This window comes from Pogoniulus pusillus, chromosome 32 (genome assembly GCF_015220805.1).
Source record: "Pogoniulus pusillus isolate bPogPus1 chromosome 32, bPogPus1.pri, whole genome shotgun sequence".
NCBI classification, from domain to species: Eukaryota; Metazoa; Chordata; class Aves; order Piciformes; family Lybiidae; genus Pogoniulus; species Pogoniulus pusillus.
Window position 1 is genome coordinate 9,847,416 of NC_087295.1, and position 576,716 is coordinate 10,424,131.

At 44.1% G+C, this 576,716-nt stretch overlaps 2 protein-coding genes and 1 long non-coding RNA gene across 6 annotated transcripts; 2 read left to right on the forward strand and 1 right to left on the reverse strand.

Annotated features, from left to right (window-relative positions):
• Positions 1 to 29,618: 29,618 nt before the first annotated feature.
• On the forward strand, positions 29,619 to 89,264 carry LOC135189493 (uncharacterized). The gene is made up of 3 exons (XR_010308105.1): positions 29,619 to 30,068; positions 30,451 to 30,872; positions 89,196 to 89,264. It is a non-coding gene; the product is annotated as an uncharacterized LOC135189493 (long non-coding RNA).
• A 1,527-nt stretch (positions 89,265 to 90,791) lies between these two features.
• TPK1 (thiamin pyrophosphokinase 1) lies at positions 90,792 to 444,067 on the forward strand. Its single transcript, XM_064169937.1, has 8 exons — positions 90,792 to 91,010; positions 162,548 to 162,622; positions 230,729 to 230,798; positions 266,386 to 266,458; positions 307,718 to 307,813; positions 330,077 to 330,223; positions 377,785 to 377,896; positions 443,801 to 444,067. Exons 1-8 carry the CDS (start codon positions 90,968 to 90,970, stop codon positions 443,917 to 443,919), a joined length of 735 nt encoding a protein of 244 aa, XP_064026007.1. The 5' UTR covers positions 90,792 to 90,967; the 3' UTR covers positions 443,920 to 444,067.
• A 1,334-nt stretch (positions 444,068 to 445,401) lies between these two features.
• SEC61G (SEC61 translocon subunit gamma) lies at positions 445,402 to 449,116 on the reverse strand. Of its 4 annotated transcripts, none has more exons than XM_064169940.1 (4): positions 449,041 to 449,116; positions 448,191 to 448,290; positions 445,862 to 445,964; positions 445,402 to 445,511 (listed from the first exon to the last, which is right to left on the reverse strand). In XM_064169940.1, exons 2-4 carry the CDS (start codon positions 448,282 to 448,284, stop codon positions 445,502 to 445,504), a joined length of 207 nt encoding a protein of 68 aa, XP_064026010.1. In that variant the 5' UTR covers positions 448,285 to 448,290; positions 449,041 to 449,116; the 3' UTR covers positions 445,402 to 445,501. The 4 variants fall into 4 exon arrangements, with proteins under 4 accessions (XP_064026010.1, XP_064026008.1, XP_064026012.1 ...); XM_064169938.1 differs by having other exon boundaries at positions 449,037 to 449,113; XM_064169942.1 differs by lacking the exon at positions 449,041 to 449,116 and adding an exon at positions 448,971 to 448,992.
• Positions 449,117 to 576,716: the final 127,600 nt, after the last annotated feature.

The following is a 576,716-nucleotide window of genomic DNA, read 5'->3' on the forward strand; positions in this document are numbered from 1 at the left end:
AGGAGGCCTGCAAGAAGGATGCAAAGGAACTAGTTACAAACTGATAGGATGAGGGCAATGGCTTCAAGCTACAGAAGAGTAGATTTAGACTGAACTTTAGGAAGAAGCTCTTTATCATGAGGGTAGTGGAACACTGGAACAGGTTGCCCAGGGAGGTAGCTCAGGCCTCATCCTCTGAGATATTCAAAGTCAGGCTCAACAGAGCTCAGGGCAACCTGATCTAGTGGAAGATGTCCTTGCTTACTACAGGACTAGGTGACTTTTAGAGGTCCCTTCCAAGTCAAACCATGCTATGATTCCATTGGACAACAGAGTCCTTCTAAAACTGGGTCCTTCACTGCAAATAATGGCTAGTCTGAGAAATTGCTGCTTTATCGTCTCTAGCCTATAACATTCCTTAAAAATCTGATTTTTCTAATCATTATTGATGTCTACTTTGTAATCCTATAGATGCTATTTTACTTTGGACTCATGACAAATGTTGTTAGGCGTAAAACAATTGCATGTGGCTGTTTCCTTGTGTTGTATTTTATGCCCATCAGTGGAACAGAAAATACTGTAAGCTATAGGAAAAAGCATTTGTTTGAGGTGTTCTTTGCAAAGTAAGGCAGCAGGTCAATTTTGGTGAAAATGTTGAGAAAATTAATTATTGTGAATGTATCTTTAATGAGGGGGAGATGTGGCCTCCCCAGCTACCTCTTCTTTTCTGGGAGTTAGTCCATATAAAACAGAAATAATCTGAATGTTTCTTTGGAAAGTCAGATGTGTTAAGTTACTTCTGTGTCCTAGTTGAAGGACAGTAGTGTCTTAAACTGCTGTTCACCTCAAAGAAATTGTCTGTCTGTTAAACAGCTCACTTGTAAACACCAGGAAGAAAACACAGGAGTGGCACATATGAATCCGCAGTATAAAATGTCATTTTACAACTGATATTTTCCCTGAAGGGAAATTATCAGCAAGAAAGTAATCTTTAAGATATTATCTTTATAAGTAGTGGAGACTTTTAGAAAATTGGAATTCTTTTTTCCTTTGCAAAAAATGTTAAAAATCTGCTCCCCAGGATGAATTTGGACATAGTGATTCTTGTGAAAAACACTCCTCCTGTGATATCTTTTTTAAACATACTGTGGAAATTAACCAAATAACATTAAGGGATTTGGATATAGTAATTCTTGTGAAAAACTCTCCTCCTGTGATATCTTTAGTAAACATATTGTGAATATTAACCAAATAACATTAAGATGGTAACTTGGAACTTTATACAATCTTCTCCAATAATCACAGCTTTTATAAGTAAAACTTAATACTTGTAATAGCTCCATGAAAAATACAAAGTGCCTGTCCTCAGACTTGAAAAATGAAAATATTGGCCTGTGTTTTTTGGAGTTTTCAGCTCTTGTTCTGTAATTCAGAACTGGGCAGACTCCAGGTTTACCGTTAATTAACTTTTTTGGAGTCCGCCAGGGATCAATGCTGGGTTTGCTGCACTTCAATATCTTCATCAATGACTTTGATGAGGGAACAGAGTCTGCTCAGCAAGTTTGCTAATGACACCAAACTGGGAGGCTTGGCTGATACAGCTGAAGGCTGTGCAGCCATCCAGGGAGATCTGGACAGACTGAGAGCTGGGCACAGAGGAACCAAATGAGTTTCAACAAGGACAGTTGCAGAATTCTGCCTCTGGGAAGGAATAATGTACTGCACCAGTACAGGTTGGGAGGTGATCTGCTGAACAGCCCTGTGAAGAGGGACCTGGGAGTCCTGGTGGATAACAGGCTGTCCATGGGACAGCAATATGCCCTTGTGGCCAAGAATGCCAATGGGATTCTGGGGTGTGTTAAGAAGAGTGTCCATCAGATCAAGAGAGGTTCTCCTTCGCCTCTACTGTGCCCTGGTGAGACCTCATCTTGAGTTCAGTTTTGGGCTCCCCGGTTTAAGAGGGATAGGGATCTGGTGGAGGGGATCCAGTGGAGGGCCATGAGGTTGATTAGGGCACTGGAGCACTGCCTTAAGAGGAGAGGCTGAGGGACCTGGGGCTTTTTAGTCTGGAGAAGAGAAGACTGATTGGGGATTTAATAAGTGTTTATAAACATCTGAGGGCTGGGGATCAGGAAGCAGGGGACAGACTGTTCACTTGCTCCCTGTGATAGGACAAGGAGCAATGGATATAAACAGCAGCACAGGAAGTTCCACCTCAACATGAGGGGGAACTTCTTTACTGTAAGGGTGACAGAGCACTGGAACAGGCTCCCCAGAGAGGTTGTAGAGTCTCCTTCTCTGGAGACTTTCAAGGCCTGTGTGATTGCATTTGTCTGGGACCTGAGCTAGATTGTATGGTCCTGCTCTGGCAGGGGGTTGGACTGGATGATCTCTTTGGGTCCCTTCCAACCCCTAACATCCTGTGAGCCTGTGACAGGCATTGGCAGTTCAAAAAGGTGCTCAAATGTCTACCTTGAACTGAGGATTTCCATTATTCATATACCTCCTTTTTTATACATCTCTTGTTTGAAGGACAGTAATTTTAATTTAAGGAAGAAAATGTTATTTAGAAAGATAAGTAGTTCATTAGTGGTTGTTAAATAACAGAAGAGGAGGACTCTTCTCTCGAGTCAGTTCCCAGAAATAGACTGACAAACACTATTTCTTGGAGGAGATTTTTCTAGGTGTGAAGGAAAATGAAGAGGCTTGAGCTTCTAAGAATTTTTGAGTGACTGTTGAACCATCAATTGCCAGCATTGAGAGTCAGACTAAATAATCATTGTAAACTGCTCCAACTTTGTAATGTTAAGCTGGGAATTACAGCACTTGTTCCTTCCTACATCCATTCCATAGCTGAATTTTATTTCAACTTCCAAAACTAAGGATGTGGAACAATATTGGAGTACTCAGCTGCCTTAAACAGATTTCATTTCAAGAACTGGCTTTTAGGTCTCAGTTTTTTAGATCTTAGTTGATAGTTCAGATACTTTTAATTACTGAATAATTACCCATTAGAGTTGAAAATGTTGTGGGCTTTTAAATGAGTAGGGTTTGATACTTATCTTTTGAAATTATAATTTTAGGCCAGAAAGAAAGATGGAAGGAATATAAACTTGGAGTCCTTTTGTCATTCTGTGTTCAGGATCACACTTTTACAGAGGGAAGAGTTTCTTTACTCTCTGACTGCTGTGACTCTGCTCACTGAATAATTTTCTGAATGAGCTGGATTCTAAAGTAGCAGACAAGCCATCAGTGCAACTGTGGCCATATTTTAATTGCAAGCCTCAAATGTGCACATTTTTATTGCAGTATTTTAGTCTAGAATGATGTTCTTGTAGGAGAAAGCCAGAAGTGGCTCTTGTCAGACAAATATGTAAAGAAAAGCAGCTGGAGGAAAATGAGGGCACTAATTTAAACTAAAAACAAACCAAAAAAACCCCTAAAAAATGAACATATTCTCCAGCCTCACAAGCCCACATGTGTTTTAAGCAAAGGTACATTATTTGCTGCTCATTTTAACTCTCAATGTTAATTTTAGAACTCAATGAGGACCACTTAAGGTTTGCACAGTGTCATTTCTATAATAAAAGAGAACCTGAAAGTGATCACTAAGCCACAAATGGCTATTAAAAGGGCATTGATGGTTATGGAAAGTAAGAAGTGAATTCTGAAAGGAATTCTAAATATCCTTTGAAGTAGATTATTTAAATTGAAGTGTTCTATTAAGTGGACTAGTTATTCAAGGTTGCCTTAATTTGATTTAGTTTCTTTTCATTTCCAAAAAGGAAATTGATGAATATGCTTTCATTCCAAAGCTCTCATATGTTGGGAGATATATTAAGGATATATATTAAAGTTATGTATTATAGAGATCTTAGGCTATTTTTGGGCTCGATGATCTTAAGGTCTTTACCCACCAGGTAATTCTATGGTTGTATTTATAATTCCATGGAGAAAGACCTTGGAGTCCTATACAGTAAGTTATCCATGGGACAGCAGTGTGCATTTGTGGCTGAGAGGGCAAATGGTATCCTGGGGTGCATGAAGAAGAGCATGCCCAGTAGGTCTAGGCAGGTTCTCCCCCTTCTGTGCTCTGCCCTGGGAAGACTGTGCCAGGGGAGGTATAGGCTGGATATTGGGAGGGAGGTCTTCAGAGAAAGAGTGATTTACCATTGGAATGTGCTGCCGAGGGAAGTGGTGGAGTTGCCATCCCTGGAGGTGTTCAAGAAAAGACTGGATGAGGTGCTTAGTGCCGTGGTCTAGTTGATTTGATAGAGCTGGGTGCTAGGTTGGACTGGATGATTTTGGAGGTCTCTTCCAACTTGGTTGATTCTATGATTATATGATTCTATGACCAGACTTGGTATACTGTGTTTTGGGTTCCCTAGTTGAAGAGAGGCAGGGATATGCTGGAGAGCTACAAGGATGATTAAGGGACTTGAACATTCATTCTGTGAAGACTGTGAGAACTGGGACTGTTTAGTCTGGAGAAGACTGAGAGGAGTCTTATTAATGTCTATAAATATCTGAGGAGTGGGTGTCAAGATGAAGATGGTGGTCTCTTTTTGGTGGTGCACAGTGGTAGGGAAAGGGACAACGGGTATAAGCTGGAACACAGGAGGTTCCACCTCAACATAAGGAAAAACTTTGCTGTTAGGTTGCTGGAATCCTGGAGCAGGCTGCCCAGAAAGGTTTTGGAGCCTTCTTTCTGGAAACTTTGAAAACTTGTTTAGATGTGTTCCTGTGTGACCTGCCTTAGGTGATCCTGCTTTGGCAGGGGAGTTGGATTCAGTGACCTCTAGAGGTCCTTTTCGACCCGGAATATGCTGTGATTCTATGATTCTATTTCCATCCCTCCTGCTTGTAAAACAGTGTGTATGTAGCAATATGCACCATGCTAACTGCTTAAACACTGAGTTCCCATGCTTTGATAAAACCAAAACATTCCTTCGTTGTCTGGCTTGCATTTGAAAGTAGCAAATGACAGAGGGAACTTCGTTTCTTCAGAAATACCTGCATGTTCTTTATGTTGGGTGTCAGCTTTAGCCTAGCATAAACGAAGCACTCGTGAAATGTTTCTGTAGTTGACTTGCTGAAGCCTAGTGTTCCAGGTTTGGAATTGTCTTAGGCCTTCTTCCCTATGAAGGAGAGTTCTGTCTTGTACTAGAAACGGCAGTGCTGGGCTAATATGCACCCTCAGGGCAGTGATCCGTGTAGTGCTTACCTAGGGCTGCAAATGCTCTCATGGTGTGTGTTCTCCCTTGTCCTCTCTGCATACAGCCCTGTCTGAGCTTTAAATCACGGACAAGGAAAGTACTGCTTATTCTTCAGCCTCCAGAAACTCAGAATTTAATTCCTTTAACAATAAATCTGTCATAAAAGGTTATGGGAGAGAGAGGTGAATGTGGAAGGAGAGCTTAAAGCAGGCAGCCATAGCAACTGAACCTAAACCTGATCCAGATCTGAATACAGATTACTGTAAATCAGTGCCTGGCAGACAGACTACACAAGCAAAATGTTTATTTTTAAAAGGATCTATTAATTTGATCACTCTATGTCAGTTTAACACCTTTTAACTTTGAGTTAGTAGTACTGCATAGCCCTCTGGTTTTGCAGCTAAAAGAGACACCATACTTTGCAGGCACATTCAAGGAGCAATTGATTTAGGTTATTTTATTTAAAAAACATTTTCAGTAATATCAACAACAATAGTTATAAAAACCTCAACCCTCAGCCTTTTTTATCAAGCCTTTTACCTGGAATATCACAGACACACAGCCAGAACTGATGTATTATAAACACAGAGGAACTGTTAAACTTGATTTCTAGTAGCAATTTCATCTGAATTACATTTTCATTATTTTTTCATTCAGTTGCTGCCTTTCTGACCCCTGTAGCTAGCAGATTTCTGAAGTGTGCTCCCAGACAGGTGAGAATCCACATGTCAGGACATGTGATGGCAGTACGTGTCTGACACATCAGAAGATGTGATAAGAAAGGGCTGCATAATGTTGACCTGATGTGTTGGATATGTGCTACAGACAGGAATCTGTGAACTGCTAATTGCTCCATGATGGCCCAGCTGCAGTCATGCCATGCTGGGAACTGGTCCAAGACCATGAGCTTGCAGGGTAATGGTAACTGATAGTGACTTGCTTAAAGATATACAGAACAGGAGACTGTCACAACAAGCCACAGTTGGACAAAGTGTCTCTGTCAGGCAGGTGGTAGTCAGCAACATGAGTATAGTGCAGTACACTTGACAGGTGTGTGTTAAATCATCTTTGCCACCTTGTCAGAGTGGATCTCGGTGAGTATGTTGTGGGGTCTTTTTTTGCTGCATTCCTGTGTGATCCTTTCCACCAACACAGGTCAGAGCAAATGTAGGGGACTAATTTCCCAGCCTGCCTCCCCAGGTTATTGAATTTCTCATTTCCTGGTGACTTTCCATCTTCTCTCTGTTTTTTTTTTTTTTTACAGTTCACACTCATGCAACTGTACAGACACAGCACCTATCACTCATTGTTTCAGCCCATTGCCTGTGAAATCCATTTCCAGGAAACCCCTCACACCACTGCACGACTAAATTTGGTAGCTTCTTTTGTTACTAGTCACTTGTTTTCATCTGGAGACACATCCATCATCCCAAAGCAGGTTTGTGATAGACTGTGGAAATTGGTGCTCTGCAAAAGATCACACATGCAATATGTATCATAGAACCATTTTTTGTATTGGAATTGAAGTAAAAGGAGGTAAAATAGCTTTTTTAGAGAGATATGAAATAAAAATCCTTGGAATGCAGCACAAGTTTAGAGAAGTTTTCAAGCCTCTCTTGTATAATTCATGGGCTAAATTAAAGGATAATCACTTTAAGAAGTTTTAGCCTGTGCCACTGGACCACTGTTCATGAAAATCAGTGGAAAGCTTATATTTACTGGTATGCAAAATAGTACCATGGGATTAGTTACAGCAGTAATGCAGGTATTGGAATATATATGACTACTCCTGAAGTCAAACTGCCACTCCCAAGGTCGTAGTTAGGGACTTAGTTTGGGAGGTGATTACACAGAATTATTTGCAGATGATACCAACTTGAGTGGTGTGATTGATAGGACTGTAGGACAGGATGGTATCATCCAGAGGGACCTGGACAGGCTGGAGAAATGGGCTGAGGCCAGTCTCATGAGGTTCAATAAGGCAAAGTGCAAGGTTCTGCACCTAGGTTGGGGTAATTCTCAATACAGGCTGGGGGACAATGAAATTGAGGGCAGCCCTGCAGAAAAGGACTTGGAGGTACTGGTGTACGAGAAGCTGGACATGAGCCAGCAATGTGCACTTGCAGCCCAATGGCATCCTGGGTTGCCTCAAAAGAAGCATGACCAGGAGACTGAGACAGATGATTCTGCTACCGTGCTCTGTTGAAATCTCACCTGGAGTACTGTGTCCAGCTGTGGGGCCCCCAACACTGGAGGGATGTGAACCTGCTGGAGCGGGTCCAGAGGAGGGCCACAAAGATGATGAGAGGGCTGGAGCAGCTCTGCTATGTAGGCAGGCTGAGAGAGTTGGGGCTGTTCGTCTTGGAGAAGAGAAAGCCCCAGGGAGACCTTTTAGCTACATTTCAGTATCTGTAGGAGAGCTACAGAAAGGCTGGCTGTTGCAGTTTTAGAGCAGACAGAAGTTCTTTTACCCTTTTGCAAAGAGGTGAAACAAAACCACTCCACGTGGGACCAGGAAGAACTGAGACTTTAAATGGAAGTACTATTCACAACTAAGTACAACAGTACAAAACCATACAAAATACACACAATTGTGCTCACCTTCAGCCCAGATCTCCATCCTGGGCTTTACCAAAATCTCACTAAGCCAACATCATCTGAAATCCTCCCCCCTAACAAAGGCCAAACACCAGGCTTCAATGCTTCCCACCTAGGCCTCCCTGCTTCCCCCCTATAGGAGTCCCAGACTGCAAAGCAGAAGTTAGCCCTGGCTGCTCAAAGCTGGAAGCCTCCCCTGGAACACCAGAAATGGTAATAACCTGACATGCCGAGCAGCAAGGAGAGAGGAAAGGAACAAAACTGACTATGCAGCCAGTTTATGTAGGGAAGGGAGATGCAGGCTGATGGGAATGAAAAAAAACAGATTTCATTACACTTTCTGGTCTACCTCCCTGTACTCTCTGTTACTTCTCGAGGACCTAAGAACCTTCATGGTTCTTAAACACATAACACAGGGAAAAGACTGTTTAGAAGAGCTTGTAGTGATAGGAAGAGGGGCAATGGTATTGAACTAGAGTGAGATAGATTCAGATTAGACATCAGGAGGAAGTTCTTCACAATGAGAGTGATAAAATACTGGAACAGGTTGCCATGGGATGTGGTTGAGGCCTCGTCCCTGGAGACATTCAAGGTTAGACTTGGTGTGGCCCTGGGCAGCCTGGTTGGAGGTGTCCCTGCTCACTGCAAAGGGATTGAACGAGATAAACTTTGAGGGGCCCTTCCAACCCAATGCAGTCTGTGAATTAAAAAATCATTAATTATGCTGAAAACACAAACAAGCCAACCCAGCCTCTCTGACCAGGCAATCTCTTCAAATTCTTGGAAAGGAAGGCACAAATGCTAATTGTCACTGCTGTAGTATAAAGCACAACTGAGTTTGTAGCAGCTGTGAAGTTTCTTGCTGCTGCTCAAATAATTTGGTGCCTCTCTCCTACTTTATGTTTAGTAAGGGCAAGGCATACTGTTCAGTGCACAGAGTCCTGCCAAAATACTTAACTGTACCACAAAAATATTGGAGATGTGTTACTGCATGTGGAATATAGGTAGGATAAAGTGATACCTTGCCTGACATACAGTTTGAAAGGCCTTAAACTGTTTTTTATCCACTGTTTTATTCGCATTTATTCCTGATTCATCCTTTTTTTTGATGCCCTTTGTGCTGTTGTTACTAGAATTATGAAGTTCCCTCCTACAATAAATGGTTTCATTGTTAATAGCAATTCTTCTGGATTCCAACTCCTGTCTGAAGGTCTCTAAAGATTTTTAAGGGAAAATGAAAATTCATACCCTAAACAAGAACAGTTTATTCAGAAAACAAACAACAGGGAAGTAAAAACATGCTGGGATTTTGTTGTTGTTGTCTTCCTTTGTGACATAGTGGAATACCTAGGTAAAAATATAATGTAATGAGGGAAAAACTGAAACTCATTGAAACCAGTTCTGTGCTGTGAAGATACTGGTGCTGTCAAATCTAAGCAACTCTTTTGCTCCTGATCATTTTGGAAGTCAGAAAATGCCCTTATCAAGATAAATAGAACTGAGCACTCGCAATCAACCAACTGTATACTTAGAAGTCAGAGTTGGTTTTTTTTTCAAGAGTCATATTGTCTCCCCAAAATAATGGTACTTATGCCTTTTTCATTTTCTTCTTTCCTTCTTTTTGTTTTTTATGTCTTCTCTCCCTTTTTTCTTTTAACTTTTATATATATATATTTAATTCACATTGGAGTAAGGTACAAACTGAGTAATGATTTAGAAAGAAGACTAGAGAATGAAAAAGGTCCACTAACCAAGTTCTGGAGTCATTAGTCAAGTGGCTACAGAAATTGGACTATGAGGTGAGTGTATTGATCAGCACACAAAAAGAAAAACCTGGAGTATTTGCTATAGAAATCCTACTCAAAATCCAGATTAAGTCAGTTTTTATTTGCTGAGCCAAACCCAAGAATGTAGTAACTGTGTTTTGATTGTGTAGATTAATTAGGACAATCACTGAAATGGGAAACTTAAGGAAACTTTGAATAGCACAAGAGCTCAATTTTTCTCATTGTTGCATGTTGAAGTACTTGTAAGGTGTTATCTGGGTGGTTTAAGAATTGATGAGCTTTGCATCCGCAGATGTTCTTAAACTTTAATGGAGGTGAAAGATGGTTTGTGTGTGCTGGTTGCAAGGATGAACACTACTAATTAGAACCGTCAGCAGAGCTGTTTGTAACCACAGGTCAGAAGAGGACAGCAGCCTGTGTGAACCTGGGATATACCAGCATTTCCTCCTAGATGCCCTAACAGGTGGAAGGATTGGTGGCTTGTTGTTTAACACAGTATTAAGCTGTTTGACAGTTTAACTGTTTGTACTTACTGACCATAATCATATTTTCAGTCCACCTGGAAACTCTCCTGTTCCACAGTCTTAAGTTTCCAGGCACATACCTTGGACTGTAACAGCAAGCAGATGGGCAGTCTTGTCTTTGTGCTAGTCTGAACAAAGGCTGTGTGCCTAATTAATTTTTCATGAACTTTCTGTCCAGTTCTATTCAGAGCATCAGTGGTTGATTGTTGCAGTTCACATCTAGAATCATGGATGACAGTAGTAAAGAATTCACTAGCCCTTTGGCAGTCAGTCTCTGTCAGGTTAGGTGAGTGCACTACTGCTAATCACACGATTTACCTCTGCAACTATTTGGATATTCACAACCTGTGGACAGCAGTAGAGGAACAACCAAGCAGTGGGATTCAGGGTTATTGCCTGGTTTGGTTAGTATTGTGTTACAGCCAGAGGTGGCTATTTAATGAATGAGTGAGGTGACGTTTTTTTGTTGTTGGGTTTTGGTGGTGTTTTAGTTTTAATGCTGAAGATGGTGACCTTTTTGTTTTACACCTTTATAAAAAAGAAAATGTAGTACAGCTCTTATTTATGAGTATTTTCTCTCTGCTATTAGTAGCTAGAATATCACACGAGCTATTCAAGGAAACATTCCAAGGACAGCATTACAAGACTCTGCTCAAGTTTATGCAGCCCTAAAGCCAGTCTGTTTCTGCATCCAAAGTGAACCATAAAGAAAAATTAGAGGTTTTCCACAGCTGTGACATTTTTTTCTCTGGGTATCTGTTTGCTTTTGTTATCACTTGTGTTACATGCTTAGCAGTGGATTCCTTCTTTTGATATTTGAACATATCTGTTTATTCAATGTGCTGGTTTTCTTGGCTCTTTCAATACAAGCCTATCGCCTGAGGTTGAGAGAGGAGGAAACCAGAAACATCCATTTGATGCCTGCCTCAGAGGAGATCATTTTGGTTCACAATATGGTAGTCTTCTAAGAGCTGAGTTCTTGTACTGCGCTGACAGTGAAGATAGTAACTACAATTTACATATCTGATATTTCTTTCTGAAACAGTTAAGACATCCAGTTTTGTAAGTGTAATAAAATTCCTTCCTCTTTCCTGCTTACACCCAGTGGGGTTCTTTGCCCAGAGTGTGTTAATAAGGTTTTTTACCTTTGAATGCTGTTGATCGTCCTCAGGTCCTTCTGGAATAGCGAAAAACTGGAGGCACTCAGCAACAGTTTACTAGCTCATGTGGGAATGCCCTGTCTAAAAAAATTATTATTATTAGTGGAGCTGTAGTTGCTCTATAACTGGGAAACAATTCTTTAGTTAGGACCTCTTCTTTCACCTTTCACTTTTTTGAAACCTTCTGTTTCTGAACTGAGTGTCTAGCATAAAACCAAAGTAGTGGTGCATACAGTTGAGCTTTGAGCTCTGTAGTCTTTTAAGCATCCTGATCCTTCCTTCTCTTTCTGTTAGCACCAGGGTGCATATGTGACCAGATTATAAGCTCTAACCTCCTTTACCTACATCTGGCTGTCAAATTATCGAGTTGAGAAAGGGTTTGAAGTGGGTGTGCTGACATGTTCTTGTCTCCTGGTTGGAGGTCCTAGTCTTGATTTTGGTCATGTGATGGATGAGATATAAGGAATGATGGACTTCAACAAAAAAAAAATGTTAAAAGGAAGAGATGTGGGATCCTCAAGAGAGAGCATGGCAGATGGTGTTTTCCAGAAGAGTTCATATTTGAAGTATCTTGAAGCATGTCTGAAAAAGAGGATGGATGGCAAGCTTGTGGTATATATCAGAGGAATGAGGTTTTTTTTCTGGTAGGCTGGCTACAATTTATATCTTGCAAATGCCTGAATTAATTCAGTCTCCATTTATGGCAAATGTTTGTTGCCCTTCAGAAGAATTTATAATTGCCACAGCTAGTTCATGCAGCTGACAAGTGGGTGTACATAACTTGCATTTCAAACATAATAACAGTCTTCCAGGAGAGCTATTTTTGGGAGCAGGTGAATTTGCATACCAATAACAAGGAAGGAAATTGCATGCACCGTTGAGACACAAGAACGTAGAAAGAAACAAAACTGATAAAGGGAGCAAAATAGTCTTGCTCTATGATTTATTTCTGGCTATAATGATATAGAAGGCTAGATAATGAGGCTTACATCCATGTCAGGCAGGCAAGGTTCTTGCAGTACCTTCGTGCTCTTAGTACTCACAGAGACTTGAAGTGGACTTTTGTGTGCTTTTGAAAGGGACTTAGGCTGTGCTGGTTTGTTGTGCACCAGTATCAGGTATGAAGGAAAGATAATGCCCTAAGTGTGTATTATTTCTTCTGCTTTGTCTTCATGCTTTTGTCTTCTATGATCCAGAGAAGTAGCAGACCCAAACACTATAGCTTTGTAAAATCCAAAGGCAAAGGTTTTGATGTTAACCTTTACTGAAGTGAACCATTTTAGCTCATGCTGAAACAGAGAACTTTACTTTCTTGTTCTTATCCTTTAGTCTGTGTAATGTTGGGTTTCAAATATCTTGCTGAGATTTCCAATTTGGAAGAGAAGGCATTATATGTCTTGAGTAGTTCACAGCATAATCAGCTTTACTAGACCAGTTTTCTTTTGTGTCACACTGTGAAGTTTGGCTCTTTTCCCTTGTCCTTTCAATGTTCATGACACTAGTTTTGATTATCCACTCAGTGCCAAGTTCTCTAAGATGTACTTCACCGATTCTATCCACTGTTAACTTGTTTTCAGCCTTCTCTTCTAGCTGCCAGCTGTGTTCAGACTGATCCTTCTTTTCTAGTCCAAACAGTTAACTCATATACAAGCCCTCCTAGGCTTTGTTAGGAGGAATTGCTGAATAGAGTTGCAGAGGCAAGCTTGTCCTTGTGATCAGTGTATCATTATTGGTAGCCTGCCAGTGTCTGAAGAACGCAGACTGTCCCTTTCCTCTGAACTCTGCTGGTTCTTGATCACACCCCCACTGTTTTGTTGTGGGCTGATCTATGGTGCTGTAGGCAGACACGTTAATGAAGTCAGGATTGGTAGCAGTAGGAATCCATTCTACAAAGCTCTCTACAATTTCATAAAAATCAGGGTGTTTCATGGAGATAGGAGAGAAAGAGCAGGTTATCCAGCAGGCTAGCAGCTGCTAGGACCCTTAATGGACTTTTGGAGGCTCAGGCCACTCAATAAAAAGTGATGAGCTGCTGTGCAACGTCTTTGTAATGCAAGAACCTCCAACCTGCCTGCGACCAAACCTCCCTCACATCCAGACTCCTTCCCCTGACAGTAGCCAGAAAGTGTAAGGAAAGGGCCAATTGAAACTGATACTTTGGCAAGACTCTTTGAGCCACCAACAAGCTGGGAGCAGGGAAATGGTGTGGATCTCAGGGATTCCTGCTGTGGGATGCTTTAGTAGCTTTCAGTCTTCTGCAAATGTGGACTGCAGTAAGAAATTCAGACTGATGAAATATCCTGATTTCAGCATTTGAGTGGACAAAAAAAAATATTAGTTGATGTTTTACATCACAGGAAATGGGAGTAACCAAGAAAACAATGATTTCTCCTTGGCTTTCCATGGTAACACCCAAGATCTCAGCACTTTGGGTCAGGATAAAAGTCATTCTGACAAGGAAATACATGACTATTCAACATAAAGGCAATAAAGTGGCAACTGACTACTTTGTCCGTTGTGTCTTTGCTTTGATTTTGGTTTATGAGGAAACAAGGAACAAGGCCTGGAAAGCTAACTTAAAAAAAAAAAAAAGATAACAGAAACAAAACAGAGAAAGAAATGCAGACAAGAAAGGGTGAGTCATACCTGATATTTTCATGGAAGTGGTTAGATTAGGGGAGCATATTTCACATTCCAGAAAATTGAGTCAGATCCAATCTAGTGTAGGATTTGTTTTAATAAAGGCTGTTATCTTTAATGGGACTGTTTGTGCTTAGAATTGAGGTTTTTTTCTGATTTGAGTGCCTTCAGTAGGCATTTGAAGACACAAAACATGCAAGTTCTGTGGATTTACTTTTAAAAAAAATGTTTCTTAATGTTACCATGGATTAGTGAGGTGTGATGGTTTGAGTGTTACCTGCCCTCCCACTCTTATCACCCAGACTAGACTCAGCCAAGCTGTAAATTAAGAATGAAGCTTTATATTTACAGCTTAGCACAAGATACAAGCAGGTATTTACAATCTACACAGCATTAGACAGAAATAGACATGTTTAAAAAGTAATACAGAAACTCAACAGCCCTCCCAGAAACCAGAGTCCCCAGGAGGGGCTCCCAACCACCCTTCCACCTCCTTTCCACCTCTCTACCTTATCCCAGACTTTGCCTGCATTCCAGGTTTGGAGAATCAGCCAGGGGGGTTAGAAGGCAGAAGCATTAGTTACACAGCAGGCTATTAGGGAGAAAAGTGCAGGCAGCCAGAGACACATAGCAACTGTATTATCTATGTTTGTGTTCTTGTTTTTATGCTTCTCAGCAAGATTATGAGTGAAGTACACATCACCATTGTTTCATTTTCACAGCTTATCATCTAATTCTTCTCACCAAAATATTCCAGCTAGCTTCAAATTAGCATGAGGTGATCATAAAGATTGGAAAATAATATTCCAAGGTAGATAAAATGAAAGAGATTCCAGTTCTCTGGGAGAATTTAATAGAATTTGTCACAGGAATACGTTGTTAAAAGCTTCTTTTGCTTACAATAATATCTAGCAGTCAAATTTAGTTTAGGCTCAGAACAGAATCTGGTGAATTCTAAAGTAATTTCCTGAACTCTCTTTTCATGGAGCTACGACACTTCCAAGATTAGAACATTTTTACTTTGTTTTGTTTTTTCTTTTCCTCTAAGTAGTGGTGATTTTTTTACTGAATTACTGGCCTATTCTTGTCCTTCTCTCTCTCAAAATCCAAGAAAAAAGAAGACAGTGTTTTCACCCTTTTCAACCGTGTCTCCAAAAAGTAACTTACAAATAATTATTAGGAAGAGAGAAAAAACCCAAATCTGATTGGCATGATACAATGTTACACTTTTTTTCCCCTTTGAAATTATTACATAAACAGGAAGCAAATTTTCCAGATATGTATTTCTGTACTGATTTTTTTTGTCCATCTTTTGGAAGTTTGGTTTTTTTTTCCTTCATTCCAACATAGTTTGAATCTTAGAGAAACAAAATTTGTTTGCCAGATGCCAAATCATTCCAGTACCTGAAAGAGGCTACCAGGCATTCCAGTACCTGAAAGTCAGGGAAAGACCTTTTACAAGGGCTTGTAGTGTCAGGATGAGAGAGAATGGATTGAAGCTTGAGGAGGGGAGATTTATGGTGAGATTTACTGTACCAGAGACACTGGCACAGGTTGCCCGGGAAGGTTGTGGTTGCCCCCTCCCTGAAGGTGTTCAAGGCCAGGCTAGGTGAGGCCTTGAGCAACCTGGTCTAGTGGAAGGTGTCCCTACCCGTGATGAGTGGGTTGGAACTGAAGGAGTTTTAAGGTCCCTTCCATCCCAAGCCATTCCATTAATATATGGTAAGAAAAGTCCTGAGTTAGAAAGCTTGAGGATAAATGAGTGAGATGCTTAAAGGAAGGGCTTCCTTGACACAAACCCATCCTCCCACACCAATGAGCTATTTGCAGATGGTGCTGGATGCTTGGCTGCTAGGATACAGTCTGGTTTCTAAGGTTGTAGCTTTATCCTCATGATCTGTTCTCTCAAGGATGCCAAACCAGTACTAGCAAAGAGCACAGAGCCACCTCTTTTCTATTGCTAATATTAGTTTTAATGGAGTATATTAATTGACATGTCCACTCCTGTGAAGAAACAGAGCCCTGCTTTTCTGGTTTGCCTTTTCCTTTCTAAGATCTGCAAAGAGTAATTTTCATTGCAAAATCACAATCTTTAGTTACACTGAATCTGCTTTAAAAATCCCTTTCTTTCTGAAGATATTACTGGAGCTGTTGTGAACAGAAATTTGATTTTGCTTTATTTTCATTTTCAGTCAAAAATTTGTAGGCATTGAAGCTTGTGATACCACAGGAAATTGTGTAACTCTGCCTTTGATATCAGTGTTATACAAATGACTTCTCCCCTTGCAAAACTATGTAGAGGAACAATTCAAAGCAAAAAGAAAAGAGCTCTGATTCCTCCTTTCCTGGAGGCTTTCCATCATTTACATTCACCAGCATAAGGTTGGCATGTACCTCAAGGACTAATGATAATGAAAAATGTTGTATTAAAGAAGAGAAATCTTTTCATAACTTGCATACTAACACACTGAACTCATTACTGCTTGTCTTACCACAGCCTGCTCTTTTATGCCTGCCATGATGCACTTCATTTTCAAGTGACTGTGACGTGCACTGATTCTTTAAGCACTTTTTCACTTCCTTATTTTCAAAAGCTGCCTCTGGTTGTCATAAACTACTTGCTTATGGGATACAAATTAGGCATTAGGGGATGTCTGCAGTTTCTGACTAATATCAAGATCTGAAAAATTATAGTTAAAATGTATCTGGGGCAAGTAATTGTTTTCTGTTTTCCTAGAGCAGAGTACTTGTGATGTAGCTCAGTGGTTGCCAGCAACCTCAGCATTTTTTATCTGGATAGTGAGAGTGAATGGCAGAGGCTATCTTTTTTCTTTCTGCTAGGGTTCCAGCTTTGTGTAACATGTTCAGGAAAGCTGTGGTCATGATTTGACATTCTAGGCATTATGAGTGGTCAGTAATAAACATTTTGGAAGGGTTTGTACATAAGTTGGAGTAAGTCATTCCAAGTTGAAAACTGTGATTTCTCGGAAGTGAAGCTGCTTACTTTTCACTGCATACTGTCTATGTAAGTGCAGTCACAGCTCAGGAGTACACCTCCAACAGAACAAGGAGGAATAGCCTCAAGCTGCAAGTAGGTTTAGCATGGACATTAGGAAACCATTTTTCACAGACAGTGGTCAGGCACTAGAATAAGCTGCCCAGGGAGGTGCTTGAGTCACCGACCCTGGATGTGTTTAAGGGTTGTTTGGATGTGGTGCTTGGGGATACGGTTTAACGTGAATCTTACAGAGTAGGGTCATAGGTTGGACTTGGTGATCCTGAGGGTCTTTTCCAACCTGCATGTTTCTGTGATTCTGTGATTTGCTGTGATGCCTTAATTTTCCATTCCATAAGCTGTTCATTCTTTCTTTAGTTTTCTCCTGAGAAGGAAACCAACAACCAACATTATTAATATTCCTAGCTGCATTCACTGGAAGTAGCACAGTGGAGAACTCTGCTCTCAATCTGCCTTCTATTTCACAAGCAACTCCAACTGAACTCTTGACTCAATAAAATACATAAACATATTTGACTTTAAACCCATCTAAAGGATAGAAGAATAATGAAAAGGCTTGAAATGAGCACATGAACATCTGCAACATTTCTCTAGAAAACGTTTTCTGCAATTGATTTTAAGTGACCTGTATCAAAATCTTGATGAAAATGGAAAAAATGCTGTGCAGACAGACCAAAAATAATTGAATGGTAGTGGCAGTTTTCCAAAGAGCTCTGCTCCAGTGACTGTGAAAGTAAATTGTGCTGATTAAGTCATAATAAAAGTATGTTTAAGATACAAAAGCATCTCAGTTCAGTTGTCCTACAGGATTTGTCTGTTAGACAACCACTTTGCACTTGAAGATACATTTTTACATTTTGCATTGACTATGTCCAATTTCATTCTTTCTAGTTCTATAAACTCTGTATTTTGTGCCTTTTCTGGGATAACAAAGCTTTACTGAAAGAAACTTAGCTACTTGATATTATCCTTTACTGTAATATTGTGAGATTGACTCTGACTGCCATTTCCAACAGAAAAGTGGCTAAGAAGTGGCTAGGAAATGATGTGGTGAGTTTTCTGAAAGGCAAAAGGCATATTCAGATTCAAGTTAAACAGTGGGTTAAACTATCCAAGAGCTATCTCAAGGACACTGAAAACTGAGCTTCATATAGTGGCATCTCAAATAAACAGGGTTCAATTTTGTGCCTATAATTGAAGAAGAAGCGATTGAACATAACCTAACAGTACACATCAATCCATTGCACAAGAGATACTCATCTCCTGCCCTTCTTTCAGATGGCATATCCACTAGTAGCAAGACACATTTTTAGACACGGTTGAACAAGTCAACATAAGCTGAATGAGCAGAGCAGGGGCAGGAGACCTCATGTTACTTCAGTTCACCATTAAAAAGAAGAAAACCTCTTGAACTCAGTAACAGCAGTAAGAACCTGCTTGCCTTTAAGTGTCCCTGAAAGAGGAAAGATGTAAATGCTGAGAAATTATGCATTCCTCCTACAAAGTGGTTCTTTTTCATAAAAAAAAAAAAAGTCAGGGGAAAGAGTGTGATGAAAAGAATACAATGGCAGAAAAGATTAAGGTCAAGTAGGGTGAGGCTGAGGAATACTTTGGAGAAGAGTGTGGAAAGAAGTGACACAAAACCTCTTTAAGGGTCCGCAATGAAACACTGCTGGTGACTCCAGTGTTCTTGGTGGTATCACAAGTCTGCATGTGTAGGTTACCAAACAGCCCAAAAATAGCAGATGCTGCTACCATTGTGCTATTCTTGACAGCATTTTTGTGTTCTTCAGCTTCATCTCATTGTTAAACTCTAGTAAATCCACTGTGAAGCTGAAATCTGCCTCTTTGTGCTCTGCACCAAGACTGTGCCAGATGAGGGCTAAATCAAAAACTTGAGATGAAGAAGAGGTAGCACAATTAGTTATGGCAGCAGAGGTCACTGAATTTAGACAATATAGTCTTTCAAAGTCAGGCTCTGGTGTGGCTTACCTAGTCCGGTATGGCTGCACGCAGTTCAAACTGGCCTGCTAAATTGCTGTCATTTGCTCACCTGAATTTAAGGTAAACTTAAACTTGGATTCTTTTGCCTTAAAACGCTCTAGCAGCTCAGAAGCTGAGCATCTAGACAGAAAGACATCTCGGAAAGACACTTGTGAGGGAAACTTATCACTGGTGAATTGATCAGCCCCCCAAAACTTACCTTACCTTTGTGAAAACAGGTTAAATTGCATGTAGTAGGGTCTTGCTGCTTTGTGTAACCCAAAGCTACAGTAACTTAGTCAGGATATATAACCTTAGCTTTCATTTGAAAAATGACAAATTAAGACAGTGGCAACACATTGGATCCTGCCATGCCCAAATATCTTCTTGCTAATTATTTTCCTGTCATGGATTGAGCTGAACCTGCTGCTGTCATTCATACCATGCTGCAGTCATGCCAGCTTCAAAAACAAAACTGCTAACTGGAGCAAAGAATTATGTGGCTTGACGTTCAGATTGCAGCATGGGAGGCTGCCTGTTCCTGTTGCTGCTTCTGTGTTCCAGCTTCTTGGGTGTTCGCTGTTTTCTGCAGGGATGGAGGTGAGCCCTGTTGAAGTCAGGTAGCTGCTGGGTTTGGCTTTCTGTTTTCTGCTGCTTGTAGTGGAAGGGGGTTTTGTGTATTTCTGAAATAGGCTAAGCTAAGGTAATCATGCACTGTATTATTAGATCAATTAGATTTTTAGCTAAGGTAATTATGCAGTGTGCTTATGATAGTTCATGTTAAACCCTCATCTCTTTATCTTAAGATAGAGGTGAGACCTCACCTGGACTACTGCGTCCAGGTCTGGAGCCTTCAGTATAGGAAGGACATGGATGGAGAATGTCCAAAGGAGGGCCATGAAAATGATCAGGGGGTTGGAGCACTTCTGCTAAGAGGACAGGCTGAGGGAGCTGAGGTTGTTCAGCCTGGAGAAGAGGAGGCTCTGGGGGGACGTAATAGCAGCCTTCCAGTATCTCTAGGGGGCCTACAAGAAGGACGGAGAGCGACTGCTTACAAAGGCCTGCAGTGATAGGACAAGTGGTAATGGCTTCAAAGTAGAGAAGAGTAGATTTAGATGGGATGTTAGGAATAAGTTCTTTACCATAAGGGCGGTGGAACAGGTTGCCCAAGGAGGTGGTTGGAGCCCCATCCCTGGAGATATTCAGAGTGAGGTTTAACAGGCGTCTGAGCAAACTGATCTAGCTGAGGATGTCCCAGCTGACTGCAGAGGGTTGTTGGACTAGATGACTTTTGCAGGTCTCTTTCAACCCAGACCATTCTGTGATTCTCAGCCCTGAGCTGTGTGTGTTACTCTTCCCCTCACGTTTGTTTTGGGGTTGCAGGCAGGTTTGCCATTGTGCTAAACCACTACTATACCTTACATGCTTCAGTGAATGTGAATGCACTGAACAAAGTTTTGAATTCTGAAGGTTTCCATTAAAAATTGAGCTCAGACGGCCCAAGATAGTGATTTAATCCTTTCAACTCTGATGATATTTGCAGGTCTAGCTCCTTTTGTGATGATTTGATGGAAAGCTTATTTCAATGCAAGTGCTACATGCCAATGACACGTCAGAAAGAGTTACAATTTTTCTTTTCATTAAGAAGGAGAAAGCCCTGAATTTAAATGAAAATGCTAAATAAACATACTGAACCAGTTCTGAGTATTTCTTAATGGGAAATTAGAGCATGAAATTATATCTTTGTGTAAATTTCAGCTTTCTGTTAATGAAAAATAGTGTTTTAACTGTGTAAAAGGATGTCTGAGCTTAGCATGCATCCAGTAAGGGCATTTTAAAGCTCTGATGAAATACTTTTTCACTCTAAAAAGTCACAGTAGAAAAATTCTTTGGACGTGTACTAGACTGTATTTTACTATTTCCTCTGTAAACAAGGGTTTACATCCAAACCAACTTACAATAGGGAAAGTATTATTGCTAAAAAGCAAAAGGTAGCATCAAGATAGACTCAATTGCTTAAAAAACAAACAAATCAGAACACAGACGTTTCTTAACTTAGTGTTGACAATGTGTGAGTTGACTGAATCAAACTAAGATACAGAAATATTCTCCAAACAACTTTGCTGGTTGGAAGAAGACTACAAAAAAGAAAGCAAGAAAAAGAAAAAGGCATTATGTGTGACTGAAAGTGGTTTGAATTCCTTGAGGTAAAGCTGAATCATGTGGAATTATCAGAAACAACTTTAGGAGGCCTGGAAATAAAAGTGGGGGAAATGGTATAATGTACATGCTGCAGTAAATTAAGACAAAAGCTGTGTCTTCAGAGAAGTCCTTCTTTCTTAACTGGGAATACTGAGTCACTCCAAACCTTTAAAAACCCAACAAAACCCCTCCTGCTCCACCACCCAAAAAAGAAAGAAAGAAAACAGCCAAACACAAAGAAAAAAACCCAAAAAGAAACAAGAAAATAGTAATATAAAAATACTAGTGTCATATGTAATGTTTTTGTTACTTCTGATTCCTAAAAGAAATGTAGAGTTATTTGTTTTCTCTCTCAACTTCAGAATCTTGGTTTTATTTTCAATGGAAGATATGTTTTCATATAAGAAATACATGTATTCATAAGAAGGGCATTGAACTGCTGGGGCAGGTACAGAGGAGGCCATGAAGAAGGTCAGAGGTCTGGAGCAACTCCCCTATGTGGACAGACTGAGAGACTTGAGGCTGCTCAGCCTGAAGCAGAGAAGATTCCAGGAAGACCTTAGAGCAGCCTTTCGGTACCTGAAGGGAGACTACAATAAAGCTGGGGAGAGCCTTTTTAGTGATTTTAGACTTGTAGTGATAGGACAAGGGGGAATGACCTTAAGCTGCAAGAGGTGAGATTTAGACTGGAAATGAGTAAGAAATTCTTTACAGTGAGAGTGGTGAAACACTGGAACAGGTCAGTTGCCCAGGGGGGTCATGGGTGCCCCCTCCCTGGAGGTGTTCAAGGACAGGTTGGATGAAACCTTGAGCAACCTGCTCTAGTGGAAGGTGACCCTTCCACTACATATATCCTCTCCTTTACATTTACACACCTGGCACAGAAGCCTTGCATCTGCAAGCAGTGGTTCAGATTTGCACAGGTCATAGAATCATAGAGCAACTCAACTTGGAAAAGACTCATAAAGGTCATCAAGTCCAACTTCTTGCTCCTCACAGCACTGTCTAAAACTAGCCCATGTAACTAAGAGCATTGTCCAGACACTCCTTGAACTCTGACAGGTTTGGTGCCATGACCACAGGCCTGTAATTATGAGGATCTTCCTTCTTACCTTGAAAACTAGGACAAGACTAGCCAGTTTGCCACTGAGTGGGATTCTCCAGGCTCCCAATACTGTTGAAAATAAAGGAGATAGGTCTCACAATAGAATCAGCCAAATAGACCTCAAATTAATAAACCAGGTTGTGTGCCTCGTTTTGGTGTGTGGTAAAGAATGTGGAGATCCATGAGGGTCTGGACAGGATTGCCATGTCAGGAGAAGTAATGGAATTGAGTCTTGTTCAAAAAGTACTGGGAATAGGTCCCATCAAGATGCTGCTGTCCAGGATGATAAATTCTTCAGTGTTCATTTGGATGTCTCAGGCTTTTTGTAACACAGCTACTAACAAACCTTTTGAAGTAACTTTATTTTCCTTATTTTTCTTCTTAAGAAGTTTCTGGAGTGGCTTTGGTATCAGATTTCTGTGCTGCATATAGGCTAGTTTGGTCTCTCTGTACTTTCTCTAGCTAGCAAAGAATCACTCTGACCTTGTGTAAATGGTAGAGAAAGGAGCCTGGGGAAGTGTTTGGGAGCCTGGGCACTCCTAGTGTAACAAAGTCATGTGAGAGCCTTCTCATACCTTCACCCAAGGATGAAGAGTGGTTGCTGGGTGTGGCAAATCATTAATGTTGCTGTGAAAATGGTACTAACACTTTGTTGAATATGGTACTTTGGGCCCTGGTCATCAGTGCTTCTGGGATGCTACAAGGGAGTTGTTGCGTAGTTTTAGACTTGGTGGAAGTAAAGAACCCCTGCCTTACTGAAGCCAAATATCACAAGTCAGCTCACTTGTAGTTGTTGGCTTCTGGGAAATGTAGTAGATCCAGAGCTAGTTCCTTTCAAGGAATTCAGGAGGTTCACTTAATTCCTACAGAATCTCTGTGGGCAACGTGACAATATATAAGCATCCTGAAATGGTCATAGTAGTGAATTTGGAACCCCAAAATTGGCAGTCCTGAGTTTGCCTCATTTGCTGACTATCTGTGGGCTCAATCAATCACCAGAGGGTCTGGGTTTCTTTCAAGGTCCATCAGCAATGCTATCTGTGGTTGCCATGTGTACTGCAGTGTTTCCTCTCTCACTCTTGTGCCTTGAGGAGGGCGAGATGAGCGTTTTGAAAGATCTTTCAATTAGGGTTTTTCTTCTGCAATGGGATCACTGTTAAAGTGTGCTCAAGGCTAATGAAAAAGGTTCCTTACAGTCATAGAAGACAGTGGAGTTTATGATGGCCCTTATTTCTTAGGAGAAACTATTTCATGGTTTTGAACCATCTCCACAGTAAGTGTCTTGTCTTGTTCAGGTGAGCTCTATTTTTATGGTGGAAGGTTCTACTGCAGTGCAGGAGAAAGTTTATGACTGCAATCTTTATCTTGGAAATTCAGGTCATCTATTAGCTATGCTCTGCTTATGCCATGGAGCACTTTAAGCATAAAGTACACAGTTTGAGACTAGGTCACTTAGTCTATTGGATGATATTTTTTCCTAGATAGGAGGAACAGTTTTCACCTGGAGTTTCCAGCTTGATTTGACATCCACAGAAAAAAATCAGTATGTAATTTCAGCACTAGTGTAGGTTAGCTTAGGTTTGTCGGGCATTAAAAGCAGCACCTTGGCACAATATGAAACCATAATGTTTGCAATATGTTTGAGACCTAGCTGTGGTCAAGGATGTGCATGCCAGTAGAGTGCTTCATCTATCTTCTGTCACAGATGAACACATTATTATATAAGGCATATTAAAATCACTGCCTTTTCTAGCAAACACCAGTTTCTCTTATGCTTTCCCAGAACTGCAGATGAGAGAAACATTTTACAGGTTATTCGTGCCTGGGTTGACTGTTGAAGAAGTACATAGGAGACTTTTGTTCCAGAAGTATTCGGGATGAATCAATAAAGCCTAATGTCATCTATATTGCTTTCTACAGTCTCCATTTCTTTCTCAGGGTCTCACTGCAAGGTTGTTGGACTTCTGTGTTTTTTTCACTGTAGAAGGCTAGGAATCAAGCTTGAGAACTCTTAAGTACATCTCATGCTGATGCTCTGATTTTTATTGTCTCTTAATATACTAATTCCTTGACAGAAATAATTATTGTTTTATTGGATAAAGAATTAGAATTGAATTCCAGTGGAATTGTTGCAGAGCTCCTCTGATAAATATGTATTCTTAAATAAACATTATCGTTGTGCAGGGGAAAGAAAGGATCTGTCCCTCCTTTTCTTACTGCATTTGAAACTGAGATTAAGTCAATCTAGTTTTAGAATCCTGCTCCAAATCATAGTAAATTGAAGTCATGGGATGCTAAAAGCTGATCCCAGTATGAACTAAATATTGGTTTAACAGTGCAACCCAAACCCCAACCAGCCAGAGCCAGTGGTGCTGATTTTACTTCCAACTTACTTCACAGGGAATGAAGTATTGTCCATCAGTATTGCCTAACTTGATTCTGGAAAAGATGTCACCAGTTCTGTCACAGATGGCATGGAGCCAGCATTAAAAGTGATGCCAGAATGAGTTCTTTATCAGGTAGCGTGGGTAATATGACAGAAGGGCAATTGCACCCACATGGCTGGACATGCACTTTGAAGTTGTCAATAGCATGCAGACCAGACATTAGTGAGTGTGGGGCCATAGCCTGGAGGGGACTGTCCTTTGGCAAGAACAAAAATATGGGCTAGCTGCAGCTAAAACTTCAGTGATCTCAGTAGAATTATATGACTGTGTTTCAAAGCCACTCTCAAAGAGTGCTGTAAAAATAGAGTGCTATGTTTTAACCACTCTATCCATACTCCAACCTAACATTTCTTTGAGAATCCTAACCTTGAAGTTTAAAGAAGAGAGAAAAAAACCAAACCACCATGTTTACAGCCATTTCCTTCCCTTTCCCCAAGAAATGTAAGCCTACTGGGAGAGAGAGCAGAGGGCAAGGTCTGCAATATTACCTGTGCAAACACCTATCAATTTCAGAATGTGAATTGCCATTCTCTTGCAAAGGCAATAAACACAGTAATATGTCTTGGATGAAAAGCAAGAAATAGAATAGCTTTGCTAGGTGACAGACAGAACAAAATCTGCCTAGCAAATAAGCACTAGGATAATCTCATTACAAGACAACGTGCAGGAAATTAAAACTAAAGATGCAAAGTGAATACGTTTAAGCTAAAGATTGTTAACCTCCCCCTAAATAGATTTGTGTCAAGAGTAAAACAACAAGTGAGCATTATGGCACAGCCCTCCTTTTGCAAAGAAGTGCTTGTTTCTGGTCTTCTCTTGATTCATTTCCAGTCTCTTGATGAGATGAAATTTTCTGCATCTATCTTGCACGTTCTATAGTAATGGCAAATGTATTCTGCTGATGAAAATGCAGGGAGGAAGAGCAAAGAAGCCGAATAAAAGAATGTAACTTCTAACGTAGCTCAGCTGCCACACTGTAAAGGGCTTCTGCAGCAGTTCTTTGTGTTTTGCCAAGCATATTGTCTGTGATCTTCACTGAACCCCAGAAGCATTAAAATAAATAAACTGCTTCTGACAAGAATACCAACAGCACAGCATTTGTCTGTGTGAAGAAGTACTAAAAATTACTGTCTTTAAAGCTTTTTTTTTCTCTTTTTCCATTTTTCTTTCCTTTTTATGCCCCTGTAGTGCAAATGGAAATTTCTAGTTTGACTAACATATCTCTCTTCTTGAGCTCTTGTTAGTTGAGCTCAAAAGAAATAAGAAATATTAAAGGATTTAGGAGTAATTGCTTCTAATTCTTTCTGCTTTTCCTCTTTCAGTTCTTCTGTCACTGAATTGAATGGTGTGGAAATGATGGACAGTTTAATGAAGCTTAAATGGATCTATTGTTTTATGTGTATTATGGATTTAAAATATTTCCACCAAGAGTGGTATCATTGTGCTGAATGTGGCCTTGCTGGACTGGGTCCAGAGAAAGGACACAAAAATAATCAGGGGGCTGGAGCACCTCTCTTGTGACAACAGGCTGAGGGAGTTGGAGCTGTTCAGCCTGGAGAAGAGAAGCCTCTGAGGAGACCTTTTATAGCTGCATTTCAGTGTCTGAAGGGTACTTAGAAGAAGGTTGGGGAAAGACTGTTTAGAAAGGTTTGTAGTGATAGGACAAGGGATAATGGTTTTAATCTGGAGCACAGTAGATGTAGGATGGACATCAGGAGGAAGTTCTTCACAATGAGAGTGGTAAAATACTGGAACAGGTTGCCCAGGGATGTGGTTGAGGCCCTGTTCCTGGAGACATTCAGGGTCAGACTTGATGGGGCTCTGACCAATCCAACAACATTGGAGACGCTGCTGACTGCAGGGTTACTAGGCAAGATGACCTTCAAGGGTGCATTCTGTGATCCTGTGTGGTTTCATCAGTGAGATGGTTTGCCTGCTTGGACTGTTTACTACATGAGCCTGGCTGGATCAGAGATGCCTGGCTGTCATTCCGTGGTTAAATGCTCCCGTGGAGCCAGGCTGTGTTTGCTTTCAGTGTTCAATGAGTCAATCCATCTCTCAGCCATGCTGACCATTTCTCATGCTGCCGCCTGGATTGCCTTCACAGAGCAATCATTTGCCCGTAGTACCTGTTGCTGTCTGCAATTACCTGAAGGGAGCTTGTTGTGAGGTGGGCATTGGTCTCTTCTCCCAAATAACTAATGATAGAACAAAAGGGAATGACCTCAAGCTGCACCAGGAGAGGTTTAGGCTGAAGATTAGGAAAAGAATTTCACTGAAAGGGTTGTCAGGTGTTGAAAGGGGCTGACCAGGCAGGTGATACAGTCACTGTCCCCAGATATGTTTAAAATTCACACAGATGTGGTGCTTGGTTATATGGCTTAGTGCTGAACTTGGTAGAATAGACTTAATGATTGGACTTGATGACCTTGAAAGGCTTTTCCAGCCCAAACAAGGGAGTGATTTGCCATTGGAATAGGCTGCCCAGGGAGGTGGTGGAGTCACCATCCCTGGAGGTGTTCAAGAAAAGTCTGGATGAGGCACTTAGTGCCATGGTCTGGTTGATTGGATAGGGATGGGTGCTAGGTTGGACTGGATGAGCTTGGAGGTTCCTCCCAACCTGGTTGAATCTATAATTCTATGATTTATGTCTCAGCTCCTTTCAGTTCTGCAGAAAAGTCCCCAGTGGCCATGGTTCTACAGCCAGCTGTAGCTTGTTTCTTCAGCTCATGAGTGGTGTTGCATAGCACAAACCTCTTCCAAGAAAAGGATTATTTCAGTCCTAGGCAGTTCTCCTGCCTTTCAAATATCATTGGAATCAGTTGCTGGCAATGGAAGGGTGGGTTTGGCTGAAGCTCCTTCAAAAAACTTCTGCCAAGCTGCAAAACCTACCCTGGTGGAAACATGTCAGATATGTGTGGTTGAGTGACCACACACCATTTAGAGGAGTGTGACTGGCTAGCTTCTGCTTGCATATCTCACCCTGTACTCTGACAACAAAGCTCCCATGTGTCATGTCTGGAAACAGCATACTTGCCTTGGGCAAATAATGCTGTCTGTGCTGTGAGCAGGGACTCATCACGGACTCAGAACTAGCCACATGAACATAGCTTCAACCTACCAATTGATTTAGAGTAATCACACCAACATATATCAATTCAGAACTCATCTTTTGTTTGTATGGCACTAAACTGGGTCTCTGAATTGTCCAAGACACTGTTGCAGGAGAGCTCAAATACAATGCTTCAGCCTGGGAAACAAATACTGCAGGACTGTCACTTCAGACAGCAGTGCCTGGTAGTTCAGAGGTATCGATGACCTTAGGATTCAGCAAGTAGAAGTGTATAGTTACAAAATCCAGAGCAGGCCACAAGACTACAAGGAAGAGATGAATAAGGAGGAAAAAAAAAGCCTAAGAAACCCAGTAGAAAATCCCTGCATATGTCTGTTTAGCCCATGGGTGATCTCTAAATGTTTCTGTTCAGATGATTCTAACAAGCTTCTATATGATTAGGCTAACAAGCTGGCAAGTGCTTCTTAGTATTCCTAGCTGAGGATCATGGCTCTCATCCAACCCTTAGGTTTTCAGGCTGTATCATGGGAAGAGATCCTAAACCCAGCATATTCTACACTGTCTTTATAGCCTGGATAATTCTTTGTAATATAGTGTCATCTGAACTGTGTGCCCTTCTCATTGTATGTAACTTTGAATTAACCTGGTCATTAATTGTTTGTTGGTGCTAATAGCTAAGTAATGTCCAAAGGAGAGTGTTCACCTTGTCAGGCAGACGACATAAGATTCATTTCACCTGGTGTAGACATTTAAAATGGTAGAAAGAGGTAGAAACCTATGTCTTCAATACCTTTGGGTCATTTTGTGATCAAAGGATTAAATATGCATTTTTAGGGTGTGATTCATCTCCTTTATTTTAGACATCTACATTCAGGTGAAACACTCTGCAGGACCACTTCTTTCATTCTGTTGGGTATAAAGTAATGAGCTTAGAGGTAGACATATGCATTATTGGCCACTAAGTCCTTATTTTAACAGACTTTTCTACCTGCACAACCACAACATTCCTACAGGTCTGGGAAGAGTTGAATCCTAAAGCAAAGCTTTCTTATATCTGAGCTTCGTAGTTCATGCATGTACATATTAACCCTCACTGCTCATATGAAATGATCAGTGGTCTGGCATTAATGACAAGGCTTTGTGAACAGACACAATGGTGAGCTGTGCTGATAAACAGGCTGCATTTGAACAGCTTCCTGCCTTTGGTCATAGAAATGGTTAGGTTGGAAAAGACCTCTGAGATCATCGAGTCTTACCTTCAACCTAACACCACTATGGCCATTAAACCATGTCTCAAAGTGCCATGGTCACACATTGAACACCTGCAAGGGTGCCATCTCCCTGGGCAGCCTGTTCCAATGCCTGGCTGCTCTTCCTAGAAAGAAATATTTCCTGACACCCAATCAAAACCCCCTCTGGTGCAACTTGAGGCCATTTGCTCTTACTCTATCACCTGGCACTAGAGAAAAGACACAGACTCCCACCTCACTACAGTCTCCTCTTATGTAATTGTAGAGAGTCATCAGCTTCTAGCAAAAGTTCCTTTTGCCTTTTCTTGAATTAAAGGTAGTACAGTGTCTTCCTCTGCTTTTGGTCATTAGATTTGCATTCCAAATTGCTTCACAAAAGGAGCCTGTGCCTTTTATGTAGTAGCTTCAGCTGTCTTGTTACTATGGTATAAATTGCAGCTGCAGCTGTTAGCTGTGTTCTGTCTTTAACTGTCATGTAGAGTTTTATTTAGTAATGGAAACAATGAGATGTGAAGCAAAAATGTCAGTTTATGAGGAAGGAGCAGACTGAAAGCACAACAGCAAATAGTTGTTTTCATGTTGTAAGAAACATCCACATCTTATCTTGAAGAGAAGTACTGCAAACTTAAAAAAAACTACCCTCTTCTCTCTCTTTTCTTAGAAATAAGTTATTAGAAGATCAGTGAAACCAGCTTCTTCCTCAGCTCATGTCTCTTATCCTACCTTGAGCACATCAAGAATATCATCACCTTCCTATTCCTCTGGGAACAGCTGAACCTTGGTGGTACTTACATACCAGGTGGAAGAAGTTTATATGAAAGAAAGGTCTCTAAACCACTTTGAAAGGACTAAGGAAAATGTGAAGACAGTTTAGAGATGAGAACAAAAATCATTCTAGGTGGTTTTTCATGTCTTTACAGATAGATTAAACTTAGAGATAGAATTCAGGGAGAGTATCTAATTGCAGTAACTGGCTTCCAAATATACTAACAGACATTTTAATCTCTGAAACCTATAATTCAAGACCAAATTCTCATCTAGAAGATAAATGATAGTCAGCCATAGAAGTCTCAGCTTTAAATTACCAGGTAACTGAATTAAGTTCTATGACTTTTGTTACATGGCAGAGCAGACTAGCTGGTCACAACCCTTATGGCTTGAAAAGCTATGCAGCCTGGAACTCTTATGTACCTGGCAAACTATCACACACATCATTTCACCATTCTGAGTCTAAACCCTGTGGTCTGGGAGAGGACTTGGTCGTATTTGCTGGCACTTATCTCCACTCTTGAAGCGGAGAAATGTAAAGGGTTGTGATTCAGCCACACTTCTCTAAGGTCTACTGCTTGCATGCACAGTGTTGTTACATTTTAGACTGCTGTCACCAAGTACTCGTGAGCATTAGGAGCCAGAGTTTCTGGCAATAGCAAGATGCTGCTCCAGTTGTCTAACTTTGTATTCATCTCACAGCTCTTAGGTGAAAGCGCCGAGTCCTCAGCTCAAGAAAAAATAGAAGACAATGGGAGACACAGGCAAGATTCTACTATCTAGGCTACAAGTCAGGATGCAGCCTCTGCTGAGAACCACACTCAACACTGCCTAAAATCCACTTTTCACCCTGCTTGTGAATGAGAAGCTCTAGAACGTTCTCTGTCACACTTGCCATTTGCAGTACCAGCAACACCTGGGTAAAGTAGCCCCAGCTGAACTCAAACTCCCTTTGTGGCTGCTGCAATCCAAGAGCTGCTGGCTTTCACACCGGATGGGCGTGTTCTTTCCTCCTTCACAAGTGAGGCTGTCTTCTTACCTTCTGTGCTTTCCACAGGCAATTTTGTGCCTGTGTGAAGTGTCGTCTTCTGGCCTGGAGAAACCCCATCTTCTTTGACTTCAGGGTAAGTGCATTCTAGATCCCTACTTTAAGGTTCTCTCTGTTGCTGATTTCAGTGTGAAGCAAGTCTGAAGTGATCTAGGACTCCCTTTTTTTTTTCCTAAGAGCTACTAATTGCTACTCTTCAGCACAAAGACATGGTGAGTTGTAGGTGCTTAAAGAAAGATTATGTGAGGAGGAGCTGTAGGCTCAAGTAGCTGTGTCTGTTTCCTCTAAACCAGGATTTTTTTACATGGGTGGAAGGCAATAGCTTTTCATAATTAATTGGTAGCATGTGTAACAGAGAGACACTGCTTGGTATGTTTCTGAAGAGGAGAAAATTTGTCTGCAAGGGAAATGAACAGATTAAAGGACTCATGGTCCCAAAAGCTCAGTCAAACTTTATTTGGGTACTAGAATCTTGTAGAGTTTGAGCATCTCCTCTGGGTACTAAGATTTCAAAGCGTTGTTTCTGCAACATTGTTGATAATCTGTACGTTGGAAAGCAAAAGCAGTTATTAAGAACAGTAGAATATTAAGAATAGAAATGAAGTTATTTGTCTATTGAAATGTTTTTTTCTATGTAATTCCACACAGTTCCCATATATTCGTGGTTCATAAACCATATTTTACTGCTAGTCTGACCAACAGAGTTACTAAACAAACATTACAAAGCTCCTTCTCTATTGAAATGTTAATTTCCATGTAATTCCACACAGTTCCCATATATTCCTGGTTCACAAACCATATTTTACTGCTAGTTTGACCAACAGAATTACTAAACAAACATACAAAAGCTCCTCCTCTATAGAAATGTTCATTTCCATTTAATTCCACACAGTTCCCATATATTCCTGGTTCACAAACTGTATTTTACTGCTAGTTTGACCAACAGAATTACTAAACAAACATACAAAAGCTCCTCCTCTATAGAAATGTTCATTTCCATGTAATAAAGCTGTGTCAGATTTATAACTGTAAGCTATTTTTTTGCACTAACCCAAACATTTAATTACATGGAAGGTAATATACTGTTAACTACATATTTCCTTTAATACAGCCCCTACGTTCTTATATTATGCATTTCTCTGCAAGTGCTGAAGTCTTGAAAACCCAAAATGTTAGTTTTCATAAATCTGTTTTCTCTATTAAGTTATATGGAAGTCTTAGAAGCCTAAAATTTGCTCTGATTTAAGTAACAGTGCTCATAAAATCCAGAAATGATTTTTAATTCTGACAATATGTGTAATTATTGCAATGAAAAGGTGCAATTTTAGCAGATATTTTTACTATAAATGCATTCAAATAATCATTTGGAGGTTAATTGGACAAGTACCTGCGGTTAAACTTTGTTAATTTGGAAAATTGCAACAAATAATTTACCATTATTTTTAGCCTAATACTTCAATAAATCAGGAAATGTCCTGATGAGATTGACCATTACTTTTATTATCCAAAAGAAATTAATTTTAGATAAAACTAGTGTTCAAATGATGAAAGGAATTATATTTGTTAGCATTTGAATTAACTTTGATTCTACTGTTTTATTGAAGGTCATAGAGTTTAATTGACATTGATGAAGTCTTATATTCAAGTGACCTATGGTTGACACTTAATAATGACAAAATCTTCTTTCTGGAAGAGGAGGATTACCGTGGTAGACCTTAAATAACTCGGTATTTTCAGTGAGATGACCTTGTTATTTGCATTATTCATGGCATTTCCAATGGTAAATATGAAGGGATATCAAGAAATACTGCTGACACCAAGATGCCCAAATCTCATATAGAACTGACAAGAGTTTAAAGGAGCAAGGAGTTTATGTAAGTGTCTTGCAGTCTGCCTTGACTGCCCCTTCTCGGTTGAGTGTATTTTAAGAAGGTTTCTGAAGCTTTTCAAATCTTGCAATGGGGTTTTGGTGGTGTTCTTTGCTATATTTAAAGGCTGCAAGAAATACAAGTGTAGTGAAATGCAGTGAAGATGTTAATCAAGCCAGTAGGAAGAAAAGATGTGTGTGCATGCTTTGTGAACACGCTTTGGTTCACTACGGTGCAGCAGTACTCAGAATACAGTCATCGTAGTCGCACTAGCAAACATCATGGGCACTAGGAGGGAGAAGCTGATGGGAAGTGCTGAAGTTACACAGCATAACACAGGAAAGAGTAAGGAAACTGGCAAAGGCTCTACCAGCTGAAAAGCTTGGGGACTCATCCTACTTTTCAGTGTGTGGTGAAGAGATTCTCACACTTGCAATTCCTTGGACAGCCTATAATGTTTTCTTTTATCCTTGTTGAATCTCTAGCCCAACTGCCTGCAAATTCAACAGTGTGTGCTTACCTCACTGGGGGCATGTACCAGTAATGCTCAATAGATAACACACCCCTGGGGTTCCATGGCACATCAATTTACTGGGCTTTGTTTCAAACACAGTATGAGTGCTGAGGGTTGATGATTCAAAAGATGATTTTGTAAAACTAGTCTGCTGCTGCTTTGCTGGAATATTTAGAGGGTGTAAGAATACTTCCACATTCCAGCATTTTCATGCATTTCTTTGTAGCCAGAATACCTGGAAACATTAAAAAATAACAACTCACAAATCCAGACAATAACTGGATGCTGGTACTGTTTACTGAAACCATCAGCTATAAAACCCACAGAAGTTAGGAATATGAGCATTCATCCATATGCTCCGATGCAAATTACTGCTCTTGTGGCAGGTGTCTCTCATGCTCTTACTCATGCAAATGAAGTCAAAGCCAGTTTTGTTGGTGGCTTAAAGAAGGACTAAGAATTTCTCTTCCAAGATGAAGCTATCAATATTGCCAGTTTTTAAACCTATATGTCCATCTCCCAGAGGTAGGCATACTGCTGTGTGCTGTCTACCTGGAGCCCAGAAGTTAGGCTAAAATTGCAGGTGAGAGATAACCTCTTGTTTCTTGCGCAACCTTCTTGTTTGATCCATGCTCTTATTTATTTCTGAAGACTACACAATGTCTGCCATCAGTACTCCAGCCCCTTACTTCTGTTCCTCTGTACCTCCTTCTCCTTTGTGGCCCATAGGTGTTGGCAAAGATGGAAGAATAAACATTTTTTGGGGGAAGGGTTGTCTTTTGCAGTCTGTAAGGACTGCAGGGTGTCATGCTGGGCAAATGAGAGGCTATCATAGGAAGCATACAAGGATAGGCTCTGAAGTACACTACAGGGGGAAAAACAAAGAATGCTGGTTAGGGATGACCTCCAAGTTAACCCTAAGAAGCAATATAGATATAACCTTAATCTGCACACTGCAAAAGTAATTGAGCTCATATTTTAAGGCACCTTCCCTAGCAAAGAAATTGGCATCCTCTGTTTAGTGAATGCAGTTTTCTCTCTAGGTAGTAAAATAAATTTGCCCTACATAGTTCACTTCTTAGTTGTTTTTTTCCCCCTTGTTTTCTCTTTCATGGTATATGACAAATCAAAGAATTGTGATTTTTCTCAACATCACAGGTGTGTAGCAGGATGAGAGATAATGATTTCAAAGTGGAAGAATCTGCATTTGGATAAGACATTAGGAAGAAATTCTTTCCCATAAGCGTGCTGACACATAGGAACAGGATATTCAGAGAGGTTGTGGAGGCTCTAAGCCTGTAAGTATTCAAGGCTAGGTTGGATAGGACCTTGAGCAATCTGGTCTAGTAGGAGGTGTCCCTGCCCATGGTGGAAAGTTGTAACAAGATAGTCTTTCAGTTCCCTTCTAGTCCAACCCATTCTGTCATCTTTAACAAACATTAATTAATTAATGTTGGTTTAAAAGAATGTCACATGGTTATTTCTGAATGGAATCCTCAGCAGTCTAATTATTGGCAAGTAGTAGCAATTGTCTGTAAAACAGCATAGCCTATAGTTAAAGCTGAAGTATTATACTGAACAGAGAATTAGGATTGTGAAGGAAGTGTTCTTTAGCATTGCCGCAGTTTGGTATCTAGTCTGCTGGGCAAGGAATGATCCATTCAGAGGGGTGTATAGATGTAATGTCCTGGGCTTACATTTATCCTATACTATTTCCTTGTCATGCTTAGTTTATCAGCAAAACTGCAAATGATTTGTTTTCTTCTATTCTTAGCCCCGGTGGGATCAGACTGGTTTATGAAAATCAGACCGTGCTCTCTCTTTCTCTCCACGTGTTGTCATTTTGAAACTGCAAACATGAGGAAGTCATACTGCTTTTTGTCATCAGGGTGTTGTCTGTAATTTATAAAAGAGAAAGATACTGGGCTTGAGTTTTGTTTGTTTGCTATCCTCTTCATAAGCATCACTGATTGTGTAGGTCAGAGAATAGTACTCATCTTGAGCGGTAAGCTGAAAAAACAGTTCTCCAATCATAGGTGGCAGACACTTAGCAACTCTGGGGTGTCACTTTAAAGAAGTGGCTTTTCTAACCTAATATTTTGAAGTAATCTTTCTTTTCCAAAATACTGTGGATTGCAGATCTCAGAGTAGATTCAGCCATTAGTGTTTACACATTATGACAGGAACATGCTTTGATTTTGGCACCTACAACTCTGCTTTGGCTAATATCTTCTTGTTTTCTAATTATGTCTTTTCAGCTTGTAAACCTACAGTTTGGCTTACTAGCAGTTTCCTGAGCTGAAAAGAATTGTCACTTGAAGTGGTCATTGTCAAGGACTATACTGACTTGGCAGACAGAACAGCAGGGTGTTTTCACAGGAGATGCTAGTCTGGGGAAGACAGAGTTCCCTGGTCTGTAGCCTGGCACATGCTGAAGGTTTGCATAGTAGGAGAAGCATCATAGAATGGTTTGCAAGGAGCTGTGAAGTATTAATTCTGGAGCAGTAATAATGTTTGATATGGGAGTTGGTTGCAGGTGTTTAGCCTAAGTTCTGAGCCTCCCTGGTCTGTTAAAAGATGCTACAAATATCTTAATATCACCCACATGTTCCAGTGCCACTTTAATGACTATGATTTGTACTGCTCACATGGCTCTGTTCACCAAACATTGCCATTAATGTGTGGATTGGAGTAAAGTTCTGGTGTAGTTCTCTTCCACTTGAGAAGGATGATGAAAATGGGACTATGGAATGTGACAGAGGCAGAACCCTGGAAGTGACAAAGTGCTGGCACTATGACCAGTTGGCCTGCTGGTGGTGTCTCTGTTGCCTCAGGAAGATTTGTGCCTGTTGTATGCTACACTTGATGTGTCCTTGTCTTTGAATCATTAGACTACAAGGCCTTGCAGATTTCAGTCAACTCTTCTGCAGATTTCCAGAGAATTAATTCCTGTGGTGGGGAGGAGGGAACACATCTTTCTCAGTTTGGTTAGTAGCCACATGTGTTTGGCTCATCCATCAGTATTCAGTCACTTCACGGAGCAGGGTCCATCTACAAATAAAGGTTAGAAATTCACTGAGCCTTCTCTCTGAATGATTTAAGGAAGTATAACCTCTCTGGGGATCTAATTCACTTGGTTCCAATTCCATGGTGAATATAACTACACAGTAAGACTTTATTGGTATGGCAGCTGACCCATCTCTGCACAATAGTGAGCAAAACTGAAATGAAGCTAGGAGTGTCTCTACTCATCTCTGCACAACAGTGAGCAAAATAGAAATGAAGGTATGAGTGTCTTTACTCACCTCTGCACAATACTGAGCGGAAATGAAATCAAGGTATGAGTGTCTCTACTCACCTCTGCACAATTCTGAGCAAGAATTAAATGAGGGCATGAATGTCTCTACTCACCTAGACAGACTAAGTCTGTGCCTTATGGTATACTGCTGTGGAAGCTTAGGTGGGAAGAAATTGAGCCTTCATCCTTGGCAGGGCCACAACTATTTATTGTGAGAGCAACTTCATCTTTAAGTGAGCTGGTGAAGGGTGTACAGAACAGATCTCATGAGGAGTGACTGAGGGAACTGGGGTTGTTTAGGCTGAGAAAAAGGCTGAGGGGAGACGTTATTGCTCCCTACAAGTCCTTGAAAGGAGGTTGGAATGAGGTGGGGGTTGGTCTCTTCTGCCTGCTATTAGGTGATGGAACAAGAGGAAATGGCCTGAAATTGTGCCAGGGGATATTCAGATTGGGCGTTGGGAAGAAATTTCTTCATTGAATGAGTGGTCAGGCATTGGAACAGGCTGCCCGGGGAGGTCATGGAGTCACCAGTTATGGAGGTGTAGAAGAAATGTGTGGACATGACAATTCTGGCTGTGTGGTTCTGTGTCCAGGGTGGTGTTGGCTTGAGCTCTGTCCTCAGTGACCTTAGAGGTCTTTTCTGACTGCAACAAGTCCATGATTCCTCCAGTGACATGAATCCTTTTAAAATTCTATTCCCTTTTGAGGGAGTGTTCACACATAACAATTACTACTGTGCCTGAAGTGTGAAAACAACACAGCTTTCTGGAGTATTGATAGGAGAAGGCAGTCTTTTTTTAATTGCTCAGCTTATTAGAATCAAGCAAATCACAACCTGAAGAGTTCTAGGATATTAAAATAATTTAAAAAAATACAGCTGAGTATGAATATTGTTGAAATGGATTGACCATACCTATACCCTCCAGTAAATATTGGTGTACCAATTGATTGACCATACCTATACCCTCCAATAAATATTGGTGTTCCAATTGATTGACCATACCTATACCCTCCAATAATATGTACCATTGTATAGTGTCCATGAAATATATCAGTGATTTCAATCTGCTTTCTAACAAGTGTGCTCAGGAGAGTCACAAATGTTTTGTACCATTATTAGTAGAACTTGGAAGAGCCATAGCTGTCATCATGAAATCACTACACAGTTTTGGTTTCCTATGAATAACGTGACCTGCTGAGGCACAAACTATATTAAGTGGGTTTTGTTTGAGCAGTGGCAAATATTAATCCTTTATTGTGATTTTATCAATATGTGACTGTGACTGATTTTTTTTATTTTTCATACCCCCATTTTGTTCTTCCTCAAACTTAATTGACAGTAGGAAGGGAGGGCACCTGGTCATAGGATTGAAGTTGTAGATAAGGTTTTTAAAAGGCAGCAACTGTCTTTCCCTTGTTGCTTTATTGGTGCTGGAAAATCTGTAGCTGTTCAGTTATCTGCCACATCTTCAAGTAGGTGCCAGAGGTAAAACTTATATGTGCTGATGACTGATCTGGAGGGTTAAGGGGAAGGAAAAGGGAAGTATTGAAAAGGTACTGAAGTTTGTGGCTGCAATATTCATGGGTGATGGTGCTGGATGGTTTATGCTTGTGCAGATTTCAGGCTGTTAGCCAACTTATCTGTATGGATGAATTAGACTCCAGCTTGTGATAAGACAAATTAGAACTTAACATCAAAATCAGACTCCATGTTTACTGGGAGGGGGATATATGAGGGCGAGGAACGGGTAGCCAAAATAGTGCAAAGTCTGTCTCAGATGGCTCCTTAACTGACTGGTGGCAGGTAAGAGAAGAGAATGACAGAAGGCTGTAGCATGATAGTTTGTTGATTTTACCCTCCTTCTTGGCTTTGTGGGTAGGGAATCTTCTCTTCGGGCTCTTTGTTTTCCTTTGCACTTACAAAACTGTTGGTATTTGCAAGCTATTTCTCTATCCAAAAAAATCCACTGGTAGATAGAAAAGGTGCAGAACTTAGACCAGCGGCTGCAGCACTATTAACTGTCTGCTTTTCCACTAACAGCAAGAAACTTGGGCAGTAGCCAGTTGGAGGGAGTTTCCCTCAGTCACAACTGATATATGTGAAATGGCTGAAGCTGCTGCATCTTTACTGCCTGCTACCTTGAAGTTCACCCAAGCTGTGTAGCTGTCAGGCACAGTGTAAAAGCTTTGTGGTATTGCATGTGACTGACCTAAAATCACTTGAGCTGATTTGGAGGTCGAAGCTGAGATGTAGGAAATATTTCTTCACAGAGAAGGTTCTCAAACATTGAAATGGTCTGCCCAGGGCAGTGGTCGAGTCGCTGTCCCTGAAGGTGTTTAAGCTGTGTGTGAACCTGGTTTAGTGTTGACCCTTCGGTGCTGGGTGAAGGACTGGACTGGATGATCTTTGAGATCTCTTCCACCCAGATGGATTCTGTGATTTCGTGATGGGCTTGATAAGAACAAAAATGAAATGCCAAACTGTGTTTTGGTGCTTGGTAGTACATTTTGGTTTGATGTTTGGTTTGAAAATATTCCATAAGCATGTGATTATGTGTCCTTGGTCTTCATACAACAAATAGAACTGTACACATCTGTAATCCTGAATGCACTTGGAGATACAGGACTGAGGAAGCCAATCCCAGCATACCTAAAACTTCATGCTCCCAAGGCAGGGAATCTTTGTGCAGATGTGCTTGCAGGCTGTTCCTGGAGATGCTGGTGCTGTTCTTTTTTAAACTCTGTTAATTTGGTCTGTTATCCTTCGTATCTGAACTTGCTTACCTAATGTTCTCCTAAGGGAATTAGCTCCAAATCAATTCTTGTGATAACTTCTGAGTCTTAGAAGTACCTATTCTCCATCAGGTCTGTTAACTGTAGTAGCATAAGGCTTCTTGCTTCCTCATGAAAGGGCCTGTTTGTTCAGCTCAAACAAGACAGTCACAACATCTGTCAGTTTCCTCACTAGCGTTTGCTTTTGTGGCAGCATGTATACTGATTCAAAAAGTATGGATTTAGTTTATAAATTAAACCAGAGCATATTTGCTGCTGGAGGTGATATCATTAAAGATTACCTTAATCAGAGCTGTTGAAACAACAATGGATAACACAACATCAGATAGTACATGTAGTGTATTTTTCTTTCTTTCCTTCCCCACTGTTTTTGGAAAGCTTAGGGGCATTACGACTCTTCAAGAGCCTGCTTGCCAGTGATTAAAACCCAAGTTGGTGCTGCTGCATAGGAACTGTATGTTTAGCAATTGTTCATTTTATTTTTCAGCTTCAGTAAACCAACCAATATTTCTGACACTGAAAAATGTGTCCTTACCATTGTCTGTTTCCATACCTACTAAGTGTACAAGTTTGTTCTAGCTATCTTCTAATTTTTTACATTGTCCTTCTTTGCCCTGGGTGGAAAAAAATAGAGCCAGTAATGACATGTATTATAAAGATTAATCAACCATAAAGACTATAATTGAACACACAAGTGTAGTCATTACTTGATTAATTACTTCAATAAAGTAATCAGTCTTCTACATACATCAGAATAATATTTATTGGTGACTAGAAGAGAATGTGTGGTGAGCTTGGCTGCCTTAGTTCTTATATCAAACTGACTTTTCTGCCTTCCCTTCTTTTTGATTGCAGAACTTGCCTTTATTTGGATATTTCACCTGAATGAACTTGCTTTCTTTCCTAGTAGAACTCTATCATCCTAACTTTATCCTTAACAATAAATAGTGAAACCTCTCCTGTGAGCACTTGTGCTGCACATACACTTGGAGGAGTTCAAGGCCAGGTTGGATGAGGCTTTGAACAACCTGCTCCAGTGGAATGTGTCCCTGACTATGTCAGGGGAGTGGAACTGGCTGGTCTTTAAGGTCCCTTCCAACACAAACACTTGCATGAATTTATGATTCTCTGTCGAGTGCATGAGAAGTCTTCTAGAGAAGTATGTAGAAAATGTCCCCCATGGGATTTAGACTGAAGTTCATAGACAAAATTATGATTGATATAGATTCAGTGAGAGATTATTTTACTCTGAAGGTCCTAAAACTGATACTTGGCAAGTCGTATTGTAGTGCAGAAGTTCAACTACTGCTGCTTCTGGAGCTCTGTACTCAATCTCAAGATTATGAGCATGTGTCTTCCTGTAACCAGTAAGGGAAAGGTAAAGTAAGTCTGCATGCTTGCTGGCAGGATGAAGTAGTCAATCAAGCTCAGATGGTTGTCACTCTCCAGGTTGGCTTTCTAGTCTAATTTTGAGTTACTTAAGCACTAAAAAGTGCTGACTTCTTCTAGTGTTACTGATTAGCAGAGGAAATTTACACACTGCTGTAAATTGATTTAGTGATGTAGAAAGTCTGTAGGAATGTGTAGGCAAGTTGTGTATCTTTATATTTCTCTTCTTACTATTAGAGTTATTAATAAATAGTTCATCCAGAGAGGAGCAAAGAAGTTTCTCAGTTAGTTCAGTTATTATTGCTCAGTCCTGAGGGAGGTTTCTGCTAAGTCTGATAGCAGAAGCTGTGCACCTAGGCTGTTGTGAAATTAAGCCTAAGCAAAGTTACCCTGCCAAAACACATATTTAGACAAAAACTGAGGATGCTCAAACTGTATGAAGTGTGATTCAGCCTCCTCAGAGGCTAAGGCTTTCTGTGTTCTTGTGACAAACCTGAAGAATTTGCTGAGGGGAAGTTTGTCCTGAGTCATTGGTTGTCCTTGTTTCCTGAAAATGTTAGTTTAGTCTAATATGAAGCATCAAGAAACTTAAATATGATGGCATAGAACATTCCTGGCCTGTATCAGGAATACTGTGGCCAGCAGATCTCAGGAAGTGCTGTACTCGGTGCTGGTCAGGCTACACTTTGAGTACTGTGTCCAGTTCTTGACCCTTCAATTAAAGAAAGATGTTGAGGTGCTGGAAGGTGTCCAGACTTCTCCAAGGATGTTGACTCCACCACTTCCCTGGGCAGCCTGTTCCAATGCCTGACCACTCTTTCAGGAAAGATTTTTTTTCCTAATATCCAGCCTAAACATGTCCAGCACAATTTCAGGCTGTTTCCTCTCACCCTATCAGTTGTGACTAGGGAGACAAGACCAACACCCACCTCACTGCAGTCTCCTTTCAGGGAGTTGTAGAGAGCAAGAAGATCTCCCCTCACGCTCCTTTTGTCCAGGCTAAACAATCCCAGTTCCCTAAGTGCTCCTTAACAGACCTGTTCTCTAACAGTTTCAACTCATCATCAACTAAGTTATAGCTGACACAAGAGCTGAATCATTGAACAAGCAAAATTCTGACCTGTTTATTTGCTGCCCATTGTTCTAATCTCTTCTATATTGAGATTATTTCCAGCGTGACACAGTTGTAGGTTAATCTCCTTTAAGATGATGTAAAAGAAGTCTGACTCTGATCAAAGTTCTTTACAGTGAAAGTGGTGAAATGCTGGAGCAGATTGCCCAGAGATATGGTTGAAGCCCTGTCCCTGAAGACATTCCAAGTCAGACACAATGGAGCCCTGTGCAAACTGATGAAGCTGGTAGTGCACCTGCTCAACTGCAGGGACACGATGAACTTTGAGGGTCTCTTCCAACCTGATACAGTCTTTGTGATCACTAAAGCAATCACCTCAGGAGCATATTATTGGGGCAACAGATGTGTATTGCCACAGCCCCGCTTCCCCTTGGCACTATCAAGGCTGTCAGATCTGCCACCCTTCATGAGCAATGAAGCTGCTTACAAACAAGCAGTGAGTAGAGGTCATCATGCTATTTCTCACTCTCTACTTAGTATTTGTGTGTTATCCCTCCTGCAAAGCATATAGAAACAGATGATTAATAACTTTGTACAAATAGAACCTCTTAGGAATGTGCTAGAATATGGTCTCCAGTGCTTCAATTCAGTATGTTATTGAAATGCTTGTCCCCAGGAAGCCAAGATCCCTGTGGATATTTTTGTTACCTTAAATGTAATAGCTTGCCACTGAATTTAAATTATGTTCACCAGTTCTGTCACTCCAACAAAATTCTTCCAAATGTATGAAAAAAGGTGGAAATTCAGCACTGGCACCTCAGTAAAAAACTGCTCAGGGATTTAGTATTCATTCTCGTTAGGTAGAAATATTAATTCTCATTAAATCATGAGCTGACTTTCTTGTCTCACAAAAAAGCAGAGTTGGAGGTAAAAATCTGGCAGTAATTTGAGCTACACTAGAAGCAAAGAAAGGTGCACCTCTGTTAATTTTATTTTTATAAGGCAGACTCTGTAAGTCACTAGATCTGGATGAACTGGCAGAAGAGAAAATACTGATGGGTTTCTCTTACCTGATAGGCTCAGGGGTGATCTCATTGCTGTCTACAACTGCCTGTATGAGGCTATAGCCAGGTGGGGGTCAGTCTCTTCTCCCAGGCAAGAAGCAACAGAACAAGGGGACCCAGTCTCAAGTTGTGCTGCTGTGGGAAGTGACACTTAACAGTCAACCAAGGTGCTCAAAGCCTCATCCAAACTGGCCTTGAACATTTCCAGGGAGAGGACATCCACAACTTACCTGGGCATCCTGTTCCAGTGTCTCACCACCTTCATAGTAAAGAATTTCTTCCTAATATCCAGTTTAAATCTTCCCTATTCCAGCTTAATGAAGAGTGGGGCTGGACTAGATGACCTTTACAGGTCCCTTCCAACCCAAATTTGTTGGATTCTGTGACACACTGGATAGATCTCCAGCTGCCACTGAAATCAGTATGGTTTGACTGGGTAGAAATCACAGGATCTTGTTCTTTAGTGGCCTCTTTGACTAGAAGTGAAGGAATTTCAGACATAAGCAATACTAAAATGGCACCAGGAAACTACTTTAGACTTCAGCACGTTAAATACTTCAGAGAGAAGTCTTTTATTTTTAAATATTTAATTCCTAATTTGAATAAAGGCCAACTGTCATGGCTCTTTCCTCAGTGCAGCCATTTAAGGGAAGAAATGAAAAGACAATATGCTTGAGCCACTTTAAGGCACTCTCCTCAAAATCTGCACGCATCTCCGAAGTTGCAAGCTCCAGTGAACTATAAAATGTGATTAAGATATAGTAAAGGGTATAATAAATAAGTACTAATTTCCTTACTTCAGCTTCTCAGGGATTGCAGAGCTCTATAATGAGTGGAAATGTATGCATCTTTTTCTGGTGCTATGCAAACTTTTCAGATTTAATTTTCTATTTTAGTAACTGCTGGGTTAAAAGATTACTTTGGGTTTAAGTCAGGTAGAATCTTAGAATCAGCCAGGTTGGAGGAGACCTTCAAGTTCATCCAGTCCAACTTAGCACCCAGCCCTATTTAGTCAACTAGACCACGGCAGTGAGTGCCTCATCCAGTCATTTTTTGAACACCTTGAGGGACAGCAACTGCACCACTTTCCTGGGCAGCCCATTCCAATGCCAGTCACTCTCTATGGGAAGAACTTCCTCCTAACATCCAGCCTAGGCCTCCCCTGGCACAACTTGAGACTGTGTCCCCTTGTTCTGTTGCTGGTTGCTTGGCAGAAGAGACCAACCCTCCCTTCAGGTATTTGTAGACAGCAATGAGCTCTGCCCTGAGCCTCCTCTTCTGCAGGCTGCACACCCCCAGCTCCCTCAGCCTCTCCTCACAGGGCTGTGCTCCAGACCCCTCAACAGCTTTGTCGCCCTCCTGTGGACACCTTCCAGTACTGCAACATCTCTTTTGAATTGAGTGGCCCAGAACTGGACACAGCACTCAAGATTGGTTTGGGTTTGTTCCAGTATAAGTTTTACAATACCCTTTATGTAGAGTGAGAACTGGGACAGAAATTCCAGTATGTTTCTTAGCATGATTATGCAGTTCCAACTGACTTGGATGCAGGAAGTTTTTGCTCATGAACAAAAAATCTTAAGAGGAGGCAAGGCCCAGAATAGCTTGGATAAGAGAAGCCTATTCAGTTAGCATTGAAACAGACCATATCAGAATTGCCAGCTGAAACACATGTGAAGAGTGCACTGATGAAAGCTGGAGCAGGGTGGCTGAACAGGTTATTTTTGGTGCATGATTTGGTTTTGGCAAACTTCAAGAAAAACAAGAAAATCCTCCCCAGCTGTTAAATTGAATAAAGATGTACTTATTGGTTGTACTTTGTGGCTAATGATGCCATAAAACCTTATCCAAGCATAATGAGTCTACCAAATTTTAAGCTGAAGAAAGCATCAGCTACACAAGTCATGGTGTTATTCCTTTTCCAGCCAGTAGCACTGGTGAAAAGACAAGAAACTACAGCAGTTTCCATATGGAATAGAATCATAGAATCAGGGTTGGAAGGGACCACAAGGATCATCTAGTTCCAACTCCCCTGACATGCCCAGGGACACCCTACCCTAGATCAGCATGGCCAGAGCCTCATCCTGCCTGACCTTAAACAGCTCCAGGGATGGGTCCTTAACTGCCTCCCTGGGCAACCCATTCCAGGCTCTCACCACTCTTATGCTGAACAACTTCCTCCTCATGTCCAGCCTGAACCTATCCACCTCCAGCTTTGCTCCATTCCCTCTCATCCTGTCACTCCCTGATAGCCTGAAAAGTCCTTCCCCAGCTTTTTTGTAGGCCCCCTTCAGATTCTGGAAGGCCGCAATAAGGTCACCTGGGAGCCTCCGCTTCTCCACACTGAACAGCCCCAACTCTTTCAGTCTGTCCTCACAGCAGAGCTGCTGCAGCCCTCTGAGCATGCCAGTGGCCCTTCTTTGGACACACTCCAGCATGTCCACATCCTTCTTGTAACAGGGGCTGCAGAACTGGATGCAGTACTCCAGGTAGGGTCTCACCACAGCAGAGTAGGGGGAGAGAATCTTCTCCCTGTCCCTGCTGGCCACAATTCTCCTGATGCAGCCCAGGATCTCGTTGGCTTTCTGGACTGCAAGTGCACACTGCTGGCTCATGCTGAGCTTCTTGTCCAGTAGCACCCCCAGGTCCCTCTCCTCAGGGCTTCTCTCCAGCCACTCACTGCCCATCCTGGATTTGTGCTTGGCATTGCAAGCTCCAAGCAGATGTGGATTTAAGTATTTGCTTCATAGGAGTAAACTATTACAATGTTTCTTTAATAAGAATCAAATATTCTTATCAAGACAGAAACTTAAGAGCCTGATCTAGGGTAAGGTAGGGTGTCCCTGCCCATGGCAGGGAGGTTGAAATTAGGTGATCCTTGTGATCCCTTCCAACCCTGACTGATTCTATGATTTAATCTCAAGGACTGGTTCTACTGGCCTACTTCTGCAAGAACAACTAATGGAAAGAAACACTATTTTGGGAAGTGCTTCATTAATGTAGAAACACCCAGTGTTGCTTTCTGCATTTCTAATTTCCAAAATGTTGTTAAAAATAGCAGTCTGGAGTGACAGCTCATCCACAGACCTTAGGAGATCTAAAAATAAACCACCACCTGTGCTCAGAAGGCTGGGAACTCTACTTGTAAATCACTTAGATGACTTATTATTTGCAGATAGGATTTTATTTCACCACCCCACCCCTGGTACTTATGTACTACACAAATCAACCTAGTATACAGAAATCAAAAGTTATTCAATTAACATTAAAAATATCAGATGTCACATGAAATGTCATTTAATGTCAGGCAAATAAATTGCCTCATCAGTTTAATTAATGAAACAGGTAACCGAGTCAATTTAATACACTGCAACTGATATTACAGCCATTTTGAATAGGATTATACTGACAAATTTCAACTGGAAATTCGCTTTACAGGACAAGGAAAAACATTGCTTTGAGGCTCAGTACTGGACAGACAGACAATAAAATCTGGGGAGTGTGCAGCCTGGAGAAAAGGAGGCTTAGGGGGTGACCTCAGAGCGGTCTACAGCTACCTGAAGGGAGGCCATAGCCAGGTGGGGGTTGGTGTCTTCTCCCAGGCAACCAGCAACAGAGCAAGGGGACACAGTCTCAAGTTGTGCCAAGGGAAATATAGGCTGGATGTTAAGAGGAAGTTCTTCACAGAGAGAGTGATTGGCATTTGAATGGGCTGCCCAGGGAGGTGGTGGAGTCACTGTCCCTGGAGGTGTTCAGGCAAAGACTGGATGAGGCACTTAGAGCCATAGTCTCGTTGACTGGCTACAGCTGGGTGCTAGGTTGGACAGGATGATGTTGGAGGTCTCTCCCAACCTGGTTTATTCTGTGATTCCATGATATCTATGTATCTAAGAACCCATTGACATGACCCTCCCTGCATTTCAAGCCATTCCCTTTTCCTCCCATTTATATTTGAACTCTTTTATTGGATGCTTACCCCTGCTTCCGTTTGGTGATACATAAGTAGTACAAAACTAATCAAAGCTTTGATTGTGATATATTTTTAGCCACAGTTTGTGGCCTTTTGGCATCTGTCAGAATTAACAGAAGATCTCATTATAAACAATCGTTCTCTGAATTAATTTATTGTTTGAAAAAGAACAACTTTGGCAGGGTTGTTAAGCAGAGGAAAAATAAATGAGTTGGATGAAAAAATAAACATATGTTGCTTTAAACTCACAGCCAATGGTATTTAAATCCTATTTAAATTAGATTAAGATAGAATTTCCCATTAGAGTAAAGAAGGAGGAAGAAGCAAGTGGAATGGGTAAACACAAAAATGTCAGATGAAGTTCTTTCTAGTTTCTGTTTACAGTGGCATGTGATTGCCTTCTGCCCTGTGTGGTGCTGGCTCTGTAGTTATGCTGCATGAACACTGAGCTCTAATTGCAGTAGATGAAGCTGATTATTTATGTGCTTCTCTGCTGAAGACATCTGATTTATACGTGCTTACAGCACAGGGGTGCTCACAAATCAGACAGCTTTTTGAAGGTGAGGTGGCACCCTCCTGAAATGGTTTGGCAGATAAAGGCTTCCAATGGTTTATATGCTTCTGCTAGTACAACAGCACCTCCTTATTATTCAGAAACATAGAATTGTTTCATCTGGTAGAGACCTCTAAGATCATCAAATCCAACCCTCAACCTAAGACCATTAACCATGGCCATTAAATTGTGTGCTACAGTGCCATGTCCACACATTTCCTTGAACCATCTCCAGGGACAGTGACTCCACCACCTCCCTGGGCAGCCTGTTCCGATGCCTGGCCACTCTTTCAGTGAAGAAATTGTTCCTAAACCGCCCCTGGCACAATTTCAGGCCTTTTCCTCTCATCCTGTCACCAGATAGTAGGGGGAAGAGATCAACACCCACTTCACTGCAACCTCCTTTTGGGAAATTGTACAGAGCAAGGTCTCCCTTCAGTTCCCTCTTCTCCAGAGTGGTCAACTCCAGCTCCTTGAGCAGCTTTTTGTAAGGCTTTGTCTGTGAATTTACTGAGGGACTTGCTCTCTAAGGGAATTTATTCTTCTGGGGTTTATTCCATGAGTCACCTGGGAAATCAAAATAGAACAGTCTAAGTAGTTCAGGGAAGGGAACTGATGTGCAGAAACTTTGCCTGCTCATAGACCTTTTGGAATCCATGTGCTGAAATCAGGAAAAAATATCCTTGGAAGGTGGCTAAACCTAGGAAACCTGTGCCAATAGAGATCATAAAGGTTTTGTGAGTACATGGCATGGAAAGTGCAGTTTTTGGTCTGTCTGCACTGATTTACATATGGGTCATCATATGCCACAGCTCAGTGGAGGAAAAGTACATGGAAGAGTGGTAGGATGAGGCAGTTATTATCAGATGTTGTCAACCATATTCACTGAGAGCAGCAGAAAGCAAGATAAGAAACAAGGCAGGAGATGTAAATTCTAAGATTTGACAGGCTGAACTTTTTTGTTATTAAAAAAAAATCTCTTAAATGAGAGATTGTTTCTATCAACACTTGTGCAGAGGCTTTTGTCATCTTCCAAAAGTCTTGTTTCTTGGATTTTGTTTTTGTAGTATAAACCACATTTGAAGGTAGTCATTTCACTAGTGCTTGGCTTATGATCAGGGACAAGAGGCAGTTGTATAAACTTATCTACTACAGGGAGGAAACCTTCTTGGGTATGCTTTCTGGAGGGCTTTTCTGTGATCATCCTGTTGTCCTTATGTGCTGGTTTAAGGCCAATTTGAATATACTGATGAGAAAAATTAGGTCATTGGTTATAAAAGAGTAATCATGATGAAGTCTGTATCATTCATTGGTTTGCTAAAAGGGATAAAAAGCCAAAGTGTGAACAGGTTGTCCCTCTTTTGTCTTCTTCATTCCTAAGCACTGGGTCTATTCTTCTTTGGTCCACTCTAATCTCTCCACTAACCTTGGCTAACAGATGACAAGTAAGCTTTGCTGTCTAGGAGAGAGAAGGTGGCTGTGAGCCCCTTCTGGGCTGCTTTTGTTTGAACTGCTGTATTATTTCTGATTGACATATAATTGTAAATACTTGCAAATATGTTGTGTATAGATGTTTCTAAATTTAGCTTTGCTACAGATACAGCTTTATCTTGCTTCCAAGCTGCTCTGGTAAATTTCATTAGTGGGGGTAAGTTCCTTAACTCACCATGCTTTGGAAGAACACTTTTATTTCAGTTGAGTTTCTAGTCTTGTACATTCAGAGTTAACATGGAATCAGATCTGTAACTGTGATCAATTAGCCCAAATAGGCCTTTTCTTTCCCCCAGATATTAAAATCCTGGTTCTTGTTTTCCCTCTGTAGGCACATTACTATAACTATTGCCAAATTTTAACTCAGGAGAACTTAACCTAAAGAGGTTCAAACTAAATTGCACATATATACAGCCATATGTTGCAGAGATTCAAATACATGATATAAGAAGGGTACAAACATTCTAGTCTGAGGTGCTGTGTGAGGTTGCCTATGCTTCACAAGAACATGATTGAAGTGTGCTTTATGCATTTGAACACCTTTATTCCTTGTGAAAAGGCCAGGTCAGAGTTGCTGATGACTTGCAGTACTAATGCTTGGCTAACAATTATTACAATCTCAGAGGCATGAAGCAGGGTGCATTCACCTCCTTAGTTCTTGTTTTATGCATGATATGTTTGAATGTGGCTGTGCTCAAGTTATTTCAAGGAGACAAATGCATTTAAGCAAGGTAATTCCCTCCCTGAAATAAAACCAGATAAAGTAAAGGTAGCCAGAATATGCAGGCTGGGCAACAGGCTCTTGCTCTATCTGCAGCGATATGAGAGAGTGATTTGCCATTGGAATGGGCTGCCCAGGGAGGTGGTGGAGTTGCTCTTCTTGTAGGTGTTAAAGAAAAGCCTGGATGAGGCATTTATGATTGGATAGGGCCGGGTGCTAGGTTGGACTGGCTGAGCCTGGAGGTCTCTTCCAATCAAGTTGATTCTATGATGATCTTAAGGTCACTTGCAAGTGTCCTGTGTGACCTGCCCTAGGTCATCCTGATTTGCTAGGGGAGTTGGACTGGATGATCTCTAGAGGTCCCTTCCAAGCACTAACATTACAGGCTGGAAAGTTGGACCCAAGCCAACCTCATTAAGTTCAACAAGACCAAGTGCATGGTCTTGCATCTGGGTTGGGACATTCCCAAGCACCCATAGAGACTGTGCACAACAGGCTTAAGAGCAGCCCTGGGGAAACGGACTTGGGGGTGCTGGTGCTCAACATGAGCCACCACTGTGCACTTGCAGCCCAGAAAGCCAACTATATCCTGGGCTGCATCAAGAGAAGTGTGGCCAGCAGGTCGAGGGAGGTGATTCTCCTTCTCCACTCCAGTAAGATCCCACCTGGGGTACTGTGTCCAGTCCTGGAGCCTGTATTACAAGAAAGATCTGGACATGCTAGAGCATGTCTGGAGAAGGGCCACGATGACAATCAGAGGGCTGGAGCTCATCTCCCATGGAAACAGACTGAGAGAGTTGGGGCTGTTCAGTTTGGAGAGGAGAAGGTTCCGTGGAGACCTTATTGTGGCCTTCCAGTATCTGAAGAGGGTCTGCAGGAAAGCTGATGAGGGACTTGAGGATGTCAGGTAGTGATAGGACTGGGGGAATGGAGCAAAACTAGAAGTGGGTAAGTTCGGGTTGGATATTATGAAGTTCTTGACCATGAGTGTGCTGAGACACTGAAACAGGTTCCCCAGGGAGGTGATCGAAGCCCCATCCCTGGAGGTCTTTAAGGCCAGGCCGGATGAGGCTCTGAGCAACCTTATCTAGTGTGTCTTGTCCTTGACCATGTCAGGGGGATTTGGAGCTAGATGATCCTTGTGGTCCCTTCCAGCCCTGACAATTCTATGCTTTCATGATTCCAGTATTGAAGCATCTTCTGTAACCAGGCAATCTTTCTAGATGTCTTTCCTTAGAACTGCAGGCATTGGCACCAAAACTGATAAATACCTCTTTTTTTTTTTTCCCCTCAAAATGCTCTTTCAGAAACCATAACATTTACTGTTTCCTTTCAGCCCACTTACTGGGCCAAGTCTATGGTACTCTGTGAATCAGCAGGTGAAATTCCCCTTCTCCCCTGCTGGTTAGACATCTCCTGTTGGTTCTCACGTTGCCTTGTATTTTTATCTCTGTTTGCCAAGTGGTGATTAATCGACCTCCAGCTTTTAATATTCCAAGCTGCACGACTTCTTCTCATTATGCAATCAGTAAAATTAATGAACGACAGCTCAGCAGCACCAGGAAGCCCTAGCTGAATAGCAAAGGGACTACAGAAACAGGTTATTTGTGGGGCACTGTCAGGATGGATTGAATTTTATTGCCCAGACTATTTCTTCTACTGTAGAAAAATGTTTAGTGAAGATTCTTGTGGTAATGAAAGCTCTTAAATTTAAGCTGCTTCATATTTGGCATCGCTTCAGAACGTCGCTGCCGCACTGTTGTTAATTCACTTCTGAATTCTTTTCCAATTATAATAATGGATTCATAGAATCAACCAGGTTGGAAGAGACCTCCAAGATCATCCAGTCCAACCTAGCACCCAGCCCTATCCAGTCAACCAGACCATAGCACTAAGTGCCTCATCCAGGCTTTTCTTGAACACTTCCAGGGACAGTGACTCCACCACCTCCCTGGGCAGCCCATTCCAATGCCAATCGCTCTCTCTGGCAATAACTTCCTTCTGACATCCAGCCTAGAGCTCCCCTGGTACAAATTGAGACTGAGGGAGAAATCAGGGAAACTTGAAGTCTTGAGGAGTGAAAGTGATGGCTCTTGGAAAGAGCAGATCAGTTTGGATCAGGCAATGGATCCAATGATATTGAGTGGAAATAGTACATTTGTTTCCTGTAGGATTTGCAGCAAGCCTTAAATTGAGATGCAGAATCACAGAATGCATCGGGTTGGAAGGGACCCTCAAAGGTCATCTTGTCCAACCCCTTGCAGTGAGCAGGGACATCTCCAGCTAGAAGTACTTCATTTGTTTCCTGTGGAATTTGCAGCAAGCTTTAAATTGAAATGCAGAATCACAGAATGCATCAGGTTGGAAGGGACCCTCAAAGGTCATCTTGTCCAATTCCCCTGCAGTGAGCAGGGACATCTCCAGCTACATCAGGTTGCTCAGGATGTTAGCAAGCCCGACATTGAATGTCTGCAGGGATGGGACCTTGACCACATCCCTGTGCAACCTGTTGCAGGTTCACAAATACACACTTCCCAGTTTTGTCTCTCTTGAGCTGAGTCCAGGGCTGATTTCCACAGAGATGGAAATGCTCTTTTTCCTTGTCATGTTTCTGTAGCAGCTTCAAGTGAACTTTCTCAGTTAGTGAAAAATGGATGTGAATGATGCCTGCATGTTCACAGAAACAGTTCAAAATGCATGACCCTAGACAAGGGGAAAGTAGACATTCTGTGTGGAGCGCAGCTGAAATTAACCTCATGTGGTATCATCATTACTTTGCCTTCTGCCATATGACAGAAGGTTGCACTCTATTCCCACGTGTTGGAGGCATTACTCACCACAGATGTATGTAAATGAAGGGTGATGTAATAGAAGATGCCAATTCCAGATGGAAGCCAAATTGATGGTGAGATTTGTCAGAGCCTACATGGTGTCTGCTGAGTTTGCTGTGGCTGTGGACTAGTTCAGTGTAGTTTCTTATGTGAATAATGGTAGCATGGGAAATATTTAGGTTGGACATTAGGAACCATTTATCCATAGAAGGGGTTTGCAGGCATTGGAACAGGATGCCCAGGAAGGTGGTGGAGTCCCCATCTGATTTGGTTGGGCAATTGCTTTAATGAGGCAGGAATTACAAAAACATAGTTTATTTTTCTTTTCCCTAAAAGCACATCTCCCCCTCCCCAAACTGTATACAGAACTAGTTAGATTTTATGTACAGCTTGTAATTCAGTCAGGAATTTCCACAGGGGAATTGCTTGTGGGCAATTGTAGTAATTTAGGCAAGTTGGAAAATGGAAAAAGCTAAGCCACAAGATAGTTTACCCAACTTAGAAAATCGAAGACACAGCAGAGCTTAGGGAAAGGCTGAGAGAGGTTGTTAAGTCCTCTTCTCTGGAGAGATTCCAAACCTGCATGAGCATTGTGATCTTGTGCAACCTGCTGTGGGTGAACTGGCACTAAAAGGGGTTTTGGGACTAGATGATCCCCAAATCCAACTCCTACCATTCTGTGATGTAGCTCTCTTAAGAATTTTTTTTCTTTTGAATTATGTTTTTAAGTGTAAAGAGTATGGAAAATATCCTAACATGAACTTTGGATATCCATGACTGCCATGTTTCCTTTACTGTGTGCAAGCTGCTCTTGAATTTGATCAGACTTGGTGATTAAAATTCAGTGCTCCTTGTCTGGAAAGGAGAACAGGATAGTACTTAGCTATTCAATGTAAACAGAATCACAGAATCAGTCAGGGTTGGAAGAGACCACAAGGATCATCTAGTTCCAACCCTCCTGCCATGGGCAGGGACATCCTACCCTAGATCAGCGTGGCCAGAGCCTCATCCAGCCTGACCTTAAACAGCTCCAGGGATGGGTCCTCAACTACCTCCCTGGGCAACCCATTCCAGGCTCTCACTATTCTCATGGTGAAGAATTTCCTCCTCGCATCCAGTCTGAATCTCCCTACCTCCAGCTTTGCTCCATTCCCCCTCGTCCTGTCACTACCTGATAGCCCAAAAAGTCCCTCCCCAGCTTTCTCGTAGGCCCCACTAAGATACTGAAAGGCCACAATAAGGTCACCTCAGAGCCTCCTTTTCTTCAGGAAGAGAAACAATCTAAATGGAACAATTTAAAGGGCACGTTACAAAACATTTTCATCCTGGAAAAGAAGGATTGTGCATGCTTTTATTCTGCCAGGGAACCTTATAGCCTACTGGCTGGACATGTTTATTTGATATTTAGGAATCTAGTCAGCTTTTCTAATAAGTGATCTGGATATTCTGCTATTACAGTGACCATCATTTTAAAGTAAGATTGAACTGGACTCTGGGTTTGGAACAAATTTATATTGTTAGATCCACTTCAGAGAGTATTAAGAGGGCTTAAGGCAGATTTATGTTAGACATTAGGAAGAAATTCTTTCTTATGAATGTGATGGGGCACTGGAACAGGTTGCCCAGAGAAGCTGTGAAGGCTCCAACACTTGGAGTGCTCAAAGCCAGGTTGGATGTGGCCTTGAGCAACCTGGTGTAGCAGGAAGTGACCCTGCCCGTGCCAGGGGATTGGAACAAGATGATCTTCAAGGTCCCTTCAAACCCAAACCAGTCTGTGATTCTATCAAGTGAAAGATTTTTCATGTTAATAGAATGTGTGTCCCTGAACCCATTTAGATTCCAGCCAAAAGGTAAAATCACTCAATGCACAGAAGGCTGAATGCAGTCCTGAACTAGTAAGTGCAGTAATTTATTTGGTCTAAATGTGTCTTCACTTTTCCACTTCCCAAGTTGTCAGTTTCTTGTGGGATAACTAAATGCAAAAGTTAAGACAAAACACACAAAAACTTCTGTCACACTCAATAAGGGACAAAATCAGTCCTCTTCTCTCAAGCTGAGAAATCTAGTGGCAGAGGGTGCTGCAGGATTAGTGTTTTCTCCAGCCCTTCTGCTTCCTTAAAAGCATAAAATCTGAACCATTTCTCTAACTTTCACATGATCATTTCAATTGGGAGGGGGAGGGAGGGCAAATGAAAACATTTTTCCTGGACTTTCCCTTTGTGTTTTCTAGAGATTTTTTTTTTCAAGGACACAATGTGTCATAATTTATAATTTCAGAAGTTGCTTATTTTTCCCACCCTTCTAAAATTAAGAACTCCTCCAATATGTTCCCTATGGAGCACAGTCAATAAAAGTAAATGAATTGTTTACAGAAGAAAGCCACACAAACTGAGGTTATAAACTAGTTCAATTCAATTAAACAGTGGGAGAGCGAAATACTCAAATATGAAGCATAAATTACCTATCTCTATCCACCCAGACTCAACACTCAAGTTCTGACTTACCTACAGACCCAACTTAATGCAATTCTATGCATTGAGGCTTTTTGTTTTGCAGTAGAATCATGGAATCATTTAGGCTGGAAAAGACCCTTAAGGTAATCAAGTCCAACCATTCTCTATCTCTGCCAAATCTGCTGCTAAACCATGTTCCTCAGCACCACATCTCTCTCTTTGAAACACTTCCAGGTATGGGGATTCAACCATCTCCCTGAGGAGCCTGTTTCAGTCTTTGGGAACCTTTTCTTGGAAGGAGTTTCTTCTAATATCCAACCTCATCTTTCCCTGAGGCAACCTGAGGCCATTTCCTGTGGTTCTATCACTTGAAACTGGGCAAAAGATGCCAACCTCCACCTTACTCCAGTCTCTTTTCAGGGAGCTGCAGAGAGCAGCGAGGTCTTCCTTCAGCCTCTTTTTCTCCAAACATCTCCAGTTCCCTCAGCCATTCTTTACCAGACCTGTTTTACAGACCCTTCACTAACTGCATTGCCCTTCTCTTGACCTACTCCAGTACCTCAATGCCTTTCCTGTAACGAGGGACCCAAACCTGAATCCAGTACTGAAACTGTGGCCTCACCAGTGCTGAGTCCACGGGGAAGATCACTTCCCTGGTCCTGTTGGTCATACTAATACTATTCCAGGCCAAGATGCTGGTGGTCTTCTTGGCCACCTGCACACACAGCTATGCACACAGAGCATGCAGAGGTTGCACATTCTCTAGCAAGTGAACCTTAGAAAATCAATAATGTATTTTCACTTAGAAGAACAAAATAATGTATTTATCAATTCTATATGGTCCCTGTTATTTGTTTTGATACAAGGCAACAGAGTTAAGAGAAGTAGCAGATTTTGTCAGTCTGAAGAGGTGCTGAGAATGAATGCTCTGTCTAAACACATAAATGGAAACTGAAGAAGGTGTGTTATAACATAGATGAGGACACACTATTGCAGACCAATTGCATTCAGTGTAGTAGTGCTAAGGAGGAAAGTAACTCTTGATGTGATAAGAACTACAGGGATGCAAGGCCAAGCTGTTGCAGGTGAGCTCACCTTCCCTCTTTCTCTAGCATATGCTTATGTTAAGAAGTTTGTATTGTCTCCTGTGTACAGTTGTAGTGAAGATGGCCAACACAGTCTGGAATGAGCTACAGCATAGATGGGACTCCTTAGAGAATCGATGGAGGGCTTAATGATCTGGAAATGGGTAGGAAGGACTGGATTCCACAGGAATGCATTTACTTTAGCTGCAGTGCTTGAGTTCTCCTTTGAAAGCCTCCGAAAACCAAAAGAGTTTTGATCAATGACCTGTGCTTGGGCAATGAAGACCCTACCTCAGCACCTAGCTGATGGTGTTGAGGACAGTAGTCTAAGTTTGGATGTGTCCTCTGTCAGACAGAAGTGAAAAGCAATAAGAGCTTACTGAAGAGAGCATCAGGCAAGAATTGTGCAACTGAGAATACCCAAGGCGTAGATGGTTTAATTTTTTGATACTATTGGATCACTGTTACACTGCTCTTTGTTTGCCAACCAAGTGGATGATGCATTTCAAAGAGAAAACACAGCTTTGTGTGGACCTAATGTGTGTGTGACAGTGTTTATAGTTAGTGCAAAGAAATGGAAAAGGTGAAGTATCTGTTTTTCAGTAAGCAAAACAAGTTCTGATTTCCAATTACACTCTTGAGTAGCTGAGAGGAATCTCTTCTGTTGCGAATGTAAAAGAGGAGATGACAGTCCTGAGCAGATGTTGTATCCCACCAGCCTGGTGAAGATGTGTGCAATATGCATGTTATAATAGGCAGAGCAGAAGAGATTTTACAGGTTGCAGTATCATTGAGTCCTCCAGGGAATCATAGAATCAACCAGGTTGAAAGAGACCTCCAAGATCATCCAGTCCAACCTATCACCCAGCCCTATCCAGTCCTCTAGACCATGGCACTAAATGCCTCATCCAGTCTTTTCTTGAACACTTCCAGGGTCTGAGATGTCCAGTGATTGACTGTTACAAAATGTCATCTGACAGAGGCCAGAAATGCTCCTTGCCTGCAGAACCTGGCATGCTTCTCCTACCTGAGATGTTAAGAGTGTTTCAGAAAACTGCAGGGAGAGCAAAGAGGCAGGGGAAGAATAACACAAATCAAGAGAGTGATGCATGGGACAGCAATGTTTTGTGGGCTGGAATGTGCCCTTGTGGTCAGGTGGGCCGGCAGGTTGAGGGAGGACTGGAACATCTGTCTGACGAGGACAGGTCTGAGAGACCTGTTTAGGCTGGAGAAGACTGAGAGGAGAATTTATTATTGTTTATGATGGGTGTCAAGAAGAAGGGGCCACTCACTTTTCAGTGGTGCTCTGTGATATGGTAAGGGGCAGTGGATACAAACTAGAACCCAGGAAGTTGCACCTCACCATGAGGAAAAGCTTTCTTACCTGTGAGGGTGCCAGAGCCCTGGAACAGGCTGCCCAGAGAGGTTGTGAAGTCTCCTTCTCTGGAGCCTTTCAAGGCCTGTCTGAATGTGTTCGTCTGTGATCTGTGTTAGATAGCATTGTCCTGCTCTGGCAGGGGGGTTGGACTCGGTGATGGTCTTGGGTCCCTTCCAACCCCTACCATTCTGTGATTTTTATGGTCTTGTCAGACTATGTAAAGAAGACAGCTGAGGAGAATTTGCTTATACTCATGAGTGGAAAGGTTCAGCTGTAACTTGTGAAAATCAGGATATCAAGAGGGATAACACATTCCACAGTGCATAGCTGGCAGAATACAAAGAACCTGTTAATCTGACAGCTGATCCACTCACTTAGTGTTTTTATGTCTCACTCCTGAATGTCTAAGTATTCATGGTGTGGAAAGAAACATGCAGACCTGTCTCAAAAGATGTTTGTTTGCTAAAGCATCCTTCCAGAGAGTGTTTGGCTATTTGGAGTTGTGACATAGGAGAAAGCAGCAGATGGTCTCAGACCAGACTGAAAGAAGAGGTCTGTGCCATAAAATCAATGAATGCAGATTACTGCTGGTAGGAAAAACTTGTTAGAAATTGTAGCCAGAGATGCAGGTTTGACATGTCTGTGGAGGCTGAGTTAATTTCTTAGCCCCCTGAGTGTTTTGTCTTGCTGAGTTAGAGTTCAGCATTAAAAGGCCTGCAGTGGACCACTTGGTGAATGCCTGTCATAGAAAAACTTCTTTGCAGCCTGATATAAGTTTTTGTGTTTTAAGACAGTAACAGACTTTAGGGCCAAATAAAATCAGGTGAAACTGGCTGCAGTTTGTTAGAATTAAACAAAAATTGTTATTTGGTTGTGAGGATGATTTCTTTACCAGCTTTGAGCAGCTGAAGTTGTAATACTTAGAGCAAGCCATAAGTCCACCCACCTTTCAAGGCTTGTTTCACTACAGATAGACCCTAGCAGCTTCTAGCTGTCTTTTCTATAGGGTAGTAGCTCTGCATAGGTAGAGTGGGACCCTGGACAGAGGTCCTGTAGAAAATGTGGGGTTTTGTATGAGTCTCCTGCAAGGATTTCATAGAATGGTAGAATGGTTTAGGTTGGTCCCTTCCAGCCCCTAACCTTCTGCGATTCTGTGATAAATCCACCTGAGTTAGGACCTTCCCAGAGTTTTGCATAAACAAATGTGATGCCCTTAGCCATAAGAAGGGAGTAATAATTCTGGACTGCAGCTCAAGTTTTAGCAGCCATGTTGATGTGTACTTTCTTACCTCAAGGCCAGCCATAATAAGAGCTAAGAGGGGGTTTTGGCTTCTGCTCAATTTTAGCATGCATTATCACAGCCATTATAGGGAGGTTATTTCTCCTTCTGCCATCAAGAATCTGAGCAGCAACATAACCAATGACTAATGCAAGAGGACAATTACTGGTTTCATCAACTGTCAATTGAAGCCATATGGTCTAGACACTAGAGAGGTGCTAAGTGATGCACTAGTAATTCAGATGCAGATGAAAACTCTTCCATGGTGTAACCTTGATGCAGGCAAAATTATTCTTGGTTTACAGTTTGCCAACACATTCATTTGTGTGTTAGTGAAAGACTTTTCTGGGGTAAAGATTAATAGAGAGTTTTCATTCTCATTAATAAACTAGTCTTAAAATAAGACTCTTGAGTTTGAGTTTTGGTCTTTTTTTTTAATATATGGTGTGTTTACTATTTAAAATCTGTCAGCTTCTTAGCATTGTAGAATATGAGAGAGAATTTAGTCAATGAGACTAAAAATCAGAACAAATGCTGGTCAGATTGGACATCCTGAGTTACCTGCTGCTTTCAATGACAGGAAGACACAGCAGTTCCAATGGTTTCATATTCTTTCTGTCTGATAATAATGTGCTTGATCTTTACTAAGATCCATTTTGCTTTGAAATGTTATTAATTGCAAAACAGTAACTGCTGGAGAGAAAAGTGGAGCAGCACCGAAGGGCAGAGTTTGCCTTGCCATAATCATAGGCTCAACCCAGGTTGGTAGAGACCTCTGAGATCATCCAGCCCTAGCCCATCAACTAGACCATGGCACTAAGTGCCTCATCCAGGCTTTTTTTCATCACCTCTAAGGATGGTGACTCCACCACATGGGCAGCCCATTCCAATGGCAAATCCCTCTCTTTGTGAAGAAGTCTGGTACTTGCCAACAAATCCAAGTATCCCAACCACTTCTGTATTATCGAAGCAGAGGTTTTCCATGTGGACATTTAAGTTATGCCCATTCCCTGTGCATCACCTCCATGAGGATGTTTAATGCAGTAGTGAAGCATCCTGTCTCAGTCAGTGTTGTTTCATTCTGTGTATGTTTTCCACATGCATTCAACTATCAGAGGGTGTGCACACCCATGTAACTGGTGTGTGAGTTAGGGTAAAGAGCTCTTGCTGCCAAAACTGAAAAGGAGCTTGAGCCTTCCAGGAAAGCTCAAGTCAAAGCCTTTCCTCTGCAATTAGTAGAATCATGGTATGCATTAGGTTGGAAACTTTTTTTTTCTCTTCAGCTAGCTGTTGCTGACACCTCTCTCCCCACCTTGTTTAAGCTTTCCATGTAGCAGTTCATTTTTATTTCCAGTAAGGCTTCCTGTCACCTCCTCCTTTAAAAATAGGGGGGGGAAATCTTCTCTGCATTGTAAGACAGAGTACATCCCATGCTTTCCCTTGGTGGAGAGCTGACTGGCAATCCTGCCTTGTTCTGTACTTGTTGATTTCTTATCAGTCTTCTACTTAATTTCCAGACTACAGAGCAGCTACATTACTGATGGCTTGGAAGCTTAGGCTGCTGCTGAATGTGCCTTTGGGGAAGATGGTGTGATTGCTGAGCCTGGGAAAGGCTCTGAGCGTGTCTGTGGGAGTTATGAGAAGGGAAATTAGTGAACAGGAAAACTAAGGACCTTAATGTAACTTTAATGTATTGCCTAATTTCTCTGTGTAAACGCCTGCCCATCTCCTCTGCACAGGGAATGCATAATTGTGAGTTTGGCATTTGAATCATTTTCCCCTCAAGGAAGCCCTAAAGGTTAAAAGCTTGAGGGAGATGGAAAATGTTTTTATTCTCTCTGATCTATTACTTAATGGTGTTTAAAATGATAGTACCCCACCAATATTAAATATCATCAAAACAAAATTTAGTGTGCTCTGGAGTTTGGCATGTTTTACCTTACATTCAGGAGATGTAAATAAGAAGGGGAGAAAAACAAGTTCAGTGCTGTCAGCATTAAGTGTATTTTGCTTCAGGGATACATTTTTGCACTGTGAAGAGGGAAAAAAAAGATTTTAATTAGGTGCATAAAGTTACCTATGTTTATATTAAACAAAATAAAGTCCTACCAAGGTATCTGGAAGAAGAAAGAAATATAACACATTTAATGTCTCCATGCACCAGAGTGATTTCTGAAATACAAAGTGGCCCAAATGCTTCTCTGCTGTAGATCTATTGACTTCAGAAAGCAGAGTGGGTAAAGACAATGGCAAATCCAGCATAACTTTTTTCATCTCTGAATTTATTGTTGACTTATTTCTCAGTTGATAACAAAACTGAAAAGAGAGAGAAATTCCTTGACTGTTTGCAGACTTTTGTGACTGCTGTCTACAGCACATCCCTAGTAACTATGTACATTAATCATCTAGGGGATTTTAGTTTAAGGGCAGCAAGACTTGTGTCAGGGAGGAGTCATTCTAGGGTGCCAGCTGTTTGGTTTTGTGCAAGTATAGTTTCTTTTTAAGTTATCTATTCAGCTATGAAGGGCATTTCCTAGTTTAGAGGCTGACACAAGCCAAATCAGAAACATGTGTGAAAGTAAAAATCCAGCACTTGACATGTACCAATGTAAACATCAAAACTGGTGGTAGGAGGAAGTTCTTCACAGAGTGATTTGCCATTGGAATGGGCTTCCCAGGGAGGTGGTGGAGTCACTGTCCCTGGAGGTGTTCCAGAAAAGCCTGGATGAGGCACTTAGCCTCCTCTTCTCCAGGCTAAACACCGCCAGCTACTTCAGACTCTCCTCAGAGGGTTTGTGTTCCAGGCCTCTCACCAGCTTTGTTGCCCTTCTTTGGACATGTTCCAGCGTCCCAACATCTCTCTTGAATAGCTTAGCCTTTCTCCATTTCCTGACTTCCCAAGTCTGTAAATTTGTCCATAACCTCCTTTGCAGCATTCCCGATCGGATTAGAATCTGTAAACCAACCTAAACTAGTTTTGTGTGAAGTTTGGGGCAGTGTTTTCAGGAATATGAAATCATTCTGTTTTTATAATTCTTGACGTAGCTACATTAATTTCTTGCCTTCACAACAGTGAGGTGACTCTGCATTGCTGAAACAGCACTACCCACTGCCAGCCTCACAAAAAAAAAACCAGGATTAGTTTGAATTTAATTGCCTCTTCCACCTTGAGCCTTTGGTAACCTCAGACTTTGTCACTTGATGATCTAGGCCTTAAAAATAACAGAGGCATCTTGTAGCCCCTCCTGTAGTGAACTATTCATGCTGCTATTAAGAGCCAGAACTTACGTTATTGTGAAACGTACATATTTCCTTTTGTGCTTCTGAAACTTACAGTGCTGCTAAAGATGAATCTATGATGAAGCCAGCACAAGAAGCCCACATTTACTTAAGAAGCCCTACATGTGACAACCAGACACAGGAGCTCCTCTAAGCTGGAGGAGCTGGATCAGTTTAAGCCTCGGTGCTCACAAGGACTTGCAGAAACCTGCCTTTTTTCCCCTTTCTATTCTCTCTTCTTTGACACTCTGGAAGAAAAAGAAGACCAGATTTTCTAAAGTTAAATCTCAGAGTATGAACTGCAATTGAACTCTCAGCAGGATGGTTACTAAGGCAATCACTTTGGACAGATACTGACAGGGGAATTAGTGAAAACTCCTGAGGGTATTTAAACAGTATCTAGGCTGCAGCACACTGCTGTTGAAACATATCTGTGGCTTATGCTGGTGCTTTGGGTTTGGTTTGATTTCTGCTTCCCAGCCCCATCCCACTCTGTTTCCCTCTCTCCATGCACACACACACACATATATATACATATGTATGTATATATATGTGGGCTGCATCAAGAGATGCTTGGCCAGGACGTCAAGGGAGGTGATTCCGCCCTTCTCGTTAGATCCCAGTTGGAGTACTGAATCTAATTCTGGGGCCTCAACACAATATGGACACAGATCTGTTGGGGAGGGTCCAGAAGAGAGCCACAAAGATGGGCTGAAGAACCTCTTCTGTAAAGACAGATTGAAGGATTTGAGTCTGTTAAACCTAGAGAATGCTCCAGGGAGACCTTACTGAAGCCTTCCAGTACTTGGGGTTACACAAGAGCTGGGGACAGAATTTTTATAAGGGCCTGTGGTGGTAGGGTGAGGTGCAATGGTTTTAACTAGAGCAGGGTAGATTTAGATTGAACATTTGGAGTAAATTCCTTACTAGGGGAGTGGTGAGACACTGCAATGTGTTGCCTGGAGTAGTTCTGGATATCTCATCCATGGAAGTGTGTAAGATCAGGCTGGATGAAGCCTTCAGCAACCTGGTCTAGTGGAAAGTGTCCCTGCCCATGGTAGGGGCATTCAAACTAGGTTATCTTTAAGGTCCTTTTCAACTCAAGCCATTCTATATCTAACTCTCAAGCTTTTGTCTTGAGGAGGTCTTCCCTGTTCCTGATCTGGCTGCTTCTGGTAGTCCCTACACCCAGCTTCCTTCGTGCTTCTGCTCTAGCGTTAATCTTTATTCCACCTTTCTGGTTAGACTCTTGTGCTGGTTCCTGTGCCTACATTGATTCCTGCCCCTATTCCGTCCTTGCTTCTTCTTGCTTTCTTGACTTGTGTTTCCCTTCTTTTGGATATCATCTTTATACAACAGAGCTGCCTTGCACCAAGCTTGAACACCAGGTCAACAAACTTTGGGTAGAACAAGTGCATCTCTGTATCTATTTGATGACTTACCAGTACAGGGAGCAGAGGATATGCTAGATGGTACTGTGTGATGACCCTGGTGACCTGTTCTATTTAAACTCTGTCTTACGCTTCTTACCTCCTAGGGAGCTTTCGACATGTCAGCAGTGCCAAAGGGAACATCAGACAATGTGATCTCAGGCAACTGTAGTTGTAAATGGAGTCAACTCTGTTCCTGTGTGTTAATGTTTTCTGATACTTCTGTGAAGTCTGAGAGTGACGAAGTGCTGGGAGAAATGAATGATAGCTCACAGACACAAAAACCCTGTCTTAATAGTTCATTCAGTGGAGGTGAACATGGGCTTGGGATATGGCAGAGGACCCTGTAAAATTTGGCTGGTTTGCTCTGACTCCATTCCTCCTGTGCTTTGGCACTGCGTGAGCAGAAGGGCAAGTGCACTGCTGCAGGTAGGCTTGAAGGCAGCAGGACTGCAGACCTCTGTAGGAGTAGTAAATCTTTGTAATGGTGAATGCCTGAAGCTGTGTAGGCTATTAAGACCTCAGGAGCCACAAATCCTGCTATATACTGGACACTTTCCAAAAGCATATGGAAAAGATGGAGGCACAAATCAGTTACCTTAAGAGTTGCAAAGAGCTGTGCTTGCATGTCCACTTGCTCAGTGTGTGAACCCTCTGAGAGCCAAGGCACAGAACTCAACTTCATCTCAGAGGAGTTCTTGGAGTCATTCCAGCATGGCAGCTTAGAAAGTTGCGATTAAAATAAAGCCAGTTCTTCTTTTCCCCCAGGTTCTTTAACATCCTTACAGAGTAAAAGGTAGTTTTACCATATATCCTAGACTAAAATTCTTAAAATGTCAGAAACAAACCAAATCCTCACTGTGACAGTGTTACAGATTTGAAATGTGACAGAGTTTTACGTCCATTCCTCAGTTCCCTTTTACAAACAACAGGAATTGGGAGTGTTGTCTTGGTTAGAACTACCAAAGCGAAGCTGGGAAAAGCAGCTTAATGGGTCTCATCCTCACAACCCTTTCTCTTGGGGATTCTATGGGCTGTGGCTTTAATGATATAGTAGTAATTGTTCAGATTGTTGTGTTGGGGTGATATTCAGCCTGAATGGCCTTTCAATTCCAATTATAGGTATTAATATGGCCGTTAAAGGTCAGAAAGTGCTCCAGGCTAGCCTTTTGTCTATCTTACACAATAGCAACCCAAAAATTGCTCTGCCAATTGCAATGAGGGGTTTTAAGACACTGGATAAAGGTCACAGGAAATGCTTCCATAAAATGAATTGAGTTGGAAAGACAAGCAGACATAAATAATGCTCAGTAATGTGGATGGCCATTTGGTTTAAGCCATGCAAACGTCTAATCGGGGTGGTATGAATCATGTAAGTCCTCTTGAATAAACAATCTTTACTCAGCTTTGAAGGGAGCAGGTGGGTTTGCTTCCCTCCTGTGAATTACAGCTTCTGGGCAACTGGTGGTTTCTCCATCCACTTCTCCAGCTAGTTCCATCACTAACTGTATGCGAAGCTTCTGTTGCTGCATGCCCTAAAGGACAGTAAGCAGCAGTGTAACCTACGTTGGCTTTGAATCCTTGAAGTGGGAAGCAGATGACAGTTAGAGCTGTTTCCCCCTTGTTTTTCAGTGTACGTTTATGTCTGAAGGGCACAACCCTTTTCTGTGGAATTGCACTTGGGCTGGCTTACTGAGCAGATACTGTCCTCACACAGGTCTCATGAGCCGAAATCACACTTGCTTTTTTCAGGGATGGGGATGTGCTCTTTCTGTGCTTCTGCTCACAGTTGATGATATTGGTGCATTGCAATGTGACTGATAGGTATGGGAATATCTTTACTATGCACATCTACTTCAACCTGGTTTGGAGCTGCTATTCTGTGAAGTCTCTTGGGTCTGCTGTCTGTCGCTGTCTTCACACCATGAAGACATTTCTCTGCCGGACACAGATTTTGTTTCACTGTGGTCTCAAGGTTTCAGGTACACAGGAGAAAAGTAGTAGTAAGAGTGTAATTCTTATTGGTCAAGTACCCCGTAGCCCATCCTTGGACTCTGCTGCTTGCAGTTAAGATCTGTATTCCCAGTCTCTACATATTCAACCAGTGTGCCCTTGTCCTGTTTCAAAGCCTATACCAATTTTAGAAGTTGGAGGACAGTGCTAACAGCTCTGAGAGCATTGTGATATGAGGCCCAGGGGCAGCAGTGCCATTATCCATGGATATCAGACAGTTGAAATAGAAGTGACAGGATCACCAAGTCTGAGTTAGCAAAACGCTGATTAAACAATTCCAACTCCCTTATCCCTTTTGCAACTTCCCATTTCACAGCCAGTTAACTCTGGCAGCATTCTGGCTGTGGAGAGGATCTGTTCTCATGTGCAAAGGAGAGTGCTTTTTTTTAGTATTATGTTCAGCTTCCTATGCAACTTGTGGCTTTCAAATTGTGATGCAGTACTTCTGCTGTGACTGAATCTAGAAGCAAAGTCTGACTACTGCAAGGCAGCTAAGCATGGATTGAAAAGCTTCTTAAACTCTGGGCGCTGATTTAGCACTGAGTTTCTAGTCAGACTGCCCAATAGACAAGGCAGGAATGCCCCCCAAATGCCCTTAAAGGTTAATTTTTGTCTCTACAAACTGTATTTTCTGAACCTGTGCAATTGTAAAAGGTAGGAAAAATTCTGTCTGGAGTGAAGATCTTGACAGATCTCTGCCTTTTACACAGTCTTAAATGATAATACATGACTCATTAGCATAGTTCCAGTACTTTCATCTCATGAGTTCTTCCTAATCAACTCATTGTGAAATGGAAAAAAGCCAAAACTGTATAGGAAAAAAAGGTAAACCAGAGATTTATATTTAGAAAATATATGATAATGATGTTGAAATCACTGATTCTTCTAATTTCATCTGTGCTTACATATACACAGAACTAATTTCATGTAGCTATTTTTAGCAGCATCAGGGTATCCAGGAAAGATTTCTTCTTTTTTCCCTCAGGACTTGTTGCTGTCTACAACTGCCTGAAGGGAGGCTGTAGCCAGGTGGGGTTGATCTCTTCTCCCAGACAACCAGCAACAGAACAACGGGACACAGTCTCAAGTTGTGCCAGGGGAGGTCTAGGCTGGATGTTAGGAGGGAGTTCTTGCCATAGTGAGTGATTGGCATTGGAATGGGTTGCCCAGGGAGGTGGTGGAGTTGCCATCACTTAGTGCCATGGTCTGGTTGATTGGCTGGGGCTAGGTGCTAGGTTGGACTGGATGATCTCAGAGGTCTCTTCCAGCCTGTTTGATTCTGTGACATCCAGGAAAGATTTTTCTTTTGGTTTGTTGTTGGGTTGGGTTTGTATTTTTTTTTTTAAAGTTATTTATTTATTTCTCTTGTAGATAAAAAAGGGAGGTCTTAAGAAAGTCCTAACAAAAGCACCTTGTAATTTATGACTCAGTAATACAAAAGATGTGACTGTGTTGTCTGAAGGTTCATCTGTATTGAAAACTAGATACGATGTTCTTTTAACACTGTTCAATTCAAATATGTCTGGCAAAAGGAGGGCCTTGACAGGTTTCTATTTTGTGAGAGTTTAAACTTCTTCTGCCCCCTTTGGAATGTTTTTGGGGGGTTTAAGAGCAGATTGTCATTAAGTTTGCATTGTTTATATAATCTTTTCCTTTAAATGTGCAAATGATCCATCAGTACTGGTGGGTTAACACACAACTGTGCTCTGCTGTGATTGTTGGAATACCTTCATCATAGTTCACCTTCCAATAGGCTTATCCAAGAGCTGCTACTTTGCAATTTTCTACTGTCCTGTTATGTGTTTAACAGAGGATGCTGGATTATACACCAGAGATCCACAACAAGAAGTTGAACTTATCAGAGTGTGGCAGGAGGTGGTAGCAGGATTGTTTTCCCTTCTACCTTTGGTACCCTGTTGCCTCCTGTTGAGGTTTAACCCCAGCCTGCAGTAAAGCAGTGCACAGCCAGGCATTTGCTCCCTGTCAGCTCCCAGTGAGGTGGGGAGGAGACCTGAAAATTGAGTAAAACTCGTGGCTTACCAAAAGAGTAACAATAATAACAAAATAGTACTGCTATTTGTAATGAAAAGGAATATAATGGAAAATAAACTGCTCTGCTCTACTCGGCTGAGATCTCACCAGGAGTACTGTGTCCAGCTATGGATTCCCTCAATACAAGAAGGACATGGACCTGCTGGAGTGGGTCCAGAGGAGTGCCCCAAGGATAGATCCACTCCTACAAGGACAGGAAAAAATTGGAGCTGTTCAGCCTGGAGAAGAGAAGGCTCTGGGGAGACCTTGTAGCAGCATTTCAATATCTGAATGGGACCTGCAGAAAGGCTGGGATAGGACGAGAGGCAATGGTTTTAAATTACAGAAGAGCAGATTTGGGTTGGATGTTAGGAGAAAGGTCTTCTACCATGAGGGTAGTGGAAGACTTGAACAGGTTGCTCAGGGATGTAGTTGAGGCCCCATCCTTGGATACAAGGTCAGATGTGATGGAACCCTGAGCAACCTTATCTAGTTGGAGGTGTCCCTGCTGACTGCAGCGGGGTTGGACAGGATGTCCTTTGAGAGTCTCTTCCAACGTGGTGCCTTTGGTGATTCTAGTTTCAGTAGAAATCACCAAACCTGATTTCTTCAAACTGTTTACTTCCCAGTTCCAGGATTCCCACTGCCAGAGCCATTGTTTAGTACTAGCCCATACATCATAGCAGTCTAAATGAGTTTCCCTCCATCCTGTGCTGCTAAAACAACTGCTCTCACTTCTCATTCTTGTGCACTGCCTTCACCTTCTTCTATTTTTGGTTTGTCAGTGGTAATATTTAGTACAGCAGCCTTCTACTGTTGTCTACCATTTATTCTTTGTGCTGAGGCATCAGTGCAGCAAATATCTTCTGTCAGTGTTCCCTTGGTGAGGGGAGGTGCATTTAAAACTGGTGAGGGACTCAGGAGTTGCTGTAATGCTAATAGATCTGCTGTTACAGGTCTCTGTAATTTAGGTTAATTGCATTTCCTCTGCAATTCCTGTCAAGCAGACAAACCATTTTCTCACCATAAATCCTTGTGCAACTCCTTCTTGAGAAGCAGTCCCCTTTGTGATGGCTTCTAGCAAATTAAATCATAGGATTACAGAATGGTAGGGGTTGGAAGTGACCTCTAAAGAACACTAAGCCCAACCCTCTTGCCGAAGTAGGATCAGGTAGGGCAGGTCATGCAGGAACACATCCAGATGTGTCTGAAAAGTCTCTAAAGAAGGAGGCTTCACCTGTCTGGGCAGCTTCATCCAGGGCTTTGACACCCTTACAGTAAAGAAGTTTCTCCTCACGTTGAGGTCCCTGAGAGTTCTGTATCTCGAGATGTTCCCCTGGGGTGTTTCCACCTTCTGGCTTAGCCCTGGTTTCTGCAGGAACCCTTCTCTGAACCATCTCCTTCTCTAGTATATCCCTGTCCATCTTGAACTGGGGAGCCCAGGATTGGACACAGTACTCCAGATGTGGTCTCACCAGGGAGGAGTAGAGGGGCAGGAAAACCTCCCTTGACCTGCTGACCTCACTCTTCTTAATGCACCCCAGGAAAATGAATGATCCTCTGGTTTATGGAGCCTGTCTGTGGTCTGTTCTCTCAACTCACTTCGCTCCTTGGACCAAAGTGGAAAAGTCCCTGTTTTCACTCTGATTATTTTCATTCTGTCTCTTTAAATGCAGACAAGCTGAACGATTAAGTTCACTCGGGTCCAGCAGGGCCAGTTTGGAATAGGTTACAAAGTACCAACTTCTGCAAAACCCCATTAGGCTATAATAGGGTGGCAAGGGTGTACCGGTCCAGTGACTGATATGATTTTAATTCTTCAATCAGAGCTTTTTATCTCCTCCTCATGTTTTGATTTCCACTCCCAGATTTTGCCCTTCCATATAAGTGAATGTAATGGACAAGCAGTGACAGAAAATCCAGGCAAATGCTTTCTCCAATATTCTCAAGTTCCTGTGGACAGTTTTAACTCTTCTCTAGACTGGGGCACTTGGGGCTGTTGAATCTTTCAGGACTGTACTGCCCACTATCCACCAAGTATCTAAAGACTTGACTTCTCTGCTTGGACCCTGATATTTCCTGGCTTGGGTAGAGTGGCAGAATGGCTTGACCTTGGAAGAGACCTTAAAGATCATCTAGTGCCAACCACTCTGCCATGGGCTGGGGCACCTTCCGCTAGACCAGGTTGCTCAAGGCTTCATCCAGCCTGGTCTTAACTACTTCGAAGGAAGAGGCATCCACAGCTTCTCCAGGCAACCCATTACGGTGTCTCACCACCTTCATAGTAAGGAACTTCTTAATGTCCCATCTAAGCCTGCCCTCCTCTACTTAAAACATTGTCCCTTGTCCTAACACCACGGGCCTTGATAACAATTCCCTCCTCAGCTTTCCTGTGGGATCCCTTCAGGTACTGGAAAGCCACTATAAGGTCTCCCCAGTGTTTTCTGTTCTCCAGTCTGAACAGTCTTAACTCCTTTAGCCTGTCCCCTCAGGAGAGGTGCCCCAGCCCTCTGCAATTCTGCTCTATGTGGTGCTTGCCACATGGCTGCTGCCATTTCTTCCTTATATTTTTCTGAGGAAGTTGCTTGCATCTCTTTATTGGTAGAGTTTCATATCTGAAGGGGTGAGAATGTCTGCTAGAGTTGAGCAATTGTGGATGAAGGTTTCCATCTCCATGGGAGTCTGTTCAAGGTATGTTGTATCCTCTCCCAAGTCAAAGCAAATTTCTTTCAATCTCTTTCCTGTGAGGGGAATGTCAAGAACTTACCTTTCCCCTCCACCACTGCTACGCATGCATGTGCTGCTGCTGGCAGCATGGCTGCTGAAGCTGCACTACTGGCTTCTGCAGCCACTGGTGAGGCTGTGTTGGCTCTGAAGTAGTAGCAATCACTTGGTAGAGGCCAACTCCTGTCCTGGTTTTGAACTCACTCTGTTCACCCCAATAATTTTAACTCCTTGTCATCCAGGTTGTATTTTCCACCCACTGTGTTAATATTGAAATCTATGTTCCAGTATTTATTAGGACTTCTAACAATTGTCATCCAGGGCCAACTGGAATCAAAAAATACGGGTCATTATTTATCCACTGCTGAGATTCCACTTGCCAGGCAGGCAGACCCAGCTGCCATCCTGAGTTACTTATTTTTTAGCCCCTTGCTTTGCAGTCCATCCCTGAGAGGGAGAAAAGGGTCACTGCTCTTTCTGAGAGCTGGCAATGATGCCAGAGTATTTGGAGTGCACTCTTCCCTTTGGATGCTGTTTTGTGGTTGAATTAGACCTCTGTCAATTGTGACTCTAGGGGTGCTTAGTGCCAATGCTGTCCTCCACAGTTCATTTCTCCACTCCTGAGACTCTGTCTTAGGTGTCTAGGTATATTTTCTTTTGGCCTTAGGAAACTAAGGGGCAACAGGTACTAACTTGAACACTGGAAGTTTCACTTGAACATAAGAAGAAACTTCAATCCTGTGAGGGTGCTAGAGTCCTTTCCCTTCTACATCCTTTATATGCCCCCTGGCCACCTTTAGCCATTCTGCAGCTTTCCAGTCATGGCACAAGACCATTCTTTTGAGTTGGGGATGGAGTTTTTTCCATGCTACCATAAAAAGCTCAGTCACAGTACTCATCATCCCCTGACAACACCAGTTTATCAGGGATGAGTGAAGTGCACCTTAAACAAAATGAGGTTAACCCACTTCTGTGTTTCAACATTCTCAGTTACTACAGCTTTATGTATGGAGTTCTGTGTGGAGCTGAGCTTGAATTTCATGTCTTCTCCAGAAAACAGCATTAACAGATACCCTCTCTCCCTACTGCCATGCTGTGGGGTGAAAACTGGATGCAAGCTCAAGTTGAAGTGTGAATACAATAAATTAAGCAGTGCCTTTTAAATAAACTTGTTATGATTTGCTCCTTTGGTAGGTGAGAATTGGTTTATTAATACTTCACACCAGTGCAGGGATAACAGTTTAACTTCTGTTCTTTTGAAATAATGTGCCACTAATAAACACAGAACTTCAGCTCAAAGTAGTCTCTCATTAAGGACACATTCTTTATCTCCCTTCTTAAATGTTCCTAGTTCTCTTTTTAGCAAATTTGTCTTACATTTCTAAATTTGAAGCAACTCCATCTGTGTATTTCAGATGTTTTCCTATTAGTTGCTAGGTCTGTAGTGGTGAGGAAACGGTTCTAGTATCCAAACTGCAAGTAGACCACACTGTCTCCACTGTTCTCTTGTCTCAGGATTTTATTCAAGCTTCACTGTGAAAAGGAGGAAAGGCTGTCTCCATGAACACTTCAACTTCATCAATCTTGTTGTAAAGTAAGGACAGCAGCTTCCCATTCAAAACCCAAACCGTCCGCCTGCAGATCTCTGAGGGGTGGTCCAAAGAGCATTATCTGTTTCATCATGGTTATCAGGAATCAGGACCCTGCACCCCAAAACTTGCACTAATTCTCAGGCAAACATCTTAGTATGAGTTTCCAGCAGCTTGGTCCATGAGAAGTTAAGTTACTGAGCCTATGCAATGGGTTGCAGTCTCCATGGATATGCAGGTGCAGGTGCCATGGGAAGAGGGTACCTGGTACCAAGCATCCATACATGTCTCGTATGACACAGTTTCACTGTCTCTGCTCAGTCCTTCAGAGCAAAGAATCATAGCTGCTTTCAAAAGGGATTGATGCCCTGGTGTTGCTAAGGGAATCTTGGATGAACTTTGTTCATTATAATGTCCAAACACACTTCCTGGTCAAAAGCTACCTGCCTCCAAGCTAGACTGTGCCTTAGCTGTGCCTCTTTGGGCCCAGACCACACCTCGGACAGTCCTCCTTGGACACATGATGGCATGAGGGGTGAAGAGAGACAGAGTTCAAACATTGGCAGGTGTGAAATCGATTATAGAAGATGTCTCCCTACAATGAGACTTGGAGACGTTTCCCCACCAGGATCAAGAAAGGATCTCTCTTTGCTTTACTCTATTTTACCTTTCTCTTTTCTCCTCTTGCTTTCCCGTACCTGTCTTGTGCCTTCTTATGGGCAAACAATCAAGTCTTACTGTTGATTGAAGTGATCCCCTGCTGCAGCCACCCTCATTTTTTGTGCTTTGAGATCACAGTAAGCAACCATCATGACTCCACTATACAGACTATGACGAGCTCCACCAGGCAAGGTGCCAGCATGAAATGCTGTTGTTATTCCTTACACTTCTTTGCCATTTCATAGCTCAAGAAATTTGGGGGTGGTGGAGTTGCCATCCCTGGAGGTGTTCAAGAACAGACTGGATGAAGCACTTAGTGCCATGGTCTAGTTGACTGGACAGGGCTGGGTGCTAGGTTGGACTGGATCATCTTGGAGGTCTCTTCCAACCTGGCTGATTCTATATGAGCTTCTAACCCACTGTATTTTACTTTGTGTTCTATTCAGCTTTACTAAGAACTCAGGTTCAAAAATGAAGAATGCAAATCATTATTCCTCATGACCAGGGACTTCAGATCCAAACTTTATTCTGCATGCAGTTGAACAAATTTTAACCTATGTTTTTAACCAAATTATTTCCTTGGCTGTTTTTGTTTCCTTGCATCTACTATGAAGCAGCAAAGTACCTCTGTGTATTCCTGTAGATGTGGCTTCATTTTAGTACTAAGTGCAAGAATGCATTGGTGATCTATTGTTTTTTACAAGGTGTTGTGACCTTTTGCATCTGGAACAGTCATTAAATGCGAAGAGATCATTTATTGTTCAAGTTCAGCTGGCACTGAGCAGAATTTTAATGCACTGCTCTTGACTTTTGCAACAAGGCAGATGCAATTTGAAGAGAGGTAACTGACCAAATGGGGATATGCTGGAACCTACTTACATGGGTTTGGAGGAGGAAGTTTGCCAGTTTTGACAAATACCACACTGCCTTACATTTCCTCACTCCAACTGTTCTCACAGTGTGCTGGTTTGAGGCTGTGATGGTTTGGGTGTTCCCCACCTCCCCACACTTTGGAAATCACCCAGGCTGGATTCAGAAGGCTCTGGAAATTGAATGAAGCTTATATTTACAGCTTAGCAGAATATACAAGCAGATATTTACAGTACATACAGAAATATACAAGGTGAAAGGTAATACAGAAACACAAGTCCCCTCCCCCTGAGACCCCAGGAGGGGCTTCCAACTGCCCCTTCACCTTCCCCCTACCCCTGTCAACCTTAGCCCAGTCCCAAATAAGAATGGAGGTTCAGCCAAGGGGTTAGGAAGCAAAGTGGGTTAATCAGAGAAAACAGCAGAGAGAGGCTAGAGAGAGATGCAGCTCAGCCAGTTCCCCAGCAGAAGTAGAATCAAGTGCCTTATTTATGTTTTGATTCTTCTTCTTGTATCTTTCAGTAACCCTATGAGTGAGTTAGACATCACCATTGCTTTCTTTCCACAGCCTCTAATCTAATTCTTCTCACCAAACCATTCTAGCCTGCTTCAAGCTAGCACAGAGGCTATGGGAATATTTTAATGACAGAAATTAGATCATTGGTTGTGAAAAGAAAACAATGATGAAGTCTGCATCATTCCTTGGTTTGCTGTGAGGGATAAAAAAACCAAAAAAATAAACAGTTTGTCCCATTTTGATCTTGGATGCTGCATCCATTTGCTTCCTTTTTGTTCTGCTCTAAAATCTTTCCACTGATCTTGGCTAACAAATAACAACGTAAGCTTTGTGGTTGTTCTGTTTGTCTATTTGAGAAGGTAGAGGGAGAAAGAGAGGGTAGCTGTGAGCCCTTCAGGGCAGCTTTTCTTCAGGAGGGAATTTGGATTTCTGTATGATTTCTAATTTGTGTGTAATTGTAAATAGTTGTAAATACTGTGTACGTGTGCTTGTGAATTTAGCTTTGCTCTAAAGATAGCTTCATCTTGCTTCCAAGCCACCTGAGCTAGTCTGGTAAATCCAATAGTGTGTGTGTGGGGAAGTTCCTAACCTACTGCACACAGTAACAGCACTCTGACTCATGATGCTGAGCTGAGCTGAAAGCACTGAGTAACTGCCTAAAGTATTTTTATGAGGAAAAGGTTCAAAAACCCAAGCCCCTCACTGTATCATGGAAATAGATCCAGAAAGCTATTTTAGAAACTGTTAATTTGTTTGTCCTTCTTGGTGAGAAGGGAGCTGCAGTGGGTGCTGACAGAAGAGGTGATGTAATAAGGTTAAGCATGGAGAGCAGACACAAAAGATTAACGAAGGCCAAGGAGAGGACTGAGATAAGTTCTTTCTTTAGAATTTATCTTTAGACTTTAAAACTTTAAAGAAGAAATCTTTACCCTTTAAAAAGAAATTGTTATACCAGAAGTTACTCCCTGCAGAAGCTATGAAGTAATCGCCAATTATTAAGTGTAGAGGACTGTTAAGATTCCCTTTTCTTTACTGAAAGCAGAGACCTTAACCTTGATGTCTTCTGTTTTTCAAGAGACTCTTGCTGAGTTAGAGACAATCCTTTAGCAGATGGTTTGGGTGGTTTTTGGAAGCTGTTAGCATTTTGTCTGGAGCACTTAAAGATGCAGTTCACTGGAGTGCAGGCAAGAAGCTGGCTCTCCAGCTCAGTGCCATTACAGGACCTGCAACATTACTGTGCTACCCAGACCATCTTCTGAATCAGTCTTTCAGTGCAGGCTCAATTAAGGGGTCAAATTCTGGTTTTACTGTTAGAGGTTTAGAGTTGGCTAAACTTACCTTGTTTTAAATAATCATCAAACCAAAAAATTGCTTTGGTTGGGAACCCCTGAGACTGAGTCCAACTTTCAACCTAACACCACCATGGCTATTAACACATGTCCCATAGTGCCATATCCACATGCTTACTAAACATCTCCAGGGATGGTGACTTCACCTCTGCCCTGGGCAGCCTGTTCTAATGCCTGACTACTGCTGCAGTAAGAAAATGTTTCATAATATCCAACCTAAGCCTCCCCTGGTGCAACTTGAGGCCATTTTCTCTCATTGTATCACCTGATACTAGAGAGAAGAGACCAGCATCCTAACCTCATTATCACCTCGTTACATGGAGTTGTGGAGGGCAATGAGAGTCTCTGCTTGTCATCCCTTGCTCCAATCTCAGTTTCCTCAGCTGCTCCTAACAAAACTTGTTCTCTAGACCCTTCATCAGCCTTGTTGCCATTCAAATCACTGAGATAAGAATCAGGTTCCTGATATGCTCACTATGGGAATGGGTATTAAAAGATTTTGGGAGGAGGATATAAATATCTTCTGAGTAGTCTTTTGCAGTGTCATTAGAGTTTACACATAAACACTAATAAAATACCCCATTTAAGCCCAGTTTTCATCATTGTGTGGACACCACTTGCTGATGAGAAGTCACTGTGGAAATGAATAATAAGCATGAACTGCCAAAATTTGTCTTCACTTGAATGGTGCCACAGCCCAATTTACCCAGCTTCAGTAGTAGGAGACAAATGAGCAGTGATTATCATTTATTCTGTCAGGAGCAATGGTGGTATGAATGGCTCTGTCCAAAAAAATCAAGAGTGTTGGCCATAAGCCAAAGCAAAGGAAAGAGCAACACATGATGTTTTAGGCATTTAGATAGTTGTATAGCTCTTGACTGCAGAAACATCTGAAGTGAATGGATGGGATGGTGAGTGGAGGGGGGAAAAAACCTGTTCTAATACTGCCATTTGAGAAGATGAATAGCTGAGAGATCAGATCTCCTGGTGCGTGCATCTTTAAAACACAAACAGCAGTATTCTGGCTCTGGTATCTGTTTTTTCTCTACTCAGGAGGATCACATGGTACTTTCCAGCCTTTTCTCCATATGAATCAAACACCTGTGCCAAATGGGAGATGATCATGTTCTCCTTTCTAGGGTAGTGGTTAAAGCATGGAAGAGTGTGTGAGAATATAAAATAACCTAATCCTCTCTGTAACCCATGTATTTATTTTATCTCAAGGGGTTGATAATTGGAAGTTGTCTTGAAGTTCCCACTGCTAGGCAAAGAAATGTTTTCTGATGCTGCAACACTGGCAGGGTTTGTGCTAGCTGCTACTCTTATTACCTGCTCTGAATAGATTGTGAATTTCCTTCTCACCACCAGGCTGCTAAAAGGAAAAGCCAGTGTGCCCTCACCTGACAGACTGGAAGTGAACACATCAAAACCTCAGCTCTTTTGGAAGGGCTCAACCCCACTGGTTCAACAGCTATCCCCAAATTGTTCCAGTTGGAAAAGACCTTTGCGATCATCAAGCCCAACCATTCTTTAACTCTGCCAAGTCTGGTGCTAAACCATGTTCTTCAGCACCACATCTCTGATTCTTTGAAAAGCACATCTCCAGGGATGGGGATTCTATTGCTTCCCTCAGGAACCTCTTCTAGTGTTTGAGGATCTTTACAGTGAGGAAGTTTCTTCTAATGTCTAACCTAATCCTGCCCTGGTGCAACTTGAAGTAATTTTCTCTTGTCCTAGCACTTGTTACCAAGAGGAAAAGAGTGACCCCTGTCTCACGGCAACCTCCTTTCAGGGAGCTGCAGAGAGCCAGAAGGTCTCCTCTCAGCTTCCTTTTCTCCAGACTAAACAAGCCCAGTTCCTTCAGCTTCTCCTCACTAGAGCTTTTCTCCAGTCCTTTCACCAGCTTCATTGTCCTTCTCTGGACCTGCTCCAGTATCTCAATGTCTTTTTTGCAGTGAGTGCCTCAAAACCAAAGCCAGTACTCAAGGTGTAGCCTCACCAGTGCTGACTGGTATCACACTCAATGTCATCAGCTGAGGTGAACTTGCTTGAAGACTTAATTTACTTTTAAGTACCAAAAGAGCTTAGCAATGTAAGCATCACATTTAGTATACAGTAATCCAGTACAAGAGTTGTTGATGCTCTGCAAGAGCTTTTCAAGTGAGGAGGGTTTTCCAGTGGAAGTGTTGTTGCCTTTATTTTAATTGGCATTATAAGGAAGGAATTTCAGCTCCCCAAATCCAGTGGATTTCTAACCTTGGATTTTATACATTGGAGCCCCCTGTGAGCTCCCTTCAACCATCAGAACTCTGCTGAGGATCTTAAATTGTGTAACCATTCTAGAATAGGCTCTGAGCAAATTCTATCCAGCCTGAAGCACTACACATTAAACAGTCTTGTGATCCCTGGAACTAATGAAGCCAGATTTCCTACTTCATTAAGCATAGAGTTTACTGAAGTTCTCATTACTGTTGTTCATTTTTAAGTTAGTTTGTTAGATTTGCTGCATCCACCCCTCTACAGAGCTGCAGAGGAAGTTACTGGAGGGAGCTGTGTTTGCAACAGAAAAGAAGCAAATGATAAACTGCTTTCTTTGTTTTCAGAATCAAAGTCAGTTGTAACAAGAGACAGACTTTCCCGAGCATCACACCCGCTGCATTGCAGAGATAATGTGAATGACAGCCATTGTGATATCACCTTGGGGAACAGCTCCAAACAGATCCTTTAATAGCCCTCTTATCTTCAGACTGGCTGATTTATACATTAATTAATTATATATGGCATAAATTGTGGCCCAGTAAAAATTATTTGGGCCACTTTAGGACAGGGATTGTGGTTTGGTTTTTTTTTTTGCAGTCACTAACAAAAGGCTCAAGCTTTATGTTGACCTGACAGTGTCAAGTCTTAGGATTCAAGTGAGTTTTCCTTGGGGATGTAACTTGGTTAATGCTTACCAGAAGCCACCTGAGTTGTACCTAAGGTAGGCAGGCATCACCTCGCTGAATCTCATGGACAGTGAAGGGCTTAAAGACCCTCTCAGAATCATATAATCAACCAGCTTGGAAGAGATCTCCAAGCTCATCCAACCCAGCCTGTCACCCAGCCCTGTCCAATCAACCAGAGCATGGCACTAAGTGCCTCAGTCAGTCTTTTCTTGAACACTTCCAGTGATGGCAACTCCACCACTTCCCTGGGCAGCCCATTCCAATGCAAATCACCCTCTCTGGCAAGAACTTCCTCCTAACATACAGCTTAGACCTCCCCCAGCACAACTTCACACTGTGTCCCCTTGTTCTGGTGCTGCTTGCCTGGTAGAAGAGCCCAACCCCACCTGGCTACAGCCTCCCTTCAGGGAGTTGTAGACAGCAATGAGCTCTGCCCTGAGCCTCCTCTGCTGCAGGCTGCACACCCCCAGCTCCCTCAGCCTCTCCTCACAGGGCTGTGCTCCAGGCCCCTCACCAGCTTTGTCGCCCTCCTGTGGACACCTTCCAGTACTGCAACATCTCTCTTGAATTGAGGAGCCCTGAACTGGACACAGCACTCAAGGTCTGGCCTGACCTTGTCCTAGCACTGATAGACCTTTGTAAACAGTCCCTCTCCATCTTTGTGGCAGGCCCCTTCAGGTACTTAAAGGCTGGTATTAAGGTCTCCCTGGAGCCTTTTCTTCTCCAGGCTGAACAACCCTAGCTCTTTCAGTCTGTCCTCATAGGAGAGGTGTTCCAGCCCTCTGATCACCTTCATGGCCTTCCTCTGGACCTGCTCCATCAGGTCTATGTCCTTCCTATGTTGAGGGTTCCAGAGCTTTTTTTTTTATCATGAAACTAGGAGAAATCTACCTGTTTCTCTGTCAGCATTGGTGGAAACTCAGCTCTAAATCCAGAAATTACTAGGGATGTGCAGATTCTCTTAAATCTTCACCTTTCCAAGACATTTTGTATGTATAGATCCTTATGATCTATGTCATGGAATCTTGAGAGGCATCTTTTCTCTTGGACACTACACTAAAATGGAAATTCTTTACAGTGAGGGTGGTGAAAAATTGAAACAGTTGTCCATGCTTTCTCCCTGGAACTGTTCAAAGCTGGGTTGGACAGGGCCTTGAGCAAACTGGTCTAGTGGAAGGTGTCCCTGCCCATGGCAGGCAGGGTGGAACTAGGTAATCTTTAAGGTCCTTGCTAACACAAACCATTAGATGATCCTATGAGTTAACCTATCAAGAAATAGCACTAAGCTTGTTTCTTGTTCATTCTACAAGCAAGGTTTCTGAACAATGACAAGAGACTTTCTGAAGTGTGTTTGACTATTCTGGTCTTCATTTGATTTGTTACTGAGTCAGCATACTCTTCTCTGATGGCAACCTTGTATTCCAGTATCCCAGTATCACATTATCACAGGCTTTAAAGAATATAATGACTTACTGTGGTCTGTTGTCTGTGTTTTGGTGGTAAATGTGTGTTTACTGCACTCATGATATTTACTTCTTTCTCAGTTTTCCATGTTTTCATTGCCTTAATGGTCTAAGTTAATATTTCACTTTATTGTATAAGTGGTAAAACATATTCCATAGTAAGAATGAATAACCAAATAACAGATCTTTACTATTTGATTTCCAATGAACTGGCATTTGGGTTTTTTTCTGTTCTTAAATCTCACAATGTCCCTGTTGAAGAGAGATTCACCTCTAATTCAAACTAGCCTACAAACACTCTCCCTCTCCTTATAAAATATGCTTGTGTAACCAATTCCTCTTCTTGGGGCATACAAATCTACTGCATTGTGAAATCAGTTTCTCTAATGATGCAGCTGGCAAAGATAAAAACATAATTCACAGCCTGCAACAATTCTAGAGTGCTTTAAGACCCCCTCTCCTTATTCTTGACAGAAGTTTTAAGGTTACTGCTCCATTGATAGATAACAAAGTTATCTATCACAGATAGATGAGGGAAATGGGGTGCAAGGGGGCAGAAAGAACTGCACCTTCTGAAACTTTGGCCTGCATTAAAATAGTATTCAGTGGGGCTAGGTGGCATATCTTAAATCAAGAGTCAGCAGTTTCCTTCTCCCAGCAAAGAAGTTTAGCTTTGCTGGGGATACACCATTTCCAGTGTATGGCCTCAAGTGCAATGCACGTTTCTTTGGCTTAGCATCTTAAGTAGGTGATATTTTCAAGAGCATTCCCTCCTCCACTCCTCGCCAAGGCAGGAAATAATATTAATCAGCTTTGCTGAAGTTGCTCTGCTCCATTATTTCAGGTGGGAAGACAAGGTTAAAACTCAACTGAAGGGAAGGCAAAGCTTAGGGAGCAGTAAGGAGCAAAACAAAGGAAAGAGGAAACAAATATGAAAATGAGAGAAAATAAGAATAAAGAAAACATAAAGTATAGAGATCCTGATCAGTAGTAATATTCAGGTAGAGTATTGATTTTTTTAAGGCTTTAAAAGCTCAAATGATTTGGAACACTGAATTAAAGGAAATGTCTAAATAAAATGTTGCTCTGGTTTGTCAGGTAGCATAGTGCAGTGCTGATTAAAGCAGTGCAATTTGGTGGTATAAAATACCTTAATTTAAGATTGTGGTTATGTTTGTGCATTTATCCCAGTCTACAGAGCAGATTTCACAGATGAAATTGGTAAGCCAGGCAAAAGTACATGCTGAGTTGCCAGCAGGAGTGCTTTGGATGTGATAAAGTTTGACAAATGGAAAGATGCCAACATGAGCTTACAATGGAATTCAATGGAATTCCTCTATCTGTTGGTACTTGTGCTACTGTGAGGCTACCAAAGCTTGCTTTTAGGCTTGATTTCCCCTTGTCTCACTTGCCACTTATATGTAGAGGATCAGAACACCCTTGAGCTCTGTGCTGGTAACTTTACCTCTCTGTTCCTTGTTCCAGCTGTGCTGTCAACCTCCTGCTTGTCCTTTATGGATTGGTAGGCAGAACCTTGGTATGTGAATAATAATGACTCTTTAGTGATATTCAGTGATTACACCCCCATGGCTGGCCTGATGATACCTATTGAATCTCAACTTGAAACATCTTTCTTGTGGTATTTGGATAGCCTGGTGAAAAGTGTCTTAGCAATGGCCCTGATAGAATATTCCCACAGCAGAAGCCTGGGCAGAGCTTGGCAGTGGTGGGGAGGGAGTAACTTCAGTGATGGCTGAGGGAACTAAACCATCTGAAATGGCACCAAGCAATTCTGATGGATATTGAGGCATACTCAGCATCATTTCTTAAAGGGGAGGCAAAGAAGAGAAAAGGTTCTGCAAGAGTAGACATTTGCTGTGTGCTTCATCTAATGCATGAGCAGCCTGGCTGGCTGTGGCTGTCTGCTTGAAAATGTAGGAGAGGGATTTGCTGCAGTGACAAGGTGCCAAAGGATGAACAAGACCAGCTACAGCAGCAATCTCACTGGGTGCTAAACTGCAGTTTGGGCACTTGGAAAATCTGAGCTAAAATCTGAAGTAAATGGCCATCGTTAAGTAGGTAAAAAGACCACAAACTAGTGCCTATCTTGGTAAGGGCACAGAATCATAGTATTGTTATGGTTGAAAAGGAATTCTGAATGTATTTGTGATGGTTTGGGTGTTACCCACCCCCCCCCCCCCCCATGAAAATCACCCAGACTAGACTCAGAAAATTGAATGAAGCTTTATATTTGCAGCTTAGTAAAATATACAAGCACATATTCGCAATCTATACAGAAATATACAAGTTAAAAAGTAATACAGAAACACAGCAGCTCTCCTAGAAACCAGAGTGCCCAGGAGGGGCTCCAAACCACCCTTCCACCTTCCTCCCACTCTTCTACCTTATCCCAGACTTGGCCTTACGCTCAAGGTAGTTTGGAGGGTTGGCCAGGGGGGGTTAGGAAGCAGAAGGATTAGTCAGGCAGCAAGTTAGGGTAGCGAGAGAAGTTCATGCAGCCCCAAGAGATAGAAAGCAACTCTGTTACCTATGTTTATCTTCTTCTTCTTATCCATCTCAGCAAGCCTATCAGTGAGGTAGGCATCACCATTGTTTCCTTTTCACAGTCTATCATCTGATTCTTCTCACCAAAACATTTTAGGTAGTTTCACACTAGCACAGCATTTTCTAGAAAGTACTTGGAACCTTTGTAGAAACTGGATTGCGGTTTTGTTTGGTTGTTTTCTGGGGTTTGGGGTGTGTGTGTGTGTGTGTGTGGAGTAGCTCAATGGACAGAAATAGCTTTTAGTTTGGATTTTAGACATTTTAAGCAAAGACTCCAGGTATAATGCCTTTCCACTTTCTTAGATTGCACACATCCTTTATTAGCATGTTTAAGGTAGATGTGGAATTGCAGCTAACTAAACTGACACTGATATGTTACATGGGGTGTGCATACCACTTTAAAATTAAGCTCATTAAAGATAATAGAATGATCCATTGGCAGGCCTTCAGCTCCAGACCTAGAGGTGACAGGCTATTTGGTGAACAATTTACTGAGTGTCTTACTCCCCTCTCCTTCTTAACCATAGGCATTGTAAGTTCATTCTATTAACCTTAATAGGTTTGCTTTCAAAGTGTTTTACTCTGAAGATTTAAAGGTGAACTCCATCATATGTCAGCCTGCAGCTAACTTAAGCAACTAAACTAAAAGAAGAGGCAATATATTTATCTGTGTGCATATTTGTATCTACATCCACAAGTTGTAGTATCTAAAGCACATGAAGAAAGGACATGCTATGATGCTCTTCCCTGTAGGAGTTTCACTGTTCCATAGGGCCTCTCAGGAATTTTTGTCTTTCAATTAAAGAAGCGTTAATGTCTGGCAACTCCAGCTAGTGTCTTTGCATGCACTAGCTGGAAAAGATTGTGCAAGTGTGAGAAGCTTGTTTTCCTCACCTGACAGCTCCAGCTGATATATCCTAGGGCTGCCCTCTGTCCCAGCAGGACCACCTTGTCTGTCCACCTGGGACCCAAAGACAGAATTAGCAAGCCTTGGCAGGTTTAGCATTTGCGTTGGGGGCAGGCTCAGCAGCTTTGATCAGAGTAATGGGACAGAAGAGCAGCCATTATCTTCTCTCTATTGCTGCCTTTTAAGCTGCTCATCAGACAGTGCTGCTGACACTTGAATGAAATTTAACAGAGGTACTGGAGCAGCTGGGAGCCTGCCCTCATTTCCACCCCAGAGATCCCTCTAAGCAGCTCTACCTCATGATGACACTACCCCTGACAGGTTTGGGTCCTTAAATTAAGGATTCAACATTTCTTTCCTTCCTCCAAAGATTGAGAGCATTGGCTTGGAGAGGTCAATTCATCTGTAAATGTCAGCTATCAGTGGCCGCCCTCTTCATCACCCTGACAGTCATCACCACCACCCAGAATGCCATAGGGGCCTTGAAAACCTAGCTCAGTCAGGACAGAATTGACACTGCTGATCTGTGAGCAGCAGCTAGCCCTGTTCTTTTCCTGAGACACTATTCGCCTTCGGATCTCCCACAGCATTAGGCTCATGTTGAGTGCTCTGCAAGCCCAAATGACTGCAGGTGGTTTCTCTCTGCAGTTTTACAAGATCACTTTATTCCTATGGGACAGGGATGAGAACCTCTTAGACTTCCACGTGAAGTTACTGCAGCTTGCTTTCACTCGGATTGCTATGGTATGTGGACCTGGTCAGAAGGGCAGGAAAGCATTCCTCACGCCTCAGCATTCCATCCTATTCCATTTGCTCTCACATCTACTCTAAAAGCATGATATCCATTCCCAGGTGCTGCCTCCTTGTGCCACCTACCGAGAGAGCCATGCTTGCAGGATAGCAGAGTAAGCAAGACCCTGGTAAAGACATAAGGCACTAAAAATACATGTATTCTATGATTATGAGGGGTTGGGCTGTCCTGGAGACATGGTTCTGAGAGGATAAGGTGGAGTGATTCTCCACACTGGCTGTCTCACACCAAGACTAAAAAATCCCCAGCCCTTCCAGGCAGAATGAAGTGCAGGATCTCACTGGACTGATCTCACTTAACTCTTCTGGTGCTGCCAGAAGGGAAGGCCTCTCAGAAACTCCTAGCAACGTTGGTCAAAAAGCTTGCCTGATATTCCAGCAATCTGCAAAGTCTCCTTACTCCATGAAGCCCAGAATATAGGCACAGCTACCACAGCACAATCTGTTTAATGCTGTCCTCAGTGAGTTGATGGCAACTGATGTGAAGAAATGTCCTTATTCCCAAAAGTTATCACTTCAGTACACATTCCTCTTTTCAAAGTTTACCTTGCATCCATCTTCATATGAGAATATTGTTGATTAGCATAATGAATCTTCTCAAAGTGTATAGGATTGATTGATCAACAGATACCATCTGTCCATTAATTAGTCATACAGATTTATTTGTCTCTGGCTGTTGATCCCAGCCTGTGTTAAAAGTCCAGGAACACCTCACTGATGCAGTTATACAGGGAAGGAAGCAAATGCACAGACTGCTACAAACTCATGTCTTCAAGATATCTGAGTTCCTAAGTCACTAGATAAATTTCAGGGTATGGATTTGTGAGACTTGACTCTGTCTACATGTCAGCAGTAGAGAATCATAGAACCATAGAATGGTTTGGATTGGAAGGGACCTCCAAGGGTCATCTAGCCCAATACCCCTGCAGTAAGCAGGGACATTTTCCAAGCCCTGTCGAGCATGACTTTAAGTATCTCCAAGGATGAGGCATAAACTACTTTCCTGGGCAATCTGTTCCAGTGTTCCACTACCCTCATGGTAAAGAACTTGTTCCTGACAACCAAACCAAATCTTCTCTAATTTAAAAGCATTGCCCATTGTCCTATCACTACAGGCCTTTGTAAACAGTCCCTTTACAGCCTTCTTGTAGAATTCCTTCAGCTACTGGAAGGCCACTCTTGGGTCTCCCTGGAGCCGTCTCTCCTCCAAGTGGAACAAACACAGCTCCCTTGGCCTGTACTAATATAATTCATAATATAGCATATAATTAATAAGTTTTACCTCTAGCCTGCTTTACACCACTGCAGGTAGACTGCATTTAATAGTACATGTTTTTGGTGCAATATAATCTCTTCAGACTTGAAACCAATGCAAAATTGGTTCTGTTAACTGTTTCAGGACGTGGCCTTAAACAATATGCATTAGATTCTACCTGCCTGTGTATGCTGGTGGCTATTTGCAGGTTCTTTTTTATCCCTGAATGATTGTACCTTTCAAACTGGTGTTTGAGCTTTAAGGTGGTTGTGGGGACTTAAACTGTTGGCACAGGAGAATCGCAAGGATATAATGTCTGTAATAAAGCATCCCATTTATCTACTGATGCTTGCATTTTTTGAATTATAGAGCACTTAGGCATGTTCAGACAGGCAGCTGAGCTAGCTAAACATTCCCAACCTTATTATTCTGCTTAAATACTGGAATAGGTACCAGAATCAACCATCCCAGCCTGCTGGTTTCAAGTCTGGGCTCATTTTAATGTAAAGCAGTGGAGGGAACAAGAAAATACTCTTAACATTTACATGTTGCATGAATCCTGGTTTCCAGCCTGGTACAAACTGTTCTAGTTTAGCAGTGAAATCAGGCTAGCAGGAGGAACATGTGCCTCCTGCTTTACAAGCAGCTTGTTCAGATTATCACCAAGGGGGACCTCTGAAGGTACTTGGGTAGTTTGGATTCTACCTAATTTCCAATCAAAAAGCTTCAGATACACATTGCCAATTACTGAAATCTGCCACAGCTTTTGAACAGTACCCAAAGTACTTCTAACTCGAGGCAGAGCTATGATGCCTGTTCTGGTGAAGGATGGCAGGAGGGAAAGGACAAAAAAACAACACAATCAGTGATGATGTCTGGCATTACCAGACCAACTGGACTTCGATCTGAGGGAGAGGCTGTCAGTGCCAGAGCCAGGTCCTATGATTTTTTCAGATGAAGTCCTGGAACACCTCTAGACCTTTCAGTCTTAACTAGATTGGGCTACCTGAAAAAAAAGAAAAAACATTGTAAAAGCAACTGATGTTGCTTCAGCTAAAGCAACTAATGGCCAGTGGTATGAGGTGCAGCAAGGCCAAGTCACTACCTGCACTTGGGTCACAGCAACCCCATGAACACTGCGGGCTTGGGGCAGAGTGGATGGAAATCACCTAGCAGAGAAAGACCTCAGGGTGCTGGCCAAGAGATGTGAACATGAGTCTGCAGTGTGCTCAGGTCACCAAGGAGGTCAACAGCATCTTGGCCTGGATCAAAAATAGTGCAGTCTGCAGGACCCAGGAAGTGACTGTCTCTCTGGACTCACCACTGGTGAAGCCATATTTTGAGTGTGGTTCAATTTTGGGGTCTCACTACAAGCAAGTCCATTGAGGTGATGGAACTTGTCCAGAAAAGGGCAATGAGCCTGGTGAAGGGCCTGGAGAACAGGTCTGGTAGGAAGCAGCTAAAGGAACTGAGTTTTTGTTGTTTTGTTTTTGTTTTTTTTTTTTGTCTGGAGAAGAGGAGGCTGAGGGGAGACCATCTTGCTCTCTACAATTCCCTGAGAGGAGATTGGAGTGAGGTGGGTTTTGGCTTCTCCTCCCAAGTAACAAGTGTTAAAAAGAAATTACTTCAGGTTGCATTAAGAGAGGTTTATATTAGAGATTCTTCACTGAAAGGTTCTCAAAAACCCTGGAGTAGGCTTCTGAGGGAGGTGGTTGAATCCTCATCCCAGGGGTGTTTAAAAGACAGAGACGTAGTGCTGAGGGACATGGTTTAGCATCCGAGTTGGCAGAGTTAGGTAATGGTTGGACTCGGAAGTCTCAAAGGTCATTTCCAACCAAAACGAGTCTATGATTCTATAATGCTATTGTAAGTTAGCCTTGGCCATACATCTGTACCAGGCTGTGCAGAGACTCAGCATCCTAAGGAAGCACAGCAAACCCTGCAGGCTTTTAGCCCTGTTGTATAAATCCCACTTAAATCCCCTTGCACTGGTGACTTCCCTCCTCTTTCCTTGCTAAATCCCAGGAGATATTCTGAGTAAATATAAGCTGCTGCTCTCTTTATCCCACTTCAACTCATCCCTCCTGATCAGTTTTTTGTCTTGCTAAGTGCAGTGCTAGTCATGTCATAACTGCTCTTAGAAGCTGTCCAACTGGCTGCTTCCCTGAATAGTTCTCTTAAAAAAGAGGGAGCTGTTTGGAGTCTGAGAAGTATATAGAAGAATATATATGAACTGCCGTTTCTCTATACAGAGGCCAAACCTCAAATCTGTACGAAATTAAGGGATAGTTTAGCAGGTAAGAAACATGTCTGGCTGGCTAGCTTACAGAGGAGGGTTGAAAGTTCTGAGCACTCCTTCAGTCTTTCTTGCCAATCATTCTGAAACTTCCTCTGTCAGACAGCCTCATCTGTCACTCAGGCATTACATCTGCTTGCCTGTTTATGTTCTCACTTAGGGTTGAGGTCACCTGCCCTCCTTTTAGCTAATCTGATGAGACAGCAGTAATCAAAGCACAAGTTCAGTGCTCCTGGGATGTCTTTCTTGAACAGCCTCTCTATAGGTTCTCCTGCAAACCCTGCAAAGTAATGCAAGCACATGAAGCTAGAGGAAAAAAAACAGGTTTGGGTTGGTCTGAGAACTATTCCTGAATCTTTATGCTACCTGGAAAATCAGGCATAGTATTTGCTGAGGAATTTCCTGTGCACGATGAGGAAAAAACTGTGGCTGGTTCATTAAATAGTAGCCCTTCACTGGAAAACTCAACTGATGGCCTAGCAAAGAGGTAAAAATATAAAAGATAGAAAAGGTAGGTGAAAGTTCTTTTTCAAAAGGGTAGATCAGTCTTCTGCTTGCTGTCCTTAAAGGACTATCCATAAGAGAATGTGCCGGGACGTGTGGAATTACCCATTTTGCCTCTCTGAAACTTTCTCTGTTAGACATCTTTGTTAGATTGAGAAACAATATTAAGTAACCACCAGGTCCTTCCTTAGAGATCAAGTGCATTTTAGCATCCTCTGAAGCTGCTCCTGTGGAGCTGGCTCTTTTTAAGAGCTTCACATCATGGATGAGAAGTTCACACCTGAAAGAAAAGGCAATGAAAGCCAGCCAGAGTTCAGGGAGAGAAAGCACATCTGACCGGTTTGCCCCTTGCTTAGCTGTGGAGTGGGCTGGCAGTTTACCTCACGTTGCAGGCTCCTGGGCTCCTTTGAAAGGATTTAAAGGATAGCAGTGCCAGCCTCCTCTCTCTCAAGACTGATCTCTCTTTGCAACGCTACTGTTGTGATACATCATGCATTACAACGATTAGCATAGAGAGCTACAATTACTGTTTGCAGCAATGCCTGGGAGAGGATTGCCTGGAACCCTAAGCCTGACACAGGTGGAAGAGCATCCTGTCAGACATGAAGAGGGTGGAGAGATGGAAATTGTTATACTTACAGAAAAAGAAACCAAAGAAACAAACCAAACCAACAAAACCAAAGACAAACTCCCAAAGCAAAAAACCCCCAACCAAACACCAAAGCAAACAAGAGGAGATAGCTAATTGAGAGGATGAGAGCACAGGCCAACTGCGTGGTCGTCCTCATATCTCCCTTCTTGGGATGGAGGGAAAGACGCTTCTTCCTAATGCTGGCTGTTCTTGACCTCCTTAAAGAATGATGCTGAGATGATACCAAAGTCCTAATAGCCTTTGAAATTCAAGTTCTCAAGGGAGAGAGAAGAAAATTTTCAAACACAGAAGTGCTACAAAACATTTTGCCTGTATAGCATAAATGACAGTAATCTCTTAATGCCCTTAATATCTTTTCCCTGTTTCCCAACAAACACTCATTTCTCTGTCAAAACATGAAGGTTTCCAATGCTTCTGAATTTGTATCAGGCTCTGTAGACTAAAATTGCTTGTAGAGTGTGATCTCTTAGAGGTGGCTGGGCAGCTTATCTGGAATATCCAGAGCAAAGGCTTACAGCATTCCAACTGCAGGTGTACCTACGTCCATTTCAGACTTAGAATCCTTAAGGTTGGAAAGGATCTCCAAGGTCATCAAGTCCAACCATCACCCCACACCACCGTACCCATTTAAACACGTCCCCAAGTGCCATGTTTATAAGTCTGTTCAACACTTGCAGGGGTGGTGACTCCACTACTTCCCCGGGGAGCGTGTTCCAGCCTTTGATAACCCTCTCAAGGTGCAACTCTTCTCTTATCCTCTTCTCTTATCGCTTTCTCCTAGGGAGAAAAGACCAACACCCTCCTGGTTCCAACCGCCTTTCAGGTGTTGACTTGTGTCATCAGGCACGGTAAGGGTGGCCCAACCTCACCTGAACGCTTAGGTCTCTTACATGATGTTGATTGAAGCATGAATCCCCGACTGTGTGTGCTGAAGCGTTCGCCTCGCTTCCCTCCCCCCTCCCCGGGAGCCTTTCTCGGCATTCGTGCTGCCTCTTTCCGAGCAGCTCGGAAACGAGACCTCGTCTCCCGCGGCAGGCTGCCTCGGCGGCAGGCGCCCCAAGGACCAGGCGAGCGTTTGGCGGAGCCCTTGGGGCGCTCGGCTGCCGTGCGGCCGCGGGCTGTGCTCCTCTGCTGCCCTCTGCTGCGGGGCCCGCCGCGCTCTTCCCGCGCTCTCCCCGCGCCGCTCCCGCCGCCGGGCCGGGCCAGCAGCCCAGCGCCGAGCTCTGTCGCCAGGCCGGGGACACAGGGTACGATCCGTGCTTTGCGGCCTGGGGAGCTGTGCCTACAGCAGGAGCAGATGGTTGGGGTAAGGGTAGCGGCAAAAACCAGGGTCGGGCCAGAAGGTGGAAACACCCCAGAGACACATCGTGAGAGACAGGGCGCTGAGGGACCTCGGCATCAGGACTGACTTCTTCAAGGGTGGGTAGCAGAGCTTTGCAGCAGGCTGCCCAGAGGGGTTGTGCAGTCTCCTTCTTTAGAGTCTTGCAAGACCCACCTGGATGTGTTCCTGTGTGACCTACCCCAGGCAATCACGCTTTCTCAGGGGGTTTGCACTCAAAAGATCTTTGGAGGCCCCTTCCAACCCCTACCACGCTCTGATTCTGTGGTTTGACTGCAGTGCACTCTGCACAAAACACTATTTATCAGGCTCCTGCATTTTATGCCTGAACACGGTTTGTTTCCCAGTTAGGAATAAAAAAGAGGTTTGAAACTGTTTATAGAACAAGCTTTGTGACAATGCTCGGGATCAGCACAGTAATTTGAATTGAAATTTAAGCTGTGTCTGACAGAAAACGGTTACAAATTGTCATGAGCTTGGGCGGCTTGTATTATCTCAGCAGCTCTCAGGTTGGGGCTCCCCAGGGTAAGAGGGACAAGCATCTGCTGGGGAAGGCCCAGTGGAGGGATACAAGCATGATTAGGGGACTGGAGCAGTGCCGTAAGAGGAGAGGCTAAGGGACCTGGAGCTGCTTAGTCGGCAGAAGGCAAGTGTGATGAGGCCGGCAGTGCTCAGCAGGAGCAAACACCCGAGGGGCGGTGGTAACGGCTGGGCACAGCCCCGTCAGGGCTGGGGAGACAGGGCAGAGCTGCACATCTGCTAGCGAGGCCGCACCTGCCCGCAGCCCTTTCACTTTCCATCTCTCTCCCCCCAGGGCCTGCACGCTGGCTGCCGGAGTTCTGCATTAGCTCCCCCGCTTCCCCCGTGCAGATGCCGCAGCCACCGCTCCCTTCCTCTTCCCCCCTTTCCCGCTGCTGAATCCACCGCCGAGCAGCGGATGGCAGGGGCGATCGATTCTCTCGGCTTTCCTCTCGCCCCGGCCCGCTCGGACGCACCACCCCGGGGGCGGGTGCTGGGAGCAGGGCGGGTGCTGGAGCAGGCCGGCTGGCCGCAGGTGCTGGGGGAGCGCTGCAATCCCCAGGCTCCGGTCCGCGGGGCGCACGCTGCGGCTGCGCAGCCTTGGCTGCTCCGCAGGGAGAAGGGCAGGGGACGCCGCCGAGCCCTGTGTGCCCCCCCCGCGCTGGTCTCGGCGTGTTTGTTGTGTGCCCGGGGCCATGGAGCGCGCGTTCACGCCGCTGGATTGCCTCCTGCCCGCCGGTACGGTACCGCTCACCCCTTGCTATGGCACACGGCGCCACCGGCCCGCCGGGAGGGGAGGGGGGACGGCCAGGCAGGCGGAGCGGTGGGCGGTGCTCTCGGGGGCAGGCTCCTGGCAGCAGGTTTCTGGCCACGCTGCGAGCCGTGCTCGTTAGCTGTGCAGGGCGAGTGTGTCCCCTCCCGGCGGGTGCCCGGGAACGCCGCCGGCTCTGGCAGCCTGTGCGAGCTGAGTATTAAACCCCCTATGGTGTAAGCGGGGTAACCGTGTGTCGGCGTGGCCATGCGGGAGGAGCTGCCCGTGTCCGTTCAGTGCTAGCTGGCTTCTAGCGCGGCACGACTTAGGTTGCTTTCTTTTTTGATCTACCAATTTCCTACTGTTGTAACTAAAGCTGTGACTCTTTGGGTTGTGAATTTGTAATCCCTTTGGATTTAACCGATGTTTTCTATTAACTTGCCACGGTGTTGGCAAGACTAAGTGCTCCACTGGAGCGTGTCTTGGTGTAGGGACCTGTGCCCTTGGTTTACACCATATACTTCTGGCCTCACCCATGGTGCCTCCTATCTCTGTGGGCTTTCAGTTCTGCAAGGCAAAGCTTTGTGGCTGTTGTTTTTTCCAATCTCTTATTGATTGTTCCACGATTTTTATTTTTGAGACCAAATAGATGGGCATTACTGATGGCTATGACAGAATCGTCGGGGTTGGAAAGGACCTCAAGGATCATCTAGTTCTGACTCCCCAGACTCGGGGAGGGACGCCTTCCACTAGATCAGGTTGCCCAGAACCACACCCAACTTGGTTTGGGGCTTCCACCATCTCCTTGGACAACTGTTTCCAGTGTCTTACTACCCTTATGGTGAAGAACTTCTTCCTAATGTCTAATCTAAATCTGCTCTTCTCTAGCTTGAATCCATTCCCACTAGTCTCATCGCTACCTGACATGATAAAAAGTCCCTCACCAGTTTTCCTGCAGGCCCCCTTAAGATACTGGAAGGCCACAATGAGGTCTCTTTGGAGCCTTCTCTTCTCCAAACTGAGCAACCCTGACTCTTCCAGCCTGTCATTAACTTCATCCTCTCAAAGACAGAGCACCCATAATATAGACAAACTCAGCTAAGCACTTTTTAAACTGTTTGGAATAGACACCTTCACTACCCTTTTGCAGTATCTAATTCAGTAGGGCCCAATTTACTATTCAGTGATACCATTATAAACAATAAATATTTTTATGTTTCTATAATGTGATTTTTAAAGCTGCATAAGAACCATTTTGGCATAGCAGCTCAATTCCACCTTGCAGTGCTCTGTTCTGGCACCATGACTGAAGCTGCCACAGTGAGAAGCATGTTATTTGTTTACTAGTGAGAGCTGGAGGAAGCTTTTTTTGCACCTAACAGTTTAAAAGCATGTTTAGACCCTTCCAGGTTCTTTTTTTTTTTGCCTTTTCCCCCCCTGAATTGGGTTTGACTCTTACTTTCCACAAACTTTTTCAGGATGTGTTGGGAGTTAGTAACAGGTGAAGGTCTTCTGATGATATTCCTCCCAGACATGCATACTTGACTCTAGGTATGTCTTTTGAGATGTGTCGTTACTTTGGGACAAAGAAATGAGCACAGAGGTGAGATTTTCGTAGGTTAACTTTGATAGGTTGCAATATGAGGGCCTGTTGCATTAAATAAAGTGTATCAACTGTTTTAGTTTGAGCCTAGCTGAGATATTTAGGTGAGAAGAATTAGATTATAGGCTGTGAAGAGAAAACAAGGGTGATGTGTACTTCATTCATAGACTTGCTGAGATGTATAAGACCAAGAATATAAACATAGCTCAGGGAGTCTGTCTCTGGGGCTGCATTAACTCTGTCTAACCTAACTTTCTGCTTGACTACTCCATCTGCTTCCTAACCCCCCTGACCAACCCTCCAGACTACCTTAAATGTAAGGCACAGTCTGGGGTAAGGTAGAGTGGTGGGGGAAAGGTGGAAGGTTGGTTGGGGGCCCCTCCTGGGGACTCTGGTTTCTTGGAGGGTTGTTCTGTTTCTGTATTACCTTTTTAACCTGTATATTTCTGTATACATATTGTAAATATTTGCTTGTATATTGTGCTAAGTTGTAAATATAAAGCTTCATTCAATTCCCAGATGGACTGAGCTTAGTCTGGGTGATTTACAAAGTGTAGGCAGTTGGGTAACACCCAAACTATCACATCAACTTACTAAGAATATATAGCAAGCTGGTACAAAAACCTGCCTTAAGTGTTTACCCCTGGGGAAGAACAGGCATTGCTATTTATATTCTAAGCTAGGTGCATTTTGCATACATTTGTGTGATGTTGGGCTGCCATATGTCCCCAGTTTCCAGGAGGCTGGTTGATTGGGGGTTTTTGTTTGTGTTATTTTGTGGGGTTTCTTTCTTTCTTTGGTTGCATCTGTTTGGAGTTGAAGATTTGGCACGTTTGCAGTTTTCATCCTTGTCTGCCCAGAGTTTTCAGCTGAGTGCCCAGAAGCCTGCTTGTAAAGAAATGGTTTGAGCAAGTACACAAATTGCCATGTTTTACAGCGTAATGTGCCTGTAAAGTGCACAGTGGTATTGCATCTGGAGCCTCCTCATCATTGCAAACATTAATTACTGGCATTTCAGATTGCTTTAGCCTGCTCAAAGTATGCAAGGTTGAGCAGATTCAGTTGGTGGTTCCACAGTTTAAAATCTGATATCCTGCTTAGAGAACTCGGAAATAAGGTTTTCAAAACTGGGTAGGTGCAATAAGGCTCCAGAATTATTCTTGAAGAACTGCTAGTAGTTTTTTGCACTTTTTCTTTCTCAGTGGAATTGGTATTTAAGTGTCAAAATGATACAAAGCTACTGGGTGTGGGATATGATGCTTCTTAGGGTCTAGATGTGAGGTTGCAGAATAAACTCCTGTGAGGATGCTGAAGAGTACTTCAAGTATGGACATGTTTTACCTTCAATAACATAAAATGTACAGCAGTGTATGTAATGTTTCAGGTTGCTTTCTAAAGCCCTGTGCACAGTGGTATGTTATGATAGGGGAAATGAAAATGTTATCACTTTTGTTTCTGTGATTCTGTGTTTGGAGAGTGTGCTAGTTTGAGCATAGCTGGGATATTTTGGTGAGAATAATTAGATTATAAGATGTGAGAAGGAAACAATGGTGATGTCTGGTTCACTCATGGGCTTGCTGAGATGTTTAAAAGCAAGAACACAAACATAGGTAACAGAGTTGTGCTCTGAGGCTGCATGAACTTCTTTCTCTAACCTAACTTGCTGCCTGACTAATCTATCTGCTTCCTAACCCCCTGGCCGACCCTCCAAAGTCACCTTGAACATAAGGTGAAGTCTGGGGTAACATAGAGGAGTGGGGAGAAGGTGGAAGGGTGGTTGGGAGCTCCTCCTGGGGACTGTGCTTTCTGGGAGGAGTGTTGTGTTTCTGTTTTATGTTTTTAACTTGTGTATTTCTGTCTATAGCTGTATAGATTATAAATTTCTGCTTGTATGTTCTGCTAAGCTGTAAATATGGCTTCATTCAGTTTTCCAGAGCTAGTCTGGGTGATTTTTCTTAAGTGTGTGTGGGGAGGAAGCTGGTAACACCTAAACCATCACGGAGGGGTTTTGGTGGTTTGGTTTGATTTTTGTTGTTTTTGTTTGTTGAGTGTTCAGAAATTATGCTGAGATATGGAATGAAATAAAACAGATTTGGAACCTAATATTGGGTACTAGAATTGGAATTTCAGGGCCCTATGTGCCTTGGTGGTTTTAATCAATGTAGTTAGAGTGAGTTCTTGTTCAGATGACAGACTGTGCGTGTCCCTCTGTAGCACCTGACTGGTTCATGTAGCAAATACTTGAGATACCCTGCTAAACTAATGTGCTCAGAGGCCTGGAACATTATTTGGTTATTCTTCCCCTGTGCTCAACACTGGTTGGGCCACACTTTGAGTCCTGGGTCCAGTTCTGGGCCCCTCAATTCAAGAGAGATGTTGCAGTACTGGAAGGTGTCCACAGGAGGGCGACAAAGCTGGTGAGGGGCCTGGAGCACAGCCCTGTGAGGAGAGGCTGAGGGAGCTGGGGGTGTGCAGCCTGCAGCAGAGGAGGCTCAGGGCAGACCTCATTGCTGTCTACAAGGGAGGCTACAGCCAGGTGGGGTTGGTCTCTTCTTCCAAGCAACCACCAGTAGTACAAGGGGACACAGCGTCAAGTTGTGCCAAGGGAAGTACAGGCTGGATGTTAGGAGGAAGTTGTTGTCAGAGAGAGTGATTTGCATTGGAATGGGCTGCCCAGGGAGGTGGTGGAGTCGCTGTGCCTGGAGGTGTTGGCAAAGCCTGGATGAGGCACTTAGTGCCATGGTCTGGTTGATTGGCTAGGGCTGGGTGCTAGGTTGGACTGGATGATCTTGGAGGTCTCTTCCAACCTGGTTGATTCTATAGTCAAACATCTGGAACACTGTTGAAATGGACCATGAAACAGCAAGAAAGCTCTGTGTTACTCTGCTTAGCATAGTTTAGAATGGGTGACAAGGTAGAATTTGAAGTGAGGTTGCACTCAGAATATCGCATCCTGAAATGTGAATTTTTATTACTGCATGAAATGAGACCATTTAGAAGGCTCATAGAAGTACACCCCAAAGTTCTGTATGTTTCTGTGACAGGGTAAGGCCGAGGCTTCACAGGGCAAAGCAGTGGTGCAGCTGCTGTAGAAAGCTTATAATCAGTGATGTCACCCCATAACCTGTGAATCATGACAGGAGTAGCTTGCTTTCTTCTGGAGTATCCTTTGATAGACTCGACATTTCCCTCCTGCTGTTCCTAGCCTTTTCTTGCACTGTCATTGCCTCCTGCTGCTTGTCCCAGACTGTGCTGCAGGTGCTTCTACAGAGAGACAAGTGTTTCTGTTTTTTGGGTTTTTTTTAACACCACAAACTTCAGGAGCTGAGTGTGCTGTGGTGTAGTTCATGTGACTGCTTAATAGCAGTTGTACTGCAGCACCCTCTTATAAGGTTGCCCCTGAATACGCCTTTAAGAAAGGCAGCGTGATAGTTCTATAAGCTGTGTTTCCTCACAGGCAACATTTCACATTCTGTGCCATGATGTGGCCTGGGTTCTTACTTATCTCCAGGTGTGATTAATGACGTTTTTACTTTGCACAGTCCTTAAAATGCGACTCATTATTGTTTTTCCTCCACTGATAATCCAACACCTCCCATTAGGAATGTCTTGTTGAGGTCGAGGGACTGCAAAGCAGAAGCAAACCTTCTGCTTTCTTTGCCTTGCAGAGGGTTTGTTGCAGCTGTCTTTCCTCTGACTGGCAGAAGCCAGTAGTACCCGTGAGGATTGGTTCCACCCACCCCCACTATCCCACGCCTTGAGTATTACGTGACCTGTGCTGCTTTGAGAGCTTGTAGTGGTTAAGACATGATGTGCTGAGAAGAGGGTTTGCTAGCTTCATCTCACTGAGGCAAAGTCACCTACAGGACATGAGAGACACACCCATGACAAATAGGACAAGTACTGCTTTGGAATTGAGCGGGTATGCATGGTTGTGTCTGTCCGGTGAGACCATAAGCTTCTGCATTCAATGTAAAGAGAAGAAGAGGAAGCAGTGATATGCTGGGAATGCTCTTCTGTCGTTCTGGAAGCCTTATTGTCTCTTATGTGCTATGTCTTCTCCTGGCATTGCTCCTGACTATAACCAAGTTACTTCTGAATGGATTATAGCATCACATGCCTTTTTGAATGCCTGGGGCTTAAAGTCCTCGTTAGCATTGCCTTTTCTCTACTAGGAATTGAATGGCATTTGTAAAACAGTGACACGTTTGCCTTTCACTGAGTGACCTCCACCATCACATAAGCATCAGTAACCATCTAATGCCCTTATGCTACAACTCAGCGTGGTCTCTGTGATGCAAGTCTCATGGACAAAATTCTGTAGTAGAAATCAAGACAGGCACAGGGTTAGGAAAACAACTTGATGGTCTCTGATAGCTGTTGAACGTTAAAGACATATGGAAAATGGAGTCTCAGGCTATTGTATTGCTCTGTAGTTTTTTCAAGCTGTGCCGCTGCTGTTGGGTCAGAGTAGTGAAGTTTTTCAGGTGAATCAGGTTGTTCAAAAGCTCCCAGTTCACTGAGGTTGAAAAATGGTAGCAAGGGTGTCAGTCTTGTGGGACTATTCCTCCATGAAATTAGCAAGCACTTCTATATGGCCGTTGCATTGTTCTGTGTTAGTGGAAACACATTTAAAATGCTGTATTTAATATCAGTGGTGCTCTTCGTTTCAGGTAGATGGTAACAACTTTCATAGAATCTTGGAGTTGTTTAGGCTGGAAGAGACCTTTAAGGTCATTGAGTCCAAGCTTTAACCTCACACTAACAAGTCTGCTGCTAAACCATGTTCCTCAGCACCACTTCTACATGTCTTTTAATCACCTTCAGGGATGGGGCTTCCACCGCCTCCCTGGGAAGCTTGCTCCAGGGCTTGACAGCCCTTTCAGTGAAGAAATAATTTTGAATACACAACCTTAGCCTTCACTGGTGCAACTTGAGGCTGTTTCCTCTTGTCTTGTCTCTCCTTACTCTGGAGTTTCTGTGTGATTCTCTGAAATTGTGTGAAAACAGACCAACATCCACCTGGTTCCAACCTCCTTTCAGGTAGCTGTAGAGTGCTAGAAGCTCTTTTTTCAGCCTGCTTCGTTCCTCTGAGTTACCTGGGACGCTTCAGCTTGTTTTTTGAGTTAGCTGTGAATATTCAGCCTGGGACCCTGCTCCTTACTAATTGGCTCTGCTTGGTCAGCAGTTGTTCTGTGAGCTTGCATGGATTTCTTCCAGATACACTTATGAGTGGAATATTACAGCTAGCATTTAACAGACAAAATAGTTGTTAACCTCACTGCTTTCTGTTAGCTCTTTAATTCCACAAATTGATCGCTTTTTGAAGCTCTGATTTTTTTCCCCCCATGCTTTATGTGCAGGTGTGTTATTTGAAGTGGGGCACCAAGCCATCTTCAGTCGTTTGAGCTAATTGGAAGATGAGTATGCACTTACTTGCTGTACACACACATCCAGCCCTGTTTGGGAATCAGTTGATGCTGGAGCCTCTCGCTGTTTGCGTGGATGAGAGATTCTCATCTCTTGCTGTCTTAGTGCACTGATAGTTCTATGTCTAGCAGTAATTAGTAGGGTGTAGCTGGCTTTCTGTTGGATGGGTGAAAATGGTGGAGGGTGTAAAGAGGAGCTTAAAAAACAACCAACCAACAACCCACTCACCCCACCCCCTCCCAAAAAAACCCAAACCAACCAAACCAAACCCCCTAACAAGCAAACAACAATCTCAAAAAAACCCCACCCTAACCAACCAACCAAAAAAAAAAAAGAAAATAACAAGGAAAAAAAGCCCCCATACAACAACAAAATAACCCCAAATATACCAAATAAAAGAAATGGCAACACAAATACCTTCTCCAAATTCCCACCAGAGTGTGAGAGCAGTGATGATGCCACTGGAGCCTTTGAGAGAAAAACTCATGTTAATTACTGCTTGCACAGATAGTGAAGCACTCAAATTCCTTTTGTAAGGTCTTATTTTTTCCATCACCGAGGCTTTCAGGAGCAGCTTACACTGAGTGCTGTGAAGAGTCACTTAGATATAGCAGATTGAACCTTAAAGGTAGGAAATGAACTAGCTGGCCTCTTAATTTATCCTGTAGCCTCTTTGCTTCTTTATTTTTCTCCTGTGATTAAACATCAGATGAGGAGGTGGGAAATACACTTCCTCCAGACATCAAAATATTTGTTTTGTTTTCATCCAATTAAATGCGTGCAGGACTGCTGGAAAGCATTTAAACTTCTTAGTCTTTAAAGAGCACAATATTTATCTTAAGAAGGTGCAAAACAGTGGGCTTTCAGGCTTTGTTTTGTTGGGCTTTATTTGTTTTTCTTTGCTGCTTTTCACCTGCACCTCTCTGGTTAGCACTTAAGAGATTTTTAACAGTTTCACATAACCTTATAGTTCAAATCTGTGCATCTGTGTGTATATATATATATATATATAAGCTAATTTTACTTCCTGCAGATGGAAAACAAAAGATACTTTCCCCCCTCTCTTTGAAAAGCTAATCAAAGTCTGATTTATGGAGAAATTGACTATGAAGCAAACAAAACGAGGCAGCTTATTTACACAGGAGAAGATGCAGTACAGATAGGTTTCTGATTTTTCAGGATCCAGAGTAACAAATCCCAGGCATACCTGTGGATTTGCTTTACATGTGAATATCCTGAGAAATTAATCAAAGCTTAATCTATGCAAAATAAATAAAATAGCAGCAGAGAAAGTAAAATCAAAGTCTTAAAAAGTTAAAAATCAAATAATCTACAATAAATAAAGAACAACAATGAACCCAAAGAGACAAACAGTCTGAAGACAAGTAAAGGGCTGGCAGCTGCTCTAAGTCAGTTCCCAGCAGCTTGCACTTCTAGGGAGTTTTAGTTTAGAATGCAGCCTAAGGAGTTGGGACCTTTAAGAGCAGAGCTGTTAACTTGGATGTTATCCAGGGAAATTACTAGCTGAAATTTAACAAATGTATTTGTGTGTGCTCTAATAACACTTTAAGATCAGCATAGATTATTTCTATTGTTGAAAATCGTGGATGAAAGGAGAGGAGGAAGAGGGGCATTCTTTCACACCACGCATGCTCTCAAATACCCTACAAAGCAAGCTACAAAGAGGAAAAAAAACACTACCCAGATCTTACTCAGTACAGAATATCAACAGGAAGAGGCTTTTGTGGTGCAGAGCCTCAAAGATGGTGAAGGGAATGGAGCATCTCTCTTACAAAGAGAGACTGAGGGAGCTGGGGCTGTGCTGCTTGGAGAAGAGACTGAGAGGTCACCTTGTCAATGGTTGTCAATATGTAAGGGTCAGTGCCAGGAGGCTGGAGCCAGGCTCTGCTGGGTGATGCCTGATGACAGGACAAGGGGCAATGGTTGGAAGCTGAGGCATAGGAGGTTTCATTTAAACATGAGGAGGCATTTTTTCCCTGTGAGTGTGACGGAACACTGGAACAGGCTGCCCAGGGTAGTTGTGGACTCTCCCTCTCTGAAGATATTCAAAACCCACCTGGACACATTCCTGTGTGATCTGCTCTAGGTGATCCTGCTATAGCAGGGGGGTTGAGGTTTTGAGATCCCTTCCAGCCCCTGCCAGTCTGTGATTCTGATGAATACATCTGCTTGTTGGTATGCTGTAGACCATTCTCCATCTCTGATCTCTGCAGAGAAGGGCATTTGCAGTGTGTCCAGCAAGTTTACCTCATCTGATTTATTGCCAAATGGCTTCAAGAATGGGAAGAACTGTCGCTTGTCCCTTCCACCAAAGTGATTACATCTGATCACAGCAAAGGATAACGAGTTCTCAAGGTACTTGGCTTATGTCTTTCTGTAAATTATAGGGGTGCTGGATTACATGGAAACAGGTTGAGCTTTTCATCCAACTCTGACCTTAAGCATGAGGAATATGGTTAACAGCGTTTGTGTAGTACTGCCTTTGCCTAATTAAAAAGAGAATTGAGAATTGCAAGTTGCTACAGGAACGTTCAGTTAGTTAAATTTTACATAGAGAGTACCCAGAGTGGCATTTGGATTGCTTTCAAATTAAAGCTATTGCTGTACTTTCAGTTGCAGTTGAAGCTGCTGGAAGGCTTTTTCCTGTCATTTCCTAGCTTTGAATTTTATTCTGAATGGCAGTTGCATTTTCTCAGCACTAGTGCTGATTCTTTGTAGCTCGTGTTGATGGATGATTGCCCAGAGAAGTTGTGGAGGCTCCAATTCTGGAAGCGTTCAGATTGGATGAGGCCTGGAGCAATCTGCTTTAGCAGGAGGTGTCCCTGCCCATGGCAGGGGGGTTGGAACTGGATGATCTTTAAGGTCCTTTCCAACCCAAACGACTCTGTGATTCTGTGATTGTCTGCCAGCCTTCCTGTCTGTCAGGACTCAAGCTGGAGGGGTGCACATGTTTAATAGGCCAGTTGAAATAAATGTGATGCTAGCTAGTGTGTTTGGTAGGAGCAGAACCTGTGCCTTCACAACTAATTTATTTTGTATTAGTGACTGCTCAAGTGGGTTCTGGTTTGGTTTATTTAGTTTTTTCCTTTTTTTTTTCTTTTACTGTAGCTCCTCTTTTCCCTTCCATTTTTTCTTCAATACTACCAGGTCCTCATCAATAAGAGGATAGCTGAGAAACTTCTATACATAGAGTTTTGGACCAAGTTGCTCAGTGTCTTTGGTAGTAACAGCTATCTGTGTGTCTGATGCAAGGAAGTGGGTTTTGCTGCAGAGGGAAAATATGTTGATGGTATAAAGTATGGGGGCCTCAAGAGTTACTGATCTGGAAAAACTCTGGCTTCTGTGACAGTGTCACTGAAAGTGTCTGTGGTGGAGATGCAGCAAAGGCTGTCAGGAGAGTTGTTCTTTCTCCTTTCTGTTTTTCTTTCCTTAAACATAATTCTCAATACCGTGTGCTATGTTCCTGTGTGAAAGAAGACTACCACTCTGCTTCCATAGCTGGTATGCCAGTGAAATATCTCTGTATCTTTGTCTCAGATTTACTAGTTTTATGCTTATTGCTGATACAGCTGTGGCAAGCAAAGCATTGGTGTGCAGACCAGAGCTGAGCACAGGCTGAAGCTCCAGTTCTCAGGATGAGTTCAAAGGAAGCTGGGTTCAAACTACACTTCTGCAGTTGTTTTTATAGATGGTGTGACTTAAATCACTTGAAACTTTCCTGAGTTGACTCATGGTACAGAGTAGCTTTGCAAATGCAATCAATCTACATTTTGAGACTTTGCACTCTTGGCAATAGATTTATGTGTAGGGGAAACCCCAAAGGGTAAGGCAGGCTTTGCCCTGCAGTGTTTGATCCGTGTATTGGTGATGCTGACAGGTATGCAGACTGTTGGTTTAACCAAAAATCTCTCGTGTAGATACTCTTAACATAGGCACTGCAAGCTACACTGGGTGTAGAGCACAACTTTGTGAGTGTAGTCTGTGTCCCCACACGGAGCACTTTCCCTGCCTGCTTTAGTTGTATTCAGTAGCCATCCAGATAGTGTTTTACTGTACTGTGAATCCAAAAGAGGGAAAAGGTAAAGGAGTGCAGCCCGAGAGTCAAGCAGCTAAAGACCTGCAGCTTGTACACTCGGATTGCCAAAGGAAGTGGTACAATGTGGGTTGTTAGGAATGCAACAAGAATATGTCTTGGGCCATGTGTGACCACCTCATTTCATAATGAGCTGATACCAGATATGGTTGAGCTCTGCTATCATAGAGGTTGAAAAGGACCTCCAGAGATCAAGGCCAAGCACCCTGGCAAAACAAGATCATTCAGGATAGGTCACACAGGAATGCATCCAGACAAGCCTTGAAAGTCTCCAGAGAAGGAGACTGCACAACCACTCTGGGCAGCCTGTTCTAGCCCCTGTAACAGTAAAGAAGTTTTACCTCATGTTGCAGTGGTATGCCCTGCCTTCTAGTTTGTGCCTATTGCCTGTTTTCCTGTCACAGAACACCACTGAAAATAGACTGGCACCTTCTTGACATCCACCTTTCAGATAGTTGCAAACATGAATAAGATCTCCTCTGAGTCTTCTCTGCTCCAGGTTAAAGACCTATGAAACTTCTGTCTCCATAGTATACCACTTCCTGCTACAAATAGGAATTTTTCCATTCACCATCTTTAAAGAAGAGCTTCATTTATTTTGGGAGCAATATTTAGGGAACTTCTGTTAAGGACAAGTTCAGTGTTTGGTTTTCTGGACTTTGGACAGCAATGGTCTTGAAAGGTCACTGCTGCAAGACTTTATTTCAAACACATTTACCAACTTTTACTGGAGTCCAAAGCAAAATGAAAGATGTTGTCTGCAGTCCTGTCTTTTTAGCGTGCTGGCATATTTCTGCTGTTATTGAGAGGGCTTTATTATTATCTCTTCTGTCTTTGCCCAGAATCCGCTGTGGGAATGACATTTAGTGCTGCGTGCTTGGGCTTTGAGCCTTTCTAATGACTTCTGGTAACTGTGAGCAGAGGATTTAAATGGTCATTTTGTAACTGTGGGAAATAAAGTCATTGATATCAGATGTTCTTCCTTGAACTGAGAAGTTGAAGGGATTTTGCTTGGAAACTTGATTTTAGAGCTCCCTATGCCTCTTTTTACACTCCAGGTCTTGTGTACTGGTCAGTAGCAATCATAAAATGTTAGTGTTTGGAAGAGACCTCTGGAGATCGTTGAGTCCAGTCTCCCTGCCAAAGCAGGATCACCTAGAGCAGGCCACACAGGAACATATCCAGGTGGGTTTAGAAAGTCTCCAGAGAAGGAGACTCCAAAATTCCCTTGTGAAGTCTGTTGCAGGGCTCTGTCCCTCGCAAAGAGAAAAGGTTTCTCCTCATGTTCAGGTGGAATTTCTGTTGTTGTTCCTTGTCCTATTATAGGCACCACTGAAAAGGCAACCATCTTTATGTTGACAACCACCCCTCAGATATTTTAGACCTTCATAAGATCCCCTCTCAGTGTTCTTTTTCCAGACTAAACAGCCCCACTTCTTCTCAGTCTTTCTTCATAGAGATATTTAAGCTGCTTCATCATCCTTGTAACTCTCTATTTGTCTCTTTCCAGTAGCTCTCTGTCTATCTTGAACTAGGGAGCCCAAAGCTGGGTACAGTAATGTTGCTGCTATATTAGCATGATTTATAGCAAAGAGTTGTGTCACTTGAGAAGTGACTCAGAGGCATTTCTTCTTCCATCTCAGTATACCATCCTGTCCTAAGTTTTCATGCCACCGAAGCTCTTTATGTCAATGAGAAACTAGATCCTAGTATGTAGTTTGCTTTGTCTTCTCTGCCCATTTCTGTTTCTTTGTCTTCCCTTTCACAGTCACAGCTGCCATAGCTGTGTTGACAAAGCCCCACGTGTGAGCTTGGATTACACAAGGAGCACAGCAGTTGTCATTTAGGAGGAGCAACAGCAATGCTAGAAATAAAACTAAAGCCAAACACTTATTCGAGTGTAGACTACACCTTCATTGGAAGGGCTTTGTGGCAGGAACATGGGCAGAGCATGCTGCAACATGGACACGTTCTGCACTGCCTCCTTTCCCTGCAGTAGGCTGGGTTTGCATCTGATGGAGTGTGAAGTCTATGTGAAATTATCCGTCAGTGTCTGACGTCCCCAGAGAGGACAGCAAGTGATGAGAGCTGGGTTGTGGCCTTGCAGTACCACTCTGTGGAGATGTCCATATGGTGTGGGAGAGGGGGTGCTAAAGAGGGGTATCACAGCAGATGTTTGATAGCACACTTGTTGCCAAAAGCTTCAAGTGTCAGCTAGCTCCAGTATGGTGGTGTTAGAGCTGTCCCAGGGGGGCACTTAAGGAGGAATGCTGTTTAAATAACACAGTCTCAGTTACTATTTGCATTGGTACTGCAGCAGATACTGTCAGGCAGACAAAGGCATAAGCATTGTCAGGTATTGGTCAGGCAGAGAAAGAATTATGATATCATAGAATTGTTTCAGTTAGAAAAGATTTTCAAATTATTGAGTCCAACTGTCCACCTGAGACCACCATGGCCATTAAGTCATGTCCTGAGCTTCTATGTTCACACACTTCTTCAACACCTTCAGGAAAAGTCACTCCACCACCTCCTTGGGCAGCCTGTTGCAGCGTCGGAGAGCATTGGAAGCCTGAGGTATTAGAAGAGCCAGAGGCTGGGCAATAGCAGCTGAACAAATTCCTACTTGAATTAGGTACAGGCTTTTAACATGGAGAAGAATAACTAACCATTTGAATATTGTACCTAGGGAAGAGTGAGTTCTTCAGAAGAGGAGGCCAAGGGGAGGCTTTATTGCTCTCTATCTCTTCCTGAAAAGAAGATGGAGCGAGTACAGGGAGCAGCCTCATCTCCCTGGTGACAAGTGACAGGCCTAGAGGAAATGGATACAAGCTGCTCCAGGAGATGTTCAGGCTGGCTGTTAATGAATATTTCTTCACTGAAAGTGTTATCAAACATTGGATTGGTCTGCTGGTCCTGGTGGTGTTTAAATGGCATGTGGACCTGGTGCTTAGGGACATGGTGTGGTATTGAACTTGCAGTACTGGGTTGAAGGCTGGACTGGACAAAAGTCTCTTCTGTCCAAGTATATTCTGCAATTCATCATGCTTAACATGAACACAAGAACCAATTTCAGGCCATCCTTTAATGACAAACTTTAAACTAGATTGTCACAGTGGTCCTTACCAGTCTATGCACCTATACATCTGAAGCAGCCCAATGAAGAAGATTTCTTTTCCTTGCCGTGTAAGTTGACAGTGCAGATTTATGTGGAACAGAAGGAACTGATGTATCATGCAGTACTGCAGCACGGAGTGTCAAGTGGTTAGTTTCATGTCACAGAGGAGGTCTTTGAGAACTGGGAGTAGATTTCTGAGCTGTGTGATGTGATTCAGGCTTTGAGGGGACTGTACTTCCTCCTTACATTTAGGGTATGTTGTATGCTTTAAAAATAAACCCCAAATCAAACTAAAAATACCAAACCCAATACCCTTTAGTACTTGGTTATGGTTCCTAGGCAGCAAGAAGAACTTACTGCAGTAAGACTGTGTTACACAGCGTGCTGAATTTACTGCTGGTGACTGTGAGCTATCTAAAGCTTTAAAATTATTTCCACAGATCCTGTCCTTATTTATCTGTAAATATTATAATTGTGAATCCCACAAGGAGGAAGAAAAGGCTTGAGTTCAGACAGAGGAGTGAATAGTTATGCTGAACTTATACAACATTATACCCAACTATTCTGTTTCTCACCCAGATTTACATTTGCTGAATACATTTGCTGAAATAAATGGCTGGTTTCCTTTGAGAACAAAGTTGGAACTGAATAAATGTGAGGCTTCAGAGTGCTAACAAAAGGAGCCAACTTTTAAAATAATGCAGTTTTATAGCCCAAATAATGTAAATTAGAAGAGTAGAGAGAAAAATAGAAAATTAGGAATATATAGGGGGAGCTGGTAATGTTCTATGGGAGTTTATGGAGTTATAGTTTGGTAGCCTGATCCTTTGCTGTATAATCTTCTTTTCCCCTAATGGCAAATACATATGGAAAATACACATTTTATGATAAAAACAGCAGGTAAAAGGAGTTTTGCTACTTTTCTCAAGTGGAGAAGCCTGTCAAAAGAAGAGAATTTGAGAAGGGAAGCCTGCTGTTATATTCAGTGGATAAACCTTTGCAGCTGACAGTCTATCAGTAGAGGATTGTCCCACTTGTAGCTCCCCCAAGGGCATACATAACAGACCTTGGAAATATGCACTGGCTCCATTGCAGTTGGGTTAGCAATGAATTCTGACTGCAGCGAAGAAGGCTCAAGTAAGGTATTGTGGGGGAAAAGAGGTTAGGCAGCAGGAGGAAGCACTGAATACATAATTTGAGAGGTTGATGTAAGTCTCTGTTGCTGGGAGCCTTACCGTTGTCAAGGGTAGATGATGATGAATTAACCAGAGAGCTGATTTTACTTAGGTGCAGAGGAATGGACTAGATTTACAACACTGAGATATACAAAAGCACAGGAGATTGAGGTTTGTATTTGAGAATCCTATTGGTGGAGTTACAGCTTCCTGCATGCAATATAGGCTGCAGAAGGACAGGCTGTTTCTGCAGACTTTCGCACTCAGGTACCTCTACTGTTTTCAGGTGGGCTACTGGCAGAACTAGGGCTTACTTTTGTGGTTTGAAATGTTCATTCTGTAAACACTTGGTGCTTTAATGCTTTTGTGTGAAGTTTAACAAAGATAAGTGCCTGGTCTTGCACTTTGGTCACTGCAGGCTTAGGGCAGAGTGGCTAGAAAGCTGCCGAGTGGAAGGGACATGGGGGTGCTGGTTGACAGCCAGACTAACACAAGTCATCAGTATGGCCAAGAAGGCCAACAGCATCCTGGCCTGGATCAACAACACTGCGGCCAGCAGGACCAGGGAAGTTATTGTCCCCTTGTACTCAGCACTGGGGAGGCAACACCTTGAGTACTGGGTTCAGTTTTAGGACCCTAACTACAAGAAGGAATATGAGATGCTGCAGCATGTCCAGAGAAGGACAGTGAGGTTGCTGAAAGGTCTGGAGGACAGGTCTGGTGAGGAGTGGCTGGTAGAGCTGGGGTTATTTAGTGTGGAGAAAAAGAAGCTAAAGGGATATGGAGTAAGGTGGGGATTGGTCTCTTCTCTCTACTGTCAGGTGACAAAACAAAACTAAATGGTCTGAAATTGTGCTGGGGAGGTTTAGCTTGGATATTAGAAAAAAAATGTTTCCTGCAAGAGTGGTCAGGAGTTGAAGCAGGCTGTCCAGGGAGGTGGTGGAGTCACCATCGTGGAGACATAAAAATATGTGTGGACATGAGACACATGGATGTGATTTAATGGCCATAGTGGTGTTGGGTTGATGGTTGTACTTGATAATCTTAGAGGTCTTTTCCAACTTAAATAATGCTATGATTCTGTGCTACTTACCCAAACCAGAGTTTTAGCAAAATCACAGAGATGGAAAGGATGTAAATATGTGCAAAGGGATATGAGGAGTGAAGCTGCTTAAGTTCTGAAATAAGGACTGAAAACTGTGCAGGAATGGCTGTCAATTTACTAGTCAGTGAAACCTGTCACTCTGATTTCATTTCATCGTTTTCCAGATTGCTGCTAACTGCTGTTTGAATTTCAGGAGTTCCAGAGAAATTACCTTGAAAAAAAATCTGGACATTGAGAAGTTTTCTTACTCTATTGGTTTTTTAGAGATGAACTTTTCTGTTGGTAAGAAACATAAGCATCTTCTAGATGCTCAGAGGTGTATCTACTTCCATTTGATGTCCAAAAGGGACTTCAGAGTTTCAAAAGGAAAGCCTCTTTCTGACAATGGCTGCTAGGTTTTTTCTTTCACCAACTTGGAGTAAGTGTTTCTGAGGGTAAAGATCAGCAAGGGGACACATCTACAGGAGTTTCTCTGCTGTTTAATCCACTTTACACTGACAGAATTAATCTATTTCAGTTGCATGTAGAGACAAACCCTGGTGTCATTGTGCTTGATGCGGTTGTTGTTATTAGCTCTGCTGAGAAAGTGTTCCTCAAACTACAGGATTCCTGGTGACTTAAGGTACATCAGTTATGGAATGTGTGCAATGTCTTCATCTGCTGCCTTGGCAGATGGCTGAGGTGAACATCCACTTTCTTCAGCTTTAAACAGCAGAAGCTGTGGCAGCGTTGTCAAAACATGTCAGCATTTGAAGGGTGGTATGCAACAAACCACTGGCTCCATGACACATCTTGGCACACAAGTTGAGGTGGATACAAATTAAATTCTTACTATAGGACTGTGATTTTCTTCAGTTGGGTGTTTTTGGTTACTATGTAGTTAAAGTTTGAGCTACTAACCTAAGGAGGCTGTAGCATTTGGAAAAATGGTGTGGCAGAGAAGTTGTCCTTGACTCAATCACAAGATGTTAGGGTTTGGAAGGGGCCTCCATAGTCCAACCCTCCTGCCAGAGCAGGACCATAGAATCTAGCTCAGGCTACACAGGAACACATCCACATGGGTCTTGAAAGTCTCCAGAGAAGAAGACTCTACAACATAACCAATGATCTTAAAAGTCTTTTCCAAGAGAAACCATTCTATGATATCTCAAACCAAGAAGCAGCTGCGAATAATGTTTGCCAGGATTCCAACCTCCCCAAGCACAACCTGACCCCATTTTGTCGTGTCCTGTCACTTGTTGCATCTGAGACTAGACCAATCCCTACCTCACTCCAACCTTTTTCAAGGGAATTTTAGAGGATGATGAAGCTTTCCTTCAGCTTCCTCTTCTGAGGAACTGGCAGGGGGGTTAGACTTAGAATCATAGAATCAACCAGGTTGGGAGAGACCTCCAAGATCATCCAGTCCAACCTAGCACCCAGCCCTATCCAGTCAACTAGACCATGGCACTAAGTGCCTTATCCAGTCTTTTCTTGAAGACCTCCAGGGATGGTGCCTCCACTTAGGTGATGATCTCTTTGGGTTCCTTCCAAATCCTAACATTCTGTGATCCTGTGAACCTCAGTTCCCTCCTGTGTCTTTCATAAGACTTGTGTTCAAGGCTCTGCATCAGAAGTAAACAGCCTGTCTACCATGAGAATGAGCTGTAAACTGAGTTTAGGATTTGAAATGTGCTAACAGCACCAAGTCCTGACATGATGTCATCAGAGTTGCAGAATAAGGCAATGGAGAATAGTGTGTGACACCTAAGGTATATTACAGAGGTGGACACAGTAAGCTTTATACTGCTGAAGTTTAGCTTAAGTAGAAGGCTGAACTTTATTTTCTTTTATCACCCTCAAGTCCTTTCAGGATATCTCTAGTAGATGAGATGGATGAATAAGTGCTCCTCAAGCCCTGAACATTTTGAAGTTTTCTCTTGCACAGAAAAGGCTGAACTTAGCACATTCCAGGGGTCTTACACAACATGGAGGTGTTCAGAGCCTATGCAGAGCTATAGAATCACAGAAGGTTAGGGGCTGGAAGGGACCACAAAAGAACATCCAGTCCAGCCCCCCTGCCAGAGCAGGGTCACCTGTACCAGATCACAGAGGAATGCATGCAAGTGGGTCTTCAATATCTCTAGAGGGGGAGATTGCACAAGCTTTCTGGGCAGCCTGCAGCATATATAGCTTACAGCACTGGCAGCGAAAAACCCACACAGGTATTTGCCAAAGAGGTGGTTTTAGATCATGGTGTTTCACTGAGACTTCCAAGACAAGGGCACTGTGGTAAAGGGTTGGACTTGATGATCTGTGAGGTCTCTTCCAGCCTTGGTGATACTGTGATACTGTGATACAACTAAACATACATTGTTTAGAAAGCACTTTGGCCTCTTCTCATGGTGTTCTACAAACTTGAGAGCTGATGGAAGTTTTTGACATCCTGGGGCTTTACCTTTTGGTGTGTCTCACAGAGCTTTTGTCCTGACGCTCAGGGTGGTCCTAGAATGGCTTGGGTTGGAAGGGACTGTGAGGTGTCCTTGCAACCTTCTCTTCCCCAGGCTGACCCCCAACTTTCTCAGCCTATTTTCAAAGCAGAGGTTTTCCAGCCCTCTGATCAACTTTGTAGTCTTCCTCTGGACCCATTCTAGTCTACAACTACCTGAAGGGACATTGTAGCCAGGTGGGGGTTGGCCTCTTCTCCCAGGTAACCAGCAATAGAACAAGGGGACACAGTCTCAAGTTGTGCCAGGGTAGGTCTAGGCTGGATGTTAGGAAGAAGTTCTTCACAGAGAGAGTGATTTCCCATTGGAATGGGCTGCCCAGGGAGGTAGTGGAGGCACCGTCCCTGGGGGTCTTCAAGAAAAGACTGGATGAGGCACTCAGTGCCATGGTCTAGTTGACTGGCTAGGGCTGGGTGATAGGTTGGACTCGATGATCTTGGAGGTCTCTTCCAACCTGGTTGATTCTATGATTCTATGATTCTATGATTCTATGATCCATGTCCTTCTTGTATTTGGGACCCTAGAGCTGGACACAGAACTGCAGATGGGGTCTCATGAGAGTAGAGGCAGAGAATCCTCTCTCTCCACCTGCTGACCATGGTTGTTTTGATGTAGCCTGGGATCCAACTTCACAAACCTCATCTGAGTTCATTGTTTCCCAGTGGTTATTTACAAAATTGTAAATGTTTTTTCTTCACAGCCACTAAATGTTGGTTTTTTTTTTCTCTTGAACATTTCACTTTCAGGCAGGTGGGAAAGGCTCTTGTGTAAAGTGAAGTACAAGCAGGAGCATTTTGTCAATCTCTCATCTCCAGTTACCATGAACCTGAAGGTACTTAGATTTTTCTCTTGAGTTCTGTGCTGTGTAATGTCAAGGAAGGCTTTTCACTCAATTCCTCATCAGTGAGTTGTAGAAAATGATACTTTTTCAAATACCCTGTTGAAGAGCTTTAAAGTTTCGTTAGTGCTCATGTTAATTGCAGATTTGAAGACAACAGTTTGTTTTGTCAGTCCCTAAAGAGCAGTTCATTTCAGAAAGCATGTCATTGCTGTTTCTTAGATTGTAGCCTGTGTTTCTGGCAGTTTGAATCATAGAATAGTTTGGGTTGGGAGAGCTTATCCAGTCCAAACCCTCCTGCCGTGGGCGGGGACACCTTTCACTAGATAGGGTGTTCAAAGGCCTGTCTAACCTGGCCTTGATCATTTCCACAGTGTCCCTTGGCAACCTGCTTCAGTGTCTCACCACCCTCACAGTAAAGAATGTTTTCCTAATATTCATTTTAAGTCTGCACACCTCAAGCTTCAATCTATTCTCTCTCGTCCTGTCACTACAAGCCCTTCTAAATGTCCCTTCCTCAGATTTCTTATAGCCCCATTTAGGTACTGGAAGGTCTCTGTAAAGGACTTCACAGAGCCTTTTCTTCAGACTGAATGGAATCAACTCTCACAGCCTTTCCCCATGGTGGAGCTGTTCCATCGTTCTGGCCATCTCCATGACCTCCTTTTGAGTCATTCCAACAGTTTGATGCCCTTCTTGTGTTGGGAGCACCGGAATTAGATGTAATACTCTATGCTGAGTGCCGTCATCAGAAGCAAAGCAAATGCAGCTGAACAGATGTAGTCTAGAAAACAAATCCAGGTCTCCTTAAGGTTGGTTTGGAATTTTTTCCCTTGTTTTTCTGAGCCATTCTGCTTATCACATTGGTGATTTGACTGCTGTTTTCCATTCATGCTACAGCAGATTGCAAAATCAGAGGGAAAAAAGTATTTATTGGGAGACAGTGTTTGGAATGTGCCAGTATTTAGGGACTACATTAAGAATTCAGTCTGTTTGAGAAGTATGCTGACCACTGTGGAAATGCTGCTGATTACTGATGAGCTGCTGACATTTCATAAAACTGTTTATGTAAAGCTGAAGCAAGCTCTGCTTTTATGAGAAAGGCTAAGAGAGGAAATGCCTTTGGTTTGGAGATTCTACCCCCACCCCCATGATACCATGCTAGATGCCTTCTGACTTTTCAAGTGACCTTTATCTTAGCTTCAGTCCTTCTTAACCTCTTTGGAGAAGTTGTATTATTAGAATGTCTTCCATACATGAACATCTACTTTGCCACCTTTAAGCACCCTTTATGCTTCTCAGATGGGTATTAATGTTATTACATTAATAATAGTGATGAACAGGACTGGCTTTTTGGGTACTCCACTTGTAGTGATAGTAGCACAGGGAGTTAGTGCTTTTGCTTCTGGGAAGGGGGAAAAGCCACAGTGGATATTTGCTGATGTGCCTTCTGACCTACAGCTCATAGAATCAACCAGGTTGGAAGAGACCTCCAAGATCATCCAGTCCAACCTAGCACCCAGCCCTATCCAGTCAACCAGACCATGGCACTAAGTGCCCCATCCAGGCTTTTCTTCAACACCTCCAGGGACAGTGACTCCACCACCTCCCTGGGCAGCCCATTCCAATGCCAATCACTCTCTCTGCCAACAACTTCCTCCTAACATCCAGCCTATACTTCCCCCAGCACAACTTGAGACTGTGTCCCCTTGTTCTGTTGCTGGTTGCCTGGGAGAAGAGACCAACCACCACCTGGCTACAATCTCCCTTCAGGTAGTTGTAGACAGCAATGAGGTCCTCCCTGAGCCTCCTCTTCTGCAGGCTGCACACCCCCAGCTCCCTCAGCCTCTGTGAGATTAAAAATTCTGTCCATCACAAATCAAAATTACATCAAAGGGGCTGAGGTTAGAGTGTCCTGTAATGAAAGCAATGAGTTTTAAAGAAGCATTTTTCTAATTGAGGGTTCAGGTGCTTAGAGAAGGTGCATGAGCAGCACCTGTAGCATCTTCTGAAGATTCCCATTCCCTGTACTTTCAGAATGAAGCAGTGTATGTGGAAATAATTGGAAAATAACTTTGAAGGTTTCTGTGCCTATTTGAGTGTGAATGGATGTATATCAGACCTAATTAGGTCTTCTGAGGAAAACATAAATGTCAGTTGCTCTTTAACAAATGCATCCAGCTACTTTTGAGATTGTGAATGAGGTCCAGTGAGCATACACCCTGCTTAGCATCACCTTCTAGCTTATAACTCTTAGTTCTGTCCCATGTGATGTGTGGCATTTGCTTTTTTTTCTCCTTTGAAAACAAAGTCAAAGAGCTGGAAATTTGGTGTTGCCACTCCAGTGCTCGCTTAGGCAATGTGTCCAGAACAGCAGATAGAACTTAACTAAATGAGAACATTGAATGAAAATGGTGGTTGGTTTACCTTGGACTCATTCATAGGGTTTAATTGATTAGATCATGGAGTTTTCTATTCATTATTTCAGTTGCTGAAAACTTCATGACCCCATTAGTGCCTTGTCTAACTGTTTTAAAATGTTTTTCTTATTATTCTACAGCTCTGAGTTTATGACATCCTGTTGGAAGCATAAAGTGCAGGTGTGTTTTCAACCCTCTGTGTAAAAGGTTCATTCATGTTTAGGTATACACATTGGTGAACTCATGTGTTCTGTCTTAGGAAGTGATGTACTGCTGGCTTGGTGAAATGTGCTGTCTTTCACATCTCTGGGTGGCTTCTTCTTTAGAAGTAATTATGAGAGGTCATCTATGTGCACCTCTAGTTACTTAGAAATGGGTAAGTTTCCCTGGGGAATACACTAGGAATACTGTGATGCCCCCAACACACAAAGGACCTGAACCTGATGCAGAAGGTCTAGAATGAAGACAATCAGGAGGCTCGAGCACCTCTCCTGTGAGGAGTTGAGGTTGTTCCACCTGGAGAAAAGCAGGATCCAGAAAGACCTAATAGCTTCATTTCAGTGTGAGGGACACCTACAGAAATACTGGGGAGGAACTGCTTAGAAGGGCTTGTAGTGGTAGAACAAGGAGCAGTGATTTGACACTGAAACAGGGTAGGTTTAGATTGGGCTTAAGGAGTAAGCTGTTCACAGTGAGAGTGGAGGAACACTGGAACAGGTTGCTCAGAGATGTGGTGGAGGTCTCATCCCTGGAGACATTGAAAGTCTGTGTTGCTGGGACACTCAGTAAATTTGATGCCCTACCGACTGCCTGGGGGGTTGGAGAAGATAACCTTTGAGAATCCCTTCCAACCCAGTGCACTCTGCGTGAGCAAAACCAATATTGTCTCAAAGTGGCATCACTGATTTAGCAGAGTATCTGAGGGTGCTTCTTTCCTCTCCAGCACAATGCTTTTGAATTTATTTGGGGAATTTGGAGACAAGAGGCAGTTTGTTATAGTTCACTTGAGGAAGTGTATTTAAAGGCATGAGCTGCTCTGTGTAAGTAAACTTTTACAAATCCCTTTATGGACTCTGTGATGTGAAAGCAGCTTACTCAGTTCAACTTCAATGTGTTCGTAAGAAAAAGAGCTTAAAACTAAAGTAAACCTGGTGGGAGCTGAAACAGGAGTGTCCATGCAGCTCTTTGCACAAATTTAATTAAGTTGGTTGGAAAGCAGACCTTCCAGATATCTACTCAGCATTTTCTTGAAGACAGTGCTTTACTGGGAATGGAGAGGTGTCAGGCAAGGTGTTCAGCCTCCAGTGCTGGCATTCATAACATTCACATCTGTGGAAACTTCTTACAAGGTCTCATTTTGGCCCTTGTTTGAAGAGTGAAATGGAATTTTGGAAACCATTCACATCCATAGCTTGTCACCTGCAGACATGGGGTTTGAGAAACTGACTGCCTCCTTTCAGTGTCTCCCTCTTGCAGTCGGTTTTGTGCATTGCAATGCTCAGAAAGGCGCATGTGATCTGCAAAGATGTGCTCAGTAGCGCCATGTAGCCCTGGAGATTGCCTGCTTCTGCTCTTGGAATTTACTGAGAAGTTTGCTCAGTTTTAGCTTTGTTTTCTTTCAAAGTGAGTTGTTGGGTTTTGTTGTTAGTTGGTTGGTTGATCTGGTTTGGTTTTTCTTGGTTGTTTGGGGTTTTTTTTTGTGTTTTGCTGTTGTTGGTTTTTGGTTTGATTTTTGTTTTATCCTTAGATTTCATATGGTCTTTTTGATGAACTTACTGTAAATCTAACAGCTCCTTCAGTGTTATGTTGATATTTATGGAAGAAGCAGAGAGTAGAATCTCCTGTTACAGTGCAGTGTCCTTTAAAAGGTTCCTTTGCAAGTACTTTTGACCTGTGTTTGCTACAACTACTCAGGCTGGTCATGGCTTGCTCTGTTTGCTGGGCTTTGTGTGTATGACTTCAATGTAACAGGAGATAAAGATACATGGATTTATAGAGTGGTTTGGCTTTGAAGGGACCTTAAAGATCATGCAGTTCCAACACCCCTGCCATGGGCAGGAATACTTTCCACTAGACCAGGCTGCTCAAGGCCTCATCCAACCTTGGAGAGGTCATCCACAACATGCCTGGCAACCTGTTCCAGTGTCTCACCACATGAAAATATGTGTTGCAATGTTATTACCTTTACAGTTGTCATTTGAGTAGTTTGACTTCTGTCTGTCTCCAATGATGTGCTGCAGACAGCCTCAGAGTTAGCAGGAGAATTGTTAGATCGTGGCAATGCTCATGGCTAATCCCAAGAGGATTTCATATTGTGTCTGTGTGCTCTGTACTGGGTGGGTGTTAGAATTCTGCATGTGCTGGTTATTATCCTGTCAACGTCAGTGGAACTGTTGTGATTTGTAGCTGAGTCCGATTAGCAAGGTAATTGTGATGCTTTTGAGGCTGAGAGTTCAGCCTGTGCAGACATGGTCATTGTAACATGCAGAGTGAGCATATAGTCTGGCTAATCAGAATTAAACAGTTAATTACTGGGAAGATCCTTCTTTCTTTTTCTCTTGCCAGCACAACCTTCAACAATTCATTACTAAGCAGTTATGTTACTCAGTGTTACAGGTTTGTTTGATGCTGTGCAAACAATGCCCCATGTTACTTCAAGGCTGAATTAGCAAGGGATGCTTCTAAATAGTGGAAGACAGTATTACAGAATCATTTTGGTTGGAAAAGACCATTAAGGTAATCAAGTCCAGTCATTCTGTAACCCTGCCAAGCCTGGTTTTGAACTGTGTCCCTTAGTATCACACCTGTCAGTGTTTCCTTGCATTGCACATTCTGTAATTTGACTCACAGAATCAGTCATTAAGGTTGGAAATAACCTTTAATATCATGGAGTCCAATCACAACCCAACTACCATGACAGCTAAGCTGTATCCTGAAGCACCACATCTGGATGCTTCTTGAACACATCCAAAGATGAACACCCCCATCTGGCAGCCTGTTCCAGCTCCTGACCACTGTTTCAGGCAACTTTGCTTTCAGGATGTTTTCTTCTTACTTTTCCTAAGACACTCCACATTATCTCATTATATTTTTCTGAGCATGAGTAATGCTCACCCTCACACGAATGATTTGATGGCCATTAAAAACATAATTAAAACTTCTGTTTGCATGGAAATGCATCCTGAAAGATGAGGCCTCCAGGCTAGCAGAAATTAACATGGAGACTGCTTCTTAGTCAAAACGATTCACGTGGTAGTTTAAGACAGCAGCCAAGATATTCTAGTGTAACCTATGAGAAGAAAGGAAGCACTGAGTAAAGGTGAGATAACTCTGGTCAGCACAGTGAGTGGTAGTTACAGCTGCATACAGGATAATATATGGTGAATGTGAGGTTCTTGTGGGATGGTTTAGCTGAAAGCACTGGAAATTCAAATGGGTCATGCAGATCCTTTTTCTGACATTGTTGCAGGACCTCAGTGAGCAGGACATTAAAATGATGTCAATACAGAGGAGCCAGCAGCAGAGGGTAAGGACAGTATCACAGAATCACGGAGTTAACCAGGTTGGGAAAGACCTTTGAGATCATCGAGTCCAACCTGTCACATAACCTTTCTAATTAATTAAGTGCCTCATTCAGCTTCCTTTTAAACATCTGTAGGAATGGTGACTTCACTACCTCCCCAGGCAGCCCATTGCAATGCCAATCACTCTTTCTGTGAAGATCTTCCTCCTGATGTCCAGCCTGAACCTGCCCTGGTGCTGTTTGAGGCTGTGTCCCCTCATTCTGTCCCTGATTGCCTGGGAGAAGACACCAACCCCCACCTGGCTACAGCCTCCCTTCAGGTAGTTGTAGATAGCAATGAGCTCTGCCCTGAGCCTCCTCTTCTCCAGGCTGAACGACTCCAGCACCCTCAGCTGCTCTGCGTAGGGCTGTGCTCCAGGCCCCTCACAGCCTTGTTGCCCTTCTCTGGACACGTTCAAGGAGCTAAACATCTTTCTTAAATTGAGAGGCCCAGAATTGGACATATCTGCTAGACTGGTAATCAAGGAATCATTCTGGGTGGAAAAGAGCTTTAAAGTCATTGAGTCCAACCGTTCTCTGTCTCTACGAGTGTGGTGCTCCTTAGCGCCACATCTCTGCCTCTTTTGGCTGGGGTTGTTCAGAAACAGCAGGAGGAAAGGGGGGGTCATCATAGGATCTTCAGAGTCTTGGAAGAAGAAAAAGAGTAAAGAAGTACTTAGAAAGCAAAAGTAAAAAATGAGGACAGACTCATGAAACCTGTCTGATGACTGCATGCCAGGAACGTTGTCAACATTATTACCCAGGAGAAGAACCTCCTGGACCTGCTGAACACACCTTTCTTGATGCACCCCAGGATGCTGTTGTCCATCTTGGCCACAAGGGTACATTGCTGGCCCATGCAGAGCTTGGATGGTGGGGGGTTGGACTCGATGATCTCTGGAGGTCCTTTCCAAATTCTAATGTTCTGTCATTCTGTGAAGATTCTTTGCTGACACTACAGAAGCAGGGCAGGTGCCATATCCAAACACTTCCTGTTTCACCAGGACTCCAAAGTCTTTTATAAAGCAATGGAACAAGGGGACACAGTCTCAAGTTGTGCCAGGGGAAGTATAGGCTGGATGTTAGGAGGAAGTTCTTCACAGAGAGAGTGATTGGCATTGGAATGGGCTGCCCAGGGAGGTGGTGGAGTCACTGTCCCTGGAGGTGTTGAAGAAAAGCCTGGATGAGGCACTTGGTGCCGTGGTCTAGTTGAGTGGCTAGGGCTGGGTGCTAGGTTGGACTGGATGATCTTGGAGGTCTCTTCCAACCTGGTTGATTCTATGATTCTGTACTGGAAGGTACAGAATGCTGTCTTCACTAGCTGTAATGTTGCATGTGCCTGCAATATGCCTTAGAGAAGAATTTCCCCTTCTAAACATTACAGATTTTTCTGAGTGATTAGCCAAATGTGTGACACAACTTAGTGCTTTCTCAACACTCTTCACCACTGCACCCTTGCCTTTTAGTGCTGCTTCTGTTGCCCATAACCATTTCTATTTGTTCCTGAGAAAAACCCAGTCCATGTGTGCAGGAGGATGCATCTTTCTGGTTTAGCATGTGCAAAAACCAATGATGAATTACAGTCTGCTGAGGTTCTTATGGGTGCTGTGTGCTTGAACACATCAGTCTGGATTTTGACACGGTGAACTCTGGCCTTTTATCTCGTTTGATTTCTGTTTTCCTATTCAGATCTTCATTTTCACTTCACTTTTAATTAGTTTCATTATATTTGATGGGAAAATGTTTGCTTTATCTTCGCTGCTAATAGTCTAATTGTTTCTTTTGCCTTAAGTAGCATCTCGTTAACTTTATAAGCCATCTTTTCCACAGCAGCCACAGAATTAATTTCCTGTGCCTGTGTCGTTGTATCGTTTGCAGCATTTTGCCCCAAACTTTCTCAATTAGCATTTTTATTGTGGGTTGGGGTTTGTTGTATTTTTTTTCCTCTGCTTTCTGTAAGAATTCTGCTGTTAAGACAGTTGATAATGAATATTACTAGCTGGTGATCTTTTGAGGCGTCACTAAAAATCTGTGTATTGCACCTTGGTGAAACAGCTTGGAAATAGAGTGATGCAAGGCTCTGGTTTCCCAAGCAAACAAAAATTGCAACCATTACACAAGAACTAAGAGCTGTTTTCTAAATCCAAATCAAAATTGTCAGTAACTGCATGTGCTGGTCATTTTACAGAAGAGGTTTGTGTAGTGACTGCTTTGAGTAGTATTTCAGGAGGGACATAGAGCTGCTTGTGAGAGTCCAGTGAAGAGCCACAAAAGATGAGGGTGGTAAGACATTGGAACAGGTTGCCCGGGAATGTTCCCTCCCTGGAGGTGTTCAAGGCCAGGTTGTTGACTCTGAGGTTGAGGGGACACCTTCTTGCTCCCTAGAATTCCCTGAAAGGAGGTTAGAACGAGGTATGTGTTGGTCCCTTCTCCTCAGTAACAAGTGATACAGAAAGATAAAAACACCTTTTAATATCAAGTCCAACTATTCTCTGACTTCACAGATTCTGGTGCTAAACCATGTCTCTCAGCATCACATCTCTGCCTCTTTGAAACTCCTTCAGGGATGGGGATTCAACCACCTTCCAGGGAGTCTGTTCTAGTCTTTGAGAGCCCTTTCAGTTCTAATATTGAACCTAACCTTCCCTTGGTGCAACTTGAGGCCGTTTCCTCTCATCATATCACATCTTCCCTGGAGAAGAGACCAGCACTCACCTCACTCCAGCTTACTTTCAGGGAGTTGTATAGAGTGAGGTCTCCCCTCTGCCTCCTTTTCTTTGATATGGATAACTCCAGTTCCCCTAACCTGTCCTCACCAGACCCTTCATCAGCGCCGTTGCCTTTCTCTGGATGCACTTCAGCACCTCAACATCTTTCTTGTAGTGAGGGCCCCTAAACTGAATCCAGTGTTCATGGCTTTACCAGTGCTGAATACAGGGACAATTGCTTCTCTGTGCAGGGCATGGTTCTGTTCAAGACAAATGTATCCACTTTGTCTTTTGATGAGTTTTTCAAGTGGAAGTATAAATGCTGTACCCTTTGAAATCAGTGACAAAACTCTCATTGAGTAAAAGAACAACAGGTTCTTAGCATGGGTTCTCTGCAAAAGTAAACTCAGAGAGGCTTTCTGTGTTCTAAAGACCTTCAGCTGTGAAAAGAGTCTTATTCAGAGTTGAATTTTCTGCTGCTTCATAGAAATGCATTTCATAGAGTGGTTTGGGTAAGAAGAAACTTAAAAATCATTTAGTTCCACCCCTCACTGCCATGGGCAGGGAGACATCCTATTAGACAAGGTTGCTCAAGGCCCCATCCAACCTGCTTTTGAACATTTTCAGGCTTGGTGCCTCCACCACTTCTCTGGGCAACCTGTTCCTGTGCCTCACCACCCTCAGGGGGAAGAGTTTTCTTGTGACTTACCTAAATCGAGCTTCTTCTGATTTGAAGCTGTTACCTCTTGTCCTGTCACTCCATACTTTAGTAAATAGTCCCTCTCCGTTTATCCATTCATCCTGCATAAAAGTTCTTAGTCAGAATGTTAATGATTAGTATGGAGTAGCATCATAAATTATCCTGTTCATTTTTATTCAGTGGGCTTGGCTGTCGTTCTCAAACCATCTGTAGGGGAATGATCTGGTATCAGTAAAATCCTATCAGAATTGTTTTGGGGGCATTGCATGGGCTTAATTTCACATGCTAACTATTCCTTACACAACTAAAGCACATGTCTTAGCAACTAAAAGCATAGAACAACTTTTCATTGATGCTTTCTGAAGTGCCTGAGCAATTTGCATGGGAAACAGAAATGCAATAGCATCATATTAATGATGATTGTGACCAAGTGCTGAGGGAAATGATGGAGGAAAGCCAACAGATCCTGTGCTTCTTTACACAAAACCCCAAACCCAACCCAAATTCCTGAATAGTTCTGGGTTTTTTTTATTTTTTGAGAGGTGAAAGCTGTGTGAAAACAAAGTAAATCTGGCCTGTAGTATGCATATTTAACTTTCAGGGTTTCTGTGTATTTGCAGAGTTCCTCCTTTATTACCTGAGCTCAGAAAAAAATAAATCAGAAAACCCAGGTGCTGCATACAGTGTTCCAGCTTTGTTGTTTTTTTTTAACCCAAGCTGTAATTAGTTATAGACATGATTTAAAAAGAAAATAACAAGCTGATTTTGAGCCACAGAGCATTGCACTGTGTAATATAAATTTCCCATCAGAACAGAGTCATAAAAACCTGTTTGCTAACCATTCTTGCACTAAAACCCAAGTAAATATGCTCATAACTGTGTGTCAACACTCTGTGCAGGAAAAAGCCCTACTGAGTGTCCATCTCAAGAGAGTGGCTGACAGAGCCACACGTCCTCCTTGGTTTCCTTGTTGTTCAGAACTTACCAAAATGACAGCTAATGAAGAGGTCACCTGAACTGTGGGATGCAATACTGAGCCTTAAGCAAGAAAGAAAACTGGTTTGTGTCCCTGTGGAGGGACTGCCACTGTGTAGCTAGTAAATGGTTTTTCTTTTGCTCTCAATTCTGGAAAATCTTTTGACCTTGTGTTAAAAAGCAGATGGGTTATTGAAGTGTAGCACCTCCCAGGACTCAGTCTGCATCACTGGAACATGGGATTGTTACTGAACTGACTGTTGGGTTTGAATTGAGATACCCTCCTCATAGCTGTCAATGTGATGAATGTATTCCCAGATGGGGAAAAATAAAGGAGTTGATAAGTTGGTTTATATTTCCCAGTGTTAGATTGCATCGTGTTGTAAGTAGATATGGCTAGAACAGTTTTGTGCTTTGTGAACACAGTCTGGTTTGGAAACAAAAATCTTATCAGTGACTTTTAGAAGCACATAGAGTTCAACTCCTACCTTTTAGTTTATCAAGCCATTGCAAAGGTAACAAGAACCTAAAAGGTGGTCTGAGTCACCTGAGTGATGACAACTTGTATCTCACACAGGGTATTTCTTTTCTTACTTTTCACTATCTGTTTTTAGCTAATAGCACAGGGGGTTGTCTTTTAGTCTTTCCTATGTAGCTGTGTTACAAAAGATAATTGTTCTGGTAGCTCGAAACTGTCTTCTGATTTCCCATGTTGGGTTCATTTGAGTGTAATTTATACCTGTTAATTCATGTGTCCTGCATGAGCTCTTCCATAGGAGGTTCTGTATGTTGTGCACAAAATGGTGTTGTTTGGCTCTCAGAATACAACATTGGAATACATTTATAATCTTTACATCTTTGTTGTCTCTGTGTGACTTGGAGCAATCTTGTGACTAGTTGGCATCCTCTTAGACTTCCCATTTTGCATTGCCAGTTGATGAGATCTCAGCATATCCAAGTCTTTTTGTTTTGTTTGATCCCAGCATTTTATGTTCTGTTTTGGTTTTAGACTCACAAATGCATTTGTTGTGCTTTTGGCACTGTAGAGTTTCATTGGTTTTTTGCTATATATATTTCATTCCTCAAAGCCATGCACTAAATTGATGACATATCCATGCCTTTGTGTTGATAATGTCTTCTGACTTTGTCTTATACCACAGTTACTCGTTAAAATAGTAAGGCTACTTGCAGCATTGATCCTTGAGGGATCTATATTACTGTGACCATCAGGACAAGTGAAGTGATTCTCTCTGCTCTGCTCTGCTCTCATGAGACCCTACCTGAAGTACTGTGTCCAGTTCTTGTGCACCTAACACAAGAAGGACATGAAACTGCTGGAGGGAATCAGAGGGGGCTGTGAAAATGATCAGAAGGCTGCAGTGCCTCTTCTACAAGGAGGCTGAGAGAGTTTGAGCTGTTCAGCCTGGAGAAGAAAAGGCTTTCTAGTGCCTGAAGTGGCCTACAAGAAAGCTGGGAAGAGAGTTTTTACAAGGTTTTGTAATGATGGGATGAGGGGGAATGGATTGAAGCTTGAGGAGAGGTTTGCACTGGATATTAGGAAGAAATTATTTACAGTTGAGTGTGGTGAGACACTAGAACAGGTTGCCCAGGGACATCATGTGTGTCCCCTCCCTGGAGGTGTTCAAGGCCAGGTTGGATGAGGCCCTGAGCAACCTGGTCCAGTGAAAGGTGCCCCTGGCCATGGCAGGGGGTTGGAACTAGATGATCTTTGAGGTCCCTTCCAGCCCAACCCATTCTATAATTCTATGATCTATGCTACTAACATTTTCTTTCATTTCCTTTTGAAACAAGTCACTGTAATTTGCCCTTTAGCCAAAAAATCTCCGCTCCAAGATGTTTAATCTGACATAGTTTTGCTTCAGTAAGTTCGTGTCCACCAAAATAGGCTTGAGTTCATTACTTCATAATGCCATGCTATCTAGCATAACTGTGGAAATCACTGGTAGCTGCTTTTGAGTCTTCTGTCTGCTAATGTGCTGTTAGCTGTGCGATGCAACAAGGCAGTAGCCTTCACAGGGTGATTTCCTGCCAGACAAATGTAATTCTTAATATGACAATCAGAATTGACTCAACAGAAATCCATGAAGTCACTCTGTGGTAAATTGTACCCAAATAAGAGGAGACTTCTGAATTCAGTGTCACCTCGTTCAAGCAAAGCTCTGGCTGAGTAATTTAATGTTTCAGAATTGCTATGCAATGCAGCTAGCAGTAATAATGCAGTGTACTTCTCTAGAATTCTTTGGACTGGAATGCTGGACTTTATCCCAACAAAAACATAGGACATTTTGTTACACCCAACAGAGTCAGTATTAGCTGGAAGCATTGGAGAACTGCTATGTGGAGACAATTTTTATACTGGTGTAGGAACCTACAATAAAAACTAAACCAACTTTGGCTGCAAAAGTATTCATAGGTCAAAACTCATGTCAGAAGGAGGGCAGTGAGACTCATGAATGCCATGTAGGTCAGCAATTCATTCATTTGCAGAGTTGCTTGGAGAGATTTTTATTTATTCATATCCCACAGAACAGCTCCAGGAAACCCCTGTCACAGCTGAAGAGGTGTGTAGTGGGTGCAGTGGCTGCCACACCAGAAGGCTGTGCTGCCATTCAGCAAGACTTGGGCAGTCTGGAGGGTTGGGCAGAGAGAAATTGAATCAAATTCAACAAGGACAAGTGCAGAGTCTTGCACTTGGGAAAGAACAACCCCAGGGATCAGTATAGTTGAGGACTGACCTGTTTGAAGACAGTGAAGGGAAAAAGGATTTGGGGCTCCTAGTTGATGGGAGGTTAGCCATGAGCCAGTAATGTGCTCTGGTGGCCAGGAGGGGCAATGCCATTCTGGGGTGGATTAGAAGGGCTGTGGCTAGTAGGTTGGGAGAACTTCTCCTCCCCCTCTATTGTGCCCTGGTGAAGCTGCATCTGGAGTACTGTGTTCAGTTCTGGGCCCCCCAGTTCAAGAGGGACATAGAACTCTTTGAGAGTGCCCAGCGCAGAGCCACAAGGATGATTAAGGAAACGGAACATCTCTGTTATGAGGAGAGCCTGAGGGAGCTGGGGCTATGCTGCTTGGAGAAGAGGAGACTGAGAGGTGACCTCATCAGTGTTTATATATATGTAAAGGGTAAGTGCCAGGAGGCTGGAGCCAGGCTCTGCTGGGTGATGCCTGATGACAGGACAAGGAGCAATAGGTGGAAGCTGAGGCATAGGAAGTTCTATGGAAACATGAGGAGGAATCTTCTCACTGTGAGGGTGTCAGAACACTGGAACAGGCTGCCCAGGGGAGTTGTGGAGTCTTCCTCTCTGGAGATATTCAGAACCTGCCTGGACATGTTTCTGTGTGATCTGGTCTAGGTGATCCTGCTCTGGCAGGGAGGTTGCACTGGATGAGCTTTTGAGGTCCCTTGCAGCCCCTGAAGTTCTGTGATTCTGTGATTGTAAGTGTTAAACATGAACACAAACTTTTATTCACTGAAAGAGCAGTGAGCTGTTTGAAGAGGTTGCTCAGGGAGATGGTGGAGTCACCGTCCCTGGAGGTGTTCATGAAACCCATGGACACAGACGTGGTTTAATGGCCGTGGTGGTGTTAGGTTGGCAGTTGGGCTCAATGATCTTAGAGGTCTTTTCCAATTGAAACAATTTCATGATTCTGTGACTTTGCTTTCGTGTTGCCAAGCCTGGGTACCAAGTGCAGTGTGCTGTCCTAGAGATACTACAAAAAATAACATTTATTCCATGTGTTCTTTCTCACCACATTGCTTATTGTGTTACCAAGTTGACTTTTTCTGTCTCTTCTGAACTTCAGTCCCTGAACCTTCATTTTCATGTCTGTATGTTTTGATTTAAAAGCTGTTTTCTGGGAAGCTCTGTTGAGCCAGCTCATCCATTTGGGACCAGCTATCTGCTTTGCATTTCTGAGTGACCCAATACGAACAGGTTTCTACTCTTTTCCTTTTGCATCTGATTTTTACCCTGTTTTTCTTCTCCAAGCCACTTCCTTTTTGTACTGATTTGTATTTCAGTCTTTGCAGTTTCATACACTTTTCTCTTCAGTCTCATACACGTGAAGGTCTCATTCCTCACCACAGCAGACAGTAAGATCCTTTTTTGTTCATATGACTTCTGAATGTCACTTTTGTTTCAGTCAGCTTACTATTTATGGCACAGCATCTCCTTTCTACCCTCTGCCTTTTCACATTAGCTATATTTGTTTCTGGTTTTGATTAGTCAGAAGTGTTAGGTGTTTTATTTTTAATCCCTTCTGGCTTAATTTTCTGATGGTTGTTTTAAGACATTTGCACCTGGGATTATATTTAATATATGTGCTGAGTTCTATATGATCAGCAATAAAATTGAAAGAGGAGAAAGTGTATGCAGCAGTGTACAGATATGTCTGCAGGGATGTGTGAAGAAAAGTCTATTGAGAGCAAAGGACACTTAGGGAAAGTTCAGTAAGAAAATCATAGAATCATTTTGATTAGGCAAGACCTCCAAGATCATCTAACTCTACCCAAAGTCTGTTGCTGAGCCAGGTCCCTCAGCCCCACGTCTGCCTCTCTGAAACACCTCCAGGGATTGGGGATTCAGCTACCTCCCTGGGGAGCCTCTTCCAGATTTTGAGCGCCCTTTCAGTCAAGAAGTTTCTTCTAATGTCCTGTCTAAACCTCGTCTGGTGCAACTTGATGCTTATCCTTTTGTAGTGGGGGCCTCAGAAGTGAACCCGGTACTTAAGGGTTCAGGCAATGCTGAATGCAGGTGGACTATCACTTCCCTGTTCCTGATGGTGATGCCTGCTGGTCAGAGTCAGGATGCTGTAGGCCTTTTTGGCCACCGGGGCACACAGTGGCTATCCAGCAATAAGTCCCAACATATCAGGGCTGGTTTAAAAAGAGCATGGAATTATGAAGCTAGATTATTTTCTTGTTGGTTCACATCTGAGAAAATGAAACTTGAAAGGGTCTTGCCAGCTCATTTCTTGAAATTAAGGAGGTTACATCAGTGATCTATTGAATTAATTATGCTGAATCTCCTCTGACAGAAGGCCTCTCTGTCGTGCCAAGGTGTTGTTCTTTTTTACTAAGAGACAATACTCATTGTCATCTGCTTCCATTGCACTTTTCCCTGCTAGAGCTATGGGAACATAGCCTCATTTAAACAGGATTCAATTCTTTGCTGTTAGAATGAATGAAACAAATGGAAATATTGCAGTCATTTTGAATCCACTGAAATTCTCTGGAAGGTGCAGTAATAGCAGCTTTGGTAATTTTGTGAGAGAAAAACAAAGTGTTCTTCAGCGCTAGCTTTGTCAGCTCTTTGCTACTGAGAGCTAGAAACTACCTTTATCTTCAACAGTATCTTAGCTGAGTGTGACTAATCACACTATGAAGACACCTTTTCTTTGTAGGCACACCAACTCAGCCTTGCTGTAGCTCTTCATATCACTCTTTGAAGCAGGATGTTCATGAAGGGCTTGAGAGGGATTTGCACTTAATCTCTTCTTTAATTAAACGCTTCTAGTCCTCCATCAGATCCAGCCTGAGATCAATAAATCACAGAGTGGTGATATTAAATGCTGTATTTGTTGCATAGCTATCTAACGTTGACTTCATCCAGAATACTATTCAGTGCTTTGGGTTAAAGTCTCCTGAATCAGCCACTCTTTTCTTGTTTGCTTGACTGTTTGCCTTTCTTTTACTGTATCTTGTCCTTCTGCAGCGTTTTATTCTCTTCTGCTGAGAAGTTCCTCTGGCAATCAGCAGCCGTGTTCTGGTTGTGTTATCCTGTGTAACACTTACCTGCCTGCAAGGCTGCTTTTGTGAGACTGCTTTAGAAGTCTTCCAAGCAGATGTTGGGAGACACTAAACACTAAACTGCATCTGTCATTGTTTCAGATATTTCCTTTTCATTTTTGTCTCCCCTTTTTTCTTTCTCTCTTCACCTGCTGCAGTTAAAAGCAGTGAGTGCTGGCAGACCTTTATCCTCACACACAGCCACCGATGGCACAGCAATTCTTATTACCACCACTGTGGCAGTGCACAGCTGAGACTTTTGATTCCTTGAAAGAGCAATAGCAGCAAAACATGAGTTATTTCTGCTTTTCCAGGCTAAATTGTAACCAGTAGCTCTTCTTGGGGAAATGGACTTCCTAAAGGACATTAAAGAAGGTTATGAGGTCATAAATGAGACAGACATAAAGGAAGTGCTGTCATTTGCATTTGGGCTAACTTCAGAAGATGTCAAGTCTGGGACCTCTCCTGTGAAGACAGGCTGAGAGAGCTGAGGTTGTTTCACCTGGGAACTGTTGTAAGACAGTACTTGTTTCAGAGAAGACAGCAAAATAAATGGTGGAAACTCATCTTACCATAAAATTAAGTCCAGTGACCAGTACTTGCGTTGTGAGAAAATGATTATACTCAAGGTCAAAATTCAGGCTGAATTAGGAGAACTCAGATCCCAGTAACTTTATCTGGATACTTGCCTGTGTCTTTGGAGCTACTTTTTTTCCCCAGCTGAATAAATAACTTAGAAGTTTAGGTTTTCCAGCAAGTAATAAGAAAAAAGAAGTCTGTGTACCAGTATGGATCAGTGCTGCTCTGAACAGATGTTACTCAAATGCTGCTTGCTCTGGAGAAGTTGGTTGAAGTGTGAGGATGTGGTTAATGAATCGGTGCAAGTGTTTTCAGCACAAATGTTCCAGTTATTAATGACTTGGCAGAAACTAAAATTAGGTCCTTTTTCTTCTCCTCTGTTTTTATTTTTTAATAGCAAAAATTTGAGCTAATTAAAAAAAAAATACTTAAAGAGAGCAGTAAAGAAAGAAGGAACAGGAGCAGTTCAGCCTTTCTTCATAAGAGAGATGTTCCAGTTCCCCTCATCATCTCTGTAGCATTTGCTGTACCCTCTCAAACAGTTCCCTGTCCTTGCACAGGGGAGCCCAGAACTGGACACAGTATTAAGATGAGGCATCACCAGGGCAGAGAGGGAGGAGAACCTCATTCAACCCTCTGGCCATGTTCCTTGTGATGCACCCCAGAATGCCATTGACCTTCTTTGCCTAAAGGGCACATTTCTGGTTCATGATCATTCTGTTGGCCACCAGGACTCCCCAGTCCTTTTCCACAGAACTGCTTTTCATCAGGTCAGCCCCTCCCCTGTGCTGGTGCAGAAGGTTATTCCCCCACAGGGGCAGGACTCTATGCTTGCCCTTGTTGAACTTCAGAAAGTTACTCTGCAGACTGTCCAGGTCAGGCTGGATGGCAGCACAGTCTCCTGGTGTGTCAGTCACCCCTCCCTGTTTGGTGCTTCCTGCAGACTTGCTCAGGGTACCCTCTGTCCCTTCATCACTCATCCTTCTAAGAGTGCTTCATTTGTATCTTCCTATTAAACTGCTACTGCGCAACCTTGTTTTTTTTAAGGAATATTCTTTGTCACAATGATTTTTCTCCTAAACTTTTGAGTGAGAAAGATGGTAGCTTCACGTTGCATCCACTTACAATATAGTTTGCATAAGAATTGAAAGTAGGTTGATGACAAAGTGTAAATTGTATGCAGAAAACAAAAAAAACCCCTTGGTGTTTAGTGGTGTTTTTCCAAGTACAGGGTGGGGGAAATACTTTGGGGTGTAGGATATATAGGGAATGAGGAAATGTGCAATTTGCTGGAGCTTGCAATGACCTGAGCATTCTGCAGTGCAAGCAAGTGCACTTTTTCCATCCCTGGAAATATCTTGGAACTTAGTAGGTTTTGAACTTCTGTTGTGCTGCTAATGCTTTTCTTCTGTTGCAAATGTCTTTTATTTTTATAATGGTATAGGATAGAAGAAGAAAGGAAAATATGTAGAGAGCTAACTGTAAGCAAACAAAATTGATGCTTTTTGAAGGATAAAGGAAAGGTGGTGGAGTTAATTGTGTACAGTTCCAAGTAGCTTTAGAACTAGCAGGAGGAAATTAGCTGTTGTGTGAAAACAGCATGAAATGTAATTCAGAGCAGCTGTCTAATTTATCAGCAAGAACAAACTGCTCATGTTCTTAAACTGTACTCAATTACTCTATCCAACCTTCTTTGACCTGTTCAGCCTGGTAGTGTTTGCTTAAAACTAAAGACTGAAGAAAGTTTGCCAACCTTTGAAAATGAACTGAAAGAATCCCAGGAGTTTCCTTTGCAATATGCTCCCACTAATTTTTTGTGTTTATAGAACTCTGCATTCATCGCTTCTTGGGCAGGGTTCCGTGACATCCTTTACTGACAAGTGCAGAGTCAATAAATGTACATTATTTCCTGTCTGATTTCAAAATATAGCCACACTGATGGCACATAACACCAAGCTAAAGAGTTCTTTGCTATTGGGAATGGCTGTGAGACCTTGAGATAAAAACTCTGCTTTGCTGGTAGCCCATTGGGATTGCTGTTTCTTCTGCGATTCTAATATTTCCTCCTGTCCCAACTATGGCTCTGTTCATGCTGTTTTTCACAACAATCTATCCCCTCTCTATGTTCTGGTTGGGAATTGAACAAAACATATAAACCAACAAGAGAAAAGGTGTTGAACCTGGATAAAATGGTGTAAGCACCAATTTTTCCTCACACACTCCAATTTACCCTGTCAATCTCTTACAAAACCCCATCAGTTGTTGTTGCAAATAGGAAGTTTCTGTCCACAGAGATGTCCTGGTTAAACCACAACTTCAACAGGAATTGCTGTTAAGATTTTTAGTTTTAATCATCCTTTCTTTTTTCTCAGTGTAGGTAAGACATTTACATCACAAAAGGATTGAGCCTGGGGGAGGGATCATTAGAGGTCCTCTGGTCCAACCTCCCTCCTCAAGCAGGGCCACTTACAGCCAGTTGCTCAGCACAATGTCCAGGCAATTTCAGAGCATCTCTGAAGAGAGAGACTCTGCCACCTCCTTAGGCAACCTCTGCCAGTGCTTGGTCACCCATATAGTGTTTCCTAGAGTTCAGAGTGGTGTTTCCTAGTGTTCAGAGTGAACCTTCTGTGTTTCAGTGTGTCCACTGCATCTCGTCCTGTCAGTAAACTTCATGAAGCTCTGTGTGCAGTTCTGGCAAATACTTGTACTGCAACCAGAATAGAAAAGGAGTATTTTTCAAGACTTCCATGTTATTTGGATAATTTAGCAACCTCCCTTATTATTCCTCCTATGAGCAAGACAATTGTTTGATTAGAAAAAACCCATATGTTTTGGTAATGCCATCACCATGGATCCTTCTGGTGCTTGCTCCAAAAAGCTTGTTTCAGATGCTGTAATTTTTTGAACCAAAATGTCAAAAGCAGCTTTTGTTTCTTGTTAGAATTCTCTTGCTTTTATCTTTCCCCCTTTGTAAATTAAAGATCTCTTTTTCAGTGAAGGAATCAGGTAACAATTCTGAACTTATCTACTTCAGCTATCATTTTATTTAGATTAGTGATGCAACAGATACCTGTTTGGAGATATTTTGGGGCATTTTTAGAGTCTTGGTCAAATAAACATAGTTCTAAAAGTGCATACATGTGTAGATAGATTCTGTAAGAGAAACAGAAATAGTGTAAGTCTGTGTGTAACATATGTATGTATATGTCTGTACCTGTATCTCTCTATTTATATATACATACATATTTAACCTCCAAAACATACCTTGGTAATGGTTACACCCTTAAATCCCACAATTAAAGCAAATGCTTATGAGGAAATGCCACTCACTAGGAATTTTGAACAAAGCTATTGCAGAGTGAGCTGGAGCTTGGATAGAACATTTCCAGGAGCAGTGTAATGTTCTTAGGGTTCTGTAAGACATGTGCCAAGGTACTTTTGATTCTGAAGCTCTAATGGTGCAGTATATAAGTAATAGAGTGTATGACAGGTCTCAAAATGGAGCAGTGTATGAGTGCTCCTTGAGAAGTTAGGTAGCATTTTTTATACTTGGTCATATTTTGTCTGAAATGGCAGAAAGTGCCAGGTCGTTACTGGGAGTGATTATGGACACAAAGATTGATGGGGTGGGAAAGAAGTCCTGAAGAAAAATAGCATGGTATACAAAGGTATCTGGATTTCTGGGTGATCTGATCAGAGACAGGTTTAACTGTCTGAAATGAAATACAGTCCAATGTAAAAGTAAGAAACAAAATGTTGGAGTTCAGAGAAAAGAAAACTTTGAAGCAAGGTGCGAAGGTTCTGAAAGCAAGTGACTGAATTCACAGCTGAGTGCTGTGGTTGAGCCTATTTCTGTGTGAGGGAACTTGATGCTGTCTTTGGTTATATCACGCAATAGAACTTGCAATAAATCCCATGTCCAGTTCTGGTGTATAGTGATAGAGAAGAGCACCAAGAAATAGGGTATAGTGTGAGAAGGAAGAAGTGGGCTCCTCAATTCAAGAGCGAGATTGAGATCCTGGAATGTGTCTAGAGAAGGGTGACAAAGCTGATGAGAGGCCTGTAGCACAGCCCTGTGAGGAGAGGCTGAGGGAGCTGGGGGTGTGCAGTCTGCAGAAGAGGAGGCTCAGGGCAGAGCTCATTGCTGTCTGCAGCTGCCTGAAGGGAGGTTGTAGCCAGATGGGGTTGGTCTCTTCTGCCAGGCAACCAGCAAGAGAACAAGGGGACACAGTCTCAAGTTGTGCCAGGGGAGGCTGGATGTTAGGAGGAAGTTGTTGTCAGAGAGAGTGATTGGCATTGGAATGGGCTGCCCAGGGAGGTGGTGGAGCTGCTGTTTCTGGAGGTGTTGAAGAAGAGAGTGCATGAGGCACTTAGTGCCATGGTCTGGTTGATTGGCTGGGGCTGGATGCTAGGTTGAACTGGATGATCTTGGAGGTCTCTTCCAACCTGGTTGATTCTGTGATTCTATGTTAAGTGTCCCTCTGAAGGGAGACTCAGAGCTCTATTTGTTTAGTTTGATAGAAGCAGTTAATAAGGCAAGTGCAGGGTGTGACAGGAACGTACTTACAGAGAGCACTGCAGTCTAACAGCTAAAGATATGCCACAGTACAGTGTCTGTGTGAAGGATATTAAGGCAAGTGTGAGGGTACTTGATAAAGTTTCAAGATGACACCATCTGGGAGAGAAAGGCCCTTTCAAGACAGCATCCTGTGATCCTGTGTTGAAAGGGGGGTTGTTTCCCAAATGGTGTCATCCTGAAACCTCATTTAGTCCCTTCACCCTGCACCAAACACCAAGTGTCTTGTCAGGACCTTCACAACCATTTCTGACTGCTCACATTGCTTTAGCTTCCTAAGGGTTCACCCACATCACCAAGGAGTTTTGCATCTGTCTCATCCTTTTTCACACCTGGAGTATCCTTGCTTAACTCAGCACCCTCTCTGCCCATTTTTATCTTTCAAACACAAATTGTTGCATGTGGACCCGCACAACATTTTCAGTTGTAGATTAATGCATAATAGAGCCATGAAATCTCTTCAGGGGAATAACCTCCATTCTTCTGTGCTCTTGAGCTTACTTTGCTCATGATTACACTGGTGTAAACCATTTATTGCTTCTGGGCAACGTTGCACTTGATATTGATTTTTAATTCACTGTGTGTCCCACTGCATTGTTATTTTTCTGAGGTACTTGTGCATAGCTTTTAGCTCAGCTAAAGGTGCTCCTCTTGTGCTCTGGTAGAGGTGCTGAAAGGCATCACACAGCCTTGGAGCTTAATGTAGGTAACTATATTGAGCAATGGTCATCCTTCTGTGTTGTCCATACCTCTGCATATGGTATGTAGGGGGCAATTTTGAAAGCACTTTAGTGTCTCAACTGACCCAGGCTTGCTAAAAGACTACAGAGATTGTGTTTTATGGGATTAAAAAAAAAAAAATGCCAAAATGTGAACATTCCACAGTTGACAGGCTCACAGAATGGTTTGGGTTGGAAGGAACCTTAAATAGCATCTAGTTCCAACCCCCCTGCTGTGGATAGGGACACCTTCCACTAGACCATATTGTTAAAGGCCACATCCAATATGGCCTTGGATGCTTCAAGGAGAGCTTGTCCATGTAACCTGTTCCAGTGCTTCAGCACTCTCACAGCAAAAATTATCTCCCCTTAATCTAAATGTACTTCCCTTCAGTTGAAACTGTTGCACTTTGCTTTATCACTATGCTTGGTGATACAATCCCTCTCCCATAGGCCATCATGAAGTACTGGAAAGCTGCTATAAGCTTTCCAACAACCATCCTAAAACTTCCCATTTACCATGATTTTTGTTTTCCCAGTCCCTCTCAAAATACAGCCATGTACCTCCTTTTCAACAGCAACTTCCCAGACTGGGGCAAGTGTGGCCAAGTTCCTTAAGGCTGCTGTTTGAGGCCACAGGATCTCACTAATGGTTTTGAACAGTTCAGTTCCAAACACGTCTGTCTTACTTATGATTTGTTTGCTTTGGTTTGATTTTTCCTTCCAAAGCAATAGACATTTTATCTTCCTTGTCAAAACTTTCCAAGTCATGTATTGCAGTAGGGTTATTGGCATATTCTGGGGGACATGAAGCATTTCTCTGCCCAGTTCTGGTTTGCTGTAGGAAAAGCTTGTGCTGAGTGAGGAATCTGAGGAAGGGGGAAGCATGATGGGTGGAAAACCAGGAGAGAGCTGTCTCTTGAAAATAAGCAGATGAGTCTATTTGCTCATCAGTTAATAACACATGCATTGTACTTTTAAACAAAAACATGGGAAATAACTGTGAAGAAAATGTTTTCATAATCTTTTGACGGTTGAGTTTTAGGCTAGAAAAGATTTTGCCTTGTAAATCATTCACAGGTGCAGAGTTGGAGAAAGATCCTGCTTGTGAGCATTACTGAAGAGTAACAATTGCATCTCAATTTACTCCAGAGTTTATGTAACTGAAAATGACTGAGAAAGGTTTCAAGTCATCCTTGAATCTCAAAAGAGCCTGTTGCTCAAGAGAGAGAGCTGATGCCAGATGTATAATAGTTCTCAAGATTCTTATGAGATGCTTGAGGACTCTAAGGGATGAAAAAGGACCACAGTAGATTTGGAATGGCTCATAAATTACAGCTGACAGAACTGACTTCCTGAAGTGCTGCATGAGATCAAATCATCTTTGTCGTAGTTTTATTTTTAGGATTCATGGAATCATAGAACGGTAGGGGTTGAAATGGACCTCCAGAGGTCAAGTCCAAGCCCCCTGCCAAAGCAGGATCAGCTAGGGTAGGTCACACAGAAACACATCCAGACAAGTCTGGAAAGTCTCTAGAGAAGGAGACTGCACAACCTCTCTGGGCAGCCTGCTCCAAGACTCTCTCTTACAGGGAAGAAGTTTTTCCTCATGTTGAAGTGGAACTTCCTCTGTTTCAATATGTATCCATTGCCCCTTGTTCTACTGCAGGACACCACTGAGGAGAGACTGGCACCTTCTTCTTGACACCCACCCTTTAGCTGTTTATAAATATTGGTAAGATCTCCTCTTGGTCTTCTCTTCTCCACACTGAACAGTCCCAGGTCTCTCGGCCTTTCCATATCAGACAGATGACCCAGTCCCTTCATCCTTGTAGTCACCATTGGACACTCTTTAGTGTATCCCCATCCCTCTTGAACTGAGGATCTCAGAACTGGACTCAGTACTCCTGGTGTGACCTCACTAGGGCAGAGTAGATGGGGAGGAGAAATTCTCATGATCTTCTGACCACATTTTTCTTCATGCACCCCTGGAGACCTTGGCCTTTGTGGCCACAAGGACACCTTGCTGTGCTATGGATAACTTATTGTCCAGCAGGACTCCAAGGTCCTTCTCCATGGAGCTGCTTTCCAGCATGTACCAGTACACACGGTGTTGTCCCTCCCTGGGTGCAGGGCTCTACACTTATGCTTCATGAGGAAGAAATGTTGGGCTCAATCTTTACCTATAAATAATGCAGGTGGTTCGTGAGTAAATCAGAAATGGCCTCAAAGTCATTTTAAGAAGTCAGTGTTTTGTTTTGACAAAACAAACATCAAAGTCTTCCACTGGTTAGGGATGTAGTACCCAAGTGTACAGGGTATTTACTGTCAGTAAAATAAATCAGTATGCCACCAGGACTTCAGGTTCCAGTACACTAAGTTCAAGATGTGCTTAAATCTGCATGTGTGACCTATATTGTAACAGAAATGTGCTATCTGCTACAATGTCTTTTAAAATCAGTTTATAATCCCAGGTGGAAATGGAAGTACACCCAGGAATAAGTAGATCACAGATATTTTTCTTTTGAGTCTGGTTGTTAGTGCACAACTGGGCTGAGATTATTTCCTGACAGCTTCATTGGCAGTAGGCTGAACTTCCCCAAATGATTTTCCCCCCTAAAAAAGAGATGGAAGCCATTGCATAAACCTTCTGCAAGTATCTGTGTGCTGGCCATCAGCTCTGATAAGGGAGTAGAGCAGCAGGTAAGGTGGGTGTTGTTTCTTGGCACAGCTCTTTGCAGAGTGGCCTGGTGGTTTGTGTCTTTGTCTTTTGTCATTGACGTTTCCCTGAACTGAAATGCCAAACACCTGTATTGATGTTAATGCTCTAAATTTCACTTGGTGCAACTGATATGCCTGCATGGAGGGAGTAGAGCAAGATCATGATTGTCATGATACCTAATCTTAAAACAGTAAGAACAACTGCACTAGTTTATTCAGATAACTGTACAGGCTTATTTGGTCTTAGCTAGGGTTCTGAGTGGGTAAACAAGTGGCAAGAAAACGTTCCTTTTTGTAAAGGTGGATGTATGTCAGGTAGGTGTGTCATTAAAACTGGTTTGTTGTGATAAATGGACTTCAGGTTCCATTTCAAAGCTCATCTGCCTTGCTGATAGAAAGAAATTCCACACAACAGGTTCTGTTTGGAAAAGGAGAATGCAGCCTGAGAATGGTTACTGTTGACAGCACAGCTGAGGCATGATGTTTTGGTGCTTTTAGAAAGAGCAGGATCAGTGTGCACTGCTTAGTTCACTGCTGTGGCTTCGTTTCTTGTTCTTACAACTTCCCAGTGTGCCTGACTAGCTGCATGAGACAGGAGTTTGTGTTCCTTGAGTTTCAAGGTTGGACTTTTAACGGTCAGGCAATTACATCTTGTTTCATATTTGTGTATGCTGCTAGCATTGAAGCATGTGGCACGTGGCACTTCCAGTGCCTTATCTGCACTTCTTCTCTCTTCCTGTGGCAATTGGATCTAGTTAGTAATCAGCACTTTAAATTCAGACCACCTCTTATGTTCTTGGGCATTGTCTTCATAGTGAAACTCTGATCATCACAGGAGCCCGTAACTGTTACTTTACAAACAGTAACTATACAGTATGAATGTGTCAAGAAAGAAGAGAAATGTACTGTTTATCTTGTCAAAAGGCCATCCTTTCCTATAATCTTGAAATGCTTTTATTTGTGATATCCAAGTACTGCAGCATGCAATCACCATCCCTGCTTCAAAGAGGGTGACTTGATAATGATGCTTCCCTCACTAAAGGGCAAGGATAACAAGGTCACTGAGGAGAATCAAAATCAGAGCAGAAAGTGTGTTCCTTGTGTGTGTTGTTTTGCTCCATGAAGTCTCTCTCCTTTATAATCTTTATTCTCCATAAATGGTAAATAACATGATTTGACAGAAATATAGATTGCCTTACTACACAGTAATGAATGCTTTAAGAATCATCATCATTTGGGAAGCCGTGCCAAGAAGCAGAGGATTTTGTCTTCAGTCATCCAAAAATGTGCATTACAGAGCTCATCTTCATCTCTGGCATCTATCAAACAGCTTGCTGGAAGCAACAGAGCTAGTAAACAAAGCATGTTGGAGTAAAATGATTCCCTGTGGGGAATAATTTAAAGTGACAGTGAAGTGTTGTTTTCAAAAGACAGCAAATTACATTTCCCCTGGAATATCAGCCATATTAAATGCACGTGTGATGGAGAGTTCAGGTTAGAAGAGGCTGCTTCTGCATTCTCTGGAAAGCTCAGCAACTCCATTTATCTCCATCTCTTGCATTCTGGCTCTGTACAAGCCCACAGGACTTCCACCAGTGTGTAAGAACATTATTTAAGATGTGTCAATACAGGGTTTGTTTTTTTCAATCTAATCTTTTCTTTTTATCACTGTTTTATACATGTAAAACCAGAGGATGAGCAATAGATACTGCTTTATTGCCTCTCCAACTGGGCTTTACGATTTTAGACATATACTCTGTCCATAATGCATTGACAGACAGGATAAAAGAGTGAACTTTGGTGTGGTGAGCTGCAAGAAACTGCTGTGAGCTTTGCAGAAGAAGGAACAGGTCTTTGTTTAGAGAATTTTGAAAAATGAAGTTTAATAAAATGTTTTGTGGATTGAACTGATTTTCAGCACTGCTCAGGCCACACCTTGAGTACCGTGTTCAGTTCTCTGCTTCTCAATTCAAGAGAGATGTTGCAGTACTGGAAGGTGTCCACAGGAGGGCGACAAAGCTGGTGAGGGGCCTGGAGCACAGCCCTGTGAGGAGAGGCTGAGGGAGCTGGGGGTGTGCAGCCTGCAGAAGAGGAGGCTCAGGGCAGAGCTCATTGCTGTCTACAACTACCTGAAGGGACATTGTAGCCAGGTGGGGTTGGTCTCTTCTCCCAGGCAACCAGCAACAGAACAAGGAGACACAGTCTCAAGTTGTGCCAGGGGAGGTCCAGGCTGACATGTTAGGAGAAAGTTGTTGTCAGAGAGAGTGATTGGCATTGGAATGGGCTGCCCAGGGAGGTGGTGGAGTCACTGTCCCTGGAGGTGTTGAAGAAAAGAGTCGATGAGGCACTTAGTGCCGTGGTCTGGTTGATTGGCTAGGGCTGGGTTCTAGGTTGGTTTGGATGATCTTGGAGGTCTCTTCCAACCTGGTTGATTCTATGATTTGTGTGCCTATAGAAGTATACTTAGCAGTTGTTATTCGAATTTAAAGTGCTTCAAGAAGTACAGGTCTACACTTATTTAATAAGTTAAAAAGAGGCTTCAGCAAGAATTTCTTTTTGCAGGGCAAGCACCATATGTAGTTTTACTGTATTGTATATGGAGGTGATTTTAGCTTTCTAAGGAATACAGTTAGATGTAAGCCAGCATCTGCACTCTGCTGTTTTGTGTTTTCATCACTGAAACTTCATTGATTTGAAAACTACAGGTGTGAAACTTTCCTCATTAAATTGCCTGCTGCAGTTGATAGGACAGATCCATCTGAACCATTATCTTCTCTCTGGAAAATGGAAAAAAATATATCTGAAGTGTTGCTGACCTGTTTTATCATTAGAGGAAATAAGGGCAAACACACTCTTTAAATATTTAAGATCTAAGAATCTGAGGCATCTTCTGAAAAAGTAATATTTAGGGAGACTGAGAAAAAAGACCTTTGCTTTATATGGTGTTAAGTGATTCTTACAAGCTCATCAAATGCTCCTACTCAAGGTAGCTCTAACATGTGAGTGCTCTTGTTGGTATTGATGATTCTGGTAAGTTCAATTAATAATAAGACTGTATGCAGGAGGGAGTTTTGGGGTAGGATAACCCTAGAAGTAAAGTTACTGGGTGTGAAGCAAAGGCTGGAGGAGGAACTACAATAGAAGAGATGTTTTTGCTGAAGCTTTAGCCTCATTAAAGGTAAAACACTTATGTGCACACTTCATAGCTAGAATTTCTTCTGCTACATTTTCTCCTTACGGTCTGAACAGCCTGATCTTAGAATTACAGAATGGCTTAGGTTGAAAGGGACTGTAGAGATCATCTACTCCCACCTCCCTGCCATGCACAGAGGTGCATCTCAGTTACATTTGGCCACTCGAGGCCTTGAACATCCCCAGAGAGGAGGAATCCACAACCTCCTTGGGCAACCTAATCTGGAGTCTCACCACTCTCATACTGAAGAACTTCTTCCTAAGATCCACCCTACACCTACTCTCCCTCAACTTGAAACCATTCCTCCTTGTATATGTTGCTAGACACCCTTTTGAAAAGTTCCCCTCCAGCATCCTGTGGGATCTTTTCAGATATTAGAAGGCAGCTTTGAGATTCATCTGGAGCTTTCTCTTCTCTAGGCTGAAGAATCTCAGTCTCCCTCTGTCTGTCTTCATGGCACAGAGGTGGATGAAAAGTCGGTCATAGGATGTTAGGGGTTGGAAGGGAGCCAAAGAGATCATGGAGTCCAACCCCCCTGCTAGAGCAGGACAATGCTATCTAACACAGATAACAGAGGAACACATCCAGACGGACCTTAAAAGTCTCCAGAGAAGAAGATTCCACAACCTCCCTGAGGAGCCTGTTCCAGTGCTCTGTGACCCTTACAGTAAAGAAGTTCCCCCTTGTGTTGAGGTGGAACCTCTTTTGCTGCAACTAGATACACAGACTTCCACAGCTGGCACATGGGGTTACCCTTTATAAAACCAACACAGGAGTCTTGTGTGTGAGTGCAGGATCTCTGCAGAAAGCTCAAACTTGGCGAGTAGTTTTGACACTGACAGTCTCTGAGCTGGGACTGTTCCACTAAATTTAGGTTTGGGATACATGATAGTTCCAGTGAAGTTCTGAGATTCAGCAGTCGTTGCTGCTAGCTCATGTGTGTCCCAGTGCATCCTGAGTCTCCACAGGTCATGCTGGTGATGACCCAGGCAGCCAAGTCATTATTGGTACCAATTAATGCCCTGTGCCAGCTCCATGTGTACTTCATCTTGAAGCGCTCCCAATGTCATCCCCCATTCCATTCCATAGTAAAGGTCCCTATTTGGCAATTTATTCAACACTAAGCTGTTTACACTTGCTAATGTTTGCTAAAACTATCCTTACAAGCTAATGGCTCCTCAGTTCAATCTGAATTGCACTGTTAGATCATTTTACTTCTAGGGGTGTGCTTTCCTGCATTGGTACAACTGCTGCTGGTTACCAGAGCCAGCCTGCCAGAGGCAGGACCCACTTCATTGCACCTTTTGTGCATGGCAGCATCTGTGATTATTAATGAAAGTTGCTTTTCATTATAAATAAAGGATTTGACTTTTTCATTAGGCCTAAAGGCTTTTAAGTTTTAAATGCCATTTGTTTTTCATTAAAAAGGTTTTTCTGCTTTAAATCCTTGACTTATTTTTATTAGAAAAGTAATATTCAGCTTTTTTTAAAAATTATTATATTGAATTTATTGGTGCTTAATCCATCAGTTAAATAGAGAGCTGTAATCCCATATGGCAAAGTATGCCTTGCTGGGTGTGGGGGTGTATTCACATCTCTATGTGCATGGATATTTTTGTGCTTCTTTATTTTTCTCTTTTGACTTCCTCTGCTTCCTCTAAATTTGTCCTGCTGCAGAGATTATGAAAGTTGATGAGAGATTTATTTATATTCACATGCAGAACTGGAGAATCAGCCCAGTGCTGAAGGGATGAGGGTTCATGTGTAGATTCATAGACTGGTTGGGGTTGGAAGGGACCTTAAAGATCATCCAGTTCCAATCCTCATGCCATGGGCAGGGACATCTTCCACTAGAGGAGGATGCTCAAGGACCCATCCTGCCTGGCCTTGAACATCTCCAGCGAGGGAGCAGCCACAACCTCCATGGGTGACCTGTTCTGATGTCTGAGTACCCTCATTGTAAAGAATTTCTTGCTAATATCCAGTCTGAACCTGCCCTCCTCAAGTTTTGATCCATTCCCTCTCATCATGACAAGCCCTTGTAAAAAGTCCCTTCATGGCTTTCTTGTAGGCCCCTTCAGGTGCTGGCAGACTGCTTTTAGGTCTCCTGGGAACCTTCTCTTTTCCAGCTGAGCAGACCCAACTCCTAGTCTGTCATGATCAGGAAGGTGCTCCAGCCCTCTGATCATCTTTGTGGCCTACTCTGGACCCTCTCCAGCAGTTTGATGTGCCCTATCCTCCTTTTCTTTTTGTTCTGCCTGTAATCAGAGATACTCCTTGTGTATGAATATGTTTTCCTGAGTTCATCCTACGTCTAGCTGCAGTGCTACCTCCTTTCAAAATCAGATAGAGGAACCATCTGCTGGAGGCATGTAAACGTTCTAGACAGGATCAAACCTACACTTTATCAGCTGTCCCCTTGTTAGGCATTGTCATGTTAGTCAGTAGGGATCTCAGTTGTGGCTTTAGGGAGGAAGAGGGAGGTGGCAGAAGAGGGTTGAAAGCTGTTCAGCTGAAAAGTAACATGTATTCCCAGTAGATCTTGCTGGCAGGAAATGTTGATTTGGTTATAGTGCAGTTCTCGTGGAGCAGAAGCAAAAGTTCTTTACCACAATCATACACTAAAACAGCAGATTGCAGTTTCTGCAGCTTTGAGTTCCTTCTGGTGATTTTTTTCAGCTCCCTTGCACCATCCTTCCTGACCTTGTCAGTGTTCTTTTAGAGGAGTCACACACAGAGTTGCAGAACGTCAGGAGCTGGAAGGGACCTCAAACGCTCATTCGGTCCAACTCCCCTGCCAGAGCAGGGTCACCTAGACCAGGTCACACAGGAACATATCCAGGCAGGTCTTGAATATCTCCAAAGTGGGAGACTCCACAACCTACGCTGGGCAGCCTGTTCCAGTGTTCTGTCAGGGAAAAAATTCCTCCTCATGTTTCCATGGAACTTCCTATGTGTCAGCTTCCACCCTTTGTCCTGTCACTGCGCATCACCGAGCAGAGCCTGGCTCCATCGTCTTGACACTCACCTTTACATATTTCTAAACATTAATGAGGTCACCTCTGAGTCTTCTCTTCTCCAAGCTCAAGAGCCCTAGCTCCCTCAGGCTCTCCTCTTAAGCAGAGACTGAGGAGATGATGCTGCTGGGTGGGGGACCCTGTAACATGCTGGCTGGGGAGGGAGGAAAAGACTATTCTTAAGATTCATTCTTTAAAGATTCACTCACCTCAGTATATTGCAGAGGTGGTCAAGAGATCTTGATACTGGTGGCCAAACTAAACGTGTTTGTTTCATACATATGGCCCAAAGGCTTTATTCTTGTCTGTTGCTATCATCTCCAAGCACTAGTGCATTCACGTTTGCTGTGGCTATAGTCAGGGAGTGTTAGCAGGGGAACGATGTAAAGAAGCACTGTTAAAGTCTGCAGAGATGCCCTATGGCAGGTATTGCAGTGGCCACAGAACCCCTCTCACACAGGGATAGATGATGCTGTCCTGAAATCAACTACAAAGAACAGTGGAAGATTTTTCAGGTGATGATGTGGTTTTATCTGCATTTTGTGCTTATGAGAGTTGTCAGACAATGAGAAAGAAACCCTAAATTCTGTTATGCAAGTTTAAGTCATTTAAGATCTTCTCACCATTGGCTTGTGGATTATGAACTGTGAAGTTTTGCAGGGGTGTCAACATCTATGGTAAAATAGCAATTGAACAAGGGGACACAGTCTCAAGTTGTGCCAGGGGAGGTCTAGACTGGATATTAGGAGGAAGTTCTTGGCAGAGAGAGAGAGTGATTGGCATTGGAATGGGCTGCCCAGGGAGGTGGTGGAGTTGCCATCCCTGGAGGTGTTTAAGAAAAGACTGGATGGGGCACTTGGTGCCATGGTCTAGTTGATTGGCTAGGGCTGGGCAATAGGTTGGACTGGCTGATCTTGGAGGTCTCTTCCAACCTGGTTGATTCTATGATTCCATGCTGAATGATTAGCACTCCAGTTAGGCATCTTCTGTTCTTTAACAGGTTGGCTTTGGGAAAGTAGTTTGATCTGTCTGTTTCCTACCCGCGTTCTGCATAATATTCACTAAAGTATTCTTGAATTAAAAACATTGAAGGTTTTTATTTTTGTTGACAGCTCAGTTTTGTTTATCCTTTTCCCTTTTATGTACAGGATTGGTTTTCCATGCAAGATTTACATGCATAGGCTGCTAGAACTGAGAGGAACAGGAGTAAGCAGAGGAGTTTCAGGGCAGCTGTTGCCATTTCTTTTAAAACACCACTTCTGTAAGCACTTACAGTCTCTGCTTATTTAAAATTCAAAGTCTGCAGGCATGTGTTTGGCTTGATCTCCTACCTGTGGCTGTGTTACTGTCTTTTCTTGACCAACTGATATTTGGAGGAAAAAAAAGGGAGCAGTTTTGAAGCTGATAAGAGTGATTCTTTTAACTTCATGGGTTGTTGTGGTTTAGGCTTGACTGTGGAGGTAAGCAGCTTTTGGAAGGCCAGATAATGATTTAAAGGTTGCAACTTCAAAACCTTTTTTCTCTACATGTTAGCCTTATAGACCTGATTTTTATCATCCCCATAAGTCTAAAAACACTGACCTGCTTCCTCATTTTTAGGCTTTAATCCAGTGTGAAATTGGAAATGTTGGCTGAATTTTAGCCTACTTGACCAAGTGGTATTTGAGAACAGATGATTCTAAACTGGTTCCAGTTGACAGAGGGGATGTACTCTTAATGTTTTCCTGACATGCCAAACAGAAGTGCTTCCCATGACAACATTTGAATGGCATAGCTAAGGTTGCTGCCATATCCAGGGGTGGAATTATACAGAGTAAGAAAAACTTTATTCCAGAAAATTGGAAGTGAAAGATTTTGTTGTCATTGTCAACAAAAGAGGAGAAAAAAGTGTGATGATGGTGATTAAGGACTTCTCATCACCTAATGCTGTATGTCTTATTTGCTTTATTATTCTGAAAAGATGCAGTTTGGTTTTGTCTAATGAAAGAAATACTGAATACTGTGGTGACCATTTCCCCAGGGCATCCAGAAAAGTGAATTTTAATGGACTAGATCAATGTTAGGCAGAAACCCTTCATATCTGTGTCACAAGCTCCTGACCTGGATTCCTGATGGTAGGGGTTGGAAGGGACCCAAAGAGATCATTGAGTCCAACCCCCCTGCCAGAGCAGGACAACACTATCTAATGTAGATCACAGAGGAACACATCCAGACAGGCTTTGAAAGTCTCCAGAGGAGACTCCACAAGCTCTCAGGGCAGCCTGTTCCAGTGCTTTGGGACCCTTACAGTAAAGAAGTTCCCCCTTGCGCTGAGGCAGAACCTCTTTTGCTGCAACTTACCCCCATTGCTCCTCGTCCTATCCCAGGGAGCAGTGAGTAGAGCCTGTCCCCCTCATCCTGACCTGCCTTCAGATATTTATAAACATTGATCAAATCCCCTCTCAGTCTTCTCTTTTCCAGACTAAAAAGTTCCAAGTCTCTCAGCCTCTCCTCATAAGACCCCCCAGTTTCAGATGGACTGTGTCTGTTTTACCCCAGTGGGTTTCAGCATACAGCAAAGTTTGCAGCTTACCTGGAAAGAAAACCCTGGGGAGATAATTTTAGGCTCTTAACTTTTTCACTAGAGAACACTGTTTCTCATACAAATTGCTGCAAATCTCTGTACTTAGTGAGGCCAACTGTGAAATGAGAATAATAATGCTTATGCACCTTTGTAAAGTGATTTCAAATCTACAAATGGAAATTTAAGTTCAAAGCATTATTATTAAACACATTTTCTGGATAGGGTAATGAAGAAGGGAGAGGCTTAGCTCTTTTCCTTAGTATCTTTTCCCAACATGTATGAGCTCACTGATCAGGGTGTATTTTCTGTGCTGCTCTGAAGCTGATAAACAGCTGATAAAAGTCCTTTATAGCTAACATTTAGTCTGCATTAATTATGCTTTTAGATGTCTGGCTGTAATTTCCTCTGTAAGTTGACCCAAATGTTGTTAGCACATAAAAAAAGTACTCATCAAGAGAGGAAGCATTTAAGGTTTTGAGAACATTTTTATTAAGGGGGTGGCTGTAGACTGGCTATTAGATGATCAGCAGTTCTATGAATTCAGCTCCTCTCTTAGCCCAAGAAGCAGATGAAGAAAGCCAAAGGTTTCCTCATGCAATCACAGTACAAAAATCATTAGATGGAAAAACAGTAGTAGGTGTGATACTGTTCTAATCGCCCTTCTGTTTTCAAGCCTTTAGGATTTGCATTTTGAAGTGTGGCTGGTTTTGGTGGTTTTTTTGCTGTAAAAGCCATCAAATTGCTTTAAATAACTGAGAGTTCCTGGTGAGGCTGCAGGTGGGGCTTCCTCAACACTGGAAAATGCAAATTGCAACTGATTTGCAAATGCAGTTGGGTTGAAGCCTTTGAAGCACTGTAGGCAGTTAGCTGGTACTGTTCAGTCTCTTGCTGGAAGGATAGGTATGATCCAGGTTGCACTGGGCATTGTGAATTGGGTCTCATGTTCACTAGAGCGCTGATTCAGCAGAAATTCTCATGTGAGACCTAAGTAGTCCTTAAATGGAAGCAAATGTGTAGCTCTCCAGGAATGGATGAGGTGGCTTAAAGGATTAATTGGCTTGTGAGGTCTCTTTCTCTGGAGACTTTCAAGGCCTGTCTGGATGTGTTCCTTTGTGATCTGTGTTAGATCCTGATCTGGTGGGGGGACTGGACTCGATCTCCTTGCATCCCTTCCAACACCTACCATCCTGTGATCCTGTTAACTCTAAACTTGTCCTGTGGTGTCACGTTGGTGATTTTTGTTTTGGAGTGGCTCTCTGGTGTCTCAGGCTGGTTTACTGAATGTTAAAGATGTTTTTTAAAGGGCACTCAGTAATCAGCGAGCTCTTGATACTGCCTTCTCAGTGCTGTTGTGCTTGGGGCTGTGAAGATGTGTGGAACCCTCTGCAGGCTCAAAAGGCAAAGCAACTTGGGGAAGAAAATACTTAAAGTGTCTGGAAAAAACCCCACAGTTCTCTGCAGAGTTTTCACAGAATGCATCAGGTTGGAATGAACTCTTTGAAGGTTCATCTTGTCCAACCCCCTTGCAGTCAGCAGGGACACCTCCAACTAGATCAGGCTGGGCTTCTCTGGAGGATCATAAGCAGCTATGTTGAATTTGAAGGGAGTAGCAATGTAAGCACTAGAATATGCACTGAGGTCCGCTTGAAATAGTCAAATAAACCAGAAGACATCAGAATGAAAGTCTTTTATGGTGGTCTTTATATTCACTGCAGGAGAAAGATATTTACAATGCTAAGTTCTGTATAAGGAACTTAAATTAGGTCTCAGAAAGAGATATTGCTTGTTTAAAAAGAGATGTTCACTAAGGCAGTCATGTTACTTTTCTGCTGTATGGATTTATGGGTTTGAAATGGTTATGTCCCATAACTCTTAATTAAGCTTGACGGTTTTAGTATTGAAACTGAAGGAGCTGGTTGGGAAGACAGTCTGCAAACAAGGGCCTCACTTAATGGTCCCAGAGCATGTCTTTACTTACAGACTTTACTGTATTGTGGAGGAAGACAGAAAGTAATAGTTATCTTTAATTATACATCATCTGCAACATGGCAAAACAAGAGACTATAAACAAACACAAGTGCTTTAGGAATAAAAGCAGTTATTGTAGGCTTTGTGTAGTGACTACACCTACCAAACCTTAGTTGTGTGACAAGTGTCTTAAGGGAACAGGTTGTCATCACAATTTGGTAGGTCTGCTTGTGGAAGTAGTCTACTTCCAGACATGCTGTGGGGACATGCTTTCTGGTGAGCCTGTAGTTGTTGGGTGGGATATTCCTCTTCCACTGCCACCACTGCTTACATGGACCATTGTTAGGACCTCAGTGACAGCTCTGCTTGCCCTTGTGAACCTTGCATCAGATATGCTCCCTTCAAAGTACAGAAGATGTCCTTTGGGAAAACCATAAGACTGAAAAGGTGGTGTAGGCATGTAGGCATGGTCTCTGGCGTGCAGCCTGAAGAGGCAGGTGATGTTGGAGAACCTGCCATCTCAGCATGGAATTTCATCAAAGCACATAAGGTGAAATCCAGGGAGTCAATGGAAGATCGATCGTCGGTCTCACTCCTTGTATCTGAGGAGTGAATAATTGATGGTTGCAGAGATCACTTAGAATTTATGCAACTCTTTTAAACTCAGTGAAGCTTCCAAATACAAACCCCAAGCAATTCTCAAGTCCAGAGTAACCTAGTGGAATGCTATGTGCAGTTAAATAAGTGCTTAATTAGTAGACCAGAGTGCAGGATGGGAAGAGATACTCTATTTCATTGGGATGGCTGAAGGGACAGTTTGTAAAGCTGTCCAGACTAGAATTTGTCCAGAAGCCATCTGTGATTTGTGGGGTTTGTTATGAGATGAAGGTGAAAAGCAGAAAGGAGCTTTTGAGGGCTCTTAGGGTATTCTTTTTGTTATTTAACTTGCAGGAAGTGTGATCTTCCAGCAGTCACAGAATACACAATATTCCTTTTCTGAAAATGAGCAGTTTCTGTCTGTGTGCGCAACACTACCCTGGGGTTTAGCTGTTGGGCTCACTGGCAAGCACACCTGCCATTTCTTCCCTTTTTAGGGTGCCAGAGCACTTGAACAGGCTGCTCGGAGAAGTTGTGGGGTCTCTATCTGTGGAGGCATTCCAAACCTGCCTGGATGTGTTCTGAGTGATTTACTGTAGGTGACTGCTTTAGCAGAGGAGTTGGGCTAGATAATTTTCAGAGGTCTCTTCCAGCCTCTGCCATTCTGTGACTTTTAGCCATGGTGTGCTCATATTCATAGAATCATAGAATCAGTCAGTGTTGGAAGGGACCACAAGGATCATCTCATTCCAACTCCCCTGCCATGGGCAGGGACACCCTACCCTACATCAGGCTGGCCACAGCCTCATCCAGCCTGGCCTTAAACATCTCCAGGGATGGGACCTCAACCACCTCTCTGGGCAACCCATTCCAGGCTCTCACCACTCTCATGCTCAACAACTTCCTCCTCACTGCCAATCTGAATCTCCCCACCTCCAGCTTTGCTCCATTCCCCCTAGTCCTTTCACTCCCTGATAGCCTAAAAAGTCCCTCCCCAGCTTCTCTGTAGGCCCCCTTCAGATACTTAAAGGCCATAATAAGGTCACTTCAGAGCCTCCTCTTCTGACCATCTTGAGCATGGTAGTTAAGTTATGCGTGCTGGGCAGAGGCAGGATTTGAAATATGCAAAGAGTACGATCCATCAGAGTAAGTGTACTGGGAAGGAAGCAGGCTGAGCTTGTCACTGGGACTGCCATGAGCAGTGGGAAGGCTGAGGAATCTGAGATCCTGCTCTGCTGCGTTTAGATATTTTATGCTGTGCTGCAGAAAGTTATTTCCTCCTTCTGTGACTCCCAAGTGCCAAATCTCCTAAAGATAGTGAGAGAAACCCTCTTCTCACCTGAAACACATCCTACAAGCCCAGAGGTCAGGCTGGTCTCTGAAAGCACGTAGCACGCTGGGAAAGAGGCAGTGCTGGGTATAATGTTCTTGTAGCACTGTGGTGAAGTGATTGGAGGATTTGTTCATGGTGTGAAAGAGAAGTTTGTGTTAGTAAACCGTGGTGGCCAAACTGTGTCCAGACCAGAGTCAGACTTCCACATCCTCCTCCTGTTTAACTGTTTTATGGCAATAATTCAATCAATTAAACTTTGGGAGGAAGGAGGGAATGATCCTGAGTAATTTACTCTGGCCTCTGGCAGGAGGGTTGGACTGATCATCTTTAGAGGTCCTTTCCAACCCCTGACATTCTGTGATTCAGTGATTTGCTCCCCCATGAATAATGTCATGTCTGAGGAGGAGAGCTTTGCCTTGTCTGAAGTGGGATTTGTGTGTGAATTCCCTCTGACAGAGAAGGACCCTGAATGTGGGTCATCGGCCTCCTGAGGGAGCACTCCAGCTATTCATCTGTGCTGATAAAAGCTATAGCCGCTTCCTGCGTTTAAAAAAGGAGATGACTGACACTGTGAAGCCAAATCTATTAGGTATACTCTGAGAAGAGCTACTTCAGACGTGCCCTTCAAATGAGATGAGTGGAGAAATGTGGTGGTGGTGTTGTTGTGGGATAGCAGTGGTGTTTTGAGATCAAAAGAAGCATCAGGTTCTGTCAGCCTCTTAAACTTCAGGTGTGTCTCGGTGCAGATGGAAATCAGGCTTTTATATGCATAGGAAATGTTAATGACAATAACTGAAGTGGCATTGGAGGGCTTGGTGGCAGCAGAGCGGGGGCTTTGAGTGCTGAGCAATCAGGCACTGAAGCCTTCCTGTGGATCTTACTCTGGTCAGTAATATGTAAATCATCAGATAGCTACTGAATTTCATTAATCCTATAGCATATAATCAAAGATATCTGTTAACCATGGATAGGTGAAGTAAGATGACATTGTACTGTTTGCAGAGCCAAATGTTTGCTGAGGATACTGTGCTTTATACCAATGTGCCCAAAGAGACTACTAACATCTCCCTTCTCTGCTGTGTGATTCTTGAAGTCACCTTCTGCTCGCCCGTGTGGATTGTGCTGATGATAAGGACTGAAGTTCCAAAGTCAACCAGGCAGTTTGTATGCCTGGCTGTATCCCTCGGAATGGAGACATCCCAGATAACAAGGCTTGTTAGCACAGCACATTCAGACAACTTGACACTGTATTTTTCACATGCAAGGAGGACATGAAATTAGACCTGGCTATTAGCTAGAAAGTGAGCAACTGTTTGGCATTTTAAAGTTGGAACTTACTCGAATAGTAATCATTGGTTTAGAGGCACTGAATAGGTTGGTTGGTGGTCCCTAAAATTTCTCTTAAGTGAATGTGTTTTAATCTTTTTGAGGAGAGGTTAAAATGAGAAGCTAATGTTTTACAGTAATTGTTCAGCCTGAAGATAAAATGGAAATTTCATAGATTCTTTCTGTATCCAGTTTCATTTTGGCTTTGATGTCAAATTTCCCATAACGCTGTCAATATTTTCACAGCAAGCTTGTGTGTCTAATCCTTGTCTTTTAAGAGTCTCCAATTGGTATCAAACTTGGAAGGTGTAAAGTGAATACTGTCTCAAAAGATGACTTGCTGTGAATTACAAAATGAAGCATTTAATCTGTGTATTTTTAGAAGGTAGTTGCAGTGAAATTCATGCACTTTTAAAGTTGGTCTGAAGTATGAAAGGTTGTGCCACATTCTGCAACCTTGGGAACCAGACTTCCTATTCTGCAGGGAGTTGTCCTTCTTCCTGCTCTTTTACTCCCTACTTATCTCTTCAGCTGTCTATTTTTTCCATGCCACAGGATGAAATATAGCTGACTAATCTCCTAGACCCTTATTTATCTGTGCCTCTATCAGAAACCTCTTTCTTTCTTTATTGCATTGCTGGGCAGTTTGAGTCTGACTGGTAGTCCTAAAAACCAGGAGAGTATAACCAACTAGGTGATAACATCCCAACTAAAAGTAGCCTGCTGCTTCTGAACTTTGTTGTGCTCAGGTTGACATGGAATTTCTCTTTTCACAAAGCTCAAAATGATGCCTGCATGCTCCAGCATGTCTTGGGAAGTGGGCCTGCATGAACCTCATGAGGTTCAACAAGGACTTGTGCAAGGTCTTGCACCTGCGTCAGATAAGGGAGTCGCTCTGTATCCGGGCTCTGGGCTGCATTTCTCTCTAACCTCACCCTCTGTTTCTCTGATTAATTCACCTGCTTCCTAATCCCCCTGGCCAACCTCCATTCTTTCTTGGGGCACAAGGCAACGTCTGGGGTATGGTAGAGGGGTGGGAGAAGGTGGAAGGGCAGTTGGGAGCTCCTCCTGGGGACTCAGGTTTGTGGGAGGGCTGCTGTGTTTCTGTGTTACCTTTTACCTTGTCTGTTTCTGTCTATAACTGTATATACTGTAACTATCTGCTTGTATATTCTGCTAAGCTGTAAATAGAAGCTTCATTCAAATTTCCAGAGCCAGCTGAATCTAGTCTGGGTGATTTCTGAAGTGGGGGGGGGGGGTGGGGGGTGGGGTGGTGAGTAACACCCAAATCATCACACCTCTAAAGGTTCTTTCCAGCTCAAACCCTTCTGTGATTCCTTCTTTGGAGACAAACAGCGGGAGTATGAGGTAAACCAAGCCAAAGGCCTTGTAGTTGCAAACAGTGTACTTCCAAGGACCTGCTAGGGTTTATACACCTTGTCACCTCCTGAGAGCCATTGGTTCCTCTGATAATTTTATTTTCAAATGAGAGTTGGCAATAGAGCACAAATGTCATTTCTCTATCTACCTATATGTAACAGTAATGAGTTGACTGCTAGGATTTGTATTTAAATAGACAGTTCTCAGCATTGAGCTCAGTCAAATGTTGCCCTAGAGAGTTGAAACCTGCCATGATTTTTTAATTGCTTATGTTGCTGGACAACTTATCTGAAACTGTGCTAGGAACTTTTGTGATCTCATCTGCTTAACCAGACTGAGGTGTTTGACACATAAAGATCAGAAGTCCCAAGCAATTAGAAATGCACCTAGACATTATAGGAGTTGTTATGAAAAGTGTATCAACACATCCTAGGTGCCTGCAGTACAAGCCCTGTGAGGATAGGCTGAGGCAGCTGGGTGTGTTTAGTCTTGAGAAGGCTAAGGAATGACCTCATTGCTGTCTACAACTACCTGAAGGGAGGCTGTAGCCAGGTGGGGTTGGTCTCTTCTGCCAGGCAACCAGCAATAGAACAAGGGGACACAGTCTAAGTTGTGCTAGGGGAAGTTTAGGCTGGATGTTAGGAGGAAGTTGTTGTCAAAGAGAGTGATTGGCATTGGAATGGGCTGCCCAGGGAGGTGGTGGAGTTGCCATCCCTGGAGGTGTTCAAGAACAGACTCGATGAGGCACTTAGTGCCATGGTCTAGTTGATTGGACAGGGCTGGTTGCTAGGTTGGACTGGCTGATCTTGGAGGTCTCTTGCAACCTGCTTGATTCTGTGGTTCTATACTGAGATGAAAAACAGAGTGTGCAGAGGAACCCCAGAGTTGACTGACAAGTTTTCACTGCAAGGTGTAGAACTGTTCCGGGAGCAGCAGTGGTCAGTAATGTCAGTGGATTATCCCATGTGTATGGCCATGTTTGTGACTTACTACAAAAAATTAGTTGCTTTGAATTCATCCCCATAAATTCTTGTAGAAGGCTCTCCAGAGAGCATCACATTTGCAGCTTTTCAATAAGCTTTTCAAGTTTGCACAAATCCCCTTTTCTTCCTGCTTCTCTTGCTGGAATTTGCCTGGAGAATTAAGAGCTGTAAAATATTTAACAATCAATGGAATTTACATGAAAAAATTAACACTAAAATGCATTGACAGGGATAACACTGCCTTTGCACGAAAAGCAGCTGGCTGTGCATATTTGATTTATTCATTCAATAAGTTTCAGAACATGTTTGTAAGGTCTGTGATCCTTTTGCATAATTTGTGCTGGTTTATTATTGGAGTTGTCACTCTTAGGAGGGAAATTAAATGGCTTGTTTGGAGGCTTGGGATTCAGTGTGGTAAAGTGCAGCTACACAATGTTTTTATAAGTAGTGGCTATAATTAATACAATAGTCCAAGCTGAACTGTTTCTCTGAATTAAAGCTGACAACTGCCTTGTTAGCAAGAGCACAGGCATGGGGAGTGGATTTTAACTCACTGTCTCAAAAGATTTTTTTTTTTCCAAGTAGCAGTTCTGCAGGAGTTGTGAAACTTCTAAAACTTAAAGCATTGACATTTCAGAGCAGTTATTTTTTGGGCTGCACATGTCTGAAAGGATCCTTTTTAGATTCCCTGGGATCATAGCAGGACACTGTTTTTCCTGGTGAAGGGAAGTAGTGCGGGGAAAGTAGCTCAAGAGGGAACAGCAAGATAAGGAGCCTTTGTGCACTTGATGCATTATTTGATCAGTACAAACTGAGGTTTTATTCTCAAAGGTGACCTTAAAAACCAGTATTTTAGAATTCATTGTTGCATGCTTTTCCAGCATTTGGTAGAGTAGGTTAAGCCCAAGTTTGGTTAATGTTCCTCTCAACCTTCCCTACACGACAGATCCAAGTGTCAGGTTGCCTCTTAAGTATAAGAATCTAAATTTTCAGACACAAGTTTTTGTTGAGTGTGAGGTTGCAGAAATCTCTTGCTCATTTGAATTAAGTTGATTTCATGGCATTCATGCCTCAGTTTGGCAGAGACATTGTTAATAAAGCACTGCTAAGCCAAAAGCTTGTGGCTGTCGCTAGATTCACATTAGCATTGTGTTCTGGATTAAGAATACACTTTGGAAACAAGTCTCCTGATCCTGCCTATTTACTGCACTTCACATTGCAGAGTGGGTTTATTCCTGGAGGTGTTCAATAAATATGTGGGCATGGCACTTCAGGGCATGATTTATTTGCTGTGGTAGTCTTAGTTTGATGGTTGGACTCGGTGATCTTAGAGATCTTTTCCAACAGAACCAATTGTATGATTCTATGAAATATGTAAGCCAGTTATATATGTACATTATTATGCATAATGAAACAAAAAAGGTGCTCCAGGAGCAGATAAGTGCTTTGTAACAGCTGATGGGTGTTTAGTCTACAGGACCAGACTAGATTTAACCTGAAGTAGCCTCCCTTTCTTCCCAAAATACATATAGTGTGAATATCAAAATATACAAAGCTGGTGAGGGGCCTGGAGCACAAATCCTATGAGGAGAGGTTGAGGGAGCTGGGCCTGTTTAGCCTGGAGAAGAGGAGGCTCAGGGGTGATCTTATTACTGTCTACAACTACCTGAAGGGACATTGTAGCCAGGTGGGGGGTGGCCTCTTCTCCCAGGCAACCAGCAATAGAACAAGGGGACACAGTCTCAAGTTGTGCCAGGGTAGGTATAGGCTGGATGTTAGGAAGAAGTTCTTCACAGAGAGAGTGATTGGCATTGGAATGGGCTGCCCAGGGAGGTGGTGGAGGCACCGTCCCTGGGGGTCTTCAAGAAAAGACTGGATGAGGCACTTAGTGCCATGGTCTGGTTGATTGGTTAGGGCTGGGTGATAGGTTGGACTGGATGATCTTGGAGGTCTCTTCCAACCTGGTTGATTCTATGATTCTATGATCAGACCTTCAGCATCAACAGTTTTGTTCTGTAAACCTGATTTTATTGTCCCATGGCATGTATTGAGGTGAACATAGGTAGTGAGTTGCCAGAGACATTAATTGATAAAACCACAGTCTTGTGACGCCAGGTTTATTTTCAGGAACAATTGCTACTCCCTTTCTTTTTCCATTTTTATGTCATAATTAGTACCTTTATAAGCTATTTTGTGGATTATCTCATGTCAGTGACATCTGCTTCATCTACAGCAGAAGTTCCCATTCCAGCTTTTGTTCAACTTAGCAATGTTTGGGATTATGCAGGAGCAGAGGTTTTTCCTCAATGCACACTGTATGCTAAGATAATTCTTAAAGCAAAAACTGGTAGTTCTGATTTTTTTTTTCTGAGTGGATTTTATTTCAGTTCAGTAGGGGAGTTAAGAGCGCAAACAAAATCTCACCACAACCAAACCCCACACCAGTAACATGGCAAGTTTGTCTTTGGTGGTCTGTGTCCTTACCCTTATCTATCTTCACTGAAGTTCTGCATGAGCAGTATTTTATCTTGGCTGGTTTCAAGAACTGCTTTCTGTAGGGTTTATTATGCTAAGCTCCTGCTAAATATAACTTATGTGGAATTCTTGGAATCACATACTCAATGCTAATTCTTCTGCAGCAGAAGACACTTCAACTGTCATACAAAGACCTGCCTCATCCTGTTGTTCTGCTGCCTTTTATCAAGGCCACATTTTTGGAGTTGTGGCAAAACGCTTTACCCTTCCCCTATGGGAAGAGAAATTTATTTTCTTCTTATTCCTGGAAGGCATACAATCATAGAATCAACCAGATTGGAAGAGACCTCCAAGCTCAGCCAGTCCAACCTAGCACCCAGAGCTATCCAATCAACCAGACCATGGCACTAAGTGCCTCATCCAGGCTTCTTTTGAACACCTCCAGGGTTGGCAACTCCACCACCTCCCTGGGCAGCCCATTCCAATGCCAATCACTCTCTCTGCCAAGAACTTCCTCCTAACATCCAGCCTAGACCTCCCCCAGCCCAACTTGAGACTGTGTCCCCTTGTTCTGTTGCTGGTTCTCTGGCAGAAGAGACTGACCCCCACCTGGCTACAAGAGCAGCATGAGCAGGAGGAATTTTTCAGTGGCATTGTTGTGAGTTTTTCTTTCCCAGAATCTCACAGTATATTTGGACTCCCACCTTGTGTGAGCAGGAATATGCATACCTCAAATCTCTGCAGTGTCTTTTCAAAGGATTTTGGAATCTTAGCATGATAGAGGTTGGAAAGAATCTCTGGACATTGTCTGGTCTAATCCCTCTATTAAGGCAGGGGCATCCACAGCAGATTGCTGCTCTCCGGGCAGTTTGGAATCACTCCAGAAAAGGAGATTCCACAACCTCTCTGGGAAGCCTGCTCCAGGACTTCATCCCCCTCCCTGTGTTCTAGTTAGTGCCCGTTGCCCCTTGATCTCTCACTGGGTACCATAAAAAGAATCTGTCCCCATCCTCTTGACCTGCACACCTCAGCTGTTGATCAGAATTGAGACGATCTTCTCTGATGCTACTCTTGTCCAGGCTGAACAGGCCCATATCTATCAGACTTTCCTTCTCATGGAGGCTCCAGTCCCTTCAGCATCTTTGTAGCTTCCACTGGACTTTGTCCAGTAGTTCTCTGTCTCCCTTCAGCTGGGGTGCCCAGAACTGAACACAGTGCTCTACTCACTAGGGCACAGTGAAGGCGGAGAACCTCTCTTGGTCTGCTGGCCACACTCGTCTTACTGCACCCCAGGCTACCATTGTCCTTCTTCAGAAGAAGGGCACACTGCTGGCTCACGGTGAACCAGTTGTCCACCAGCATTCCCAGCTCTTTCTCTGCAGAGCTGCTTCCCAGCAGGTCACCTCCTCACTGCTACTGGTGCAGGGGCTCATTTCTTCTTGGGTGCAGGCTTGAATCTCACTGGGTTCCCCTTTGCCCAGCTCTGCAGCCTGTCCAGGTCTGCCGCACAGCCTGGTGGTGCCTGGGCTGCTGCTGGTCGTGTGGCATCCCTTCAGCCAGGCAGCTGCTGCTGAGAAAGCCTGAGCCCAGCGCAGATCCTGGGGGAGCACAAGGTCCCCTGGAGCTCTCAGTGAGTGCCTTGGACACGCAGGTGTGTTCGTGCTGAGATGCTGTGAGGAGCTGTGGTTCTCAGCCTCCTCGGTCGCTGTGGTGAGGCAGTTTCTTGCTGCCTGCCCCGGCCTGGCGCCATGAGCCCACCCAGGGCCGGAGGGCAGAAACGGCTCCTGTCCCTTCCCAGGAGCAGGAGTGAGGATCCTGCACACTCACTGGAGGTTTAAAGGCAAATTCTGTTTACAAGAGTGTGCATGTAAGAAAGACAATCAGGCAGAGTAAGTACAAAAACCTCTTGAGTCTGAACCGGCCTTCTAGAATCCTTCACCTCTCCCACCTTGAGCCGGCCTGAGGGTAGGCCGAAGCCGCCCTGCCCGGCTGGGGCCTGCGAGGCCTGAGGGGCTCAGTTCCCCGCCCTGAGCCGTGAGGTGAGAGTGTGCTGCTGGAGGGAAGGGAGGGAAGGCAGGGCAGAGACCAGCCAGGCACTGCCTTTGAAGCTGAGATACTGCAAGATGGAATAGAATAACAGTACTGCAGTATCCTGGGACAAGCAGGGGCATCCCTCTGGGATGGTTTTGTTAAGGGGCACCTAGGACCCCTCCAGCTCTTTGTGCCTCCTCTGCTGTCTGCCTCTTTCCTCCTCCTTCCTCTGTACTAAACTCATCTTCGTGTTGAAGATGCTCACTGGATCCTTGGAGAGGATAGGAGTGGCTCCTCTCCAGGCAAACACTGAACCACAAATACCAAGCAACAAAGCAAACCCTAAACTGCTTAGGGGAAGCCTCTTTCTGTGGTTGAAGCTCTGGCTGCTGAGTAGTACTTGTTTAACACCTTCAGGCAGCCTGCTGCCTTAGCACGTTGTGTCTTACTGCTTCCATCACTTTACAGAGCCTGGGAGAAGCAGTGATCTTTCCTAAAGGAAAAACACTCTCAAAGATAGTCTGAAGCAGTGAAAGCTTTTCCCCCCTTGGGAAAATTCAATAGCCAGGAGCCTCCCTGCATGTGGAATAACTTCTAGCAGTGTTCTTCTAACACTGAAAGGAAACAAAGAGCAGGTGGTGTGTTGGTTGCTAGATAAAAGGTTGTCTTTAAATATATCTGTGTGCCTTTTGCATATGCTTTGTGCCAGCCTGGAGATCGGTGTGTGACAAAAGGAAATCAATCCCAGCATGTGGAATAACTTCTAGCAGTGTTATTCTAACACTGAAAGGAAACAAAGAGCAGATGTTGTGTTGGTTGCTAGATAAAAGGTTGTCTTTAAATATATCTGTGTGCCTTTTGCATATGCTTTGTGACAGACAGCCTGGAGAATGGTGTGTGACAAGAGGAGATCAATAAAAAATGCATGATGATGTTCTAAATATTTATGGAACAGCTAAATGACTATAATAGGGAGAAGCCAAGGAGGCTTTTAGAATAGCAAATATATGCTATAAAATATATTGGATTTCTTTCAAGTGAGTTAAGAGACATTGTGTGGGCTGTCAGAGACCTTCACAACACCTTTGATTAAAAAAATAATAGTTTAAGCAACCATGGGAAAAGTTTCATCAATGAAGTGCAGGGAAATAGAAGCTGGGAAGTAGAGAAGGAAAGAAAAAAAGTTTTTAGAAAGGATAAAGTAATTTATTAATGGTCCCAGTGAGACTTACAGGGATCGATTTGCCACCTAGGACAGTTAGGAAGTAGAGTCATGGAATAGTTTTGGTTGGAAAAGACCTTTAATATCATTGAGTCCAACTGTTAATCCAGTGCTGCCAGGTCACCACTAAGTCATGTCCCTCAACACCACATCTACCTTTTCAGTAGCTCCGGGGATGGTGCCTCCACCACTTCCCTGGCTCTCTTTCCAGCAGTATTAAAATGACCCAGCTTTATCCAAAGGCCAGGAATTTTCCAAGTTTGGCAACAGATTTTTTGTAAGTCAATTTCTGCATGTAGCTGTATATGTAAATACATACACAGCATGTAGCTGTATATGTATGTGTAGTGTAGTGTAGTTGTGCACTGATCAATACCTATGTTCTGCCTGTAAGACTGCATGGTTTAGAAGCAGCAAAAAGGAAAACAAGCAGATAAGGTTAGAGATGAACAATTTTGTTTCCCTAAAGGCACTATATATACATATGCAGTTGTATATGTATATATAGTGTAGTTGTGCACTGATCAATACTTATGTTCTGCCTGTAAGACTGCATGGTTTAGAAGCAGCAAAAAGGAAAACAATCAGGTAAGATTAGAGATGAACAATTTTGATTCCCTGAATGCACAGAAAAATTTTCTATGATCCTCATTCTGTCCTTGTGTTGTGTAGAAATTAGTCACATTTTTAAAGTCAATTTATTTTAAGTCAGTTTTTGTATATAACTGATTGTTAATGAAGTTGTTCACCTGTCATAGAATGGTTTAGGTTGGAAGGGACCTCAAAGATCATCCAGTTCCAACCCCCCACCATAGGCAGGGACACCTCCCACTAGAACAGGTAGCTCAAGGCCTCATCCAACTTGGCCTTGATCAATGCTCGGGCGGGAGCAGCTACAGCCTCCCTGGGCAACCTGTGCCAGTGTTTAACCAACCTCACTGCAAAGAACTTCTTCCTAAGTTCCAGTTTAAATCTCTCCTCTGCCAGTTTAAACCCATTACTCCTCATCCTGTCATTACAAGACCTTGTAAATAGTTCCTCTTCATCCTTCCTGTAAGCCCCCTTCAAATATTGGAAGGCCACTTTAATGTCTCCTCGAAGCTTTCTTCAGTAGCCAGGTTTTGCACATAGGGCTGCATGGTTTAGAAGCAGCAAAAAGGAAAACAAGCAGGTAAGACTACAGGTGAACAAATTTGGTTCCCTAAATGCAAGGAAAAATTTCCTATGGTCATCCTTATATCCTCCTGTCCTGTAGGAATCAAGCCCTACTGCACAGTTAATTAATTTGCACAAGGACTCATATTGTGGCACTGGACTCCATTCATTCTCTGTGATGATGCAACCAAGAGTAAGCTAGAGGGTTTGTGTGGAGGAGTTGATTATTTTTCACTTGTGCTGCAGATGGCTGAATTTGCTCAGTCTGCAAGTGCTGCAAGAAAATTATTTAATGGAAACTGTACTAAAAATGGAAGAATTTATGCAAGCCACCAACTCATTCTGCCTCTAACAAAAGCTTCTTCAGTGAAGGTACTCCTGTTGGGACACAGCTTTTATTTTCACTGTTGAATTCTTGCTTACAGAGTTCTCCTTCCCATTAGCCTGAAGAGAGCACAATTTTGTTAATGGTTGGGTTAGGGTGATAATTATCTCGTGTGGAAAAATGGATGGGCAGACAGTCTAGCAGGTAGATGCTTCCTAATTTGTTAAGGGTTTTTAAAGATAAATGGCCTTGAAGTAGATTTGTTTCCAAATGCAGAGGCAGTAGAGTGCTGGGAGCAGTAGTACTGTGAGCTCTCACCAGTTTTTCTCAGAGTGATGGATGATGCATATTCTGCTTGTTGATGTGATCTCTACCATCACCACTTCCAGTTTATTAATAGTTTTGGGGGCAATGGTTGTAAATTATTGCAGCCTAATTTTCTTACTGTTTTAACATCTACTGAGGACAGGGCCCTTTGTGCTGCAGTGTGTTAACTCGGTGAGGACCATTAAAATATTGCTGCTTAGGCTCATTTTGGTAGTGTTAATCAGAGTGTTTTATCATACATTAATTGCAGTGGTTTGAAATACCTGCAGCATTCTCTTTTCTAATAGAAGAAGAAACAATAATTTCCATTTCTTCACTTTTACAACCCATAACTACTTGAGAATCCTCAACAAACCAACCTGAATGCACTAAAACTTTTCTTAAGTGTGCTTGCTGGGGTCATCTTCTCCCAAATAAGTAGTGACAGGGTGAGGAAATGGCCTGAGGCTTCACCAGTGGAGGTTTAGGTTGGATATTAGGAAAAAATTCTCTACTTTAAAAGTGGTCAGACATTGGAACAGGCTGCCCCAGGAGGTGGTGTAGTCACCATCCCTGGAGGTGTTAAAAAACACATGTAGATGTGACACTTCAGGACATGGTTTGGTGGTCATGGTAGTGTTGGGTTGATGGTTGGACTCAATGATCTTCAGAGTTTCTTCCTGAGCTTCCATGATTCCATGATCTACCTCTTTGCAACAACTCAACAAATAAGAGCCAGCAGCTGTTACAAGCCTCACTGGAAGATTTTGGAAGCATTATCTCTGAAAATTGGCCTTTGAAGTCTCAAATGTGGACACTGACAGCCAGGCCTTGAATCCAAAAATGTGTTTTAATATATAACGAGTGCCCTTGATGTGCAAAAGAACCTAAAAGCCTACTGCGTTTTCATGTGCAGATGGGGCTTAAGGTCTTCAGTCACAGAAAGCCTTTTGTGCTTCACCAGCAGGAGCAGGTTTACAGCACCACCCCTGTCTGTTTGTATTATATCACTGAAAGAACCTGTGATGTTTGCTGGCTCTCTTCAGGGGAGGGCACCACTAGCTTATTCTGTTTAATATAAGGAGTTGTCAGCCTTTCTTATTTAACCATCATTAGGAGATCATGCTGCTGAGGTCCCATTTTGTGAGGCAGCTGGAAATTGGCACTTAGTTTGAATGTATTGGGTTTTACCTCTCTCTTAGAGTTCAAGGACAAGGCAAAAGTGTTCAGGCTATGCAAAGAAAAAAGTGTTTTCTGACTTCCCTTTGTCTACTTGGTTCTCTGACCTCCCAGTTCTTTTCTAAGTAAATGAGTTTCCTGAGTTATTTGTTCCCCTGTATATACATGAATTAAATGCAAATGTGGGACATGACTGCAAAGGTATTTGAAAACATCACACAGAAGATAGCTGTGATAAATGTGGAGACCTTTTACTGCAGTAAGAATCATCTGGGTCTTCAGTAGTGTTTCTCTTCGTCCTTCAAAAAGAGGACAGTGCTCAGGATCAATCTCTTCTTCCTGGTAACAAGGTGAGAGGAGGTGCCGTCAAGTTGCACAAGGGGATGTTAGAAGAAACTTCTTCACTGAAAGGGTTCTCAGCGACTGGAATAGGCTCCCCAGGGGGGTGTTTGAATCCCCATCCCTGGAGGTGTTTGAAAGAGGCAGAGACGTGGTGCTGAGGGGCATGGTGTAGCCCCAGCTTTGGTAGAGTTAGAGAATGGTTGGACTCAATTATCTTACAGGTCTTTTTCAGCCAAAACAATTCTCTGATTCTAATCCTGTTAGCCTCTTTTACAGAACTGAGGCATGGAATGTGGAAACTCTAAATCACTTGAAAGGCAGGTCACAATCTCCTGACCCTCACTTCATGCTCCTAACCAGACATTTCTTTTGTTATTCTAAAGATTGTCCCTTCCTTCCTCTCATCCCAAGGTGTTCCTGCACCTTCAGGACTTTCACTCTTTTCCCTGCTAATGTCATATGGCTTAAGCCACGGATTCACCTGTAGCTCTGCAATACTAGATGTGCTCAAAAGCCCCAAAGACTTTCTAGTGATAGAGGTTTTCTCTTTTTCAATTATGGTGGCTTCACATGACCAAGTTATACTTCATTAACCTGATTGCCTAAGGATATCAAGCTCCAGGGGGAAGTGGTATTCCTGTGTAATTGACAGGATAATTAGGAAGTAAAAAAAAATGTAAATCCCACCACAGGCAAACCATCAGAAGATTTGCCTGTTTACTCTTTGAAATCCAAGGGTGTCATGTCAAAAATCCTTTTCTTTTAAGGCTTTTGTATTTGTAGGTTTATTATTGACCTTCACAATGGACACACTGCTGGGGCATGAGGCTTTAGGAACCCAATCAAGTTGGATCAGTTCAGGTTGCTGGTAAATCCACTGACTTTTAGTCTGCAGGCTAAAGTTCACTTTTGCTTCTAGTAGCTTTGATTTTAAGCTCTGTGGGCATGGTCTTCTGTGTTTGTAAAGCATTGACCAGAGTGGATTCACCAACATTAGAGCTTCTTCATTAGGAGAAAACTTAGGCACAGAAGCCACTGATGGCAGCAGGAGTTCTGCATCCACCAGAAGAGTGAAATACTGAACCTAGATTAGAGACAGCCTCATATGGAGTCAGCTACAGTCTTCCCTGTTAATAGAGGCCATGGCAAAGCTGCATCCAGGTGGCAGCAACAAGCAGGAGAATAGATGAGAGAGATGTGTAGATGTGGGGTCTTGCTGAGGATGGCCTTCAGTGGGTAAAAGTCACTAATACATTTTTTTAAAAGTCACTTATAAATTAAAAGTGTAGCAACACCCTACCAAGTAAAAGATTTCTAATGAAGTTCTGGCAGCTTCTCCATCCGAGAACGATGAAACCTAATAAGCAAGGAAATTAATAGAGTTGCTCTGAGGTGGTTGGACTAAAGTTAATATGGCAAAAAGCACAGTAAAAAGAAAGGAAAAAAAATAATCAATACTCTTGCTAATAAGACTCAACATTTATCTTACAGGAAACCTGAAGTTTTGCCTTGTGATTCTGAACCAGCCTTTCAACAGAGGTCATTTTCATTGTCTGTGGAGCAAAGGTAATAATAACTTACATACATCTTCATTTGCTTATTTCCTTAGCTGCCACCCAGCTAATGCACCTCGCGTCTGTTGAATCGCAATGTGGCAATTTCCTCTTAACTAGAGCAACCTTCTGGTTAGCTTGGGGATCAGCAGAGTGTGTCCCTGGCTGCTGGATGCAGCAAATGAGCTGATTATGCAAATTCTGCATCTCTGCATTGCTTACGTCAGTGGCAACTTTGTGGACTGATGGGTGTCAGGCTGGAGCTTCTCACAGAGGCATCTTAGGAACGAGCATTGTTCTGCTGACAAAGTGCAGTAGGATCAGCGGTGCGGTTATGCGCCTGCACGCCAGTGTTCCTTTAAAGGTCATCAGTGAAATGTGTTCATTCTAATCAAAATAAAATGAACCGTGGAGATAGCAGGTTGTGGAAGCAGAGGGGATCTGCATGCGTGTCAGAAATATGCAAAGCAGATTTCACTACCCCTTTGTTTAATATGCACAGTTCTAATCATCATCTCTGCTATGAGAGCTGCAAATGCACTGACATTTTGTGGAGATACGTAAATCTTTACAAGCTTCAAGCTATGAATTTCTCCAGTGCAGAAATGCAGATCTTCAGAAGCTTCCTGACAAACCACAGGAGCTGTATCTAAATTTTAGCAGGCTGGGAATCTTGCAGAGAGATTTCTCTTAACTGGCTGGGGCAGATAGAGCTATTTGATTTTACCATGGGTGTAAGGGCTGGCAGGGGGTAGCTGTGTGGTTGAAAGAAACTGAAGTAAGGGATGAACTGAGCAGGATGTGTTCATGACATTTAATTCCCGTAAAATGAAATTACTGATTCAGAGATGGCATCAGGTTAACCATCAAAGGTTGTCATGTCCAACCACCTGGCACTGAACACAGACACTTCCAACTAGATCAGACTGCTCAGGACCACATCGAGTCTGATCTTGAATGTCTCCAGGTCTCAATCACATCTTTGGGCAACCTGTTCCAGAATTTCACCTCTCTTTAATTGTAAAGAACTTCCTCCTTATGTCCAGCCTAAATCTACTCTGCTCCAGTTTCAAACCATTGCCCCTCACCCTATCACTAGAAGCCTTTTTAAGCAGCCCTTCCACAGCCTTCCTGTAGGTTCCTTTCAGGCACTGAGATGTCGCTATACATATCCCCAGAGCCTTCTCTTCTCCAAGCTGAGCTACCCCAATTCTTTCAGCCTGTCTCTATAGGAGAGATGCTCCAGCCCTGTGATCGTCTTTGTAATCCTTCTCTGGACCTGTTCCAGCTGGTTCCTGTCTCGCTTGTGTTGAGGATGCCATAGTTGGACACAGCACCTCATGTGAGGTCTCAGCAGAGCAGAGTGGTGGAGTCACTTCTCTCAACCTGCTGGCCACTCTCCTTTTGATGCAGACTTTCGGGCTGCAAGTGCACATTGCTCACTCATGTCCAGCTTCTCATCCACCAGTACGCTCAAGTCCTCTTCTGCAGGGCTGCTCTTGACCTCGTCATCCTCTAGCCTGTATTGGTACTGGTGGTTGTCCCAGCATAGGTGCAGAACCTTGCACCTATGAACCTCATGAAATTCAACTCAGCCCATCTCTCCAGCCTGTCCAGGTCCCTCTTGGGTGGCATCCTGCCCTTCAATCTTAGTTGCTGCACCACTCAGCTTAGTGTCATCTACAGACTTGCTGAGGGTGCGCTCAATCTTGCTGTCTCTATCACTAATGAAGATATTGAACAGCACTGGTCCCAGTACAGACCCTTGAGGAACACCTGTCTCCATGTGGACATTGAGTTGTAGACCACTACTCTTTATATGCAATCATCCAATTGCTTATCCACTGGACCATCTGCCCATCAAATCCATATCTCTCCAGCTTAGAGAGAAGGATGTCATGGAGAACTATGTTAAAAGCTTTACAGAAATTATGACACCAAGCTGTATGGCACAGTTGACTTGATAGAGGGCAGGGATGCCATCCAGAGGCATCTGGAGAGGTGTGCTCAGGCCAACCTCATGAAGTTCAACAAGGCCAATTGTAAGATCCTGTACCCGGGTCAGCGCAATCCCAAGCACAAATACAGGCTGAGAGCAGCCCTGATGAAAAGGACCTGGGGATCTGGGTTGATGAAAAGCTCAACATCAGCCTGTAGCCCAGACAGCAGCCATGTCCTGGGCTGCAGCAAGAGCAGCGTGGCCAGCAAGGCAAGGGAGGGAATTCTGCTCCTTTACTCTGTTCTCCTGAGACTCCTCCACGTGGAGTGCTGTGTGCAGTTCTGGAGCCCCCAACACAAGAAGGACATGCAGCTGTGGAGCAAGTCCAGAGGAGGGCCACGAAGATTATCAGAGGGTTTCAGTACCTCTGCTATGAGGACAGGCTACTGGCGTTGGAGCTCTTCAGCCTGGAGAGGAAAAGGCATCTAGGAGACTTTATAGTGGCCTTACAATATCTGAAGGGGGCCCACAGGAAGGCTAAGGAGGGATTATTGACAGGGTCTTACAATGACAGGATGAGGAGTAATGGGTTTAAAGTGGCAGAGGGGAGATTCAAACTAGATGTTAGGAACGGGCTCTTTCCAGTGAGGGTGTTGAGACACTAGCATAGGTTGCCCAGGGAGGTTGTAGATGCTCCTCCCCCAGAAGTGTTCAAGGTCAGGTTGGATGAGGCCTTGAGTGACTTGTTCTAGTGGGGGGTGTCCCTGCCTATGGTAGGGGATAGGAACTGGATGATTTTTGAGGTCCCTTCCAACCTAAACCATTCTATAATTCTATGATTATTCACCTGTATGGGCAGAGTGGTGAGAAAAGAAGCAAGAGACTTGCAGAGGATAAATTAAAGCATCTGCTTGAGTGCTGTACCCCGTCCAGTCTCTCCTTCACTAGCAGCAAGAAATGCTTAGCAGAAGGGTTGTCAAGGTTATTTTCTAGATCTGATTCCCTATAATTTTTGGTTCTGTATTAAGTAACACAGAGGAGAAGAGTAAATATTTTGATCTTTGTTCTTTGTCTCACCTTTCCTGTGTTTTCAGGGTTGAAGTTAAAGAAGAGACAGCTTACCAGACATGTAGATAGTGTATTGTAGTACCTTGCATGTGTTGTTTTTCATTCTGTACTCTGTTCATCAAACTTCTCTTGTCTGTCCTTTGGAATATTAAGTCATCATCTTGCAATCAAACCTGTGCAGGGCACCATTTGGGCATGGAGTGCTTCTTAACGTAGCACTAATGGGCCCTTAACTGTAGTGCTTCAGTGAAAGGTTGAGATAAGCTGAGGAAAATGAAGCAGACCACAGACTGTCTTGCTTGAGACTGGCTCAGTGGGTTCCTGTCCTTTGAGCATAACCGTGTTAAAAGTTGGCACTGTGAATTGTTTTTTGAAAGAGTCTGAGAGAGCTGGGAGCGAAAGTTCTGCTTATGCTAAGGAGGCTTTTGCTGGTAGTTGACTTCCAGAAATAGGTGGCTATTTTCTGTCAAAGTAAAATGACAGAGGAAGGTGGTGACAAAGTGAACCTGAAATGTTTTTCTTCAAAACATCTCAGCTTCAGTAAACTTCAGTGACTACAGATTTTGGCAACAGCTGACCGACAATCCTGGTAGGTGTTAGCAGTTTTGTGCTGCCTGGATCCTGCTTCCGAAGGAGGCTCAGCAGAGGCTGTTGCAGGACTAGGAGAACATGGGGGTTTTGGTACATGAAATGAAAGAAGTTCTGAAAGAGACATCCTTAGAAACAGTGCTTGACAACCAGCATGAGATCTCATAAAGGAGGGATGAGAAAAAAACAACAAAGACATTGATCTACAGAATATTGCCAGCTACGCAGGCTGGGAGGAAAAAGAGGGAGAAGGAGAGAAAAATGCAGAAGAAGAAAAAAATAAACAAAAACCAGCACAAATAAAATAACAGAAAACCCCCAGATAAAATCTTGAGTGACTTAGTCTAAGTTACAACAGTCTTGGGTGTTATGCCAGGACATAGGTATTGTTTTCAATTAGTTGTGTCCTAACAATATATCTTGTTTGGTTGGCCCTGTCACTTCAGTGTCAAGTCAAAATGAAGGTGTGATGTGATATGTCCTGAGGTTGAAGGAAAAAACCCTCACATTGATAAGTGTGAGTATTCTAAGCTAAAAGCATCCCAGGTGTAACTCCTTTTGACCTCAAGAAAAAATGGTTGCAGCTAATTAGCCTTTGTCTTATTACAGACTTGCATAGAATCTATTTTTACTGACATACTTTGAAAAGAACTCTTTCAATCCTCACAAGTTTGCATGAACTTCCTTCCTTGTGCTTTGTGAAGGACATTGAAATCTGATTACACTGGAAGGCCGTGCTGCCATCCAATGAGATCTGCACAGGCTGGAAAGCTGGGCGAAGGGAAACCTCATGAAATTCAATTAGGACAGGTGCAGAGTCCTGCAGATGGGGAGGAATAACACCAGGCACCAGCAGAGATTAAGGCTTGTCTTGCTGGAAAGCAGCTTCGTGGAGAAAGACCTTGGAGTCCTAGCGGACACCAAGTTATCCATGGGACAGCAATATGCCCTGGGGTGCATCAAGAAAAGTGTGTCCTGCAGGTCCAGAGAGGTTCTCTTCCCCCTCAACTCTGCTCTGGTGTGACCACACATGGAATACTGTGCCCAGTTCTGGGCTCACCAGAATTCCAGAGAAATAAAGTAAGGCAGATAAGTACTGGATAGAGTCCAACAGAAAGCTGTGAAGATGATGAAGGGAGTTGAATATCTTTTTTGTGAAGAAAGACTGAGAGAACTGAGGTTGTTCAGGCTTGAGAAGGCTGGGAGGGGAGCTTATTAACATCTATAAATATCTGAAGGGTGGGTGTCAAATGAAGATGCCAGGCTCTTTGCAGTGGTGCCCAGTGATAGGGCAAGGAACAATGGATACAAGCTGGAACACAGGAAGTTCCACCTTAGTATAAGGAGAAACTTCTTTACAGTGAGGGTGATGGAGTCGTGGAGCTGCCCAGAGAGGTTGTGGAGCCTCTTCTACAGACTTTCAAAACCTGCCTGGATGCATTCCTGTGTGACCTTGTTTTTGCAGGGAATTGGTCTTGATGATCTCTAGAGATCCTATCCAACCCCTAACATTGTGTGTTTCTATGATTTATTCACCAGAGAACAGCTTTTACCACTCTTACCATACAGAATGACAAAAGTGGGGCAGTATAGGCTAAAGACTACCATGATTTTTCATCTGTTATGTTTATTACTAAACTAGTCTAGGACACATTCCCTTAGTGTTGGGTAGAGTCATAGAGTGATAGTGCAGTCCATATTCCAGTTGTGGAAAATGTGGAAGAGACAGGGCCCTGCTTTCTCAGAACTGCACAGTTTTGTGTCTGGGAGGTTCCTATATGAAAGACTGGATCCAGTGGGACCTTAACTTAATAACCCTGTCACACATCCTAAATGCCTCCTTGTGGGCCATCAATGTTTCTAGCTTCTGAATCCTGTTTAACAAAGAAAAACAGATAGTGGAAGAAATCCCTAATTTGCAAGTGGTTTTGAATGGAAATGTATCTTTAACAGAAGTGGCTGCAAGTTAAAACTCTGATGCTGTCCCTACATTCAAAGAGTGGTTTGGATTGGAAGAGATCTTACACATCACCTAGTTCCAACCACTGTCACAGGCAGGAGTACCTTCCTCTAGAGCATGTTGCTCAAGACCTCATCCAGCTTGGCCTTGAACACCTATAGGGAGTCATCATCCACAAGTTCCCTGGGCAACCTGTGCCAGCATTTCACCAGCCTCACTGTTAAGAATTTCTTTCTGATACCCCATTTAAATCCACACTCTCAGCTTCTGGTGGGTGAGTGCAGAAGGGGCTTCACAGAGTCTAAATGAAAATTCCTGATATTTTCTTTTTGCTCTTCAAAATCTCTTTAATTAGACATTCAAAGACTTATTCATGCCAAGAATTTTGGCATTGTGTAGCAGTTGCATGTGCTTCTGCTTTTTGGTGTCGCCGTAGAGAAGTACCAGGAAAGTGGCAGAAGTTTTGAGGTGCTAAGAAGCCACCTCTGTAAAATTATCTCAAATTCAAGACCTGAGAATTGTTTCTTGTTTCTGAAAACACTGCCCTTACTAGCTGTGATGATTTAGAATTGTCCTTGTGTCATTGCTTGATGGTAGCATGCACTGTAGAGTATTTTCTGTTCTTAAGTGTTGATAGTGACAGCTGTAAAGAGCAAGAGGTTATGCTCTGACAAATAAGATTATTACTTTAACAGAGTAAAATGGCACTACCAGTAAAATGGTAGTGATCTGATGGAGCTCCCATCAGTGCAGTATTTCTGGGAATAGTAGGTTTGCTGTTAAATGGCAGCCTTGAATTTCCTTCTGGAGAAAGATAGATTGCAATAGGTTGTGTTTGACCTCTGGCTGGATATCCTTATATCTGTGGGTTTGCTGGTAAATGTAGATGCAGAATTGAAGTATTGGTTAATGCAGTTCTGCTTGGCTGAAGAGGAGAACTCTCAAACTTGTGCTTTAAGGTAAGAAAACATGTCCCTGGGTATTTTTCACTTCTTAGCATGTTCATGATGCTGTAGTCACTGAGCCTTCCTCAAAAGGATTGTGATCTTTTCCCACAAATAAAGACGTTCTGCAAAATCTCTTAATCAAGTAGAACATGCTGAACTACTTTGAATATTAGCCAGTCATGCTACCAAATGTCCTTGGTGGCACTGCAGTGTCTAAGGAGGACCTACAAGAATGCTGGGGAGCACTGTTTAGAAGGGTGTGTAGCAACAGGATAGGGGGCAATGGTTGCAAATCAGAGCAGGATAGATTTAGGCTGCATATTAGAAGTTCTTTACAGTGAGGGTGGTGGGACAATGGAGCATGTTGCCCAGGGATGCAAATGGGGCTCTGTCCCTGTCTGACTTGAATATCTTCTTGATAGGACCTTTGAACAACCTGATTTAGTTGGGAATGTCCCTGCTCACTGCAGAGGGTTTGGACAAGATGACCTTTGAAGGCTCCCTTCCAGCCTGATGCATTCTATGATTCTATGATGTGCTGGAATAAAGAACCAATGTCATTTTTTGAATGAGCTGATTGAATCTTGCTTTATGGGGTGTGCATTTAGTGTTGGACAAGCAGATGGAAAGAAGACACATTTGAGGTCAGGTGTGAAAATGTCTGTCTTTCAGGAATATTTTCCTAAATAGTTACTTTCCTGGGCCACTCCTTTCAGTGAAGGAATTTGAGGTCTAGCTATATCTCCTTGTTATGCTTCCCTCCCAGCCACTTCTCTGTACCCAGAGTGTGTAGGCATTTGACAGATTCACAGTGCCATGGTCTACTTGATTGGACAGGGCTGGGTGATAGGTTGGACTGGGTCTTGGAGGTCTCTTCCAACCTGGCTGATTCTATGATTCTAAAAGGCCATCTTGTCCACCCCTGCCCAGTGAGCAGGCACATCTCCAACCAGATCAGGGCTGCCCAGGGCCACATCAAGTCTGATCTTCAATGTCTCCAGGGACAGAGCCTCAAACAATTGCTGGGCAACCTGTTCCAGTATTTCATCTCTCTCCTTGTGTATTTTATTTTATTTTGTGATATTTTTTAGATCATGAACATGTAGGGATTCAAAAAATATGAATGCTGCTCACCCTAGATCATTTATTTTGGGGCAGGATCAATATGATGGAATCACAGAATGTTAGGGGTTGGAAAGGACCTCAGAAGGTCATGTAGTCCAATCCCTTGCCAAAACAGAATCATCTAGAGTAGGTCACAAAGGAATCCATCCAGATGGGGCTTGAATGCCTTCAGAGAAGGAGACTTCACAACCTCTTTGGGCAGCCTATTCCAGTGTTTTCTCACCCTCAGAGTGAAAAAGTTTTTTTCCTTATGTCCTTGTGGAGGCTCCTATGCTGCAGCTTGCACCCATTAACTCTTGTCCTATCATTGAACATCACAGAAAAGCACCTGGCTCCATCCTTCTGACACTCACCCTTCTCATATTTATAAACATGAATGAGGTCAGCCCTCAGTCTCCTCTTCTCCGAGCTAAAGAGACTCAGCTCCCTCAGCCTTTCCTCATAAAGGGGTAGCAGGAAGCATTCTACTGCAGCAGTGTAGTAATTCAACCCTACCTGTCTTAGATATCCTCATGTAAACATTTGCCTGCAGTGCATCAGTTGTGATTGCTTATCGCAAAACGGAGTTGTTTCAACTTTCAGTCTTTATCAAGCCCCATTTTATGACAATCAAAGTGGCTATTGAGTTTTAAACAGTGACTTCAATTTGAGGCAACTTTGCTGTCAAGGTCAGCTTATGGTTGGTGAAAATGCTGCTAATGAATGGCTTGTTAGCATTAGAGGTGATTGTGAATTACAGAACATTTCCTCTTCCTGAGTAGTCAAGTAAAGAAAGGTGTTAATTTGTATCCTGAGTTTCAGTCATCTGCCTTTGAATGCCACATGCTCCCTTGCATTTTATGTTCCATATGCTTTTGTCTGCAGTATAATTGGTGATTGATATCTCCAGTGTCTTCTTTTGAGGTCCAAAAGCTGTGTATAAAAGTAAATAAGGTATACGTACAAGTGGTGATGCAGGGCTCAGGCAGATGTACTGGGGGAAACGAAACAGATGAGTTGGAACAGTTTGAATGTCACAGAGAAGAGAAAATGATATCCTGGTGTGTATCAAGAAAAGTGTGACCAGCCTCTCTGCTCTGCTCTGGTGAGACTACACCTGGAATATTGTATCCAGTTTTGAGCTCTCCAGTTCAGGAGAATCAGGGAACTACTGGAGGGTGTCTGAACAAGGCTATGACGATCTTTAAAGGGCTTGAACATCTCTCCTGTGAAGAAAGACTGAGTCAACTGGGGGTGTTCTGTCTTAAAAAGAGATGGCTAAGAGGGGATCTTATTAGTGTCTACAAATATCTGAAGGGTGAGTGTCGAGAAGGTGCCAGTCTCTTTTAAATGGTGTCCTGTGATAGGGCAGAGGGCAGTGGCTACAAACTGAAACGCTGGAAATTCCACCTCAACATGAGGAGAAATTTATTTACTGTAAGAGTGCTGGAGAACTGAACAGGTTGCCCAGAGACCTTGTGGAGTCTCCATCTCTGCAGTCTTTGAAGGCCTTGTTTGCATTTGTGTGTGGCTTGCCCTAGGTGATCCTGCTCTGCTGGAGAGTTTGGACATCATGATTTCTAGAGGTCCCTTCCAACTCCTACTGTTCTATTACCCTAAGAGAAGGGTATTGTAATTTAATAACAGGAGGAAAATCACCTGACTCTCTCTGGTGCCATTGTTTTTTCTCCATGATGGATGCCTTTAGTGGTTGAACTGACCCCCAGTTTTGGAGTTATTGGTGTGTAGAGCCTTTCTCTTGTCCTCTTACCTGAAGGCAAGCAATGAACTTGCCTTGTTGGCAGACAGCTGGCTTTTTTCTCTCACCTTTTATTTTCATTTTTAGCTGGACTTACTTCAATATATCTCTAATCTGTAGTAGACCCAGAATTGGCAGCTGGCATAAAGCCTGAGTGAATTTAGAGCAGCTACTATTAATAAATAGGAAAATGTTCATAAAAATGGTGATTGGGATGTCGCATGGACTGTGTGCTTTATTGCACTTTCCAGCAGGCATCCAGACTGGCAGTAACTCTTTACAGCTGGCCTCAGCCAAGCTCCTCTGTTCTCCCCTGAGTAATATTAGGCTCCCGATAAGTTAACAATGAAGTTCATTTTCCCACATTTGAATCAAACTAGGAGTGTTATTTCTAGTATGTATTTAGTCACTTGAATTTGCTGTTCTGTGCCACTCAATTTATATTTAAACAGCATTTTCTTCTGGGGGTGTGCCCGTTGGTGGATTGCATGCAGTGAGTTAATGTCCTCCAACTATGGGAGTCTGAGTGGAGCTATTTCAAGATACAAAGTTATTTCAAGATACAAATTGTTTCAAACATACAAAAAAGGAAGCTTAGAGAGAGTGGAAGCCAGGACAGGCATCCTGGAAAGAATACAGAGAAATTGTCCTAGTTGCCAGGATCAGGTTAGGAAAGCTGAAACTGTAATAGAATTAAATCTGGTCAGGGACATCAAGGGCAAGAAGAAAAGCTTCTGTAGGTACATTGGTTATAAAAGTAAGACTAGAGGAAACGTTAGCAGTGTGTTGGTGCTAGGGTACTCAATGACTTTTTCTGCCTCAGTCTTCACCAGCAAGCACACCAGCATCAGTGCCCAAGTTGTAGAAGCTAAAAGCAGAATAAAGAACTCTCTGGTGTAGAAGAACAGGCCTGAGACCATCTAAGGAACCTGCGGTTGTACAAGGCCATGGGATCTGATGAAATGCATCTGTGGCTCCTGAGGACACTGGCAGATGGAGTTGCTAAGCCACTATCCATCATATTTGAGATGTTGCAGCAGCCCTGTGAAGTTCCCACTAACTGCAAAATGGAAGCATAACCCATATTTTTAGAAAGGGGAAAAAGGAAGACCCAGTGAAATTGTAGATCCTCTGCCAGGAAGTATTTGAGTCCAGGATGGATGGGGCTGTAAGCAGCCTGACCTTGTGAAGAGTTTCCCTGCCCATGGCTGGGAGGTTGGAACTAGGTGATTTTTAAGATCCCTTCCAACCCAAAGCATGCTATGATTTTGCAGTTTGGAAATGCAGTGATTCTTGAGGGCAGAGAATCTGTGATATCCTTCAGGAACAAGAAAATCTGGCCTTGATTAGGGCTGCCTAGCAGCATGCTTTAATCTTGGAAACAAAGTAGTGCCTGACTCTTAGGACATGCACTAGCAGGGATCTTGGGAAATAGTTTTTTCTAGAGCAAGATTTGTCCATAACTTAGTGTTATAAGCTTGACCTCTACCAGTTTTTCAGTGGTGAACTGGAAGTTTGTTTGTCTTCTTTAAGCCTACAACTCTACAGAAATAGTAAAATCTTCCCCTATGTTACATGGATATTGTTGGTGCTTTTTTTGTTCAGAATCAGGGTTCTGTAGCAGGTAGCCTAGATGTGTGGACATTTCACTAAATCAGTGAGATCTACTCTTCAGATGTTTAGAGAGTTATTGGCAAAGCTGGGAACAGAGCTGATCTTCCAGCCCTTTCGCACAGCTGAGGTTCCTCTCCATAGAGGTAGCTATGACAGAATAGGAGCTTTAGATAAAATTTGAGACATATAAGGCTGAGTGTTTTTTGTTTGCCAAATGCAGCAACAGAAAATCCTGAGATCTAAAAGGAATTGTTGTTTGTTTAATGGATTTGAGATTTTCTTTGAAAAAATGAAAAAAAAATGAGTAATTAAGATCCCCCTCTGTGGTGCTTTGGAAAGCTAAACCCCAGTGAGCTGAAGTTCAGAGTAACAGAACAATGCAGAATTACTTTGAAGTACTAATGAAAAGCACAACAGATGATTACAGCACAAGAGGAAAAAAAAAGGCAGGTTATTAGAGTGCTTTTTTTCTATGGAGCTGGGATGCAAATCCCATTAGGGGAGTTCTATTGTCACAAGATTTGCTATATTGAAGCTATTGATAACATTGTACTATATATCTGCTTACCCTGATGTTTCCCAGAGGGCACTTGAATGAAAGAGCTTTGGAAAATATTGTCAGGATGGTGCTTTAGAGCACCCCAAGCAGAGAAGGGAAGCATAAGGCAACAGGTTTAAAAAAAAATAGAAGGAAGGAAAGAAAGAGGGAAAGAAGAGAAGAAGGAAAGAAGAAAAAGGAAGCAAAGGAGGAAGAAAGAAAGAAAAGAAGAGGAAGAAAGAAAGGAAGCAAGAAAGAAAGAAGAGGAAGGAAGGAAGAATGGAAGGAAGGAAGAAAAAGCAAGAAAGAAAGAAGAGAAAGGAAGAAAGGAAGGAAGAATGGAAGGAAGCAACAAAGCAAGGAAGGAAGAAAGAAAGAAGAGGAAGGAAGAAAGAAAAAGGAAGAAAGGAAGGAAGAAAAAGGAAGGAATAAAGAGAAAGGAAGAAAGAAGAGGAAGAAAGGAAGGGAGAAGAAGAAAGGAAGGAAGAAAAGGAAGGAAGAAGGCAGGAAGGTGATTAATAGCTCATTTTGTAAGCGATTCAACAAGAGAAATGGTCCTGGGGACCATGAATCGAGTGGGCAGGGATGAATGTATGAGTAAGACCCGAGAGAGAAAAGGGCAGATTCTTAATGCCATAAAAGGCACACTTGGATTTTCACTGCCTGCAACTGCACACAAGTGTTTAAATGGATTGTTTCTGTGGGAGTCACTGCAGGGCAAAAGTAATATTTTCATAGCTAGAGCCTTAGCATGAATCCTCTAGGAGGGTGAAGATGTAATGTCTTGTAAGAGATGGATGTTACCTAGGGTTGCTGGTGTTAGGATCTTCTCATTCTGTGATGGCCTTTGGAGCAAACCATTGTGTTAGAGTCTTGCCTTTTCTTTTACTCCAGGGTTGCTTTAGGACACATAACTTGCTATATTTTTACTGGTGAAACACCTCACCATTAATCTGAGTCCAGTGGTTCTTTTAAACATGGATCTCCTCTCTTTAATTTACCTTGTTATGTTGCTTTTTATCTTCCTAGCCTTTAGATTTAAAAGTTGTGATTATTTTCTTATCATTAATAACTCAGCCAGCAACCAGTTTAAATGTTGTGCAATTAGTTAAGACTCTGTTAGTATTTCTTGGTTACTTGCCTGATGGAGTGTGCATCCTTCCCTGTATTCAGTGCCTGAGGGGAGATGAGGAATTTGAGAGTATGGAAGTTGGATTCCTCGCTTTCTCCTCCAGATGATTTACATACTGCCTTGTGCTCACCCATATTGTCAAGTGTGAAAATTGAACTTTAAATTCCTGCATGGGAAAAATTAGTTAACTTTTCTCCTCTGCTCATTATCTCTGCACTTTGGTACAGGTTGGCTGTTTTGTTAGATTTTGGCATTGCATGAAAGATGTTGCTAAAAAAACCATGTGCATTTACATTTTTTAAGGCAGCATAGAGAAGTTATTTATTTTTTTAGTGAGTAATTGGCTAAGTAGCCTGCAAACAACCTACCATGTAGAGTCTGAAATGATTTATGGGCTTGTGTCAAAGACAGCTTTCTGGGAATCCCAGCATGGTAGGGGTTAGGAGTGACCTCTGGAGACCATCTAGTCCAACACACACGCACACACACACCACCCCCCAGCTAAATCAGGGTCACCCACAGCAGGTTGCCTGGGATCACAGTGTCCAAGTGGGTTTGAAATCTGTCCAGAAGAGCCTCCACAACCTATGTGGGCAGTCTGCTTGAGAGCTCCAGCACACTTAGAGCAAAGAAGTTTTTCCTCAATAAAAACTAGCCTTTCACCTATAAAAAATAGTGATACCTGCAACTGTTAGGCAAAATCCAGTCTCCTCTTACTGGTGCATCTGTCTTTCCAGTTGCTTCTTGAAGAGACAAAGTCTGAGAGGGCAGATGAGAAAGCAGATGTTCGCTAAATGTCACAATGATAATGCTTGAAGTTGCACTTCTTATTTTGCTTCAGTAGTAGTTCATTGGGTACTGCAGTTAGATCTCACTTAACCTGGGATATTTAGCTGGAGTTTCTTAGCTTTGGTCAGTGTTTTCTTCTTAACCAATGGACAGATACACGAGTTATCCTCTGGCTATCTGCAGAAATATAGATGTATCTGCCAGGTACCTAGACTTGAGGAGGTGGGAAGGGATGAATAGCAGCCCAGATGTGAATCCCTAATGGCTGGTGATAGGATAGAAAATGGGTGATTCTCATGCTTGCTATGCCACTAACAGTCACCATGATGGTGGCCCACTGACAGCATTGAAACATCAATGTGCTGAACTTGGATGTGATGGCAGCATTGGGAACTGCTCTCTCAGCCATCTTTTGACTTGGTTTTAAACTCACATAGGACATACAGTATTTATCTCTATCTAACTATCTGTTTTCCACTTCTGGGCTAGTTCAGGAAGCTTAAAGCCTTTTTGTGGCCTTCCAGTATCTGAAGGGGGCCTCCAGGAAAGACAGTGAGGGACTTTTTGGGATGTCAGGTAGTGCCAGGACTAAGGGAATGGAGCAAAACTAGAAGTGGGTAGATTCACATTGGATGTTAGGAAGAAGTTCTTCACCATCAGGGTTGTGAGACACTGGAACAGGTTGCCCAGGGAGGTGGAAGAAGCCCCATCCCTGGAGGTCTTTAAAGGCAGGCTAGATGGGGCTTTGAGCAACCTGACCTAGTATGAAGTGTCCCTGCCCAATGCAGGGGGACTGGAACTGCATGACCTTTGGGGTCCCTTCTGGCCCTACGATTCTGTGATTGTATAAATGAGTCAGTGAGAGTGACTCACAAGTGCAAGAGGAGGAAATAAATCTGCTTTTAAATATATGAAATGCCACTTGCTGCAGTAGTCCTTGTCTCATTTCAGAAGACTTTATTTTTCTGTTGCTTTTGTATTTCTAGACTATGCTTTTCCCAAGAGAGGTTGGACTAGATGATTCTTGAGGTCCCTTCCAACTTGATATTCTATGATTCTATTCTGTAATTCTATTTCTCTATTGCTTCCTTGGACAGGTCCTTTCCAACCTGATAGTCTGTGATTCTCTTTCTCTTCTGTTTTCTTGGCCAGCTCACTGCAAAGAGAAAAGGCAGGTGATTTCTGTGGCAGCTGCTACCTAGTTAATCCACTTTACTTAGTCTTAGTGTTATTTGTCTTTTATCTGCTATCGACATCAAGCTTTTCCCACTAGCCATCTCTAACATTCCTCTTCTATTTAGCAACAGGGGAAGGGCAATGAGGTTGAGACCACAGCAACTGCAACTCTAGCATCTAATTTTGAACTTACCTTGGTTGTCATTTTCCTTGATCACCTCTTATATTTGTAGGCCTATGCAGCTTTGCCATTGAGCAACACTGATCAGAACTTTGTGAAACCCAGATACATATTAACAAGGTATTTAAAGTTGACCTTTTGTCTGGGAGGGAAATTGTTTAATGCTCTTGGCAGTGATTTGTGAAGTCTGCTTTCCTCAGTGAATTTAGGACCCATTTAGTATTTAAGTTTTCTTCTAAATCGTGCATTTGATTTTACTGCTTTTCCTTTAGATCTGGAGGTTTGAGTGAGCATTAATGCATCAGCCATATTTCTTCCAGTGATTATAGTGCTTGATATCCTCTGTATTCACCTTCTGGAAGCACTTTGGCAGCAGAACTGACTGTGCAAAAATGTCTAAGAAAGGGCTGAAAGAATAATTGCCCTACCAATTTGGCTGACGCAGTTCAACGTGTTAAGTTTTGTTTGTGACCCCCTCTTCAGCTGTGGCAATTTAAATCTACATATGCAGTATCTGTCTTCAGAATGTACAGGACAATGGGCAGGCTCTAGTGTGTCATTAGCATCATAAATCTTTACTGAAAGAGGCTCTTCTTATATTGCAAGTGCCTGCTGCTGCTGCTGTTCTCATTTAGATATTAAATCTAAAGGTGTGCACAATTTGTTGAAGTTTGCTGCAAGTCTTAGCAATTTTCATTCTAATTTCATTTTATTTTGTCAGCTGCTCTCTGATCCCTTCTGGGGCTGCTTCACTGCAACGTGGATAACTGCACAGCAAACCTTTGTCCCTGCTGATGCAGTAGCATCACACTGTCGAGGACACTTCTTTATCAAGGTAGAGCAGGATGCTGTAGTTGATAACCCATCTCTCGAGCCGTGAAAGGCTCAGAAAAAGAATCTTGAAGACACTTCAGGGCAACAAATTTGATTTCCATTCTGTGTTGTGCTTGACTATATTAAAGAAGTATCCAACTCATTCCCAGCTCCAGAAGAATGGCACAATGACTGCCTGCAAGCTGAATGCACTGCTATGAAGGAGCTAGAGAAGATATTGTTTGGAATGGTTTGTGGCTGTTTGCCAGCCTGCTTATCTTCATATTCCTAGTTTTTTTGTGGTGCTTTACTCAGTCCTATATTATAAAGGAATAATATCACTATTTCCTGGGAATTAGTGTGGGGTTTAAGGGGACTTGAATTTAACAAAGTGTTTTTCTTCTTTCACAGACACAGTTGCTGAGTCTGTAAAAAAGGAACTTGTTTGTGCATTCTTTCTTACTGAGGTTGCAAGACCATTGCAGTTGTTCAAATGGGAGGTAGATGTTTAGATGTGTCACCTCTGTAGACAGTGAATGTGAGAGGGTTTGGTGATTTCATGCTGAAGTCTTCAGAATTACAGAGAATGGTGAGGAATGGTGCTCTGGTTAGAGATAAAACCACTCTGATACAGGCTGAATATTTTTGAGCTTCAGTTTGAGAAGCCAAGCAATTTTCTCTGCTTCACTTTTCCCCCGTTTGCAGAGGTCAGAAGTCATTTCAGTCCCTGCTCCCTTGGGACCTGTAGTGCTTACTTTCTCTGCTATCACTTAGCAGCTATTTGCTTTGCCTCAGGGAATCTCAAAAAAGCAGGATATATGAAAGTGGGATGCAGACAGATTTGCATTAAGGCACAGTCCTTCTCTGATGTCTCTGTGGAAGAATTTTTCCTCTCTTGTCCAAGCATGGACGAGTGATTGCCTAGCCACATAATTCTAGGAGTTTTTTCTCATCTAGATAGGTTTCTAGTTCTCACATCATACCTCATTTCTGTAGGGGAGCCACTACCAGAATCAGGATTCTTTTTGAAATCATCCTGCAAATACATCTCCTGTCTGTGATCTTTCTGAAGAGTCGAATGTTTCCATTTCCACTGCAAGAAACAGTGCAAAGGAGAATCTGGCACCACAATTAGGTTTCAAGCATATGTGTTTTTAGCAACCTGTAGTGTGTTAACATGAATATTAAATTGTTGCTGAGATACCTTCCAATTCACTATTTGAAGTATGATGCTGGAACAACCACGTTGTCCCTAGATTCACCAGGGGCAGAAAAGCAGCCATTCATTTACAGTATCACCAAGGTTGGAAGAGACCTCACAGATCATCAAGTCCAACCCTTTACCACAGAGCTCAAGGCTAGACCATGGCACCAAGTGCCACATCCAATCCTGCCTTGAACAGCTCCAGGGACGGCGACTCCACCACCTCCCCGGGCAGCCCATTTACTCATATTAAAACAGCTGAGTTTACTCCACAGTGTTATTTGAGTCTGTTGGTAGGGCTGTGTGCTAGTTTGAAGCTAGCTGGGATGTTTTGGTGAGAAGAGCTAGATTACAGGCTGTGACAAGGAAACAGTGGTGATGTCTACTTCACTCATAGGCTTGCTGACATGCATAAGAACAAGAACGTAAATACAGATAACAGAGTCACTCTGTCTGGGCTTTGAGATGAACCTCTCTAACCTGCCATCTGTGTGACTAATCCATCTGCTTCTTAACCCCACCTGGCTGATCCTCCAAGCTAACTTGAGCATAAGCCAAAGTCTTGGGTAAGGTAGAGGGGTGGGAGGAAGGTGGAAGGGGTGGTTGAGAGCCCCTCCTGGGGACTCAGGTTTCTGGGAGGGCTGCTGTGTTTCTGGGTTACCTTTTACCTTGTATATTTCTGTATATAACTGTATATATTGTAAATATCTGCTTGTTTATTGTGCTAAGCTGTAAAGATGAAGCTTCATTCAATTTCCAGAGCTGCTGAGTCTAGTCTGGGTGATTTACCAAGATGGTAGGGGGGAGCACCCAAACCATCACAGGCTGTAGCAGGGGCTTGTTTTGTTTAGAAAAAGGCATTCTTCATCCATGCTAGAAGGAGCTAAGAGAGAAGCTGAATGGGAAGATTGACACAGTATGTTTTCAGGGAGTGTATGTGGTGTATTTGAACATTCTGAGAGAAATATTGAAGTGGTGATATACCCAGGCATGAATAAGCATAAGGAATGTTTTTTTTCTAAAGTAGGCTGGAGAAGATGTGCCATTTAAAAATGGATATGTTTGATCACCTAAGGTTCTTTGAAAAATCATGTGAAAGTACATGTCTGTCTAACCCAGGTTCCCAAGCTTTTCTTTCCTTACTTGCAAATCAAAGTTGGAAAAAAATCCTGGAGTGCTAAGAAGTGAGTATCCTTACTGAGCAAGGCAGCTTTCTGTGTGTGGCTGCTGTTGAGAACTCTTCAAACTCATCATAATCTGTGGTTTGAAGACTGAGATGGTGATTTGGAATACTGTAAGGCAAGAGGCCAAAAGCCTTAATTGGCTGTGAAGTTTGTGTGTGTCTGTGTTGCAATGCAAACTGAGTGCTCTCATCGTGGTTTTTTGTGTGTTTTATTAATATTTAGAGAGTTAAAGTGGGTAAATCTTTTATGGTCACAAACTGCAAAACAGGAGGTTCCATGTAAACATAAGGAAAACATTCTTCACTTTGAGGGTATGAGGCCACTGGACCAGGCTGCCAAGAAAGGTTGGAACATCTCTGGAGGCTTTCAAAACCTGGCTGGAGATGTTGCTAGGTGGTTTGCTCCAGGCGATCCTGCTTTAGCAAGGACATTGGACTAGGTGATCCTCAGAGATCCCTTCCAGCCCCTGCAGTTCTGTGATCCTGTGATCTTATCATCTCTTGTTGGCCAACCACATCAGTTAGCTTTTCTGTGACTTCATGGGCTGCTCACGGAGGTGGTGGAGTCACCATCCCTGGAGATGTTTCAAAGGAGGCTGTATGAGGTACTTAGTGCCATGGTTTACTTAATTAGAAGGGTTGGGTGATAGGTTGGACTCAATGATCTCAGAGGTCATTTCCAACCCGGTAAATTCTGTGATTCATTACAGCTTGGCTCAATGATTGTCTTCTCAGACTCTGCTGTCCTGTGGGTGATGAGCTGGCATACAGTTCTGGATGTCACTTAGAGGAGGGGAATAAATCACAAACCAAAAAGGTTTTAATGAAAAAGCTGAGGCAGACAAACCCCTAAGATCAACTCTTCCTAAGTAATGCCTTCCTTGGATGAATATTCTTTGCACAACTGCAGTAAATGAGTCCCAAACGTTGGAAGCCATTCCTCAATCTCAGCTTTTTTTTTTTTCTTTTCATCTGCCAAGTTTCTGTTGGAGTTTAATCTATTTAAGTTCCAAATGAATATGACTTCCAGTTCATTGCCCACTGATATTATTTAGTCTGTGAGACTTGTGAAATGGATTTTATTGACATGTTTGGAAGTTAACCCTTTCCTAGGCTCCTGGGCAGAGGTTGGCTGCTGAAAGCATAGGCTGCTACCCATCCCTTGCCAAAATCTCTTTACAAATGTGATAAACACTGACATCTCCCTCAGTATCTTAATGCTTCTCAGTAGCTCCACTTGGAAGTAACAAGGAATAAACTCATGGATGATACCAAGACACTCAGATTTTTATGTCATTCTCTTCTATGTGCAGCCATAGACACTTAAGACAGAAGTCATGATCCTACTCATGTCAACAGGAACTGCTTCCTTGACTTGGGTCAGAGTTCCAGAAAGGAGAAGTGTTACCCTCTGCTGCCTTCACTGCCCTTGCTAATAGACCTCATTGCACACTAGTGCAGAAGTCTGAGCAAGGGTTGCCATTTCCCAGGACAAGAAGGGAGCAATTTCTCATAGGATGAGCTGACACTTCCTGCCTTACCTCCCCTTACAGGTGTTATCATGGTAAACAGATATGGACAACTGCTTCAGCTGGTTCACATTCTTTATCTGAAAGCCACATTTTTCTAAGTAGCTCATAAAAGAGTGATAAATTCTGATTTGCTAAAAGCCATCTGGTTAATGGATTGCTTCAGAACTATTTATAATAGCAGCTATCTATGTAATTAACAGTTATAAAACATGCTGCTTGTGCCTAGAAGATGAACATTACCATTGTTCATTAACCCTTTGTGAGGGATGTATGACTGCATTCTGAAATCCAGGACAGATTTTGTTTCAAGCAAGGGTAATATCGAATTAGGGATTTTAAATACCATCTTTGGCTGTACTGTGTCTCTAGAAATCATCTCATTTCACCAGCGTGTGCTGTTTTGAAGGCTTACACCTTGGCTTTAAGCCTGGGGGATTGATATCTCTGAAATTCACAGCTTGGGGAAGGCAGGTGGAGCGATCGAGCCTGGGTTTGGTCAGTCTCGACAGTGCATTTGTTTCCAGGACACAGGGATGCAAACTTGATCTCTTCATAGTATGTCCATTCTTTCTAATGAATGGAGGATGAAGAGAGTGTCCAATACAGAATCATAGAATGGTGAGAGCTCTGGTGACCATCTAGTCCAATCCCCCTGCTGAAGAAAGGTCGCCTCAATCTGATTGCACAGGATCACATCCAGGTGGGTTTTGAAAGTCTCCATATACAAAGACTCCACAGCCTCTCTGGGCAGCTCCATCCAGTTGTCTGGCACCCTCAAAAGAGCTTTCCCTCACAGCATTGTTCTGATGTCTGTCCATATGGGTGAGGCTGAGGTCCAGGAGGAGTTTGGCAGACTTTCATTAACTCCAGCCTCACCTCTCCTTATTTTTGCCACACTCTTTATGTTCCTCAGAGACTTCCATGGCACAGCCAACCACAGAGGCAGGACTACTGTGAGAATTATGTAAGGACTGGAACATTTGTCTGATGAGGAAAGGCTGAGAGACCTGGGGCTGTTCAGGCTGGAAAGGAGAAGACTGAGAGAGGATCTTGTGACTGTTTATAAATATCTGAAGGGTGAGTGTCAAGAAGAAGGTGCCAGGCTCTTTTCAGCGAAGTCCTGTGGTAGGACAAGGGGTAATGGATACCAAGTGGAGCACAGGAAGTTCCACTTCAACAGAGGAAAAACTTCATTACTGTGAGGGTGCTGGAGCCCTGGAGTCAGCTGCCTGGAGAGGTTGTGGAGACTCCTCCTCTAGAGACATTCCAGACCCACCTGGATGCGTTCCTGTGTGACCTGCCCTAGCTGGTCTGGGGAGTTGGATTTGATGTTCTCTAGAAATCCCTTCTAACCCCTACCAACCTTCCCTAGGTGATCCTGCTTTGGCAGGGCAGGTTGGGCTCAGGGAGCTTCAGAGGTCCCTTCCAACCCCTACCATTCTGTGACTCTATGATTCTGTGGAAACTACCACAGAGCCACCACTGATTTCTAATTTAAGTATGAGGAAGTGTCACACTGTGTTCTGATTCAGCTACTTCCACATCTTTAGAGACAAAACATAAAGGACATAAAGTTTCTGAGTGGTTTTTGTGTGCTTTTCAATGGTAGTCGAAGCATTGTCTACGAGGTGAAATACCATACATCAGTTCTTTGAGCTGGATCCTCTTTGTGATGGTCAAAAGTCACCTTCTACTTGTGACTCTTTTCCTAAGTGTTTCTTTAAAAGACTCCCAAGGATCCAGCAAAATAAAAATGCTTAGCTGATCTTGTGTGGAGAGAAAGAGACTGCAAGCACACAGCAATTTCAGAGGGGCTGGCAGGAATTTTTAATGCAACTGGAAGTGTCTGAGTGACAAATTAGTAATAAAAATGTCACTAATTAGACTGTAGTAGAATCTTGATAATCAAAACTACTTGGGTGAGACTAAATATATTCAGATGACGGGGAGCCCAGATAATGGGAATCAGCTGAAGAGAGAGACAAGCTGGCAGCTTGTTGTAAAGGCAGGCTTAGAGAGCTGCTGAGTGTTTGGAATAAACAAGCACCTAGCAATTTACAGAAGGCAGTCCAAAAGTAGTGCTCAAAGGACAGCTGGATCGAGAGTTTTGAACAGTAGGGAAGCATCAGCTCCCTGGATCAAGAATTCTGAACAGCAGGGAAACATCAGCTGCCTTGAATGGAGGAGGACAGAGGCAGTGCTAGAACTTCTCTCTGCAGTTTTATTGAGACGAGTTGAGCCTGAGCAGTCTGGTTTAAATGCTCTGAAATCTGTTTTGGCCAACCACACAGATCCTATGTGCTCAAGCAGCCTCTGAGGTCCCGTTTTTGCCCTCAGCACGAGTTTGTGACATGAGACATGCATAGGAGTTGGGTCTGTAGGAGGCTAAATTACCTTGCTAAGAGGGTTAGGGTTAGCTGATTTCTTCTCTACTGGTTAATTCTGTGGCAGCAACTAGTGACACACCTTCTGGGGAAAGGGAGGAGGCACTGGGAGGTTTTCTTTATCCCTGAGGCAGATGGCTTAATAAAAGCAGTTTAGTAGAAGATGTGCTGAAAATGCTGGAAGCTGCCCCTTACAGAGAGATGGAAGTTTGCCAGCGAGGGAACAAGATGTCTGTAGAGGGAAGAAATAATCCAGTGTCAGTATCAACTCTTGTGTGAAGGAGAAAAACTTTTACTTTTTGAAGGGGAGTACCTTTTAAACAGGAGCTTTGGGTTGGTTTGTTGAACTGGCTTACAAGGACGCTGTGATCCTGTAAGTAAGTTGTTTGTTTTTTTTTCCAGCTGGTTCTAGTCCTGCATTGATGTCATTATTCCCATCCCTTCTGTAGAAGAAGTAGTACCTGAAGTACCTTGTTCAGTGTTTTCACATGTAGCAAACCTTTGGTTTGAAAGGTGAAAGGGCCTCTGGTATATAAAGGCAAAAAATCCTGTTCCTCAAGGCTGTAGATAACATAGAACAGAATCAGAGTGTCTTTGGTTAATGGGCAGTGGGAAAAGACAGGCTCTAAAATTACTTTCAAAGCAATTAAAGAAAGACATCTGCCATCAGGTTGGATAAAAATACAGAATGTACTGGAAGATGAAATGGAAGGGGCTGCTAATAGCTACAAAGTACAGTGCAGGACAGTGCAAAAGCATATAAAATACACAGAAATACATAGTCTGAGTTTAATGCAAAATCCCATCAAACCAAAACCACCTCCAAATCTCCCTCCAACCAGACCAAAACCCCAGAGCTTGTTTCCACTCCGTCACACACCAACACTCTCTCCCCCCTCAATTTCCTCCCTGGTGTTAGACCTAAACAGGCCAAAATGGCACAAGAAAAGTGAGTCAGGTCTCACAGGCTTGAGATACTCCCCCATGCTACCAGACACAGGCAGAAATGTACAGTTTCCATCTATATTTACTCAGAGGATGGTATTGTAGCAGAGCAGCATGATTTTCTCTCTATACTCCTTATCCTAGCCATATGTGGTATAGTCTTTTGCTGAGCAGCCTTCTAAAGTGCTTCTTTGGTGGGTCCAAGTAATTTCTATTAGTAAGCATCTTACAATCACAGGAGATTTCCATACATCTATATTTAAGCTATCAGCAAATAAGCAAAGGGGAAAAATTCACATGTAGCACAAGAATTGCAAGATGCTCCTTTTTTAATGATGTTAAGTTCCTCCAACCTGGGAATGCTCATAATTTAGGTACTACTTGTATTTTGGCTAATGGTTGCTTACTGCTGAAAATAAATTTTTAATAGTGAAAAATCACTAGGCAATACATTAAAAGAGTCAAATAAAAGATAAAAGTTGCAGTCTGGGACAGGCTGAAGGGAAATCAAGCTGATGAGCAGGCTGTGAAGGAGCTTAGCTGAGTTATTTACAGGGCCTTTACCATAGCTGATACCAGTGCAAAATTAGAAGTAGCCTTGCAATGAGGATATTTTGAGGGGGTAGAGGGTAATTAATGTGTTATGGTATATATCCATTAAAGAAAATTAAAACATCTCCTCACAAAACTGTCTGTCCAGAAATAGTGCTGTCAGGGTCAGCAGAAAAGGATTGGATTTTTCTGGTCACAGAGCAAAGCATTAACTACAACCTGCTTTTGACTGCACCACAGTCCATGCTTTCACAGTAGGCTTTGTGAGTATAGGTGGCTAGTTGAGAGTGGTGTTTCTGCTAGTCCCTGACCTTGCTTCTCAGTGGAATTCTAGTGCAAGGCTCCTGCTGGGCACCACAGTCCATGCTTTCACAGCAAGCTTAGTGAGTATGGGTGGCTAGCTGAGAGTGGTGTTTCTCCTAGTCCCTGACCTTGCTTCTCAGTGGAATTCTAGTGCAAGATTGCTGCTGGGCACCACAGTCCATGCTTTCACAGCGAGCTTAGTGAGTATGGGTGGCTAGCTGAGAGTGGTGTTTCTGCTAGTCCCTGACCTTGCTTCTTAGTGGAATTCTAGTGCAAGATTGCTGCTGGGCACCACAGTCCATGCTTTCACAGTAGGCTTTGTGAGTATGAGTGGCTAGCTGAGAGTGGTGTTTCTACTAGTTCTTGACTTCTCATTGAAATTCTAGTGCAAGATTCCTGCTGGGCACCAGAAAACCTGCTTCATGCTGAATCTAAGATTACCAGCCACAAAAGAAATTCTGGAGTGTTTGTTACTCAAGACAAGCGTTGCGTGGTTGCCATTTCCCCACCCCTCTCTCTTCTAGCCCACTACCAGCTCCCCCCCCTCTCTTTTATTTTTGTTTCTCAGCTGTGGTGAACATTCAGGCTAGCACTGATGCAAGTGAACAAAACAGAGCCGTGGTGGCCGACACTCCTTTAAAAAGATGGGATACAAAAATCAATGTGTGCTAAGTGCTAGTGGCAAGCATGGCAAAGGAAAGGAATTGCTTTTCTACTTATTTTTTTTCTTTCAAGCTACCCAGAAGCATTGCTCTTAGTGCAAAAGCAGAAAATAATAGCTTTGAATAGCAAAGTTTTGTGTAACCTGACTAATGGCAAGGAAAAAATCCCAAACAATTACGGTCGTGTTCTCTTTTGGAAGAAAAAGGAGGAGGCTTCAGAGGTGGAGTGGAAAGCTCCTGTTTAAAACCTTTCTAATCTAAAAGAAGCCTGACCCATCTTTTCCTGAGCCATGTGTACACTAATTTACTTTTTTTTAACGGTCTCTGACCTCATTAGTGGTTGCTGGAAATAATTAAAATCCATAGCAGATCATCATAATGGAAGGTAGGACAAAGTAGTATAATTGAGCTCAATAATGTAGGCTTTTAGATACTGTTGCATGTCATTGTACATTATCAGTCTTCTCCTTCTCCGTGGTACAGGTGGCTCCCTTAACAAAACTGAAACATGTAGTACAAAAAAACCCCAACCAAACCAAGTGGTGATATCCATGCTGAATTATTTCTTCTTGTTTCAGGTCTGTGAACAAAAGTGAGCATTATAGTTAGGGCCATGTGAGGGTTTGGGTGTTGCCCGCTCCCTCACACTTAAGAAATCACCCAGACTAGACTCAGCCAAGCCTGGAAATTGGAATGAAGCTTTATATTTACAGCTTAGCACAATATGCAAGCAGATATTTACAATCTGTGCAGCTATAGACAGAAATAGATGAGTTAAAAAGGTAAAATACAGAAACAGGAAGTCCCCAGGAGGGGTTCCCAAACACTCTTCCACCTCCTTTCCACCCCTCTACCTTATCCCAGACTTTGCCTTATGTTCAAGGTGAGTTTGGAGAATTGTCTAGGGGCCTTAGGAAGCAGATGGATTAGTCACACAGACAGCAGGTTAAAGAGACAAGTGCATGCAGCCACTGCCCAAGAGCAGCTCTATTATCTATGTTTGTATTCTTGTTCTTATACATCTCAGCAAGCCTATGAGTGAAGTAGACATCACTGATGTTTTCTTTTCACAGCCTGTAATCTAATTCCTCTCACTAAAATATCCCAGCTAGGCTCAAACTAGCCCAGGCACAAAGGATAGAGGGCTGAGATCAGTCCCAGCACAGGAAATACTTTGCTATGGTGGACACTGTTGTGCTTATGTAGTTCAACTGAAACTGAGTGTGCCTTCTTGGGATTTTGCTTTTCTTTTTATCAGTTTTCTTATTATTTGGTTTAGTACTTGTGAAATCTTAACAGAAATGTTGTGGTTTAATTTCTTCCACTAGTGAGCTCTCTAGAAAGCATAGCAGAAAGTGTGGGAGGTGTTTGCTGTTTGTCTCAGTCTTTTCAAGCAGCATTCTCCAGCAACTCTGTCCCCAGCCTGTAGTGTTGCTTGAGGTTATTGTGGCCAAAGTGTAGAACCCTGCACTTGGCCTTGTTAAATCTCATCCCATTGCCCTCAAGCTGAGACTGGGTAGGTTTAGATTGGATACTAGGAGAGAGTTTTGCGTGGAGAGAGTGGTCAGGGACTAGAATGAGCTGCCCAGGAAGGTGGTTGAGTTTCTAACCCTGGATGTGTTTAAAGGTCATTTGGATGTGATGCTTAGGGATATGATATGGTTTAAGGTGAATCTTGTGGAGTAGGGTTATAGGTTGGACTTAGTGATCCTGGGGATCTTTTCCAACCTGGATGTTTCTGTGATTTATCCTGAAGAATAAATTTTCTTCTGGGGATCCAGGTGAGATTCCAGGAATCATTAGGCTTTGAAAGAGAGGAATACTTGTGTGATATCTGAAGAACCCTGTTCAAACATTTATTAATAGCTGGATATATAAAAATCAAGCCAGCATAATATGATTCTGTGCATAAGAGATTGCCCCTTTAGTGGCTATTTGATGGGATGGGCCTTAAAATTTGTTATTGCTCACAGGAGTGTCACTGATGAGACTTTTTTTTGCACCTGTTGGCTCAGTTTCATGGTCCTCTATGATTTTAAGTGTTCTGCCACTTCCAGTCAGTGGCTGAATTTGGTAGAACCTGTCTGTGTGCCATCAGAGGGCAAAAACAATCTGTTGTGCTCACCTGGACCCCTCAGAGCTGCAGAGCAAAAGGGAGTGGAAGTGTGCCTGGGTTTGCTAATACTCTTGCTTAGAATGAACACAGCTTTGTGCATTCTCATATAGAAATTCACATAACAAAACCGAGAGCAGCAGAAAATCACTCTTCACTAGTTCACTCTTCTTTTAAAAGCCATCCCATCAGGCTGTAGATCTCAGGTGAGGCACTGAATGAGTAGAATGCTCCCTAGGATGATTTCTGATGATTGCTAAGTGCAGATCAGTGAGGAAAGTGACTTCTGGAGTTGAGTGTTTTGCATTGCTAATGCTGTATACCGCTCTTTACTCTGACTTTGCTGGCAGCCAAGCCCAGAAAGAGCTTTTATCTTCCCTTTTCCTTCCTTCAGTCTCCACTGTGAGTCTTCTCCACTTAAAATGATAATAGATCTTGCTCCACTGTTGAGGTTTTGAATCTATTGAAGGCAGCTACAGCTGAAAATGTAACCTCTAAAGGGTACTTGATTCCTATGGGGCTGGAAGAGCTGCACATCACTAACAGGTATCATAGACCAGTATGTGTGCAGTAATAAAGCCGCAGCTCTTGTGGGAGCTTTTCTTCTTTAAAAGGGCTGAGAAGAGAATAATCTCTTTGATGTGCCCACCTTTTCCTGACACAGTGATGTAAGCCAGGCAGCAATGAGGCCAGAATTAAGCAGTGAGTAGCCGATGCCATGATTCAAACTGTTAGCCTACTGGGTCTCAAAAAGGTGGTGTGTGGCACTTAGTATTAGAAACATTTCTGAACCATTGGAAGAGATTCTTAGATCCATAGAATGGCTTGGGTTGGAAGGGAGCTTAGCTTACCTACACTTTCTGTACATAAGTGAATAGTGTAGGTAGGTTAAGTGTTATCAGCAGACCTACATTTTCAATGAATAAACTCTTTGAAATAAATCAGTTCAAGAAGGACAGGGATCTGCTTGAAAGAGTCCAGTGCAGAGCCATGAAAGTGATGGAGTGGAACGTCTCCCTTATGAGGACCAACTTAGGGAGCTGGGGCTCTTTATCTTGGAGAGGAGAAGACTGAGAGGTGGCCTCATTCATGTCTATAAACATGTAAAGGATGAGTGCCAAGAAGCTGGAGCCAGGCTCTGCTTGGTGATGCCCAGTGACAGGACAAGGGGCAATGGGTGGAAGTTGAGGCATAGGAACTTCCATGTAAACATGGGAGAGTTTTTGCCCTATGAGGGTGACAAAAGACACGAACAGGCTGCCCAGGGAGGTTATGGACTCTCCCTCTCTGGAGATATTCAAGACCCACCTGGGTGCATTCCTGCATGATCTGGTGTAGGTGATCCTGCTCTGTAAGGGGGGTTGGACTGGATGAGCTTTTGGGATCCCTTCCGGCTCCTGAACTTATGTGATTCCAAAGGAAAGAATTGAAGGAGGAGAAGGAAGTTGTATATCTACTAAACAGTTCAAAGTGTAGTAGTGCAAGAACAGCTAATAGGAATTCTTTATGCCTGTTCTAGCAACTGAAATGGCTGGCAGAGTATCATCTCTGCTGTGCTGGTCTTATCTCACTTGATTAGTTGCTTTTGGTAGCAGTGCAAAACTCCTTAGTAATTCTTCACTAATGTCATTGAGTTTTGAGGGTTCCTCATGTCTCAAAAAAAGGCAAACACCACCAAAACCAACAAAGCACAAGAGAAAGCAGACCTCAGAAATTGGTGCTTAATATGCATCAAGTCAGAGTGTTCATTCATAGAATTGTTAAGGTTGGAAAAGCTTCTAAGATCATCAAGTCCAATGGTATCCCAGCTGCCATGGCTATATAAATGACATCCTGAAGCACCACATCTAAGTGCTTCTTGAACACCTCTAGGGGTGGTGATTCCACCACCTTGCTGGGCATAATTAATCAGAAATTAATCATACTTTGTGCCAAAAGTGGGGCTACAGGCTGTCTCCTGAACATTGATAAAGCTCTCTACTCCTAGCTGGTTTTATCTGCCATTGTTTTTTGTGGACCATCTACATAAAGCTGACTAGGAAATACAAATTCCACTAATTGCAGTAATACTGAGTTCCCTGAGGCTTAAGGAGCTGATTTATGCCTTTGGGGTTTAAGGAGGCTAAATATCTCAGCAGCACAGTGGATGTTTGTGTATATAGTGCCTATTAAAGTTCATGGGAGTTTCCAAACTCATCTTGAGCATGTAAGATTGATGGAACAAGTTTTGGAGTGTGCTAATATCCTATTGCTTCCCTTTAAGCCATACTCTTCATGGGAGCATCTTAATGGCTGTACAAAAGGACTAAATCACAACTAGCTATATAAAAAGCCAATAATGAATAAGAGAGTAGGTAGATTTAATAGAAAGGTAGTGAGTGACTCAGCCAGTCTGATCATTGTAGGAAGCAAGTTTAATGCATCTAGGATAAAGTATATCTGGCTCCCAGATGTTGTATTAACTCAAACAGTCACCTCCACAGCACATATAGCACAGGAGAGAGGAGGCGGAGGGGAGTGCTTTTTAAATGTTTCTAGTGTAACAAAAGGCAACACAAAACACTGGAACACAGCTTTATGAGGAGAGGCTGAGGGAGCTGGGTGTGTGCAGCCTGGAGAAAAGGAGGCTCAGGGGTGAACTCGTTGCTGTCTACAACCTCAAGGGAGGTTGTAGCCATGTGGGGTTGGTCTCTTCTCCCAGGCAACCAACAATAGAACAAGCAGACACAGTCTCAAGTTGTGCTGGGGGAGGTCTAGGCTGGATATTAGGAGGAAGTTGTTGGCAGAGAGAGTGATTGGCACTGGAATGGGCTGCCCGGGGAGGTGGTGGAGTCACCGTGCCTGGAGGTGTTGAAGCAAAGCCTGGATGAGGCACTTAGTGCCATGGTCTAGTTGACTGGCTAGGGCTGGGTGATAGGTTGGGCTGGATAATCTTGGGAGTCTCTTCCAATCTGCTTGAGTCTAAGTATGGAGATTCTTACTCTAATAGAAGCAAAAGAGCAGAGATCTCTTCATCCCGTTCTAATTTAAATGTATGGGCAGACTAAATTGGTTACTTGGTTCATCATTGGTGCCATCCATATGATCTTGTTTTATGAAGGGCATAAAAAAGAGTAACATCAGGAGCCTCTGTGGGAAGACAATGCAATGCAGCTTACAGCAGCAAAAAGGAGAGCCTTTCTCTTCTAGAGCTAGAGTCCAAGTTTTTCAGCTAGACACTAAATAACTAGCTAAATGCTACTCAGCTATACAATAAAATAACTCCAATGATATAGGGAATAATCAAACCAATTCCAACCTCCTCATTTGTGCCAAGCACTGAATTTTATTTGTGACAACATATGAATATTTATGGTGTAAACAGACAGAGTAGCAAAATTTAAGCAAACTGGGGCACTGCATTTCTTTGTTAATGTCTATTTCCAGGATTCTCTCTAGATTCTCTCATCATGATTGCTTACAATAGCCCCATGAATACTCCAGGCTCAGGGAAGAGTGGCTGGAAACTGCCCAGCAGAGGAAATCCTGGAAGTGTTTATTGACAGCTGAATTAACATGAGCCAGCATGTGTTCAGGTGCCCAAGAAGGCAAACAGCATCCTGGCCTGGATCAGCAGTACTGTGACTAGCAGGACCAGGGAAGTGATTGTCTCCCTGTATTGAGCACTACTGAGGCTACATCTTGAGTCCTGGGTTCAGTTTTGGGCATCCTTGATCCATGAAGGACTTGGAGCGTATCCAGAAAAGGGCAACGAAGGTAGTTAAGAGTCTGGAGAACAGGGCTGCTGGGAAGTGGCTGAAGGAATCTGGGGAAAAGGAGGCTGAAAGGAGACTTGACTGCTCTCTACAGCTTCCTCAGAAGAGATTGCAGTGAGGTGGATGTTGGTCTCTTGTCCCTAGTATCAAGCAACAGGACAAGAAGAAAAGGCCTTGAGTCGCATCAGGGGAGATTTAGATTAGATATGAGAAGACTCTTCTTCACTAAAAGGGTTCTCAAAGGCTGCAACTGGCTGTCCAGAGAGGTGGTTGAATCTCCATTCTTAGAGGTTTTCATAAGAAACAGACATGTGCTGAGGGATGTGCTTTAGCACCAGGTTTGGTAGAGTAAGGGAATGGTTGGACTTGATAGTAAAGGTCTTTTTTTCCAACCAAAGTGGTTTTATGATCCATGCACAGCAACCAGCATGTGCAGTGTGCTCAAGGAAGAGTTAAATGCAAAGGAAGCTGCAGTCCCGTCACAGTGGAGATGAGTGAACAGTTTCTTACCTGAAACTGCACATATTGGAGTAACTCCTCTTTGCCTTATGTCAGGAACAGCACACAGGGAGACCTTGGAGTTGACTGGTGTTCATCTTCTGAAGTACAGGTGTTGCCAAGATGTAGAGGCTAGATGAAAAGTAGTGAGACTTTTATAGATTGCTTTAGGGATGTTGGCAATGGATGCATACAAAGCAGCTCTGTCTAGTGCTGAGGTCTAAGGAAGATGTAATGGTTTCATTGATGTCTTTTGAAGAACATTGTCAGAGAAGGAAGGTGTGGGGTTAAAGGGTTGATGTGAGCAGTGACATCAGGAAAGTGTTATTCAAGCCAGTGTCTGTCTCTAAGGCAGTTCCAATGCACAACAATGCCTGTTTTTGGGGGTTTGGGTGGTTTTCTCACAGTACTGAGGACAAAAGCAGAAGTTATTGGTTCCTGCTAGTTCACATGGAACCTCACATCCTCCCCAAATCTTCATCCACACCCTTCTGTCCTCAAGGATAGAAATGAGGTCAGCCATGGATGAAATCTTCTGGAAAAGCTTGTGTCTTAAAGGCTACCTGTCCTTGGAAACAGAGAAACATATTTAATAGTAGGAGCAGAAGGCTGTCTGTGGAAAAGAGGCCAGGTCTAAGATTAAAACAGGGGCCTGGAGGCTTTCACTGTGTTTGAAGAGCAGCCAGAGCAAATGGGCAGCAAGGCTGCATTTATCTTGTTAATCTCCCACAGACCTTCCACTGTGAGGTGCCTCAAGAGCTTGAAATGCTGTTCTGTTAGCATGGGATTGAACTTGTCTCTAATGAGATTGTCTTGGTGTAACTAGTTAACCGTAACAGCCAAATCTTTACTTGACACTTCACCATCTTTTATCCAGCTCACAGATCATAGAATGGTAGGGGTTGTAAGGAGCCTTTGCAGATCAAGTCCAAGTCCCCTGCCAAAGCAGCATCACTTAGGGCAGGTCACAGGCGAATGCATCCAGAAGAGTTTGGAAAGTCACTAGGGAAGGAGATTCCACAACTTCTCTGGGCAGAACCTGCCCCAGGACTTGAGCACCCTCACAGTATTTAGGTGAAACTTCCTATGTGCCAGTTGGTATCCATTGTCCCTTGTCCTATCACAGGACACCATTGAAAAGAGACTGGTCCCCTGTTCTTGGCACCCATCTTCCAGGTACTTAAAAACATCAATCAGATCTCCTTTAAGTCTTCTCTTTTCCAGGATAAATAGCCCGTGGTGTCTCAGTCTTTACTCATCAGACAGATGTTCCAGTCTCTTATTCATCCTCAGGGCCCACAAGAAATCTGGGGAGGGACTTTTTAGAAGAGTGAGAGAGGGGAGATTTAGCCTAGATATTAGGAATAAGTTCTTGAAAATGAGTGTGGTGTGGTACTGGAACAGATCATGGGTGCCCCCTCCCTGGGAGGCTTTCAAGGCCAGGTTGGATGCAGTCTTGAGAAACCTGGTTTAGTGGAAGGTGTCCACCCATGGCAGGGGTGTTTGAACTAGTGGATCTTTCAAAGTCCCTTCCAACCTAAGCCGTTCTGTAAGTCTATGAATTATTATAATCAGCCAGTTTTGAGAAGAAGCTTCATTTAGCAGCAGTGATTCAGCTGCTCTAGAGCGAGGCTGCTTGTTTTCTCCACTTCTGTCACCTTATCAGTCCAGGCCCCTCCTGAACCTTTCTGCACACATTCTCACTGCTATTGTCCTACATCAGAAAAAGGAGTATTTGCTTTTAAAATATTCTGCCCTATTTTTGAACTACTTCTGAAGAACCCAGGGAAATCCTAATGAGTACTAATCCACAGAAATTGCAACTAAGTCAGAGAGAGGTGTACTTGATGACCTTCCTAAGTCCCTGCCATTTTGTGATTCCCAGAAGGAAACAAGACATTGCTTGTGGTTCTCTGCATCTCGTGCAGGATGCATGAGAGTGAAATAAGAGCTGCAAACCCAAAGGGAGGTGTCGTGGAACAGACAGAACTTGGTCTGGTTTAGGTAGCTATGAGTTCAGGGAAGTATAGGCTGAATGTTAGGTGGAAGTTCTTCAGAGAGAGAGTGATTTACCATTGGAATGGGCTGCCCAGGGAGGTGGTGGAGTCACTGTCCCTGGAGGTGTTCAAGAAAAGCCTGGATGAGACACTTAGTGCCATGATCTACATGATTGGCTAGGGCTGGGTGCTAGATTGGACTGGATGATCTTGGAGGTCTCTTCCAACCTGGTTGATTCTATGATTCTAAGGAGGAAAGGAATATGTTTTGTAGCCACTTCAGCTGTAGCACCTTCAGATGCTGGGTGGGTCTGGGTCTGTGCAAAATCTGTTTCTGATTGTCTCAAGCAAAGATCCACTGAACCTTCGTGCATTCACCTGACAAGCCAAAACACATTCTCCATGCAGAGTGCTGTGAGATCCTTAGTCCTTGTATATCTGAGGGAGTTTAGGGAATGATGAGACAGAATATGGCAGTGGTCCCTCAGAGACTGTACTTCTTGCTTTGAAGATGTCTAAACACATGTGTTGCTTGTTTTCAGGGTCACCTAGCAGAGTGGTTCAAGCAGCCAGCACCGCTTACTTTCACAGTTGGGGCAGCAATGACTGTGGCAGCACAGTTGGAACATGTTTGGTATGATACCACTCTTAACACAGGAGCAGTACTGAAGCTGCTGTTGCTGACAGGTAGAAACCTGAAGTGTGAAAGAAGCAGATGAATTTCTTCCTCTTCCTGACAGCTGCATTGGGATGTGACAGAACAAAATGAGAACTGGTGTCTGTGTAGCCCCTTCTTGGTACTGCTTTGGGTGCAGTGCTCATACTTCAGGAGCTTCCTGCTGATAAGGACTTGTTTAGAGCATGATTTGTAATGAATTCTTCTGGTACCTAACATTTCTGGGATATTATTGCTACCTACCAAGGCACAGTAAATAACAATCTTTAATTTGGTCTTATGATGTAGAGTAGCAATTCAAGAGCTTTGGATTGGGTGGAGGAGAAAAGGTTGAAGTGTGAAATTACTTTCTTGGGGGTCACACAGACCATGCAGCTTAGGAGAAGTGAGAGCTGTACTTCAGTCGTCCTGGTTTTGTTCTCGTGCTGCAAAAGCAAGCTTGTCAGTATTGGTATTCAGATAGTTTTTAACAAGTGTAGTCTGTTTGGGCTTTGAGAGAAAAGTCTGTGGTCCCTCCTCTGACAGACAAAAACCCCAGGCTCTCCCTAGGCTCTATTTGTATCTGTCTTGATTGGAAATATATTAGAGTTATTTTGATTCTTGCCCTGATGAAGTGGTGGGAAGGAAAACAGTGGCTTTGCTTTACATAGTGACTTCATTTTCATTACTATTATTGAGGATGTTCAGCCTAGAGGAATGAAGGCTCCTGAGAAAGCTTATAGTGGCCTTCCAGTACTGAAGCGGGCTCTGAGAAACTTGGGGAGGGACTTTACAATGGCTTGTTGTGATAAGATGAGAGGGAATAGATTGTGGATTGAGGAGAGGAGATTCAGGCTGCATATTAGAAAGGAATTTCTTAAAACAGGGATGGTGAGACACTGGAACAGGCTGACCAGGGAGGTCATGGGTGCCCCCTCCCTGGAGGTGTTCAAGGCCAGGTTGGATGAGGCTTTGAGCAAGCTCTTTTAGTGAAAGGTGTCCCTGCGCATCACAGGGGAGTTGGAACTAGAAGATCTTTAAAGTCCCTTCCAACCCAAACTATTCTGTGATTGGTATTTCTTAGATGCTGCTGTCACATGTAGCATGACCAGCAAGGCCTGTAAATACTTTTCTTTCTCTGAAGTTCACTGGAAATGGCTGGAATTGATGTCTGTGTTTTAACTGAAATGTTTTCCACAAGGCAAAACTCCATCTTCTTCTAGCAACAGATGTCCTTAGTCTTCAATTTGTTGTACCTCTTGATTGAGGACTTTGGTTAAGCATCCACACATTTTACATATATATCTGTCTTGGAATTTATGTGCTATCTAGAATGGTAGCATAGCCACACGGTGTTCTCCTGTTTTTACAATGCTTTCCTGAGTGATTGCCTATCATTATCTTCCATTTCACTTTGTCTTGGTAACAGGCTGCTAGCAATGAGGAGAGCAGATTTGGGTGAAAGTTCACTATTAGCTTAATTGTCTTTTATTCAGGTCTGCTGGATTACTGTAATAAATGCAGATTGCTGTCTCGGGCTCTTTCTTACCCTCAGTTCTGCATTTGCACTGCAGGTTGCCTGCTGAAAATATGCCAAGGTTTTCTGAGTTTCTTCTAAATATGCTGAGTATGGGGTTCATGATTGATTGTTGAGCCTTTAGGAGTTACTGTATGCAGTTGCAATATTAGAGTGAAAAAACATCTGCAGTCAAATAGATGAGATTCCCTACCTCCTGTAGTCCCTATCTATGACCCTTAGCATAGGAGAGTTCCACATGTACCATCTCTTTCTCCTGGAACCCCAAAAGGCTCTTATTTAGCAACCTAATTGAGGTTTTAGTGCATAGGTTAATGGCTGTCTGATTCCTTCCACCCCGTGGTGTTGAGCCACCAGCATGTTACCTATTTATCTCAGCTTAGAAGGTGCATGTACTAAGTCTAGAGCTGCAAAGAAAGCACCTCTGTTCCTTTATGGGAGGGAAAACCCAAACCCACAGATCTTAATTTTTGCTTTTATTCAAACTCCTAAATGCTACAGCAAGCTAGCGTGCACGTTTTCATCCAAGTCATGCCACTTTGCCTTCCCACCTCAGCAGGAAGAAGTGGCTTCCTTGACTCATGCTGTGATTTGTACTTGTGCTTCTGAGGAGCCTGACCTGATTGTGCTTGAGTGCATCAGCCTGCAAGATTGACCCGTGACTCCGAGTGGTGCAGAATCATGTATTTATTTATCCTCTCATGCTGTTGTTGCAGCTGGCTTTAATTTCTTAGCTGAAGTTAACTTGAAGTACATTTACTGGGTTGTGCTGCCTGTGCCATAGCTTAAGTTGTAGTCATCCTACAGCAGCCTTCATTCATATCTTCATCAAGGTGACATGTCTCTGAATCTCAGCATTATCTGCAGCTGTGAAAAAGACTCCTCGTTTGTCAAGATAGGCCATGAAATGATCTCAGAGAGGACTCTGGAAATCAAAGGACTGTAGGATGTTAAGGGTTGGAAGAGACCTCCAGAGGTGATCCATTCCAACTCACCTGCAAAAGCAAGATCACCTAGGGCAGGACAGACAGGAATGCATCCAGGCAGGTTTCGTAAGTCTCTAGGGAAGGAGACTCCACAGCTTCTCTGGGCAGCCTGTTTCAGTGCTCCAGCACCCTTGGAGTAAAGAAGTTTCTCATGTTGAGGTGGAACTTTGTGTGTTCCAGCTTATGCTCATCGTTCCTTGTCCTAATAGTAGGCACCATGGGAAAGAGACCCACCCTTTAGATACATATAGACACAAATAAGATCCTCCCCTCAGCCTTCTTAAGGCTAAACAGCCCCAGGTCTCTCAGCTTTTCTCCATAGGAGAGGTGTTCAAGTCCCTTAGTCATCCTTGTAGCTCTCTGTTAGACTGTCTCAGTAGTTCCTTGTCTCTCTTGAGTTGGGTAGCCCAAAAGTGCATACAGATGTTACAGATGTGGTATTCCCAGGACAGGGTAGGCAGGAAGGAAAACCTCCCTCGACTTACTAGACACATTTTTCTTGATGACAGCCTGGCACTAAGCTTCTAGATCCATATTTAGGAACTTTACTACTTACACTTTGCTAGCAGTGGAAATACTTTGGCTCTGTTAAGCTTGTTACTCAGAGCATTTCTCCTCTGATAGGTTGTTTCAGGTGTGAAATGAATGTTTTAAATCCAGGAATGTTCTTGGGTTTCATTACACCTGAATGTATTTTCAGTGTGCAACTCTTTGTGTTGGATGGCCAACCTTTTTGCATTTCAAGTGTCTTTTATAAATCATGGCACATTGATATACTGTCACATCAATAAATTCAGTTAAGGGACTAACCTAAACAAATGCCAAAATCATTAGCAGTTAATTAACCTTCTGTACTTCTCTCCAAATTGACTTGGGTTTAATTGACGACATGGGCTGTGCTCGCTCGCGCTGTGCTCGTGCAAACAAACAAGAGGGACACTACACAAAACGCAGTGGGGAGTGGGAGGAAGAGGGAAAGTGAGGAGAAGAATGGAGAAGGATATGGACACATCAGCTCTGTCGGAGTACCAGCAGCAAGAAGTTAGCTGTGTGGCTGCAGGAGCTGAAGTGGCAAGGATGGGAGATTCACAGATTTTGTTGGGTTGGAAGACACCCTCAACGGCTTTCTTATCCAACCCCTTTGCAAGACAGTAGGGACATCTGCAACTAGATCAGGCTGTTCAGAGCTGCATCACATCTGATCTTGAATGTCTGTAGGGTCAAGGCCCCCCTACATCATACATGTTCTAGTATTTCACCACTTAGGTCCAACCGACATCTACCTTGCTCCACTTTTCAACTCATGCTCCTCATCACTGCAAGCCCTTCTAAACTGTCCCTCCTCAGCCTTCCTGTAAGTCCCCTTCACTGTAGCTATAAGGTCTCCCCAGAGTCTTCTCTTCTCCAAGCTCAATAGCCTCAACTCCCTTAGCTTGTCCTCACAGCAGAGCTGCTCCAGCCCTCTGATTATCTCTGTGGCCCTCCTCTGGATCTGCTATGGCAGGTCCACATCCTTCGTGTGTTGAAGGTCTCATAACTGGACATGATACTCTAGTTGAGGTGTCACCAGAGTGGAGCAAAGTAGCAGTATGATCTCTCTCAACCTGCTGGCCACATTTCTCAGTGCGGCTCAGGATGCTATTGGCCTTCTGGGCTGCAAGTATACACTCTCTGCTCATGTCCAGCTGCTTATCCACCAGTACCCCCAAATCCTTTTGTGCAGGGCTACTCTCAACTTCATCATCATCTGCCCTGGACTGATATTGAGGCTTGCACTAACCTAGGTGCGTGGCATTTTTTTGTCCTTATTGAATATAACGAGATTGTCCTGAGCCCACTTCTCCAACCTTTCCAGATCCCCCTGGATGGCATCCATCCTGTCCTTCAGTCTTATCAACTGCACTACTCAGCTTGGTATCATCTGCAAACTTGCTGAGGGTGCCCTCATGCCTGCGTCAAGGGTGTCAGGGATGAATGTTCAGTGATCAAGTTCAATGATTCTGTGACATTGACCTGCACTGGTCCCAGTACAGACCCTTGAGGGACACCAGTTGTCACCCATCTCTGTCTGCATGCTTCAGACTTTACTGTGCTTCCATTGCCCTTGGCACTCACTCAGGGCATCCTGTTGGGTTGGGTGGCAAAGCTCTTTGTTTTCTAGCCTCTGTGTGTGGCTTTTGGGGATGGTGGCATTTATTTTTCTTTTTAACAATAACAAACCTACCTTAGTTTCCTACACAGGCATAAAAAGCTCCTAAAAAAGATAAAACAGTAAAAAGCCCCCAGTCTCTGCTTTTAAGTCAGTAAGAGGCTCTTGCAGCTATGTTCATTCATGTGTTTCTGTTCAAGTTAATAATAGATGTTGTGTTTCTGTCGCTCTCACTTCTTTCCAAATCACAGGCAGGAGGAGGTCAGTTCAACTAAGCTTGCTGGAGAGCATGAAGATGACTTCACATTGCTTCTCTGACATGGTCTTAATTTAAGAAGGCACTTGCTTAGTATGGCAACATGATGTGTTTCCTTAGGTACTGGTTTTTTTTTGTACCCTCAGGTACTTGGCCTCTGTGCCCACATGCTCTGGGCAATGTGTTGGGTTTCAGACCACAGAGGACATCTGTACTTGCATCCTCCCCGGGAAGCTTCCACAAGGTTCTGCCTATGTGCAAGCATTAGTGCTGTGAATGATTTTCAGAGCTTGACCTGGGGTTGACTTGGTGGTGGTGGCATATTGTTAATGCTTTACTGCCTTTCACTCCCCTTTGGAGCCATGCCCTGCTGCCTTGCAGTGTGGAGAACTGTCTGGTGTGCCCCAGCCCCCTGGTGGTGGCTGCTGTGTGAGATGCTCTCCAACTCAACGATTACACCACTTCTTAACGACATTCGACTCAATGAGTGTAACTACTTTAGTGAATACTTTGTGATTCGAAAGGGTCTGTCAGAAACGTTGAAAGAGCAGAACTTGCAGTGAGAGCTTTTTTCTTTTGTAACCTTGTTTTACTGCCTCATAAATAAATATTGCTCTACTAATGTTCTTCAGATAATTTAGTGGGAAGCTATTACCTTGAATTTTACCACAGTTAACATCAAATTCTATATACCTACAATATTAATCAAAGTATTTCTGAAGCAGCACTTGCTGGTGAAAAGAACTGTGTTGACAAGAAATGTTCTTTTTTCTGGTTCCAGAGGCAATTTACAAAAACCCAGAAAGTTTTTTTTGGTGTGTTTCTTTTATCAGTAGAAATAAATGCTAAAAGTCTTCAATTTGCTAGTGTATATAAAGTGGCATTATGCATAAGATCCATTTTTATGTGCATATATAAATTAAAAGTGCACAGCTTGATTTGATGGCATTTTGTTTATTTTCTTTCTTGCCTGTTTTTTAAGGCAGTCTCTAGAGATTTCAGTAGATTCAAAAGAGTTACCCTTCCAAAGAAGGATATCAGAGTCCAAGTAGAGGATGCCAGTACAGTCAATAGTAAAATGCAAGATGTTGGTATATCTACTCAAGCTATGAAATGACAATTTCCATTTTTCCTTCACTTTGAAAGTAAATTGGGACTGCTGAAGTTGGCTGAATTATTCTTTTCCTTTTGGAAAGGGCCTTAAGTAAAGCTTCTTCTTGATCTAGTTCTCTTAAAATATTTTCTCTATCTAGTTTTTAATTTTCTTCCCTCAGATGCTTGTCTTCGGTTTAATGACTTGGAAGCTGTGGTAGAAATTGCACATTTCAAACCCACAGGAAATAAGATGTTAAGGTTGTATATTTAAATGCAGAGGAAATAGCCTTGCCCAGTGACTATGCTAATAAGAAAAAAAATATGTCTATGAATGTGCCTACAGAGATTCTCCCACTTATTTCTCCTTGTTTCTTGCCTCGTCCTCTTCTCTAAGTCAAGCCTTCCTTGAGGGAATTTTAGAGTGCAGTGCAGGGCTGCTGGGGAGTGGATTTTTGTGCTCATTTCAGACAGGTTTGAAGTTTGCTGGTAACTTTTTTTCTTCCTTTCTGTGTTAAGATTTGCTTTTATTAGTTAATGCTGGCTTCACTGCATTTGGACTGCATTCTCCATCGCTCTTTATGAGTAGCAAAGTTACAACCACCATAAATGCAGAGAGCATGGAGAAGGAGGAGACAGAGTAAACAATTTATTTTCATGTGGTTGGGATTACCATATAACTCTCAAATGGCAGAGAAAAGTAGAGTTTAATGGTCACCCTTAAGTTAGAGGGGCAAAAAAACCCAAACAAAAATAACATTATTTACTTAGACTTTCTCAGTGTCTGTATTGCTGTCGTTCTTGGTTCAGGCTAATGATTAAATGATGCCTTTTTATTTATTCAGATTTGATTAGTAGGAGAGGGATTTAAATATGTATTTTCCTTCTGCAGTAACAGTAGCTTGGCAAGAGAGATTCAAGGTGAGCTGAGTATTGGAGAGCAGAAAGGAAGATTTAGAGACATCCCTGTGGAAACTAGGAGTACAACAGGGTTTACAGGTAGCTAATTTGAGGTTTACAGCATTTCTGTGTTTGAATGGGGAGAAGGTGGGAGCAAATGAGTGTGGGTCCTGTATCCTGTCATGTCCTGCATATAACATGTTCTGTAGCTGAGCTTATTGGAAGCAAAGAGAAATTTGGGTTGAAATTTGATTCTGGCTGTTTTCCAGATATGACAGTTCAGCTTTGCACTGCAAAAAGACTGAGTATCCTTTAGTCTGTTTTTCATTGCTTGGTTTAAGTTGAGAAGGAAAGCTCCTTAAAGAAAAATTGGAGCAGATATTTTTGTTTTCATAAAGTCATTAAGGTTGGAAGAGATCTCTAAGATCATCAAGTCCATCTGAGAACCCAGCACCACTATGCCCAACAAACCATGTCCTTTATTGAGCACTTCCAGCTGCATCTTGTCTTAGAAGTATTTTACCCCACTCTCTTGAACCTGAGGTGAACCTGGCTCATTATAATGTGGCTTAAGGACTAAAAAGAAGTGGCTGAATCTCTAATGTTTCGAAAATGTTTGTTTTGAAGCAGTGATTTCTGGTGCTTCTTAACTGCTTGTTCACAGGGTCATTTATGGAGCCCAGTTATGGCACCAAAACAAACAGTTCTGTGAGAAAAGGATTTGATCTGAGTTAATACTGGGTATATGAAGTATGTGCTTGGTAGGAAGGCTAGAGAGTGTGTGCAGAGAGTATAGATGAAGTAACTCACCTCTATTGAATGTAAGTAATGTCAAAACCTTGCTAAAGAAGATACCATGTGTGTTGCTAAGGACCACAGTTTGATCTTCATATTGTCAAGGACATAGCAGTTTTTTGATACAAATTATATGCTCCCACAAGTGCAGCTGAGATGAACTCTTCTTTGTTGCTTTTAATGTCTATTTTTAGGTGATTTAGTGAAAATGGAGAAATTATGGTTCAGTAGTCTCTTGTAACTTGCTTGCCCTTCTGAATTTTATTAAGGTGGCTTTTCAGGCTTGGCAGGTATCTTGGAGATACATGGTTATGGACTCTTCAGCTGTCTTTTCACTTTTAGTTTGAGCATTCTGTCTTCAATAAAACCCCTTTGGATTTTGAGGCAATAAGAGATGGCTCAAAATTGAGGGCTGACAACATACAGGATGAACAAAGAGGGCATGCATGGCTCTTGGCAGTGGGATTTCAAATAGCTGCATGCATTCACATCAGTCAAAGCTGCAACTTTCCTCTTGTCATAGTAGGACACCTCAGAAACTTGACACAATTTATCTGTAGGAGAATTGCGTTTCAGCACAGTGCTGCTCACTTCATTTGTGCTCCAGCCGGGGCAGGCCATGGATTGGGCCACTGTGAACCATGTCACAGGAATCACAGAACCATAGAATCCACAGCTTGAAAAATACCTTTAAAGGTCTAGTCTGAGCTCCCTGCAATAAGCAGGGAAATCCCCAACTACATCAGGCTGCCGAGACCCACATCAAGCCTGATCTTGAATGTCTTTAGGGGTGGAGCCTCCATCACTTCCTTGGGCAGCCTGCTTGATTGTTCCACCACCCTCTTAGCAAAGAACTTCATCTCCTTTAAAAACTAAACAGAACAGCAGAATAAAAATATCCTAAACTGACAAAACCACTAAAAAGATCAGTTTAGTGTTGCCACACAGTAGTAAATAGAGGAAAAAACCCTAGGTGGAAATTTAACATGCTTTAATACTCTAAGCATCAGAAATAATTTGAAGTGTGCTGAATGTATTGAACATTTGAGCAATGATCTTTTCTTTCTCATTGCATGCACTGTAATCTCTTCTTTTCCCCCTTACTTTGCAATTGCATTTCCCTACATTACCACAGACATTTCTTTAAGAAAAGTCATGCCTTTTATAACAAAATCATTCACTTGGAAAATGGTTTCTGATTTTACTACTAAATCTGTTTTCAAAACAGATTTCCCTGAAACTTGTCTATCAAAGGGGTACTGCAAGCAATACATTGCTGTTGTATATACAAAAGCTCGTGACTTAAATCCAAGGAAAATAAAATTTTAACAGGCCATGCAATTCTATCATCTTCAAATAAATATGAAGACAGTCAAAATCCAGGTTTTAAATAGAATTGATGCCTGTTTGGACTATAATCACTAACTTGATATTATGCTTTATGCACAGTAAAACCTTTTACAGCCTTATTCTTCTCTCTTCGTGCTCTGCAGAATGTTTTTTTTCCTCCTTTAAACCTGCTTCACAGTTGAGGTGTTTAAGCTGCTGTTGTTTTCCCTGGTTCAAGCTGTTTGCAGAGTTTGAGTTTGACCTCTGCCTCCTAAGATGGATGTATGTAATCACCAAGGCTGGAAAAGACCTCTAAGACCATCAAGTCCAACCATCAACAACCTGACCACTAAACCACATCCTCAAGTCCCATATCTCCAAGGTTTTGAACATCTCTGAGGATGATGACTTCACCATCTGCTTGGGCAGCCTGTTCCAATGTTTAACCATTCTTTTAGAGAATAATTTCTTCCCAATATCCAATCTAAACCTCTCTTGGTGCAACTTGAGGCAATTTTCTTTTGTCTTATAACTAGTTTCTTGAGAGAAGAGACCAGCATCCACCTCACTACAACCTCCTTTGAGGGAGTTGTAGAGAGGCAGGTCTTGTCTCAGCCTTCTCTTCTCCAGACTATAAACAACCCCAGTTCCTTCAGCTGCTCCTCACAAGATGTGTTCTCCAGACCCTTTACCAGCTTTCTTGCCTTTCTCTGGACATGCTCCAGCACCTCAACATCTGAGCATGCTCTACAGGACTTTGTCTGTGCCTGCTTTGCCAGAGCTCAGTGCAGATGTGGCTGAAAACCTTTTTCTGGTCATGGACATCCAGGGAATCTAGACTGTCACAGGAGCAGGCCATCGAGCTCATCACCCCTTGCCTAGCTGATCACTCAGTCATGGGAGACCCAATGCACAGCAAAGTATATGGCTCTGGCACCCTTTTCATTTTCTGATCACAGCTGTGGATCTTTCTTAAGCTGATAAACAAAAATGAGGTCTTGTATGCATAGAGGAACAGGAGATGATGAGTTTCTTCTTCCCCAGAGACTCTGTTTTATTAGGTGTTGTACACACATAAGCAAAAGAGAGCTGCTGCATTAGGGACCATCATTAGCAACCTACAGGTTGCTTCCAGTGGGGGGTGTGTGTTTTGTAGATATTATGTTCTCTGTTTTTCTCTATGCTTTGTCTGTTGTGTTTTTATTACCGTAGAGCCTGGAGAGGGCCTATAATGTGCCAGTCCCTGTAAGCACAAAATCCCTTTGGCCTTGTCCTGTTCATATTAAATTTCAGTTTAGAAAAGACTGAGGAATGACAAGAGGAGATGTAGTAAGGGACCTTCTTTGTGTGATGCCCTCTGGTGCCCTGATGGGCTTGCTTGACTGGCATGATTCCTCAGAATCTGAATCTGCTGTGGCTTCTGGGAAGTCCCTGTGCAAGGGCCAAAGGGCTGCTATGAAGTTGAGGATTGATGCTGGGAGAGGAAAAACAGGTCCAGCTCAGGTGCTTAGAACATGAGAAAAGGAGGCAGCTGCCCTGGGCTGACAGTTTGCTCTGCATTGCTGTCATTAACTACCGCTGTGGCATAGTGGTATCAACTCACAGTAGAAGTAAAATAGTATCTCCAGTGCCTTGCTGGAGGAGTGGCTCTGCATCTTCATGTTCCAAGTTCTACTTTCCGTTAGTCTGCTTCAGAGAGGCCAGTATCAAAGTTTTGTGCTGTAGAAATGGTTTGTGTTGGGTAGAGAACCAAACAAGAAAACCCCAAAGCAAGACTCCACCTGCATCTTTAAGGGGATTCCTGGGTGGGAAGCTAATTCACCTTGTCCCTTCTAGGCAACAGTTGTACACTGTCCAGGAGAAACCCTCTTTGCTCAGTGGGTCTGCTGCTCTGCATATTCTGGCTGGCTGTAGGCAGTGCAGGTACTGAGCATGTTCAAGATTTGCCCCATTTCAAGTCTCTACAGAATGTTTTCTTACTAAAATGTAAATCTACTTTAAGTGTTTAGCTTTTAGACTAAGTGAGCACTGTGGTAATGGTGATAAGAGGCCTGACTTCTGTAATCCTGACTAATAGCCATGAGGGCAAGTCAAGACCTCATAGGATCCATTCATAAGCAGTAGTCCTCTTTTACATCCAAGTAAATCATGGCACACTTGTTCTAACAGTCTCTGGACTATGAATTGGCATTTTTCTGTCCTTGTCATTATTTAAACTACTCCCTTTGCCTTGTCAGCCTTTGTACTAGAAGACCAGTTCTTAATTTTTCTGGCAGTTTCTTTGTCAAATGGCTCAATGCTGTAGCAGGAAATGGCTTTTTTGTGTCAGCAGTAGCTGAAGGCTAATATTTCAGGTATGAAGGAGGAGAAAGGAGAGTCTCCTTGACAGCAGGCTGAAAGCCCTCCTGAAAAAACCCTTCTCCTCTCAGGGAGACAACAGTCTCTGTAATTTCCAGGCAGTGTGAAAGGAAACACATTACAGAATGCTGCAGGACCTGATGCAGGTCCAAAATGCTGCTCTTTAATGTCCACCTCTGAACAAAGAGGCTTTCTGATGTTTGTTTTATGCTGCATGTGACCTAGCTGACACTGCTCCCTAGAATATCCATGGCCTGGGATGACTGGACAGTAGAGTGGCAGAACTGATGATTTAGCCCTAAAAGGCCCTCACTAAGAGCTTAAGGGTACAATTTCACAGAACCATGGAATGTTAGGGGGTGGAAGGGACCTCAAAAGCTCCTTGAGTCCAACTGCCCTGTGAGAGCAGGATCACCTAGAGTAGGTCACACAGGAACACATCCAGGTGGGTTTTGCATGTCTCCAGAGAAGGAGACTCTACATCTTCTCTGGGCAGCCTCCTCCAGTGTTCTGCCACCTTCACAGTGGAAAAAATATGTCCTTATGTTTAGGTGGAACCTCCTATGCTCAAACTTGAGCCTATTGCCCTTTGTCCTATCACTGGGCAAGGAAGCAGTGCCAAGCCTCGTTCCAGATGTACTTAACTGGGTGCTGCATGGAGTTCTGTTTGCACTGTAGGGCAGTAAACTCTGTAATGTATGGAAGAGGACTGAGCACTCAGTAAGGGAATGGAAAACTACACATAATGAATGCTGCTGTGCAAGCTGTCACCTCCATAGTAAGTTTCCATCCTTTTGTTTTAAGCAGTTGTACACTAGCAATCTGCTGTTTGCTCATGTTTGCAACCAAAGCACTTAGCACAAAAAGTGTGTGTAGCTACCAGCTGTCAAGAATTTCCACGTTCTTTGCAAGTATCACAAAGCATCTTTGCCTTCTTGTCTGCATCCCATTAATGTGCTAATTGTCATACCTCTTGCCTTACAGTGACACCTGCTGCCACAGCAGGCCTAACAGAGGGCTGCCTCTTAGCTCCGAGCTGTAGTTTTCCTCACCCCAACTGACAGCTTTTATAGAATGTACTCAGGTTCCTTATCTTCATGCAGAATCTAGCTAAAGAACAAAAAACCATCCCTCAGGCCAGCAGTTTGGAACCCCCATGTTGTAAACGATCCAGTCCCAAAGTCAAGACCCATACATCTGTGTGATTATTGAATCTCTTTTCATTGGAGCTTCCTTATTCTGTAGGTGTGGTTTGAAATATGTCTTCATCACTTGGTGTTCTCCAGACTGGAGTCACCATCTTTGGAGACATTTGAAAGATGTGTAGATGTGGTTCTGAGGGACGAGGCTTAGTGGTAGTTGTTCAGCAGCAGTGGTGGGATTGTGAGTTCTAGGGGAATGACTGGACTCGATGGTATCAAAGGTTTCTTCCAGTTTCAACAGTTCTATTTAGCCATGACAAGTTAGGATGTGTGTTTTGGAATGTGCATTTAGGTTTGAATTGAAATAATCACATGGCTAAAATTTGGGCTTGACCAAAGTACCAGTGTTTGCTAACTGTCTTCTTGATCCATTAGCCAGAGCTTGATTCCAGGCCTGTCTCCAGTAAACTGCCCAGTTCACATCTGGCACTGTTTGGCACTTATACCAAAGGCAAGTTCTGTTGCATAAAGTGACTCCCCTCTCTTCCCTTTTTAAATCTCTGTTAGAGCTCCTTTCTTCCATCCCCTGACCACAAATGGATGTGTTTGGGCAAGCCAAATCAGCTTCAAGCTCACTTACCACTCTGAAAGGTGATCATGCTTACATTGAAAGCAAAACTAAGGCTGAGGCCAAGTGCTTTGGAAAATGATGTCACTGCAGTACAGATGTTTGAATGTAAACTTAACTCTGATTCCTCACCTCTTCCTTCCTCCAAGCAGACTGGAGGCTCCATCTCTTAGGGTGCCTGGTAGCCAAGCTCAAAGACTGGATAAGATTGCTTGGGCTTTGTTGAGAAGGATAAAGACCTGTCAGTCACCATCTTTTGTTCTTTCCTCAGGCCAGTTTCCTAGTGGTTTGGTCAAGGATTGAGCAAGAGTAATTGGACTGGACAGGCTAACTTTAGTATGTGGGCTCACAGGTATGCCCCAAATCAAATGAGTTAGTGTAAAAAAATTAGCTGAATTGCTGCTGCCTAGGAATGGGAAATACAGCAGAGGAGAAACTTCAGTTGTATCCTCTTTGGTGAGAGATTTTGTTATTTATAGTTGGGTGAAATATATTTTCCACTGTCAGAATAGATAACTTATTTCAGTGATAGAAAAATAACTTTGTTTTTTTTTTCCAGCATGAAGGTAATCTCAGCAGGGATACACATAGTGTACCATGCTAATACAATTCCACTTTAATACGAAGTAGGAACTTAATATCATTCCTGAGATGTTACTATTGCATTACCAAAAATGAATTTCAGCAAGAGCAAAATGACTGATGTTCCAAACAATGTTATTGAGGACTGCAGCAGGCCTTTTGCAGACTGCAATGATAATCTAAAGGTCAGCTGTAATTGTTTATAGCTTTCTTAATTTTTCTGTACAGTTACTTTTAATTCTCTGGTGTTATAAATACTTTTTTTTCCTTAGTAATCTTCTTTTTAGCAGAACAGTCCTTTGGTTGTCCTCTTCTGTAATTTGTTGGGTTATGTTTCTTTTTTCCCACGTGCAAGAAGGGCAATGGCATCCTAGCCTTGATCAGGAGTAGTGTGAGCAGCAGGACCGGGGAAGACCTCTTTTAAGACCTCAGCTGGAGTACTGCATCCAGCTTTGGAGTCCTCAATACAGGACTGATGGAGCAGGTCCAGAGGAGGGCCACAAAAATGGTCAGGAAGTTGGAGCACCTTTGCTCCATGGATAGGCTGAGGGAGCTGAGATTGTTCAGCCTGGAGAAGAGAAAGCTTTGGGGGGAACTAGTAACAACCTTCTTGTATCTGAAGGAGGCTTCTAAGAAGGCTGGAGAGAGAGACTGTTTGTAAAGGCCTGCAGTGATAGGACAAGGGACAATGGCTTCAAACTAGAGAGGACCAGATTTGGATGTTAAGAGCAAGCTCTTTACCATGAGGATGGTGGAACACTGGAACAGGTTGCCCAGGGAGGTGGTTGGGGGATTTCATTCCAGGTAAGACTTGACCGGGCTCTGGGCAACCTGATCTGGTTGAGGACACCCCTGCTGACTGCAGAGGGGTTTGGATTAGATAACCCTGAGAGGTTTCTTCCCTCCTAAACCTCTCTGTAATCCTACAGATGATCATGTCCCAGGTGCTCAGCACTGGTGAGTACTGGGTTCGGTTTTGGGCCCTTCACTGAAAGGACTGAGTCACCCAGGAGGTGAGACGAGCTCTGTGCAGGATCCTCTCAAAGTATGGCTTACAGCAAATACCATTTTATGCCCCGGTAGATAACCCATTTAAAACAGTATAAGGTGAGAGTGGGGTTTGCTACAGGAAGAATTAAGTCACATAAAGGAAAGTTTAACCTGCTTCTGTGGTTCACAGCTATTGATTTTGGTTTGTTAAAAGAGCAACAACATCAAATGTTCCTGAGACAGGAAAGCTAGCTGTTAAACCAAATTTCTGCAACTCTTTTTCTCTGCCAGAGGGCTATTGATGGGTTGAACTGTGAGTTGATAATGCTCAGTTTTACCTGTGCACAAGATAAATGAAGGCACCAGGGTCTCTAGTTCTCTCCTTTTTCTTTCCTGTTTTTTTTTAAACCTCAGGTTAGTTTATAAAGATAGCAGTTTGCCTGGTAAAGATGAGAAGAGCAATCAGAGAATCCTAGAATACCAGGATGGAAGGGAGCTTAAGGATCATCTGGTCCAGCTGTTCCTGGAAAAAAAAAGCATGGTCTAAACACGATGTCCCAGCACTCTGGATGGATGAATCTGAAGTGCCCAATGCTGGGCACTCCACCCCTTTGCTGGGGAGACCATTCCAGTGGCTGACTGTTCTCATGGAAATTTTTCCTCCTGTCCAATTGTTACCTCCACATGAGCCTTTGTTTTTCCCATGTCTCCATGTTCTTTGTAGCCGCCTTTCAAGTACAGAAACATGGTGATAAGGTAAGGTTTGACAGGGCTCTGGGCAACCTAATCTAGTTGAGGATACCCCTGCTGACTGCAGAGAGAGTTGGACTAGATAACCCTTAGAAATCCCTTCCATCCTAAACCATTCTGTGATCCTGCAGATGATTGTGTCCTGGGTACTCAGCACTGGTGAGTACTGGGTTCAGTTTTGGGCCCTTCACTGCACGGATTGAGTCACCCAGGAGGTGAGGACCAGCTCTGTGCAGGATCTTCTCAAAGTATGACTTATAGCAAATACCATTTTATGCCCCACTAGATAAACCTTTTAAAACAGCATAAGGTGAGAGTTGGTGATAAGCTCTCCCCTTAGCTGCCTTTTCTCAAGGTAGTGCAAACTGATTTCTCTTAGCCTTTCTTTATATGGCAGTTTCTCAGTCCTTTGATCATCTCTGTGGCATCTTTAAGAAAAACAACCAACCAAAAAAAACCCAGACCCAAAATGCCTCAAACCCATCAGAAGTTCTAGTGACTTTCTGCAGGTGCATCTCAGCAGCAGCAGACACTTTTCTTCACTTGAGAAAAAATGCTTGTTGCCTCTGTGGTACAGCTGTGCTAGGTAGCATCTTGTGAATGAAAGATGCAGAGATGGCTTTCCCAGGTCTGCGTGACAGCAAGTGCATGTGTGAAATCAGGGCACTGCTATTCCTGCTCCTTGCTCAGGAGAGCAGTCCCCCAGTGCTGGTTGTCTCACACTGCCTTAGGGGCTCAGTCATCTGTTATCAAATTGAGAGTAAAAGAAGTTGTTTTCACTGAACCTCTTAAAGGTGAGTCCTGCTTCAGATGTGTGTTGCTGAAGTGGTCTGGTTGAACTTGACCTCCACTGTCTTAGCTAATGTACAGCTAACACAGAAATTTGGAAGAAAACCAGTATAAAAAAGAGAGGAAATAAATAAGTGGATTCATTCCTCCCTTACACATACTAGTACCTGCTGCTTGTGAGTTTTAGGTGGTTTTGTTTTCTTTGGGGGAGCCCTACAAGGAGAGGCTAAAGGAGCTGGGGTTGTTCAGCCTGGAGAAGAGGAAGCTCAGGGGAGACCTTATTGCTCTCTACAACTACCTGAAAGGAGGTTGTAGCTAGGTGGGGGTTGGTCTCTTCTCCCAGGCAACCAGGGACAGAACAAGAGGACACAGCCTCAAACTGTGCCAGGGCAGGTTTAGGCTGGATGTTAGGAAGAAGTTCTTCACAGCAAGACTGTCATTGGAAAGAGCTGCCCAGGGAGGTGGTGGAGTCACCATCGCTGGAGGCATTTAAGAGGAGACTAGATGAGGCATTTGGTGGCATGGTTTAGTTAATTAGAAGGGTTAGGTAATGCTTTGGACTCAATGATCTTGAGTGTCTTTTCCAACCTGGTTAATTCTGTGATTCTGGGTACTGTTTTTCTGAGTTGGTTTGTTTGGGGTTTTCTTAACTCTCTCTAATGTTCAACATGTGAGGCTCTGGTGCAGGAATTCCTCTAGAGAGACAAAGGGCAGCTAGCAGAGGTCAAGAATGGATGAGCAGGAGAGAGAACCGAGTATCTGGGGAAGAAAGGACTTATCTTCTTCTAATAGAAGGAGATAAGAGCCAGGTGTGAAGGCTGACTTACGTATAATGCTTGTGTGTCAAAGCCCAATAGGAAATAATATGGCAGTCTCCAAGAGCTTGCAAAACATGAAATCCAGATTAAACAGGTAAAAGATCCTGTAAGCTTTTATCTGGCGCTGATGATTTAAACCAGGCCAAGTGGAGACACCTTACTTGAATGAATATGTCATGTGCTAATCTGGAATCTGCAGTACATCTGGTAAGGGTAGCATGGGACTGGTTCAGTCACTTGAATCATTTCTGAACATCCCATCTTCTGACACCTTCTGTGGCTGATAATGAAGTGTTTATTATGGACAGAGCTTGTAAGTTAAATAAGATATTTATATTCTTGGTTTTTAGCCAACACTTGGCTGAAGTGACAGAATGAGAGGAAATAGCCTCAAGTTGTACCAGAGTAGGTTTAGGTGGGGTATTAAAAGGAACTTCTTGACTAAAAAGGTTCTCACAGACCAGAGCAGGCTTCCCAGGGAGGTGATTGAATCTCCATCCTTGGAGGTGTTTCAGTAAGGTAGAGATGTGATGCTGAGGGACATGGTTTAGCAGTAGACTTGGGTGGAGTTAGAGAATGGTTCTTAAAGGTCTTTGCCAACTGAAATTATTTTACACTTCAAGTAAATATATATTAGAAATAGTAAGGATTTTTTTTCCTCATAATCCCTGTTTCTCTGGGAAAATTTTAAAAGGTGGTAATTTCTTAAGTAGCAACACTGGAAAGGAGCACTTGCTGCAGAAAGAGTCACAGCTTCTCTGCCTTTCTTTGGGGCTCTTTTCACTGAACCATTTGGAAGAGAAACAAGGGATACAGTGTGTGATGTATTACCATTTGAACAAGGCTGTGTCTGGGGTTCTGCTTGTTTGTTTCACTGGGGAATGTGTTCTTCAAGCAGATGTTTAAAGCAAGCTCCTGCGTGCTAAATTTAAGGGTTTCTTTATTGAGTGCATAGATTTCAGCTGTGAGGAGAAAATGGCCCTGAAGAAGAGGCCAAGATTGTTGTGCAGTAAAGATTAAATGGTTTGACTTATGATCAAGGGATGGTAAATGCTCCTGTATTGGTGTTAATTTAAGGGATGTAATGCAATTAGATTGTCTCATTTAAATGACCTAAGAATTCCTGCTTGATATTTATGAATGCACTTCTGAACTTTGGGCTTTAATATGTGCTTAAGTCCAGCCTTTCTTCTACAAAAAGAAACTAAAAATAGGGACCAAAATGAGAGGGAAAACTTGGTCCTTTTAGGGCTATTTATCTCTGTAATACCTTCGTATTTTAGACCTGAAGTAGTAAATCTGTCACATTTTGATAAAAAACATCTGCAATGTACTGATTGTCTTCAACTGCAAGTTAGATAGGAACAAGCCTTCCAGTAAAAAACTTTCTGAATAGTCTGGAAGCTTGGAGGTTTCCCTAAAATACAGAGTAGTCACACATCTGGGGGCTGAAGTTCCCACTAAGACTCCACTTCTCAATTCACTTCCAGCCTTACTCCCTTTCAGATGCCTTAGGGAACTGCCACAATGCTGTTTGAGAGGTGGAGGACAAGAGCTGTTTCTGCTTAACATGAAGATCTATGAATTAATTAGCTTAAGATGGGTTACCTGGGGCCGGCAGGTGAACAGCACCTTCTCAATTCCCTTTGCCAACATACCTTCTTGTTGAAGAATGTCAAAGCCTTCTTTGAGTTTTGGGGGCCCTCACTGCATGAAAATCCCTGAGGTCCAGGCAAGGGCAATGAAGCTGGTGAAGGGTGTGGAAAATAGGTCTTGTGGAGAGCGGCTGAGGGAACTGAAGTTGTTCATCCTGGAGAAAAGGGGTCTGAGGGGAAAACCTCATTGCTCCCTACAACTTACTGCAGTGCTGATCCTCCTTTCAGGATTTTCCATGGGAACACAAACTAGTGAGAAGGTTCTCATATTTTATTGGTATAACATAGGACTCTGGGTGGCTGTCTGAATAGTAGCCAAACTTCACGTTCTCCAGAACATAGTATGGAATTACAGACCTCCATCGATGAAAGAAGTCTTCTAAAAAGCTGGGTTGACCTCCAATAAGTTTATAATTTTACCATTTCAGTCTTGTGTTTTGCTGTTCTCCTTTGGGTTTTCACATCCTCATTAGTTTTGCATAGAACCCGCCAGCAACTTTTGCTTTTGCATGTACTTTACCTGGTTTAGGGACAGCTTAGATATGGATCGTTTGAGGACTTGGAATTACTGGCTTTGTACTCCTGAGCTGCCCTGTGGTCTAGGAAACTGTGATACAACTGTGTATCCACAGGAGACCTGGAAGATAAAATTTTCAGTGAAAATTCTCAGCACAAGACAGATGGTGGTGGATTTTTTTCTGATCTCAGGAGGAGGAATAGAGGACACTGAACTCAGATGCAGCCTGCTGTTTTTCCCACAGGTGCATCACGGACGTTGCAGAGGCTGTGTGTTGTAAGGGCAGCCTCTGGTTCTGTGTAACCTTGCTGTGAGGAGAGTCACAGCATCATGTGGTTGTTTCAGTTGGAGAAGACCTCTAAGACATATTTATCAAAGCTCTACCAGAGGTATGGTCTCTTATGACTGTGTGCTAGCTTACATTAGCTGACCTTTCTAGGCCATTGTACAATTTAGCAAAAAGAAAATGTAACAAGACTGTTGTGATCACAGAACTGTTGAGGTTGCAAGAGACCTTTGAGATCAAGGCCAATTGCTTGCCTAGATCTGGCAATCCCACCACTACTGCTTGACTACTACCGTTAAACCGTGTCCCTCAGCACCACATCCACCTATCTTTTAAATGCTCTCAGGGATGGTGACTTCACCACCTCTCTGGGCAGCCTGTTTCAGGGTCTGACAAATGTTCCTGTGAATATTTTTTTTCCTGACGTCCAACCTGAACCCCCCCTGGCACAACTTGAGGCTGTTTCCCCTTGTCCTGTCACTTATGCATTGGAGAGGAGTCACTCCCACCTCACTCCAGCCTCTCTTCAGGAAGTTGCAGAGGGCAATGAGGACTCCTGCAGCCTTCTCTTCTGAAGACTAAATAGCCCCAGTTCCTTCAGCTGTTCCCCCAGTTTTAGATTTATTTTGTGTGAGGAAGATTATGGGAATCAAGGTTAGCCTTGATGCAGATAGCTCTTTCTAAAGGGAGGAAACTGTTGTAATATCTGAGTTGCCTTCCTTAAGGCTCAAACCTTATAGCTGTGCTGAGGTGCCAATACCGGAGAAACAGTGGAGCAAAACCACTGTTGCCACTAACCACTCTGGTTTGAGTTAGTGCAGGCACCAGTGGGGATGTACTTGCAGCTATTCCAGATCTGAAATAAAGCAGGCAAGATCCAATTCTACTTCATACCTAGTGTGATATTTTGTTTCTTGAGGAACCTTCTACTGCAGGTGACCACTGCCCAAATCTGAGAGTTAAGAGAATGGAAAAGGTCAGTTAGATACCAAGGGGGTGTAACTGCCAAGTGAAATAATGATGTCTGCTCCCAGTGTTTCAGACAAGGATTTCCAAGAATAATGGCTTAAATTCAGTGGTTTGAAATGTTGACTTAGTGGGGGCTAGTTTCAGAAGATCTACCCTTGTCTCAGATCAGATTGGTTTATGGTCTGTTTGAAGAATGACCTATGAAACCTTTTCTTTGGTCCTTTTCTTAATAGCTCAGATGCAGTAATTCTGGTTTTTTTTAACATGTTATCTTTTTTTACTATTTTTCCTCATGCTGTTTTTACTGTTATTGTTTTTCTCAAAACATATTGAGGAAGTTGGTGAGAGCAGGAATGATCTCTCCAGGCAAGTGTGTAGCATGAAAGTATGGTAGCTGTGTATTATCAAGCAGCTCCACACACGTTAGGAATCTGTATTCACCATCTTAATTTTTTCCTTCTCTTTGCTGCTCCCTCTTTTTTTATTTCCAAACCACTTGCAGACCAAGATTCTTCTTTGTAATAACATAAATAATTGTTCAGGAAGGTGTCAGAGCCACTTTGGTTCAGAAATGTGTTGCAATGTTCTAGTTGTCTTTTAACCAAATTGGAGTTTCTCACTTTGAGTTCTGAAATGATCTTGGTTCACAAAATGCTTTGTTAGCCTAGGATATGAAGTGCTTGTGTGGAAGAGTATTCCAGGCTGCTAAGGAGCAGTGTGTGTGTGTGTGGTAGTAGCATGAGAATTAATCTATTTTGTGCTATTTAATGTAAGTGTGTGATTAATTTTTTGATGAATTGCAGGCTACTGCAAATCCAATTTAGGCAAACAGAATCTGAAATATAGATGTGTTAGCTGAAAATATTGAATCATGGGCACGAACTTGGACTTACCCTGCTTGTTGCCTTCCACTTGCAGGTTAGCTTGAATTATTAATGCATATTGTTTGGTGGAAGCACAAGAGACAACAGCATTGACTGGCTGTGCTGAGAAAGATAGTCTTGCTGGTGGCCAGAAGCACTAGGAGATTATTCCTTCTCCTTTGATATCTTGGAACAGCTGACCAACCTTTTTCATGTAAGGCCTCCCAGCCTGCCCTATGTCCTGCTCACTGTGGGTTAGGGAGCAGTGACCACATAGAGACTGCATGTCCTGGCACTGAATCATCAATGCCAAATCCAAAAGTAGCCTTTTTATTTTCTTTATACACTCTGATTCTTAGTGAAACTAGGACAAGATGTCTTGTGGGGACAGGCTGATAGAGTTGGGGCTCTTCAACCCACAGAAGAAAAGGCTCTGGGTAGAACTTGGAATCAGCCTTCTAGTATCTGGAGGCAGCCTACAAGAATGCTGAGAAGGGATTTTTTACAAGGGATTGTACACAGTAGGAACAGAGATGATGACTTAAAGCTGGCAGAGGGGAGATTTAGACTGGGTATTAGGAAGAAGCTCTTTACAGAGAGGGTGGGGAGACACTGGAACAGGTTGCCCAGGGAGGTCTTGGATACCCCCTCCCTGGAAGCGTTCAAGGCCAGGTTGGATGAGGCCTTGAGCAAGTTGGTCTGGTGGAAGGTGTCCCTGCCCGTTGCAGGGGGGTTGGAACTAGATGATCTTTAAGGTCTGTTCCAACCCAGAGCATTCTAGAATTCTAAATATGTGTGTTTTAATAAAAGTGATTCTTGTAAAATTTGTTGTGTGTTTTTTCTGTGTAGTCAGATTGCTACTGCAGTCTGCCTGATAGCAAACCTGACTGGCAATTAAAGTCACAGGCATTTGGGGTGTTCCATCATTTCTGTACCTGTTTATCTTCCTCATGTCAGAAATCAATACTGCAGCAATGGAAAATACCAAATGAAGATATAAAAAGTTGCATTCAAAGCTTGAAGTCCATGCACGTCACACTGAATTATTAAGCAATATAATTTAAACCCTTCAGAACTGAAATGGATGCTGAAACCTATCCATTTGGCTTGCTAATGGATGCAGGAGTCATCTATCTGCATGCTCTTTTGGCTATTTTACCTTCAAGTGTATTCTGATGTATGTGTTTGTGTTGGGCAGAGGACATGGGTAGACAGGTTACAGTAAAGCTTTGTTAGTGAGGCATGTGGTGCTTATGAAGCAGTGAAAGAAGATGGTGAGAGGCAAGCCGATGGAATGGATTATGAAGGATAGCTGGGTGGGGGTGTCTGGAGGGGATTGACTTTTGAGCCTCAGATGATCACTCATTGGCAGCATTTGCAGAATCTCAGAACTTTAGAGGCTGGAAGGGACCTCCAGAGATTATCAAGTCCAACCTCCCTGCCAAGGCAGGATCCCTTAAGGTAGTTCACACAGGAACACATGCAGACCGATTTTGAAAGCCTCCAGAGAAAGAGACTCTACGACCTCTCTGGGCAGCCTGCTCCAGTGCTCCATTGCTCTAAAGTTAAGAAGTTGCTGAAAGGAAGTGGCTTGATTTTGAAATCTGTTGGTACCTCGCTGTCTTCTAGAGGAAGGTAGGAGTATGGGAGTTTACAAATATGTAAGATGTGAGTGCCAGGAGGATGGATCTTATCAGTGATGCCCAGTGACAGGAAGAGGGGCAATGGGTGGAAGTTGAAGCATAAGAAGTTCCATGTGAACCTGAGGAAGAATTTTTTTTTCCCTGTGAGGGTGACAGAACACTGCAACAGGCTGCTGGGGCGATTGTGGAGTCTCCATCTGTGGAGATATTCAGGAACCATCTGGATGTGTTCCAGTGTGATCTGATCTAGGTGATCCTATTCTGGCAGAGGGGCTGGACTAGATAATCTTCCAAGGTCCTTTCCAGCCCCTGACAATCTATGATTCTATGAAGTGATCGTTCTCCTGTACTCAGCACTGATGAGGTTGCACCTCGAGTACTGTAAAGCAGTTTCTCCTCATGCTGAGGTGAAAGGTTCTGTGTTCCAGTTTGTAGCCATTTCTCCTTGTCTTATTGCTGCTGACCACAGTAAAGAGAGTGGCACTGGCCACTTGACACCCACTCCTCAGGTAATGGTATACACTGATCAGATCTCTCAGCCTTCTCTTCTCCAAACTAAACAGCTCCAGGTCTCTCAGTCTGTCTTTGCGGGGGAGATGCTTAAGTCCCCCAGTCATCCTCCTGGCTCTGCTGCACTCTCTCCAGTAGGTCTCTGCCTCTCTTGAACTGGGAAGCCCAAAACTGGACCCAGTATTCCAGATATTGTCTCACTAGGGCAGAGTAGAGGGGGAGAAGAAACTTCCTGGATCTGCTGGCTACACTTTTCTTGATGCACCCCAGAAAGCCGTTGGCTCTCTTGGCCTCAAGGGCGCATTGCTGGCCTGTGCAAAGTTGCTGTCCAAAAGCAAGTTCAGATGGGACACTTGAGTTATTGTGTGCACAGCTTCTGGGGAAGAGCCACAGCCCCAAACAAGCCACAGAGAACTCAGGTTAATCTGTAAACCAGGATCCAGTTCAGCTACATGCTGGTCAGTGGCACTGCAAGGAGTGCTGCCAAACCTTTGGAGAATTTCTGCTGTCAGATACCAGAGAAATATTTGATTGTAAAGAGCTTGGATTCTTCCTTACTTTGCAAAAGACAGAATTAAGGCACAAGTAGGATCTCCCACCTTTTTTTTTTCAGCATGATCTTTGATTTGACAAATTACTCTTTAGAGATATTCAAAACAAATAGTTTATCAGGGGAAAAATAAGTCAGGATTAACATTTTGCACTTCAGTGTGGGGTTTGGGGTTTGTTTGTTTGGGTGTTTTGGTTCCTGCATGGGGTTTTTGGTTTGTTGGTGGTTGGTTTGGTTTTTGGTTTGTTTTTAGTGTCACTTAGTATAAATGTGAGCTCAGGGCAAAGCAGAGCATCTGATTAAATGGTCCATTATGACTTCAGCTGCCATTTCTCAAACAGAGAGGAGGAATTAAAAAAAGGAGAAAATGAGAAGAATAAACTTCTTCCTGATTCTTCCCCCAGCAGCATCAAGTCATGTAGCCTTGTCATGAAAAGGTCACTTAGATTTTAGTCAGAATGAAGGCAGCAAGTACTTTGTTTTGTGTTTGGGCTCTTTGCTCCTGGTTTTTGCTGTGATAGAACAAGGGGCTGCTCCCACTTGCAGAGCCTCTTGCAGCATCGGGCATAAGGCAACGAGGCAAGTACCAGAGCCCCTGGGTTGGAATAGGAGAAGAATGAGAAGAAAGAGAAGAGAAAATCATATCCTAAGTGAGCATTGTAGCAATATTAAATCTAACACCTGACATGAGATTACTCTGAACCCAGCAGCCTTGAATATGAATCACTGTAATGAACTCTGTGTGGAAGTGTATCTGAAGATGGACCAGAAACTCAGTCTGGTGAAAACACAGCTGCTTTCCTGTTTCTGACAGCACATAGTTTCTGCTATGGTTTTTAATACTCGAGGGTTTTTTTGTTTGTGGTTGAGTTTTTTTGGGGCTGGTACTTCTAAACAATCTGTTTCTAAAAGGGTTGATCTCTTCTTTTAATCATTTTATTTGTTTTTCTTGTCCAGAGTGAACAGTAAGCTGTTAAACCTGCTGAGATTTTTTTGATTTTAAAGGAAGATTTTGTTTTGATTACTACAAAACTTAGGGTTTGGCTGAAATTCAAGGGAATTTTTTGTCTGTGGAAGAAACTTATTTCAGTTTCCCTACAGAATCATAACATCATAGAATCTGTTTCTGTGGGGAATGTCAAATGAAATCCATTTAATTGAATTCATTTCTTTAATTTTCCCTGTCGAATCAACATCCTAGACTCTGTGATTCTATGGGGAGCATGAAATTAATAACTCCCCTGAATTTTAGTCTTTGAATTTCCTGTTGAATTTTCCAGAATTTTAGTCTTTGGGGGGAGGTTTTTGTCTGCCAGAGAAATGTATTTCCATTTCCCTATAGAATCATAACATTGCAGAATCTGTGAGGAATACAAACTAAACCTCATTTCCTTTCATGGGATAAAATGATTTCATTTTCCCTCTAGATTCTTAACATCCTAGAATCTAGGATTTTGTGGGGAGTATGAAATACAGTTCTCCCACAGACAAAATCCTCCCTTGAGTTTTAGTCTTGGAATTTCCCTTTGAGTTCTTCTGAATTATGGTATTTGGCAAAAATTAGTAGTATTTAGGTTTTGGTCTGTGGGAGAAATTGATTTCATAATCCCTATAGAATCACAGAATTCTATGATTTTGTGATTCTGTATGGAAAATGAAATCAATTTGTCCCACAGACAGAAAACTCCCCTGAGTCTTTGAGTTTCCTTTTGAGTTCTCCTGGATTTTAGTCTTCAGGGGAGGTTTTGGCCTGCAGAAGTTTATTTCCTTTTCCCTGCATTTTGTCTCTGTGAACCTTTTTGGGAGATGTGTTCTCTGTGTTGCCTTTGCTCAATATCAAATCAATATGCTGAGGAAAGAAAAGCATTTCCTAATTCATCCTTCCTTGTATCCTCATATTTGATTGCTTAATGAATTCTGCTTCGCTGAGATCTTTATGAGGTTTACAGCTCTAAGCAGTGTGATAAAAGCAGCACTGCAGTTTTGTAGGAAACCTATAATTACCTTACTGGAGGTTCAGTAGTTACTCATCTGAGAGCCATAACCCAGTTCAGATGGAGCAGGCTGCCAGCTCTGCTCTTTGTGGTCCATATACTTGAGGACTGCTGGGCTTCTGGGTTCTTTGTGGGATACGGATGAGATAAGTCTGGTATGAGACCTAAAGAAAGGCAGCAAAGCTACTGAAGGGTCTAGAGCACAAGTCTGAGAAGGAGCATCTGAGGGAACTGGGGTTGTTCAGCCTGGAGAGAAAGAAGCTGAAAGGAGGTTAGAGTGAGGTAGGTGTTGATCTCCCAAGTAACTAGGAATAAGGTGAGAGGAAATCATAGAATCATGGAATTAACCTGGTTGGAAGAGACCTCCAAGCTCATCCAGTCCAACCTATGCCCCAGCCCTATCCAATCTACTACACCATGGCACTAAGTGCCCCATCCAGTCTTTTCTTGAACACCTCCAGGGATGGTGACTCCACCATCTCTGTGGACAGTCCATTCCAATGGCAAATCACTCTTTCTGTGAAGGACTTCCTCCTAACATCCAGCCTATACATGACACTATGGGGTTAATGGCCGTGGTGATGTTGGGTTGATGGTTGGACTTGAGAATCTTAAAGGTCTTTTTCCAATTGTAATGATTCCTTGATTTATAAGTGGTGGGCCTTGGGTAGGCAGTTTAAGAGCAGCAGCCGTTGTTTTCTGTGCAGTGTTTGTAAAACTACAGTTTGTTCCTGAGCTGGAAGTATGCCTGCAAAATTGCAAACTGCCAATGGCAGGCAAAAAGGAGAAGGGAAAAGAAAGATGCATTTTGGGTGAAATTGCTAAGAATGGGCTCAATCCCAGAAAGTGCTGAGTATTGCTGCAGAAGGCTGACTGCTTTTGCTACTGTTACTTAGAGCAGCATGAACATGCCCCTGTAGCAGCAGCTCAGAAAGCAGCTCTTTATCTCTTTAGCTTAGTTTGGAACCACAGAACATGCCAGGAGTAGGAGACATTCTTCGTTGTGCTTACGTGAAACTCTGTGCATCCTGACAGCATCTAAGCCTTCAGTTTCAGATAAGTTAAGGAGAGATCTACTTAACATTTTCAAAAGCTTCTTAGACCAGTGTCCAACTGCAAAGCACACAACTACAGTAGGCTGCCAGGTGACAGATGAGCAGAAGAGAGCTGTCAGCAGAGTGCTGTGTAGGGCAGCTGCATACAGCCTGGTAAACCAGGTAGGAACACGTGGGTGGGAGGGAAGGGCTTGGGGTGCAAATAGATCCCTTAGCTGGCAATGTGCAGCCATACGAAGCCCTGCATTTGTAAATTACCTTTTTTTGTCAGTTTCTGCAGGACAGAGGAGAAAAAGGGAAAGCATAAATGCGGATGATGCATTTTCTTTGCTGGGGAACTGGTGTTTTTATTAATGCTGAGACAAAAAATGTGTTAGCCAAATGTGTCATCAAGCAAAGCAAGCAATTCTCTGAGTATCACGTATATATTGCTACCTAGTCATTAATTAAGCAGGGTTTTCTTATGTGTAGATTATCCTGGCAGGTTAATTATGGTTACCAGGATACTGAATCAATAAAGAAGTGAGGGAAACAGATTGCATACCTCGAAGAAATTGTGTAAAATTAGAAAGGAGCAGAGAGGATATGCTGAGGTGGTTTAAAGGGAGGGATCATGAATTTGAACTTAGGCAAAATGGGGATCAATTTCAAGACCTGTTTAAAAAAAAAAAAGGGGGGGGGGGAAATATGCTAATTGAAAGAAATAATAGAGTCAGGATAATAATAGAAGTGATAAAGTTATGCTTTTCTTCCTCAGGTATTGGCACTGTGTCTAAATGTGTTCCCTCTTTATGTTTTCATCTTATTCAGCCTGCAAGAGCTGCATCTGCTCAGTTGAGCCTTTCCCCCTGCTTGAATCTGCAGGGCTATTGAAGGTGTGATAAAGCACTTGCTTCTCTTCTGCAAAAAGCTTCAGGACTAGTTAGCTCAGAGCCAAGGCTTCCTTTTGATATGCTGTTCGTATCCCATCTCACAGTGACAGGGAGTTCTTTATCTTTACCAAGAGATTTGATATAATATACATTGCTTCCATTACCTTTGTTGTGGTAGAGTATATTGTTGTAAAAAACATGTTCACTGATGAGGACCCTCAAAATCAGCCTCTACTTTTTGTTGCTCCTGCCAGAGGAGACACCACATAAAATGAAGAATGCTTCTCAGACATTGGTGCCTTCCTTCTCTCCCTGTTAGATACCCTTCTGTAGAGGTATCATGGACTGGTAATGTGTTCTTGACAGTTCAAAGGCATATAGTAGTAGGGCAAAGTGCAATGGTTCTAAGCTAGAGAAGGTTAGAGTGGACGCTAAGAAGAAATTCTTCTACTGTGAGTGTGGTGCAACACTGGATTGGGTTGCCCAGGGAGGCGCTGGAGGCTCCAGCCCTGGAGGTGTTCAAGGTCAGGCATGATGGAGCTCTGAGCACACTGATCTACTTGAGGATGTCCCTGCTTGCTACAAGGGGACAGGACTAGAGCTTTAAAAGTCCCTTCCAGCTCAGTGCATTCTACAATTCTAACTCTTGCTCTGCACAGGTGAAGCTGAAGGATATTTACTCTTGCCATAATATCAAAAGCTACTGCACTGAACATATACTGCTCCCCGTAACTTGGCTAGCAATGCTAGGCAGGCACACTGGGTTTCCCCATCTGTGCTCTCCCAGTGAGCAGCACAATGAAACACCTGATTTTTCAGTCATGTCTCCTTGAATGACACTGGAATTCTACAAGAGTGGAAGCTGACAGATAGAAAAGGTGGTAGTGTGGTAGTCTAGCAGCTGGAGCCGTGTCTGTGAGTGGAGCTTAACACAAGTTGCGCTCCAAGCTAGCACTGCGAGCATCTCGTGCCCTGGTATTCTTAGTGCCATCTCTTCAGTGTTATCTCTTCTAATAATAAAAGTATGAAAGAGTGTCTTGGGGCTCTCCATCTGAGCAGGGTGGCCAAAGGCAAACCTCTTCCTTGCTTCCAGTTGTGCTGGTTGAAACAGCTGCTGCTTCCAATTGCATATCATGGTGGTTTTGCTGGAGGTGTTGTCCCCCTGACCCATTGCACTTGGATGACCATTCCTGGAGGATTCACTAAAAGCCTTTAGGTAGTGTCTCTTCTAATTTAGTTCTTTCTAATATACATAAACTAGAGAGCATTTCCATGTGCAAATTCACCTGGGAAATCTGAGCAGTCTCCAATAATGGTATAGTGAACTGTGGGGCAGAGGAGAAGGTGAATGCAAGACCTTCTGCATTCTGGCTGACCACTTAAGTTACTCTTCCCTCCACAAGCTTTACCATTCATTTTTGTCACAGATTCACAGTTTGTATCAGGTTGGAAGGGACCCTTCAAAGGTCATATTGTCCAGTGCCCCTGCAGACAGCAGGGACAGGCTAGATCAGCCTGCCCAGGGCCATATCAAGTCTTATCTTGAATGTCTTCAGGGATGAGGGCTCAACCACATCCCTGCACAACCTGTCCCAGTGTTTCACAACTCTCACTGTGAAGAACTTCATCCTGATATCCAACCTAAATCTACCCTGCTCTAGTTTGAAACCATTGTCTCTAGTCCTACAACTATAAACCTTTCCAAACTGTCCTTCCCCAGCCTTCCTGTAGGTCCCCTTCAGATACTGAAATGCATCTGTAAGGTCTTTCTGGAGTATTCTCTTCTCCAGGCTGAAAAGCCCCAACTCTCTCAGGCTGTCACAAGAAAGGTGCTCCAGCCCCACGATCCTCTTTGTGTCTGTCCTCTGGAGCTGCTCCAACAGGTTTATGTGTCTCTTGCTGGCAGGTTTGTGTCTCACTTGTATTGGGGGTCCCATTCCTTAGAAGATAACTTGTTGACCCTTGTGTGACCATTAGCACTTCAGTCTTTTATGTCACTTTCCATTTTTTTAAGTTGTAAACTTCTTGGGAGAAGGTCTCTCTGTTTTCAGGTTGCCAAGCAAAGCTCTGATCTTGTTCATGTCCTTCAGTTTCTGCTGAAATAATTGAAGAGGGTTTGTGTGAGCTTTTCCAAAGTGCCTGAAAACTGCTAGATTTACCTCCACAGTTGCTCTGATGCACCTTGGCCAAATTGTTGTTCTTAAAGCAATTTTGTCTCTAATATAAAAGGTACTGTATCAAATCAGTTCCTATTATCTTTTCATAGAGAATTTTCCATCTGAATTGTAAGCTTAGAATTGCTGACTGTCTCCTTAAACACTTCCAGATAATAATGATACGTGTTCTTCCAGCTAATATATGTCATTACTTCTCATCAAGCAAGGTTTGCTTGGTAGCTGTAGGGACAATGTGATTTACTGGCCTCCAGCCAATCAGTTAATTGCCTGCTAGTTCCTTTAAGCACCTGGGGCTTTGGTTCATTCCAGTCTAAATTATTAACTTACTGGTAAAAGATCAGTACCTCATGAATAGTTTCTCTAAATAACTGTGCAGCACTGCTGAAGTTTAGGTTTTTAGATTTTTGGGGTGTTGTTGTTGTTTGGTTTGTGGGTTAGGGTTGGGGGGGCTTGTTGGTTTGGTTTTGGATGTTGGATTTTTGGTTTGTTGGTTTTCTTATTAGAATAAATATATGTGGGACAACTTCAAATTGCAGTTGTATAAGGCAGTTCTTTTGATGTGAGGCATCAGATGTTAGCCTCATATCCATGTGAAGAGCATACAAGTGTTATAGAATCATGAAGCTGTTGAGGCTGGAAGAGGCCTTTAAGGTCATCAAGTCCAACCAGTCATCTAAAGTTCACAATTGCACCACTACTGTTATGCCACTACCACTGAATCATGTCCCTTGCCACCATATCCACATGTCTTTTAAGTATCTCCAGGGATGGAGGTGCCTCCCTGGAGCAGCCTGTTCCAGTGCCTAATAGCTCTTTCTGTGAAGAAATGTTTCCTAATGTCCAGCCTGAACCTCTCCTGGCAGAACTTGAGGCTGTGTCCTTTTCTCCTATCACTTGTTGCATGTGATGAGAGATCAACCCCCATTTCTCACCAGTCTCCTTTTCAGGTAGTTGTAGAGCATGATCCAACCCAATACAACTGGTGATGAAGTCTTCCTGCAGCTGCCTCTTCTGAAGACTGAACAGCCCTATGTCCTTCACTTATTCCTCCTAAGACTTGTGTTCAAGGCCCTTCACCAGCATAATTGCCTTCTCTGGACCCACTCCAGCACCTCAAAGTCATCCTTGGAGTGAGTGGCCCAAAACTGAACCCAGTATTCCAGGTATGGGCCAAAAAGTGTCACAGAATTGTTATTGAGGATCTTCAGGAGAATCTCAGTAGCTTTACATCTGCAGTCTACTGATTAAAGACTGATTTGTTATGTAGTATGTGGTTCATTTGGGTTTTTTTTTGTCATGGTGTTTTTAAATAGCAAAATCAGGTGAAGAGAATTTGGGCCAGGCTTCACTTTAAGTCCATTGAGATAAGTTACAGCAGTTAATGCTCTAGCTGGCTTAATGTGATTAAGAGAGAAAATAAACTTCTTCAGTTCTCTTTTTCTGCATCACATCCATTTTTTGTTTTCCCCAGAAGTCCTAAGCCACTCAGTTGTTTCAAATGTCAGAGAAGAGCTGTAAAAAACCACACTCTCCAGAAGGAAGAAGCTGAGGCTGTCTTTGCCCAGGAAACTTCCTTCAAAGAGGTTTTGTACTTGAAGTCAGACAATATTTCTGCCGTCTTCTTGCAGTTGATTTTGCATCATTCTTGCAGTTGATTCAGAAGTGTCCCAACTGATGAATTACTTTTGTAGCTCATGGAGAGAGGAAAGATTCTCTAATAGCTTAGGTCCCAGACCTCACTTCAATGCTAAATAAACTGATGGCCTAAATAGCTGATTTAAGGACACATTCTTTTTGCAGTGGACCGTTACTAAATGCAGTGTGAGCTGCACCCCCTGCAAGAAGTTAACAAATGCACTCAGGTGAAAGGACTAACAGGAATCCAGTTTCAGTTGTAATCTCAAGTGAGAAGTTAGATCTACCAGTCACAACAGGAAGAAAAGAAAAAAGTTGTGGTTTGTGTGTTTTTGTTTGTTTGGGGAGGTTTTGTGTGTGCCTTGTGCAGTTTATATTCCCTAGGATAGGTGAGCCTGGCCAGAGCCAGAAGCAGTAAATCACCATGGTAAGTGGCTGGCTAGCTAACATAACTTAGAATTGGTCTCAGCTAATATTTGTTAGAACCTCATCTCATTAATATGGGTTTGAATAATGGCTAGAAGGAGTGGGTGGAGTAGGATAAGGAGACAGAGCAGAGCAGAGCATGGTCTGTGCAAGAAGGCTGAGAAAGGTAGAGCTTACCATAATGGGTACTGTAATGCCACAGACAAGAGAAAAGAAAAGGGTCACTGGAGCAGGAGTGATGCTAGACGAGATACCAAGTATGATGCCAGCTCTCCTACCCTGCATGTTCTTGCAAATTGAAGGGTAACAAAGTTTTTGTGCCTAACACTACCTATGATGAGATGGTAGTATTTGTGCTGCCCAAAAAGTCTCAGCCAAGGTGATGTGGTGCTTTGGTGGTGGGTATACCCACGGAGGGCGTTCCTTAGTGTGGGAATTGAGCTGGGTGGCTTAAAGGAAAGAGCAGATACAGACAAGAGCTTTGTTGTCCTGGTGTGCATAGATTGGCTATGTTGGTGGCTGAGCTAGGAGAAGGGGGGGATTGCCCAACTACTGAGTGACAAAAGGGAGAATGTAGGTTGTGTCTCTGCTGAGAGATGCTTTTGACTGAGAAATAAACACCAAGCAAAGCAGCTTTAGCTGAAAGCTCCTTTCTCAGCCCCAGAAACTACCTGATCTGACTGGGGGGTTTGTGAGTTTTTCTTGTCATTTGTTGTTTTGGTAGTTTGTTGGGGTTTTTTTGGGGGAGGAGGGGGGTTGGTGGTGTGTTTTTGTGGTTTTGGTGTTTGTTTGGTTTGGTTTTTTCTAGTTTTGTTTTTATTTTCTTTTTGTGGTTGCTGTTTATTTGGTTTGGGTTTGTTTTGCTTTGTTTTTTTTTTCCCCCAAAACTTCATCAGGATGTTCCTTTTCTTTGTCTCCTGTTTTCCCCTTTCCCCTACAGAGCTCCAACTTTCATCTCTCTCATGTTCTCTACTCTGCCTGGTTTTGGCTGCTGACTAGGAAGGAACTCTTGAGCTCGAGTATAGCAGCAGCAGCAGCTTTTTTCCTCTTGCCTGCTGCTGCTATCTGACTTGTGCATCTCAGAGCAAAACTGATAAAGACTGCTACAGCAAGACAGTCATTTTCAGTCTTTAATAACTTCTTGCAATTTAAAAATCTCATCAAAGAACTGTGTCTTAGCTAAATGATGATTAATAGAGATGCTTATGAATAAAAGATACCAATTTAAGTCTGGTTTTACACTAATAGGGTTGGACTGTTCTGTTTTCTCTGCCTCCAGTTAATAACAACAGTGGGATCACAGGAGAGTAGCATGCTGTTAGACAGCCACCACTGTGAATTTTTTGCCTGGGTGAGAAGACTTTTTTAGGTTTAAGAAGCAAGTCCCCACTTGTTCAGACAAGTACATGTCCCTTTGTGGAGGATGGACCCCTTTCAGGGTTTGAATACTTGCCCCCCATGTAGCTTAAGCTGACTGGGCAATAGAATAGGATAAAGAGAAATAAGCTGTTTGGAAAATACAGTGGTACAGTCAGATGAAGGCTGGGGCTAGTCTCATAAAAGCAGTTTAAAAGTCTGTTTAGGGAAGGGACCTACTTTACAGTCACATCTAGGAGGATAACAGCTTTGATATCTTGAGTTTACTCCTTGCACACAGAATTGTAGAAGTCCCAGAATGTTGGTGGCTGGGAGGAACCTCAAAAGATCATCTAGTCCAACCCTGCTGGAGCAGGACCACCTAGAGCAGGATACACAGGAACTTATCCAGCCAGGTTTTGACTGCCTCTAGAAAAGGAGACTCCACAACCTCTCTGGGCACCCTGTTCTGGTGTTCTGTCACCCTCACAGTGAAAAAGTTTTTCCTTATGTTCATGTGGAACTTCCTTTGTTCCAACTTCTATCCATTGCTGTCTTACCTCTGGACATCACTGAGAAGAGCCTGGCTCCATCCTCCCAATACTCCCTTCATATGCTTATAAATGTTAATGAGCTCACCCCCTCAGTTTGTTCTTCTCCAAGGTAAAGAGCCCCAGCTCTCTCAGCCTTTCCTCATAAGAGAGATGTTCCACTCTCTTCATCATCTTTGTAGCTCTGTGCTGGACTCTTACAAGCAATTCCCTGAGGTCCTTGAACTGAGACACAGTATTCCAGGTGTGGGCTCTCCAGTGCAAAGTAGAGGAGGAGGAGAACCTCTTTTGACCTGCTAACCACATCCATTCTAATATACCCCAGGATGTTATTTGCCTTCTTGGCTACAAGGGCACATTGCTGTCAGTTTTATTTCCACCAGTACTCCCAGGTCCTTTTCCCCTATGCTGCTCTCTGACAGGTCAGTCCCCAACCTGTGATGGTAGGCGGGGTTTCTCTGCAAGGAGCAACTGAGTTCACACAGCAAAATGTCAGTAATGGAGTAATTACTGTGGATTTTTTTGTTTATGATGTGAATGTGTTTATGTTCTGTTTCTTCACTTGCAGCTGCACTGAGAGCTTGTGCTGATGGAGGTGCCAATCGTCTCTATCACATCACAGAGGGAAGCCAGGACAGGTATGTTAACAAGAAACTGAGAATCACTGAATTTCTTCTCAATGAAAGTGGAAGTTACTGAAGGAGCTGCCTGCTCTGTGTATGGCTCTTCAGCGAACTGTGGCAGGTAGTGTCATATGTTCTCCACATTGTCTTTAGCTTTTGTTTCCAGCCACAAATTGTAAAAGCACTCAGCTGGCCTGAAATGCCTCTTTTCCTGAAGCCCACGGTTTCCTCTTCCTCTTGAAAGCTCTGCTCTCAGTCTGTCTCATTTTATGCATCCATCAGAGCTAGGGCTTTGACACAGCCTCTGATAAAGCTTGCTGTGAACCTAGTAAGGGTTGACTAGAGGAACATCTGCTGCCTCTCACCAGGAGCTGAAACAAAGTATGTCCTCTTCTTTCTTCTTCTGAGACCTTGGAGGAGATCTGTTTGCTTTGTGCAGGGAAATGGGTAGCGAAAAAGGAAACCTACTTCTCTTGTTGAGTTCTTTCTAAATTAATATCAGGGCATCACACATGACCAAAGGTAAGTACAGAGGTTATCTAGAAACCTGTATGCTAGGTGAGACAGTGCATCTGAAGGGAGAAAATGTTCTTGTTCTGTGTGTGGCATTTAAAGCTGTCAAATATTCCAAGTTTCTGCCCCAGAAGTATTAAGCTGGGCTTGTGATGCAAAATGATGCATTCACCTGCTGTCTTGTTTTTGTAGTGGGACCACAGAAAGCTGTGTAACTTGAGGTTACCAAGGATCTTTTTTGCTTGTCTTTAGCATTTTTGGTTCTTTTAAGCAAGAACTGATAAATAGTTTAACAAAGGCAAATAAAGGAACAAAGCTGACTCCCAGGATAAAGGAACGAGACAAAGACTTTGTAGAACCTGAACAACTATGAACAATTTTCCTCACACAGTGAAATCTGACACATATTTTGTGCTTCGTGGTAAGTGTATAATGGAGACCAGCTGAAGTCTGGTTTCCTTCTGTCCTGCAGAGTTGAAGAGGAAAACTGTAGTCCTCAAGTAAAGGTTAACTTAAAATTTCTTCCTTTGTCACCTGTGAGAAGTTTGATGGCTGTAATTAACAGCTGCTAAAACTGAGACTAGAGCTTGTCAAGCACTAACAACTGTTGTAAGAGTGCTCTTTTTTGATTTCTTTTCTTCCAGTAGTTGCTCACAGAGCCACTACTCAATCTTAAATTCAAACAGAATTCTGTTTAACTTGCAGCAAGCAGTTCTCTGATAATGGAGGTGTTTTCCGGAGAACAACATCGTGGAGCTATCATTTTGCCTTCTGTAACTCCGTCATTTCCTCACACCTTTATGTTCATATTAAACAAACATAATTCAGGGGAAAATGGATGATTATACTTTGAATGGTCCTTATATACTCGGCCCTTGAGGTATTCTTTTCCTCTATCTTTTTCTTCTTATCTTAATTGATTTGGGTACCTATGTTTCACCTGCAAGGTAATTCTTCTGAAACAAAGGAAAATATCTGTTGTTTTTTTGTTTTGGTTTGGTTTTTTTCTCTAATGAAATCATTCTCCTGGAAAAAAAATATTCATTTGCTTCTCTGAAGTGTCTTCCTTTAAATTCCCTGCCCAGTGTCACTAAAGAGCTGTCTGCTCAGACTCTACTGACATGCTAATAATGGTTTTAGTGCTGTCTTAACCTTCTCTTTAAAACTCCATTTTCTTCAAATCTCTGATACCTAACTGTGTTGGATGCAAACCTAAAAACTAAGCCCCTTTAATTCTGCAGAGATTATTATATTGACATCTTCTGGGCTTGATTCTCAGTGGCACCAAAGTGTGTGAATAATCTTTTAGAATGGGAATAAATCTTGATTTTTTAGGGAGAGGACATGTTGAGATTATGGGACCGTGACAGAAGTGTCTTCCTTTGGAAATAAGTGAAGCAGTTGTTGCTGTTTTCAAGGGTGTACTTCCAAATCCCAGAAAAATATAGGGCTAGAAATAACCTCTGGACATCCATCCTTCTTTCTCCCAGCAGTAAGGTGAAGACAAACTCATCTGTCCCAATCTTAATACACATCTCCTTAGCTAGTCTTAAAAATCTCCAAGTGGAAGCCTCTCACTACATTCAGCTTCTTCTGATTTAGGCTGAAATGTGCCCATCTTTTTTGGTCTTCCTTTATTGATCCTCTTTTGTGATTACTCTTGCTGGCTTCTCTTCAGTGAGTTCATGACTGTTCATCTTTCCTGTTCTCTCCAGTGATGTCTTGTGTCTGTGTCAGAGCAATTCACCTATACCCACCCAGAAAAGAGAATTCACCTGCCTCTGTAGAGCGTTGCACAGTCTGTGCTTAGCAACAGTGTGATTTCAGGTCAATTGATCAACATATGTAAGATGTGTTATGTGGTGCCATTTTTATGATGTTTATGGAATCACAGAATTAACCAGGTTGGAAAAGACTTGTGAGATCATTGAGTCCAGCCTAGCACCTTCTAATTAACTAAACCATGGCACTGAGTGCTTCATCCAGACTCATTTTAAACAGCTCCAGGGATGGTGACTCCACCACCTCCCCGGGCAGCCCATTCCAATGCCAGTCACTCTCCCTGTGAAGAACTTCTTCCTGACATCCAGCCTAAACCTGCCCTGGCACAACTTGAGTCTGTGTCCCATCATTCAATCACTGGGTGCCTCGGAGAAGAGACCAACTTCCAACTGGCTGTGGTCTCCTTTCAGGTAGTTGTAGAGAGCAATGAGGTCTCCCCTGAGCCTCCTCTTCTCCTTGCTGCACACCCCCAGCTCCCTCAGCCTGTCCTCATAGGATTTGTGCTCCAGGCCCCTCACCAGCTTTGTTGCCCTTCTCTGGACACATTCAAGCACCTCAATATATTTCTTAAACTGAGGGGCTCAGAACTGGACACAGTACTCAAGGTGTGGCCTACCCAGTGCTGAGTACAGGGGCAAAAGGACTTCCTTGTTCCTGCTGGCCACACTGTTCCTGATACAGGCCAGGATGCTGTCGGCCTTCATGGCCACCTGGGCACACTGCTGGCTCATTTTCAGCTGTCAGCCAGTACCCCCAGGTTCCTCTCTGCCTGGCCACTCTCCAGCCACTCTGTCCCCAGCTTGTAGCATTGCATGGGGTTGTTGTGGCCAAAGTGCAGAACCTGGCGCTAGACTGGGATTGGACTGTGCCCATCTGTCCGGCCTGTCCAGGTCCCTCTGCAGAGCCCTCCTGCCCTCTGACAGATAGACACGTTCTCCCAACTTGGTGTCATCTGCAAACTTACTGATGCTGGACCCAGTCCCAAAAGATAGGATAAGAGAAAGTTTGGGACAGGAGTGAATGGCCTCAAGTTACACCAGGGAAGGTTTATGTTAGATACTGTGAAACATTTCTTTACAGAAAGAGTGGTTAGGCTTTGGAACAGGCTGCTCAGGGAGGTGGTGGAGTCACCATTCCTGGAGATATTCCTGTGTCCTGTAGACAAGGCACTTCAGGATGTGATTTAGTGGGCATGGTGGTATTGGATTGATGCTTGGACTTGATGATCTTAGAGATCTTTTTCAACTTTTATGATTCTAGGTTTCCAGAAACAGGCCAGCCCAAGAAAACCTTCTTTTTTTGAACTATTAATGAGGAGAATGCTGCTGGATTTTTCAGTGATGTGTTAAAACAAATGGCCCTGTAGAGCAGGAGAGGTAGGAGGAGTAACGAAAAGGGCAGGGTTAACTTCTCCCTTGAGAGGTCCATCCCTAGGAGCTGTCCGTCCTGGGGACAGAGGAGAGGCAAGAAGGAGAAAGGGCTGAATTGAACTCCTGTACTTTGCTTTTCTCTTTCTGGCTGTACAGCCTCAAAAGTTTATTTTCCTTAGCCTGTGTTTTCTCTTTGTTAACATCAGTTCTCACTTAGGAGTAACGATTGCTGCTAGACCATTCTTGATCGCTAAACATTTGCAGCTAATCAGAGTTAAAGGTGAGTTACTGATTTTATGGGTTTTTTTGCTCTGCCTTATTCTGCCTGCCTTGCCTATGCTGTTGTGTGTTCCCTTGGCTCGCTCTGAAGCACTGTGATCCACCTCAGAGCTGGGTTGTTGCTTATCTGTGTCACACTACAGCATTTTCTTTCTCAACACTTCCTGATTAAATCTCAAGGCATCGATTAACCTGTGTGTCACTGGCTTTGGGGTATATAAAGGCCAAGCTACATCAAAAGCTATCATCCTATTGGCACCTGGAATAAACAATCATTAGTTCTTCTGTCTCAGATGCTGTTTTCCAGTGTGGTGTCAAATCCATCATGCACTCAGGTTTTGCAACATGAAGAGCTCCAGGTTACAGTGAGGAGCAGTAGGCTCTGTAAGAGGAAGAGTAATCCTGTCATGAAAAAGCCTGGCTTGCTGGGGTTCTGTTGAGTATTTCAGTGTATCAGACTCCCTGTATGACATGAAGTGGATTACCTACAATCACTTAGAACATTACTTTTGCCACCTTTCCACTTTCTTTCTGTGAACTGCGTAAGTTATAAACATGACAGTGAACCTGAAAAACAGTTGTGTGTTTTGATGTAGCATTTTTACATATAAACCATGAATTCAGGTGATGCAGGAAACCGTAGCTGCTGCTGCTATAGAACTTTTCTCTGAGGTAGATGTGCAGGGAAAGCAGCTCCATGAATCGTAAAGTCATAGAATGGTAGGGGTCGGTAAGAACCTCTGGAGATCATCAAGTCCACCCCCACTACCATTGCAGGATCACCTAGGGCAGGTCACACAGGAATGCATCCAGACAGAGCTTGAAAGTCTCCAGAGCAGGAGACTCCCCAACCTCTCTGGGCAGCCTACTTCAGGGCTCCAGCACCTTCACAGGAAAGAAGTTTTTCCTTACTTTCAGGTGGAACTTCCTATGTTCCAGTTTGTATCCATTGTCCCTTGTCCTATCACAGGACATCACTGAAAAGAGCCTGGCACCTTCTTCTTGACACCTGCGTGTCAGATATTTACAAGCATTCATAAGATCTATTCTCAGCCCTCTGCTCTCCAAAAGCTCTGCATGTTATGATATGATCATTAGTTTCTAATTTTGTGAACATTGCTGTTTGATGTAGCTGCTAAATGTCAAATCTGGACCTAAAAAGTCTTTCTAGAAGCAACTCATATTCAGGAATACACTAAGCTGGGCTAACCTCCATAAGGAAAAGTAGTTGCTTGCTTGAAAGGTGCAAAGATAACTCATAGTGGAGTTGTCTGTGTATTTTGATGGTTTCAGGTGTTCATCTTGACAATTAGAGTGCCAGCTCATCAGCCATCCCATCTTCCTTTTGTTGTCTGCTTCGATTGATTCCTTATAACTTACGTAACACTTGCTTAACCCAGGAAACCATCGTGTCCGTTGTCAAGATGGTCAAAAAAGAAACAGTGAAGCAACACCTGGTAATACCTATATGAAAAATCCAATCTTTTGCTTCCTGGATAACCTTCTGCTCATGCAAAAATGAGTGCCTAATAGGATTATGGAGTGAGAAATGCATATATACTTCACTGTCTTCCATATTGGAATAGAAATGGGGTATTTATGAAGGTAATTAGGCATCGATGTACCTTGATGTAGGGTTGAGAGGAATTCTTTGCTTGAACTGTTCAGATTACACTGGATATAGTTTTAAAGCTATTTTATATTCAGGCAAAATTTAGGGCAGTGATGCAGAAAATACTGAATGAGAATTTCTGAGTTTGGACTTAGAGTTGAAGAGTAGAATGATCTTGTCTATAAATCTATACTAGAAGTGTACAATAGTCTTGTCATGAAAATCTGTTCATTTCATGTTTTGGGCAGGATGTGAGCCAGTTAAGCATGTGAAGTTTTTGTATTATTAATGTTGATGTAAGGATATGTTTCAGTAATATATGGAGGGGAGGTTTTTTTAATTAAATAGCCTCTGGAAGTGTGAGGTCAAAGCTTTTACAAAATGGCTTTCCTGTTGCTGCTGGTGTTGAAGGGTTCTTTGAACTGAGAGATTGCAGTCTGAAAGCTGAGGAAGTTGAAAAGCTAAGGCAGTGCTTTATCTGTCAAATGGCTTAAGGAAATCTTTTACATCAGACATTTTTGCCTGACCTAAAAAGCAGCAGTATTTAAAGATCAAAATCAGGATCTTGAGTTTATCCTAATAAATTCTGCAGGTGTGTTCAGAGAACTCACCACTACCCACAGTCTCCTCCTTTAGGAAACACCTGCCTTTCCTGGGATCTGCTTTCAAATCATAGAATTGTTTTGGGTAGAAAAGATCTCTAAGATCATTGAGTCCAACCATTGTCCTAATACCATCATGCCCACTAAACCGTGTCCCAGAGCCCGTGTCCGCACATTTCTCCAGGTGGGGTCTGAGGAGAGCAGAGCCAAGGGGCAGAATCCCCTCCCTTGCCCTGCTGCCCACACTGCTCTCGCTGCCACCCAGCACAGGGCTGCTGCCTGGGCTGCACTCACACTGCAGGCTCCTGTTGAGCTTTTCTTCACCCCAGACCCTCAGGTCCTTTTCCTCAGGGCTGCCCTCAGCCATTCCCAACCCAGTCTGGAGTTGTGCTTGGGATTGTGCTGACCCAGGTGCAGGACCTTACACTTGACCTAGATGAATTTCATGAGATTGGCCTGGGCCCATCTCTACAGACTGTCCAGGTCCCTCTAGATGGATCCCTGCCCCCTAGCAAGTCTACTCTCCCATACAGCTTGGTGCCATCTGCAAGCTTGCTGAGGGTGCACTGATTCCTCTGTCCATATCACTGACAAAGATGTTAAACAGCACTGGTGCCAGCACTGACACCTGAGAGACGCCACTTGGCACTGGTCTCCAGGTGGACATTGTGCCCTTGATCACCACTCTGTGCATGTGATCATCCTGCCAATTCCTTATCCAGCTGTGCTCCACCCATCAAGTCTGGGTTTTTTCCAGTTTGGTGACCAAGATGTCATGTGTGACAGAATCAGATGCCTTACTCAGGTCCAGGTAGATGATGTCAGTTGTCCTTCCCATGTCCATTGTTGCTGTGACTTCATCACAAAAAAACATTATTTAACTCTACCGAGTCTGGTGCTAAACCACATCTCTTAGCACTCTTTGTTCAGAAGTGGATGGAAAGGACAGGACAAAAGGCTGGGGAGATGGAATGATGAGCAATACAGAGCAGATGGACTTACAAACCAAGTCTGGCTGCCAGTGAGGGGCTCTGTCCATAAAAGTGTGCTGTACCAGGGAGAAGACCATAAGCCAAGTTCTAATTGCCCATCAGAAAAACAAAGGGTCACAATTTCTGCAGATGAGTACTTCTGGAAAAGACAGGGGGAAAGTGACTGAGGAAAGGAGTAGATGGGGACAATTTCAACTAATCCCAGGTCTCTCAATCAGAGGATTTTGCTTCAGCTTCCTCTTCAAATAGCTGCATCTGTGCCCCCAGAGTACTGTAAGAAGAGGAATGTCATTGCTATCTGGGTGATTTCTGGCTTTATGACATGGTAAAAGTCATTTATGGGCACCCCGATGCTACAAGTTAAGATCTTTGTAGTGATAAAATATCCATGCATTGAGTCACTGCTGGAGAAAGGATCTTGGAAAAGAGTCCTCAGCTGGCCCTCAGTACTCTGCACTTTATAGTGGTTTGCCTTGTTGTGCCCAAGCAGTAATTCCCAGGATCCAGGGAAAGGTGGCTCTGTAGCATTAAAATGAAATCTATACCCGTGTTTCTTTTGGATCTCTAAACACCAATAGAAATGAAGGATCAGGCAATGCTCTCTGTCATGGAGCACAACTTTTTACAAGTGTTTGGGATAGGCTGCAGGGTGAGAGTTTTCCTGTTTGAAACAAAGCAAAACTAGAAAGCTATTACAAGCCTCAGACCAGGCTGCCTCTCAGCCATTAAAAAAATTAAATCTCAACTTCTTATTGAATGTGGCAAGAGTGATCCTAGTTGTGAAAGAAACTCTGGAAGCTCTGCTGAGATCAAGAAGAATGCCAAGATCAGCATTCAGTCTGGGAGCACAGGATTACCTGTAGTATTGATGCCTTAAAAAGAGGGTGTGTTAAGAAATCGTGTTAGGTTTTGGGCTCTTCACTACAAGAAGGATGTTGAGGTGCTGGAGCATGTCCAGAGAAGGGCAGCAAAGCTGGTGAAGGGTCTAGAGAACAGGTCTGGTGAAGAGCAGCTGAGGGAACTGGGATTGTATAGCTTGGAGAAGAGGAGGCTGAGGGGAGACCGCATTGTTCTCCACAGCTACCTGAAAGGAGATTGGAGTGAGGTAGAGGTTGATTTCTTCTTCCTAGTATCAAGTGCTAGAACAAGAGGAAATGGCCTGAAACTGTGCCAGGGGAGGTTTAAGTTGGATAAGAGGGAAAAAACAAAATCTTTCCTGCAAGAGTGGTCAGGCATTGGAGCAGGCTGCCCAGGAAGGTGGTAGAGTAACTGTCCCTGGAGCATTCAAGAAATGCATGGACATGGTAGTCTGGGACATGATTTAGTGGCCATGGTGATGTTAGACCAGTGGTTGGACTCCATGATCTTAGAGCTGTTTTCCAGACAAAAGAATTCTATGATTATATGAAAGGACCTTAAAGTCGAGTTGGGGATTTAGGAAGGGATTACTGTTCCTGCAGCACCTGTTCATTTTTTCAGTTTGGGTTGTTGTTGTTCATGTGATGGGTTGGTTGGGTTGGTTGGTTTTGGTTTGGTTTCTCTCATAGTCTGAAAAAATCCTGGAGAAAATGGGTATAAGCCCTTCCAGGTGACTTCACATTAGAGAATATGACATAACAGAACTGATATACAAGTAACAGCCATAGATAAATTATTCAGATGGCTTTTTTAAAGTCTCAAAAATGGTCTTATGGTAAAATTATTAGTGATTGTCAGTGTGTAAACATGTTCTGGCTTTTTATTTCTTGCTTTTCTTTCCTATTCTCTTTCCTCAGTAGACTCTGCTCTGTTTTTGTAGATCTGTGAAAGCCCTAAGCTCTGACTTGGAACAATTTGCATTCAAATGGGTGTCTTTATTTTGAGAACAGATGATTGTATACTTCAGATCTCTTTAAATTTAGTGTTAGTGAAGCCAGTAGCTTGCAAATGGGGGACTTAATGCATTATAGAATATAATGTGAAGTAAAACTTGAAAAGATAAATCCATTTATCTTTAAACTAGTTTTCTAGTTCTTCTGCTAAGATTTGTTTTAAAATCCAATTCTATTCCAAGAGCATTTCCGTTTTACAAACGGAATCTTTCAGCTTTTCATTTCAAAGTGTTTTGTGCCACAGTTGTTTTCACAGAAAGCACTATCAGAACAAGGTACTGTGCTCTCAAACTGTGATCAAGGCTACTTGTTCCAGGTGATAAATGAGACTAGTTAACAAATTAACTCTTTAGGGACACAGAATCATAGCATCTGAAGTCCAGCCCCACTGCTAGAAAGGGATCACTTGGACTACATCACAGAGGAACATGTCCAGGTGGGTTTGGAATACCTCCACTGATGGAGATTCCACAACCTCTTTGGACAGCCTGCTCCAGTGCTCTTCCATCCTCAGAGCAAAGAATGTTTGCTTGGAACCTCCCATGTTGCAGTTTGTGTCCATTGTCCCTTTTTCTGTCACTGGACACCACTGAGTAGAGTCTGGCTCCATCCTTCTGACACTCACCCTTTAAATTTTAATAAGCATTAAGGACATGTGTCCCCCCTCCCCAGTCTCCTCTTCTTCAGGCCAAAGAGCCCTGGGTCTCTCAGTATTTGCTTCCCCCAGTCTGCTCTTCTCCAAGCTAAACAGTCCTGGACCTCTTAGCATTTGCTTCCCCCAATCTCCTCTTCTCCAAGCTAATCAGTCCTGGACCTCTCAGCATTTGCTTCCCCCAGTCTCCTCTTCTCCAAGCTAAACAGTCCTGGACCTCTCAGCATTTCCTTCCCCCAGTCTCCTCTAGGCTAAACAACCCTGGATCTCTTAGGATTTCCTTGTAAGGTAGATGTTCCAGATGTGTTTTTAAACTGTGATCAAGGCTGTTTACTCCAGTTGATAAATGAGACTTGTTAATGAATTAACTACTTGAGGGTTGAACTGAATCTTAAAGGCCTTCTCCAGCCAAAACAATTCTGTCATTCTATGTAGGGTCAAGTGATGAGTACTCTGTGCCTCTTCTGATGGGGACAAGCCACGGAGAAAAAAACTGCAGAACCACTTGCAAATCTACCATGTGAAGAGTAGATAATTGATAAATGAGCTGGACTAGGTGATGTTGCCAGGCAGCTCTACAAATTCCATCACTGAAGATAGGAGGATTAATCCTTGGTAAAAAGTCTTGGGACATCACAGAGCCAGTTTTCTGCTGCTGGAAATCATTTGCTCAAGCACATGGATCATGTGTACAGTGGCACCTTTGCAGCTGCTCTTGGATTTATATTTGGAGAAACTTCTATCTTCTCCTTTGACTATGGAGTTTCACTCCCAGGCATGCACAATCCTCTGAAAGCAACATCCTACTTGCCCCATTTAAGTACCAGTGTGGGCTTTGTTTTTGCAGATTGGAAGAAAGAAACCCTTCTAATGCCTTGATTTATTTATACATTAAATGCCTTAATGTATTTTTGAAGAAAGAGGTGATTTGCTCTCTCTCTTTTTTGCATGCAGACTTTTTTTATTCAAGGGAACCTGAAATCCACAGTGAATGTCAGCTCTACAGAAATGTAGAGAAATCTGAGTTTTGAGCAAGGCAAGCAAGATCTTTGTGGAGAACAAATAAAAATCAAAGGGGCAGTGATGTTAAAAGGCAAGAAGCAGTTGGAAATAGAATAAGCTGTATAAAAGTATCTTGACTCCCTAGTAACAAGTGATAGGATGAGAGGAAAAGGCCTCAAATTGCACAAGGGGAGGTTTAGTTTTGGATATTGGAGGAAAAATCTTGAGTGAAAGAGTTCTCAGCTGCTGGAACAGGCTGCCCAGGCAGGTGGTTGAATCTCTGGAGGCATTACAAAGACACAGACCTGTGATGCCAAAGACATGGTTTAGCCTCAGATTTGTTAAAGCTAAAGAATGGTTGGACTTGATGATCTTAAAGGTCTTTTTCAACTGAAACAATTCTTAAATTCTAAGTAGCTGTGTGGTGTCAGGCAGCCTGATCATGACCATATTCAGAATGAATTGCATCTGTCCTACAGGAACTCATTTGAGCTTGGACAGGTGCTATACATGGTACTGTATGCACTAAGTACTGAAATGGACCATGGAAGAGATGCATTCAAGTTGAAGGCTCACACTTTTTATTTGATTTGGACTGATGTCCTGCTTTAGTCCTCAGAGGAGCAATGAACATTGAGCTAAATGGACTGCAGAGTAAAATATCAAGCACATAATAGTGAAGGCCATTGCCATCCTGGGCTTCATTAAAAGAAGTGTGGCTGTAGGTCAAGACAGGTGATTCTGCCCCTCTTCTCTGGTGAGACCTCACCTGAGGTACTGTATCCCACTCTGGAGCCCCCAAGCCAAGGATATGGATCTGATGGAGTGGGTCCAGAGGAGGGCCATGGAGATATGAGAAGACTGGAGCACCTGTCCTATAAAGACAGGCTGAAAGAACTAGGCCTGTTCAACCTGGAGAAGAGAAAGCTCCAGGGATTCCTTAGAGCAGCCTTCCAGTGTTTGAAGGGGGCCTATGGGAAAGCTAGTGAGGGAGGGTTTGTAGCATTAGGACAAGGAACAATGGCTTTAAAATAGCAGGGTATGTTTAGGTTGGACATGAGGAAGAAGTTCTTTACTGTGAGGGTGGTGGAATGCTGGAACAGGTTGCCCAGGGAGGTGTCCCTGCTGACTGCAGGGAGGTTGGCCTAGATGACTTCTAGAGAACCCTTCCAACCCAGTGCATTCTGTGCTTTGGTGGGTTCAAATTCAGCCTTGGCAATAGCTGGGAATTGTTACTGCTTGCTATACTTGGAATTACTTGGAGGTGCCCACGCAGTAATCAAAATATTTAGAGCAGTCTTTGGCAGCAGTAACACCGAGAATGAAATTCATCCTATAACAATAAATCATTCTTGTATTAGTAACTCTTGAGGGATGTCCCACCTACACAAGCTGCTTGACTCTCCAATTGCCTGGCTTTCCATGCTGTTCAGAAACTCCAGCTGGAATAAGTTTCTTCTTCTGGAACTGAGTGGCCAGAACCAAGTAACCACATCGTGGCCTTCCAAGCTCTGAAGGAGGCCTATAAGAGAGCTGGGGAAGGTCTGTTTACAAGGTCTTCAAATGACAGGGTGAGGAGTAATGGATTTAAACTGGAAGAGGGACGATTTATACTGAGAAGAAGTTAGAAAGAAGTTCTTTACAGTGAGGGTGGTTGGACACTGGAACAGGTTGCCACAGGAGGTTGTGGCTGCTCCCTCTCTGGAGGTGTTCCAAGCCAGGTTAGATGAGGCCTTGAGCAACCTGTTCTAATGGGAGGTGTCCCTGCCAATGGCAGGGGTTTGGAACTAGATAATCTTTGAGTTCCCTTCCAACCTAAACCATTCTATGGTTGTATTACTGAAAGGAATTTGTAGGTAAGAGGGCTTGGATCAGAGTACATAGAATCATAGAATAGAATTGTAGAATGGTGCACATGTGCATTTAAGTTTGCTCTGCTTCATTCAGTGTCTCTTTAAGTGCTTTGATCTCTGTGTAAAAGGTGTCTGGCGTGTAAAAAAAAGAATAGAAGCAGTATGTAATCATGGAGCTGTTCCCCTTCATTTCTTCATTATGGATAAAGCAGAGTGGCTGTCTAGGTGAAGGCAGTATTAGGGATTTGCAGCTTGAAACCGGATTATCTCATTAGTGTGGAGAGAGCTAATGGGATGCCAGTGAAGAAGATTGATAAGGATCAGCGGGTTAGAAAAAGGTGCATTTTTAGAGTGCTTGATGTAGGAAACAATGACACAGCAGGCAGCAAAGGCAGTGGATAAAAGGCTGTGCCTTTGACTTCCTCTGTCATTTTCTTTAGTGAAAAGGAGAGACTGATATTCAGGTGTAGCTGAAAGTATTTAGTAGGATTTTTACTTGGATTTTACATATTTTTTTCTCCTTTTTTTTGTTGTTGTTTGTTTGTTTGATTCTATAACCATATGAGTAGGTAGTAGAGTGATTTTTTTGTTGTTGTTTTTAATTCACAGAATGTCAGTGTGGAAGGGACCCTGAGGATCAGCTAGTCTAACCTTTCTAGGTGATAATGTAGTTGAAGTAAGATGGCCCAGCAGCCTGTCAAGCTGAGCCTTCAAACTAACTGATGTAGGGGAATCTGTTGATTTCCTTGGGGGATGATTCTAATATCTTACTGTTCTTGTGGCAGAACATTTGCTTCTGGAGTCCAATGCAAATCTCCCCAGGATTAACTTGTCCCCATCACCCTTTGTGTTTCCAATGTGATTCTTTGTTAAAAGGGAGTCTCCATCCTCCTGGTAACTACCCATTATGTACTGGAACATGGTGATAAGGTCTGCCCTAAGCCTTGTCTTCTCAAGGCTGAACAAATCCAGTTCTCTCAGCCTTTCCTCACACAGCAGGGCTTCCAGTCTTCTGATCTGCATCTGCTATCTGTTACATTCTCAACGACATGGTTCTGAGTGCTGGTTATCCACCTGCTGGACAGAGGTCAGGAGTGGTGCCTATGGTTGTCATCCCCTCTGCAGAAGTCATTGTGCAAGAGCTTGAAATCTCATAGGTGTTTACACCCTCTGAATATCTCAGAGTCATTGTCAGTTGGGCTTTTGCCTCAGTGTTTAGGAGAGCATCCTGGGCTAGCACAGCCCACTCCAACAACAACCCCCCCTGCCCCACACACAGACAGCAGGGAAAGTACACAAAAAGCCTCTGGGTTGAGATAAGGAGTTTAATGAGATCATATGCTGTACAGTTACCCTAGCAAAAAAGGAAGCCCAACACCCTGCACCCAGAAACTGGAAGCAGCAACAGGAAGTTACCCATTACCACCTGAACTTAAATCCCCATGGTACTTCGCTCCAGCCAGCACTTCCACTTGGAAGCTGCCCTGACAGCAGCGTGGCACTGAATAGCAGCAGCAGATTCAACTCAACCCACGAGGGTGTTGTAAACGGGACTAGTTGAAATCTGAGTCTGGGGTAAAATGCAATGAGGCAGATGTCAAAGTTATGAACTATTTATTAATATACCCAAAATAATCCCCCCAAGCTCATTTCCAACTCTCCACACAAGTTCTTGGATGCAGTTAGCAGAACTGCATCACAGAATGTCTCTGCACAGTGGAATTCAATAGCTCCAAGTGCAGGGTGCTGCACTTTGGCCACAGCAACCCCATGCAGAGATACAGGCTGGGGTCGGAGTGGCTGGAGAGCAGCCAGACAGAGAGGGATCTGGGGGTGCTGATTGATACCCACCTGAACATGAGCCAGCAGTGTGCCCAGGTGGCCAAGAGAGCCAGTGGCATCCTGGCCTGCATCAGGAATGGTGTGGCCAGCAGGAGCAGGGAGGTCATTCTGCCCCTGTACTCTGCACTGGTTAGACCACACCTTGAGTACTGTGTTCAGTTCTGGGCCCCCCAGTTTAGGAGGGACACTGAGATGCTTGAGCGTGTCCAGAGAAGGGCGACGAGGCTGGGGAGAGGCCTCGAGCACAGCCCTACGAGGAGAGGCTGAGGGAGCTGGGATTGGTTAGCCTGGAGAAGAGGAGGCTCAGGGGAGACCTTATTGCTGTCTACAACTACCTGAAGGGTGGTTGTGGCCAGGAGGAGGTTGCTCTCTTCTCTCAGGTGGCCAGCACCAGAACGAGAGGACACAGCCTCAGGCTGTGCCAGGGGAGATTTAGGCTGGAGGTGAGGAGAAAGTTCTTCCCTGAGAGAGTCATTGGACACTGGAATGGGCTGCCCGGGGAGGTGGTGGAGTTGCAGTCCCTGGAGATGTTCAAGGCAGGATTGGACGTGGCACTTGGTGCCATGGTCTGGCCTTGAGCTCTGTGGTAAAGGATTGGATTTGATGATCTGTGAGGTCTCTTCCAACCCTGATGATACTGGGATACTGTGATACTGTGATAATTTTGACTGATTTCAGACAATGTCTTTGATAGAGAGTCCAGTGGCTTCATTCACCACTTGTGAGGCTGATTAAAATCCTTCAGCAGCATGAACAAAGGATGCAGAATACTCACTAGTCCCAAAGCCCGTGGCCCAAGAACATAGGCAGGAAGTATCCAACAGAAGTCCTGTGGCAAACTCCATGTGGGCCGCGAAGGGAAAATGCGCTGCTGGCTGAGGGGGCTTGAGGCGACGGGCGGGCGAGAGGCAGATCAGCGAGGAATGAGTGAACACGCCGGCACCTTTTCCCTCTTCACCCCTATTTAGAGGGTAATGGCCGAGGCTAATGGGCTCATTGACCACCGAATCACCCAAGAGGACACAGAAATGGGAGACCCCACCGGCTGTTGGCTTGCATGGGGGCGCGGTCCCCATGGAAGCCCTGGCAGGCAAAGCAGCTAAGTTGCCTGCGTTTCTTTTGTCCTGTTTTCCCGCCTCCGGCTGCAATGCAGACGGGCAGTTAAAAGGAGACAGGACATGCTTAAGCCCATTTTATGCCCTTTAGGGCTAGTCACCACAGAGCGTGAGCTACAGTGAAGTAGCTGAGACTTGGGCAGCTCTAATCTTAACCAAGTAGGAATTGGAAAGGAGAGAGGAAGAAGGATCCAAGCCAAAGGACTTGGGAGCACTGGTGGATGAGAAGCTGGGCGTGAGGCAGCAGCCTGCACCTGCAGAGCAGAAGGCCAGTGGCAGCCTGGGCTGCATCAAGGCAGGATAGCTGTTCAAGGCAGGATTGGATGTGGCACTTGGTGCCATGGTGTAGCCTTGAGCTCTGTGGTAAAGGGTTGGACTTGATGGTCTGTGAGGTCTTTTCCAACCCTGATGATACTGTGAATGCTGTGAAAAGAAGAATGGGCAGCAGGTTGAGGGAGGTTGATGCTGCCACTCAGCTCTGCTGAGGCCTTACCTGGAGCAATGCGTTCAGATCTGGGATCTCCACCAAAGAAAGGCAGGGACCTGTTGGAGTGAGTCCACAGGAGGGTCGTGAAGATGACCAGAGGACTGGAGCACCTCTCTTGTGGGGACAGGCTGAAAGAGTTGGGGCTGCTCAGGCTGGAGAAGAGTCCCAGGAGGCTTTGTTGTGGCCTTCCAGTACCACGAGGGGATCTACAGGAAGGCTGGAGAGGGACTGCTTAGAAGGGCTTGTGGTGACAGGGCGAGGCACACTGGTTTGAAACTGGGGTAAGGTAGATTTAGGCTGGGCATTAGGAAGAAGTGCTTTATTGTGAGGATGGTGGAGCACTGGAACAGAGTGCCCAGGAAGGCGGTGAGACCCCTCCCTGGAGATGTTCTGAGTGAAGCTCAGTGGGTCCCCGAGTCACCTGCTGGCTCAGTTTGGGCCACAGGCTTACCCGGTGCCGCTGGGCAGAAAGGGCTTCTGTCCCTCTCCAGGAGTGAGGATGAGGACGCTGCTCACTGGCTGGGAGTACAGAGAGAAATTCTGTTCACAGGAGTACATAGACACAAAGCAATCAGGTAGAAGAAGTGCAAAACCCACTGGGCCCAAAGCGGCCTTCTGGAGTCCTCCACCCCTCCCGCCCTCAGTCGGCCTGGGGGTAGGCCGAAACCGCTCCCCGCAGCTGGGCCTGCAAGGCCGCAGGGGCTCAGCTCCCTGCCAGCCAGCGCCCCCCGAACCGTGAGAGAGGAGTGTGTGCTGCTGGAGAAGCCAAGGCAAGAAAGGCAGGGAAGAGACCAGTCAGGCACTGTCTTGGCAGCTGTAATTCCAGAAGATGGAACAGAATACCAGTGTTAAATATCCTGGGGTGAGCAAGTCCATCCCCCTCGGATGGGCCTCTGCCCCTGTGCTTTTGTTTAAGAGGGACCTAGGATCCCTCACACCTAATGTAGTTAGAGATGTCCCTGCTGACTGCAGGGGTGTTGGATAAGATGCAATCAGGTGTCCCCTTGGAAGGGCCACTTCAAAGTGTGCAATCAAGTGTCCACAGTGATGCAATCTCTGTGATTCTGTGTGCAAAGGATGGCAAAAGACCGAAAATGGTTTTGATGCTAAAGCTGGAAAGGAGAAAAACCTCTGGAATAAGCCAAGCTCACTATTCCAGTGGAGCAAACATTAAGGTTTCCCAAGGAGAGAAGGAAGGCAGGGAAGCACAGACCAAAATGTGGTAAGTTCCAGCAGTACCTGTGGTGTGAGGATTGATGCTTTCTCACTATATAAGCTGCAGCAGGCATGTTAAATGCCAGTGCATATCAGATTGGAGTTGTGTGCATTGAGGTGTGTTAAGCAGTGGGAGAAGGACAGGCTGAACTAAGTCAGTAAACAATTCAGTGCCATTTTCTTTGCTTAAGACATCATCTGTGAGGTTTGACAAGAAATGCTTGTCATTAAGGAAGTGACAGATGTGGGTGTAAATGTATCTTCTTCCTGGTGCTTTTAATTTTAGGTAGAAAGTAAACTGTGCATGAGTTGATTTTGGGGTGGTTTCGTAGAGGGGTGAATGTTGTGAGGTGCATTTGTGAATTGAAGGGAGTGTTATCTCTCAGAGGGAGTTCTTTTCTGGAGAGTTAACATTACTAGGAAGTCAATTACTGAGCCCATATCTACTCTGCAAGCATGTGCTGTGATTGGCACCAAGGGGCCAAGACTGATCCATCGTCTGAAGCTTTGCAGCAAAGCAGTGAAAGCCACTGCACGGGCTATGATTCTGCCTCTCATCCTGGGAAAAGTTTACTGCTCCCTGATTATTTCTTTGAGTCAAAATGTTTCAGATTGAACAACAATTTCTGACAGATGGGAGCTGGAACTGTCCTGCACTGTTGCTGGGCATGGTGGGACACTGAAGCTTCTGCTGCCTTAAAGTGGTAAAAATTGCTTAGACAAATCCCTCCTCATTTCTTTGCTCCCTCTTCTGTGCTCTGTGGAGAAAGGAATAAGGAAGAGTGTCCATGATCATGTTTACTGTATGAGCCTGTCCTCTGTGGAAGCTCTTGTGGCCTCTTTGAACGTTAATCTAGTATCAATTTGTGATTATAATTGATAGGCTGTAGCTCTTGTCCGTCCAGTGACTGCATGGAGAGTGCTCATATTTCGTGTGTTCCCTATCAGAGCCTTTGCATTCCATTAAATCTCAGCATTAAGGGAAGGGTTTCCTGCCAAAGCAATATTCTGAAAGCACATTGCAAGTGCGCAGGAGGGTCCCAAGGTCACAGGCTCCTTTTGGAGGTTAATGAAGTCTGGGGGGGGAAAAAAGGCAAGATATTCAGTTGTAATTAACTAGTAATGAATGAGGGGCCCAGAATATTTGGTGTACAATGCAGTACCACTAGTCAAAGCCAAAATAATCTGCAAATTTATGATTTTATTTCATATTCTATTATGAAATACCCTTGGGTGTCAGTGTAATTTTTATTCTCCAACTTGCCTGTGACAGAAGGGGAATTAAGTGGTCAGCTCTGTCATGCATATATGTGATCATAATGCACTTTGGGAGTGGTTTTGAGAACCCAAATAGCACTCCTTATACACTGAAGAGGACTTTCATCAGAAGAGTGGTGCCTTCCCCCTTCTGCAGGATCTAATTTTTAATCAGAGTGCAGTGTGCTTTCTTTGCCACCTTCACAAAGGAAAATCCATGGCAAGTTTTGACTTTTGTCAGCACTGCCAGCAGAAGTACAACCACGTTCATGACCTTGCTTAGGAGCTCATCAAAATTTCCCTTTTAGCTCTTGTGCTTCTGGGGTTTAATATTTCAGCATGTTCAAGTGTATTAGGCAGGGTCTCAGCACAGGGCCATGGACAAGTTGTCAATCCAAATGTACATTTTTCTTTATTGTTTTCTTTCCCAACCATCTGCTGCCTCAGACATTCATACACTGGCTCAATTCACTCTGCTCTCTGCAAAGTGAGGGATTTTAATCTCTGAAGATAGCACAGAAATCTCTTGTGAAGGAAGGCTGAGGGAACTTGAGGCATTTTAGCCTAGAGAAGACTGAGGGAGATTCTTACGTTTCAGGAGGATGGGGCCAGTCTTTTTTCAGTGGTGCCCAGTTACAGGACGAGAGATAAGACACAACCTTGAACACAGGAAATTCCATCCTAACATGAGGAAGCACTTTCTTATATTGAGAGTGATGGAGCACTGGAACAGGCTGCCCAGAGCAGTGATAGTCTCCATCTCTGAAGTCATTCAGAACCCACCTGAATGCTGTCCTGTGCAACCTGCTATGAGTGACCCTGCTTTAGTAGGAGGTTGGGCTAGAAGGTCTCCAAAGGTCTCCTCTAACCCTCATCATGCTGCAATTCTGTTAATCTTCAGGAGAACTTTCTCCCTGAGGACAACTGAGTAACACCTTCAATTAGATCTGTTCTGTCACTCCAGTAAAACATGGAACTCTTACCTCATTATCAGGCAGATGAGTCTATTCCTACCGTCTTTATATGTATTTCAAATCTTTATCAACCTTTGAATTGATGACCTCTAGTATTAAAGTGTGTTGAAAAACATACCTAGTAGTGAAGGGAAAGGCCACATTGTCATTCACATCCTCACTCTTCTGTTACAGTACATGTCTAGTGACACTTACATCATGTCACCCGTGGTGGTCTTTGGGCTGTTTCTAGGGCATCAATACAGAGTAATTCTGAGTGCACAATTCTTAACTCATCTGTGTCCAGTCTTTTCCAATACTGCACACTGGAGAAAAAATCTTATCAGAAGTGACTGAGGAAGCTGAGGCTGTTTAATTTGAAGAAGAGGAGGCTGAGAGGAGACCTCAGTGCTGTCTACAGCTACTCGAAAGGACATTGTGGAGAGGTTGGTGCTGATCTCTTCTCACGGTTAAATAGTGATAGAACAAGAGAGAATGGCCTCAAGCTGCAATTGGGTAGGTTTAGACTAGACATTAGGAAGAAAATATTCCCAGCAAGAGTGTTCAGGCATTGGAATAGGCTGCCCAGAGAGGTGGTGGAATCACCAACCCTGGATGTGTTTAGAAGTCATTTGAATGTGGTGCTTGGGGATATGGTTTAGGGTGTACCTTACAGAGCAGGGAGGGGCTTTTCCAACCTGAATGTTTCTGCGATCTGCTCCGAGCTCTCCTTTCTCCTGTGCTAATGCCTGCTGATAGCAGCAAGAATATCAAACCTCTGAATGTCTTCCACTGAGGAACAGCTGCTATCTTTGTATGTAAAGAGAATGGCTTTGGGTATGAATTCGTTGTTGCATTTGTGTTATTTATAGGTAGATCTGTGTCCTTAAGATCTATTTCTGATTCTGTAAGCAAGGTTAATCAGCATGTTGAAATTTGGTGAAAGATGAAATTAAAGTGGTAATGACTAATAGAGCTTAGTAGGGTAGCAGTTAAGGGGTTTATAAATATTTTTTTAATCATAATAAATTGTGAGGCTGTTGCAAATATATATATATTTATAATGAGTAGGGCAGTAACAGCCTCAGAGTTTACATTAAAAGGCCTTTTTTTCAGCTTCTGTACTTGATTAGCTGTACAGAGACCAAGCTAGGGGCTCTTTGGAACTCTTTGTCCAGAGTGGGCTGTTCTCTGCTGGAGAGCAGATGAAAACAGGGAAGGGAGGATGCTGTGGCTTGAAATTATCCCCCAAATAAATCACCAGACTAGCTCAGAAGGTTTGGAAGCAAAATGAAGCTATATTTACAGCAAAGCTACAATCTAGAAGCATAAAATACGGTGTCTATCTACAAAATATATCACAATTCAGAAACAGTACACCCCTCTGGAGAAGGGGAAAAAGAATAGCTCTTCCCCCAGAGAGGAAGACAGAAAAGGTCCACTGCTATCTACTTACCCAAGGTCAGCAAAGCCATGCAAAAGCCACAGCAGCAGCCAGAGCGAAGAAGAGAAAAGGAAGAAAGAACAGTGCAGCAAATTATATCCTGATCCACAGTCCGAAGGAATGATATAGGCCTGTCTGTTGTTGTTCTTTTGTATCCAATCCCCTGTTTTATTTACCTTTTACTCAAATATGCCCAAAAAGTGTCTATTTCTTGTTTATAATTTAGAACTAGACTAGGGTGTTAGTTTTAAAGCACCGCACAGGAGGACTGGGCAGAGGAGAGCCTGGACACAGAAAACTTTTGTCATGTGTACGTCTGTAACGTTCTTAAAGCCTCAATCATATAGGCAGGGTTTTTTTTAATGAATAAATGGAAGTCACAGAAAATTGAGGCAGGAGAATAAATTGAGGTATAGGAAGCTCCATATAAATGTGAGGAAAAAAAATCTTCACTGTGAAGAGGACAAAACACTGCAACAGGCTGCCCAGGAGGGTTGTGGAGTTTCCCTCTTTGAAGGTATTCAAGACCCACCTGGATGTGATCTGCTATAGGTGATCCTGCTCTGGCAGGGGGTTGGACTGGATGGTCTCTCGAGGTCCCTTCCAGCCCCTAACATTCTCTGATTCTATGAATAAGCACTGAATTGATACATTGATCTGCCTGGATTTGTGACTGACCAGAAGTTATCAAAATGCTGTTGTTTGTGTTCTAAATGCTACATTGGGAAGTGACACCAAACTAAATGCTGCAGGTGCAAATTGGAGAGCTGCCTTGGGTTCTCTCCAGACCTCCTTCCTCTCACAGCAAGACTTGTTTGCTTTTGATGATGTATTAATGGCACTAGACAACTCAAACTGCACTCAGTGGAAGTTTGGTGAATGGGTTCCAGCCACTGGTATTGAAGACTTAATAGCTGTAGTAGCACCTAACTGCTTGGTTTATTGAAAACCCACTGTAGCACCTTGGTCTAACTAATGGATTGGGAGAGGTGGACACAACACACCACCGCTTATTTCTTGAGCATAGTTGAAATTGTTATATCTAAGGGAGACAAGCACAGCAGCACAGCAACTACTGCTATTGTAACTGCTCTACTACCAGTCTCTGAGCTATTTTAAAGTGAGCTCAGATTTATATACACTTCAGTCAACCATGTTCTCAGTATAGCCTTGGAGACCTTTCACAGTGCCACTGTGATTTCTCTTGGTCGTATTTGCCCTTTCTTGAGTTCTGTGGTGTTTTGGGGTGTGTGTGTGTGTGTGTTTGGTTTGTTGTTGATGATTGGTTAGTTTTTTCCTTGTGTTTTGGGTTTGTTTGGGGTGTTTTTTTAGCAAAGAATACTTGGAAACTTGCTCAGTGTTAAATGTAGTAAGATGTAACAAATTCATTTCACATCCTTTCTGATCTGCAGGATCTGAGTATAAGCATGAATTTGCTTCTGACTTTCAGTTGTGTGTAGAACTCCTTGTGGGTTTTGACTCACCAACTGTGTTGCATGTAGCTGTGCTGGTTTCATATGGGAGATGATGTGAAGGGTGTGCAGAACAAGTCTTCTGAGTCTGGAGAAGAGGAGGCTGAGGGGAGACCTCATGACTCTCTAAGACTCCCTGGAAGAAGTTTACCCCCAAGTGACAAGTAGTAGCACAAGAGGAAATGGCCTCAATTTCCCTGAGGGGAGGTTTAGATTGGATATTAAAAGAAATTTCATCAGTGTAAGGGTGCTCAAAGATTAGAACAGGTTTCCAAAAGAGGTGATGGAGTCAGCATCCCCAGAGGTGGTAGACATGGCATTTTAGGACGTGGTTTAATGGCTGTGGTGGTGTTGGTTCGATGGTGATATTTGGTGACCTTAAAGGTTTTTTCCAACCAAAGCAGTTGTTAGGATTCTGTGGTACTGAGCTTACCTCTCCCTAGAGCTGCTGGCTACATGTGCTGGATGACACCATACATGTGTGGTTGTGAAGAACTGGAACCCGGTCAAGGATTTTAGCATATGGGTGCAGATTTCTGGTGCTTGGGAGTGATTTCTCAGACTTCACAGTGGTGGATGCCTTCTACTATGATCTGAAGGGAGCTTATTTGCTGACCATGACCTTTTGCAGAAGTTTGCTGCCTTGATGTGTTCTTTCTCAAGAGTAAGACCTGCTAATTCTGTACCAGAGATAAAAGCCAGTGCAGACCCCTGTACCTGCTATGGCACCCATTGCATATTGTGCTTAGAATCAGTGTTTCCTTGGTAAGAGCAATTTACTAAGCTGCAGGTGAAATATGAGTAGGTCAGATGAGTGGTGCAGCCTCAGCAGCCAGTACCCAGGTATGAAGTCATGTCTGAGAAGAGGTAACCTGCTTCATGATTTTATTGTATAACAGCTGTGGGCTAAATGATTAAATTATTAATCTAATTTAGATCCTCAGCTTCTGTGAGTTCTCTTGGCTCAGTTAGCTGCTGCTGAGTTACTGCAGCATCAGGCAGCAGCTGAAGATGGGAAAAGATTGTACCTTCTGAGTATCTGTGTGACAGCTGACATTTTGAGGGGCAGAGGGGACTCTGAGAAACAGAATGGCTTTGGGATTTGGCAGGATACTTGGACCAGCACAGAATTCAGGTTTTTACCTCCTCTATTCCCCACCCTTTCAGTACATACTCTGTCTATGCAGTTGATCTCTCCCATTCTGGGGTAGGTTGTCCAAGCTAGTAGAGAGAGCTTCTCTGTGGTGGTGATGATGATGGTTGAGTTCTAAACAGCCCTTTTCTTCTGGGGGCATTGAAAGCTGCATTAGCTGCCAGGATTAGGTATCTTACTGCAACAAAGCCAGAGGAAGCTGTTAACAGCAAAGTTAACACATTTGCTTGCAGTTAAGAGTTCACACTGCCCATGGAGTAGCCAGGGTGGCACTGCCACAGAGTCACAGGGTTTCATTATGTGTAGCTTTATTGACTAATGAACAGCAGAAACAAATAAAAATAAGGTCTGATAAGTCATTGTCAACCAGACATCTTTTTGCATCTATTAAGGTGGGAATTTGCCTGTTTATTTTGCCAGATTAAATGTTTCACAGAAGAATACAGCAAGAAAGACTTGATTTTTCATGAGGTGAACATTGTGTCAGTCATAGACTTAGAAAAACTAAAACCCTGATAGAAAAAACTATCCAAATGGGTCCATCAAGCTGTGATCAGAAGACAGAGGTATTTATTCTGGAGTTTTGTGGCTTTATTCTGATTCTCAATTTCATCCATATGTAAGGTAACCATAAAATAGTGTTTTTTTCTCTTTAGTCAGCCATTTATCAGAGGCCATTTTAGTTGGAGCTATGCTCACAATAATGGTGCTTGTTTGAGATTTTAGTGGAGAAAGAGAGAACTGCTTGTGTGTAGCTGTAAGTGTGAAGCCTTCTGACTGTGCTAACTGAAATATCCGTACTGGTGCTTTGACTCTGTAGAGGTGGTGAAACTGTGAGGAGGGTAGGTCAAGGACTAGAGTAAGATCTCTTTGCCAGCTGCAGAAGCCTTTACCTAGCTGTGGTCTTGGTGCTTCAGTGACACCAGGGTCTTTTCCACTAGTTCCTTCAGAGCTCCTGAGGGCATCCCTTTCACCTTTGTGATTGAAAGAATGTCTACTCACCTTTGCAATATGTTGTTGTCTGATTTACAAGTTTCAGGAAATGAAATAGGGTGGTACATTCTGCAGCTAAATTGTGTAGAAACAGGAGAATACTCCCTGGAGTTAATCTGATGGAAGGGAAGATGCTGTTTGGTAAAGGTTACTCAGCATCAAACAGAGCCCATCTCTCATTTCATATGCGCATTTATTTTCTGCTATCTCTCTAATTAATACTGCTGCGCTGGGCTGGGCAAGAGGTGCAGGTACCTTTTGAAATGCTAATGCTCTGGTGGAATATCCTGGTTCTCTGTCAGCTCCAGAGAGGCTGCAGCAGAGGTCAGCAGCAAAAGGTTTAATAAAGCTTCTACCACGCAGTGACACCAAATTTCAGCCAAACAGCGACAACAGACTTCAAAGAGCTGTCTGCCACTTCATGTCTCTTTTTCATTCTTTGCTGCATGGGCTAAAAGCATGAAGTGATGAGTTCTGCTCCGTTGTGTAGCCCAAGTGTTGTCAGGACCCTCTGTGTGTTGTTTCTCTGCAAAGTGCCTTTATCAGAGTAAGGGCTCAAAACCTGAAGGAGTTTTGTTAATGTATTTAGGGTACTCAAGCACATCTTCAGAAGTTTGCTCAGTGACTACTCCACAGGATGGAAGACATTTTTGTTCCCTTTATGGGAGTCATGTTTGCCTTTCAGTAGCTGTGTTCTAGAGTCATGAAAGAGTTTGGGTTGGAAGGGACCTTAAAGATCATCTCTTTCAGACCCCTCAGCTATAGGCAGGGAGACCTTCTACTGGATGAAATTGCTCAAGTCTCCATCCAGCCTGGCCTTGAGCACTTCCAGGGAGGGGATGTAATCCATTACCTCCCTGGGCAACCTGTTCCAGTGTCTCATCACCTTCACTGTAAAGAATTTCTTTCTAATATCCAGTCTAAATCTACCCTCTTCAAGTTTCAATCCATTCCGTCTTGTCTTGTCACTGAAAGTCTTTGTGAAATGTCCATTCCCAGCCTTCTTGAAGGCCCTCTTCAACCACTGTTCTGTTTCCACCTTAAAACTCCATGTCTTGTGAGTGGGTGTTCTGTTGAAAGTGCCAGAGCATTAAAACAAGCTGTCCAGAGAGGTTATAGAGTCTCCTCTGGAGACTTTCCGTACTTGTTTGGATGCTTTTCTATGTTGCCTGCCCTAGTTGACCCTACTTGGGAAGGGGGGTTGGGCTAGATGATTTCAGAGGTCACTTCCAACCCCCACAATGCTGAGGTTTGCTGGCTTTTAATGAATTTTTGCATGGCAGTTCACCTTTTATAGCTGCTTTTGTCTGCATAGCTATTCAGATGTCTCTCTTCCAGCCATGAAGTAGACAATCTATAAAGCCATGTGTATGTGGAAATCAGAGAGGCTGTGGGGTGGGGAGTGTGGGGTGTGGAAGTAGAGCCAGACAGGAGAAATGTAATTACACCCTCTGAAAACCTGCAGATTGTTCCTTGCCTGCTTGGAACAGATTGCTCAGCAAGGGGATAAATCTCTTCTCATTGCACTTATGAGTCATTGTGTAGAAATGGCTCTAAAGGATTTCAGCTACAAGCATTGATGGGCTGAAACCAATTCTATGAGGTTTAACAAAGCCAAGTGCTGGTACTGCACTTGGGTCACAGCAACCCCAAGAACACTGTAGGCTGGGGCAGAGTGGCTGGAAAGCTGCCTGGCAGAAAAGAACTTGGGGGTGCTGGTTGACAGCCAGCTGAGCATGAGCCAGCAGTGTGCTCAGGTGGCCAAGAAGGCAAACAGCATCCTGGACTCTATTGTGTGGCCATCAGGACCAAAGGATAAGAGGAAATGTCTTGAAACTGTGTCAAAGGAGGTTCAGGTTGGATAGCAGGAAATATTTTTTTCCTGAAAGAGTGAAACAGGTTATCCAGGTAGTAGTCACTGTCCCTAGAGCTGCTCAGGAAACATGGGGACAAGACATTTTGAGAAATGGTTTAATGGCCATGGTGGTGCTAGGTTGATTGTTGTACTTCATGATCTTGGACCATGGTTTCTCTAACCAAAACAATTTTGTGATTCTGTAGTCAAAAAGGTACTAGACAGCAGTTTCAGGGAGAGGCTTCTCCTGAGTATGCTGAGGTTTTCCTGAAGTGCTTGCACTTTACCTGAACACAGGAGAGTGTTCAGCACTGTGGAAAACAAGTGAGAAGTTCTTAAATCTTGGAACATCACTTTGGCTTTTCCTGCATTGATTGTAACTGGAGAGCAGTTTCAAATATTGACAATTAAAAAGAGAAATACAACACTCATAGATGCCATTAACTGCCTTTTCTTTGTGACTGAGGGAGAAGGTTTCAAAGCAGGGTGTTAGCTGCTTGATTTTTGTTAATGATAATGGGAGCTGTCCCCTGCAGACGATATCCCCCTAAAGTGTGCTTTGCATAGCATTTTGAGCTGAGGGTAATATTTTCTCCAGTTTATTGCAGTTTTTTGGGTTCTCTTTTTTATTATTATTATTTGCAAGGTGACACTGCATACAAGGCAAGCATAAATGAATGCATTATTGCCCTCATATCTTCACAGGCTTTTATCTTTTCCTCTAAATCATGGCGTTTGCAAATAAAATAACACTTTTATGCTCTTTAACACTAAGCTCTTTAAAAAGTAAGGAGAAAAGAGGCTTTCTCTAAGACTGCCAAATACAGAATCATAGGATTGCTTCAGCTGGAAAAGACCTCTAAGATCATTGAATCCAACTCTTTATCTAAGACCATCAAGATTAGATATTACCATGTACTTTTAACTACAGAGTTACCTGACTGTAATCATAGAATCTGTCAGGGTGAAAGAGACTTCCAATCTCATCCAGTCCAACCTAGCCAATCAACTAGGCCATGGCACTAAGTGCCCCATCCAGCCTTCTCTTGAACACCTCCAGGGACTTTGTATAAAAGAGATTGTAGAAATCCATGGGTTTGATGACAGTCTGTGCAAAGAATCCTGGCAGGGTCACAAGAATCTGTGTGACATGATTTGTGCATATACTCACTTCCTTGATTAAATTTGGGTCTGAAGTATTCTTCTTATTTCCTCTTTTCTTTTGTTTCTTTTTTTGTATTTTTTGTTTATTTCTTTTTTTTTTGTTTCCTTTTTTTGTTTGTTTCTTTTTTTGTTTCTTTTTTTTTCCTTTTATTTTTCCTTTTTTTCTTTGTTTGTTAATCTCTTCTGGATTTATTGCAATGTACAAAGTGTTGTTTCAGAATTATGTTCTGTGTAAGAATTTGCATGGAATCATAGAATGTTTTTGGTTGAAAAAGGCCACTAAGATCTTTGAGTCCAACCATTCTCTAACTCTACCAAGCCTGGTGCTAAACCATGCCCTTCAGTGGCACATTTCTGCCTCTTTCAAACACCTGCAGGGGTGACATATGCATCATTAATAATGAGCAGTAAGGTTTACTTAGGTCTTTGAAGAAGGTGTGGGCAGTTGGGACTTTTTCTGATGGTTTCTTTCTGAATCCATACAGTGACTGCCACAACATCATCATCACTGTCATCCTAAAACAAGAACTATGTAGAGCTAAGGGAGGCTTTGTGGACTGAAGTAGCAGTGATGTGAGTCACGGAGACAGAAAACTATTGTTGACTGGGAAATAGAGAGTGGAGGAAGTAAGGACTGTGCTTTAGCTGGTCATCCTGCTGGACAGCAGCTCCTTGGAGAAAGATCTTGCAGTCCTAGTGGGCAGTAAGTTATCCATGGGACAACAATGTGCCTTTGTGGCCTAGGGAATCATTTGTGTCTTGGACTGCATCAAGTAAACTATGTCCAGCAGATCTAGGTCGTTTCTTCTCCCTCTATACTCTGCCCTGGTGAACCTGCATCTGTGATGCTATGTCTGGTTTTGGGCTCCCCAGTTTAAGAAAGGCAGAGATCTGCTGGAGAGAGTCCCATGGAGAACTACCATGATAATTAAAGAGACTTGAACATCTCCTATGAAGAAAGTCTGGCAGGGAGCTGTTTAGTCTTGAGAAGAGAAGGCTGAGAAGAGGTCTTACCAATATCTATAAATATCTGAGGGGTGAGTGTCAAGATGAAGATGGCAGTCACTTCTTGGTGGTGCCCAGTAATAGGACAAGGAACACAGGAGGTTTCTTGTGGTAGAAAATGGAACACAGAAAGTTCCATTTCAACATGGGGAGAAACTTCCTTACTGTAAGGGTGCTGGAGCTCTGGACCAGGATGCTCAGAGAGGTTGTGGAATCTCCTTCTCTGGAGGCTTTCAAAACCCATCTAAATATCTTTCTGTGTGATCTTCCTTTGGCAGGGGGTTCTTGATTTCTAGAGGGCCCTTCCAAACCCTACCATTCTATGATTCTGTGATAGCAGCTGTTGGAACCCTTGGTGTGCTCTGTTCTAGATGAACCAAACCAAAATGCTCTTTCTTTTATCTTATCTTCTTCTCTTCTCTTCTCTTCTCTTCTCTTCTCTTCTCTTCTCTTCTCTTCTCTTCTCTTCTCTTCTCTTCTCTTCTCTTCTCTTCTCTTCTCTTCTCTTCTCTTCTCTTCTCTTCTCTTAATAGTCACTTTGAAGTTCATTAATTGTGTTGCTATTTTATGTTTGCCTTCTGAGCTTCAAGTGTGACACTTGTGGTAACCTTGTGAGTAACACTGAGAAGGTATTTATAGATTGAATAGATGTTAACTCTGGAGCTATCTCACAGTCTGACATTTCTCCTTTTCCCAGCAACTGGCTTCTGAGGCATCTGAGTTTGCTGCTTTGAGTCAAAATCTAAATGGCATCTACTCGTCACCTACCTGTCTCTGGGAATTAAAAAGACATTTCGATCTTCACAGCAGTTAACAATATTCTTTGGTCAGCTTTCCAAACACTTCACACCATTCTGATGAAACAGCCCTCGCTCACCCTTATAGTCAAGACCAATAGCCCACAGAGTGGTAGGGGGTGGAAGGGACTTCTGGAAGTCATGCAGTCCAGCCCTTCCCTGTGCAGAGGGAAGTCATCCAGAACAAGTTGCACAGGAATGCTTCCGGACAGGTTTTGAAAGTCTATAGGGAAAGAGATGAGCTGGAAGTATGTTTTAACAGTTAGCAAATGTACATTTGGGGACATTAATTCTAATTTGTGAGGGTTTTTTTAGACTGTGATTCTAATACTTATCCAGAAGTAATGCTGGAGTGCTTTATCTTCTGTATTCCCAGCTATTTTCCTAATATCCAATCTAAACCTTTCCCTGATGCTACACCTCCAGGGATGGGGATTCAACCACCTTCCTGGGCAGCCTGTTCCAGTCTTTGAGAATACTTTCAGTCATGAAATTGCTTCTGATACCCAACCTAAACCTCCCCTGGTGCAATCTCAGGCCATTTCCTCTTAGCCTGTCACTTGTTACTAGGGAGAAGTGACCAACCCCCATCTCACTGCAGTCTCATCTCAGGGAGTTGTAGAGAGTCAGAAGGTCTCCCTTCAGCCTCCTTTTCTCCAAACTAAACAAGCTCGATTCCCTCAGTCACTCCTCACAAGACCTGATCTCCAGACCCTTCTCACCAACTTTGCTGCCCTTCTGGACCCACTCTAGTATTTCAATGTCTTTCTTGTAGTGAGGGGCCCAAAACCTAACAGAGTTTCTTATCATACATTTATTTTAAGGCATTGATACTACCTGTATGTCTGCAATATTTTATCTTCTCTCTACTTTTTTTTTGCTGGGCAGTAACTTGTGTCTATCTGAGAATCCAGGGTGAAAGATATCAGTTTTGACATTTATTTTCAGTAGTGAAAAAACCTATAATGAACCCATTCTGAATGCTCACACAAAACTAATACATGTACAGCTTGTCTGCTTGGGCTTGTTTTCTGTGCAGGAACTGAAGGAAGCCAAGGGTACCACAGATACTGCCTTTAAATGTTCATGTCTCTGATGTTAACATTTGTTTAATAAAGGTTAATTGCAGACAATTATGTGCTAAAGGAGCTACATCAGAAGAAAAGTCAATAGTACTAGGAAACTGTAACTTTGAATTAATGATAGGACTGAGCAGTTATGCCAGGCAATTTATTTAAGGAGGCAGCACAGTTTTTTATTGCAAACTGCTAAAGTGTGATGTGTTGAGTTGGGTGTTTTTTTTCTTTCTCATGACTGTATAAAGAGGCATATTTACCACTCCACCCTGAATTCGTAAAGTGAGTGAATAAAGAACCAGCTATTCTAGGCTTTTAAATTTAAAATGCTCTTCATTAGTGTTAAATGCTTAAAAGTAAAATGCCTTTTGAATTAAGCTATGTCCATTAGATGGGTTTCTTGAGGGCAAAAGGCAGCGTTTTGCTTACTCGGCATGAGAACCTCAGAGTTTAAATAGGTTTTATTTCATTTGTAACTTGTGTCTGTCACAAGAGTTAATTACTGGGTGGTGGTACTAGTGACTGAAATTTCATTAACAACAGTATACACCAGTACAGATTAGGAGTTAACCTGCTGGAAAGCAGCTCCATGGAGAAGGACCTTGGAGTCCTGGTGGACAGTAAGTTATCCATGAGACAGCAATGTGCCCTTGTGGGAGAGCCGATGCTGTCCTGGGCTGCATTAAGGAGCATTTGGTCAGCAGGTCAAGGGAGGTTCTCCTCCTCCTCTGCTTTGCCCTTGTGTGACCATATCCAGAGCATTGAGTCCTGTTCTAGGCTTCCCAATTCAAGAAGGACAGAGAGTGTCCAATGGAAAGTATGAGGATGATGAAGGGACTGGAACATCTGTTCGGTGAGGAAAGGCTGAGACACCTGGGGCTGCTTACCTTGGAGAAGAGAAGACTGAGAGGAGATCTTATGAATGCTTGTAGATATCTGAAGGATGGGTGTTGAGAAGAAGGTGCCAGCTCCTTCTCAGTGGTGTCCTGTGGTAGGACAAGGGGCAGTGGATACAAACTGGAACACGGGAAGTTGCACCTCAATATGAGGAGAAACTGCATTAGTATGAGAGGGTGGCAAAGCACTGGAACAGGCTGCCCAGAGAGGTTGTGGAATCCCCTCAGAAAACTTTCAAGACCTATCTGGGTGCATTCCTGTGTGACCTGTTCTGGGTGATTGTGCTTTGATGGGGGATTGGACTCAATGATCTTCAAAGGTCCCTTCCAAACTCTATCATTTTATGATTAACTTGCCATGAAATGGTGCCAAACTTGTGAGAATTCATGTGATGTCTTCAGCCCAGCATTCTGGGAGTTCACAAAACTGTCCAGTCAACATTCAGCCTGTATCCAATTTGGATAAAGCCTCCAGCTGGGATTCATCTCAAAACTTCTGAGAAGTTGTTCTGTTTTTCTTGCTAAGCTAGCTAAACCTTTAAAGGTCTCATCTTGAAACTCTGTGCAGTTTGGGAGATTTTATTTTTTTTTAAAGTTATACATGAAACATAAAAGCAGTTTGATATGGAAGTGGCTTCAGGTCCTTATCTGAAGCAGTCCTGGCCCTCCTGACTCCACACTCATTTTAGATGGGTGCTGTATGTCTCTACAGTGCCCTGATGAAAAAAGAGAGAAAGACCAGGCAAGCAAACAACAACAACAAAAAAAGCAACTCCCAAAAAAGGAAAAGAGAATGAGAAGTCAAGAGAAAGAAGAGCTCTGGCTGACCCAATGACTGTGAGGGTTTTGTTGCTCAGTTCTTGATGTTATGCTGCTTGACAGCTCTAGAAATGGTTTGGTATGCTAGGCTGATCTCACATGAATTTTATACTTTGGGTCCCATTAGGATTATGGAGCTGCCTCACTCCTGATAAATGCCAATGTAGAGCAGCAGAGGATCAAACCAGCTGAGCTAGTCATGACCTTATATGCATAGTGATAATTAAGAGCTAATGAGACTGGTAAAACATGGATCAGAAATGTGGTAGACGACATCATCTGGACTGCTTAGAAATTCAAATTGATAATTGCACTTTGAAGATGAATTAAAGACATCTTTTATGATCATAGGCAAAAAGATAACCCCTTCCCTTAAAAGATATGCATCATACATTTAATATGCAGTACAGTTTAGCTACAGAATAAGAATTACTTGTGAATTAGGGGTCAGAAGGTGGGAAGTAATAGGTTAGACTAATATAATACCTGATTTTAGTTCCTGCTTTCAATAAGGGCTGCTGTTTCACATTTTATGGAGGAGCTTTTCTTGTTACTCACTTTCTCACATGATTTCTTCCACTCACATAGCATGAAGCATGATATGTGATTTTTCCAGAGCCTGTTCTGCACTCTGGAGTATATCCAGCAGTGGGCCAAAACAAAGAAGTGAAAACCAGTTGGCATAAAATGTTCTAAAGTTACCTTAGTATGAGCCTTTATATATATATATTATATTTATATATCTCACCTTTTTCCCTTTATATCAGCTAGTGTTGACCTCTGAGGTTAGTTGGTCTAGGACTACTCTACCCACAATAACTCTTCTTCACTCAAGTAAATTGGAGAAGAGAAGACTAAATTCTGCTCACCTGCTTGGGGCACTTTATTTTGCAGAACTCAGTAGGACCAAGCCAAATGTAGCTGTTGCTTGGTGGCTAAACGTTGGCCTGCTTTGTGAGTGAACTACAAAGAGAGTCATCCTCTGATGATAAGCTGAAATGTTTTATGGTGTTTGTGGAGCAGGCAGGGCAAGTTGAGATTTACTCATGAGGGATATGTTTTGAGTTCCTCAGGGGTATCTTTATGCATTTTCCTTGTTTCTGGTGTTTGTCAAGGGGAAGAGGAGGAGAACTGATGGTTTTCCAGGGAGAGTCTGTGTTCATTCATGTGAGGATTAGTCCTTGAGAAACTGTGAAGTTCCCAGCCATGACTCCTTACTCTCTGTTAGTCATTTCTGACTTTGTGGTGGCTAGAGGTGAACCATTTCGAGAGAAGGTTTTGAAAATGGACACTAGTGCTTCTTGGCAGAAGAGACCCATATAGGCAGTGTAGGCAAGAACCCTGGCACAGCACAGGGAAAGTGCAACCAGCGTTCTTGTTTCCTTTGCTGGCAGAATTTGCCGCAGAATTCAGCTAGCTTTTGTCATGGAAATGCTTTAACTTCGAATGAGAGCAAATGCTATGCAGAAGCATTTGATCCAGAGAAGATACTTTTCTGACTTACTCTGTTCCCAGTTATGCCTCTTGAAGCACTCAGGAGAAGTGGCTGATTATTTAAAAGCACTGCAGTCTGGAGTTGCTGCAGAGCAAAAACCATTACAAAGACACTTTTGGATTTATGTGCTACATTTCGGTAAGATAAACAACCTTAAGACACCAGCTTTTTCATCAGGGTGGATGTGTGTGTCATACCTAGTTGGCTTTCCGTGACAACTGGCTGTTGTTCTTCCTGCCCAGCCTGCTGGAACACCTCCAGGGCTTGCATTCAGGGCCACCGCAGTAACACCTAAAGTGAGGTTACTTCTAATTGCTTTGTGTCAGGTGCAAAAGTAAGGAAAATCAAGAGATCACCTGGATTTTCTTTTTTAAGGCTTATCATGATCAGTTATTAGAAAGTTTATAGAAAGGTGAAAAGGCAGTGATTTTTAAATTCCAATGTTGCAAGCAGGTTGTTGTCTGTACCTTGAGTTCAGTCTCATAATGAAAGACCAAATCTGATTTTCTGTTCAGCGTTTGCCAGTTTTGGACTGCAGCGATTTGGCCACAGAAAACAGAGCAGCACCAAAGCCTTTTCATTTCTTGTAGTTGCATTCTGTGTCCTTGATGTAGATGCAGAAGGGATTGCCTCTCGCCCTGCCCTGCCTGTGGGAGCATCACTTTTGGAGAGTTTAATTTTAGAACATCTCCTCTGATAACAGCCGCAGTAGGAGCAGAGAGCAGTGGGTTTGACGTGCCATGGTTGAATGCCGTGCGAAGTAGCTCACAACAATTGTACTTACCAGCTTCTGCTGAAGCAGCTTTCTGTTTTCAAATAATGACAGCCAGTGACCACATGTCTCCTTTGAAATCTTTCAGCAGGGCCAGAGAACAGGATTTGTTTAGGTTTTATGGATGTGGGGAGTTTGGAGACTCTGCAGCATCCTTCTAAAATTGTGTACAAGAAAATTATGTCCCAGTGCTTCACCTGGTGTTTCATCCCTTGACTTGGGCTGTAAACTAATTTGCTTGATGGATTCTCATACCTCTCAGTAGAGTACTTGAAGCTTGGAGAATAGAAGCTGGGTGTTGAGTTTGCTAGAAAACACTAAAATCACTGCTTTAATTGTAAAGCCTGCTTCAGCCTTATCTATTGAAATAGTAGCAACATTTCTACCTGTCTTCTGAGCAGCTCCTTAAAACTCCAGGAACTGTGCAAGTTTTATTTCTGGGAGACTGGGTGAATATTGTTGGATTTTTTTCTCAAAAAAATATTCCTAAGCTGTTCTTTCCTGTAGCACAGTTGCAGTTTCATTATGAATTTGGTAAGAATTTATGCAGTAAACATTTTCAGGTGCTCAGCAATTAAAAGAGAAGCAAGGTGAGGTAAATATCGCAACATTCCTTATGTGTGCTTCACAGTGATGTTACTGCTGGTTAGGAGCTGAAATCCAGTTCATTCATGATTTGAGCATCCAAAATATGGCTTCAAAATTATTTGATCCTTTGGCTTCCATATTTTGAGGAGAGCATATTTAATAATCAGGGAGAAGAGCAGAAATGCGGTGACATCAGTGACAACTGAAATACAAATCCCTGGAGCATTTGTGGCTTATCAGGTGACCCAGCAGCAGGAGCATCATCATCATCATCACTTTCTAACAAACTATGCCCTCTGATATCTAATGTACATCACTCAGATGTGCTTTTTCAAATACTTCACTGACTGATACATTTGAAACATATTTGGGACTTGTCCTTCTAGAACCAGGCAGAGGCAAGGTTTGCCTTACTGACCCAAGGAGATGTATAAGAATATAAGTGACTTGTAGGTCCTTCAGCAAAGAAGGGACACTCAATTTACCAGATTTACAGTTTATCTATTACCTTATTTTGTATCACCTCATATCAACTCTTGTTTTAACATGCTTTTAACTAGCTCTTGGTCCCCTGAGAGATTAATGCTTGTACCCCTTGGCTCTCTTGAGAAAATAAATATTAAATGTAGTAAGATGGATTAATTTTGCATTTCACTGCTCGTTGCTTTCCTTTCAGCTTCTTGCCTGATTACATCAGTGGTGATTTTGATTCCATTCAGCCTGAAGTCAAGGAGTACTACAAGGTCAAGGTAAATTAAATCTCTTTGATGAGTTTGTGTGTGTTGGGGCATTGGAGGATCCAACCCATTAGTGCCCTCATTGGTCGTTAAGGGGTTCTGGCTCCATTGGTTTCTGTGGAGCTTTAGCTGTGAAAGCACCTCACAAGCTCATGTTGTTCTTTGCCTGACACTGTGGTAGTGCTTAAAGTAAACATGGCAAGTGTGGTGCTGTCCCCATCCTGTATGTGGTGCAGTTTCATAGCACCAGCCCAGAAAGAGGCTGATGCTGGAACTATATCAACTGAAAACTAGGATAAAACTTCCAGAAAACTCTGTGACTTCTTTTACTCAGCGAGATAGAGAGCATTAAAGTTTAACCTCCCATGATTGCCACCTGGCTGGCACCCACAGACTTTCTGGAGAGAGTTTCTCTGTGATTTTTGCATGATATGACTTTACCTTTTTATCAGGAAGCTGCAGATGGAGACACCTGTCTCTTTCATCACCCACTGAAGCATTCAATTACACCCTGACTACTTCTGCTTCACTAGTGGAGTGCCCTCCTTAATGGGTTTTTGGACGAATTCCTGCATACATTAATTTATTCCCAATGTATCCACTGTGATTCCAGTGAGCAACATAAACGTAAACTCATATTTCTTAGGTCTTAGGGCTCAAAGTTCTGCTTTTAGTTGACTGTTTGATATTTAACTCTCCACCTGCCTGTCTGTATAAGCTGCAGCACTGAGCATAGTGTGTTACCCCTCACGTCTTGGACAGCACATTCAGCAAATTTCAGTCATTTCTTCAGAGTTTGCCTCAGTGTGCCAGATTGCTTTTGCAGCAGGCTGTGCTTGCAAGAGCAGGTGGAGTTTGATTCTTGTGGTTCTGGACTTACAGGTCACAGAATTATAGAACTATTGTACTTGGAAAACAGCTTCAAGATCATTGAGTCCCACCATTCTCTTAACTTCTCCGAGGCTGGTGCTAAACCGTATCCCTCAGCACCACATCTCTGCCTCTTTGAAGCATCTCCAGGTATAGGAACTCAACTACCTTCACAGGAAGCCTGTTCCAGTCTTTGAGAACTTCTTCAGTGAAGAAATGTCTTCCAATATTCAAACTCTCTGGGTCCTGTGTGGGCCTTTTCCCCGATGTTCTGCCTCATTGATTAGAAGGGAGAAGTGTGTGATGGCTGTAACCTGGGGAGAGCAGCTCAGGAGAAATGCTTGGGAATCTTTAGGTTACAGTTTAAGAAGTGAAAATAAAAGAAAGTGCTTTATGTGAATGCTGGCCAGCAGCAGATATTTCTGTCACATGCGTGGAGTGAATATGAAGGAAAGTGAGGCAGTCAGCATGTGCTGGGAGTCATTCATCCTCTCACTCCCATCTGCCTTTACATATGATGCACTGGCAAGAGTCTTGCCAGCTTTTCTACTGATGAGGTTTGACTTGATTGCTGTAGATTCATCTGCCAGGTGAAAGGCAAACACTGCTGAAGGAGCTGGAGGTTCCATTAGTATTTCAATTGCAAAGATTTAATTTATACAAGGCATTAAAGTGATGAGGTTTTTTTGTTCTTTGTGGTTTTGAAATGAGTTACTCTGTGCTTATTTGTAACTCAGCTTGATAATTCTGTTCAGTATTACCCTGACAATGGAGTACCAGTGTTCTTTCTTGAGTTTGTTATTAAAACTACCCATATGGACAGAAATTAATGCAACATGATTTCTTTTCTCTGTCTAAAGATAGTCTGCCAGTGGTGAACAGGAGTTACTTCTTTGTAGTAAAGCTTAGGGTTGTTAATTGTTGAGATATAAAATATACTAGTTTACAAGTGTTTGTTTCAAGTAAGTGTAGTGCTGAGTAAGAAGGGGGAACATTAAACCTGATGTGTGAAAGCTCTGTGAAGCATGGTCTACAAAGCCATCATCATGACACAATGACAGGCCTGACTCCATCATCACCTGCATGCCAGGATATTGTTGCTAGACTTGGAAGGTTTTCTACCTTATTTCCCTTATTTATTTAATCTCCCCACCTTAATAAGGTGGGGAGATTCAGACTGGATGTGAGGAGGAAGTTATCCAGCATGAGAGTGGTGAGAGCCTGGAATGGGTTGCCCAGGGAGGTGGTTGAGTCCCCATCTCTGGAGGTGTTTAGGGCTGGGTGAGGCTCTGACCACCTTGGTCTACGGTAGGGTGTCCCTGCCCATGGCAAGGGGATTGCAACTAGATGATCCTTGTGGTCTTTTCCAACCCTGACTGATTCTATGATTCTCATTGTTGACAGCAAGAGCAGATATCTGTGCCTCCAGGAAACATTGTATAGAGATTCCCAAAACTGAAAGGATTTACTAAAAGGGTTATCTTATGGTTTTAGAATCAGAATTTTTTTAGCTGAGCAACAATTGTGGCAAGTGTTTCCATTTATCCTTGAGGAGGATCCTGATTTCAATACCTTATTTCAGTAGTGATTGTAAAGATGAAGCAAATGAGTCTGTTTTTATTTCTGTTACATGTGGCATGCTGAAGAGATCTAGGAGCAAAAGTGCTGCTTTCTCAGCTCTCTTGGAAAGTAATCATGTGGTGGACATGGGATGAGTAAGATGCATCAAGCTTTTGTGAGAGAATAAGTAAGCATGTGGCATAAGTTATTCAGCTTTATTTACTGTCATATCTTGCTATTTACTGTCTGTGGTCTTGGTTTTGCATCATTGGCTTGTCATTAGATACTTTCATTCTTTGTGTTAAAAAAATCACTGATGATTCCCCCCCTTCTGAAAGAGTAAAGTAACATTAAAATTTGATATAAAGACTTCCACAATTGAAAGCAGGCTGGAATGCATAAATTTTCCTTTGGAAATCACATTGCAGCATAAATGAAGGAAAAAAGAATAACAATTCACAGTTCTGGGGTTTTTTTTTCTCTATCTTCTGTCATTGTTGAAACAGATACTGAGAAGAGCTTTTGTCCTTTCACAGTGATTATGCATGTTCATAGAATTGTAGGATCATTTTGTTTGGAAGAGATCACTGAGTCCAACCAGACTCTAACTCTACCAAGCCTGGTGCTAAACCATGTCCCGCAGCACCACATCTCTGCCTCTTTCAAACACTTCCAGGGATGGAGCCTCCTGGGCAGCCTGTTCCAGTCTTTAAGAACCCTTTCAGTGAAGACTTTTCTTCTATTATCTGACCTAAACCTTCCCTGGTGCAACTTGAGGGAATTTCCTTTTGCCCTGTTGTTTGTTTCTAGGGAGCAGAGACCAACTGCCATCTCATTCCCAGCTTCCTTTCAAGACCTCATAGCAGATGCACTGGCAGTCTTTGTCTGTAGTGACTGAAGTGCATTGGAAATGACACTGCACAAAGCAGGGGGGCACTTGTGTTGCTATTCCTGCTATTGCAGTTTCATCTGTTTCTCATCTCAGCAGAATGTTTCTATTATTGAAACCTTTTAAACATGACTTTGAAGTTTAAGCAGCCATTTGTGTTGCTGTGCCTCAAACAAAGCTCAGTTTTTGAAGTTTTGAGACCAAAGACATTATCTAAAATTATACTAAATCTGTACTTATGCCTAGAAGCAAAAGGTTGAATCCAGTGCCCTTTGAAATCCAGATTATGCTATTTGTTCAAAATCTAGTTCAGCTTTTCCACTAAGCAAACTTCATCTGCTTTAAAAGCCTTCTGTAGTCTTATGAGGCTCTGCTTCATATCTGTAATTAAATGCTGGAAACTAATTTACAGATCTACTGTTTTCACTATTTTCTTTTTAAACCCCATTGAGCTGCTTACATTTGCAGGCAGTTCTGCAGCTGTAGCACTTTCCCCATTCCATTTGCAGGCTGTAATGGTTATTGGGGTTGCAGAAATGCTTTATGGTATGGGGCAGGGATTGTCTTTTTGGTCTGTGATTATGCACCTGTAATTAGATGTACAAAATGCATTTGCAGCAGTGAAGTAGTGCTTGTACACCTCCCTAAATTCAACGTGTTCTTGCTCAACTGCATGTTTTAATGTCTTATTCCCTGCTGGCTTTCTGAAGCCAAAAGCTGTCATAATTTTAGGAAATCACTGTATTAATTGATTTCCCTCCATTATCTTATTATAATTGAAATGCATATAAAATCACTGAGTTTAGCTGTGACTATTTAGTTTCCCTTTTATCTCTAAATCACAGAATCATAGCATGTTGGAAGGGCCCTCTAGAGGTCATCAGCCCTTCCGTAGTAAGTAGGGAGGTGCCTGAGTAGTTCAGATTGCTCAGCGCCCCATCAGGCCTGACCTTAAATGTCTCCAGGTATGTCAGCATCTTTTCTAAACCTAATTTTTCATGCAGGATGAGATTTTAGATTTTAAGGAACTTAACTCCTTTAAAGCATTCTTGTTAGATTGCTTTTTGTAAGAAAACACAGATAATTTCAGAGGCCAATTCGTTTGTGAGTGGTTTTAAGGTTGCAGAAGAAGCTATAAGTGTTCATAGATTCACAGAATGGGACCTTGAAGATCACCTTGGCAAGGAACACCTTCCACTAGACCAGATTGCTCCAAAGCTCATCCAACTTGGCTTTGAACACCTCCAGAGAGGGGTCATCCTTGACTTGCCTGGGCAACCTGTTCCAGCATCTCAGCATCCTCACTGTACATGTTATGCAGGTGGATCTGAGTTCAGTTATGCTGCTGAACAGCCTGCTCCTATCTGACAATCACTACTTCAGCTTTCCAGCCATCTCTTGATTTATGTGTCCTACTGAAGATATATCTGACAAATGTAAAAGTGTTATACCTACCTGAGTGCAGCTTCTGATATCTTCAAGGTGCCCAGCCCCACCTGGTCTTAAAACCAAGCTATAAGTTGGATTTTTTGTTTCTTTTGATGTATATTAATTGAAAATGCCATAATTTAAATAGAAGTTCTTCAAGTTACAATGATTGTAGGGTTGGTCGGTCCTGTTATTAATAGGACAAACAGTGCTTGGCTATATATGTAGTTCAGGATTTTGAACTGAAAGCTTTCTAGGGGTGACAGTCATAGCATTTTTCAACAGGAGCTTTCATAAAATGATTTCACTCCTGAATTGTGTGTCAGAGGTCTTGTCAGGATTGCCTTTCTGAGTGAGCTACGTGGGTGATTTGAGTTCTGTCTGTTTCTTATTCATGCCAAACAAAACTAATATCCTAACGTTTCAGAAACATCATAAATTTGTAAGAGATGTTGTGCTGAGAGTGGTGGTGAACAGGACAGACAGTACTACTAGGCTGGATCATATGTTCATTCAGCCAATATCTGAGCATGTACAGAAGACCTTTGCAACCATACACATGCACAGTAAGGTTCCTTTGATGCATTTTTTCATTTTCCAGTAATATATGGCTTAAAGATTTCTTAAGTCAGACTGGGTATTTTTGTATGTAGTTGCTTCTTGGTATGTAGTTGCTGATTTGGTTTTTTCTCAAAAGCAGTCTACACACTTCAAACTATGTGGGTGATGTTCACACATCCACAGGTTGTGTGCGGTTGGAATAGATCCTCAAAGGTCATCTTGCAGTCAGCAGAGACACCTCTAACTAGATCAGGCTGCCCAGGGCCACATCAAGTCTGATCTTGAGTGCTTCCAGGGACAGGGCCTCAACCACATCCTTGGGCAACCTGTTCCAATAGTTTACCACTTTCATTGTAAATAACTGAACCTATATCTGCTCTGTTCCAGTTTCAAGCCATTGCCTCTAATCCTTGCTTCAAGCCCTTCTAAACAGTCCCTCCCCAACCTTCCTGTAGGTCCCCTTCAGATATTGAAATGGAGCTATATGTTAACTTAGAAGTTATAAGTTAAACTGATGCTCCTCACTTTAAATGACTGAGAGAACTAGGTTTGTTCAGCATGAGAAGTGAAGGCACAGGGGAGACCTTATTACTACATATCAGTACATAAAAGGTGGCTACCAGGAGGATGGAGACTCCCTTTTTATGAGGAGTCACCTGAAAAAGACAAGGTGCAGTGGGTGCTGGGGAGATTCCAATTGGAATTCAGAAGAAAGAAGATTGTTCACTATGAGAACAGTCAGAAATTGTAATAATCTTCTAAAAGTAGTGGATTCCTCTACATTGGTGAGTTCTAAGATGCAGCTTGACAGGGTGCTGGGCCATCTCATTTCAACTACATTTATCATCTAGAAAGGTTGGACCAGATGATGCTTGGGGTTCCTTCCATCTGGCATTCTGTGAAATATTTACTGTGTCAAAAACCTTTTGGATTTTATTTTGGTTTTGAGCTTGACTTTTGATAACCAGACTTCAGATTCTATAACTTCTAGATGGTGTTAAAGAGTAGATGAATGTAGTTTACCCAACTTTTTGCTCCTGTTCTGCTTTGTATTACTAGGATTGTGCCTAGGTATGCAGGGGTGGCTGTGTGTGCACAGCTTAACCAATGCAACATTGTGTATGCTCAAATTTGTGTACAGCATCCACAGATATTGCGTGTCCTGCTGAGCTAATGTAGGTATAATGACTGTGAAGTCATGTTAAAAAATAATCTGCTGTAAAATGATGGATTTCAGAACCCTGGGCTTGCACAGTGCTCTTCTGAAGTGCTGCTAAAAAGCAGAACCAAGAAAAATCTCTGTGCAGTTCTTAGTAACACTTTTTACACTTTCACCAAGGTAACACTTGACATGAGGTATGTGAAAGGGAAACAAAACAAAACCCAAACCAACCAAACAACAACAAAACAGCAACAACAAAAAACTCACAAGTAAAAAAACCCCAAACCAACAACCAAACAAAAAAAAAAAAACCCACAACAACAAACCAAATTCAGTTACTAGTGATACTGACTGATTAACAGCTCCACATGAGCCAGCAATGTGCACTGACAGCCCAGAAGACAGCTGTGTCCTGGGCTGCATCAAAAGAAGTGTGACCAGCACAGTGAGGAAGGTCATCCTGCTTTGGTAAGACCCATTTGGTCTACTGTGTTCAGTTCTGCATTCCCCAGCACAGGAAGGACATTGAACTGTTGAAGCTGGTCCATAGGAGGCCATGAAGATGTTCAGAGGGCTGGAGCACCTCCCCTATGGGGAAGGGTTGCAAGAGTTGGAGCTGTTCAGTCTAGAGAAGAGAAGGCTCTGGGAAGATGTTATAGTGGCCTTCCAGTACCTGAAGGGGGTCTACAAGAAAGCCAGGAATGGAATGAAAGGGAGTGGATTGAAGCTTGAGAAGGGTAGATTTTGGATGGATGTTGGGAAGAAGTTCTTTGCAGTGAGGGCAGTGAGATACCAGAACAGATTGCCCAGGGAGGTTGTGGATGCCTCCTCCCTGGAAGTGTTCAAGGCCAGGCTGGACAGAGCCTTAAACAAGCTGGTCTAGTGGAGGTGTCCCTGCCCATGGCAGAGGGATTTGAACTAGATGATCTTTAAGGTCCTCTCCAACCCAAATCATTCTATGATTCTGTCCAGTCCTGAATCTTTTTGAGTCATACACATTCTTTATGTTATCTTTTGGAGTTGCACATCACTCCTTTTGAAGCTGAAGAAACAGCAAAGTCCTTTTTGTCTTGTAAGATCAATATAATATTGAGATTCAACAAGTTCCAAGGTCATTGAGAGTCACTGTGTATGTTTATTAGGATCTGAATCAGGCCATCATTTATCCAGTAGGATAGAGAATGCAATTTGACCAAGATCTCATTCCTTCTTTAAAAAAAAAAGTGCTACTCTATTTTCCTTTGCAGTGTTTTGTTGCTTGGTTGGTAGCTTTGGGAGACAGTATATAGAAATTAAGAGATCAAACTTTTATTAGAGGTGGTTTGTCTTTCTTTTGTCATAGGTTTGAAATGACGGTTTGCTGGTTATGGGTTGTTTTCTTTGTTCTCTCAAGTGCCTGAGATGAAGCTCAACTACTTGACAGTAGAATATGCAAGAAAACTGTACACCATATAAGAAAAATAATGCTGGTGGTGTATTAGTCTTGCATCCAATTTCAGTTTAATATTATGTTGCGGTATGAGATTTATTTCTCCCTTTCATTGGTTATGGCCCGAGGAAGGGAAAGGGTAGGATCTATATTGCAGGAGACATTTGAGTTACTTCCAAGAGTTTTAAAATATTTAATCTGGTGTTAATCTCTGAAAGAAGTCATTACTCTGGTCTGTCAGCCTGTGATACAGAAAATAGGAAAGAAAAGTTAAAAAAATAGAAATGTATTGAATTAACTTCATTTCCAGTGCAAGGAACGAAGGAAAAAACAGGGAGGGGAAAAAAAAAAGGTGTTTTTAAACATTGACAGCTTCATCTGGAGAAAGAAATTGAACAGAGTTATTTTGTGATTAACCCTCTTCACACATAAGAGACAGCTTTAATGTTGTGCTAGTGGTTGAAGACTCAACGAATAGGTCTTTTTTAGATGTAAGTGGGACACATACATCCATCTTTTCTTTTTAGAGAATTGAAGAGTGCTTTTTTTCCTGGAGCAGAAGGCTCAGTGCCCATCCCTATGGACTGTTAATTAGAACAGTTTCCAGTGAAGCTGCAGAACCTCAGGCTCATCAAATGTTACTGCAAACTCAATGCTCTGTGGGCATTTTGTGAGCTTCAGTCTTTTGTGAGGGAGCCCAGGAGCTAGCCCAGGTCCTACTCTGGCCAGCAACAGGATCACAAACCTGATCACAGAGTTAGGTAATGGTTGGATTCAGTAAGCACGTTGACCAAGGAGGTAGAATCGGTTACAAGGTCAGGCCCACCAAAGCTCTGAGCAACCTGATCTAGTGGAGAATGTCCCTGCTCACTGCAGGAGGGTTGGACTAGCTGTCCTTTGGAGGTCCCTTCCAACCCAAACCATTCTGTGATCTGGAGTGCAACCAGCGAAGGCCAACAAAGCTGGCAAAGAGTCTGGAGAAGAGGTCTCATAAGGAGCAGCTGAGGGAACTGGGGTTCTTTAGTCTGGAGAAGAGGAGACTGAGGGGAGACTTTCTGATTCTCTACGGCTACCTGAGAGGAGGTAGGTGTTGCCTCTTCTCCCTGAGAAGTGGCCTCACATGTTTCACCAGGGAAGGCTTAGGTTACATATCAGAAGCAACTCCATGGAAAGTCCAGGAAGATGTTTGAATCCCCATCCCTAGTGGTGTTTCAAAGAGGCAGAGATGTGGTGCTGAGCAACATGGTTTAGCATCAGTCTTGATAGAATTAGGTAATGGTTGGGCTTGATCTTCAGAGTCTTTTCCAGCCAAAATGATTCTATGAGTCTATGATGTGTCTTGTTCAGGCAGAAAAGTTAAATGCTTGTGTAGCTTTTCAGTGAAATGAAGGTTGAACTAGAACTGCCAAATTGGAACTTGCCTGTATTAATTATCTTAACCATGGAAGGGAAAGGTTCTTTGGAGTTTTGATATGAATCAAGACAAAGGTCGAGTCCAGCAGGAAGATTCAAGTGCAGCCTCTGGAGCAGACAGTTATTTTTCCTTCCTGACTTTTGATTTGGTCACAACCACGCAAAATAGAAGGTTTTTTTTTTAATGTAGCTGCTCACAGAAATAGTGCCAGGTGATAAAAATTGTATTCACAGGTAACCAGGAGGGAATTCTACTTAAGGTGTAATTTTTTAGACAAGAATATTATGAGCAGAGAAATATCATTGCTGAGAGGGGTGGAGGGAAATGAAAGAACTCAGGTTCTGGCAGCTTTAACTACAACTGGGTGAGGAAAGCTCTGCAAAATGGAGCATTTCTCACATTCACCTTTCTTGGTACTTTCTCCTTTTACTTTTATGTCCTCTATTTCCTGACTGTAATATTTTTTGGAACTCTTGCTGTTTTCACTGTCAGCAGTAAGCATTTGAAGCTCTGTTTTTCTGTTTCAATTCTGCTGGTTTCCTTCAGTGCTCAGCAGAGCCCAGCAAAGAGAGGTAGGATGAAGGTTTGATAAGCTAACTTTGCAGGAAGCTCAGCTGAAATCTGCTCAGTCTCAGGACTCGTGTGAGTTAGTGTTTTGGCATGCTGTTGGATTCCTTCATTTGAAGAAGCTGTGATGGTCTTTGATTTAAAAATAAAAACAGTCCTTAAGTCAGATACATTTGAGGGTATAATTAGAAATGGAAGCAGTCCTCTCTGTGTTCAGAGAGAAAAATGAAATGTCAGGTGGGGGAAGAAAAATGAGGAATAGAGACTGAGATAAAGGCAGAGACTCTTAAAGTTAGAAAAAGGTAAGCATTTCAAGAGAGAAAAATAAAGGTGACATTAGCAGAGGGTAGGGAAGAGGCCTGGCTAGAAATAGACATATTTCCCTGACACCTCAGCAGAATCAAGTTTGTGCAGTGGTGAAGAAGTGAGTGATAAGACAGGCACACATGCATGGAATCCACACTTCTCAAAAGTAAAATTGAGGTTTGGTTTTTTTTTTTTCAGTTTATTGGGAAGGAGGGCAGGGTTGTTGTTCTGGGGCTTGATGCTTTTTAGTGTTTTCAAATACTTCAGATGTCAGCTGGACTCAATCTGAAAGATCTTTTCCATCCTTGGTGATTCTGTGGTTTTAGTTTGAAGTTAAAACAGGAGGGTCTATGTTAATCCCATCCCTGACTAAGCTTTAATGGAGTTTTCATCAGGTGAAGATGGAAAAACATAAAAGGAGCCTAAAACATAAATAACTGCACTGAAAGTTGGAATGCATTTACGGTGAATTTACAGGTGTTGTGTCTGAGTCTGTTTTGTCCAAATTCTGCAGTAGCTGCTGTTGTAACATATGATGTGTCTAAGCAACTCTTCATCCATTTGAAACAACTAATTGAAGTATTTACTTGGCATTTAATTGATAATAACCATTCAAGAAAGAAATTGGCAATGCACCATAAATAGCTTGTTAGCCTTATCAGAATTCCATTTAATTGATAAATATGTAGCCTTCAAGAGGAGCCTTCTTTTAAGGGCTGAAAAAGACTTTTCTCCTTTTAAGCTCAGCAGCAAGAGAATACATTATGACTACAGAGTAGGAATGAACATGGGATATAATTGATTCTTGTTACCCAGCCTCCATATGTAGTCTCTTGACATCTCAGTGTGCAGGTCAAGTCTTCCACTTGTTTTCTTCACCATCTAGTGAATTACAGCTGCTATACTTTGGTGGTTTAGATACTTTATGTTTTAATCACCATTGAAATGGTATTTGTAGGAAGAAGTAAAAACTGGAGACCTGTCTATTCAGGCATCTCAGAGCCTGCAGCAGGCGAGTAATTGTGATGGATAGTCTTGTCTCTTGCACTTCTAGCACTGGATTTGTGCTAAGCAGTTTGCTGTGGACAGAGAGAAGGAATAATGCCTTGTAATGGTCTTTGCGATCCTCTCCCCTCTCCCTGCATCCACTGGCAATGTATTTAGATCCTGCCTCAAAAATATGAAAAGGTAAAATGTCAGGCTGTGCCTAGACAACTCATTGGGGTAGTAGTGTGCACAGGGACAGACTATATCCCTTCTGTCCTCAGATCAGACAAGGGGGTAGTTGTTAGGACTGTAAGACATGTTTCCAGGTGGAAATGTTAGCAGGAACAGCAGTGAGGCACATTCAGGCATCAGAACATGCTCCATATCCTGCCTTTATAATAAATGTGACATCAATACCTGACATCTTGCAGAAGCACATCTCTGGTCTGCCATCCACAGTTGCTTGCACAGCTAAATGTGGGGAAAGGTCTATAGAGGGATGCAAAAAAAACTTTCTCTTCAGTAAGGTCATGTTCTCAATATCTTGAGCTCACCCCAGACTGGAAGTGAGATGTGCTGGGAGAAAACTGCCTCCCATTTTAGTATCACAGTCTAGGATAAAACTCAAGGGAGCGTGGAGTGGAGCTGAACATCTTGGAAGTGTTTTTTTTCTATTACATTAAAAACTCTGTTACTGTTCCAAATGAACTCTGCACCCACTGGAGACCTTGAGCAAGTGTAGTTAGGTTAGGGGAGCAGGGCATTGCAAGAAAACAGAACCAGCTCACATCTGCTCCAGCAGTTGCAATTAAAATATGTTTGGCTTTGTCTTGGAGAGCAGAGTGGATAAGGTTTCAAATGGCTTTTTGTAGTCTGCTGAGTGTTTGGACGAGCCAGCTTCTCCTCATCCCAGGCACTGATGGATTCAAGTGCATACCCTGCTTTTAATTACTGTATTTTAGTTGCTCTGCATGCTTCACCCTCAGCGTACTGCCCTAGTTGTGTTTTGCAGCCCTGGGCTACTTGGTAGCAAGCAGCTGACACAGAGGTGGTCACACAATCGAGAAAGAGCTAGAAACTGTCTAAGCCAAGGCAGACAGCCTTCTCCTCCAGTTTTACCATTTCTTTGGACTTCCCTGTGCTCTGAAGCAAGGTACCCTCACTAGTGCCAATGGCTGGCTGTGGCCAGACTCAGTTTCTCTCCGCTTTGCTCCCCTTCTGTACAGGAACACCCTGCTAGCTGTGAACCTTCAGAGGTTCAGTGTTTTAAATTAAGTACAAGTCCCTGAAATGTAAAAGAAGCTTCTTGTCTCACTGGAAAATGCTTTTGAACACATTTTCATCAAAATTAAGTGGCTAGTTACATCTGACCGCAGTTTGGGAATAGTTTTGCTTGTAGCCCTTGGAACTAGGCTTGCAAAGAAAGTGTAAAGCCATGCAGCGGGTCTGCAGGAGTCACAGGCAGCTGTTGTCCTGGTGTCAAGTGTGTTCATAGAATCATAAAGTTGGTTTGTGTGGAAAAGACCTGTAAGATCATTCAGTCCAGGCATTCGTTAACTATTCCAAGTCTGCTGCCAAACCATGTCCCTCAGCAGCACATCTCTGCCTCTCTGACACACCTCTAGGGATGGGGATTGAACCACCTCTCTGGGAAGCCTGTTGTTTAGGAAGTCTTTGAGAACCTTTGAATTCTGATAATCCAACCTAAACCTCCTCTGATGCAACTTGAGGCCATTTCCTCTCTTCCTGTCACCTCACACTAGAAAGAGGAGATGAACACCCACCTGGAGCCAGCCTCCTTTGGGGGAATTATAGAGAGACAGAAGATCTTCCCTCAGGCTTGTGTGCTCCACATTAAGCAACCCCAGCTCCCTCATCCAAGCCAATGATAATTGTGCTGATGTGCATTCAGCAAGGGTCTTGACATGGGTTCTGGAAGGATATTCAGGATGTGTTCTCTCTGAGGCAATCATCTGCAGAGAGAAGCCAAACAGCCATGACAGCTCAGCTCAGCTCTTAGAGTCAATAAAGGTAACTGACAATTTTGCAGACTTCTCAGCTGATTTTAGCTTATGACAGATGCTGAGGTTTTCAGGACTTTGAAGAGAAATTACATCTAGGAAACAGAGATTACACAGAGTTTAGTGTGAAAATCAGTGATTGTCCTTTTCTGTCCAGAAAAGAGGACAGCCCTATGGAGTGTTTTCTGTGTCAGAACAAAGGCTCTGCCTAAATACCTTGCAGACCTGAAGTGCAAGCAGATGCATAGGTAGAGAAATAAAGCGAAAAGGGAAAGAGAATAATTGCTCTTGACAGTTTTTGACAAGTTCTACTTGAACTTAGTTCTGTATAGTCTGAAAAATGTGGCTATGGGTTGACAGTTTATGGATGCTGTGGAATAGCTCAGAATTCCCAGTGGTGGAGCAGGAGAGAGGCACCAATGTACAATGAGTGGTTAGATGGGAAAAGGAAATAGTACAAGAAGTTTAAGGTTCCTCAGGGAGCTCTATTTATCACTTATGGGTTGTACTTTTTGTGGCAAAGTCAAGATGCTTTGAAAGCTTAGGGTAAATCTGATAGGGTTTGATAAATACTGGAAAATACTACCTAGGTGAACTGTCCCTAAATCATCTTGCTGCTGGTTACACTGCCTCTCCATTAGTTAAATTCACTTGGAAGGAAGTTGCATAGAAGGTGATTGAAGGGACAGTGCCTTCCTATCTTGTTATCTGTCAGCAGATCATTTGTTTCTTTCCCACCACATCCCATCCCACTCTCCTATGTGGTTTTTTTTTCCCTTCTTCCAATGATTTGTTTAAAATGACTTAGCCTAAACCTTTGGTGCTGGGAGTTTTGTCTGAGTGATGAACAAAGTAAGAACATTATGACATTCCTCCTGGCTTGCATGCGAAATAGTGTGGCAGGCAGGTCTAGGAATGTACTTGTCCCCTTCTGCTGAGTATTCATGAAGCCACAGTTGGAATACTGTGTTCAGTTTTGGGTCCCTCACTACATGGACAACATTGAGGGAGTCCTGAAAAGGGCAATTAAGCTGGTAAAGAGCATTGATCATAAGTCTTATGAGGAACAGCTGAGGAAACTGGAATTGTTTAGTCTTTAGAAGAGGAGGCTGAGGGGAGACCTCAGCTCCCTGAAAGGAGGTTGGAGCAAGGTTGGGCTCAGTCTCTTCTCAGATGCAAGTGATGGGACAAGAGGAAACATCCTCAGATTGTGCCAAGAGGTGGATAGTTGAGAATAATTCTTCACAGAAGGGATTCTCAGGCTGCCCAGGGAGACAGTGGAGTCGCCATCCTTGGAGGTATTTAAAAGACACATGGATGTGGTGCTGAGGGACATGGCTTAGTGGTAGTGGTTTAGCAGTGGTGGTGGGATTATGAGCTCTAGGAGAGTGGTTGGACTTGGTCTCTTCCAGCCTCAACAGTTCTGTGACTCTGTGGTTTCAGTTGGACCCAAAAAGCTGAATTAAAAACAGGATGGGAGAGCCAGGCTTTGAAATTGCATCTTCAAAAATGCATTAATTGAGTTGTGTCATGAGTTGGATAGTGTACAGGCTGCTTTCTAATTACCCTCTGCCCTTGAAAGCACTGTTGATGAGGCTGTGCAATCACAGTCACTGCAACTTCAAATTCTGTGCTCAAGGATAGGGAGCCCATCCTTGGTCTCTAGTGAGTCAGTGGAAGGGTGTTCAGGCTGTAGTTACCTAGGAGAGCAGTGTGATGAGACAGGAGGTCTCTTCTACTTGCTCTGTTTATAGATAACACAGTTTTTGAAGTCTCCTTGTCAGGAGAGTATCTGCTTTAGGAACACAGTGCCCTCTACACATCTTTCAGCAGTTAATAAGTATTTAGCAGCTACCTTTTGCAGTAGAAGCAAAACTGAAAAAAAGGCTAAAACTAGATCTGAAAGATACAAACACAGGGTTTGGACTTCCCTAAATTCATCTATTTCTTGTTCAAAAGTGAAGCTGCTTAAAATGAAGATTGGGAGGGACACTTTGTTAACAAATTCCTCAGTGTATTTTGAAATTGTTCAGGCTAAAAAGAAATTTGAAACATATGAATGGGTGAAAGTTTAAGGAGAAGAGACAGAGCTGTCCACGTTAATAGCTGAGCATTTGGAGCTAGAGTAAGCTAAAGAAGCTTTAGATAGTGGTCTGCTGTAGAGTCAGAGATGGTTTTTATTATTATTATTATTTTATTGTAGTCATTTGACTTCAGTTCAGTGCTGAGGTTGAAAAAAGTAGAATGGTTTATTTTCTCTTTCAGTGCATGAATAAAAATGAGGGATGAGAGGCTGATAAGTACTATTCATAAAGTGTGGAAGGGCTTGGTGATGAGAAACGATCAATATTATCTCTGGCTCCTGAGTTCAACCGTGTGCGTCCAGTAAATCAGCTCACTTTTAAATGCAGAATGTGGTTAGATAAGCTTATTTATGTCTCCATAGCATATAAGATTGCTTTATTTAGTAGAGGATAAAGACACAACTGGGGCTTAGAGAGTGGAACAAAGGGAGGTATGATTTCATGTGGATTGGAGCAATAGTTGGACAACACACATAACCCAGCTAGAAAATTGGATGAGGTCAGTGAGGAGTAACTGAAATGCTTTGCTGGCTAATGTACAAGAAGCTCAGCAGGAAAACAGAAGAACTAAACCAATTGTTCTTGGTATGCAAATGGATTTTTGCAGCTTTACTGGAAAGATGGCAAAGAGGCAGGCACAGATGGGATAGAAATACTACAAGCCCTGCACTGAGCAGGAATGGTAGGAATAAAAATAAAGGTTAGTGTGAAATCACAGAGAGATGGAGACTGCTCTACTTCTCTGGGCCTGTTTCAGTGCTCCCCTACCCTCAAAGCAAAGGAGTTCCTCCACATGTTTAGATGGAACTTCGTATGTTCAAGTTTGTGCCTGTTACCTCTTGTCCTGTCACTGAGCACCACTGAACAAAGACTGACTCCATCCTCCTGACATTCACCCTTTAAGTATTGATAAGCATTGCTAAGATTCCCCCTCAATCTTCTCTCCAGGCTAAACAGCCCCAAATCTCCTTTCTTCATAAGAGACTCCTGTGATATAACTTTGTATGTTTATAATGAAACTTCCAACAAAATGGAATGATTTGGGTTCATGTTATTGGGCATGAGGGGAAAGAAGTCCAGTTTAAATAAAAAAAACACCTGGCTGGTGCCTGGCAGATAAGTTTTTATCATACATTCTCTGAAAAGAAACCCCAGAAATTGTAATATTTTCAGTGTAGTCCTGGTAGACAATAAGACAAAGGACCTGGGGATGCTGGTGTACAGCTTGCTGAATGCAAGCCAGTGTTTGCCCAGGTGGCCAAGGCAGCCAACAACATCCTGGTCTGTTTCAGTGTAACCAACACTAGGGCTAAAGAAGATAAATAATTATATCAATTTAAGATCCATTCAAATAAAATCAAGCTGCAACTTAGAGGTGTGCTGCTACTCATTGGTGGAATGAGGTTGTCTTTGGCAAGAAGAAGCCTGAATGATTTTTAAGTGGATGCTAGAAAGCTTGTCACAAGTGTTTCATGATGTGTTTACTGTGGCAGCACTGGATGCAATGTGGTGAGACAGCACAACCCTACCCGTCCTAGATACTCATCAAAATCTTTCGTTGCCTTTAGGAACATGAGACAGTGGTGTGCTAGTTTGAAGCTAGCTAGAATGTTTTGGTGAGAAGAACTAGATTACAGGCTGTGGTTGTGTACATTTTAATTTGATTCCAGTTTCCATGTGAAAGAGGCTTGCTTTGGAAGAAAAACTGATTATTTGGTGGAAGATTGTCCCAGAGTGAGCCAGAGCAGCTCAGTCTCTGCTCAGTGCTGTGCATTCCTAGCTCAGTCTCTGCCTAGAGAGGCCCTTTCTGCACCTCAGAGCAGCTTTGCACAGGCAGTGGCTGCTGCTGGCAGTGGAAATGCTGATGGGAAGAGTTAGCAACAAGGCTTGGGGTGCAGACCAAGGGCAGTGCTATGTCTTGTATGACACCTTAGGGTGCAGCTGCAAGGGGGAGGGAACAGGACAGATGACCCTAAACTGACCAACAAGGGATTCCTGCCATGGGTGGGATAAAGCTGAGAGGTCACCAGAAGCAAGCCTCCTCTTCAGTGGCTGGTGTCCAAGGAGGACGCTGTCCATTCTGCCTTGATCTCAATCCTTATGTTCCTGAATCTAGTTCCAGAATCCAGCTCCTGAATCTAGTTCTCAGCTGTTGCTGAGTCCAGTCTAGGATTTCTGTCAGAGCATCAGTGGTGACAGTGACTAATTGCTGTTGAGGTTGGGTTCTCTATTGGCTTGTATCTATTTGAGTATATTTTTTTTATTAAAGCCATTTTAGGTTTTGTTTTCCCCAGCCCATCAATCTCTCTCCCTTAGTCCCTTTCATTTCCCTTTGCAAAGGGAGAAAGGCTGGTAGCCAACATCTCTTGCTCCTTTAGTGACCAGCCCAATTTTGACCCTTGACAACAATGCCTTTCATTTTCTGGGAAAAAAGAAACATCTAGAAATGAATAATCTGACTAAAAATCTTCTTTAGATGGAGTTGTATAGGGGGCTAAGTGTATCACAGCATTTAAGAATAGCAACAAAAGTATTTTCTGGGTTGAGCAGGTTGTGGCAACCTGCTGAGAAGGAGCCTTTCTTTTAGAAGATATTTTGTTCTGTTTGGGCTTGTTTTGGTTTGGGTTTGTTTGGTTGCTTAGGTTTTGTTTTTCTCGTTTGGATGCTTCTGTGACCTTGGTTAAACCAGGTTGACTGAAAAACAGAATCCAGCTGTATGGTTTTCATGTTGCAATTCCAATCACTAAACATAAACAGTAGAGATGGGTTTTTTTTTTGTTTGGTTGAGTTTTACACCTCTTTAATCTGCAATAATAAATAGTCTAGGAGGAAATCTGCACTTCAGAGCCTTTGGGTTATGTTTTTTTCCTACACATATTTGATCACCAGTTGACTATGACCTTATGTGATTTGCATCTGTTGTGGAGAGAGACTTTGTTTCATTTTAGTAGCTCTGATGATTGATTTGACAATTGATAGATTAAATCTTGCTAAATAATGTGCCTCATTCAATGAGAATGTGCCTCATTCGAGTGTTGATACCAACATTCATTCTGCATGATTAGGGAAATTAAGTTGGTTATGGCTCTTCCAGGATTTCTCCCCAAAGAGTGACAGCCCTCTTGGTGATTTCTAGGGAATACAGCAAAAGCAGGAATTAGGAGGATAAAAGCATGTGTCCTGAATTTTTGTACCAGCACTTAGGTGAGTCATAGATTCACATCTTGGGCATGAGATTTTAAATAGTCAATACACTACCAAAGCTCAAATGTGTGCAATTTTGTTTCCTATCATTGACCTGTGTTCTTCTAGCTGCTGTTCTGTTCTCTGTCAGGCGTGGTGTTTTCCTGGAGAGTAAGAATCTTCATACCTGCACAAGTGCAGTTCACTTTCCACTTAAAACTCATTTTACTAATCACAGAATCATAGAATGGGAATTTGGCTGGAACAGACCTCTAAGGCCATCAAGTCCAACTATCAGTCCAACAGCACCATGCCCACTAAACCTTGTTCTGAAGTGAAATGTCTACATGCTTCTTGAACACCTCCAGGGATGGTGACTCTACCACCCTCCTGGGCAGTCTGTTCCAATGCCTGACCACTCATTCAGTTCAGAAATTTTTCCTGATAGTCAACATAAACCTGCCCTGGAAACAATTTCAGGCCATAATCCAGATGATACTGGAACATGTCCAGAGAAGGGCAACAAGGCTGGTGAGGAGGCTGGAGTACAGCTCTTCATGGAGCATATGAGGAAGCTGAGGTTAAGCTGGAGAAGAGGAGGCTTAGGGGAGACCTTATCACTCTCTACAACTACCTGAAAGTAGGTTGTGGCCAAGTGGGGATTGGTGTCCTCTGTCAGACAATCAGCAATAGAACAAGAGGACACAGCCTTGAGCTGTGCCAGGGCAGGTTTAGGCTGGATGTTAGGAAGAAGTTATTTGCAGTGAGAGTGATTGGCATTGGGATGGGTTGCCCAGGGAGGTGGTGGAGTCACCATCTCTAGAAGTGTTTAAAAAGAGACTCCATGTGGCACAGTTTAGTTGATTAGATGTTGTTGGGTAATAGGTTGAACTTGATGATCTTGGAGGTCTTTTCCAGCCTGACTGATTGTGTGAATGACTGCTGCAGAGAATGTTTGCTTTTGCTTGGGTCGTCAAACCTTTGTGCCTTTGAACCACAGGAAATGCTAACAAAATTTTCAGCTCTAATCTCCTGTTTGACCTCCAGACAAAGCAGCCACCATCTTTCATGGAAATTATACGTAAGAAATTCAGACAATCCATTGCACAGGACAGTCCTCAGATAAATTAACCTGATTAGTCTGTGTGAGTATCCTGAAAGGACTGTACTTGAAATAAAGAAGAGATGCATCTTTACTGTAGACAGCTACAGATTTTTATCTGCTCTCTCTTGTGTTCTTCTCTGTCAAGCAGCTATCAAATCATGTCCAGCTTGTGTCTAGGAAGTTGGGTTACTAGCCTGTAGTTGCGATACTTTATTGCCATTTATTACGTTATCCTTTTGCCATGCACTGTAAAAATACAATGCAGAATGAGGCTGAGTTTTCCTCAGCTAAGATAGGACATGATTATAGAGTTGTAGGAAAGATGAGAGAGACAGTGAGAGAAATATTGAATTGATTTTAGTTTGTAATTTCTACCCTGTCAAGTATAATGTTTCCTTGCCATGCTGGTTCTAGAACCAGTTGTCTGGTGTCTCTGGTTTCTGGTTGTCAAGCTTATTGCTTCAGGCTAAATTCCCTCAAAGGTCACTAGGAATGTTCCTTGTCTTTTCTCCTCTTCTTCCCAGCCTTTCTGTTAGCATGGGCTTTGTTTGCAACTCTGAGGCAAACTTGATTAGGTGTTCTCTGGGAGAGTGTCTCTGCAGCATGGCCTGCAGTGATCCTGAACCTGAGGCCAGAGCACAAAGGTGTCTGCAGCAGTGCGGCATAGAGCTGGTAAGGAGAGAGCACTGCTCATGCATTTGGGTTTCGCTTTCCATGTGCTTATGCATCACAGCCTGGAAATCATCAGTGCAGCCCTTGACAGCTGCCTGAGAAATGTGAGAGTTCAAAGAACTCCCAGACCATTGCCATGCATCTGGCAATTGGTTACTGCATGCAGTTGTAGCATCAAATACAATCATAGAATGGTAGGGGTTGGAAGGGACCTTCAAAGATCATGAGTCCAACCCCTCTGCCAAAGCAGGATCACCTAGAACAGGTCACACAGGAACACATCCAGATGAGTCTTGAAAGTTTTCAGAGAAAGTGATTCCACAACCTCTCTGGGCAGCCTTTTCCAGGGCTCCAGCACCCTTGCAGGAAAGAGGTTTTTCTTCCTGTTAAGTGGAACTTCCTGTCCTCAGGTTTATATCTGTCACTCCTTGTCTTATCATGGGGCACCACTGCAAAAAGACTAATACCATCTTTTTTTGCCACCCAATCTTCAGATATTTATAAACTTTCATAACATCTCCTTTCAGGCTTCTGTTCTTTAGCCTGAACAGCCCCAAGTCTCTCGGCATTTTCTCACCAGACAGATGTTCCAGCCCCTTCATTGTTCTCATAGCCTTCATTGGATACTGTGGTATATCCCTGTCCTTCTTGAACTGAGGAGCCCAGAATTGGATACAGTATTCCAGATGTGATCTCAGCAGAGCGGAGTAAAGAGGGAGGAGAACAACCCTTGACCTACTGACTACACTCTTCATAATGCACCCCAGGATACCATTTGCCTTCATGGCCACCATGGCACATTGCTGTTCCATGGATTATTCCACTAGTTGTCTTTACTGTTCTGTAATATGGGATATAGGAAAGTCTGCTGTGATTAATTTTTTGGCCAAAGAAAGTGATCTCTGTAAGCATTCTACTGAGCAAGAAAAGCTCCTGTTGGGGTAGTCAGGCAGTATTGATCTCCCTTGCCTCCCTAGAGTTCAACTAATAGTTTACTTAAAAGCAGGTGCTTGATTTAATCCTGTCAGTGCTTTTTTGCATCTCTTTACAAAAGAAGGATGGCCTAAGATAAATCAATGACAGAGGAAGGGAAGATGTTAGCTTAGGGATAAAGCACAATTACAGGGAATGGGATAATGCAGATTATCGCTTTCAGTCGTCTGGCAAGACACTTTGGTCCAGTGCTGCCAGGTCAATTTATTAACTCCCTGATCCATGGCCATGAATTTCTGAATACTTTGTTTCCTTTATCCCTTCTGCTTTATTGATGGTGTGGTACATTCCTGCACTTAATCTACAAGTCAAATGTATGATGGTTTTGTTAGCACTTGTGTCACAGTACCTGTGAGTCCCATATGTTTAGGTTATTTTCTTCACTCCCTTTCCCTTTGTCCCCTTCTCTGTTTTGAAAGGGGCAATTCCAGAGGGAGAAGTGTGATCCTTACTTGGGTGAAGGTATCTCCAACACCAGGTACCTCATGAGAGGTTTTCAGAGACAGAGCAAGGATTCTTGCCTTCCTTGTATTGTTTTGGCAGGTTGTGGGCTTGCATCACTCAGAACTTCTTGAGGGTTGGTTGACATGTTCATCTTCTTTCACAGCTACTAGGAGTAACTGAGTAAATAGATCTTGAGATGTTAGGTAGGGTTCATGCATCTGTGTGTGTTCTTCCGTTTCATCCTCCTTGTACTATCCTGTACAGGCTCAGTGCTATATTAATCAGCATCTGGCTCAGTCTTTTATATCATAGAATCAACCAGGTTGGAAGAGACCTCCAAGATCATCCAGTCCAATCTATCACCCAGCCCTATCCCATCAATTAGACCATGGCACTAAGTGCTTCATCCAAGAAATTGCCTCATGCAGTCTTATTGACTTTTTTTCTCCTCGTAATGTCAAGCCATAGGCTGGAGACATCTTGAGACACCTGAAAAAGAGGAGACTGAGGGCAGATCTCACTGATGCTTATCAATATCTAACAAATGAACATTGGAAGGAAGGAGCCAGACTCTTCTCATCAGTGTCCAGTGTCAGGACAATGGGTAGTGGGCACAAACTGGAAAAAGTTCTTCACTTTGAGAATGACAGAGCACTGGAGCAGGCTGTCCAGAGAGATTGTGGAGTCTCCATCTGTGCAGGCATTTCAAAGCCACCTGGATGTGTTCTTGTGTGGTTTACTCCGGGTGATCCTTCTCTATCAGGGTTGTTGACCTAGACAATCTTCACAGTTATCTTCAAACTCCTACCATTCTATGATCTTCTAAGTACTAAAAATCCATGGACTGATGTCAGAACTGAAGGTAAGTGGCTCCTGCCCTCCAGATTGCTCCTGTTGCTATAGCTGCCTGTCAGGCTGGGGGAGGGGTGGGCAACGTGGGGAGCTCAGAAAGGTAGCTGAAGGGACTACATTCAGTTGCAAGGAGGAGCAGAGTATGGTTTTCGTTGTCGTGATGCTTTGGGATGTGGTTATCCTATGAAGAGGCTTGTCTTCGCTGTGGTTTGCCTGGAGGGCTAAGGTACTTGCACAGTGAATCCTGCCTGAAGCAGCTTTTTGACCAAAAGGTTTGAGTAGTGAAACTTACAAAGAACTGGGATGGGTCAGTAGTGAATAGGGAGAGGCCACCAGTGGGAGCAATGGCTTGCCTCTTTCCTCACAATTTGCATTTTAGACTGTCTTTATTTCTGCTTCTGAGCTAGAAATCCAGGGAAGTGGTTAGAGAGTTGAAACATGGGAATTAAATAATTGAGTATTTGGAGTGGAAGAGGAAAACGTGAGAGTTGGGTGGTGCAGCAGGAATATCCTCTCAGATCATTAACTTCTCTGTGAGTCACTGGAGGTTTTCAAGGTGATGGGGGGTTTGGTATTAAATAGCTGTAGGTGTGATGCTTTTAGAGAAAAGAAAATTGAGTAAGAGAAGCAGGCAGCAGCACATCAGCTTCCTCAGGGATGTGCTGTTCAAAACCAGAGTGATTGGCAGTGGCTGGCAGTGCCTGAAGATTCCCATTGAGGTGGATGCAGCATGTAAAAATAACTATCTGAGGACAATAATCCGTTGTTTACTTAAAGCATGTGAGATTCCATGAAACACAACTCATATAAATCATCCTTAAGGTCATCAGGTCCAAAATTAAATGGAAGATGAACATGGAATGGTGCAAATCTCAGTGGCAAACCCAGCTGTAGTGTTTGGGCTTCTCTTACTGCCTTCACGCTTTCACAGGCATGTCTTCTGCTTCATCAGCTCTAGACAGTCTGCACAGCAATGTCTTCTGGCCTATTTTTCTGTTGTCTGCTTATTGCAGCCCAAATTATTCATATACTTTCTTTTTAACCTTCCATAGGATCACAGAACCAATCAGGTTGGAAAATACCTTCAAGATCATCAAGTCCAACCTATTACCCAACACCATCTAATCAATTAAATCATGGCACCAAGAGCCACATCCAGTCTCTTGTTGAACACCTCCAGGGATGGTGCCTCTACCACCTCCCTGGGCAGCCCATTCCATTGCCAGTCACTCTGTCTGAAGAACTTCTTCCTAACATCCAGCCTAAACCTGCCCTGGCACAGCTTGAGACTGTGTCACCTCATTCTGTCACTGATTGCCTGGGAGAAGATACTAACTTCCAACTGGCCACAACCTCCATTCAGGTAGTTGTAGAGAGTAATAAGGTCTTCCCTAAGCCTCCTTTTCTCCAGGCTGAACACCTCCAGCTCCCTCAGCTTCTCCTCATAGGGCTCTGCTCCAGCCCCCTAACCAGCCTCAGTGCCCTTCTCTGCACACATTGGAGCACCTCAACATCTTTCTTAAATTGGGGAGCCCAGAACTGGACACAGTACTTAAGGTGTGGCCTGATAAATGCTGAGTATGGTGGCAGAAGGACTTCCCTGGTCCTGCTGGCCACACTATTCCTGATATAATCCAGGATGCCATTGGCCTTCTTGGCTAATTAGGCACAATGCTGGCTCATGTTCAGCTGTCAGCCAGTACCCCTAGGTCCCTCTCTGCCTGGCTGCTCTTCAGCCACTCTGTCCCCAGCTTGTAGCACTGCATGGGGTTGTTGTGGCCAAAGTGCAGAACCTGGCACTTAGCCTGGTTAAATCTCAATGCCATTTGACATCCATGTCTTCAGAAAGAAACATCTGAATCCCTTGAGCTGTAGTAATCTGGCCCTCAAGTCTAGAAGAGAGTGAGGAAGTCTTCTGTCCCCCAGACACGAAGCACCTTACCTTAGTTTTGACCTAACAGCAGCAACATAATGTGACCAGAATTACTGTGGCCCCTATGCAGTGATCAGTAGATAAAGCAACTGTCCTCTGTTAGGTAATATTAGGTCATATTTCCCTGAAGCAAAGGGATATGATCTTAAAGGGCTTCTCCAACCACAACAATTCTGTTTCTGAGTTATATTGCTGTCAGATATTCCAGCTCAGCAGGAGGAGAAAACTTGTTTCAGTGTTGTATCATGCAAAATGCATGTGTTGATTAAGTTCTGTGCACAGACACTGGTGATAATAGGAGGTGCTAGGAGGACGTTCTTCACAGAGAGTGATTTGGCATTGGAATGGGCTGCCCAGGGAGGTGGTGGAGTCACCGTCCCTGGAGATGTTCAAGGAAAGACTGGATGAGGCACCTAGTGCCATGTTGATCGGATAGTGCTGGGGGATAGGTTGGCCTGGATGATCTTGGAGGTCTCTTCCAACCTGGTTGATTCTATGACACAAGATAAATTGTGCCATACACATTTCAAGATCACTGAAATTAAATTTCAAGAGGAGCTGTAGATAGCTAGAAGAGAAAATGCAGCTTGAAGTTGGACTTTGCATGTTGGTGGTGGAAGAAAACCCTCATCCTTGCTTTTCAGCCCAGCTGAATTTTTGCAGAGATGCTTTTTAGAGAGTACAAACCAGACAGTCTGGGGGATGGCAGCCCTGTGCAACTACAACAAACATCCTAATGTTGAGTAATAACAGCAATCTGTCATACAAGCCTATCAAAATAATTGGCTGTGCTTCATTGGTAATGTTGATCAGACTGCATGGCAGTACCTTCTGTCACCCAAATGATTTACAGTAAGTCTGCAGATGTTATTTACAGTGACCCAGTAATTACTCTTGAATGAGGGACTGCATGTCTTCTTGCACATGATAAGCTGAACTCCTTTTAGAATGAGCTCTGTTCACTCTCTGCCAAATTATTTGCAACAAATAAGTAGTTAATTAAAATGTTTGGTGCTACAGTGCTATTGGAAGTTCAATATTAGCAAAATTTTGGCTGAGCTTGGTCATAATGAATGAAGGTCTCCTGCTGTCCAAAAAGCAGGGACCTGTTAGGGCCTTTTGGGAAACTTCATGAAGGCAAAGTTTTTCCTTCATGGTGTGTTCTTAAACTTTACTTAATGGTGTGTTTCTAAAGGAGCTTGGAATGAGGAGGGGTCCGTCTCTTCTCTCTAGTATCAGGTGATAGAATGGGAAGAAATGGCCTGAAATTGTGCCAAAGAAGGTTTAGGTTGGATGTTAGGAAAAGTTTCTTTCCTGTAAGAGTGGTCAGGCATTGAAACAGACTGCCCAGGGAGGTGGTGGAGTCATCTCCCAGGGAGATGTTCAACAGATGTGTGGACATTGCACTTTGGGACATGGTTTAATGGCTGTGGTGATGTTAGGTTGACAGTTGGACCTGATGATCTTAAGGGTCTCTTCCAACCAAACCAATTCTCTGATTCTACTGTGGTAGTTCTCTTCTACTGCAATTCTAACAGTCTTTACTTGCTTAAAACCAACAAATCTCACATCCCACTGGACTGCATTCAGGTACCAGTTTTAGTGATCAACTTTCACATTCAAAAAAAATACCTTGTAGAAAGATGCATTTTTAACTTAATCTATATTACATGCAGAAAAAAGTCAGCAAGACTTAAAGTGTCCAGGGAATAAAAGCACTGATTTCTCATAAAATGTCTAGTGGTGTAACAGTGATGATTCAAGTTTACATGCAGGAGGTATTAAATAACTGGTTTTTTTCACTTAGCAGTAATAGAATTTGATTGGAAAAACAGTTTTTGCTTTAAATCTGCTGCAAAGCCCTTTGCACTGTGGGTCTCCAATGTGATTCATTCAAATGAAAAAAGAGGCAACAAGTGACCTCTGTTGTGGTGTTTTTATTATTCTTTGATGCAGCACTTAATTCTGGAGTGCTTACTTTTTGAATTTCCATAGGAAACAGAAGCTCTGTGGTGGCTAAGATGGAGGTGCAGAATAGATGACGTTTGCTACCTTTTTAAGCTAGCTTAGAATCATAGAATCAGTCAGGGTTTAAGGATCATCTAGCTCCAACCTCCTCTTGCTGTGGGCAGGGACACCTCACGCTAGGTCAGGCTGTTAAGAGCCTCGTCCTGGCATTCATCTGCTCATAGGACTGTTTTGCACCTGCTCAGCACAGATATAACCTGCCTAGCTGTGAACCAGGCCATTGGGAAAAAACTACTTAGCTATGAACTATCTAGTTGGCTTCCCAGGGGCAGTGGCAAAGCTTACAAGTGTTTAGACTTTGAGCCTCACCAGAGAAGATAGAGGCTAGGCTGAGCTTTATTGCAGACTAAAGGTGATTAGGAATACTCTGGTTTGCAGTCACAGCACTGACTGTGGTAGAGACATAACCATTGTCTGCAAACCTCAGGTGGGAGAAAGCCAAATATTCTGAGTACTTCACATTTTGGGGACATCTGCAGTTGCTTTCTTGGAATGTTCATAAATGTTCATGTGGCATCTGCTTCAGACTTACAGTTCAGGCAGGGTTCAGTCAAAATAATCAGTGTGTGTGGAAGACTTGCATAAGAAAAAATGAAAAAATCTAAACTATCCCCTTCAAAGCCCATCCCTGCTGAGCTTCTGACGTCTCTCCTCACAGCTCCTTGAAGCTGTAAGCATTTTTTAGATCTCTGATCAAAATGCACAAGCAGGTCTTGATTTATTTTATTTCCTTACCTTTCTACCAGCAGTAGTTTAAAATAGTGGGAGGAAAGCAGAAAAGAGAAAGCTCCCAGATGTAGTTCTGTGTTAGGGTAGGGTTTTAAGGACATTTTATGCTGTGCATCCCTGTCTTGAGCATTGGTATCAATGCATGTTAGGTCAGGGTCACACAGCAATCATGTTAAGCCTCTATAACTGATGGGAAGCTCAAAGCACAACAGGGAGCTCCTGAGTCTTATGCTTTGTCCAGGCAGCAGTTAAGGAAATTACTTCTCTTTCATCCTTGAGTGTTCCAGACAGTCTCTTAGGCCAAGTCTGCTCATGTGTGCACCCAGCTCTTGACACATTCATGTTTTGCAGACTCACAGAAAACATCCAGTTGGAGGAGACCCCAAAGATCATCCAGTCCAGCCCTCGACCTGGCACTGAAGGGTCAACACTAAACCATGTCCTTAAGCAGCAGGTCCACACACTGCTTTAACATCTCTAGGAATGGTGACTCCACCACTGCCTTGGACAGACCATTCCAATGTTTGAGAACCCTTTCAGTGAAGAAATATTTCCTAATATCCAGCCTGAACCTTCCCTGGTGCAGATTGAAACTATTTCCTCTAGTTGTGTCACTTGACGTCAAAGAGAAGAGACTGCCCCCTCCTCACTCCAGCTTCCTTTCAAGTGGTAGTAGAGAGCAATGAGGTCTCCCTTCAGCCTCCTCTTCTGTAGATTGAACACCCCCAGCTTCCTTAAGTGCTCCTCATAGGCCATGTGCTCCAGGCCCTTCACCAGCTTTGTTGCCCTTCTGTGGACACTTGGCCTTGTTGAACTTCATATTTCATCTCAATATATGGCTCTGCTTTTTTTGCTGCATTGGATTCCTACAAACCAGTTAGATATCTTCCCACAAATGCATATGTCTTGTGTTTTGAGTGATTCTGGCACCTTGACTATCTCAGTGCCCTTGTTGACAAACAGAAGGCCAAATTCTGGTCTCAGTCACACTGAGGAAGGTCATGGGATCTGATCTTTCACATGGAAGTCTGCTCAGTGTCTTAAGGCACACACTGCAGCATTTAGGGAGATCAGACTGCGGTCCCTGCTTTCTGGAGATGGACATATATCCCTTAAAACAGGACCTATCCAGTCGACTGGGGCTGGCTCACAGGGTGGTTAGTGGAGTGGGTTCTGAACAGACCCTGTTAGAGCAGGAGGACCATTCAGTGCCTTTCCTAATGCCTGCATCCATTACGTTGTATTAGCTTGCCTTTGCCAGCGACCACAGCTGTCTAGGAAAGTTGGAGTGACACTGTAGAAACCAATAAAATAGCCTATTAGGAGTAACCTAATGCAAAAATCTCCTGTTGGAAAGCTCTGTATTGTTTGCAGAGTGTTGCAGTTGGTTGCCTGTTACTAGTTTTGTTCAATGTGATTTTGTCAGCTGTTCAAATCCTGAAGGATTTCACATGTGCAATGGAAATATTTTCAGTACTCTAAGTTAGATATTCTGATATCCCAGTGAATGTTCTCCTGGGCAGCTGTTTATACATCATGTGCAAAAGAGAGGTGGGGGTGAAGGATGTATAGCTGAGTTGCAAGCTGTTATCTGTCTCTAAACTTGCACACTCTGCCTGTTGACAGAGCAGGTCTCAAAGTGTACCTGGAAGATGAAACTGGTTTCCAGTTTGTCAAGTAACCAAGTGCTCTCAGAATGAGTGTTTGTTCAGCAACCTCACATTTTAATTCAGAGCAGTTGAAGCCCTCCACAAATCAAAAATGCAGCAACTGTGAATATGTGTGACCTTTTATTATTCAAGCATCTCCCTCAGTTATGCAGAAATGTAGCAAATATCCTGAATTTCACTTGGAAATGTGCTCATACTCAGTGGAACACTTGCTATTAATGAAGTCAGAGCTGCTCTGCTGGGCAGTGGTTTCATTTTCCTGAGCTTTCCCTTATGTCTGTCAAAATGTCAGCATGTCAGTTAGTTGTGTTCAATGCTCCCAGATGGTTCAGAAATCTTTGATGGGAAAGTGCTGCAAAGCCTGGTGGTGATGGTGGTTGCTGTTGTTACTGGTTGCTGCTAGCTTTGCAGTATCAGTTGTTGAAATAGGGCACAATGTAATTAATTTTCTTATGATTTTGGGAAAGATGTTTCTATTGGCCTGCAGGAAAATTAGGCATTTGCAAAATCTATACAGTCTTCATAATTCTTGGAGCCGTCAAATTCAGTTCAGTACACTTCAGCTAAATAAATATCACTGTGCCCTCTGACTTTGGCACCCTTTACAGAACTTTGGTACTCCTGATGTGAGCAGCTGTTGAAGTATGGGATGAGAACTTGCTTGCAGTTACTTCCCAAAAGAAACAAGTCTTTTATATGTTGTTTTTCTGCTTGTGGAGTGTGTGTGGTTAACAATAAGGATTATTTTCAGTCTACTTTATTGTGTCTGGAATTCTATAAACTTAAAAGCAGGATGTGGACCTGGTGTAGCAGTGCTGGGAGCTACCTGGTTTTCAGCACTGTAAACCTGCTGCTTTCTTTCAGGTGTATATTGCATATGCTATATAGAATTATGTAGAATGCTTTGGGCTGGAAAGGACCCTCAAAGGTCTCTTGTCCACACCCCCTGGAGTGAGCAAGGACATCTCCAACTTCCTGTCCCAAATGATCTGCCCAGAGAAACTAAAAGAAACATCCATAAGGGTCGACAGGGCTCTGGATAACCTGATTTAGTTGAGGATGCCCTGCTGACTGCAGAGGGGGTTGGACTAGGTGACCTTTGGAGGTCTCTTCCAACCCAGGTCATTCTGTGATTTTGTGAAAGTTCTGTAAACTTTCCCCTTCTCTGTGAAGGGGATAAAGAAGGTTGCAAGACTGAAGGGGAGAGAGTAAGAGGCAGGCATATAGTTTAGAATGATGATCAGGGAAGCTGATCTGAACTGGGCTGAGGAGGCCAAGGATTTGTATAGTCTAGCTTTCTCCTTTTGATCTCTGAAATCAACAGAAGTGATTCTGCTGTTCTGATCAGCTGAGACCCTACATGGACTACTGTGTCCAGCTCTGGGAGCTCCAACACAAGAAGCACATGGACCTACTGGAACAAGTCCAGAGGGGGGACATAAAGGTGATCAGGTGGCTGGAGCATCTCTCTTATGAGCTGAGAGAGTTGGCACTGTTCAGCCTGGAGAACAGAAGGCTCCAGGGAAACCTTAGAGCTGCGTTTCAATATCTGAAGGGGACTTACAGCAAGGCTGGGGAGGGACTGTTTAGAAGGGCTCACAGTGACAGCACATGGGGAAATTACTTGAAACTGGAACACTGTAGGTTTAGGTTGGACATAAAGAAGAAGTTCTTCCCTATGAGAGTGGTGAAACAGTGGAGCAGGAATGCCAAGGGTTGTAGTTAAGGCCCCAACCCTAGAGACATTCAGTGTCCCTAAGTAACCCAATCTAGTTGGAGATGCCCCTGATGACTGCAGGACAAGATGACCTTTGAAGGTCCCTTCCAAACTCATGCATTCTGTAATTCTGTGAAATGATCCTGGAATAATGAGGGACTATACTAGACAATGAATAAACTTCCCCTACAGAAAGTTTCTTCTGTTCCTTGTGGCATACAGCTCTTAGGTGAGGTATTAGAAACTGTCAGACAGAAAAAATAACAAAGAAAAGGAAAAAAAAAAGTATTATCTAGCCACTTACTTGACCAAGTTAAAACTTAATACACAGTTTAGATGCATCCAGCTGCTGATAAGAAAACTAACAAGCAGCTAGGAAATAATTAGTGGCTTTCCAGAAGGATCAGCTTTGGGACTAATCTTGTTCTTCTCATTAGTACCCCAGTACCAGAAGAGAATTGCATTGATGGCACAGATTTGGGAGCTTTGTACAGAGTAGGAGGACATTTCTCTTTTCAATTTGCTACCTCTGGTAATCAAAATCTTCAAATCCTTTTGTACTCATCTTGTAGATGTAGGTAGAGTTGTGTAAGGAAGTACCTTTGGTTTTTTGGATTTTGTATTTTGTCTTGTTTTTTCCTGAGCGTGGCAGACATTGGGGTCTGGGCTCAATTAATTCTGTGCAGTGATCGATATCTGAGGTGTAGCTCCACTCTCACAATCCAAAATCTTTTCAGATCAATTCCATGTCTCTGAAACTAAGGACATGCTGGTAGGTGCTAGCTAAGGAAAAAGAATTCTTCTGCATTAAATCTGCCTGAAAGCACGAGAGAGACTGGTTACACTGGTCATATATATTTAAACAAACTTAATTATAAGAAATGCCTTGCAGAGAATTTTATGCCATCCTAGCTAACATCTGTTTTGCTGTTTTCTAGGCTTTTTCTTTCCACTGGCACAGTGTTCTTAGGTCTCTAAGTTACTAGCAAAAGGATTATATTAAGATAACATTTAGGATGGTTATAATTTGCCAGCCCAAATCCTTGAGAGCACTTCAGTGACAAACATTGCAATTTCCTCCTTGTTTGTCTTGCCTTGAAGTCAATCTTGAAAATTTGCAATCAGTCTGGAAACTGAAGTAGATTCAAATGGTGCTGGTTTATTATATTTACTGTCTACCATCCTGTGTGATGAAAAGCCTCAGGCTGCGCCAGGGAAACTTTAGGCTGGAGGTGAGGAGAAAGTTCTTCACTGAGAGAGTCATTGGACGCTGGAATGGGCTGCCTGGGGAGGTGGTGGATTCGCTGTCCCTGGGGCAGTTCAAGGCAAGGTTGGACTTGGCACTTGGTGCCATGGTCTAGCCTTGAGCTCTGTGGTAAAGGGTTGGACTTGATGATCTGTGAGGTCTCTTCCAACCTTGGTGATACTGTGATAATGAGAAGCCTTTTTATATTAAAAGAAAAAGAACCCAAACAACAAAAACCAAAACCAAACCAACCAACCAAACCCAGCAAAAAACTACCAACCCAAAGCCCCAAAGCAACACAAAAAACTAAAAGCATAAAGTGTTGTGGCATGTGAAATGCAGGTGGCCTCCCTTGCTTCCTCCCACCTCATAACATTGGAACAGGCTCCCTGGGGAGGTGGTTGTGTGCCCATCCCTGGAGGTGTTTCAAAGAGACAGAGATGTGGTGCTGAGTGACATGGTTTAGCACCAGACTTGGTAGATTTAGAGGATGGTTTGACTTGATGATCATAAAGGTCATTTTGAACCAAAATGGTTCTATGATTCCCTAAAAGCTGTCTCAGATGGTTGAATTGCAAGTAATGCTTCGTGGCCAATTTCTTCAGTTTTGTGGGGCACAGGAGTTTTGGTTGGGACAGCCTTTCTGTTCCCTGCTGTGTTCCAGGAGATGGCTTGTGTTGTCATGGATGTGAGTGCCATTGCTAGCTTTAACATGTGTTCAGAATCATAGAATCATAGAATCAAGCAGGTTGGAAGAGACCTCCAAGATCATCCAGTCCAAGTGCAGCTACAGCATTTTAGAAATTACACAGTTCTTACTCTTGGATTGAAGTGCACCCAAGTCAACAAAAGACTCTTGTTGTCATGACTGGACAGCAACCAATGCTGTCTCCACTCAATGGTGTCTGCTTCCCTTCTTTCAGAGACCAGTGCTGCTCCAGCACTGATTTCCCTTACGTGAGCTGCTTCATATCTTCATACATAAATGCACACAGCTAAAAGAGCCATTGCTGTTTCCAAGTGACTTTCCAGGAAAAGTAAGGTGCTGTAATCAGTCCTATCAACAGGTTAGCATCCAAAGAGCATCATCAACTTGGTAGACAAAAGCTTTTCATAGTACTCAGTGCAGAAGGAGCCTGAACATCATCGACTTGGTAGACAAAAGCCTTTCATAGTACTCAGTGCAGACCTGACCATCAATTAAAACTCCTCCCTCTGGACCTTTGTTTTTCAGACAAAGAAGGGCACATAAGGGAAATATCAGAGAAGATCCAGAAATAGCAGGTGGCTGTCACTGCTGTGCTGTGCTCAGTTTTAATCATCAGCTTGGAGAAATAACATATCTGGGTTGTGCAGGGATGTACAAATGTAAGTCTGCTGCCTAAATGCCAGCAATGGGTATGGAGAGATATGGGTTGCATATGTGAGGCTGCAGCTCCCAGCAGACCTTTCTACCTCATGCACCATTCTTTCCTTTCCTCCTGGTTGTTGAACAGTTTTAAAAGATGCTAGTGTGTTCTGATAGAAGTGCTGCACTGAAGTGTGTTTTGTTGTGCTTTCTGACCTGTGGGTGAGTATTGGACACTTTTGCTTTCATTCACAAAGCTTAATAAATCAGAAGACTTTGCTGCAGCACAGATAAATCCTGGGAATCGATCTAGCAAATGGAATGGTGACTGTTGGTTGGTTGATGTTTTGTGAGGGTTTTATTGCTTTAGTTTGGCAAGTGGAGTTCCTTAGGGGTCTGCTTCAGGTCTAGTGCTGTTCCTCAGAGGTTTGCTCTGGGTCCAGTGCTGCATAACATATTAGTTTGCAGCATAGACAGCACCAACGACCTTGGGAAGGCATTCTTCAGTATGAGGGTGGCGTGACTGTGGAATAGGTTGCACAGAGAGGTTGTGGATGCCCTCTCAAGGTGTTCAAGGCCAGGCTGAATAGGAGCTTGGGCAATCAAGTCTAGTTGCAAGGCACCCCTGCCCATGACAGAGATGGAGTAGATTTCTAAGGCCTCTTCCAACTTAAGCTGTTGTTTGATTTGGAAACCTTTGGTGTTACGCTCTTCAGTCTGTTGGATGAGGCAAAGATGACATTCTAGCTTTCCCTGGCACTGGTCAAATACCAACTCAACAGACTCATATTTTGTTCATTTTAAGTAATTGCAGTGATTTCACAAACAATAGACTTTACTTTTGAAAGGGAGCAACCTAATTAATGCAGAGGAACTATTTCATTGCTGCTATCTCAACATCAATTGTATGGTATTAAAAAGCTATCCTCCACCAGAAAGCCACATGCTGCCTCATTAAAAACAAAACCAGGAAACATTTTATTTACTTCAACAAAGACCATTATCAAAACAGAAAGAGGGGAAGGGAGGAGAGCCTGCAGCTGTTGCAGTCAAAGTTTCAACTACAGAGCTGCTCCTCTTTTATTTTTTTCATTTTTTATTTGCTTGTCAAGTTTGAGAAGTTCATGGAGCTTTTGGTTTGTGGAGCTATGCATATGTTTGTTTATATTGACTGGGTTTGCTTCATGCCACCACACAGTGCTTGATGAGTAAGTCAAGGGGTGTTATACAAGGTTAGAAGAGGTGACCAAAACTGGACATTTTTGGTTTGGTTGGTTTTTTTTTCAGCAATGGGCCTTTCATTCGAGTTTGTGTTTCAGTTATTTGGCTTCCAGTGCATATACTTCAACATGATTAATAAATTCTTTTAGTTAATCCGAGTGGCAGCACCACTTAATGTGCAATTGGATGAGTCAAAACATCATCCACCCCAGAACTAAGGTCCAAGCAATCTGGACAGTATTAGCTTTGCACTGGTGCCAAACAGTCAGCCAAATCTGAGTCCAAACACTGAAAGAAAATGCCTTTCACTTAATTATGTTGTTTTGGCTATTTAAACACCCCAAATAATTTTCACCAATTGCACATACTTGTTTTGTTCCCTACTACAGAAATCAAAAGGCAATTCATACAGTTAGGCTGATCAAAAGAGAAGCTGTTCAATACTTGTTCAGCAGTGTTTGAAGCTCCCCAAAGAAATCAGTGAGCTTAACTGCTTTTTGCCTTCCATATTTGCATCCTCCTCCCAAAATGTGAAAGGATTCAATTCCTAATGTCCTGCTGCTTTGTAACTGATACAAGTAAGCCCATTTTGTGGGTTAGTAAGCCCATTTTGTGGGTTTGGTGCCATCTTGCTACATTGGCCTCCAGTAACTTACAGCCTGTAGGAAGTCTCTGCAGCTTTTATGTAGCTCAGGCTCTATGTTGTTCTTCTGTCTGTTTTCCTTCCATCTTGTCTCTGCAATTGTTTTCAGAAACCTCATGTGACATTCTAGCCTGGTTCATCTTCATCTCGTGCTGGGCCTAGTTTTCATTCTGGAACAGTTGTTTTGCATCAGCTGTGAAGGCTGCAGCAGGCATATGAAGAATGTGAAGGTTTGGGGCTGTTCTCTGAGCAGGCAGAAGTGGAAGAGGAAACCAGAGGGATGAAATGACTGAAATTCCCCTAGAAATTTACATAGAGAACTAGGAACCCTTTACCTTTTTGCTGCTAATTGACCTCTCTGGGGGGTCTGAGGTGGAAATATTGCATATAAATGTGGTGCAGGTAAGGGCATGTATGCTAGGGAAATCTGGAGCATACAATGTGTGAGAAAAGGCTGAAGTAAAGTGGCTTGTTCATCCCACAGATGAAAAGGTGTATTTAGCTTCCTAACAGGACAGCAGAAGGGAGTTAGAACCAGATTCTTCTTTGATGTAAGCAAGGACAGGAAAAGAAGCAATGCCACAATTTCTATACAGAAGATCCCAGTCTAATGCCGAGAAAGAAAATTTCACCAGAAGAATGAATGTTCAAGCACAGGAAGAGGTTACCCAGAGGACTTGTGGAGTGTCCATCCTGGGAGTTGTTCACCTTAGACTGGAAAAGGCCTTCAGCAACTTGACCAAATCTAAGCCACTCTCAGTGAGGAGTTGGACCAGATGACTTTGAAAAGTCCCTGCCAGCTAAAGTGATTCCATGAATGTATAACTCCTGCTCAGTTGGTCTGTGAGCTATTGGAATTGACTGGCTGCATTACTGTTTGGGCAGGTGAGATGGCAGGTGAGCTTTAAGGGAAGGAGAGTGTTTAGAACTGCCATTTTATTTATAGAGGTTCCCTAAATTTTAGTTGTCTGCTCTGTGGGTTTTAGAGGCTCTGTGAGCTGTCTCCTTTCTCATCTTTTAGCTTGAGGAGATACAGCTTTCCAGTGTCTGTCACTAACACTCTGTTGAGACTGATGACTCAAAATTGAGCTTCTGTACAACAGGAATTGTTAAAAGGCTGAACTGGACATTACTGGAGCACAGCCAGATCAGGCTTCAAAGATAAACTCAAGTGGCTTACCCCAGGAGGGTCTTGGTGACAGAGTACAAATTAGGGTATTTATGGACTTTGTTCTCATTATATTCCCATGCTCAGGAAGATCAGAGAAAGGACAAACATGACTTCTTTTTAATAAGGTATTAATAAGGCCATGAGGGAATGAACACCTACCCACTGCTTTCTTCAAACACACAACATGCCCTGGTGCACGGAATTTCTGGAATCAGGAGAAATGCTGAGATGTAGGGATTGACATTTCAGTGCCTGTCTAATTTCAGTGCCTCCCTGAAATAGAGGGTTCAATAATCCTATTATGTGTGTCTGCCACACTCCTATTCTTTTAGCAATATGCCTCCCATCACTGCTATAATAAGACAGAACAGCCACAGCCTAATTCCATGTGCCTCATCCTATCATTTGGCAAAGTGGTATCGTCATCACATGCCATCTATTGTTTTCTTTCCTGCTATGTGTGATATTGATTTTTCTAACCTTTCCTAATGTTAAATTTGCTTGGCTTTTTAACTTTCTAGCCAAAGGTTAATGTTATTAAGTTGAGCAGGTATCTATAAAGCTTGCAAGTGTTATTGCCTGTCTTGCAGTTGTTGTACTGTCCTGTCATTAAGCCCTAGCTGCATCAGAAAGCTCTGTCCTGAAGATCTTTGTCATCTGGGGATAATTCGGTGAAGGTTGATATCAAACTGCATTGGAATTGTCATTCAGTTCTGTGGTATAAAATAATGGCATTTGATATGTCAGGAGGAGCAGATTGATATAAAACTCTCTTATCGTGGGTGAACATGAACTGCACAGGCATGCATTTCAGAGAGGCTGTAAAGAGAAGGCAGGAAGATGTGAGTGCTGCAGCCTGGCCTCTGCCCCAGGACGGTCTGACCGTGCCAGTCTCTTTGCCGTTGTGACAGGAGGAGCTGTCGGGAATATCTCTGCCCATTCCAGAACTGGTGATCTGCTCAACGTGGAAGGAGAATGAGAACTTACAGCTTAATCTGAAGGAAACAGTGGCTTTATTGGTGGCGTATTTTTCAGTATGAGCTGCAGCAGTACTTGGATAAAGGGTCAGAGATGCAAAAAGTGGATTTCAGGATACCACTGTTAAGTCAGGTTTTGGTTTCAGCTGCTGCTGCAGTGCCCTCTGTATCCTTATCACAGGTACACTCTTTAACAAATTCACAGAGTCACAGAACACCAGGCTGAAAAGGACCCCAAGGATCATCTGGTCCATGCTTTCTAGGTGATAGTGTAGTTGAAATGAGATGACCCAGCAGCCTGCCAAGCTGAGTCTTAAAACTGCCCAGTGTAAAGCAATCTACTGCTTCCCTTGGGAGATGATTCCAATGTCTGACTGTTCTCATGGGGAGACATTTTCTTCTGGAGTCTGATCAGATTCTCTCCAGGAGTAACTTGTACCCATTGCCCCTTGTCTTTTCCATGGGGCTACTTATAAAAAGAGAGTCTTCATTCTCCCACTGGCCACCCTTTATGTACTGCTATGTGGTAATAAGGTCTGCACTAAGCCTTCTTTTCTTAAAGCTGAACAAACCAATTTTTCTCAGCCTCTCCTTGTACAGCAGATCTTCCAGTCTTCTGACCATTCTCATGGCCCTTCTCTGGACACTTTCCAGCCTGTTTTGTACAGCAAGGATTAAAACTGCATGCAGTGCTCCAGGTGTGGTCTGATCAGTGCTGAGTAAAGTGGGATGATAACTTCTTTATCTCTGCCGGTGATGCCCTTGTTGCTGCAAGCCAGCATCCTGTTGAATTTCTTTGCCACTGCAGCACACTGTTCACTCAAGCTGAGCTTGTTATCCACCAAGACCCCCAGGTCCTTTTCCACAGGGCTGCTCTCCAGCCAGGTGGATCCCAATCTGAGCTGCACTCCTGGATTATGTGTTCCCAGGTGCAAGACCCTACATTTTGCCCCATTGAACTTTATAAGTTTCTTGCTTGCCCACTCAAAATTTGGCCTCAGTGCAAATAGGGGTTGTTGAAAACCTGAACTTGATGTTACCGGTGCATTCAGTGAGCACAGCCAGGCACAGGCTTCGAAAGACAGACTCGAGTGATGATCACTTCAAAAAACCCAGACAATTTGGTCTTTCCTGGTTAGAAAGCAGAACTGCAGCCTCCCTGCAGCTGCCAAAACCTGACTGTCCAAGGAGGGGAGATCAGGCTTGTTAGTGCCTGCAGGAAGGAGAAATTCAAAGTGCTGGGGGAGAGCTGGGGTCAAATCTTTTATTTATAAATCAATACCTATAAACCACTTATTTCTGCCAGCATTGGGAAGCCATGGAATGGCCCTGGCAAAAGATAAAAGACCTTCCTTCTCTACTGCTAATTTAAGTGCTGGTAACTCAGATTCTGTCTCTTCTCCTGTGCTCAGCAGTAGCTGTCCCTGCCATTGATTTAGTCTTCATCTGTCACATTCTTGTGCTATTCAAAGGCTGATGGTGAAAGACTGAGGAGGTTCTCTCTGCTCACAGTTTCTCACAGCTTAGTCTCTCCTGCCACTATCAATGCCGGTAATGAGGCTGTCTGAGACCTCCCCATTCCTACCAAATGGGACATCTTTTCATTTAGAGGGGCTTTGATTAACTGCTTCCTTTCAGTAGTTTTCAGATCCACCTGTGAGCTTTCTGGTGGGTGGACCTGAACATCCCTGTGCCATCCTTGGGCTCACTTGGAGACTGAGGCTGGAGCTGCATGGTTCGTGTGTTCATTAAGACTCTAGCTGGCTTGTGTTGCTTCTTCCCCTGCCAATTTAATGCTTTAGCCTTTGCTGGTGATGAGCAGAGGCATAGCAGCTTTTCACGTTGTTTGATGCTTAGCACTGACTTCAGGCTCCAGCTGTGTTTTCCCTAGTCTCTTTTTGGTGGCAGCAACATTATTTCTGGCTTAGCAGCTTCATCTGCCAGTTCCCTCACAACCCACAGATGCATCAGATCCCATGGGCTTGTGCAGCTTCAGGTTCCTTACATGGTCTCAAGCCTGCTGTTCTTTTACAGTGGGCAATTCTTCATTCCTCCACTCCCAGCTTTTGCCTTCTGTGACTTGAGCAGTGTGGCTGGAGCACATTCTGGTGAAGATGGAGGCACACAGTTGTTAAACACTGTGTTCTCTTCCACATTCTGAGTGCCAAGGTTTGCTTCCCACTTCATTCAAATCTCCTACTACGTGAGGCTTTTGTTTAGTTTTTAGATGCATTCTGGCTGTGTAAGGAAGCATTTCGGTGGCAGTTTGCCTTCCTCTTGGAGGCTTGTTCAAATAAAATGCACTAAAGTCCATCCACACACAGATCCTCTTCCATACCTTTATTTTTACCACTGAGATAGAGGCAGCTACCTCATTCTATGATTTAACATTTTGGATTCTTAGAGTTGTTTGGCTTTTTTTTCTGATATAACACAAAAAATGTACTTTATGCACACAGGCAGACACAAAAAGATTCTGTAGTCTGCTTGCTTTTTTCTTATCACTTGTTATTGTGTGTAACAGAAACATCAAATCTGTCAGATAAAGACAGTGCTGGAAGGCTTTTTAAGGGGACCTTGGTGTGATAGGAGAGAGAACTTCTAAATCCAGCACGTGTGGAACCTCTTCCAGTAGTGACTTTGTGTGGCAAAAACTGTCCATGTTTCCTTGCTCATCGTTTTAACACTGGCTTGGAAATGGCTTTAACTGTCCATTAAGAAATCCAAACTCCTGCTCTCCTCCACTCTAAGATGCCCTCATTCGTGTCTTTGTCAATGATCTGGCCAAAGGGGCTGAGTGAACCTCCATTAACTTTGCTGGTGACACTAAGCTGGGAGGGAGTGTTGATCTGCTTGAGGATTGGGTGGTTCTAGAGAGGGATTTGGACAGGCTGGATTGATGGGCCAAGACCAAGTATGTGAGAGTCAATAAGGTCAAGTGCTTGTCCTGCACTTGGGTCACAAGAACTCCGTGAATGCTCCAGACATACTGCGTGATGCATGAGGCAGTGTCTGTAAAGCTGCCCAGCAGAGAAAGATCTGGTGGTGTTCATGTACAGCTGCTTGAACATAAGCCAGCATTGTGTCCAGGTGGCCAAGAAGGCCAACAGCAGCCTGGCTTGGATCAGCTGTAGTGTGACCAAGAGGACTAGGGAAGTGGTTGTCTCCATGTACACAACAGCAGTGAGGCTACGTCTGAAGTACTGGGTTCAGTTTTGGACCCCTCTCCAAGAAAGACATTGAGGTGCTGAAGCAGGTCCAGAGAAGGGCAACAAATCTGATGAAGGATCTGGAGAACAGGTCTGGTGAGGAGCAGCTGAGGAAACTGGGCTTGCTTAGTCTGGAGAAAAGGAGGCTGAGGGGAGACCTCGTTGCCCTCTACAAATCCCTGAAAGGAGTTTGGTCTCTGTTCCCTGGTAACAAGTGGTAGGACAAGAAGAAATGACCTGAAGTTGCACCAGGTGAGGCTTACATTGCATATAAGAACAAGCTTCTTCACTAAAAGCATTCTCAAAGACTGGAGCAGGCTCCCCAGAGAGGTGGTCGAATCCTCTTCCCTGGAGGTGTTTTAAAAAGGCAGAGATGTGATGCTGAGTGGCATGGTTTAACAGCATACTTGTTAGAGGTAGAAAGTGGTTAGACCCAATGATCTTAAAGGTCTTTTCCAACTGAAATAATTCTATGATTGTAGCAACTGTAGCACCAGGGAGGGCACTCATTTTCCTGGAACCTGGTGCTGAAAGTTACTCATCACTGAGGGCTCACTATACCAGCACTTGTGCTTGCAGCAGAACATGCTTATCCAAACTCATGAATGTACTTGATGGGTTTTGAATATCTGTTCCTGTGCCTATCAAACCACTGCTTCATGATAATTTAGTGACCTGGGGCCTACAGTCTTTGGGCTCTGTCAGGCTTTCACTTAATTCTGCATCTCCATGCAGAGACTTGCAGAGCTGACTGCATGCAGTTAATTTCACCCCAGACAGCTTTAGCTCTTGAAACTCAATGATGACTGACATGATCTTTTTTTCCTTTCTGTTTTGCTGCTTCTTCACTAGGGGTGTGAGTTAATTGAGACCATGGATCAGGACCTCACAGATTTCACCAAGTGCCTTCAGATACTTCAGAAGAAGATAGAGAAGAGGGGCCTGCAGGTAAAAGTGACACACCTTTTGTCTCTAAGTCTTACTAATTACTCTTCCTTTCAGCGTTGATGTTTTAAGCTTACACTTAAATGCAACACTATTTCGTGTAGCCTTGTCATTCTGGGGGTTTGCCATAATTTACTGCACACCTCTTAGGCATTGATGCTTCTGCTGAAAAGGAATTGCACAGAGTGTCAATGAACAAGCTCTGGCTTTCTTAAAAGGCAGCTTGTATTGATTTCTGTTAATGAACTACCCAAAGTGCAGAAGAGCTCTTGTGGCTGATGTTCAAAGCAAGGGGCTCACCGTGGCATGTAAATATATTTTCATGTCTTGGCACACTGAGCCTTGATGTTCATCTTCTTCCTCTCCCCTCCCAAAGGTGAGATGGGAGGGGGAATCTTATCCTGCCAACACTGCATCTGGCAAGCAATACCACCTTCTGCTAAAGGTTCTCCTGGAATCAAAGAGAACCTTTGCAGAGCAAGCAGTGCACTAAACTTAAAAGGAGCCATATGGAGTTGTCAGCTGCTCATTTCCTTAGAAAGGCAGAGGCAGCAACATTCCCCCTCCCCATTCACAGCTTGGTTTCAGAGGCCCACTTCTTTCATCTGAGATGTGAAGTTACCAATTTTGGGGAATTTCCCATATGATGAGTCCATGGCAGGTGTGCTCTTGAGGTTGCTGCCCTCTCCTCCCTATGGGGCAGTCATTCCTAAGGGCTGAACAGTTTCTTCCACTCTGTACCTGTGAGTGAAAGGAACTGAGAGGAAGCAGCTGCTGCACCCTCTCATCAGCAGCAAGGCAAGAGTCACATCAGAGAGTGAAAATAAGCACAAGATGGAGGGAGATGTGTACGCCTCCTTTCCCATTTCTTTTAAAGCAGGACATGAAAGTTGCCTGACTTCTTGACACCACTGTAGTAGTCCAACAAAGCAGCAAGAGATGGAAGTGCCAATTCCACTCCCTCTTTCTTCTCTTCTCTCTCCAGGCTAAAGATAATTAACCATTTTTTGCTTGAGTTCATCAGTATAGACAGAGATGGTGGGGGAGGGGTTGTTCTCCATATATTTCTCTTATCTCTTTGGCTGTGAGCCAGGAAAGTCTTCATATGATGGTTTATTTTTTTCCCTCTGTAATTTATCATCACAAGAGCACAGAGGGGTGTCTTGCCATCTAGGACAAGAATAATAATGAATGCTGACTGAACAGATGAGCCACCTATGCCTAGGATCTGCTTTGCCTTTGGCAAGCAAGGTGCTTCCCTCTTAAGAAAATTTCCCTTATAATGAAGGAGAACTTGAGTGTTTCCTGGATTCAATTTGTTATCAAATCCCAGCTATTGCTATTAAAGGATTATTTCTTTTAATAGCAATCACAAGAGGTTTTATAATGAATAATCAATTTGTGGTTAAAATAAGAGCAATGGGAACATGAGAGTTACAGATGTGTTTCAACTCTAGTAGCCCATTTGTAAAACTTCTAATTCTTTGATCACTCTTAGGTAAAGCCATGTTAAGTTGGCTAAAGGCTACTGCCTTAGAATCCTGGATGATGTTTTGTGAAGTACAAGCCAGAGGTAATTGAAGTAGTTGTGTGGAGTTCGTGCCAATGCACTAAACTAAAGGCTTCAGTTTGCTTGTATTTTTGTGCTGTTACCTGTCAGGTGTGCTTTGAATACAGTCTGAGTTTGTCAGAGGTGCAAGAAGTAACACAGATGCATTTTCTGAAACTGAATACCATGTTCATTAAATCCCAGCTCCTTGCTTGAGGCATCTGTTCTATGAACACAATAAGATGCTATCAGCTAAAGCTTACATTCCTCTTTTGGCTCTTCTTCATTTTCAGACATAGTTCCAAGAAGTCACTCATTAAATTTAGACAAATAATACATGAACCTTCAGCAAACAGAGCCCAAAACTGCCACAACTGTATAAATGACTAGTTTGAATTCCAGGTTACCCTTTATTCAGAAGCACTGGGGGAGACCTTATTGCAGCCTTCCGGTAGCCAAAGAGGCCAGGAAGCAACTTTTTGCCAGAGCCTGTAGCGATAGGATGAGAGGGAATGGATTTAAACCTGGGGAGGAGGGATTTAGACTGGGTATTCGGAAGAAATTCTTCACAGTGAGGTGGTGAGACACTAGAACAGGTTGCCCAGGGAGGCTGTGGATACCCCCTCCTTGGAGGTGTTCAAGGCCAGGTTGGATGAAGCCTTGAGCCATCCGGTCTAGTAGAAGGTGTCCCTGTGCAGGGCAGGGGGTTGGAACATGATCTTTAAGGTCGATTCCAGCTCAAACCATTCTAGGGCTCTATGAATTGGTTAGTAGGAGGTTTAGTAATTCTTCTGAATGCCCTGAAAATGCAGTGCTTAGATGAGTGCCTGGTCCCTCAGTAACACAAAGATTCTGAGCATGAGCAACATATCCTGGCTTCAGTTTAACGATGCAACCACTTGGCTGCCTTGAAACTCTAACCTCTTCAAGTACCTAAACTGACACTTAATTTAGGCAACTCTATGGGTAAAATTCTGGCATAAAAAATGTTATGTGGTAAGAAAACAGCATGTTCAAATCATCCATCTGCAAATTTCCTACAGAGAAGAAAGCTGCCAGTGAATTCTGTGGTCACCTGGGAAATACATACAGCTGAGAAAGGAAAGTCCAGGGTCTGAAAACTACAAGTGGGTAGAGAATGGGTGTCACAGTCTGGAGGATTTGGGTTTTTTTTTCCTTTTGGAAACAAACAAAATCATGAAAGCTTTGGTTTTAAGTGAGAATCTTATCTCTCAGTGTAATATGTCTTCCTATTTCCAGAAAAGCTGTGTACAGTCTCCAACTTTGATTTTTGACTACTCCGTTTGGCTCATCCGGAGCACTTCTTAAAGAGAACTGTGACAAATAGACACTAACAATCTGTTTCCTTATGATTTATAGTTGAAGTTATTAAACCAGGAAAGTATTTTTTAAGGATCTTTAAAAAGAAAAAAGGCTTCCAGTGTCATGCTGTGTTTGCTGCTCTTTCTGGGTAGCAATATGTTAAGCCAGGAAATTAATTATGTTCGGTGTATGCCATGGGCCCACAGTCCTGTGACATAGCATATCTGGATGAAATATAGCTGTGAGGAGCTAGGGCATTTGAAACAGATACTCCTCCACTGGGTAGAGAATGAGTTGTAGTTTATCTGCTGTACTGAATGGATCAAATTTCTACTCTGATTTGTTGGCCACTTCTACAGAAGTTTTATGTCAAGGAGGCTTTTGAGCTCACATGAACATATGGGGACAGTTTCGTTCCAAAGGTATGAAGTTTGTGTAGTTTCCATGTTCTCAGCATCTTCATCCTCCTCCTATTCCTTTCTGCTGGCCCAAGTATCTTTTGAACAGAGTACCAAAAGGTAATAATGTCAGACAGCTTTCTTAGAGGTCATCCGAGTGGGAGTGAAGTTGAGATATACACTCAGTGGCCCCAGTGGAGAGAAGGCTGCAAAATTAGTTTAGCTTTTACCAGTTATTGGATAATTCAGTCTTAGAGGAGACCCTGGAAGTGCTTTTACCTCCAGGAAAGATGCAACTGGAGTTCAAGTTCAACAGAAACACAAATCTGTGAGAAAAAACACCTCGTTAGTTCTTGAAGCCTTTGTAGGATGTAAACACCCTTCTAGAATAATTAGCTCAATTTATAACTGCACCTTCCACAGGACTCAAGTGAAAAATCTCAGTTTCTGAATCCTCAGGGTCCTGCATTTCTGATTTGCTTTGTGTATTCCAATTGCATAGCCAAGTCATGCAGAAAACAGCACTGGGATAATTTTGTGATATCTAAGTCACCTAATTATATGTATTTATAATTACATACTGCAGTGACTGTTGGAACTAGCAGTACCCTTTATATATGCAAGCTAGAATCAGTCTTGATTTTCCCTCTCTGCAGCCCTAATTCATATGGGATGGGTGAAGCAGTGAAGTGCCACCGGTAGAGTCATAGGATCACAGGATGTCAGGGGTTGGAAGGGACCCAAAGAGATCATTGAATCCAACCCCCCTGCCAGAGCAAGACCATACAATCTAGCTCAGGTCACAGAGGAATGCAATAAGATAGGCCTTGAAAGACTCCAGAGAAGGAGACTTCATAATCTCCCTGGGGAGCCTGTTCCAGTGCTCTGTGACCCTTACAGTCAAGAGTTCCCCCTTGCATTGCGGTGGAACCTCCTGTGCTGCAGCTTCCATGCATTGCTCCTTGTCCTATCTCAGGGAGCAAGTGAGCAGAACCTGTGTGTGTGTCCCCCACCTCCTGACCCTCAACCCTCAGATATTTATAAACATTTATTAAATCCCCTCTCAGCCTTCTCTTCTCCAGACTAAGCAGCCCCAGGTCCCTCAGCCTCTCCCCATGAGACAGTGCTCCAATCCCATCATCATCCCTGTAGCCCTCCATTGGACTCTCTCAAACAGATCCCAGTCCCTTTTAAACTGGGGAGCCCAAAACTGAATGCAGTACTCAAAATGGGGCCTCAGCAGGGCAGAGTAGAGGGGGAGGAGAACCTCCCTCAATCTGCTGGACACACTCTTCTTAATGCACCCCAGGATCCCATTTGCCCTCTTGGCCACCAGAGCAGGTTGCTGTCCTATGGACAACTTGTTGTCCAGCAGCACTCCCAGGTCCCTCTCTCACAGGGCTGCTCTCCATGCACGCATGCACATGCCTGTGTGTGTAAAACCACACAGATTGTCTGGCAGCATACCTTTGTGCTTGTCTCATCTCTTAATTACTCTGTCTTAATTTGTGCCACAAGTTTTGTTTGCATTGTTTATGCTCTCTTGACTACTTCGGTGTGCACATTTGGTTTGCTGCGCTAATTGCTGTTTTATCTGTTCTGTGGTTCTGTGACTGCTTTCCTTTCTTCATTACAAGACTTTCAAGTAAACCTATTCACAGTGATTTCTGCCCAGTGCTACTTTCTGTTCTTAATTTTCTCTCATGAAGCAGAAGCTATTTCAAGAAAGCAGCTGGATTAGCAAAATGATAGGCATGCTTACAGTAGATCTTACTTAGAGATCCACAGACCTTGCACTAAGAGTGAACATAATAAGCTTGAGGAGAGTAGGTTGAGACTACATATTAGAAAGAAATTCTTTACAGTAAGGGTGGTGAGACACTGGAACAGGTTGCTCAGGCAGTTGTTCAAGGCCAGGTTGGATCAAGCCTTGGGCAACCTGGTCTACTGGAAAGTGTCCCTGCCCGTAGCAGATGGCTGGAAGTAGATGATATTTAAGGTCTGTTCCAACTCAAACCATTCTGTGGGTCTATGATTACTATCTTAAATTTCCAGATGGGAAAGCAGAAGTACAGAGGCAACTTGTCCACAGTCTCCTCTGTGGTGGTACAGCTGGGAATGATCCTTTAATTCCTAGCTTTCATTCAGTGCTCTTTCTATAGCTTCATCTGTGGTTGGCCTCACAGGCAGCTCATGCTGGTGAGAAGTGGAAGTGTGTGTGTTTTAAAATTGCCTGGCTCCAAGAAGAATCCTCACAATGTAAAGATATGCTTAAGCTATTATTTTTATCTCAGGCTTACAAACTCTGCTTTCTTTAACTGTTTCATCTAAAACACCATTTAGTCTTAAAACTGAGCTCTGGGACTTTTCATTTAACTTTATTATCCTTTCTGCTTAAAAAAAAAAAAAAGAAGTTAAAGCATCTCATTTGGTTATATGGGCTGAAGATATTTAAAAAAATAGGAGTTTTACTGAAACTTCCTTGCCTTTTGGTAGTTTAATGTTACTGCTTTTAAACTGGTAAAAGCATCAGTATCAATATGAAAAAAAATCAAGTCTTCCTAAAAGCCCTGCACAGTAAAAAGGTGCGACCCTAACTCTTCCATTGTAAAATGACACTCTGAAGGTTCAGCCTGGCAGCAGCCTGGGATATTACTTCTGTTAAAGGAATGCAAACATTCCTCTCCATGCCCTTTTCAAGGAACTTTCAAATCAGTCCTCTTTCTTTTCTGTTGAGGAGAGACTAAGCTAAACATAATGTTAGTGAAGTCCTGTGTGTATAAAGTGCTGAATAGAGGACAATGAAGGGATGGTTGTGTACCACCTTCAGCTGTGCAGTGTTCAGATGGCTTATTAAGCATTCTCTGCTTTCTCTTTACACAAAGAAAAAGGTCCTGAAGGAAACCTGAAAGTACTCTGAAGCTGAAATCAGAAAATCACAGAATCACAAAATGGTAGGGGTTGGAAGGGACACTGGGGCATCATCCACCCTCCCTGCTAAAGCAGGGTCACTTAGATCAAGTTGCACAGGAACATGTCCAGGTGTTTGTAAATTCTCTAGAGGAGAAGATTCTGGAACCTCTCTGGGCAGCCTGTTTGAGTGCCTCAGCACCTTCACAGCAAAGAAGCTTCCCTTCATGTTTAGGTGGAACCTGCCTGTGCTCTTTGTAAGCAGTGCTCCTTCTCCTATCAGAGTGCACCACCAAGAAGAGACTGGCCCCATCCTCTTGATACCAGCCCTTTAGAAATTGATCATCACTGGTTAAATCCCTTCTCAGGATGCCCTTCTCCAGGCTGTACAGACCCAGTTCTCTCAGTCTCTCCTCCTCAAAGAGATGCTTCAGTCCCTTCAGCATCCTGATAGCTTCTCCTAGACTCTCTCCAGTAGTTCCCTGTCTCTCCTGAACTGGGGAGCCCAGAACTGAACTCCAATGTTCCCTCTTTAGGGCAGACAGGGAGAAGAACCTCCCTCAACCTGCTGGTCATGCTTTTCTTAAGACATTTAGGATACCATTGGCTTTCTTGGCCACAAAGACACACTTAGAGCTCATGAAGAACTGATTGTCCAACAGGTCTTCCAGATCCTTCTTCTTGAAAGTGCTTTCCAGCAGATGAACCCCTAGCCTGTACTGTTTTCAAACACTTTGAAAGAGAATAATTTCTTACAAAAAAAGCAGCCCTATGTAGAAAGGTTATAATTATTGCTGGGCTTAGCTTGGAATTTTTTGTGTGTTTGTTTGGAGGGGGGTTTGTGTATGTATTTGTTTGGTTTTGGCTTGGGTTTGTTGGGTTTTTTTGTTCTATCATTTCAGGTTTTTTTTCCTGATGATGTTACATTTTGGTAACAGTAAATGTAGGAGCTTCACTTCCTGGCTGAATCCTAATTTTGGTGTTCAAGTTAGGTAGTTGGTAATTTCATTTCTGAAAACTTGTAAGGACCCAGAATAGCAGCAGGAATGACTTTTACAGGAAAGCCTAGAGATGAGCACAGCTCATTACCAGCATCTGGAAACAGGAAAGCAACTAAATAACATCACTAGGTGGAGAGGCTGTCTAGAAAATAGCAAACCTGGCATGGAGCTAGAGTGAGAAGCTCTTACAAGGACCCTGAAGTTTGTGACTCTATCTCCAAATTCCATGTAGGAGGCAAGTCTAAGAATAAACCTCTGCAGTTTTGGTGGCACTGTTGAGTTTTTCTCCTTAATGCCTTATAGGAGGAGAATAGAAAATGCAAATGAGATACATTTTAGGAGAAGTTAAATATGTGTAATGAAAAGGTTTCTGTGCTGTCAAGTGCTACATCAAAAGATTTTCATGAGTTATTAATAGTAATCCTCTTCATAAACCTTTCCTGCCAGAAAGAAACAAATGGATCTAAAGAGTTTCCTCTTAATTCCCACTTCTAAAAAGTAGAATTTCATAATACCTTTCAACAGCAGTAAATCCTTCTTTTGGGGTGTGCATGCATACCCTTGAGTGCTGGCTTTTCTGACCCTATACTCCAAATCCACCCTCCGGGAGAGCGGTAGCCAAGCGTCTTTCCTACAGGAGCTGGTGATGTGTGCTGGCAGCATAGAAAGACAACTGAATCCTGGACTGCATCTCCAGTAGTGTGGGCAGCAGGCTGAGGGGTGTGATTCTCCTACTCCATTCCTGTGACCATTCCTGTGAGACTCCATCTGGAGTACTGTGTCCAGCTCTGGAACCTTCAACACAAGAAGGGCATGGACATGATGGAGAGAGTTCAGAGGAAGGTCACAGATCAGAAGGATGGAGAATTTCTCTTACAAGGACTGGCTGTGAGAGTTAGGGTCATTCAGCCTGGAGAACAGAAGGCTTTGGGGGCAAAGTCCAGCAGTCTTACAGTGTTTGAAGACCTGCAAGAAGGCTGTTTGCAAAGGCTTGTAGTGATATGATAAGAGGCAATGGCTTCAAGCTGGAAGAAACTCAATTTAGATTAGACATTAGAAGAAAATTCTTCACCATGAGGGTGGTAAGGCACTAAAACAAGTTTCCCAGAGAAGCTGTGTAGTCTCCAAGCCTTGAAGTGTTCAAAGACAGGTTGGATGGGGCCTTGAGCAACCTGGTTTAGCAGGAGGTGTCTCTGCCCATGGCAGAGGGAATTTGAGCTAGATGATTTTTAGTGTTGCATTCAATCCAAACCTTTCTATGATGCTATGATTTGCTGTTCTCTTTGTGACCACTGATTTTGTCTTGTTTATAGCCATTTTTGATAGGAGAGGTGATTCTCCTCTCTTTTCCAGTCCAGTCTGCTTTACAGGAGCACAGCTTCCTGTCCCAGTCCAGAGGAGCAAGAGAAAAAAGGTCTTTGTCGAGAGGAAAGGGAGTTGCTGTTGTTTATTTCCCTGTTGTGGAATTGAGGTACAAGTGAGACCAGATACCAGAAGGGACACTATTTATTGAAGGATAAAGTAAACAAATCAGAGAAAGAGAGAGAAGGGGCGGGAGAGAGAGAGAGAGAAGAAGGGAGAACGAGAAGAGAGAAGAGTAGGAAAGGGATTATACACCTGGCCAGAGATGGGGTGGGAGAGACAGGGTTCCCAGAGTCCAAGTCCTTTTCAGTTTGCCCAGGGATGTTTCCAGCAGGTGATGTCATCATCATCATCTTAGGAGGTTCTTTTTCTGGGGAGTTCTTTCCTTCTTACAGCAGGCAGAACTTAAGGCATGGCATGGTTGGTAGCAGTGGTGGAGAGAGGCTTTCTGGGCTGCTGTTTTCAGGTTGGATGGCCATGGTGATGCTCACCTTCTCACACACCCCAGCTGGTGCAAGCCCAGTGTCTTTTAGTCACTGTTTTGCAGCTCAGTTTGTTGCTTGAGATTTTTCTAAGTAGTTTGGTTCATTTTTCTTCCCTTCTGCTTGACAGATGAGTACTGTGGTGTTATGAAATCCCTCCCTAAGTTATGAGTATTTTTATGAAATCTTGTTTAGTTAATGGGATGTAAGTTTATAATTAAGCATATTAAGAAAATTGTGCTTGTACTGCAGATCTTAACTGCAGATGATAGCAGCCAGGGCATTTTTTACATCTTAGTTATGATTTCTTCCTCCTAAACTGAGATGCTTGTCAAGGATAAATGACAGGGGGGTTGACTATTGGTGAGATAGAGTCATAAAAGCACTTAGCAGTTTTCTGCTACACCCTTGAGTGCAGAAACACTGGGTTCAGAGAGAGCAGTTCCACAGCTTCGTAAACTGCCTTCCTCTGCTCCTTCAAGCAGTAGTTGAATCAATAAATTAACCTTTTTTCTGTGGCTTCTTTCTCTCCCCCCTTTTATCCTGTTCAAAGAAGCTTACTTAAGTAGTGCATATAAGGATACTTTCTTACTGGGTTTGGGTCTTACAGTTTTTTTTTCCATGAGATTTTCTCCCTTTTGGCACATTGTATGGCTTTTGAGCAGTCAAGAGAAACTGTAAGATTGGTCAAATCTTTTGAAACCGTGCTGGGTTTCTGCTTCTCACTTTTTCTTACCTAGAGAAGGAGTACTGGGGGCAGAGGATGGTAGTGCATGCATGCAAGGAGAAGATGTGTGGCTAGTGTGACACAGAAAAGTTTTAGCTCATAGTCCTGAGGTCTCACTGCCTTCTGCAGTCCTTTGACTTTCCCTAACTGTTAACTTTGGACCTCTTGTCTGATTCAGCAGCGTTCCAAAAGGGACAGAGGGGCTTACAGTAATTGCACACTTCACAAATGTTGTGTGAAAATGAATGTGGTAGTTTGAGCCTCTGTGCTTTTAAGAACACCACTGAGTTACAGCCTTCCAGGAGCTAGAGTGTCCAGGAGGTGTACTAGAAAGTGTAATCTTTGTATTTCATACCTATAAGTCCTGCCCCTCTATAAAACTGTCTGAAAAGTTGGATTCTCTCTCCTTTTTCCTTCTCTTCTCCCATGGGAGGCACCTCTCATCTGCTGGTATTTTTACTGCACAGGTATGACCTAGGCATGGGGGTGTAGTTTGGCCTTCAGAATCACAGAAGGTTAGAGGCTGGAAGAAACCTTGAAAGCTCATCCAGTCCAACCCCCCTGCCAGAGCAGGATCAGCTATAGCAGATTACTCAGGAACGCATCCAGGCAGGTTTTGAAAGTCTCCAGAGAAGGAGACTCCACAACCTCTCTGGGCAGCCTGTTCCAGTGCTCTGTCACCCTCACTGTAAAGAAGTTTCTCCTCATGTAGAGGTGAAATCTTCTATAGTCCAATTTGTAGCCATTGCTCCTTGTCTCGTTGCTGCTGACCAGAGAAAAGAGATTAGCCCCGGCCACTTGACACCCACCCCTCAGATATTGGTACACATGGATAAGATCTCTTAGTTTTGTCCCCTCCAGACTAAACAGCCTCTGATTTCTCAGTCACTCTCCAAATGGGAGATGCTCAAGTCCCCCAGTCATCCTCTTGGCTCTCTGCTGGACCCTTTCCAGCAAGTCCCTGTCTGCATCGAACTGGGGAGCCCAAAACTGGACACAATATTCCAGGTGTGGTCTCACCAGGGCAGAGTAGAGGTGGAGAAGAACCTCCCTCTGATGCTTGCGCTGTTCTCTTTTCAATCAGCTATCTTTTACTTTCACTTCACCACTGCTGAAGAGGAGGCTGGGGAGGAGATCTCTTCCACTTGCCAAAGAACCTCCCTTTTAAACAACCAAACAACAAAGCACTGAACAATTAAAGCTGAATATTTTGCGCCAATTAAATGCGAGCATAAAATGTTTACAGCTTCACAAGTGCCTCCAGTTTAAGAAATCATGCTTCATTTCTTTTTAAGTGCATGGCTAAATTTATATGGGCTGGAGGACAGTGTAGCAAAATAAAATAGATTTTGTAATGGGGTGTAAGCTGACATTATTCAGGCTATGCTTAGTTTGCCTGCTATAAATAACTGAACCTGCTCTGAAGAGGAAAATTGGTATCCGAGATCCTAACCTGCTTCCTTTTGCTATGGAATGTCCTCAGCCTCTTAGAAACAAATGTATGTATTTGAGAGTTCTTTCTGCAAATCTGTACTCCCATGGAAAAAATCATAATAATTCTGTCCTGCCCAAGTGTTCAGTAAAATCACTCAAAAGAGGAAGCATTCATACAATAGGACCTGAGGGACCCAGGAAGAATTTTCCATCTTTAGTTTCAGGGCTTATATCTGTCCCTTGAGTATAATAGGACAGGCTATTATCCCCTTGTTCATCATGAAGATTAATGTTCAGAGCAGCTGAAAATATTACTGTTCTGTTGGGACCCATTGGGAGATCATCAGACCTGTGTGAACCCAAGTTTAAACTTTTTAAATAGAAGAGCTAAAGTCTCATCCTATTTAGGCACAAAAGCCTCTTTTGCTATTATCTCCTCTGCAGTGCTGCTACGAGAGCATGAGGATGCCCTGCAGCCCTGAGTTATTTGTAGGGGAAGCACCTGAGCCATTAGCTCTTAATCAGATCAACTGAAAACAATTAAAAGTTAAATAGCATTCAATCTTTAATGGAAATGGAGGTTGTTTGCTTTACATTTCCTTGTCTGTATTTTGTAGGGAATGGGTTCCCTTAAAATTCTGTGACTCTTCCTTAAAATTTGATACCTACATTTAATGTGACAGACTAGAAATAAAAATAGGCAGAAAATTAGGTTTAAATGTAGTTTGGGAAGCCACAGGAAAAGCTCTCAGCTCTCACAATGTTCATAGACTCACTAAATTGTTTTCTTTGGAACAGACCTTTGAGATCATCAAGTCCAACCATTCTCACCAAGTCTGATGCTAAACCATGCCCCTCAGCACCACATTTCTTCCTCTATGAAACACCTCCAGGGATGGGGATTCAACCACCTCCTTGGGCAGCCTGTTCCATTTTCCTATAAACCTTTCAGTGAAGAAGATTCTTTTTATATCTAATCTAAACCTTCCCTGGTGCAATTCGAGGCCATTTTTTCCCTCTTATTCTGTCACTTGCTACTAGGGAGAAGAGACCAACACCTACCTAGCTCCAGCCTCCTTCTAGGAAGTTCTAGAGGGCATTGAAGTCTCCCCTCAGCCTCCTTTTCTCCAGACTAAGTAACTCCAATTCCTTCAGCTGCTACTCATTGGATCTGTTCTCCAGACCCTTCATCAGTTTTGTTGCTATTCTCTGGACACACTCCAGCACCTCAATGTCTGTCTTGTAATGAGGGGCCCAAAACTGAACCCAGTACTCAAGGTGTGGCCTCACCAGTGCTGAGTATATGGGGACAATCACTTCCCTGGCCCTGCTGGCCACTCTGTTGCTGATCCATGCCATCATGTCGTTGGCTTTCTTGGCCATCTGGCCACTTGTTGGCTCATGTTGTGAACTGGTTGTGAGCAAGTCCCCTCAACTCATTCTCTGTTGCACGGTTTCCAGCCCCTCTGCCTCTAACCTGGAGAGTTGCTGGGGTTGTGACCAAAGTGCAGGACCCAGTACTTGGCTTTGTTGAAGTTCATACAACTGACCTTGGCTAATTGATCCAGCCTGTCTAGGTCCCTCTCTGAAGTCTTCCTATGCTCAAACAGATCAGTTATTGAAGTTGGCTTTCTCAGTTCATCTGTGGGCTGCTGATGAAATGTTTCGTACAGGAGCCTTTGCTTACACAAAATCTACCTCACTGCCTTGAAATGCCACAGGTTTGTTTTGTATCCTTTGTAGGCTTTTGAAGTGTTCTGGACCAGTGTCTGGGTAGAGGCTGAAACCAAACCACAGAAAGGTGCGGTGGGAAAGAAAAAAGAGAGGTTCATGAACTGTGCCCACAGTGAAGGGAAACGTGTAAGTGGAACAGCCCTGGGAGCTCTGAGAGGAGTGTGGGAGGAGGAGGTTCAGGCATGTCCCTGACAGTGATTTGCCTGGAGATCCCTCCTGAGGGAGCTGTGACCTGTGGGGAGCCCACACTGGAGCAGGTGTCCCCTCTGTAATCTGTGGATGACAGTGGTGGAGCACATATCCACACTGTGGCTAGTAGAGAACCCCTGATGCTGAAGGAAGTGAACGTGCTCAGTAGGAAGCTGCAGCCCGTGGAGAGGAGCCCAAGCAGGAGCTGGTTTCTGGCAGGAGCTACAGCCTGGTGGTCCTAGGCTGGAGGAGTTTGTTTCTGAAGGAATGTCCCCCCAGAGAGGACCTCATGCTGTATCAGTGGAACAGCATGGGAAAGGAGAGGCAGAAAGGAGCTGCGATGGACTGACTGCAGCCCACGTTCCCTTGGGAGGGTGGAGATACAGGAGGCAGGAATGGTGAAATGAAGTAGGGCCTGAGAAAAAGAGAAGTGGAGGAAAGGTGGGTTTTGGTTTGCCTTTTTATTCCCTCTCTAACTTGATTTTTAATTGGCTATAAATTAAATTAATTTTCCCTAAGTCAAATCTGTTTTGCTTGTGATGATAATTGGTAATTAACAATCTCCCTGTCCTTGTCTCAACCCATGAGCTTTTTCATCTTATTTTCTCCTTCTGTCCCTGTGAGGGAGCACTTGGGGTGGGCATCTGGCTGCCAGGCAAGGTTAAGGCACCAGAGGCACACAAAGGAAGTCAAGGAGAAGCCAGCAGTGCTCCTGGAGGTGTACAAAAGCACACATGCTCTCCTTGATGTGTGTCCTGGGTTATATATCCTGTTTGTAGGCTAGCAGGAAGAATGTACAGTGTCTCTGATCCATCAAGTCCTGAGTAGCCAGGGACCTTCCTCTACCAGATTGCAGCAGGAGCCACGACCAAAGCAAAGATCTCTCATCTGCAATGAGATCTGTGTTCCTTTGAGGGAATAACAAGGCCTTGGGAACTTGGGACTTTTTACAAAGGCCTGTTGTGATAAGAGGGAGTTGATTTAAGATTGGGAAGGGTGAACTCAGACTGGATATTAGAAAAAAACTCTTTACAGTGAGGGTGGTGAGATGCTGGAACAAGTTGCTCAGGGAGGTCATGGTTGCTCCCTCTCTGGAGGTGTTCAAAGCCAGGTTGGATGAGCCCTTGAGCAATCTGGCTTCGTGGAAGGTGTCCATGCCCATGGTGTGGGAGTTGGAGCTAGATGATCTTTAAGGTCTCCTCCAATCCAAACTGTTCTATGAATCTGTGAACAACAGAGGCATTTAGGGAGAATCATCGCAGCAAAAAGCCTCTTCCCTGTGCAGTTTCCTCACCACCTTCTAACCCTGCAAACCTGGGTCAAGCTTCAGCACAGGCTGCAGGCTGGCTCTGGTTGAAGGGTGTGGAATGACAGGCATCAGGGTAATGGGGTGGGAGTCCTCTGCTGGTAGAAAAGTGCTGGGTTGTAGTTGTATTGTCCTGCCGAGCTTGTGCCAGCATGGAGATGTGTTGGAGGGAGGGGAGGGAAGGCTACTTCAGTAACAACTGACAGCCAGAGCTAAGTGAAGTGTCAAATAAAAACCTCATGATGAACAGATACTGTTGAAGAAGATAGGATTACTTTTTCCCCTCCCTTAAGCTGTTCAATGATGGGAAGGTTTAGTTTGGTTGTCTTTTACTCCTGGAGGCAGTATCCAAAGAGATTAAAAACACAGCATGTGCCAAATGCAGCTTTTGGCACTGGGCATGAGTGAATATGAGATCATTAAAGAGATTTTCTAGACTGTTTTAAGGTAATCTGTTGCAGGCCTGTTGCTAATGCAGATCCAGGGCTCACTTTCTTAGGGATGTGACAGCTGTCTGCACTTCTGTGGGGGTGATAGCACAGTGTACACTGTGGATAGCAGTGTTCTGGCTGTGGGAACAGAAAGGTCAGCCTGCTGCTGTGGGTGTCTTTTCATACAGTTTGAAAAGCTGAGAAGATGTTCTGATTTTTCAGAAGACACATGATTGATGGTTCTGGAATCCTTGTTCGTGCACCGAATAAATATGGCAGGGTAACAAGCCAGCAACACATTTTCCTCCAAAGCCTCAGTGAGCAGAGTTTTAGTGCACTTTTGCCTGCTCACAATAGCACCATAAGAGTCTGGAGTAGGGACAAGCTCTTCACCCAGAAAATTTGAGGCAATAAGGAATGCCACTGACCCTGATCTCGTGCTCAGCACGAATTGTAGAGCTGCGCTCCAGCTGAGCAGCAGTAGCAGGGTGGGAGTTACTGCTGTGCATGCTCTACCTGAGGCACAGGGAGTGCTGTTTGATCAAGGTCAGCACAAGAGCAGGCAGCCAAATTCAGATTGCTGGGAATTCATCAGTTCATGTGGATTTTGTAGATTAGCTTTCTCTAAGTAAGAATAAAGTCAATGGTTATGAAGTTTATGTTCCAAAAAAAAAATGATGCCAGCTGATGTTATATACACCATCAAATGTTCCATTTACCTGCAGGAGAGGGTAGAGCCAGAACACTGAAATCAAATCAAATCATTGGACCAGTGATGTAAACACAAGGTAATAGGAGAACCAAGATGAAAATGTTTCCAGCTACTCAAATCTGTGACTGGATTTGGAGATTTTTTTCCCTTTTCTATCTCAGCAGCAAACAGGTTGCTTATTTTAAGCAGGCAAATGCAATCTGTCTGCATGGTTATTGTCATTAGCAGGCAGAATTAACCTCTCATTTGAAGTAAAAAGGGTTACGAGTAGAGGAAGTACTTGGATAAAAACGTAATGAAATGAACATAAGAAGTAAGAAATGCTTTGTGAAGGAGCTGGAACAATATAACACAGAGATTAATGGAATCAGTGAGGTGACAACCAAACTGATTGAAGATTATCATCTCAGGTGCATAGACAGGACAGCAGCCTTCAGCTGAGAGCTCTTGTTCCCCTGAAGTGTCAGAGAGCTGAAGCAATTATCAAATTCTAGCTAGAGTGAAAATGATTCCACCTGAGCATAGTTCAGATGCTGCTGCATGGCCTGGCACATCATTCCCATAGGAAATGAATGCTACAGCTTTTATGTAAAACACAGAGCTCAAGAGTGTAAGCAACTCAGACAGTACTTCCCTATGTGTTCAGCACTTGGTTGCTGCATTGCCTTAGGAAGAAGAAGAAGAAAAAGGTTTTTCTTACAAACTGGTCAAAAGTGATAGTCTCAGTAATAAGTAATAAAGTAATAATAAATGTAGCATCCACACTGCTACCTAATTGTTTGCTTTTCAGTAGATACTTCAATGTAGATGTATCTCAGTGTATAATAGACTTCAGCATACTACACATCTTATTACAGTGATTTTATTCTCTGTATCATGTTCTTCCAAAATCTTAAAGGAATAAGCTTTTGAAAGGTAGGAAATTAGGAAAGGCTGTGAAAACCAATAAGGTACCACTGGAATGAGAAGGTGACAAAAGGGAGCTGTATTTCTGTCAGATTCAGTATCTGACCTGTAATTGGCATAGGAATATCTTAGGTTTTAACAGTGGGCAGTCTCAGAAGGAGGGAGGTTTATTCGAGGCCGCAGATCACTTGTCACTTCTTAATTACTGTTGCCTTTTTTTTAACCCTTTCAGTGGGGTCTTTTTTGCTGTTCATTCAGTGCTGCTGATTGTTACCAGTAGATGTGCTACCTTTTAGCTGCCCACCTCTGTGAGACATAAGCATGGCTACTTGCAAGTTGTCTGCCTGACAGTGAGATCTTGTGGAAGAAGGTCCCTTGAGTTGTCTGTCCAGAGTCCTACCTGTATCCCGGGGAGTACTTGAGATAATGAGCACAGTTTTGCAGAAGTGGGTGCTAAGTGCTGTCAGTTCAAGCCTTGGAGTCAGCTCTTATGTGAAAAAACAGTCTGAGGCAATGAAACAGGTGAAGAGTCTGCAGAACAGTCTTGTAAGGAGTGGCTGAGAGAATTGGGGTTGTTTAGTATGGAGGAAAGGAGGCTAAGGGGAGACCTCATTGCTCTCTACAGCTTCCTCAAAGGAGGTTCTAGCAAGAATGGTTTTGGTCTCTCCTCCCTGATACAAGTGATGGGATGAGAGGAAATGCCCTCCCTCAGGCTGTGCCAGGGGAGGTATAGGTTGGATGTTAGAAACTTCTTCACTGACAGGGCTTTCAAACGCTGGAACAGGCTCCCCAGGGAGGCAATTGAATCCCCATCCCTGGAGATATCAGAGGCAGAGATGTGATGCTGAGGGACATGGTTTAGCACCAGCCTTGGTAGACCTAGGAAATGGTTGGACCTGCTGATCTTAAAGGTCATTTCAAGCCAAAATAATTGCACAGTTCTATGATGCTGTGTCATGGTGATGCTGGTATGACAAAGCTAGATACTGCACTCTTTTCACCCACCCCAGGCAGTTCCCAGTTTCCTGTGTTCTTTCACCCTGCTTCTTCAAGACGTGTTCTTCAGTAACATGCTGAAAATCATCTGTGTCTCTAACCCATCCATACCAGAAAGAGGAATCTCAGCTGGACTTATTTGCACAGGAAGACATTTAGCAAGCCTGCAAAACAGTGTGCAGCAAAGTTGTCCATTTCAGTGATATCTGTCAGAGTGGAAGCAAGAACTCGAGCAATTCTGTTCTGTCATGGTGGCAGCCCCAGCTCCCCTTGCTTACAGCACCTTCTAAATTACAGTGTAGGGGAGAAGGAAGAAACACATCTCTACCTTGTCAGTACTGGGTCTTTCTTTATGTCTCCCTTCTCCTTTTAACTGCCCTGCTGTTTGGTAATGACTCCTAAAACTCTTTCAGGAGATAATAGTGTATAAATTTATCATTTAAAGGCAACTGGATCCCACCCTTAAATCATGGAGTCGTTTTGGTTGGAAAAGACCTTTGACATCATCAAGTCCAGCTGTTCCCTAACTCTGCCAAGGCTGGTGCTGAACCATATTCTTCAGCACCACATTAGAGGAAACTTTCTCCCTGAAAGGGCTCTCAAAAACGGAACAGGCTTCTCAGAGGGGGTCAAATCTCCATCCCAGGACGTGTTTCAAAGATGCAGGGATGCGGTGCTGAAGGACATGGTTTAGCACCACCTTTGGTCTTCAACTCTTTCTAAATTAAAGCTCAAGAACCCTCAAAGATGCTATGCAGGATGTTTAAGTTAAGTTAGAACTGTGCCTCCAGTGATCTAAGCCTTGGTCTTCAACTCATTCTAAATTAAAGCCCAAGAACCTTTAAAGATGCTATGCAGGATGTTTAAGTGAGGTTATAACTGTGCCTCCAGTGATCTAAGCCTTGGTCTTCATCTCTTTCTAAATTAAAGCTCAAGAACCCTCAGAGATGCTATGCAGGATGTTTAAGTGAGGTTAGAACTGTGCCTTCAGTGATCTAAGCCTTGGTCTTCAACTCTTTCTAAATTAAAGCTGGAGAGCTCTTAAAGATGCTGTGCAAGGTGTTTGAGTCTGGTTAAAGCTGCATCTCCAGCGATCTAAGCTATTCTTTGTAGTTGTTAGTGATTTCATATACCTTTCTTTTTTTAAAGAAAAGGAGATGAATGCCACTGGATGAAAACAAATTCTGTAAGGTGACAGGGCATTGAAGTGAGACATGGACATTTCAGCTGAAGTGCAATTAGTTAAATGCTACCTGCTGGGCTGATTAGCAGTAACAGTGTAATTCTCTAGCCTGTGTTATACAGGAAATCATAGTAGAAAAAAAAATGAATGTTCTTTCCTCACTGTAGTGTGAGGATATATAAATGTCCTATGCTTAGGTATTCACTTCATCTTGGGTTTTGGAATGACCAGGAGTCGTAAGTGTGCTTTCAGAGCACATCCATCTCCTTAAGTGCTTGGCAGAGAGCTACTGGAGCAGTGATTGCAGGGAAGGAGCTGATTGTTCTGTTAGTTTTTGTGACTTTTGTGTTGAGGGTTGTTGTTTTCTTTTTAATAGAGGTGAAAGCTCTGTTAGTATGAAAAGGGTCTTGAGTTTTTTTTCTTGAGCTTAGCCTCTGTGTATTTTTGTAAAATAAACCAAGACCTTCAGATAGAGGCTTGAGAAGTTGTGCGGTGTCTGGATGCCTGTCACTGCTGCTGGAACTGTCAGCTGTCAGAGAAGTGCAGGATTTCATCTTGTCTCTCTGCCTGCTCCTCTCATCTGGCTGGTTTCTCTGCATACCTGTCAAATACTTGTGTTTTCCCCTTGCAGGCTCCATGCAAACCCTAAAAAATAGCTGCATTCCCTTTTCAAGTAACTTTGTTAGGCTTCTCCCAACACACCACAACCCCAAACCTCTGTTCTATGAATGCCTTTTTTCAGCAGATCTACTCCATGCTAGGTTTGGGTTATTTTCCTGGGAGCCTATCCACACAATCACTGTTCTGCTGCTATTGGATGAGGAGTAGGGTTTCAGGATCACTTCTGTCATGCTTTCAAATACTGAAGTTTTTTTGTTGTTGTATCTTTCTTCAACATGCAGTGCTCTGGCAATCTCTCTCACAAAAAGCTGTAGTCAGATGCATAAAATAAGGCCTGTACTTTCCAGAAAGCACATGTGTGTGGATAACAGAGCAGGATTCTTCTGACTTTTACAAGGGAATTACAACCTTTGTAAGGGGAATCACACCTCTTCTAAGGCCAGTGGCAGCCTGGGCCGCATCAAAAGAGGCATGACCAGCAGATCTGGAGTGATTCTGCTCTGGTGAGACCTCACCTGGAGTACTACATCCAGCTCTGGGGCCCTCAACGCAGGAAGGACATGGACTTGATGGAGTGGCTCTACAGGAGTGCCACAAAGATGATTAGGACAGGCCTCAGCCTGGGGTTGGGGTTGTTCAGCCTGGAGAAGAGAAGGCGCCAGGGAGACCTAATAGCAACCTTCCAGTACCTGAAGGGGTCCTACAAGAAGGCTGGAGAGAGACTGTTCAATGATAGAATGAGGGGCAATGGTTTTTAATTAGAGATGAGTAGATTCAGATTGGTTATTGGGAACAAATTCTTTACCATGAGTGTGGTGGAACATTGGAACAGGTTGTCCCGGGAGGTACTTGAAGCCCTGCCCCTGGAGATATTCAAGGTTTGGCTCAACAAGGCTCTGGGTAACTTGATCGAATGGAGGATGTCCCTGCTCACTACTGGACTACATCACTACAACTCCCTTCCAATCCAACCATTCAACTCTGTGAATCTTACTGCATCGTTTTAATTACGTGTCAGAAGGATGTTTGTGTTTTCTTACCTTTTAAGTTGCAGTGAACATCAAAGCCAAACCAAACAAGTTCATGGGGAATCCCTATCCCTGACAAAAAGAGGCAGAGATGTGATGCTGAGTGACATGGTGTAGCATTAGCCTTGGTAGAGTTAGAGAATGATTGGACTCATGATCTTCAAAGTCTTTTCCAACTGAAGTGTTTCTGTGATTCCATGTTTGGGGAGCCATATATATGAAGAAACTCTACAACAGTCTTTCAGTTTTTGAAGGCTGGGCTAGACTGGGCTGATATTTAAGCTTCACACTGCTTACAAGAAGAGCAGCATGCATGTAGATCCCGATCCTTAGCAAGAGCCACCTTAACTTCTTTGTAGTTCCAGGTGAACAGCCTATCCTGGGGAGGGGTGAGGGGGAAGCATTTGCACTGCTAGTTGTCTGGTGGGGAACTGGCATTGGTGAGTCCTCTAAGTCATACTGCTTTTGGAGAATTGATCCACCCTTTCAAACCACAATCACCAGTCAGACAAAAGTAGTTTACTTCTGTGCTGGAATCAATCAAATGAAAATGTATAGTGACTTAGCTGGGGACATGTGTGTTTGCCTGTTGCTGCTCTGCTACCTGCTTAAGGACAGGTTTTGCTACCATTATTATATTTCCTATAGGTTGTATGTTAGGTCTGTTTTCTGCACAGAAAACACATGCTGTCTGTAGCACAAGAGCAGCTTTTTTGTTTAAGTGTTTGCTGCTGATATAATGAGTTACATTGATCCCTTCTGGCTTCTCAAGTATTGTCCTGATGGTGATAGAAAGGTGGCGTAATTCTTCACTAAAAGGAAGAGAGCTTAATTTTCTTGCAAACTAATATTCAGCAGAATCATAAAGCCCTAGCCCTGGTAATAAAAATAGAAGCTGATGCTGTTAATACATCATTCCAGATACTTAGAGCACTGTTATGTGGCTCCTGGGTTGAGTAAAACTTCCTATTGTCATAGTGGCCGTAGACCTGAGCCCTACTGAGCTGGAAACATTACCAGATGAGCATTCAAGGCAGCTTCTAAAGACTTTAGAGCTGTGTTGCTGCTCTAGCTGTGACTTACTCAAATGTAGCTTTCTAAAAATACAATTACTGACCATAACTGATCCACAGTATGAAAGTAATAATAATAATAATGCTTTGCTGTAATAATACCTGGTGACCTTTTATCTGAGGACTCAAAATCTCTTAAGCAAAGCTTTTAAATACTCCCCTTTTTCTTATAGTGAATGAAGTGTTCAGAGTCTTGATGGAGTGTGAGAGAAATGAGCTGCAGCAGCCATGGCCTATTGCAATCAGGCTCTGTGCAGGGCTGGGACTGGGAGCAGGGAATCACTACTGTCCCTGTCCCTGACAGCTGGGAGGCGATGTCCCAGTTGCTTGGGGTAGAACTTCCTACCTCAGTAGTACTTTTAATCTTGAGCAGAGCCAGCCTGTGAGTGGGATTGCTTGTACATTAAAATGCTGTGTGGCAGGGACAAGAATGACATATAATAGCCCTAACCTGAAATTTCCTTTGTTCACTCTAAACTGTGAGGATAATGCTGAAATGATGTTGAGATCTGGGGATGCTAAGGTTCAGTTATACCACACTTAGCTGAGGAGCTTGGAGGTGGAGTGATAGATCTTAGGCTCTATGTATTCAGGGCAGACAGATAAGTACCTGTGAAGACTGACCTGTATTTTAGAGAGCACGATAATCCATTTTAAAAGTACCACATGTGGGCCATGAATTTACTGAGCTTTAATGCTCAGTCTCAAGAATCACATCATGGTCTTTATCACTAATGGGAGTAAATAACTGTGTTTGACACTTGCTTTTGTGTAGTCAGTAGTTACTTTTTTCTTCTTCTTTTTTTTTTCTTCCCTCCAAAGTGATTCTATTGCTGAGTTTTAGGGTCTGGAGGTCATGCCAGGAAGTTTTCATAGTGACTGTTTTTGTTTTCTCTTCTAGGTTGATGTGATTGTGACTTTGGGTGGACTTGGAGGACGCTTTGACCAAATAATGGCGTCGGTGGAAACGCTTTTTCATGCAACAAATATTACTCCTTTTCCAGTGATAGTTATTCAGGAGTGCTCACTGATCCACCTGCTTCAACCTGTAAGTGTTGTGAAAAGTTACTTTATAATGAAATTATCTACCTCCCACCCTGACCCTCTATGTCTTGCACCATTGAATGCTCCTCCTGTTAATTGTGTTCTGTTAGGCCAGACACTAAATATAAAACTCCAAAATCCTGGAATGCTGGGAGTTGAAAGGGACTTCAGGCAGTCATTTAGTTCAAGCTCCCTGCTAAAGCACGATTGCCCAGGAATGGATCCAGGCAGGGTTTGAAATTCTCCAGAGAAGGAGGATTTCAGGGCAGCCTGCTCCAGGGCTCTGGCACCCTTACAGCTAAGAAGATTTTCCTTAAGTTTAAGTGAGACCTCCTGTTCTTTAGATTGTGCCTATTGTCCCTTGTTCTGTCACTGGGAAGAGCCCAGCCCTGTCCTCTTGGGCCCTACCCTTTAAATATTGATCAGCATTGGTAAGATCTCTGCTCAGTTTGCTCTTTTCCAGGCTAAACAGACCCAGGTGTCTCAGCCTTTCCTCCTCACAGAGACACTCCAGTCCCCTTAGCATCTCTGTAGCTTCCCTGAACTCTCTCCAATAGTTGCCTATCTTTTGTGCTCTGCATTCCCTCCTTGGAGGAGATTGTGTTAAATTTGTCCAGGATAGATTTGTTTATAATCACAGGAAGGGAAGGTATGAAGACTGAATTTGGGTAAGTATGAGACTTTAATTCTATTGGAAAAAAAAAGAGAGAAGTTTAAGCTGTTAAATTAGATTCCAGGATGTTTAAATTTAGCACACAGCCATTATGCAAGTTGAGTAGCAATAAGGGTGTCTGCAGAGAGGGATACAAAAGGAAGAGGTAAAAGGAAGATACGAGGGAGTTCCTGACAAATGTGTCAGGCAGAGCTCTTCTGCTGGCTGAGTGGTGCAGTCCATTATGATGGGAATCCAGCTAGCATCAAAGAGGGAATTTGTTTAAGATGTATTATTTTCCTCGTTTTTCAGGCCTGTTATTCCATTTATTGATTCATAAAGAGCAAGCACAAAAGCTCTTGCTGGGCTTCTGCTGCTAAGATTTAAATTAAAGGCAAATCTAAGCATCCAAGAGTCTTCTCTAACAGTGATTCATTCGTTTGTTTAGAAATATCTTTTCCTGATGTCAAGGTTTCTAGAAGCTTAACTATCTCATTTTACCTCAGAAAGCTTATTTCATTGAAATAACATTCACAGCTAAATCTGACAAAGCCCTGCACCACACATGCTTCACTGCAGTTGGAGAAAAGCGTTAATAAGGTTCCGTGAGATTATAGATTTAAATCCATGGGGGCAGAAGCTGCATTAACAACTTGGAAGCACCACGTCTGCAGAAAAGGTGGTAGGCATAGGAGCTCATTTGCCACTATGAGGAGGAATGTCTCTGATCACCTATTGCACAGCTAGATGGAGAGAGGCAGCAGAGTGAGAGGGAAAGGGGGCTAAAGCATAACTGTGCTAAAACGTGAGGAGTAACTCACCTGTGATCCATTTGGGAGTGCAGCACTCTGCTGACCACTGTCATTTCGTGTTTCATGTGTTAAGAACACAGTGAAAAGCTAAAATAAGATTGAGAATTCCCAGTTTAGCTTACAAAAAGCTTACTTTAGATGGAGAGACTTCTGATTCTTTTCATTCATCTTTCCCATAAGTGGCTTCAAAATGCAATGCCTAAGGTTGCTTTCAGAAGAGTCATCAATGAATCATTAAACCCTTTGCAACCTGGAAAAAAAAATCATCATCTGTGCATTTAAATAGAAATGAGAGGTTGCTGTTTGTTTGGGCTTGCTGGATATCTCTATATGTTTTGAGTTTAATACTGCTCTATGAGAAGCATTTGATGCTTTTTTGTGGTTGGGGAGGGTTCCACAGGAGATTATTTTGCTCTGCAGTTCCTGGCTGTCAGTCTGCCTTGCCAGTAACTGACATCTGTTACATCAGGCTATTTCTGGCATTCAGAAATAAAGGGCAGATAGAGGGAGCAGGCTGTTTAAGCAATCTTAGTGCTAACTTTGACACAAAATTACTTTCCATTGTTGGTTTAAACTTGTCACTGTCAGCATCTTCAGTCAGCTGTTGTGGTACCTCCAGATAGTAAAGTGAATCCTGCATAGTTGAGATGAAAATCGAGTGAGCAGTTTATACACTGAAAGAAAGGAGGATCCTAAGCTTGGAAGTTCTCTTTTTGGTATGGGCTTCCATGTGGCATTTGTACCTTGTTAACAGCCACAATCATGGCATTCTGTCTGTTTCCCCTCTCCCTTCTGTAATTTAAAGTGAAGGTAGGATGGAGCTGAACACAGCAGGAGACCCACTGACTTTCTGAAGTGCAGGTCTGGAAACTGTGCAACAAATGAAGCAAGGTTTTGAGATTTGAATGCTAATGCAAATGATAAAGTTAAGAGTATATTGCTTTTCCTATAAAATGTACATCTGAGACCTTTCTCTCTGGGGGAAGAAGAATATGATATTTTGTTGGATTCTTTGAATAAAATATAGGTGCAAGATATAATCATGCTCTTACTTCAAAATAGCATTAGCCCTCTGATGGCTATAGTGGGAGGCTACTGTTGGTTCTCTGTCATGTGTACCTAGGCAGAGACTGAAGTGTTTGGATAGAACAGATAATCTAGTAATCCCATAACAGCCCTAGGAAGGATAGAAAGGGGAATAAAAACTCAAGATGATGAATGTTTAGTTAAAAACATAGGAACAAAGAGGAGGATGGTGTGAGTAGATACCTAAGTACACCATAAAATCTAGTAAGGAATCACAGAGTCACAGAAAAGACCCTTGGGATCACCAAGTCCAACCAATAACCCTACTCTACAAGGTGCACCCTAAACTATATCCCCAAGCACCACATCCAAACAACTTTTAAAAACATCCAGGGTTGGTGACTCCACCACCTCCCTGGGCAACACATTCCAGTGCCTGACCAGTTTTGCTGGGAAAAACTATTTCCTAATGTCCAGTCTAAACCCACCCACTCACAGCTTGAGGCCATTCCCTCTTGCTCTATCACTGTTTACCTGTGAGAAGAGACCAGCAGCAGCCTCTCCTTTCAGGTAGCTGTAGACAATTGCATTGCACTGTTGATACGGAGGGGTAAAAAAAGTATCAGTATTAAACACACTTGTAAAGAGTCCACAGTGTTGTAGGCAGCAGGTTTATAGGCTTGCTCAAAGTCTTTGGGATAAACAGAAGAAGAAAGCATGGACAATGCCTGATTTGGGATCTACTGCAGATGACCAAGCAAGAGCTTTGTGAGAGTAGGCTGTGTTAAGCCAGGACAGAGGGGGAGAGTTACACCCCATAAACACCTTTCTAAGTGGACTCTAGGAAGAAATTTGGTGGTAGGCTGAGATCTGGGTATACATCTAGATACCTATATGTAGATAAATTAGTTCTGGTATAGGTGAAATTGCTACTCAATTATTTAAGAAAATAAATGAGGTGCACCTATGGAACAGCTTGAGCAATGAGAACATAATTTGTAACTATGGAAGTTGTAAGCTAACAGCTAGAGATTTTTCTCTCAGCTGAATGGAAAAGGGAAGCTAATGATGAATAACCTAAATTTAATGCTCACTCTTCAAAAATGCACAAAAATTCCTTTGAGCAGATACCCAACACAGTCGAAATCAGTGACAAAGTCACCAATTTAAAGTCTAAAGACTTTAAATTGCTTCAAAGTAAAGGCAAATAAGAAATTGAACTGCCTTAGGTATTGCCAACTCCAAAAAGTGTTAGTTTTTGTGTGCTGTGAAACACTAATTAGGATAGGAGTCAGAAACAGGGAGACTGCATAAAAACTTCAAGTGATGCTTGCTCTGAAGCCTTTTCTAATGTGATGATTGGAATTAAAAGACTTTTTAGAAGGAGAACAAAGAGGAGGGGAAGGAAAGGAAAATAAAGTATTTCTGTATCGATTTACAATCACAGAACCACAGAATGGTTTGGGTTGGAAGGGACTTTAAAGAACATTTAAATCTAACTCCCCTGCCATGGGCAGTGACACTGTCCACTAAGCCAACTTGCTCAAGGCCTCATCCAGCTTGCCTTTGAACACCTCCAGAGAGGGGGCCTCCACAGGCTCCCTAGGCATCCTGTTCTCATGCCTCACCATGCTCACTAAAGAATTTCTTCCTTACATCCAATCTAAATCTCCCCTTCTCAAGCTTCAATCCATTTCTTCTCATCCTATCAACACAAGCCCTTGAAAAAAGTTTCTCTCCAGCTTTCTTGTAGCCCCTCGCAGGTACTGGAAGGCTTCTCTAAGGTCTGCCTGGAGCCTTCTCCTTTCCAGGCTGAACAGTCCCAGCTCTCACAACCTGTCCCCATAGTGGAGGTGCTGCAGTCTTCTGAGCATCTGCATGGCCTCCACTGGATCCACTCTAGCATTTTGATGTCCTTCTTATGCTGAGGTCTCCGGAACAGGACACAGCAGTCGGGGTAGCGTCTCATGAGAGCAGAGCAGAGGGGCAGAATCACCTCCTTCATCCTCTTGGTCACCCTGCTTTTCGATGCAGCCTGAGACTTGTTGCTCATATTTCCATCTGTAGAGGGGAGAGAGAGGAGAGCCTGAATTCTTAATAAGGAGTAATCCCTCTTTATAAGCAGGACATTTGATGCAGCAGTCAGTACACTTTCTGCTTGGAGTTGTGGCCATATCAATTACTGTTAGAATATACCCTGGCTGAAGAGCTTTGTGCCCTCAGAGTCGTGTTTCTCATGCTGGCCATGCTCGATATGGCTGGCTTAGGGTTTCACATAGATACTTTCTCATTTTCTGCTTGTGTGCTTCTCAGGAGCACAGAAACATTAGCTTCTGTACACTGAGCATAAATTATCTTTTATCTCTCAGCTTTATGGCAGTTTGTAATACAGGCTAATAGGATTTATGACCAAGAAATGAGAAGATGTCCAGGAGTTAATGAGGCCTGTCTTTTACACTATTCTGAGCAGTTCAGCTTTCCCCACGCAGGATTCCAGCCCTGGGATGTAGAGAAGAATTGCTACCTGCACATGAAAATGTGTTACAGCAGCACAGTTTTGTCAGCTAGGTAACTCTTCTAAAGGACTGTGTGAATACTTTGATAACCCTTTTTCTTGGACACAGCTTTTCTTCTGACTGCACACCTGCCTGCCCTGGGAGGAATGATGAATAATTTAACATCATAGGTAGTCATCCAGCAGCTAAATATGGGCAACAAGAATCAGGAGTCCCATCCCTTATTCCTGCCTCTTTACTGCTGTTTCACTGAAGAGAAGTAAACTGTACAGTCTTCTGATCTCACAGCCTCCTAGTCTGTCAGTGGGATCAAACCCCAGGTCTTTCTCTGAATGGGTGCTGTGAGGCTCGTTTAGTTTTGCACCAAATGCTGTTAGATCCTGAGCTCTGAACTGATGTGGAACACAGTATTGTGGCAGTAAAGGCAACAGTGTTCCTAAGGCCCTTCAGTAATACTAGTGGTGTCATACACTAGGCTGTGCAGCTAATTAGTTAGCCTGGTCCCAAGCCCACTTTTAGTAGGAGCCGGCTACCAATCTTACAGAGAGTGCCCAGGCAACAGTTTGGGGTTAGCACAGACCAGTAGCTGCTTAGTAAGTATTTGGAGGGTTCTCTCTTAGAATCACATGACTGTTTCAGTTGGAAAACACCTTTAAGATCATGAGTCCAACCATTGTCTAACTCCACCAAGTCTGCTGCTAAACCATGTCCCTCAGCACCTCACGTCTGCCTCTTTGAAATACCTTCACAGATGGGGATTCAGCCACCTTCCTGGGGAGCCTGTTCCAGCCTTTGAGAACCATTTTTGTCAATAAATTTCTTCTAACAGCCAACCTGAACCTCCCCTGATGAAATTTCAGGCCATTTCCTCTCATCCTATCACTTGTTCATTGGGAGAAGAGACCAACACCCACCTCACTTCAACCTCCTTACTGGGAATTGTACAGAGACAGAAGATCTCCCCTCAGCCTCCTTTTCTCCAGACTTGACAACCCCAGGTCCCTCAGCTGCTCCTCACCAGACCTGCTATCCAAATCCTTCATTGCCCTTCTCTGGACATGCTCCAGTACCTCAGTGTTGTTCTTGGACCTTGACAGAGGCTGAGAAGTGAACCCAGTACACAAGGCATGGCCTCATGATTACTTGTCTTGAGGAGAAGACAGACATATACATATAACAGTTGGCAGTTGGCTTGAGGTCTGGAGGTAATTACCTGAATCATTTTGTAGATGCAGACTGAGTGCCTGGGCATAGAGATCCTCGTGTTTAGGTGGACCTTCCTGAGTTCTAGTTTGAGCCCACTGCCTCTTGTCCTGTCACTGGGCACCACTGAGAAGAGTCTAGCCCCATCCTTTATGTATTCATAAGCATTGAGAAGATCCCCTCTCAGTCCTCTCCAGGATGAGCAGTCCCAGGTCTCTTAGCCTTTCCTCCTCAGAGAGATGCTTCAGTCCCTTCAGCATCTTTATAGCCTCTGTTGTTCCATGTAACTCTTGGTCTGGGGAGCCCAGAACTGGGCACAGTACTCCAAAGGTGGCCTCACTGGAGCAGAGTAGAGGGATGTGGCTCTGGGCAATATGATCTAGAGGAAAGTGTCCCTGCCCATAGCAGGGGCGTTTGAACTAGGTGACCTTTGGGATCCTTTCCAACCCTGACAGTTCTATGATTCTGTGAGCTTAGTGGAATCATCATCCCTGAAAGCATTTAAAAGATGTGTGGATGCAGTGCTGAGGGACATGGTTTAGTGGCAGGTTCTTAGAAGTAGTAGTAGTAGTGGAGTTGCAAGCTCTAGGTGAGTGTTTGGACTTCGTGATCTCAAAGGTCTCTTCCAACCTCACCAGTTCTATGATTCTATAAGATTTACTTGCTGATTTGCTTCCTACTATTAGAAGAGAAAATTTTCAGTGGGATTTTTCTATCTAGCTGATGCTTATTCCAGCATTATTCCAGAGTTCCATCAAGTCAGATCTTGAATTTCTGCAGGGATGGGACCTCAACCAGGTCAATGGGCAGCTTGTTCCAGGACTGCACTATGAAGCATGAATTCTTTGATGCCCTTTTGTCATTCTGACTTCCATCTCTTCCTCTTGGGTCTGGTAGCATTTCCTCTTTAACCTGTTGTATAATGACCAAAGTGGCCTTGCCTGTGTAGTATTGGAAACTACTGAAGTGATGTCTGCTGCAACATGCTTGTGCTTCACCCTTAAATGAGTCCTGAATCACAGCTCTCTATTGAGCTGCATTATGTCAGCCAGATTTCTTAACTCCTAGGATTCCATGTTACTCACCAAGTGCTATTGCTTCTCTGAAAACATCTCAATGCCTTGCTTGAGGAGATTTGCATCAGAGTTTTGTAGCAAGAGCTTTCTTCTTTAAGTATTAAATAGATTTCAGTGATAGTGCAGGAAGGTATTTTCTGTACTGCCTACCTAGCAGCACAGAAAATTCTGTAAGGAAGCCAGCAGGTATCTGGACAGAAAAATGAATGGAAACTATTTTATGGCCTACAATTAAAAATATAGCAGAGAAAAATCAATATGATTGTTCCTAGACAGAATGTAAAGGACAGTACAAATTGAAGCGATAGTAGGTGATAAATTATTGTCTATTACAAAGCCAAAAGACATCAGAATGCTGAATACTTAAATGATTGATCAGAGCTGAAGGGTTTATAGATTGCTTTAAAAATGATCCTTTCTGCTCACCTCTGAGTGCTGGCATTAGTTGAAGTTGCAGAAGGTGAGCAGCTGTATTCTGGCCTCGGTGATATGTGAAAATAGGGTTTCTCTTCCATTCAGTCCCTTTATGCAGTTGCTTAGGCTTTTCCAATCCCTTACAGTATCCCTCTTAAGTCTGTGTCTGCCAGGGCAGTGGTGTCAGCTGAATGAATTTTCTGTGTTTACCCTTACACTTCAGAAAGGGCCTGTGTACAAGAATTTAGACATTTAGTCATATCCAAGGTTCTAGGGCAAGTGCTGTCCTAGCCTGATGAACAAAATTTAGATAGAACTATTCAGCTTTGCCATGGGAAGTGATTTACTTTATAATCTAGATTTTCTTTGTGGTTTTTTAGAATTGGTTCCATTACTTTAACACTCTCTGCTGTAGCAGAACATCCCAAGAGGAGATGGTAGTTAGGGACTGGGTTCTTAAATGTCTTTTAAGACGGTGATGTGTCTGTCTCTCTCACATCAACTACAATCAAGAAGACTTGCCAAGTGTGCAGTTGGGTCAAATGACCTTCATCATGGGAGCACAGTCCTAAAATCAAAGTGTTTGAAGTGAATGTGTTCATTTTAAAAGCAAGAAAAGGAGTCTGGAAGCTTATTATTTGGCAGCAGAAGAAAGGCTCCTTCTTCATCCTCAGATCTACATTTACAGAATTGGCACAGTGCCTTAATAGCCAACAAAAGGAATCAAAACTCCTTCTGGGGGAATCATCAGAACATTAGCAGCAGGTGGAAGCAGCAGGTTGCAGTGATTGGAGATACTCTATTGCAGGAGACCAAGGCAGTTGTCTGATAACCAGACATAGTTATGTGGCTTGGCAAGGGCCTGTGTCCATGGTTAAGAAGGCCCTGTAGAAGGACCTGGACAGGCTGGATCAATGGTCAGTTGTATGAGGTTCAGCAGGGCCAAGTGCTGGGTTCAGCACTTGGGTCACAAGAATCCAATGAATGCTTCAGGCTTGGGTCAAAGTGGCTGGAAAGCTGCCCAGCAGAGAAAGATCTGTGGGTGCTGACTGACAGCCAGCTGAACATGAACCAGCAATGTACTCAGATGGCCAAGACAACCAACAGCATCCTGGCCTGGATCAGGAATGGCATGGCCAGCAGGACCAGGGAAATCACTGTTTCCCTGTACTTAGCACTGGTGAGGTCACGCTTTGAGTACTGTCTTCTGTTTGGTCCACTCACTCCAGGAAGGACATTGAGGTGCTGGAGCATGTCCAGAGGAGGGCAATGAAACTGGTGAAGGGTCTGGAGAGCAGGTCTGGTGAGGAGCAGCTGAGGGAACTGGGGTTGTTTGGTCTGGTAAAGAGAAGGCTGAGGGGAGAGCTGGTTCTCTACCGCTCCCTGAAAGGAGATTGGAGTGAGGTGGGTGTTGGTCTCTTCTGCCTAGCAGCAAGTGACAGGATGAGAGGATACAGCCTGAAGGTATGTCAGGGAGGTTTAGATTGGGTATTAGCAGATTCTCTTCACAGAAAAGGTTCTCAAGCCCTGGAAGAGGCTGCCCAGAGAAGTGGCTGAATCATCATCTCTGAGGGTATTTAAAAGATGTGCCAAGGGACATGGTTTAGAAGTGGACTTGGTAGTGTTGTGTTAGTGGTTGATAGTCTTAGTGACCTTCAGTCTTTTCAAGCACAAATGATTCTGTGATGTTTGCTTTATGTTCTCAATTGTACTTCTCCAAAAACAATGAACAAATAACTTTAAAAATGTTCACACAGGTGACCTTATGTAGATTCATAGAATCAGCCAGGTTGGAAAAGACCTCCAAGATCATCCAGTCCCACCTAGCACCCAAAAGCAAGCTTTGAAAGTACCAGATTATTGACTGCTTCAAACGATGCTAGTGCACAAAAGCACGGAGTTTCCAGCTGTGCCCTTCATTTCCTGGTTTTCAAAGCTGAAGCCTGGCAGTGACATGAGTTGTTTTGAGACCCGAGTCTCACATGGGCCAGGATGGTCTGTGGCCAGCCTTTCAGTAGTGCTGGTTTGCAAACAGTCAGCAGGAGCTGCCTGTTTCCCAAATGCAGCTCCCTTTTGCAATGTGTATACTGTATGCAGAAAGCTCTGAGAAATCACAGATACCCGAAGGGGAGCAAGCAGTCAGGAGAGTTTCACTTCAGAGATGTGTAGACTTTTTGGCTAGCAGTGGTACCAGCACAGAGTAAATTTAAGCATATGGCAAAGCAGATTCACGACACCTAAGCATGTGCTTAAGCACTTCACTGAATGGGAGTCCACAGATGCAAGCACAGTGCCTCATCTGGTGGCTCATGCCAAGTTAAGACGTCTCTGCGCTTTGCCATCCGCATGACAGCCAGCGACGCTTCGCGGGGGCTGTCTGCGTTTCTGTGGCATCAACATCTGCTACTGAATGGTTAATTTCCATTAAAAGTTCCCATCCATTGTTAATTGAATTATGGCCTTCAATTTCAGCGGTGTCAGGGACCTGAGGGAGAGGCAGGAGCTACGCCCAGAGGGTAATCCTTTTCTTCTGATGAAAGAATAAATTATCAGATCGAATAATAATTAGGCTGTGGAATTCTTGACTAGTAGCTGCAGCCCTAGCAATGAAATATGCCCTTGCCTTACAAATCTGAGGTCTTCCTACCTCCCAGCAACTTAAAGATTTTTAGATATATGCCTCTAAAAGCTGCATTGCAGCAAATATCTCTCCTTAGGCTCTTAATAATGAGGTCACCTTGTTCAGTCCTTTCTTAGCAATCACATTCCTTTGGGGCAGGGAAAAAAGAAAGTCTCTCTGATTAAAAAAAAAGAGGTACCTTTTCCTCCTCCCTGTAACCACCAGCAGTTTTTTCTCAACTAGGTACTTCAGAGTGAAGTCAGAGCAGCTGAAGATCTGGAATTAGTCTTCTGTGGCAGTGGTACTACAGGCAGAGAGAGTGGTTAGCTGCAGGCTTGGTGAGGAGGAGCTGCCTGTGTCCTTTGTCTCAGGACAACTTGGGAGCTGGGAATAAAACTGATAAGGTATTCACTGTAGCCAGGACGTGTACTGAAGTTTCAAAGCAGGTAAAAGAGCAGCAAGAGAGGACTCAGCAGGTCTCTGCAGGGCCAGTATGTCTCTGCATGAAGTCCCAGACATTCCTGTCCATTCAGGATTGCGTGGAAGTTATTTCCACGTGTTGGTGTGCATGCAGCCTTGACCTTCCCATGTTCACTAGTTCTCAGAATCCCCTGAGGAATGTGGAGAGTCTGCTATATTCCTGTTGTGCTAGATGTATGGCCACAGGCAGAACTCTTGGGCAGCAGGCTGAGTCATCATGAGAGCCAGGTTCCTTTTAGTGGTGTCCAGTGACAGGACAAGGGGCAGTGGACACAAACTGGAGCTCAGGAGGTTCTGCCTAAACATAAGGAAAAACTTCTTTTCTGTGAGGATGCTGGAGCAGACTGCCCAGAGAGGTGGTGCAGTCTCCTTCTCTGGAGAGATTCCAAACCCCCCTGGAGATTGTGACTCAGGGCAACCTACTCTGGGCAACCCTGCTTTAGCACAGGGAGGTTGGACTAGATGATGCTTCCAGCCTCCCTGTTCTGTGATTCTGTGGCAAACCAACCCAGCTCCTCTGTTGTGCCAGATGATACATGCCACAAATGAAGGTGTGCCTCAGGAAGTTAAAGGAAGTAGCTCATCATCTCTATTACACATATATCAATTTTCTCTAAGCTCACTGCTGCCAAATGAATTAATAATGTCCTTCAGCCCTGTCACTTCTTGCTGTTTCTTGCATCTGACTTGTGCATCTCCTTTCTTACCCTATTTGCTGCAGAGCTATCAGGACAACACAGAATCTCCACTATAATTTATTAGTAGGAACACCCTTCGTGAACATCTTATTTTGATGCTCTTTCATACTTTAAGAGCCTAGTTGCAGATTGCTGTACCAAATGTGTTGTGTCTACTTACAGAGGTGTTATCACAGGATCATAGAAACATTAAGATTGGAAAAGCCTCTCAGGATCACCAAGTCCAACCCATATCCCTACTCTACAAGGTCCACCCCTAAACCATATTCCCAAGCACCACATCCAAACGACTTTTAAACTCTCTCTTCACAGAGAGAGTGATTTGCCATTGGAATGGGCTGCCTGGGGAGGTGGTGGAGTTGCCATCCCTGGAGTTGTTCAGGAAAAGACTGGATGAGGCACTTGGTGCCATGGTCTAGTTGACTGGATAGGGCTGGGTGCTAGGTTGGACTGGATGATCTTGGAGGTCTCTTCCAACCTGGTTGATTCTATGATTATAATCAGGGTTGGTGACTCCGACACCTCCCTGGGCAGCCCATTCCAATGCCTGACCACTCTTGATGGGAAAAAATATTTCCTAATGTCCAGTCTAAACCTACCCACTCACAACTTGAGGCTATTCCTTCTTGTTCTGTCACTGTCTACCTGTGAGAAGAGACCAGCAGCAACCTCTTCACAATGTCCTTTCACCTAGTTGTCGACAGCAATGAGATCTCCCCTCAGCCTTCTCTTCTTCAAGCCAACCAGGCCCAGCTCCTTCAGTTGCTCCTCATAAGATTTATTCCCCAGACCCTTTTGCAGCTTCCTTGCCCTCCTCTGCACTGGCTCCAGCACCTCCACATCCCTCTTGTATTGAGGTGCCCAAAACTGAGCAGAGTACTGAAGGTGTGACCTGAGCAGAGTACAGTGAAGCCATTGATTTCAAAACCAGGTTTTCTGACAGTAACCTGGGAAGGTCTTTAGGACAGACTAAAAGAGCTGGGGCTGCTCAGTCTGGAGTAGACTCCAAGGTGACCTTCTTTTGGCCTTTTAGTATCTGATGACTGGATAGGGCTGGGTGCTAGGTTGGACTGGATGATCTTGGAGGTCTCTTCCAACCTGGTTGATTCTATGATTCTATGATTCCAATGTGGAAGCACACTGAACTGTCAAACTCTTGAGGAGATAAAACATTTAAATGGCTGGGTTTTGTTTTATTTCAAGTCACCTGGGAAAGGGAATCAGTTTGAGCTATTTAGTCTCTTAGAAGGCACTTACTGGTCAGAGCTAACTGGCAGTGCTTCCGTGAGCTGCCTGACATTGGTTATTCAAATGTGCAGTAGAGATGTTCCCCCTCCTAATTTATGCTCTTTTAATGGCTAGGGTGGCCACGTTCACATACCTCAGCCCCAGACCATCCATGGTCTTCAGACAATGAAGCGAATGTACTTGTTCACTCCTGCAGCCCCTGGAAACCCATGAATAATGATGTTCCAATCTCTCATCTTGAAAGCCGGTAGGAGCTCATGTTTTTGAGACAGCCCGAGACAACCCCTGCGGTTCACTGAAACCGGCCCCCTGCTGCTGTCTCTTCCTGAAAGCCCAGAGGCATCTGCTGCTGAGAGCCTGCATCTGGTTGCTCCCATGAAAACTTCACTTTTAGCTGAGGGAGTCAGAACAGGATCTTCACTCCTTGAAGTCTGGCAGTGTTTCTCCATGAGACACTGGAAATACTGGCTGATATTAAGGCCACTGTTTTGTAATTGGAAGTTTTACCCTGAGAGAGAAAAATCCTGTGGTGAATCAGAGCTTATCTCAAGATGATTTCTCTTCACTGGTTGATTTAAAAATTCATAATTTGTAATCACCTTGGAGAGGGGGGAAGGATGGTCACCTTACAGTAAGCCTAGGTAGAGAACTGTAGAATTGTTTTGGTTGGAAACAACCTTGAAGATCATTGAGTCCAGCTGTCATCCTAAGTCACCATGGCCATTAAACCATCTCCTGAAGTCCCATGGCCACATAGTTTTATTAACATCCCCAGAGATGGTGACTCCACCACTTCCCTGGACAGCCTGTTCCAATATTTGACCACTCTTTCAGTAAAGAATTTCTTCCTAATATCCAATCTATACCTCCCCTGGAGCAACTTGAGACCATTTTCTCTCATTCTACTCAATGTTCCTAGGGAGAAAGGAGCAACACCCACCTCACTCCAACCTTCTTTCATGGAGTTATAAGAGAGTGAGGAGGTCTCCCCTCAGCCTCCTTTTCTCCAGACTAAATAACCCCAGTTCCCTCATCTGCTCCTCACCAGACCTGTTCTCCAGAGCCTTCACCAGCTTTGCTGCCCCTCTCTGGACATGCTCCAGTACCTCACTGTCTTTCTTGTAGTGAACCCAGTATTTGAGGTGTAGCCTCCCCACTGCTGAGTACAGGAGCACAGTCACTTCCCTACTCCTGCTGGCCGTATCATTCCTGACCCAGGCCAGGATGCTGATTGTCTTCTTGATCGCCTGAGCACACACTGGATCATGTTCAGCTCTCTGTCAACCAGCGCCCCTGGGTCCTTATCTGCCAGGCAGCTTTCCAGCCACTCTGCTCCAAGCTTGCAGGACCCAGCACCTGGGCTTGTTAAACCTCATACAAATGGCCTTGTCCCATCAATCCAGCCTGTCCAGGTTCCTTTGCAGAGCCTTCCTACCCTCGAGCAGGTCAACATTTCCACCCACCTCAGTGTCAGCTGCAGACTTTCTCAGGTTCAGTTTTTAGATATGGTCTGTAGACTTTTATACTAGAGTGTGGTACTGTGGTAGCAAGATTTCTTTCCTTCAGATTGCATACCTAAAATTAGATTATTAGTGGTATATGTATTCTCAACACTTTTTATCCTGAGGGGTAGGTGACAAACAGAGCCTTTGGTGGAAATGGTTATTTTGAGGAGAATCCCTAAGACAAGGCATAATAACTTGCCTAGCTTTTCATATAGTGAATCTCAGACTGCATCTCATATCACACTGCTTAGCTAGATCTCAAGGTCCATCACTCTTATATTAGAGCAAGAGAGAGACAAAGGCATGAGGAAGTGAAATGATTCGCCCAGGTACCCAGGGAGTCAATATCATATTGAAAATTGAATCCAGTTTTCAGGGTTTCCATCTCCAGTTACCTGTCAGCTGAGACCTTTTGTCCCACTTCTTGGTGCTTGTGGCTTGATTAGGAGCTAACTTTAGAGATGATGGAGGCATTTTACTTAAAGCACTTCATCCTCTCAGAAAAATCACAAAAGCTCACTTTTCTCCAGAAGTCGAAAAATTCATCACAGCTTCCTTAGGAGAAATTGTGAAGAGATGGATAGGTATAAATGAATTAATTTTGATTCCTAGGAAGCATTAGAAAAGCATCTCAGGTCTGAAGCTGAGGATGTTGTGACTTAGGTTGGCCAATGATACCACCAGCTGGTTGTTTCTAATGAAGATTATATCCAGGAACAAAAAGAAAAGAAGAACTTGTTAAGATGTTGCAAAGAATTGGTAGGAACTTGCTGCCCCTGTGCCACCCAATCAAACATTTTCCATCTCTTTGGAATATTACATGTTCTGTTGTGGTTGTCCTAAGAAAAAAAAACAGTTCACAGGAGGAATTAGAGGATGGATGTTTGTTCCCTCCTGCCTTTATTTAATACATTGGAGATGTGGAGGTTAGAAATGCAGCAGAGAACACAGCTACCACAGGCTTTCATAGGCAGCTGAGCAACAGAAAATCCTAGGATGTCATTTAACAGACCTTAATGCAAGATTTGTTCTCATTCTGTGAGGTTTCCAGGAAATTCATATATCATGTCCCAGTCCAGTGAGCTGTCATGAACACAGCTGAACACATGAACTCAAACAGAGCAATGTGTTGCTCTTCCTTTAGTATGTGCTCAGATAAACGTTTGTTGTTGGATGGACAGGTGCCTTTCTCTCCCTTCCTTATCCAAACTCATCTCTAAGTGGAGATGTATAAATCCCTGAGCAAAGAATTGATTCTTTCCTTTCTCAGACAAGCCAATGACCTATATTGATAGGGGGGGCAAAGTGTTTTGATAGTACTTTAAAAACACAGCCTTTGAATGCTCATTCACCACAGTTGTACAGAACCAGCACTTGTTTTCTTTTCCTGTTTTTTTTTTGAACATGAAATTAAGATACTTCACAAATGGGTGTCAAAAAGTACTTGAAGTGTAGCAGAGGAGGCAACTGAATGAAGCAGGGAAAATTCAGAATCACATATCTCCTTTTACAGAGGTGAGGTAGAGGAGGTTTATAAGGGTTGGGTTCATAGATTTGTAGAATCCTTAGATAATGGTTTGGGTTGGAAGGGATCTTGAAGATCATCTAGTTCCAGCCTCCTGGTTTTGAGGACACTCTTCACTAGATCAGCTTGATCAAGGCTTCCTCCAGCCTGGCCTTGAACACCTCCAGGGAGGGGGTGTATCCATGACCTCCTCAGGAGTGAAACTGGTGAAAAGATGCAAAGATGAGAGGGCAGCAATGCAGGTCTTGCAGATTGTATATGGACTGGAGAGGTGAGGGCTACAGGCTTCTTTTGCATCCAATGCCCTCTTTTATTTACTCCCCCCCCCCCCCCCATTCAATGTCTTTGGAATTTTCCTATTTCTTCCTGTGGTGGGTTAGGGACTTCCCCCACTCACACACTATTCAAATGTACCAGACTAGCTCAGACAGCTTGGAAGTAAGATGAAGCCATATTTACAGCATGGCAAAATTTACAAGCATGTATACACAATGTATTTATATTTACAATTATATACAATTAGGAATAATACAGAAATCCAAACTCCCTCCCAGACAGAGGAAACTGCCCAGAAAGGGCTCAAAGCTACCCTCTCTTTCTCTCTCTACTTTCCCAGACAGATAAACAAAAACGACCAGCAAAGCTTAGGTTGTTATTTGTTAGCCAAAATTAGTGGAGAGATATTAGAGTGGAATGAAGAGGAAGTGAATAAATCCACTGTCCCAGACCGGGGGGGGATAAATAGTTGACATTTTGGCTTTTTATCCCTCTTAGCAAACCAGTGAATGACATGGACTTTATTACTTTCACAACCAATGATCTAATTTCTCCCTTTAAAATATTCCAGTTAGCCTCAAACTAGCACACTTGTTCATAGTTCAGAACCAGGCTGGAGGGTTTGTTTTAAGCTACCACAAGTGAGTCCAAACAAAGCAGGAGTAAAAGATAGACCTTCTCAGAAGTCATCAGTGTCTGAGTAGCTGCTGTGATTTCTGTGGAGAAGTGTGACTTAGACATTCTGTAATACATCACTACAGTAGCTTGTTTGAGCTACTTATGGAACCATAAGTAGATCACCAGGATAAAGTTGTGTGCAGAAGTATGTGTGTTCTGCACCATGTGTGCAGAAGGATGAACCCATGTAGGACTTCTGTCCTTTCACAACTCCTCAGGCTGTTTGTTGAGGGATTTGTTTTGGTTTGTATTTTTTCCTCTGTGTGTGTGTGTGTTCTTACATACCTGGAGCAAATTGCCTAGTTCTAAAAATTGAGTGTTATCCAATCAGGAAGATTTTGCTGAGTTTCATTATAGACCCATAATATGCTCTCCAAAAATGGAACATGGTTTTTGAAGAGGAAGTTATTAAGCATGGTGTTATAAGTGTTATGTGCTCAGGAGTATGATGGATGGGAAGAATATGCTTATAAGTCATTTGGAGACAGAGTATTGTGCCACTTTTTTTGCTGTCACTGAAGAGAAAAAGCAATATAATGATATCTATGGGAAGTTACTTGGCACCTACTCCATTTGAACTGATTCATATTTCTGCTGCTTAAAAAGGGTGTTTCCATTTTATGATATTAAAACAAATTAGATAGAAACTGAGTAAATGTTTTAAAATATGGCTTTCATCTAGTCAGAATTGCAAAGATGGGTCTGTTCTTGTAAAGGAGGACAGCCAAAACACTCTCAGAGTGTTCTCCAAGTGGCTACCTGTGTCTACAAAGCAAAAAGGAACGTAACATTTGCTTTACAACAGAAATATCCTAAAGATAGCAGCCTTAGAAATACGTGCACAACTTGAGGCCTGTGTGTGCTGCCATTTACTTCAGTGGAATTTTAAACAGATCACTGCAGTGTTTAACACGTTTTGGATCTAAGGTGTTGCTGGGACTAACTGCCATGTTTTATGCAACAGCAAGAAAGTGTTGGTGTTTACGAGAAAGCCAACTGGAAAGAGGAAGGAGAGTTTCTAACACTGTCCAAACTTTTCTGTCCATGGAGGTGAGAAATCTTATACTTCTCTGAGACACTTGTGTAAATGTGCTGCCTGGAAGGATGTAGTTCTCAGCAGGAGGACAGGACCTCATTTGCAGGAGTTCATTTTTCAAAAGGCTTCCCGAGCCCTCCTGTCAAACATGATTCCTGACCCCTCTTTGCTTTAGGTTACTATATTAGAAATGCTAGAAATAAGCACCTACATGCCTGGATGTGTGAGTATTGAATGGAGAAAATGAGAAGGCTGCAGTTTTTGAGAATGGATGAGCCTTGAGTTTGACTCCTTATTTCTCTCCTGGCTGATATTTATGATGGGTAGGAAGTCTAGGTCTGTTTGTGTACGCAAGCAATAAAAGCACTGTGGGCATTTATAATGAAGAATAGAGTTTAAGAGCATTTGTGAGTTCATCAGATTACCCAACCACATTTTGGGAAGTTACAGGCAGAACACATTCTGGTAGAAAAACATCCTATTAGGCAGCAAACACACACTGTATATGTCATGCATTCTTATTATTGCTTCCATATTCATTAAAGTTTACAAAGACTTTGACAAAAAGACTTGTCAAAATGTTATGCCAAGCTGAGAAACATTGCCTTGACGTGCCTTAGCTTAGCGAGTCTTATTGGTGCTGCTAGCACTCTGAGTAATCAAGAGAAAAAAACACTTTTTTCCAATCACTGCTATGCTTGTTCCCAGTGTGCACTTCTTAGTCTTCATTCTTCAGTTTTTACCTTTCTTGTGGAACTTGTATCTAAAATGTGGTGGCTTTTTGCTTGTGTGTATATGTGGTCCTGATTGGGGAAGGTCACATTAGAGCTGAACTTCTTCCAGGTTCTGAGGAGGTCAGACTGCAGGCTTAGTCCCAGGGCATCCCTGCTGGGCTTTGTTTAGCCTTGAATCCATGTGCTTCTGTAGTATGAATAGCTAAACAGAATCATAGAGTTGTTGAGGCTGGAAGAGACCTTTGAGATCATCGAGTCAAACCACTCACCTAGGGCTTGCAGTTCCACCACTACTGCTAAACCATGTCCCTCAGCACCGCATCCATGTGTCTTGAATAACTTCAGGCCTCAGATCACTGGTATCCACTAAAACACAGAGATCCTGTGGTAAACATTGAAGCCACACTACTGCCATGAAATAAACCTGAGCCACTAGGACCTGGAGCCTCTTGAAGGCTACCTTTACACAGGCCCACTAGAAAAGCACGTGGGAAGAATGACTGAAGGGTCAAGTAGCCTAGTTGGACTTTGCTGGGGAAGAAGCAAAGCACAGGCTCTAACAAGCATTTAAAGAGGGGAAGTTGAGCTCTAATGAAACACTCATTTTAAGAGGAGAAGTTGAGCTGTAATGAAATCCTCCAGTTTTCTGGAAGCACAAAGCCCCTTTAACTTCTTTTGTTCTCATACCATTCTGCTTGATGCAGAGGGCATTAAAAAAAAGAGTGGATTAAAATTAAAGCTAAGTAGAATTTGGAGTGGAAGAAAATAAGAAGAATTGGAATCAGAAAGGCAGAGTAAAAGTGTGGGAAATCTGTGCTCTGTGTGCTTGTGTATAACTGATATGCCTGGTAGGATTTGACAGCAGTGCTTAGGAGTTTGGGATGCTTTATACATATGGTACGTTGCAGGTAAGCACCTGCTTCTACCAAACAAACACTCTGATCGTGGTAGTGTCTTTGTATCCAGAAAAACAGAAAGAAACTCTTACAGGAATTTTGATAAGCTGCAGTCTGGGGTAGAAATGAATGGGGAAAGAAAGAGTTTTACAGCCAGGATAGTGCACAGGACTGCTTTATGTAAATATCCTGTGTGATAGAGCATTACAGCGTGGAAATTCTGTGTGATTCTAAAGGTCACCGTTCAGATAGCTGCCTACAGATAATTGTGTTGGACCAGATGGGAACCAATGACTTAGGCAGTTGGTCAGTACCTCTGAGTAGGAGAAAACAATGGGAGATGAAAGGCAGGGATGATGGCATTAGAAAAACAAGTGCTTCTATTTTTAAAGTGTTGTACGTGTAAGCAATTGTTAACAGTTTTTCAGCAGATGTCCACTTGCTTGAGCTCCCCCTGAGCCCCAGGGAATTTGATGGTTGTGTTGGTGAGGGGATAGGCAGGTGAATACAAGGTGCACTTGAAAACATCCCTCTGAAATCTCACTGGAGCCCTGGAGAAATGCTACAGGAGCTACAACAGGCTTCCTTTGCTGTGAAAGCCATGGTCTGTGGGCTACAGTGTCGTGGGTTATGAGCCAATGAACGATATAGACATCATCATTATTTTCTTTCCACAACCAATGATCTAATTTCTCTCATTAAAATGTTCCATTCAGCCTCAAACCAGCACATACAGAAAAGGAAGCCTTTTGCTGTAAGAGCCCTTCCATCCTCATGAAGTCTTCTCTGTCAGGCTTTGCTCCTTCTCTGAAATGTCTTAGACGTAAAATAAACCTCTAAACCGTTGAGCATCTCTGCACTGTGTTTAGTTACACTTAATTGAAAAGCAAAAGCTCTTTTTACTGGTGTCAGTGACTTGGAGGGCTCAAAAGAGTTTTTGTGATTCTGGAAACATACTGAAAGCATTAACTTTTGTTTTCTCTTTGTCTCTGCCTAAAGCAGATTTTTATGGTCTAGTTAGGTTCTCTTGAAAACAGGCTTTTTAAAGTAAATACTCGTGGATGATTAATCATCCTAAAATAAAGCTGTTGTCAGATGTTTCAAATGTGTGGTGCATGAGGGGGAGGGTAACTTGTTAACTCGAAAGCTAATTCCTACATTTCAGTGTGTCTGCAATGGCTGGTAAAAAACGGAGCCACCTGCAGATGTACTTCCAAGGACCTGAGCTTGGAGGAAGCCTTTCTTTTGAATTTAGTTGGTTCTGATGTTTGGGAGGGGAAAAAGAGTTTAAAACTTGTGGCATAGTGAAGTGGTTTCTTAGCTTTTGCACTGTAAAGAAATGATGTCCTAATCAAAGCAGATCTTTCAAGACCAAGGCTATTTTTAGAAAGTTTAAGTGGAATTGGCATCAGCTGAGAAATGCCACAAGAAGAAAGAGAGAGAAACCTCTAAATGAGTCTACAGGAAATATTTTTATGTGTTCTTTTACTGTACTTATCAATAAAAAACCAATATACTGCTGCCTGGTTGCTTGTCACTGTAAGAAAAAAAACAGTTGGCTTTGGGGAATTGATTTTCTTAGAAAGGCATACAGAAATCTCTGTTTCAGCTAAGTACTTTGCACCCTAATTTGGCTTTGCTCATTCGTTCTTATTTCAAGCATAATTTGTAGCGCAGTATACAGACTGTAATTAATGTGGTGGACTCGGCTGAATAACCTGGTAACTGACAAGAGATTGTCCTTTTTGACCTTCGTTTTCATATCACAAAAGGGAGTAAAATGAAGGTTCTGGCAAAGAATGAAGAAAAGATGCTTGGGAAGATGGCCTTTTTCAGTAGAATAACAATGTTCTCTTTGATGAGCCATTAGTCACTGATAGCTGGTCTAATGTTTTGGTGGGAAAAGCAAGTCGTTTGGGGTGACCTTTTGTACCTGCTCAACTTAGAAGAGATTTCTTTTATTAGTAGTAGTATTTCCATCTTCTTTAGAAATGTTAGCTCCCACTCAGGAAGGTGTAAGAGTTTTAACTGCAAACTTTTTTTTTTCTTCTGTTGTACATCCCAATTTCATGAGCCTTCGCTTTGGTTTGGTTTGGAGCTTTTTTACTTAGGAATAACATGAAAGACATCAGGTGTTTGATGAGGACTGGGGCTCCCTGGGCACCAGGAGCTCTGGTGGCAGCGCAGCTGTCCCACCACCCCGGATAAGTGGCAGCCCAAGCATTGGGTTCCTCTCTGGGGATGGGATGGGATATGAGCCCAGGAGAAGAGCAGACCGACAAAGACCTGGTGACAATGGGATCAGGGTCTGGAGGCAGAGTAGGACAATCCCAGCGAACTGGGCTAGGACAGTCAGGACTAGCTGTGCCTTAGGGCCCTGACAAGGTGATGGGAAGGAGATGTGGTGATCGATTTTACTAGTGAGATCACCTGAGAGGGAGTTACAAGCACTTTTAGTTGCTGCATGAGCCATGCCCTCCCCTCTGAATGCACAGCTTTTGGTAAAGACCCCTGTCCTTAGAGCTGTTTGTTGCTGCTCTGCTAGTCATGGTGTGGCTGCCTCCTTCGCTCAGCCATTCTGGGTGCTGGAAGACAGAAGTATTGTCTGAGGAGTGGACTTGATGTGCTGAGAGATACTGCATTGCCTTGACAACAGGTACATTTGAAGTCTGCCGAGTGATATTTTGCTTACTTCCTTTGCACATAGTTTTAGGCAACCTGCTGGTTTGGGGACAATGGAAAGAGATTTCCTCAGGAATGTGAGCCCTGGGTCAAAAGAGGTATTTACAGAAGGGAGGAAAACTGAGCGGCCCCCTGCGCTGCATGGAAGCCTAAGGTTCATCAGTGGCAGCATGCTCATGGCACGCAGAGGCAATTACCGACAATCACGTTTGAATATGAAAATGAATAGAGTCATTCATGTTCTCAGCGTAGCTTTGGGTTTGTTCTTTCTCATTTTTCCAGCAGGTGAGGAAGCTCTCCCCATCAGGCAGGTATTGTAGAGCTGATCTTTAGACAGCTACAGAGAAAGCGTCCTGCGGTGCCTTTCTCTGCCGCTGGTTAATAACAACCGGTCTGAAAGTGGGAACAGATTGAATGGGTTACCCACGTACCTGTGGTGCTTGCCAACTGACTTCCTTCTCTATACAGGCATCCCTGTGAGGATTTTCTGAGTGGGGTGAAATTTATGTTTTCAATTAAAAACAATGAGAAAGTCTCCTTTGGGCTAGGCAGGGACTGCCAGAAGCAGAAACGTAAATGCTTTTTAAGGAACGAGGATGCATTCATTTCCTCATTTTCCTTTCAAGTCTCAAATTTGAAGCCTCTACAGCATATTTTGATAGTGATTCAAATCCATGATTGTTGGATGAATCTCTGGAAGTAAAAAAACAAAACAAACAAGCCCAAATCCCATCTTCCAGTTGCTGAAACTTATGGTAAAACATTGCCTTGCAATGAAGCTAAGATTTGGCCTGTAGCCTGATGGGTTTTAACTGTGTCACTTAATTCCATGCAGTTGTGGTCATGCAAACTGAGACTGGCTGCATGCCAGTAATTTGCAGAAGTTGTTAATGAGGTTTTTGGGGAGCTGGTGCAAATTGAACGTTGTCAGCTGGCTGGTTAATGTCAGCTATTTACTGCATACCCTCCTGAAATATAGGATCTGTGATTCACAAAGTCAAACCAGATTTGTTCATTTTGTTCTGCCTCTGCAGATGGCAAGTGTTAAGAGATTATGTGTTTTTGGAAGTCTCTTGAAATATTTTTGCATGATAATATGAAGGCAGCAGTGGAAAAGGAATTGTTGAGAGGCAATGTGAAGATCCTATTTACCCATGAAGCACAAAGGAGTTTAGAGTTGTGGATATGTTTACCTTTACCGAATCAGAGAGATCACAGAGTGCGTTGGGTTGGAAGGGACCCTCAAAGGTCATCTTGTGCAAGTTCCTCCAGTGGGCCAAGACGTCCACAACTAGATCAGATTGTTCAGGCCCCCACCAAGTTTGACCTTGATGGTTTCCAGGGATAGGGTCTCCACCACCTTCCTGGGCAGCCTGTTCCAGTTATTTCGCCACTCTCATTGCAAAGAACTTCCTTCTTATTCCAGCCTAAATCTATCCTGCTCCAGTTTCAAACCATTGCCCCTCATTGGTCCTACCCCAGCCTTCCTCTAGGTCCCCCTCAGATATTGTCATGTTGCTATGAGGTCTTCCCCAAGACTTCTCCAGGCTGAACAACCTGAACCTATCCCTTTAGGGGAGGTGCTACAGCCTTCCAATCATCTCTGTGGCCCTCTGTGGCTTCACTAGGTCCATTTCCTCCCTGTGCTGGGGGCCCCAGAGCTGGAAACAGTACCTCAGGAGAGGTCTCACCACAGAGGGGCAGAGAAGATCTCCTGACCTGCTGGCCATGCTAATTTTCATGCAGCATAGGATACGTAAATCCTGATGGTGAGCAATCCCTCTGGCTGCTATCCAGCTTCTTGGTCTCACAGTCACCCAGGTGGGTTTTTAAACTAAAGCTTCTGTTATGGTGGCAGAAGAAAGTACATTTATTTCTGTTGCTGAACAGATAGGTGTATGCAGCAGATAGTTTTTAATCTCTTAGCTGTGTAGGTGTGCTCAGCCAGGGGCTTGATTTAGGAGCAGTATTCTCCTCCCGTACATCATGTTACATATCCCTACTCTATAATCTCTGTTTACTGCACAGCCAACATCTGTGTTCAGGTTAAGCTTCAAAGTACAGTGAACCAGTTGAAGATGTAACCTAAATTTCCCTTTCTTACACAGCATAGCAGCTTGTCTTTAACTTAGAGCACATTATCTTTTGAAGCAAGGCTTTTTTTTAACCCTTTGCACCATGCCAGTAGTGCTTAATTATGTGTATGGTGTGAATGGGGTTGTGCATACCCATAGCTCTGTGAGGATCTCTGTCATACAGTCAGAGGCTCAAGGGTGTAGCATTCCATAAGAGTCTAAAAAAAATAGATGTTTAAAATTGCAGGTTAGCAGTGTTTGTAGGTAGTGTACAATTTGTCACATGTCTTGTTGTGAATGCAGGCAAAAATCACAGATTCAGAAACTGGTTTGGGTTGGAAGAGACCTTTAAAGATTATCTAGTTCCAAACCCTCTGCCATAGGCAGGGACACCTCCCACTAGAACAGGCTGTTCAAGACCTCATCTCTTCTGGCCTTAAACATCTCCACGACCTCCCTGGGCATCCTGTCTCAGTGTCTCACTATCCTCACTATAAAGAATGTCTTCCTGATACCCAGTCTAAATCTGTCCTCCTCAAGTTTACATCTCATGGCATCACTACAAGCCCTTGTAAAAAGTCCCTTCCCAGCATTCTTGTAGGCCCCTTTCAGGCACTGGAAGGCCACTGTAAGGTCTCCTTGGAGTCTTCTCTTCTCCAGGCTGAACAGCCCCAACTCTTGCAGCCTGTCCATAGTGGGAGGTGATCCAGCCCTCTGATCGTCTCCCTGGCTTCCTCTGGACCTGCTCCATCAGGTCAATGTCCCTGTTATGTTGGGCCCCAGAACTGGATGCAGTACTCCAAGTTGGGTCTCACAAGAGCAGAGTAGAGGGGGGGAACCATGTCCCTTGTCCTGCTTGTCACACCTCTTTTGATGCAGCCCAGGATACCTCCAACACCGTGGTGCAGGAATGTTGTGCTATGGAAGTTCCCCTTTGCTTTTAGAGAGATTGTCCTTCCCAGGATTAGCTACACCCAACTTATAGAATGGATTGATGAGTGTTTAAAACTGTAGAATCTCATTAAAACCCCTTTTTTCATGCAATGAGTTCTAGAGATTAATGCTAATAAACATCCCCGGTAAGAGCTCTGTGTCACTGTCTGCATGGGCTGTGGAGAGACAAAGTGATTCAACAAAACTCCCCTGTAATTCCAGGTAACACATTGCACTGGCTGTATGTAGCCCCAAGCTTGCAAGGTGGAGAAAGAGGTCATTGCCCCAGATCTGGGGTCTTTATTTGGTGTGCAAAAAACCCAATTGATACCCAGAGGTGCAATGTTTGCTTTGTTCCAGTTGTGCATGGAAAAGGGTGCTGGGTAGTAACTCCACAAAGCCATCACACCAGTTGACATTTGGGGCAGATGTTTATGTAATAAAATGTATTGGCCACACCTGATCTTAATGCCTACTCAGTAACCATTGCTTATTTTCCTTTCTTGCTTCACCTTAAAGATTCAGCTCCTTTAGATCTGCTTACATGTGCTCAGAGATTCAGAGGCTTGTTTGGGCAGGAGACTTTTCTCGCTAGGAGATGTGGCATTTCACATTCAGCTGTCTCAATGAAATATTTCAGTCTGAAAGCACCAGTCTGGGGGCACTTTGCAGTACTAATCATCAAGAATACATCCTCAAAATGCTGTTCTGGAGGTAGTTATCTCAGCACTCTCCTATCTCAGTGTCAGCATAACATTAAACCATCTGTCACCTCTTCTTTCTGACAGTGAAGCCAAGCTTGAAATGGTTAATCAGCAGTACCTGTTAGCCCAACTCTGAACTACCAGTTATCAAGGGTAATTATTCACAACCCTCTCTGCTCTTGGGCTGAGGCAAAAGGTATGTGGTGTGTGATTGCTTGTGTACATAAACTTTCCAGCAGAGAACACTTTGCTGGTTGTCCAAAGGTTCTCTACATGAACTGACTTGTGCCTGTGAGGAGCAGGTGAGGGAAATGGGGTTCAGTCTAGAGAAAAAAGAGCTTGAGGGGAGAACTTCTTTCTGGAAGGAGCTTGTAAGGAAGTGGGTGTTACTTTCTTCTTCCTAGTAACAAGTGATAGAAGAGGAAATGACCTCAAGTTGCAGCATGGGAGGGGTTAGGTTGAAACTTCTTCTCTGAAAGGTTTCTCAAGGACAGGAATGTGCCCTTGTGGCCAAGAGAGACAGCGACATCCTGGGGTTCATCAGGAAAAGTGTGGCTAGCAGGTCTAGGGAGGTTCTTCTGCCCCTCTACTCTGCTCGGTTGAGACCACACCTGGAATACTGTGTCCAGCTCTGGGCTCCCCAGTTCAAGAGAGACAGGAACCTTCTGGAAAGAGTCCAGTGGAAAGCCACAAGGATGACTGGGGGACTTGAGCATCTCCCCTATGGAGAGAGACTGAGAGACCTGGGGCTGTTTAGTCTGGAGATGACAAGGGTGAGAGAAGATCTCATCAATGTCTGTAAATATATGAGGGGTGGGTGTCAAGTGGCTGGGGTCAATCTCTTTTTGGTGGTCTGCAGCAGTAAGACAAAGAGCAACAGCTACAAACTGGAAAACAGAAGGTTTCACCTCAACTTGAGGAGAAACTTTACAGTGAGGGTGATAGAGCACTGGAAGAGGTTGCCCAGAGAGGTTGTGGAGTCTCCTTCTCTGGAGGCTTTCCAAATCCACCTTGATGCATTCCTGTGTGAACTACCCTAGGGCATCCTGCCTTGGCAGGGCAGTTGGACTCAATGATCTCTGGAGGTCCCTTCCAACCTCTAAAGTTCTGTAATTCTGTGACTGGAACAGGCTTTCCAGGGAGCTGGTTGAAGCCCCATCCATAGAGGTGTTTAAAGGTCAGTGAGATGTGCTGGTGGTTTAGCACCAGCCTTGGTGGTTGGATTTGATGATCCTAGAATCATTTCAGTTGGAAAAGACCTTTTTGGTTACTTCCAGTGATAGTGGGAACAGCTTGTAAGAATATATGACAGGCAAATGTTTACTTGGAGCTCTTCCCAATTCTTCTGATTTTAAAAACAAACCTAAGTTTTAGTTGCTGAGACATTTCACTGAGCATGCAAATGAGATGTGTGAAAACATTTAAATCCTACCTATACACATTGTGTCTGCCGACAGAAGGAACTCCAGTACAAAACCAGAACAGAGTAGGTATCAAAGCTGGGCACCAAAGTACTTGCTATTTAATATGAAACCTTGAGACCTACAGAGGACTTAGAGCTTCCTCAGCTGCAGATATGAACAAACGCTACCTGTTAGTAGTTTAAGATCCTGGAAGCAAGCTTGCTACTTAGGGCGTGAAACTTCAACTACTGACAGGTTCCTTTTGGATGTAGCTGAAGTAACTCTAGGTTAGAGATAACAGCTCAAGATTAGGTCTTGTTAGCTCTTATTTTTTTTTTGTTCAGTGAAAAAAGCATCTCCACGGTTGGTAAGGTTCTTTGAGGAAGTCACTAACTGCCTCCTGATCACACATTGTGAAACCAGTTTTAAACGTTGTGCAGCTGATAGCTGCAAAAGCAGCAGGTGGAAAAGAGAAAGGGCAGGAGCAATGAAGCAGCTGGTAATTTTGACATTAAGAAAAGACATATGGAAAATTAACCCCCTTGTAAAACAGGACAGCCAGTTTATAGCTGGGATTCCCAGATGCTGCTGAGCCATCAGAGACAGAGCTGTCTGCTATAGCGGCGCCTAGACTGAAGACAGTCCAGCAGCTCAGGAAGTTGCAGGGCAGTCTGTGCAATGCAGGTCTTGTTTCAGCTTCAGCAGCCATTTTAAAAATGAAAGGAATATTCATGCATCCAGCAGAGGCTTTGTAGAAGGAAGAAGGCTAAGGAGGGTGTTTGATCTTTGTGCACAAAAATCTCGAGTGCTGGCGTTTTCCCACTTTGTTCCTGCTATGTGTGTTCACACTAGAGTTAAGATGGATGCATGTGTTTAGAATCATAGAATCACAGAATTGTCAGGGTTGGAAGAGAACTTTAAGGACCATCTAGCTCCAACCTCTGCCATGCACAGGGACACCTTGCACTGGATCAGATTGCTCAGAACAACATCCAGACTGGCCTTAAAAACTTCCAGGCATGGGGCTTCCACCACCTCCCTGGGCAACCCCTTCCAGTGTCTCACTACCCTTATAGTGAAGAACTTCTTCCTAACATGCAATCTAAGTCTATCCTCCTCTACCTTGGATCTGTTCCCCTAGTCTTATCACTGCCTGACATCATGAAAAGTCCCTACCAGCTTTTCTGCAGGCCCCCTTTGGATACTGGAAGGCAACAATGAAGTCTTCTCAGAGCCTTCTCTTCTCCAAACTGAACAACCTTAACTCTTCCAGCTTGTCATTAACTTTATCCTCTCAAAGACAGAGCACCCATAATATGTACAAACTCAGCTCAGCAGCTTTTAAACTGTTTGGAATAGACACCTCTTCTTCCTACCTGTTTGCAGTATCTCATTGAGTACGGCCCAATTTACTCTTCAGTCATGCCATTATAAACAGTAAATATTTTTGTGTTTCTATAATGTGATTTTTAAAGCTGCCTGTCACTACCTGACATCCTTCCTCAGCTTTCTTCTAGGCCCACTGCAGATAGTGGAAGGCCACAATAAGGTCTCCTCGGAGCCTTCTCTTCTCCCCAGCTACCCCAACTCCCAGTCTGTCTCCATGGGAGACGTACTTCAGCCCTCTGATCATCCTCATGGCCCTTCTCTGGACACATTCCAGCATGTCCTTAGGGACACAGTACTTCAGGTGGGGTCTCATCAGAGTGAAGTAGAGGGGGAGAATCACCTCCCTCAACCTCTTGGCCACACTTCTCTTGATGCAGCCCAGGATCGAGTCGGTTCTCTGGACTGCGAGTGCACGCTGATGGCTCATGTTGAGCTTCTTATCCACCAGTACCCAAAAGTCCCTCTCCTCAGGGCTGCTTTCAAGCCAGCCACTGCTCAGCCTATATGGGTGCTTGGGATTGCCCCAACCCAGATTTCTTCTGTTCTAAGTCTATGAGAAAGTTTCTGTCATGAGTCACATTTTTCAGAGCCCAGAGCTCCATGTCTTATTATTGGCAGTTTGGAGCAAGCTTGGATTTAAGGTTGGATCCGAACTTTCTGAGTTTGTCTTTCCTTACACGTGGGAGTAACCATTTCCTAAGAGAAAAGGGTGTTTCTTTCTAGAACAATGCGAGCCAGTACCACATCTGAAGTTAAGCAACTTGTGTGGTTATCATTCAGAAGGAAAGGGAAGAGGTTTAATAAACAAGAAGCTATTTATGTATTCTTTGATCTGGTTATTTTTTAGTCCCTTTGTTAAAGTCCAAGTGTAAGGTAGTGTTAAACAACAGTAGTTTGATTATTTGAATCTCTATGGAGGTATGACTTAGAATAGTCTTTATTTGTGTGTGTGGATGGTTGGATCATCTCCCAATAGCCATGCCCAGCTTTGGTAATAATTTTGAGAGGAATCAATTGCTGCAGCTGAGAGATCTCAGATTTATCAGTGTGCCACTGCTGTTTTTTTCCTGGTGTCAATAAGGTTTTCTTTTTCTCTTTTTCTCTCTTTTCTTTTATTACTTTATTTTGTACCAATGAAGAAGTATACATAGAGAGGATGTGAGAAGATCAAACAGATCAGCAATACAATGTGTGAATTGTGTTCATTAACACACAATCATGTCACAGAATGTTGCATTTCATACATTTGGTGTTAAGAAGGTTGAATTTTCACTTGAGGAATTGTAGGGGCAGAGGTAGCAGCTTAGTTGCAGTTTCTCTTTAAAGCAAGAGTAGGCTCACTGGAAATAAGTCAGGACTAGCTTCTTGCCTGGTGTACTGTAGAGTCAGCAGATCCAAGCAACAGCTGGGTTCATTCAAGGCCAGTAGATCCAGAGCTGTTGTGCACCTGTGAGCCCTCCTTTCTTGTGACAAGAGCACACTGCTGAACTTGTGGCCAGCAAGACAAGGAAGGTTATTCTGCCACTGTACTCGGCATTGGTCAGGCCACACCTTGAGTACTGTGTCCAGTTCTGGGCTCCTCAGTTCAAGAGAGATGTTGAGGTGCTGGAACATGTCCAGAGAAGGGTGACATAGCTGGTGAGGGGCCTGGAGCACAGCCCTGTGAGGAGAGGCTGCAGGAGATGGGGGTGTGCAGCCTGCAGAAGAGGAGGCTCAGGGCAGAGCTCATTGCTGTCTACAACTACCTGAAGGGAGGCTGTATCCAGGTGGGGTTGTTCTCTTCTCCCAGGCAACCAGCAACAGATCAAGGGGACACAGTCTCAAGTTGTGCCAGGGTAGGTCTAGGCTGGATGTTAGGAGGCAGTTTTTGACAGAGAGTGATTGGCATTGGAATGGGCTGCCCAGGGAGGTGGTGGAGTCACCATCCCTGGAGGTGTTCAAAAAAAGACTGGGTGAGGCATTTAGTGCCGTGGTCTAGTTTACTGGCTAGGGCTGGGTGATAGCTTGGACTGGATGATCTTGAAGGTCTCTTCCAACCTGATTGATTCTATGATTCAATGATTCTATGATACTGCAAATACACTACAGATTGCCAGTAGTGCAAGCCTATTAGTATGTCTGTTTCTGCTTTACAGCTTTAAGCCTCTTAAGTTTTCCTTCATATTATATATAGGCATACTTCTGTCTATATCCCTTACCACCCCAGATGGACACTTTGTCCTCTATGGAAATTATTTCTGTCATTTCTGTGTACACCTCCTTCCCTTCAACTCTAATTTTTTGCCTTGTCCTCTGCTACCAAATTCAAAGTTACCTTTATGTTGCTGCTGTCCCTGGCAGATGTCTTTGTCTGACCTGAGCGCTCTGTAGCACCTGTCAGCTTTCTTTCTCACTCTTGTTTAAATTCTCAGAAGCTTTAGCATTTTTGTTTGCCAGCAGTTTCACTCCAGTTTGATAAAAGTTCTGCTGTCCAAAAACTTTGGATGCCCCAATAAAACTTTGCTTTTAATTCTGGTCTTACATGACAGTCAAATGTGACATTTCTGCTCTCTGGCTGTGTTGACATTTACAACGGGAAGCATTTTGGAGATCTGATTTCTTCATTGTTTTCTGTTTGAAATGTAAGTGTAAGCTTCCAGGTGGACGGAGGTGAAGCAGCTGGGGAAAACAAACGTGTCTCCACTTGGAGCATTGAGAGAGAATTTGTCTGAAATGGAAGAACAAAAAGTTCTCCATGGGACAGCAATGTGCCCTTGCGGCCAAGAAAGCCAATGATATCCTGGGGTGCATTAAGAACAGTGTATCCAGCAGATCAAAGGAGGTTCTCCTCTTTATCTGCTCTACCCTGGTGAGGCACCATCTGGAATACTGCATCCAGTTCTTGGCTCCCTAGTTCAAGAGGGACAGGGATCTACTTGAAAGTGTCCAATGGGAGCCTACAAGGATGATGAAGGGACTGGAGCAGTGCCTGATGAGAGGCTTGGGGCTGTTTAGTCTGGAGGAGAAGACTGAGAGGGGATCTAATAAATGTTTATAAATAACTGAGGGCTGGGAGTCAGGAAAGAAGGGACAGGCTCTGCTCGCTTGTGCCCTGTCATAGGACAAGGGGAAATGGATAGAAACTGTAGCATGGGAAGTTCACCTCAACATAAGGAAGAGTTACTTTACTGTAAGGATTACAGAGCACTGGAACAGGCTCCTCAGAGGGGCTGTGGACCATTTCAAGGCCTGTCTGGATGTGTTCCTGTGCAACCTGCACTAGATTGTATGGTCCTGCTCTGGCAGGGAGGTTGGACTAGAAGATCCCCAGAGTTCCCTTCCAACTCCTAACACCCTGTGACCCTGTGAAGGTTTGTGAATTTGACTTAGTTTTAGCCTGGCACTTAAAGCCTAAATGTGACATCTTTCCCCACCGCAAGAGTGGTCATGCACTGAAACAGGCTGCCCAAACAAGTGGCAAAGTCACTGCCCCTTGGAAGCATTTGGAAGCATTTGGAAGACATGTAGATGTAGCTCTTAAGGACACGGTTTAGTGGTAGACTTGCTGCTGTCAAATGAATAGTTGGACTCAATGATCATGGAGGTCTTGTTTTCAGGATGCCTGAGCTTTGTGCATTCTCTGCCATCTCTACATGGAAGCTGGCAAGGGAGAGAGGAGCACTGGGAAAAAGCCTGCTGCTGGCTTTAGAGGACAGGGTGCTCAGAGGTGCTGCTGCTTGACCAAGGGGCAGCCCAAGCAGCAGCTAAAGAAGGGATATCTGCAGCACCTGCAGCTAGAAGCACAAAACTTTGGTACCAGAAAGCTGAACCACTTCAGCTTGTAAAGCAGGGATGAAAATGAGCTGCACTGCTCGTTTTTGAGGGGTGGCAAGGCTGTGCACATGCATGCATTTTAGAAAGGAGAAAAAATGTCATTGGCTACAAGAGGAATATTTTACAACTTAAGTTAAAACTTGTTTCACATGAAGACAGAGATATGAACAAATGGACAGACAGATAGACTCACAGAGACCCACTTGTTGTTTTCATGCAATGTTCATGTAATTAATTCTCCATCCATATGTGCCCCTATGAAATTTATCTAAAATATTCATAAGCATACAGTAAAGCTGAGGAAATTAATTTACCTGATGTGTTGCATTTCATTAATTCCTCATCATTTATAAGCTGCATTGAGGGGCCAAGTCTATAATATCTGAGGATCCAAAATCAACAGTAGGAAATGGAGAAAGCTAATTATCAGAGGATAGCAACTATCTGCTGTTGGAAATTTGACAGCCACCTTTTCTCCCACCCGGTTCCTGGACCAAAATGTGCCTTCAAATTCCTTTTTGTATCATGTGTAGGCTTTAGAGATTTGTTGCAAGATGATTTATTTTCTGTTAGCAGAGAAGCTCTCTTGGTCTGCAAACTTCCACAGCCTTGTTGCTGGTAATGGTTTGAGGCAAGAAACAGAAGTTTCATCCTGAAATCTTTGATGGCTTGACCACGGTTCTCTCCTACTACTAACCCAAAGGCATTTCATTTCCTGGAGCAGAAGCAGCCATGAAATCATGAGACTGCTTTCCAAGAGAGAAAGCTAGAGAAGTTTATAGGAAATCTAATGCTCAAGAGTAATGCACCCAATCCATGAAGAATCCTTGATTATTTACTGTTTAATAAGAGGCATCAGTCTGTAGTTCTCCTGAGGTTCATTCCTACTTTAAAGAATTTGATGAAAATATAAATATGCCTTGAGAATAATTGTTTAGCTTTTAGTTGTTGTCAAGGATTTGACCATATGTTTTCTAGCTTGTCTTTGTTTCACATTTGATACTTCTGTGGTGGAAGAACCTGATTTGATTCTTCTGTTTCACGAATACAGGCTGCAAATAGATTTGACCTAGCAGGTTTCAGGTTTATAGGAAAGTTCAGCTCCTTTTCCAGAAGTTGGACTCTGACTTGCTGTTGTGTGAAGTGGGGTGAAAAAACCTTATCTAGAGAAAATGCAATATGTATGAGTCAGGGGGCCTAAATAGGCACTACTACTTGTTCCAACCTTCTTGCATTTGGCAGGCTGAGCTGTGTATTGTCTTTTACAGCAATCTGTCATTCTGTTGACCCTTCTTTTATGGTTTTATGTCAGAGCTTTACTTCTTGCAGTGTATTACTCTGCACTTGTTATAGCATTACTTGCTCTGCAGTGCTCTCCTGTTTCACAGAATCATAGAAACATTCCAGTCAGAAAAGCCCCCCAGGATCACCAAGTCCAACCAATATCCCTACTCTGCAAAGTTCACCCTTAAACCGTATCCTCAAGCACCACATCCAAATGACTTTTAAACACAGCCAGGCTTGAGGACTCAGCTACCTCCTTGGGCAGCCCATTCCGATGCCTGACCACTCTTACTGGGAAAAAATGTTTCCTAATGTCCACTCTAGACTTACCCACTCACAGCTTGAGGCCATTCCCTCTTGTCCTATCACTAATTACCTGTGATAAGAGACCAGCAGCCTCTCCGCAATGCCCTTTCAGGTAGCTGTAGACAGCAATGAGGTCTCCCCTCAGCCTTCTCTTTTTCAAACTAACCATCCCCAGCTCCCTCAGTCACTTCTCATATGATTTATTCTCCAGGCCCTTCAACTGCTTCATTGCTCTCCCCTCTGGACCTGCTCCAGAGCCTCCACATCCCTCTTGTAATGAGGTGCCCCAAATTGAACACCATACTCAATATGTGGCCTCACTGGAGCCAAGTATAAGGGAGCAGTCACTTCCCTGTCCCTGCTGGACACAGCATTTCTAATACAAGCCAGGATGCCATTGGTTTTCTTTCTATACCATTTTATTCCCAAACAGTAAATGGAAAGGATTTGATAGGTTCCTTCCAATTGATCTTTTGTACAATGTTCATCTGATCTAACTGCCTGACCACTTCAGGGCTGACCAAAATCTAAAGCATTTCAAGTACGTATGCAAGGACCTATCTCTTCACACCTAGAGTGCATCAAAATGTTGAGACTGTAACTGAACAGAAGTAGTCTCAGAGTGTCTCTGAGCTGTAGATGTGATATAGGCAAATGCTTTCTTGTGTGTCAACTAGGTTATCTCCATAGGAAATTCTAACCTTACTGATTCTGTGCAAGTCATTGTGCAGAGTCCTGGTGAAAACTCACTTGTGCCACAAGGAACATTTCTCATTCCTCAGATTGAAGAAATCTGTTTGAGTGTAGGCAAACAAAGACTGAGCAGTTGATCAGGGGTGTGAAGGGCCTGTAGAGGAGGACAACTACCAGAAGTAATACAAAGGCAGAGAAGGCTGCTACCACTTTCAAGAAAGGTATTGAGGGTGAAAGACAAAGAAAGAAAGAAAATGCTGCTGAAGTGCAGGGGGAGAGAAGATGGTCAGGAACACAAACCCATTCAGGACTTCTTTGCAAAAGGACAGCCTCATTATAAGCAGGGTAATAATAATTGTTTCTTGGAGCATTGGTGAAGAGATCCCTCATGCTTTCTACACAGCAGCAAAGTTGATGCACAGACAACCAAAAGCCTGTCTTTCTCCTGGAGCATCCCCACAGCCAAAGGGATGTCTGTGGTACAGATGTCCTTATTTACACAGTCTGGTGTACAGATTAATTTTGGCACCAATGTATGGAACAGCACCTTACTTTCTCAGGACTTCAAATACTAAATCCTGAAGGAAAAGAGACTTGCCATTGTTTTAGATAAGACCTGAGCATCCTCACACAGAGTGAGGTAGGCAAAGAGCTCAGGGAGAGGTTGAAGGCAGGAATGAGCTATGAAAGTTCTGCCCTGGGGCTGAAGCAAGTTTGGTACCCATTATGAATATGGCCAGTGGGTGTATTTCACAGAGGACCCCAAAGCTTGGTTTCAGTGGGAGATGGGATGTGATGGTGAGAGCACCAATGGGCTGTTTGCCCAGTTGGGAAGAGCTGTGCTTTGGCTGTGGATTCAAATGCTCTAGCTCTACAAATGAGCAACATTTGCACCACACCAGTGTCACCTCTGCTCCCCTAACTTTCAAAGCCTGTCTTATTTCCATGGTGCTCTGTTGTTGGAGCACTTGAGGACCTCTGAGTCCTCAAAAGTCCTCTGAGTCCAGATTCCCAGTAAATACTGCTAAGTAGCTCCTTGGGTAGCTAAAATTTTACTCTTTATTCAGGCTTGCTGAACTTCTTTTCTGATAACACCAAAAACGTTAAACACCACCATATTATGCTAAGACTGAGTATGGTATCAGCTTGCTGGTAGATTTGACTACTAATCTGGGGGATATAAGAGCTTCTCTGCATAGGTCAAAGGAAGGCAGTAGGCACATGCCTCGTGAGAATGTTCTTGTTTTATACACAATAGAATTGCTCAATAGAATTTCTTCTACCTTTTGGTAGTGTTTTAAATATACCATCATGATTCTTCTGGGATGCTGCATCAGAATTGTAACTGTGATGACAAATGGGGTGCTGTGAAGATGCATTCAGCTTTCAGAGCTTCGTAGTCCTGTGTGAAAAGATGCCAGGCCGACTGTATTTTTATATGGTAAGAAATCACTGTCAAATATTTAGGACTCAGATTGGCCCCCTTGGAGTGATTTTTAGAGTCATAGAGTGGTTCAGTTTGGAAGGGACCTTTAAAGATCATCTAGTCCAAGCCCCTTGCAGTTTGCAGGGACATCCCCACCTAGAACAGATTTTAGCGTGGTTGAACATTCCTCTGTATTCTGAAGATCACATCTGTCACTGATGATGCAAGTGCAATTCCTACTCAAGTTCCTGAGAACTGTAGTTATATCCACTCTAAAAAGGCTGTTGCAAATAGACTCCACAGCCCTGTCCAAGTGTGCTTCATAAGGGAGGAAAAGAGTTCAGGGTACTACAATACTCTGTTCCCCCACCATGTGCTCCAAGAGGAGAATGGATTTTTATGTGTGGGCATCTCCAGCAGAGACTACTGCACAAGAAAATGGGAAGAAGGTGGGAGTAAAAGGAGAAAAAATACATGGTTGAGTGGCCAGCTTGAAGTTTCTTTAATGATGTTTGTTCTTCCTGACCTGAACACCAGTTTTTTTAATTTTGTGGGTGTAGAGAAGCAGTCAATCATTGCTGGCATTAGATCTGGGCACAACACTTCTTAAAGCCTCCTGATATAAAGCAGAAACTATTTCCTTGTCTACTGGAAATGAGTGTGATTTCTTATCCTAGGTCAATGAATATATTTGTAATAACAGCAAATTATCCCTTCCTGTAACAGAGAGCAGGAAGCAGTGGAGAAAATTGTCTCAAAAGATTACTCTTCACCACTTCAATCCTCTCTCTCTCTTACCTGGGGGCGTGTGGGAAGTAACAGGCAGAAATGAAAAGGAGAAGGGAGTGTTTGTGAGATTCCCCCACTCAGTGCAGAAAGTCCATCAGATTGCTCATCCATAGAGGCCAGGCTCCCCAGTCCTACCATGAAGCCACTGATTAAGAAGCCAGTTCTCCTGCAAGGATGGTGGTATGTAATGGGATTTGTGAGCTCCTGGTTTGCAGTATTGTGTAAGACACAAAGGCAAGGACACCATGTGGATGTAGACTGAGGAATTCAAGAATCTCTAAGGTGTTAACCAGCAGCATGTTGATCATTCTTCTAACTTCTATTGTAGAGGTTTCCCAGTGAGATGTTGGAGGAGGAAAGCTATGGGGAGAGTCACAAGGGCACCAGCCAAGATTCAAATGGTCAGTAGTTGATGAAAGGAAAAATGTAATCAGTTCATCTCTTTTCACTAAATAGGACATGATAAGGCTCTGACACTGGGTCAACTGTGAAGAACCCCATGAAAGCAAAAACAGATTAGCAATAACGGGGAAGGGGAAGCAAGATGCACAGAGAAAGCCACCCAGACAAGAGAAGAAGGATGAAGTATTGTTGCCCAGCATATCTTAGTAACCACTGCGAGGCATTAAGCTTTCTAAGCATACTTTTTTCCCTTTCTTGTATAGCAACAGAGCCTAAAGACTGGGAGAAAAACAATCCAAAGCAAAACCCAAACTAAAAACCCCTCCTAGCACTATATACTCACACAAAAATGCTGTGTCTTCCAACATAGCATAAAGATGCCTCCCAGCAATGCTTAGTAATGCAGTGCTCTGAAGAAGAAGTTGTTTCTTGCCACCAGTTGGGCAAACAATATCCTGCCTTTTAAATTAACTCCCACGCTTCTCTAATACCAGGAAAGGAAGCAAATGTAGTCTGAGTAGAAGAGATCCTCTGGACTCTGGTCCTGTAGGAATGCACAAAAAGGCAGGAGCAGTGGCACTAAATGTGTTATGAACTGGTGGACGATGAGAAAGGTTATGCTGTAATTTTATCACTGAGGAATTAGAGAATATTTGTGCTTTCAGTAAAGGCCCCTCTGGATTGACAGTTTTACTGCAGCATTGTTTAATAATTATATAGGCAATATGAAATCTTGAGCAGCTTGTCTACTTTTCACTTTCTGTGTAATCTATTATACTCTGTGTTCTCATAAATGGATATAAAGAAAATGGTTCTGATTTTTCCACCCCCTTTTTTTTTTTTTTCAAAGACATCACTAAAAATGATAATTAAACCCATAATGATGGGCCTGGTGAGGATAGGGCATCTCATGCATGAGCTCAAGGATAAACTGTCACATTGGGCTAGGGTAAGGCTTGTGTGAATTTGGATGGTGCAAAGTCTTGTAGGGAAAAAAATGAGAGAGGCTAAAGCCCATTTAGAGTTTAGGCTGGCCACTGCTGTTAAGGAGAATAAAAAATGTTGCTATAAATGTGTGAATGGCAAAAGAAGGGGCAAGGACAACCTTATTAGATGGAGAGGGGAATATAGTAACAAAAGACGAGGAAAAAGACAGAGGTACTTAACACATTCTTTGCTTCAATCTTCAATAGTGAGACAGGTTGTCTTCAGGACAACTGGCCTCCTGAGCTGGCAGATGGAGTCAGGGACCAGTATAGTCCCCCTGTAATTCAGAAGGGAGCAGTAAGGGATCTGCTGAGCCACTTAGATCCTCACAAATCCATGGGACCAGATGGGATCTATCCTAGGGTGCTGAGGGAGCTGGCAGCTGAGCTGGCCAAGCCACTCTCCATTTATCAGCAATCCTGGCTCACTGGAGAGGTCCCCAAAGACTGGAAGCTGGCAACGTGGTGCCCATTCACAAGAAGGGCCGGAAGGAGGAACCAGGAAATTCCAGGCCTGTCAGCCTGACCTCAGTGCCAGGCAAGGTGATGGAACAGGTCATCTGAGTGCCATCACAAAGCACCTACAGGATGGCCAAGGGATCAGGCCCAGCCAACATGGGTTTAGGAAGGGCAGGTCCTGTCTCACCAACCTGATCTCCTTTTATGATCAAGTTACCTGCCTGGTGAATGTGGGGCAGGCTGTGGATGTAGTCTGCCTGGACTTCAGCAAAGCCTTTGACATTGTCTGCCACAAGAAGCTCCTGGCCAAGCTGGCAGCTCATGGCTTGGACAGACTCACTCTGGTATGGGTCAGGAACTGGCTGGAGGGCTGGACTGAGAGAGTGGTGGTGAATGGTGCCACATCCAATTGGCAGCTGTCACTAGTGGTGTTCCCCAAGGATCAGTGCTAGGCCCAGTCCCGTTCAGTGTCTTTATTGATGATCTGGACGAGGGGATTGAGTCCAGCATCAGTAAGTTTGCAGATGACACCAAGCTAGGAGTAGGTGTGGATCTATTGGATGGTAGCAGAGCCCTGCAGAGGGACCTGGCCAGGCTGGATGGGTGGGCAGAGGCCAAGGGGATGAGATTGGACAAGGCCAAGTGCAGGATTCTGCACTTTGGCCACAACAACCCCAAGCAGCACTGCAGGCTGGGGACAGAGTGGCTGAGAGCAGCCAGGAAGAAAGGGACCTGGGGGTACTGGTAGAGAGTAGCTGAACATGAGCCAGCAGTGTGCCCAGGTGGCCAAGAGAGCCAATGGCATCCTGGCTTGGATCAGGAGCAGTGTGTCCAGCAGGACAAGGGAGGTTATTCTGCCCCTGTACTCAGCACTGCTCAGGCCACACTTTGAGTGCTGTGTCCAGTTCTGGGCTCCTCAATTCAAGAGAGATGTTGCAGTACTGGAAGGCGTCCACAGGAGGGCGACAAAGCTGTGAGGGGCCTGGAGCACAGCCCTGTGAGGAGAGGCTGAGGGAGCTGGGGGTGTGCAGCCTGCAGAAGAGGAGGCTCAGGGCAGAGCTCACTGCTGTCTACAACTCCCTGAAGGGAGGCTGTAGCCAGGTGGGGTTGGTCTCTTCTCCCAGACAACCAGGGGGGACAGTCTCAAGCTGTGCCAGGTGAGGCCTAGGCTGGATGTTAGGAGGAAGTTGTTGCCAGAGAGAGTGATTGGCTCCAAGGCCAAGCCCTCACTCTGCAGCAGGATGTCCTCTTCAGCTCAGTGGTTGCAGAGCTTTCTGAGATGACCAATATCTGTCTGTGGCTATTTTTTTTCCTCCTTGTATTCATTTTTAGACATGCCTTGGGCAAACCTGCTAAACCAGGAGTCTGCGAGCAGCAGCAGTAGTCCCTCAGAGAGAAGGCCCTTCTGGCACCGTACTCTGTGGTGGCCAACCAGGAGCATCTAAAGGAGAGCAAATGAGCAGTGCAAGTCTGCTTCTGGCTGGCTGCTGGGGTGCTAATAGGTGTCAAAAGCTAGGATCAGCCTCTCCTGGGACTGTCATGCCAGTGGTCCAGGAGATGTGTCTCAGCTCAGACAGAGGCCTCCCTTGCCTGCCTGAGCCATGCTGCAGGTGAGCCTGTCCCTGTCTCCTGGGTGGGGCTGGGACCTGCACTGCAGGTCCCAGAGGGAGCCCTCAGCCGTGTGCCAGAGCTTGTGAGGCTGCCCTCAGCATCACACAGCAGAGCTGTGCTCTTCTGTTCCCTGTGCTCAGCGGGAGCCCAGCAACCAGGAGCCTCTTCCTAGCCTGCAATGCTGGGGGGGTTCCAGCTGTGCAGCACAGGAGTGCCCTCCCTGCCAGCCAGCAGCTTGCTCCCTCGGCATGGGCGGCCCCAAGGCCAGCTTGGTGCCAGAGAGCGGCCCCAAGGCCACCTGTGAAGCACAAGAGTGCCCTCCCTGCCCTGCCCCTCTAGAGGCTGCTCCCTCGGCATGGGCGGCCCCAAGGCCACCTCTGGGGAGGACAAGCAGCAGCACCTGGCTAGCCAGAGGGGCCTGCAGAAGGCCTGCCAAGGAAGGTGCTTGGGCTCTGTGCTGCAGAGGAAAAGCAGCTCCTGGGCAAGCCGAGAAAGCTTCCTGCCCCTGGCAGTCTGCAGAGCTTTCTGTGCTGCCTGTGCAGCCCCAGGGCCCCTCAGCCCCCTTTTCTCCAGGTTGAACAACCCTAATTCCCTCTGCTGCTCCTCAAAGGACCTGTTCCCAGATCCTCCACCAGCTCCATTGCCCTTCTCTTGACCTTTTTACATGCACGGTGTATTTTGCTGTGATTTCTGGTAGGCTGAAGAAAATGTTGTGGAATTCCATTTCTAAGTGGGAAACTTCAGCAGCACAAATTTCTCTTTGGGGCAGCATTTGAAGTAGAACAAGAATTAGTATTTATGGCATCTGTCAATCTTTATGATATGCCTGTGAAAGGAGCCTGAACCACACAAACTCCCTTTCAGAGTAGCTTTTGTATTCCCAGGTATCCAATGTGCCTGATGCTGTGTTTTCATCACTTTGTTTGTGTGCACATTAGCAGTGCCTACACTGCTGGCTGGCTGATCTGCTTGCAGTCTCCAGAGAGAAATAGACTTTTGCTTTTTTTCCATTCTCTTTTTTGCACCTATGATTGTTGTTTTCTTCTCAGTCACATCTGCTCGATCGCAGGAGGTAGAGACCTTTTTGACCCGCTGGTGCTGCAAGAGGTGATAGGCAAACAAGGGATGCACCTACTGCGCTCAGTGAAACCTGTCACAGATATTAGGTGGCAAGTGTGCTCTCAGGAGTTTTGTAGAAGAAGCCCATGTGTGAATGTGTGAAACTCTGGGATCATTCACTCGTGGATAATTTGTACTCTGGCTGTACAGTAGCAGCCAGGGTATAGTAAATCTTTTTTGGTTTGGTGGCACTTGCCTCCACAGGGATTTCTTTCTCTACCCTTGTCATAAATCGGTTTGGAGCAGATGTGTTCATTAATTTGGCCTAATAATGGTTGTAATTTATTCTCTCTCTGCTGCCTGGGATTTTATTTGCTGTAGAGTTGTCATTTTATGAAGTGCTTCTCTTGAAGGGTCAGCTTGGTTGGGGCTCCTAGTAACTGATACGGTGCGGGTTTGACAGCAAGGCTTGGCAGGATTGGGTCAGTTCTGACTGTTGCTTTGAAGAACAATGCATTTTCTGGGCTTTCTGTGAGTTTAAGCAGTCACTGATGTGATATATAAGAGCTCATAGACTTCTCAGGGTTTGATGGAACTGTGAATCCCCCTCCAACAGCAACAAAAAGCCTGTTGGCTCAGACAACGCTCTTTGACTAGCACTCATGTCATAACAACTTGGCACCCTGTGTGTTTGTTTGAAAAGACAATTGAAGATATTTTAGGGTTATAACAAAATAGCTGCTCTTAAATATTCCCTCTTAGAAAAATTGCCTGTGTTTATCATGCTCAGAATCTGAGCCTAAAAACTTTTATTATTGTTAAGTCTTACTCTTGCACAGACAACTATTAGTAGAACTATTTCTGGAACTTTGTTTTTGCTTTCTTGCCAATCATGATACTTGATTCTGAGCATAAATGCTCTCAGCTTGGTTTCATCCTTTTATTCCTTTCCTTCTCCTCTCTGCTGCAGTCTTTGATCATGTTGATTTCCGCTCATTCCTCGAGTCTTTTGTCTGTATACCATTTTCTGCACCCAGATGTTTATGTGCTAAAACAGATTGTGGGTTTTGCCTTTTCCCTGGATAACACTGTGACATCTGTATTTAGCTTTTTTTTGCTGCTGCTGTTGTTTTCAAGTGTGTGCTGCCATCTATGGAGCCATCATTGAAATAAAACTGATAGAAAAAAGATGCTTTAGCGAAAGACTATGAAAACCAAGGTCTAGCTAGTGGAGGAGGTATCACAGCAGTTGGCCAGATCTCAAGCAGTCCTGTTTCTCCCTAGTCCCAGGTCTCACAGTAGGCACAGGTGGAGCTATACCATCTGGAAAATTAGTGAATTCTAGGACTTAAGTTATTCAATAGATTTATTTACGTTGGACAATCAGAGCAGCCTAAACATTACAATGAGGTTACTTTGTCCTCTAATCCTGTACCTCATTCCTTTTCCTTCTGTTACCTTTCACATATCCTAGTTCTTCAGCAGTTTTCAAGACTTATTTATATCTTTCCTTGTTTTCTTTTAAAAGCTTTTTTAGACTCCTTATTCTTCCCCAACATCTTAACTGGCTTTGTGCCTTTGCTTTTGGGCCCCTTTTCAACCTACCAGCTTCCAGGCTTCCCTGCTTCAGATCCTTTCAGAACACAGTACTCTCTTTCATAACATTTTGTCACTTGATGCCTGTTTCAGAATATACTTTTATTGCAATACATTGATTTGAGTTGGTGGGGAAAGCACTTGGAGAAGTAATTTTCTCTATATCTTCATGAAGTGAAGTGCACATGTAGAACCCATCAGCATTTATCTTGATACTGTCCATATGCTTTCTAGCTCACAGGTTGTTGATTAAGATTTTTTGCATCATACAGCCTTGAACAGGATTAGGTCCATGAGTCCCTGGCAGCCAGACTTCTATTCTAGTTAGAAGATGCAACAGAGAACTGTCTTCAAATCTTAGGTCAGCAAAACCAGCGCTGCAGCAGGTGTATATTTAACCACTACTGATTAAAACCTGTCTTATAACACAAGACATTAGCCTCAAAAGGAAAAGCTTAACCTATATGGATGAAGCATTCTTAAAAACACTTTCTGACATTTTCTTCTTATTGCTTGAGCTTAAAAATTGATCTTATTTTCCAGCATCAGAGCCAAAATGAAGGGGAGGAGGGGGAAAATCAATGCTGAAGATTGATCAATGTTTTTCAAAACTGACTTAATAAGATAAAAATCAATGCAGCTGTATTATTTGTTGTTATTTTATCACCAGTATCATTCAAACATGGTAATATCTGATTCTTAAATTAAATCTGAAAGTATTTCAGTTACCTCCTACAGAGGCAGAAATAAAAAGAAAGAAAACTTAAGAAGGAGGGATTCATTTAGTCAAACTTTGGGTTTCTTTTTAATCCTAGTTTGGGAACTTTGACTTTTGCAAAGGCAGAAAACAGTTTCCTATTTTCAGGGGCAGTATATAATTGTTCCTTTAATCATAGAGGCTTAAATAGCACAAGTTATTACTTGGATTTGCAAATTACAAGCTCTGATCTTTTCTTCCTCCTGTAAAGTGCAGTACTTTCTTCCTTGGCTGCAAGGTCTGTACTTGAAAATTTGAGGACAAGCTTGGCCACCTAAGTTCCCCCATGAGAGACTCAACATGCTTTGAATTTTGAGCTTTATTGCACAAATGTATTGGCTGATTAGTCTCTTCTGGCAAAAATGAGCTATTTCTGGGTTTTTGTTTGGTGCCTTTTCCCAGTCATTTCCTGGTTTTGTCTTTGTTGTCCCAAATAATTTCAAGGTGCCTTAATGATTTGTTTAAATAAAAGTCCTTTAAACTGTAATATTGGTGAACCAGTTCCTAAGCCAAGATTTTGCCTTCGCAATTGAGAGGGGGTTTAAAAAAAACACTTTGCATTTTAGTATTTCAGTTCCTGTTTACTTACTCTTTGGGCTCCTAGTCTGAAGTTCTCTTAACTGAGGGCTAGAAAATGTTCCTGATGGAAGAAAATCTCAACTGGGATGTGTGAGCTGGGAATTTAGGGAAGTATCAGGCATTGAAAGACTCCTGATAAAATCCTGAATATTAGTGAGCCTCTGGAAATCACATCTTTAGTTTTAAAGATATATTTCATCAACAGAAAGATAGCTTTTTGTATAAATTCCTGCTGAATTGAAGCCCTATCTGTGAGCTGGGCCAGGATGTCATAAAGTAGGAAATGCAAACTTAGTAGTAGATGAAAATAGCTTTTGAGAATGCAGGAGTTAGTCAGGTTCTCTCGTGGGCCAGTTACTTTTATCTCCCATTTTCCATATTGCTTTACTAGTTGATAAATGTAGTGAGTTTGCTCCTCTTCTCGGATAGCAATATTTAGGAAGAGATTCTTTGCAGTGAGGATGGTGAGACACTGGAACAGATTGCCCAGAGAAGCTGTGGATGCTTCCTTCCTGGATGTGTTCAAGACCAGGTTGGATGAGCAAGCTGGTCTAGTGGGAGGTGTCCCTGCCAATGGCAGGGGGATGGAACTTGAAGGTCCCATCCAACCCAAACCATTCTCTGATTATCTGTACTTTCATGTGGAACACGTAGTCCCACCCTTTTGTTCTTTCCTTCTTCAGCAGCTTCATTATAGGTAATACTTACAGTCACATAACAAGAGGGCTTGTGCTTGTATCTCATCTCCCTTTCCCCTCTCCCTTTGCATGAGCAGAGAGAAGTTGCATATTACATTGCATAGCTGAGAAGTTATCAAGCTTGAATTCGTTACACCTCTGTATCTGGCAGGCAAACACTCACAAACCCTATAGAAGTACGAGTCCTCACCATGTGAAACTGGACACCCTGAGAGGATAGATGATAATGGATTGGTTCTCTTATTGCTCTGCAAACAATCTAACAGGCTTAAGCTATGCAGTCTGATAGTCCCTAATTGACAGCTTTTCCAAGGTTCATTTGTTAACTGAGACCGTGACATGTATTGAAGTTGTTTCTCCATAATGCATTTGGCATTAACAGCAGAAGCTGTCGAGTGCCTCAGACAACATCTCAGCACAAAGATATTTCACTTCCAGTTTTGACTTTCTAACCAGTGAGTTTACAGAACCATAGAGTGGCTTGGGATGGAAGGGACCATAGAGGTCACCTGCTCCAACCACCCCACCATTCAAGGGCTTTTGGAATGAGCATCTGAGAGGACAGGATGTAAGAAAAATAAAAGCTGAAATACTTTGTCATCAGTTTTCTTTTGAAGAATGTATTTTTCTTGCTTGAGATGTTTAAGGTTAAGCTGTTCTTTTTCAGTTTGGTATAAAAACTTGATTTCTTGCTTCAAGTACTCACTGAGTACTCCTCTGGTCTTTGATAGATTTATTTTGTTAGCTTAATAAATAGAAAGAATAGATTACTTGTGTAGAAGAGACCAGAGGGTAATATCTCCACTGATCTTGTCACTGTTTTACATTTCCTGGGTGCTTTTGTAACCAAGTTTCATAAAAGTTTAAGTTCTTAGAACAGAAATTGTGCCAGAACTCTAATGTTCAGTTCTGCTTTTTCTTCTTATTTTGGGAAAGGTTCTCACCAAGTGGAAAACGAACTCCAACTCCCTTGCAGCTGTTTTTGTGCAGGATGTTCACCCAGGGTTTATGAGTACTAATTAGGAGCTTGGTCATAAATCCATCACCATTCACAGCTGCTGGTTCTCCTGCATCCCATGGACATGATAGTTAGAAGAATGATTTCTCTTAGAATCATGGAATAATTTTGGTTGGAAAAGACCTATAAGATCATTCAGTCCAACCATTATCTAACTCTACCAAGGCTGGAGCTAAAGCATGTTCCTTGGCACCACATTTCAGCCTCTGGGTTTCGGATTTCAACTAACTCCCTGGTGAGCCTGTGATTGGGAACCCTTTCACTTGATCTTAGAAGTCCTTTCCAATCAAAATGATGAAGAAGTTTCTTCTGATATCCAGCCTAAACGTCCCCTAGTGCAACCTGAGGCCATTTCCTCTCATCACTTATTACTAGCGAGTAGAGACCAACCCCCACCTCACTCCAGCCTCCTTTCAGGGATTCGTAGAGCACAATGTGGTCTCCCCTCAACCTCCTCTTCTGCAGACTAAATAGTCCCAGTTCCCAAGGCTGTTCCTCCTAAGACCTGTTCTCCAGACCCTTCAGCAGCTTTATTCTGTCTTAGATGTACAATAAATGTGTTTTAATTTCACTTTGTTCATTCTTTTTGTTCTTCCTTTGTCTAAGCACATTACTCTAAATATTTCTCTAGCACACAGTTGAGTTTCTGTGCATATTCTTCCTTATGCAAGAGTATGTGCCTGGAGATGTGCATAAAACACTATAGATGTTGTCAAATAATGGAGCTTCTGTGGTGCTTTGGCTCATTATTGTTTAGAAAGTACAACACAGCTATTTAGAGGAGGAAAGAAATAAGTGAATGGGTCAGGACACCCTCATTTCACAGAAATAAAGGGCCTGGCTTTGACAGAAGTGCTGCTTCAAAAATTGCTGTGGAAGAACGAGCAGAGCCAGAGTCTGCTTAGAAAAGTCAGGATCAAGCTTTTTTGAAAGGTCTGGTGCATAAGCATAGGCCATCTTCTGTAAACATCAACAACCTGCCATGTGGGGGAAGGCTGAGAGTATTGGGTCTGTTCAGCCTTGAGAAGAGAAGGCTTAGGGGAGACCTTATCACCATGTTGCAGTACATAAAGGGTGGCTACCAGGAGGATGGAGGTTCCTTTTCACAAGGAGTCCCATGGCAAAAACAAGGGGTGATGGGGACAAGTTACTCCTGGGGAGATTCCCACTGGACTCCAGGAAAAAGTTTCACCATGAGAATAATCAGATACTGGAACCATCTCCCAAGGGAAGCAGTGGATTCCCTTACACTGGACAGTTTTAAGACTCAGGTTGGCAGGCTGCTGGGCCAGCTCACTGGACCCGTACTATCACCTAGAAGGGTTGGGACAGGTCATCCTTGGCTGCCTCTCAACCTGGAATTCTGTGATTTTGTAATTCCTGTAGGCAAATAGTCCTAAAGCCTCTGGGGAGCATTCTGGACCTACCTCAAGTACTTTCTGGTTTGTTTGCAAGTGCCACTTGGCTTCCTGGCATGCACTGACTCCAGAAGCCCTTTTGTTTTGCAGGGCAAGCACAAGCTGCATGTGGACACAGGACTGGAAGGCAACTGGTGTGGCCTCATCCCCGTTGGGAACTCCTGCGAGCATGTGACCACTACAGGCCTCAAGTGGAACCTCAGTAAGTTGGACAGCTCTGGGAGGGTGGGTTTGATGTTGCTCTATAACCACACATTGACAGCAGCCTCACCAGTGCCGAAGGACCGTCCGTATTTGAAGGTGGAATGCCACATTCAACCCTGCTAGGCCTTCTTTATTTTTGTTTAAGACACAATGTTGTGGGTGTTTTAAAAGGAAGATTAATAGACTTAAAGCTTGAGATATCACAGGCAGAAACATGTTTTCCATTTGGGAGTCCTTGTGCCGTTTGAATAGGACATTTGTTGAGGTCATGATACACTGCCACCTTGATGCATTGCCCTCCAGGGAGGGAAAGCTGTGAGAGCCTAAACTCCTGCTTATAAGCCATAAAGTTACAGCAGACAAATAATAATGTGCTACAGATTATTAATGCTGCCTCACTTCCCCTCAACTGCTTCCTGTATATTGTCTGTCAGCTCTGAATTAATAGATCTTGGTCTTTTTTTCAAGTGGGAGAAGGTGCATTTGATCAAGAAGGAGGATGTTTCTCTGTATAGAAAAGTTTTCTTGAGCAAAAAAAAAAGTTGATTTTGTAATTATTTTTTTTACGTTACCTTTCATTACATGAGTGACTTCTGTGCTACCTGCAGTTTTGCAGGTCATTAAAGAAATTATTAGCTCTGTTAACTGTGATGGAGAAGCAAAGGCTCACACAGGAAGAAAAAGGGTAAGATGATACTGAAGTGTGGCATTGGTACTTCTTGTGGAATGCTTTGGGTTGGAAGGGACCTTAGAGGCCTGGAACAGGCATCCTGGCGTGGATCAGGAACAGTGTGGGCAGCAGGACAAGGGAGGTTATTCTGCCTCTGTACTCAGCACTGATCAGGCCACACCTTGAGTGCTGTGCCCAGTTCTCGGCTTCCTCAATTCAAGAGAGATGTTGCAGTACTAGAAGGTGTCCACAGGAGGGCGACAAAGCTGGTGAGGGGCCTGGAGCAGAGCCCTGTGAGGAGAGGCTGAGGGAGCTGTGGGTGTGCAGCCTGCAGAAGAGGAGGCTCAGGGCAGAGCTCATGGCTGTCTACAACTACCTGAAGGGAGGCTGTAGCCAGGTGGGGTTGGTTTCTTCTGCCAGGCAAGCAGCAACAGAACAAGGGGACACAGCCTCAAGTTGTGCCAGGGGAGGTGTAGGCTGGATGTTAGGAGGAAGTTGTTGTCAGAGAGAGTGATTGGCATTGGAATGGGCTGCCCAGGGAGGTGGTGGAGTCACCATCCCTGGAGGTGTTCAAGCAAAGCTTGGCTGAGGCACTTAGTGCCATGGTCTGGTTGATTGGACAGATCTAGGTGCTAGGTTGGACTGCATGATCTTGGAGGTCTCTTCCAACCTGATAGATGCTCTGATTCTATGATCTAGTTGCAACCTCCTTGCAGGGACACCTACCACTAGACCAGGTTGCTCAGGGCCTCATCCAGCTTGGTCTTTAACATCCCTAGAAAGAGACCATCCACCAATTCTCTGGGCAGCCTGTGCCAGTGTCTCACCACCCTCACTGTAAAGAATTTCTTCCTAATATACAGTCTAAATCTGCTCTCCTCAACCTTCAGTCTGTTCCCTCCTGTTCTGTCAGTACAAGCCCTTGTTAAAATTTCCTTCCCAGCCTTCTTGTAAGCCTCTTTCATGTACTGGAGGGCTACTATAAGGTGGCTGATAATGCTGGAGGGCTACTATAAGGTGGTATTTGTTAATGGCATTCTGAGCACACCCCTTTGTAAACCTCAGTGAATAAAACAGTTTGTTTCTAAATTCATTTTCATGTGAAAATCATGGAGCAAATGAAATTTTTAAGCCAAACATGAGATGAAAGGCCTCTTCTCCACTTTGTTACAGAATTAATTGAATATGACCTAACAACTTTTTTTTTAATGAAAAAATAATTTTTGAGTCCTCAAAACATTTACTTTTAAGTATCAGGGTGATAAACTCATTCCAAAATTTCATTTCTGTCTGCTTAGTCAAAGAGGCTGTGTTAGGTGAGAGGGGAACCTTTATTTCTTGGAGCAGGTGCAAAGGAGGGCAACGAAGCTGGTGAAGGGACCAGAGAATAAATCTTATGAGGAGCAACTGAGGAAGCTGGGGATGGTTAGTTTGAAGAAGAGGCTGAGGGGAGACCTCATTGCTGTCTACAGCTACCGGGAAGGACATTGCTGAGAGGCTGCTGCTGGTCTCTTCTCGCAGGTAATAATGATAGAACAAGAGGGAATGGCCTCAAGCTGTGAGTGGGTCGGTTTAGACTGGACATGAGGAAACTTTTTTTCCCAGCAAGGGTGGTCAGGCATTGGAATGAGCTGCCCAAGGATGTGGTGTAGTCACCAACCCTGGATGTGTTTAAGAGATTGTTTGGATGTGATGCTTGGGGATGTGGTTTAGAGTGCACCTTATAGAGTAGGGATATCAGTTGGACTTGGTGATCCTGAGGGGCTTTTCCAACCTGAATGATTCTGTGTTTCTGCTAAAAAGAAGTTTCAGCAACTCCAAATTCAGATAGCACTGCAGTAGAAGAAAGAGCTGCCTTTGCATCAGAGTTTTCCATGGTTAACACAAATTTCTGTCTGAGCATATCTGGATTACTCTGCTGATTAAAATTTGTAAAAGCTTCAAGGGGCAGTCAAATATTATCTGTGTCTAATCTACAGATGCTGTCCTGAGACTTCATAGCTTCTGAACAGGAAAAGACAAGGGTAAATGCCCAAAAGGAAAGCTGTACTGGGGTTGAGAGTAGGCTACCAAATGTCACATTTCAGTGGCTGAATTAGTTAAACTCAAACACTGTAAATTATTTTGCCAGCAGAGAAAGAATGACGTCCAGATTCTAATTTTAATATTGCAGAGCTCAGTACTTTTTGTGTCAGTGTGAGGATGCAGCACGTATGGATGCTTTTAGCCATGCTCACCTCAGGTTATTTGCTAGCACTTGGCACAAATAAGTTTCATTTATTTTGGTTCTCATCTTTCTGGGTGAAAGAACTTGAAGAAGAAAGTGGAAAATTGATTGGGGGATTTTTTTTCTTTTGTTTATAGTTGCTCTTGGGTAGCACACATTCAGCAGACATTACAGCCACAGCTCCCAATGGGATCCAGACTTTTTTTTCCCCTCTCTATTAAAATCTGTTTTACACACAGGAATCAGATAATACTTTATCTGATTTGACTCACCTGGCTGCTTGCTGATAAGGGCTCTCACGTCTTATAAATAAATAATGAAGACTCCAATAATGCCAGAACTCCCCAGCATTCTTCATTATGTTCTCAGTGGTGCTTTCATGGAAGGTAAGTAAGAGTGAAAGTACCAATCAGCTGCACTGCTTATCAGAGAAGAGGCTGAAAGGGTATGGGTAGGCTGTCTGTGATGGTTTGGCTGTTACCTGCCCCCCTCACTCTTATGAAATCACCCAGACTAGACTCAGGGAGGTGGTGGAGTCACCATCCCTGGAGGTCTTCAAGAAAAGCCTGGATGAGGCACTTAGTGCCATGGTCTAGTTGATTGGATAGGGCTGGGTGCTAGGTTGGACTGGATGATCTTGGAGGTCACAGTATCACAGTATCATCAGGGTTGGAAGAGACCTCACAGATCATCAAGTCCAACCCTTTACCACAGAGCTCAAGGCTAGACCATGGCACCAAGTGCCACATCCAACCTTGCCTTGAACTGCCCCAGGGACGGTGACTCCACCACCTCCCCGGGCAGCCCATTCCAGTGTCCAATGATGTTAAGGACTGAATCTTTATATTCACAGCTTAGCACAAGATACAAGCAGATATTTAGAGTATTTACAGCTATATACAGAAATATATGAGTTAAAGGTAACACACAAACACAACAGCCCTCCCAGAAATCTAAGTCCCCAGGAGAGGCTCCCAACCACCCTTCCACCTTCTTTCCAGCCCTCTACCTTATCCCAGAGTATGCCTTACGTGCAGGCTGAGTTTGGAGGATTGGCAAGGGGGGTTAGAAAGCAAAAGGATTAGTTACACAGAGGCAGCCCAGGGAGACAGCACAGGCTCCAACAGAGACACACACATAGACACACATAGAGTCTTATCTGTTTTTGTTCTTATACATCTCAGCAAGCTGAAGGGTGAAGTAGACATCACCATGGCTTTCTTTTCACAGTCTATAATCTAATTTTTCTCATTAAAATATTCCAGTTAGGCTCAAACTAGCACACTTTGCTAGGAAACAGTTCCTATTCCAGGAAATTACCATAGAAAAGAACCTTGCCAACTCATTTACTCCTCATCCCTGTGGCCTTTGGTATGCTGTAGGTCATGTCTGAACTGAAAATCATAGCACCACTTCAGATGGAAAAGACCTCTTAGGTTGAGTCCAAATGTCAGCCCAGCACCACCATGCACATTAGGCCATGTCCCGAAGTGCCATGTCTACGTTTCTCAAACGTCTCCAGGGATGGAGGCTCCACCACCTTCCTGGGTAGTCTGTTCCAGTGACTGACCACTCTTTCAGTGAAGAAATTGTTTCTTGGTATCCCATCTAGACCTCCTCTGGCACAATTTAAGGCCACTTCCTCTCATTCTTTGACCTGTTACTAGAAAGAAGAGATCAACTACCACCTCACTCCAACCTCCTTCCTTTCAGGGACTTGTAGAGAGAACTGAGGTGTCCCTTCTGCCTCCTTTTCTCCTAACTAAACAATCCCAGTTCCCTCAGCTGCTTCGCACAAGACTAGCAGGGTTCTCCAGACCCTCTCATTGTTCTTCTCTGGGCACACTCCAGCACATCAGCATCCTTCTTGTAAGTGAGGACCCCAAAACCCAATCCAGTATTGGAGGTGTGTGGCTTACAGATATGTGTAAAATCTCTCTGTCTGTGTGATTGTGCTTTGTGCTTTCCAGATCATTTTCATGCAAACATGCTTCTTTGGGCAGGAAGTTAAATGGCTGTAAAGTGCTGCCATTCAGAAGTGCAGGCTGTCATTTCACTCCAGAAGGCAGGAACAATAACAATGGGAGCAAGACCTCTCTCTACATGTAGCAGCAGAGCATCCACTGCCTGCTGATATACCAGGCAGCTAAACAGGATCCCAGGTTTTTTGTTAAGTGAAATTGAAATATTTGCACTGTTCACCACTTTACTTCATTGGAGTTTTGCTGATGTTGCATTGTGAACAGAACAAAAAGGTTACAAAAGCAGTGGGGAGGGGAACTCGGAGCCAGAAACACAAGAGAAAATTGTAACTTCTTTAAAAAGAAAACCTGAGACAGTGAGAGAATGTTCTGGGTAAGGCTGCAAATTAAGCTGGACAAGTATCTGTGCTAGTGGAGCTGTTTGTATAAGCACTCAGTGACCTGTTTCATAGCTGAAATAGTTCATATGGCAGGTTTTGCTGCCCTAGTTCTTTCTGACTGAGACAGACCATGCAGCACTCCCAGGAGTAGCTCTTTTTTAGGTGAAAAAGCAAAGAGCTTCACAGTGGGACTCTCCCCTCTGCTGTTTTTCTCTCCTTCCCTGCCTTCTCATGTTCTCCACTGACAGCCTCCCAGTCCATCAACCAGCTTCAGAGCTTCAGTTATGTGTTATTTCTTTTTTTCCCTATTCATTCCAGCTGTAAGACCCTGGGTAGGGCTGCTTGCTGCTGCTGCTGCTGGCTGCTGCTCCTAAAGCTTCAGCTGGTTTTGACCTTTGGTGAGGTGTTTGTCTGCAGGAGTGCTGCTGTCTGCCTTCCAGGGTCACATCATTTATTGCAAGGCAAGGCCTGCTGAAACACTCTTCCAATAAAGCAGATGTTCTGATGGTGGCAGCCTGGCATCCCACTGGTTTACTGCAAGTCAGCAAAAGCAACACTGAGGGCACTGCTTAGGGTTGCACTAAATGATTTCGAACCAGAAAGACCATTTGGCATACATTAAAGGACTGAGCTCCTTTGTGCTGAGCCCTGAAAGTTCTTGTTTGCTTTTTTTCCCTGACAGCAGCTTGAAAACTCCAGTCAAACTTTGTGAATGGTCCTGAAGTAGGGATTTCAGCTCACACTTCCAGCCCATTTGCACAATTTAGCAAGGTGGCAGTCCTGGCATTGTTTGTAAAGGCTGCTTTAATATGTCCACACTGTTGGGGCAACGTCACTGCTTTATGACTCCACTTAAGAAAAGATTCATGTGAGTACTTTAGCTCTGAACCAGCACAAACCAATTCCTGTGGTAAATGTTAGCTCCCATGGATGGTTGTCTTTAATGGGACATAGGGAGTGTGTAGGTGATCCTTCTATACAGCAGTGATAGGCAGTAATTGCTAGGAAGGGGTAGGATTAAAACACTCAGAGGCATCTTCAGCACATAATGGTAGAATGCATCAGGTTGGAAGGGACCCCCAAAGGTCATCTTGTCCAACCCCACCATGCAGTGAGCAAGGGGCATCCCCAACTAGATCAGATTGCTCAAGGCCCCATCAAGAGTTTGAATTTCTCCAGGAATAGTGCCTCCACCACCTCCCTGGGCAGCCTGTTCCAGTATTTCACTGCCTCTTTGTGAATCACAGAACGTTAGATGTTGGAAGGGACCTCCAGACATTGAGTCCAACCTCCCTGCTAAGGCAGGTTCCCCTAGGGTAGTTCACACAGGAGTGCATCCAGACAAGTTTTGAAAGTGTCCAGAGGAAGAGACTCCACAACCTCTCTTGGCAGCCTATTCCAGTGCTCTATCAGCCATCATGTTGAGGTGAAACCTTCTGTCTTCCAGTTTGTAGCCATTGCTTCTTGTCTAATTGCTGCTCACCAGAGGAAAGAGATTGGCCTCAGCCACTTGACACCCACCCCTCAGATATTTATATACATTGATCAGATCAAGTCTCAGTTTTCTCTTTTCCATACTAAAGTTGTGAACAACTTCTTCCTAATGTCCAACCCAGATCTACCCTGCTCTCATCTTATGGCTACATACTTTCGAAGCATTCCTCCCCAGCTTTCTTGTAGGTCCCTATCAGATACTGGAAGCCTTCTCCCTGGAGCCTTCTCTTCTCCAGGCTGAACAACCCCAACTCTCTCAGCCTGTTTCTGTAGCAGAGATGTTCCAGCCATTTAATCATCTTTGTGGCCCTCCTCTGGACCCATCTATGCACAGAGCAGATGGCTCTCCACAACTCAATATCTTCCTGAAGTGAACAGGAAACACTTCTTTATGTTTAGCTGCATTGCTGTGGCACATTGCAGCTATGGAAACTAACTTCATTATTCGTGTAGAGGCAAGAGGGTTGTCAAGAAAGCAAAATGCTGTTCTTTCCATTGCATCTCCTATGCTAATGCAGTCTTTCTGTGTGCTAATAGAAATGTGACCTAAAGGGATGAGGCAAGAGGTGCTCTGCTTCAGCCCAGCTTTGCTACAGCTAGTCCTCATTTCTCTGGTGACAGTAGATGGTTGCATGAAAATCAGAAGTAAAAGTTTGGAACTGAAGAATAATGAGTTGTAAAGATGGAAGTATCCTTCTGGGAAAGAGAGATCTGCAGAGAACCAGAGAGACACCAGTTAGATTGGTGGGAATCCAAAGTACTTCTGTGGATTTCAGTGGTGGCTCTGAATTTCTGTCAGTGAATATGGTTGCAGAAATTGTCCAGGAAAGAGACCTTTGAGTTTACACTAAAGGCATTTAACCCTAAAGGCATTCTCATCAGTCAACCTGCCCATATGGATACTGGGAAATCAACTCATTTAGGCAGTGGCAGAGGCAAAGTTGAACCATAATGGTGTACTCGAATGAAAGCAGTGAAAAATTGGCCAGAGCACAAAGGCTCGTTTGTCATCTGCCTTGCAAACCTGCTTCAATTGTTTTCATATTTAAATGCCCCAAATCAGCTGTAAGAAATGTAAATGTCACACTGCCAAGAGGTCTCCAAAAACAAGAAAGCTCTGCAAGGCATGTGGTGAGTTATTGCCACTTCCCAGCGCCTCTGCAGAACCACAAAAGGGCAAGGACCAGGAGGAGGACAAATCAATCACATCTGGCTAGAGCTTCCCAGAGTTAAAAAGGAGCTGGGTTTGGCTGTGGTGACTCAGTTAATGAGGAAGGGAGCTGCTTGTGTTTGGGGGGGTGGTTCAAGGGGGCAGGTGGTACCGTGAAGGACTGACTCCTCCTTTCCAATTTCCTTATAGATCTTGTAGGGGTTTTTTAGTACCTACCAGTGCATGTGATTGATCTCTTCTCCCCAAAACCATGACACTCAGGGAAATTATTTCCTCTGCAGTGATCTATTCCTGTACCTTAATGGCAGAGAGTTCTGGCTATTCCCTCTACAGCATCTCAATTCTTCATTCTCCACTCCTTTTGTCAACACTTTGCACGTTGTGGCTGAGGGGCCCTTGTGCTCTGCCATTGTTGCCCTCTAGGTGTTTGTGGATATTTTTTTCCTTGCTGCTATGTGAAGTTGCAGAGAAGCAAAAATTTAGGGGGATGTCGTCGCTGTTTTGTGCTGTATGCTTCTAAAAAGTTGTGTTTGGGCTGTGAGTTTTTCATGGTGTCCTGATGTGTAAATAATAAGCTGTTAACAACTCAATGTAGTGAGCATTCTCTGGATCTGTTAATTTCAGGCACACATACCAATTACAGACCACTAATCTGTTGCTTTCAGGTGAGTTGGACAATACTTATGTTGGATAGATGAATAGGTGTCTCGATGTAAAAGCATCTGTGCCTTCTCTTGGACAGTGAATACATATCAGGGGGTCAGGGAAACAGCAGGAAGGGGAGGATAAAAAGAGTGAGTGGCAAATCTGGGATGTGAGGAGATCACATTTGGGATTAAAAATGTGTTCTGGGAAAGAGAATGGGCAGACAACATCAAGATGGAATTGTTTGGTCTGGAGAGGAGACCTTGTTGCTCTCTATAACTCCCTGAGAGGAGGCTGGACTGAGAAGGGTGTTGGATTCTTCTTCCTAGTATCAGTATGAAAGGAAGTGGCCTGAGACTGTGCCAGGGGAGGTTTAAAATGGATGTTAGGAAGTAATTCTTCATTGAAAGAGTGGTCAGGTGTTGGAACAGGCTGCCCTTTGAAGTGGTGGAGTCAGCATCCCTGGAGGCATTCAAGAAATATGTGGCCATGGCACTCTGGGACATGGTTTAATGGCCATAGTGGTCTTAGGTTGATGGTTGGACTTGATGGTCTTTGAGGTATTTTCCAACCAAAACAATTCAGTGATTCTGTAATTCTGTAAGATATGCAGAGATGGAGAAGATGAGAACAGTGCTTTGTGATGAATCAGGACCCAAACTGTGTCAGCTGAGAGAATGTTATTCACTGAAAGAGTCTGACTTGCTTGGTTAGCACAACTTTATAGATTAAGGATGAAGGCTAAAGAACCTAAATTAAATCTTCACAGGAAAGCTTTAATCCCATAGCTCTCAAATTCATGATTTTGCAGCTTTAGCATTTCTTAAGAGTCATCTTTCTTGGGTGTTATGTCTGAGTAAATGTGAGTCTATGTACTATTAACAGGTATGCAGCATTTCACATTGTGTCAGTTCAAGGTCAGTTTGTGGTAGCTGCATTTCCTGTTTCCTGCATTTAGAAGCTTTTCCATTTAGTTAATAAGAAGATAGAAGCACAATGAGCTAGGAGTAGGTGTGGATCTGTTGAAAGGTAGGAGAGCCCTGCAGAGGGACCTGGCCAGGCTGGATGGGTGGGCAGAGGCCAAGGGGCTTTGGCCACAAAAATCCAAAGCAGCGCTACAGGCTGGGGACAGAGTGGCTGAGAGCAGCCAGGAAGAAAGGGACCTGGGGGTACTGGTAGAGAGTAGCTGAACATGATCCAGCAGTGTGCCCAGGTGGCCAGCAGAGCCAGTGGCAACCTGGCCTGTATCAGAAACAGTGTGGCCAGTAGGACAAGGGATGAGGTTATTCTTTCCCTGTTCTCAGCACTGCTCCGGCCACACCTTGAGTGCTGTGTCCAGTTCTGGGCTCCTCAATTCAAGAGAGATGTTGCAGTACTGGAAGGCGTCCACAGGAGGGCGACAAAGCTGGTGAGGGGCCTGGAGCACAGCCCTGTGAGGAGAGGCTGAGGGAGCTGGGGGTGTGCAGCCTGCAGCAGAGGAGGCTCAGGGCAGAGCTCATTGCTGTCTACAACTCCCTGAAGGGAGGCTGTAGCCAGGTGGGGTTGGTCTGTTCTCCTAGACAGCCAGCACCAGAAGAAGGGGACACAGTCTCAAGCTGTGCCAGGGGAGGTGTAGGCTGGATGTTAGGAGGAAATTGTTGTCAGAGAGAGTGATTGGCATTGGAATAGGCTGCCCAGGGAGGTGGTGGAGTTGCCATCCCTGGAAGTGTTCAAAAAAGGACTGCATGAGGCACTTGGTGCCATGGTCTAGATGACTGGCTAGGGCTGGGTGCTAGGTTGGACTGGATGATCTTGGAGGTCTCTTCCAACCTGGTTGATTCTATGATTCTATGATATTGATAAAAACCAATGAAACCTTTCAAACAAATCCAAATATTTTCAGTGAATTTAAGTTGCTGGTGATACATGGCCTAAGACAAATAGTAAATCCAAATAAATGGGGATGGGATGGATGTCAAGAGATCACAGAATTCATCTAGCTTTCCTGTGGCATCAGTCCTGGAAAACCCACTAAAAGGTTCCTCTTCTACAAGCTTTCAATGCAGGGAATTCCTTTCTAACAGCTTCTTCAGAAAGTCTGCTCCAATTAGAATTGGTTTTTCCTTTCTGTGTTCTGTATGAGATAAATACATTCTCCTGCTGCTAAGCATTAGAACACAGCATTTATGATCTAATTGCCAATAAGAAATCTCTGAATTGTACATTTAGTTTCCCAAGCGTAGGGCATAACTATAATTTACACAGGCACCAGCAGTACCACTGTATCACCACTGATTGGCATCCCACTTAATGATGCTGTTTATAAGACAATTTTCTAATCAGCTGCATGAACACTCATCAGGAGCTTGCTTCTTGATTTAAAGCAGAGGAGTCAGAGAGAAAGATAGGGTTTGTTTTGCTGATGAAAACAAACCAGGGAGGAAAAAAAAAGGCAAGTTATGAAGAAAAATATCAGGGGTTTTATTCATTTCAGAAAGCACTGTTACAGTTAAAAACAACAACAAAAAAAAAGGGAAATCAGAAAATAAGGCAAGGCACAATTAGAGAGAGCTGTGGTAGCACAGCTCTGGTTTCTGCATTTAAAAAGTCAATGGAGAATTAGAAGCTGTGGTGTGAATGAGTCAGTGTTGTTCAGGGTATTTCCGTAGGGTATTTTGAGATTGGTTGATGACAGCATAAACACTGAGGCATTACAGTTCCAATCATCATTTAATAATACTCCTGTGATTGGGAAGTGTAGGCAGTCTGTTGGGTCTGCTCTGAAGCACGGTCAGTTTCCCCTTTGCTTCACACGCCCAGCCTCAGTTTTCATGCAGTCGTTGAATTTGTGGGGTTGAAACCCCCCTTTAAGATCATCCAGTCCAACCAGCACCTAACTGCCAAGTCTGGTGCTGTGCCATGTCCCTCAGCACCACATCTCTGCCTCTTTTGAACACCTCCAGGGATGAGGATTTCACCACTTCCCTTGGGAGCCTGTTCCAGTCTTTGAGAACCCTTTCAGTGAAGTTTCTCCTAATGGCCAATTTAAACCTCCAATAGTGCAGCTTTCCTCTTCTCATATCACTTCTTGTTAGGAGAAAAGACCAATCTCCACTTTGCTACAACCTCTTTTCAGGTAATTGTCATCCCAGTAAATTTAACCATCCCTCTCTCCCACTCAAAACCTAATTAATTATTCCTTGCCTTCTTCCTGTTTCAGTCTTTTGTTCTCTAATGGATTGAATAGCTTTAATTTAAATATTTTATCTGAAACTCCTGCTGGCTGGGTCAGGTTTGTCCAGCATGGAGATGATTTATGCTATGATTTAAGAGGTTTTAGCAGGATGAGCTTCAGTTGACCTCTGCAATTTATGAACAGCTTCAGTACACAGACATAAAGTGCCTCTTGCAAGTTTATCCCCAAGTAATGACTGCAGAACACCCCTTGCCAGCCTGTGGTCTCCGTATCCAATGCAGGTTGAAGAATTTGTGCTTTGTGGAAACATTAGAGCTTAATAACTGAGCTTAGGGAATTGGTGGCATAATTGTACCTTCAATTTAGAATCATAGAATCAACCAGGTTGGAAGAGACCTCCAAGCTCATCCAGTCCAACCTAGCACCCAACCCTGTCCATTCAACTAGACCATGGCACTAAGTGCCCAATCCAGTCTTTTCTTGAACACCTCCAGGTATGGTGACTCCACCACCTCCCTGGGCAGCCCATTCCAATGCCAATCACTCTCTCTGTGAAGATCTTCCTCCTAACATCCAGCCTATACTTCCCCTGGCACAACTTGAGACTGTCCCCTTGTTCTCTTGCTGGCTGCCTGGGAGAAGAGACCAACCCCCACCTGGCTACAACCTCCTTTCAGGTAGACATTTAGTATTAGTATGTTGAACTGGAGGTGTCTCTGTCCCTCCTGCCACTCTGTAAGAGTACCTTGTGTCCCTGATTCATCCTTGTATACATATCTGTATTTTCATACATGCATCTAGTTCTGTTATTCAGTGGGTAAAGCTAGACATGTACAGAAGTACTTAGTACAAGTCCAACTCTGCAGTGGGTGATATAACCTTCAAAAATGCCTGAAATGGCTTTTCTGTATGTAAAATAAGGTGGTAGTGACTTTAATCTCAGTCTCCAGGGCTAGCTGTCAGTGCTGGATCCCATTCAAATATCTCTTCTCACTCACCAATTCTATAAAGCTTCCTTCTCTAGCTCCTCACATATACACTGCTGGTTGGCTGTAGGAATTTACATGAACTTCTCCTGATTTGACTGTTGAATATCTGGGCAAAATATGAAGACATGGTAAGACAAATGACTTCCAAATATTCTCACATCTGGCTTCTTTACCTATAATTCAAAAAATGTGGTTTCCTACTTACACAGCTGTCAGATTCATGCATCAAGTAAACTTTTCATGTGAGGCTTCTGAAATCAAACAAACAAAGAAACAAAAACCTAAACCAGGATTCTGGATACCTACCAGAACTGTTATACAATCAAAAATTCCACTAAAAGAGCCAAAAGCATTAAAATATAGTACATATCTGCATAGTTGTAAGCAAACAAAGCACTCTGGTTAGAGTGAATCAGCCACAGTGGGTTTGAATTCCTTTGTTTTGTTTGGGTTTTGGGTTTGTTTTGTTGTTTTTTTTTTTAACAGTGATAAAATTTTGCCACAGTTTTGTGGCTTTGTTAGCCATATGGAAAGCAAGATTTTCAGGCCCCATTAAAACTCTGTGTGCAGGGCACTCTCTAGGGAACATGCACAATGTTCTGCATCACGTTGTAAGCTGAAATGTGTGAAATACCTCAGCATAAATCTTGGTTGCCCTGAAATAATTATCTTATTGTTTCTTCTTTTTTTATTGTTTCCTTTTTTTTTATTGTTTCCTTTTTTGTTTGTTTGAGGGGCTGCTGTGATTACCTTTTTAGCATTCCAAAAGCTTGCAAACTGGGGGGTTTGGCAAGTGCAAATCAACACATGCTGGCGGTACTCTGAAAAAAACAGCTCTCTGTTGTGGGTTGATGTGGAGATTTATACTGCTCATTTGCAATCTACAGTAGGAAGGTTGGTTGGCTCTTCAGGGCTTGTGCCTGACACTTTTTCTTTCCTGCTGCCTTTTGTCACCCTGTGTGTTTATGTTGGCATAGCTTTGGACAAACCTGGACCATTTAAAACTCGCCTTGCGTTTTTGGGAGCTTTCCTGCTGGTGAATAATTTTACATCTCAAATATCTCAAGTAAACATTGTTGCCAGTAAATCATTAGATTAGCTTGTGTTCCTTTTGGTGCCTCCACAACTGATTTAGTGCCCCAGCTGAAAGCACCTCAGAAGAGTTTTACTCATTGTGATATTCATCTTTCATGCCATTCTCTCCCTTCCTGGGGTAATCATTCCCTAGATGCTTGTCAGCTTGGGATCTGCACCTGTGTATCCTGAATTTCTCTACCAGTTTTGGTGGTCTACCTCCCTGATGCCATTTTCAACAACTCCTTTTCAAGTCACTGTTAATGAAGACAGTCTGAAAAACAAACAAACAAACAAAAATCCATGGAGAAAAAACAAACAAACAAACCACCAAACACACCCCCAAAACCAAATCAAACCAAACCCAAACCGCTCACAAACAAACCAAAGCCACAAAGAAACTAACCCCCCAAAATGTAAAAATGTAACTGGCATCATGGCACAGCACCACTTGCTGGCTCAGTGGGTAGCACACCAGGCTGAGGATCCAGCAGTAGAGCTGGAGCACACATCATTAGCTCTAGTTAATATGCTGTCTCTTTTGTCCTACTCTGTCTCGTTAACTCTTTGGGGCAGGGAATGTCTCCTGCACTGGGTCTGTACAGTGCACCAAAGGAGACAGATTGTACTGCATCCAGATTTGGGCTCCCCAGTTCAAGAGGGACAGAGATATACTAGAGATGGTCCAACAGAGGCCGCAGGCATGATGAAGGGACTGGAGCAACTGTCTGATGAGGACAGGCTGAGAGACCTGGGGCTGTTTAGCCTGGAGCAGAGAAGATTGAGAGGAAATCTCATGAATGTTTATAGCTAGCTGATGGGTGAGTGTCAAGAGGAAGGGGCCAGGCTCTTTTTGGTGGTGTCCTGTAGTAGGAAAAGGGGCAATGGATGCAGAGTGGAACACAGGAATTTCCATCTCAGCATAAGAAGAAATTTCTTTACTGTGAAGTTGACAGACCCCTGGAACAGGCTGCCCAGAGAGACTTCAGAGTCTCATTTTCTAGACATTTTGCAGACTCATCTGGATGCATTCCTGTGTGCCCCTGGTGATCCTGCTTTGGCAGGAATGTTGGACTCAGATCTTCAGAAATCCCCCTTCCAACTTCTGCCAGTCTGTGGTTCTATATCCTGCATTGTAGTCACCTACCACAGGGATAAATGTAACTGGGAGCTAATTTCTGGAGTTTGATCTGAAAGTTAATACTGTGGACTGATTCCTGCCTTTAAGTGCATGTACTGCATGTGTTGGAGGCTGCATCAGGATTATTATCTTAGAAGCTGTGCTGTGGAAAGAGAAGAATATGATTGTTGAACATACAGTGCCATCTACAGAACAGGTTGTGCAGCCTGCGTTTCATATGTTACATGGAGGGGGCTTGTTTGGGGGTTGTTGCTGGTTTTCCTTCTTGTCAGAGCACCGTTGACATTCATGGCTAGAGAGTGCATTGGAAGTTTTTTATGGGTGCCTGCAGATTTTGAAGGATGAGATTTGAGAGCTCAAGAGCCTTGGAGTGCTGTTCCTGCTCTCTCACTTGCTGCTGCTGCTTCCATACCCGAATGGGAGGTGGTCTCTGTATTCACTCACCTCAGCTGTAATCTGCAGTGTCTGCAGGCCAGACTTCACCTGCAGCAACCCTTACTGACTTTCTCTTTGAAGCCTGTCTTGCTGGTGTTTGCTTTTAATACAAGTTTCTAGAAAATCTCTGACTGCAGCTGACTGTTCTAGCCTGCTGCCATGGTCTGATGGGCACACAGTGAGGGAAAGGACCAGACAGAAAAAAGTCCATTTGGGGTCATGTTGTGAACTGAGGTTCAAGAAGGAGGAGGAACTGCCTGACAGGGTACAGTAAAGGGCTGTGAAGGTGATGAAGGGGCTAGAATGTCTCTCTTAGCAAGAAAGGCTGAGGAACTTGGGGCTTTTCAACCTAGAGAAGACAAGACTGAGGTGGGAGTTTTATCAGTGCTATCAATACTTAAAGGGTAGGTGTCAGAAAGATGGAGCCAGTCGTGCCCAGTGACAGAACAGGAGGTAATAGACACTGACTTGAAGACAGGAAGTTCCATTTAAATGTGAGGAGGAACTTCTTTACATTGAGGATGTCACAGCACTGGAACAGGCAGCCCAGAAAGGTGGTGGAGCCTCCTTCTCTGGAGTAATTTAAAGCCCACTTGGACACCATTCTGTGCAACCTGCTGTAAGTGAACCTGCTCTAGCAGGGAGAGTTGGGCTAGATAAACTCGAGGTTTCCCTTCCAAGCTGTATCATTCTGTGGTTCTTTACAGTAAGCACTATCAACTGTCCTCTCTGTTAAAGGTCAGTATCAATGTGAGGGAGAAGGGGAGAGTGCCTTCTCACTGTTGCTTAAGCATATGTGCAGAGAAAACTTGAGCAGAAGTTGTGTGTTTGCATGGCTCTTGGTCTCACAGGGAGAGTTAGATTTGCTCCCCCAGAGCTTTAGAGTGCTCTTCAGACAGACATAAATTTTGGTGTAGAAAATAGATATTATAATAGCTTCTTAAAGCACAGGAAAGTTGAAAGAACACAGAAGGACTCTTTCCACTCCCAGCAATCCATTATTTATATACTATAGCAAATTAAGTGATTGTAGGCACTGCAGAACGAACTATCTGTCCCCTTTTGTCTTGTTTCTGGGTGTGAGAAGTTATCTTTAAGTTATAGCACAAGACCCACTGTTTGGCATCTTCAAATTAGTGGGGTTGAAAAAGGGAAACAGGAAGGGAGGGCTGAAAATGAATGCTGACATCCAGGGCAGCTAAAAAATCATTTTCTGGCAAGTGATCTTGCAGAGCAGAAGGAGGGTGGGGAGTGGGAAGAGAGAGAGGTCTTTGGTGTTTTTATAGTTAGATGTGAAATTCAATGTATTTAAGGTAGCAGCAGAGACAGACTGGGAGGCTGAGTGTTTGAGACAGCTGAAGTTGCACGTTAAATAGGGTTTATGAGACTGCTCTGCCATTTCTCACCTGCATGTCACAGTCGGTATGTGTGAGCAGGTAGGTGAGTGGGGGTGTATGTAAATAATAATTCCTCTTTATTTAATATACATTAAACCTTGAAAGGGACAGAAATATGAGTTAGCAGAGTGCTACAAAATGTGAAGGTAATTATGTAGTAGTTATCCTCAACATTTCCATCTTTAAAGTGGTTTTGAACTGCTTAAGTGCAGCAGTTACTGCAGACTGTGATTAGATAAATGGATGCAAATGGTAATTGTAACTGATGAATGATTGATGATGGCTTTATATGTTTATCATTATATACTGTTGTAAACACTTTCCTCCTCAGCAAGGAAAATCATCTTGCCTGCAGGCAAAATGATGATGTATTGAATATGAATTCAAACTGCAATATTTTCAGGAGCAGAGAGGGCCAGTGTTGGAGGCTGGGATAAGGCCAGGACTGTTCCCTGAGTGACTGGTGAGCTTGGTCATTGAGAACAACAGGCTGAGCACCAGACTTCTGCCAGCTGATGTTCAGAGCCTGAATACAAGTGCAGCTGGGAGGGTGGGTTCATAGGAGAGAGCTTGAAAGTGTGGATGGGAAAGCTGAGCACTGCTGAATGATGCCTTTGGGTGAGGCAGATCCACAGAGTCACTGCTTAAAGGAAGAGGAGATGCCATTTATTTCTTCATTCTTTATTGCTTCTCACATCTCCTGCTTCTCAGCTTTCTGATGTTGTGTCTCTGAGTTAAAGACAACCTTTATGACTTCCCCCTGCCCTGTAGATTAAGGCCTGTGAGACATTTACAGTGCAGTATTTGACAGCCATGGAAGTGAATGGTGTGCACCCCCACTGTAAGAGCCACTTGTGACAGAGAAAGTAAGAGATAATTGGAAGTTGATGGGGACAAGAATACAAACAAGGATGTCCATAGAAAAGAAGGGTAGGCTAAGAGGTATATAATCTGAAGGATGCTATAATTCTATTTAATTTGTCACCTGCCATTTGCTAATTATTAATCACAGTAACCACACTTGGTACCTAGATTAATTTAAAGAGTTTTTTATTGCAGCAGCTTGAGTTTAATATCAGCGCTTTGTGCATCATACAATGCAAAAAGTAACCTGTGGTAATTCAATTATAGGCTGAGTCTTCATTCTCTGTGAATTGTTCTGTTCACTGCAGGGAAAAAAGAAGCAGGATATTGCCTAAGAAAAGCCCCAGATCATTAGCAGCCTCTGTTCCCTTCACCTGCAGAGCTGAAATCTGTTAATTTTCTTAGGGCATTGTGGAACTGACAACAGACTTAGCAGCTTTTGTCATGTGCCTGCCCTTGGGCTTATAGAAAAGAAGTGAATCAGGTTCTGGATTTTTGACCTTTGGGGAGGAAGGAAAATGGTAGTCGTGTTTGCTTACACATCAAATGCTGCCAGGCTGCTGTCTGTGTTAACCTTTGTGGAGCACTCTGATGTGATTGCTGCCCTTGCACCAGCAGCACAGATGCCAGAGGGAATTGAGAAGGGATAAACTGGAGGTGCCCTACGAAACAGCTCGACTAAAGACGCTGTTCTCCTGCACGGAAGAAGAGGTATTCTCTATGTGTTTAACTACTTAGCTGGGCTGTGAGTCATGTAATTTGCTTAGCCAAACTGAACTTCAAAACAGATGGTTTCTAAATTTGGGGAAAATAACCATTTCAGTATTTTTTTTTTACCCTGTGCAGTCTGCAGTTCTGCTCTAGTCCTGGAATTAGTTGAAAATTAAACCGGAAAATCAAACTGGGATCTTTACCAACTGCATACTAATTTCAGGAGCATGGAATTTTTAGTACGTGTTAGGTAGTAGCTTTTTATCTATACATTTAGCCTAAGATTTGTTTATGCTCTGATTTAATGTTTCTTGCTGCTTACTTGCATAAACACTACCAAATCAGTCAGTCAGAGCCACCAGCGTATTTAGCTCCCAGCTGCACTTGCTAATAAAAGGAAGAATGACAAGTTCCCTCCTTTGCAGGGGAGGAAGTGGAGAAACACAAGCAAATCATTCATTGCACTTACACAGCCCTTGATATCAGCAATCTACATAGGTGCCTTACTAAAAGTGCAATGCCTTGTCTGGAAGATGTTTTTGTGCTGAGAAACTGCTTCATTCCTAATCTTTCCACTGAGGAAACTGAGTCACAGAGCATTTATCTTGTCTGAGATTGTAAGTGAAGCTAATCTAAGGGCATGATTTAATATCCTGGGCTTTGGGATTGGTTTTTATCCTGTTGGAAGTAAATAAAGACAAAGGACTTCCTTGTTTGATATTTAGGTGATTTTTAAAAAGATGTATTTGATATTATTGTGCATAGTTACTAAGTGCAAAGTGTATCTAATCCCAGTATGGTGATGGTTGGAGGGGACCTCTGGAGGTTATCCAGTCCAACCCCACTGCTGCAGCAGGGTCACTCACAGTAGGTTCAGAGAATCATAGAATAGTTTTGGTTAGAAAAGACCTTTAAGCTCATCAAATCCAACCATTCCGTAACTCTGCCATGCCTTGTGCTAAATCATGCACCTCAGCACTGCACCTCTGTCTCTTAGAAACACCCCCAGGGATGGGGATTTAATCACCTCCCTGGGAAGCTTGTTCCAGTGTTTGAGAAGCCCTTCAGTCAAGAAATTTCTTCTAATACCCACCTTAAACATCCCCTGATGCCCATGATCATGGCCAGGAGGGTTTTGAACCTCTTCAAAGAAGTAGACTCCACAACAGGGCATCCAATTCCAGTGCTCCAGCACCCTCATATCAAAGAATCTTTTACTTCTGTTAATAAAATCATATTTAGAACTACTGCTTAGAACATATGGTCAACTCATGGTCATTTTGTATGTGCCCATCTCTAGCCATAAAGGGACTGTGTAGATGTGAAAATGGAGTTAAAATCTGTTTCCTGAAAACTCAAATGTGGTATTCAGGCTCCACTTTAACTATGTTTTAAGTGTTAGTCATCAGTGTAAGAGCACCTCTGTATATTCAGGTAACCTTTGAGACAAGTTCAGTTCTTGGGCAAGGAGTTATCTTGGGCTGAGAATTACTAGAGGGAGTTTTAGAGTTATGACTCACTTGATTCGAATCTTGGCTCTATCGAGCAGGTGTGCTCTGCAGTGCCTGGTCAGATTCCACCAAGCAAGACACAGCTGGGCTGTGGAACTCATTGCCACAGGATGCTGTCAGATAGACATGAATTAGGGGGGAAAAATGACAAATTAAAGAAGAAGAATCCAGTAAACACAGCAATACAGTCTCCACCTCCAGAAATTCCTAAGCTGCATGTCTTCAAGGAATGGTGTGCTAAGGGAAATACTACTCCTCATTGCCCTGTCTTTAAAGTTCTTTCCTAAACATCCATTATGGACCATTGCCTGTGTCAGTGTCCTACTGAAGTAAATCCTTGGATCAACAGCAGTGGCTGATTTTTGTGATCTTTTGGCCCATAGAGTCTATAGCTCTTTCCTCACCAGAGAGCAGTTTTATTCTTCCTTTGGGGCTTCTCTTCCAAGCTAATTGTCCTCTGCTCAGTTTAGGAACTCATCTTTCCAGTTTAAATTGCCCTTTCTAAGACAGAGAACTAGAACTGTACACCCTCTTCAGGAAGCCTTCCCTCATACAATGTACTGTCTATACAGTGGCAATAATATGTGTTTTTCTCTGTTGAAAACATCTAACCTGCCACCTTGTTTTTTTAACATCTCTGGGCTCTTTCTGCTAGTGCAAAATTGGGCTGCTGCAAAATACAGCCTTGGATTGCTTGCTAAATTGTCAAACTCAGTTGGCAATTGAGAGTCTGCCTCAGCATTTTAATGGGCTTTAACTCTAAAGGACTTTTGCTCCTTTACTTGAAAACCTTCTTTCTAGTTGGGGTTTCATTAGGTGGTCCTGTAGATGAGGTTGTCAACACTAAGTGGGTTCACAGTCCCACAGCATGGGGTTTCAATTGGAGAAAAAGTTGATTTACCTTCTTACTTCCTCCCTAATTCTCAGAATTTGCACAGAAAACTGTCTGGGTTCCACTGGGGAGTTTGTTTCTGGGGTTTTGTTGTTGCTATTTCTTTGTCCTTTTTTTTCCCTTTCAAACAGAAATCTGCCATAATTGTAGGTTCCCTTCCAGAGGCAGAAGTGGATACGCATGATGTAATAGACCATGCAGCTACAAGAGGGGCTAAAATCTTGAGCTGTGAGAGTACAGGTGTAAGTAACTCAAAGCTATAGCCATATGATGCCTTAGGAAGTTGGTCTTTCATTAAATGCCCTTCTTAAGATGTGACTGACCACAAGTACATTTAAAGCAGCTCACCTGGCAGATGAAAAGTCTACCTTCCTGAAGCCTTCTTTGAGACTTTGGGTTCTCTGCAAATTCATCCCATTTGTATCTCTTCTGAATCTGAGTTCTATTCAAGTCTATTTGTATCTTCCAATCATAGAATGGTTTAGGTTGCAAGGGATCTCAAAGATTTCCAACCCTCTGCCATAGTCAGGAGCACCTCCCACTAGCACAGGTCACTCAAGGCCTCATCCAACCTGGCCTTGAACACCTCCGGAGAGGGAGCAGCCACAACCTCCCTGGGCAACCTGTGCCAGTGTCTCACCACCCTCACTGCAAAGAACTTCTTCCTAACATCTAGTTTGAATTTCCCCTCTTCCACTTTAAACCCATTACTCCTCATCCTGTCATTACAAGACCTTGTCAATAGTCCCTCCTCAGCCTTCCTGAAGGGCCCTTTCAGATACTGGAAGGCCACTCAAAGGTTTCCTCAAAGCTTTCTCTTCTCCAGGCTGCAGAGCCCCAACTCTTTCAGCCTGTCCTCATAGCAGAGCTGCTGCAGCCCTCTAAGCATCCTGGTGGCCTCCTGGACTCTTTCCAACAGTTCCATGTCCTTCTTGTGTTGGGGGCTCCAGAACTGCTCCCCAGAGCCTTCTCTTCTGCAGGCCAAACAGCCCAAATTCTCTCAGCCTGCCCTTGTTGGCGAGGTGCTCCAGCTCTCTAAACTTTGTGGCACTCCTCTGGACCCACTTCAGTAGGTCCATGTCCCTGTTGTGTTGGGAGTCCCATGGCTGGACACAGTCCTTTAGATGAGGTCTCACCAGAACAGAGCAGAGTGGCAGAATCACCTTTACTATTTGTATACATTCTGAATTTGAGTTACCTTCAAATCCATGCTGCTTGTACCTTCACTAGCACACACAATCTCTTCTGGCTTAGAGGCAATACTTTGGGGCAGGATATAGCCATGAACAAGGCTTCTCTCTAGCTCATGTTGCTTTTAGAGTTGTGAATTTTTATATAAATGAATCTGGGGACTGAAACTGCAGATTAGATGTTCCATGGGTACCTTCTTGGCATATTGCATCACTGACTTGAAAGGTAAAACTACAATATAATAGCCACTTGATGGTGCTCTCTAAAGGCTGTAATGTCTCTTTATTTTGCTGCAAATATAGTGGCAGCTGGCAGGAGCATAAGGATGCAGAATTCTTACCACAGCTGTTATAACTCTGTGGCTTTTATGCTGCTACATAACATTTATATACAGGGTGATGGGAAAGTAAGGTGAGTTGGGAAAGGAAGATGGGTGAAAGGTATCTGCATGTTGTAGTAACAAAAGCCACCACTTCTGGGTTGTATTTTATTCTGGAAGAAGAGCCACGTTGGGGATTTCATCTGATGGTGTAGTTTGCAGCTGGATTTGCCTTTCTTTTAATCACAGAATGATAGAGATGGGAAGGGACCTCTGAAGATCATCTAGTCCAACACCCCTGTTAGAGCAGATTCACCCAGGGCCAAGTTGCACAGCAAGGTGTTAGGTGGATTTTTAGTAGCTCTAAGACATGAAGTTATATTATGTCTGTCTCTCTGGAGAGCCTCTTACCACTCTCCAAAGTCAAGAATTTCTTCCTCTGTTTAGATGGAACTTCCCATGTTCAAGTTTGTGGCCATTATCTCTTGTCCTGGGAAAACAAACAAACTAAACCAAACCCCTGGCCACATCCCCCTTTAAATATTGAGAAGCATTCATAAGATCCTCCCTCAGTCTTCCCCAGGCAAAAAGCTCCAAGTCTCTTAGCCTTTCTTAAGAGAGATGTTCCCATCCCCTAATTGTCTTTGTCGCCCTTTGCTGTACGCCCTCAAGCAGTTGTCTGTCCTTCTTGAGCCGTGTGTGATAACCAAAATCTCAATAACCTATCTCCAACTGCCTTGTCATGAGTTTACATCTAAAGCTGTACAATATTTCAACTTCAAATGTAGAAAGGTAATTAAATTATGCTGTCAGAAGCAAAATGTGTTCTTTCTTCACAGCATTCTAAGAGATCCTGGTATTTTAGCACCTTGCTTCCAAGGAACATCAGGTGGATGATATCATTTGCATCCATATGTGTAGCCATCACCACGGAAAAGAAAAGCTTCTCTCTTTGGTCTGATTTTTCAGCCAGATGCTTTAACTAAAGCATTACAGAGCTAATACAGAAAGTAATTGAATTAACATCCCACAGTGGCTGTGCTGATCAGAAGTATTAAAGATGTTTGGCTTGTGTCTTTGTTGTTGTTTACTGTACCTGAAACCTATGCAGCCTGTTCTCTACAAGAAAAGACTAAGAAAAAGTGGCATCCTGTGGATATAGACATGTGGACAGGAATTATATATATATATATGTGTGTGTGTGTGTCTGTGTGTTGGGCAGTGGATTCAGATTATTGGAGACATTTTACCAGTCAGAGGAATCTACCTTCAGAAAACAAATGTTATAATTTGTGTTTTGAATTGGCTCATGTTTTATAGCTCACACTGCTTAACTCTAGCAGAAAGCTTGTTCCCCAAACTAAAGCCCCTGACAGTAAACTGGAATCCAGAAGAAAATTTTTCACAATGTCAAGTCAGACATTGGAATCACCTCCCAGGGGATGCAGTGGACTCCCTTACATTAGGCAGTTTCAAGGCTCAGCTTGGCAGGATGCTGGACCATCTCATTTCAAGTAGGCTATCACCTAGAGAGGTTGGACCAGATGATTTTTGGAGTCCCTTCCAAACTGGTATTCTGTGAAATACCTAATCATCCTAGGTGACCATCAGAGCAGTGACTGACCTCCAGCAGATACAGTGTCTAGTCCAAAAATGGTGCTTCTGACACAGCTTTGCTTTTTTACAGCATTACTTTGTTGCATGAGTTGCACCGTTCACAGTCCAACCTGTTCTTTATGCTTCTGTAGCCTAAATCACTCTGTCTCCCTACCATTTAGATATAAATATTTATCAAAAGAGAACTCATCCATGACTTGAAGGCTACAAACGTGATTTGGTCTGGGTCTCATGTCTTGGGTGTTACAGCAAGGTAGGGAAGCAGCAGATCCTCTGTGGCGAGCAATGGCAGTGCTGTTATTAACAGAATAACAATCCTGGATTTCAGGAATTGAGTTGCCCCTCTTGGAAGAGTCATATGTGATGAGTGATGTGCATTGAGTGATTTTCCCCTATGTGGTAAATTGAAAACAACTTGATGGGAAGAAAGGATGCACAAGGTTCTGCCTCCCAGTCAGTGGTTCAGCTAATATATGGCACTAGCAGGCCATTTCCAAGCTGCTGATTGTGTTGCTTCAGAAGAAGAAAAACCATCTCCATTGCTTGAAAATGTTTTGTCTTGGAAAGAAAAATGCATTAAATGATGATGTTTAGTATTGTAGACCTTCTGTCTTGTCAGATTGAGGTTTGCTGGAGCTAGAAGAGGCTGATTCATATATATCTTTTCTGCTGGAGCCTGGAGATGACATTTTAGCCTCCACTGTCACTAATCTGGCTGGGAATGACAATCAGAGTGATAATTATGTGGGAACTGCAGACTCTTGGAGGCAAGGCAAAATAGGTTCTTCTCCTCAGAGAATTTGCTTCTTGGAACAGCCAAAAGCAACATATCAGATGCTCTTGTGCCTAAGTGATGCAGGTTGCCTACTACAATGAGATGATATTTTTTATCAGAGTGAAGCTACTTATTAGTAGAATTGCATTGCCTTGCCTGTTTTAGCTGTGGAACACTTACATGTTCATTATTCTGTCTGCTCTTGAAAGGCTGAGCGATTGGTTGTTACAGTAAGATAATTACTAACTGCATCCTGGTCTTCTGGAACTTGGGTGAAATGGAGACAAGGGAGCCAGCAGGGAGTACTCAGCAAAACTGTGCTGAATGGATGAGAGTCTGACAGTGCAGCACCTTGAGCTGAGGTGGTCTTGGGTTTTCAGCACTGGCTGTATGAGGCTGCTCTGTGTTCCATCAACGTGAGAGCCTGGGCAACAACACAGAAGCCAAGACAGCTGCCTTGTCCTTGACTACATATAACAGCATGCTGTGGGGACAACAGGTACAAACCATCAGCTGAGGGTGGAAGATCTGCAAGAGCAGGTATCAGAGTCTTGGAACCATACATAATTAAAGTAGAAAATTCACAAAGGCTTCTTGGAGTATGTTTTGTACTGAGGCCACACCTTCAGTACTGGGTTCAGTTTTAGGACCCTCACCAGCTGAGGTGCTGGAGTGTATCCAGAGAAGGGCAGCTAAGTTGGTGAAGGATCTGGAGAGCAGGTCTGGTGAGGAGCAGCTGAGGGAACTGGGGTTGTTTAGTCTGGAGAAAAGGAGGCTGAGGGGAGACCTTTTTGCTCTCTCCAACTCCCTAAAAGGAAATTGGACCCAAGTGAGGGTTGGTCTCTTCTCCCTAGGAGAGGAAATGGAATTAGGAAATATTTCTTTACTGAAAGAGTGGTCAGGCATTGGAACAGGCTGCCCAGGGGCATGGAATCACTGTCTCTGGAGGTGGTACAAATGTGTAGACATGGTACTTTGGGAGTTGGATTAGTGGGCAAGGGGGTATTGGGTTGTATGGTTGGACTTGGTCTTTTCCAACCTTAATGATTTTATATTTTGTGTCTCCATGCATACAGGCAGTCTTTAGGGTTTAGGAAAATATATTCCCTGGGGAAATATTTCCCTGGTGAGATATTCCAGCAACACCACAACTGTCTGGGGGATGGGGAGTGGTTCTTGCCTTTGAATTTGGTTGGTGATTTGCCATTGGAATGGGCTGCCCAAGGAGATGGTGATGTCACTGTCCTCGAAGGTGTTCCAGAAAAGCCTGGATGAGGCATTAGTGCCATGGTCTAGTTGATTGGACAGGGCTGGGTGCCAGGTTGGACTGGATGAGCTTGGCAGCCTCTTCCAACCTGGTTGATTCTATGATTCTATGATTTACCAAAATTATTACAAACCAGGGAAAAGAGACTTCTGTTGGATCAGTGTGCCCTTTCCCAGAATTACTCCTAGCCCTGGTTTAAGGTCTGTCTGTCTCCCAAAAGGTTTGGACAGGACGTTTCCAGCTCATGGCTGGCTGCATGTTTTTAAGCCCTAAAGGAGCAAATGCATGTGCAAACAGAGGTGCAGTGAAATGTTGCCTATTAAAAAGTGAACTCATAAAAACCTCTTCTAAAAGTAATAGACCATCAGCATCCCCTTTTATGGAGGAAAATCAATTTTAGAAGAAACAACTCTGAATATAATTAAACACTGTAACTCTGCTTTATATGTGTTTAATAGGTACACTACTACTTACCTACTGTATCTCACGGGAGCCTTTGGAAGCTTAATTAATTAGCATTTATAAAAGCACACTGAAATCCTAAGATGAGCATAAACTCCGAGTATATGGTATTGTTGCTGTTGTTTTAGGAGGAATTTTGGGAGAAAACCTGGTACTTCCAGAGATCCAGAATGCATTTTAGCATTGCATCATAATTTTACTGTCACATGAAGTTCGTTTCTCAGTGTTTTCAGTTGATATTCCTTCTCCTAGAGTCAACATTAAGGCTGTTTGCCTAGACCCCCAAACAGACAGTTAAAGCAGCTTTTAATGTTAGGTTAATCACAGAATCATAGACTTATAGAATCAAGCAGACTAGAAGAGACCTCCAAGATCACTCAGTCCAACCTATCAGCCAGCCCTACCCAGTCAACTAGACCATGTCAAAATACTGTTCTTTACCTGAATCTTATTTCTTGTTTGTATTGATTTCCTTCAGAAGAGCAAGGCATAAATCAGGAGTGCTTAAATAACTTAGAGCCAATCTCAGTGACAGCATTAACATGAACTATGCAGTATAATGGTGGTCAGTGCTACTTGGAATGGATGAAGCATGAAACTTCTTCACCAGAAGGGTTTTCAGCTACTGGAATAGGCTCCCCAGGGAGGTGGTTGAATGCCCATCCTTGGGGGTTCTTCAGAGAAGCAGAGATGTGGTGCTGAGGGACATGGTTTAACTCCAGGCTTGATAGACTTAGAGAATGGTTTGACTTGATGATCCTAGAAGTCTTTTCCAACCAAAACAATTCTGTGATTCTTAATTTAGACTGTTACAAGTCTTCTGATGGATCTCAGTAGTTTGTGTTTCCTCCTTACAGCAACTGAGATCATCAGCATGTTGGTCTTTGAAAGAAAGTTTTCCAGGAGAAACAAGCAAAAAGCTGCAGGGCCTCAGTCTTCAGTAGCAATGGAGGTCTGATGAAATTAGGCCTGAAATTAGGCCACATCTTAATTAGAGCATCTGAAACCTGTCTGTATGTAGGAAAGAGGGGCAGAGATGTCAGATGTACTCACCTCAAAGTAAAAACATTTGCTCTTGTGTTGGGTAGATGCTCATTTTCCCTTGGGTTCACATATGTGATACAATACTTTAAACCCAGGAAATCCTCTTTAAGGTATCTATCTATATATTTTCCCCTCCAGTAACTGAATTAGGTTGTATTGAAGGTTATTGTTCCATAAGTTAAACCAGACCTGCTTTGTTTTGGTTTGAAACTGCCATAGCTACCTTTTAATCTGCTTGCCACTTCACTGACGCTTTCACAGAAACACCTTCCAAGAAACAACTCCTTCAATGACACTGACAAATAATTTGTGTCACAGGTCTCAAGTTTGAGGCAGGAGGCAGGACTTATCCCTTGAATTAAGAATTGGTGGGTGGCTCTGCCAATCCAGCAAAAGCTCTCATAATTCTTTAGTGTTTAGGAATATGTAAAAGGGGAGTGCTGAGATGGAGCCAGGCTCTGCTCGCCAATGCCCAATGATGGGCCAAGGGGCAATGGGTGGAAGTTGAGGCATGGGAGATTCCATGTGAACCTGAGGAAGAATTTTTTTCCCTGTGTGGGTGACAGAGCACTGGAACAGGCTGCCCAGGGGGACTGTGGTTTCTCCCTCTCTGGAGATATTCAAAACCCGCCTGGATGTGTTCCTGTGTGGTCTGGTCTAGGTGATCCTGCTCTGGCAGGGGAGTTGGACTGGTTGATCTCTCGAGGTCCCTTCCAGCCCCTGGCATTCTGTGATTTCTTATGAGTTATGGAGGACCTTTCACTTTTAAGCATCACTCTCTGCAACCTGGGATTTTCCTCATGTCTCCCTCAGAGTTCTAAAACAGAGAAGGGCACAGGCTGCATTATGTACCAAGTGTTTAACACTTCTGTTAGTTTGGGGACTGTCTATTGCTGTGGTTATCCACTACCTGTGTTCTGGATAGTTTTTCCAATATTCCATCTGGATTTTACCTCCTAAGAAAAAGGGGGTGAGGGTGTCATTATACTTCATTAAAGGTTTTAATTATATTTTAGATTAGAAACATCATTATCCACTGGACAGGGAGCTGTGCTAGGAATCATTTGACTAAGGCATTTTCTGAGGTTTTGCTCCCTCTTCACGCTTTGTTTTCCTCATTTCAAAACCAGGAGCAAAGCCACTGACATCCTTTAAGTTCTGCAAGATCTATTGCTCTCAGTGTCTATACAAAAGCTAATGGTGCTGCTGTTACATCTGACTGGGCCACCAGATGCAATAGAAGATTCTACTCATAGAATTCCAGAATGGGAGGGGTTGGAAGGGACCTCTGAAGATTGAGTCCAACCACCCTGCCAAAGCAGGGTCACGTAAAGCAGATCATATAGGAAGAACATCAGCAGGCCTTTAAAATTCCCAGAGATTCTACCACCTCTTTGGGCACCCTCAAAATAAAGAAGTTCCTGCTCATGTTTAGCTGGAGCATCCTGTGTTCAAGTTTGTACCTATTACCTCTTGTTACTCCATTAACTCTGTTGATTTGCTTCTCTTCTGTCTTGGTTCCTTTGGTGGTTTGTTCAGGACTGGAACAGCCATGTGGTTTTTATAGAGTGTCTAGCACAGTGATGTCTGAAGACAGTGTCTGGTCTCACACTGGAAATTAGAATGGAACTTAGCAAGTTGTTGGGATGGTTACATTAATGGCCTGTAACAGGATGGCTGTGTTAATAACCTGTAAATCCCTCCTGCACAGAACTCAGCTGTCCTTTACTTGTTGAGCTCTTCTCTTTGTGCTATTTTGATCTTGCATGGTTTTCTCTTTGTACAGAATGCAAACTACTGGGGTTTTCTTTGGCAAGTTGGGATACTGTGAGACAAAATTCTGTAGCCATTGTTTGGTTTCTGATATATATTGGCTCCACTGGTTTTCTCAGTGTTTGCATCTCATGCTAAATTTGCAAGTTCCTTTGTCTTCTCAAGTGAACCTCTTAAGATTTTGTCATCAAACCAGAGACAGTTAACTTATTCTGTATTTTATCTACTGTGCTATACTTTGAAACTTAAATTTAGAGGGAGGAGAGGGGGGATTTCCATTGCACACATTAGGATGTAGTTTTGGCTTTAGATCTCTAAGAAATGGTGCTTCTGTTGATTCTGTTTAAATAAGTACTTGCATAAGATTCACATATTGCATGACACTGGAAGGGAGCCTCAAAGATTGTCTTGTCCAACTGCCCTTCAGTGAGCAGGAAAATCTCCAACTAGATCAGGCTGCTCAGAGCCACATCAAGTTTGATCTTGAATGTCTCCAGGGATGGGGCCTCAACCACATCCCTGGGCAGCCTGTTAGAGTATTTCGTTATTTTCAATGTAATGAACCTCTTCCTTCTGCCCAACCTTAATCTACCCTGCTCCCCTTTGAAACCATTGCCATACTATCTCTGCAAGACCTTCTAAAGAATCCTTCCCCAGTCTTCTTGTGGGTCTCCTTCAGATATTGGAATGTATCTCTAAGGTCTTCTCAGAGCCTGCTCTTCTCCAGTCAGAAGAACCCCAGTTCTTTGAACCTGTCTTCACAGGAGAGGTGCTCCAGCCCTCTGATTATCTTTGCAGCACTGCTTAAACAGACAATGACTTCAGAATGCCTTAGTTCTCATCACATTTCACAGCAATGCTGCTGAAAGGCTCTTGCCAGCTCTGAGGACCAGGATATTAGCAACACATTTTTAGAAGGGAGAAGATTAAGCCCATGAGATCTGCAGGCAGTAGAACTCTGGACATGCCATCAATCTCCACACCTAAGAGCTACTCCTCTGGCCTTCAGCTGGCTCTGCATCTTTAGGAGCTGGCCATGCAGTCCTCACGGGACTCTGCTTGCCCAGGGAGCCACGGTGCTGCAGGAGCAGTCGGTGCTGAGGACAGCCAGAGCTAGAGAAGGATCCCAACAGGGCTGCTGAACAAGCAGAGGGCTTGCCTGGCTCTCGTCTCTGCTTTACCCTAAGTCTTTAAAATTCTTGCTACCCCCACGTTTTTTTCTGAGGTGAAATGACCTATAAATATCTCAGGCTCTTTGAAGATATGTTGCCCTATGCCAGTCAAAAGGATAAAGACATACTACCCTTACTGCTAAAAATAATTGGAGAGGAGCCAGCAAGGAGCCAATTTAGAGAAATGATTGCAGCGAGCTAGAGCCCCACATAATTGATATTTGCTGTGGACAGATTTATGAAGGTAGCTGTTACAATCCTATTAAATACTTAGCTGAAGCACTTAGCTCTGTCACTTTTATTAGCACAGTTTTGCACACCCTTGCCATGGTAATCTGAGCTGCGTGGTTTGGGGTTTTTTTGTCCTTTCTGTGACTTGCTGCATTACAGAAAACTCCTCCTTTAAAACTCCTGACATCTTCCTTCACGCTCGTGGTAGACAGATTGCACTGACATGGTCTTCACACAGGACCAAGCACCTTTTTCTTGTCCTGCTTTTGGTAGTGCTTCCTTCCTCCATCTGGGCAGCTCTGTTTGGTTGGGTTTTTTCCTCTCTTCCTGCCAGAAATACACTGCATATCTAATATACTGTGTTCAGAAAAAAAACAGAAGCAGCTAAATTTGCTCCTCTGAATACAAGCTCTTATCTCTTACCAAACATAGATCTACAAATACTGCATTATGTCCCCCACAGCTATTCTCTGTTTGAAGACTCTTCATCATGTGTTGGACAGATGGCACAATCAGTGGGTTGTATCAGAGCATTAAACGCAGACATTCTTTCTTGCTGCTTCTACCCAGACTGCTTCGAATGCAGTGAGATGCAACAGCTGTAACGCAGTGTTTCAGTGACAGCTCTGAGCGTGGGGGTGGGGGAGTGTTTCATTTGGAAGATGAAGAAAATAATGTTGAAAAAGCTGTTGAAAAAGAAATCTAAAGGGGCTTCAGCAGAGCTGTGAAAGCTGTGGCTTTTTGGAGTTGTTTAGTGTCTCGGTTGCCTCAGATCACAGGTAGGTTTCTGTTTGCAGCTGCTGATACCCAAAACGCAGCCCTGAGCTTCCTTCTGTCCAACACTTCTTAAGGCTGCTCTATCACTTGTTATTAAGTGAGGTCTCTGGTACTTAAGGAAGCCTTGCCAAAGCATCAAAGATGCTTCTGAGTTTGGGGAGCAGGACAGAAAAAGTAGCATTAATAATCATAGAATAGTTTGGGTTGGAAGAGCCCTAAGAGATCATCTAGTTCCAACTCCCCTGCCATGGGCAGGGACATCTTCCACTAGATCACATTGCTCAAAACCTCATCCAGTCTGGTTTTGAGCACCTCCAAGGAGATGACATCCACAACCTCCTTGGTGATATGCTGGAACAGCTTACTCACCCATACTGTAAAGAATGAGTAACTCAAGTGTTTGCTGAGAGGACAGCCTTCATTTTTGTGTTGGGCATCTCTTGTACCTGACCACTATCAGATTTGCAAGCATGAAATTTGGGGTTAGTGTCAAGAACTCCAAGTATTTGTTAACTGTTAAATTATACCAAATATATATATGTGCTTTAGCTCTCATCCAGTGCAAGGTCATCTTGTCTTTTCTTTGAATGCCTTTCTTTGACTCCTGGCCCTGTCATTCTTGCCCCCAAGAGAGGTGGTCCTACGGCAGCTTCTGTCATGGGTCCCAGCTTCCCACACAGAACAAGTCCCTGCTTCCTTTGCTGACTGCATGAGCTGGGAGTGTGCACAGTGAATATGGTCTTGACAGAAGGCTGGAAGAAAGATGAGGGTCTCTGCAGAGCTGGCAAGGATCTGTGCTGTGGAGATGAGAGTGGCTGGAGGTGGGAGGAGGCAGGCCCTAGGGAAGGTCTTGTCTTCTGACTGCCAGGCTGAATTGTCCTGGAAGACTCTCGACTGCTGCTTATCTTCAGCTTACTCGTGGGTCCACAGAACATAGCTTCTAACTTCATGTCCTTTTGACCTTCATGTTCTCTGGTTGTATCATGACAGCCAAACTGCTCCTGTAACACTGATTTAAGGTGCTTTTATTCCCAGAAGCTGACTTCCTAGGCTAATCTTATGTCTCTGCCCAGAGAAACTTGAGTTATCTGAGGGAGTTATTCCCTCAGCTAATGCAGGGAATTACACTAGAATAACTGTACCAGTTTAAATTCATCTTCAATTTAAACCTGAACTTTTTTTTCACATTAGCAAGTTGTAAAAGAGAGGAAGTTTTTAATTCAATCTTTTAACGTGGGAAAGTGAGAGAGCAGACTGGGTACAGCCATTCTCCCCTTTCTGTTGTTGCAATGTTCAATTTTCTACCTGGAACTGTGTGGGAGGCAGTTTGCATCGTAGGACAGGCTTGATATTTCTGCTGAATGATCACCAGATGAATGATTGTGCTGATATTTAATTGTCACCTTGTAGGTTCAATAGTTGAACAAGTCAGTGTGACAGATGAGGTGGCTGTTGCATCTCTAAGCTGTTCGGGTAGCATTTACTTTGTCTCTCCCCATGCACTTCTTCAAAGCTGTCTTCATCGTTGTGCTGATTAGAGAGGAAAAGGGAAGGACTGTGCATCTGTGGACACATGCTGGCAAAGGCAGGAAGTCCTGCCAGATATCCTTGACCCAGGTGTTGACCACTGGAGTACACACCTGTGCATTACTGTGATGTTGTGTGGAGCTATTGCCACAGCTTACTGAGATGTGGTGCTCCAAAGCTCTGTGAGAAACAGCAGCCAGCAGCTTGACAACTTGCTACTCATTGCAGTGGCCTTTTTCTCTCTGTACTATTATTCATTTCCAAAGTGATTATTATTGCCCTCCTGGATAGTTGGTTAAGTTTCTGTAAAATTCCACTAGTCAGAAGCAGGGGAACTTGCCCTTTTCCAACATGTTCAGCAGCACTGATGCTGGTTTGGGTGGGTTTTTTTATCTGGTCTGTGAATGTTAGTGTACTTCTTTCCCCCTGACAACACAAAGCAGTGAACAGCTGGCCAGCTGCAGAAGTCCTTGTGCAACCAGAGAAGGGAGGGAGCCTGGCTGAGAATTGCTTGCCAGCTTTACTGCAGAGTTATGGTTGCAATGTATTGTTGAGGATGCAATGTATGTGTCCATGAGAGTCAGCAAAACAGCTTGGGCTGCCTTCTCTTTCACAGGATCACAAAATGGCTTGAGTTGGAAGGGACCTTAAAGATCATCTACTTCCAACCCCCCTGCCGTGGGCAGAGACATCTCCTACTAGATCAGGTTGCTCAAAAGCTCGTGCAGTTTGGTTTCAAACACTTGCAGGGATGAGGCATCCCCAGCCTCTCTGGACAGCCCATCCCAGTGTCTCATTACTCTCATAGTAAAGAACTTCTTCCTAATGCCCAATCTAAATTTCCCCTGCTCTAGTTTCAGACCACCACCCTTGCCCTGTCACAATAAGCCCTTATAAGTTCCTCTCCAGTTTTTTTGTAGCCCCACTTCAGACACTGGAGGGCTGCTGTAAGGTCTCCCCGGAGCCTTCTCTTCTCCAGGCTGAACAGACTCAACTCCCTCAATCTGTCCTTGTAGGAGAGATGCTCCAGCCCTCTGATGGCCTTATGGCACTTCTCTGGACCCTCTCCAACAGATCCATGTCCTTATACTGAGGGCTTCCGAACTGGACACAATATTCCCCTGGAACAGGCATCCTGGCGTGGATCAGGAACAGTGTGGGCAGCAGGACAAGGGAGGTTATTCTGCCCCTGTACTCAGCACTGCTCAGGCCACACCTTGAGTGCTGTGTCCAGTTCTGGGCTTCCTCAATTCAAGAGAGATGTTGCAGTACTGGAAGGTGTCCACAGGAGGGCGACAAAGCTGTTGAGGGGCCTGGAGCAGAGCCCTGTGAGGAGAGGCTGAGGGAGCTGGGGGTGTGCAGCCTGCAGAAGAGGAGGCTCAGGGCAGAGCTCATTGCTGCCTACAGCTACCTGAAAGGGAGGCTGTAGCCAGGTGGGGTTGGTCTCTTCTGCCAGGCAAGCAGCAACAGAACAAGGGGACACAGTCTCAAGCTGTGCCAGGGGAAGTATAGGCTGGATGTTAGGAGAAAGTCCTTCACAGAGAGAGTGATTGGCATTGGAATGGGCTGCCCAGGGAGGTGGTGGAGTCATTGTCCCTGGAGGTGTTCAAGGAAAGCCTGGATGGGGCACTTAGTGCCATGGTCTGGTTGACTGGATAGGGATGGATGCTAGGTTGGACTGCATGAGCTTGGAGGTCTCTTCCAACCTGGTTGATTCTATGATCCATGCATGCACACATCATCCCTCACAGGCAGTTTGGATGCAGGTACTTCACACTTACAACAGTTGCATTGCTCTCGAATTATAACTAGGAAAATACATAGGAAATAAAACATTTACCAGGGGAGGAGGAACAAGGGATTAAGGGATAAATTGCCTGTCCACAGTAGTGCTGTTAGGAAAATGTAGATGTCCATGCTGTGATTAATCTTGCCAAACATTAGAGGTCTGCAGCTAGCTGTTCACTGTGGCTCCTCTTAGGCTCAGTAGATGAGTGGGCAGTTTGAGAGTATCATTTATTTGATTTGCTTCAGATGCTTACTTTAAGATGAGTCACATCCCTAATACAGCCACAGCTTTAGGGCATTGTAGGTGTTTGCACAGATCTCACCCCCCTGCCTCTCCTGAGTGGAATATTTTTGAGCAGTACTTTATGAATTGGCATCATTCTTATTTCTGTATATTTTCAGAGGGTTTCCATTGGGGGTATAAACTTGCCCCCTTGGAAGTCCCAACTTCAGAGATGATTCTTTTCCTCTCCAAGGTCAAAATGCTTCATCCCTGTGTCCCCTGTAGAACTGGAAATTGGCTTTGTTGTGAGCAGTTACCACCTCACACCTTTGCTGATCTCTGAAGATGACCATTGCTGAACTGACGAACTCCTTAATGTGTTCTTAATGCAATTGACTTCTTTCCTAAAGGAATTTATTAATAACTGCTGCAACTCAGAAACCTGAAACAGGAGGGTGGTTGTGGCATTTTCGTGCTGGCAAAGATGCAGCACTTGCTTTGCTGTGTTTTCACTGGCTGTAAATCAGAACATTTAATCAAGAGACTGTGTCATGGATTTTAAAGGTCACTTCTGCAAAAGAAAAAAATATATATTCCAACAAGATAATGTGGATTTTTAAAGTGGATTTATTTATCTAGTTATGTGTTTATTAGAACAGAAGGCCAATTAATTGCCCCAGCTTAACAGCAGCGCTGCTTGGACTCCCCTCTGTCGTGAAATGAGCACTGTGGTTTGTTGTTCTGAGTAGTTAGTAAAGCTGGCAAGCAATCCAGTTCTGAATTCACAAGAATTGTGCACCCTGAAATCTGCAGCAGAAGGTTGTAAAAATACATACAGAATTGACATGAACAGAGCAGAGGGAAGCCCTCTTTAGCTTTCCCAACTTCCTTGAACTTCCTTTTCTTCTTTACTCTGTGGTGTTGTCCCTTGTTGTGAACTTTCATCTCTGTTTGGTAGGTTCTTTTGGGTTTTGTTTTTCTTCTGTTTGGTTTGATTTGAACCAGGGCATAGCAAAATTGAACACTACAGCAGGGAATGTAGAATGAATTCAGTCATCTGACTGTTAGCACCTTCCTCATTTTCAGCTTCACTGGAAAACAATGAACAGCATTTGGTGCCCAGCTCCACCTTTTTAGGGAGGGGAGGGATGGTCCTCTACATTATGGTAATTTGCTTCCCTTCTCTGAAACTCAGTCTCTAGCAAGTTTGTGATTGAAAATGTAAAATCTGATGTATGTGTGCTAGTTTGAGCCTAGGTGAGACATTTTGGTGAGAAGAATTAGGTGACAGGCTGTGAAAAGGAAACAGTGGTGATGTCTACTTCATCAGGCTTGCTGAGATGCATAAGAACAACACAAATACAGATAACAGAGTCACTCTCTGTCTCTTGTGGCTGCATGAACTTCTCTGTCTAACCTGCCTGACTAATCCATCTGCTTCCTAACTCCCCTGCCCGACCCTCCAAACTACCATGAGCGTAAGGCAAAGTCTACCTCAGCTGCTTGTCTCATGACCTATTCTCCAGACCCATTATTAGTTTTGTTGCCCTTCTTTGAACTCAATACATCTTCATGTTAGTCTCAGAAGTTAGTATCTGAACAGGTTACAGGGAAGGAAGTCAGGCAGTGTCCCTCACATCCTCCCTCCTCCTACCCTGAGATATCCCTTTGCATTGCAAGTGCAGTTCTCTTACCGTGCTGTTAGAGGTGTAATCTCCATCTAACTTTAAGCTATAACAACTCTTCTTCGTCTTGTGATGTGTAAATATTCAACAGTGCTTATGATTGAGACCCTTCCTCATGTAGGAACCAACCAAGAAAGCAGAAGCAACTTTTTCCCACAAACCAATGTATCCGTCTGTAAATGCAGTGTAAAATCAAGGGTGGTGCTGGAGTGCAGTCTGCTACTGTAGGCAATGGATCTCCAAGCAGTACTCAAAGACTTGGGAATCTGGAGATTTCTGTCATCTAGGACAGACTAACACTGACTATTCCAGGATTCAGTCAAGGAATCTTAATCATTTTCCTCTCAGTACTGTTGTGGAAGAGGAGTTTTCTACTCCTTTACCAGTTCACTGCTGTGTACAGCAAACTATTTTTATAGCAGGAGCGGAGTTGCCACCAAAACTTTCCCTGTTTACCTTTTTGTGCTGACTTTTGGCCCTGCTATATCCTTTTTGACAGCTCTCGGTGCTTGCAATATTATTTTCACATCATTAACAATTTATACCCCCTGTCAGCTTTTAGATAAGCTAATGACAAGTGGGGATAATATACGTGCTCATTTGCACACACATATAAACTGCTTGGATAAAGCAAACTGCTGAAGAATTAGCCAACCCTTCATGGTTACTTTGTGCTTTATTGCTCAGTTGACATCTTGAGAATAAATTGTCTTCTTTTGTGGTATTAAGGAACTTTGCCATATGCATCTCTAATGGGAGAAAAAGCTCTGAGGTTTGTATTTGTAATAAGAAAAAGCACTTGCAAAATATGATGGTATAGGATCATTTATGTTACATAAGTGGATGTTTAGAAACATAGAAACATGCTAATGTACATTCAGCTGTCAGTAGCTCTATGAGTGGTGTACTTCTGTGTGTTGGTGGTTAAAAAAGGATAAACATATGCTGTCTTCATGCCATCAGGTAGACTTTCAACAAGATCTGTAGTGATGTCCACACAGAGGAAACTTCTCAAGAACCCATTTCCAAAGCATTAGCTTTGCATGAAAAAGCAGTGATTCACATTTCAAGAATCTACCCTAACCTGGGGCAGCTTCTTTCATGTTAGAATCATTTTGGTCAGAAAGGACCTTTAAGATCGAGTCCAACTACTGTCTAACTCCACCAAGTCTGGTGCTAAACCGTGTTCCTCAGCACCCCATCTCTGCCACTTTTGAATACCTCCAGGGATGGGGATTCAATCATCTCCATGGGAAGCCTGTTTCAGCCATTGAGAACCTTTTCAGTGAAGTTTCTTCTAATATCCAAGCAAACCTCCCCTGGGGCAACTTAAGGCCGTTTTCTCTTGTCCTATCACTCATTACCAGGGAGAACTGACCAACACCCACCTCACTGCAACCTCCTTTCAGGAGCTGCAGAGAGCAGTCGAGTCTCCCCTTAGTCTGCTCTTCTCCAGACTAAACAACCCCAGCTCCCTCAGCTAGTCTTCACCAGACCTGTTCTCCAGACCCTTCACCAGCTTTGTTGCCCTTCTCTGGACACACTCTAGCACCTCAGTGTCTTTCTTGTAGCGAGGGCCACAAAACCAAACCTAGCATTCAAGGTGTGGCCAAGTTGTGGCCTCACTGGTGCTGAGAGAGGCAAACACACAGGAGTGCCTTCACCAACTAATTGTCTCTTGTTCATTGCATTGTTTTCTTGACGTTTTCATGTTCACATACATATGCAGGAGGAAGAAAAGCCCTATCCACTAGTGGGCATCTGTCCTGACAAGGCAGGAGTACTGAGAAATGTTTTGGATGGTTATAGTGTTAGAAGGCAAATTGGTGAGGTTTGGCAGGCTGGCAATTCAGTCATAGGAAGCTTTACTTAAGAGAGTTTTATAGCAGGAGTGCACTTCTATATTAATAATGCCTGCAGGTAGAGCTGCCCTTCAGGTGCAGGCAGCATCCCCAGAAAACATTAATTATGTTTTCCTGGAGCAGCAAAATTGATTTCTTGGGAGAAATATTTCCTTGTCTACTCCCCAGCTATTTCTGAACACATCACCAACTTATAGCGGTCTGAGCACCTAATGAACAAACAATTACTGCCTGTTGATCACCTAGGAGAAAGGGTACAAATGTTCTTTTGAGTTATAAGTGCAAGCAACTTCATTTTTACTAAGATGGAGGGACCATTTTTGTTCTCTCATCTTTTGCCTATTTGGGGTTTGTTTTTTTCCCTCTCTTTCAGATCCTTAGGTTACACACAGAGTGATGTTGTATTTGCTGTGCTATGAACATCTTACCTTTATTTGTTCTGTTGTAGCATTCTATCTAAGCTTTTAAAAGCTCAGTTTTTTGTTCCCTTCATTTGTATTTGTCCGCGTCTCCCCAAAATGTAGCTCAGTCCTGCCCAGCAATTGAGAAGATGGCTAAAAGTAGAGCACATTAACTCCAGCAGAGCCAATGCTCCATGAGCTATAGGTGAGCTGATTTGCTTCAGGCCAGGTTAAGCTGTCACAACAGTTTGTGCATGTAGGGTATATGGCAGTGTCACCCAATGGTGTCTTCCTGCCCCTTCTCTACTCAGAATAATATTTAAACTGCTTGATTCAGTGTCCAGAGCAAGGACAGTCAGTGTAAAGAGCAGCTGTGCTGAGCAGGTGAAATCACAGAGTGTCAGGGGCTGGAGGGAACTTTGAAAGCTCATCCAGTCCAACCCACCAGCCCGAGCAGGATCTCCTATACCAGGTCACACAGGAACATTTCCAGGCAGGTTTTGATTATCTCCAGAGAGAGAAACTCCGCAGCCCTCCTGGGCAGCCTGTTCCAGTGTTCTGCCACCCTCACAGGCAAAAAATTCCTCCTTGTGTTTACATGAATCTTCATATACCTCACCTTCCACCCATTGCCCCTTGTCCTGTCATTGGGCATCACCCAGCAGAGCCTGGCTCCAGCCTCCTGGCACTCGCCCTGCACATATTCATAAACACTGATGAGGTCACCTCTCAGTCTTCTCTTCTCCAAGCTCCAAGCCCCAGCTCCCTCAGACCCTTCTTGTAAGTCCTTCTCCATGGAGCTGCTTTCTTGCAGATCAGCCCCTAACCTCTGTTGGTGCATACCTAATATGTTATAAGTGACATAAATGTATTACATTATTTAGGAGAGGACATCTCTTTTCCATGTATTTTCCTGGTATTTACCAGGGTAGAGGGTTTAGGATTGTTGTTGATCTTGTGCTGCAGGGATGCACTATCAAGTGGGAACTTGTGTTCTGATTACACTGTGGAGAAAGTGGTGCTTGCTTTAGTCTGATTTATGAACAGGGCAATGACTGGCCAGGTGCTAGGCTAGCATCAACTATTTACTTTCCTACATAAGGAGTGATGAAAGGCACTGGAAAGCAGAAGGAGTAAAATCTATGTTTTGGATGCCTCAGCTAAGTGGATCACAGTGCCACTCATGAGCAGCAATCCATCTTTGCTGTTCTGAAGAACATCTTAACTTTTTTGGAGACCACATCTCCCTCCAAGGGTGTTGGCCTGAAATTTCTCTTTCCCAGTCAGTGATGTCCTCACCCACAGTGCCTGTTCAGTCAGGAGTGAACAAAAGGCCTGGATACCAAGATCAAGCAAGATCAAACTGTTTCTCACCTGGTGACATTTCAGAGCTTCTCAGACATGGGGGTTGAATTCAGCATAGCCCCAACTTGAGCTGTGCGTTGGACAGAAGCCTTCCAGCACTGCCAGGATAAACACAATGCCAAGGCAGGTTCAGTACTCCACAGGGAAACTCACTTGCAGAATCATAATTCAAATACCTCAGTATCAGAGGCAGAAAGATGAAACAACTCTGCAGACACCAAAGTCAGTGCAAAAAGAAGAGGAGGAGGTGCTCCAAGTGCCAGAGCAGAGATTCCTCTGCAGCCTTCAGTGAACACCACAGTGAAGCAGAATGACTCCCTGCAGCCCATGGAGGTTAATGGTGCAGCAGATATCCACCTGCAGTCCATGAAGAACCCCAGGCCAGAGTAAGTGGATGCCTGAAGGAGTCTGTGACTGTGGGATGCCTATACTGGAGCAGGCTTTTGGCAGGATCTGTGCCTCCACAGGGGTCCTACCCTGGAGCAGTCTATTTCTGAAGGACAGCTCCACACTGGGTAGAAGGGACCCACACTGCAGCAGCCCATGAAGAAGTGCAGGCTGTGGGAAGGACTCAGCTGAGAAGTTCATGTAGGGCTGTCTGTCACAACACTGTATTTTTTCTAGTGCTGTGTCTTCACAAAACACTTTGTTCTCTTTTGGTCAGCTGTGCATGTCCAGTTGCCAGGAAATGCAGCTTTGGAGCTCTCAGCCTTCTCCAGGTTAAATGGTTCCAGGTCTTTCCTTCTAATGGAGATGCTTCAGTCCCTTTGGCATCTTTGTAGCCTTTGCTGGGCTCACTTCACTACTTCCCTGTCTGTCTTCAGCTGGGGAACCCAGAACTGTATCCAATATTCCAGCTCTAGGCTAGGGGCAGCGTCGATGGAGGGGAGGCAGGAACACTTCCAGACGTGAACCCCTGTCACTTTAGTGCACATAGAAAGGTTTTAATGTCAGATACCTGTGGATTTTCCTTGGCTCTGTCATCTCTGGTAAACTTATAACTTCCTTTTCTCTATTGGTAAAAAGTTCACATTAATGCTACCTGTCCCACACTGTGTAGCTGTTGTGTGTGGAGTTGATAATGGTTTGGCTCAGTGATCTTAAAGATCTTCTCCAACTGAAACAATCCTGTGGGTCCAGACCTTACCATTACGTTTTCAAGTCAAGTAGTAATCTATTTTAAGTCATTTACAGAGGCTTCTAAATTTTTACTAGTTAGAATCTTTCCCTCCCAATCACTGTATGGTCTCAGTGGCGGTGGCTGGAGTACCTGGCTTTACAGACTCAGGCTTGCAAGCTGTGGCTTCAACACTGCTTTGTTTAATACCTCTCTATAGATTGGTGCATCAGGGAAGAGAAGACAGGAAAATTCTATGAACCTTACTTCAGGATGATCTGCACTCTGCCCTTACAACTCTGCTGCTCATAATTCATGCAGTCAGCCCAAATCTGTACCAAAGTGTCCCACCCCCTCGGTGTTTAATGTGCTGTGTATATTTCTGTGTGAGAAGCACACACATTGTTGGATGTAATTACAGTGGCCATCTGTGTGTATGTGTACATCACTTTTCTTCATAATCATAGCAGAAAAATTAAGGTAATTGATGATTCTTTTCTTCTGGTAGAAAACAGTTATCCTGCTTCTTATCCCATGATGGCTCTGCACAAGGACAAAGCAAGGGTGTTCTCCTTGGGCATGTATAACAGGCATTCCCACCACCAAAATCCAGCCATCTGCAGGTAAAAGGCAGAGCTTTAATAAGACAGTAAATTTACACCCTTATCTGTGCTTGACAAAATCCTAGCCATAATTTGATTTGACCATATATACAATATATGTTTTTATTTAAGTAATAATGACTGAGGCACGGAGAATTTCCTGGGAATTAATGGCTGGCTGAAAAATTTTATAGCCCAAATGCAGCCAAGGGCCATTAATCCCAACTGGTCAATTCTCCATGAAATGCCTTGTGTCAGGGGTCATTTGTTACATTCCCATCCCTCCCACCCACCAATAAAGAAGGAAAATTAAATGCTACTTTCCTCCTTTGGCATCACTGAGCCTTGAAGCAGCCTCTGCTAGTGGTGCTGGTGGTGCCCCAGCAGTGAAGGTTTCTTCATGAATGAATGATGGAGAACCTTTCAAGAATGGTCTTTCACTGTCTATTACTTTATGTTTGTTAGTGAATAAAGCTCTTCACTTTGCTTCTCAGAGCTGACAAGGGGATGGAAACACTGCCATCCTTCTCCTGCCAATAGAAAAGTTGTGCTGTTAGAGAAGTGAGGGGAGTTTGCATCCCACATATATCACAGATCTGTCTTACCTATCACAGCTGCCATCCTGCTAGGATCTTATGTTCATCTCTTGTATCCAGTGAGTACTTGAAACTCAAGTGTCTCTAAGAGAAATGCATCTTTCAGCCTGGAGAAAACCTTACAGCAGCCTTCCAGTACCTGAAGGTACAAGAAAGCTGGGGAGGGACCTTTTATAAAGGCTTGTAGTGATGGGATGAGAGGGAATGCACTGAAGGAGGCTAGATTTAGACTGGGAATTAGGAAGAAATTCTTTACAGTGAGGGTGGTGAAACGCTAAAACAGGTTGCCCAGGGAGGTTGTGAATGCCCCCTCCCTGAAGGTGTTCAGGCCAGTTTGGATGGGAACTTGAGCAACCTGGTCCAGTAGGAGGTGTCCTTGCCCATGGCAAGGGCTTGGAACTAGATGATGGTTTAAAGGTGAACTTTGTAGAATAGGGATAATGGATGGACTCCGTGATCCTGAGGGGCTTTTCCAACCTGAATATTTCTGTGGTCCTGTGAACTGGGCTTTCCTTCTTGCACTCATGGAATGGAACAGCAAGCCCTGGAACTGTTAATGTCTTGGCTGAAAATTGTGAAAAGGGCATTACAAATACAAAACTGAACTTAGGTTATTATTCTGTCTGAACAGTGGGGATCGAGTAACTGACCTTGAATGGTCTGTCAGTGCATCTGGAGAGCAGAGATGTGTAAAACCTATGATTGCCATTTCAAGTGAAACAAGATTTTCAAGACATTCATAAGCATATTAATACCTGAAATAAATACAACAGCAAAGTGTCCTGTGGCTGTCCTGGGAAGCCTGCTTTAGGGATCACAGTGTCAGACTGCTGGATGAGAAGGACACAGCGAGCCAAGAAGTGCCTGAATTTAAGCAAAGGGTCTTTGGTCATTGGAAACTTGTTCTGTGTCCTTACCCAAGATAGTGATCAATGAATGATACAGTAAAAAGAGATTTAACTCCACGTCCTTTTTCTTAAGATGGATTCTTCTCTAAGTGTTTTGTTGTGCAGACTGTGACTGGGGCAGTCTTGCCTACTAGTTGTGCCCAAGTTGTCCCATTGTGCACTGAGACTACTTCTGTGGGTGGCTTTGCCTCTGGATGCTGCCATTTGCAGGGTCACAGCCCTTTTCCTTCAAGTTATGCTTCATCTTTGAATGAAATTACTTGAGCTTGATAGCAGCAGCACCAGCACCACCCAGACTGGACTCATGACCTATTCATCTGTTGCCTTTTCTTTTTAATTTTAGTGTTGTGAAATGTAGTTATTTTTCTGTTGCCATATGCTACAGAATTTTCTTTGTGGTTTATCACTTCAGTGTTCTACATTTCAGGGATTCAGTAAAACATTATATATATGTATATGTTTTATAGAATCATAGGATCATATTATCAGACAAGTTGGAAGAGACCTCCAAGATCATCCAGTCCAACCTATCACCAAGCCACATCTAATCAACCAGACCATGGCACTAAGTGCCTCATCCTCTCTTTTCTTGAGCACCTCCAGGGACAACGACTCCACCACCTCCCTGGGCAGCCCATTCCAATGCCAATCACTCTCTATGCCAAAAACTTCCTCCTAACATCCAGCCTAGACCTCCCCTGGCACAACTTGGGACTGTGTCCCCTTGTTCTGTTGCTGGTTGCTTGGCAGAAGAGACCAACCCCACCTGGCTACAGCCTCCCTTCAGGTAGTTGTAGACAGCAATGAGCTCTGCCCTGAGTCTCCTCTTCTCCAGGCTTCACACCCCCAGCTCCCTCACCCTCTCCTCGTAGGGCTGTGCTGCAAGCTTCTCACCAGCTTTGTCACCCTTTTCTATGTATACTAAAAACTCAATCATATTTATATATATAGATAAGATTTACATATATGTATATAAAAAAATCATATATATAAGTTTTATATATATATATATGTATATAAATCATATGTAGTATTTATATATATAAACCCCCTAAATATATATATACACAGATACATCTAAAACTAAATCATTCTTGCCCTTATTATGAATTGTTCACAGCAACTACTGAGTTGTTGCAAACTTCATGATGAGATTTAAAGCACCAGAAAATCTGGTGGTGATACTCTTTTTACTCTGTGGATGTTAGTAAAATAAGTCAGAGCCAACAGACTGCCAAAAGATGTGATTACAGAGTTATTAACATGCAGATTTTTGGCAAGGAGCCACTCCAGTCTCCTATGTTCACAGCTGTCTATTTACAGGAAAACAGCCCTGAGCAGCCTGGGGTGGCTTCGTGAAGCTATTACAGCTGATTGGGTCAGTGCAGGGCCCTCTCTAAGGACTAGGTTCAGCAGCTTTTTTATCTCCTAGATCATAAGCTTGACTTGAAGTTAGTTTTTTTTAGGCAGGGGAGGGGTTGACAGCAGACAGTGTTTTGTTCTTTGTCATGCTGATGCTAAGTCCAGGCTGCTTCTCCTGGGACTATGTATGTGTTGTACCTATGTCTACACAGATGGTTCCTCAGACTAGAGCATGGACCACTCAGCTGGCAAGTACAGGAGCATGAATTTTGAGCTACACTTGTGAGGCCAGCACAACATACCTTTTCCCCAGTCAGGGCTGTCTTTAATCATTGTTGCCTTCAGAGTTCTCTGACAGCAGGGCATGCTAAAGTAGGAACAAAGTGCCAGATGCTTGGCTTTAATGAAGGAGTAAGCATGGTCATCTTTCCTCCACCCTATCTCTCAATAAGCCCCTTGAGTCCCCCAGCTCTTTGTTCTTTCTCTTCATGCAGTGACTTGGGAACAAAAATGATGATCTGCTTAGTGTAAAAAAAAGCTCTTTCAAAGTTGGTGCTCAGAGTGGTGCATGCAGATGCACAATACAGTTACTGGCAACCAAAACCTGCTTTGTCTCTGGCTTAGCATCCAGGTAGGACCAATACATGGCAGCTCTCTCACATGTCTGGTTTTGGCAAGGTGCTTCCAGTATGGACTCTTGCCAGTCATTGTGCAGTTTCTCCCAAGAAGCAAAGGGAGTTCTTTTCTGCTTGCAAAATAAGGTGTGTGGTTTCTAAATGGTGAGAAGTAGGACAATGAGCAAATCGTCCCTGCTGTGAACCTGGAGTGAAGTTCCCAGTGTGGAAAGGCAAAATTTCACATTGTCTGTGCCAAAGTGCAATGGGAAAGAGCCTCCCTTTCTAAAGCTCTAAATGTCTGGTGCTGTTGAGCAGTTGCTAGTTCTGTGAATCACAGAATCGTAGGAGTTGGAAGGGACCTCTTGAGATCATCAAGTCCATCCTCCCTGCCAAAGCAGGATCACCAGGAATGCCTCCAGGTAGGTGTTGAAGGAGACTTCACAACCTCTCTGGGCAGCCTCTTCCAGTGCTCAAGGACCCTCACCATAATGAAGTTTCTCCTCATGTTGAGGTGGAACCTCCTGTCTTCCAGCTTGTACCTACTGTTCCTTGTCCTATCACTGGGCACCAGTGAAAAGAGACTGTCACCTTCATCCTGACACCCACTCCTCAGATATTTACAGATCCCCTCTCAGTCTTCTCAAGACTAAACAGCCTCAGGTCTCTCCGCCTTTCTTCACAGGAGAGATGTGGCACTGGAACACCTCCAGGGATGGGATTCAACCACTTTCCTCATGAGCATGTTCCAGTCTTTGAGAACCCTTTTGGTGAAGAAGGTTCTTCTATCCAACCTAAACCTCCCATGGGGCAGCTTAAGGCCATTTTCTCTTGTCCTATCACTTGTTGCTAGGTAGAAAAGACCAACACCCACCTCACTTCAGCTTCCTTTTGGTACAAAAAGGGCAGATGGAATCAATTGCAGCTTTTATTCTGTTTCCAAAGCTCATCTAAGAAAGCCCAAAAGCAGCAGAGTGCTTTCACTGGGGACATTGCAGCAGAATTGCAGCATTCAGTGGAGATTACAGTTGGCTCCACACTGTAAGGGGGAAGGGAACAGGGCAGGCAACTTCTGCCTCATCTGAAACATATTCATGAGGAGCATGATGTATCAATGGGAGTGTAGTTATCTGTTCACAACATGCAAAGGGGGAGTAGACTGGCAGAATCCTAAACTTACTAACGATTGTGTACTTGGAAATTAAATGACTACAAATCTTAGAATGGTTTGGGTTGGAAGAGGCCTTAAAGATCATCTAGGTGCAACCCCCTCTGCCATGCACAGGGACACCTTCCATTAGATCAGCTTGCTCAAGGCCTCATCCAACCTGGCCTTGAACACCTCCAGGGAGGGGGCATCCACAACCTCCTTGGGCAACCTGTGCCAGTGTCTCACCACTCTCACTGTATAAGAATTTCTTCCTAATAGCCAGCCTAAATCTGCTCTCCTCAAGCTTCAATCCGTTCCCTCTCCTTCTATCACCACAAGCCCTTGTAAAAAGTCCCTCCCCAGCTTTCTTGTAGGTCCCTTTCAGTTACTGGAAGGTGCTATAAGGTCTTCCTGGAGCCTTCCTTTCTCCAGGCTGAGCAGCCCAATTACTTGGGTACTATTTATGTCATCAGAAGCTTGTGTCAACCTAACTGATTTTACTGATGGTGATTGTTATAAAACCCAACAACTCTTATCACCACCACTGCCCTTGTGCTGTGATAATGAGGAATTTTCCCTTTCTCACCTTCATTTTTCTGCTCCTTCTGCTCCTTCCCTGACTTAACTCATCTTCACTCTCCTCTTCCTCCCTAGCTGTGGATTACTGTCAATCACTGTCACATTACTTTGCATCATATGCATCAAGAGGAGCAGCTTTTCCCATCAAGTAAGCCAATTCTAAAGCTGCTTTCCCAAAGGCTACCCAGATTGTGCAAGCTGGAGGAGCTCAAGAAAGAGTAAACTGGACAATAACAAAGCCTCCCAGAGCTGCTTCTGCCTGCCAGTCTCTCATGCATGTGTTCACACAGTGCTATACGCAGGGCAAGCCTCCAGGGCCAGAATCACATCTATCAGACCTCCCATCCACACCATTAATCACAGCAGGGAGAAAGGAAATGGCTCATTATGCTGCATCAAAGGTATTGTCTGTTCTCTCTTCTGCAAATTACAGGAGCTGTCCCGGTGCTGCCTTCAGCATCCCCTCACTTTTGAAGTCCGTGATCCAAGAGAGGGAGCAAAACTTCTTGACGGGAGTATTTACCTGTGGGCAGCAGAGATTAGCCATCAAACTGCACTCAGTGAGCATCAAGTGCTGTAGCAAGGCAAACTTTCCAGGGCATGTTGTTTTCTACTGTGCAGTCTCTGGTAGTGTTCCTTCCCTCTCCCAGGGAGAAAGATTTGAGGGACTTCTTCTGTTCTGCAACATCATTTCCAAGGCACTTAGTCCACTTTCACCATAATCCCTGGGCATGGTGTCCCAGTGACATCATTTATAGCTGACTGCCTTGCAGTGTATTTCAGTATGAGCTACCGAGAGTATTTTGGCCTTCCTTCAAGGTCCTGCTTTGCTGGAGGATCCTCTGACTATCTGTCCTTAGCCTTTCAAAGCAGCTTGCAGAGATTTACCAGAGAATCACAGAATGCACTAGGTTGGAAGGCACCCACAGAGGTCATCTTGTCCAACCCCACTGTGCTAGGTAGGGACATCTCCAGCTCCGTCAGGTTGCTAAGGGCACCATCAAGCCCAGCATTGATTCTCTACAGGGATAGGCATCCACAACTGGTGAGATCACACTTCAAATTCTGGGTTCAGTTTTGGAGCTCTTATTATAAGAAAGACATTGAGGTAATGAAATGTGTCCAGAGAAGAGCAGTGAAGCTGTTGAAGGGTCTGGAGAACAGGTCTGGTGAGGAGCAGCTGAGGGAAATGGGATTGTTTAGTCTGGAGACTGAGGGGAGACTTCATTGCTCTCTACAATTCTCTGAAAGGAGGTTGGAGAGCAGTGGGGGTTGGTCTCTCATCCCTAATGTTCAGGTGGTAGAACAAGAGGAACTGGCCTTAAATTGCACCAGGGGAGGTTTAGATTGGATGTTGGGAAAAATGTCTTTACTAAGAGTGGTCAGACACTGGAACAGGCTGCCCAGGAAGATGGTGGAGTCACCAACCCTGGAGGTGTTCCAGAAGCATATGGACATGGTTTAATGGTCACAGGGGCATTATATTGAAGGTTGCACTCCATAATCTTAAAGTTCTTTTCCAACCAAAACAGTTCTGTGATTCTATACCTAAAGTTAGAAACAGCACAGGAAATAAACTCCTACACCTACAATTCTTTGATAAAGAGACACTTTCATACTCATATCTTTTTAACTCTACTTACTCCTTTTTCTAACACTCAGGCCAGTTCCACACCTCTAAAAAGCTGTGGTAGTCTGCTGGAGATGGCAGGTTAATCAGAAACCTTTTACAGTCCTGTTTTTTTCATCCTCCAGATCATTTTAAGAAGAATGAGAACTTTAGAGGAACTCAGGCTGCTGTGGTTGGTTCTACAACTAACATTTCTGGTTTACTAGTAATTGTAGCAAAGTTGAGCTTTCCTTTCAGATGGTCTTGCTTCAACTCAAACTTTATCTATTTGCAAAAAAAAAAAACTTTATTTGCAACCCCACCTGGCTACAGCCTCCCTTCAGGGAGTTGCAGACAGCAGTGAGCTCTGTCCTGAGCCTCCTCTTCTGCAGGCTGCACACCCCCAGCTCCCTCAGCCTCTCCTCACAGGGCTGTGCTCCAGGCCCCTCAACAGCTTTGTCGCCCTCCTGTGGACACCTTCCAGTACTGCAACATCTCTCTTGAATTGAGGAGCCCAGAACTGGACACAGCACTCAAGGTGTGGCCTGAGCAGTGCTGAGTACAGGGGCAGAATAACCTCCCTTGTCCTACTGGCCACACTGTTCCTGATCCAGGCCAGGATGCCATTGACTCTCCTGGCCACCTGGGCACACTGCTGGCTCATGTTCAGCTACTATCTACTAGCACCTCCAGGTCCCTCTTTGCCTGGCTGCTCTCCAGCCACTCTGTCCCCAGCAGACTTAATTGCTTTTGTAGCTGCCTTGTGCTGAGGGATCTGTGACTTCTGATTTCACATCTGATGATTTAAGCAATCAGTTGTATGGTTAATGTCTACCACATTCTGCTCAGTATTACTCATTTTGGTAAGTGACCACAAAACAAGAAATAGCAGAAAGTGATGTGCAAACCAAATGGGCAAACAATGTCAAACAAGAGTAAATCATATTTAGGAAGTTTTATTTTTCAGTTCAAAGTAAAATTCAGACAGGTGGCTTCTCCAGCTGGTGATAAGAAAGTTTCTCCTATGATTTACCTCATACTCTACAACTACCTGACTGGCTCTTTACACTCACTCAATGCCACTCCCAGAAAGCAGCTTGCAGTGAGGAGGGAGTTGTTCTTTTTTCTCTAGTAACAAGTCACAGGACATGAGGAAATGGCCTCTAGTTGCATTAGGATAGCTTTAGGTTGGATATGAGAAGAAACTTCTTGACTGAAAGGATTATAAAGTAGTGGAACAGGGTGCCCAGTGAGGAGGCTGAATCTTCATCTCTGGAGGGGTTTGAAAGAGGCAGAGATGTGGTGCTGAGGGACACAGTTTAACACCAGACTTGGTACAGTTAGAGAATGGTTGGGCTTGGATGATCTTAGAGGTTTTTTTTCCAAGCAAAATGTTTCTGTGATTCAGACACTGATAATTAGTGAAGGGTGAGAAAAGTTTGAGGCTGACAGTAATTTCAGATAATGAACATCTCAGGCTAGAAATCAATTTTACTTTATGGAAGCTCCCTATAGCTATTTGATGATGCATTTCCTTGCTTGGCAATTGTAGCCATCATGCTTGTTCAACCTCAAGCCCTAGAAATGAGTTGGTGTTGGCAGAAGTAGACAAGCTGTAATGTAGTTGGCTCAGGCTTTCCTTTTACCTGTGACTACTGGATTTGTAATTCCTTTTCCTGCCCACTTCCTGCAGTGCGTTAGGGGTGATTTACTGCTAAGTTAAACCAACTTCAGGTGCTCCATACAGTAAAACTGAGAGCCTGCTGACGTGCATCACCGTGCTGTGGTGTGACCATGGCAATCCATCTTGACCAATCTGGAAATTCAACTGCACATAATCAATTGTAGTCTTAAAACTTTAATGTCTTGGACTGCGCTATGTAGCACTACATTAATTTAGTGCTACATTCAGCCTCTTCATTTGAGGGTCAAGAGCTTACATCACCTGGCCTGGGCAGTGCCTGACACAATGAATCATAGAATCATAGAACAGAATCAAACAGGTTGGAAGAGACCTCCAAGATCATCCAGTCCAACCTAGCACCCAGCCCTAGCCAGTCAACCAGACCATGGCACTAAGTGCCTCATCCTCTCTTTTCTTGAGCACCTCCAGGGACAACGACTCCACCACCTCCCTGGGCAGCCCATTCCAATGCCAATCACTCTCTCTGCCAGCAACTTCCTCCTAACATCCAGCCTAGACCTCCCCTGGCACAACTTGAGACTGTATCCCCTTGTTCTATTGCTGGTTGTCTGGGAGAAGAGACCAACCCCCACCTGGCTACAGCCTGCCTTCAGGTAGTTGCAGACAGCAATGAGGTCTGCCCTGAGCCTCCTCTTCTCCAGGCTGCACACCCCCAGCTCCTTCAGCCTCTCCTCATGGGGTTTGTGCTCCAGGCCCCTCACCAGCTTTGTTACCCTTCTCTGGACAAGTTCCAGCACCTCAACATCTCTCTTGAATTGAGGAGCCCAGAACTGGACACAGCACTCAAGGTGTGGCCTGAGCAGTGCTGAGCACAGGGGCAGAATAACCTCCCTCATCCTACTGTCCACACTATTCCTGATCCAGGCCAGGATGCCATTGGCTTTCTTGGCCACCTGGGCACACTGCTGCCTCATCTTCAGCCTACTATGCACCAGTACCCCCAGGTCCCTTTCTTCCTGGCTGCTCTCCAGCTGCTCTGTCCCCAGCCTGTAGTGCTGGGGGTTGTTGTGGCCCAAGTGCAGAACCCTGCACTTGGCCTTGTCAGTGCTTCATGATAGATGCAAAAGATCTTGAATCCTCTTACAGCAGGCAGAGGGCAAGGTACAGGCATGCTAAGGCAGTAGAGGAGAAACAGCAGGAGGAAACATCCCTAATAGTCACAGGGCCTGGAAGTGCATGATATGTTGTGCATGTAGAGGATACATTGCTAGCCAGTGTGCTAATGGGGAGAGGGAGGGGAAGAATTAAAAAGAGGCTTTTTAAAGGTCAGGAGGAGGAAGCACAGCAACACAAAGCACATTGTTCAGATTGGAAGTCATTACTGGAAATCAATCAGACTTTTCCAGAGTGCACAACTAACTAAAGGATCCTCAGCAGCATGTTTTCCACTCAATAAAGTCTTGGACAGTCAATGAGACTTAGGACTTGTCTTTAATGATGAATCTGCAGGTGTTGGTCTCTTCTCCCGAGTAACTAGCTATAGGATGAGAGGAAATGGCCTCAAGTTGCACCAGGGGAGGTTTAAATTGGATTTTAGGAAAGATTTCTTTACTGAAAGAGTGGTCAGGCATTGGAAGGGGCTGCCCAGGGAAGTGGTGTTCAAAACTATCGTGTGGACATGGCACTTTGGGAAGTGGTTTACTGAGCATGGTGGTGTTGGGTTGAGAGTTGGACATGATGATCCTAGAGGTCTTTTCCAGATGTAATGATTCTGTGATTCTATCTACCTGTTTTCATTCTGGGGACTAACATCATACAGAAGGTGTTTGAATTCAGCAGCATCAACATTGAATCTGAATCTTGCATCCAAAAAACCAAGCAAAGAGACAAGAACTTCAAAGGAGTCCTGGGCATTGACTCACTGATTCATATACACGATGGGACACCACTCCCTTGCCCTTCCTGAAGCAAAGTCTTCCAATGGTGGCTGAAGTGGAAGCAGGAATTACTAGCTGGAATGGGCTTTGCTGTGCCAAAACTTACCTTTTCTTCTTGTTGTGGTTGGAAAAGGATGAATTGATAGTTTAGTAAGAAGGCAGATTGCAACTCCTTTAGCTTTTGGAGGCCATGGAGAGCCATCCAATTGAGTGACTCTGAACTAAAACCAGTGTAATTCCTCAGGTTTCACAGACTGCACTAGGTTGGAAGGGACCCTCAAAGGGCATCTTGTCCAACCCCCCTGCAGTGAGCAGAGACATCTCCAACTAGGTCAGTCTATCCAGGGTCACACTGAGTCTGATCTTGAATGTCTCCAGGGTACATCCCTGGGCAAGCCATTTCAGTATTTTACCTTTTCCATTGTGAAGAACTTCCTCATTATGTCCAACCTAAACTTACCCTGCTCGAGTTTCAAACCATTGCCCCTCATCCTGTCACTACAAACCCTTCTAAACAGTCCTTCCCCAGCCTTCCTGTAGGTCCTCTTCAGATATTGAAAGATAACTACAAGGTTTCTCTGGAGCCTTCTCTTCTCCAGGCTGAACAGCCCCAGTTCTTTCAGTCTGTTTTCATAGCAGAGCTGCTCCAGCCTTCTAATCACCTTCATGGCCTTCCTCTGGACCTGCTCCAGCAGGTCCATGTCCTTCTGGTGTTGAAGGCCCCAGATCTGGACACAGCACTCCAGGTGAGGTCTCACCAGAGCAGAGCAGAGTGGCAGAGTCACCTCTCTTGATCTGCTGCCCACACTTGTTTTGATGCAGCCCAGAATGCCATTGGCCTTCTGGGCTGCAAATGCACATTGCTGGCTCATGCCCAGCTTCTCATCCAGCAGTACTCCCAAGTCCTTTTCTGCAGGGCTGCGCTCAATCTCATCATCCCCAACCTGTCTTGATATCAACGATTGCTCCAACCCAGGTGCAGGATCTTGCACTTTGCCTTATTGAACCTCGTGAGATTCACCTCAGCCCACCTCTGCAGCCTGTCAGGTCCCTCTGGATAGTGTCCTGTCCTTCAGCCTTGTCATTGTCAGGCTCCTGTGAATCCCATGTTTTGTCTCAGTGGTTGCAGCAGAGAAACTCCACTGGATTCCCTTGAGCACGTTTGAAGGAGCTGCAGCTCCACGAATGTCAACGAATGTTTAAGGTTTCCATGCAAGTTTGAAGATAAATGGAACAGAATTAATAAGGCTCAGTAATAGCTTTATAATTGAAATAGTAGAGACATTAGAGGTACACAGGGTGTTAGTAATCATATTAATTATTTGCTAACAGAAAGGCAAAGTAATAAAATTAAAAATCAAAAAGCTTAGTTGCTCGCACGCAGATCTAGGGGGATGTTTTGTAACAGAAATAATTGCTTTTGCTTCCTCCTCAGGGTGATATTATCTGTGTCTAATTGTTTTTTTCCTGAAGAAAGCAGAGCAATCTAAAATTCTAAGCGAGGCACAGGGTGAACATAACCACGTTGGAGCAACCTCTTGCAGCATCCCACCCCAGTGCGGTGAAAGGAAGCGGTGCTGCTAGGAAGGGAAAAGATAAATGGAATTACTTCTGTGTTAGAAGTATAATAGACTTCATATTAGTTAGTCACCTATGCTTAGAATAGATCTGCTGTCAGGGAGAGCAAGTAGATGAGCATGTACCTTGTGAGCTGTCAGGAGCAGATCAGTGTGGGGCTTTTTAACTAATAATTACCCACTTTCAGAGAAACTGCTTAGACAAAAGCGCAGCTTCTTTATTGATGATGCCTTTCCTGCATGTGGGGATGAATATTCTGGGTTGTTCTATTCATTTTTCCATGTAAATGCAATATCACATTTCCATAAAGCTCTTTAGGAAGTGGTGCTGGTCGGTGTGAAAGCTTGCATAATTAAACTATTTGGCAGAGACTTCGTTTGATCAAAGTCAGTGCTATTACACAGGATGGGAGAGGCTGGAAGGGACTTCTTGGGCAATTACTTCTTCCAACCCCTCTGCTAAACCAGGGTCACACAGAGCAGGTTGCACAGGAGCATGTCCAGCTGGGTTTTGAAAGCCTCTGAAGAAGGAGACTCCACAACCTCTCTGGGCAGTTTTTCACAGTGTTCTGGCATCCTCACAGCAAGGACTTTTTTCCTTGTGTTTTTAGGTGGATCTTCCTGTGTTCCACTTTGTGCCCATTACTCCTTGTCCTATCACTGGCACCACTGAGAAGAGTCTGGCTCCATCTTCTTGTCCCCTGCCCTTTAGAAATTGATCAGCATTGATCACATCCCCTCTCAGATTTCTCAAAGCTAAACAGTTCCAGGTCTCTCAGCCTCTCCTTTTCAGAGAGATGCTTCTGTCCCTTCAATATTTTCCCAGCCTCTGCTGGACTCTTTCCAGTAGATCCCTGTCCCTCTTGAACTGGGGATCCCAGCACTGGACACAATACTCCAGGTGTGGTCTCACCAGGGCGGACAAGAGTAAAGAGACTGCTGCTTGCATGCAAGACTAATATTGCCCTTGCCCCCTGCAAGCCACTCTGCAGTCAACTGTCTTGGGATTCAGTGTGGCAGGGCACACAGAAAGTATAACTTATCCTTCTGTGCCCTGACCAGTGCTCAGTGGTGAAGGCAACTGTTTGCTTCCTTGTGGTCAGAGAAGCTCTTGGAGCACCAGGTTCACTATTCTGACACAGTGTCTGGGAGCAAGAAACACTGCAACTTCTGATCCAGGGAGTCTGCTACACATTTGTGGCTCCTGGAATCCACTCAGGAATATGAAGGAAGCAGACATTGACTGGTGTAGGTCTGGTGGGGGCTGGAGTTGAGGGGGAAGGGTTTGTTTAAATCTGCAATATGTTGAACCCCTCCCAGAGTTCAGATCTGCTTCGATCTTCACTACTGTAACCTTGCAGGCTGTGTACAGACACCTTGCTTCCTTCCTCAGGTACTAGTTCTAGCTCACTACTGTTCAGCTGCTCTGCTTCCTGCCCCTACAGAACATGGCAGAAGCTGGAGTTGAGGACTGAGCCTTTCCAGAGCTTTGTCAAATTCTATTTAGTTTAATTTTGGCACTACAGCCCAGCAACAGAGCAACTTGTGCAGCAGAACAGGACTGTGGATATGGAGCTGAGCTGATGCTGGCAGCAGCGATACGGAGGAGAAGAGAGCCTGCTTAAATTTGTTTTTCAGAGCTGACTGGGGACTGGCTTCAGATCAACTCCCTTAGGAAAACCACATCCCCACAAGAGGGAGAGGAAACAGAGCAGCACTAAGTTTGATGGCAGACCTGACGCTGGGAACTCTTCCTACGCACTGGCAGGCAGCAGAAGGGGTTGGCTGAGAGCATTGTGCAGTGTTTGTGGCAGTGCTGCTGCTCTCCTTGCAGCAGCTGAGTGATGTCCCCATGTAACATGGGCAGTCTAGGTGCTAGCTGAGCAAATACCCATACAGCCATCTTCCAGCCACAGGCGTGCCAGTTTGAGTGTGACAGGAATAGTCTGCCCCTGCACTAGCCACAGGAATGACACTACCAGGCAGAGAGGCTGGAGGACTTGTATTCTCTTGTGTCTTTTTAAATCCTGTGTTACTGCCTCTACTTGCAAATTCATGAATCTAAATGTGACAGAATTTATCAGGATTCCAAAAAACAGAAGAGGAAAATAATTAACTCTGTGTTCTGGTTAGCTAACACCACACTTAAAAACCCACTGAAGGATAGAGAGGTGTCTGTGAAAGGCTGTTTGTTTTTCATCATTGTACAAAGTGCAGGGAAATTACTGCAGCTAGAGGCAAGATGCTGATCAAGGTCAGTCCTGGATCTGGTTGCATTGAAAAGCTTTCTGGTGCCAAGTTGCTCAAAGCCTGAGTACCTGGATGTGGTCTACTAGCCCTAAGATTTGGGTCAAGAGAAGACTAGCTCTCCCCTCAAGGGCTGTTCTACTGGAAAGCAGCTCCATGGAGAAGGACCTCAAAGTGCTGGTGGACAGCAAATTCTCCATGAGACAGCAGCGTGACCTTGTGGCCAAGGCCAATGGCATCCTGGGGTGCATCAAGAAGTCTGTGGCCAGCAGGTCAAGGGAGGTTCTCCTGTCCCTCTACTCTGCTCTACTGAGATCACGTCTGGAGTATTGTGTCTGGTTCTGGGCTCCCCAGTTCAAGAGGGACAGGGATATGCCAGAGAGTGTCCAGCAGAGGCTGTGAGGATGATGAAGGGACTGGAACATCTGTCTGGTGAGGAAAGGCTGAGAGACCTGGGGCTGTTCAACAGGAAAAGAAAAGACTGAGAGGAGATCTTATGAGTGTTTATAAATATCAGAAGGGCAGGTTTTGAGAGGGTGGTCCCAGGCTGTTTTTGACAGTGTCCTGTGATAGGACAAGGGGCAATATATACAAAACAGAACAGAGGAAGTTCCACCTCAGCCTGAGGAAAACTTCCTTACTGGAGCACTGGAGCAGGTGGCCCAGAGAGGTTGCGCAGTTTCCTTCTCTCAGGATCCATATGAATGCATTGCTGTGTGACCTACCCTAAGTGATCCTGCTCTGGCAAGGTGGTTGGACTCAATGATTTTCAGAGGTCCCTTCCCTGAGGGGATTTTCAGAGGCCTGTTCCCTAGTCTTTTCTCTCTGTCTCCAACAGCCAGTTCATGAGACATTTCATTCCTTTCTTTCACTTGCCAGGATCATTTGGATGTCTTCCTCTAACACATGAAGTGTATTTCACTGCTAGATGCCTCATCATATCAACTTGGCAGTGTGGCAGCTTTCAAAATAGCAAGTATTTTTAGACTCTGTGCCATCATGTCAAGCCAGAGCTTCAGCCCTATGTGCCAAGACAGAACACCATTGTTTTTAGCTCATCTTGGGTTTCAGTGTTGTGACAGATTGCCACTCTCAGCTTCATGTGACTGAGTCACGTCTCTAAAGCGTGGCAGCGTAATAGCATGATGCGTGCCACGAGGTGTCTCATGGATCAGCTTAGAGCTAAGACAATTCCTTAGCAGATGCATCTCAGCATTACTCTGGCTCCTTTTCCTCATGAGAATATGGTTCTTTATCTCGCAGCACAAAGGCCAGAACAGCAGCAAGTTCTTTTGTCTAGATTATAAACAAGATCTCTGCAGTGGTGACTGTCAAACTGAAGCTGTATTCTATTCCTGCAGCTGTTTCTTCAGGGCTCTAACACTGTTGTTAACAGTACCTGTCGCTCCTACAGCCCCTCAGTGCTGGGAATAGTTTGATACACATAATACAGAGTTACTGGGAAGCATAGAATCATAGAATCATAGAATCAACCAGGTTGGAAGAGACCTCCAAGATCATCGAGTCCAACCTATCACCCAGCCCTATCCAGTCAACTAGACCATGGCACTGAGTGCCTCAGCCAGGCTTTGCTTGAAGACCCCCAGGGACGGTGCCTCCACCACCTCCCTGGGCAGCCCATTCCAATGTCAATCACTCTCTCTGTAAAGAACTTCTTCCTAACATCCAGCCTATACCTACCCTGGCACAACTTGAGACTGTGTCCCCTTGTTCTATTGCTGGTTGCCTGGCAGAAGAGGCCAACCCCCACCTGGCTACAATGCCCCTTCAGGTAGTTGTAGACAGTAATAAGATCACCCCTGAGCCTCCTCTTCTCCAGGCTAAACAGGCCCAGCTCCCTCAACCTCTCCTCATAGGATTTGTGAAGTAAAGACTCCACTTCTTACTGGCTAAGCTGAACTCTTCACAGTGCTTCAGAGCCTGGCTTTGCTTTTAGCAAAACGATCTTCTAGATCTAGAGGGGTTTAAAAGCTGCAGAGCTGTGGTGCTGGGGGACATGGTTTAGCACCAGGCTTGGTGTTAGAGGATGGTTTGAAAGGTCTTTTCTAACAGAAATGATTCTATGGTTCCCTGAATTTCTTTGTACTAATAATTTTGGTAAATCCCTTCTCCTGTTGTAGTGTTGCTGCAGTTTTATCATACCTAGACTGGAAAAACTGTATACACAGTTTCCATGTGGGACTTCCAGAGCACTTTAAGTGAAGATGCTAAGGTGATTTTGAACAAACATTGAAACACTTTTTGTTAGTAGTGCTAAAATGCTGCTAAAATGCTGCTACTAGCCATAGAAACCTCCTGCAGTTAATGATTCACGTTGATTTTGGTGTGAGGCAGAAGTAGAAGAGACATTAAGTGCATAAAGGGCTCTACTTCTTAGCATCATTTTTGTCACCATATCATTTTAAATTGCCACCAAGCAGGTGATGTGACAGGAGTTTGAGTTACTCTTACAGCCCCACCATGATTACAAAGCTGGGGGGGGAAGAAATGTGTGCTGGAAAAAGAAAAATGTGAAAACTTCTGACATCCATTTGCATTTCTGAAGGCTCACCCAACATGGATGGTACCTACCCAGAGTAGAACACAAAGTTTCTCTCTTCTAAAATGAAATCATTAAACCCTGACAGCCAGTGGATTTGTTGTCACCTGAATTCCCAGCCTGTACTGCAGAGCCCTTGCCCAGAGTCATTGGCAGCATCTAAACCAGCAGAGCAATCACCTGGCTCTGCCTGCTGAAGGGTCCCCTTCACCATGTACCCTCCTGATGCTTTCCTGAGCCTGCTCATACAAATCTGTTGAGATTAAACCCCCCCACATTTGTATTCTACAAAACCAGGTACCAAAAAGTTACAACAGTTCCAAACATTGCCCCATGCAGTCTCTGCATAGTCAAAACTCTCCTTGGCCCTGAGGGGATCTGTGCCATGTAGGAACCATGACAGGTCAAGGGAGGTGATTTTCCCCCTCTACTCCACTCCTGTGAGACCCTACCTGGAGTACTGTGCCCAGTCCTGGAGCCCCTATTACAAGAAAGATCTGGGCAGGCAGGAATGTGTCCAGAGAAGGGCCATGAGGATGATCAGAGTGCTGGAACTCCTCTCCTATGGAGACAGACTGAGAGACCTTATTGTGGCCTTCCAGTATCTGAAGGGGGCCTGAAGGAAAGGTGGTGAGGGACTTCTTAGGATGTCAGGTGGTGATAGGACTGGGGGGAAGGGAGCAGAACTAGAAGTAGGTAGGTTCAGATTGGATGTTAGGAAGAAGTTCTTCACCATGAGGGTGGTGAGACACTGGAACAAGTTGCCCAGGGAGGTGGTGGAAGCTTCATCCCTGAAGGTCTTTAAGGCTAGGCTGGATGTGGCTCTGGGCAGCCTGATCTTGTGTGAGATGTCCCTGCCATGGCAGGGGGATTGGATCTCGGTGATCCTTGTGGTCCCTTCCAGCCCTGACAATTCTATGACAGGCTAGCCTGTCCCCTCCCAGCAGACTCAGCAAGCCTTTGTGGTACTTCTGTGTTGAAAGAGTTCGTGTTTTAGTGTAAATTACTGTGATTTGCAACTTCCAGCTTTGCAGTTCCCACTGCACCGAGATCAAGGACCCAGTTTATTTCCCTTTGTATCCATCAGTGTAAATCAAGATTAACTCCAGTGAAGTCAGTCTATTCACAAGTGTAAAACTAAGGAGGAGGAAAGGAAAATCAGCCTATAAACGATTTGGTTTTTATTTTTAAACAGCAAAATGAATGCTGCTGCTGGGCAGACACAGGGTGACTTGCAAAGCACCAGCTCATGTGTTACTAATGCATCTCCATTTAAATGCAGATTTTTGCTCCTACCACTGAACTTCAGGGAAATCCTCTCCAAATAAACTGTAATAGGATACCAAATGGTAATTCAATATTTCACTTTAACTTGTGTTTCAGCTTATTGATCTTAATTTTCTATCATTTTGATGCTGCATTTGCCTGGGGGGAAGGGGATTTCATTCACTGCAATAAGGCTTTTAATTAATAATTAATTATTTTGCTATTCCAAACATCCAGTGGCATATTTCTGTACCTAGTTCTGGTTTTGGTGGTGTGACTTTACATAATTCAAGAAGTAATTGAGACACAGCTGAGAAAAGGCAGCACAGTGTAGTGTCATAGAATGATGGAATGGTTTGGGTTACAAGGGACCTCCAAAGGTCATCAAGTTCAACCAGCAGGGGCATCCCCAACTAGATCAGGTTGCCCAGAACACTGTCAAGACTCACCTTGAATGTCTCCAGGGATGGGGATGCAACAGCCTCCCTGGACAACCTGTTTCAGTATTCCACTACCCTCATGGTAAAGAACCTGTTGCTAACATCCAATCTAAATCTACTCTAGTTTGGTGCTGGGGTGCTAATAGGTGTCAACCCCTCTAGAGGCTGCTCCCTCGGCATGGGCGGCCCCAAGGCCACCTCTGGGGAGGACAAGCAGCAGCACCTGGCTAGCCAGAGGGGCCTGCAGAAGGCCTGCCAAGGAAGGTGCTTGGGCTCTGTGCTGCAGAGGAAAAGCAGCTCCTGGGCAAGCCGAGAAAGCTCCAGGCCCCTCACCAGCTTTGTCGCCCTCCTGTGGACACCTTCCAGCACTGCAACATCTCTCTTGAATTGAGGAGCCCAGAACTGGACACAGCACTCAAGGTGTAGCCTGAGCAGTGCTGAGTACAGAGAAAGAATAACCTCATCCCTTGTCCTACTGGCCACACTATTCCTGATCCAGGAACAACCTGATACTGAGCATTCTGCTTCCACAACACCTACTAGGATAAGACCAAACTCAGTTATAACTAATCCATCCAATTTCCCAGTTTCCAGGCTGAAAGCTTGCAGCATAACAGCGAAGACATTGCAAGTAAAGCTTCAGTCCCATTTTCAGTGCCATCATCTAAAAACTAAAACTCCCAACCGTGGCAGAGGTATAAATATCATGAGAGGTTTAAAAATACTTTGTGGTGCTGTTTTGGGTCGTTTGTGGGTGTAATGTTGCTTCATTGCTCACAAGGTGCATTTTGGTAGCATTTCTCATTGCTCACCAAATAGCAACCATAAAATTCATCAGTTTTCAAAATCTTCCATGTGAGATTAGCTTTTTCAATGTGTCATCCTTAGAGTTGTGTATTAAAAATGTATAAAAGTAAAATGATCCAAAACCAAGCAAGGAAATAGTGGGAAAGGGCAGTCTCAGGGTAATGACACCTCCTTTGTCATGTAATTTGGTCAGCAAGAAAGCCAGCTGAGAAATAATCATCTTTGTGATTATGTTCTTTTAGGAAGCTCATCTTCAAGCCTTCATCTTTCTTCTCTGAATTATTTCTAACGTTCTTAACCCCTGACAGATTCAACCACCTGCTAAATAGACTTCAACTACTAGAAAAACAGGCCTCCTCTACCACCTTGCCATAGCTCAGTCTGCATCAATGATATGTTGCAATGCATCAGACAGAAATGAGGGTCTTTTCTGACTGGCACAGAGACAGGACCCGCCATACTAAGCTGCCTCACAATAGATTTTGTTGTTTGGTTTGGGGGATTTATCCCCCTCTAAAGGCAGGAACAGTGTTTGATTTCAGTTCTGAAGCCCACAGCTGTCAGACTTCAAAGTGATGCCACAGAACCACTGGTTAGTTACCTTCCCATGTAACCACTTGTGACCCCCATGGCTTTCCTTCAAGGCAGGGCCACCCAGGCTCAGTGCCACTGAGACCTGCTGACTTTAGAGATGGAGAGTAATGAAAAAGAGTGCAGCTACCATGGGGGAGATGAGTAGAGTATTTTTCTCATCATCACTTTATTATCAGTAAACACAATTTGACTGGAACCAAAGCACTAAGCAAAAACTCAGGGGGAGCAAAGTCTGTAAAGCTGCTGGAAGGGAAGGTGTTGTTTTCAGTGACCCACTGCTGGATTATCCAAATCAGCTCTTGAAGGTTCTCAGTGAAAACCAAAAGACTGCTACAGTCTAAGAGAAATGTTTCACTCATTCAAAACAAAAGTTGAGAGCTCTTAAAATCCTAGGGGTTTTGATAATTAATTGTTGGTTGGTTGTTTTTTGGTTGATTGATTGATTGATTTTGGTTGGGGTTTGCTTTTGGGGTTTTTTGATTGGATTTGGGGTTTTTTTGTGGGTTTGTTGGGGTTTTCTTTTGGGGGGGGTTGTGTTTGAGGTGTTGGGGGGTTTCTTGGTTTGGGGTTTTTTGGTGGGTTTGTTTGGTTTTTGTTAGGGTTTTTTTTTGTTAAATACTTTATGGAAATCATAAAATCATAGAATGGTTTGGTTTGGAAGGGACCTTATGGATCTTCTAATTCCAACCTCTTGCCATGGGCAGGGACACTTTCCACTAGAGCAGGTTGCTCAAGGCTCATTTTTGGTACCCATCAAAACTGTAAATCCTTAATAGTAGGAAATAAAAAGGTTGTTTTAAAGCATTCTTTGCAAAGGAATGGAATTTTTCTATTCTGTGGAACTGAAAAATGATCTGGATAGCAAGAATGAGTTGTGGGCATTTTCATAATAGCTTTTCCCCCAGGATCTAAGCTCTTGCTAGGACTTAACATTTAAGTCTGAAGCCATTTAAAACAAGGGAGTGGATCAGGTATGAAGTGATAAAACTTTCTACTTCTTTGAACATGTAAAGTTCACAGCATAATGCATGACATAGCAGGAGGTTTTCGTAGAAGCAGTAGGGATGTACATCCTTTTATTTCCTTTACTGGCTAAACCCTTGTTTTTCAGTGTACTTACTGTGATCGTTTAGTGGATGGCAAGCATGCATTTTTAATTAGATTAGCTGAAATGTTGGCTGGTTTTGAAACCACATCTTTGGAACGGATCCATTTGAGCCCCATGCATCAGCAGCAGTGGGTTACAGTCTTTGCATTTCTCTGCCTTAGCATTGCAATTTGAGGCTTACACAGAGGAAAATCTGGTGGAGAAAGATAAAAGGCTCCATCTAGTGGCAAGAATGCCTATGTAAAGCGAGGCAAAAAAGCCATTTTCGCTTCATTTTATGCACGGGGAAATACTGCTGCAGATTTTGTTTCATTAAGCTGCCATGTTGTTCTTAATTCTTGCCTTCTACAGAGCCATGATTTCATATGCAAAGCTGAGGCATTAATTATTCTCGCAGTCTACAGCAGGAAGCACTGATGCTACAGGAGTGGGTTTATACAGAAGGGCTGAACCACAAAGTTCTTCCTCCCTCCCCTTCAGGCTTCAATATATAGTTACAAAAAAATAGATCATTTGAGTGTCAACATTTTATACAATTTAAGGTTCCTTCTTACTTCAAACTTACTGGAAACATTCATGTGACCATACCTTGTCACTCCTCACCATATGAAAGGAAGTAGGAACAAGGAGGGATTTGGTGTCTTCATCCTAATAAAAAGCTACAGGACAAGAGGAAATTGCCTCAGGTTGCACCAGGAAGGTTTAGGGTGGGTATTACATGAAAATTCGTTATTAAAGAGCTCTCAAAGACTGGAACAGCCTGCCCAGAGAGGTGAATCCCCATCCCTGAAGGTGTTTGAAAGAGGCAGAGTTGTGGTGCTGAGGGCCATGGTTTAGCACTAGCCTTGGCAGTTAGGGAGTGGTGGGACTCAATGGTCTTAAAGGTCTTTTCCAACCTAAATAATTCTGTAACACTTAACAGTGTTATTTTGGGAGTACAGGGAACTCTACCTGTGTGATACCTCATCTTCATTAAACGACCTCTTTACCAGCAAAGAGTGAAATCTAGGTTGTAAGGCAGCTTGGTCTAGAGCATCAAATTCTGGCAAGGCACAGCCCCATTGGCTTCTGCTGTCTTCTGCTGGCAGGAAACACCCAACCACCAGCAATGGGCGCAGCAATGGGCAGATAAGTGTAACACATATACTAACAATAAATTACTACAGCCCATGCTCACATCCCCAGCTGGAATATCTGCCTCCTGTGCAGATCACAAACCACAGACTCATTTGTCGTTTTGTATGCCTCGATCAGAGGGAGATCTCCATTTGCAGTGGGCAACTTGGTATCAAATCCAGAGGATTCCACCTTCAGTATTAACACATGGATTGCCAGTTCTGACAGGACACAGACCTGCTCATCTGCCTGAACAATTCTCCCCAGCTGCAGCTCTACTAGTATCACATTGTATCCTCCTTGGAGGTGTAACAGGGATACCAGCAAATGAGAGCTTGTTTGGCTTGTATTACTAACTAAACCAATGGTGGTCTTGGGGTTCTTACTCTCAACCTTTATATAGGCAAGGACTAACACAGGATTAGTCTTGCAGTGCCTTTAGGGAAGTTCATGTTTGCAAAATGCAAGCAATGCCATTTCCAAAAGGGAGAAAATCATGGAATCATAGCATGGTAGGTGTTGGAAGGGACCTCTGAAGATCAGGTAGTCTAATGTCTCTGCCAAAGCAGGATCACCTTGGACGGGCCACACAGGAATGCATCCAAACAGGTCTGGATGGTCTCTAAAGGAGACTCCACAACCTCACTGGGCAGCCTGCTCCAGTGCTCCTCACCCTCACAGTAAACTTTCTCCTCATCTTGAGATGAAAACTTCCTGGGCTCCAGTTTGTACTCACTGCCCCTTGTCCTGTCACAGGACACCACTGACAAGAGCCTGGCACCTTCTTCTTGACACCCACCCTTCAGACTTTAAAACATTCATAGGAAGCCTTCTGAGTCTTCTTTATCCAGACTACAAAGCCCCATGTCTCAGCCTGGAGAGAAATGAAACTGCAGGTTTTGGTTTGAAGGCAGCTTGAACCTTCAGTCTCTGTTTGCAGGAGGTCTATGTCACACTTAAAACACAGCACCCAATAATTTCAAAATGAGCATTACGACTGCACTGTTTAGACTGGATATCAGAAAAAGAATCTTTACAGTGAGGCTGGTGAGACAATGAACAGGTTGCCCATGGAGGTCATGGATGATCCATCCCTGCCAGTGTTCAGTGTCAGGCTGGACGAGGGCCTTGAGCAACTTGGTCTAGTGGAAGGTGTCCCTGCCCATGGCAGGGGGGTTGGAACTAGGTGGTCTTCGAGATCCCTTCCAACCCAACCCATTGTATGAGTCTATCAATCTATGATAGCACCAGCTATTTGTTTAAATTAATGCCACTTGGTTCCTAATGCAGAATGGACATCTACCTCACTAGGCATGCCAGAGAAGTCCTGCAAGAGACCTCATTCAAAGCAGAAGCTGTTAAATCACACCACTTGTAACACAACTATTCACATTTTAGGAGATTATAGGCTTGCTGCTGAGCTAAAGCAAATCCCCCATTTGGAACCACAGTAAGATCCTCTGCCTCGTTCTGTTTTAAATACCTTGCCTTGGTGCTGCTGCTTGAGCTGCTGCTAATGAACAACATATTTCCAGATGTGAAACTCTGGGGAAACGTTTGCCAATCTGCTTCTGTAGTAATCTGCTGTAAACTCAAAATGCTAATTTGGGGATTAAGCACTGATTTATTCCCTCTCCAGGTCACTGGATAGTCACATCCAAGCCTTCTAATTAATATTTAATATAGCTCTTTCAGATTATGTTTATCAGGATTAGATTTACTCAGCTGGATTTTAGCTTCTTTGTAGAAGTAGCACTCTGTACAACAATAAATGCACGCTCATGTCTTGGTCTCCAGAGTACCACTAAGTTCCTTCTTTCTCTTTCCACAGCTAACCAGGTGCTGAAGTTTGGAACACTGGTCAGTACTTCCAACACCTATGACAACTCTGGAACCGTGACCATTGAGACAGACAAACCTTTGCTGTGGACGATGGCTGTCAAAACATAAGAGCAGCCTTTCCTGATGGGAGTCAACTCCAAGCACTCAAAGATTTCACTGAATTAAGGAGCAAAGCTGTTCTGAAGATACAAGCAGGCACTGATTTTTATGTACTGAATGGCAAACAAGTCTGAAATAAAAATCACTTGAGATCAAATCAGGAAGAGTAGCAATAATCAAGTACTTCATCCTGGTACCTCACAGTGTTTAGTCAGAGGACATGAGCTGCCACCCAACAGTCACACGCGAAAGGGAACATAAAGAAACTGCTTCTGCCTATTTGGTTACTTCAGACTGCTTTTACTAAGTATTTTATTCCAATACTGAACTATTTTTCCTCTTTTGCCAACAGGAGGTACACTCTAAAGTTACCAATTGTGTGACTCTAAAAGGTCACTTCTGTAGATTCACAGAATGGTTTGACTTGGAAGGGATGTCAAAGATCATCTAGTTCCAAACCCCTTGCCATGGGCAGGGACACCTTGCACTAGACCAGGTTACAAAAGGCCTCATCCAACCTGGCCTGGAACACCTCCAGGGAGGAGGCATCCTGGGCAACCTGTCTTACCACCCTCAGCTGTAAAGAAGTTGTTTCTAATATCATCTTGTCACTAAAAGCCTTTATGAAAAGTCCCTCCACAGCTTTCTTGTAAGCCCCTTTCAGGTCCTGGAAAGTCACTTTAAGAACTCCTTGGAGCCTTAATCCCATTTTTCTGCCCTCGTTTGCAATATAGAAAGGTGCTGCTGACAGTTCCTTAAGAAGAGTAACTACTGAACTTTCCTACTTATGAAGCAAGTTTCTGCAGTAAGAAGCTTCATTTCTGCTGTAATGCCAGTATCAGATTTCCCAAAGTGCCTTTAAAGTCTGTAGCATAGTAACTTCTGCAAATACCAAATGCTTACAGTAAGCTTTCTGGAGTGAAATAGGAACATCTTCATCTCAATTTGAAGAAGAAGAGCACTGCATCTACCAGAACTTTCTGCAGACTCAGGTTTTAAAATAGCTGATCACTTAATAATGAAAAGTTCCAGATTAACAAAGCAGAGCCCTTTAGAATTCTGTGTGCAGTTCTCTTGCAGAAGCAGTATTCAAAACAGAGAAGAATTCCAGCTGATAGACTTTGAAACCACAACTGGCAAGGACACAGTAAAGCTGCTTTCTTGCTGTCTGCTCTTGCTGGAGCAGTGCTACTTAGTGAACAGTACATGAAGCATTGGAACAGCTTCTGCAGAGAGGCTGTTAGCCATGGAGGTTTTCAACACTTGACGGGACAAAGCTTTAAGCAACACCAGAGTTCAATAATGTCCCAGCTCTGAGCAGGAGGTCGGAGTAGAGAATCCCCAAGGATCCTACATACCTGAGTTTGGCTTGTTGTGGTTGAAAAAAAGTAACAAAACAATTAAAACACTACCACTACTGAAAAAAAGAGTCTGTAATGTAGACAAGTATGGCTGCGTACAGTTGGAAAGGGGAATAAGATGACAAGCATGTCTGAAAACCCACACTAAGCTTGTTTAATAGCAAACAGGTTACAAAGCAGTGAAATCTTTGCAGCAAGTGTCACAGTGTCTTGTTCTTCATGATGAACATTCAGCCGCCTCTGTTGAGAGAGCAAAGTGATCAGTTTCAGGTCACCAAGTCAAATCGAGTAGGATCTACCTCAACTCTTATTTATCCTCTCACCACTGCCTTGTCAGAACAAACATTACCACCTTAAAAGTTTATCTCCTGTTGTCAAACATTTCTCCTTGCCAAGAGGAGGACTTGCAGGTATGTACAAGTCACACATCAGGCAATAGTACTGAACCTCTTCCAGTGTCAGAAGAGGACTTACACCCTCCCTTTAAAATTTGGTTTTGGAAACATGTTTTTAAATAATAATTAAAAAAATGTTTAAACAGGTGAATATGAAAGTAAAACCCAGAGAAACTGAAGATCCTGTCTACTTACACAATGATATTGTTGATTGGGATGTGAATCAGCTTGACAAAGAAGCCAATAAATCCCATGATGGCAAAGCCAATCGCTGTCGCCATGGCAATCTTCTGGAACTCTGCAAAAACAAGACAAACACTTCAGTCTAGGAAGCCTGGTGTGCTGCACAGCAGAGATGGCCACTGCAGTAGCCAAAGGAGAGAGCTCTCCTGAGGAAATGTGAGTAGTAACACAGGAATTAGTTCAACAGTAAAGTGGATTGACCTTGAGAAATCTATCCTCTGTTGAGAGGACCAGAGGGATTTTAAGAGATGCTTGACTAATATCCATGTTTTAAAATAATAAGCAATCAGAAACACCCACAGCCTGTAACAACTCACAGAGTTTTAATGCCATCACTGTTCCACTAAGAGGGCTCTCAGGGCGGTAGCTGAATCCCCATCCCTGGAGGTTTTTCAAAGAGGCAGAGATGTGGTGCTGAAGGACATGGTTTAGCAGCAGCCCTGGTAGACTTAGTGAATGGTTGGACTTGATGTTAAAGGTCTTTCCCAACTGAAACCGGAGAAGACTGAGAGGAGATCTTATTAATGTTTATACATATTCAAAGGGTGGGTGTCAGGAAGGTGCCAGTTTCTTTTCAGTGGTGTCCTGTGACAGGACAAGGGGCAGTGGATACAAATTGGAACATAGAAAGTTTCACCTCCATATGAGGTGTAAATTATGAGGTTGTGGAGTCTCCTTCCCTAGAGACTTTCCAGACTCATTTGGATACGATCCTGTATGACCTGCCCCAGGTGACCCTGCTTTGGCAGAGGGGTGGACTCGATCTTGAGAGGTCCTTTCTAATCCCTACCATTCTATGATCCTAACCCTACAGGCCTTGTATATCCCCAGTACAGTATCAGAAATGGAAGAGATGGATGGCACAGGAAGGCAGCATCTCAAATCCCTGGAAAAAAGTAAGTGCTTCAATGATACTCTTAGTTACTTTAAGACTGCTACCACAAAGTGGCCCCTCACAACCCTGCCAGTCTGACAGTGAATGAAGTTCCTTACTGATCTGAGAAGGTCTTAGTAAACTGCATCCAGAGCATGCAAAAGCACTGTGACTGCTGTCATTACAGCCAGCCACCTGCACTCTGGTTAAAGCACAGCTTCTCTCCAACACCTTTGGGAAAATTCAAAAACCTTCTTCCAGCAGTTCTTCCTGTCTCAGCCAGGCAGTCACTGATAGCAGTGAAGTGCTGAATGGGCTCCACAAAAAGCAATCCTAGCAGCTTTCCAGTCTCTCAACATGGTTTCCTCCTTGGTCATGTAACAAGCAAGTTTCCTCCAGAAATCCCCTCCAGTTGGCTGCAACCAATCCAAGTTTACTGCTGCATTTGTCTTTTCAAAGTGCACGCCAGTCCTTCTCAGACCACTTCATACATGAAAACTAAGACTTGCCTGCCTCAAAACAGATGACTTCAGCTACTCAGCCTATTTCATAAGGGAAGTTTTAGCACCATTCCCACACACCTGAGTACTGACCAGAAACAGACACATGCAAGTTTATTCTATCCAGAACCACAAACCCATTAACAACCAGAAAGCTGTTGAAGTTTAAATCCCATCTTGGAAGCAGAGAAACATCCTTGAGAAACAGGTCATCACACACAGAAAGGTAGGCAAGGTGTAAGATCTATTACAGGATGGTAGGGGTTGGAAGTCACCTCTGAAGATTGAGTCTAACTCCACTGCCAGAGCAGGATCACACAGGAACACATCCAGGTGGACCTTTAAAGTCTCCAGAGATGGAGACTCCATCACCACTTTGGGCAGCCTACTCCAGTGCTCTGCTACTCTCAAAGTAAAGAAGTTCCCTCTCATGTTCAGATGGACCTGTCTATGTTCAAGCTTATGCCCGTTACCTCTTGTCATTGGGCCTATCTTCCTGACACCCATGCCTTAGACATTTACAAGCATTAATTAAGATCTTCTCTCAGCCCCCTCTTCTCCAAGCTAAACAGGTCCAACTCTCTCAGCCTTTCCTCATCATGTTAGGGCTCTGTACCAGATCCTCTGTGTTAGTTCTTTAACCGGGAAGCCCATAAATGGACACAGCACTCCAGGTGAGGCCTCACCAGTGCAGAGTAGGTAAGGAAGAGAACCTCCCTCAATATATTGGGTGCGCTCCTCTTAGTCCATCCCAGGATGCCATTTTCTTTCTTGGCCACAAGAGCACACTGCCAGCTCATGGTCATCCTGTTGTGTCTACCAGGACTCTTGGGTCCTGCTCCTCACCAGGTCAGCACCCAGCCTGTAATGAAATAAGGCCTGTGTTCACTTTGGCTGTGTGCTTTACCTTTCCTGTCAGGCTTGGTGCATCTCTTCACAAGCCGTATGGAGTCTTTCACAAACTGCCGGCTGGGCTCCACGAACTGCATTACCTGGTCCATGATGACCTGCAGAGATGAACAGGCTTAGTATGGCTGGTGCCACATACAGACCACGAGAGCTTTTAACTGCAGAAGCAGCAGGTACCTACCAAATCTCTAAAGCCTTAAGACAACCTAAAAAGTCACGTTCCAGCCTAACCAGACTCCAAAAGACAGTTCCACTTTGCAGAAGTGCTTTCATAAGGCACACTGTCAATGCAGGAAAGTGGGGCTAAGTATGAAAAACGATGCATTTCAGCACAGAAAACAGCAGCTCCCTCACAGCTTGCTTTCAGGCAATCTCCTGCTCTGTCAGAGAATGCCACTGAAGGCAGCCAAATGGACGGAAGTCACTTGCCTCAACAAACCCCAGAGCCAAAACCTGCTGAACAGCACCAGTGGAACCACCACGGCCTGATCCCATTCTGCCAGCGCTGCCACCCCACGCAAGACAGCAGGCTCGGGCCAGCTGCAATCACTAACGAGACCCCCTGATATGAAGGCTCCTCAGAGCGGACCCACTCACGCCTTCCTGCGACTCCTCTGTCACCGCAGCCCGCCCCAGCTCCCCCCAGCCTCCGGCCGCGGCCCCTCCTGTGACAGGCTGGCCCAGGGGGCCGCTACCCAGCCCCTCAGCGCGCAGCCCCGAGCGCTCCTGCAGAAGGCCACTGCGGAGGCCCTGCTCTCCGAACCCTGCTGCGGCAGACCGGCCGGAGGTGCCCGCTCCCGCTCCCGCAGCGTCCCCACTCCCGGTCCCGCAGCCCGCACCGCACCTACCGACAGAGCCGCCGGGCCAAGGCCACGTCGCACAGCCGCGCAGAGCGCTGACGTCTGACGCTGCGGCGGCGCCTCCTGACGTCAGTGCGTTGCGCAGGCGCACAGGGGGAGCTGCGCGTCAGGCTGCCGTCCGTGAGCCGTGTGAGGAGCGCTGGGCTGGGCCTTGGCTCCCTGCAGGGGCGAGGCCCTCTGTGCCTGCTCTGCCTCTGCTCCGCCTCTGCTCCATGGCCCCAGGCTCCCTGCAGGGGCGAGGCCCTCTGTGCCTGCTCTGCCTCTGCTCCATGGCCCCAGGCTTCCCTGCAGGAGCGAGGCCCTCTGTGCCTGCTCCGCCTCTGCTCCATGGCCCCAGGCTTCCCTGCAGGAGCTAGGCCCTCTGTGCCTGCTCTGCCTCTGCTCCATGGCCCCAGGCTTCCCTGCAGGAGCGAGGCCCTCTGTGCCTGCTCCGCCTCTGCTCCATGGCCCCAGGCTTCCCTGCAGGAGCTAGGCCCTCTGTGCCTGCTCTGCCTCTGCTCCATGGCCCCAGGCTTCCCTGCAGGAGCTAGGCCCTCTGTGCCTGCTCTGCCTCTGCTCCATGGCCCCAGGCTTCCCTGCAGGGGCGAGGTCCTCTGTGCCTGCTCCACCTCTGCTCCATGGCCCCAGGCTTCCCTGCAGGAGCGAGCGAGGCCTTCTGTGCCTGCTCTGCCCGCAGGGCTGGGCCCAGGCTCCCTGCAGGGGCGAGGTCCTCTGTGCCTGCTCCGCCTCTGCTCCATGGCCCCAGGCTTCCCTGCAGGAGCGAGGCCCTCTGTGCCTGCTCCGCCTGCAGGGCTGGGCCCAGGCTCCCTGCAGGAGCGAGGCCTTCTGTGCCTGCTCTGCCCGCAGGGCTGGGCCCAGGCTCCCTGCAGGAGCGAGGCCCTCTGTGCCTGCTCCGCCTGCAGGGCTGGGCCCAGGCTCCCTGCAGGGGCGAGGCCTTCTGTGCCTGCTCTGCCCGCAGGGCTAGGCCCAGGCTCCCTGCAGGAGCGAGGCCCTCTGTGCCTGCTCCGCCTGCAGGGCTGGGCCCAGGCTCCCTGCAGGGGCGAGGCCTTCTGTGCCTGCTCTGCCCGCAGGGCTGGGCCCAGGCTCCCTGCAGGGGCGAGGCCCTCTGTGCCTGCTCTGCCTCTGCTCCATGGCCCCAGGCTCCTTGCAGGAGCGACGCCTTCTGTCCCTACGCTGCCTCTGCTCCATGCCCAGGCAGCTGCTCTCCAGGAACCCTCCTGCCTTCCCAGGGGCAAGAGAAAGGGGATAAGCGAGAGAGCCTGATGTGTTGGAAATGAAACCAACTTTACTGAACATCATAATAACAATAGTTATGGACTATATAGAATTAGTTAGAAAACAGTTACTGAAGCCAAGCCCCTGAGGGCAGTTAGCCACTGTCACCACTGATGCTGTGACAGAACTCCCAGACCAAACTCAGCAGCATATGAGGACCAGATGGAGGAGCTGGAGTCTGGAAATGTATTCAGGAACACGGATTGGGAACAAGGCATAATGCATAGAGTCCTGCTTCTAAAACGGCCACTGAAGAAGAGGCTTGATCCTGATGACTCCTCAACTGTATCCTGAAGATGCCATCCATGGCATGGATCCCTTTTTGGTCAGTTCTTTACAGTCACTTGGCTTGTCCCTGCCTGCAGCTGCAGCCTTTTGCTTTCTATACACTAAGGTGGCAGGCAAGGTGTAGCAGTGCCCTTGGTCTGCACCCAAGGCCTTGGTGCTCTCTCTCCTCATCAGTGTTGTCATTGCCAGCCCCAGACACTGTCTGTGCAAAGCTGTCCTGAGCTGCAGAAAGGGCCTCACTGAGCAGAGACTGAGCTGGGAAGGCACAGCACCGAGCAGGGTGAGTGCTGGTCTGGCTCACACCAGGCCACTGAAGAATTCCCCCGTGATTCTCAACGTCCCAGGCCAGTGTAGCTTATTTTATACAGCGGTGTCTGGCAGCATTCTGTGCCTGGCAGGACACCACTAGGTGTCCCAACAGCCCGTGTGGAGCTCCAGGGGTGTCTAGCAGGCACTCCCAGTGCCTTCCCAAGCCCTCCAACGCTCTCCAGTGTTCTCTGGCTGTACTGAATGCCGCCGGCTCTGTCCGACAGTCCCCAGCACCCTCTGTCCGCTGCTCTCCGAAGTTTCCGGAGCTGGCCGAGGCGTCCCAGCGCGGCTGCCGGCAGCAGATGGCAGCCTCCTGCCCTGGCTCAGGGTAGAGGAGGTGCCCGATGCCTTTTGTGAGGGACGGAACCCAGAGCGGCACGGCAGGGCTCGGCAGGGCTCAGCCGTGCCCGGTGCTGCTGCGGCTGCGCTGGCTGAGAGCCGTCGGCAGGGGGGCCGGCACTGGCGGAGCCGTTGCCGCTTCCACTTCTGGGCAGCCAGGGACTTGGAGGGCACCTGGGAGCCCCAGGCCATCCTGGGGTGCTTTTTGGCCCATGGTGCTGGAGGCAGGAGGGCCAGGGTGTAGGAGTGCCCCATAAGGGCTAAAGTAACAGGCTCTGCCTCCGTTGGCTCTTCATGATCTAGAGGTGGATCCTCCTCCATGGGCTCAGGGCCGATCTTTAGGGGCTTGACCTCTGTGGGCTGGATGTGCTGCTTGGAGATATTGCAGCTCCTGCCCACCCTTGTCTGGGCTGGAGGAGATGGAGCTAACCGCAGAGGTTCAGAGACCTCTTCTCAACTGCACCCTGGACTGTGGCCTCTCAGTGTTGTTCCTGAGGTCTCTTCTTGGCCATTTCTCTCGCTCTATGCTCTGTCTCTCTGCTGGCCCTGCCAGATGCTCCTCTCCCAAGCATGCTGCTGTCAGAGCGAGGCTGCATGGCCAGCTCTGGGCCAGTCACAGACCTGCTGGCTTGGGCAACCAGTCCCAGGCTGCTGCTGCCACCAGCAGACACTGCTGTGGCCAAGGGGCTTGGAGGTGCCACTGGGGAGACCTTGGAAGGCCCACCTGGGGAAACAACTGAAGGCTCTGCTGGGAGTGGCTGCTGTGAGCTGCACTGGGGGAGGCCATTGAAGGCTCTCTGGGAGTGGCTGCTGTGAGCTGCACTGGGGGAGGCCATTGAAGGCTCTCTGGGAGTGGCTGCTGTGAGCTGCACTGGGGGAGGCCATTGAAGGCTCTCTGGGAGTGGCTGCTGTGAGCTGCACTGGGGGAGGCCATTGAAGGCTCTCTGGGAGTGGCTGCTGTGAGCTGCACTGGGGGAGGCCATTGAAGGCTCTCTGGGAGTGGCTGCTGTGAGCTGCACTGGGGGAGGCCATTGAAGGCTCTCTGGGAGTGGCTGCTGTAAGCTGCACTGGGGGAGGCCATTGAAGGCTCTCTGGGAGTGGCTGCTGTAAACTGCACTGGGGGAGGCCATTGAAGGCTCTCTGTGAGTGGCTGCTGTGAGCTGCACTGGGGGAGGCCATTGAAGGCTCTCTGTGAGTGGCTGCTGTGAGCTGCACTGGGGGAGGCCATTTTGAAGGCTCTCTGTGAGTGGCTGTTGTGAGCTGCACTGGGGGAGGCCATTGAAGGCTCTGCTGGGAGTGGCTGCTGTGAGCTGCACTGGGGGAGGCCATTGAAGGCTCTCTGGGAGTGGCTGCTGTGAGCTGCACTGGGGGAGGCCATTGAAGGCTCTCTGGGAGTGGCTGCTGTGAGCTGCACTGGGGGAGGCCATTGAAGGCTCTCTGGGAGTGGCTGCTGTGAGCTGCACTGGGGGAGGCCATTTTGAAGGCTCTCTGGGAGTGGCTGCTGTGAGCTGCACTGGGGGAGGCCATTGAAGGCTCTACTGTGAGTGGCTGCTGTAAGCTGCACTGGGGGAGGCCATTGAAGGCCCCACCTAGGTAGGCCACTGAAAGCCCCACTGGGATAAGCCATTGCAGACTCCATTTGGGGAAGCCATTGCAGGCCCCATTTGTGCAGGCCGCTCTGCTTGCTAGAGACAATGCCTGCCCCTCATGCTGCCCTCCAGCTGCCCTTGTCTAAGCTTAGCAATGGTGTGTGAGTGGCTGGGGGTCAAGGAGAAGCTCCATCATCCTTTTTGCAGTAAGAAGGTGAAACACAGGGTGTGGGAAAACATCTCCATAAACCAAAGAAGGAGTCCCTGTGTTGTCACTGATGCACAGAGCAGAGTTGATAGGCATCCCTTGTGATGCACCCAGCCTGTCTGCTCAGTGTGTTGCCTGCCTTGCTGGCAGCCCTGGCATCCAGTCACCTCTGCCAGTCTTTGTGCAGCTCTTTTGGGACACAGGTGCTGATTTCTTCCTCCTGACACTGTTTCCTTTCTCACTAGGGATCTTCAGGGATTTTCTTCAGCGTCTGCCAGAGAGGCACAGCCCTCGGCCACACTGCGCTTCACAGGCGTCCGTTTGGTATCAGCTGCCAGCCGTGGCTACCACAGTGTGCCCAACAGAAGAGGTAAGCAACATGCAGAAAGATTATAGTAACATTTTCCTTTGCTAGAGAGGAGATTAAAGCAAAACTTTAGTTATTGACCTCTGTGAATATTGCGTTTGATGATTGCCAGAGATCATCTCTATCTCTGCAGGTGTCAGTACAATGCAAAAGCATTTAGCAAGTTGTATCCTTGTATCTTAAGATGTTGCATCAGAGAATGAAAGAATTGTTTCAGTTGGAAAAGACCTCTTAGATCTTCAGCCTCACTGGGGGAGGCCATTGAAGGCCCTACTGGGAGTGACTCTTGGATGCTCCAATGTCCCTCTTGTGTATGGGCAGCACCACTCAGCTTGGTGTCATCTGCAAACTCAGTAATGGTGCACTCCATCTCACTGCCTGTATCACTGATAAACATATTAAGCAGTACAGGTCCCAGTATGGGCCCCTGAGGGGCACTGCTTGGCACTGTTCTCCATCTGGAGTTCAAGCCATTGGATGCTGCCCTCTGGATGCAACCATCCACCCAATTCCTTACCCACTGAATAGTCCACCCACCAAATCCACATCTCTCCAACCTGGCGAGTAGGATGTTGTGGGAGACTCTCAAAGGCCTGGCCTAAGTCCAGACAGATCACATCCATAGGCTGTCCCTTGTCCACAGCCTAGTCACTTTATCATAGAAAGCCAAGCAAGATTTGCCCCTAGGAAAGCTGTAGTCTTTTGGTGTGTGTCAGTGTCTTCAAACTGATTGTTGTTACTTGTGGACTTGGTCTTCAGGGCAAGATGGGAAGAAGCCTCCATCTCCTAGCAATGTGTATTGTTTTTTTCACTGAAAGTAAGACTGCTGTTTTATTTCTGTTTCCTTATGGTCCTTGGAAGGTTGGGGAGGGAACTGGTGTGTGCTTCCATGAGTACATTTCCATGGCAGCTCTACAAGCCTGCGTTTATGACAATGTCTAAGCAGTAAATCATTCAGCAAAGAGGAGTCAGTTGCTGTCCTAGATTGTGGCATGCTAATGCTGTTTGGCTTCTGGACATTTGTTTTCCATAAACTGGAGCCACATCTTTTTTTTCCCATCCTATTGTATGGTCCAAGGATGAGAGGATTCCTTTGAGGATGGTTTTACACTGCGCTCCTGGGTGGAGCCTCTGTACATGTGGCACAACTGTGCTCTTCTGTTCCCTGTGCTCACCGGGAGCCCAGGAACCAGGAGCCTCTTCCTAGCCTGAAATGCTGGGGGGTTTCCAGCTCCAGAGACACTTGAAAGGACACAAAAGACAAGGGATAGAGGTGGGAACTGGACTTGACTTGTCTTCATGAATCTGGAGGGAGAATGGTTATCCTAAGAGGCAGCAAAGGCAAAGAACAAGATAATGAAAAAGCTGGGAAAGTGGCAGGTGATGGACTTACAGACACAAGCAAAACAGGCTGCTGGAGTCACTGGACATGTGAGTGTGGTCTGGGACAGAGAACAGATGCGGCAAAGAGCCAAAGACCACAGAGCAGTGTGAGACTTACAGCCCAAGGAAGGGAAGAATGCAGAGAAGGAAGAGAGAGGAGAAAGCAAGGTGATGGGCTGAGAAAGGTGTTAAGGGAGCTGCTTGCTGAGCAGCACTGTGGCTAGGTGCATGCTCAGATTTTCAAAGGCAGTCCAATAGCTCCATTGGCTGAGGTCATGCTAATGATCTATCACTTGCCAGTCAGTGTTGTTGAGCATAAAATTCACTCTTTAGAAACTGCTAAGATCTATGGCACCTTTTATTTCTTAATTTTACACTATCATAAATATAGTTGATAAGTTTATATCTTGATAAACCTTTGGAATATCTATGTGCTTCTGACATTTAGAAATGATTTTTAGCTTTTTGTCCTCCTAAATGCTCCTCAGTCTCTGTTTGGACTAGATAAGCACATCTGCTTGATTTATGTTGGAAAGAAAGATTATTTCCCTCCTCAGTGGCTGTACAGATACAGGGGAAGAACATAAATGAGGAACTGATGCTAGGAAGAAAATGATAGCTCATGTTTGGGGTTCAGAAGGAAATGATGAAGTGCTTGTGGGCCATGTCTTTGGGTTAGCTTCATTAATTATAGAAATGTCACTAGATCAGGCCTTAATGTCATGGTTCTGAAAGGGAAGAGCAGTCAACAATCCCCATCCTTTGATTTGTGCCTCTTCATATTTAGTGGAGATGAAATGTGGGGGTAAGGGAGGAGTGCTATTAAAATAGATTTTTACCAGGGTTGGATTTATTGTGTATTAGTTTAAAGATGACCTTTTAAACAAAGTCTGCCTTCAATTTAATTTGAAAGACCTGAAGGGTGAAAGAACTTGGAATATTTTTGTCTTTATCATGATAGATGCAATGCAAGATAAAGAAGAGCAGTATACTAAAATGGCCTCACTAAGTGATACCTCAGACTAGAACAGATCTGAAGATAAGGTTTCTAGATGGCAAAAGCAGCACAGAGAGTTTAACCAAGGAAGAGCTGTGGATCCATCTGCTCCTCCCACATCAAGAGAAATCAAATAGTAGTTTCTCATCTTCAAGGGTTGTAGTATTGGTTTTGTCTAGCACAGCTGATGGCTGTGACTTCTCTTACTTGTAGTCACTTCTCAGCTATTTGAGGGGTATCACTTGCTAAGTTTACAGTTTGGTGGTTTTTTTTGGTGCCAGTTAATATCATTGTTGTTCTCCACAAGTGAAACTTTTCAAAGGTCCAGAAATGGTTTGAATGTAAAGATCTTTCAGACTTGAAATATGCTTTGTGCTTGGTGATTTATAATTGAGTGATTTAGGCCTGGAACACAAGGCCTATGAGCAGAGGATGAAGGAGCTGGGGATGTTTAGCCCGGAGACAAAGAGGCTCGAGGGGGACCTCATTGCTGTCTACAACTACCTGAAGGGAGGCTGTAGCCAGGTGGGGTTGGTCTCTTCTCCCAGGCAAGCAGCAACAGAACAAGGGGACACAGTCTCAAGTTGTGCCAGGGGAGGTCTAGGCTGGATGTTAGGAGGAAGTTCTTCACAGAAAGGGATTGGCATTGGAATGGGCTGCTAAGGAAAGTGGTGGAGTCATTGTCCTTGGAGGTGTTGAAGAAAAGCCTGAATGGGGCACTTAGTGCCTTGGTCTAGTTGACTGGCTAGGGCTGGGTGCTAGGTTGGACTGGATGAGCTTGGAGGTCTCTTCCAGCCTGTTTGATTCTATGATTCTACACTGCCCTCACAGTAAAGAAGTTCCTTCTCATTTTTATGTGAAGCTAAGTGCAGAAACCCTTCTTGTTTTGTTGTCTTCTAATAGTTTTTCTGGTGTACTTCTGTTTTAAGCCCATTTGGCAATTCAAGTGCAAAGCTGCTCAGCAGAGAAGGGCCTGGGGGTGCTGATCAACAGCCAGCTGGGCTGAACGTGAGCCAGCATGTGCTCAGGTGGCCAAGAGGGCCAACAGCAACCTGGCCTGGATCAGCAATAACGTGGCCAGATAAGTGATCATGCTGTGGAATCAGCAGTAGTGAGGATACACCTTAAATATTGGGTTCAGTTTTGAGTCCCTCTCTCCAAGAAGGAAATTGAGGTGCTGGAGCAGGTCCAGAGAAGGTCAATGAAGTTGCTGAAGGGTCTGGAGAACAGGTCTGGTGAGGAGCAGCCTTGGGAGCTGAGGTTATTTAGTGTGGAGAAGAGGAGGCTGAGGGGAGACCTCATTGCCCTCTATAACTCCCTGCAAGGAAGTTGGAGTGAGATGGGTGTTGGTTTCTTCTCCCTATTATTAAGTAGTATGATGAGAGGGAATGGCTTCAGGTTGCCCCAGGGCAGGTTTAGGTTGGATATGAGAAGAAGCTTCTTCACTGAAAGGGTTCTGGAAGACTGGCACAGGCTGCCCAAGTGGTTGAATCCCTGTCCCCGGAGGTGTTTTGAAGAGGCAGAGATGTGGTGCTGCTGGACGTGGTTTAGCACTCGCCTTGGTAGAATCAGGTGATGGTTGGACTTGGTGAAGGTCTTTTCCAACCTTAATGTGTGGTTTGTCTGTATGGATCTTCCCAGATTCTTTAGATAGCTCAGCTGAAGGAAGTGGTGCATCCTCAGGAGCCTAGTCTACTTTTTGTACAAGACAAAGATACCTGGTAGTTAATAACCCAGCTTTGGCTTCAGCATCTGTGGTGCCTGCTCTGCAATTTAGCAGAGGTCCTTTGTTGTGCTTTGGAGAGTGCAGTTTTGAACTCCCACAGGTTGTTTATAGACACAAACCTGACAATCATATTGGCCACCAAACATGCTGTAATCAATTGTGAGTTGACCATTAAGCTATTAAAATGATGTTAAATGCTGGGAAATCTACAGCTTCTTTCTGCTATATTGATTTAAGCCTTTTAAGGCTGACAAATCATTATTGATGCCCTTGGCCTTGAAGATATATAGCTTCAATTATGTCAGTTAGGGTCTTTAATTACTTCAGCAGCTTTTTAATTCTTGTCCTGCTGGTGGTCTATAACCTGTCATGGATTGGGAGAGGTGATGCTAATAAGATCTCTGGGTATGAAAGCAATTGCAAAATAGGATATACAGGAAATATCCAAGATGCCTTTTTCTGTTCTTTTACCCTAGAGCAGTCACTTGCCAGGGTTGCAGCCTGAGAGGGGGGCAGTGGGTATGAATTAATCAGTTAAATCTTATCTGTGAAGCTTTTCTTGATGGACAAGGCTTAAATAGGTCCTGAGGGCTTGAGAGGACTTGAGTGGTACACGATCTCGTGTGTCTCCTCTCCTTAGGCTCCGTGTCCTATGGGAGGGATAAGTGGCTCAAGGTTTGCCCATCCAGTCTTTGACCTTCCAGTGTGTTCTCCTGTGTCCCTTTCTGTTTCTTTTTTGTTTTTTCTCAGGGACTCCTTTCAGAAAAACCCAAAAAGTTAAAAATTTACTGACATTTAGGAGACCCAAACGGGACTATGTCAGGAGTTACATCTTGTTACTGAAAGGAACAAGAGATGGGGCGTGGAGAGCCACTCCAGGCTAAGAACCAGACTATCTGTTTGTGGCAGTCATTACAGCTCTCTGAGTGTTTCACAAGATGTTTCTACACATTAGGTGTGTGCACTGCAAGAACTGCTGCCTTTTCACTGAGCAAAGCTATTTCCAGACACTGAAGAGAGCAGCTGGAGTAGTTTGGCTGCCCCAAGGCAAATATGCACGTTCCTCTTGCAGCCAGGTCAGGGAGGCTGCTAGCCCCATTGCTATGGGACATGAGCCTGCACAGGAGATGCCTGCCCATCTGGCTCAGTTTCCCAGGACATTCCTTTTTGGATGTGACTGTCAGTGTGCCTGTGGCAGTCTTGAAGTGGCAGAGGTGACAGATCCTAAGGCACCATGTGAAGGGGCACCGGTCTTTCTGTGAATATTAAGCATGAGGACAGGAATGCCAAGATGACAGAGAAACAGATGAAAAATACAAACATCACTTGAAAACCTTGAATTTATTTGCACAAAGATGTAAGAACTGTACTTAGAAAACCAGATTTTTACTGTCCTTTTGGCATCCTGTCCTCTAAACGTTCAACTCATTGATACTATTTTAGATTTTAAAATACTCAGGATTATTGTTATTATTGCACTCAGAGAAATGCTATCCTGTGGTGCATTAAGAAGAATATTGCCAGCAGATCAAGGAGGGTTCTCCTTCTCCTCTACTCTGCCCTGGGAGACCACATTTGGAGTATTGTGCCCAGTTCTGGGGTCTCCATTTCAAGAGAGGCAGGGATATACTAGACAGCGTCAGGAGGAGGCTAAGAGCATGATGAAGGGGTTGAAACATCTATCTCATAAGGAAAGGCTGAGAGACCTGAGGCTGCTTAGCCTGGGGATTACTGGAAGGGGACCTTTTTAAGGTCTGTCTGAAGGATGGGTGTCAAGAAGAAGGTACCAGTCTTTGTTTCAGTGGTGTCCTGTGATAGGACAAGGGACAGTGGATACAAAGTGGAACACAGGGAGTTCCACCTCAACATGAGGAGAAACTTCTTTACTGTAAGGGTGCCAGAGCCCTGGAAAGGCTGCCCAGAAAGACTTTCAAGTCTCTTTCTCTGGAGAGTTTCAAAACTCATATAAGAGTGTTCTGTGTGACCTGCCCTAGGTGATCCTGCTTTGGCAGTGGGGGGTTGGACTCAATGATTTTCAGAGATCCCTTCCAATCTCTTTCAGCTTTATTGTCTCTTATGCCATTGTCTGGAAACAACTTTTGCTTGTTTTTTCCTGAGCTTAACATCACTTTGCAGTGGTGCATTTAGCTGCAGCAGCAGATGTTGGTGACATTTTATAGAGCATAAATAACAGCTGTGAGTGGTGAAATCATTAAATCTGTCAGGGGACCCTTCTTACAGTTTGTCAGACTAAAAGAGCAAGTTTTGAATGACAAATATGTATGTATATTGCCAGGAGTTTATTTCAGGCATTGCTGGGTACCCACTGCTTTCATGGAGCTGTGTATCATTGGATGTAGATGCTACAAGAAGCTTGAAGTTGTCTCAAAACCTACTGTGGTGAGCAGGGTGTTGCTTTTTCACGTTTTAAATCAACCTCAAAGGGGCCTACTGATATACTGGTGACAAGTAACTGGTAATCAGCGAGCTGTACCTGAATGTGGCCTACAGAAAAGTTGGAGAGGGACTTTTTACACATAGTTATCTATTGCATTGCTCATATTCATAGAATGGGTTGGGTTGGAAGAGAGCTTAAAGATCATCTGGTTCAAATCAACCAACCATGGGCAGGGACACTTCCACTAAAACAGGCTGCTCAAGGCTCCATCAAACCTGGCCTTGAACATCTTCAGGGAGGTGGCATCCACAGTCTCCCTGGGCAACCTGTTGCAGTGTTTCAATAACCTCACTGTAAAGAATTTCATCCTAATGTCTGGTCTAAATCTCCCCTCCTCAAGATTCAATTCATTCCCTGTCATTCTATCACAACGAGTTCTTGTAAAAAATCTCTCCACAGCTTTCTTGGTGCTTCCTTCAGGTACTGGAAGGTTGCTGTAAAGTTCCCAAGAGCCTTCTCTTGTCAAGGCTGAACAGCCCCAGCTCTCTCAACCTGTACCCATAAGGGAGCTGCTCCAGCCCTGAACAGCCTCAGCTCTCTCAGCCTATACCCATAAGGGAGCCCTTTGGTCATCTTAACCTCCTCTGGATCCACTTCTTGTGTTGGGTCCCCAAGACCTGGACACAGTTCTCCAGCTGGAATGTCATGAGAGCAGAATGGAGGGAGACAATCACATCCCTTCTCCTGCTGGTCACACCTCTTTGGATGCAGCCCAGGACGTAGTTGCCTTCTGGGCTGCCAACTCACCTTGCTGGCTCACATTGAGTTTGTCATCAACCAGCACCCCCATGTCTTTGTGAAGGATGCTCTCTCTCTCTTTGTCCAACCTATGTTTTTGCTTAGGATTTCCCCAATTCAGGTGTAGGACTTTGCACTTAGTCTTGTTGAACTTGACCTGAGTTCACCTCTCAAGCCTGTAATTTTGTTTCATGTAGCATGCTTTCCATGCAATCATTTCAACAGATGAATCTAAAATTTTCTGTGTTGTACCTGTAAAAACCAGTGAGTGGTGCAGTGAGCCTTTTCTCTCACTAGATGGCATTGTAGTCCTCACAACAGTGCCAGCCAAAACAGCAGACACTGCTTTTTGTTTAACCAAAAACACCTATGAAAAGGAGGTTTAGTTTATGTGAGCTTACCATAGTTCATTCCTTGTCCTGTTACAGGGCATCACCAAAAAGAGACTGGCACCATCTTCATGACACCCACTCCTCAGATTAATAAGATCTCAGTGTTCTCCAGAGTAATCATCCCCAGTTCTTTCAGTCTTTTTTCACAGGAGAGATCTTTGAGTCCCTTAATCACCCTGGTAGTTCTGTGTTGGACTCTCTCCAACAGATTTCTCCCTCTTGTATTGGGGACCCCAAAACTGGATTCAGTATTCCAGGTGTGACCTCACCAGAGAAGATTAGAAGGGGAGAGCATTCCTAGACCTATTGAGATGAGAATGAACCTGTCTGGGATGCTCACTCTGGCCACAGGAGCTCTTGTCATGCTGGGAGACCAGTGGCAATCAGGAAGCAGGGATAGCACTGGCTGGACTGCTTGTCCAGGGAATGAGAGTCTGGAAGAAGAGCTGTCTTCCTTCAGAAGATGGATTTGTACCTTACAGCCCCTGGAAACATCTTAGTGTTGGACTGTTTGCATAAGTGTGCTTTCTCTTCTCTCTTTTTACTTTTTTTGAGGCCAGGTGGTGTCAAGGAAGGAAAAAGGAATTGTGCAATTAGGAGAAGAAAATGGAAATGGGAATTTGCCTTGACATAGGAGCCTTGTGCCCAAAACTGTGCACATGTGAGAGACAGACAGGTAGAAAGGGAAGCACTGAGACAAGAGGTATCCCAAGCACCGAGGTATTATACAGAACTTGGGCACAGCTCTCAGGACAGTATTTTGATTAAGAAGCCTAAAGGAGATCCTCCACAACTTGCTGGAAATAGTTGCCAGGAGTTTTGAGACTTGCTCTCAGAAGAGTACATCTTTCCCACTTTCAAGGCATCTGATGCACTCTGTCTTCTGCATTCTCTGTTGCTCTTGTAAGGCAGTCTCAGGTTCCAAAATGCCTTTTAGCAGAGGGTACTGGGTTTGGGGGCCTGGATGAGGTGGCTGAGAAATCTTCAGCCCTTTCACTTGGGGCACTTCAATGGGAAGGAAGATGAGAAAGTTTGGTTCTCAGGGCCAGAGGGCAACCCCCATTTTTGGCTTTCCTAGACGATCATTGTGAGGCAGTGAGTCACCATGGCCAGCAGCTTGTGGTCTGTAATCAGTCCCATATGTAGCAGAAGCTTTGCATGCTTTTCCATTGCATTTAGTAAGAGATGTAGGCTGACATTGTAAGATAAATACAAAAAGGATTGGAGAAAGCACATCATGTGCTGCCACTCAAGACACAGGTGCCCTTGCTCTGGCCACAAGGAACGCTGCCCTGCAGTACTCTGTCATGGTCTCCTCCATGCCACTGAGCAAGCACCTAAGCTGCAGTGTGTAAAATGGCAGCACAAGGAGTAGGCAGTGAAGAAGCTACCTCTCCTTCATGATAGATAAGGAGAATCTGTGTTCTTGGCCCCCATCAGTCAAGTGTTCCAGTCTCTTGACCATCCTTGTAGTTTCTGACGGACTACCCTCTAGGGTATCTCTGTCTCTCTTGAACTGAGGAGACCAGAACTGGACCCAGTATTCCAGATATGGTCGTAGTGGGGCAGAGTAGAAGGGCAGAAGAATCTCCCTTGACCTGTTGGCCACACTCTTCATGCACCCCCAGGAGACCAGATACTGCTGTGAAAACAGAGACCAGATCACTGAACTTCCAACTGTTTTGGCTGACTCTGCTGTTCAGTAGTTATAAAACTGACAGTCCAGCTGTTGATGTGTAATCTCAGATGTGGGTGGGATTTATCATGGAAACAATTCCATTGTGGCTGCCTTGCTGGCTAACAACTCCTATCAGGAGTGAGGAAGTTGCATCAGAAACCAATATTAGCTGACCACCAGAAAATATAAACTAATAATGTCAATTTAAGAAGTAGGACACCACCAAGAAGTCATGACTTGTAAACACTGTTGAAGCAGAAGTGAATTATTGACTCTGTCAACACAAGATGAAATATTGAATAAATAATCTTTCCTTCCCACAAGAGAGGGGAAATAACTTTTGGATTCTATACTCTTGTTTCATCTGATCATGCTATCTGTGTGATTCTGTGTTGTCCCATCTGTGTGAGTCTGTGTCTTATATCTGCTATGGCCTACCAAGAACATAAAAGATAAAATAGAAATGATGCTGTGCTCTAATTTTACTCAGGTTAGAACTAACCTAGAATACTTCTGCCTCTTTGACTTGGACAAGAATGAATTATTCAGCCAGCCTGTCCAGCCACAGACATGTGAGTTAGTTACTCATCCAAGGATGAGAGGCTGGGAGTGAGAGTGTGCCAAGTTGGATTTTCTCCCATGAAGTATCTCAGATTTTATGCAGAAGCTCTCTGGGTGCCAAATACTTCTCCTTGCCTTCTGGTACCTTTTCCAAGTGCTGTAAATAAGTAAATTATTTTTAAATTGAGAACTCTATGAAAGAGTGAATAGGAGGCACTTTTTTTGCTTCTTTGCAGGACCCTTAGACAGCAGTTAGGTGTGCCACCTCACGGAGAAGCATGTTTGCCACATTTCCTGGGCTTTCAGCCCACTACTCCCCATCTATTTGTAGCAGGGAAGGTGGAGGGCTGGAGTGCTACACTGAAGGCAAGATGAGTAGAGCCCTTGTCAAACTTGTGAGTTCCTCTAGGTAATGAAAAAGGCCAGTTCTGCTGTATATAAAGGATTTGCATGCTAAGAAAAAGAAACAAAACCCAAAACCCCACTGATTACATTTCCAATTCAGACCATGTAATTGTGTGTGTTAAGGTAGGCAGATCATGGCATGTGTTTCCCAGCTAGCAAAGTGGTGTTCTGCAGTTTTGGTTTGGGGTTGGCTTGTTTCTTCCAAAGAATGACAACTGTGTTGTATGGTAGATTTCAGAGCAATTTGTTCTCTTCATGCTGTGTTGTTTAAATAGCTCTCCTTAAGTTCAGAAGGCCCCTGTCTCCAGCAACATGGTGTAACTGTGTCACAAGCTAGCACAGAAATGTTGTGCACTCTCAAAAGCAGCAGGGAATGTCATGTGGGAATAGAATCATAGAATGGTTTAGGTTGGAAGGGACCTCAAAGATCATCTAGTTCCAACCTCCTGCCCACTAGGACAGGTCCCTCAAGGCCTCAATCAACCCAGCCCAGGGAGGGAGCATCCACAACATCCTAGTCTCTAAACTGTAACTGCAGCAGGACAAATGTATTTGTGCTCCTGTTAGGGTGGTGCTAAGGCTTTTAAATCATTGCAGTGACCAGAGCAAGGAAGACTTTGGATTAAACAGGGAGAGTTAAAAATGCCTAATAGTGAAGAAATTGGTCCTGAGAGTGTGGTCAGCTTACCATCAGCAGAGATATTAAACATGTTAGATGAGATGTCATAGGATCAGCTAATAGTAAGGGTTGAAAGGGAGCTCTGGAGATCACCTGGTCCAAGCTCTTTGTTATCACAGGTGCACATAGATCAGGGTGCACCGGGTCACATCCAGGCAGTTTTGAAAGTCTCCAGAGAAGGAGACTCCACAATCTCTGTGCAGTGTGGTCCAAGGGCTCTGGCACCCTCAAAGTATGGAGAAACATCTTTAGTATCAGGTGCAATGATGCAGTGAGCATCATGTAATCTGGGTTGACCCAAGCATTCTCTCCCCTTGATCCAAGGGCCTATTAGAGACCTGTGCTTTTACCACATCAGCTGATGTCTTCATTTTGCACAAGGTTTTTCTGTTAAAGTCTGTTATTTGGTGCTTTGGGTATTGCAGATGTCTCACAGACAAGGACAACCTGGTGTATCAAATATCTGTGTGTCATCTGTGCGGCTCTTGCAGCAGCAAACCTTCATGACTCTCAGGATGAGATACTGGTTGCTCCTGCTGTGCAGCATCCTTTGGCAAGCTGAAGGAAAGGATCAAAAGGGAGAGACCCATAGGTAAATGGCAGAGGCTCTCGAGGGATTCTGGCCTGCTAATGGGGATGAGAAACTGTGGGGTGATGCTGTAGCTGGAGTTGTAGAAATCCCAGCACATCCGATGCCAGCACCATCAGCTAGTGATGTGGGAACTCTAGCATGGGAACTGTGCTGGAGAAACTGGTGGCTTGTAAGGAAACCAACAATAACCTCCAGTGGCTTTGTTGCAAAACCCCTCAAAGGAGATGCTGGTTATACCACGGCAGCACTTGAGGTGTTCATTTATTTCCAACTGAAAGAGTATTAAGGTAAATCCTTGTCCTCTACTAAGCTTTCTGCCAGAAATGCCCAAGTCCATGACGAAATCCTGATGGAAGACATGGGTGTGAGGGAACAAAGGGACATCTGGGAAGGTGGAGCATGAGGCAGTCCTGCCTAGGGTTGCTTCAGTGCTATGGAGTGTATAGGTGGATGCCAGCAAAAGGTTTATGTGTGGTCTTTGGCAAAAGCATGTATTAAGTAAAAGGGAGAATAAGCACCCAAACCAGAACATTTCTTTGTGTAGAAGCAGAACTGAAGCCCCTAATTTTATGTTTCTTTGATAATTTGCTCTTTCCAAAGAGTCAAATAAATTAAAGCCTTACTGGATGTGTGACCTCCCTAACATCATCATTATGTCATGGTCAGTGCCATCACTGCCTGCAAATCCAGCCCCTGAGAGCCAGTCAGAAGATTTTTACCTCTCTGCAGGAACTGGCAGAAGACAAAAGAGGTAGAAATGAGGCAACGATCTCGTCATGCAGGCAGGCAGTTGAGAAAACATCCTTGTTGCCATTGCATACAACATTTTTCCACACTTTTGTTTTCATTAGCTGTAGTCAGTTTTGCAAGGTGCTGCTGGGCTTAGAGCTTTTGTCCAAAGCTGCATCTTGGTAGTAAAACCAGAGACTTTTCTACACTGCCAAACTTTGTGTTCTTAACCATTTTCTGCACAGATGATGTTTTTATTTCTGTAATGCATAACTCCTTGTTTTCTGTGCAGAGTTTCCAACTGATCAGCCAGTCTTGGTCAGCCAGTGGCTTTAGTGATGGGAATGTTTGCCTGGGGGGGGAGGGGGGGAAGCAATCCTGAGTTCATTTAACAGTGGTCACTGAGCTTACTTAGAGGAGGAAAGCTGCCAAAATAAGAACTGGTGACAGAAGACATAGGGGATGAGCTCTCTCTGAACATGCATTCTCCATATAGCTGAATATGTTCAACTAACCACAAGAAAGAGCAGTGGGAGATTTATACAGGTTGTCACTTGCTCTTCATGGGAAAATTGTTCATTTGAAAATCCTGTAAAACCATTTAAAACCTATGAAACCACTTAAAACCTGTGGAAAAAAATATGCAGCTTTACAGTGTTCAGCATTTCATACTTCAATGTGTGGGAAGTAAACTAGACGATTAAATAGCTTTGCTGGAGACAAAACAGAGGAGAGAAATGATCACAAAATATGGAGAAAAATCTTTAGTTCCTCTGAAACCATCCAGAGAGTTGGAGAAAGAAATCCCTACAACCCCTGAAATCATTGTGTGTCCCTGTAGCTTGCAGTGATGCTCAGTTCATAACACTTAATGTAGTGAAATGCTTGGGACATTCTGTGTGGCACTTGCTGAGAGACAGGGCTGCTCTTCCTGTGCCATCATTCCTTCTCTGTCTAACCTCTTATTCATCTTCCATATCTCAAGATCATTTTTTTTCTCTTGTGGGCCAGTGGTATCCTGGAGTGCATCATGAAATGTATACAGCAGGTCTAGGGAGGTTCTTCTCCCCCTGCACTCTGCCCTGGTGAGACCACACCTGTGTCCTCTTTTGGGCTTCCCAATTCAAGAGAGACAGGGATCTGCCAGAGAGAGTCCAACAGAGAACTGTGAGGTTGATTAGGGGACTTGAGCATCTCCCCTATGAAGGCAGACTGAGAGACCCAGGGCAGTTTATTCTTGGCCTGGCACTAATCTCAGGCTGCCCAGAGAGGTTGTACAGTCTCCTTCTCTGGAGACTTTCCAAACCCTCCTGGGTGCATTCCTGTGTGGACTACTCTAGGGGATCCTGCCCTGACAGGGTGATTTGGCTCAATGATCCCTGGAGATCCCTTCCAATCTCTAATATTCTGTGAGTGTGAAAAGGGGCAGCTTAAAGGAAGATTGTCATCTGGATGCTTCTGCTAGGAGGTAGTCACAGCAGATGGGAGGTGAGAAGGGGGTCAGATCAATGCTTGTCAGTATCTAAAGGGTCTTGGATATGGGCCCACTCTTTTCAGTGCTGCCCAGCGATATGACAAGGGGAATGGGAACAAGCTAGAATGCAAGAAGTTCCACCTAAACAAAACTTCTGCCCGTGAGGGTGCTGGAGCCCTAGAGCAGGCTGCCCAGAGAGGTTGTGGAGTCTCTTTCTCTGGAGAGATTGCAAATTTACCAGAGTGTTGTGATCCTGGGCAGCCTGCTGTAGATGACCCTGCTATAGCAGTGGGGTTGGACTAGATGGTCTCCAGAGATCCCTTCCAACCCTTACCCATCTGTAATAACAGCAGTGAGCTGGCTAAGGGCAGAGTACTGTTCAGGAGCAGACAACCCACTCTTCATTTCAACACTGCTCTCAGCTGCTTCTGCTCAGCCTTGCCCTGAATTCTTTAGCAGCCCTTTAGCTAGTGATTAGTTTGTCTTGAGAAACAGAGGGGATTAGTCTTGAAAGTTTTGGCTGCTGTGATGCCTTATAACTTCCCAGAAAGGGCTTTTAGAGGTTTCTTTGAATTTTGACCACATTTGAGTTGAGCTGCAATCAATCATTGCATTAGCAATGAAATGACCCCCAAGTCAGACAAAAATCACCACCATGACCTTGCAAGCATTTATTAAACACTCATTGTCTGTGTCCAACGTTCCTACACGGAGTGCGACCGCACTGGCAGCAAATCACAGAGTCATTACGGTTGGAAAAGACCTTTAAGATCAACAATTCCAACCATCAACCCAACACCACTATGCTCACTAAGCCACGTCCCAAAGGGCCATGTCTCTGCATTTTTTTTAACACTTCCAGGTTTTCCACCAGCTCCCTGGGCAGCCTCTTCCCATGCCTGGTTGCTCTTTCAGGGAAGCAAATTCCCAATATCGAATCTAAACCTCCCCTGGCTGGAGTAAAGAAGAAAGATGGCAGAGATAAACTTCCCTTTGTGCAAAAGAGGCCAAAACTCTCAACAAAACAGTAATCAAGTTGTAGACTCTTGATTTTATCTCCTTAATGTAAAATCATAGAATGGTGAGGCTTGGAAGGGACCTCTGGGGATCATCTAGTCCAAAATCTGCCTGTGAGGCTGCTTCTGCCATAGCTGAGGAACAAAGGCAGCACCACAGTGACAAGGGAGGCACAGCCCCACTCACAGCAGAGGAGGCAAACTTCACACATCCTTTTACAAAGGATCTTGATCTTTTGTGGGCTTCTCCTGAATGCCAGGAAAAGTCATAGCTGAGCTGAGTGGCTTTTCCCTGGGAACAGGGTGGGGTGTTTTTTTCCCTGTTTCTTTTCTTTTCTTGTTTAAAGTGTTTTTATACTTGTGTTAGTGAAGTTTACTTTGTATTTCTTACCTTTTTTTCACAGAATCACAGAATTAACCAGGTTGGAAAAGACCTTTGAGGTCATTGAGTCCAAACTATCACCTAGCCCTTCTAATTAACTAAACCATGGCACTAAGTGCCTCATCCAGTCTTTGCATGAACGCCTCCAGGGACGGCGACTCCACCACCTCCCTGGGCAGCCCATTCCAATGGATGAGGCACTTAGTGCCATGGTTTAGTTGATTGGACAGGGCTGGGTGCTAGGTTGGACTGGATGATCTTGGAGGTCTCTTCCAACCTGGTTGATTCTATGATTCTACAGTGGTTTTGCTAATTGCTACCTGCTCAAGCTAAACCTGAATTTGCCAATCAATGCACTTTTCTTTTGGCTTAGGGCAGTGCACGTGATACATTGGAAGCTTGATCTGCTAATTGCACAGAATCACAGAATGCCAGGTTGGAAGGGTTCCAACATTTCTGGGTGATAGTATGGTTGAAATGAGATAGCCCAGCACCCTGTCAAGCTCAGTCTTACAATCAGCAGAAGTTGCTCAAGTCCAGCAGACCATTTCGTGTTGTATTGTTTCAGCCCTGCTTTTAGGAGCTAAAGTGAATGAGCCTAACAGAATAGGCAGATACATTGCTTATTTATGCACAAGCATCAGAAGTGTTATGGAAAGAGTGTGCCACATTTCCAGTCAGTCTCCTCAACACCAGCAATGTGGGACTGTGTGGAGGGACCAGCACCCTGTTCCCTCTGCTAGGCAATGCAAAGCAGAGCTGCTTCTGTAGGCATTAAAGGAATAAATGCTGTTTCCATATTACAAGGGAGAAAATACAGATATGCATTAAGCACTTCAGTGTTAGAGCTTCATAATAGAAGTTATTGGTGGCTTGCTTTGTCATCTTACATGCCTTTAGATAAAGGGCATGGGCTATCAAAGTCAGTGTAACCTTTTCCTCCTCCCATCTAGATCTAGAACTGTGCCTATTTAGAGAGCATGCATGTGCCTGGAATGAAAGCAGTTTACTTCTGGCAGAGCTCATGGTTAAAGCTGTGGTGCTAGAGGGACCTTTCAGCTGAACATCTTGGGCTAGGGTCGAATCTGCAGCTTCTTGAGGGCCACCAAGCTTGCAGCTCACCAGTGAAATGCAGCAGCTTTTATACATATGAAACTCTGCCACAGGCAGGTGTTTCAATTCATGGAGACTGGGTATGATCTCTGCCCTTGTACAGGCCTCACGAGTTAGCCCAAAGAATAGAACCTGGACATGTTGAGGGACAGTTGGCTGAACATAAGCCATGTGTCCAGGAAGGCCAAAATCATCCTGGCCTCTGTCAGCAATAGTGTGGCCAGCAAGACCAGGGGAGCAATTGTTCCCCTGTACTCAGCACTGGTGAGGCCACACCTCAAGTGCTGGTTCAGTTTTGGGTCCCTCACTCTAACAAAGGCACTGAAGTGCTGAGGCAGGTCCAGAGAAGTGCAACAAAGATGGTGAAGGGTCTGGAGAGCAGGTCTGATGAGGGGTGGCTGGGACTGAGGGAACTGGGATTCATTAGTCTGGAGAAGAAGCTTGCTCTTTATAGCCACCTAAAAGGGAGTTGTAGTGAGGTGAGAGGAGTTATCTTCATAATGAGTGATAGGACTAGAGGAGATGGCCTTAGTTTGCACCAGTTTTAGGTTAGATATTAAGAAAAATATAATTTACTGAAAGAGTGGTCAGACATTCGAACAGGCTGCCCAAGGAGGTGGTGGAATCAGTGTCCCTGGAGTTGTTCAGAAACTGTGTAGACAAGGCAGTTCAGGCTGTGGTTTAGTGAGCATGATGGTGTTGGGTGATGGTTAGACTCACTGGTCTTAAAGGTCCTTTCCAAATTTAATGATCCTATGAGATCGCAGGATCACAGAATGTCAGGGGCTGGAAGGGACCTCCAAAGCTCATCCAGTCCAACCCCCTGCCAGAGCAGGATCTCCTGTACCAGATCACACAGGAATGCATCCAGGCAAGTCTTGAATATCTCCAGAGAGGGAGTCTGCACAATGCCCCTGGGAAGCCTGTTGCAGTGCTCTGTAAAACTCCATTGGTGTCCAGGAGTTTTTTAGTGTGTCATATTTTTCTTTCACACGCTGTACCATAACCAGCTTTGTCCTCGTCTGCCTGTTCCTGTGGGACAGCTGGGGAAGTACCTGTTTCACTGAAAGAACTGCTGATAGCAGTAGTTTGAGCATCTGTGTATGTATGCTGAGACAGGGGTCTACAACCACCAACGGTGGCTGCATAGTAGAACCTCATCTCTCCTCAAATATAGGCAGTGTGAAACAGGACTAAGTCCAGTGATGCATTTGCCTTGAAGCTTTCCACCAATGTCCACTGCAGTTGGGTACCCTTTCCTTCCCCAGCACTGCCAGACTGAGGAATTTCACCCAGTCTGGTTGCCCTCTGAAGTAGCAGATGCCTGAAGCCAGACTCAGACCTTCAGTTATGAATACATTTTACACGCACTGAGTGCTTTGCTTTGATTATATTCTCATCAGATCGGCAGCACCTTCTAAATAAGCAATGAGCAGCAGCAGGGCTGGGTAAGGAGGCTGCATCTAGATGGCAGCAGAAGAACATTAAAAGTCATCCCAGTCGGCATGGGTTGAGCCTGATTGCCCTTACTTAGCAGCAGGAAAACATGTCAAGAACTCACCTCGTACAACCCGTCAGTAAACTTGAAGGTTTCTTGAACCTTACAGCAGTCATTTTATGTCTTGTTGGTTGTTGGTTGGTTTTTTGTTTGTTTCTTATTTTACAAACCTGTTCCACCTGCCTGCAGCTAGTCAATATTTATCCTGTGGCTTATTAAATTCCCAGGCCTCGTAAAAAGCATTGATCTGTTTTGCTTAACTGTTTCTTGGACTGCTCATCTCTAGTGATATCCTAACGTGATCTGCAGGGCCCACAGTAAAGGCTTCTTTACACAGAGTGTGGGTTGGGGAGGACCTCTGGGGATAATCTGGTCCAACCTCCCTGCTAACACAGGTATGCCTAGAGAAGACAGAACAGAACTTGCTGCTTGCTCTGAAATGAACTTGGCCTTGTTGTGGTAGGATGAGAGGGAATGGACTAAAGCCTGAGGAGAATAGATTTAGAGTGGATATTAGGAAGATAATCTTGACAGTGAGGGTGGGGAGACACTGGATCAGGTTACTCAGTGAGATTGTGGTTGCCTGCACCCTGGAGGTGTTCAAGGCCAGGTTGGATGAGACCTTGAGCAACCTGCTCCAGTGAAAGGTGTCTTTGACCACGGCAGGAGGGTTGAAACTAGATAATTTGTAAGGTCCCTTCCAACCCAAACCGTTCTATGGTTTTCTGAAATGGTGATAACTGAGACCTAATGAGGTCTTCTGGGCTTTTGACTAGTTTGAGAATCCACAGATTGCAACCTGATGAGGGTTTAGCCAAACTTTCCCAGAACGTCTCTTCAAGGAGCTGCCCTATAGTGGCTTGTGGAAGAGACAAGTAGGGAGAGCAAACCTCTTTTTTAACAAGAACGTGTCACAGTGGGCAGCCTGCTCTAGGTGAACCTGCTCTGAACTAGTTGATCTCCAGAGGTCTCTTCCAGCCCCTATTATTCTGTGTGATTATTATATATGCATATATAATATTTTTTGAGCTAATGTCAAAATGCTTCTGAATGTCAAACGTTGTTAAAGGCTTCTGTTTAATTTTTACCTCTCTCTAAAGTGCATGCACTGGTGAGGAGTATTTCTTGTTCTGGGAGCATGTGGTTCCCTGTCAAGTATTGTCTGCCTTCTGCTTTCTGTTTTTCAAAGAGCAGGTCTCATGTTAACATCCAGAAAAGTCCCTGTGGTCACAGCTATGTTATGATGTTTGTATTCTGCTCGAGCACTGCAGAACCCTTCCACCTATTTCAGCAACATCCTGTTGTATTCTAAACCTCTGCAAATTTGGTGTGTACCTCAATTCAGATACATGGATCTGCCTTGGGGGTTTGGAGCCTAGAATATGCCTGCTCATGCTTTTAGGTGTGTTATGTTGTTGGCTTTATTTTTGGTCCCTTTTTCCACCTAGAGCTAAAGTCACCCAGCTTTTGTGGTCAGGATGTTGTGGTTCTACACCTACCTGCACCACACCTTCAGGTGATGAGATGAGACAAACAGATCTCTACATCAAACTGTGAAGTCCCTTTTTTTCTGTACATAGTTTTAGTGTGAACCAGCAATGTGTGCTTCCAGCCCAGAAGACAGCCATGTCCTGGGCTGCATTCAAAGAAGTGTGATCAGCAGGATGGGGGGCCCAACACAAGAAGGACATGGTACTGCTGGAGCAGGTCCAGAAGAGGCCATGAAGATGATCAGAGGGCTGGAGCACCTCCCATGCAGGGACAGGCTGTGAGAGTTGGGGCTGTGCAGCCTGGAGAAAAGAAGGCTCCAAGGAGACCTCATAGCAGTCTTCCAGTACCTGAAGGGGCTTACAAGAAAGCTGAGGAGGGACTTTTTGCATTGTGACAGGATGGGAGGGTATGAACTGAAGCTTGAGGAGGATAGATTTAGACTGAATACTAGGAAGAAGTTCTTTACAGTGAGAGTGGTGAGACACTGGAACAGGTTGCCCAGGGAGGTCATAGATGCCACCTCCGTGGAGGTGTTCAAGGCCAGGCTGGATGAGGCCTTGAGCAACCTGATCTAGTGGAAGATGTTCCTGGCCATGGCAGGGTAGGTGGAAGTAGATGATTTTGAAGGCCCCTTCCAACCCAAACCATCCTCTGATTCTATGATCCCCAGATGTGTGCCTGGCAGAGTAGAAGCCCTGATAACACAAGCTGTTGTTCAGAGTCGTAAAGATCAGATAGAGCAGGTCCAGAGACCACATGTCTGTGTTGAGAATTGTGTGTACAACACCAGGTTGTCCTTGACTACAGCAAGTATTTTATTGCTGTGTTATTCTCTCCTAGAAGAGGTGCTCTTCATAACAAGTTTTAGAAGCAGCAGTCCTTACTCTGTCATGCTAGGTTGGACTGGATGATCTTGGAGGTCTCTTCCAACCTGGTTGATTCTATGATCCCTTCTTGCCCGTGAGGCCAAGAGTTCCCCTCAGACCTGTTCCAGCTCATATTTGGTCACTTTTGAGTCTTAATTTCCCATCCACCCTACCCTTCCTTTTTCTGCCCACACAGATCAAAGAGACCTTATTGCTCTCTGTGGCTACATGACGTTGGGGATGGTGGCGGTGAGAGAGTTGTTGGTTTCTTTTCCCTGGTGTCAACGGGTGGAAAAGATGGCCTCAAGCTGCACCAGGGGAAGTTTATGTTGGATATTAAGACAGGTTTCTTTACTGCGCAAGTGGTCAGGCATTGGAACAGGCTGCCCAGGGAGATGGTGAAGTCATCATCCCTGGAAGTGTTCAAAAGCATGTGGACTTGGCACTTCAGGATATGGTTGTGTTGGTTCAGCATTTGGCCTCGGCAGCCTTAAGGGTCTTTTCCAACCAGAGCAGCTCTCTGATTCCACAACAGGGTTGTTCTTCTCAATCATTATTTACTGAGTTTCATCAGTACTTTGTTTGCTGTTTTCCCTCCCCCTATGGAAACTGAACATCAGGCTCTCCTTATCTCAGTGGAAGGTTTATCCCTGCCCAGCCTACTGCAAGTACTACAAACACAGAAATCCTGCTCAGTTGCCTTCTGAAAAGGAGAACACCACTACTTATTTCTTTATCCTCAGTGACGTGTAACCAACATGAACTGCAAACCAGCCAAAGGGAGGTTTAGCAAAAGCCTATCTGCCCTGTAGCTGTTTGGCATTCTCTAAAACAGCAAAGCTACTTGTAAGATGCTGTAGGAAAATACCTTTCTATATACATGAAGCTGTGGTTTTGCTGTGTCCTGTGTCACACTCTGATGTGCACCAACGCACACAGGATCTCTGAGAGCGGGTAAAATGCTGTCGGTCAGCAATGTTTTCCTTTTCAAACCTTGCTAAGAGCAGGAAATGAAGAGTGGCTCCAATGTAAATAGCACTGAAAGTTGTGTTCCCATGGGCCTCATTAGCTGCTTTGGCATGAGGACACAACCCTTCCCTTCTGACCCTTGAAGATAAAAATGTCATGTAATGTGTCCCCCCCCCTTCCACTCCCTCCTATGACAACAAAAAGGTTGGGGGTTTTATATAACACTTTCTCCTCCTATTGACCCTGTGATGATTATTAAAATAAAACTTCAGAAATAACTAATCATAGAATCAGAGTTGGAAGGGACCATCCAGCCTGGCCTTAAACACCTCCAGGGACAGGGCCTCAACCACCTCCCTTGGCAACCCACTCCAGGCTCTCACCACTCTCATGCTCAACAACTTCCTCCTCACATCCAACCTGAGCCTACCCATCTCCAGCTTTGCTCCATTCCCTCTAATCCTGTCACTCCCTGATAGCCTGAAAAGTCCTTCCCCAGCTTTTTTGTAAGCTCCCTTCAGATACTGAAAGGTCAAGAAGTTTAATTTTACTTTGAGCATTTACTGGAGTCTGAAATTTTAGTCTTGCTTTTTTTTTTCCTACTCTGTTGTGCTTTCTGGGATTATTTTCAATAGATCCTGAAAAGGTGCCCTATTTTATCAGTCTGTCTCTCTGTCTATCTATCTATACATCCATACTTGTGTCTATCCAACCATTAGCCCAACACCACCGTGCCCACTAAACCATGTCCCAAAGTGCCATGTCTCTTTTTTGAGCACCTACAGGGATGGTGACTCCACCACCTCTCTGGGCTGCCTGTTCCAATGGTTGATCACACTTGGCAGTGAAGAAATTTTTCCTAATGTCCAACCTGAACCCCCATAGTGCAACTTGAGGCCATTTCCTCTTATCCTATCAGTGGATAGTAGTCCAGAGAGGAGCAACGAGGCTGGTGAAAGGCCTGGAACACAAACCCTATGAGGAGAGGCTGAGGGAGCTGGGGTTGTTTAGCCTGGAGAAGAGAAGGCTCAGGGAGGACTGCATTGCTGTCTACAACTACCTGAAGGGAGGCTGTAGCCAGGTGAGGTTGGTCTCTTCTCCCAGGCTACCAGCAACAGAACAAGGGGACACAGTCTCAAGCTGTGCCAAGGGAGGTCTAGGCTGGATGTTAGGAGGAAGTTGTTGGCAGAAAGAGTGATTGGCATTGGAATGGGCTGCCCAGGGAGGTGGTGGAGTCACCGTCCCTGGAGGTGTTCAAGAAAAGCCTGGATGAGGCACTTAGTGCTATGGTTTAGAGGACTGGCTAGGGCTGGGTGCTAGGTTGGACTGGATGATCTTGGAGATCTCTTCCAACCTGGTTGATTCTATGATACAATTCTATGACAGGGAGAAGAGACCAGCAGTCACCTCACTACAGCCTCCTTTTAGGCAGTCATAGAGAGCAATGAGGTTTCTACAAGATCAAATTGTACCTTGTGAAATTCCCTAGGCAAAACTGTTTGTTTTTTAAATATATATTAATACATACAGTCATGATTATAATGTTATATATTTATATATATATATATATATATGGCACATTGCCTGAAGTGACAGCAGTGCTAATGCTATTTATATCTAATCCTATATGTAATTTAATATAGTATATTAATATAAAATTACATGAATACTTTTGTGGCTTTATTAATATTTATATTCCATATATAGCATAGGATTGTTAACACTTCCAGAACCAAGAGCTGTTTTGGTTCAAAGGTTAATATGATGGGGTGGGTTGAGGGGGGCAAGTGAGGTGCTGGTGTAGGGGTTTGGCATTTGTTTTTTCTTTCTTCACTGCAGAGGGTGACTAAGCAGTGCTGATTCATGTTGCTGGGTACAGTTGCAAAAAAAATAAGGGTCTAGTCTTCAGTCAAAATAGGTTTCAGTGTTTCCATCTCTGTATCAAAAGAACAAGGTACTAATTCTCAGTATTAAAAAAAGATATCCACTGTAGTCTGGTAAAGAAACTTACCTGGTTTTGGTTTTCTTTTTCATAGTCATAGAGTTGTTTTGGTTGGGTTTTGCTGTCTCTGTTGGAGAAAGTCCAACAGAGCGTCAGAAAGATGCTGAGGGGACAAGAGCATTTCTCTGATGAGAGACTGAGACACCTGGGGCTGTTTAGCCTGAAGAGAGTGATTTGCCATTGGAATGGGCTGCCCAGGGAGGTGGTGGAGTCACCATCCCTGGAGGTGTTCCAGAAAAGCCTGGATGAGGCACTTAGTGCCATGATCTAGATGATTGGCTAGGGCTGCGTGCTAGGTTGGACTGGATGATCTTGGAGATCAATCTTCCAACCTGATTGATTCTATGATTCTATGTCAACACCCCTACCAGAAATCAAAGTCTCTAGGAGGGGCTCCCAATCACCCTTCTACCTTCTTTCCACCCCTCTACCTTATCCCACAGTCTGCCTTATGTGCAAGGTGAGTTTGGAGGATTAGCCAGGGGGTTAGAAGCAGAATGATTAGTTGGGTTACACAGATCCAAGCAGAGCAGCAGAAGCCCAGGGAGAAAACACAGACACCAACTCCAATGGATAGAGACTCACTGCCTTATCGATGTTTGTCTTCTTGTTTTTATACATCTCAGCAAAGCTATGAGTGAAGTAAACATCACCATTGTTTTCTTTTCACAGCCTGTAATCTAAATTTTCTCATTAAAATATTCCAATTAGCCTCAAACCAGCACATTAGCACATTTTATTAGTCTGGTACAAGACCCTCTTCCATGCTAGGAGTCCTGCACAGCATGTGCAGGCTTTTGTAAGCTTTCTTTGCTTTGAGAAGTTTGTTGTGGTGCATTTGTTTGGTGGTGCCTTGGATGGGATTAGCAGATTTCTCAGCTGTGCTTTTTTCATCTTGTTTCATCTCCTTTTTTTTTGTTGAGGATCACTTACCAACCAAACAAAAATTAATTTAGACTTGTTGAACTGTGAGGAACTGGCAGGATGGACCTATTACCTGAACCCTGAAGGAAGAAAATGTGAGCAGCAATGCCCATCTGAAGGTCTTGGTAATCCCAGGATTAGCTTTTTACCCAAGTGCAGAAAGTGGTTTTCAGTATTTGATGGCCAGATCCAACCAGGGCAATTTGGGTATGTTGTGACCCATCCTTCTAAATGGCACTGTGTTTCTGAGTAACATCCCTCCCTGCTTTCTCTGCTGGTCACACAGGTTTGTGTGCACCTACATGCAGAGTTCTCTCAAGTCCAGCTCCTTGCCAAGTGTGGATTTCTCTGTCAGGACAACAGTGGCTATGGCTGCACTATGGTTTGCTGTCATCCTGTGGTTGGCTGCACATCATTTTCTATTTGCAATCAAAGTGAAGGACACAGGCACAGCTCAAGCTTCTTTTTTGCTGTCTCATGGGACTGAAATTCTTGTGAGGAGCACCGAGTTGGCAGGACCTGAGGTAGCTTTCTCAGCCATATATGTGCTACAAGAGCACTTTGATGTAACAAGCTGAAGATGGCCACCTCAATACATAGACTCAGCAGAGATAAGTCCCAAACAGAGATAAATCCCAAGGTGTTTTCATTGAAGTGCAGTTTTGGAGAACTCCCCTGCTGAATATGGACAGCTGGCAGTGTCTACCAAAAGGGTAGAAATGGACTGTGGTTTGTACCCACTAAGCTCTTCCAGGGAGCTATTTTGGTTTGAGAAATAGATGTTTTTTTAGGAGAATACCATTGGAAAGGCATTCTGAAGCCCTGGCTCAGAACCCTGTTTAGGGAACTGCTTGAAAGGGTCCAGCAGTGGACTGTGAAGATGATTAAGGGACTGGAACATTCTTCTTGTGAGGAAAGGCTTGAGGGACTTGGGGATTTTTAGCATGAGGGGGCATCTTACCAACACTTACAAATACTTAAAGGGTGAGTGTCAGAAGGATAGAGCCAATCTTTTGTCAGTGGTGCTCAGTGACAAGAGGTAACAGGCAGGAACTTGAATGTTGGAAGTTCCATCTAAACATGAGGAGGAACTTCCTTCTTGGTATTTCCTGCTTGGCTTCTTCTTTTCCCTTGTAACTATTGTAAGATTTTCTTCTCTTTTAATTTTCCAATCAGTATCCATGACACAACTTTCAAAAGGTTTAAGAAGTAATACAAGGTATGGAAAGCTAACAGTATCTTCCAACAGGAGACCTAACAATAATAGGATCTTGCCTTGAGCAACTGAATGGCTTTTATTTTATCTGAAGAAAAGCAATTTACAGAGAAATTGTTTATTATGATTTGCTTATTTAGTAATAAACAGTAGAATAAGTGCATGATTATGCTCCAATGATGAGGCAGCTGATACTTTGCTCTCAGAATAATTATTTTTGCTTCCCTTATTGTATTTTTTGTTGTTACTGTCCTGTGACTTGTGCTCTGAAGAAGTCCAAACAGGAATTTCAGCTTCACAGTACCTAGCAACCTCCCTGAAACAAAAGCTGCTTGTGCTGGGAGGCAGCTCCATGCAGATGGACAGAGGTTCCCGTTGAGGCAGTTCATCTAGTGGGTGGGAATTTTACTTTATTTTGTTTGTGATAGCAACACAACAGTGGCTTCATTCCAAGACATTTCTGCTGGGGATTAAAGATTAATGCCTTGCTCTTGTCTGCATGCTGTGGACTATCCTTTCACTGCAGTGGATGGTAACTGAAAATACTGCTCAAGCCTCACCTTTGGTGATCTGATCTCCTTGTGTGCTGTGGTTAAATGTGATTTGAGACCAGCGAGTGAGTGAAAAGAGTCATTCCAGTGTGTTGTAGCTGTGTCAAGAGGAAAGATTTCCATCCAAAAGGGAGCAGGTCGTGGTTGCTGACTGGTTTGTTTTTACTTTGTGGAAAGGGGAGAAGATGGTTGGAAGTCATGGAGCAAACTAAAGACTTTGAGTTTTTTTGAAGCTATGACTAAGAAAGAAACTTAAGCATAGAGGATGGCTCATTACAGCTGGTGTTTAAGTCATCAAAGGAGGCATAGCCAGTGTGAGGGAAGAATATTAATTATGGGGGAACAGTGAGGACTACTATTTAATTTGGTCTCTGTTAGTGTAGGAGACATTCCTGCTCCTGGGTGCAGTAGAAAGAACATATCTCTGCTGCTGAAAAGGGAGGTCTTGTTGCTGATTCAGATATACACTGTGACCACACTCAACTGCCTGTGTTCCCTATAATGGCTGGCCTGACATAGATTAACCTCTGAGGTCCTGAGTGCCCTTCTGTAGCAGTACCACCCAGCCAGCATGTGTAACCCTCAGCATGCCACTTGCAGCTGGGGGAGAGGGTTCTGCTTCATGTTGTAAAGAAATCATGAGGAGACAGAGCTGAAAGTAGAGTTCATTTGAGACCAGAGCCTTGTTGCAGAAGAACTGGGTCTGGCTACCATTTGTTAGGAAGCACGAGATAACAGTAGGGGATGAAACAGGTCAGATCCCCATAAAGTTTTGCCTTGGCTTAATATCTCAACAATGTATTTGTGGTTTACTTTTCTCTTTTTCTTTTTTCTCTTTTTCCCTCTCTTTAGTTTTGCTATTTTTATTTTCCTATCTTTTTTTTTCTTTTTTTATTGTCTCTCTTTTTTCTTTCTCTTTCCTTCTATCATTTTTCCTTTTAAAAATCTTTTTCATCTTTTGTTTTGTTTTTTTTTTCCTTTCCCTTTTCTTTTTTCCTTTGCTTTCTTTTCCTTAACTTTCTGTTCCTTTTCCCTTTCCTTTCCCCTCCTCCTCCTCTTCTTCTTCTTCTGTCTTTTCTTATTCTTTCTCCCCTTCTTCTTTCTTCCCTTCTTCTTTCTTCCCTTCTTCTTTCTTCCTTCTTCTTCCTCTCCTTCCTTCTTCCTTCTTCCTTCCTTTCTTCCTTCCTTCTTCTTCCTTCCTTCTTCTTCCTTCTTTTTTTTTCTTCTGACTCACTCTTGCAGCTGCTTCAGAAGGTGTAGCCAGGCAGTCATATTACAACAACAGTTTAAATAACAGGAAGTTCTCCTGATGCAGTATTTATTTATGCTCTGATTCGAAACATACACTTCTTTTTGATTGATTTTTTAAACCCTTTTAGTCCAAGTTAGCCTGTATCTATCGTGGCCTTTCCCGGGAGATGTGCTGCTGATGCTGATTATGCAGCACCAAGGGATGCTGTGTTCCTGCTGCAGGTCCTCCATGCACAAGGGAGCATCAGTCTGATGCAAAATGAAACATTCCTTTGGGATGCCAGAAATTAACCTTTTTAAAAAAAAGGGGGATGTGGGGTGGATTTGTAAACAGGCTTTTGAGTCCTTTTCTGATTCATTGTTCCACGCAGCCAGCCCTGCTAGGAATATGTCTTTGGCCCTGTGGGTCGTGGTGAGGAGGCTGGTCTGCTGGACCAGTTGTCACTCACATAGAGCCTGTGGTTTGCCAGTGGTGTGGCAGCTTTTCTCCAGCAGAGGAAGAGCAGGGCTATGAGCAGTCAAGGAGCTGAAACAGCTGGAGGAGGAGTGTGATGGGTAGGCTTGGAAAAGTCCACTGCTCTGCTCCCAGAGCTCGAGGAATGGTGGAGAGCTGGAAGGCTGTCATTAACCTTGATGACAGCAGAGGAATCAGAGTGGATTGAGTTGGAAGGGATCTGAAAGGTTATCCTGCTCTACCCTCCTTGCCATGGGCAGGGACAGCTCCCACTGTTTGCTTTTTCCTTGGCTATCAAGCTAGGGAATGCATTTCAGGTTGTGAAAGGTGTAGGCCAGTGCTGATCCTCTTCGGACCTTTGAGGCGTTGCGTAAACTCTCACACAAGACAGAAGCTCCCGAGAAGGATTGGTCCAGCCTTGGGGCACCCAACTGCTGTTTCTGAGCCCTGAGGGAGATGAGTGCTCCTGATACATAACAAATTGTCTCCATCCACAGAGGCTTCCTCTGTTCCCATTGTTTATCAGTTGTTCCTCAGATATGCAGGAACATGCCCTGCACACTGCAGCCAGCCCCAACTCATAAACGCCAGACCAATCTTAACAGGATACCTAGAGGCACAAGGTGGGAGATGCTGAGTATTGTTTAGTAGAGTCTGGCTCCAGAGGTTTTTGTCAAGTGTGACAAAGGAAATATGTACCTCATAATAACCTTAATTTTCAGGTGGAAAATGAGAGAATTGGGTACGTTGGCGTGCGTGTGCTAACAAGACTGCTGCTGCCTCTCTGCCCTGTCAGTTACATTTTTATTGTCCCCCTCCTGACTAGTTTGATCTTGCTTGCAAGTTTTAGGTTTGCTTCCAAGTTCTCAGACAGCCTCTTCTAGCTTGTGGGTTAATAATTGCACCTCTCCTTTAACAGCATCTTTCAGGTTGAAGAGTTGCAAAGTGTTTCACAGCCTCATGCCAATACCTGCTCTTTCAGAGGGCAGACCTCAGGGTCACTTAAACCCACCAAGAAGTGACTGAATGGAGAAGCTGGCTCTGTGTCTAAAGAGGACTCTTCACCTATAACCAAAAGGGAGAGTGTTGGGTGCTGTGCTTTGCCAAGTCAGCTTCCAATCTCTGTTGGCAGGAGGAATACAAAGCCTGTTTCTAATGGAAGGCATTTAAATGCTGAGGGCTGGGAGGAGGAAAGTTGGAAAATGTGCCAGGGCAGCTGCGTTGATACCTTTGTCTTGTCAAAAAGTATCAGACAGTTCTTGATTGTAGCTGTAATTTTATGTCATCAGTGTTTATTGCTCTCAGATGTTAAGAAAAATGAAGTCAGGCTTAGTTCTGAGATTGGATCTTTTTTACTCTATCGATTTTAAACCTCAGGGATCTGATTTTTTCCCCCTCTCATTTTTAATCTGTATAGCTACAGGACTAGAAACTTTTCTCTATCGTTTTAAATAAAGACTGAACTCACTTGGTCAGCTGGCTTCCTGGAGCTGAGGCTTTCAGAATCATAGAATTGTTTTGGTTGGAAAAGACCTTTAAGATCACTGAGTCCAAGTGTTAACCCAACACTACCAAGTCTGCTGCTAAACCATATCCCTCATCAGAGAAATATCAAAAGTCCATGCACTCCTGATAGAAAAATCAATACTCTTGATATCCTCAATGCCTCCTATTTCCAGATGAGCCCAGACATTGATTCTGCTTTGAAACAGGGCAGAGGTGAGCCACAAGACTAGAGACATACATGCTTACTACACTGCTTTCATGGTCTGTGTTGTAAGGCTTCCCTTAGCTGTTTGCTTTCTTTCAAGGATTGTTTGTCCGTTAATAGAGAGATTGTCCTTATGAACCTGACTTCTCCCAGCATCAGTGGAGTTGTTCCTGTGAGAAGAAGCCCCACATCTTCAGTTAGCAGTCTGTTATGTGTAACAGTCACTTTTGCACATCACTGTACTTGATGGCTTCCCAGCTTTGAACTTTCTCCAGGAAGGAAATTGCTCCACTCACTCCACACTCTTCATTCCCTGTTTTAATAATGAGAACAGGGAAAGGCATTCGCTCTGCAAGTGTGGAGCTAAGCAGTTAGTGCTGCTACATCTACAAAAGCCTTGCACAGCTCCTCGTTTTGATGGTGATATAGCTGATCCAAGGAAGGTCTTGATGCTGTGAGGTATCTAAAGGGATATCCTCAGGCTATGCAGATGGGAGAGAGAGTTTGGGGTGGAGAGAGTGTGTATAACTAGGTAATGCAAGGATAAAGTTGATCTACATATATATATATAGGGTTAATAGAAATCTGAGAAGGCTGGACCCCATGTTTCTTTAATGAAAACCCAATTAACTAGCAGACATGGTTGAAGGTAGTGTCCTGGAGTGCACTTCCTCACTGTGCTCTGCAATTTCTGTGGTTTTAACTTAAGCTCTTGATTTCTCCCAAGTGCCACGAAGCTCTGTTCATTCAAACTCACAAAACAAAATGAACCAAAACCCCTCCATTCTCTTTGGGTTAAAAGATGATCAAAATGCTAGAAAAAAAAACAGACTCTACTCTAGCTCATTGGACCTGTTTGGTTTTTACTGGCACACTTCCCCCAACAGTTTAATATCGTAGTCAGCACCAACCTTTTCCAAAGGACAAGCAGAGTCCCCTTTGCCCAGTTCCCACACTCTCCCCAGGCAGTGGCATCCAGCCTTTTGGACTGAGCAGACTGGTTTCCATACCTCTGCAAAACAAGAGCTTAAAGAGAGCAGTGATTTGCTTGCAGGCTCGTTTGTAAGCATCAAACCAGTCCACATCAGAGAGGAAAAGCCTGGACACGTAACAGAAAGACGATTCCAGTTCCTGACTGCAGGCAGGGCTGTGCAATGCCTTGGCAGTGGAGGAAGGACTCTTGTATAACCCCGTGCTTGGGACTGGAAAGGCAAACAAGTTCTATAATGTTTTGTGATGGTGTAAGATCACTTGGGGCTGGACAGATTTACCCTACACCTGCAAGCTGACAACTCTGTCCCCAGGATAAGATTGCAAAATCTGCCTTAGACTGTGCTGCTTTTACTTGAAATACAGTAAAGCTCAGTCACATTTCAGCTGGATCAGGACTTTTTCCTTGCAGCTTCTTCTGAATATCCATTAAGCAGCTCACCTTACCAGTGTGTGACTGGTCAAGGGTTTCTTTGCAGTGCTGATTACTGGGTCTTTTTCCTCTCTACTTTTAGTGTATCTTAGAGATTTACGTGACTAGAGCTGTCACTCTGATCCAAAGAATGTGTCTCTGTAATACCCCTGTCAACTAAGCATATTATTATCCTGATGCATTGAAGGAAAATAGAGGATTCAGTGATTTGCTTAAAACCCAGAGTCAGTGAATCCATCATGAAGTGAACACCCTGTGAGCCCTGAGCTCAGGCAGTGTCCTGACCACTGGGCCCATTTCTCTGCATCAACCTACAGTGCATAAGCAGGAGAATACTTTCAAATGTATGAATTACTCAGTTAAAAAGCAGTGGTTCCACTGTGGGATGTTGATGATCTCCAGAGGTCCTTCCAACACCTACCATTCTAGAAAGGTAAAGAAAGAGTAGATCCAAAAAGCCACCACCATCTCCAAATAAACGCTGAGTATCTGAGAAACTTTTTGTGGTCCTTATGAGCCCTCCTTAGCAGTCTCTCACATAAACTCTTGTTATGTGATTGACTTATCATATCAAGGGTCTTATTTTTAGGAGGCATCTTGTGAGTCTGGTTCTTAAGTTACAAGAGTGTAAACAGCCCCTAGAGAATATAACAAAGCTTTTCAACACTCAGCAAAACCCAGCGTGTAGTTACAGTAAGAGATGTGGTCATGCAGTATCATCTCTCCATTTTGGCAAGTGTGATGCCTGCTGCTGTGCCTAAATGCAGGTATTATCATCTGGCACATGTAAAGCTTTGGTGTTGCCTCAACACGGCCACAACATGCCCGTCCCACAGCAAATCTGCCTGATAGGGCATGATACAGGTGAACTGCAGCATGGAGCTCAGCTAAAGAGTGGAAGCCCTGAGCCTGAAGCCAAGCAAACACTGGAGTGGGGATCAGAAGAGGATTGAGTATTTCTATGAACAGAGTACTCATTATCTTATCCCTTACTTTTAGAAGGGGTATAGGCTGCCATTCCTTGTGGCATGAGGCAGCTGCCAGCACTGGGAGAGTAAAAATTGCTGTTGTGCTTTTTTGTGTTGGGTTTTGGTTGGTTGTTTTGTTGGTTGTTGTTCTGTGGTGGGTTTCTGTTTGTTTGTTTGTTTGTTTGTGGGGGTTTGTTTTGTTTTCAAATGTGGATGTGCTTACAAGAATATGAGAAGAGACTTTATTGTGTCTTTCTCTGAATGGTGTGGCATCATTTAAGATGGGGTCAATCTCACATGCAAGAAGCGACAGGACAAGAGGAAAGTGGCTTAGGTTGTGCCAAGGGAGATTCAGGTTGAATATCAGGAAGTTTTTCTTCATGGACAAGGTTCTCAGGCACTGCAACAGGCTGCCCAGGAAGGTGGTGGAGTCACCATCCCTGGAGGTATTTAAAAATGGCATAGATGTGGTGCTCAGGGATGTGGTTTAGTGGTAGTGTCTCAGCAGTAGAGATGGGATTGTGAGTTCTAGGAGATTGGTTGGACTTGATCTCAAAGGTCTCTTCCAATATCAGCAGTTCTATGATTGGCCTCTGTGTCAGGAGACCACATTAGAAGACCCTGTACCTCTTTGCAGTTCTCCTGTGATTTCTATGACTTATTCTGAGTTGCAAAGAAATTCATTGATGTCTGACAAAGATCTTGGCAACTTCTGTTACTCCATGTAATTGTCCACTCAGTTCAGTCTGGGAGGTAGATTCCTTTCATTTCAGCCCCTTTGATCTCATTGTCCACACCATTACTCATCCTGCACATTCAGTGGCCACTCACAAGCTGACAGTGCTTCATCTGTGACTCACACCACAGTCACTTGTCCGGCAATGGGGCTGTGGAAAAGGCAAGCAGCCCTGGGAGGATGAGTAACCCCCCCTCTGCTGAACTTTCTCCCTTGTGACTGGAGGGATGTGTACCTAAGGGCTTACTTACCGATGCTCTCTGGCTGCAGGAATAACAACAACTACTCTTTACACCATCTCTAGTGACTGGAGAGGAGACCTGTGAAGTGCTGTCACAGAAATGTAGTTTCTTGTATGGATTGTATATTCTTCTTGTCATCCTAGTTTATTTTTATGGGGTTTTAAGTATGTTTTTGCTTGCTTTTTGAGTATGGGCAATGTTTGGCAAAATTTGAATGGAAACATAGGGGTAAAGGTCAAGGTTATACAAACTATTTAACTGATTGTGTTGCTAAAGGAAGACAAGTGGAAATAGCAGTGAGCACAGTGAAAATAAGCAGCTCTCTGTAAAAATACAGAGAGTTAAAAGTGGGTCTCATCTTAATAATTTAGGGTTCTTTAGTCCAAAGTAAATTATTAAAGATGTGAATTTGGGTGTAATATGAGAGCAGTGCTCTTAGGAGTAGATGTTCTTACAAATTAATAATTGACTAAGGACTCTTTCCCTGGAGAATGCTTCTGTGATATTGAACAGGCAACTAGATCCAGATCCTCGAAGTTATTTAAATGTCTTTACGTGGCTTCAGCCCAAATACAGAGCAAGAGGCAATCCTTACTCTGAGGAACTCACCACTTGTCTGCTTAGCAGCTTATGTAGCACAACAACAGTTCAGAAAGGAGACACAGAGAGGTCTGGTCTGATGGATGCACTTAGTATGTTTGCAGGCAGAAAGCAGGTGAGAACAAAGCCTGGCAACCACTTCTGCTTGCCTTTAAAATGAGCTGGGAGCTCTGTTTCCTGTGTTTTGTGTCATAGTTTCTGAGCATTTACCTAAGAGTGGAGCTATGTGCATCACTTCCTACCTCAGGGCAAAGGGATTTAGCCCTGCACTCCACAGATCCTGAAAGAAAACCCCAACTTTCACGTTGCTTTTGGCCAGCATACAGAGAGGGATGAAACAGCAGGCTTGAAGGAGAGCATTAAGCAAAGACTATAGGTGCAGAGCAATGTGGTGCTTGCTGCCTAGAGCTGTTCTCCCTGAAGGATAAAATGAAATGAACATTTGTACCTGTATAAGAAATGATATCTGAGATCAGACTCCTGAGGACTTTGCTCCAGCTAAGTGCTGTCATTGCCAGGCTAGCATCAGACTCCCTCTTTTCTCAGCCTCCTTTGGCCCACAGCTCCTGTCAGCTGCACAGCAGTCTGTTTTCATCCCATGGCCTAGAATGTTCAGTGCATGCACATGCCTAGGAAGTGAAAGGGTAGTTGTAGCAGAAGGAGCTGAATCTGGGTCCCCCAATACATGCTTTAACCACTGACATCTTGTGGGTGACATTGAGTATCTTTTTTTCTTGCTTACCAAGAGGTCTTCATGCCCTGGATCATGGCTCACATGAAGAATCATAGAATCAACCAGGTTGGAAGAGACCTCCAAGATCATCCAGTCCAACCTAGCACCCAGCCCTATCCAACTAGACCGTGGCACTAAGTGCCTCATCCAGGCTTTTCTTCAACACCTCCAGGGATGGTGACTCCACCACCTCCCTGGGCAGCCCATTCCAATGCCAATCACTCTCTCTGACAACAACTTCCTCCTAACATCCAGCCTAGACCTCCCCTGGCACAACTTCAGGCTGTGTCCCCTTCTTCTGTTGCTGGTTGCCTGGGAGAAGAGACCAACCCCCACCTGGCTACAACCTCCCTTCAGGTAGTTGTAGACAGCAATGAGTTCTGCCCTGAGCCTCCTCTGCTGCAGGCTGCACACCCCCAGCTCCCTCAGCCTCTCCTCACAGGGCTGTGCTCCAGGCCTCTCACCAGCTTTGTCACCCTTCTTTGGACATGTTCCAGTATCTCAACATCTCTCTTGGATTGAATCCTTGAATTGAATCTTTCATGCTAGAGAGATGACAATCCTGACCTGGCTTCGTAGAGTTCTAGTATCCAGCTTCAGGACATACTGTGAGTTTCCTGGACCACCAACAATCTTCTCTGACTCTGTAGTGTTCCTACATTGAATTTAATGGCACAGCTTGGGGCAGGAACCTACTGCACATTGTGGGTAACTGCACTGCCAGCCTTGCTGCCAGCCTTCTGTGCAGTGCTTCGGTAACAGCCTGGATTTATGAAATTCCCTTTCTCCACCTAATCCTCCACAAATAAATCTTTCAACTTTGTATTTCAAATGGCTTGGCAAGGCCCACTTCTTGTGGAAAGGTGGTGAAGAGGTTTATTTTATTTCTTTTAATCCCTATTTCATGGTGCCAAGATGATGAGTGAGCACGTAGATTCAGGTCCTTCAATCAGCAGCAGAAAAATGCATTTCCTACTGAAGTAAACCTTTGCTTGGTTTCACAAGCCCATACATGCAAGCAGTGATTAATTCTCTTTGTCAAGGTTGCAGTTTTCACAGGTTATTTCAGTTCTAGCATTGCCAGCATGGAATTAACTTCCATAGCCTCTGGTTTTAATTCAGACATAAAAGAGAATCATATGAAGGGAAAATCTACCAGATGCACCACTCTATTTAGCTTTCCCAGCTACTGCTGCATCTGTAAGAAATCCTTAATAATAAAGCAGGCTGGAGCTAATGAGACCAGGTAGCATATAGATGCTGGTATTGGTTTATGTGAAAGGGTGTGCTGTCCACTTCAGGAAGCTTTTGAAAATAAGATGCCCATGGGCTTATGATTTCACATCAGTATTTCTTATTACTGGCACTTTAATTTGCTGGAAAATTATTTCCTCCCTATCTCTTTGCTCTCAAATGCTTTTCAGTGGGCTAATACAGTGTTTTAGGAAGAAATTCTCCCAGTGTTAACAAAAAAATGGAGGTGTACCTACAAGAGAGTCAGAAATCTAAATAATACAAATGCTGCTCCTAACTAACAAGCACTTTCTTCTCTCTTGGATATTAGAACAAAGTTCTTCCTTGAAAGGGTCTTCAAATACTGGAAGAGGCTCCCCAGGGAGATTGTTGAATCCCCATCTCTGAAGGTGTTTAAAAGAGGCAAAGATGTGGTTCTGTGGGACATGGTTAAGTCTCAGCCTTGGCAGAGTTAGAGAATCATTTGACTTGATGATTGTAAAGGTCTTTTCCAACTGAAACGGTTCTATTATGGTGTTATGATTTCCAAAGCTCCCATAGTGTTGTAAGTGACATCCCTGGAGGTGTTCAAGAAGTGTGTAGATGTGGTGTTTCAGGATATTACAGAATCACAGAAACATTCTGGTTGGAAAAGCCCCTCAGGATCACCAAGCCCAACCCATATCCTTACTCTACAAAGTTTACCCTTAGATCACATCTCCAAGCACCACATCCAATCGACTTCTAAACACATCCAGGGTTGGTGACTCCACCACCTCCCTGGGCAGCCCATTGCAATGCCTGACCACTCTTGCTGGGAAAAAATGTTTCCTAATGCCCAGCCTAAACTTACCCCCTCACAGCTTGAGGCCATTCCCTCGTGTTCTATCACTATTTATCTGTGAGGAGAGACCAGCAGCAGCCTCTCCACAATGTCCTTCCAGGTGTCTGTAGGCAGCACTGAGGTGTCCCCTCAGCCTCCTCTTATTCAAAGTAACATCTGCAGCTCCTTCAGTTGCTCCTCATAAGATTTATTCTCCAGGCCCTCCTCTGTACTGACTCCAGCACTTCATCATCCTTCTTGTAATGAAGTGCGCAAAACTGAACACAGTACTCAAGATATGGCCTCACCTGAACCAAGTTCAGTGGTTGTGGTGTTGGGGTTACTGTTGGACATCTCGAAGCTCTTCTCCAGCCTTAGTGATTCTATGATTCTGTATATTCCGTATCATAGAATCAACCAGGTTGGAAGAGACCTCCAAGAGCATCCAGTCCAATCTGTGTTTCATACTGACATACCTATACTTGCCTGTGTGACAGATACTGTGTTTTCCCAACTGAGACTCTCAAAACCCAGCCTCTGCATGCATCTAACAACTTCTTTCTTTCTGCAGAGAGAGCACAGACTTCATGTGACCACACATGGCAGAACCAGCCCTTATTTAAGAGGTAAGAACCTCTGAGTGTTTTTGCAGTTTAAATGTGGAGGTGACACCCACTTGCAGAGATTTCAGCAGGCTGCATAAATCCAAATTACCCTGCAGGCTGTAAAGTCACCTGGTATGTAGTATGGGAAGCACTTGAGCTCCCAAGGGGTGTGAAAAACATTTTGCTCAGAAGAGTTAGAGAGGGTATAAGAGATGTTTCTTTACTTGTGTCTTCTTGCATCCATTCATGCTCCATTTTTGCTCTTCATATACTTTGTGTATGCGTCAACTGTGGCAGTTTGGGCTAGATTTCTAGCTCAGACACAGGAGAGAGGTGAACATTCTAGAGATAGGCCATCTAATGGCAACACTGGATAAGTTAATATTATTCCATTGGAGCATCAAGAGCTTTCTGTCTGGAAGCACAGCTTGGACCTTCCCCTTGCTGCTTCTGCTGCTTCAGCTGTGCCCGCTGCTACCTTCCCCTGCTGCTGGTTTGGCTGCTGCTGCTTTTGCTGCTTTGCCACCACTTGACCCCTTCCCCATCTTTGTTATAGTTGTTATTTTCTCTGGTAGTTTATTTCACCCTATGAGGAGATGCTGAGGGAGCTGGGGTTGTTTAGCCTGGAGAAGAGGAGGCTCAGTGGGAATCTCATTGCTGTCTACCACTACCGGAAGGCAGGCTGTAGCCAGCTGGGGTTGGTCTCTTCTGCCAGGCAACCACCAATAGATCAAGGGGACACAGTCTCAAGTTGTGCCAGGGTAGGTCTAGGCTGGATGTTAGGAGGAAGTTGTTGTCAGAGAGAGTGATTGGCATTGGAATGGGCTGCCCAGGGAGGTGGTGGAGGCACCGTCCCTGGAGGTGTTGAAGAAAAGCCTGGATGGGGCACTTAGTGCCATGGTCTAGGTGACTGTCTAGGGCTGGGTGCTAGGTTGGTCTGGATGATCTTGGAGGTCACTTCCAACCTGCTTGATTCTATGATTGTATGGCTCTATAAGAAACACAATTTCATCTTTTCCTGACTTTCAAAAAAAAAATCTGCATTGTGGTGAGTTTGTTCCACTGGGGGAGGGATCCACCTTAACCCAGAACAGTCCATGTAAGGCTTCTGTGCAGTCAGAGATTAGACAGGATAGCAGGAATGCATCCTACAGAAATAAATTGATAAATAAGCAAAACTCAAGTGTTTTAGCCCTGCTTGTCCCCACAAAGTTCAACAATCAATAGCAGCCTTTCCCATCTTTCCTTCCTTCTTACATGGGGTAAATATCGACTTATTTCATGACAGGACATGTCAGGTTTTTCATGCAAGAACTGCTTTGACACAAAGAAGCAATATGACAGATATAAGCAGTGAGAAATGGTTTCTACCTATGGATCTGGGTGCAGAAAATACAAAGCCTGGTGAGGGAACTAATGTGTTCCACCCTTTAAGGGTACAACAGAGATTCATACAATGCAAGTCAAAGCATCTCTTTAGCTTTTTTCCTCCAGAGTTTGATTTGATATTTAGTTTTCCTGGGAGACCTTTGGGTGGAGCAGTCAGCGTTAACAAGCAAGCAACTGACAGTAATAAAGGTCAGACAGTGAATGTTACAATAAGGGGATTTGTTGAGTAGCTAGAGAAGGTCAGACACAATGAACTGCAGCATCTTGCAAGCAAGCAAACAATAAAAGGACAAAAAGAAATGTAGACCAAAATATTTTTTCTACTTTAACAAAAGTGTTCATTTAATGTTTCATAGGAGGTAGCAGCCAAAGGCTTAGACAGAAGGTACTTAAAGGACAGGTTGATATTTGGAAGCACTTAGCAACATTAAATGTTCATATTTTACAGTCTTCTATTGACCTGCTTTAGTTGCAGTGGCTGGTGTTGCACCTGTGTCTCCAGAGCTTGTCTGGGGTTGAATATTTTGGGCCCTGATTTTTGGCAGGAAGTAGCAAATCAAGTGTGGTTCAGACTGGGAGAAAATTATTCTGGCCTTCCTTTGGTGTGTGTAGCCAAGAGAGGAAGCTACACTGATGCTTCTCATTCATTGCAGCATGCTGATGTACCTGTGTGGCTCTCATCATATCAGGAAAAAATTCTTTCCTGAAAGAATGGTCAGGCATTGGAGCAGGCTGCCCTGGGAGGTGGTGGAGTCACCATCCCTGCAGGTCTTCACAAACTGTGCAAGCATGGCATTTGAGAACATGGTTTAATGGCCATTGTGGTCTGCTGGTTTGCCTCAATCCTAGAAGTCTTTTCCGACTGAAACAATCTATGATTCTATGAGCTTCACTGTCCTGGGGAAGGGGAGAAAATGCAGTATTATCCCAAGGGAAGCCTGCTGTTATACACCATCTCTTAACAAACTAGTGTGGATTGAAAGCTGAAAACACCTGTATGGCATCCTTGCCCCAGAGGTGAATGCTCTGGAGGAAGCACAGCAGCATAGAAATGATTCATAGTTAAAGCTGGCTAACCTGTTTTCACCACAGCTCTGTACATGAAAGCAATCTTGAAGGTCTATGTATAGCCTGAGCCCTCAGGAGTTCCAGTACTGGCATCTCTGAGCTGAACCTGCAAGGGGTGAGCCATGCAGATGTCTGCAAGGTGTCCTTGCAGGAGATGGGGAGGTGAGAGCCATGCTTGTGAAACAGAGGGCATACTGCTTTTGTACCCCAAACAAATCAGGCACTCAGATGCAAATTTATTTGCTCTTTATTTTCTGAGAGCTTGCCATGACTGCTCAGCTAAGGTACCCGACAGTGGCCTATCTGACATGGCTTGTGCCCATGTCCTGCTCTCCTGGCATCACCCATCTGGAAATCCAGGTATCTCTAAGACACTAAAGATGAGATTCTGCCTTTTAATAACTTGGTTTCCTACCAAGTCATATGTTGCTAAGGACCACAACATTTAATCTGAGGGCCCAGGTAATATGTAGAGCCAGGCAGTGACCACTTATGGTTGAAACAAATACTGAAGAAAAAATCCTGTGTCTGAGCAAAGGCTTCTTTTTGAGACCTTACACTGGGTATTAGGAAGAAGTTCTTGACAGTGAGGGTGGTGAGACACTGGAACAGATTGCCTGGAGAGGTCATGGGTGCTCCCTCCCTGGAGGTGTTCAAAGCCATTTGGATGAGGCCTTGAACAACCTGATCTAGTTGGAGGTGTCCCTGCCCATGGTAGGGAGGTTGGAACTCAATGATCTTTGAGGTCCCTTCCAACCCAAACCATTCTCTGAATCTATGAACCTCCTCAGGTGCTTTAATGGGGATGTTGTTTGATCTACATTCCTAACATTTGCACTCCTGCTTTCTTCCTTACAGTACATAAAACCTTGCTGAAGGGTTTGTTGACTGTCAGGTACTTCTGAAGGTGACTGATGTGTGAGCCACATACTCAGCAGCAGTCTCAAGTTGTGCCGGGGGAAGTATAGGCTGGATGTTAGGAGGAAGTTCTTCCCAGAGAGAGTGATTGGCATTGGAATGGGCTGCCCAGGGAGGTGGTGGAGGCACTGTCCTTGGAGGTGTTCAAGCAAAGACTGGATGAGGTACTTGATGCCATGGTCTAGTTGACTGGCTAGGGCTGGGTGCTAGGTTGGACTGGATTATCTTGGAGGTCTCTTCCAACCTGGTTGATTCTATGATTCTATGATTCTAATTTCTGCCTCACCAGAATGAAATGCTTTAAATATCCAGTGTCTGCTTCTTTACAGCAGACCCTAGGCAGCTGCAGGAAGGATGGGTGAACTCATTCATTTTCTGCATCCTTGAGTACTTCAGCCACTTTCTGAGAAGAAAAGATCTTCTTGGAGAGTGTTACATGATATTTATGCATGCCAAAGACATTGTTTTTGTGAAGGGAAATACCTTCTTACAAGTGAAAAGCCAATAGAAATATAGACTGGAATTCTGGCTTGCTTTTAATTTCAGGCCTGAGTGAAGTACATCCATCTTAGAAGAAATTGAGAACCCATTACTGAAAGGGTCCTCAAATGCTGGAATAGGTTCCCTAAGGAGATGGTCAAATCTTCACCCCTAGAGGTGTTGAGAAGAGGCAGAGACATGGTGCAAAGGGACATGGTTTAGGACCAGACTTGGTAGAGTTAAGGAATGGGTGGACTCGATGTTTTTTTTCCAGCCAATACAAATGTTGCCTGGAAATACACAACTCCATTGCCTCTACCTGAGGAGTTGTGGTTGCTTGATGAGTGCAGTGCACTTGGTCTCCCCCAGTGGTGTCTGGCAGTGCTGTAAGGCTGTGTGTGCATTCTCAGCTGTGATGCTGTGCCAAGCTCTGGATTAAGAGCAAGGAGTCCACAGAAAGCTAGGCTCTCTGAAGCCTTGAGGAACTGGCTTACCACTAACCAGTCTTGTTCAACATCTTTGTGGGTGCCATGGACAGAGGCACTGAGTGCAGCCTCAGCAAGTTTGCTGACGACACCGAGCTGTGTGGTGCAGCAGACAGGCTGGAGGGCAGGGATGCCATCCAGAGGGCCCTGGACAGGCTGGAGAGGTGGGCACAAGCCAACCTCAGGAGGTTCAACAAGACCAAGAGCAAGGTCTTCCATCTGGGTCAAGGCAATCCCAAGCACAAATCCAGGCTGGGCAGTGAGTGGCTGGAGAGCAGCCCTGAGGAGAGGCACTTGGGGGTGCTGGTGGACGAGAAGCTCAGCATGAGCCAGCAGTGTGCACTTGCAGCCCAGAAAGCCAACCAGAGCCTGGGCTGCAGCAGGAAAAGTGTGGCCAGCAGGGCCAGGGAGGTGATTCTCCCCCCTCTACTGCACTCTGCTGAGACCCCACCTGCAGTACTGCAACCAGTTCTGGGGTCCCTATTTCAAGAAGGATGTGGATGTGCTGGTGTGTGTCCAGAGAAGGCCAATGGGATACTCAGAGGGCTGCAACAGCTCTGCTATGAGGACAGACTGAAAGAGTTGGGGCTGTTCAGTCTGGAGAGGAGAAGGCTCCAAGGTGACCTTCTTGTAGCCACTTGTATTCCACCCACATGGCCTTATGTAATGTTGTGGCTGAGTAGCTCAAGATCACAAGGGAATGAAGAGATGACCAGCAAACTGAGTGTGGGTCTTCTTAACCAGAACTCTGTGCTGCTTGACCCTCTATCCAACTCCCTCGCCACCATCTGCTCTTGTCTTTTCTATTGGGATATGGCCTTTCCCCCTCATCTGTCAGACCTCTTATTGATGTCTTCTTGCTGCAGCAAATCTGGTCAAGAGAAACAGAGGCAAGGGTTTGCATCCATGTTAGCATGACACAAAGCATGAACACAGTCCCTGCATTTGGCCAAGATGTCCTTAATGAAGCAGCAGAGTCCTTTGGGGTTTGTGCTTTCTTGGATTTTTGCCCTGCTCCTTGAAAACCAGTTCAGTGGGACCTTTATCCAGGCTCTGCCTTGTTCAGTGGCAACCTTCAAAGGGTTGCTGTAAGGTACTTTATATTGAGCTCCTTGCCTTACCAGCTTGTCTTTCCTTGCAGATGACTATTAGACACAGTGACTGTAATAACTTAGTAATAGCTGCAGCAATATTATTCAGGGCAGTTTTGCTGGCTGCAAGAGGGAATTGCATTTACTTCACTGCAAGGGCTCCAGGAACTTCAGGACATTGAGGTGCTGCAGCATAGAGTCATAGAATGGTTTGCACTGGGAGGGACCACCCAGTCAAACTCCCTCTGAAGTCAGCAGGGACATACTAAACTAGATCAGGTTGCCCAAAGCCCTGTCAAGCCTCACTTTGAGTCTTTCCAAGGATGGGGCCCCAGCCATCTCTCTGGGCAACCTGTTGCAGCATTCCACCACTCTCATGATAAAGAACTTGTTGCTAACATCCAATCTACATCTACTGCTCTGTAGTTTGAAGCCATTGCCCTTCATCCTATCTACAGGCTTTTGTAAACAGTCTCTCTCCATCCTTTTTGTAAGCCACTTTCAGTTACAGGAAAACTGCTAGTAGGTCTCCCAAAAGCCTTCCCTTCTCCAGGCTGAACAACCTCAGCTTTCTTGGCCTGTCTTTGGAGAAGTGTTCCAAACCCCTGATCAATCATGATCAAGCATGTCCAGAGTGGGGCAACAGAGCTGGTGAAGGGTCTGGAGAACAGGTCTTGTGAGCAGCATCTGAGAGAACTGGGGTTCTTTAGTTTGGAGAAAAAGAGGCTAAATGAGACCTTCTTGCTGGCCTCTCCTCCCCAGTAATAAGCAACAGAACAGGGCAAAATGGCCTCAAGTTGGCCCAGGGGAGGTTTAGGTTGGATATTAGGAAAAACTTATTCACTGAAAGAGTGGTCAGACACTGGAACAGGCTGCCCAGGGAGGTTGTGGAGTCACCATCCCTGGAGGTGTTAAAAAAAATGTGTACACATGGCACCTTGAGACATGGATTAGTGGCCATGGTAGTGTTAGGTTGGTGGTTGGACTCAAGGATCTTAAAGGTCTTTTCCAACTGAAGTAATTCTATGATTCTAACTCTTGCAACTGCATGCATGATCACTGTCTTGAGCCTACAATCAGGTTACACCTGGTGTGGATATTCATCAACAGTATTTAGACCTTATAAAGAAGTTTGTAACATTGCTCCTTTGGTGGGGCTAAAAATCCTTTGGCACTTGTGGCTGATGTTCATTTTGAGGATGGCTCAGAACTAGTAGACAGTCTGGCCATGCTGTTGCCACTGGTGGTGGGGAGATCAAGTGCACTGGTCTCAGGGAACGTCATCCTGGGTGTCACACACACCCTGTTAGAGCAGTGGAGTTAGCTAAACATCGCAGGAAGGGCAGACATCACAAGAAGAGGGAACGGAGACAGTTGCTAGCCCTGACTCCATTATTGTTAATAACTGACCTGAAAAAGCCCCATCTACCCCATCTGTATTTCCTAACAAAGACAGAGAACTCTGCTGCTCTGCTGGAAGGGTCTGGGGAGTTTGTTTCCTGTCATCAGAAGGAATAGGTGAAATGGTGAAACATTTTGGTCTCTGCTCAGGATCACGTAAAGGAAAACCTGTATCACTTCAAAGTGAAGAACCAAGTAGAGGAAAGAGGGAGGGAGAGCACCACATATTGTCCTTATTTATCTCATTTCTATGACATTGCTATTCAAGATAAACATACATGCCTTAGATGAGATCCTCCTTTGGATCAAATGGACTCATAGGGACACCCAATGTAACATTCAGGGCTGTAGCTAAGCTTCTGTATGCTGGAACACTAAGAAAGGCATGGTTCAACATGTGCTGTACAAAGCAGGCACGTGAAATAACTCAGGCAATAATTCACCTCTGTGGCAATAAACTTGATCAAAATGGAAAGGAGCATTACAATAAACCAATCCAAAAGAGTGATGGAGCAACTTCTCTCCAGCATTAGCTCCAGGGAAAGAAAGAGGCCTCTCTAAATGACTTAGAGCTGCCTTTGGTGCTGTTTGCCATTATGTGTTTTGACTCCCCTGTAATTGCAACCTAAAGAAATTGCTGCCTTTTCAGAGAAGCTGAGACAGTGACTCCCAGGGTATCTCAGTAGCACTGCTTGCATTTTTAACCACCCACCCTAAAGAACCTGAAGCATCAGGTGGGTTTGGTACACTCCCTGTGCTCACAGCTGAAAGGAATTGCTACTGGGAAGTTCACAGGATGATAGAGATAGGGGTTAGAGGGGACCTCCATAGATCATCGAGTCCAAATCCCCTGCCAGAGCAGGAACATAGAATCTAGGTCAGCTCACACAGGAATATATCCCATGGAGAACTTGCTGAAAGACCTCATGCTTTGAATATGTATATTTATCATTTGTATTTGGTTTTCATTTTTATTTCTTAGTGTTCCCCTTTATTTCCTCATTTTTAGCTCTTGTGCAGGTGTGACTTGCTCCTCTTCGGCCAACATAGTGAGCCGGGGAGGATGTCTGGTTACTGCTCCAAACAGAAATGGCAAAGGCTGGCCATGAAGGGGTGCTTTCAGTGCAAACACTGCACTCCAGTTTTATTTCTTTCTGTTTTTAATCTCCCTTCTCCTCCATCTTCCTCCTTTCCTCTCCATCTTCCTCTCCCCCCCATCTTCCTCCTTTCCTCTCCATCTCTCTCCTGGAGGCAGCACTACCTCTCCTTTTCCACCATATTTACCCTTTTCCCACCTCACAACTCATTTTGCCCTTTTACCCCTAAACTCAGAACACCTGGGCTCTACTGGAGTCTCCTCCCACCCCAGGTGTGGCCACTTTGCCCTCCCTGCCCTCTCCCCTTTTTGAGCTGCTCCAGGAAAGGCAGAAGCCACAAGTTGTGCCCGACTGGGTCGAGGGTCCTACTTCTATCATCACTGGTGAGTCCAAATGGGGAAGGGGACAAAGGCTGGGGGGCCTTATGGCCCCCTGTTTAGGCAGGCATAGGCTTGATGGTCACTGTACATGAGTAAATGTACTTGTAGGTGTTGGCTGGGCCTCAGGTTCACCGAGGCTGGAAAAGATCTCTGAGCTCATCAAGTCCACCCTATAGCCTCACACCATGGCATCAGCTAAACTATGCCACCAAGTGCCACATGCAGTCTTTTCTTAAAGATCTCCAAGGATGGTGATTCCACCTCCCTAGGCAGTCCATTCCAGTGCCTAATCACCTGTTCTGTGAGGAAGTGCTTCCCAATATCCAGCTTAAACCTGCCTTGGCACAGCTTCAGACCATGCCCTCTCGTTGCTAGGGAGAAAGAGGAAAATTGCTGTGTCTGTGATAATAGAATGGTTTGGGCTGCAAGGGATCTTAAGATCATTTTGTTCCAGCCCCCCTGCTACTGGTAGGGACATCTTCCAATAGAGTAGGTTGCTCAAAGCTTCCCAGCTTTCTTGTAGCCCCCCCTTTAAATACTGGAAGTGACTACAGGTTCTGTAAGATAGCTTCTGAAAGGTGTTCTCTGAAGAAACCTGGCACTGAACAGAGCAGGACAAGCAAAGCAGACAGGTTAGTGAGAGGCTGGAGTGGAAGTGGGGAATTAAGCTAGACCACAGAGGGACATGGCATCATGAGATCTGCCTGATCTTTGGTTCTTGTTCTGGCACTCGCTTCAGCACTGTAAAGTACTCAGGAGTCTTTATTATTTGGCTACCTAAACCACAGGTGGCTCCAGCTTTTTGATGCTCCCCAGAGTTGGTTGGAATATTCATGAGGCAGAACAATTAAAACAAGCTGCTTCTCGTGAATTGAAATGGCTTGCCTGAAAATTGAGTTTGGTTTGGGGCTCATGCCCATCTGCCTTCGGAGGAGAGGCACATGAAAGAGAAGAAATGTGATTCATGAAAGCTGCATGGACCAAGCTGGGGCATAGATTCCCAAGCAGTAAGACCCAGTGCTCTTGGGAAATGAGCTCTGTGGCAAATTTAGACCCAAGACTTGTAGATTCATAGAAGGGTTTGGGTTAAAAGAAACTTTAAAGATCGTCTAGTTCTGACTCCCCACTCATGTGGACAAGAGACACCTTCCACTAGCCCAAGTTGCTCAAGGCCTTGTTCAACCTGGCCCTGAACACCTTCAGGGAGGGGGGCATTAACAGCCTTCCTGGGCAACCTGTTGCAGTGTCTCGCCACCATCACTGAAAAGAATGGCTGTCTAATATCCAGTGTAAAATCCCCCCTTCCTCAAGCTTCACTCCATTCCCTGTCATTCCATCACAAGCCCCTGTAAAAAGTCCCCTCCTGGCTTTCTTGTAGGCCCCCTTCAGGTACTGGAAGTAGCTATAAGTGAACATCATTCAGTCAGATCCTTTCTTTCATTTAGTGTGGTGGTCTCTGAGGGAAGCAAAACACTCACCGAGAATGAGCCATTGTACTGTCTGTAGTCTTTATTACACCCAGCTGAAGGGACGAAACAGCACAGACACTGGAAGGGGACAGGAGGAAAAGGTGTCTGTGCAAGGCTCCAGACTTGTTGCCCTCCTTTCAGATCTCTCTTTCGTAGCTCTTTTGTGCTGTTTACTTTGATGCTCAGTGCACCGTGTCACTCAAACACGCCTCTGCAAAAGGCATTTGCCCTGGAGACTTGAAGGCAATACTCCAAGCATCCTTAACCCCAGCAAACCGGAGTCACCAGCCAGCTTTGGCCCAGCTGTGCATTTATTTTGGCTGCAAGGGTCAACAGCACAAAGTTTAATTTGGCTGTGCTGTAAAGGAAAATGGATGATGGTGCCAGTCTCTGTTTCATCTCGTAACTCCTGTTTGTTACCTGTATTCTGCCAGGGAAGTTGCCAGCAAAGCATGCAGAAGATTTTATGGCACATCTGTTTCTTCATAGGAAAGAAATACGGTCAAGTACCTCCACTAGCTTGGTGACAGTACTTCACACCTGGTCTTGTCCTGTGCAGACACTGGCATTCTGTGATGTAGTTAGCTGTCAGGGGTGATCCACTCACGCTTTGTTTTGTGTGTTTGATTTTACCGGCACTGAGTTAACTTCAGACCAGAAAGTTGGTCCTTCTGGGTTGGATACCCCAAAGTGTAGGTGCCTCTTTGCTTCTGCCTACAGGCAGGATAAAAGCTGTAGTTTCCAAGAGGTGAATATACTTGCTAGAAGAGGAGAAAGGCAGCATTTAACTTGTCTGGCAGGGAGACTTGCGTGAAGGATACAGAGACTGTCGCACACTACTCGACAGTCAGCTGTTTGGATCTGTCTGGTCTAGAAACACAAGAGGAAGAGAATGTCAGTGCACTGCTGAATGCATCAAAAGTAACCACATGATCACCAAAGAAATCAAACAACCTTCCAGAACAAAAAAGACAAGAAGGCTCCTGAGCCAGTGGTGAGCTTCTGCTGTGGGAACTATATGAACTGGGAAGAATCAATCAGTATGGTTCACTGAGAGGTGATGATTCACATAAAAGCCTGCACCGAGCAAGTTTACACCCAGGCAACAGTTCCCTGGTGAGTTGTATTTTGAAACAAATGCACTAGTTTGGACAGGATTCTCATTTATTGAGTGGGGCTTGTTGCTTAAAACCAAACCAAACAAAATGAAGTAAAACAAATCAGAATCTCAAATGTGTTTTCAGTATGTTTAAAATTCAAGTCTTGAACTATTTGCTTCAGAATTCAGTGATTTCAGGAAGGAGATTTAAATGCTACCCAGAAAAACAAAACATTCCCTTGAAGTTCTCATGCAGGAATTTCTGTGCTTTTTTTAACACAGGGCAAGGCAGTGGGAAGTAGGCATTAAATAAAAGCTCCAGTTATTTACATTGCTTTAGCTGGAATTACCTTTTTAAGCAGGGATTATATCCTACAAGAACCTGAAGATCAGCAACTGGCAAAATCTCTTGCAAATACTGATGGGTGTGGTGTTTACAGTGAAGTAACCAACATTATAAAGAGGTGTCAACAGCAAGCTATGTGGGATTTTTGTCATCCTGAGGAAATATGTGCCCAAATTGTCTGATAGCTGTGTATTGTTACTGCTCACAGCAGGGGAGGTAGCACTTACATAAACAACATCCACTTACTTATCAGCAGGATAAATAAGATGCTGACTAAACCTTAGCCAGGCAGCCAAACCTATCTATGCAGGCTTCAAGGATGGAGCTGGAGGTCACAGCTCCTAGGCTGGCAGCAAGATAGTGCAGTTGAAGAGCTCTTTACCCTCTCTCTACAGAACTAGGTTCCAAGGAAGGCTGCTGCTTATCTAAGTCTCCCTGCAGAAAGAGAGGCTTGGTAAGTTGCCAGCGCTTGCGTGCAGGAGGTGTGGGTAAGGGTTTGCTGCTTTATTTACCTTGGAATGAAGAGACACAGAAAGTACCCAAACTTTTATGTGCCTCAGCTAGATCGCAGTGTTGTTCCTCTGGGAAAATAGCTGAGGCTCTTAAGATTTGCTGCAGGCTTGGATTGACTGTGCTGCCTTGCCAAGGACAGTTGGAGAGGAGGAAGGTCTGAATAGAGAACACCTAACAAAAGCAAATCTCACTATCTGGTTCAGAAGTGCCACTTTGTTCTGACTCTTAAAGAAGCTGGAGATGTTTGTCAGTAGGCTGCTACACCCCAACATGATTCCACAGGAGCGTATTCCCAGTTAGGTTTCCCAGAGAGTTAATACATGGCAGCAGGAGAAGCTGGAAGTCTGGCAAATGACAGACCAATGCTCTGATAAGCTGAAGATGTATGGAGATTGTTCTCCTGTAATTCCATTACTTTATAGAGGAATTAAAAAGAGGGATTCTGATTTCACTCAAATATAAAGACTTCCTGATGTTTCTGAAACACAGGACTTCAACAGGAGCACTTCCAAGTATTTGTAATGGGAAGGAGTAAGAATTTTAAGGTCAGCAGATGGAGGTTGGGGATTGGACTGGATGATCTTGAAGGTCTCTTCCAACCAAATATATTCTGTGAGAGAGGTTCTCCTTCGCCTCTGCTCTGCCCTGGTGAGACTTCATCTCGAGTACTGCTTTCAGTTGTGGGCTCCCCACTTTAAGAGGGACAGGGATCTGCTGGAGAAACTCCAATGGAGAACTATGAGGGTGATTAGAAGACTGGAGCACTGCCTGATGAGGAGAGGCTAAGGGACCTGGCGCTTTTCAGCCTGGAGAAGACTGAGAGGAGATTTAATCAATGACTATGAATATCTAAGGGCTGGGGGTCAGGAGTGGGGGAGAACAGGCTCTGCTCACTTGGTCCCTGGGATAGAACAAGAAGCAATGGATGGAAGCTGCAGCACAGGAGGTTCCACCTCAACGCAAGGGGGAACTTCTTGACTGTAAGGGCGACAGAGCACTTACAAGATTGTGGAGTCTCCTTCTCTGGAGCCTTTCAAGGCCTGTCTGGATGTGTTCCTGTGTGACCTGAGCTAGATTGTATGGCCCTGCTCTGGCAGGGGGGTTGGACTGGATGATCTCCTTGAGTCTCCCTTGAATCTCTTTGGGTCCCTTCCAATCCCTAACATCCTGTGATCTATCACAGGTCAGCAATGCTGCTGCCTTTGTACTCCACTGCTCTGTTTTAGTTCCTTTATCCCAGAAATGAGCAATCTATTGCTGAGAAAGGCTTGAGATGTCTCCATGCATAATCTACCTTCTTCAGACTCCATGCTCACATAGCTGTGTAAGCCAGGAATATCTGGTGGAGCTTATCTGTCTTGCCAAATATGCAACATCCATGATATTTACAGCAACACCAACAATGCTAGATAAGGCTATGGTGATGTGGCAACCTTGCACAGCTTCTCCTGCTTGTAGGAGAGGAAATAGTATGTGTGACTAGCCTTGAGACTATTTAAGTGACCTTGTGTGTAGCTACATATGACAGCTCTGGGAATATCTGTGGCCAAGAAGCGAGAAGAAAATGGCAAGATGAGAAAGGAATGGCAAAGTGCTGCTGGTTATTGACAAATGCCAGGTAAAGAAAAGGCTTCTGCTTATTCTACAGGAGGATGTGGAAGGCATGTCTGGACTCATGCATGTGCATCATGTTTGGAGCAGTGCTTTGACCTACATCTATGATATGGCTAATGGAAGAGAAATCCTTGGCTCTAGGCCTTTGTGACTCAAAGCAGCTCAGAGTGTCATAGAACCACTAAAATGGGAAAATACTTTAGTCAACCCAGCACCACTATGCTCACTACACCACATCCTGTATGTCTGTCTGCCATGTCTGTATGGTTTCTGAATGCCTGCAGGGACAGTGACTCCACCACCTCCCTGGGCAGCCTGTTCCGATGCCTGACCACTATTTCAGTAAAGGAAATTTTCCTATTATCCAGTCTAAACCTCTCCTGGTGCATTTTGAGGCCATTTTCTCTCACTCTGTCCCTGGTTACTTGCTATAAATGGACCTGTGTTCCATCACTTGAAGGAAAACCCATAGGCTATTTATATGGCTGGCTGAAGAGAGGTTTTTCATCCCATAGCACTGAACAAACAGCAGCTGCTTTAGTCTAAATATTTGAGATTGAAAGTCTGGATTTCTTGTCTCTGATTACAGAGTGCACAGTGGTTTTGCTGAGAGCAGCAGCAAGCAATCTCACCTCTGTAGGCAGACCTGAGTTTCTGAGGCATCAGCTTTGGTCATCATCAGCTGCTTGTAACCTCCTGAGCTTGGGAGTCCCTCTGAACAATTGCTTGGTTGAATGCATGGTGGAAAGAAACACTGCTCTAGTTGTTTCTTGCTGTGGCCTCTCTTCATCCCTCTCTAGACATTTCTACATGCAACCTTTTGTTCTTCATCAGCCACATTTGTGGTAGTTTGCTTTTTTCTCCAGCTTTGCATCAGAGAAATGTACAAATAAGAACTGGAGAGTGGGCTACCCACAGGCCACAGAGCTGTGAGGAATATCGTGTCAGGAATTGTCACTTTGCAAAGCAGCTTTGGACAGTTTCATGTGCAAATGGGAACAATCTAATGTGCAAATGAAAATGATCAGTGACTCAATACCAACTTAACTGACCAGAAGTGACTCTTTGGAGGTGGGGCTGGAGCTTTTGGTGACTGTTCAGACCTGACTGGATCTGTCTCATTTGGATTTAGGGATCAACCATTTGTCTCTAACTGCAGATGCTCAAATTGTGCCTTCCTCCTTTTTATTTTTCTAACTTTTCCAAACAGGTTTAAAATAACAACTAGAGTGAATCTTAACAGGTTATATCCAACTCTTTACATATAGGTGAGCTTGAACCAGACCTTGGAGTCAAACATCTGTGAGCTTTGGGGAACTCCAGGTCCATGCTTTGCAGCTGAAACTCATCTCACTTTTAAATACAGTTTGGTGGCAAGTGCCAAAATTTCCCTTAAGTGATTTCTTCTCCTTGCCACACCCAAGTCAAACCAGAATATCACTGCAGCTTCCTTATGCAGTTGTTCTTTGCTTTCCTGCATAGAAGTTTATGGCCTTTTATTAAAAGGTTGTAAACCAAACTGTCTCTGTATGTAACCTGAGCTAATCCCCTTCTTACACATCACCCCTGCTTGAACTCAAAACGTAATTAGTGTCTGTCCTGAGTTGTTTGTCTTAGCTTTTGCCTTCCTCCTGCCTCAGCTTACTGCACTGAATTTTGACTTGATATGAATTACAGCTGAGTAGCCAATCTAAATACTTAGTAATTTAGATTCTGGCCTGGTAACCTTCTTTTATAGCATGTTGTATAATGGAACCTCATGATATAGGTTAGGATGGGGGCCAGGTGTGTGTGCCTGCTAATCGTCTCAAATATCCGTTCAGTATCTCTTGATGCTATTAATATGTTTGTCCTTCATTTAATATGCAGCAGGGAGGAGGGCAGAGATAAAAAATAAGGATTAATAGAGGAAGGCTGAGAGCTGTATATATCTATATATATCTCCCTGGATGTCCCTCACAAGCAATAAAAAAAATGGAAGTGACAGTACCAAAGAACCTCTCTCAGCCACCATCTATCAATAGATTCTTCTGTCTGTCATGCATAAGTGTGACCAGCAGGACCAGGGAAATGATTGTCCCCCTGTACTCAACACTGCATTCAATTTTGGGCACCTCACTGCAAGAAAGACAGTGAGGGTCCAGAGAAGGGCAATGAAGAAGCTGAAGTGTCTGGAGAACAAGTCTGGTGAGGAGCAGCTGAAGGAAATGGGATTGTTTGAGTCTGGAGAAAAGGAGGCTGAGGAGAGACCTTCTCATTCTCCACAACTGCCTGAAAGGAGGTTGGAATGAGGTGGATGTTGGTCTCTTCTCCCTAGTAAAAAGTGATAGGATGAGAGGAAATGGCCTCAAGTTGCACCAGAGAAAGGTTAGGTTGGATAGGAGAAGAAAGTTCTTCACTGAAAGGATTTTCAAGGACTGGAACAGGCTGCTCAGGGAGGCAAGTATCCTGGGATTGCAGTACTCTGATGTTCATAACCACCTTGTGATGTGACGTGATCACAGAATAGTAGGGTTTGGAATGGATCTCTGAAGATCATCAAGTCCAACTTCTGCCAAAACAGGAACACTTAGGGCAGATCACACAGGAATGCATCCAGACAGGTCTGAAAACTCTCTATAAAGACTCCAGAAGCTTAGCAGCCTGGTCCAGTGCTCTGGCACCCTTACAGGCAAGATGTTGTTCCTCATGTGTTCTAGCTTGTATCCATTGCCCCTTGTCCTATCACAGGACACCACTGAAAAGAGATTGGCAGCTTCTTCTTGACACTCACTCCTCAGATATTTATAAACATCCATAAGATCTAAATCTTTTTCTTTTCCAGGCTAAAGAGATGTCTATATTCCCATCTCCCCACAGATAAGGCAGATTGTGGCTGAGAACATCTTATTGCTGCCATTTATTGTCACTGTTGGCTTCTCTGTTACTTATTTACATCTGTATTTGATCTGAGATCTTCTTGGTTGTTGCCTTTAATCATGGATTCCTGTGTTCTCTTCCTCCTTTTCCCATTGCCAGAGTTTGTTACGCTGTTTAAACTTGGTTTAAACCATTTGCACTGGGTGGGATAAATGGAGTTGGTTCTTCCAAACTCAGGCACAAAAGGACAGATGTTAAATCCAGGACCTCAAAGTGTTCCTAAATGTATGATTGTGTCCATTGGATTAAATTGTGATTATCTTTCCTCTTCTCCTCCTGTCACTCCTTCATTCAGGCATGATTAAAATGATGCAAAATGTTTGGTGGGTGCTGTCTTGGCATCTATTGATTTAGGACCAAGAGTTGCTGTTGGTAGGTTACCAACCAATTACTGAGACAAGTTCTGATCACAGAGGCTAATTATTTCATTTTGTTTTCAAATTTTTGCAACAAATGCACATATTTCCTAACCTTTTATTCCATCATTTCTTTCTATCTTTATTGCTTGCTTCTAATAACAAACAGGTTTTATTGTCCCATCGCAAAGGGAATCATCCCCTCTGCTTACTTTGGCTCCTCTTCTGTAGGATCAATCATGCTGGCAGGATGACATAAGATGGCAGTGAAAGTGCAAGGCATTTATTTTTTTTCCAAGCCACATCTTTGCTGTTTGGGATTTCCTGACAAGCTTCTTAATGCCACAAAGAAAATATTATTAATATGTTGTGATCCTTGGCGCTCTCTGAGCATGCTGCGGGCGCTGAGCAAGTGACTTTCTTTCCACATGGCCTGTAGGGATTCAGGGCCAGGTTCCCCTTCCTCTCTGTGCATGTCAGATCAATATAGATGGGATGCAGCCAAATAACAACATGGTTCTCCATAGTTTCTCAGGATTAGGTGCTGGATGACTGCAGTGAGAAACCAGCTCCCAACGTCTACCTCATCCACCAAATGTTTCCAGTAGCACCAACAGACGAGAACAGGCTGAGCTCACTGGAAGATCCCTGGCACGACTCTGTTAGTGAAGGCTTTGCTTCCTTAGCCAGTCCCTGCTGCATCTTTAATTAGTTTAGCATGCAGCACATCTCATTATTCTTAATGGGAGCTCGTTGAGAAGCGAGTGCTGTTTGAAAATCTGCCTGTACATGCTTAATGAACGTGCTCAAGGGAACTCAAACATTTGGGATTTCTATTGAAATTCCTCCTTGAACCCCAAAGACTTTTTTTTTAAAGCAGGAAGAGCAGTTACTTCATGCAGAAAATATGTTTTCCATGTGCCTTGCACTTTCTGCCAGGCATCCCTTTCTCAGTTGCTGCCTGAGAATATTTTCACTCTGTTTTTAGCACATTTTGACTGTATCTTGCTGCCTGCAAGCCAGTGGTAAAATAAGGAAGCTATGTGGTTGCCCATGCCAGATCCCTATGTGGTGTGCCACTGGTGCAGCTCATTCAAGACACTGCCATTTGGGAATCCAAGATAGGTGCTGGAAGTACTCATTTAACATCATAGGAAAGTACCTAACTTATGGTACATGTTCCAGCAACCAACATTGTTCTTCACAGGGGTTGTTGTTTTTTTTGGCTAGATGGCAGAATTTGTTCTGGTCAGGATAGGAAGTGTCTGAAGTTGACAACTACCTGAAGGGAGGCTGTAGCCAGGTGGGGGTGGTCTCTTCTGCCAGGCTACCAGCAACAGAATGAGGGGGGACAGTCTCAAGTTGTGCCAGGGGAGGTCTAGGCTGGATGTTAGGAGGAAGTTCTTCACAAAGAGAGTGATTGACATTGGAATGGGCTGCCCAGGGAGGTGATGAAGTTGCCATCCCTGGAGGTGTTGAAGAAAAGCCTGGATGAGACACTTAGTGCCATGGTCTAGTTGACTGGGTAGGGCTGGGTGCTAGGTTGGACTGGATGATTTTGGAGGTCTTTTCCAACCTGGTTGATACTATGCTTCTAAGTTATAGATCATCTAACAGCATGCTACTTTCCACAGAGGCCATACTTTAATTCATTAGGGCTCATCATGAACCATGCAATGATTTTCTCCCTTCTGCATTAACGAGTGGGAGAAGGGCAAAGGAGGACATCTTTCTTGCTGAGTGCTGGCCTCGGTTAGTTTCCAGAATGATGCCCAAGCAAGCAGCATAACAGTAGAAAGTCTCCTTCTGGATGTGTTCAAAGGTTGTTTGCATGTGGTGCTTAAGGATATGGTTTAAGGTGAATCTTGTAGAGTAGGGTTGAAGATTGGACTTGGTGATCCTGAGGGGTTTTTCCACCGTGGTGATTCTGTGATTCTCCCTGTTGTGACTTTCTGCTGTCCTCAGGAGGCAATCACAAATGTTTCTCTCTAGTAAAAATCCTGATACCTAAAGCAAGGTATCAAAAGTGGCCACCAATTCTGTGAATGTATCCAAATAATAAAAGTGATGTTGGGTTCTGTTCCACAACAGCAAGAATGAAGAACACTTCCTCTCCCTTGCCCACTTCAGTCAGATTTGAGCTTTGCCTGACTGGTCCCTGCACTGCAGTCACTGCAGTCACCTTGTTTTGACTTGGCCAATATAATCAGAAGTGTTCTGCTAGGAAAATGTCTGTCTTTTGGTTTCATGCCTGGATCACTGTCACCACATACCTGCCAGCAGCACCTTTCTTCAGGGCTTACCTGTCCTAATGGTGATCTCAGTGGAAGTCATGAGTCACTTCCAGTGTCTGTGACTCACCCAGCACAATCCAAACACCTATCAGCCGCAGCATTGTGGAAGTATTAAGGTATGGAATAGAAAATTCTCTCATTCCCTGAGTTTGAGATCCATCCATAGGCTACCATAGCAGGGTGTCATTGTTAACGTGCTCTAGAAATGGCTTTAAGGCTTTACAGGAAAACTGTTCACAGAATCATAGAACTGTCATGGTTGGAAGAGATCTTTGAGATCATAAAGTCCAGCTGCTTCCCTAGAGCTCACAATCCCACCACTGCTGCTAAACAAAAATAATATGATCTCTCACCTGAAATCAGATTCTCCTGAAGAGCACATCTAACCTTCCCACTCTCCTGTGTTCTTCACCAAGTGTAATCATGTCCTTCAGCAAAGGCAGCCCAATGAATGGGTTTACCTTGGCTCAAAGTATCCTATACTCTTTTTGCCATCATACTCCTTACATGCATCACAGGGACATGATCCTGCTCTAGCAGAGAGGTTAGATTAGATGATGTCCAGAGGTTCCTTCCAACCCTACCATTCTTTGATTCTGTCATCTGTAAAATTCTGTAGACCTTTGAGCTCTGTAAAGTCTTAGCTTCGTGCTACTTTCTGGAGCAGTCTTTCACAATGAAGAACCATACAACAATATTTAAACTCTTCCCAACTTTCAGCTGAGCTTCTTTCTACTGACTTATGCTGAAGTCATTTTGATTTAAGCAGAGCTGGGATTTTTGCTTCAGACTCTTGCATCTATTCCTTGATGAAAACCTTGAACCATTTGACATATAACCTCTAGATTTGGCCTACCTTTTTAGTCCTCAAAGAGCTTTTTATTTGCACAGCCCAGCATATGGAGCTCCTTGATTGTTTTTCAGTTCAAGCTGGCCCTGAAAAATGATAAAACCAGGCTGAAATAACAAAGCTGCTTCTGGTGTTTTACTTGTAGAGCTGAGAAAGGGCTACACAAATGTCAGCTGGGTTTAATTCAAAAAGAATAATAACCAACTCCCTTCATGTGCCAAACTTCACTGTGAGTAGTGCTGAACCCCTAAAATTGCTAATAGGTAGACTCCCTTATAAAAGGGGAGGGGAAGGGAAGGTTGTGGGGAGTAGGATTGGGAACTATTATTGTTATTTGGTCATAGTAGGATGTAAAAAGGAGCAGCCAACAGTGTGCCCAGGTGGCCAAGAGAGCCAGTGGCATCCTGGCCTGCATCAGGAATGGTGTGGTCAGCAGGAGCAGGGAGGTCATTCTGCCCCTGTACTCTGCACTGGTTAGACCACACCTTGAGTACTGTGTTCAGTTCTGGGCCCCCCAGTTTAGGAGGGACATTGAGATGCTTGAGCGTGTCCAGAGAAGGGGGACAAGGCTGGGGAGAGGCCTTGAGCACAGCCCTATGAGGAGAGGCTGAGGGAGCTGGGATTGGTTAGCCTGGAGAAGAGGAGGCTCAGAGGAGACCTTATTGCTGTCTACAGCTACCTGAGGGGTGGTTGTGGCCAGGAGGAGGTTGCTCTCTTCTTTCAGGTGGCCAGCACCAGAACAAGAGGACACAGCCTCAGGCTGCACCAGGGGAAATTTAGGCTGGAGGTGAGGAGAAAGTTCTTCACTGAGAGAGTCATTGGACCCTGGAATGGGCTGCCTGGGGAGGTGGTGGAGTCGCCGTCCCTGGAGCTGTTCAAGGCAGGATTGGACGTGGCACTTGGTGCCATGGTGTAGCCTTGAGCTCTGTGGTAAAGGGTTGGACTTGATGATCTGTGAGGTCTCTTCCAACCTTGGTGATACTGTTAATGAGTCACCAGAATAGATCTGCAAGTCCAAAAAATCAGTTGTACCATTTGTCCACTTGTGGGAGAAAAGGAGAGCGTGGGATAGATGTGATGGGCATGTCCAGGTGGGACCCCTCGTTTTGGACATGTGACATGTTTCTGCTTTAGCAGATGAGTGGAAGTGACACACTGAGGAGGGGGTGCCAGCAGTATGGTGAGAAAAAAACCTAGTCCTCTCTAGATAGTGCTTTTTTAAAGCTGCTTTCATGACAGGCATTTAAAGGAGCTAAGAGTACAGCACACTTTTATTCTTTGCTGTTCTTGCCTGGGAAGGTAATCTTGTCCAGGGACGAACCAAGGAAGTGTTTAATTACATTTCTGAGAAGGGCAGCAGAGACAAGCACTGAGCTTTCTGCTCTGTGTGTTGTGTGAACACTTGGAGGGGAAAAATTCTCTTTCTCAGTTTCCCTGGTTATTTGTTACCCATCTGCAGCCTGCCTAATTGAACTCTGAGAGGTTATCAGTTCTAACAAAACAGTCATTACAGGGTACTGCTTCTATTTCTTTTTGCCAATCAACCTTCCCAGTGGCTCAAAAGTGTTCATGTTTATTAACAGAAGAGTGTCAAAGCAGCAGAAGAAAATCAATCTGTGAGCTAACAAGGGGAGGAAAAACCTCTGTGACTTGTAATTCTTGGTATTGCTATTAGCTGTTCATCAAAAGTACACAGGCTGGCTGCCTCACTCAGAGCAGCAATGGTGATAAATGTGGTGAGCAGGCAAGGTCCAAAGGTAATTGTGAAAATAAAGACCATTTTCTTCCAGCTAATAACATAGTCCAGGAAAGTAGCTTATAACCTGTAACGTTCCTTTATCTTTGCTGCTAGACATGTCAGAGGAAGAGATAAGAGCTATCTTTTGAACATGCTTTAATGGAAAGGCAATGGCTTAGAAAGTAGTCATTGTTCAGGTTAAATTGCAGTGAGGTGTGTGCCCCCAAACAGCTTTTGTCACCCATCCAATGCTGGATTTGGTCTAATGGGATGAGTTCATTAGGATTTTTTTTTCACAGAAAGAGTGGGCAAGCATTGGAATGGACTGCCCAGGGAGGAGGTTGAATCACTAATCCTGGTTGTGTTTAAAGGTCATTCAGATGTGGTGTTTGGGGAGGTGGTTTGAGGGTGAACTTTGTAAAGTAGGGTTATAGGTTGGACTTGATGATCCTGAGGGTCTTTTCCAACCCAAGTGTTTCTGTGATTCTGGCACACTTAAGCTTTCAGAGTTTCACACTTGAGTTTCCAGAACTTTCAGTTCTGCTTTACCCCCTGTGCAACCTGATCTGAGTGTACCTGTGTTAGCAGAGCAATTGGACTTGATGATCTCCAGAGATCCCTTCCAACCTCTACTAGTCTGTGATTCTCTGATTTCTATAAGTGCTGAGCAATTAAATCCAACAGTTGCTGATTTGAAATTCTGACCCACAGTAGATTTGCAGTTTATTCCATGCTGTGACAAAAGGTCACATCCAGGGCATGATCTCCATCTGTAATCATCCAGAAATACAGGCACTGGGATCTCTTCACAGCTGCAATAACATTACTTGTAAGATGTCATGTGTGGGACCACTCATGTCAGCTCCATAGCTCATAGATAGTTCCTGGAACAGAGTGCCAGATCAGATCCCTAATCCTATCCCCTCAGTGTATTCAGACTTTCAGAAGCCACCACATGGGGAAGTCTGGGGGAGGTAGAGCATGAGAAATAAGCCTCAAGACACTTGGTCTTCTCCTCTCCTCTTTTTTATCCTAACATCTTCATTACCAAGCCTCTTCCAGGACAGCTCTTGGTACTGTCCTCCTCTTTGTTCTTTATGCCTCAGCTTTGCAACTGTCCTCTGAAACCTCTGTGCATTTTTGTCTCTAGTTTTGGCAGTTTCCTGCCATCCCATGTGTGATTCCAGTTAAAAATAAGATCAGAAGAAGCTCCATTAATAGATCTTTGTTTCTTTTGCTCCCTGATGGTTTTTAGACAAATAGCAGATTTATATTAGAGGGGGAGAAAGTCACAGGGAAGAAAAACTGCAATTTTCTGTTGTGCCTGAAAATATTTTGTACAGCTTGTTAAGACATGGCATAGAATAACAGAAGCTGAGTACCAAGGCCAGTGAAAACCTGTATAAACTTCCAGTGCTGGAAGGTCAGGGTGGCAGACAAACACATGCTGCCCCATCAGGCCACTCCCCAGGGTTCCATGCTACTAATTGCACTTTAAAATGTGTACAACTGATGTGACTTGTGTCAAATCTGCTTCCTAAAGGTCAGGCTGACATCCATCTCCTAGGTGTTCCATAACAGGATTTCCTGAGTTCTGGACTGGACAAAGTAGTTCTAGATGGTGAGAGAAGTCCTCTTTTTACATCTTAAAACGATGGCTGAGTTCTAGGCTGGATGCATGGGTAAAGCTTTTCCATAAGTTAGTGGGACTTAGAGGTATGTTACTTAGAAGAAAATGTGATCTTCATTTGGAAGTGTTTAAGCCACTAAACAGCAGCAGAAACCACTGAATTAAGACCCCCAAAGCGTGAACAGAGGAATGACATTTCACTCATCTCCCTTCACAATCCTAAATCAGTGCTGTTTTGCACAGATTCTGCCACCCTGGCTCTCTGGGCTGGACATTACTGAGGTTTCCTTCTTAGCTGTTTTCCTCCACTATCCATATTTCACCTTCTTCCCCACTCTCTCTTCAGTGCAATAAGATTCCTCCAAGCTGGCCAGCCAAAGCCTTTGGGGAGTTCTGCCAAATCCTGGCACAAATGACCTTTGCAGTCAGCCTTTTGCCTTGCAGTAATGAACTCATCTCTGGGGTCCCAACAACATCAAGTTTCGAGTATAATTTACAGTGCTGAACCCAAACTTGGGCATGGCCTCAACTTCTTTCTAGTTTGATTAATTTCATGCACATGTTGCCAAGTACCAATCGTTGTCTAGAGCCTGATGTGTTAAACAGCTTGGAGAATGAAGACAATGCCAGCTACATCTGTTTCTCTTAGCCACTCTGAGGACATGCAACTCTCCAACATAAGCACAGGCACGTATATAGATGGAAAATATGTTCTAAATCCTTGCTGAGGAAGTAGCAGTGCCCAGAAGTTAAAGGAAAGATCCTTCCAGCTTTGAGCAGGTCTAATCAAAACTATTCAAAGCACCCAAAAGAAACATTATTCAATTCATTAACTTTTACCCAAGCTTTGGCAAGTGTCCACAGACCTGTCCTGAGCCCCACTGGGAGTGGCTTTTGAACCTGGGAAGCAGTATGTATTGAAGTGGTGTTTGGATCTTCAGTGACAGCACATGCAGAGCTGAGAGGGTGAGCAACTTAATACTTTGTTCTCCTTGCACCAGACATGTAGGAAGATATTTTTGTTTAAATTTACCAGTGAGGAGGAGGAAATGCTGCTAAGGTTCTGAGAAACTTCTGCCTGGGACTTGAAAAGAGTGATGTTTCCTAGAAGGAAAAAAAAGGAAACATCAGCAAGATCTAAGGTAATTGAATCATCTTGGCTGGGCTGAAGGGCTTATGGTGGAGATTCATCTCTGCTCGGTGCACCCCAGGGGAGCCAAGCTGAGCAGATTGTTCAAGTAGAAGTGTAGCATCTCACTGCACAAATTATCAGGCAAATAGGGCCAGTCTTGCACTTTTCACCCTCCTGCCCGAGGTTAAAGTGCATGCAGAGCTCACCAAAGGATGTGTGTTTGTTTATAGGACTCCTCTCAGGCAGCATAATCATAGTGGGATGTGTTCCAGCAGTTCCCTCAAGAATTTCTCCTCCTTTCCATCTTAGACCTCTGTATACATAGGTTAGTTTTTCCTTCCTGTTGGTCCCTCTAGTAGGCAAATTACACAAACCATTGTGTGGCTAAGATTAAAAACTCCTTTCTGGAGGCAGGAAGGCTTTTGGGATTATCTCTGACTTTGGGATATTGCTTCAGTCACTTTTTAGGAGGTCTTGAGAAATCAGGCTGACATTCCCAAATGTTTGTTGGATCAAGGCTGATGGCCAGCAAGGTTCCTGAGGACAAAGATTGCTGCAGCACGGAGCAGCTGAAGCCCTAAATGTTAAATCCTCTACTGGCTGCAGGAGACCCAGAATGAAATCCCAACAGCTATAGGGTATGCCATCTTTCATAAGACTATTGTGCAAATGAAACCACTCTCACAGCAGGGCGTCCTAGGCTGCATTCTTCACCGGCAGTGATTTCTGAGCAGGCTCCAGCTCCCTTTTCTCTGTAGAGGACAACCTGAGGATGCTTTATACCCACACCTGAAAGCAACAGATCTTTGTGATGCCACAGACCCTCAACTGTGCATTATACTTTTGAAAGTGATGTAAAACACTCCAGCTTTTGACCCAGGGACTAGAATATTCATACTGGGTGATTTGCCATGACACTTTTACAGCCCAGTTGTAGGTGACTTGCTGACATGGATTAAATAGACGTTCTTTATTAGAGGTCCCCTGTTTCAGTGGCTTAAGATTTTTCCCTGGAAGAAGTGTTTTGATGCTGCTGCTTCTCCTGCATTAACTCCAGACAAGGTTTAATATATGTGGAAAGTTCCAGCAAACCTATTCCAGTTTTCCTGCAGACTAGCTGAGTGTGAAAGCTCTGCCACAGGGAACGAGCAGCGTGCGGTGTCTGGTCAGGGCTCTGGACTGAAACGACTCCAAAGCAACTTTTAGTCTTCACAGTCCCCAGACTTCTGGGAAACTCAGATTTAAAATCTCTCTGTTGTAACCACCTCCCATGTCTCTCCAGAGTGGGGTCACCCCTGCTCTTGCATATCTAGAAGTCTTTCACAGAGATTGGGATATTAACCAACAGAAAAAACAGTCCATGGCTTGGTGCCTTTTCCAATTTGCTGTGCAGATGGCAGCTTTGAATTTCCCTGCTTCTCTGAATATTAACAAGCCTGATCACATGCTTCTTATGTTTTAACATAAAATTTGATGCTGTTGATAGAACTTGCTGGAGCACTTCAAAAGGAGCTAAATGCTCATGAGGTTGCTCTGAGACTGACTGTGTTAAGATCTCCTGAAGAAGATATTACCTAGTTTTCAGAGATGGCAGACACATCCCAGCCAGCTATGGCCTGGTTACCTCCTTCCCAGATTTGTAGCAAGCCTTGAAATGCCACAGGAGGATTGACTTTGAGGAACTCAGTTTGGCTCCTGTGCAGTGTGCTGGAGCAGACAGCACACCCTGAGTGTGTCATCTGCTTGCTGGCTGTCCGAAAGCACCACCACCATCTGCCTCCAGCCGAGGAAACACACACGGGGAGCTGAGGGCTGCGTGTCGCTGGCAGGCTCGGGCAGCCTCAGAAAGCTGTGCTCTGCATCCCTCAAAAGCATTGCCTTCTACAGTCACCCATTGTGGGGCAGAGAGCTCATGAGTGAGCCAAGCAAGCATGCTCATCAGAGGTGGTGCCCAAAGATGAACTACTTGGGCAGAAAGCAGTCACGAGAAGCATCCTGATTGGGAAAGATGCAGAACTTTACTAAACACAAGATTAGATGAGCCTCCACGGAGACATTAGTGGCTAGGCATTTTATTTTGGTCTATGAATTTTGTCTAGTGGCTCTCTTTGATGATTATCAAAGGCTGAACTAATTGCCCTCTGGCATCATGGTGGCACTGATCTCCCAGTACTGAGTTGGTGGCATTGTAGAAATAGCTGGGAGGATCAGAATGACTTGTGGATGTTCTCTGAGTCTGCCTTCTGCTTTTAGATACTACTACTCATCTCTCTGCTGCTTGCCTGGTTTAGCTAACACAGACTCTAGTGGAATCAAAGAATCATTAAGGTTGGAAAAAGACCTTTAAGACCATTAGGTCCAACCATCAGCCCAACACCACCCTGCTCACTAAACCATGCCCTGAAGTGCCATGTGTACACGTTTTTTGAGCCCCTCCAGGGACAGTGACTCCACCACTTCCCTGGGCAGCTTGTTCCAACACCTGACCACTCTTTCAGGAAACATTTTTTTCCTAATAATCTAACCTAAACCTGGTGCAACTTGAGGCCATTTCCTTTCATCCCATGACTTCTTAATAGGGAGAAGAGACCAACCCCCACCTTAATACAATCTCCTTTCAGGCAGATGGAGAAAGTGAGAAAGTCTCCCCTTGGCCTCCTTTTCTCCAGACTGAGCAATCTCAGCTCCCTCACCTGTTCCCTATAGAGTGTAGACTGTGAGCTCCTAGGATGTTTTCCTTTTGGGTTGAGTTTTTTCTTTAACAAAACTGTAGCTACTGTCAGAAGGATCCTCTGAAGGTATCCTGAGTTTATCAGCAGCACCCCAGTTAACCTTACACTGGAACATCTTTTTCAGATACAAGAGTCTTTCCATGTACAGTCCAAAGGCCTCTAACTTCAATTTTTATGTTCCTCTAATACTAACTGGGCAATATATTTTACCATCTGCTGCCTGTTCCCTTATAAATTGCTAGAAAATCTCATTTTATTCAGAAGTTGTCATCCAAAGTTTAGTCCAAACCCAATTTATTTGGAAACAAATGTTTCTAGTTGCCTTCCTGAAGTGAAGCACCAGCTTTCATTAAAAGCAGACAGCTGAATGAATTCTGGCTTGTGGCTGGTTCATGCCATGATGTCTCTTTACTCTCCCAAAGACAAAGTGCACATCTCAGTGTTTATATTGGCGCTTGAGGCTTGGAAAGGGCTCTGAGCAGGGTAGCTGGAGGTGGCTGGGGTGAGCTGGCAGAGCAGGGCTTGGCAAAGCGTGCACGTCATCAGCTGGGCAAATCCCAAAGCCGTGCCCAACTTCAGCCCCTGCTGACTAAAGGGAAGGTCCCAGCTGTAAACATCCTGTTCTGCCTTTTGCCTGTGCTAATGACCATGAAACAGTCAGCTGCCCTATTGGAAAAGGCAAAAGGTCTTTTTAAAGCCTCTTCTGAGCAATGCTGGTTCCCAGTGGACTAACAAGATCAGGTAACTGCAGCCAAGAAAATGAGTTCTTCTGAAAGTCTGTGTTCTGCCTTACAGAGGCTACTTCAGCTTCTCTGAAAAGAGCAGGTAGCAAGTTAAGCAGCCAAATATGTCTATGAATCATAGAATCATTTTGGCTGGGAACAACATCACCAAGTCCAATTGTTACCTAAGTCTAACAAGGCTGGTGCTAAACCATAGCCCTCAGCACCACTTCTCTGTGTCTCTTAACCACCTCCACAGATGGGGAATCAACTCTCTCCTTGGGGTGCATGTTCCTGTCTTTGAGAACCCTTTCACTAGAGAACTTGATTCTAATGTATGACCTGAACTTCCCCTGGTACAACCTGACCCCATTTCCTCTTTCCCTATCACTTTTTGAGAGGGAGAAGAGTCAAACACCCACCTGGCTGGAGACTCCTTTCAGAGACTTGTAGTGAGTGAGGAGGTCTCTACTCAGCCTGGTTCTCCAGACTAAACAAACCCAGTTCCCTAAGCTGCTCCTCACCAGACCTGTATTCCAGACCCTTCACCAGCTTCATTGCCTTCCTCTAGAAGGACTCCAGCAGCTCAATAACTTTATTGAAGTGAGGGCCCTGAAACTGAACCCAGTACTCAAGGTGTGACCTCATCAGTGCTGAGCAGAGTGGGACAATCACCTTCCTGAGCCCTGCTGGCCACTCTATTGCTGATCCAGGCCAGGCTGCCATTGGCCTTGTTGATCTTGCATCTGAAGAAGATGCTAGATCTAATGACAGTTTTAAGTGTGCTCTCTGTAGTGGGTCTGTTGTATGCATTAGTTAACTTGCACACAGAATTTGCAACAATGGCATAAAATTCATTAAGTCTTTCTTAATTTTTCACATGACTGGATACTTCCCTACAACACCCTCACTATGTCTGAAGAGTAAAGCCCTTCCTCTCTCCTCCCTCTGCCCCCCTTTTCCCACTCCTGTGATTGCAGAGTACTGAGATCAGCTTTCCCCTTTTGTGGAAGAAAAGGGCAAAGTTTGAGCTGTGAATTTTGCTGAGTGTAAAATGGAAGTCATCCATGCATGAAGAGCAGCCATATGATATGTAAATCACAAAATCACAGACCATGTAGGGCAGCCTGAATTGGTTGTGCCTTTGGAGCTGGGAGAAGACTTCAGTAGGAGGGAGGAGAGCAGATGACTGTGGCTCCCAAAAGGAATCTCTGTTACCAGCTTTGGCCAGGGGACGGTAGCCAAACTGCAGCAGAGGAGCAGAGGGCAGGCAGGGGTGGATTAAAGATTACAGAGACAGATTGGCCAAATTAAGACCTTATTAATCTGTTTTACTGAGGTTCAGAGAAGTGGAAGCTGAAGAGATAACGTGGCAATACAATGACTAATCCATTTCCCTATTCTTTTTTATGTAGATTGTGACTTGCTGTTGTAGCATCAAAAAGTGTTTGTGTGTTTATGTGGGTAAGGGCCAGCTCAGAATGTATGAATGACTGTGACTGAGCAGGGAGAGAGTGACAACCCAAAGCAGACTCTTCCATGTCTGGGTACAAACCTCTCCATAGATTCATTGAATGGTTTGGGCTGGAAAGGACCTTGAAGATCATCCAGTTCCAGCTCCTCCTGGTATGGCCAGGGACACCCTCCACCAGACCAGATTGCTCAAGGCCTGTTGTAGTTACATTAATCTCTCTATCTCTGGAGGAAATCTGCACAAGCAAGTGTCCATTTCAGAAAGGTGCTTATTTTCAGGTTAACAGACTTTAGCTGGGGAGAGGAGGGAAAGTTCCCAACCTACCAAACAATAAAGGCTGTTGTGGTACCATGTGGTAAAGTAGGGATGTGCCTGCACACAGCCAGGCTCTGTAGTTTTGCATACATAGAAGAAGAAAAGATGGGAACAGAGAGGCACCATGACTTGGGGCTGCTCAGATGGTCACAGCCAGGCTGCTTCTACAGGGCTTGCAGAAGAGAGAATGAGAGAGAAATGCCTCACATGTAAAATTTGTTTCCACAGATCTAGTTATATGGAGTGAGGAGGAAATTACTTCCTCCAAAAATGTATATTCTTCCTAGTAGTGACCATTGTAGCTTCCCTGAAAGGAAAAGACTCTCAGCAACTGATCTCTACAGCTCCCTGAAAGGAGGCAGGAGTGAGGTGGGGGTTGTTGTCTTCACCCTAATATCGAGTGATAGAACTAGAGGAAGTGACCTGAAATTGTGGCAGGGAGCTTTAGGTTGAATATTAGGAAGAATTTATCTTCTAAAAGAGTAGTCAGACATTGGAACAGGCTGCCCAGGGAGGTGATGCAGTCACTGTCCTTGGATGCGCTCAAAAATGCATAGACACAGCACTTGAAGACATGGTTTAGTGGGCATGGTGGTGTTATGTTGATGGTTGGACTCAACAGTCTTAGAGGGCTTTTCCAGCCAAAACAATCCTGTAATTCTGTACAATTCTGTCACTTGGAACTTAGCAGCCAGATAAGTTCCTTAGGGAGATACTAGAGCTAATGAAGAGTCCTTGAACAGCAGAGCTTGAAGAGCGCTTGCACAGTAGCCTTGGTTTATGCATTGAGTTGCATAAATGGTTGTAACAGTGGAATAAAAATCCATGAACAGCCCTTCATCTCCTCATGACCACTCTTCCTAGGGACAGAGCCTTTTATATCTTGGCCTGTTGGTTGGATCTGCAGAAATACTTGCATACAAAGTAGGGTGGATGAAATGGAAGGCAGATAATGAGACCCTTCTGAACAAATCCAGCCTGTCAGTGATTGGATTCGAGCTGCCTGTAACTGTAGCGAGCAAAGGAAATGCCTCCAAGACACTTTTGTCTGGCTGCTGATAAGATAGCATGCTGCATGCTGTGTTCCAAAGGAGACCATCATTATTCCAAGTCAGCTTTGAGAGAGGGAAATAGTTGCTTACATTTTATTTTCTTGGAGTGGGTCAGATGGAAGGAATGAGGTTTTGGCAGGAGTGCAGAAAAGGGTGGGGAGGACGTTCAGATGGAAAAATTTACTCCCTTGCATTGAAATGATCCCATTATCATTTGGAGAGGATAGAACTCGGTACATTCATTCTTTTCTCATTCTTTTTTTTCTTTGGTAATCCTGGGAATTGTTGCCTCTCTCACTGGAAAGGAGGGCACTGTAAGACACAGCTCTTGGAAAAGCCCAAGAAGGTCTTTATAGTAACTTTAAGCACATAGATGACAGCTTTGGGGTTTAAATTCTGACTTTTGCCTGAGGTGGGAAAAAAATAATCACCTGAAAGGTTTCTCAGGTTTCCTCTCTGGAAGAAGGAATTCTTTGGTGGGTCTGCTTTTTCTAATGCATCAGCTAAAGTGTGACCAGTGAGTTCTGTAGGTGTTGTATTGGCCATTAATGCCAGTCTTCTTCCTCTGATTGTCACCTGCCTTAGTCACTACAAATGTGTGAGTGTCTGAGAAAGAATGGTGGCCAAGAGAGCCAATGGCATCCTGACTTGGATCAGGAACAGTGTGGCCAGCAGGACAAGAGAGGTTATTCTGCCCCTGTACTCAGCACAGCTCAGGCCACACCTTGAGTGCTGTGTCCAGTTTTGGGCTCCTCAATTCAAGAGAGATGTTGAGGTACTGGAAGGTGTCCAGAGAATGGTGACAAGGCTGGTGAGGGGCCTGGAGCACAGCCCTGTGAGGAGAGGCTGAGGGAGCTGGGGGTGTGCAGCCTGCAGCAGAGGAGGCTCAGTGGTGACCTCATTGCTGCCTACAACTACCTGAAGGGAGGCTGCAGCCAGGTGGGGTTGGTCTCTTCTGCCAGGCACCCAGCAACAGAACAAGGGGACACAGTCTCAAGTTTTGCCAGGGGAGGTCTGGGCTGGATGTTAGGAGGAAGTTGTTGGCAGAGAGAGTGATTGGCATTGGAGTGGGCTGCCCAGGGAGGTGGTGGCGTCACTGTCCCTGGAGGTGTTGAAGCAAATCCTGGATGAGGCACTTAGTGCCATGGTCTGGTTGACTGGCTAGGGCTGGGTGCTAGGTTGGACTGGGTGATCTTCGAGGTCTCTTCCAACCTGGTTGATTCTACGAATGGTAATTCCCACCTATCCATTACCCACATGGGCAATGTCTTCCTTTGCAGTGAGAGCAGTTGGGTGCCACACCTGGTGATGACTATGAGACATGCCCATAGCAAGATCTGAGCGGGACAAGCTGAATCCATAAAGAAAACCTCTTTGCAGGCATTTATCTCCTGTGGGTTAGGGGTCAACTGGCCAGAATGCAGTGGGGCAAAGCTGACAGTGCATAGTTTTGATCTTCATCGTCAGGGAAACCTCTGGAAATGCTGGTTTCATAGAACCATTAAGATTGGAAAAGACCTTTCAGATCATCAAGTCCAACTGCCAACCCACCATGCCCACTAAACCATGTCCCCAGGTGCCATGGCTACATGTTTTTTGTAACACCTCCAGGAACAGTGACTCTACCACGTCCCTGGGTAGCCCGTTTCAATGCCTGACTACTTTTTCATCAAATAACTTTTTTCTCCCAATATCCAATCCAAACCTGCATCTTGTGCTGCCTGCCTCCCTTGTTAGTTCTTTCCACTGGAATTTCTGAAACAGCTGCTTACACCAAGCTCACAACACTATAAAAGACTTCAGACTCAATGACAGGTTGAATACCAGGTACATTTTTAGGGGTCAAGAACTTAAGGAGGAATCCTTCATGGCTTGATACATAATAATATTCCATGATTTTAAAATGCAGCAGGATTAAAATCTTCAGGCCAGGGGAATTTTGTAGTTAAGGAGCTTTGACATGGAGTAGAAAGGAGAGAAGTCAGGGAGCACAAGCATCCCAGTGCCAGCCCCCTAATAAAGAACATGTGAGCAAATAATGATCTGCTGCTCTAAGACTTTCTGTGGCATTTGAATGTGGCCAAACTCTAATCATTCTCATAAAATGTTTTGAATGGGCTCTTACAGCTGGAGGGGGAGCAGGGATTGACAAGCTTTTGGTTTTGCCAGTAATTCCTGATCAATGCAGAAGAGTCCCAGAATGTCAGGGGCTGGAGGGGACCTCAAAAGATCATCCAGTCCAACCCCTCAATTTCTCCTTGTTCTCTGAGTAATAGTTTGGATTTGTGTATGTGAATTTTCTTCCACTCAGCACAAGCAACAGTGGTTCTCATTCTCAGTCTGGCTAACTGCATCTGGTGAGGATTTGGGGAAGCAGCCTGGCTAACTGCATCATGTGGTGAGGATTTGGGGAAGCAGCCTGGCTAACTGCTTCTGGTGAGGATTTGGGGAAGCAGCCTGGCTAACTGCATCTGGTGAGGATTTGGGGAAGCAGCCTGGCTGAATGCATCATGTGGTGAGGATTTAGGGAAGCAGCCTGGCTGACTGCATCTGGTGAGGATTTAGGGAAGCAGCCTGGCTAACTGCATCTGGTGAGGATTTAGGGAAGCAGCCTGGCTAACTGCATCTGGTGAGGATTTAGGGAAGCAGCCTGGCTAACTGCTTCTGGTGAGGATTTGGGGAAGCAGCCTGGCTAACTGCATCTGGTGAGGATTTGGGGAAGCAGCCTGGCTGAATGCATCATGTGGTGAGGATTTAGGGAAGCAGCCTGGCTGACTGCATCTGGTGAGGATTTAGGGAAGCAGCCTGGCTAACTGCATCTGGTGAGGATTTAGGGAAGCAGCCTGGCTAACTGCATCTGGTGAGGATTTAGGGAAGCAGCCTGGCTAACTGCACTTTGTGAGCATTTAGGGAAGCAGCCTGGCTAACTGCATCTGGTGAGGATTTAGGGAAGCAGCCTGGCTGACTGCATCTGGTGAGGATTTAGGGAAGCAGCCTGGCTAACTGCACTTTGTGAGCATTTAGGGAAGCAGCCTGGCTAACTGCATCTGGTGAGGATTTAGGGAAGCAGCCTGGCTAACTGCATCTGGTGAGCATTTGGGGAAGCACTAGTGAATATCACAAAACTAGGCATTATTTAAAACTGTAAGAAAATTGTGCCTGCGAAGCCCCCCAAAAATGTCCTTTTTTGCCACTTTCTTATTTTCTCCTCAATAAGTCTGAGTAAAACCTTTCAATTCTTTGCTCCTGCACCCCTACAAATATTACATAGCAGTTAGGCAGGTGTCACTTGGGTCCATGTGGAAGGGTAGAAACTAAAAGAGCAGCCCTGGAAAGCTGATTAAGTAACACTTGTTTAAGAAAATGTACTCCCTTTTTTTCTCTAGAGAAGTGTGGGAGATGCTAATTGTAGAATTGCCAAGAGTTATGGGTGGGCAGCAGAAAACCATGAAGAGAAAAATAAACCAAGAGGGCAGTGTTTGATAAATAACTGACAGAGTGCCATGATGAATGGCTTGCAAGGTATGGTTTGTTTAAGCTAAGTTCTTGCTAAGAAAGTGATAATTTTCCTGATTTGGCATCTGCTGAATTAGGAGAGGTCACTTAACTAACAACTTGATCCAAGTGGCTGGCAGGTGAGAGAGATGAGACAGGTCTGCCCTCAATTGCAGAGTAACTATACAGGAGCAGTACTTGAAATGGATGAAATTTCATTTGGCTGCTGTGCAGAGCTGTGGTTTTGCCACTGTACAAACGTGGCTGAGATGGGTGTCTGAAGCAGGCAGAATTTCAGAGGTCCTCTGCAGTAGGACAAGGTCATTACCTCCATTTCTGGTACCATGCTGATATCAAATGACCTAGTAGGCATCAAATGTTAGGTACCTGGGGTCAGGAAACAACTCAGCAGCAATGGAACCTGTTTAAAGATCACAGAATCACTATGGTTGGAAAAGACTTTTAAGATCAAGGGAGAAAGGTTTTAAGCTGAGAAAGAGTAGGTTTAGACTAGATCTTGGGGAAAAGATCTTCAGTATGAGGTTGGGGAGACTCTGGAATAGATTACTTAGGAAGGTTGTGGATGCCTCCTGGCTGGGGGTGTTCAAGGCCAGGTTGGATGAGTCCCTGAGCAGCCTGGTCTAGTGGAGAGTGTCCCTGCCCATGGCAGGGGGCTTAGAATTAAATGATCTTTGAGGTCCTTTCCAACCCAACCCATTCTATGATCTCCAGTAGCTGTGAAGACATCTCTTCTCAGGAGGCAGTGCAGAAGGTTGATCACTTGGACTGTAAACACAAATGGTGTCATCTTGTTCCTTGTGGGTATGTTAATCCAAACAACCTGTTAAAGAGCTGAGCCAGTTCTCACATATTTAATCACTGTCTTCTGTGGGTTTTGTTTGGGGGTTTTTTTCTGTTCTGCAAGTGTGAACAACTAGTTCTGCTCATTCTCAACTTCAACAGCCTGGGCTAGTGGAGAGGCATCCCTGATCGTGGCAGGGAGGTTGGAGTAGATGATCTCTAAGGTCCCTTTCAGCCTAACCTATGACTTTTAGCTTTACCTACCTCTACTAGGGCCACTACCACATCATATCCTGTAACATGGTATCTAAATGGCTTTTTTAATACACCCGGGGACAGGGATTCAGCCACTTCTCTGGGTAGCCTGTTCCAGTGTTTGAGAATGCTTTGAATATGGAAGTTTTTCCTAATGTCCAATCTAAACCTCCCCTGGTGTAACTTGATTGCATTTCCTCTTGGCTTATCAGCAGTGACTGGTGAGAAGACTCCATCCCCCACCTCTCTACAGTCTCCCTTTGGAGGATTGTGGAGAGTGAGAAGGTCTCCCTCAGCCTCCTCATCTCCAGGCTGAACAACCCTAGTTCCCTCAGCTGCTCCTCACAACATCTGTTCTCCAGACCCTTCATTAGCTTTTTTGCCCTTCTCTGGACCAAATCCAGCACCTCCAGATGCCAGACCTCCAGCTTTTCCTTGCACCACATTGGTCAAAACTCCCTCACACAAAGCCTGAAGAAGGTAATTCCTATTTTAAGACAGCTTCTTCTAATTTGTCAGAGCTGCTTTCTGTCCTGGCTGCTGAGTCTGCTGGTCAGAAATGCATTTTCCCAGCTACTAACAGTAGGCAGCTCTCTTGCAAACCACTCATTACCAAACTCTAACCAGCCCTGTCTGGCAAATCTGCACAAGCTCTTCTGAAGCCTCCTCTTGCTCTCCAGCACCTTGTGACAGGTGGCCAGACAGAAGGACCTGGCTCTTGGATGGCAGTTCAGAGACCTGGCAGCAAGAAGAGAGAGCACTGCTCAGAAACTTTGCTGTCTCAGAATTATGGCATCCCAGGGCAGCTGTAACAGTTGTATTTTATTTCAACAGTTGCTTTCCAGCACTGTGGCTTTGTTGCTTCTGGCCTCTGCTACCAAGCCTGTTGTTTCACTTCTGTTTCTCTTTAAGGCATGCAGAGAGAATGCACCTGCACTGCCAAGCACTAGGAAGGCTCAAAACATGGCTGTGGAGAGCCCAGCTCATATGCATCCATGCATAACCCCCAAATGTAAAAATGATGTACTGGACAGTGTGTGTGAAATACCAGACCTCCCTCCAGGGCTGGCAGTGTGGTTCCAGCCCTGTCAATGTCTTCAGAAAGCAGAGCCATCACTGATGCCACATTAATCAAGAGTTGGCTGGTCCCACAGCTGTCACTGCCACTACCCTGTCTCCCAGGCTCGATCTGCCAACATGAGCACTTCATGGAGAAGGGGGCTGTGGGGTGGCAGGACCATCTGCTTAGTTTCAAAGGACCAAATCAAGGACAGAAAGCAATTACAAGAGTGCTAAGGGGAAGATGTAGCACAGGGCCATTTTGCAACCCCCTTAAGAGAACGTGGACAAAGCTGTGCTTGTAGCTACACCAAAATTAACTGTGAAGAGCTTTATCCTCAGTGGTGATCTTCTGAGGTTTCTCTGTCTGAAAAAGGTAAATGTAACTAACTTCAATTTCTACACTCTTCTGTGGCCACAGCCAAGGTCTCATTTTCTGTATATGAGCATAAAGCTGCACAAAATCTTCACAAGGAAAATCAAATGTACAGACTTAGCCCTGGAAATCAAAGCCTGGATATTCAAAACTGGATGTCAAAACTCAGGAGCTGTTCGCTGAAGTCAGTGAGTGAGCTTAGTACTTCTGCTTCTTGGTGCACACACTTCTGATTTATATACTGAAAGACATTTTTCCTCCATTCCAGCCTGAACTTCAGTAGTTTGGGAGGGGGCAATGTGCTTACTTCTAATCCTTCATACCCTTCTTGAAGCTATGGGAAACCTGGAATCATCACATGAAGCACCAGATACTGAAGACTGACTTTTCTCATGAACATTATCTCACAAAAGAAGAGAAGAAAAAAACCCAAACAAAAGAACAGAAATAATTTTCAGTGAGTCATTGTTCTGCTTCAAAGATTTGCTTCTTGTTTCTTTGGGAATGACCTTCTTTTCAAAAACCTAAACATTGAACTTCTGGGTTTTTTGGGGGGGGGACCAAACCCACCCCCAATATATATCAGTTTGAAAGATGTTTCGTTTTCAAAGCTCTAAAAGAAAGCTTTTGCTGAATCCTTCAGAGCAAATAAACTCTCATTCATATGTGCCCATTTGCCTGACCTTTATAAAAGACAACAGAAGTACAATTTCATGCTGGACACCAGCACAAATATTTCTGCTATCCCATATAAAGTCCACTGTCAGGTTCTTTTTTTACATAGCCTCTGTGGGGTTTTTATTGCCTGTAAGCCTGAACTGAAGACAGTAGACACTATTTGGTTTTAAGTTGCTATAAATCTTTGACATTCATCTCAGGGGATAGTTCATGGAGTGCTGTAGGACTGTTGTTTGAATTCCAGCAGGAAAAAAAATGTCTTGTTTTGAAAGAAAGGCTTGTTTTAAAATCACAAATCTCATATAAGAAACCAGATAATAAAGCCAAAAAAGGGAACAAAAATTCTTACCAGGCCGACCTTGAAGCTTTGAAGGGCCTGATGTATGAGCTGTCAGAAACCCAAAGTTCACCATGTGCACAGAAATGTTTTGCAAAATCCCTAAGTTAGGGCTCTCTTGGCAGGATGCATTTCCTGAGCAGCATTTTGAAGGCCTTAATGGCTTACAATTGTAAGAAAGCTTTTCAGACGGTGCCTTTCTGCAGCAAACGTCAGAGTGCCTCAGTAAGACCTCATTCAAGCACTTTTTCCATGCTCTTATAGTCACTATTTCTTTGCCAGTCCTAGAGCTGGTGAAGTCAGGCATCCTTTTGCTTCACTGTGATACTTCCTAGACAGTCTTATGTAGCAAAATCACTGAGTGTTTAGGAGGTGGCATTTGAAACCTGCAGTACTCCCCTGTGCTCAGCACTGCTCAGGCCACACCTCGAGTGCTGTGTCCAGTTCTGGGCTCCTCAATTCAAGAGAGATGTTGCAGTGCTGGAAGGTGTCCACAGGAGGGCGACAAAGCTGGTGAGGGGCCTGGAGCACAGCCCTGTGAGGAGAGGCTGAGGGAGCTGGGGGTGTGCAGCCTGCAGCAGAGGAGGCTCAGGGCAGAGCTCATTGCTGTCTATGACTCCCTGAAGGGAGGCTGTAGCCAGGTGGGGTTGGTCTCTTCTGCCAGGCAGCCAGCAACAGAACAAGGGGACACAGTCTCAAGTTGTGCCAGGGGAGGTCTAGGCTGGATGTTAGGAGGAAGTTGTTGTCAGAGAGAGTGATTGGCATTGGAATGGGCTGCCCAGGGAGGTGGTGGAGTTGCCATCCCTGGAGGTGTTGAAGCAAAGCCTGGTTGAGGCACTTAGTGCCATGGTCTAGTTGTTTGGACAGGGCTGGGTGCTAGGTTGGACTGGATGATCTTGGAGGTGTCTTCCAACCTGGTTGCTTCTTTTCTATTCTAGTAGAAGGCCATGGCTGGGTCCAAGTAGGGAAAGGTTATGGAAAAGAGGAGGATGCTCAATCTGCACTTCCCTTTACCTGCCCAAAGTCTCACGGATCACAACCAGCTGTATGCAGGTGACAAACGTGGGGAGCAGAGATGATAAGGAGAAAAGGCTCTGCTGATGCCTTTATAAGAGGAAAGGAAGAGGAGTGCTGAGAGGAGGAGTTAGGTGGAAGACTTGTTGACAAGAAGTATTTCCTAGTGTTGCTCCACCACTCCAAGTATGTTCTGTGAGCTCCTGAGGCAGTCCTTTGTTGTAACTCAGCTTCTGTGAAGACAAAGGTCCACAGCAAAAGGTATGAGGTGCCTCTCTGGCAAGCAGAAAGTGGACTTCAGCAAGGTATTTAGTGGGATCCTGAAGGCTCTGAAATGAGCATGGTCCTGATACTGGGTTCAGAAGACTTTTGTATTCCAGTGATGCTAAAGAGGAGATCTGGTTGTTAGGAAGTGGGGACAAGAGCTGTAGTGGGTGCAGGTTAGCTCTGTGCATGATGGCTTAACCTAGTGACTTACTTTTGGCCCTTACATCTGTGCAAGTGTTTCAGTGTACCACAGGGCAGAAGTGATGGCATGAGCAGCAACTTCATGGTTGCATGGGCAGCTCTTCCCCCTAACCCTAGGGAATGCTAGATCAAGCTCAGTCTCAAAAACAAGTAAACCTCTTGCACACACAATGCCTTGACTGTTTCAGATCCTTTTTGCTCAGCTGTTTGGAAACCTCATTTCCCAGCTGAGGTGTTTATATCTAGTTTGACATGGCTATCTAGGGGAGATCCATGACATGTGGTATGTTCAGTGCCTGAGATGGGCTGATGGAGCCGCCAGGGAGGTTTGTTCAACGGACAGAGGTGTTTGGAGAAAGGTGGTGCCCTTACAGTTGTGTGAGAATTATTTCTCCACCTTGTCAAAGCCTAAGTGTGTAGCTCAGCTGGTCCCAGTGGATGGTGAGGATAGGAAAGATTCTCATCTTCTAAGCCAAACTTATAAAACTTCCAAACATCTTTTGCCTCTTGAGCTCAAGTAACAATAGGCTTCGTTTTCTCAGCTTCAGCTCCGCTCACTGGAATGAGAAGTTTTGTTTCCCCGGGGGGGGGGGATCTGGAGCTAAGTAAAACAAGCTGTGTGCAATTACTGCTTTCTGCAAAGCAAGAGAAGCTGCTAATGGTAAGGTTTGGGTCTTCATAAGGGTTTTCAGAGCAACCCTGAAGGGTAAACCCCACATCCCTAATTCAGCTAAGCATCTCCATGTCATGTTCTGTCTGAAAGAAAAAGAGGACTGAACAATTTGTCTGGGTGCTGCAATTGCTTCTGCAATCAGTGTTTTGCAACACAGCATCTACTGCATCTCATTCTGCATCTCTTAGTATTACTGGCTGCCAGAGAGGATTGTACTGAGAATAAGTAGTACAGAGGAGGTTGGTGGTGTTTGAGGATCGAGCAAACACCCTACTTGAGTTTGTGAGTTTTGCACCTGTTCCATCATTCCTGCCCCAGATCTCTGCCCTGCTCAGGCCAAGAATGCCCATTCAAGTATATTTAGGAGATTGTTATGATGGACACATCCAGACATCTTGGTGCATTGTCCTCCTTGTGGAGCTATGTGCCTTTCCTAACAGATCAGATTATCTGATGGCCTCTTTTGTCCTTGCAGTGGCAGTGTGGAGGCAGTGGTTTCCCATCTTCTCTTTTGAACTGCTGTCAGTATGATGTCTGGCTTCACTGCACTCCAAGGGCTTGTGCAGCACAAAGAGGCAAGCTTCCAGCTGGACTGGCCCTCTGTGTCCTCAGGTGGTGTCATCACTGGCTGGGCCAATGGTGCTGTCTAAGAAAACAGCAGCCAGAAGACAGTGCAGACTCCACTCTGCAAGATGTGGCATTGTGAGGATGAGGGATTGTTTGGGGAAGAGGAGAGTGCAGCATAGGAACTGTCACCCAAATTAGCCTATGCATGTGCCAGGAACATGCTCTTGTGATTCCAGATATGCTCTTTACCATTTTCCAGGATGCTTCCTAATGTCTGTGCCCAGATGAATTTCTCTTTTCCTCCCAAGCAGCCGTGACAGTGGTAGCAGCTCTCTATCTCTGTAAAAGGCAGCAGCACAATGAAACAGGCTGTATCTTCCACTGAGGCAAACAAGCTGCTGCTTCTCACACTGCCTATCTCTGCATGCATCATTTCAGGACGTTCAGTCTGTCTTTGAGCTGGGATCCATCTGAGAGACTGCCTGAACTCAGCCTGCACCTGCAATGGATCTGCCCATTGCCTAGAATCATAGAATCGACCATGTTGGAAGAGATCTCTGAGGTCATCCAGTCCAAATTATCACCCATCCCTAGCCAGTCAACTAGACCACAGCACAAAATGCCCCATCCAGTCTTCTCTTGAACACCTCCAGGAATGGCAACTCCACCTCCCTGGGCAGCCCATTCCAATGTCAGTCTCTCTCTCTCTGGCAAGAACTTCCTCCTAACATCCAGCCTAGACCTCCCCTGGCACAACTTGAGGCTGTGTCGCCTTGTTCTGTTGCTGGTTGTCTGGCAGAAGAGCCCAACCCCACCTGGCTGCAACCTCCCTTCAGGCAGTTGTAGGCAGCAATGAGATCCTCAGTTGTAGGTGTCTTGTGCTCTGCTGCTAGCCTTGCTTCCTTCACAAGAAGCAGTGGTGGGGCTTTTAGACTTTGAGTGTGAGGTTTAAGTCTAGCTGAAAGGTGATCCTGCTCTCCTCTGCTTCTGCCCTGCTCTTCACTTATGCTTATACCCACGCAGGTGAGTTTTGGTTTTCATTGTCTGGAGTGGCTGGATTTTAAGAACAACAGAGCTGGGTTAGTGTGTGGTGAAGCTCTGTGACTTGAATCGTTTCTGCCCAACCTCTTTGCACTTTTGAGGAAGGAAAAAAAAAAGGTGGTGGAAGGTAGCTCCTTGAAATAATGTCAGTGCTCCATGTCAAGTTGTGTGGCTCTACAACTGTCAAAGCACACATCTGTGTTTACTGAGTGTCTTATATCTTTAGCAGAGATTTTAACAGGCTTTTTCTTCTAGTCATCAAATCATTAAGGTTGGAAAAAGCCTGTAATATCATCAGGTCCAACCATCAACCAAACACCACTATGCCCACTGACCCATATTCTGAATTGCCTACATATTTTTGAGCACCTCTAGGGATTGTGACTCCACCACCTCTCTGGACAGCCTGTTCCAATGCTTGACCACTCAGTCAAGCTGCCAGGGTTAATTTCAACACAGATTCAGAGTCCTAGATGAAAATAGTGCTGATACATGCCCATTGCAGAGCTTAAGATGGACAGCAAGTCCAAGTAAGCCATTAGACTAAGCTTTGGGTAGTTCAGATGTTCTCATCCAAGACACTGCTTTGTTGCTTACCTGAAAACACAAAAACTTGTTTGCATCCTTATTAGACTTTTGAAAAGAAATGAAGCAAACTGACAATGCAGTGAGAGCTGCCTCTGGTGGGGCAAAAGCTGCCACAGTAAATGTGCTTGCTGCTCTGTATTCCATGCACAGCACACGTCCACACAAAACCTTGATGCAGCTTAGTGAGGCAGCAGCTTACAAGAGGATGGAATATTTTATAAAAGGGATCAAAAGAAAATGAGGGAGGAAAAGTACCTGGCTGTGCAGTGCTTGATAACTGCTCCCCCTGGCTCCGTGCTGAGCTTCAAAGCAAAGAGCAGAAAGAAGCATGATTGCTGAACTAGTTCCTGCTTGGAGCCCACTGTGCCACCTAGAGCATGTATCTGATCTGTTAGAGGGCAGGAGGGCTCTGCAGAGGGACCTGGACAGGCTGGGCAAATGGGTACAGTCCAGCACCAAGTGTTTTAACGAGGCCAAGTGCCAGGTTCTGCACTTTGGCCACAATGACCTGGTGCAGGCTGGGGACAGAGCGGCTGAAGAGCAGCCAGCTAGAGAGGGACCTGCGGGTGGGTACTGGTTGACAGCGACTGAACATGAGCCAGCAGTGTGCCCAGGTGGCCAAGGAGGCCAGTGGCATTCTGGCCTGGGTCAGGAATAGTGTGGCCAGCAGGACAAGGGAAGTCTTTCTATCCCTGTACTTGGCACTGGTCAGGCCACACCATGAGTGCTATGTCCAGTTTTGGGCCCTTCAGTTTAAGAAAGATGTTGAGGTGCTGGAAGGTGTCCAGAGAAGGTCAACAAGGATGATGAGCCTGGAGCACAGCCCTGTGAGGAGAGGCTGAGGGAGCTGGGGGTGTGCAGCCTGCAGAAGAAGAGGCTCAGGGCAGAGCTCATTGCTGTCTACAACTACCTGAAGGGAGACTGTAGCCAGGTGGGGTTGGGCTCTTCTGCCAGGCAACCAGCAACAGAAGAAGGGGACACAGTCTCAAGCTGTGCCAGGGGAGGTCTAGGCTGGATGTTAGGATGAAGTTGTTGTCAGAGAGAGTGATTGGCATTGGAATGGGCTGCCCAGGGAGGTGGTGGAGTCATCATCCCTGGGAGGTGTTTAAAAGCAGGCTGGATGAGGCACTTAGTGCCATGGTTTAGTTAATTAGAAGGGTTAGGTGCTAGGTTGGACTGGATGATCTCGAAGGTCTATTCCAACCTGGTTAATTGTGTGATTGCTGACGTTGTGTTATTTCAGTATGAGGTTTGGAATCCTGAGTTCATTTCTAAGAACTGCAGTAATTGTGGTTTCAGAAACACTGAGTGGGTTTCAGTATTAACTCTTACACAAATCATTTAACCTGTCCCATTTGCCTCCAGCCATCTCCAGAGAAGAGGAGTGAGGGACAAGGCCCCCAGACTGGCTCTAGGTCAGTACAATTCTCTGTGTCAGGGGAGGGGCAGCCTCACAACTCAGAATCGCAGAATGGTTTGGGTTGGAAGGGACGTTAAAGTTCACCTGGTTCCAACACCATGCCATGGGCAGGGACATCTCCCACTGGACCATGTTACTCACAGAACCACAGAACTTTAGAGGTTGGAAGGGACCTGATTATCAAGTCCAACCCCCCTGCCAAGGTAGGATCACCTAGGGCAGATCTCCCAGGAACGCATCCAGATGAGTTTTGAGCTCTTTTGATGAAGGATGAACTGATCCTGGTCTCCTCACATGACAGACAAATTCACTGATAGGTGAACTGCTGCTTAAAACTGGCCTAGAAACATCACCACCATTCCCACTGTGTTCCCTTTATGCCTCTAGCTAAGTTGAGTCAGAGCAACCAGACTATGAGAGTTGAGGCTCTTCAGCCTAGACAAGAGAAGGCTTCGAGGAGGCCTTGGAGTAGCTTTCCAGTATGTGAAGGGGGCTTACAAGAAGGCTGGGGAGAGACTATTGACAAGGTCTTGTATTGACAGGATGAGGAATAGTGAGTATAAAGTGGAAGAGGGGAGATTCAAACTGGGTGGTGAGACACTGGCACAGGTTGCCCAGGGAGGTTGAGGATGACAGAAGCACAGAACGTGATCAAAGATCTGTGCTTCTGTCATCCACAATCTCCCTGGAGGTGTTCAAGGCCAGGTTGGATGAGGCATTGAGCAACCTCTTCTAGTGGGAGGTGTCCCTGCCTATGCTGGGGAGTTGGAACTGGATGATCTTTGAGGTCCCTTCCAAGCTAAGCCATTTGGTGATTCCATTCTAAACCCCAGGAGGCAAGGAGATGGGGGCAGTAGATCAAGGTCTTGGTGGAGCACGAGTGTGAGCAAAGTGTTAGTTGATCAGTGACATCAGGCACTAGGGTGAGGCAGCTGAGTTCCTTTGTCAAATGCATGACCATGTATCTCTCTTTTGCCAAAGGGCATATGCCCACTGCCAAGACAGAATTGAGACTAAACCTTGCCAAGCATCTTTCTCCTCACAGTTTTGATGAGTTTTGCTAAACTTACTCCCAGACAAATATTGAAATGAGCCTTTTGTTTTCACTTGTAGCCTCCTGAAAATTGACCTTTTTGTCATGGAGTGTATAGGGAAATTTCTCTGTCCTCATCTTAAGGAATTCTCTTTTTTTGGATTTGGGGCTTCTTTTCTTCATCTTTGTCAATATGCTATGTACTGTCTATGAATCTGAACTTATCCACCTATGCTAAAGCCAAGGCAGTTCTCTTTTTGTTCCCCATAGACAAGAAATCTCACGTGCCACAGCAGAGCTTCCTTTGCTCTGTACTCTAACCACTAAGGCCACAGCTTCCCTGAATTGCAGCAGCGAAACTCTTGAGCTATGAACTGTATTTTACATCAGGTTTTTTTAAATGCAGGGGAATGGGGTGAGAGAGAGCAGAAAACCACCCAGAAAATCCCATTTGTTTTGGTTTGTTGTCTTTCTTTGCCTCCTGGAACTAGTTGCAGACAGAGTAAATGTCCTGTGGGCAGTAAAGTTGTCTCAAATCTGTGACCTTTTACAATCACCCCAGAGTCACTCTGCATAGAGCACAAGAAGAAAACAGATATTTGAGGAGGGAAGCAACAGAGATTTAGGGAGGAGGTCACAAAATCTGAAATGAAATGGTGTTGTGGGAGAATGATCAAAGCATGCACCCAGGGAAGATAGATGCAGACGGCCTCAAACAGCTCTGCTGTTCTTCAGGGACTCAGAGGTTTTGCTGGATGTCTGTTGCAATTGTTCTCATGGTTCATGCTTTGTAAGTCCCTAGCTTAGAATCATGGAATCAGTCAGGGTTGGAAGGGACCACAAAGATCATCTAGTTCCAACCCCTCTGCCATGGGCAGGGACACCCTACCCTAGACCAGGTTGGCCAGAGCCTCATCCAGCCTGGCCTTAAACATCTCCAAAGATGCAGTCTCAACCGCCTCTAACCAACCTCCAACCTCTAACTCTACTCTACACGATTCACCTTAAACCATATCCTGAAGCATCACGTCCAAATGTCCCTTAAACACATCCAAGATTGGTGACTCAGCCACCTCCCTGGGCAACGTGTTCAAGGCTCTTCCCACTCATGCTGAAGACCTTCCTCCTCACGTCCAATCTGAACCTACCCACCCCCAGTTTCACTCCTTCCCCCCCCCCAAGTCCTGTCACTCCCTGGTAGCCTAAAAAGTCCCTCCCCAGCTTTTTTGTAGGCTCCTTCAGATGCGGAAAGGCCACAATAAGGTCACCTTGGAGCCTCTTCTTCCTAGCTAACAAAACAACTGAGAGAGAAAGTAAGTACCATGCTTGGGCAGTTCCTTGTGCCATCAAAGTCACTGGAATTTTTATGTGATTCATGTTTCACAGAGCTTATGGGAAGAAAAAAACCCAAAATCTTTGTCATCTCTGTTGCTCTAAGAATAACTTGGTGATTTGATTCCTTGGAAATAGCTTTTCTTTTTCATCTTGCTTTGAGAGAGACTTCTCCAAAAGTATTCCAAGAAATAAAGCAGCCCAGGACAAATGAGTGAGTTTTTGGACTGCAGAGATGTATTTCTCTGGGAATTCCTGAACCTGATGAAGTGATAGAGAGAAATGTTTCACTGTAGCTTCAGCCTGGAGAGCTTGTCATTTCAGAGCAGCTGGAGCACTGGCACAAGCTTCTCTTTTATGTCTTTCCTTTAATCCATTTGTGACTTGCCCCTCCCAGATTATTCCATTCTTTGGCTTGAAATGAAAAAAAAACAAAGTGAATCCACTGAGCACCTAGAAAAGATATAAAGCTGAGGGCTTTGCCTTATGGGAACCTCAGTTCACATTTACAAACTAAACTGGTTTGCTCCAGCTAGGAATTTAGCCTTTAGTCCTTTACCCAGCTAATGAAATGTGATAATCAAGCATTGCACATTGCCTGAGGTTCAGGTGGACTCAAGAGCAAGTGGGCCATAAATCCTCTCTCATCTTTCAAACCCAGCCAGTGCTCTCCTTCCTTTAAACTCATCTTGCTTTTTGTAGATTAGGGTTGACATTGAAGTTACTTTTCCAACTGGGAGATGAGTTCCATGTTCCCTTCCTAGATATTTTCTGTGCCTTTTGGGGTGTGCTTAATATCTATTGTGTCTGAGTGAAAATAGAATGAACCAGTGTAGTCATGCAGCCTGTCTGAGGTTAGATTAGCTTCAGGGGTCTCTTGCTCTCTGACCATCCTTGTGGCCCTTCTCTGGACACCTTCTTGCACATCTATATCCCTCTTGTAATAGGGGCTCCAGAAAACACATTGGGTTGGAAGGGACCCTGGAATGTCATCTTGTCCAGTTGCCCTTCAGTAAGCAGGGAGATCCCCAACTAGATGGGATTACTTAAGATCCTATGATCTTTGACTTTGAATGACTCCAGGGATAGGACCTCCACCACCTCTCTGGGCAACTTATTCCAGAATATCACTGCCTTCATTGTAAACCTGTATCCCAGATGGGGGTGTATTATTTTGCTCCTCATACCTGTATTTTCCCTGCTACTGATTGAGGATCCAGGAGAAATGCAGGACTCTGGAGGAGGCTAAAAGCCTGCTTAAAACAATCAGAGCTGAGCTGCTCTTGCCCTGAAGTCTGGATCACTCTGTGAGGCAATCTGATTTGATCAACCACTCTGGATTTCAGGAGAGTTCAGCCCACCAGGTGAAAGTCTTCTTTCAGCACCCAGCAGCTGCCATTTGAAATCAAGCAGTAATTCCCCCACCTTTGTTGTAGTTGTGATGGTTTGGGTGTTACCCACCCCCCCAACACTTAAGAAAATCACCCAGACTAGACTGAGCCATTGGAAATTTGAAGAATGAAGCTCTCTACTTAGAGCTTAGGACAAGATACAAGCAGATATTTACAATCTATACAGCTATAGACAGAAATAGAATAGAATCAACCAGTCCATTCCAATGGCAAATCACTCTCTCTGTGAAGAGCTTCCTCCTAACATCCAGCCTCTACTTTCCCTGGCAGAAGGTAAAAAGCAATACAGAAACACAGCAGCCCTCCCAGAAACCAGAGTCCCCAGGAAGGGCTCCCAACCACCCTTCCACCCTCTCCCCACTCCTCTACCTTACCCCACACTTTGCCTTTTGTTCAAGGTGAGTTTGGAGGGTTGGCCAGGCAGCTTAGGAAGCAGAAGCATTAGTCAGGCAGCAAGTTAGAGAGAGAAGTTCATGCAGCCCCAAAGACAGAGAAAGACTCATCTGTGTGTTCTTGTTCTTATCCATCTCAGCAAGCCTGTGAGCGAAGTAGACATCACCACTGTTTCCTTTTCACAGCCTACAATCTAATTCTTCTCACCAAAATATCCCAGCTAAGCTCAAACTAACACAGTAGTGGCTCTTTTAAAGCTCATGAAGTGTGTGCCTAAGATGTACACAAAAGTGGCAGGCATGGACTGGAGTGTAGCTTTGGTAGCATCGAAAGGCTGCGTGGAGTTTGCAGCTTCCCTGGCGATACCCACGGAGCATGCAGGGTGAGAAAATGCAATGCAGAGATGTCTGCGGTGCCAGCAGCTCCTCCAAATTAAATATGCAGTCCCTTTTGATTCCACTTGTGTCAGTGATTTCCTCAGCCAGGCTTCAGTGGTTTGAAAAGTGCAAACCTGCTGCTTTCCTCATCATTTGCGGGGCCGCTGGGACCTGCACTCAACGTGCTCCATGGGAGTCAGCAGCTGCTTGAATCAGAGGAGGCATGTGGCTGATTGAATCACCTGTCATATTGATTTATGGAGCTAGGAGGTCATTTCTTTCTGGCTGCTAAGTGATTTTTTTTCCTCTGGATGAAAAAAAAAGTAGACAAGAAGAAAATGTAGATGACCTTTTTATAAAGAAAAAAGTAATTAATAAAGAAAGACTTTATAGATACATAGACATAGATATAGTTAATACCAGTGGGGGAAAAAAAGCCCTTCTCCCATAATAGCATCCTTAGTTAAAAACAGAGCAAACCAACTCCAAACCAAAACCAAGAACAACAACAGCAATGAAGTAAAGTAAAAAAATCTCAGTCCCCACCACCAAGATCTTTGAAGTACACTGTTCTGCTAGTGGCTTCTGACTTGGTAGATAAATACGTGGCCACTCCACTCCTTCACTCTTCCTCTAGCCTCTTCAGGTTAGATTTTAGGTAGTTGCTCTGCAATCTCTTGCCACTGTATTCAGTTGTGGTCCCATCACTACAAAAAAGACACTGTGAGGTGCTGGAGCATGTCCTGGGAAAGGCAGTGAAGCTGGTGAAGGGTCTGGAGAACAGGTCTTGTAAGGAAACTGAGGTGGTTTAGTTTGGAGAAAAGGAGCCTGAGGGGAGACCTCATTGCTCGGTACAGCTACCTGTAAGGAGGTTGAAGTGAAGTGGGGTGTTGGTTTATTCTACATAGTGTTAAGTGAGAGAACAAAAACAGCCAATCCAAATCTCCTCTCCAGCTTGAGACTGTGTCCCCTTGTTCTGTTGCTGGTTGCCTGGCCGAAGAGACCAACCCCACTTGGCTACAGCCTCCCTTCAAGTAGTTGTAGACAGTAAACTTCAAACCCAGCTTTCACTCAGCTCTTCATTTCCTGCTCATTTTCAGCACAAAGATTGTGATGTGAAATGCTGTATAAGAATAAAAGAGGAATCTATTCTGTAAGAATGCATCAGGCATACCTGAGTTACTGCTTCAAGGCACTTAACACCTTTTAATGAGGAAATCATTCATTCGGAAGGTTTTCTCTTTTTAAGCTTTTAATTGGAAAACCAAAACCAACCAAACAAAAAGAAACTGAACAAACCCAAAAGCAGCCCAAAGATTAAAGGCCAAATAGAACATTTTCATTTATCTTCATCACACCACTCTGAGTATGTCCGGAGAAGACTTTTTTTTCGTCCTGGCATGCTGGAAGTCATGTGCAAGAGCAAAACTTGGTCTGTTTGGTTTATTCTTTAGAAAGCCTTTTCCTCATGCCTCTCATTCCTTTTTCATTCCTTTCACCCTTCACTCCTGAGTAGGAATGTTGTTGATGGCGTGGGAAAGACTGAGAACAGAACTCCATGCAGACCCACGAGTGCTGAGTCTCACCTTTGGTCTCCAGGTATCACATGTATCAAACACTGCTTCTATTTGTGTGGAAACAAAAAGGTTTCCAGTAGTCAGTGAGTAATAAAGAAACCAGAGCAGTGGTGAGGCTGTTACCCATCAGGAATCCTCAAAATAAACCAGAAATGCCCCACGGGAGACTCAGAGCTAAAATAAGTTCAAGCTCTAAGTGTGCAGAGCAGAATTCAGAAAATCAGACTGCAGTTTGCAGAGCTGCAGTGCTGGTACAAGATCTGGGCTGTTTATACTCTTTCACCTCACTGCTGTATCTAAAATTGTTTTCTGGTCACACACCAGGCAATTTTATCCCACAGACCTATCCAACAGCATCCTGGCCTAGAGCAGCAGTAGTGTGGCCAGCAGGGTTAGGGAAGTGAACAAATTGTTCCCTCTGTACTCAGCACTGGTGAGGCCACACTTGAGTAGTACAAGAAAGACATTGAGGGGCTGGGGTAGGTCCAAAGAAGGGCAACAAAGCTGATGAAAGCTCTGGAGAACTGGGCTGGTGAGGAGCAGCTGAGGCAACTGGGGTTGTTTAGTGTGGAGAAAATGAGACTGAAAGAAGGCCACCTCACTCTCTATAGCTCCCTGGAAGGAGATTTTGGTGAGGTAGGGAATGGTCTCTTCCCCTTAGTAACAAGCTGTAGGATGAAAGGAAATGGCCTGAAATCATAGAATCAACCAGGTGGGAAGAGACCTCCAAGATCATCCAGTCCAACCTAGCACCCAGCCCTAGCCAGTCAACCAGACCATGGCACTAAGTGTCTCATCCAGGCTTTGCTTTAACACCTCCAGGGACGGTGACTCTGCCACCTCCCTGGGCAGCCCATTCCAATGCCAATCACTCTCTCTGCCAACAACTTCCTCCTAACATCCAGCCTAGACCTCCCCTGGCACAACTTGAGACTGTGTCCCCTTGTTCTATTGCTGGTTGCCTGGCAGAAGAGACCAACCCCCACCTGGCTACAGCCTCCCTTCAGGTAGTTGGAGCAGGGGAGGTTCAGTTTGGGTATTAGGATAAAATTCTTTGTGAAGAGAGTGGTCAGGCACCAAAATAGGCTGCCCAGGGGGGTGGTTGTGTCACCACCCCTGGAGGTGGTCAAGAAACATGTGGAGATAGAACCTGAGCTCATGGTGAAGTGGGCATTAGTGGTGTTGATTGTTGGAACTCTGTGATCTTGGAGGTCTTTTCCAGTTGAAAAAATTCTATGATTCCTGCTGCAGCAGCTGAGGTTGGTTTCAATTCTGGCAAAGGAACCAGGTGGATCCCTGGGGAAGAACTGCAGAACAATGGGGTTTATGGGACCTCTCACAGCTCTGCCACCAAACTCTGACAGCTTCAATGAAAAGCAAAGGACAGATTCACAGCCTCTGGGACCATAAGGTGGATGAGCTGATTTTAAATGCAAACTATATTTCACTTGTAAAGGCAACTCAGATCAGTGGGACTCTTTCTTTTTTTGGAGGGGGTTGTGTTGATTTTGGGTTGTGGTTTTTTTTTTACTTTCCAGGAGTGGTGATGTTAACTTTTCCATTATTTAATGCCCTTCTGAAATTCTTGATTCCAGACAGGGCAATAAACAAAAATGCAGCAATTCTGTGAAAGAAATGGCTTGTGCTAGTTTGAGCCTAGCTAGAAGGTTTCAGTGAGAAGGATTAGATCACAGGCTGTGAAAGAAAAAAACAGTGTTGATGTCTGCTTCCCTCATAGGCTTGCTGAGGGGTAGGAGAACAAGAATCCAAACATAGATAAGGCACTGCTTCTTCTGATGGGGAGCTTGGAGCTGCATTTTCTTTCTCTCTAGCCTCTCTGCCATCTCTCTGATTAATCCACTTTGCTTCCTAACCCCCTGGCTGAACCTCCATTCTTCCTTGGGACTGGAGTAAAGTTGAGAGGGGTGGGAGAAGGTGGAAGGGCAGTTGGGAGCTTCTCCTGGGGACTCAGGTTTCTGGGAGGGCTGTTGTGTTTCTGCATTGCCTTTTACCTTGTATATTTCTGTCTATAACTGTATATACTGTGAATATCTGCTTGTATATTCTGCTAAGCTGTAAATATAAGCTTCATTCGTTCAATTTCCAGAGCTGGCTGAGTCTAGTCTGGGTCATTTCCAAAGTGTGTGGGGGGGGCAGGTAACACCCAAAGCATCACATAGCTGTTGCAGCATTTCTGGCTTCTCAAGGAGGAAATAAGTAGTGCTATACTTTCCACATAAAAGACTAAGCTTATGCTCCCAGTCACAGGGCCAGGAGAGATAGAATAGAATCACAGAATCAGTCAGGGTTGGAAGGGACCACAAGGATCAGCCAGTTCCAACCCCCTTGCCATGGCCAGGAACACCCTACCCTAGAGCAGGTGAAGCGAACAAGACGAGAGCGAAAGAGCGACACCTCAGTGAGAGGGTGGATGGTGTTGGCCTAATTGCTGCTCCCTGGAATGCTGCTGAATAATTCATCCTTGTGCAAAGTGGCTGGAGAGTGCTGCTCTAGATTGCAGGGGCAGGTTTACGCTCGCTGCACAGGAGTTCAAGTGTCACCATAAGGTACCAAGCCCAGAGGAGAGGAAAAAAGCAGTGGAAGGAAAAGGGGGAATGAAGAGGCAGGCTTTCTTTCTTGGCAGCAGTCAGTGCACCCAAGAGTAGGTGCTTGTTGGACTTATACACTTGTAGGGACTCAGGAAAAATAAACACTGACCTCATCAGTGTTTGTAAAGATGTGCAGGGTGAGTGCCAGGAGGCTGGAGCCAGGCTCTGCTGGGTGATGCCCAGTGACAGGACAAGGGGCAGTGGTGGAAGCTGAGGCATAGGAAGTTTCATTTAAACATGAGGAGGATTTTTTTCCCCTATGAAGGTGGCAGAGGACTGGAACAGGCTGCCCAGAGGAGCTGCAGAGTCTCCCTCTCTGGAAATATTTAAAACCCACCTGGACACATTCCTATGGTCATGTTTTATCTAAGGGTTGGTCAAGGAATCGGTGCAGGGCTGAGCACAGTGGGCATGCAAACCATGCCCAGGGCCTTGGTTCTTCCCAAATGTGGCTGCTGCATTTCAGTGAATGCAAAGGACGTTTGCTGCCTGTCCAAGGAAAGTGCTACAGAGGCATCCTTCTGCAAAATGCTGTTAGGGACAGGAAGAATCACAGAATCATTCAGCTTGGAAGAGATCTCTAAGGTCATCAAGCCCAGCTGCTAACCCACCAGCACTGAACCTGGACTAACAGCATTAGTTGAAGACATTGAAGGCATCAGCACAGAAAACTTGCTTGATGGTTACTGCTTTGTAGTTAATTTGAGCCTTTAACAGACAGCATTTGGCTGCAAAACGTGCCTTTTGGAAATCCAGCTTCTACTAAGTGACTATAGTAGAGAGCAATACTCTGTTTTTTTTCTCTTCAGGGTGGTTGTTCTGTGTTCCCTGCGTTTCACAGGTGTAGCTGCAGCAAACTCAGAAGTGTTTTGGACTAAGCCTAGAGCTCTGGTGGATAACAAGTGCTAAATTGGAGGTAGTGAAGACAGGAAGCCATAAATTCTGGCAGTAAGCTGGTGCATTTGTGTACAAAGTTCAGTTCAGATTTATGGGAGCATTTATGCTGCACTGTAGAAGACTCAGGACATAATATCATAGAACCACAGAATCATAGAATCAGTCAGGATTGGAAGGAACCACAAAGATCATCTAGTTCCAACCCCCTTGCCATAGGCAGGGACACCCTACCCTACATCAGGCTGCCCACAGCCTCATCCAGCCTGGCCTTAAACACCTCCAGGGACGGGCCCTCAACCACCATCCTGAGCAACCTGTTCTAGGTTCTCACCACTCTCATGCTGAAGACCTTCCTCCTCACATCCAGCCTCACCTACCCATCTCCAGCTTTGCTCCATTCCCCCTAGTCTTGTCACTCCCTCAGAGCCTAAAATGTCCCTCCCCAGCTTTTTTGTAGGCCCCCTTCAGATCCTGGAAGGCCCCAATAAGATCATCTTGGAGCCTTCTCCTCTCCAGACTGAACAGCCCCAACTCTTTCAGTCTGTCCTCATAGCAGAGCTGCTGTAGCCCTCTGAGCATCTCAGTGGCCCTTCTCTGGACACACTCCAGCATGTCCACATCCTTCTTGTAATGGGGGCTCCAAAACAGGCTGCAGTTGGTAATCACTTGACAAGCACTTCTCCAGGGAAGTCCTTTTGGTCCATGTTTGGCAGAGCTCTCATGACCTGTGAGCTACTTCTGAGAGGATTGATGACAGTTAAATAAGAAAGCAAGGTATTGTCAGTAAAATGGCATTTTCATTCTTTAGAAGCCTGAGACACTATTACAAATATTAGGAGGCTGCAAATCAATTAAGTTGAAAATCATTAACTTAGTGGGTTCTGTGTCAGTGGTGGTTTGTAGAAGGGTAGCAGGTGGTGGAGAGAGTTTTCAGGGCAGGACCGTGGCATTTTTTCCTCATCTAAAGGAGCCAGTATCTCCTAAAGCCCAGATGCAGTGTCTTGCTGCTGGAATTGTTCAATGGTAGATGATCCTGCTTTAGCAAGGGGACTGGACTAGATGATCTTCAGAAGTCACTCCCAACCCCTACCATTCCATGATTCTGTGAAAGGTGTTGGTACTATGGAAAGGTTTCTGTTCTAGCAGGTTTGGGGACTAGAACTTTAGGCAAGTCATCATCTTTTGCCAAGCTTTGGTTTCTTCCCCATAAAGCAGAAATGATATAGAGAGATATTGTGGAGCAGGTTCACCTCAAAACAGACTTCTTTTCATCCTCTAACTCAGGAAACCAATCTTATGAAGCACTTATCCCACAGAACTTGGGGGATGGGGTGAGTCATGGCTCCCAACCACCCTTCCACCTTCTTTCTGCTCCTCTAACCTTATCCCAGAGTATGCCTTATGTGCAAGGTGAGTTTGGAGGATCAGCAAAGGGGGTTAGAAGCAGAAGGATTAGTTACACAGAAGAAGCCCAGGGAGAAACACAGACTGTGACAGAGACCCACACACACATTCTGTCTTATCTGTGTTTCTGTTCTTGCTTTTATCCATCTCAGCAAGTCTATGAGTGAAGCAGACATCACCATTGTTTCCTTTTCACAGTCTGTCATCTAATTTTTCTCATTAAAATATTCCAACTTGCCTCAAACCAGCACACACTGGCAAGGGCTTCAGCAGCTGGTGTGGCAGAGGCAGGGTTGCAGGATCCCATGTTAAGAGTGGTCCTTGCCCAAGCTGTGTTATGGTTGATGGAGAAGATGCTGCTGCTTTGAGAGCATGTTTGGTTTCTGTTGCCTGAGGAATTTGTGCCCCATTGCCTTGCAGGGGCAGAGACTTCTGTGGTGCTCAGCACTCTGGGCTCCTGACTCCCACTGGCCCCCAGGAGCTTTGGTGGGTATTTATGATTAAAGACACTTATGAGATTTATTTTCCCTTCACACATTTGATGACCTTCCTTCTTTGGCTGCCATAGGCATAACCTCAGCCTCTCCACCTCCAGCTTCTGCACAGTGTGTCTCTGACACCATAGAAAGCTTGTTCCAGATGTGAACAGGGAGGAAACTGGGTTAAAAGTGCTTTTCATGTAGAACAGAGGCTTTTAAGGAGAGCTTTCCAGGGGAAGTGTGTCTGTTTGTAAGGACATGGAGTGTGCCTCAGTTTAAGGACAGTAACTCCAGAATTAGTGCTCCTGTTGTTATCCAGAATGTGCTGAAATCTTTTGGTAATTGACTGTGGTCTGAGAGGTTGAGATTTAAGCCTGGAGACAGGTGAGTTGATTCCATAAACTGTGTTACTCAGAGAGTAACTCTGCTGTGGGCAGCCTACTTCAGTGCCTTTGATAGGCATCACAGAGAGCACTGAATTCAGTTTCTACAGACCTCTAGCAAAGTACTGCCCTGGGCTGTTGCCCAGAAAGCTCCCTATTTTTGAAGAAGGCCTCCTCTTGGAGTGGAGATTACTGATGACATGAGACCCTGGCAGTTTCCCTCCTGCTGCCTCCTCCGTCCCACGCACAACGTGTGCTGATGTCACATCCATAGCTCCGTCATGGAGTGGCCAGGATTCAGGAGCCCTTGCCAAGTCACCGTTAGCCCTAGGACATGAGGCTGCTCTCCTCCACTTGCCACACCCTTGGTGGGGTGCTTCACCTAGCTGCTCCCCATTGCTGTCATCACCAGGCTCTTCTACTCACTGCCTGCTCCCATGAGTTGTTTTCCAGCTGAATTACTGTGAAGAAGGTGTCTTGTAGCCCCAGGGACCTGCAGGTGCTCCTTGCTTTAGCTGGAAGACCAGAGTCTTGCTGCTTATCCCTCATTCTGGCATTTCTGTACCTGCAGGCTATAAGCCTTGGAAGCATGAAGGAGCCCAACTCAGCACACTCAGGAGCAGCACAACTCAGCACACTCAGGAGCAGCTGGCTATATCCCACGTTGTTTTGCCAACTGTAATTTGCTCAGCTTTATGGCATGGCTCCAAGACCTTTCAGACCCCACTGGTTTCTCCCTTCCCCTCTACCAGTGATCCCACCTTTCTTGGTTGCCACTGCCTTGCAGCTGTGGAGAGCAAGATGCCCTTGCTCACTAGATCTCAAGACACCTTTTGCTGTTTCTCAGGTGCTTTTCCATTGCTTCTTGGGTTAGTTTTCCTTCTCCCTCTCTTCATCTCTACGTGCTGGAGAGTCCTCTGCACGTAAAGTAACTTTTGCAGGCTGGGTGCAAACTGTGTCAGTGAAAGCACTGAGGCAATTTTCCCATGTAACAAATACACCTCACATGATGCTTAAATCAGATTAGAACAGTGCCCAAGGTGTGTGTTTAATAAATAGGAGGAGAAAATCCTATCTCACCCTACCACCTTCCCCTCCGGTTACAGAGTATTTCTTTCAAGTTTAGCTTTTAAGACAGCTTAAAAATGATATTTTAGCCTGTGGAGCTCTTTGATCAAGTAGCAAGAAAACTTCTCTGGTCCTTTCAGCCCCGTGGAACCTCAGCATATCTAGTTGGAAGTAAAGACTTCTCCTTTTTGGTTGGGTGTTTTTTGGGGGGTTGGGGTTTTTTTTGTTGTTGGTTTGCTGGGTTTATTTTGTTTTTTAAGTTAATCTGACTTTGACATCCAGTGGTTCAATTCAGCCACAATTCAAAGCAAATAAGTGACTTCATTTCTTGGTTCACCTCCACTGTGGGAGTGACACACTACTGGCTGATACTATCAGCTGTGTTGTATCTCTGGAAGTGTAGAATAGGTGTGTGGTAGAGTAGAAATGGCAATAAGGGTCTAAAAGACATCCAGTTAAGACCTCTTGTTAGATGTCTCTCCATTTTTGCTTTCTTTCTTCCACATTAAAATTCATCTGCTGTGAGCTGGCACAGCCAAGATGAAAAGAAATGCTTTCCCTGTTGGGTTTTTCTTACCTACACAGAGGAGGAGTTTGAAAGCTTTGGCCCCCTGCAGGGACAGTGAAGCTGCCACTTTGCTGGACAGCCTGTTGCAGTGTCTGGCCACTCTCTATGATTGCAGGAAGGCAAATGCTGCTGTCTTTTATGCTGCTAAAAGCAAGGGTTGGCTTGTGGGGGAGTGGGAAGTGGTTTGCTTTGTGCTGGGCTCACTTACATCCAAGGAGGACCTCATCCATGGAAGTCTTTGGGGATTTACCAGACTAGAGCTTACAGCCACTTGGCAGGAGCAGGCAGGGCTTTGTGTGGACTCCCAGGAGCATGATCATAGAATTGTCTTCATTGGAAGAGACCTTTTAAGACCATCAGGTCCAACTGTTAACCCAACAGTGAGAGGTCACTGCTAAGCCATGTCCCTCAACATCATTTAAACACTTGCAGGGATAGTGGCTCCATCACTTCCCTGGGCAGCCTGTTCCAATGCCTGATCATTCCTTCTGTAGAAAAACATTTCTTAATGTTCAAACCTCCCCAGCTGCAACCTGGGGCTGTCTCTTCTCATTCTGTCACTTGTTACTAGGAAGAAGAGACCAACACCCACCTCTCTACAACCTCTATTCAGTGAGATTGAGAAGGTCTCCCCTTAGCCTCCTTTTCTTCAGTCTAAACAACCCCAGTTCCCTCAACTGCTCCTCACCAGACCTGTTCTCCAGACCCCTCAGCAGCTTTGTTGCCCTTCTCTGGACATCTCCAGCATTTCAATGACCTTCTTGTAGTAAGTGGCCCAAAACTGAACCCAGAACTCAAGGTGTGACCTCACCAGTGCTGTGTACAGGTGCACAATCATTTCCTGGGTCCTGCTGGCCACACTCTGTCTGATCCAGGCCAGGATGCTGTTGACCTTCTTTGCCACCTGCAGTAAATAATAGGGGAATTACTAAGGATCTGCAAGACTAAGCAGGAATGTTTTGTTGAAGCAAAAAAAAGACAAGAAAACAAAACAGGAAAAAAAAGAGAGAGAAGGTAATAGAAGGGATAGACAGGGCTGGCAAAATTGCAACGTGGGAAGGATGGGAGCTGGAATTCAAAGAGCTTTTGGTTTATGAGGAGGCAAACATGCTGTGACAGCTCATTGTGAAACAAATGCTTTTCTCCAGACTAAAATGCAGGTGTTTGTTTCAAACAAAAGCCCAGGCTGAAATGACTTTGTGTGGCTGGCTGGATGTGGTGTCCTCAGTAATCACTGCGCTGCCTCTTCACTCAGGAGCAGGCAAATCTAATGCCCTATAAATAAATAAGTGTACTTGTGCAGCATGTGGCCCAGTGGGGACCTAGGGCTTCTGGGGACTAGTGCAGTGTAAATAATGACAGGAGGATGAGTACCCAGCTGTGAGCAAGCCTGGTTTGTTTTAAGCTAGGTCTTCCATGTGAGCTAGGTGAATCATGCAGCAGATTTAAGCTTGAGGAGGGTAGATTTAGATGGAATATTAGAAAGAAACTCTTTAGAGGGAAGGTGATGAGGCACCTGAATAGGTTGCCCAGGGAGGTCACAAATGTCCCCTCCTTGGAGGTGTTCAAGGCCAGGTTGGATTAAGGCTTGAGCAATGAGATCTTGTGGAAGGTGTCCCTGCCCAGAGCAGGAGGGGTGGAGCTAGTTCTCATCTTTGAGGTCTCTCCAACCCAAACCATTCTGTGGTCATATTATTCTTTTAGATGCATAATTCTGAATGCCTGTGATTTTACCAACACAAACCATGTATCACAGTATCATCAGGGTTGGAAGAGACCTCATAGATCATCAAGTCCAACCCTTTACCACAGAGCTCAAGGCTAGACCATGGCACCAAGTGCCACGTCCAATCCTGCCTTGAACAGCTCCAGGGACAGCGACTCCACCACCTCCCCGGGCAGCCCATTCCAGTGTCCAGTGACTCTCTCAGTGAAGAACTTTCTCCTCACCTCCAGCCTAAATCTCCCCTGGAGCAGCCTGAGGCTGTGTCCTCTTGTTCTGGTGCTGGCCACCTGAGAGAAGAGAGCAACCTCCTCCTGGCCACAACCACCCCTCAGGTAGTTGTAGACAGCAATAAGGTCTCCCCTGAGCCTCTGCAAAGGCCTGATTTATTTCAAGTACTGACTTACTCCCCAGGATTAAGAGGCATTTCTAGGCATGGGCTTTACCTGAGCTCCATTGTAAAAGACACCCAGCCAGTGATTCATGACCTGGAGCCATGGAATGTGCATCCAGGCTCTAGTCACTGTGTAAGGAAATAAAGACATCGATTGGTGCAGCATTGTAGGAACTCACTTGGGAATGCTGAAGGGTAGGATGGATATCAAGATTTGGTGTGTGCGATTAAATCTACAAACACCAGATGGTTGTTAACAAGGTTGGAAGCTGTTTTAATTCTTTGTAACTGAAAGTGTTTGTGGGGATTATCTTGATTTTATAATGGTGAGAAAACAAAATGTTTAAATAGGGAGTTTTATTGTTATTTTTTTTACTCAGACAGCATTAATTTCGTACTGGGATTTTCTTTTCTACTCATCTCACTGGGATTAATTTTAATTAAGTTATTTTAGAATCATAGAATCAAGCAGCTTGGAAGAGACCTCCAAGCTCATCCAGTCCAACCTAACACCCAGCCCTAGCCAGTCAACTAGACCATGGCACTAAGTGCCTCAGCCAGGCTTTGCTTCAACACCTACAGGGTCGGTGACTCCACCACCTCCCTGGGCAGCCCATTCCAATGCCAATCACTCTCTCTGCCAACAACTTCCTTCTAACATCCAGCCTAGACCTCCCCTGGCACAACCTGACAATGTGTCCCCTTGTTCTGTTGCTGGTTGTCTGGCAGAAGAGACAAACCCCCACCTGGCTACAACCTCCCTTCAGGTAGTTGTAGACAGCAATAAGCTCTGTCCTGAGCCTTCTCTTCTGCAGGCTGCACCCCCCTAGCTCCCACAGCCTCTCCTCGTAGTGTTTGTATTCCAGGCCTCTCAACAGCTTTGTCACCCTTCTCTGGACACCTTCCAGTATCTCAACATCTCTCTTGAATTGAGGAGCCCAGAACTGGACACAGGTGTGGCCTGAGCATTGCTGAGTACAGGGGCAGAATAACCTCCCTTGTCCTGCTGGCCACACTGTTGCTGATCCAGGCCAGGATGCCATTGGTTTAACTGCCACATATCTTTGGAATGGATAGTTTTGGCTAGAAGAATAGAGTCCAGAGCAGTCATTTTGGAAGGTATTTACATCCTTTTTTCTGCCACTTCGCAGTCAGGGAACTGTCCAAATATCAGTATTTCTTGGGAAGCAGAAGTCTGCCCTTTCTGACCTCCCAAGTCTCAGGCCCATTATGCAAAGCACTTACATGCATTTTGAAGTTCAAATCAGGTTATTGGGGATTTATGCCTGTGCTTAATAACTTTGTTCCAGAGCTATAAAGAGAAAAGCATGGAATCATGCTGTGTCAAAACCATTACCAGGGCCCCTTTTCAAGCTCATGTTATTATTGCTGTAGCTATAATTCAGAAGGTTATTGCAAATGCCCATTAATTACTTTCCTGGCACCAGAAGCAGCCCCATACAGCTTGGGAGTTCCTCAGGTGTTTAGTGCAATGTATGTATATATGCATTTGCTCTTATATATATAACAGTAAGTATAGCTCCATGGAGAAAGACCTTGGAGTCCTGGTGCACTGCAAGTTTGGCACAGGCCAGCAATGTGCCCTTGTGGCCAGGAGCCAATGGCATCCTGGGATGCATCAGGAAAAGTGTGGCCAGCAGGGCTAGGGAGGTTTTTCTCCCCCTCTGCTCTGCCCTGGTGAGACCATATCTGGAATACTGTGTTCAGTTTTGGGCTTCCCAGTTCAAGAGAAACAGAAACCTGCTGGAGAGAGTCCAGCAGAGCCATGAGGATGACTGGGGGACTTGAGCAACTCCCCTGTGCAGAGAGACTGAGAGACCTGGGGCTTTTTAGTCTGGAGAAGGGAGCACTCAGAGGAGATTTCGTTGATGTATACAAATGTCTGAGGGGTGGGTGTCAAGTGGCTGGGGCCAATCTCTTTTAGCTGGTCAGCAGCAATAAGACAAGGAGCAATGGCTGCAAACTGGAACACAGAAAGTTTCACCTTGACATGAGGAGAAACTTCCTTAGAGTGAGGGTGACAGAGCACTGGAACAGGCTGCCCAGAGAGGCTGTGGAGTCTCCTTCTCTGCAGACTTTCAAAAGTCCGGATGTGTTCCTGAGTGAGCTACCTTAGGGGATCCTGCCTCGGTGAGAGGATTGGACTCTATGATATCTGGAGGTCACAGAATCATAGAACCAACCAGGTTGGAAGAGATCTCCAAGCTCATTCAGTCCAACCTAGCACCCAGCCCTAGCCAATCAACTAGACCATGGCACTAAATGCCTCATCCAGCCTCCTCTTGAACACCTCCAGCAATGGCGACTCCACCACCTCCCTGGGCAGCCCATTCCAATGCCAATCACTCTCCCTGGCAAGAACTTCCTCCTCAAATCCAGCCTAGGATGAGTGGAGACCTGCCACAAGGAAAAGTGTGATGCCTAAAAAACTAGGAGCTGATTTAATTGATTAGATTTCCCATGGGAATTGGTGTCATGAAAATCAAATATGACTTTAAAAAAAAAAGTATTATATTAACCAAAATTCTTTCACATTAAAATGATTCATTGGAAATGAGGCAGAGCTTCACTTTTGTTTCCTAAGGTGTTGCTCACCTGTGAACAAGAAAAATTAATGCTATGGTGTCATAAGTTTTCCATGGGTAGTTTTAGGCTGTTCATTGGAGGTTGCTTAGCAGACAAATGAATTTGTCATTACATTGGCAAGAAAAAAAACTGTCCTGGTTAAGGATGTGTCTCCTAAATTATTTATTTTCACATTGTTTGGGACTGCTTCATTAATTTGTGAGGCTGCAAACTTGAAACTGACAACAGGGTTTTCATGTGGTTCTTTGAAGGCAGCCAAACTGCAGGAGGCAAATCATAAAGCCTTGCCTCTGAGAGAAACATGAAAGGCACTGGGAGAAATGTGTGCAATAACTGCAATCAAAAATTTCAGCTCTACCAAGTCGTTGGATTATTAGGGTTGGAAAAGGCCTTTAGGGTAACAAAGTCCAACAGTCAAGGCAACACCACCAGGGCTGTTAAACTGTGTCACAGAGTGCCATGTCTACATGTTTTCTGAGCACCTCCAGGGGTGGTGACTTCACTACCTCTCTGGGCAGCCTGTTCCAACACCTGACCACTCTTACAGCAAAGGAATTTCCCCCTAATATCCAGTCTAAACCTCCCCCTGGTGCAACTTGAGGCCATCTCCTTTCATTCTAAAGGCTGCTGACAAACAATCCTGACAGGCTGCTATAGAGCTAAGCCTGTGAAGGAAGATCTCCTGATAGAAGTCTTTCTGGCCTTGTGCAGTGATGTATCTGAATTACTAAAACCAGGCTGTACCTTAAGTACATCTCTCTCTTACAGCTCCAGACACATTAGCTCACCATGGGGAGCTCTGTAAAACACCGAAAGCATTTTTAAGCCTTTGTTGCAAGAGCAATGTTGCTTCATTGAAGCTGTGAAGTAGAAATAATGACTGCATCAAAATGAATGCCTCTGTTGCTTAATAGGGGACATAATTTAGAGAACCTTTGTTGTCATGCTCTACTTGATTAAAACAGGGGAAAAAAGAGATACAAAAACAAAGGGGAGGGAAGGGGAAGGGAAGAGAAAGGGAAAGGAAGGGGTGGGAAGAGAAGGGGAAAGGAAGGGAAGGGGATGGGAAGAGAAGGGGAAAGGAAGGGAAGGGGAAGGGAAGAGAAGGGGAAAGGAAGAGAAGGGAAGAGAAAGGGAAAGGAAGGGATGGGAAGAGAAGGGGAAAGGAAGGGATGGGAAGAGAAGGGGAAAGGAAGGGAAGGGAAGAGAAGGGGAAGGGAAGGGAAGAGGAGGGGAAGGGAAGGGCAACTCTTCTTTTGGTCTGTACTATTGAGCCAATGAGTAAGAGTATTCAGGTCACATGTATTCATTAAAGGTAATGGGGGCATCTCAAGTGTTCCAAGTCATGTTAAAGATACTCTGACATAAACCAAAACCCAAAAGCAAGCCAAAACCAAACCCAGACAAACCAAACACCCCACGCAATGAAATGAATTCATCTTCCTCACGAATTTGAAAGGTCATGTCAGGTGGCCTAAATCTCCCCACCAGTCCCTCAGCCTGCTATTGCAGGCTATCTCCTGCAGACTCCTAGCACAGAGGCTCCCTCATTGTGTTTATTCTTCATGCTGTCTTCTGAGTTGTTTACATTCTGTCATAGTTTGCTTAGACTTTTCTTTAAGGAAAGATGCAAGATTTTGGATTGAAACATGAGGATTTGGTATCTCTTATGTTAAATGTTTTGTACTATAGCACTGGAACCTGAGACTGTGGGCACTGACCACGGTAAATATGTCAAAGCATCTCAGGTTTGGCAGGGGGAAGCTACTTCTGAACAATGTTAATTGGCCCAAAAATGAGGAAAGTTACTTCTGAGTTAGCTATCTGGTTACACCCTTGATTGATTCCATCACGCACAGTCCTCTCTGACTTGAATTATCACAGGCTGATAGAGCTGACAAACAGCTTTCAGTCCTGGAAGAAAAGGAGATGTTGATACTAAGAGTGCCACACACCAGGCAGAGGCTTGCAGAATAATGTCTTGTTTTAATTCAGCTTGTTTGGATTCTGATGAGAACCCAACTTGTATTTAATTTTCTGCAATCAAGCTGGAAGCTTTCCTGGCTTCACCACTGTTCAAAAACATTCGTTTCTCAGGGTGGTTGCAAGCAGCTTCCAGAGCACCCTTCCTGAGGCAGAGCTGTAGAGCACATGAACCTCAGAGCCAAGAGCACTCAGGCTTTAGCAGCAGGATGATAACCCTCAGGTATGTCTACTCTGGGGCTGGGGATGTGTCTGTGAAGCAACCACAGGTGTCATGTGCTTCGAGGCCAAGAGCTTCCAGGGTCTGAGGACCGCTGGCCTCAGGCAAACCCTGTATGGGTTCACGTGCAGCCTGCACTCTTGGATTCAGTTAAAGTTCGGTGCAAACAAAGTGCTGGTTTAAAAGCAGTGATGTTTTCAAGGAAACTTTGTTTCCTGGTAAGATTTCCAACCTGCACCACCAGAAGAGCCCTTTTATGCCTTGATTTGTTGCAGATTGTTGGAGCGCACATCAAAGGTCCTCGTGGATGGAGCTACCTTTTACTACGAGGAGAATCTGTGTTGTATAACTGATTATATAACTAGATGTAATTATTCCTTCTAAAGCATACACAACAAAATCTCCAGGGTTGTTTGGGTTTTTGCTGGGTTTTGGGGTTGTTTTGCCTGTTGGTAAGTCTTAGGTGTTAGACTTTACATACAAATTTACATCCACATCAAGCATGATGTGGCCAGGCCAGATGTTGGCAGACCTACCCCTACTTGAGGAATATATAACACCACAGTTACAGGTCTGTGCTCAGCACAGTGAAAGTCAAGCAACACAAGCATGAGAAAACCTTTTTTTTTCCCCTCTCTGATGTTTCTCTGCATGAACCCAAGCAGGTATTGATTCTTTTATGCTTCTTCAGCTAGGGGAAAGTAAAAGAAGTAGTATACATTGCTATTAAAGTCAAGACTGGAAAACTTTTCTGTCTTGCTTCCCACCATGCTACCCAGCCCCCTCTTCTATGGGAAGGACAGATGCATGATACAGATTTTTTGTGGTTCTGCTTTGGAAAATGATTACTCCATCTTATAGAATCATAGAATTGCTTCAGTTGGAGAAGACCTCTCAGATCATCCAGTCTGGCTGTCAACCTGAGGCTGCCAGAGCCATTAAACCAGACACTAGTGGTATTCCCCAAGGATCAGTGCTGGGCCCAGTCCTGTTCAATATCATTATTGATCATCTGGACAAGGGGATTGAATGCAGCATCAGTAAGTTTGCAGATGACACCAAGATAGGAGCAGCTGTGGATCTGTTGGAGCCCTACAGAAGGACCGTGACAGGCTGGATGGGTGGGCAGAGGCCAAGGGGATGAGACTTAACAAGGCCAAGTGCAGGGTTCTGCACTTTGGCCACAACATCTCCAAGCAGTGCTACAGGCTGGGGACAGAGTGGCTGAGAGCAGCCAGGAAGAAAGAGACCTGGGGGTGCTGGTAGAGAGTAGCTGAACATGATCCAGCAGTGTGCCCAGGTGGCCAAGAGAGCCAATGGCATCCTGGCCTGGATCAGGAGCAGTGTGGCCAACAGGACAAAGGAGGTTATTCTGCCCCTGTACTCAGCACTGTTCAGGCCACACCTTGAGTGCTGTGTCCAGTTCTGGGCTCCTCAATTCAAGAGAGATGTTGCAGTACTGTAAGGTGTCCACAGGAGGGCGACAAAGCTGGTGAGGGGCCTGGAGCACAGCCCTGTGAGGAGAGGCTGAGGGAGCTGGGGGTGTGCAGCCTGCAGCAGAGGAGGCTCAGGGCAGAGCTCATTGCTGTCTGCAACTCCCTGAAGGGAGGCTGTAGCCAGGTGGGGTTTGTCTCTTCTGCCAGGCACCCAGCAACAGAACAAGGGGACACATTGTCAGATTGTGCTAGGGGAGGTCTGGACTGGATGTTAGGAGGAAGTTGTTGGCAGAGAGAGTGATTGGCATTGGAATGGGCTGCCCAGGGAGGTGGTGGAGTTGCCATCCCTGTAGGTGTTGAAGCAAAGCCTGGATGAGGCACTTAGTGCCATGGTCTAGTTGACTGGCTAGGGCTGGGTGCTAGGTTGGACTGGATGATCTTGGAGATCTCTTCCAACCTGGTTGATTCTATGATTCTATGCCACCATCATCAGTAGATCTACCTTCTGGCCTTTAAAATTTGTTCTTGGATTGCTCTGATAATAAAAATCTATTTCTCTTCCACAGGCTTATCAGGAAGTGGCAACAGGTCTGGGTTACAAAAGCGTGTCCTTTTTGGTGATTCAGCACCACCCCGGAAAGGAATAATGTTCCAGATGCAGGACCACATCATTCTCGTGAGCACCTGCTTGGGGAGACAGGAGCTGCTCTGCCCACTGCTCTTCCATCTGTGTGCCAAGTGCTTGGAGATCATACCACGCTCAGACTGGCACAGGAGAAGTGGCTCACCCTGCTCTGGTGAGGATTGGGCTCTCAGGATTATGAACAAGTGATCTGGCTTATTTCTTTTCAGCAATGGTTTGACTTAGCTTCCCATCCAGAGCCTGTTGGACATCAGCTTTGGAAAGCAGGAGGTGGCTGCCTGCGTATTATTGCAGTGGCCTGAAAGAAACATCTGACTAGATGTGGCCCTTCAATATATAGTGTAGTGGTCATGGTAGCTGGGTTGCAGTTGGACTTGATGCTCTTCGAGGTCTTTTCCAGCCTTAACCACAGAAGGTCAGGGATTGGAAGGGACCTCAAAAGATCATCCAGTCCAATCCTCCTGCTAGAGCAGGATCACCTCTACCTGATCACACAGGAGTGCATCCAGGTGGGTCTTGAATATCTCCAGAGAGGAAGACTCCACAACTCCCCTGGGCAGCCTGTTCCAGTGTTCTGTCACCCTCACACTGAAAAAACACTTTCTCATGTTTCCATGGAACTTCCCATGCCTCAGCTTCCACCCGTTGGCCCATGTCCTGTCACTAGCATCACCAGGAAGAGTCTGGCTCCCTCCTCTTGGCACTCACCCCTTACATATTTATAAATGTCTTTGTTTGGTGAGATGTTCACTTCAACACACCCAGCAGGGAAACACTTCTCACCTTTAAAGGACAGCCTTTGAATTAGTCCATGCAGTCTTAGCCCAAAGTTTGTTTGAAGACGACTGGTATGTCACACAGGACAAGTCTGGTGGAATGCACCAGGGCGGGCGGAAGACAGGGAGGCACGCTCATGTTTGGGAGGCATGCTCATGTTTGGGAGACATGCTCGTGTTTGGGAGGCATGCTCATGTTTGGGAGGCTCATGTTTGGGAGGCATGCTCATGTTTGGGAGACATGCTCGTGTTTGGGAGGCATGCTCATGTTTGGGAGGCTCATGTTTGGGAGGCATGCTCATGTTTGGGAGACATGCTCGTGTTTGGGAGGCATGCTCATGTTTGGGAGGCTCATGTTTGGGAGGCACGCTCATGTTTGGGAGACATGCTCATGTTTGGGAGGCATGCTCGTGTTTGGGAGGCATGCTCGTGTTTGGGAGGCATGCTCATGTTTGGGAGGCTCATGTTTGGGAGGCACGCTCATGTTTGGGAGACATGCTCATGTTTGGGAGGCATGCTCATGTTTGGGAGGCATGCTCGTGTTTGGGAGGCATGCTCGTGTTTGGGAGGCATGCTCATGTTTGGGAGACATGCTCGTGTTTGGGAGGCATGCTCATGTTTGGAAGGCATGCTCACGTTTGGGAGGCATGCTCGTGTTTGGAAGGCATGCTCATGTTTGCGAGACATGCTCGTGTTTGGGAGGCATGCTCATGTTTGGGAGACATGCTCGTGTTTGGGAGGCATGCTCATGTTTGGAAGGCATGCTCACGTTTGGGAGGCATGCTCGTGTTTGGAAGGCATGCTCACGTTTGGGAGACATGCTCGTGTTTGGGAGGCTGCAAAAACCAGACAGAGAGCAGACACACTTAGAAAGAATTCCTTATGAAGCTGGTGAACAAGGAGGGAACGATACCACGTTGCTCCTACAGTCACTCAGGGCCTTCCTGAGTATTCATTATTCACTCCAGTGACTCAGAAGGCAGGAAGATGCAGTGTCCAACAGAGGCAGTGCCCCAGAGTGAGTGCAAACTTCTGGTTGCTTCCAGGTTATTTATCAAAGTACCCCTTATCCTCCCATTCTCAGGCACACCACACTTCTAGGTTTTCCCCTCCATGCCCTAGTGAAAAACCATGTCTAACAGAGATATGCATTTACTCCATAGCATAGTAACCTTAAGGCTGAGGAGCAACAAGATACTTTTCCATTGAATGCAGATGTTAAAGGCAAAACTCAAATGCTAACCCAGGCCCCATGCAGATGCAAAGGTGTTCAGACCACCCAAATTTAGCCACCCCACTTGGCTGATTAAGCTAGCCAGCTAGGCTCTCCAGGTTCCCTTCCGGGGGTAATGGAAAAACAGAGAGGGGGAGAGAGAGAGACTTGCTTCCAGGAGGAATTCATTAAGCCTGTGCTGGGCTCCTGTCCTGAACTGCCTCCAGGAGAGCTTCTCTGTTAAGTGAATTTAAGGAGGCAAGCCAGGTAACTTAACCAACTAGGCTGGGTGCCTAAATTCAGTGCTCTGAAAATCTCTCTTGTGCAGTAGGAAGCAGCATCACACAAGTGATATCTCATGGAGCCTCTAAAGAGTGCCTTTTCCCCTTTTCCTCTGGTTTGTCTGGGCACTCCCCATATTTCTTTTCACCTGGGTCAGCTGCTTAGGAGCCTGGAGATAGGGATCACAAACAGTGAATGTGTCATCTGATAGTAGGGGATGTTAGCATTTATTCTGCTCCTGGTCTTTCTACAGAACCACTGAACTTTAGAGGCTGGAAGGGACCTCCAGAGATCATCGAGTCCAACCTCCCTGCCAAGGCAGGATCCCCTTGGGTAGTTCACTCAGGAATGCATCCAGGTGGCTTTTGAAAGTCTTCAGACTGGACGTGAGGAGGAAGTTCTTCAGCATGAGAGTGGTGAGAGCCTGGAATGGGTTTTCCAGGGAGGTGGTTGAGGCCCCATCCCTGGAGGTATTTAAAGCCAGGCTGGCTGAGGCTCTGGCCTGCCTGATTTAGGGTAGGGTGTCCCTGGGCATGGCAGAGGGATTGGTACTAGATGATCTGTGATTCCAGATAATGCTATGATTCTATGATCCTCACCTGCAGTACAGATTCTGGGCAAGAGATCCCTGAAGCTAATCTAACCTCAGACAGGCTGCATGACTACACTGGTTCATTCTATTTTCACTCAGACAAAATAGATGTTAAGCACACCCCAAAAGGCACAGAAAATATCTAGGAAGAGAACATGGAACTTGTGATCCCTTCCAACTCTGACTGATTCTATGATTCAGAGGCCACTCCACAACCTTTCTGGTCAGCCTGCTCCAGTGCTAGTCTGTTCCAGAAGGTCACTGTGATATCTCAGAATAAAATCATTTACAGCTGCAACTGTCTGGTCTCACAGAACTGTTCAGAGACCTCCCAGTCAGACAGCAGCCTGCCGGAAGATGGCGACTTGGTAAGACTGAAGCACTCCTTTGGAACAGATCAGTGTCGCTGGCGTTTTTAAAGGGAAGCAGGCAAAGTGACAAGCTGGCTGGCTGGTGGGTGAGTCAGCCAGCAGGCAGGCAGGTCCTGAAAGAATCTGTGTTGCCAGAAACATCACCGTGACACTGAACACAAAGAGTCGGCAGCTCCTCGGGATCTGTCATGGGCAGACAGATCTTTCCCTGGTCAGTTCAGAGCTATCTGAAGTTGTTTGGTTTGTGGCTTGGGGTTATTTGTTGAGCTTTTTTGTGGTGGTTTGGGTTTTTTTTTCCTCTTCCCCCCTCCTCGCCCTTCCCTTTTGCTAGGGAAAGCCAGTTCATCTGAGGATGCTTTGTTACGGTTTGTTTTGGTTTGCCTCCCCCTGCTTCTAGTGCCTCAATGATTTCCGATCTGCATCTTTATTGTCTGGAAGCGACCAGGCTTTCCTGCTCTTTCACCCGGCGCTTCCTTCCACAGGCTCTATCTTTCTGGCACTTGGGGAATGTGATTTTTCAGCTCCAGCCTTGCCGACAGATGAGCTGCAGGCAGCTGCTGCTAACTCTCCCGCTTCCAGCCTTGCAGTGAGCTGAGGGCTCAGATGAGGGCTCCGTGAACTCAGACACGGCGAGCAGGGAAGGACTCGAGCGCAGACTTTGGCTGTCTTCTCGTATTGTCAGACCAGTTGTTAAAGGGGCTTTATACAAGGCTGAGTCAGGCAAGGAGGTGACAGGGACAGAGTGGTGGAACAAATGAAAGAGTTGGCTCTAGAGCCAGACAACCAAATCTTTCCAGGCACATCCTGCTGCAAAGGGGTACCTGGTCATGTGGACTGGGGTATCAGAATCAACCTGGTGTGACAGCAGCTCCCCTGTCCTGTTGTCTGCTGCTGGCTGTGGAGCTGGTGTGCCTTGGCTACAGGAACGTGATGAAGATACAGGACTCAAGCAGAGCTTTGTCCCGGGCTGGTGTGACTCTTTTGACAGCCAAGGCAAGCCATTATGTATTGAGTTACAGCTTCCCATGCAGCCTGGGTGAGGGAAAGCTGGCCAGGATGCCTGCATTTGTCTCCAGGTCTCCACAGAATGCGTCACTTGGACATTAAGAGCTCTCCAGAGATGAGCACAGGAGATGTGGTGCCACGTCGAGGCCAAAATATACAAAAGGCTGTATGAGGTACCACTTGGCTGGAACATAATCAGTGCTCTTTAGCTGAAGGAAGGCAAACTATTCACCTGCCCCTCTGCCAGAGAGGCTGCCTCTGGCTGCTGTAAAGCATGAGGAAAACCACCTTTATTAGGAGGATCCCAAGTGTGTTTTGGGGGCTCCAGTGGCAAACACTCTGCATTCATTCTGTGTCTCCTCACACAATCACAGAATGGTTTGGCTTGGAAGGGACCTCAAAGATCATCTAGTTCCAATCCCACTTGCCAATGGGCAGGGACACCTTAGAATCAACCAGGTCAGAAGAGACCTCCAAGTTCATCCTGTCCAACCTAGCACCCAGCCCTATCCAGTCAACTAGACCATGGCACTAAGTGCCTTACTCTAGATTAGGTTACTCAAGGACTCACCTAGCCTGGCCTTGAACACCTCCAGGGACAAGGCATCCATGACCTTCCTGGGCAACCTGTTTCAATGCTGACTTTGCTCATCTCATAATGAAACACTGTAGATGTGTGCAGGAGAAGCGTTGACAGCTGTTTAACTGGGATGCCTCCTAGCTCAACATGCAGCTTTATTACCTGCCAGCCATTATTGCTTTGTTTGGCTTTCTCTCTGCTGAGAACTCAAGGCAAGGAAATTAATTTCAGTCTGCATAAAATGACAGCCCCCCCTCTCCCTCAGTGCTGTTTAGTGGAGATCTCATCAGTTCACCCAGGCAGGCAGTGTCACAAAATGATCCAGGGACAAGGGACAGGTGCCCATAATAAATCAGCTTGGGTTTCTGTACCTTTGATGCATTTCTAATGATGATGGTGATATTACCTAAGCACAGAGCAACTAGGTTGCTCCTACCCTTTGCAACCTGCATGCAAGACACAGAGTTACATCTGTGCAACACTGACATCCTTACAGTGTTTTAAAGGCAGCTTGGATCTAGAACCCTCACAAAACACCAGTTTTGTTTAAACAGGAGACCTTCTGGAAAAAAAAATGGTTTGTCTTGCATCAGCAGAGGATTTTGAATGAATTGCAGTCATGTTTTCAGAGTTGTGAAGCAAGTATATTCCAGCCTCCACCACAGAACACACTTCAGCACACACCAGACTTGGCAAATTTGCACCACTCAGTTGCCTGCAACATATTAGTAAATAGATTTCATAGAATCAACCAGGTTGGAAGAGACCTCCAAGCTCATCCAGGCCAACCTAGCACCCAGCCCCAGACAATCAACCAGACCATGGCACTAAGTGCCTCATCCAGACTTTGCTTCAACACCTGCAGGGACGGCAACTCCACCGCCTCTCTGGGCAGCCCATTCCAATGCCAATCACTCTCTCTGCCAACAACTCCCTCCTAACATCCAACCTAGACCTCCCCTGGCACAACTTGAGACTGTGTCCCCTTGTTCTGTTGTTGGTATCCTGGCAGAAGAGACCAACCCCCACCTGCCTACAGCCTCCTTCAGGTAGTTATAGACAGCAATGAGGTCACCCTTGAGCCTCTTCTGCTCCAAGCTAAACAATCCCAAAAGATAAACTTGTGCTTAAAGACTGCCCAGGCTAAGACTAAGAAGCTGCTTCTTGAAGACTCAAACCATCAGTGAAAAGGGAGGAGAAACAGAGAGTCTCTTCATTGGTTCTCAGATTTGAACTGATTGGCTGCTGCTGTAATGAAAGAAAAATGCAGCAGATCTTGGCAGGCAAACCTGAGTTTGCTGTGCTGGCTGGAAATACTGACACTGTTATCCTGGAAAGGAATATTCTGAATGCATTAAGGCTTTTGTGTGTCACCCTACTTGTGTGATGTGAAGTGGAGAGCATGCACAGAGCTAGGGTTGGCAGTGGGTAGCTTGGTTTAAAGCCTTGAGCCATTTCCCTGCCCTTTCTCCATCCTCTATTTTCTAGCACAATCTGAGGCATTCCAAAATCAGATTGGTGTTGAACCCTGAAGGTAAACTGTCTTGGGTGGGAATGGATTAGCAGAAGTAGATTTTAGCAGCCCCATTGTCTTCCACAGTTTTGTATACATTATAAACAGGAAGGTTCAGGTCTGCCAAAGGAGCTGCAGGGTCCCACCATAAGAGAGAGCCCTTCAACAAGATGGTGTGCCCCTGCCCTGTGAAAATGCAGCCTAATTCAGGATGGCTGTGGTAAGAGAGGAGATGTCTTTGAGAAGACACAGAACTTCTTCTTGTCTATCTTAAGGAGAAGATATAACTTCACATCTGAGCCTTTTGAGAAGCTGTCTTTTAAAAGGCATCTCCTGTGTCTGCACCCCACACACACAGTGTGGTCACAGCTCACTCAGCCATGCAGGAGCCGTTTGAGGTGGCTTGGGCAATGCTCCTGGTGAAAGGGTGTTGCTGAGGGTGCACATCCTCTCTTAGTGCCTGCACCAGTGCACTTGCTGCTGCCACTGCTGAGCTGACTCAATTAGTGCTGGCACACAGCATGGCAAGCTGTGCAGGGTAACTTGTGTGGGGTGGTGGAGCCATTGAGGAGGTGCCAGTGGAATGAATGTAGCCACTGATCATTTGAGCAGACACCTGTTTGCTTGCTTTTTGTAACAGGAACCTGAGGATTTCATCCCCGCTTTTGAAGGATGGACCTGCCCTTAGGCCACTTCAGCTTTGAGAGCAGGAGCAAGGTGTACAGCACTGAACAAATTGCCTGCAGCACTCAGAGGTAGCAATCAATGGCTTGATGTCTGGATGGATAGAGAGCAAGTGGTGTCCTTCAGGGTCTGTACTGGGACCGGTACTGTTCAGTATCTTCATCAGTGATACAGACAGAAAGACTGGGGGCACCCTTGGTGAGTTTGCAGATGATACCAAGCTGAATGGTGCAGCTGATAAGACTGAAGGCTGGTCCAGGAAGACCTGACAGGCTGCAGAGGTGGGTTGAGGAGAATCCCATGTGGTTCAATAAAGCAAAGTGCAAGGTTCTGCACCTAGGTCAAGGCAACTCTTACCATTAATACAGGCTGGGGATGACAAAATTGAGAGGAGCCTTGCAGAAAAGGACTTGGGAGTACTGGTGGATGAGAAGCTGGACATGAGCCAGCAATTTGCAACCCAGAAGACCAGTGGCATCCTGGGCTGCACAAAAAAAACATGGCCAACAGGTTGAGAAACGTGATCTGCCACTCTGCTGTGTGCTGGTGAGACCTCACCTGGAGTGCTGTGCTCAGCTCTGGGGCCCCCAACACCAGAAGGACATGGACCTGCTGGAGCACATCCAGAGGAGGGCCACAGAGACAACAGGAAGGCTGGAGCATTTGTGCTATGAAGGCAGGCTGGAAGAACTGGGGGTCTTTGGCCTGGAGGAGAGAAGGCTCCAGAGAAACCTTATAGCTACGTTTCAGTATCTGAAGTAAACCAGCTGGAAGCCTGGGGAAGGACTGTTTAGAAGAGCTTGTAGCAATGGGACGAAGGGCAATGGTTTGAAACTGGAGCAGGGTAGGTTTAGGTTGGGTATAAGGATGAAGTTCTTTACAATGAGACTGGTGAAATACTGAAGTATGTTTCCTCCATAGTTGAGGCCCCATCCCTGGAGACAATCACGATCAGACTTGATGTGGCCCTGAACAACCTGATCTAGTTGGAGATGTCCTTGTTCACTGCAGGGGGGTGTTAGACAACATGACCTTTGAGGATCCCTTCCAACCTGTGGTCCCTGCAGTCTGTGCATCTGTGAACTAAAACTGCAAGGAGCTTTCAGTAAACAGCACACAGTCCCAGCCTCTGGCTTGCCTGGAGCCTCAGCATGACACCTCCACTCCCACCAAAGTGATCTTGGAGGACACTCCTTGGCAAGGAGATCATGTTGTGTGACATCCATTGTACACTTGGAAGACCAATTCTGCCAACTTCAGAAAGCTACTTTTAATAAGGAACTCCTCTCTTGGCAGCATCCTGCTGGTGGATTCCCAGGTGGAACCTCATGTGTGACCAGGCTGTCCCCTCACTGGTTAGTCTTCAGGTATGCTTCCCTTTCAAAACCTTGGCCCCGTGGTTTAATGTTCTGTGTGTAATCATGGATGTGACTTCACAGCTGGAGATTTTTAAGAGGTTTGGATATCTGGCAAGTGGTTTTATTTGGAAGGTAACACAAAAATAAGTGGAGTTTGGCTGAGGATAGACATGGTTTCAATTTAAGAATGATATTGAGGTGCTTGAATGTGTCCAGAGAAGAGCACCGAGGCTGGTGAGGGGCCTGGAGCACAGCCCTGTGAGGAGAGGCTGAGGGAGCTGGGGGTGTGCAGCCTGCAGAAGAGGAGGCTCAGAGCAGAGCTCATTGCTGTCTGCAACTACCTGAAGGGAGACTGTAGCAAGGTGGGGTTGGTCTCTTCTCCCAGGCAGTCAGTTTCAGAACAAGAGGACACAGTCTCATTCCGTGCCAGGGCAGGTTTAGGCAGCATGTTAGGAGGAAGTTATTCACTGAAAGAGTGATTGGCATTGGAATGGGCTACCCAGGGAGGTGATGGAGTCACCACCCCTGGAGGTATTTAAAAGGAGGCTGGATGAGGCACTTAGTGCCATAGTTTAGTTAATTAGAATGGTTAGATGCTAGGTTGGACTCAATGATCTCAAAGGTCTTTTCCAACCTGGTTAATTCTGTGATTCTGTGGTCTAAGGCAACTTGGATTTTCTTGTAGCACAAAGCACCCCAGCGTGAATAGACTTTTAGAAGAACTCCAGGAGGAGCAGAGACTTTTTCTTCCTGAAGGCTTCTTCAGCCCTGCACTTGTCATCAAACAACAGGGCGCTCATCAGCTTGTGTCACCCACACGCCGATAATTCAGACGCACCCAAACACTTGAACACACAGATGCAGGAGGCTAAATTTGGCACAGCCTGAGTACAGTTTCTTTAGAGTGCTTCACCAGCACACGTCAAATAAACACTGTTGCCAGGATGTGAGTCAAGCATCATTTTTAGCAGGCAAGCTGGACTGATCAAATGTCTGAAGAAAAATCAAACTTGCATAAATTGTTTCACGAAGCTGCATAAGATTAAAACCTTGAAGCAAATAATTGGCCAACAGCTAAAAAGCACAAGGGGAATTGCCTCAGTTCTCAGTGAGTTTCCAACTTTTCTGGCCAACTACATACAATCATGGAATGGTTTTGGTTGGAAAAGACCTTTAAGTTCATCAAGTCCAACCATTATCATACTACCAAGTCTGGTATTAAAGTGTGTCCCTTAGCTCCAAGTGATAATATCAAAGGCATTAGTTTAAAAGAAATGTCTGCAGGGAAAGAAAAAAAAAAGGGAGGAAAAATGATAACTATAATCACAGAGCCTGTACTTGATCTGAGATTTGCCATTGGAATGGGCTGCCCAGGGAGGTGGTGGAGTCACTGCCCCTGGAGGTGTTCAACCAAAGCCTAGATGAGGCACTTAGTGCCATGGTCTGGTTGATTGGACAGGGCTGGGTGCTAGGTTGGACTGGATGATCTTGGAGGACTCTTCCAACCTGGTTGATTCTATAATTCTATATAGCATCTTTGGCATACTTGTGCAAAGTGTTACATGATGTGTGTGAGCCTTGTTCATGACAGTCAAGCAGAGTCAGAAGCATGAGGCACCCCAATACTACTGGAAAACAGAGCTTGTGGCAGAACTGGATGTGCTCCACCTTGTAGGTAATGTGGCCATGGTAACATGGAGCCAACCTTTCTTCCCTTTGTTTGAGTAAGGGCTGCTTCACCTGTTTCAGAGACAAAGAATTGGAGCCAGATGTGTCCAAAAAGGTGTGAGACTCACTCAAGATGTCAGAAGTTATCCCTTATATGTCAGTAAATACACATGGAGAAACAGGCTGAGAGACTTGGGGCCATTCAGCATTGAAAAGAAAAGGCTCCTGGGAGACCTTATAGCAACATCTCAGTACCTGAAGGGGACCTACAGGAAGGTTGAGGAAGAACTGAGAAAATAAAAGGCTCCTAGGAGACCTTGTAGCAACATTTCAATACCTGAAGGGGACCTAGAGAAAGGCTGGGGAAGAACTGAGAAAAGAAAAGACTCCTAGGAGACCTTGTAGCAACATTTCAGTACCTGATGGGGACCTACAGGAAGGTTGGGGAAGAATTGAGAAAAGAAAAGACTCCTATGAGACCTTGTAGCAACATTTCAATACCTGATGGGGACCTACAGGAAGGCTGGAGAAGAACTGTGTAGAAGGGTTTGTGGTGATGGGATGAGGGACAGTGGCTTGAAACTGAAGCAGGGTAGATTTAAGTTGGACATAAAGAGGAGGTTCTTTTACAGTGAGAGTGGCCAAGTACTGGAACAGCCTGCCCAGGGATGTAGTTGGACAAGATGACCTTTGAGGGTCCCTTCCAACCTGATTCATTCTATAATTCCATGATATGATAGTTAAGGACCTTAAGCTTTGCAGGTACTATCTAGGCAAAGCTAACTCTGAAGTTCCTCACTAGCTACAAAAGTGCAAGTATGGCACTACACAGGAAGTGTCCCCTGCCTGACCATAGACCTACTACTGAATTTGATTTAGCCTTGATCTAAATCTAGCTAAATGACTTTGCAAAACAAAAACACTGAACTAAAAAACTAAAGCATGCAGCATCTTTCTGGTGAATCCATTTCTCCAGGATATAGCTTAAATTCCTTGTTCTAACAGCTTATGTATTCCCACTGCTGAGCCAAGACAAACTCACAGAATTAAATCAGACTATTTTTAACTTCAAAAGAATGAGGAGTGTCCAAAGTTGGCTCTTCCTGGAGCTGGTTCCAGCACAAAACATTATGGCACTGTGCTGATTTCATGAGCGAGCATCACATCTTTGCTGCCAGCAAATTATCCCAAAAACATGGAGAGAGTTCTTCAGAACTTGGGGGCTACTGTAAATACCCAAAGATCACTGCTTTTCCTGCTCTCTTTTGAAAGTGTTTGCAGTTCTTTGGAGGAAGGAGCAGGATAAGGGGAAAAAGAGATTTGCTTTTTTTTTTTTAATGATGGGCCCGAAGTACTGTGTTCAGTTCTGGACCCCCCCAGTTCAAGAGGGACATAGAACTGCTTGAGAGAGTCCAGTGCAGAGCCACAAAGATGATGAAGGGAATGGAATGTCTCTCTTACAAGAAGAGCCTGAGGGAGCTGAGGCTGTGCTGCTTGGAGGAGACTGAGAGGTGACCTCAGCAGTGTTGATCAATATGTAATGGCGAGTGCCAGGCTCTGCTGGGTGATGTCTGACAACAGAACAAGGGGCAATGGGCAGAGGCTGAGGCATAGGAAGTTCCATGTAAGCTTGAGGAGGAGTTTTTTTCAGTGTGAGAGTGACAGAAAACTGGAACAAACTGCCCAAGGGACTTGTGGAATCTCCCTCCCTAGAGAGATTCCAAACCCACATGGCCATGTACCTTTGTGATCTGGTAGAGGAGATCCTGCTCTGGCGGGGGTGGGGGGTGGACTGGATGAGCTTTTGAGGTCCCTTTCAGCCCCTGACATTCTGTGATTGTGTGCCCAAAACCCTGCATTCACCTAGGGGAACTGTAATACAAGTTACTGTATTAACTGCAATTAGATCAATGTCTTCTCTAGAGAATTCCAAAACCTGCCTGGAGGTTGCCATCCTGTGTGACCTGCCATGGGTGATGCTGGAGCAGGTCCAGAGAAGGGCAATGAGGGTGGTGAAGGGTCTGGAGAGCAGGGCTGGTGAGGAGCAGCTTGTGTGAACAGGGGATGTTTAGTCTGGAGAAGAGGCTGAAAGGAATCATAGAATCAACCAGGTTGGAAGAGACCTCCAAGCTCATCCAGGCCAACCTAGCACCCAGTCCTAGCCAGTCAACCAAACCATGGCACTAAGAGCCTCATCCAGGCTTTGGTTGAACACCTCCAGGGATGGTGACTCCACCACCTCCCTGGGCACCTTCTCACTCCCTGAAAGGAGGTTGGAGAGCAGTGGGGATCAGTCTCTTTTCCTTAGTAACAAGTGGTAGGATGAGGGTAAATTGCCTCAGTTGCCCCAGGAATGGTTTCATTTGGAGATTAGAAGAAACTTCTGTCTTCAAAGTGTTCTCAAGCACTGGCACAAGCACCCCATGGAGGTGATTGAGTCTCCATCCCCTGAGGTGTTTCAGAGAGGCAGAGATGTGGTGCTGAGGGAGATGGCTTAGCCCCAGTCTTGTTAGAGCTAGAGAATGGTTGTACTTGATGATCTTTCCCAGCTGAAATGATTCTATGATTTGGCAGTGGGGTTGGACTCAATGATCTCTGGAGGGCACTTCCAATCACTACCTTCTGTGATTCTGCTCTCTGCAAGTGCAGAAATGATTCTGGGTACTGCAGAGTCATGTGAGAGCTCAACCAAGATGGTCCACATTGAAGAGGCATGAGGTGACCCTGCTCATGCAGAAGGTCCTTCCTCGTTTTCTGCACTGAAAACAGCACTTGCTAAGAGGGCTCCAGAGCCCACAGCCTGCTGAGTGCCCTCTCCAGCATTCACGCAGCAGCATGATCTCCTGATGAACTGTTATGCCATCTGGAGAACTTCTGGTATGCATGTGGCATCCCTTCCCTGAGAGCTCTCTTGCTTTGCTCAGAAGATTCTGCTGACGTTTCTGGGCCATGTCTTTAACGTTAAACAAGGAAGGTCTCTTTTGCGCTCCTTGTAGCTTCCACTCCTCGCTTTGCAGCAGGTGCAAACTGTGCTTTCTCTTGCCTCCTGCTTTCTAGGGCAATACAGACTATTTGCCCAAAAGCTCTGCAGCCCTGAGCCACCTGCCAGATTCCCATGTATGATAACATTTTCGGCCAGCTGCTGTGGGAGCTGTTCATGCCAAGGGCAAGAATTCCCTTGCTCCACTTTTAGCTTTCCTGCCCTTCGCTCGGAGCCTGCTTTCAGCTGGAGCTGAGCTGTGAATGTAAGACCTGAGTCAGCCAGCGTTAAAACTACAGGTCAGACTTCTCAGAGCCCTTAACCAGTTGGTGGAGCCCAGGTATCGTGTCCTGCTTCGGAGTGTCACCGCAGTGCATCCCCTCCAGTTGCTTACTGGGGCAGAATAGCACATAGAGAGGCACAGCGATCCCAGAGGAGGTTTTTGGCAGCAGATACTGACATGGCTGATTGCTTCGAGCTGGTGTACTACCTCTGGCTGGGGCACTCTTAACCCCAGCACTGCCAGGGATGCACCACTGCCATGGGCAAGCTGAAAGCTTTTCCCTCTTTGAAGAGCTAATGCTGACTTTCTCTTACTTCTTATTTTCTTCTCTCTTTTGTTTTGGTCTTTATTTTCTTCTTCCCTTCTTCTTTCCTCCCTCTTTTGTTTTGTTCTGTCTTTTGTTTCCTTTACAACTGGCTATCAAATAGGGCTTTTTATTAATGTTCTCTCCTGCTGCCTAGCATTTCTGAGCAGTTTGCACTTCACTGGTAGACACTAGAGGCATTCAAAAAAACCCTGGATGTGTTACTGGGTGATTTACTCCAGGTGATTCTGCTCTAGCAGGAGGTCTGGATTACATGATCTTCAGAGATCCCTTCCAATCCCTACCATCCCATGGTTCTGCAGTTTCTACAGGCTTTGGATCAAATCCAGAAGACATCTCTCTGGCTATCAATCAGGGCTTTTTATTAATGTTCTCTCCTGGTGCCTAGCAGTTCTGAACAGTTTGCACTTCACTGGTGGACACATCACTTCCTCATCAGAGGTATTTGGGAGTGTTCAGAAAACAGTAGCCTACTTCCAAGTAGGGCATTTGTTTTGGGTGCCCAGTTCAAAACATATGCTGGGTATGAGGTTTTGCTTCTTTGGAAATTGCTGACATTCCCCTCTGGAAGTCAGATGTCTCAGATGGGACACCCAGGATCATTGGCTGCTTTTCTGACTTCTGAACAGAATTCAGATCACTGAGCTCCAGCAATTAATTGAATCTCCATGTCCACAGCACAGGAGAACAAACTATCTAAAGAGCTTGTTTCTGCAGGCTGCTGAAGAAGGAAGACCATCAATGGTGGCTCTGTAGGCACTCTCAGAAAGCACCATAAACATACACACAGAGAAACTTCCTCCTCAAAACTAGCTTGGCTGTGAGCGATGTCATCCTTTGTGCTGAACTAACACAGCTCAGTAATCATTTCTGTTTGGGTTCTGCTCTCAGAAGAGGCACTTTCAAGTGGAAGAGGTGAACAGTTCTATGGGGGGGAAAAATCCCACTCTGATGAAAACTACAGGGCCACAAGAATGCCTGAAGGGCTGGCAGAGCTGCCATATGAGGAAAGGCTGAGGGAGCTCTGTCTGGGGTGACCTCATTGCTGCCTGCAACTACTTGAAGGGAGGCTGTAGCCAGGTGGGGATTGGTCTCTTCTGCCAGGCATGCAGCAACAGAACAAGGGGACACAGTCTCAAGTTGTGCAGGGGGAGGTCTAGGCAGGATGTTAGGGGGAAGTTGTTGGCAGAGAGAGTGATTGGTATTGGAATGGGCTGCCCAGGGAGGTGGTGGAGTCGCTGTCTCTGGAGGTGTTCAATCAAAGCCTGGATGAGGCACTTAGTGCCGTGGTCTGGTTGACTGGCTAGGGCTGGGTGCTAGGTTGGACTGGATGAGCTTGGAGGTCTCTTCCAACCTGGTTGATTCTATGATTCTGTGATTATTTGCTTTTTGCAACCAATGATCTAATTTCTCTCATGAGAATATTCCAGTTATCCTCAAACCAGCACACCTATGTGTGAGATATTCCTGGGTAGCTCCTGAGGAACCATGGATTTGCTGATAAGCTACAATTGCCTTAGCCTTAACTTTAAAAGAGAAGCTTATGCTGCTCTTCTATTGACCTCAAAGCAGAGATACCACTCATAGCTTCACCTGCTTTCTAGGCTCTGAGTGGCCAATGCCCACTGGAGCAGCCTTATCAGCTCCAGAGGGACAACAGGAGCAGTGGGACAAAGTTGATCCAAAGGCATGCCCTGCAGTTGGTTTGCCCATTGATTTTTTCTGAGCCTGAGTGGCCAAGTGTCATGTAACATAGTGCTACACATCTGCTGCCTGTTGTTGTCCTTCTCAGGTAGGACAGATTGGGCTTTTGACAGGACATGAACATTTTAAAGGTGTTTGGACAGGCTGCAGTGGGGGGTGTGTGGTCGTGGCAAAACTGCAGGAAGAAAGGATGCCTCTGAAGTGAAATGGTTAACAGCTTGTCCCTTTTCAAAGTGAGTGTTGAAATGGATGACTTCCTGCCTGCTGCTTTGAATCTCTTTGGTGCCTGATTGACTCAGAGGCTGATTTCAGGTGTTCTGCTGCTGGGCAGAGGGAAGTTGGAGGCATAGGGACATGAGAGCAGGACAGAGGCTCTGTGAGATTCTCTCATTCTTGTTTATTTCAGACTTTTCAGTAGATCTTTCTCCAGGTTCTCCAGATTGAGGTCTTTTTCACTGGATCAGGTTGCATGGATGTCATATATGTCCTCTCCTTGGAGGTGTTAAAGGCCAGGTTGGATGAGTCTCTGAGCAGCCTGGTCTAGTAGGAGATGCCCATAGCAGGGGGGGTTAGAATTAAATGATCTTTGAGGTCCCTTCCAACCCAACCCATTCTATGATCTCCAGTAGCTGTGGAGACATCCTTTCTCAGGAGGCAGTGCAGAAGGTTGATCACTTGGACTGCAAACACAAATGGTGTCATCTTGTTCCTTGTGGGTATGTTAATCCAAACAACCTGTTAAAGAGCTGAGCCAGTTCTCACATATTTAATCACTGTCTTCTGTGGGTTTTGTTTGGGGTTTTTTTCTGCTCTGCAAGTCTGAACAACTAGTTCTGCTCATTCTCAACTTTTTCCTGTTGGTGCTGGTCCTGGCTTTCTCCTGTGAAGCATCTTTCCCTTGTGAAGTAAGTAGAGCTTTCAAGGGAACTCTTCAGCAGAAACATGAGGGCAGAAAGGGTATGATCATTTGTCTTCATATGCAAAAAGGAATTCCACTGCCAGTTCTGAAGAAATTCTCCATTGCTCACCAGCTTCTTCCATCCAATGTTTCCCTCTGTCCTTCCTTTCATACCTCTCCCAATCCAGCTCTGATTCATTAAACAATTGCCAAAGCTTTGTATTCTTCTCCTACAGCCAAAACAAGAGCAATGTGTGTCCTAATGATACTTTAGGTTATTATCTGTACTACGTAGGAGCAGAAAACTTGTGGAAGTGGGTAAGGTTTTCTTCTCTTTTCCATGTAAATGACAGGAGAAATTCTTCCTTTGAGAGTGGCAGAGGAATGGAACAGGTTGCCCAGAGAATTTGTGGAGTCTCCATCTCTAGAGGCATTCCAAAAAACCCTGGATGTGTTACTGGGTGATTTACTCCAGGTGATTCTGCTCTAGCAGGAGGTCTGGATTGCATGCTCTTCAGGGATCCTTTCCAATCCCTACCATCCCATGGTTCTGCAGTTTCTGCAGGCTTTGGATCAAATCCAGAAGTCATCTCTCTGGCTAACAGGCATAACAAACTCCTGGCTAACCAGGCTGGCTTCTCTGGGTAAACATGGGCAGTCTCAAAGGTAACACCTACTTTCCTCTTGGCAACCTCCAAGTAGAGCATGGTGTGGTGCACAAATATGGACAACTACACTTCTAACAGCATAAAGCAGGTTCTGGCTCCTGTGGCACCTTTACTCCCCTTCAGTAGGATTTCACTCCATCAACAGCCTTGTTACTTTGGATAGAACTTTTGGAGTGAGGAGCTGAAGGGCGTGAATAAGGCTGAAACACAGATCCTTTGTCCATCTTTTTCAGTATCTATGGCAGATCATAAACCTCATGGAGGAAATCCTTAGCGCAGAATAAATTGGAATGGACCTCTGGAGGTCATCTAGGCAAAAGCAGCCAAGCAAACAGAAAGCCAACTGGCTGCCATTGTGTTGTGCAATTTCAATGTTGGCTTCATATTATTTTCCCATTATTGGGCTATAGTGTGTAAACTGTTAAATGCAGATGTGTTCAGTTTTGGGCTCCCTGGTTGAAGAGGGACAAGGATCTGCTGGAGAGAGTCCAGCAGTGGGCTGGGAGGATGATTAGGGGACTGGAGGGCATGGCTTATGAGGAGAGACTGAGGGACTTGGAGCTGTTTAGGCTGGAGAAGAGAAAACTGAGAGGGGAGTTGATCAATGTTTCTAAGTATCTGAGGGCTGGCCAGGAGCAGGGGGACAGGCTCTGCTCTCTGCTCCCTGGGATAGGACAAGGAGCAATGGGTGTAAGTTGCAGCAAAAGAGGTTCTGTCTCAACACAAGGGGGAACTTCCTTACTGTAAGGGTCACACAGCACTGGCACAGACTGCCCAGAGAGGTTGTGGGGTCTCCTTCTCTGGAGTCTTTGAAGACCTGTCTGGATGTGTTCCTCTGTGGTCTGTGTTAGATAGGATTGTCCTGCTCTGACAGGGGCTGGACTCAATGATCTCCTTGGGTCCCTTCCAACCCCTAACATCCTGTGAGCCTGTGATCCTATGCAGACATGTACAGACTGACTAATCAGAGCTTATTCCTACCTGTCTGATGACACTTCACAGAGGCCACTCACAAGACAGCTTGGGTTGTGGACACAGCAACAACAACAGCAAAAAAGGCAATTTCTGTCTTGCTGAACTGCATCAAAATATACCTGAGTGGATTGACCTGGAATTCCCCTTCACTAGAGAGTACATTGAGAGCTGGGATCCTCTAAGAAGTTCCAGGTAAAATGATAAGAATAGAAGTGCAAAAATGAGTAACAGTTCAGTAATTGTGTCCCACATGTGATGACAACATGGAAAGTCCATCTCATTTGGGAGCAAAGAGACTTTTCAGTTGGTGTTCTCCAGGTTTTGGTATGGGTGAGCAGAGCCTTTTGTTGCACTGCTTAGCATGTATGATTAGAAGGCTGTTGTTGGTTATGCTGGCACAAGCCAGGGCTGTCAGTGGAGTTACACTGGTACACCTGAGAGCTGCCTGTCTCCCTGTCTTAGCAGACCTACTTACAATCACTAAGCTCTTCAGATGACAAGTATAACCCCCCACATCTCAGACTTCTGTTTTGGGTGCTAACTTTTGTCTGCCCACTGCCAGGGTTTACTCCTCTGCACCCCAAAACATTCCTGGGCAGGAAGCTTCATGTCTGCCCAGACTGTGGTTTTTCTGATTTGTATGTGAAGTACTGGAGATGCTAAGTGGTTTGATGGATGAGAGGTGTCAAAGTCAGACCATATGGCCTGCTTGGTCTCTGCCTGTGTCTGCAGATGCAAGCTAAACTCTGCTGGAATTTTTCTCCCTTTGGAGTTGTTTCAGGGATCCCATTACAGGGTGTGCTTTTACAGAGCCTATAACAATGGAGAGGCAGTTAAAAGAAATCCTTGGGGTTTAAAGTTGGCAGCTAGAGCATGTCTATACAAAGGGTTGTATGTGCACAAGGCTCTCTGCTCTGGCTCAGTGGCATGACATCAGCTGAAGGACGCAGCCCTTGTGCAGCTTTCCTCCCACCTGACTTCTGGCACTGCAATCAGTTCCATCAGTGATGACATCTTTGCTGCCCTAGGTCAGATTCTTTTGTCATCGTTAGGTCCATCTCGTGTGGATAGTTCCAGGCAGCCAAAGAGTACATAAAGAAGTTCAGAACTTGCTGTCCAGCTTCCAAGGCTGATTAACTAATTTGCATCTTTCTAAGACAGAATGAGCCTTCCTTAAACACAACAATGAGCAGCCCTGCAGGCTCAGAAGAGCTGCGGTGGTAGCCTACATAGAGGCACATGCTCAGAGAGGAGAGGACAGGCTCTCTGGTAGCATACACCTTGGGCAAGAGGCTGGAACCTGCATATCTAGAAAATGAATGTGTGCAAACCCTGACATGTTTGTTAACATAGTTTTAAGGCTTGGAAGTTGTAGAGCCATTTCTGTATCAGAAACTGCCAAAGTAGTCTCACAGTGATCTGACATTTCCCATGGGGTAGTGGCATCTTTGCTCTGTTCTTCTGTTTCTCTGTGCTACAGTGGAAGAAGGGAAGCAATGGGTGTAAGTTGCAGCAAAAGAGGTTCTGCCTCAACACAAGGGGTCACAGAGCACTGGAACAGGCTCCCCAGGGAGGTTGTGGAGTCTTCTTCTCTGGAGACTTTCAAGGCCTGTCTGGATGTGTTCCTGTGTGACCTGAGCTAGATTGTATGGTCCTGCTCTGGCAGGGGGCTTGGACTTGATGATCTCTTTGAGTCCCTTCCAACCCCTAACATTCTGTGAGCCTATGATGCTGTGATCACAGCTTAGAAGGCAGTGCCTAGCTGATGTCCTCCCTGCCTTTTCCTCCCTTCACTTCTCTCTGGGCAGTGTGTCTCTGTATCTCATGGTCTGTGTGTGGGAGATGGCTTCTAGCTGGCAGGGAATTTTGAGCTGTGTCATGGGAGGACAGTTTTGGCCTATTCTCAGGCCTGCTGAGGGTGGAAGGGGTGAAGGATTCTAGATGGTTTTAGTCCAGTGGACTTGGTTTAGCCTGTGGATGTATTCATTCTATCTGATTGCCTCTTACATATATGCACCTGCAAACAGAATCTCTCTTGAACCTTCCAACCATTGTGCAGTATCTTCATTCTTCCTCTTCAGAAAGAGTAAGAGTCGTTTCTGTCCTCCAGTCCTTGATAGCTCATGGCCTCAGACTGGGACAGGAGGGAAGTCAAACTTTATCACAGGTGTTCCAATATCATCTTTGCTGTGTTCTCTTTCCTTTTGCTTGGATGCTCGTGCACAGCAGGCGTCTCAGGACATCTTCATGAGAGACACTGAGAGGACAGTGCAGACTTAAGAGACATTGAATTGTTGGAGCCCTTCCAGAGAAGGGCAACAAAGCTGGTAAAGGGTCTGGAGGACAGGTCTGGTAAGGAGCAGCTGAAGAAAATGAGGTTGCTCAGTCTGAAGAAAAGGAAGCTGAGGGCAGACCTTGTGCTCTACAACTCACTGATAGGAGGGCGAGTTGGTCTCTCCTCTCAAGTATCAAGTGGTAGAATGAGAAGAAATAGCCTGGAATTGTGCCAAGGGAGGTTTAGGTTGAATATGGGGAAACATTTTTTCCCTGAAAGAGTGGTCAGGCATTGGAACAGGCTGCCCAGGGAGGTGGTGGAGTCACCATCCCTGGAGGTGTTCAAGAAATGTGTGGACATGGCATTTTGTGATGTGGTTTAATGGCCATGGTGGTCTTAGGTTAATGGTTGGACTCGATGATCTTCAAGGTCTTTTACACAACAGAAATTCAGTAAGCTTCTATCTGCATTGGCTATCATCTTCATTAGCCCTGCCTGCCTACAGCCTGCATGCCATCTCCACAGAGCATTGAATGCCAGCAGAGAAAAGGGATATGAGAGAGAATTGCATCTCTGTATATGAAAAAGAACTGGGCCAAGTATGGAATCATTTAGGGGAGAGTATCTAATGTTTGACTACCATTTC

Coding starts and splice junctions, on each gene's coding strand:
- SEC61G (XM_064169940.1), bottom strand. CDS start 448,284: ATGGACCAGGTAATGCAGTTCGTGGAGCCCAGCCGGCAGTTTGTGAAA. Junction 445,965..448,190: donor CACCAAGCCTGACAGGAAAG/GTAAAGCACACA, acceptor TTGTTTTTGCAG/AGTTCCAGAAGATTGCCATG.
- TPK1 (XM_064169937.1), top strand. CDS start 90,968: ATGGAGCGCGCGTTCACGCCGCTGGATTGCCTCCTGCCCGCCG. Junction 162,623..230,728: donor TCATTGTCTGTGGAGCAAAG/GTAATAATAACT, acceptor CTTCACTTGCAG/CTGCACTGAGAGCTTGTGCT. Junction 377,897..443,800: donor AGGCCTCAAGTGGAACCTCA/GTAAGTTGGACA, acceptor CTCTTTCCACAG/CTAACCAGGTGCTGAAGTTT.